At 34.0% G+C, this 576,716-nt stretch overlaps 2 long non-coding RNA genes across 2 annotated transcripts; both read right to left on the reverse strand.

Moving 5' to 3' along the window:
* Positions 1–98,826: 98,826 nt before the first annotated feature.
* LOC116423235 lies at positions 98,827–110,611 on the reverse strand. Its single transcript, XR_004233757.1, has 2 exons — positions 109,902–110,611; positions 98,827–99,171 (listed from the first exon to the last, which is right to left on the reverse strand). It is a non-coding gene; the product is annotated as an uncharacterized LOC116423235 (long non-coding RNA).
* Positions 110,612–321,487: 210,876 nt separating this feature from the next.
* LOC116423238 lies at positions 321,488–325,467 on the reverse strand. Its single transcript, XR_004233760.1, has 2 exons — positions 325,069–325,467; positions 321,488–322,634 (listed from the first exon to the last, which is right to left on the reverse strand). It is a non-coding gene; the product is annotated as an uncharacterized LOC116423238 (long non-coding RNA).
* Positions 325,468–576,716: the final 251,249 nt, after the last annotated feature.

The following is a 576,716-nucleotide window of genomic DNA, read 5'->3' on the forward strand; positions in this document are numbered from 1 at the left end:
TGGACAGTAACAAAAATATCCCAGAGGTTTTATCATCTTTTCTGGAAAATGAGAAATCTGAATTTCGAGGACTAGAATCTGGCAAAAGAAAAAAAGAACCAGAAATGAATGTCTTGGAGTTAATTTGCATTGAAATATTGTCTGTATGACTCATTGATTGCGTAGGTTGTTGTTGTTCTCTGCTCTCAAAGAGGACCATGACATCAGGGAGGTGATGCCACAACAAGGGAGGGCTGTGCCAGGTCACCTGCCTCACTTTCACCTCCAGATCCATCTGGGTCCAGTGGCCAGATATAGATCTAGAGATGGCCCTGGATGCAATGGGAGACTTTGGTCTTTTTAAACTAAGGTCTTCAACCGGTCTTAGTTTGACTGAGACCTCACTCAATCAGTGGTTAAAACTAAGCAGCAATTGAAGCAAAGGCTCTCCTCTTTCATCTAGTTCTTCCTTCCCCCCAAAATCTAAATAAATCAATCAATATGGGAAGGGAAGACACAGGCTTTATGGCCAAAGCAAAAATGACTGCAACTTACATTCAATCTGAGTCAATAAAGATCCAAACAATCATTGGTTGTAATGTCTGGGCTAGTTTTCTGGAGGTCCTTCGGATGGGCCTTGGTCTCAGCAGGGTAGTCACCACAAGAATGGTCAGGAATAGTCTAGAGTCTTTATTTTGGTCCAGTCTTGATCTTAGTGGGGGAGTGCAGGAGTCAGGAGAGCCATTAGGAGGATGGTCAAAAATGGAATGTTTCATTTCCAGTCCTCTCAGCCCTTAAATACCCTATTACAATTACATCATTACAGCATACTGATTGTGTGAACTAGAGAATCATTACATCACCCTGCTAAGTACTAAATACAAGGATACTAAAGAACCATCATCTCATCAATTCCACTGAGTTAACATCTTGTTGTAAGTATCCTTTTATCAAGTATACTTCTCCAGAGTTCTAGCCCTCTACAACTGGTGGCCAGTGAGAATTAGATTAATTTTGGTTTAAGGCATGGTCCTTAAGAAAGAATAGGTGAAATCACAAATCTGGACAAAAAAAAAGGTGATGTAATATTATTCAATAAACCTTTCATCTCTTGAACATGATATACTGTCCTAAACAATGGAAGAAATCCAAAGATAAAAGCTACATATTATTGGCCTTTGAGAGATTGTGATCTAATGGGGGAGATAAAAACACATGGAGAGATAAATGGAACAAATTAGAACATAAATATGAGTATTAATGTCTTGTGACATGAGAGAGAAATCACTAAGTCCAGAGACTAAAGGAAGGGTTTATGGAAAGGATGGTGGTTGAGCTAGACTTTATTTTTTTTTATGATAATAGCCTTTTATTTTTTGAAAATACTTGTAAAGATAGTTTTTTATGGAACAATAACATTCTATTATATTCATATATCATAACTTATTCAGCTATTCTCCAACTTATGGGCATCCACTCAATTTCCAGTTCCTTGCTACTGCAAAAAGGGCTGCTAAACAGTTTTAATCATATGGGTTCTTTTTCCCCTTTTTATGATCTTTGGGATACAGATCCAGTAGAAACACTACTGGATCAAAGGGTATGCACAATTTTATAGTCCTTTGGGCATAGTTCCAAATTGTTGAGCTAGACTTTAAAGGCTTTGTCTATAAGATGTCGTCAGCAAGTGTGGTATGGGGATGGAATTTAATTATTGGGTTGAGATTACACATAACTGGTAGTATAAGCTATTTTATACTTGCCTTTGTGTTTTTGCTCTTTGGATAAGTTTTTCTTAAAAAGGGGGAAGAAACCTAAGCTGATTCTCACTGGCCCCCAATAGATTCCAGGCTAAGCCACATTTAGTCATTGTTTAGGTCTTTATTGACTCAGATTGAATGTAAGTAGCAGTCATTTTTGCTTTGGCCAGAAATCCTGAGAGTCTTCCCTTCCCAGACATCTTGGGAAGGTTCAGAGATCCAACAAAAATAGGGTATGTCACTTACCTTCACGAAGCCTTGTTTTCTTTATCTGTAAAGTATGGGGGGATAAGCTAAACCAGATGTTCTCTAAGAACATCCCCCCAACTCTAAATTCTATGACTTTGGTTGGATTTTTTTGGTAAGAGTATTATGGCATTTAATGTGTTGGCAGTCTTGGAGAGGGAATGCTGAATTATAATATTGGGGATTAGAATTTAACTTTTTTTTTTTTTCATCAAGTTTACATTGTGAGGAGTCTTAGTATTTCAGATCATGGAGATGACCTGCAATTGTTTTATCTCTTGTGCATAAATCGTGTTTTGAAGAGGTCTGAGAAGTTATGAGAATTGGAGAAAATGTCCAGTCCTCCATCCTATTCAATTCATGTTTCACATAATTTGGCTACAATTCTGTGGAAATTTTTAAATGCCAGACTAAGGAGTATAGTCTTTGTTTAGTAGGGAAGGGAGAGTACTACGTGGTTTTGGAGCAGTGGAATGATATATACTGGGTGGAATTGTGGATTAATGATTTAACTTATAGTATTTAAATATTATAATTAATTATAATTTTGCATGATTGATTTTTAATAAATCATAATACATAAATAAAATTTCATTTCAATTATTAGTTCATTTGTAGGAACATAACTTGATTTCATGTGAGGAAAATACTATTTTTTGGTGGAGAGAGTAAAGATTGTAGGTCATAAATCAAATAGTTGGTTATTTGTCACAATCTCCCAACTCTCCAAAAAAGAAATTGTCTCCAGTATAACAGAAACTAAGTGTTACTTAAAAACTTAGTTTTATGTCTAATGAACATGATTTTTACCAGCACCAGATGCTAACAAAGACCATAGCCCAATAGAAAAACAAATGCCAGTTTTCCTTTCACTTCTTTTTCACTCCTTTTATTTCCTTTCTTTCTTATCATGCAGATGCAGTTTGTACTCTTAGTGATGTTGATATGACTTTTAATTTAGATTTGGGTATTGATAGTACTGTCCTAGCTTCCATTTGTTATAAAAACAGGGAAAGAGTGATTCCTCTTAGGTTTTTGGGTTTGTCATTCTCTTTTACTTCCTATCATAGATATATTTGGAATAGATGGGGTCATTTAAATAATTGATATCCCAGATGCTCAAGGGAGGAATAGGAAGTGAAGCACAATTAACTGTCAGGAGAAGATACCCTTTCTAAAGTGACTCTTGGCAAAAGTCCATATGCAGTAATTGTTTAAAAGTATTGTTTCTATCAGCAGACCTTTTCAAATTTTATTGATGATCTCAGTTTTAAAGTTGCTAACCATGATAATGAGATGATAAGAATGATGAAAATATTTTTTTGTCATCATATACCCAGACTTTGGTTCGGAAAACATGGATATCATCTATTACCTGTACACTTCAAATTGTATGTGTGTTTACTTTTATGTCAAGTTGTTATCATTTTCTTCATTCTATATGACTAGAAAAGAAAAGAGGACCAAACCAATAGAACTAGAAGAAGCTTTCCAAAATTTTGGGCAAATTCCTCCAAAGGATTCATGGAGAAATAGGCACCAGAACTCTAAAGGGTGAAAAAGTAATGGTGTGACTAGCATAAACAGATGGATCAGTAATATTGATGGCTTCATTTGTCTACCAAATTTTATAGCGTTTGAATATATTACTTTTCCTTTCAAGTCTCTTCCACTCTCCATCTAGATTAGTTACTCTTCTTTCTCTTTTTTCTATCTTGTCCCTTCTCTTAGTTTTTTATGTTTTTCCTTATCCATCTCATTTCCTAGGTGAGATAACCTACCTTTTTGATTTTCATCATTACCTTCAGCAGCTATGGTAAATTTAAAGGAAATGTAAATAAAGCAATAAATGCATTATTAACTCTGAGTGGATTTTAAAAATTCCAGTGGAGCTTCTCTCTTTTTTCTTTTCAGATTTTTTTTTTAAGACAGTAAAGATCTACTTTAAGCTTTGAAATCCTTTATCTTCATAAGGAATGCATGGTCATGCATTTATTTAGTTAAAAAGTCTCAGAACAGGGAATTCAAACCCTTTTCAATTCCAATATCCCTTGGTTTTCAACAAATCTTCCAATTGCCTGTATTAAATATGGAAGAAGATAAATTCCAGAGTTTACCAAACTTAAGTAAATAAAAATGAAATCACTTAATTCATTACAATAGTATAACATTTACCAAATATTCTTGGTAATATTTTTTGGTACATTTACCAAATATTCAATGAACAAACATTTTTTACCCCTTGGGGATAGAAGAAATAGGTTGGAAACTCCTGACTTCGATGTTTGAGTCACATCCAGAGTCTGTCTTCATTTTAGATAGCCTTGGACAGCATAAGATTATTTTGTGTCTTATTGTGTCCTTGCTTTCAGCAATTGTGTGTTTCTTGCTATGGTCCATTTTAATACATATTCAGAGCAACTAGTCAGTTAGCAAACATGATAAGTGATTGCCATGTGCCATGCATTCTGGTCATAGCTGAAAATACAAAGAGACAAAAACATGGTCCCTTCTCTCAAAGCATTCATATTTTAATGAGGCAGACAACCTACAAATAACCATATATAGAAGATATACATGGTATAAATGGGAGGAAATCTCAGAGGAAGGTATTAGCATATCTCTTGCAGAAAGTGAAGATTTGAAGTGAATATTGAAAGAAACCATGATGACCAGGAGACAAAAGGGAGGAGGAAGATCCAAGTGAAAAGTCAAGAGTTAATGTTATACTCAAGGGACAGCAAGATAACCAGTGTCGTTGGATCATAGAGTCCAATGACAAATATGCCTATAAAGAAGAATGAATGTAAGGTTTTTAAGCTCTAGAGTATATAAAATAAGCTAAACTTTCCAATTACAATTAACTAAAATAGGATGGCAAGAATAGCTTTGTATAGTTGAGTGCAAAATATGATTTAAGAATTATAGAAAAAGCATTAACTCAAAAGTATCTGTCTACTCTATTGTGCTTGAAATCCCAGTGGTCAGTCAAACTTTAAGGTTAAAACTTTAAAGTGTCCTTTTGAAATTCAAACATTCCCTGTTACAGCAAGCTATCATACCTCCTCCTCCTTTTCCTCACTTCTCCTTCAGGACTTCTCAGTTTAAATTAGTTATTGGATAAATTAGTTACCAGGTAGAGAGCTGGATCCTAGAGAATAGGATACAGTCAATCAATCAACAAATATTTCTTTAGTGTTTTCTATTTGCAAGGCACTGTTAAGTTCTAGGGATTCAAAAAAAAGGCATAAAACCTTGTCCCTAATTTCAAAGAACTTACATTCTAAAGATAGTGCTTTGAAACTTACTGCAATAAAAATCTCATCCATAGTGTGCTTTCATAATAAGCATTTATTAAGAATTCTAGGAACTGTGCTAGGCCATTGGGATACAAAGATGAGTTTATATGCGTGTGTGTGTGTGTGTGTATGTGTGTGTATGTGCATGCATGTATATGTTGAGGGCTATAGATGGTGGTGATGATATATATATATATATATTAATATACACACATATAAATAAATATATTTTTCCCCAGAAAGAAATCTAACAAATGGAATTAGGTAAGGCCTCTTATCAGAAGTGTCATTTATGAAGAGTGATAAGGTTCCAAGAAATAGATTTGAGGTAAAGGGACATTTTAGGCATGAAGGACATGCTGGATAGGAGTTGATTATTTAACGAGGATTGATGGGAAGAAAGAAGAAAATGTCTGGAGGATGTGAAGATTAGGCTTAGGAGCAACTGGACAATGACACATCTTCAGCATAAAAGGAAGACATGTGTGCTCTGGAGAGAGGAAGTAGGAGCAAACTGGGAGGGAAGGAGAACCCTAAATAAGCTCCACTTGCTTTACAAGTTAACTTGAAACTCACACTTAGAAGTGCAATTATACAAATTAGATTAGTTAGCTCATTATGTGGAAAGAGTAAAATTCTACATTAATGATATGTAAAGTTTCTCATTGTTGAAAAAAAACAACAGTGATGTTCCCTGGGTCTTTCTCAGACTGAATTATATTCTAATAAACCTGATTCTTTGATTTTCTTCCAGGGTGGATCTTAAACTAAGTGAAGCATCACTTTACCAATTTTGGAATAGCATTTTCAATGAAACATAAACTTAAAACTCATTTTCATTTATGTAGAGCAAGTCTTATAATGAAAATAAAAACAAGATTTCCCTATTTCTGTGGCTATAAAACCCTGTTGCAACACCTTTTCTGAACCTGAAATTATTGAAAACAATTTAAAATGATCAATTAAATGTTTTTGTCAGACCCTCCAGCCACTGTTAAACATCATACACTTAAATAAAAGTCTTTTTTCTCTCCTTCATTCTCCCTTTCCTAAAATGGCTACAAACAAATGCAGTTATACAAAAGCAAATGTTGAGTAAAACTGATTTGTAAAAATCCCTGGACAAGTTTCTTATCATTTATTTTTTCTAGACAATTTATTAATTTATTAATGACAGTTAAAAGTGCTTCAGATGGCAAGAACCTAGTCTGATAACATTTCAATGTATTTTCACTAATTGATCCTCCAAACAGAATTTTAATCTCTTCCTTAAGCCAACCTTATTATGGAGTTCAAATCCTTTACTGTCACAGCAGTAATGACTATATGTGGAGTTAGAGTTGGGACCTTATAATTTCCAACTTTATAGTTTGATAGGCCCAGTGGGAAACAGTGATCAGCAGTAGTCAGCTTTATAATTGTTCTTTCTGTTGGCTGTACTGATAACAGTCCCCAGATTCAACTTTAATAATTAATTCATAAGTTAGAGACTGACATGTGATTTCATTGGTATAGGGAACTCTCAATTGAATAAACTCCTTCAACCAATGCAAATTGTCACCTTCTCTGTAGTTTATAGTCTTGGAGGGTTGCCTGGGACACCAAAAGTGTAAGGGACTTGCCCAGAATCTCATAGCTAGTATGTTTTAGAGGAAGGACTTGAAAAGCTAGGCCCTTCCTACTTGAAGTTCTGTCAAGTTGTCTCTCATTAATATATTCTTTCATTAATTCATTCTTCATTTAACAAATAGTAGTTAAATTTCTACTGTGTTGGAGATACAAAGATAAAAAAAATACATATAAATATGGATATCAGTTATATATTTATGACATACACATATGTGCATGTCTGTCAGTTTGCTATCTATCTATATGATAAAAATCTGAATCTCAAGTTGGGACTATTAAAATCTAAAAGAAGAGAGGTAAAAAAAAATACAGCTTTCTATACTGTATGTACTGATCAGACACAAGGAACTTTTCATTTATAGATCAATAATTTATTAGCTATAACTAACCTATTATTTCAGACTATTTTCTATATTCATGTAATACAACCACTGTATCACTGATTATCCTTTCCAGGATGAGGACAAATAAACTGGAACCTCTGGGAGTCAAGGCAGTACAATTGTTGATAATTGTTAGAGTGATTTCAGTTCTTCTCAGTCACTCTTAGCTAGGGGTCATTCTAACTTCTCAAGAGTTGATCCCATAGTACAGCCATCCTACTCAGAAAAAGTCATGCTACCTTGACTCGAGTTGATACCATAGTGCGGCCATTTACTCAAAGTTATGCCCCCTTGCATGAGACTGTGTACAATGAATTCTGATATATTTCTTTATGACTTTCCTCCCTTATATTTGCCATGCATGCAACATTCTGCTGTGAGAATTTCAGGAGAAAGATGGAGGACATCCATGTTACATTTAGGAGTTAGTGCAGCTGTTTAAAGGCCCAAATGCCTAATAAGTGCTTTACAATGTTGTACAAAATCCATTTAAGTCCTTAGCAACTTAATTTGATAGATCTGACTCATACATGGTCAAACACAAAACCCCCAAAACAAACACTTATTAGCTATGTGACATTTCTACCTCAGTTTCCTTATCTATAAAATAAGCTGGAGAAGGAAATGGCAAACAATCCAGTATCCTTGCCCAGAAAACCCAAAATATGGTCATGAAGAGTTGAACATGATCGAAACAAGTGAACAAAAATATTCTATAGAGGATTACGGGAGGACATGAATGAGTGTTATAAAGGGTTACAGATTATGGTTGGGATGAAATTTGCACTAAAGGATGCAATAAACAATTGAACTGATGAAATTCATATCCTTTGAAGAATTGAAGTATGAGTAATCATTCCATAAACTTGTTCTAGGGCTCAGTGATAAATAAGAAGTCAATTTTTTCCCTAGTGTTAGGATTTTAGTTGAAATTAACTAAATTTTGTATAGATATATGAAAGTCTCATTGCTATTGCTGTTTCTCTTCTTCCTCCTCCAAGAAGTGAAACAACTGCTTGTTGGGTATGGTATAGAGGGGCTCTTTTAATATATGAATTGGACTTAGGCACTTAAATTATTTGATTCTTGGATATTGTCTCCTACAAATTACTAATCATCTCTACTATTATTCATTCTTTTATTATATCTACTATTCCCTCCACTATGCAGTTCTTTGCTATGGTTGGATAATATTGCTCCTGCTCTGCTACTTTCAGTTTAAAGACCTCAAAAGCAGACTCACAAGAGTCTCAAACCAGGTGTTAGCTGCCCAAATCTATCTTTATTTTCTGAAACATAACCCTGGAGATTATACTCCTGACCCATCCCTATAGAACTTTGTCTACCATGCTGTAGAAATCTCTTCACCCTGGAAGCCTGCTTGTCTCTGGACTATACCAGTGGAAATATTCTGCATCCTAAAGGCCTCTCCTTCTAATCCCCCCAAAATATTTATTTTTCAAAGGAGGCCTAAGCCAACCAGGTCTTCATTTCTCTTTAGGCTACAATCCTGACTCATCTTTACTGAACTTTGAGTAATGTATCACCTTCACCTCTCTTTTACGGATTTTCTTTCTCCATTGGAATATAAGCTCTTTGAGAACTTTTTTTTTTTTTTTTGAAGTTTTGCTTTTTTTTTTTTTTTTTTTTTTGCAGTTTACTGTAATATGGTTTCTTTTAGTTCAGCCAGTTCATAATCTTCAATAATAATTCTAAGGCTCTAGAAGATTATTGCAACTCATAATATTTTGGTGAATAAAGAACAATTTACCACTGCTTACAATATTTAAACTCCTAATCTAGGCCTAATGAGTCTGATCTCCACAAGGTAAAGTCTCTGCTAACTGAAGAACTCAAATCCTCTTGTAACCCCTTTTTCCTCCAACCCAGTTAGCAGATCCAGCAGATTGTTAAACTTGAATTGGCCAAACAAGAAGGCCAAGAAAAGGTGAATCTTTGTCAAGTGCTTTACTTTGTAATGACTAACCCATTGATGATACAATATAACTATATAATTGTTATAATTTAACTATATAAGATGATACAATTTAACTATATAAGAACACTACTTAGAAAATCTACCTCTTATAAAACTAAAAAAGGGACATGTCTTTCCCTCTTGTTTTAATAGTTAATATCTATTTTAGATATATTTTCTTTTTTGTTTTATTATATTTTTATTTTCAAAATATATGCATAGGTAGATTTCAACATTCACTCTTGTAAAACCTTATGTTTGGATTTTTTCTTCCTCCTTTTCCCACCTTTCCCTTAGACAGTAAGCAATGCAATATATTTTAAATATGTGCAATTCTTCTATACATATTTCCACAATTATCATGCTATTCAAGAAAAATCAGTTAAAAAGGAAAAAATGAGGAAAGAAAACAAAAAGCACTTTTGCTTATATTTATATTCCCAGTGTTTAACATTGTACCATGTTAAATAAGCACATAATAAATTGTTGATTGACTAAATCCTCAATCAGCAATGTTGTGCTATTAAAATTAACTGTATTACTGAGGTACTCCATTTCTTTCCAGAACTTCACATTCCCTAGCAAATGTTATCTAGGTTATTTCTGTTGATATTGTTTACCTGCCAGAATCACTTTGGCAAGGGTTAACAGCTTCATGAGGTTGGGAATGGAAAAACAAATTAGAATTTTGTGGAGCAGAAAGGGGAAGACAAGTCACTGGAGGATGGCAGGACTCAGGGATAGCATACTCTAGCTCTTCCCCAAACTGTGGAATAATAAATAAGGCAAACTTAATGGCTTTTCCCCTCTTTTTCTAATCATGGATTCTGATTGTACATAGCACAATTAGAAGAGATAGTTGAATATAAGTGATTCTTGATGGGAGCCTGATACTGCAACACACACACAACCACCCCTTATATATAGTATTAATCCATTTTTTTTAATGCTTTTTACTTATTATTTGAACTTGACAGGATATCTTTTACAATTCTCTAAAGCAGTTCCCAAGGAAATAGGTAAAGCAAATGTGTTAAATTGTGAAGACAGATAAGTCTTCCTGCTTAAGTCCAGTAGAAGAGATTGAAGGCACCTTTATTTGCTTGGATACCTGCCTGGATCCATGGTTTTATTCCTGTGAATACTTCCACCAATGCATATAGTAACCTCACTGTATCTTCTCATTGTCTGTGATGCCCATATGTATTTGTCCTTTAAATAAAAAAGAGACTTCTTTTTCTATACCACTTTTATTCTCAATGTCCCTCCCCCCTCTAATATCTAATATTTGGAACATCTCCTATACTAAATTATAAAAATGAAAGAAAAAGAATAGTTAATCAAAATCAATGACTACATCAGCTTCATTTGACAGTATATGCAATATTTAATACTTATTTTCTCTTACCTCTTCAGTCTCTCCCCTAAGCTTCAGTGCCCCATCATCATCTGTCTATTGGACATTTCAAATTGTCTGTATCAGAGACATCATTAACTTAACCTCCACTAAACAAAACTCATGATTTTTATCCCTATATTTCTTTCTAAGACTTAATATTCCTTAGCAATGTTATCTAAGTTCTCTCTGTTGACATTTTCCTTTTAGAGTCACATCAGGCTGAGGTCAATAGATACATCTAGTCACTTTGTCCTTGGCATTAACATTAACTCCTCATCTTCCTCATCCAGTCATCCTTATCCAGTCAAATCCTTATCCAGTCAAATTTTGCCATTTCTATTTCTATTACATCTCTTCTCTGTACTCACACAGCTACCACTTCAGATTTTCATAACCTTTTTCATAGGTGTCTTTGACAGCCTCTTAATTGGTCTCCTTGCTTCAAGTTTCTGCTCACTTCAATCCCTACTATATACTGCTCCCAAAGCAAATTTTCCATAAGTGCTGATGTGACCAGTGTCACTCAATAAATCCCTTTGGTTCTTTATTATTTTCCAGAATAAAATGCAAACTGCTTAGTTTTAAATCCCTCCACAATCTGGTCCCAATCTACCTTTTCTTAATTTAATATTACCTTTTATCTCATTCTCTGTGATCAGGGCACATTGTCCTTCTCTTTGTTCCTCAAAGATGACATTTTATCGCCTATCAGTGTCTTTGAACTGGCCCCATGCCTTCCTCACACAGTTCTTTTCTTTCAAGATACATGCAGATCAAGCCACATCTTCTACAGACTTTCTCTAACCCCCAATGACTAGTGCCTTCCTTCCCAATTTACTGTGTAATTTACTACTTTGTATTTATTCCCTCTATCTAATATACACTTTCTTATGTACCTGCTTTCCATACATGAACATAAGTAAGCTCTTTGTGAATAGGTACCATTTCACTCTTTGTATTTTTATCTTTAGCACCTAGTGTAGTGTGTGGCACACTGTAGGTGATTAATAAATGCTTTTGATGCCAGTTCAAATTAGAGAAGTATATTTTCTCAGCTCCTTTTCAGGGCTAAACTTTTAATAATTGCAAAGCACTTATTTTTTTCTTTCCATTTACTTTTCTGTAGTAATTGTGTATGCTGTAATGTATGTGTATGTGTATATAGTAATTGGTTATGCTTATTTTTCTCTGTATTAATTCATGTAAATCTTCCCATACTTTTCTATATTCTTCATATTTATTATTTATTATAATACAATAAAATTCCAGTACTTAATGTTCCACAATTTCCTTATCCCTTTCTCAATAAAAAACCTTATACTTTATATTCAGTTCTTAGCTTCCACAAGAAGTACTACAATGAATAAAACATATCTTTACATAAACTATCCATAAAGGATCTAGAAGGAACAATGAAAACTATTGTGAAATGTATTCCTATCAATCAACTTTCTATTTTGGATAAGTTATCTGTTCTCTCATATAACTAGCTTGAGTGTAAGAAGGTTGTATGGGAGAAGGAAAAGCCAAAGGTATTTAGAAAGAGATTTGAAATGTTTAAAAATCATGAAAAAAGACAGATTGAATTTTGGGAGGAGAAGAGAAAGAAGGATTTATCCTGAAGCAGGGAAAAGGAATCAAGTTGAAGCATCTTAGGAAAAGAAGAAAGATAGAACAATTAGAGGAGAAGAAGGAGAAGATGGATTTGAGGAAGGAGATGAACAGATACAGAAAGAGGCGAAAAACCCAAGGAGAAGGAAGGGGATATCAGTAAGATAAAGTAAGATGAATAAGATAAGGAAAGAAACTAAACCTGCTGTAAAGATACTAATCAAGTGAGAAGAAAGGTGGCAATACTACTATTTAAAATGACAAAGAAATGATGGCCTCACTTTTAGTAAGTAGAGAGAATAGGGAATTTTTTAGTGCCATGAATAAAATGTGATATGTATGTCTGCCACAGCCAAACAATTGTTCTCAGTGTTCAAATATAAGACTCATCTACCCCTTAGAAGAGAAGACAAAGGAACTCAAGGAACATATCTTTATTCTGCAGGTTATCAGGAAAATAATGTGACCCTTAAAATAATGGAAGGATAACTTCAGTGCATATCTAAACCATTAGTGAGAATGTATCCATAACAAGATATAGAACATGCTGGGGGATTGTTAAATAATATGACATCTCTATTCTGATGATTGATACTAATGCATATGATATTGTTACAAGGATTAGAAAAAGCATTTTAAAGATTTGGACTAAACCTAGGAGTACATGTAGTTTTTTTCATCACTGCTATTTATTGAAGGCAAGGGATTTAGAAGAGAAAGACTGATATGGGAAATAGACATCTGGATAAGAATATGTTCTATGAAAATGGAATTTGAATTTCTGAATCCTGGCTTAAAATATAAGACCTTTATGTTCCTGACCAGAGAAGGAGAGTATGTAGCAAGAACCAAAGAATGAATTTTAATGAAATATGGGAAAATCTAATAAAGAGGCTTTAAAGTAAAAAGAAAGTGGAAGGAAGAAAACTATTGACCAAGCCAATGAACTGGATACTATAGAGAGGAGTATATAAATAGAAGGTATAACACATAGAAATTGTCAGGAGGCAAAAATCTAAGAAAGGAGACTAAGAAAAATTAAACTCATAGTTTCAGAAGTCTGTTTAATAATGTACAAAAAGAAAATTGAAACATATTCTACTGCAACTTCATTACTGGGATTTAGTGGTAAGAGATCTTTAACTAAAATATGGTTCTAGAAGAGTATGATAATTTTGCACAGCCTTGCTTCACTTAAATCCAATTCACTAGCTAATCAAGACATAACTTTCTTGATATCATTGTTCAATTTTAAAATGAAGGGCAAATAGCAATCTATGAATAGCAACAGTTGCCTCACTGGGTACCTAACTGGTCAATTCTAGTTGTCCTTTCTTCCTCCCTTCTTTCTCTACTTCCTTTATTCCTCTCTCCTTTGCTTCCTTCCTTCCCTCTCCCCTGCATCTCTTTCTCTATCCTTCTCTCTGTCGACAAGTGGAATCATACTCTAATATGTGGGTGCTTTGACCAAAGGAATATAAATTTTCATTGTTGAAACTTTGTAAGATATCTTGGGGTTTGAGGACTAGGGTTTTTTTTTTCTCTTCCCTACTTATATTATTTTTAAAACTGGGGCAATGAACTCTTTTGTCTTGGTAGTTTTCATTTATTATTTCTTGAAATAGAGTTCTAGAAAACCAAGTTTTGATAGTCTATTGAAGTTCAAATGGAACTACTGAACCATGCCTTAAACCCACATCACTGATTGGTCAGCAATAAGTCCCAGCCCAAGCCTCACTTATTCATTGTTTGGATTTTGATGGCTCAAAATCAGTATAAATAGCAATTATTACTGTTCTGACCGGAAATGCTCCTCTTCCAGTTTGATTTTTTTTTTTTTTTGAGTAGGCAAATTAGGTCAACTTTTGCCTCATTTCTTACTTGGCCTTAAATCACTGAATTGGTATTGCCTCAGACAAACTGAGACCTGGAAAAGACCTTAGCCAAGTTCTCCCACTGCATCTGGAATCATCTCCAGTTGTCCAGAATGAGTATATAAGTCCCAGCATGCGCTACCCCTCCACCACTTGGGATTTGATTGACTGCATTTGTTAGCATTTTTTCAAGAGTTTATTGAAGAATAGATACTCTGCAATGGAGGATTTGCCTTATTCTCTACTGATCATCTTTGTCACATTTTTCCCCTTCTTTTGGGATAGTATACTTGTCACTGGTAAAGGGAAAATGGATTTGATCATCTTGATCTCTTTGGACTAAGATGAATTTTGGGGTTGAAATCCCTACTAATCAGTGGGAAATAATGAAGCTATTCTGAAATGATTATGTTGCTGGGGATGATGGAACTGATAAGAACTGTCCCCAGATGGGGCTAACCAGATTCTTAAGCTTTGGAATTCCTTTTATTCTACTGTTAAGGTATAGCACTCAGAGAGAAGACTATATACTTGCAACAACCATACAGTGAAGTGAAACTATTACAATGTTGATAGAACTTGTCAAATCTTTTCCTCTTTCTGTAAAGGAGATGAAAATTTAGAGATAAACCACAAAGAAGGGGTAAGGAGATGGCCTGCTATTGGTGGGTCATAATTACTCATGAAGTTCTGCTGAATTTAACCAACAGTGATGAGTAGGACCATATTGGAAAGGTTCTGCTGCTAAGTGTGTGAACACTAATTGGCTTCCATACCAGCATTTTGTCAGATCTAGGGTCTCATGATCTAGGTTTCTTTGTGGTATAGTTTGCAATGTGAATTTTACTGTTGACAATTTCAGGGCTTGGGTAACACATTTAACTTTGAAAATCAGGAGCTTGATAAATGTGGTTTTACATAAAATCAACAAGGGAATAAAATACAACCTGTAGTTAAATAGAACAAAATATCTGTTATCCTTCAGCACCACTGGAATACAATCAGATTCTCACTTGCCATTGCTTGCATCCATCCAGCAAGGTGCAAATCAGTCATCACACATCTACATATCATGGGAACTGGGGCTGTCTCTGTGTAATGAAAATCATATTGCAAGTAAAACTTAGCCAGCTGCTTTACTGATGCTAGAAGTCTCTTAGGGATGAAGGAAGGGGGAAAAAGCTTTTAAAGAAGAGTCAACAAAAGGAAATAGCATGCTATTATTTGATAAGAATCATAGATTGTAGGGTCAGAAAGAAAAATCCAATTCAAATTAAACTCCCACTATGTGCAGGGCATAGATCTCAGTGCTAGGAACCATCTCATAGAAAATGCATATATAATCTTGTTTAATGCCTTTAATTCACAAATGAGGAAGATGAGGAATATTCCCCCTATTCCACAAAGTTAGAATAAGCATTTATTAAGTGTCTACTGTGTGCCAGATACTAGCCTAAACATTTTACAAATATTTCATTTGATCCCACAAGAAGGGGTAAGTGCTCTCAGTATTGCAATTTTACATTTGAGAAAACTGAGGCAGATAAATATTAAGTGATTTAGCCAGGGTCATATAGGTAGGAAGTGTCTGGATGAATTTTTTAAATTTAAGTCTTCTTGATTCCAAACCTAGCACTATATAGCCTAGGGCACCTAACTGACTTTATAAACTATATTAGGGACCTAGCACCTTAACAATATGACTCTTTATCTTCTAACTTTGTGGAATAGGAGACCTAACAAACCCAACTCATTTCCCACCTCCCCTTTCAATATAATTCCAACCATAAAAATATGTTTTGGAAAAGTGGACGGCAGAAGTACCAAGAAACATGGAATCTCGGGATGCACTGAGATTCCAGATTCAAAACTCCTCTATTTCTTACTACCCATGTGAATTTAGGCAAGCCACATGACCTTTTTAGGATTCTGTTTCTTCATCTGTAAAAACAGTTTTGGGAACAAATGGAGGTCTTAAAGCCCTCACTTATCATCCTAAATTCGGTGCTTAAGTTAAAGAGAGAGTTTTCTGTTAACACAGCAACATTTTTAAAATTAAAAACTGATGTCTGCTTTGAAAAGTATGTGGAAGCACGTCCACTTACCTTAGATGTGACATAAGCCTTGTAGTATGAATGGCATGTTGTTGCCTATAATACTCAAGGTTTCTAAGGGGCTGACTAGCAAGAAGGAAAATAATTAAACACAATCAGATCAATTCTGACTGAAGCAGAAGTAGTGAATAGAGCCTAAAAAAACATTACCCAAGAAGGGCTCTCTTTCTTTGTTCATTTTCTTGCTTTTTTTTTTCTTTTTGGGCACATTGGAAGGCAGCAGCTCTGTTCTTTTCTCTCTCTTTATGCTATTCTTGGCCTAGACAGGAGAAAAATGCAGTCTTTGTCTGTCTGCTCTCACCATCTCTCTCTTTCCTCCTCCCTGCCTCTCTATCTATTGATCTCTCTTCTTGATCTCTGCCTCTCTCTGTTCTCCCCTCTCCCCACCCCCAGCTTCTTCCTTAAATATTGTCTCCTGTGAATTCCTGATTCTCACTGTGTATATTCTTCTTTCCTATGTTGAACCTTCTAATTGCGAGGATAATAGATGTCATAGATTATCTATCCATCCATCCATCCATCCATCTACCCCTCTCTCTATGTATCTATTTATCTATTCATCTATCTAAAAAACACAACTTTTCTCAATCTCCATTTCAACTCAAAATCTTTTTGATTAGATACCCAAGTCCAAGCATCTATATTTTAGGTGTATTCTACCCCTGTTTAGGAGGCAGTTAGGTGGAGTGGTAAATAACCTGTTGGCCTTGAAGTCAATAGAGACTGAGTTCAAATCTTGCCTCAGATACTGAGTAGTTATGACAAGCAACTTAAGCTTTCACATCTTTGCTTATCCATAAAATAGGGATAATATTGCTCTTATTATATAAGCTTGCTGTAGGGAATCAAATGAGAATATATGTGCAAGCCTAATTTATGTAAACTATAGATACTATTACTCCTGAATTTTAAGCTTCATTCTGGATATTGTTATTGTGATAATTATTTCATAAGTAAATAGCTACTTTTATGCTTTGGGATGGAAATCTCCACTAATACAAATCCCAAATCACATTTCATTTGTAACTTAGCTGATGATTCTTAGGCACTCTCCAAGACCCAAACAGTTAACTGTGGTCCCATAATTAGCAAATAGCAAAGGTTGAATTTGAACTAAAATATTCTTAAGTGCTGGAACTTATACCATGTGATTGATTCCTTGCCCCTTTCCATTTGTTTCTATTTGTTATTTTTTAATATAGTAATGTTATATTGGCTAAAATGTATAGAGACAGAATAGTACTAACTGACATTACTTTTGGCATATCACAATACCAGGAGGCAAAATCAATGTTTTATTTTGTTAGTTGCAGGTATCCAGAGGAGAAATTGACTCTTTCTCAATGTGTGCCCTTACTCATTTAATCTGGGCTTTAAGTAAAGACATATTATTTATTAAAAACAGTCATTACACTTCACTCTCTTCCTGTTTATCACAAAGCAAAAGAAATTATGAGGGGTAAGAAGGAGGTTCCCCAGCCCTGTTCCTCTTTGCCTTGTTAATGCCGTTGAGCTCATTTCTATACTTTCCCTTGCATTATTTTTTGAACTTTCTCATCCTCCCATGTTAGCATGAGAAAGCACAAAATACATTACTGTCCTTGATTCAACCTAAGTCTAAATTTATCCTTATAATTTTTTTTGGTCAAATTCCTCTGCCTTATCTTCAAAGTATCACCTATTAAATAAGCAGGTAAATTATTACAGTCTCCTCATACAACCTGTGCTCATTGAAAAAGAAAAAGCTATTGTTACTCTATTTGAGAAGCATGCTTGCTTTTTAAACATCTTGCCTGGCTAATTTATTTAAAAGTGAAACGGACTATGGTTCAGTCAGAGCACTTATAGTGTTTATGTAGCATTATCTGCTTTTGAGCCAATTTTTTCTTGTCAACATCTCTGCCCAACATCTTTATCTTTTCTACTTCCTGATTGGAATTAGACTGGGGTAAAAAAAGTGAAGGGATATTCTTGTGTACTTATCCTGTAAAGAGATGCAGGCCTTATCTTGTGAGGCACTTACACAGCTGCACAAGATCCTCTGGTATTTACATGGGTCAGCCATTCTGTATTATTGTAGGTGGGCAGGGAGCCTGTGACTAGGTACAGGAGAGGCAGTTTTTATTTTCTCCCTCCTTCTTTCCCTCCTTCTGTTTTTCTATCTCTGTCTCTGTCTCTCTCACTGTTTCTCATTGTCTCTCTCTTTCTTACTCTATTTCTTACTCTCTGTCTCTCTTCCTCTCTATCTCTGTTTCTCTGTCTTTGTTTCTGCCTATGTCTGTCTCTTTCTCTATCACTCTCATTTAAAAGAAAAAAGAAAAATAACCCTTACAACAAATATTCAAGCCTAGCAAAATAAATTACTTCACAGGCCATGTCCCAAAACCTATACCTTATTCTTTCCGACCCCTGAATTTATCATCTCTCCATAATGAGGATGATAAAAAAAAAAATCATCACAATGCTTTGGAGTCGTGGTTGGTCATTCCATTAGTCAAAGAGAGATCCTAAGCTTTTCAAGTCATTTGTTTTTATATTGTTGTTGTATATACTGTTTCCTTGTTTCTGCTCACTTCACCTTCCTTCAGGTCATACAAATCTTACTGATTTTCTTTGAACTCATTCCATCCGTCATTTTCCATGGTATAATAGTATTCCATTATATTCAGTTAATGAGCACCATGTTAGTGTCCAGCTCATGGCCACTATAAAAATAATTGTTATAAGTATTTTATAAGTCCTTTTTCTCATTACCCTTCTTTCTCCCCCTTCCTCCCTCATGTATTTGCCTGAAAATCCAATGTTCTTTTCACTACACTAGACTGAAAGGAAGAAATACAAATTAGTAAATTATAGAATAAAAATCCTGAAAGGGATTGTGGGAGATCCTAATGCTCTCTTTTCATAAAGATCTTCAGAAGCTCTTTTTAATGGAGCCCCAAACTTTCCATAGTAGTCATGTTCAAGATTCTTTTGCCCTGATGACTGTGATATTCTTCCATAAGTTTCTGCATCCAAATCCATCTTCTCTTGTTTCAGTTTTTGTGGAAGATGTTCAATCATTGCATCTTGTTCATGTATCTCATGACGGAACCAGTCTTCATGATGTGGAGGGCAGATTATTGTACTTTAGGTGCAGGGCCACTGCACTCCAAACCTAAATCTATGATTCTTTGATTGGGTAATTTTTATTTCTCCTTTGATGTTTATGCATCTGTAATCAAATGACAAGTCATCTAACCTCATAGATCTTTGGTTGCTTTATTTGTAGAGATCTTTTCACTCCCTGTAGTCTTTATTTTGTAAAACATTGTAAGAATCAGATACATTGAAGTTTGTGTATGAAGTACTTTGACAACCATTGAGCCCTATCTATATAAATGCCACCTCTTAATACTCAAAATAGTCACCAGATCTGCCCTTTTCTTGATCTTCTCAACACTGAGCATTTACCTTTCCCTTAGTCTTTTCTTGTAAAACTATTTCCATGCCTCAGATTTCTTTGGTGGATCTTCATTGATCTCTCTTTAGCATTTTATTGGAATTTGTGTGTATTTTAATTCAACAAGATTTATTTAATTAATGCCCAATATGTATGAAGCACTGTGTTATTTCTGGAGCAACACAAAACAAAAAGGAAACAATCTCTGCTATCAGGTTTTTATTTTACTTCACAATTTCATCTTCCCAAAATTTTCCTCCATTCTCTGCAGTGCATCACAATGCATTTTTAGGAATGGTAGAGAAATGAAGGGAGAAGAGATAAATGCTCACTGTTTCCTCATGATGTCTAAGACAGAATTAGACTCCAAAGTACCGTAACAATCTCTTTTGCTCCAGATCTATGGAGAGGGACTTTTAAAGGACAGGGAGCTATATGAAATGATAGGAGATTGGCTACAATTCTCAACTAAAAAATATGTCTGAATTCTGTTGTGTTCATTGCCTTGAAGTAATCTGCCTGTCACCATAAAAACAGCATCTATTGATAGAATTTAATAGATTACAATAAAGGCTGCAATTTTTTTTTAAAGCAATGCCTTTTCATACTCGGTATTTCAAAGCCAAGATGACAGTTGGATGACCATATTGCTGCATTTAAAAAGTTCTATAGAAGTTAAACATTTTATAGCATTTCCACCCAGAAGTATAATAGTCCATAAAAATACCATTCTTTTGAATTTTTAATGGAAATAGACAAATTGTTACTCTCAGAGTAAATGAAGTCTAAATACCATATATGCAAATATTACTTCTCCCTTTGGTCTCTTTGGCAATTTTTAAATTTCAGTTTTCTTCACTGAGACAAATTTGTCCTCTACTTCACCTTAATAAATGTGCTTCTTGACCTTCTTCTCTTCCTTTTATACTAAAATGATTTCATTTTAGTTGCTCTTGCAGGATGGGTGAGGTAGTTCTAGTCAACTTCCATTTGCCCACACGATCCTTAATGATCAAACATATTGACTCCTTATTTTCTTTGTTATGTCCAAAGAGCATTTGGGGACAGAATTCTGCAGAGTTGTCAGTTGTGAAATATTCACATAAAAAATCTGCAAAAGTGCTAATTATAATGAATAGAATAATGACCAGTGCTTAGGATCTCTTTTATGAACTGCCAATCCATTTAGAATTTTTATGATTGCCTTCTATAAAAAGTTCCCTGAACACTTTTCTGTCCTCAAGCTTTCAGTGATTCTGTTCTATTGACTTGTCAATTAAAGCTATGTTTAATAAAGATCATGTCACCATTGGGCTCCCTTGACACTTCTTTTAATCTTTCCCTTTTGAAATGACATGAAGACAGAAAATAATAAAAGATTATCTTGTTGATTGACCCTCCTTTCTTCAAAACAAAAACACATATGTATATACATGACATAGTTTACATAAGGCTTTTTTCATAGCTATCTTATAATGTACAAAGGATAAATACTTTATAGTTCTATTAAAAAAAGAAATTTCAGGTATGATTTTAAAATGAAGATAATCAAGAAGTTTCCCAAAGTATGACCATGCATGGAAATATACTGTTAATGAATTATAAGAGTCTCCTTACCCTTTTTTATTTTTGGAAGTAATAAAATGGAAGAAACAATTTTAAAATATTGTAACATTCACTCTGGTTTATATTTTCCTTATTCTATTAATTCTCTTTTCTCCTTAAAAGGTAACAATAGAATGCTTTCTAAATGGAATTTCCCTCTGGTTTTATGATGCTTTTTATATAGAAAAAAAGCTAAATTGTAAAAATAATGTCAAAGAGAGAGGTACCATGATTCAATAGACTTCACTGGCACTAGAATCAGAGAACTTGGGTTCAAATGTTATATCCAGTGGTTACAAATGGTATAACCTTTGACAGTCAAAACAAACTCAGGTTTCAGTATCCTCATCTGAAGGATCACAGTGGAGGTAGACTAGATGACCTCCTTCTAGCTTTAACTTTATGATCTGTATTTTATAGATTAGGAAAATGAGATTTAGAGACTTTGGTGGATTACCTTTGGGTGTACAGGTAGTAAGTGGCAGATAGGTAACTTGAGCACACCAAGTTTAGTGCCCTTTCTTTCCTTTACTTCATACTATTTTACTTGGTTCAAGTAGATATATTCTCAGATTTGCCTAGGATTACCCAAGGAATGCATTGTATAGGCATTATACAGTTCTGGCAATGTCTGAACTCAAGTACATGAAAGGCTTAGAGATATCTCCAAATGCTATAGTGAAAAGAATGCTGATCTGGAAATAGGACAGATCTGATTTTGAATCCTTATTCAAAAACTTACTAGCTGTGTGACTTTGGGGAGGCTATTTAACCTCTCTGATTTTCAGTTTCATCATCTGTAAAAAGGAAATGACACTACTTGCAATACCTATCTAACAGGATTGTTATAAGGGAAGTGCTAGATAAAAGGAAGAATTTTCATTTTTCATTTTTGTATTTTCAGTGGCTACTATAATGCCAGGGATATAATATATGTGCTTAAATAAATGTTTTTTTAATTGATTATTTATCATATACTCCAAGCAAGGCATACAAGGAAGCATGGCATAATGCTTTGAGAGCCTGCTTTGAAGGTAGAAAGTCTGTCTCTGATGCATATTTCTGTGTAACATTGTGCAAGTAAGTTAAGCTCTCAATACTCCAGACATTTTTCTTAGATTATATATTGCAAAAGATCAAAAAAAGACTGGGTCTTTTACATAGACCTAAAAAAACCACCAGAGTCTTGATCAAGATATAGGAAGGAAAAAAATCATAGTGCCATCTTTCCAACCCAGGTCCATATAGGGAGACATATAGAAGCATATGTACTGTCTCATAGCGTGTGTATTGTCACTAGAGATAGTGTCTGGTTAGAAGAGTATTACATGAAGTTTTCTAGCACAGAAAGTTCACTAGGGTCAGAAATTGTACACTAAACAAGAAGGAGCTCTAGAGTTAGCATAAAGGAGTTTGATGATGTATAGGAAGAAAAAATAGGTCAATTAACAACCTCCAGAGCTGAGTCACAGATCCAATACAGATTGAAGAGTATCTCTGTACTTAAGTACAATAGTTTAGGGAAGGAAGTAGTTACAGGCTTGAGGTGGGATTCTGGAAAGTAGTAGGAATAGAAACAAATGCTGGTTATGTGTGACTTTGGCTCTAGAATAGAGCCTTGGATTAAGACCCAGACCACTCTGAATCTTGTCACTAATTATTTAAGGAGGGCACCTCAGACTGCAGTTCAGTCACTCTGAACTTGTAGAGCCTTCTAGAAAGTTGATCATGGCTGGGACTACCAACAGACTATTGGAGGCCCCAGCAGGATCCCATAAGTGTATTCAAACCCAGGCAAGGACTTTGAAAAGCTCAGTTCAGGAGGGTAGCAGAAAGACTTCTTCCTGTTTGGTTGTACTGAAAACTTGTAGCTCCTCAGCCTTAGCAATCCAAGATATTTAAGAACATATAACTCAGGAGAGAAAGTGGCAGGACACAAAGGAATACAAAACAGGACCAAGCAAGGCCCAGTTATTCTCTCCAAAATATATGAAGTATATTCCTAATTCAAAATTCAAAATTGAGAAGTAAATCTGAAAGACTGAGTAAACAAGAAAAATCCTGCCATACAAAGCTATTATGATTATAGGGACACCCAAGAAACAAACCCATAAGAAAAGAATGATTTTAAACATCTACAAGCTTAGACACAAGTTTTATTAGAATTCCTAGAAGAAATGAATTAATATTTTTAAGAGTATTATTTAGTAACCCTAGAGGAAGCAATTAGAAAAGAAATGAGATTTATGATGGAAAGACTTAACTGCCTAATACAAGAGGTATTAAACCTTAGCCAGTAATAGACATCTTGAAAATTAAAATAGATTAAATAGAAGTTGATTCCATGAGATAATGATAAATATTAAAACAATGGTAAGACTGAAAAATAGAAAATGTAAGGCATCTCATATCAAAAAAACAAAACAAAACAAAACAAAAAAACAACTGATTTGGCAAAACATCAAGAGGAGACAATTTAGGAATCACTGGACTACCTGAAAGTCACAATTCCTCACCCCACCAACAAAACAAACAAAAGAAAAAAGAGCCTGGACATTATACGAGAAAACTACCCACTTCTCTCAAAATCAGAGGACAATATAGAAATAGAAAGAATCTATTAATTACCTTCTAAAAGAAATCCCAAAATGAAAAGTCACATGAATGTGGTAGCTCAAATCCAGAACTTCCAGCTCTAACTTAAAAATACTGCCACATAAACCATGTAGAAACTTAGGTGTGGAAGAAGCCCTATCAAATTTAACTCGTTCACTTTACAGAAGAACCTGAGATTTAGAAAATCCTAGTGAATAACCCAAAGTCATATACCCATTAAGTGCCTACCTACATTGGTAGAGGTGAAGAGGTTCAGGGTTGAAGGTGAGGGAATCAAATAAAGAGGTTCGGGATTGTGACCCCAAATGATCAGGTTTGGTGCAGAGGTCCCCTTGATTCCCCTAGGATTCAGCACAGGGCAGGGAGTTGTGGGAACTCCTTTGGTTGGCACAGAGGTCCTTTGTAAAGGAATTTATGAACCCAAAAAGCTATACTGGGAAAAAAGTTTAATATTGGCATTGGGAAGTCAGCCTTTGCTTGAAAGACAGAATTCCTTGGTAGCAAGGTCCCAGCAGGGGGATACAAAGTTTCTAGTGGAGGAGTCCTGGCAGAGAGAGTTTCTAACAGAGAAATCCTGTAGCAGAGAAAGTGAATAAGGCTTTGTAAAGGAAATAGGTGAGAAAGATAAAGAAGAGGTAATGCTGAAAGAGAATATCATTTCAGTGAGTAGAGGGTTGCAGCTGAGCAAGCTACTTTAAGCCTTCTGCAAGAAGTGAGCCCAAGTTGGCTCTTTTTATAATTGAAACCTAGACTAGAAGCTGGGAGCAGCTCTTGATGGGGGTTGGGTGCAGTTTGAGCTGGAATCAGAATAGAAAATCTTGGAATTGAACTCAATAGAGATGGAATCTCCAGCTCCCATTAAGTCCTGTATTCAACTAGCCCCATCTAGATAACAGAATGATTCCCTGAAGTGGGTCTCTGAGGGGAGAGCTTAGTGTTCCTCCCAAAGTCAGAGAGAGGGAAAGAGAAAGAGTTTCAGGGCTCCCCTCGTCACAGGGAGTTTCTTAATGTGGAAGTTTTTTTTCCAGTTCTCTGAACTCTAATAATGATTATGGGTTACCTTTCTTTTTGGCTTTGGCAGCTTACATTTTGGTTCTTGGATATACTGGGACCATGAATATTTCACTGTGCTAGGAACATGAGTTTCTGAGCTTGTTGGGCAGCAAGTAGACCAAATCGCATTGGGAAAAAAGAAAAACTAGAGATAGACATAAGTAAAGCATCTCTATTTCTTTTGTAGAGGATCTAGGAAAAACCATGGACAAGAATTATACTGGAAAGAGGGTCAGGTGCTGTGATTAGAGTTGACAGAATAAGTTTCCATACTGATGAAAATGTCTTCTAGTTTGTAAAAAATTAAAGTTAGAAGTATGGGGACAGGAAATAATTCTATGGGAGGGCATTAAAGTCAGGAATAGATGGATAAAGTCTCTGTGTTCCTACAGTAATCAGAGTACTTTTCTTGAGGTTGATTTAAAAACAGAAATGGAACTTAATTATAATTTCATTATGGCAGAATCATAGATTTAAATCTAGATGAAACTTTAGAAGTTATCGAGTCTAGTTCTTTCATTTTATAGAAGAAACTGAGACTGATAAAAAGGAAATATTTGCTCCATAGTCATACACCATCAAGAGGTCCAACGAGGGCTTGAAATTAGGTCCTTTGACTCAGACATTTATGCTTTTCCACTGTACCATGCATAGTTGGCAAAAAACTTTCTTTTTGCTTCAGATATCAAATGATGTCCCTTTTCTAAAAGAGTTTCTCCTCTTTCTAATTGCTGTATTCTAACTTGCATCACTTGCCTTCTATCTCCACTGCATGGCTTATTTTATTCATTGAATGGCTTACTCAATATGTTTGTCACCTTCTTTTGCCCACTTTATTTGTAGCCTCCTCATTTCAACCTTCTGTTCTTCAGTCCTGATATTATCTCTTGTTATTTTTCATATTCCCTGCTTGTGATGTTTAAAGGGGGCTCATTTGCTAATTTAAAACTCATATTTTAAAGTTGGCAATTTAGTAGGATTTTTGATTTGCATAGAATGAAAGTAAGAGATCCAGCATCAAATTGTTTAGGAATCTCAATTCAAATGAGCTCTTTGAAGAACTCCAGAGCAATTAACTCATTGTCCTTTATCAAAATCATATTGATTACAATTTGGTGCTTTCATAAGAGTTTTACTTTAAATTTAAGGAGAGAAAAATAACAACAAATAATACTCTGTCCCTTATGTTAGTTAGTGATGGAAATGAAAATTTCCCAAAGAACTTAAACTTGGAGAAGTCTTATTAAAATACTCCTAGAGGCCTCAAAAAGTCATCTAGGTAATGTTTTAAGTAATGTAGTGAAAAGTTTTCTAGGAGTTGAAACATATTTCCTGTTGTGAGAGATGAGGATCTTCTACCTTGTCTTTCTACTCTCCAGGAGGCAACATAACATAGTATATAGACAACTGGTCTGGGAGTCTAGAAGATGTGGATTCGTGTTCTCTCTGTGGCAATTACTGGCTCTGTTACTGTGCAAGTCCCTTCAGTTGTTAGTGTGCCAAGCAACTCTCTGAATCTCTACATTTCAGAACAGGTGGTGATTTATATTAACTGTAGAGAGGTGTCTACCTTGAATAAAGGAAAATTGCTCCTTCCCTTCTATCTTTAAATTTAAATACATATTATAAAATGTTGTCAGGTTTTGTCAGTAATGTCCTACACCATTGAAATCAAGAATCTGAGGGAAAATACTCTGAGGGACAATTGGCTTAGCAGAATAATTTCTGGGCTTATAGGCAGGAAATCTGGGTTTCAAATCTGACACACTTAGCACTTAATGTGAACTTAGAAAGTCACTCTGAGCCTCAGACAACTCCCTACTCCTAGTTAATAAGTAATACAAAAGTTGGGATTTGGATGATGAATGTAATTCCTATATTATTTAAATCATTGATGCTTGATGCATAGTTGTAAATAGAAATAACTTGAGAAGGTGTTTATACTATCTCATTTTCTTCAAAGAAGTCAAAATTTGATCTATTGCAGATGGCAAAGACATTAGCCTATTATGAAAGAGAGTTCAGAACTCCCATGATTAGTCCCTTCTTACGGGGCTTGTCAAGAAATTACACACTAAAATCTAACCCCAAATTCTTCCAATACATTTTCTCTTGCTCTAACTTTCTGAAAAAGGGACCAGCTTAAATTCATATTCTGTATGATGATTATCTATTTGAAGATTGATCCATATAAGATCCAGATATGGTGGAAGACCTACAGCTCTCAAGTTTAGAAGGAATAATAATTTAATTTGGTCACTCCTATAGGATCTCAAAGCCACTTTAGACTGATTTCTATTCAACTGATTTTGTCTCCATAACTTCTTCTTTTACTTTTTTTCACTAATGTTTACAGAATTGACCTAGGTTGTGTGCTGCTTACTATGATATGGTTTATTCTGCTTGTTTCTAGAGCATTTGAGTTTGTGTTTCTGGTTGCACATCCACAACCTCCAGATCACTAGTTACAGTTCTATTCCATAACTTCTTTTTATATAGTCTAAATAATATAGTTCTTTATTTCAGAACTCTTGGGAGACTGGTTAAAATAGCAAAGGTTTACAGTCTAATAAATTTTGAAAAAGATGGAAAAATGCAGTTTTTGCCTCCCTCTAAGGCTATACTCTACTTAGATTTCAACATCTTGTCTTCCTTTAGTTGAATAAGTAGTTAAAATGCTTAGTGATAAGGCAGTCACTGGAGGGATCTTGCTGGGACTTCTCACCATCCAGATGCATACTTCTTTAAAGTCTTACATCCTTCCATATATGGCAGGAGCTTCCGTCAAGCTTTTGAAGAGTTTGAGTTATTTCAATGAGAGGAGACTCTGATTCACTGCTAGTGAAATGTCATTTCAATACTTTGCTCCCTATCTTAGAGAATATTTGCAGAAATGACTTCTCAGCATGGAAGGTGAAGTGGCATAGAAAAAAAATGACTGAATGGAGAAGGTAATTTATTACCAGGCATCTTTGGCAGAACTGCAATAAAATAAAATAAAACGGCTGTGCTCCTTCTTGGCCCACGCACCACAGATACAGAACAAAGGTCTAATGAGGCAGCAAATCTAGTCCTTCAAAGTAGTTTGTGAGACAGAAAGCATGTGGGAGTAACCTCATATGTACATTTGCTTGATAGTTTGCATTTAATTAACCACGGTGGTCCAGTTTCTTCCCAGGGAAACTATGAAACAATTCTCTTATATGAATCAATGAAAATAATGTTAGCTAATAATAGCTAGCATTGATATAGCTCTTGAAGGTTTGCAAAGCAATCTGAATTTGTTTTTAATGTGATTTTCACAGAAATTCTATGCTTTAAGTACTATTATTATCTTCATTTTACAAATGAGGAAACTGAGGCTTGAGAGAGGCTAAGTGACTTGCCTGGAGTCATACAGCTAGTATTAACAACTGAAGTAGGATCTGAATTCTGGTCTTCCTTACTCCAAGTTCTATCTATTGTAATCAGCTATCTGAAAAATATCTGTTAAACATTACTGTATGTCACTCGCTAGTGTTTTGTATTTAGATAATATAAAAGTGAGTTAGGGTGCCCTCAAGGAACTTGATTTTTATTTGGTGAGAGAAAATTTATAGGGGATGGTGGCCATGGAAGGGTGTTTTATTCTGGAAAGTCATAAGTATAGTGAATAGTGCCATAGAAAGAGAAAGAGGTGGAAAGGAGAGATATGGGACTGGTGGCAAGAAAAGAGAGGGGATTGTTTGTTGACATTTAAAATATGGCCTATGTGATTATCTGGGGTCAACTAAATGTAATGGACTACCTGACTTTTGTACTCATTCATTCTCCATTCAGGAAATCTCATCCCCAGGAGTGAGATTTCCAAAACAGAGTGGGTTAGGACTCCTGGGACATGAACACTGAAGGTCAAATGGCTCAAGGATGCAATAAAAAGCAGATGGCAGAGAGTTAGCAAATAAACTACCTGAGACTCTGATTCTTGATCTGTAAATTCACCATTTTAATATAACAAAAATAGAGATTAATCCTCCAGTAATCCTCCAGACTAGCTCCTATTTTTTTTTTTTTTTTTCTGGCGCAGAGTGTTTGTGGTAGCCTGAACAAGCCCTTTGCAATGCATAAATAGTCTATGAAGTCATGAGCTCTTTCTTGTCAAGTATCCTCTCTACTCTTCTTTTTTGCTTCTCTTGAAGTGCCCTATGTGTTTGTACTTTCTCTCTTTTTCTAGTCCAACTTGACCCAATTCACCTATATGCAAGGTTGTCTGGATATAAATGAAAAACAAATAAAAATCTTCACTTACCTTGCACTGGGAGATATATACAATACATACACAAGATAATTTGGGGAAAGAAGGATCACCAACAATTAAGAAGCTATGGATTGTCTTCCAGAAGGGGGTGGCAAATGATCTGAACATTGAAGGAACTAGGACACTAGACAATAGAAGTGAAGATAGAGTGCATTCTAAGTATGGAGGAGACAGCCTCTGTAAAGGTAAAAAAGGAGGACTGTGTCAAATTTGGGAATTGCAAATAGATCAGTTTAACTAGAGGGTAAATGTAGAAGGGAATAATATGTAATTAGACTAGGATGGTAGCCTGCAGCCCCATTGTGCTTGATTTAAGTGGTAAGATGAGGACTATGCATTTTATCCTAAATGATAGGGAACCACTAAAGATTCTAAAGCAGAGAAATGACACATTTGGACTTAGGTTTTAGGAAGATTATTTTCACAACATTTTGGTGGAAGAAATGGAGAGGAGAAAAATTAGGAGCTGAAAATCTAATTTGCAGCTTGTTGTAATAGAAACAAAAAACCTTACACTAACTAACCAGCATGTGTTCAATAAATATTAAGGAATGAATCAAAAGCAACAAAAGAAATCCTATCTGATATCATCATTCACATTTTACTGTGAACAAGTTTAAAATGTCAGTTGTCTTTTTCAGATTTACCTGCATGTAAATGAATTCCCCTCAGTAGTAAATTGGTGCAATTAATAGTTTTTGTTATGGAGGGATTAACCTCTTGTCTAAAATAACACCTAGAAGGCTCTTGCTTCCTTTACCTAGAGAAAAAGTCAACACTGATAAAGCTTGTATAAATTCTTCATTGCCCTTGGTTTTCAGTTTTGTTCTGGATTTCCAAGTTCCCTTTTCCTATTTCATTTTTTCCCTCTCAGCTGGATCCCCCTTCTTTCTTGATTACTTTCAACCTGGGAGAAATGATAAAAGTAGACAAAACCAGCCTTCTATTCTTGGTGTAAATAAAACAGTTTCCAACAGTGATTACATATAATCCAAATATGTAATTAGTTGCCTTGGGAGAGAAATGCTTCCTTCCACAATTAGAGATAAGGTTTAAAATGCATATACCCCTGAGAAAGGTGACAGAGTGTCTTAAACAAATTCTCATTAAAGTTTTCTCTTCACAGGAAGTCTTTGAGTGGAGGATGATTATATTCACTTGGTGGAGATCTTACAGAGGGGACTTCCTGTAGAATTTGGAGATCCCTTCCAGTCTTGAGATTCTATGATTTTCTGATATGCAGGAATGATCTTTTATGTCAGGATGAAGGGAAAGATTATAAAGAGAAGATAAATTGTCCTGCTGAAATAAGGAAAATCTCATTTAACTTAAATACCCTATTCCCCCATCCATGCTGAATACATACATACTTTCCAGCTTTTATAACGGTTACTCTTGAAAAAGTTCAGATTTTCAGTTCCCATTAATGGATTCAAATTTTTTTCCCCTGCTGCTCTGAGTAACTGGTTCTTTGAAAAACATCTAAAGTGGGTATTTACTCTATATAAATCAAATACTACAAATGATGATTATTTGTTTAGCCTTCAGGCTCTACAGAAGGCTTTGATGTTTCTCTTATGAAAGAATTGTTATCTTACTGACTCAGTCATCTTGCTTTATATGTATTCTTATTTCCACCACTAGAATACGTCTTTCTTTTTTTTTTTTAAATGATGCAGCCCAAGTTTTTCTTTTAAAAAAAAATAGTTGAATCTTTTCAGAGGAATACATTTTCATCTTATTATATATATGGAATTAATCAGCAAGTTAGGCTGAATTGGGTTTTTGAGTTCTTTTTTGTATCCTCATTGTCTTTCCAATGACAACTTGGGGTGACACTGTCTGTTCCCAGTTCTTTGTAGGTCATGCTTGGGGTGCTGAATTATGGGTATTGTAGAAATGAGTGCCAAGATATGTTTTTATAATATTAAAAATAATGTTGTTGGAGACACAATAGTTCTTTTGGTGGTGAAGGCAAAGAAATTTTCATAAAGTTGTTACCCCTATGTGATTGGTGATGTAGGGTAATCACTATTTGTCTTGATCATTTTATTCAATTAATGCTCTTGGTTGTTTTTTCCTAGTTTCTTGAAAATAATAGGGCTATTAAAATGGCAAAGGAATTATAATTTAAATATACACATAGACACACACACACACTCTTGAAGTGACTTAGAGCATAATCTTCCATGTTGGGAAAAAACACATTTTAAAGCAACATCAATATTTTTTGAGGGTTCTTTGCCAAAATGATGAAGAAATAGTTTAAATTCCTTTTATATGCTATTATTGTCCTAATATTTTGCGTTAGTGAGTAGAATAACTGCACATATAAAGAAAAAATTCAATTTTAATATTTGTTTGTCATGCTTACTTTCTAATTGCATGCTTTCTTTAGTGGGAGTCAATACTAATTTCCCTAGCTCTGCTGTCCTGACCACCAGGAATTCTTTTCTGCTCTGTAGGTACAACCTACCATTGTTCCCTTCTATTAGAACATTAGCTCTTTGGTGTTAGTCAGTTGTATTTGTAGCCTCATTGCTTAGCACAATGCTTGGCATAACAGCATTTAATAAATGCTTTTTCATTCATTCACCCATATGATTGAAATTTTGCCCTAATTGCCAGTAGAGCATTTAAAGATGAAGACTGTCGTGCAGTCAAACTATTTTAAAATGATAGGAGTAGGGAAGGGTCAAGACCATTTTCTCTTATTGAGAAATTTCTTCAGTACAGTCACTATGGTTTACTGGAAAGATTCCTGGACTTGTAATCAGAACCGAGTTTGTGTTTTGATTCTGATATTTATAAGCTGTGACCTTGAGTAATCCTTTGATCTCTCTGAGCTGAGGGTATATCATTTGGAAAGGGGGACTTATAAGACATTTTGCTTACTTCATTGGGTTTTTGGAAGGATCAAGTGAACATTTTATAATTTCAAAGTGCTACATAAATTTAGGTAATTATTATCATTAAAGGAAATTTGCCCATTGGTTTAAAAATTGGTTTTTAGATTGAATTCTCACTTTTTCTAAATCTGATTCAGTAAATTTACAGAGGAAAAAATTAATCCATATTTAGTAGGAATCACTGATAGCTCATTTAAATGTTCTCAAATTCTCTATCAGTGAAATTCAAATTTAAAGATATTTTATTCATTTATTAAATATGCAATTATTAAGCACCAATAGGTAAAATGTTTTGTGCTAGACACTTGGTGGAAAGTACAGAAGTATAGAACAGTAAAAAGAGAATGGGGATTTCTAGAAACCAGGTTGCAATCTTGACCAATTTACCTTTTCTGTGCCTCAGTTTCTATTAGAAAAAGGCCCTCCCCTGCCATGCCTATGCCCTCCCAACCCAGCAAATAGAAGCAGACATCAAATTGAGCCACTGAACTTCATCCCACAACAACATGGAAACTGAATATTATGGTTCATCTATTACCTGCTTACTACCCCCTAGCTAATAAATAGCTCCTTGTTACTCTCCCTGTTTTTATAATCATCAAGTTCCTAAGAGGAAAATTATTCTTAACCCCTCCTTTCTTGCAGTCTCTTATTCTCATCCTCTTCAACACTACTTCAATGCTGCTTCAACTCTCATGACATTTTCTACTATGCCCCATGGGGTTCCTATTGCATAATAAACAAACTTCTTTTTATTCTGAATGTCTCCTCACATGCTTATAATCAACTTGCCTTCCATGAAAGACACTTGGTTTCCCAAGATGGCATCTGCAATTCTTGCCTCCTGCTCCAGCACAGAATCTACTTTCTCTTATGCCCCCTGTGTCCACCGATTCTGAAGGGGGAGTTGGAATACTCTTATTCTCCACTGTCACTTCTAGACTCTCTTTATCCCTGCTCCCAATCATTTAACAATCTTTTTTCTTCATGTGAACTTCGTTTTGTTAATATTTTAGTCTCTAATATTATGATTGCTGTGGATATTGTCTACCAGTCTCCAAGTCATTCTTTTTCCTTTCTCAAGAAACTTACTGCATGACTCATTGTTTTCCTCTTTTCCTTATCTCTTACCTTATATTAGGGAATGCCAATATGCATGTTGACATTTCCTCAAATACCCTAAGCTCTTGGTTCCTCAATCTTTACAAATATTCTGACTTATTCTTTCATTCCACTTTCTGCTATGCATGGGGATTATTGTGTCTTGCTTTCTAGAGCCCCCATTCTGGGAGTGATTAAAATATCCTGCTTTCTAGAGCCCCCAACTTGGGATGACAAAACGTACAGTTACTATCTAGAGCCCCCATGATTTTTAATCATGTTGATTAAAAATATACTGTCTTAGTGGTGATGAGGTGGGACTCCTGAGGATGATGGAAAAATGGAGTCCATTTATTCTAAGGACTTTCCCCTTTTTATATCCTCATACCCTTATGTAACCAAAATAACACTGGGCATATATATGCCAAGTATATACTGTGCATGTGGGAACACATAAACAACTTGCTATTGTGTGTAGTTTGCCACCTGGTATCACTCTTCTTCAATCACAACATAGGTTGTTACTGTCTCACACTGCCTCACAATCTTAGTTTCAGATCTTCCATTTAATTTTACTAGGAAAATCAAGGCCTTTTAACATGAGGTTTCTTTTCCCCTTTGTTTCTTCTCAAAACCTCTTGAAATCTTAACATCTCTCTTCCTCTCCTTTAGTCTTTGATAAGGATGGGGTCTTTTTCCTAAAAAGGGATAATTCCTTTACCTTACTTTCAATCTCATTCTTTCCTATCTTCTCCAGCAGATTATATTCCCACCTTTTATCCATAATCTTCAGTTACTTCTTAGTTCCCTAACTAGTCTTTAAATATGCCCAAATATCACTTTCTTTTTAAAATAGTACTTCATTTTTTCCAATTACATATAAAGACAATTTTTAATGTCATTAAAAATGAGTTCCAAATTGTCTCCTTCCTCTCTAAGGTGGTAAGTATGAACAGTCATATAAAACTTTTCCATAGTAGTCATGTTGTGAAAGAAGGAATAGACCAAAAGAAATGAACCATTAAAAATGAAAATAATATGCTTTGAGCTGCATTCAGATTTCACCAATTGTTTCTCTATGTATGGATTGCATTTTCCATCATAAATCCTTTGGAATTGTCTTGGATCATTGTATTGCTGAAAAGAGGTAAATTGTCCATAGTTGATCATTTCACTATGTTGCTATTATTGTGAACAATATTCTCCTGGTTCTGCTAATTTCACTTGAATCAGTTTATATAAACCTTTTCAGTTTTATTTTTAAAATCTGCCTGGTTGTCATTTCTTGTATCCCACTCTCTTTTCCTTGAAAAATCTTCACTATATACTACCATTCTCTCAGATTTGTACTTTATATTTCTCCTCCCTTTGTAGCCAAAGTCCTTGAAAATGCTGTTTGTATCTGTCTACTTCATTCGCTCTCACTTATTCACCAACACTTGGCAATCTTGTTTCAACCACATCACTCAACTGAAATTGCTCTTTCCAAAGTTAACAGTGATTTTAAAATTTTAAATATAATGCCTTTTCTTAGTTCCCTCTGTTGTCTACTCCCATCTCTTGGATGTCAGAAGGTACCACAGGAGGCACTTAGTGGAAGGGTCTGAATATAAAATGCCTTTAGAAAGTGTTTGATAAGGAGGTCACTGACAAAAAAGAAGAGCCTCATTTCCCCTATAATATTTACAGTAGCGGTTTTTTTGTGGTAAGAAAGAATTGTAAACAAAGTGGTTGCCCATCAATTTGAAATGGGTTATCATTGTCGTACATTACTGTAATGGATTATTACTGTGCTGTAAGTAACAATGAACATTATGAATAGAGAGAAGAGATTTTCAAGTGTTGATCAGTGTTATTGATTTTTTTATTTTTCTTTTTCTTGTATTTAAAAATATCTTTTCAAAAAATACCTCTGTGGGAGAGATTCAGGAGGGAATTCTATGATATAAAAACAAAAAAAAATCTATTTAAAAATGTTTGGTGAATTGGATAGAAGAAAATGAGAAAACTTGTTTCTCTGTGAGTGAGAGATTTCTGATCTTCAGTTCATTTCAGAATTCTGTTCCTTTCAGAAGCCACCCAGAATATAACTCTGTCTGCCTTCAGATAAGCCTGAAAATTCTGAAGTTTGGGAAAGTAAAGGGTAGCATAAGGTACATTGGAAAAATAGAAGCCGTATTTATATGAACACATCATGCGTCTATTCTACAAGGCAGAAGGAATGTAGCTAATGTATGTAGCTGCAAGTTTAAACTAAAAGAGTTCTGGAATGGTTAGTTCGCAATCAACCAACCAATGTTTATTACATGTTTAGTATGAATGAAGCGTTATGGTAAGCACTGGGATAAAAAAAAAAAAAAAACCAACAGATCCTGTACTCAAGGAGCTTGCATTCTTTCAGGGGAGACAAAATCTATATAATCAGAGATTGAGACTGGACCTGTGATTTTATTTGTAAAGTGAACTCATGGGTAAACAAATTCCCTCTACTAATAAAGGTCAGTATCTCCTCTGCAAAGTATCATTTTTGTTGTTGCTGCTGATGCTTGGAATACTAAGAGAGTAAATGATTTGCCAGGAATCCCAGAGCACCATTTGTCAAAATTGGGACTTGAACCCAGGTGTTTCTGGTTTCAAGACTATCTATTATGCCACATTGTTTTTTACTTTTACACACACATGTGTGTATATATACACACATATATACATATACATATATGCATGTATGTATATGTATATATGTGTATGTATATACATATACATACACAAAAAATCAATACAAGGCAATTTTAAGGAGCAATATTAGTAGCTAGTATTGTGGGTCAAGAAAAGTCTCATAAGAAAGAGTGAGATAAACTTTTAAGGAAACTGGAAATAGACATTTCATTTGGAAGAGTTGAAGAATGGAATTCTTGAGACCTACCTCATCCCTAGTAAGACTTTAATGTTCAGACATAATCTATCCCTGAATTCTTTTCATCTTATATACTTTTCTTAATTTAATTTCTAAATTTAACTTAATTTAATTTCCATCATTCTATAGAAAAGATTCTTCCTTCTAATTTAGGGCAAATAGTACTATAATAATGACAAGGTCATATCATCCCTGGACTATCTCTATTTGCTGTCATTTAAAAGTCGCAGCAGTAACAAGAAAAGTCCTTTCTTTTCTGGACTGATTTTTAGAAATGAAGTGTGGAGCCAAATGCCATCAAGTACTTTCTTATAGCTAGCGATCTGGTAAGGTTGAAAAAGGAAGCAAGACTTTTTGAGATCCTTAAATTGAGTAAATATGAGAAACAAAGAGCAAATATATTTATGTGCCTCCTGGTGCTATTTGCACAAATGATGCCACAGAGAGGAGGGATGTATTTAGATCAAGAGAGAGCATGTTTGTATAGGTTTGATTCTTGGCATAGTAAATAATGAAACTGATGAATATCTTTTAATTTTAAGGACTTTCTCATATCTACTCTATGTGGGTATGAAGGCCTTTCTACTCATTGTTCCTGCTTCCCTTTCAGTAAAGAAACAGGAACATAAGCAAGCATTAATATACTTCAGGAGAAATAATAACCAAAAATAACCACTGGTAATGGGGGGGATTTTAATCATGTAATTGGAAGATACTGATAAATAAGCAACAAAGGGATTTTATCAAACAGAAGACATCAGGAGATAGAACTTTTTGCATTAAATGATGCCTCAGAAAGCAAACATTATGCAGGCAAAAACAATAGTGAAATACAAATGCTGAACTTGTGCCAAAATCCATAGAGCTATTAAAATTGTTTAGAAATGGCCCTTTTTGTTAGTGGGCACAAATTAATCAAAACAACACTGTGCAAAGATATAGGGATAGTTTGGAGGCAAAAGAGAAATCATTATAATTAAATAAAGGGGGGTGAGTATTAGTATTAATGATGATATTTTCCATACTTCCCAAGAATAACAAAGAGCTTTTCTATACCACACTTGATTTCACTTGATCCTGAAACAGTACTATAAGATATTCAGGGCCAGTATTATTATTGCCATTTTATAGAAAGGAAGCCAATGTTTAAGGAAGTTATATTATTTGCCCAACACTGGGTAGCTGATAAGTAGTAGATCAGGTGAATTGAACCCTAGCCTTCTAGTTTTTAGTTCAGTGTTCTTTTTATGGTATCACTTTATCTCACTTAGACTTTTGAAATTAAAAGCCATTTATAACTACATATACATATATACATATACACACATACACACATATATCCAAGTATATATGTGTACAAACATATCTATATTTAAAATTGTGGGTTTTTTTGGGAGAGAAATGGAGAAGTAGAGGTTGAGAGAGATGGAGCCAAGAAAAGCAGAATGTTAAGTGATACACAGGAGACCTTCAAGTTACAGGCACATTGGGGAAGCCAACAATCCACAATGTTCCTTGATTCCTAGCATCTACACTTTCTTCAGAGATTGTTAAGAGATGACTGGTTGGGTGAAATTCTCTTTTTATTTTTACTAAGATTGCATCTTGCTTCCAGATTGCATAGTCTCTTGACTCTTATGTATTCTGTTGCCTAATATAATGTGTATAACTTTCCCATTACTGTTTTATTGCTTGTTTTAATAAATATGTGTGCTAGCCAAAATAAAAAAAAATTGCATCAGTGTTGATGTCATTACCCCTGTATGTATGGGGTGTCCTTTAATGGCTCATTACCACTAATGGAAATGTCATTGGAAAGTAGAAAGAAAAAGCACTGGATTCAGTGTTGCATTTATACAAATGAGAAATGGTGCTGTGAAGTAGGTATTTGAGTTCTGAGATTAGAGAAGACTTTTAGTACAAAAGTGGGAGAGTTTGTCAATATTTCCAAACTATATCCAAAGAATTCATTGTTCAGGGTTTTTTCCTATTGCAAGACCAGTTCAGGCTCAAGGACATTTTTTCCCCTCTGGTTTCCAGCATTGGTATTTCATTATTGAAACCCCTGGACTCAGAAACATATCCAAGGGCAGAAACTTCCTTTCTCCTCCTGCCTGGATTTGGGATTTGAGGATTGGGTAATAGTCTATCTGCATTGGATCAAGGGTCCAGTGTAGAGTTGTCCTTATTGACTAGAGAAAGCAAGTGAATCACTTGCTCTGTAATCATAGAAAGCTTAGATATCAGATGACCATCGTGGCCTAGAGATTCAAATTCCACTTACTCTTACTCCAGGAGGGGTGACATAGTTATATCTGTGCTTTAGGAAAATCAGTGTGATTACTAAGTGGAGAACAGAACAGAGTGGGAAAGACTAGAACAAAACAGAGCAGGTTATTTTAAGTCTTAGTCAAAGTGATAAGGGCTTATACCAGGTTGTTTAGTGTCAAAGGAAAGAAGGGGATGAGAGATAACAGGCTTTGGTGACAGATTGAATATGAAGGATGAGAATGGGGAGTCAAAGATGGTGGAACCCTTAACAAAGGAAATTAGGATGAGGTTGAGATTTTGGGACAAAGATATTACTTCAGTTTTGGATATGTTGGTTTTTAAAATAGCATCTACTGAATAACTAGCAAATTATAACCAGATGGTTAGGAATATATAGCAAGAGGTCATGATCATTTAGAGATTCACAATGTAAGTCTCCATATCATAAATGTAGACCGCCAAAAGAAAATCCTTGAGAATACAATTAGTAGACTGTGCAGGATTAGATCATTACCACAGGCTAACCTGTTGCCTGTGGATATAAAAAATTGAGAGCAGAACTGTTGTTGGTGATCTTTTAAAAATCATGGAGAACAGGAGAAGTGATTCAGTTCTAGAAATATGCAAATATTGTCCCAATTAAAAAAACACAGAAGAAAGTACATTCTTCAAAGTACATTCATTCTTTAGGGTCATAAGAATCATTAAAATTCTATGAGCTAGTAAAGTCCTTTCATTTAATTTCTCTAAACCCATTCATTTTACATATCTAAGACCTAGCACAATAGCTGGAACATAGTAGGTGCTAAGTAAATGTTTGTTGATTATTTGATTGATGAAGAAACTAAAGCCCTGGAGAGATAAATGATTTATACAGGGTTTAAAAGATAGTAGCAGTAGTTATTTTGAACAAATTAATTGAATATATTGTCTGAATTGGTTGATGGAGTGGTTACATTTGCTGAAATGTGGGGGTTTTTTCTTTTTTTTTCTTTATTACAGGGGAATGATTTACTGGGTATGAAGGGAATACATTTAGAAATGAAGATGAGAGGGGCAGCTTGATGGCACAGTGTACAGAGTACCAGTCCTGAATTTAGAAGGACTTGAATTCAAATCTGGTCTCAGACACTTAATAATTCCTAGCTGTGTGACCCTGGGCAAGTCACTTAACCCCAATTGCCTCAGGTGGGATAAAATTAAAACATGTAAAATATAAAAAAAATAAAGAAAAAAGAATATGGTGGCAAATTATGGAATTTTGATTTCTGGATCAGAACTTAACAAGCAGGAACTTTCTGTTCTTAGCCAATAATAGAATATAGCTAAAAAGGTCCAGAAAGAATATTTTTTTCTATTCTTAATGATATAATGTGGTAGCTTTAAACAGAAAATGGAGGGTGAAATTCTTGCATGCATAATTAAGCTATTTTGTCATAATGAGTAGTAGGTATGACATAGTAACTGAGAAAGGAAATAAAAATACCTCTTATCTCAAAGGAATAGATTAAAAGTATTCATCTAGCATTGTATACCAAGAAGCTATAAAAGTATATGGGAATGCAGAAACAAAGAGTTAGGAGGTAGTGATGGAGAACATTAGGATGAGTATCAATGGATAGAAAAAGAAACATGCAATAGATATCTTTGCCAGAAGGAGGAAATGAATGACAAAGATATGAAGAAGATAACAAATTAGACACAGAGACTGGTGGTTGTTATAGAAAATTTCCACTGAGATATCTGATAAATTCTTGACTTTCCTTCTGAAAATTTCCTCTTTCATATGCTAAGGCAGGTTAAATAAAAAGATCTGCTTGTCTGGATGTGACCAATGAGGAAAAGTTTGTTATTAAAGTGAAGAGACATTGGAAGGCAATATCTTAGAATACCTAAGAAAAAGACATAGAGGCATTGTGTGACCCACATCATTCACTTTCAAAGGAATTCATTTCAAAGAATTCAGAAAATGAATGAGATCCTTTGATTTGAGATTCTATAAGGAAAATGAATTCAAGCAGTTTTGAGAGAACTTTCAAAAATTAGATTTCAAAAATACAAATAAGTGATTCCATTTAGAAAAAAGGGAAAGTTATCTAAGGGGATCTCTATGACTCCCTCTGGAATTCATTGTTAAAGTTCACAGAAAGAAATAGGAAGGATGGGTAATTGAATATTATGGATGTGCTGGAGGTAGCTCATGCTAGAATCACAAAAAGAAATTATTCAGTTTTCATTGAGAGCATTCCCTCTTAGCCAGTTAACATCCCTTGTAAAAAAAAAGAGAGAGAGAGAAAAAAAAAAAAGAAGCCCCCTCATACTTCAGCAAAACTAACTGGCCCATCAATTAAATCAGACAATATATTCAATGTTACACATCTATAGTCCCTCACCTCTAAAATGAAAGTTAGGACCTCATCCCTTTTCTGGGAAGCAAAGTTTGATCTTTATGCAGAATTCAGACTTTTTTCTTACACTTACATTATTAGAAAAGGTATATTTTTTGTTTCACTCATTTCATTCTGCATCAGTTAATGGGTCTTCCTATGCTGATCTGAGTTCATATCATATTTTTTTTTTGTAATGAAGCACTATTCTGTTACATTTTCATTTGCTTGCGTACATGCGGCACGCACACACACACACACACACACACTCCAATTGTTTAGTCATTGCCCAATCAATGAGTATCTAATTTGTATCCAAACCTTTGCTACTACAGAAAGCTGGCACCATATTTTTAACATGCTGGTCACTTCTATTTTCCCTTTTCTTCTAAAGTATCTATAGGTTGTAGATTTGAAAATATTATTGTGCCATTAAGTTTTTTTCTCAATGTTTTTTTCTCAAAATTTTGTGACTTCCTTTCCATTCTCCATCTGTTAACATCAGTTATTCTGATGTGAATAATTAGAAGTGCTTGTTGTTATTAGATATGGACAGCCTTGTCATATTTTAGCATAATATTGTGGTTCTCACTGTTGTGAAGTATTTAGATACCTATCTTGTGATAGGAAGAAATGTGATTGGTTATCTAATCTTCCCATTCAGTACACAATAATCAAAGTAGTAAAATACTTTAGAAGGAAAGAGGCTAAATTATTTGAAGACATTTTCTTTAACTTTGCTAGTGAGTAGGTTTTTAAGACTCTTTAAAATCACATACTCATTGTACCAAAGCATGTGGATTATTAGAGACATTCTTCACCCCCACAGGATTAAAGTTTAGTTAACTGAGTTAAGAAAAAAGGGGCTTTTTTTTTTTTTTTTTTTTTTTTTGTAGATTTGTTTCTTGATCACAAGTCACTTTGGTTCTTGGGTTTCTGTTTCCTATGTGTAAAATGATAGTATGTAATCAGTCTTTCTAAGTTCCCTTTCAATGTTAATATTTTATAATTCTAAGAAGATGATATGTAAAAAGTATAGATACACATTTTCTGAAGATAAAATTCTTATTGATGTCACAGTCTAAACTCAAGTTTCTAAACTCAGTTTAGTATTAAAATTTTTTGATAGCAATGAATCCTCTGGTCTTTAGTGTTGTCCCCACAACTTATTTTATCTTTTTAATGGGATCATAGATTTAGAGGTAGAAAAAACTGTAAGGAGTCATGTAGGCTAACATTATCATTTTACAGATAAAGGTCTAGAGAAATCAAGTGAGTTCCCTGTGATCACTCAGGCTGTAAGTGGCAGTTTCTATACAAACCCAGATCTCCTGGTGCTGAATTCAACCTTTCCCCTACTTCGTCATAAGGTCTCTAAATGTAATATTTCTCCTTAGTAGAACATAAACTCCTCAAAGTCAGAGAGTTCTTCCCTTTTGTCTTTTCATCTTCCAGAGCCCAGCACTTAGCAAGTGCTTATTAAATACTTATTGAATTGTATTGTATTTAAATATTCAGGGTTATTTCCTTATATAATGGAGAGTACATACTAAGAAAGAAAGCTCCACTAATATAATGTGTTTTTAGCATCAATGTTTTTGTTTTGCTGTGACTTTACTTTCTAATTTTTTAGCCTAAGAAAAAATTTTATGAAAGACAAGATAATTCCTCCATTTAAACAATTTAATTATCTCTCTCAATTTTTTAATTTCACCTGGGTTAAGGTATATCATATAGAATGGGACTATAACCTCTCCATTCGTAGATGTAGAGTTGATATTTGAATCTCTCTCTCTCTTTTATATATATTTATTATATATATATATATATATATATATATATATATATATATATATATAAATTTGGGCCAATTGATGCAAATGGGATTTTGACCATATTTTCAGACTTGGGTTATTCCATTCTGCTTCTCATTTCCTCATTGTATATACCATTATTTCTGAGACTTTGCAGTCTCAAATCATTGGGAGTTAAGAATCCGTTTTAAATGCATCTGAAAATACAGAAATCTTTGCAGACCTTTTAAAAACTCTACTCCTGCTTTCTACGTAATCCTTCCTAGACTAATAGGCTGAACTCTCAGGAACACTGATATCAGACCTTGCCAGTGCCTGAGCATGTTGCATGAAATTTTAATTAGCTGGCTTCCTGGATTTATCTGAGAGGCAGAGGGCTCCTTTCTAGCTTCCAGGCAGGTTGTTGAATATATTTTCCTTTGCAATATCTTGTGCTGCATTTATGACACGCATATATATTATATTCAATTCAATTAAACAAGTATTTATTAGGTGTCCACTACATGTCAGCTTCTTTTCTAAGCACTGGGTATCCAAAGGTAAAAAATGAAACAGGGGGTCAGCATGTACTTAGAAAAATAAAAACAAAATATATGCCAGGTAAATACTGAAAGCAGTGAACAGGTCTAATACGAAGGAGAGTTTGATAATGATGGATCAGAATTCCAGGGAGTGCAATATATGTATAAGAGAAATTGGGGATAAGAATATAGGGAACACAAGAATGGCATGGATTGGTGTGTGGGATTAGGAAATGGTGATTAGAAAAAGGAAACTTTGACCTAAGCAGCCTACAAATGTTGCTCATGAAGTCTAAAAAGAGCTATAGAGAAATAGATTGTCACACTCTTATTAGCAGTGATGGTAGTGTTGACTTAATTATTGCTCCTTGAGCAAGAGTGAGAAGGATGATGGTAGTGCATGAGGAAGGGCTGATGGAGAATTCTTGGTCTTGCATAGTAGAATTGGGTAGAGTCCTGGGACCTGGTTAAAGAAGGGTGAGGTATGTTAGAGATACTTACCCTTTAACCTTATTCAAGTGAGCTGAAACTCAAGGTTCACTCTATTTAGGGTGTATTACAATCCTTTCTGGAGGAGAGAAAGTTCAAGAGGGTCTTTGGTCTTGACAGGAAGCAAATATAGAAGTGGAAAAGAACAACAGATGAAGAGTTCTTGTTTTTGACTAATAGATTAAAATAAATATGCATGACCACCAAATAATCTTTGGCCTACTTTCTCAAATGTAGCTTTAGGGAAAGGAATAAGCATTTATATTTTGTTTATTATTTACCAGGAACTATGCTAAGTGCTTTATCTCTTTGATCCTTGCAATAACTCTGTGAATCATTATCTCCACTTTACAGATGAGGAAACTGAAGCAGACAGAGGTTAAATACCTTGGCTTGTTAGTGAGTGTCTTAAATTAGATTTGAATCAATGTCTTCCTGACTTGTACCCAGTATACTATCCACTATGCTACCCACCTATTCTAGTTAAATATAATCTCAAAGCAGTAGTCTGCTTTGTCCTGTTTTTATTTATTTGGTCGCTATCCATAACCTTCCATCTGTAATTTACACTTCCATATTCATCTTTTTTTTTCCATCTTTACAAAATATTTATGAGAACGACCACTATGCATATCAAAGATATTCTTAATAAAATAAGAAGGCAACAAACAGATGGGTCTTTACCAATGATTTTCCATTGTAGACCAAAAATCTATAGATGCAGAAATTACTGAAGCACAGAGAAGACAAAAATCTTGCTGTGCTTATTGTTTTCTATGGAAAAGCATTTGATTTTTAGTACCAAATGCTGCCTTCAAGGTTTTCTTCTAACAAGGCATCTTTTATGTATATGTTAAAATCATACAAGATTCCTTGGAAGGTTTAATAGCAAAGATAATTGTGTTAGATAAACAAGACATAAAAACATATAGATTTACCACCCATCCCCTTCTCTTTGTACTAAGTTACATTAGAATATTTTTTCACATCGTGTTTTGTTGGCCTTTTTAATGAAACACAATTTATACCATGCTAATATTCACTCAAGCATATTTTGGTGATTAATTTTTTTTCCTGTGACAGCTTCTCAAGGCTGTTATTTTTTGAATGCTGCTTTTTTATTTTGAGCATATGAATATAGAAAAGTACAAACTTTACACTTGTCTTGGCCCACAGTAGGAAAGCTACAGAAGGAGGCTGCCTTCTATGACAGACTTCCACTGCGTGGTGCCTTTCTGATCTTGTTGTTGGCAGACCCAGTCTTAATTCCAGCTTTAGACTTGATGCTCCAGGCTTCATTTAATGACTCTTCATCTCATCCTTTAGACTGGTTACATTTGAACATTTTCATTTTAACCTGGTTGAGAATACTGTTTATCACAGCTTGAACCTTATCCCTTTCCCCAAGGTGGATGCCTTCTCTCTCTTTCATCCTTTATAGCTATTCTTAATATGCCTGAATAGTAATATAATTTGTGGGTGGGATGGATCCAGGACACTTATACATATTACTTTTTAGTGTTTAGTTCTAAGAGTTGAACAACAAACAGCATATATTTGTTGAATGTCTATGTTCTTGGTGGTGTTTTTGGTGCTGACATGGGCAGCGACAGGAAGCAATAAAAGGCTGTGTATAATGAAACATTAGTTCTGTGTTATAGGTGCTGAAACAATTCAAAAGAGAGATAGATGGCACAGTGAATAGAATGATATATTTAGGACACATGAGTTCAAATCTAGTCTCAGATGTTAATTAGTTGCATGCCTTAGTTTGGCAGCCTTAGTTTTCTCATCTGCAAAGTGTGTGCTATGAGTATGAGTGTGACTTTGATTTGATGGCTTCTAGGTTCCCTTCCATTTATAAATATGTAAACCTTTGAGAGGGAGAAAAAATCATGAAGACTAAATTCTGATCATCTTTTTTTTTTTCCTTGACTGAATATCATTGTATTTTGCTGTTTTTTATTCTTTCCATTATTTTGTGGAATAATATAATGAATCATTTGAACATATGCTAAATAAGAAGTTTGACAGGAAAAAAAAGATTGAAAAAAGAACTCGATATAAATGGGAGCTTTCCAATAATTTGTGCTGGAAAATATATTTCTACCATCCAGTTTTTCCTTTATGGTTTTCTGGTTTTTTATACTTAAATGACATAATCTCTGGGATTTGAAGGTACTTCAGATTTCATTTCAGATAGGAAAAAAGATAACTTTTATGCAAGAATTTCATCATTGAATTCTTTGGAGGCCTCAGATTTTAGTTATGGACTTTTATGATAAAGTTCATCTTCTGAAGCCTTTAATTTAGTTTAATAAGCATTTACATAAAAGTATTTTCTTTTTGGCTTACACCAGTGAGTTCATTAGTTTGGAAGAAACTCTATCACTTTATAGTGTCAATTTAGAAAGTTGCCTGGAACAATGAAAGGTTAAGTAGCTCTCATCCAGGACCAAACAGCCAGTATAAGTCAAAGGTAGGGCTTTCTTATGTTAAGATAAGCCTTCTAGTCACTATTTTAAATTGTTTATCATATATATTAACGGTGCTCATAAAATCTAAACAAGTAAGTCCAAAATTATATGTTCAATTTGGATCTCTAGTAATATGTAGTCAATTTTTTACTGAAAAATGGGAACACTCCGACAAATATTCTGCTCGTCATTTCAGTGACAGTGTGAAATATCTTAATTTCTTAATTGTTATGCACAAAGTACATATATAAGCCAGTCAGGTGGCACATATATAATATGTGTACATACACATTCATATGTTAAGGGACTTCTTCCCTATTAAAAGGATAATAATTAGGAGCCTTGAACCTAAAACTTATTTTCCCTAATTATATTTTTGGGTGTTATATAAAATTCTAGCCTCATAGCCCGTTTGTGAGAAATGTCCAACTATATGGCACCAAAAGATGGCTCTTCTTCTGGAGGAGCTTTGGAGAAAGGTGGGCAAAGAAGACTCTAAAGATAGCTATTGACATTTCTCTGCAAACTAAATCTCAATAAACAACTATTTGTAGCCCTTATTTTTAAAGCCAGATATTGTTACCTCATACCTAAACTATAGTGTATTATAGTATAGCATAACATTTGGTATAGTATAATATAGTATATAGTCCCTAACTTCCTTTAAGTCCCAAGTAAAATCCCATACTTTATAAGGTCTTCCAACCTCTCTGAATGCTAGTCTCTTCCCTTTGTTAATTAACTTCCTATTCATCCTATATACAACTTGTTTTGTGTATTTGCACATTGTCTCCCCCATTAGATCATAAACTCCTTGAGTGAAGAGTTTGTATTTTGTCTCTTTTTATATCCTTAGTGCTTAGCACAGTGCCTGGTACATACTAGGGATTTAATAAATATGTATTGATTGGTTAACCTAGTACCTGCCAACTTTGGTTGCATCTATTAGGTGGGTTAGAGACAAAAAAACAGTTTATTAAAATTTTCACATTTAGCTTTATGTTTTGTTATGAAGCAGACATAGCTCCGGGCCTGGAGATCGCTTGAGGCTTTGTTTAAAGAGAATTCTGTGATTACTACTTGTTTGGTGTATTTTATTATACAGTACACAGATGTATGTGTAGCAAAGGTGAAGGTAAAGGAATCAGAAATTCAAAATCAGATATCCAACCCAATTTATCCAATTGAATTGGTAAACACCAAGTTCCTATCAAAATGGGAGTTCATGAACTGAAGCTAAGGTGATTTCTTTAATCATAGGATTCTTGAATTGCCAACTAGGAAGGCATCTTGCAGGTCATCTTTTCTCCAAACATGCATTCCAATTATAACATCCCTGTCAAATAGTCTTTTTGTCCTTGATCAAAGACCTATGGCAGTGGGGAGCTCATTATGTCCAAAAGAACTCATTTCACTTTGGACAGCTCCAATTGTTCATAAGATTTTCCTTATATTGAGCCAAACTTTTTCTTTTTGAAGCTCCTACCAAACTTGTTCTGATTCTTTTGGCCTTCTTAAAGGGCAATAACCCAAAGTGATATTGTGAAGTAGCTGTGAATACTATGAAATGTACCTTTAGTATCTACTCTCCCTCCAGTCCTTTTTATTCTCCTCTCTTACACATCTGGGCATCTATTCTTCTCTGTTCTGCCTCTTTCCATCCAGATTTTTAAGGCTCTCTTGAAAAGCAAGGTGTCCTGCTCTTCATCACTATATTGCCTTAAAGATTTTCCTTTCCTATCTTAGGTCACCTCCATAATGTCAGTCAGATGAAAGGAAAAATGACAATATTATTAAACTATTTCATACTATCATAAATGAGAAATATCTATTTACATTTAAATGAGAAGGCTTGTTAACCCTTTTGAATGTCTAATTGTGAAATCTCTAATTTTAGGCAGTATGTCAAAGTGAAAACAAAGAATTCCAGGCAGTTTGAGGAACATTTCTTAGAGTAAGGAGGCTTCCTATTATTTCTTAAATCATACCCATGAAGATGATTTTAACATTTGGCAAATCTGTCATGTTTTTTGTGATATCTTTTTCATTTTTAAGACTGCATTTGACATTTATTTAAAGCTAGGAAGTTTACTTTTGTTATCAAAAGCTAATTATTGCCAAGTTTACTTAGATCCTTGTGATATTTAAACAGACTTCACTAGGAACATTAAGGTCAATTTAATTGGCTACTTGATCTACCATACTAAAAGATAGCTTCATGTCATGAAAATATGACTAGCCATATGCCTAAGTTCTGTTGGTAATTAGATAGACCACTAACCCTTCAAGTTACCACAGTCTTCCAATTCTTGCTCTGCCCATAGCTATAAATCGAAACAGTGATAAGGAAAGAATTTCTTTCCCTGTTCTTTCTTTTACCCTAACTCCAAGAAATGGGCTTGGGGTGTTTGTGTTTGTTTTTCATTGCTTATCTTCAGTGCCAGTGATGATTTGCAACAAATCCATATCTGGGAGTTTGAACCATGACAACCTTTGGGTCAGTCTTCTAGGTGGGATTGTCGGGGAACTTAGGAAAAGCTTGGGACTTTAAGCCTGAGGGGAGTTTGCACTAGAATTGGGACCACTTTATAAGAATTGAGCTAAGGTATGGTACTAGTTTCCTTTCTTTCCACAAATACTGAAGTAATACAAAATTGAGAAGATTATTACTTCCACTTATTAGGGAAATGTTTGTAGATTTGTGATTATGCCTTTTGAAGTAAATTTTTTTTTTTTTTTGTAAAAGCTAAAACAAACAATCAAACACAAATGATTCTGCAGTCTTTATCCCTGCTTCCAAATTGAATCAGTCTATTGGGGAAACAGAAATCTGGCAAACAAATAGACAAAATGCCCCCATTAAAAACCCCACTGGTTAAGTAAAGCAGAGTATTTGATTGAGCCAGAAGCTGATGAAAGGCACAATTCATTAAGTCTGCTGATTGTTAAGGGTTGCCAGCTATGACATAAATGACTGATGCTTCAGGCCCTTTTCTACAAAATTTGCAGCAATAATAGAATTTATGTTTTTTTTTTAATAAAGAGCCTCTGTGAAAGAGGTTTAGTTTAACTATTTCAGGAAAAGCACTCTAAGTATAGTCTTCAGAAATGAGGAATACATTTGGAAATAAAACACCTGGTTCCCAAAGCTTCAACACATAGAAGGCATGCTGTTCATGGAAATCAAAAGATGAAATATTTCTCAACTATAACATGTCTTTCTTTGAGGATTATTCTATTTGGATGAAACAAGTATCAGAATTTCATAGCTAGAATAGAGCATTGTGAGAAGCAGTGAATCTATAATCCTAAAACAAACTCTGTCTCAGTGAAGGGAATAACCCAACTTGATAAAAATATTGCATACAATTCTTTCAAAGTTTAGTTTTCCTATGCAATTTAACAAGAAATAGAATGTATTGAGGAGCTTAAGTTCTCATCAATTTATGTGATTAATTTTTTCTTGGAAAAATGTAGGTTAAGTATTCAAAATGATTTTGTCTTGTAACCATTTATTTTCCCCATCTTGCTGAAATGAAAGGCAATATTCTTGTACAGACTTCAGATGGGATATTTTCATACCCCCCCCAAAAAAAAACCCCAAACAGGGTAACTAGATGGTACAATGCTTAGAGCATTAGCCCTGAACTTAGGAGGAGCTGGATTCAAAATCTGGCCTCAGACACTTAATACTTACTAGCTGTGTGACCCTGGCCAAGTCACTTAGCCCCAATTGCTTTGCAAAAAACGGCACAATTCACCCAACCCAACTCCACAAAGGTTGGAAGGATGAATTTGACTGAAATTAACAAGAAAGAGGAGGGGAAATGGCATTAATATTCCTATTCAGATGCTAAAAACATGGCACAAATAATGCTTCCTGTGGCCTTGTAATATATCTTAACCCTATTTTTGTTAAAGAGGAAAAGATTTGGGGATTTAGAAATTGATATGTGTGCAAAAATGTTACAATCAGATATGTAAAGAATGACTCAAAAGGGAAAAGAATAGCAAGCACCAGACAAGAAAAATAGGGATGGTGTATGGTTATATCAGCTTTTCCAGAAAATATATAAAAAACATTGAACACAATTGTTGCTGTACCCATGTCCAGGGTAATTTTTACTTTCATTTTGTTAAAATGATTTTCCTTTGAGAAGGCAGTATGATAAACTGGGAGCTGATCCTTGAGTCAAGAAGACATGGATTCAAATTTTGCTCCTGATACATATTAGCTGTATGATCATGGACAAATATCAACCTCTTTGTATACTCAGACTATTATCTAAGATTATATTTTACAGAGGAGTTGAGCTGTGGCATTTACAGTGAGTTTCTATACTAAGAGTTTCTTATATGTGTGAGAACTTTATTTGATTTTAGAGAAACAGATTTTATTATTTTATTTATTATAATAACTTTTTATTGACAGAACCCATGCCAGGGCAATTTTTTTTACAACATTATCCCTTGCACTCCCTTCTGTTCCAATTTTTCCCTCCACCCCCTCCCCTAGATGGCAAGCAGTCCTATATATGTTGAATATGTCGTAGTATATCCTAGATACAATATATGTGTGCAGAATCAAACAGGTCTGGCATATAATAAGTACTTAATGAATGTTTTCCCTCTATTTATATAGTTACTTTACTTATGACAACACTTTGATATTGACAATGTGAATATTATTTATCTCCATTATAGAAATGAAAAAATTGAGTCTTAGGGAAGTTGTGACTTGCCTAAAGTCACACAGCTAATAAGCATCAGATGCTGACTCCAAACCCAAATCTTTCTACTATGGTTCTCATGTCTTTCTCCTGTTTCTGGTTCCCTCTCCAAATTTCTACATAGTAGAGAAAATAAATGGGATGCCCACATGATACAAATTCATGAAATTCAGATGCTATGATAATTTCTAGGCCTTTGCAAACTGAACACAGTAAAATACACTTGCTAATGATAATCTGATTCTTTTCTTGAGGCCATTCTAAGTAATATATATTGGAGACTATTTCTCCATTGTGTACTTTGTATGCAAATATTGAAAAAAATATGTAAATATTTGAGGAATCATTCACATGACACAACTGAGCATTTTTTTTATTAGCAACTACTGGGGAAAATGAACACTTACAGGAAAATGCATGAGAATCTCAGTGCTAATGTTTTGTTGGATTCTCTACTATATCTCAGGAATTAAGAACCAAATTTCATGATAAATTTTCTTTATTTCCAATGAAAAAGGGAAGAATGAGAAATTTTCATGTGGAAGAAAAAATTAGTAACCGTAGAGGAATAAACTCTGGACAGCAGTCAGGCATTTATAAGCACTTACTACATAAGCACTATATAATTCTGTGTTAAAGGCTGGGAGCTCAAAGAAAGACAAAAAATCCCCATTGTCAAAGGGCTCCTGGATTAATTAAAGGACATGACATGAAAAAACTATGTACAAACAATATATATACAGAACACAGTGGGCATAATCTTACTAAGATTAATGAAAACTGAAAAAGGATTCTTGTAGAAAGTAGGATTATAGTTGAGATTTGAAGGAAGGTAGGAAAGCCAAGATGCAGAAAGTTCCACATATGAAGGACAATTAGTGCAAATATCTAGAATTAGGAGAAAAGACCTATTTCAAGGAATAGGTCAATGTCACTGAATTGTAGATTATGTGGAAGAGAATAGGGTGTAAGAATATTGGAAATGGCTTGATTATGAAGCTTTAAAAATCAAGAAGGGAATTTTCTGTTCTATTCTGAAAGTGATCAGGAAATGGAGTTTTTGGACAGAGGAGATGAGGTGGTCAGACCTGTACTTTAAGAAGAAAATTTTCAAGGCTGTGAGAGGAGATTGGACTTGGAATGGGGAGAGATTTAAGATAGGCAGAATAATCAGAGGCTATTGTAATGGTCCAAGGTAGTAGTAATATCAGAGGAGAGAAAGGGGCATATATGAGTTATGTTATGGAAGTAGAAACAACAGTATTTGAGCATGAATTGAACATATAGTTTGAGAACGAAGCGTCAAGGATGACATCTAACTTTTGAACCAAGTGGTGGTATGCTTGATTGTAAAAGGGAAGTTAGAACAAAGGGAAGATTTGGGAGAAGAAAAATAAGTAGTTTTGGAAATGTTGAATTAGTGATGGGTGCAGAATATCTAATTTGAGATGTTGAAAAGGCTTTTGGAGATGTGAGACTAGAAGAAAGGTTAGGGTAGGATAACTAGATCTAGAAACCACACACATAGATTATAATAATAGAATCCATGGGAGCTTATAAGCTCAGATCTCTATGTAAAGTAGTATATATGACACTTATTATTAGTAGGTATGACCTGGATGAAGATCCAGCAAATGATACTGAGGAGTGATCAGACAAGTGGGAAAAGAAACAGGAGAAAACAATATCATGAAAAAGTAGAGTAAGAAGGACAAAAGGCAGATTGATTTAGTGGAAACTTTAGAGGAAGCAGTTTCAGTTGAATGAGGAAATTAGAAGGTAGACCATTAAGAGTTAAGAAAAAATGAGAGGAAAGGAAGTGGAAGTCTTCATTAGAAACAGCTATCTCATGGAGTTTAGCCATAAAAGAGAGGAAAGATAGAATGATAGCTAATAGAGACTGAAGAATTGAGTGAAGTTTTTTGAGCATGGAGAGTTTTTAAAAATTCAATTCAATTTTATTTTCAATTCCAAATTCCTTCCTTTCCCAAACCCCTCCACCATCAATTAAAAAGTCAAGAAATATAAAAGCCAGTACAAATATGAAGAAATGCAAAACAAACCCATGATTTAGCCAAGGTCTGGGGTAAGAAAAAAAAAGACAAGAAAGAAAAAAAATATTATACTTCAATCTGCTCTCTAGCTTCAATAGTTCTTTATCTGGAAGTGACTAGAATTTTTTCATCACAAATACCTTAGAATTTGACATTAGATTAGATGGTACAGTGGATAGAGCACCAGAGCTAGAGTTCAAATTTGGCCTTACTAACTCAGATACTAGCTCTACCATTAGATAAGTTATTTGAGCCTATTTGCCTCAGTTTCCTCATCTATAATATGAGCTAGAGAAAGAAATGACAACTTATTTCAGTATCCTTGCCAAGACAACTTCAAAAAGAGCACAAAGTTTCAGCCATTACTGAAAAACAACTAAATGAAACTTTGGAATTATGATAGCTCATTGTGTTAACCAGAATCACTGTTTTTCACAGTAGTTTCACAATATTGTGGTTATTTTCTAAATTATTCTCCTGGTTCTTTTTACCTCATTTTGTACCGGCTCACAAAGGTCTTTCCATTAAAAGGCTCACATGCACAAAGATATTTAAAGCTTTTTCCCATTCTCTTTGATGTCTTTTCAGTAGAGATCTAGTAATAGATCTGAATCAAAACTGTTTTGGGAATAGTTCTGAATTGCTCTCCAAAATGATTGGAAGAGTTCATAGCTCCACTAACTGCATTAATTTAGTATCCTCTCCAGCACTTATCACTTTCCTTTTCTAACATATTATTCAATCTAATGTATGTAAGGTAGTACCTCAGAAGTATTTTGATCTGCATTTCTTTAATTATTGGTGATTTAGAGCATTTTTTCATATGATTTTTTAATTTCTTACGTTGAAAACTTCCTGTTCAAATTCACTGATTATTTCTCAATGGAGTAATAGCCCCTTTTCTTGTAAATTTGACTCAGTTATCTAGATATTTTAGAAATATCTTAGAAATATTAGAATAGAAATATTTTAGGAAGGTTAGAAATGAAACCTTTATCAGAAAAACTTGTTGCAGAAATTCCTATCCCCCCCTCCTACCTCCTCCATACCCTCTGTCACAAAGACAATTTTACTTTTCTTCTGATTTTAGCTGCCTTGATTATGTCTGTGCAAAACCTTTCCAATTTTACATAATCAACATTATCTATTTTATCTCCCACGAACCTCTCTATTTCTTGCCCTATTAACTTATACCCTATCTATAGGCCTGACAAATTATTTCTTTCATGATCCACTAATTTGCTTATGGTATCCTCCTGTGTGTCTCTAAATCATGTACTCATTTTGAGTACATAATGCCATAGGATAGGAGATGTGGATCAATGATTAGTTGTTGTCAGAATACTTTCCAGTTTTCCCAGCAGTTTTTGTCAAATAGTGAATTCTTATTTTAAGAGCTGGGACCTTGGGATTTATCAAATATAATGCTGTATTCTTTGCTTTTGTTAGTTCTGTACCTAATCTATTCCACTGATCAACCACTTTATATTTTATGCATTCCAGAATGATTTGAAGATTATAATTTTGCAGTACAGTTTGAGATTTGGTATCCTTAGTCCCCTTCATCTTTTCCCCCATTGTTTCCCTAAATATTCTTGAACTTTTGTTTCTGAAATTTGCTATTTTTTTTGTTCTATAAAGTAATTTTTTTAGTATTTTGATTGGCTTGACACTGAATAAATAAATTAATTTAGATAGTATTGTGATTTTTATTATATTTGTTTGGCCTACTTAATTGTGTTCATACAATCCCCTTGTATGTATTGGCAGATAGATTTCCAATTATTTTATACTGCCTATAATTATTTTAAATTAATTTCTGTTCTATATCTGTTGGATTTCATTGGTAATATATAGAAATGTTGATGATTGTGTGGGTTTATTTTATATCTTGTACCTTTGTTGAAGTTATTGTTTTGACTAGTTTTCTAGCATCTAGAGTTCTCTAAAGAAACTATTATATCATCTACAAAAAATGACATTTTTGTTTCCTCATCTATTCTTATTCAATTCCTTTTCCTTGTGTTATTTTTATATCTACCTTTTCTTTTGCAATATTGAATAATTATGGTAATGATGAACATCTTAACTTCACTACTGATCTTATTAGGAAGGCTTCTAGTTTATTTTCCTTACAGACAATATTTGTTCTTGGTTTTAGATAGATACTTTTTTATTGCTTTGTTTTTTTACTTTTTTTAATGGCTTTTAAAACAAGCTTGTGTTGTATTTTGTGAAAAATATTTTTCCTGCATCAATTGAAATAATCATATGATTTCTGTTGTCTTTGTTATTGATATGATCAATTATGCCTTTAGTTTTCCTAATATTGAACCAGTCCTTCATCTCTAGCATAAATTCAGCCTGGTCATAGTATATGATTCTTGTGATATATAATTGTAATCTCCTTGTTACTATTTTATTTAAAAATTTTGCTTCCATATTTCTTAGGTAAATTTCTATTTCCATCCAACATTCTTTTCTAGAATGCCATTAATCTTTTCTAGAATTCTATTGTATCCTTAATTTCATGCTTGTTTAGATTTTTTGGTTATATTTGTTTAGATCTGAGAGGGATAAGTTGAGAACTCTTAATATTATAGATTTACTGCTTATTTCCTCCTTACTATTATAAATTTACTGTTTATTTCCTCCAATGAGTCATGTAACTTTTCATTCAAGAATTTGGATGCTATGCCATTTAGTACATATGTCTTCAGGATCAAAATAAATTCATTTTCTGTAGTTGCTGTTTAATTGTGTCTGACTTTGTGATTCCATGAACATTATTCTATGGGGTTTTCTGGCAAATATACTGGAGTGGCTGGGCATTTCCTTCTCTGGTACATCCTTATTTTACAGATGAGAAACTAAGTAAATAAGAATTAAATAACATGCTCAGAGTCACACAGTTAATAAGTTTCTAGGGACAGATTTTAATTCAGATTTTCCTGACACCAGACCTACTTTTCTATTTTCTGCATTACCTACCTGACTCATTGTCTATGGTACCCTTCAGCAAAATATAATTTCCTTGATTATTTCTTTTAATTATGTCTTTTTTTAGTGTTGCTTTGCTGAGATCATTAATGCCACCCATGCCTTTTTTATTTCAGCTGAAGCATAATGGATTCTGTTCCAGCCCCTTATTTTAACTATGACTATACCTTTCTGTTTCTTGTAAATAATATATTTCTGGATTCTGATAATTCATATACTGTCCTTTTCTATTTAATGGGTGAGTTCATGCCATTTACCTTCACAATTATGACTGCTAATTGTTTATTTCTCCTCCATATTATTCTCTTATAGTTATTCTACTCTTTATTTACCCTCTCTCCTTATCAAGAACCTATTTTGCTTCTGACCACTGCTGCCCTTAATCTACCCTCCTTCCTTTGTCTTAGCCCTTTTCCTTCTAATTTCCTGTTGGGTAAGATGACTTTCTGTAGTCAACTGTGTATATGTATATTCTTTTCTTCTTAAACCAGTTCAGATGAGAATAAGATTCAAGTATTACCTGCCCTCTCCCCCATTTTGGCCTCCATTTTGTAAACTATTCCTTGCATTCATATGAGATAATTTTCCATATTCTTCTTCATCTTTTCCTTGCCTCCTAGAGCATTTTTTCTTCTTACACTTGCCATCTTCTTTTAAGGTCATTCTAATACAATAGACTCATGCTTGTGCCCTATCTGTTGGTAGATTCCTTTTAACTGCCTTAATAATGATAACTTTCTGAGACACACACATGTATATGTATATATATGCATATATGTATGTATAAGACATACCACACACTATCTTCCCCTATAGAAATGTGAACTCTAGATTCTGCCTAAAATTTTTCTAAGGGTTTTCATTGTGGGATTTCTTTCAGGAGTTGATGAATAGAGTCTTTTATTTTCTATTCTGAATGTGGTTCTATTATATCTGTAAACTTTTGGTGCTTCTCATGTGATGTAATCCAAGAAATTACAAATTCCTTGCAAATTCCTGAACTAGTTTGGTTCTATTGATTTATATATTATTGACGTTCCATAGATTCTTGCTGACTAAGTCATATGTTATAGCCCAGTGAAGATTCTGTAGGTTCTGAATGAGTATACTGCTGATTTTCACCTTGATTTTGATCTCCTACCCTGATTTCTTCCACTGCTGATTCACATGCAGGACTAACGGTTAGAAATAAATCCCCAAACTTCTCTCTTGGACTCAAATCCACAGAGCAATTTTTCTGCAACTTGTATCTTGCTCCTTACTCAGGTAGGGATCTTGCTCCTTTGTGATTTTGTGACTGTTCCTCTCCACCCTGGACATATGACCTGGAACTAGGTAATGGGAGAAAGAGTTATTGAATTTCATCCATTCTGCCTTTCAGTGCAGAATGTGGGATTTTAGCTGAGACTAAAGAAAGATAGGGAAGCCAGGATGCCGAGAGTTCTAGGCATGAGGCACAGCCAATTCTAATGTCTAGAGTAAGGACAAAATATATCAAGTTCATGTAACAACAAAGAAGCCAGTATCATCAGATCATAGATTATGTGGGGGAAATCAGGCTTCTTTACAAAAGGCTTTAAAAGAAGCTAGAGATGCTGTTTTTTCTATCTGGGGTAGTGCATGTGAACTCCCCTTTTCTTTTCTTCTTTCTCCCTTTGTCTGTTGCTTATCTGTCTATAACCCCTTCCTATTAAGAATCCTCTATTACTGCAGTTCTTTTGTTTTGTTTCCAGCTTTATGAAAGGGCTTTTGGATGTTGTTCCAGAAATTATATTAATGCTTTAAAATGAAACTTTTCGCCCCAAAAGACTTGCTTTATAGCTACTTTTCCAGAGAGCCATGTGTATAATAACAATATGGAAATCCTCCTTTGTGGGCACAGATGGTACTGCCTCACTAATAATAATGAAAATAATAACAATCCTTTGTATATGTTGTATTTTCTCTCTGAGGTGCTCAAAGCACACATTATTTCAAGCTTGTGAAATGGCTTGGTCTCTTAAGAGGAACAGCCCTACAAATTTACATTCAAAATGCACATTGTTTAGGATGGTTTTAGCATGGCAAGGCTGTATTATTCTTTCAGAACTGTTGTTTTCAAAAGTGTTTTTCTTAGGGAAACTAAAGGTTGAGAATTTTTTCTCCTCTTGTCTTCATTGTCTCATCCTTCCTGAGAAATTTTTTTGCAAGTGCAAAGAGCTTGGTTTTGACATCCAAAAACAAAGCATTCAAATCAATAAATAAAACATTAAAAATATTTAGTAAGTGCTTACAAAGTTTTGAAGATATAAAGAAAAAGCAAAACTTCTGCCCTTGAGGAACTCTTAAAGAGGAGATAAGTCATTCAGTTCTTTTACTAACTACAAACTCTCAGAATGCCAGAGCTTTCACAAGGGACTTTAGAAATCTGATTTAATTTAATGCCCTCAAATTGCAGGTAAGGAAGTTCAAACTAAAGTGTTAAATGGTTCAACTAATAGTTATTGGATGTAAGAAGCAGGATTCAAATTTGGGTCTTCTGACTCCCATTTCAATGCTTTTTCCATTAAGTCACACTGACCCTTTATCATCAGGACTTTGTACAAGCCATTATGTTGAGGAGTGAGAAATACTCTAACAGCAATGGGGTCCACAGGCTGGTGTCACAGGTGTCACAGGTTTTTGTGAATTTATAGTTCCAATTGATAGGTGAGTTTTTTGGCAAAAAAAAATGGGTTTATTACACTGAGAAACAACTTCCCAGAGGGTTAGTTCCAGATAGGAATTAGTAAAGATTTGGTGTACAGAGTCATTTTTTTGTTAGTCTTCTATGGTTTGGGGCTAGGGAGTGATTAGGGGCTAATTTTTAAATCAATAAGAGTGGTGATTATGCCCCAGACTAAACTGATTCACAGATTAATTGGAGGTGGAAGGTTCCCATGGGAAACCAGTAGCTTTCTCAAGGGAGATTCAGGTGGGTAGGTATCATTTTTAGAAATTTCTTCAGGCTAGGTGGCCCATCCTCCGCAAAGATCAGGAGACACAGTTCTATTACATCAATTACACTTTTTTTTAGTCAAAAAATTTACAAGCATTTATTCTGTGCCAGGCACTGTTCTAAGTGCTGGAGATTGTTGCTAGTGTGTTGTAGTTGTTTGTCCTTTGCTTTTGAGGAAGGCCATGACATCAGGGAGGTGATGCCATGTCATGCAAGTGAATTGGATCTAGGGAGGGATGTGAAAGGTCATCTGGCTCACTTTCTCTTCCAAAACCATTTGGTCCAATGGCCAGATATAGATCAGAGCAACTAGAAATGGCCTTAGATGCAATGGGAGACCTTGTTCTTTTTAAACTAGGCCTTCAACAAGTCTTAGCTTGACCTCAGTCAAACCCATTCAGTGATTAAGACATACCCATTCAGTGATTAAGGCTAGGTAGCAATTGGGGCAAGGCAAAAGACAGTCTATGCTTTCAAGGAGCTCAGAGTATAATAGAAGAGACAGCATGCAATCAACTTTCTATTAACAAGATTATTTACAAGATAAATGAGAAATAATTGGCAGAGAGAAGGAACTAGAATTTAGTAGTTAGAAAAAGCTTCCTATAGAAGGTTAGATTTTGGGTGGGACTTGAAGGAAGCCAGAGAAGACAAGAAACGAGCATGAGGAGGGAAAATATTCCATGCATGAGAAACAGCCAGAGGAAATGCTTGGAGTCTGGAGATGGATGTTAAGTGCAAGAAAAAGCAAGGGTCAGAGGCTCTCAATAATCTTATCCGTAAAATTAGAGGTTGAACTTCTAAGGTTTCTTCAAGAATTAGATATTGGTAGTTGGTCACTGATTTATTTATGAGCCTAGAGTATATTATTAAATAATGTTCGACTTGGACTTGGACTTGAGAGAAATTTGGATTTGATATTAACATGTTATCAAATGATGTTGGGCAACTCATATGATCTCTCTGAACTTTGGTCTATACGATGGAGGAGATAATGATGAGATTCAGCACTAAATGACAGGTTTTGGATAGCAATCCCTAGTTCTAAATGAGAGGTGCAAGATGCAAGGCACATATGAAGAATTTACATTACCTTAATTTATGAGAAGAGGTTATGGACAAAATGAAGAGGTAAATTAGACATCAGGAGTGGTAAATATGAAATAGATTTGGAGAGCATATAGTTAGCAAGGAAAGTTGCTATTTTTTTTTTTAATAATTAAGGGAAAAGACATGTTACCTAATGAAACTCACAATTAGCCAGGAGAAAGGGAATATATTATGAAGTGGAAGTACACCATTAGCTAGCAGGCTAAATCCATAGAGGAGTTAGTACCCCCAAAGAGTTAGATAATAAGGAGAAAGATAGCATGAGGCACAGGGGAGGGATGAGAAGAAAGATATCACATGTCTGCCATTGTGAACTAATTCCAATAAGGACTCAACAAAGATGGAATAGGCTATAGGCAGATTTATAGGGGAAATTTAAACTGGGGTTTTGACATCATAATTTCTGATTTGATATAGTAAGGTAGGGTTTTCTAAGATTTCCACAGGGGTGGGACTGTAAGGCTGAGCTGATCCTCATCAGTGCCTTTCCCTGCTTGCCTCAGGGAGGCATCTTATTTTATTTCAGTCTTTCTTTACGCATCCCACCTAGTTACCCAGACCTCATCAATGATACCTATCATCTCAAAGAGTTGTTGTGGAGAGTGTATGTGTGCAAAACACTTTATAAATCTTTAAGTGATATATAACAATAATAATCAATATATTTGATACTATTACCATTATATCAAATTTCAACAACCATGTAATTATTTATAACATACTAATTCATATAATTGTAGTGTACTATGTATAATATAGTATAGTATAGTATGACAATTTTATTCATATTATTACTACTACATTAAACTACAAAGAAATAAAAATCTAAGGCTGATTAACTGATAATTGTGATACTGTCCCAGTTTCCATTCTTAGCATCCATCTTATGGACTTTCCTTCTTGACAAATGCTGCTATTGCCAGTTTGTTCTTCAGTTGTTTCATTCATGTATGACTCTTTGTGAAGCAATTTGGAATTTTCTTGGCAAAGATACTGGAATGGTTTGCTATTTCCTTCTCCAGTTCATTAGACAGATAAGGAAACTGAGGCCAATAGGGTTAAATGACTTTCTTGGTTCAAACAGTCAATGCCTTATTGTGCCACAATTTCATTTTATTGTACTGCCCCAGTTTCCCTAAATTATTCTGCCTCAGTTTCCCTTAATTGCTTTACCTCAATCCCCCTGGTTGCAACCCCCTTTCCTATTCATTAGGACTGAGATAATTAGGGCTATGGAGATCTGGTCATTCTGGCATTCTAAAAGAGTCATAAAACTCCAGATGTCCTATCTCAGATACCTAAATGGTATCTTCTACCTCTATTTCTCCAGACTTCCCATCTCTAGCCGACTACCTCCTTCACTCCCAGTTTATGAGAATTTATGGTCCTACTCCCAACCTGTTAGAATCAAATTGATGGTTCCTTCCTGGAAATTCTCTCTCACCAGTATTCAGACTCCACCCCTTGCCTTTGTCTCCTCTGATTGCTAGAGCCCTATAAAAATCATTGGAATTTCACATTCCAGGCTGAATTCTTTGAGATGAAAGTCCAATTCAGCCCTGGGGGCAAAATGGATTCTGCTCTGCCTCCAGACAATCTCTCCCTCTGAGAAATTCAAATAAAATATTAAAAAAAAAACTCTCTAATCTCTACCTTACCTCAGTTTCTCAGCATTACAGCCTGAGAGACCAGATTTGAACTTGGGTCCTATTCACTTCAGGACTAGTGCTCTATCGGCTGTGCCATCTAGCTGCTTGCTGCTCACTGAGGATTCAGTTAATGTTAAAAGCAATGAAGTTTCCTAGCCATGCAATCTAACCCAACTTTTATTTTGATGCAAAGTTCTTTAAAGACATCAGTGGAAACATCCAAGCACCAACTTTTCTATAGCTCTCCATGAATACTCATGTCATGTTAACACATCTGATGGCTATTTAGAAAGGATAAAAGGAGAGGATATAGGGCTCTACATTCTGATAAGGACAGTGCTCCTAAAAACAAGCTGTGCAGCTGGGGGAAGACAAAATGTCAGCAGAGTTACTTTGTGGAATAAATATATCAGATGAGAGTTGCAGAAAAGTACATCTTGGTAAAACTACTTCAATGTTTATGCATTTGAATGAAACTCAGACACAGAAACAATGCAAATAGATAGCCAGGTGGCACAATGGATAAAGTGCCCACTTGGAATCAGGAAGCCCTGAGTTTCAAATCTTGCTTCAGACAATAGTAGTATGACCCTAGGAAAATCACTTAACTACTCTGTATCTCTATTTTCTTATTTATAAAGTAGGGATAATAACATCTATCTTAGAGGGTTATGAAGATTGAATCAGTATATAGAGAGCTGTATTTGTGTTGTTAGATCAAGACCTAAGGGAGAACATGTAATTTGAGGACAAGTTTTGAAATATCACTTTTGGTGTCATAGATTAGTGAGCTCATTAGCCATTAATAGTGATAACTCAAATTTTTGTAGCACTCAGAGGTTTGCAAAGTGTTTTTCTCACATCATTTCTGCTGGGTAGGTGATACAAGTGTTATTATCTCCATTTTTCAGATAAAGAAACAGGAACAGAATGCAAGCCTGGAGCTAGAACTGTGAAAGTTAGTGGAGGTCATTTAGTTTGGATTTACTTTTCTAGTGTAATTCCCTAGCACTGCTCAATTATATAAAAATGTAATTAGGAAGTTTTAGCAAAGTAAATAAAAATCTAATACCCCAGAAATAATGCTAAATTGTGGGTTTCTAAGTTAATACATGCCCTACGGGGATCTATTTCTATTTGTATTTGAAACCACTTAGAAAGTCCAAATGATTTGCTTTATAGATGAGGAATCTGAAACCCAAAGAGGTTCACACATAATATTTGATGTGTCATAGTGGATATGACTAATCATATATCATGATATATCTAATAACTAATCATGATGTCATAGGATCATAGATTTTGAACCTTAAAGACCATTCAGTCTCCCTACCTCCACCCCATTTTACAGATAAGCAAATTAAGTCCCAAGGATTTAACTTCTTACCGAGATAAATTGCACCATTTTGGATTCAGCACATTTGAATTCAGCACATTTACTGTTCACAATGACTTGTCTAGAGTAATAAAGCCAGTAATTGTCAGAGCTAGGAGGCAAATCTGAGTTTCCTAATTATGAGCACAAAAAAGTTTTCTAAGGTATATATTTAATTTTATTAGTGTAGAAATGGTGACTTTCTTTTGAATTATTGGTTAAAATATTATTGAATCAAGCGCTGTTAAAACAAATGAAAAATGATATCATATATCATTGAGGAAACTCAGCCTGGACCTTGGCTTGTTGGAGATTTACATCTGAATTTCCTGGTGTTATTGATAGCATCATGCCATGTAGCAACCTTTTCCACTTAATAAAAGGACATAAAAATTCCAGTGATTTGTCTATTGCCTAAAGAATGAAATTTTAATTTCTTATCCAGGCAAAAGTTTTAGGATTTTCTCTTGAATTCCCTGTTAAATCTCATTTCCCCATTTTTCCATTTCAACCTTCTTTCACAACCAAGACAGACAAGTTACTTATTTCAGTTTCTCATGGACAGATTGTGCTTATTATTAAGACTAAGTCTTTACTCCTTTCCTTTACTCCTTTACTTTAATACTCACAGAAACCTTTATCTTGGTGTTCTCCTCTCCTCATCAGTGACTCCCTTCTTGACAGTGACATTTTAGGAAAGGTTCCAGTCAAGTTTCATTTCACTCCTACCTGGATACTCTTCAAAACCACATTGCCCCCTAAACAGGTAACTCTCTTTTCCATTCTGTCATTTCTATTTCCTGTTTATCCATGTTTTCTTCATTATAATGTTAGCTCCTTGAGGGTAGGGAAAGTCTTTTTTGATTGTATCTATTGGTGCAGTATGTGACACATATTAAGTGCTTAATGAATGTTCTCTTTATCTATCTATCTGTCTGTCTGTCTGTCTATCTGTCTATCTATCTATCTAGCCAACTAGCTAGCTAGCTATCTGTCATGTATCTTTTCCTGTCTGTCTATCTTTTGTTTGTCTTTCTTGATCTATCTATTGTTCACTAGGAAGAGCTTTCTTGATGCTTTTTACCTGTCTTACCTATTCTTCAAGACCTAACTCGATATATATCTACTTTAGGAAGTCTTTCCTGAACACTGAACTTGGACTCTTTAATCTCCCATTGGATTTAGTGTCCATATCATATTTTAAGCACTCAACAAGTGAGTACTTTTGATTAAGTGAATGTTGAATATTGTTTTTTATTGTTATTTGTTTCATGCATACATAGTTTTCTTTTTTAATTATTATATCATAAGATATTAAAGGATGGGAATTTTGTCTTACATTTCTTTTTATCCTTCTCAGCACCAAACAGTGCCATGCATTTAGTAGTTACTTAATGAATCTGTTGGATGGATGGATGGATATATAGACAAATGAATGAATGAATAAATGAGGAAATTAGTGGCATCTAGGGAGGCAGGAGCAAAGGGTTTGACTTTATGAAGCAGAAAACAATGTTGTAACTATCAAAGGAATACAAACCTTCTGGAAATCTGGCAAGAAGTTCTCTGGATCAGGACTAGACTAGACTAATGTATTTTGATTTATGTCTGGAATAGCCCTCCACCCTTTCTTATTCTGTTTAATTCCTGCTTATTCAACTCAAATGCCCACTGTTCAAGGAAGCCACTACTTACCCCAGTGGTGATGACCTTTTTTTTTTCAGAATTTACTTATGATTATTTTTTTTTAAATTTTAGAGATTTATTCCTTTTGCAGAGATGAGGGATGGGATAGGGAAATAAATTTGCTCTTATTGTAATTTGGTGCTCCCAGTGAAGAAACTCTCCTTAGAAATGCAGATTGACACCTATTCTTCAACTTAGTTTTAGAATTGCCTGGAGCTCTAAAAGTCAAGTAAGTTTCCCTGGATTCTTGAAGCCAGTAAATGTCCATGGTAGGACTGGAAATCAGGGGTTGCCTCTTTGGAAGCTTGCCTTCTAAACACTTCTCTACATTTCCTATGCTGTCTTTATCATGTAATATTGTATATTATAGTTGTGAACCCACTATTGTGGATGCAATCAAGTCCCTTCTTCCTCTTAAGCAGAATCCCTAGAACAATTGGTTGTATCAGCCACTGGCTTTTTCCCTTCCATTTATCTAACTGATGATAACTTCTGATGAGGTTTAGATGTCTAAAAGTATGTGAGTGTTCACCAATTAAATCATTTGGCTTATGGACTGCACTCACTAGCAAGACCTTCTTTTCCTTTAAGCTGTTGAAAATGAACATCTGTGCAAAACATCATTTTCTTAGTAAAAAGTTGAATCAGATTAAGTAAAACAGTAAAAAGGAGGCACTACTATGAGAAATAGTAAACATCTCCCTTGCCCAGTCTTTTTCAGGCAGTTCAATTTCACTCTCAACAGCTCCCATTACTCACAGGGAAATAAATTAAAAGTTTTGGTGCTTAAACAAACCTCCTTTTTCATTCTGGGTACAAATGTGGGCTCAAATCTCTTACAATCCATACTACGAGGTTCCAGAATTCTCACTTGTTTAATGACAACATGAACTTGGACTTGACTTTCCACATTGGCCCTTATTCACTTTGTGGCTCCTGCCTGCTGCCTTCTCTGCTCATAGAATGAGTAGGTTTCTCAGTATGGATTTTTTGTTTGATTGTTTTGTTTTGCCAGGCATGGAGATAGGCAAACCACAGAGAGAGCAGAGCTGCCCTTCTTTTGTCCTTCATTTGGAGAATCTCATCACCAGAGAAATCTCTTTATTACAATCAGGGCTCTGAGGAAATTTTCAGATCTAATTCCTGTCCCAGTGGCTTTCTAGAAGATGTAGTAGGGGATAGGAGTGGTAGGAGCATCCGAGATCCTGTCATCAAGTCTCTTAAAATTACCTGGGTTTGCATCACATTCCCCTACTGGGGGCAGAGATTACTTTTTATCTAAATTCAGCATCTCTCTTCCAGTGCCCAGCAGGATTTCCTGCATACCATGACTGCTTAAAACATTGCGCTATTTTTTTGTTGAACAAAGGCGTTCCAGACTGAGTTATGGTAAACAGTATTTTGTTTGAGCTCCCCCTCTCTATTTTGCATTGATGTTTGCTTTCTATGTGTAGTTATATCCTCATATATCTCTGAACTTGCATTCAAAAAGCCTGGCCTCGGATTGTATTGATGTCATGACAGAGGTGATAAAGAAGAGTAGAGGAAAGAAGTGACTAAGACCATGACTACAAGGGAGATGCCCAAACCCTTTGGAAGGAGTTCTGAAAGCAGGAAGTTTGGTGATGAAGGGCCCCTCTCTCTTTGTCTCTTAATCCTAATACCCAGTGCTCTAAATCTCCAGTCAATTTGCCTAAAACCTTTACTATGAAATAGAGATTAGGACTTTAAGAAAATAATTTTCATAAATTTCAGATTGAAATCTTATTTTGACAAGGAAAGTAATAAAATTTTTGAAAACATCTAACAACATGTCTCAAGTTGTCTTTGGGGACGTTGTTGGAGTATTTTGTTGAAAATCAAATAATGGAATGTTATGAAAAAACACAATAACTATATCTGATATGCATTCTAATGGTGCAAGTCTTAGGAGTGAATTCTTTAATGAATAAGCATGAATGAAATCCTCTCACTTTTCTTTTCAATGTTGCCTACTGGATATAATATACTGATAACCACTTTTTGTTTCCCTTTTGAAGAAGCTGCTTTTCCTCTTATAAGTGTGATGCAGACTTGAACTTCTATTTGCTTAAATCATTTTGGGATTTTTTTGATTGCACTTTTTCAGCTACTTCTGAAACAAATCACTTTCAGCCAGGCTCCCAGACCACCCCTTCATCATTCAACCACCCCTCCCATCCCATACCTATTTGTTTTTCAGGAGCTCTGTTGCATTGAGATAACCATACTTTTTAATTTACCAATTTCCCTGATAACAATAATTAGCAGCAGGATCAGATTAATCTGAAATTACCTGGACTTAGTTCACAGAATGATTTTAAACAAAACATGGAATTTCAGCAAAACACAATTAAGTCTGACATTCTTTTGAACTGGATTGCCAGTAACCTCAAATACAATAATGATGTAGATAGCCAAAGTTTATATAAAATTTTATGTATTGAAAAATTATATGTGTGTGTATATATATATATATATATATATATATATATATATAACTTGCTTTTTTGTGTGTGTATAAGACTTCATTAGATTCTCACAGTATAACATATTACATATCTTTTTCTATCTGTCTAGCTACCTATCTATCCATACATACATACCCGCTCACATTTTACAGAGAAGCAAAAATTGAGAGTAAATGACTTACTTAGTCTTTTAAAAATTAATGTTTTTCAAAATATATGCAAAGATAGTTTTTAATATTCACCCTGAAAAATCCTGGATTCCAATTTTTTCTCCCTTCCTTCCCTTTCCCTCCACCTCCAGACAATAAGTAATCCAATATAGTTTAAATAAGTGCATTCTTTTAAACATATTTCCACATTTATCATACTGTACATCAAATGGATCAAAATGGAAAAAAAACAAGAAAGAAAAAACAAGCAAGCAAGCAAACAACAGCAGCAACAAAAAAAGTAAAAATGTTTTGTTGTGGTCCACATTAAGTCCCCATAGTCCTCCTCTCTTTGAATTCAGATAACTCTTTCCATCCCTGAATCTATTGAAATTACCTTTTAATCATGTCATTGTTGAAAAGGGCCAAGTCCATCACAATTGATCATCACACAATTTGTTGCTGCTGTGTACAATGTTCTCTTGATTCTACTTATTTTACTTAACATCAGTTCATGTAAATCTTTTTATGCTTTTCTGAAATCATTCTGCTAATTGTTTCTTATAGAAAATAATATTCCATTAGATTCATATATCATAACTTATTCAACCATTCCCCAACTGATGGGCACTCACTCAGTTTCCAGTTCCTTGCCACTACAAAAGGGACTGCTACAAACATTTTGCACATGTGGGTCCTTTCCTTTTTTATGATCTTTTGGGATACTGACCCAATAAAGACACTGATGGACAAAGGATATGCAATTTGATAGCCTTTTGGGCATAGTGACAAATTGTCTTCCAGAATGGTTGGATCAGTTCACAACTCCACCAACAATGTATTAATTTCCCAGTTTTCTCACATGCCCTCTACCATTTATCATTATCTTTTCCTGTTATTTTATTCAAGCTGAGAGTTGTGAGGTGGTATCTAAGATTTGTCTTAATTTGTATTTCTCTAATCAACAATAATCTAGAACTTTTTTCATGTGACTAGAAATGACTTTAATTTCTTCATCTGAAAGTTCTGTTCATATCTTTTGATCATTTATCAATTGGAGAATGTCTTTTATCCTTATAAATTTGAGTCAATTTTTAATATATTTTAGAAATGAGGCCTTTATTAGAAACCTTGGATGTAAATTCCCCTCCACCCCCCCCCCCAATTTTCTGCTTTCCTTCTTATCTTGGCTGCATTGGTTTTGTTTGTGTGAAAACTATGCAATTTAATATAATCAAAATTATCCATCTTGTATTTCATAATTTTCTCCAATTTTTCTTTGGCCATAAATTGTTTCCTTCTTCACATATCTGAGAAGCAGATTATTCCTTTTTCTCCTAATTTGCTTTTAGTATCATCCCTTTACATCTAAATCATGAACTCATTTTGACCTTATCTTGATATCAGGTATTAGGTTGGTCAATGCCTCATTTCTGCCACACTATGTGACTATAGAAATAATGACCTATTGTTGAAAATCTGCATATTTGCCTCTAATATAATTATTATATGTATTTTCAAAATATGCATAGAGAATTTAAAAAAAAAGATACTTAGAAATAAAGAAGTATGTCTATAAATTAGGAGTTAATCCTTTCTTGTCTTTTTTTGAGGTAGGGATAATACTATTTGGCAATCCTTCTTGACAAAAATACTTTTTCTTTTCATCTTCTCTTGGTTTCCTTGGATGTCTTCAAGTCTCAGAAAAATCTCACTTTCTACAAGAAGCATTTATTGAATCTTCTTATTCTAGTGCCATCCTCTTATTTCCTTTTTTATCATATATAGAGTTTCTTTGCATGATATCTCACTATATTAGAATGACTTCCTTTACAACAGGGACTGTCTTACTTTTCTTTATACACCGAGAATTTAGTCCATCCAACATGGCTTATCAAATATCTATTAACTAAAAGACTGATTTTCAAGAATCTTCTCCTTGTAAAAAGATAACTTAAAAATTGTTGGGATGTTTGAAATTTTCCATGATGACCTTTTTTTTTTTTTGAAGAAGGAATCCATGACATAAAAATATAAGGATTATGAATAATCTACAAGTTTATAGTCTCTTTTTGAATTTTAATCTCTAATGATACTTTCTAATCTTAATGGGGCATGTTCTTTTTGTCTCAATTGTACTTCATTGATAATGAAGTTTGATTGGACAGCCTTAAAATTTTCTTAAATAGATCATGCTAAAACTCTTTTCTATATTAATTGTCAGCATTCTGAGGCAAGATGACCAAGTAGCCCATAATTCTTGCTCTTGGATGCAGAAAATTAAATTCCATTGAGTTCTTTATTCAATTCTTCAAGGAAAACTTGTGTGCTATTTTCTTGTTCACTTCATTTTTAGAAAGATTTTCAACATGGCTATGTTTTGCTTGTTTTAAATACTCTGCTATTATCACTTAGAGAGGCTTCAGGGCTACAAAAATATGAATTTTTTCCTATTTTCATCTGTTTCACAGATTAACATGGTCAGAAAATTCATCACCTGGTGGCCAACCTGTTGGTAAGATGCTGCTGGTGTATTCTTTCAAGCTGGAAATATTTTGAATATGGATCTGGAGAGCTTCTCTTTTGTCATAGTAGCCTCGGAGAATCTCTATACCATAATGAAGCATCCACACATCAATTTTGGACTGTTGTGGAAGAGCAATGAACATTAAAGACAAAAAGAAAGGTTTTTTTTTTTTGTTTGTTTTTTTTTAAGTTATGAGGGTGCCAATAGGCAGACCAAAGAAAGGATAGAACTCTGCTTAGTTTGGATAAGATAATAATGGATGATGTAGAGAAAGCTGCATATCCCATTCAAACATTATTTTTATTTTCTTAAACTAGAATATTTTAGTTAGCAGGTACTTGAAATCAAAGATAAATGAGAGCTTGGTAAGAAAGATTCTAGGCATTCTTATCATATCTTACTGAAAATACTTCTGGATGTAATCTTTGAAAAATTATGTGAAATTTGAGGAGTGAGGAGTACCAAAGGACTGAAGATAAATGAGTGTTGTTTCAATCTTAAAAAAGAAGTTCCTAACAAAATTCAAATATTATTTAAATCATTACTTATAAAAATAAATATTGATTAAAGTACACTATTGATTTATCAATAATAGGGCATGTCAGATTAACTTCATTTTTTTTTAAGGAGCCCTCTCATGTTGCCAGTCTGGTAAATTCTGGGAGAAAACTCCATAGGTATAGTATACCTGGATTTGAACCTATTACAAAATTTTTAATGTATTTCTTATTGACAGAGGGAAAGAAGTGGATTAGGTAAAGGTTGGTCACATACATTCAATACTAAAACCCAAGGAAAATCACAGGCATATGTTCTTGGTTCTTTTCTCAATATTTCTATCATTGATGTAAATAAAAGCAAAGATGACATGCTTATTAAAATAGTTGTATCCACAATTCTTGCATGGATAATTAACATATATGATGACAAAACAATGATTTAAAAAGATCTTATTTATTTAGCTAGAAGAATTATTCAATCCTTAGAAAATGAAATAAGAAAATAAAAATTCTCTACTTGATTTTGAAAAGTAAACTGCACAAGTATATGATAGAGTAAAACAGGCAAGAGTTCATACATAAAAATCTGATTTTTTTGCATTATAAGTCTTTATGACTTATCAGTGTAATCCATAAACCAAAAATCTGATGTTATTCTATACCATGTAAATGCTGGGATAAATATATATATATATCCTATGTGACTAGCTGAAGAAACTGGAGATAATTGGTCTGGAGAGGAGAAGATTTAGATGTGGGTGTGTGTGTGGGGGGACATAATAGGTTTTCTCAAATATTTGAAGGGCTAATGTGGAAGAGAAAGAAACGGGAGTAATGGGTAAAAGTTTTAGAGAAAAAATATTTAGGTTTGATATAAGGAAACACTTCCTAAGAATCAGAGGGGTCAGAGAAAGAATTGTTAAATTAAGAAAGTATAGAATTGTGTGTGTGTGTGTGTGTGTGTGTGTGTGTGTGTGTGTATACCCAGATTTTGGTATCAAACTTTAGAGTGGGGGGGGGAGGAAAGAAATAAAAGTTACACAATAATAATTATATTTAAAAGGAATAGAAATTTGTTCATAATAAACCTGTAGTCATGCACAATCACCTTTCAAAAATTCTACTGTGTTATGGAAATACTTGTGTTGTTTCATGAAATATATATATATATATACATATATATATATATATATTTTCTGTATATCTTCTTTTTTCAATTTGACAACCATTTTAAATGACTACTATGTGCCAGACACCATGTAAAATATTACAAACACTATTTTATTGAAATAAAGTATCCCCTGCTCTCAAAAAGCTTTCATTCTATTGCAGGGATACATATACACAAATATAAATTGTGTACAAAGAACACAAAGTCATTTTGAAGAACATTAGAGCACTAAAACTCAGGAAAGGAAAGATTATAAGAGACCTCACATTAGATATAGTATCTTAACTGTTCTTTGAAGCAAGCTGGGGATTCCAAGGAATGGAAGTTGGGAAGGAAGCACATTGTAGACTTGGGGAACCAACTGTTCAAAGATATTGAGCATCATAGAGAGATAAAACATAATACACAGGAAATTACTTGAGGTTGTTTTAAGAGGAATGATGAGTTTGTAAAGTGGAATAAGATAAAAATATAAAGATTAACATCACAGATCCTCACTGGATATCTTGAAACAGAGGCTGGTTTCCTTATATCACAATTGTCATAGCTGTACTTGTTCAGGCACAGCTTGGATATAATGATTTTTGATACTAGTTCTACCTCTGATTCTGCTCATTTATGGTGTATAGGTGAATAGTTTTATGGAGATCTTATACCCAGTCTTTCAAATCTGTTTGTGCACCCTCTTTCTCTCTTTGTCTCTCTGTCTCTCTCTCTCTGTCTCTGTATCTCTCCCTATGTGTCTCTGTCTCTCAGTCTCTCTCTATCTCTTCCTGTATGTCTCTGTCTCTGTCTTCTGTTTTCCTCTCTGTCTCTTCTCTCCCCCTTTCTGTCTCTTTTCCTCTCTGTCTCTGCCTCTGTCTCTGGCTCTGTCTCTCTCTCCATCTACCCATAATATTTGCAAAGTACTTTATATATCTATACATGTATACATATATGTGACATACATCTATATACTGTTATTATTATCCTATTGAATATTATTATTATTATGGATACTATATTATCAATAACTTAATGTAATTTAACTAGGTGCTGATAATGATTTGTGAACTTTAAAAAAATCTTTATTTCTGGAGAGAAAACTATTCAGGATGAGATCTCTCAACTAAACAATATACTCTTTGAATTTGATTGAGTCTAATATGATTCAGAGCTCCTGGTATTGTCTTTCAAATATAGCAGGTTCTACTAGCTGTTCTTTGATTGATTAATTTAATGTATCCCTGTCAATAAATATGTATTAATATATGAAGGAATTGACACTTTTACCTGCTTTGTCTAATTACAAATGGGCTCTAGTAGTCCTTGTAATTTTATCCTCAAACTTCCTCTTTCTAGACATGATTGCAAATGTTGAAGATAAATTAGCAAGCCTGGCACTCAGTAAGTTGTGGAAGGAGAGACCATAAATCTTTATTATATATGTCCAGCTGAGTCTTCTATTCTCTTGAAAAGAAGTTAAGAACATTTACCGATGATAGATCTTCCCTAAACATATCAATAATTTCTCTGCTAACTTCCTCCAGAAGAAAAATCCTTGGAACATTCCTGCTATCCCCCAAGACTGAAGTTTTGTTGTGCTGTCATCTCTGACTCTTCATTACCCTATCTGAGGTTTTCTTGGCAATGATACTAGAGTAGTTTGCCATTTTCATCTCCAGCTCATTTTACAGATGAAGAGACTGAAGCAAATAGGGTTAAGTGATTTGCTCAGTCACACAGTTAGAAAGTATCTGAGGTTAGATTTGAACTCAAATCTTCCTGATTTTAGGCCCAGTTGGTATATTTACTGCGCCACCTAATTGTCCAAGACTGCAATAGAAAATTTCTGTCACAAAGAGGTGAAATGAGTGTTACCATTGCTAGAAAAAGAAATCTATCCTTTCTCCTCTATAACACCGATTTTCTAATAACCAAATGTATGTTATAGAGGAGAAAGGATAGTACACTAGTAACCAGTGTACTGTTGGTACTGAGTAATTGCTATAGAATAATCATGCAAAAATAATCAAGTAGAATATAATTTTAAAGTTAAAATTAGCCTTAAAGATCATTAAGCCCAATCCTCTTAATCTATAGAGGATTTACTGAAGGTCATATTTAGAAACATAAAACATTAGTGCCGGAAGAATCCTTACAATCTATATCAGATGCTTTCTCTTTCATCAAGCTTTCCCTAGTACCGCTCCATTGCTTTTCTTTCATATGACCTTTTAACAGAAAAAAAAAACAAAACCCTAAAACTGTTCTTTGTAATGACTGTATTCTAATTTGTTTAATACTTATCTATGCAATTGTCTCCTTTCTCATGTAGATTCATGAAGGGTAATGCATGTCTTATCATTTATTTTCTCTTTTCTCCCATAACCCAGCCAGGTATAAGCAATTAATAGATATTAAAAGCAGATAAAGGAGTAAAGGAGGAAAATAAAGAAGGGGGAAAGGAAGAAAAGAATGAAAGAATAAGGGAAAATGATGAAAAAAAAGGAGAAACAGGGAGGAAGAAAGCAATTTGTACTCCCTACAGTTTCTAAATTTAGAAAGGGTAAAAAACTTTTCACTCATCTAATAAGAATTAAAGTTTCTCTGAGGGGGAGGGTGTTTATACCTAGCTGGTGAATATGACAGAGTTTTTAATATGATTGGACAGGTGAGTTTGGTAGTTTTCCTCAAGTATTGCTGCTAGGAGAGACAGAATACCTTATGAGCCTGAAAAGGAATGTGTAAGAGAAAGGACAATCTAGCAGCAAGGAAAACAGTCTACCAAAAGAAATTATTTGGATGGGACAAGGTTTTTAAAGTAGACCCTTTAATAATGGGCAGTGGAGAGCCATTTCAAAGAATGGAATTTAGAGCTCAGAAAGTGTCAGGAATTTTTGTTTTGGTTTCAGGCAACTAAATTGTTGAAACCAATATATAGTGACTAAAAAGCTGATACTAATTACAATAAGTCATGTATCTGAAGTTTAAATCTAAGGTTGGCTGTCTTAAGTACTAACAATATCAAGCAAACATTAAATTAATTTCTTTCAAATTATTCATTTGCACCTTCATTTTTAGCCCTTTTATTTTAAAAAAAAGTATTTAAAATAGCTCTTTTTCTTAGTATCGTATATTTAATATTTCAGAATTTTAGCATTAAATATTTTTACAAAGATAAAACTTAGAATGTAATACATTTTTGTGTGTGTGAATTGGTCTAACCATCCTGGAAAGCAAGTTGGAATTATTATTTCCCAAAGCTGGGAATATATACCAAGAAGGCAAAATATAGAATAAAAGATCCCACATATCCCAAAATATTCCAAGATGTTCTTTTTGTAGCAGTAAAGAGGCAGAAACAAAGTAAATACTTATCAGTTGGAAGATGGTTAAACATATTGTGATATATAAATATAATGGAAAATTATTGTATCATAAGAAGTGATGAATATGAAGAATTCAAAGAAGTTTCCAAAGATTTATGTGACCTGGTGAAAATGAAGTAAGCAGAATCAGGAAAACAATAGATATAATTTCTATGACAATGTAAATGAAAAGAACTACCAAAAAAAACCCCAACAACAACAACAGCATAAAGCAAAACTGAATCCAGTTGATTAAAATGGCCAAGTTTGGCTCCAAGAAAAGAAAAGAAGATGTACTTTTCATTTTTTGGAAGAAATGTTGGACTATGGCTATGAAGCACATATATCTTATTTTTGCTAATCCACCTTTTTCTTTTCCACCCATTATAAGGGATGGCTGACAGAGTATTAGAAAGTTAAATGATATATTTGTGAATGAAAGTAAATCAAAGAATTTTTTTTCAAAAAAATTTTTTTAAAAAGTGTTATGGGCCAGAACTTGAAACAAGGTGATAACCCACTGGAATTGACAGAAACAATGCTTAAGTTTACACCTTTGAGAGTTCACACATTATCTCACACATTACAAGATTCACAAGTTCGGGAGATTCACAAGTCTGAAACCCACAATCCCATTCTCTCAGAGGAGGAGTCAACCTTTGGGTACACAACTTTAAAAGGTCATATATAAGGAGCTACTGGAGTCAGTTGAGGAGAGGAGAACCAAGATTCAGAGAGAGCTGGAGGCTGAAGCTGGCAGACAAGCTGCAAGAGCTCTTGGAACCAAGGAAGGAGATAGGTCTCTAAGAAAGCTTACTGGGCTATTTTGGAAGAGACAATAAAGAACTACTTTAACAACTGGCTGCATTTGAGGTGATTATTACTCTGAACCAAAACTAAGGCTGCCTCCAGAAAACCTCCCCAAGAAACCTGCTCCCAGAGAACGATCATATTATAAAAAAGAAGAGAACACCACAAAAAAACTCTCAGTTTACTCCTAGTTAAGGTAGTTTTTTCTTTAAACATACTTGATTTGATTCTTTTTGTACAGCAAAATAACTGTATGGACATGTATACATATATTGTATTTAACTTATACTTTAACATATTTAACATGTATTGGTCAACCTAACATCTGGGGGAAGGGGAGGAGGGAAGGAGGGGAAAAATTGGAACAAAAGGTTTTGCAGTTGTCAATGCTGAAAAATTACCCATGCATATATTTTGTAAATAAAAGGCTATAATTAAAAAAAAAAAACATATTTGAAATGCAGTAGTATACTCTCTGGTTAGCTATCTCATTAGAATGTACCATTTTGAGGTCCTGTCAATCAATTAATCAACAAACATTTATCAAGTGCCTGCAATATATCAGGTATTATGCTAAGTACTAGGATACAAAAAGAGACAGAAGTCATTTCCTGATGTTAAGAAGCTTACAATCTAATAGGGAAGACAGTATGCAAATAAATATATACAAAGGAAACTATACACAGGATAAATAGAAAATAATTAAAAGAGAGGAAATACTGGAATTAAGAAGGGTTAGGGAGGGCTTCCTTTAGAAGGTGGGATTTTATGTTAGAGGTGATGTGGGGAAACTGAGACACTAATCCATTGTCGGTAAAATTGTGAAATGATCCAACCATTCTGGAAAGCAATTTGGAACTATAGCCAAAGGGCTATAAAGCTTCATACTTTTTGATCCAATAGTGTCTCTACTAGGTCTCCATTTAAAAGAGGGCATTAAAAATGGGGAAAAGGGGACATTTAGTCAGAGAAGTGGATAAAGCACCATCCCTGAATTCAGGAGGACTTGAGTTCAAATCTGGATTCATACACTTAACACTTTCTAGCTGTTTAGTCCTGGGCAAGTCACTTAACCCCAATTGCCTCAGCAAAAACAAAAGAAAACAAAACAAAAAAATGGTGGGGGGGGGGAGGGAAGACCCATATGTACAAAAATTTTTGTAGCAGCCCTTTTTATAGTGGCAAGGTATGGTAATTGAGGAGATAACTCTCAGCTGGGAAATGGTTGAATAAGTTATTGTATATGAATGTAATAGAATATTGTTCTGTAAGAAATGAATGGGTTGATGCCAGAAAAGCCTCAAAGACTTATTGAAGTTAGCAGAACCAGGAGAACATTGTACACAGTAACAAGATTATGTGATGATCAACTGAGATGAACTTGGCTCTTTTCAACAATAAAGTGACTTAAGGCATTTCCAATAGACTTGGGTTTTGTTGTTGTTGTTGTTTTTTTAATTATAGTAACTTTTTATTGACAGAACCCATGCCACGGTAATTTTTTTTACAACATTATCCCTTGCACTCACTTCTGTTCCGATTTTTCCCTCCCACCCTCCACCCCTCCCCTAGATGGCAAGCAGTCCTATATATGTTGAATATGTCGCAGTATATCCTAGATACAATGTTATGTATACAGATCCAGTTTTCTTGTTGCACAGGGAGAATTGGATTCAGAAGGTAGAAATAACCCGGGAAGAAAAACAAAAATGCAAACAGTTTACATTCATTTCCCAGTGTTTTTTCTTTGGGTGTAGCTGCTTCTGTCCATCATTGATCAATTGAAACTGAATTAGGTCCCTTTGTCAAAGAAATCCACTTCCATCAGATTACATCTTCATACAGTATCATTGTTGACATATATAATGATCTCTTGGTTCTGCTCATTTCATTTAGCATCAGTTCATGTCATTCTCTCCAAGCCTCTCTGTATTCATCCTGCTGGTCATTTCTTACAGAATAATAATATTCCATAACATTCATATACCACAATTTACCCAACCATTCTCCAATTGATGGGCATCCATTCATTTTTCCAGTTTCTAGCCACTACAAACAGGGCTGCCACAAACATTTTGGCACATACTGGTCCCTTTCCCTTCTTTAGTATCTACTTGGGGTATAAGCCCAGTAGAAACACTGCTGGATCAAAGGGTATGCACAGTTTGATAACTTTTGGGGCATAATTCCAGATTGTTCTCCAGAATGATTGGATTCGTTCACAACTCCACCAACAATGTATCAGTGTCCCAGTTTTCCCACACCCCCTCCAACAATCATCATTATTTTTTCCTGTCGTCTTAGCCAATCTGACAGGTTTGTAGTGGTATCTCAGAGTTGTCTTAATTTGCATTTCTTGATCAATAGTGATTTGGAACACTTTCATATGAGTGGTAATAATTTCAATTTCATCATCCGAAAATTGTCTGTTCATATCCTTTGACCATTTGTCAATTGGAGAATATTTCCAATAGACTTGTGATGGAAAGAGCCATTCACATGTAGAGAGAGAAGTAAGGAGACTGAATATGGATAAAAGCATAGTATTTTCACCTTTGGGAGGATTGTTGTTATTTGTTTGCTTGTGTTTTTCCTTTCTTGTGTTTTTTCCCTTTTTATTTGATTTTTTTTGGTATAGCATGACAAATATGGAAATATGTTTAGAAGAATCACATGTTTGACCTATATTGGATTGTTTGCTGTCTTAGAATGAGGGAAGATAAAAGAGAAAGGGAGAAAAATCCAGAACACAGCCTTATGAAAATGAATGTTGAAAACTATTTTTACATATATTTGGAAAATAACATACTGTTGAAAAACATTTTTAAAAGGAGGTGGGATTTTAGTTGGTGCTTAAAGGAAGCCTGGGAGATCAGTAGTCAGAGTGAGGAGGGAGAGAGTTCCAGGAATGAAGAATGGCCAGAGAAAATACTTAAAGCCAAGAGGGAGATCAAATTTCTTATTTGTGGAATATCTAGGAGGCTTGTCCCTAAACTGCAAGATATATGTTAAGGAGTAAGATCTAAAAATGTAAGAGGGGAGCTAGGTTACAAATAGTTTTGAGTGCCAAAAAGAATATTTTTGTATGTATTCCTGGAAGAAATAGGAAGCCAATAGAGTTTATTAAGTAAGGGTTAAGATGTTTGAGCCTTAATTTTTAGAAAAATCACTTTAGTGACTGAATGGAGAATGGATTAGAGGAGGGAGAGACTTGTGTATTTAAGATGTCTACTGGCTTCCCAGTTAAGGATGTCTGAAACATTGTTGGAGATGTAAAATTCAAAGTCAGTAGAGAGATTGGGGCTAGAAAAGTAGATTTGAGAATCATTAATGTAGAGATAGTAATTATACCCAATGGAAGTGATGAAACCACTATGATGTAGTTTAGCAGAAGAAGAGAAGAGGAGCTAAGATAGAATCCTGAGTGACACCTATTGTTAGGGAGCATGATCTAGAAAAGGACCTAGATCCATGATCTAGAAAAGGAAACAGAGAGAGGTAGAACCAAGATGGCAAAGTGAAGGCAGGAACTTGCCCAAACCCTCCCCCAAACAGCTCCAAATTCCCTTAAATAATGATTGTAAACAAATTTGGTAGCATCAGAACACCCCAAAAAACAGAGTAGAACATTTTTCCAGCCAAAGGCAGCTTAATAGGTCAGCAGAAAAGGTTGGTGATATCAGGGCAAGAGTCTAGCATATAGTCAATGCCATGCTAGTGCAACCCTGGTCCCCAGTCTGGCTCCACACAGCAAAGGAGACAGAGAAGGAGCACTTAGATAAGTAGGAGGAAAACTAGCAGAGAATATTATCCTAAAAATCTAGAGGAGAGAATTTCAAGAAGAAAAGAGTGATCAACATTGTCAAAAAGCTGTAGAAAGATCATGGAGAATAATGTTTGAACTCACTCAAAATTTGTTCTGTTGATATTCTTTGAAAATTGATTTCTTAACTTCCTCCTTACCTCTACTTATAATCTTTCACTTCCTTCAAAGTACAGTTAAGAGTATACTTCCTACATAAGGCTTTTCCTTAATATCTATGCCACCTTCTCAATTGTTATGGCTCTTTCTATCTTGAAAGTATTTTTTTAGTCTTTCTTGATCTGTGAGCATTCTGTGCTCCTGTCCCTCCAGAAGAATTATGCCATATTACCTTTTTGTGCATCTAAAAGAGTGCTTTGCATATAGCAGATATTAAACAAAGTATTATTGAATTAAAAAGATAAGAAAAGGAAAGTGATTCCTTCCATCTCTTTTTCTAACTCCCAAGAAGTGTCTATAGTTAAAACAAGTATGCATTCTTCCACCTTAAATCACATCTACAGGTTCATTATCTTAGTCCATAACTTGATAAAGTCAGCTAATTTTCTTAATTAGTGACAGGGCCTTTCAAGAATGTGGCTCTGGATAAAACCAATGTAATGAAAATTTCATTACTTTGAAAGGAAACCGATTTCCTCTTTTTATGTTTCAACAGAGCACAAGCTAAATGCTCCCCAAGGAACTCTGCATTTGTAAAAATCCCTTTTTATTTTAAACAAGAACAGTTTATTTTCTATGTTGTGGTTAGTTCTTTTCACAATTCAATAATCCAATACTTCCATCTCCACTGCAGCAATGGAAAGATTTGTGATGCACAAGGCATTCTAAGACACTATTGTTAAAAATAAAAGGTAAAAAATTTTACCTTCCCTTCCCCCAAAAAAATTATTTTGGGGAGGGCATGGTGTAATCTTCGAGAAGATAAACCAAGTGTAAAAAGATGATACCTAAACTAAGAGATTTAATTATATGCAATCTCAATGGATCAAATAAGCTCATTTATCAGATGTGGAAAAATAAATTACATTTCAAATCTTGAAAGCTGGGATAATATAGAGGTGCCTTTTGATTTCAAATGATCTAATTTTTTGCTTTTTCTTTGTGTTTGTGCAAAGGATACAACTGTGATCTCGATAGCACATTAAGTGATTCAGAAATTAACTTCATGCTTGTGAAAGGTGTCATTTTAGAAAATGAGTTTTAATTAACTGTTTGATCTTTTCATTCTACTTGGATTAATCTCTTTCGCAACTGTTACTCTGGGGCTGAGTATCAAACATAGTACTTGAAAAGTGACAGCTCCTGTCATTTCTCAGTAGGAACTTTTTTTGCAGACACTAAAGTCTTCTGCCTCTTTAGCATTAGATAAGTAACTAGCAGAGATGTCTTTATGCTGAAAACAAAACAAAAGCCTAGTAAACCTGTAAGTTTACCCTTGAACTGGTCATTTATAGTGTAGAATCTTATGTATCTACAATTTGGCAGTTTTCCTCCTGGTTCATAAATGAAATGAGGATACTAATAGATTCTCTGTTACCCATTTAAAAAATCCTTGAAATAAATTCAATAGTGAAGATTGTAATGAATAAATCCTTATGTTTTTTTTCCATGATAACTTTTAGATATGAATTATAAATAATTGAACATCAGTAATGTAAAGGACCACAAAAGTCATTTAATCTAAATCCTCCAATAGAAATTCTTTTTTAGAAAAAAGTAAATAGTCACCTAGCATTAGCTTGGAGATTTCAATGACAGGGAACTCATTCCCTTCTGAGATAACTCATCCTATCCTGAATATGCTTGCTTAAATAATCTGAGGTTTTTGAACTACAAATTCCTAGTGCCTTCTGTTTTTAGATTTTATTTTCTTGTGGTACAAGTCAAAGACTAATTCCTAAAGTATGAATCTTTCTCATCTTGCTTACTATTTTTTTCTTCCAGATAAAATATCAGTTACTCCTATAACCCAGCTTTTTAGGCTCTTTACTAAATATATGCCAACTTACCTATATTTGATCCAAAACATGGCATCTGGAAATGAATATAATGTTAAAGATGTGAAAAGAGCAAGCAATCATCGCCTTTCTGGTACTAGACATTATGTTTCTATTAAGGCAGTGGAAAATTATACTAGCTCTTCTGGATACTATATCATAGTCTTGGTCCAGAGTTTGAGATCTACTATAGCTTCAAGTGTCTCTTTTTCTCTCTTTCTATCCCTTCTTTAACATGTATTATTTTCTGCTCATGTATCCTCCATTTCATGACAAAGGCCAACATCACACAGCATCCTGGGTCATCACCAGCCATATTGACTTTTGTCTTATCATAGACTTCAGTGACTATGAAGAGGAGACAGTCTCACTTAAATTCAATTCAGGTGTGAATGAAAAACATCACCCAGTGATGTCAGTGGTTCTCTTTGAGGAAAAAAAAGGATGAACAACAACAAGTTGAATAGTTTTTTAAGCCTAAAGGTGAAAGTTAGGTTTGTATTTTATTATATTTTTACCATATTCGAATGAGTCTGTCATTCTAGTCTGGTGAGATCTTTTATATCTTGATCTTATCATCTAATTTGTTGGATTTTCCTCAACTTACCATAATATATAAACTATTTTATATGAGAACCATTTTTGTTATTTTGTATTTGATAAATACAATCATGAAATTTTGCTTATGGCAAGAACAGAAAAAGAGAATTGATTATATATGATATGAAATTCTGTGAAATTCATCTCATTTAAAAATTATGAATGTATAATAAATTTATCATGGCAGTCTCAACACAGCCCAGTTTGTCTGTGTTCCCTTTCAATTTACATTCTTCTGTCTCCTGAATATTGATTCTGCTTCATACATCTTTTCCCACCCTCAAATATTCCCTTCTGACAAATGTAGTCAGGTAAAAAACAATCTAACATATTGATTGTATCTGAGAATGTATTCCTCATTCTGTACCTCTAGTATATCACTTATCTAACAGGAGGAAAGAAGAATGTTTCATTATTATTTTTATGGAATTGTGTTTAGTCATTGTACTTCACAAATGTTAATAGATCAATTATTCTCATGGTTCTACTTAGTTCATTCTAAACAAATGACACATATTCTAGATTTCTCTGAATCCATCTTTTTGTTGTTTCAATATGTTGTACAATAACATCCTATTACATTTGGATAAACAAATTGTTTAGCTATTTTCCAGTTGATGAACACTATTTTGTTTCTTTTTTTTAATCAAAACAAAGATTCAAATTTGACAAATATTCATTCTATTTCCTTATCTAGAATGTTTATAAAAAGGTAGAATAGAAATAGGATCAAAAACAGACCCCTATGAATCAGACAGAACCTGATTCACTGGTTGACACTGATCTATTACTCAACACTTTTTTTATTTGGTCAGTTCTATAAACTCATTGGATCTCCAGCCTGATCTAAATTCTCCTAATAGCCTTATCACTCAACCCTTATCTCTCCATCCTGTTTTCAACAATGTAATGAGAGATATTATCCAGTTTGTTTCTGTTGCTGATGGACAGTGATGTAGTGTAATGGATAAAATGCTAGGCCTGAAGTCAAGAAAACTCATTTTCCCACTTTCAAATCTGGCTCCAAATATTTGAACAAAGAATTGAACATGACTGAAAAAACTGAACCACAACAAAGTTTACTTTATAGAAATACAGGTAGCCTATGACTGTGCTATTCCTTTAATCTATCAGTCTAGTTACCTTGTTTAAAAAAAAGAAACAAAACTCTGACATATAATTAATTTTTCATAGGCTATTGGACTGATGGTATTTGGGAGGATGGGGTGTGTGTGGTGTGTGTGTGTGTGTGTGTGTGTGTGTGTGTGAAACTCAAACAAAATAAAGAGATTTACATCCTAACTATTTAAAAACTACTTCCTGTTGAAGCATTTTTCCCTTTTAAAAGTTCTATTTGAGAATTGTTCTTTGAGGAATAGCCTGTGCCTAAGAGTTTCATCAAGAAAAAAGGTCAAAGCCTTTTTGCAGCCTCAGCTGGCCCAGATCAATCAAGCTTCTGAGTGATTTTAAATTTTTTTTTTCAGTTCTAGCTTTTCTTTCTCCTTCCACCCTTTCCTCACCCACTAAGAAGACAAGAAATACAGTATCCATTATACATATGAAGTTATGTAAAACATTTCCACATTAGCTACTTTGCAAGAAAAGCAATAAAAATAAAGTGAAAAAATATGTATCAATCTGTACTCAGTTCATCAGTTCTCTCTCTGGAGATGGGTAGCATTTTTCATCTTGAGTGCTTTGATCATTGTATTGATCAGAGTAGGTAAGTCTTTCACAGTTGATTATTGTTACAATATTGCTATTACTATACACAATGTTCTCTCTCTCTTCACACTAGCCCATATAAATCTTCTCAAGTTTTTTGGAAACCAGTCCCTTTGACATTTCTTATAGAACAATTGTATTTCAACTCAATAACAACTCATTCAGTCATTCCACAGTAAGATAGGCATCTCCTTCAATGTCCACTTCCTTGCCACTAAAAATACAGCTGCTAAAAACATTTGTGTACCTTTAGGTTCTTTTCCTTTTCTTTGATCTTACTGGGATAGAGATTATTGTACAGTAATATATATAAAGACTAATATTACTGGGTTAAACAGTATGCACAGCTTTGTAATCCTTTGGGCATACTTCCTTTGGCCATAGTTCTCCAACAACATTGCTTATGACCAATTCACAATTTCACCAACAGTCCATTAATGTATCTACTATTCCATATTCTCATTAGCATTTGTCATTTCCCTTTTCTGTCTGTTTGTCAATCTGATGGATGTAAGAGTGTCTCAGATTTGTTTAAATGTGCATTTCTGAAATTAGATAATTTTTCACAGTTATAGTATTTTACTATTTCTAATTGCATATAAACACATTAATTTTTGTAAAATTTGGAGTTCCAATTTTTTTTCCATCTTTTCTTCCCCTTCCCTTTCCAAAGATTCCAACAAATTTCTTCCTTATTCAAAGGTCTAAAAGGTAAAATATTACTTGTTTTCCTACTTTACTTATGGCTTTACCCTTTATGTCTAAATCATGTACCCATTTTGACATTTTCTTGGTATAAGATATGAGATGTTGGTCTATGCCAAATTTCTGCCATACTGTTTTCCAATTTTCCCAGCATTTTTTTTTTTTTGGTTAAAGAGTTATTTCTTATCCAAGAAGTTGAAGCTTTGTGTTTATGAAACTCTAGATTACTGTAGTTGTTAACTATTGTGTCTTGTATACCTAAACTATACTTGTACAATTATATTAAACATTTCCATAGTAGTCATAAAGTGAAAGAATCAGAACAAAAGGGAAAAAAACACAAGAATGGGGAAAAAGACCAAAAACAAATTTTAAAAAATGAAAATAAAGTGATTCTGTTTGTATTAGACTTCATAGTACTTCTCTGGATGTAGATGGCATTTTCTATCACGTATTTTATTTTGTAACTGTCTTGGATCACTATATTGTGGAGAAGAGCTAAATCTATCATACTTTATCAACACATAATGTTGTTACTACATACAATGTTCTCCTGATTCCACTAACTTCACTCTGTATGTAAATTATATAATTTTTTTCAGGTTTTTTTCTGAAGCCTGCCTCTCTCTTTTTTTATGACAAAATATTATTTCATTACATTCATATACCACAATGTGTTCAGCTATTCCCCAATTGATGGGCATCCCCTCAATCTCCAAATTCCTTGCCAACACAAAAAAGGAGCTGCTATAAATATTTTGATATAAATATATCAAAGGTGATATCTTTGGAAAACAAACCTAGTAGTGTTATGGATCAAAAGGTATGCATACTTTTATAACCCTCTGGACATCACGCTAAATTTCTCTCTAAAATGGTTGTATTTGATAAATGTGAAGTAGTATCTCATAGTTTTTTTAAAAATTGTATCTCTCTAATCAGTAGTGATTTAGAGTATTTTTTTATATGACTATAGTTTTAATTTCTTAGTTTAAAAACTGGCTGTTTATATCCTTTGACAATTTATCATTTGGGGAATGATTTATATGCTTATAAACATGATTTAGTTTTCTCTATATTTTAGAAATGATACATTTATCAGAAACACTGGTTGTAAAAATTGTTTCCCCTCTTTCTTCTTTTCTTCCAATCTTGATGGCATTGGTTTTGTTTGTGCAAAAGTTTTTAATTCAATGAAATAAAAATTATCCAGTTTGCATTTCATGATGTTTTCTATTTCTTGTTTGGTAATAAATTTCTTCCTTATTCAAAGATTTAAAAGGTAAAATATTACTTGTTTTCCTACTTTACTTATGGCTTTACCCTTTATGTCTAAATTATGTACTCATTTTGACATTTTCTTGGTATATGATATGAAATGTTGGTCTATGCCTAGTTTCTGCCATACTGTTTTCCAGTTTTCCCAGCATTTTTTTTTTTGTCAAAGAGTTATTTCTTATTCAAGAAGCTGAAGTCTTTGTGTTTATGAAATTCTAGATTACTGTAGTTGTTAGCTATTGTGTCTTGTGTACCTAAACTATTTCACTGAACTATTTCTTATACAATACCAAATGGTTTTGGTAATTGCTGCTTTTTAACAGTTTTAGATCTGCTATGACTAGAGTACCTTCCTTTGCATTTTTCCCTTTAATTTTTTTATATTCTTGATCTTTTATTTTTCTAAGATGAATTTTGTTATTATTATTTTTCTAGTTCCATAAAACACATTTTTATAGTTTTGTATGTTACTAAGTGGATTAATTTAGGTAGATGTGTCACTTTTATTATATTAACTCAGCCTATCTATGAGCAATTGATATTTTCCAGTTGTTTAGATCTGACTATATTTGTATAATAACTGTTTGTAATTATGTTTATATCATTTTGGAGTTTGTCTTGGCAGGTAGACTCCCAAATATTTTATATTGATTATTTTAAATGGAATTTCTCTTTCTCTTTTTTACTTCTAGATTTTGTTGGTGACATGTAGAAATGCTGATGATTTATGTGGGTTCATTTTATATCCTGCACCTTTCCTTGTTATTAATTATTTAGATTAATTTTAGTTGATTCTCTAGGATTCTCTAAGTATGCATTCTTATCATCTGCAAAGAGTGATAGTTTTGTTTTCTCATTCTCTATTCTAATTCCCTCAATTTCCAATTCTCCTTTTATTTTCAAAACTAACATTTCTAGTACAATTTTGAGTAAGAGTGGTGATAACGGGCATTCTTCTTTCACCCCTGATCTTACTGGGAATATTTCTGGCATATTCCTATTACATATCATGCTTGGTGATGGTTTTAGATAGATACTGCTTATCATTTTAAGAAAAACTCTATTTATTCTTCTCTAGTATTTTAATTGGAATGGATGCTGTATTTTGTCAAAAGTTTTTTCTGTATCTATTGATTTCTTTTAGTTTTGTTATTGATAAGCCCAATTATGCTGATAGTTTTCCTAATGTTGGTATGTTTCCCATTATTTTCATTCTCTTTGATGAAATTATTTTTTTGTTTCTGTGGTTTGTTGTTTGATCCACTCATTTTTAAAGATTAGATTATTTATTTTCCAATTAATTTTTAGTCAATCTTTCTATGATCTTTTCTTATACATAATTCTTATTGTACCACAATCTGAAAAAATGTATTTAATATTTCTGCCTCTCTGCATTTGATTGTGAGGCTTTTATGCCCTAATATATGGTCAGTTTTTTTTGTATAGGTGCAATGTACCTCTGAGAAAAGGTATATTCCTTTCCATCCTCATTCAGTTTTCTCCAGAGTTTTCTAATATCTAACTTTTCTAGAAATTCATTCATCTACTTAACTTCTTTCTTGTTTATTTTGTATTTAGATATCTAGTTCTGAGAAAAAGAGGTTGAGTCTCCCAGTAGTATAATTTTATGGTCTGTTTCTTCCTATAAGTCATTTAACTTCTTTAAGAACTTAGATGACATATCACTTGGTATATATATATATATATATTTAGTATTATTAGTACTTCATTATTAATCTGGTACCCTTTGTCAATATGTAATTTTTTTCCTAATATCTTTTAGATATATTTTGCTTTTCTTTGTTTGAGATTAGGATTACTACCCCTGCATTTCCCTCCATCCTAATTTTCCCCATTTATTTTCTACTTTTCTTTCTCCTTTCACCCTGTCCTTTCTTACTGGTGTTTGGCTTGCGACCCCTTCCTCATGCAATCTGTTCTCCTTTTTAAAAGTCCTCACTCCTTTATTTCCCCTTTACTACTTCTGCCTTCCATTCTATTCCTCCCCTCTTTTCTTTCTTCTTTCCCTCCTAATTCAGTTAAGGGTACTGTCACTCCAGAATCCATTTGGAGGCTTGATTTACCACTGTTTCTGAGGGAAATGTGGGATAGTTCAGGCAACTTACTGACTTCTTTCTGCCATGCTGAATCTGCCCTCTAATAAAACATTTTTTATATGCCTATTGTTAAACTTGATTTCTTCTGAAAATTGCCTGTTGATATTCATTAATCATTCATCATTCATTTACCAATATATTTGAGAAATGTGACTTATCAGAAAAAAGTGCTGTACAATTTCCCCTTTCCCTCACTTCTCTATTTTCTTTCTATATCTGGCTACATGGCTTTGTTGCAGAACATTTTTTTAATTTTGTATAGTCAAGATTATACATTATATATATACATATACAGAATATACATTGTATACATCAAGATATATTTTTCTGGCTTATATTAAGGAACTGCCTTTGATTTCTGAGTCTAGAGAAATGTAGTTTTGACAAAAATATTATTGGGTCTCAGCAATCATTTTTAAATAGTCAGGTTTTTTTTCTTATAAGGTTGAGACTTTGCAATGTTGGTGAAGCTGAACATCACAGTGGAAGCTGAATGATGCTTAAGAGTGAAAGAGGTTTACCATGAAAAATTATTGGATTTGTTTAAACCAAATATGCTGTTGTACCCCAGATTAATGAGGTACTAAAATGTGTAGGAAAGAGTTGTTATAAGTTCCAATTCCAGCCATTATGCCTCTAATTTTCTCTGTAATTTTAGATGTTACTTCTCTTGGGCACTCAGTTTTCTCATTTGTAAAGTTATTTAAGCTGTTGGATCAGTTTCCTGATCTGTAAAATGGAAGTCACAGGAGACCTGGGTTTAAATCTTGTTTCTATTGTTTAGTAGTTGAGTCATCTTTCTAATCTATAATGTGGGGATTAGGAGTGATTGGATTTGAATCTTAACTCTATCATTTACCATCTGAGTGAGCATAGGCAAAGTTCTCTGAATCTAGTTTTCTTAGCTATAAGATGGGAATAATAATACGGGGAATGATGGCAAATGTTTAATAAACCTGAAAGTGTTCTCTAAATGCCTGCTACTTCATAGGACTTTTAAGAAGATAAAAATGAAATAATGCACGTTGAAAGGAATTTTAAAACTTTCAACTGATAAAAAATGGAAGGTAGTATACTTGGATAGCATTCCAACTTAGTAGCATGAATCAAAACATTCCATATTATTTTTCTTTTGGTTTTCATAAGAGCCCTACACTGGTTTTGTGGAATTGCCTAGTAGAAGTTATAAATGATATATCAGAAAAAGTAAAAACAAACTAACAACATGATATATGAGAAAAAGTAAAAACAAACTAACAAGCCCCACACCAAAAATCTTGGTCTGGGGCTGTTCTGTTCAATGGTATAGAAGTTCAAAGATAACCAAAGAATTCTACAGAGTTCAGAAGTCCAAGATGAAACAAAAAAGGATTCCCTTTCCCTCCACATTCTAAACATTCAACCACTTTCTGTTCTTTAGATGTTTCAAAAGACTAGATTAGTTTCAGTGCGAAGGCTCTCCCCCTCAGTTCTTCAATGACTTGGGAAGTCACCCCCCAGGAATTTTTATGCATATCATACTTCCACAGTGATCTTTGAAGAAATAATCAGTGCACCAAGTGAGACAAGCCAGAATAATTTCACTTAAAGCAGTTTGCTAACGAGGTCCTGCATGAATTTAGATTACATAATAGAAAGATGTAAAATATAGTTTTAGAAAAGAAATCCAAATATACTCATTCTGTGTTACTTTTACTTCTAAAATCTCTATTCTCTCAATTCTATTTTTACATATTTAATAATGTCCATATTATTCATAGCTCTAGATGTGATTTTCTGACATAATTTAAAGTTTGAAATTTTTTTCTTAACTGATTTCTATATGTATACTAGGGAAATTTGTTGGATACTGTGGCTAGAGTTACTGTGGATAGAGAATTGGGCATGGAGTCAAGAGGACCTAAATTAAAATCTGACCTCAGATTTACTAGCTGTGTGATTTGGAACAAGTCATTTATCTCAGTTTACCTCAGTTTCCTCATCTGTAAAATAAGATGGAAACAGCAAATTATTCCACTGTTTTTGCCAAGAAAATTCCAAATGGAATCATGAAGAGTAGACATGACTAAAAATTATTGAAGAATAACTAAAGTATGAATATTGCTATATCTATGCATTGTACCTTTAGATTGCTTTTTCTTTTGTCTGTCTCCTATCACTTTTTCTTATCCACTTCCCCTTTTGCCCATCCCTAATTTTTCTCTATTGGAACTTCTTTTTGTTGCAGTTAACTTGGATTTACCCATTCAATCTTGATTCAGGTTCTTATTGAACTTTAAATATTTCCATATCATTTTAACCAGGAGTGGGAAACTTTCTGACTATTCCTAGAGATGAATTTTAACTCTGGTTTTAATTTCAATTACTCCTGAAACCAAGGTAAAGGAAACATCTCTATTAGGATGAAAAATTATAACTTGGCTTTAAGGGTCACTTATCATATCCTTTCTGTCTCTTTACGTGTATTTGTGTGCTTTCTTTCCAGATATGTCTATTTTAATGTGTTCTCTTTTTTGTTTTTTTTCTATGTGTTTCTCTTTCATAAATATCTTTCTCTATTTACAATATATAGTGAGTCTCTTTTCCCCCCATTACTTTTTTTTTTTTAAATCTAATCCTCTGCTTTGCCTCATTTCCCTCTCTTTCTCTTTTTGGTTCCATGTTCCTTGATTGATCAAAATTAATAATAATGGTCATTTACATAGTACTTTAAGATTTGTAAAACACTTTATGTGTTTCCTTATTAGATTCTACAACAATCAGTTAAGTGGATGGCTATTTATCTCATCCATTTTCCAGATGAGCATATTGAAATGTAAGGGAGTGAAGAGATTTGTCTAAAGTCACAAAGCTAAGTGTCTGAGACAGGATTTTAATTCAGGTCTTCTTGATTTCAGGTTAGATTCTCTATCCATTGTTGTTCCATTTAAATATTTATATATAAATAGAGATTATTTGTAGATATAGTGATAATTATAGAAATAAATAAATATAATATATGTATATTATATGTAATATACATTTTACATATAGTATATATCCACACATATTATATATGTATATGTATATGTATATATATCTTTATATAGTCTATTTGTTGAATACTCTTATTTTTAATTTGAGAATTTTAATAGCTTCTTAAAAGGTTTTCTCATCTTTAACCTCATCTTTCTCCAATTCAGGGGGAAAAGGTAAAGAGAGAAAACTTTTACGGAGCTATTATAGATTTAATATTGTTCTCTGAATTATTCTTTTGTCTTATTCATTTGATCATTTCACTCTGTTAAATTTTTATTGTGATTTCTTAATGCCCACCAAGGAAATTTCAAGCTCCTTTGCTTGCTATTCAATGCCATCTTTTTAACCTTATCTTATGTCACTTCAAACCATATACTCTCTTTGTCAAACTGGACTCTAACTCTTAGACATGTGCTATGCCCAGCTGCCCCCATGCCTTTTGTCCATGCCATTCCCTTTGCTGTAAATGTCTTCCTATCCCATACTTGTCATCCTTTAGAGTCTGACTCAGGTAATTTCATTTTTAATCCAATGGACATTGAAAACTTTGAAAAAGTCTCATGTCCTCTATGTGATCAGGTCTCAATTGTAGTCTGCCTGCTTTTTTTTTTCACCACTAGAACAGACTGAGTTATTAAGTCTTTAATAAATGCTTATGCTCACTCAATTACTTGAATGCCTTCTCTTTCAGTAGCTCTTGCCTGATACCTCAAACAAGGGGAATTCCATATTGATACTGATATATCAGTCATGGAGCAACTTTGCTCTAGCAACTTCAAAGCATTCCCCATCTAATATTGATTATCATAATAAATCTGTGTTTGTATTTTTCTTCCCCTACTTTTCTGAGATATATTAAGGATGTGTCAGGCTCTATGCTAAATACTGAGAATACAAAGAAAGACAAAAAAGCATCTGATTTCAAGGAGCTCACAGACAAATGGGAGAGACAACCTGGAAATAGCTATGTACAAAAAAAAGATATAGACAACACGAATTGAAAATGGTTTTAGAAGGAAGAAACTAAGATTAAAGATAACTGGGTCAGGTTTTTTGTAGAAGGTGGAATTTTAGCTGATATTTGAAGGAATCCAGGGAAGTCAGGAAATTGAAAAGAGGTGGAAGTAAGTTCAAGGCATGGAAAATCAGTCAATGAAATGATCAGAGCTGGAAAATGAAGTACTGTGTGAGAGAAACAACAAGAACAGGATCATTGGATTGCAAAGCTCATTGAGAGGAAGAAGGTGGAAGAATACAGAAAAGGCCAGCTTATGGATAGCTTTGAAAACCAAACAGAAGATTTATCAAAAATGGAGGAAATAGGGAGCCACTAGAGCCAGCCTGCATTGACAGAGAACCCTATCAGCAAAGGAAACAGCACTTACCAATGACAAGGGAGGTCTCTCTGTATGTATGCATATTTGAAAACAATACATATGTGCTAGTACTGAATTTAATTTTAAGGAAATGATATGAATTCTTTGTCATTATAGCATTCTGTGGGGTTACAGCATTAACCCCCTTCCCATTGGATCTGTATTGTCAGTAACTTTGTTTTGCTCTTTAAGTAGAGAGTGTTTGTGAGTCAAATGATTATTGATACCTATGTATATGTATATGTTTGTGGGTGATTATATATGTATGTATAGATATAGCTATATAAATATATTTGTACTTAATTGTAGCTTTCTTGAGAGAGGTGGGGACAAAAAAAGTAAAAAGTGCATAGCAGAAAACAAAAGAAAACTTACAAGGAAGCAAAAATAGACAGCTCTGGAAATTTATTTCTTTATATTTTGAATCTTCTCTTGGGTTCTGCTGTGCATGTGGCAATTTTTTTCCTTTTCCCATTTTGTATTTAAGTTTTAAATACATAAATAAACCCTCCCCCCGCCCAAGAAAAAAAAAAAGATAAAATGTGTACTTTCCTTTTTCTTTCTCCGTGGAGTATACATTCTTAAAAAACCTTTCTAGAGGAAACACTGAATCTGAAGTCAGGAAGATCTGAGTTCAAATCCAAACTCAGATATTTATCATGGGGCCTGTGTGACCAGAACTACATGACTTTGGGCAAATTATTCAACCTCTGTTTGCCTCTGTTTCCTTTATTGTAAAATGGGTATTATAATAACACCTGTTCTTCAGGGTTTCTGTGAAGACCAAATGAGATAATATTTGTAAAGTGTTCAGCTCAAAGCCTGGAACATAGTCGGTGCTATATAAATGCTTATTTTTTTGCCCTCTCTCTTTCTATAATGTCTAGTGAACTTTTGAATTCATGAATTTTTTTTATGATTCACACAAAAATACTTCATTGTTAATGAATGAACCCAAAGGTATGTGTATATGTTTGCATTTAGTTAAATTTTTTGACTTATGAAATTATTTCCTAAATTATTAAATTCATTATTGTTAGAACTTCTAATTAGACCAGTGGTTCTCAAACTTTTGTTCTCAGTTTCTTCATGTTGTTAAAAAACTATCGAGGATCTGTTCAAAGAATTTTTGTTCACATGGGTTATATTTATAGCTATTTACTATATTAGAAATAAAAAAATAATTTTGAATTTGTAGACTCTCTGAAAGGGTTTCAGGACCCCAAAAATTCTTTGGACTACACTTTGAGGGCCACTGCAGTTCTTGTTATCTGATCATTCTCATCTACCATTTTGTAAATGGGCTCATTTTTGCATTTGTATATTATCAAATCTACTACTTTCTCAAATATTCTCTTCTAGTGACTTTACAAATTCCTTTGGTTTTTTTCATTATCTTAAATTTTAAAATGACAATTTATGTCAACAAACATAAAATGCCCAAGGAACAGTGTCTGTTAGTATATTCACTGCTGTTTCCTATCTTTTTCCTAATAACACATCAAGAACTCTAAATTATTTTAAATTCAAATCAATCTTCATTATATGCTCAGTATATTTAACTTAGTATTGTAAAAGCTTTATAATTGCTTTTAAATTTTATGACAATCATTTTTTCTTAAGCATTTTAAATCTTGATTTTAAGAAATGAAACATTTGAGGAATGCAATTGATGTGGTGGGAAAACTAAATGGTGCAGTGGAAAGAGCATGAGTCTTAGAACCAGGAAGACTCATCTTCATTAGTTCAGATCCAGCCACAGGCACATACTAGCAGTGTGATTCTGGACCTATCATCTAACTTTATTTGTCCATTTCCTCATATGTAGATAGAGGAAATGGCAAATATATTTGCCAAGAAAGTTCTAAATTAATCATGAAGAATCAGACCTGACTAAAATGACACAAGAACCCCTTATACGTGCCATATGTATACCACACTCCTTATCCATAACCTTTATTTCTTTACTGAGAAGAGAAAGTTCTCTAGGACTGAGACTGTTTGGGCATTTAACTGCTTTTTTTAGTATTATCATTTACAGTGTTATAGTCATTGTGCTTATGTCCTTTTGATTCTACTTCTTTGCTTCACTGTAGTCTGGTATTTCTCAAAATTCTTTATATTTACTGCTTCTTACATATATTTTGTTTTAAAGTCTGACCTAGAAAAGGAAAAATTCACTGATGGCTACGTGAAATAGATCCTACAGGGAAAATCTATAGGAATATCATAGTCAAATTCTGAAATCCCCAGGTTCAAGAAGAGCAATAAGAAAAATGTTCATGGGGGTGGTGGTGTAGGAAAAGGAGTATGTCAGAGAAGGACAGGGCTGAAAAAGGGGGATACTAAATAGGAGGACTGGGCAATAGCTAAAGAATAGAGAGTCTGTTAGAGAAAGAAAAATGCTGCCTCCACCCCAGTCTTCAAATATGTATGCAATATTTTCTAGTAGGAGTGAGTTAAACCAGGTGAGCAAAATATGAGGAAGGTGAAGGAAATTGAGTGACAAGTGAGGAAAAAAAGGAGGATGAGTGAAGTCAGAGATAATAGAGTATTAGTAATAAGAACTAGAAGCAGATGTAAATATCATCTACTTTAAGCCCTTCGTTGTACAGATGAGTAAATTGAAGCACAAAGAGGTCATATGATCTGATCTACACATTTCTTAGTACATAGGAGGCATTTAATAAATGTTTTTGGCTGATTGGCTTGCAAAAGATCACAATTAATTGGCATGATAAGACAAAATAAGTCATGTTCTCTGACTCCAGGTCTGCTTCATAAGCAGATGGACCAATGTATCTAGCCATTGCACACATGGCTGTGTATCTTGCTTGTACAGAGTAGATACTTAATAAAAATTTAATTCATTGGTTGGCAAATATTGCAGCGCATTTTACATGGTATATGCTTAATAAAAATTTAATTCATTGGTTGACAAATATTGCTAGTTACGTGCTAGAATAAATGGTGCTCAGAAGTTTCTTTAATTCAAATTCTGGCTAATAGAATGCACATCACTGAAGTTAAAGAACAAGTAACTAACTGACCATGTTATCTGTGGAACATTCCCTCATTATCCTGAAATCCATAAAGTCCTTCCCCCACCTCTGTCCTCCCTCTTTTTCTTTTTCTTTTCTAAAGTAAAGGCTAAATCTGTCCTGTTCTCTTCCTCTTCTAACCCCTTAATTATAACTATAGCTCTTCACTGAGCCCTTGTAAATTCTCATGTCCTTTCTTCAACATGTAGCAAAAGAAGCAAAACAGACATCTCAAAGGCTGAATCTTTATTTCAGAGTTTTTGTCTCATTGTAATTCATTTTGGAAGGAAATGTGTCAGATGAGTCCCATAATGTTGACATTTGTAAGATGGATATGTCAAGATAGTTTTAAGGTTAATGATGACTTTATTTTCCAAGGTAGACCTGGCCTTTGAGGAAGATATTTTTTTATTATTATTGTCAGAGGCCGATGGTGTATCCAATTGGTTATTGGTTGCTGCATGAAATATGAAGATCATCTTGTCAGATGAGATCCTCACTGAGTTGTCTGAGTGAGTTGTCATCTTCCAGTAAAATGATTTTGGAGGGACTAGTGTGACTAATTAATATGAAATTGATTCATCTGGAAAAGTAAAAGAATAATTAATCAGAGATCTTTTCTTAAAGTAAGACTTTAAAAAAATGCTTCAGGTAAGTTTAGTTGAAATATCTAGTGAGAATAGCCAGCCAGCCAGTGCAGGGATTCTGGTTATGAAATTATTATGACTATGCTTCAAGGCAGAGCTGGAAGTAGGATATTTTCCTATGTATTTTCGAGGAAAGGGTAGAATCCAGCATTAGTGGGTGTAACTGGTGTTTTACTCCTGCTGTCACTGAGGATGTACTGGGGATAATATCTTGGCAGGGATTGATTAGTCAGTCAGTAAACTGAATTTCTGTCCTGAAAATGACAAATCCAGAGTTGGGTGTGTGTGTGTAGAAAAAGGAATATGTCAGAGAGGGGCAGGGTTGAAAGAAGCGGGGGGAGGGAGGGGAGGGAAAGGGGGAGAGGATACTAAATAAGAAGACTGGGCAATAGCTAAGGAATGGAGAGTCTGTTAGAGAAATATGCCAGAAAAAGAGGAAAAACAACAATAGAGGACTCTCCTTCATCCCAGACTTTAGTAATCTATTCAAGCAAACATTTGTTAAACATCTATTATGGTCTGAGCACTGTCCAAGGTGCTGGTAATACAAAGAAAGAAAATAGAAATTATCCTCATGAGGAAGACAATCAATAACTCACGTTGTTATTCAATAGATCAGTCCTGTTTGATTCTTAATGAACATATTTGGGATTTCTTGCTGGAGTGATTTGCCATTTCTTTCTCCAGCTCATTTTATGAATAAGGAACTGAGGCAAACAATGTTAAGTGACTTGCTCAAGATCAAATTGTTAGTTGAGTCTGCCTAACTTCAAGCCTCAAACTCTGTCTAACACACCACCTAGCTGCTTTGATACACATATAAGTACAATGGGGATGAGACTGACAGGAACAGGTATGAAGAGAATTTGTGGTCAAGGAAGGGAGCTTATGCCCATGAGAATTATAAAAATCAGGCAATATAAGAACAAAGTATAAGTTAGAGGTTTTAAGTAAAGGATATTTTGGTGGGGATGGATCTTGAGCAAAAGGATGTTTCTATAAATTATAGTTTTATTTAACTGCAATTTATGTATTTGCCTAAAGATTAGGCAAGTAGGTAGTACAGTGGATAGTTCTGGACTTGGAGTAAGGAAGATCTTCCCAAGTTTGAATTCTGCCTCAGACACTTCATAAGTATATGACCTTGGAAAATAATCTCCTGTCTCTTAGCCTCAGTTTCCTTATTGGTAAAAAGGGAATAATAAAGGCATTTAACTCAAGATTATTAAAAGGATCATATGAAACATTTATAAAATACTTTGCAAACTTTATAAATGTACCTTATAAATGCTAGTGATGATGGTATTCTTCAACATTAAAAATAAATACAAAAATTTTGGGAAAACCATGGTCTTAATCCAAGATTAAATGTGGATTCTTTTCTGCATTTTTTTTTCTTCTGGTGAAAAACCAAACCTGTGTCTTTTTGCTCAACATTCCATGAACACATCTATAATCAGTGGTCATTGGGGAGCAGCAGTACCAAAACAGCCACTTTATCACCTATTGTTTCTTTTCAATTAATCTGAGTGTGGTTCTTTAAAACTGTCAAGGCAGCATCAGTTGGCAAGAGTGCACCCAGGGCTCTACTCTCAGCTGAATAATATTTAAGAGTATGACATTGTTTCCCATTCCTTTTTAGAAAAGCTATGGTTCTATCTGTATTACCCACAAAAGACTCTGAAGAGCAGCAAGTCCTTTCTGTGAAATAAAGGTCTTTTATACTGTTTATATTTTAACATGGATGAGACAACTTTCAGACCTCTTAGTCATGTCGCATTGAAAACAGGGCTTGCAAGTAGAGCATGTACTGCCTGGTATAAATGATTATAGTGTCTCCTTGATTTTCTCTGCAGTAAAATATCCAGGACCACATTCAAGGTTGAATAGGCACTCTCTGAATATGCATAGATTATATATAGCCTTTGGGGAATCAAGGCATGAGTTGGACTGTTTGTGTCATAAAGTTTAACATGGAACAGGAATGAAGAAAAGTACAGTGCTGGTTCCACAATCAATGCTTTCCTAGCTGAGTAGAAAGTAACTGAAATTGTGCTGGGTTACGATGTCCTTTAAGAACCCAAGGTTATGATAACAAGACATCAGAGGGCTGTGATGGAGCATCTTTGTCTTGTTTGTCTGCATCACTCACAGCATCAAACACAATTCCTCATAGCCAAAAAGTGCTTAACAAATATTGGAGATTGAATAAATAAATACAGAAGTATTTTTAAATGGCTTAATCTGTGTGATGCTCCAGATGAGTATAAAGTGTAAAAAAGTAAGTCAATGGAAATTTTAAAAATGAATTATGTATTTCCCCAGTTGTATTTTTTCTATAGGCAGATGAATGAGAAGGAGAAAAGGGGGGAGGGAAGGAGGGAGAGAAAGAGAGAGACAGAGAGAGGGAGAGAGACAGACAGAGATAAAGACAGAGATAGAGAGACAGAGATACACACATACCCAGAAACACAAAGAAAGAGAGACAAAGACACAGAGACACACACACACTCAGAAAAACACACATACTGACAGAGATAGAGAGGCCGAGGCAGAAAAACACAGAGAGACAGAGAGACAGAGAGACAGAGAGAGAGAGACAGAGAGAGAGAGAGAGAGAGAGAGAGAGAGAGAGAGAGAGAGAGACAGAGAGAGACAGAGAGAGACAGAGAAAGAAAATGAAGGAAAAGGAAAGGGGAGGAGAGGAGAAAAATGGAACACTTCAGATAGATTCTCAATCCTTTATAGCAAACAATGCAGTAAAGATCAGTTTATTTTTATCTGGAGACAAGACCTATTACGTAAGAACATACAACAAATAAAGTTTAGAGAGAACAAGAAACTTCTGCAAATAAATGATGCCAGTACACCAAGCAATAATAAGACAGACATTCACCAAGTTCTAGAGACAGAAACATTTAGGAAAACTGCAAACTTCTGTCCAAGCAGAATATTCCTTTTTTGAATGACTCATATCCTTGTGTCACCCTTCTTTTGCCATCTTCTGGCTTCTGGTACTGGCCTGTGGCTTCAAAAGTTTACTACCATCTTTCTTGTTCAAGAAGCTTCTTCTTCTGATTCTTCAGTCACTCCTTCCAGCTGTGAAAGAATTATACTTCTCATCAGCCTCCTAATAGATAAGGAACTATTCAGACATTTTCTTTTGATTTCCTAAATGGCAGCATTTCCCAGGGTGCTACTCTTCATGGGGATCCTAGTCTGGAGGGTACATATTGGACTAGGAGAAGCAAGCACAAAAAAGAGGGGTAAGGTCAATTAAAGGACTTAGAGGCAGTCTTAGAAATTGAGCAAAGCAATGCTCTGTAACAAGGAAAGAGAAGGTAGGGTTTTGAAGTAGAGGATGAAGGACTACATGGAAAAAGGGCATTGGAATCAAGGGGATCTGGGTCATGCATAAGAGAAATTGGTCATTTATCCATTGGCCTGGGATAATATCCAATATTTTCTGTACTTTTCTATAAAGAAACAAAAACTCAGAAGGACAGTGACCTGTTGCTTTTGAAAATTCAACCTAGTAGTTTAGTATTACAGGAATTTTTCCAGCCTATCCTCTGGAGTTGGCCTTTATGGGATAGAGGGGTAGGGAAGATTCACGTAGTAATAAATCAAATGCAAGAAAGAGGACATAAGAGCAGAAGAATATTTTTAATCCTTTTATGTGACACAAACAGCAAGAGCTTCTACCTTTTCCAACTCTGTTCTTTCGAAGGGCTGGCATGTGAAAGAATGACAGGGATGGACTAGTAATTATCATAAAAGAGCCAGCATTGTTTATGGAATCAGAGTACCACATTTCAAAGAGATCATAGTCAAATCTCCCCATTTTACAGGTATGAAAACTGAGACTCTGAGGAGTTAAATGACTTTCTCAAGATTATATAGGTAGTATCAGAGTATAGTATATCAGAGATGAGATTCAAACACAAGTTCTCTGACTAATACCAAGGCTCTTTCCACAGTGTCATGTTGCCTGTAACTGCTTATCCTGAAGGTTCAATTTTGAGCTTTTAGATAAAGGAAGAAGAAAATATTAAAAATGAATTATTAAATGGGGTAGGGAAGGGTCAGAGAATAGTGCTTTGAGAGTTTCTTTTTTACTGGAATTTTTATTTATTTTTATTATAAGTTTTCAGTGCTCCTTGAAACAATGTGCAGCACAAAAAGAAACCAGCATTTAATTTTGGCTTGGGCCACTGGTTTGGTCTGAATATTCAGTATTTAACTATTTGGTTTTATAGCTGAAAACCACAATAATAATAGCAGAAATAATACTGATAGCATTTATTAATTTTTAAAAGTTTTTCCCCTTTAAACTGAAAACTATCTTTGTTGTAGAAGAAATCCCTTCCTTGTCTTCCTTCATTTCCCCTTCGTCTTCCTCCATAATGAAATTTTTATAGTTAGCTCTCAATTATCTTCTGATACCTCTTCTTTTACCCCCCACCCACCCATTTTGCTTGAGGTCTTTTCTTGAGGGATCCTCATTTCACTGGCCCCAGATTGCCTGGCATGTGGCTTACAGAATCCTCTCTGTGAATGTTAGCAGATGCTTATCGGAGCATGTCAACAAATTTGCTTAGACATTTGCAAATGTCCAGGTTGTTTTCTCCCCTCAAATTTCCCTTTGCACTGATGGAATGAAAGAGAGGGAGGGAGAAATTCCACGGTAACAAAGGCAAATCCCTGCGGTCTCATCATTACCTCTCCATTGGCCCATTGGGAACATTTTAGCCATCTCAAATCCATTACCAAGCTGGAATCCTTCCAAGATTGCTAACAGCTTGAACCATTGGCAATAGACTACATGGTAAGAGAAGCAGGGGTGAGAGATGGAAAAAAAAAACATTTATCTATGCAGAGTTTTGGGGGTGTCTATTGTTTTCTCCCTTAGTTTCTTCACTCCTTCCATCTCTCTGGTGGTGGGAGGGACTTAACAAGTGGGGACAGAACACTAGATTTGTATTTAGAGAAGATAGATTCAAATTCTGGTTCTTATGGTTATTCCTTGTATAATCTTAAACAAGTTTCTTCATTTCTCAGGGCCTCAATTTTGTCTTCTATAAGTGAAAAAACATTTATTAGTCACCTACTATATACCAGGCACCGTGTTGTATTTTACAATTTTTTTTCATTTAATCCTCACAACAATGCTGGGAGATAGATGCAATTATAATCCTCATTTTACAGTTATAGGAATTGGGGTAAACATAAAATTATAAGATCATAGGGTTATTTTTTTTAGAGCTAGAAGGCATTTGAAAGTTCATTGAGTCTATCCTCTTTATTTAGAGATGAGGATATAGAGAGCCAGAGAAGTTAAATACATTGTTGCAGACAACACAGATACACAAAGGATGTGAGCCAACTTCTTCTGATTCCAAATGCAGCCCATTTTCCATTGTAACATGCTACCTGTCTATTATTTCTACAATTCAAACATAGAGCTCAAGAGCCATTTCATTGACCTTAGAAAATTGCAGTTTTTGGATTGGGCTTCAGCCATCTCTGCCATTTAAATTTAATTCTTGGGAACTGATTGACCAGGAAATAGATTTAGAAACAAATGAAAGGAAATGTGTTGGACTCTTGGCTGGCATTTCCACCTGAGAATAGTAGCAATTTATTAGATAACTAAGCATTGAATGAACAAGTCACTACCATTTTTTTCTTGATGTTGTTCTCACTTCCTTCCACCTCATCATCTCAGAGTTTAAACTGGTAATTGAATAAAATTCATCTACAGTTCAGCCTCCAGTTTACTTGTTCTTTTGGTCAATAGAAGGATAAATTTCTTTAAAGATATTATCTTGCCAGTATAATTAATAACCATAATAGGTCTCCAATAATCTAAAGATAAATCTGCAACAGCTGAGTTGTTTGGGGTCATAATTTAGATACAATGGCAGAGCTCTGGGAAAGCTTCCATAACATATTTTTATCCTTATAGCCTATCTCTGAGAGTCAGTGTTAGCCAACCCTCTCTTCTGAAGAAAAATTCCTCTCCATATTTGAAATGAAAAAAAAAAAAGACAAATGAACAAACAAAACTCCAATAACTTTTACTTGTAACATCTTTTTATTGGTTGTCTTAATGATAAACTTTAGATATCTTAGGGCATGTTAAAGCTTAATCTTCAGCAAGATCAATATACTTCAGAGGTAATACCCCACTAACATTCATCATTTTTGTTGGAGAAGCCATGGAGTTTAGTGGAAAAGAGGTAGAAAGCTAGTGATCAAGTTTGAGCTCCTCCCCTGACAAAATATAGCTAAAGGCTCAATATTTTTCCTGTCTAAATTAGAGAGGGTAGCCATTATCACTTCTATCTCATGGAATACCTATTGAGTAAAACTAAAACATTAGATGAAAAATCATATTTAAAATCAGAAAAATATATAAATTCAAGTTATGAAACCATTTTCTAAAAAAGAAAACAAAAGCAAGTTAAATGATTTGCTATGAACTGAAATTAGAATTCAAATATTCTAGACCATGGTATAATTTACAATTTCTGATACAATAATCAATATTTATGCTGACATCTCTTCTTCATACTCATCTTTAGTCCTAGGCATGTTTAGATAACCTCTTGTGGAGCTCAAATAACCTCCATTTCCAGCCTCTTTGGACACTATTTTCCTTCCTGTCCTCTGAGATACAGTCAAATGGCCATCTTTTTTTCCCTTACACATGATACTATATTTCCCAAGTTTGCCTTTGTTCTTTTATTTTTAAAATCATTTTTAATGGGCACTTGTGATTAAATGACTTGCCCAAAGTCACACAGGTAGTGTGAGGCTGGAGTTGAACTCGTGTCCTCCTGACTTCAGGGCTGGTGTTTTAATCACTGTGCTATTTAGGTGCCTCTATGCCTTTGTTCTTGTTGCTTTTCTATTCTTGGAATATTCTCCTTGCTGACCTAATCCTCAAAGAATCCCCTTTCTCCCTTCAAGACATAGTTTAAGCATTATTTTCTGAAGCCTTTTCTGATTCCCTCACATACTAGTACATCCTAATGACACTATATTTAACTATTTTGTTTATAATTATATTTATTTTCTTTATATTTTTAGATATGTTTAGTTATATCTTTATTGCTCACCATTTGAATTCATTCACTGTATTTGTATACCTATAGGGCATCAAGGTAATGCAGTGGCATAGAGTGCTGGGCCTGGAGACAGGAAAATTCAACTTTCTTGAGTTTGAATCTGGTCTTAAACATTTACTAGCTGTGTAACCCTAGGAAAGTCACTTAATTCCATTTATCTCAGTTTCCTCATTATAAAATAACCTTGAGAAAGAAATGGCAAACCACTTTGCCAAGAAAAATCCAAATGGTGTCATGAAGAATTTGATATGATTGAACAACAAAATTTGTATACCCAGCACTTCAGGTGTTGCTTGACAGTATTAGTAAGTGCTTAATCAATATTAGTTGATTGATCAACAATTAGTAATGTAGGTTGAACATACTCCCTAGCCATAAATATATTTATAATGTTGGAAGATTTGCATTTGACTCAGGGGATTAGAATACATGAAGTGTTTCATCAGCCTCACTAGGAATCTAGTAGGAACTTGGCTTTCCATTTATTCCATGTATCCTAGTAGCAGACTCCTTAGGATATCTTAGGAGGTTAGGTTAATTTTTCACTTGATTAGGTAAGGATCTCTACTGATGGCCTCCACAGATGACTCATTGTGACATAGGAATCACATTTGGGTTCTTAAAACTATACTGAGAGGAAAAACTCTCTCTAATATACTGAGAGAAAAAGCTCTCACTAGTGTAAAAAGTCTTGGAATATTTTTTCAGCATTAGATGGTCTCTCTTTTGTTTGAGGACTAGTTTAGCTACATTTAGAGTAGTTTGTCACCAGGTTAGCCACAGGATGAGGAATTTTTGAAGGGTCACAAAATACTTGAAGGATATTTTCTGAGATTGACAGGGCTATGATATGTACCAGTGAAGTCAGTTAACACATCAGTGTATAGTTAGTTTGATTTCGTTGATATTTTGAAGATCAATGTTCCAGTTGACCTAATACTAATGGGTTTGGAGAAGCCTATTTTAATGAAATACTTTGGATTTATCTGTATTAGTTATATTTACTTGAATACACTAGGTCTATTAGATGAAGAAAATGCTAAAATCAGGCTGCTTATCACAAAAATGTGGATTGTGAAAGTAATGTCAGTAGGCAAAAGAAAAAAATTGAGGGAGGCATGGGGATATCCAGGGTTAGGGAAATAGACAATGGTTAGATGACCCAGCAGGTAGCAGAAAATGGTGGCAAGGGTATTGGAAATTTACAATAAATGTAACTTTAGACATAAGATAGGACTGTCATTAGGTGTACACGGTTGTTACTAGATTTCAGAGGCAAGACTAGAGAAGAATATAAACTCCTGAGTCTGGCACCATGCCTGGCACCTAATTTCAACTCTGGTTAGGATAAGAAAGCTGTTGCTCTAGAGTTAGAATGGACATTGGAAATTATGTAATCCAACTCATTCATTTTATAGGTAAGTAAACTGAGGTATAGAGAAAAGTGACTTGCCTAAGGTTGTATGTCAGAGCTAGTATCCAACTTAGATGCTATATTATTCTTTTAAATATAGTCAAGTGGAACATCTAGATGGGGCAGAGTCTAGATCACTGGTCCTGAATTAGAAGGCTTTGAGTTCAAATCTGACCTCTGACACTAGCTGTGTGATCCTGGTCAAGTCAATAATACACACATACATAACTAGATGTAGTCAATTATTGAACATTTATTAGCCACATACTATGTGCCAGGCATTGTGCCCTATGTCTTACTCTATAATGTCTCCCCAGTAGCACTTAATTAGTGATTGTTGAACTAAATTGAAATATATTTGGAAAGATGGGGATGTGACAAGGCAGAAGGAATTAATGAAGAAGCAAAATAACGTGAAGGGAGAGGAAGAGGAATCAGGCCTGGCAACTAGGAAAAAGGCAAATGCCCAGTAATTGAAAATGAGATAAAAGGTCAGAAGCTGATGCTGAGATGAGCTGTACCACCTGGATTGTTTTAATGTCAGGGGTCTGCTGGGAGCCCACTCAAATTGACTCCAGGGAACCCACTGTTCATTTTTCAGTGTAAATACCTCTGAAATCAGCAAGTGCTATAAATTAGTACTTGATTTATTTTTGATTTTCTAGACTTTAAAAAGTGCTGAAGAATATGATAAAAATGCAAATTCAACTTTAAAGTGTGTCCTACATACATTCTTTATCCCCACCTCTTACTTGAGAGTCAGTTGTTAAATATTAATAGGCACACCCCTACTTATTATCAATTTGGATTGGGTTGAACACAAATGTGAAGTTAAGTCTGAAGGTTAGCAATTGACAAATCAATCATTATTGTTTTGGAAAACAAAAGGGCAAGTTGATCTAGGATAAGAGATGATCCCCATTGACCTTTGGGAGTGGAGAAGGAGCAGGCGAAGAACAATAAATGGTTCCAGAATCTTAGTTCCCTGGAATCCTCATAGTTCAAATCTGGTCATCAGGCATTTCATTATTTCAGTGGTGTGTGAAGTTGAACATATTAATATATTCAGTCTTTCTGACGTTCATAGATATCAGCCACCAAAGAGGGAGAAAATCAAGAAGAATGGGAATCAGTGGACTAGAAATCCAGTCAAGCTGAATGAGTCTTAAATGAACATGACAGAGCAAAATTATCTGAGAAGCTTTGATACACTTATTTGCCTTGGAGGCAACCACTATCATTTTAGTCAAAGTAACAACTTCTATACATTAGCCTTTTCTCTTGTCAGTTCATCTTCATCAGGCCTTTCTTTATTCTCCTATTCCCAGTCCCCATGGATATTGCATTTTCATGCCCATCTACTTTCAAATTATTTTATGTGTTCATTTTATAGACTTTTTTTATATTGCCTTACATGTATACATAATATCTCCCATGACCAATTTTAAACTTCATGAGCTGTTTCTTTTTATTCTCTATATCCCCACTTCCTAGCATGGTGCTGATTATACATTACGTACTTATTAAATGCTTATTGATTAAGCAAATGTCTATCATTATAGGAATAGATTTTCATGTGAATCTTCCATCTAAGAGACTGTTCAAGTGTTCTTAACAGGCCATAGAAGACAACTTGCCTTATTTATTTATTTATTTATTTTTGCTTTGCTGAGCTATTGCAAAGTCCCTCTAATCTTCAAGACTCTGAAATTTTATTTGCTTCCAGAACCTCATATTTGGTGAAGACTTATGTTTTATATATCCTTATAATTATAAAAAAATTCTGTCAAAGATCTTAACTACATACATGCTAGAAGCAAAAAAATAAAAAATGGAAATCACTACACTAAATTAATGACTAATCCCAAGCTCTTCAATTTTAAACAGAAATTGTATTATCTTTTTTTTTTATTAAACTGGCTCACCCATGCAGCATCTTTTAAAAAATTTGCATTGCAAAGCATCATAAATCTATTTTTTATTAATTTTATAGCACAAGTCATAGCATTGGAATCTAGGCACTTAGATAACTGCTGCAGAAGTATGTTTTTAAATAACTTTCTTACTTAAGGGTCTAAAACAAATACATTGCAAGGAATAACTATAAAACATTCATGCACAAGAGATGATCTCATCAATCAATATATTTTTGTTGAGCCCTGACTATATTAAAAATATAGCTCTGTGCTAGATGTTGTAGGGGAGAGGAATATAAAAAAAATCAAACCCCAATTCTTACTCTCAGAGAAATAATTAAGCTGAAAGAAATTAAGTAATAACTTGTATGGGACCAGTTATGAGTTCACAAGGAGTTCAGAGATACAGAGGGGTCAGTATTAGCTTAAATAGTTAAATTTGTACAGTATTTTAAGATTTTCAAAGCATTTGGGCCATTTGATCTCATTCTATCTCATAATAACCCTGTAACGTAGGAGCTATCATTATCCATTTTACAGATGAAGAAGCTGAAGCTGAAAGAGGTTAAGAAGCTGACCTACATCCACATAGCTGGGAAATTCTCAAGATTAGAACTAAGTACTTCTGAATTTAAATATAGCTCACTATGAGTCTATCTTACTGTGTCATGAGAAACCTTGAACTGTGTCTTCTAAGATAGTTAGAATTAGGAGAGGTGAAGGGGAGGTAACAGACCCAATGAGAAAACAGAGGAGGCCTTTAGCAGAGCCTCATCAACTGGAAAATAAACCTACACAAGATACTCTGATAAGTCTAATGTTACTGGACTGGCCACATGTGCCAGGTGTTGTGTTAAATACTGGAGTATTTGAAGTCCTAAGTTCCCTTTATGTTTTTCGTGAGGTTGATATAACATTTCATGGATGCCAGCTTCCTTTAATCAGTTGCATCTCTCCCAATACCATAGATGAAGTCATGGCCAGAGGGTGAGCTGGGTATATTGGCAGACCTTATAGCATGCATTATCATTAGGCTTTCACTTCTTATGTGCTTAATAAATGCTAGCTGACTGACAACTGAATGTAGATAAATATGATGAGGAAACATCAAAGTAGACATTGATAAGAGGGTAGAAAAGTGCTACCATGGACCAATGGACTGGTCATCAATCAGGCTCCAGCCACCTTGAACAGAACCTTTGCATGAAGGTCATGGTATTGGAACTCTGTTCTCAGGTCTTGTCTTGTCTTCCATTAGAAACATAATAGTGTGGTAACTTGAGTTTATATGTTTGTCCAGTTTCCAGCTAACCAGATGTAGTAGTAGGTGTTTTAATCTGTCATTTTAATTTTTTTCCCACAGGCTCCACGAGGTAAGGAAGGCAGACATTACCACTTTACATTTGAAGAAAACTGAATTCTTAGACAACATGCTCATTATTTGATAAACTAGATTTTGAACTCAGTCTTTTTTTCTCTCCTTAGCCAGGAATCTGAGGCTTTTGACACTGTTCACCCCTCCTTCTACTATGCACTTTCCTCAGTACTTTTTTCCTGACACTCTTTTTCCCTAAGTTTTCTTCTATCTATATAGAATCTCCTTTTCATTCTTTTCCTAGAGTGCTGTTTTTATTCCCTTTTTAAAATCCTCAAATGTGCTTCAGGGGCTTCATGGGCTGTCTTGTCTTGTCTTGTCTTGTTTTGTCTCCCTTCCCTTGATCTTTCTTCTTCTCCTCTTCCTCTTCCTATTTCTCTCTCCCTGACTCTCATGATTTTGGATCAAATGTCACAATGCTTGTTATACACACTTAGGCAATATGCTCATTATTTGATAAACTAGATTTTGAACTCAGTCTTTTTTTCTCTTCTTAGCCAGGAATCTGAGGCTTTTGACACTGTTCACCCCTCCTTCTACTATGCACTCTCTCTCCTCCCTACTTTTTTCCTGACACTCTTTTTCCCTAAGTTTTCTTCTATCTATATAGAATCTCCTTTTCATTCTTTTCCTAGACTTTTGTTTTTATTCCCTTTTTAAAATCCTCAAATCTGCTTCAGGATCTTCATGGGCTGTCTTGTCTTGTTTTGTCCCCCTTCCCTTGATCTTTCTTCCTCTCCTCTTCCTCTTCCTATTTCTCTCTCCCTGACTCTCATGATTTTGGATCCAATGTCACAATGCTTGTTATACATACTGAGACACATTTCATTTAATTCATTTTATAATTTATTTACCTAAGGGTTCTACATTCATAGAGCTAGAGTTGCAAGGATTTTCAAAAGTCTGGGTAATTTATCCAAGGTCACCCAAGTAGTCAGTTGCTAATTCTTTTTGCTAATCCCTGCCATATGGCTATCATCATTACTACTGTTATTTTGGCTATGAGTTTGATTAAGGTAATCATCATAGATCTCTTCCCCTGAATAGAACTCATTATCTTGCCTGCATCACCTCATTTCTTAATATATTTGTATCTCTTATTTCTATCTCCACACTCTTCTATTTCTATCTTTATTTTTTTCCCTTAGAAAACAACATCTTTCCCCACACCTTGATTTTCAGTTTCAGAACCAATCTTTATTATTTCTTCTCCCTTGTCCCTCAGAAATAATAAGTTGTCAAGTTTTATTGATTCTAACTCCTCTGTATCTTTCATATCCATCTTCTTCTCTTTACTCACACCATAATTATCATAGTCCAGACTCTCAATACCTTTCTCCCAGACTATTGCAGTGGATGCCTAATTGCTTCTTGTCTCTTCTCTGATTCATCCACCATAATCTGCTATTGATATTCCTAAAGCATAGCTTTCACATCTTTTCCTTATACATGAAACTTCGATATTTCCTCTTTTGTCTCTTGGATAAATGAACAAAATTCCCCTGTTTAATTTTTAAAGTCTTTACAACTTGACTCTGATGTAATTTTCCAGGTTTATTGGACATTACTCTTTTCACATATTGTACATTTCTGCTGAACTCTATTCATGTGCCATAGTAACTCCACACTTTTGAGCAGTCTGTTTCTCACGTCCTGAAGAATTCTTTCTCCTTACTTCTGCCTCATAAAATCCCTACGTTTTGTCAAGATTCAGTTTTTGTCATTTTTATCAAGTGCCATCTTCTATAGGAAGTGTATCTTGAACTCCAGTTCTTAGTAACATTCCCACCCGAAATAAATGCTTAATCAAGTTTGGTTGAATGAATAAATATAATTTCTTCTACTAGGTTAAAAGTTTTTGGAGGATAGGAAACAAATCTTATTTACTTTGCACTTAACATATTTGCAAAGAGTAAGTGCTAAGTCATATATTTAGATGAATGATGGGAGGCAAGGTAGTACCTTGGGAAGAATCCTTGAGTTTGTCTTACCTATGTGACTTTAGCAAAGTTACTTAACTGTTCCAGGTTTCTCTTGATTTCTTTATCTGTAAAATAAGAGTTGAACCAATGAGTCTCCAGTTGCCTTCTATTCCTCCAAGGTACAATGAATAGGGTATTTATGAGTCATAATTGCTTTAAGCATAAAGGATAAAAAACTGCCTGCAAAATCAGAAAAACCTTGAGTTGAATCCTGCCTCTGACCTCTCCTGGTTCTGTGACTCTGGGCAAATTTCTGGTTCTGTGACTCTGGGCAATTTTCTTAACATCTTAGTACACTAGGCAACTATCTAAAGACTTTAAGTTGTAGAACTGTTGCAAATCTGCATTTGTGGGAGTTTTTTATACTAATAAAATCACAACACCCATAGAAAGTGACTTTTACCTCTCCTGAGCATCATATTCACTGCCATTAGGGCTATTTCAGTGCCCCTCATTGCATTTTAGGCAGCTGCCACGTACCCTTGGGTGCTCTTTGTTCCTGGAATTTTGGAGTATGAATCCAGTCTAATTAAGGCTTGATGAGGCACTTGATTAACTTTCTATAGAGAGTAAGCTAGTGTCTGCCCTGGAATAAGAATTTACTATTAGCCAGTAAAATAACTGGATGAGGTGTCTAGGGAGAAACTAGAATATCAGAAAAAAATGGACCTATTAATGTCAGAAAAAGAAGTAATGGAAAAAAGCTAAAACTTCCTTCCTTCCTTCCTTCCTTCCTTCCTTCCTTCCTTCCTTCCTTCCTTCCTTCCTTCCTTCCTTCCCTCCTTCCTTCCTTTCTTTCTTTCTTCCTTTCTTCCTTTCTTTCTTTCTTCCTTTTTTTTTTTTTTTTTTTTTTTTTTTTGCTGAGGCACTTGGGGTTAAGTGACTTGCCCAGAGTCACATAGCTAGGAAGTGTTAAGTGTCTGAAGTCAGATTTGAAAATGTCTTTTTTTTTAAAAAAAAAAAACAATTAATTTTAAAAAACTAGAAAAAGAAAAACACTGTTTCAAGCACAACAGAACATTAGAGAATTCAAAATATAAAGCAATACATTTTTATTTCAAGAAAGTCTACACAAATATCACACATCATGTTTTGAGCTGTCTACCTTTTCTTTGCTTCCTTGTAGATTTTCTTTAGTTCTCTGCTGTGCAGTTTTTATTTTATTCCTTTCCTCCCTTTCCTTTCTCCCTCCCCAAGAAGGCTACAGTTAAGTACAACTATATTTATATATATATCTACATATATATGTGTGTATATATGCACATATGTGAATATATATACATAGATATCTATAATCATATACATATATATGCATACACATTTGAATGCATCCCTATAAGACCGCACTATGCTGGTTTGTCCTCTTTATCTAAGAAAGTAGAGAATATTTATCTTCATAAGTCCATCTTTCCATATTTTTATAAATCAGCAGTATCCTAACCTTATGCTGTCTAGTTATTTTAAATAGTTATTTTAGTGTAAAGCGTTATTGATTAATATGACTGCCATATAGTGTAGTTTCCTTATTTTCTCTTTTGATTAAAACTATTTTGGTTTTAATTTTGTCTGAAATCATGATTACTACTCTTGCTTTTAAAAATCTAATAAATTTTACTCCTAATCTTTATTATTTTGTTTATGTGTATCTCTTCTTTACTGCCCTTCCTGACGCCTCTGCTTTATTTCTATGTACTACCTTGTCCTCCTGTTTCTTAACCTAATTCTCATCTTAACCTCTCCTTTTATCCAATTCCCATTAATCCATACATTGGAGAGACTAACTTTCAGCCATTAATCTTTAAGGAATTTGTTTCAGTTTATTTATTTTTAATATTTATATTAAAAATTTGAGTACCAAGTTCTTTCCCACCTATTGAGAAGTAAAATGACATTAATCACACATGCAGAATCAAGACAAAAGTTGTATACCCAATAAATATTAACCAGGTGGACAAAAAATTTCAATAAAAAGCAAGAAAAATAAAGTTAAAATATATTTTAATTAGCACCCAGTGTCTATCAGTTCTTTCTCTGGAGATGGATAGCATTTTTCATCATAGGTCCTTATGGATCATCCTATTGATCAGAGTAGCTAAGTTTTTTCCACTTTTGATAATTGTTATAATGTTGCTCTTTTTCAGGTTCTGCTCACTTCACTTTTAATCACTGTATATGTCTTTCCAGATTTTTCTGAAATCATCTTACTCATTGTTTCCTGTAGCACAACATTCTTCTTCACTCTCCATTTTCTTCACTCTCTTTAGGATAGAGACTTAGAAGTGGCATTTCTAGGTCAAAGCAAATGCATAATTTTAAAACCCTTTGGATCTAGTTCCAAATTGTCCTCCAGAATGTATGGACTAGTTCAGAACTCTATCCATAGAGCATTAGTGTTGCAATTTTTCCACACCTTTTCAGGATTTATCTAATTTTTTTCTGTTATGTTAGACAATCTGGTGTGAGGTGGTATTTCAGAATTGTTTTAATTTGAATTTCTTTAATCAATATTGATTTAGCGTATTTTTATGTGACTATTAATAATTTTGATTTATTTATCTAAAAACTGCACATTCATATGTATTTAATTTTGTAATTTTGGTTTAGTTCTTTATGTATTTTGCAAATGACATCTTTATTAGAAAAAGTTGCTATTTTCCTCTCCCCCCAAGTTTTCTGCTTTTCTTCTAATTTTGACTGCATTGATTTTATTTGTGCAAATCCTTTTTAATTTTATATAGTCAAAATTATCAAGTTACTTCCTATGTGCTCGCTCTCTCTCTCTCTCTCTCTCTCTCTCTCTCTCTCTCTTTCTCATAAACTTTTCCCTCATCCATAGTTCTGACAGGTAAAATTTTCCATGCTCTCTTAATTTACATGATATCACCTTTATGACTAAATTATTTATCTATTTTGACATTATGTTGGCATACGATGTGAAATATTGTTCTATGCCACTTTCTTCAAACTGATTTCTAGTTGTCTCAACATTCTTGTCAAACTGTACAGCCCAAAGTTCACTTTTTGAGTTTATCAAATATTACATTACTGTAGTTATTTCCTACTATAAATTGTATACCCAATAAATTCTATGGATCCACCACTTTGTTTCTTAGATTGTTTTAATGATTATCACTTTGTAATATACTTTGGAATCTGGTACTGCTAGGTTTACTTCCTTAACATGTTTTTCTTTGATTTCTTTAATATTCTTGACCTTTTGTTCTTCCAGATGGATTTTGTTATGTTTTTTTTCTAACTCTGTAAAATAATTCTTTGGTAATTTCATTGGTATCATATAAATTAACTTGGGTTGTCATTTTGTCATTTTGGTTATGTTGGATTGACCTATCCATGAACAATTAATTAGATCTCTCTTTACTTGTATGAAAAGTGTTTTGAAATTGTCATATAGTCCTTGAATTTGCCATGGTAGGGATTCTACTAAGTATTTGATAATGTTTGCTTTTGTTTTAAATCAAATTTCTCTTCTTTTCTCTTCCTATTGGATTTTGTTGGTAATATATAGAGGCATTGATGACATGTTGATTTATTTTATACTCTGAAACTATGGTAACGTTTGCTTCAATTAGTTTTTTTAGTTGATTCTATAGGGTTTTCCAAATATACGATCTTATCATTTAGAAAAGATTGAGAGTTTTATTTCTGCATTGTCTATTTTATGCCTTCAGTTTCTTTTGTTGTCATATTGCTATAGCTAGTATTTCTAATACAATATCTGATAATAGTAGTAACAATGAATATCCTCAATTTACCACTGATCTTATTGGGAAAACTTCTAGTTTATCTATGTTGAGGATTGCTTTGGGTTTTAGATAATACAAAATTAAAGAAATTAAGAAAGGCTTTATTTATTCTTATGCTCTCTAGTGTTTTTATAAATGAAAATAGATCAATATTTTGTCAAAAGCTTTTTTCTGCATTGATCAACATAATAATATGGATTTTGTTGTTTTTATTATTTTTAATGATTTAATATTTAATTGTTTTCAACAATTACATGAAAAACAATTTTAACATTTTTCTGAGTTCCAACTTCTCTTCCTTTTTTCCTCCTCCTGCTCATTGAGAAGGCAAGCAGTTTGGCATGTTATACATGTGTTCATGCAAAACACATTTCCAAGTAAGTCATGCTGACATTACTTATACCAAAACCAAGGAAAATAAGAAAGTAAAGAAAAAATATTTTTTAATTTTCATTCAGGATCCACCACTTCTTTCTCTGGAGATGGACAACACATGTATCATAGGTCTTTTAGACTTGCTGGGGGGGGCGGAGCCAAGATGGCGGAGAAGGCACATGCGACTTTCTAAGCTTTTCTCTTACCCTCTTTATCAATATTATATTGAGCCTCAAAAATAGTCTTGACTGCTACAATTCGTAAAGATAAGAAGTAGAACAACTCACCAGCCAAAGAAAATCTGCAGTCTTGCCAAAAAAAAGGTTGTTTCCGGGGCCAGGGGGCAGATCAGCGCAGACTGGGAGAGAAATTAGGTTCTGAGGAGAGCCTCAAACCGAAAGTGAAAGCACAGATCTCAGCACAAGCTCGCAGCCCCAGCCCACAGTACGGGGCTTTTCCTTGGGGCAGTTGTGATCCTGCACGGCAGGAGGACACAGCCCGGGTTAGCCTCCAATCAGCGCAGTGGGGGGCTCGGCTTGGGGCCATAGAGCTTTTGCAGGGCTGATTTGCATCAGGCAGAGACGTTGGGGCAGAGTTCCGGGCAGAGTCCGGGAAAATCGGGCAGTATGTGGTCAGCTGCTAATACTCAAAGTCCCACAAGAGGCTTTGGCCTGGGGCAGTGACACTTTCACCCCTTAGTCTCTAGCCTAGAGCAATGGCTAACCCACACAGCCCTACTGGGCACTTCCATAGCTCGGCCAGTGCTGAATCCACTTCCTGTTGGGGGAAGGGAAAACTCTCACTCAGAGCACTCCCATACCTCGGAGCCGGAAATTGGTTTACATCTCTCCCTGCTCTGCAGAGGAAGCTGGTAACCCCCTTGCCTAGGAGACATACCCTAAAGGCTTTAAAACATGAATAAAAAGATGAAAAGAATGATCAACAGCTTCTATGCAGAAAAAGAGCAGGTCAGCAAACCTGAAGAGACCGCAAACAGCAAACATGGACCAGATTGTCCTCCTTTACATGATGCTCTCATAGAAGAGACCATTAAAAGTCTCAAAAGAGAGTTAGAAGATAAATGGGGAAAGGAAAGAGAACCCTTACAAGAGAGCAACAACTTCCTGAAATACGAATTGAAAAGATAAAAAATTCCCAGGAAGTGCAGGAAACAAAATTTGTGAATTGGAAAAAAAAAAATCTCAGGAAAGAAGAATGTGAATTGAAAAAAAAGAATTCACTAGAAAGTAGGATTTGTGAATTGGAAAAGACAAAGAACTCGCAAGAAAATAGGATCTGTGAATTGGAAAAAGAAAATAATTCACTAAAAAAAAAATTAGTGAAATGGAAAAAAATTCCACAGACCAAAACAATACATTTAAAAACTCAATTGGACATATACAGAAAGAAGTAAAAAAAGCTAATGAAGAAAATAATTCTTTAAAAATTAGAACTGAACAAATAGAAACTAATGATTCATTGAGACAGCAAGAATCAGTCAAGCAAAAACAAAAAAATGACAAACTGGAAAAAAACATGAATTATCTACTTGCAAAAACGACAGACTTGGAAAATAGATCTAGGAGAGATAATCTGAGGATTATTGGACTTTCCGAAAACTATGATGAAAAAAAGAGCCTAGATACTATTTTACAAGAAATCATCAAAGAGAACTGCCCAGATGTAATAGAATCAGAAGGTAAAATAGGCATTGAAAGAATTCATCGAACACCTTCTGAAAGAAACCCTAAAATAAAAACCCAAGGAATATTGTGGCCAAATTTCAGAACTATCAGATTAAGGAAAAAATTTTACAAGCAGCCAAAAAAAAAACCAATTTAAATACCGAGGTGCCACAATAAGGATCACCCAAGATCTGGCTGCCTCCACATTAAAGGACCGAAGGGCCTGGAATCTGATATTCCGAAAGGCAAAAGAACTTGGGATGCAGCCAAGAATAAACTACCCAGCTAAGCTGAGCATTTTCTTCCAGGGAAGAAGATGGACATTTAATGAAACAAATGAATTCCATTTGTTTCTAAGGAAAAAACCAGAACTAAACACAAAATTTGATCTCCAACCATAGAACTCAAGAGATGCAGAAAAGGTAAAAATAACTCTTGAGAATTGTATTTCTGTTGTGGATATACAAAAAGAATACATGTATAATTTGATTTTACTGATATAACATAAAAAAGGGAAGTAGATATGGAAAAGGGATGATAGCAGAATAAGGTGGGAAGGAGGGATAAAAAGAGGGAAACCACATCCCACGAAGAGCAAAAGAACTTATCATATTTGAGGAATTTAGAGAGGGAACATTGTGTGAATCTTACTCTCATCAGAGTTAGGCTCAAAGAAAAAAATAATTGACATTTGTTTTAGAAAAATTCTCTGCCCTCATTAAAACCGGGAGAGGAAAAGGAAAAGAAAAAGGTAATAAGGAAGGAAGGAAAAAGACTCAAAGGGGAGGAGAGATTCTAAAGAGGGTAAGCATCGTATACAAAGAGGGGTACATAAGTTTAAAAAGGAAAGAGGTTGGGAGAGCAAGAAAAAGTAAAGCATAATCTGGGGTTATTAGGATGGCAGCAAATACAGATTTAGTAATTCTAACCAGAAATGTGAATGGGATGAACTCCCTCATAAAGAGGAGACAGATAGCAGACTGGATCAAAAGTCAGAACCCTACAATATATTGTTTACAAGAAACACATTTAAAGCAGGAGATACATATAGAGTAAAGGTAAAAGGCTGGAGCAAAATCTATTATGCTTCAGTTGAAGTCAAAAAGCAGGTAGCCATCCTTATCTCAGATCAAGCAAAAGCAAAATTGATCTAATTAAAGAGATAAGGAAGGAAACTACATCCTGCTAAAGGGTAAGCATAAACAACGAAGCAATATCAATATTAAACATATATGCACCAAGTGGTATGGCATCAACTTCCTAAAGGAGAAGTTAAGAGAGTTGCAAGAAGAAATAGACAACAAAACTGTAATAGTGGGAGATCTCAACCTTGCACTCTCAAATTAGACAAATCAAACCACAAAAAGAAATAAGAAAGAAATTAAAAAGTAAATAGAATATTAGAAAAATTAGGTATATTAGATCTTTGGAGAAAAATTGAATGGAGATAGAAAGGAATATACTTTCTTCTCAGCAGTTCATGAACCTATTCAAAAATTGACCATATATTAGACAAAAAAGACCTCAAAATTAAATGCAAGAAAGCAGAAATAGTAAATGCTTTCTTTTCAGATCATGATGCAATAAAAACTTACATTCAACAAAAAGTTAGGAAATAGACCAAAAAGTAATTAGAAACTAAACAATCTCATCTTAAAGAATGATTGGGTGAAGCAGCAAATTATAAATACAATTAATAATTTCACTCCAGATAATGACAATGATGAGACATCATACCAAAATTTGTGTGAGGCAGCCAAAGCAGTAATAAGAGGGAATTTTATATCCTTAGAGACTTACTTGAATAAAACAGAGAGAAAAAGATTAATGAATTGGGCTTCAACTAAAAAACTAAAAAAAGACCAAATTAAAAACCCCCAATCAAATACTAAATTGGAAATTCTAAAATTAAAAGGAGAAATTAAAAATATTGAAAGTAAAAAACTATTGAACTAATTAATAAAACTAAGAGTTGGTTCTATGAAAAAGCCAATAAAATAGATAAGCCTTTGTAAATCTGATTAGAAAAAGGAGGAGAGAAAATGAAATTAGTAGTCTTAAAAATGAAAAGGAGAACTTTCCACCAATGAAGAGAAATTGAGAAATAAGAGTTATTTTGCTCAACTTTATGCCAATAAATTTGATAACCTAAGTGAAATGGATGACTACCTCCAAAATATAGACTTCCCAGACTAACAGAGGAGGAAGTAAATTGCTTGAAAATCCCATTTCAGAAAAAGAAATAGAACAGGCAATTAAACAACTCCCTAAGAAAAATCCCCAGGACCAGATGGATTTACATTGAATTTTACCAAACATTTAAAGAACAATTGCCCCAATGCTATATAAATTATTTGAAAAAATAGGGAAGAAGAGTCCTATCAAATTCCTTCTATGACACAGACATGGTACTGATACCTAAAACCAGGTAGGCTGAAAACAGAGCAAGAAAATTATAGACCAATCTCCCTAATGAATATGATGCAAAATCTTAAATAAGATATTAGCAAAAAGACTACAGAAAATCATCTCCAAGAATAATACACTATGATCAAGTAGGATTTATACCAGGAATGCCAGGGCTGGTTCCAATATTAGAAAACTATCAATATAATTGGCCATGTAATAACAATTAACAAAAACCATATGATCATCTCAAAGATGCAGAAAAGCATTTGATAAAATCCAACATCCATTCCTATAAAACACTTGAGAGTATAGGAATAAATGGACTTTTCCTTAAAATAATCAGCAGTATCTATTTAAAACCATCAGTAAGCATCAATATGTAATGGAGACAAACGCAACCATTCTCCAATAAGATCTGGAGTGAAACAAGGTTGCCCACTATCACCGTTACTATTAAATTGTATAGAAACGCCTAGCAATCAAAGACTAGAAAAAGATTAAAGGAATCAAAAGAATAGGCAATGAGAAGCCAAATTATCACTCTTTGCCGATGACATGATGGATACTTAGGAACCCAGAGATTCTACTAAAAAGTTATTAGAAATAATCCACAACTTTAGCAAAGTTGTGGTTATAAAATAAACCCACATAAGTCATCAAGCATTCTTATATATCACTAACAAAATCCAACAGTCAGAGTTACAAAAGAAATTCCATTTAAAGTAACTACTGATAATATAAAATATTAGAATCTATCTGCCAAGGAAAATCAGAAACTTTATGAGCAAAATTACAGACCACTTTTCACACAAATGTAAGTCTGATCTAACCAATTGAAAATATTAAATGCTCTTGGATAGGGCGAGCAAAATATAAAAGATGACAATATTACCTAAACTAATCATTTATTTAGCCTATACCAATCAGACTCCCAAAAAACTATTTTAATGACCTAAAAAATAACAACAAAGTTCATATGGAAAAACAAAAGGTCAAAATTTCAAGGAATTAATGAAAAAAAATCAAATGAGGTTAGCTTAGCTTACCAGATCTAAATTATATTATAGAGCAGCATTACCAAAACTATTTGCATTAGCATAAGAATAGATTAGTTGATCAGTGGAATAGATTAGGTTCAAGGGACAAAACAGTCAACAAATATACAACCTAATCTTTGACAAACCCAAAGATCCCAACTTTTGGATAAGAACTTACTGTTTGATAAAAATTCAATGGAAAAATTGGAAACTAATATGCAAAACTAGGCATTGATCCATACTTAACACCATGAACCAAGATAAGGTCAAAATGGAAGTTCATGACCTAAGCATAAAGAATAAATTATTAAAAATTAAGGAACATAGAATAGTTTACCTCTCAGGACCTGTAGGAAGGGAAGTCTTTATGATCAAAGAAGAACAAGATCATTAACTATCACAAAATAGCAAAATTTCGATTAGTACCAAACTAAAAGTTTTTTGTACAAAACAAAACTAATGCAAACATGATTAGAAGGGAAGCAATAAACTGGAAAATATTTTTACAGTCAAAGGTTCTGATAAAGGCCTCATCTCCAAAATATATGAAATTAACTCTAATTTATAAAAATCAAGCCATTCTCCAATTGAAAAATGGTCAAAGGATATGAACAACAATTCTCAGATGAAGAAATTGAAACTATTTCTAGTCATATAAAAAATCTCCAAGTCATTAATCAGAAATACAAATTAAGACAACTCAAATACCACACACCTTCAGATTGGCTAAGATGACAGGAAAAACATATGATGATTGTTGGAGGGATGAGGGAAAACTGGGACATTGATGCATTGTTGGATGAAGTTGTAAACAATCCAACCATTTGAGAGTAGATTTGAAACATGCTCAAAAAAGTTATCAAACTTACATACCCTTTGATCCAGAGTGTTACTTACGGATTATATCCCAAAAGAGATTATAAAGAAGGAAAGGGACCTGTATTGCACGAATGCTTGTGGCATCCCTTTGTAGTGGCTAGAAAACTGAAACTGAATGGATGTCCATCAGTTGGAAGAATAGCGAATAAATTGTGGCATATAGAAAATTATGGAATATGACTGTTCTGTAAAGAAATGAACCAACAGGAATGATTTCAGAAAGGCCTGAGAGACTACACGAACATGACTGAGTGAAAGAGCAAGGACCAGAGAGATCATTATATACTTCAACAACAATACTAGATGAACCAGTTCTGATGGATCAAGGCCATCCTCAGCAACGAGATCAACCAAATCATTTCTAATGAAGCAAATAATTGAACTACTATGCAAAAATAACTCTGGGAGATGACTAAAACCATTACATTAAATTCCCAATCCCTATATTTATGCACAATGCATTTTGATTTCCTTCACAACTAATTGTACAATAATTTAGAGCCTGATTCTTTTTTACAGCAAAATAATGTTTTGGTCATGTATAACTTATTATCTAAGTTATATTTTAATATATTTAACATCTACTGGTCATCCTGCCAGCTAGGAGAGAGGGAGTAAGAGGTGAAAAAGTTAGAACAAGAGGTTTGCAATTGTTAATACTGTAAAAGTTACCCATGTATATATCCTTAAAAAAAGGCTATTAAAAAAAAAGAATGATTGGGTGAAGCACAAATTATAGATACAATCTCAATAAATTTCACCAAGATGCAAATGACAATGATGAGACATCTCCAAAATTTTGGATGCACCAAAGCGGTAATAAAGAATTTTATATCACATTAGAGCTAATTGAATAAAACAGAGGAAGAACAACAAGATTAATGAATTGGCTTGCAATAAAAAAAAAAACTACAAAAAGACCAAATTAAAAAACCAATCAAAACTACTAAATTGGAAATTCCTAAAATTAAAAGGAGAAATAAAAAATATTGAAAGTAAAAAACTATTGAACTAATTAATAAAACTAAAGTTGGTTCTATGCAAAAAGCCAATAAAATAGATAAGCTACTGCTAAATCCCATTAGAAAGGAGGGAGGAAAATGAAATTAGTAGCATCTTAAAATAAAAGGAGAACATTAATCCACGCAATGAAGAGATTAATGAAGAATAATAAGATTTTTTGCTCCAACTTATCAATAAATTTGATAACCTAAAGTAAATGGATGACTACCTACCAACAATATAGACTTCTCCAGACTAACAGGAGGAGTAAAATTGTTGAATAGTCCCATTTCAGAAAAAGAAATAGAACCAGCAATTAAACAACTCCCTAAGAAAAAATCCCCAGGACCAGATGGATACTATGAATTTTACCAAAATTTAAAAGAACAATTGGCTCCAATGCTATATACAATTATTTGATAAAATAGGGAATGATAGCACCACTATCAAATTCCTTCTATGACACAGAAACATGGTACTGATACTCTAAACACAGGTAGGCTTGAAAACATAGAAAGAAAATCTATAGACCAATCTCCTCTAATAATATTGATGCTAAAATCTTAAATAAGATATTAGCAGAAAGACTACAGAAAATCATCCCCAGGATAATTACACTTAGTGAATCCAAGTAGATTTATATACAGGAATGCAGGGCTGGTTCAATAATTGGAAAACATTAAAGCATAATGACATATCAATAGCAAACCACCAAAACCATATGATCATCTACAATAGATGAAGAAAAAGCATTTCGATAAAATCCAACATCTATCCTATTAAAAACACTTGAGAGTAGGAATAAATGGACTTTTCCATTAAAATAATAGCAGCATCTATTTAAAACCATCAGTAAGACAATATCATGAATGAGATCAAACGCAACCATTCCCTATAAGATCTGAGTGAATACAATCACCGTTAACTATTTAATATATCGAATTATTAGAAACAGCTACTTTAGCAATAAGAGCTGAAAAGAGATTAAAGGAATAAGAACTAAGCAATAGGAAACCAAATTATCACTCATTGCCTAATGACATGATGGTATACTCGATAGAACCCCAGAGATTACTATAAAAGTTATTAGAAATAATCCACAACTTTAGCAAAGTTTCAGGTTATAAAAATAAACCCAATAGTCAGTCAATTCTTATATATCACTAACAAAATCAACAGCAGCAGTTACAAAATGGAAATTCCATTTGAAAGTAACTACTGATAATATAAAATATTTAGGAATCTATCTAGTCAAGGGAAAATCAGAAACTTTATGATGCAAAATTACAGACCACTTTTCACAAATTAAGTCTGATCTAACCAATTGGAAAATTAAATGCTCTTGGATGGGCAGAGCAAATATATAAACGATGACAATATTACCTAAACTAATCTATTTATTTGCGCTATACCAAATCAGACTCCCAAAAACTATTTTAATCGATCTAGAGAAAATAAACTAAAATTCATATGGAAAATCAAAAGGTAAGAATCTTCGAGGGAATTAATGATAAAAATCAAATGAAGGTGGCTTAGCTATACCAAATCTAAAAAATTATAAATTATGAGCAGTCGTTAAGAACACAAAACCATTTGGTATTGGCTAAGGAATAGATATAGTTGATCAGTGGATATAGGTTAGGTTCAAGTGTATAAAACAATCAACAACTATAGCAACCGTAGTCTTTGACAAATTCCAGAAGACCCTTCAGCTTTTAGGATAAGAACTTACTGTTTGCATAAAAAATTGCTGGGAAAATTGAAACTAATATGGCAAAGTAGGCTATTGATCCACACTTAACACCGTAACAATATGAAGGTCAAAATGGGTTCATGACCTATGACAGTAAAGGAATGAAATTATTAATAAATTAGAGGAACCAGGATAGTTACCTCTCAGACCTGTGGAAGGGAAGGTCTTTATGACCAAAGAAAGAACTAGAGATCATTACTGATCACAATATATAGAAAATTTAATATACCAAACTGTAAAGTTTTGTCACAAGCAGAAACTAATGCAGACAAGATTAGAAGGAAGCTAATAACTGGGAAAATATTTTTACAGTCAAAGGTTCTGATAAAGGCCTCATTTCCAAAATATATGAAATTAACTCTAATTTATAAAAATCAAGCCATTCTCCAATTGAAAAATGGTTCAAAGGATATGAACGAATCCTCAGATGAACGAAATTGAAACTATTTCTAGTCATATGAAAGATGACTTCAAGTCATTATTAATCAGAGAAATGCAGAATTAAGACTATACTCTAGATACACGTCTCCACCTGTCAAGATTGGCTAAAATGACAGGAAAAATAATGATGATTGTTGAGGATGAGGGAAAACTGGTCATTGATGCATTGTTGGTGGAGTTGTGAATGAATCCAACCATTCTGGAGAGTAGTTTGGAACTATGCTCAAAAGTTATCAAACTGTGCATACCCTTTGATCCACAGTGATTACTTACTGGGATTATATCCCAAAGAGATTATAAAGAAAGGAAAGGGACCTGTATTGCACGAATAGTTTCGTGGCAGGCCTTTTTGGAGTGGCTAGAACCTGGAAACTGAATGGATGTCCATCAGTTGGAGAATGGCTGAATAAATTGTGGTATATGAATATTATGGAATATTACTGTTCTGTAAGAAATGACCAACAGGATGATTTCAGAAAGGCCTGGAGAGACTTACACGAACTGATGCTGAGTGAAATGAGCAGGACCAGGAGATCATTATATACTTCAACAACAATACTAGATGATGACCACTTCTGATGGACTTGGCCATCCTCAGCAATGAGATCAACCAAATCATTTCAAATCATTTCAAATGGAGTAGTAATGAACTGAACCAGCTAGCCCATATGAAAGAACTCTGGGAGATGACTAAAAACTATTACGTTGAATTCCCAATCCCTACATTTTTGCCCACCTGCATTTTGGATTTCCTTCACAGGCTAATTGTATGATATTTCAGAGTCTGATTCTTTTTGTACAGCAAAATAACGTTTTGGTCATGTATACTTATTGTGTATCTAATTTATATTTTAATGTACTTAACATCTACTGGTCATCCTGCCATCTGGGGGAGGGGGTGGGGGGGTAAGAGCTGAAAAATTGGAACAAGAGGTTTGGCAATTGTTAATGCTGTAAAATTACCCATGCATATATCCTGTAAATAAAAGGCTATTAAATAAAAAACAAATAGACTTGTCTGGGTTTATTATACTGCTCATAATAACTAAGTTATCCATAGTGGATCCTTTTACAATATTGCTAACACTGTGTACAATGTTCTATTTCTATTCATTTCACTTTGCATCAGTTCATGTAAGTCTTTCCAGCTTTTTCTGAGAGCATTCTGCTTGTTATCTCTTATAGCACAATATTTTTATCACCATTATATATAACAACTTGTTCAGCTATTCTCCATTTAATGGAGACCTCATTTTTCCCCCCACCACCAAAAGAATTGCTATAACTATTTTTGTATTATAGTTACTTTTTCCTTTTTAAAAAAAATTTCTTTTGGGATATAGATCTAGTAGTGGCATTGCTTAGTCAAAAAGTATGCATGACTTTATAACCCCTTGGGCATAGTTCCAAATTGCTCTCCAGAATGATAAATCTGTATATTATTAATGAATCTGCATTATTGATTGTTGGTTGTAACTCAAGTTCTTTTATCTTCTTCAATTCCAAGCCCTCTGGTTCTTTAATGTAGAAACTGCTAAATCTTGTAGTATCCTGACTGTGGCTCCATGATGTTTGAATTTTTTTTTTTAATTTTTGTCTGCTAGCAATATTTTCTCCTTGTTCTGGAGGCTCTGGAATTTGACTGTAATATTCCTGGGAATTTTCATTTTTTAATTTCTTTTAGAAGGTGATGGTGTAATCTTTTAATTTATATTTTACCTTCTGATTCTAGAATATCAGGCATTTTTCTTTAATAACTTCTTGAAAGATGATAGCTAGGTTCTTTTTTATTGTGATTTTCAGATAATCGAACAATTCTTAAGTCATCTCTCCAGGATCTATTTTCCAGGTCAGTTCTTTATATGATGTAATATTTCACATTTTCTTCAGTTTTAATTTTTTTGTTTTTGATTTTTTTTCTTGATGTCTCATAAAGTTATTAGCTTCTACCTGCACAATCCTTATTTTTAAGAAATTATTTTCTTCAGTGAGCTTCTAGTATTTTTTCCCTAAGCTTTTGACTCTTTTTTCATGATTTTCTTGCACTGCTCTAATTTTTCTTCCCACTTTTTCCTCTATCTTTTTTTTTTATTTGATATTAAAAATCACTTTTGAGCTCTTACATGGTCTGGGGTGATTCACATTTTTCTTAGAGATTTTGGATGAAGGAGTTTTAACATTGTTATCTTTTTCTAAGTTTGTGTTTTGATTTTCCTCTATAATAATTTATACAGTCAGGATTTTTTTTTCATGCTGTTTGTTCATTTTCCAGGAAATTCCTGATTTTTAATTCTTTGTTAAAGTAAGGTTCTGTTTCTAGATTGGAGGGAACACTATCCCAAGCTTGAGGATTTTATTGAGTGTTTGCTTTCATAGATAATTCAGAATTCTCTATTCTGTAAGTTTTTTATTCTTCCAAGGTGGTATGACATAGGGAAAAGTGTGTTTACAATTCTTCTGAACTATGTACTGGTTAGTGAGTCACAGAAGATCTCTTTTCTACCCTGGAATTGTGAATAGGGTCCAATGCTTCTTTCTGGTCTCAAGTTTGACCCAGATCCAAGTACAGGCAGTTGCAATAGAATCCTGTCCCTGGTGCTAACAAAGGAATCCTTGTACTATTCTTCTGACCACTTGTCTAACCCCCTTAACATCAGTGGGATGAGATGTCTGGAAACCACCACTTCCACCACTGATTCATTTGCATCCTGGTCTACTCTTGATTTGCTGGGACTTGGTCTATGTGGGCATAGTCTGCAGAAGACTAAACTCAATTCTCACCCTGGTGCAACAAACCTTTCCTGGTGATCTAAGTTGTCTTGAGCTGGAAAATTGTTTTACTATGTCGCTTTTGTGGATTCTGCTCTTCTAAAATTTGTTTGAAGCATTATTTAAAGGTGTTTGGGGGAGAACTCGGTGCTTCCTCATTCTGACTTTTCTCCATTATTTTGACTCCACTCTATGTTTTTGTTACTGATATGGTTAGTTGTGCTTTTGGTTTTTCTCATATTAAATCAATCCTATATTCCTTGTTTAAATCCTACATGGTTACAGTATGTTTTCTTTCTGATATATTGCTGTATTTTCTCTCTCAGCATTTTATTTAAAATTTTTGCATCAATATACATTAAAGGAATTTTCCTAAATTTTTTGTTCTGTTTTTTCTCTTGTTGATTCAGGCAACAAAGACATATTTGTGCTATAAAAGGAATTTGGTGTAATCACATATTTTTTAAAATAGTTTTCCTTCTGATTACTGTCTCCCTTAATCTGATCTCCCTTTTACAATCACTCACCCTTTTCCTTTCCTTTCTACTTCCCCATTGGGTAAGATAAATTTCTATGCTTAATTTTATACACACACACACACACACACACACACACACACACACACACTGCTATACGCACATACATGTATATATTTTTTCTGTCTTTGAATCAGTTTGGATTAGAGTGAGGTTAAAGAATTTCCCACACAGTTTTTTCTGCACTATAAAAGCTTTCTTATGTTCTCTTTTATATGAGATAATTTCCTCCTTTTTTTCCTCTTCCTTTCATCTTTATAATTTCTTTTTGATTTGCTCTCATTTCTTTTTCCAATTTTTTCCTCAATCATTCTGATTTTTAAAATAATTTTTAGCTCTTCCAGAATTTCTTATTGAGCTTGTGTTATATTTGCATTTTTCCTCCTTTGAGGCTTTTTCCATAGGTATTTTTGACATTATTGGGTTTTTTTTTTTTTTTTGTAGTTTACATCTTGATCTTCCCTAACACCTTTGTAGGTTTTTATGTTCATGTCCTTTTTTTTATTGTTTACTTATTTTTTCCAGTTTGTTTTTTCACTTTGAACTTTATATTAAAATTGGGTTCTGTTCCTAAGGATTCCTGGGAGAACTCTGTCCTAAGCTTGCATCTTTCTTGTGTTGCTATTTTTAGAGATGATTATGAAGATTTGAAAGTTTTTGTTTGCTTCCAAGGTGATGAGATTCTAAGAGAAGTTTGATTAATATTCTTCTACAAAACAAGGTGGTACTGCTCTTTGGGACCCCTGCTCCCTTGGGACCAAAAGTGACACTACTAATTAAAGTCTCTGTTTCCTTGTGACTGAAAGTTATATTTTTTTTAATACTCAGGGGGGCCCTTGTTCCCTTGACACAACAGGTATCCCTCTCTGTCTTTGATCTTTGATCTGTAAGTAGGTATTGGTAATGAAACTGACAATTAAATTGATATTTATAGAGAATCTTAAACCTGTATGATTGTTAGCACCCTTTGTTCTACTTTTCAGTCACACAATCCTTATAGAAGGAGAGAACTGTTCTTAGTTTCAAGGGTCACCATAATTATTTTATTTATTAATCAGTGGTTATTCTAGTTAACCTATTTAGCTAAATTAGTCCTTGGAAAACATACACAGTCTCTCTCCTTTACTCTAGTGGATATTAGAATTATGTTGAAAGCTACAGGGTGAGCCCTAGTACTTTCAAGGACCCACCTCTGTTGCTTTTATCCTAATGATGGTGTGTACTGCATCAAATCATATCAATATTTTGTTGTTGTTGACAGGTTCCTAAATATCTCTGCTAAAATTTCCCTTTATCTTTATTTTCCCATTTCTTTCCTGTTTTTCACAATAAATTTCTATTATATAGAATGACCATATTTTTGTTTTTCATTGTGTTTAGATTTCTGATGCAATATGAAACATAAAGCCATTTTCCACAGGGGTAGAAAGGGACCACAGGGTCCCAGTCAAAAATATTGCTGTTATATTTAAGCCTGTTCATAATCTACCCATCAAACATAATTTATATGTTGTTCAACCAGGCCTTCCTCCAGTCATTGTAATCTACTAGTTGTTACCTTAGGCTAATTCCAAGCAGGGGAGGAGGGAGAATGTTCTCAATTTGGGTGGTCATAATCATCCTTTTTCATCTTTCTTGGTTTTAAAATAAATGCTCCTGAGATCATGGGATTATAGATACAGAGATAAAAGAGATGCCAGGGAGTCAAAAGAGAGCTATGGGATCACTAGTGTAGAAAACTGCCTATATTAGACAAGGTCACCTTTTCAATTGTTTTTGCTTAACAGTTTTTCTTTTTTTATGAGAGGGGTTAAGTTCTAAGGACAGGTATAATTTATCTGGAAATGATCCTACTGTAAAGGAAAAAATATCAGAATAAGTTATTTAACAAAACAAAAAAAAAAATACACCCTTAGCTGATAGTAATTTGAAATCAACTGGGGGAGGACATGGAGGAGCAGAAAGAAGCTAGAGGAGTTTGCCACTTTTTGGTAATAGTAGAATTATATGTTGATAGAAGAAAAGTGTCTGGACAATCAGAAGATTACTAAAGTGTCTGAAAACCAACAGAAGATAGACATTGTAGAAGGAAGACAAATCCTAAGAGAATGCAAAAGCTGTAGAAACTAAACAAAAAATAAAACCTGACTATGGAAAGGGAGTATTTTCCTGAGCAATGATTCATTGTATTTATTAGAACACTTTTTAAAAATTAAAACTTTTTATTTATAAAACATATGCATTGGTAATTTGGTAATTTTTCAACATTGACACTTGGAAAATCTTGTGTTCCAAATTTTCCCCTCCTTTCCCCCATCCCCTCCCTGAGATGGCAAATAATCCAAAACATGTTAAATATGTTAAAATGTATGATAAATCCAATATATGTATACATAGTTATACAATTATCTTGCTGCACAAGAAAAATCACATCAAGAAGGAAAAAAAAGCTTAGAAAGAAAACAAAATGTAAGCAAACAACAACAAAAAAAAATGAAAGTGCTATGTTGTGGTCCACACTCATATCCCACAGTCCTCTCTCTAGATTTAGATGATTCTCTTCATCACAAAATTATTGGAACTGATCTAAATCATCGCATTGTTGGAAAGAGCCACATCCACCAAAATAGATCATCATATAATCTTATTGTTGCTAAATTCAATGATTTCCTGTTTCTGCTCATTTCACTTAGCATCAGTTCATGTAAGTCTCCCTACGCCTCTCTAAAATAATTTTGCTGATTGTTTCTTATAGAATAATAATATTCCATAACACGCATATACCATAATTTATTCAGCCATTCTCCAACTGATGGATATACACTCAGTTTCCAATTTCTCATCACTACAAAAAGGGCCACAAACATTTTTGCACATGAGAACTCTCTTTCTAGAACGTTTCTTACAGAAGCTATATTACTAGTAATTCTATTTTCCTATTCATTCACTTTCCAATCATTCACTTAATCATTTCTTTCCATTGGTTAATTTTCCCTCTTGGACACCAATATAGAAAGGGATTCTGGCATTTTAGAGCAATGGATTTCTTTTATATACTCTCTTGGGAATTATTACCATAGGTATTAGGTCTGAATCACTCACGATTTTTTAGTGTTTAAAATTTTAGCTTCAGTGCAGGCCTCATTGCAAAAGGATTAAAAAAAATTAAAATTTTATTATGCTTAAGATTTCCATGTAATCAATGATTGTTGGAGTGATAGGTATGTAAGATGACCTTCACAAAAGCGATGATTAATACCACTAATAAATATAAGTCTAATATATATGGTACTTTAAGAGCTACAAAGAATTTTCCCAGAAGTATACTGTGAAGTAGGTAGTGTTAATATTATTTTGCCTAATTTGTAGCTCACTGGATCAGAGATTTAAAGATGGAAGGCATCTGAGGAGTCATCTAGTTCAACTCTCTCTCTCTCTCTTTTCCTCCCTCTATGCCATCCCCATGATAAAACAGTTTTTTGTAAACATTTAAAAAAAGTTTTGAGTTCCAAATTTTCTCTTTCTTCCTCTCTCCTCCCTGAGATGCTAAGTAATAAGATGAAAATTATACATGTGCAATCATGTATATTAGTCATTTTGTATAAGAAGAGTCAAAAAATGAAATAAAGTGAAAAATAGCATGCCTCAGAATGTATTCAAACAATACCTGTTCTTTCTTTGGAGGCAGATGGTGTGCTTCATCATTAGTCTCTTAGGATTGTCTCAGATCATTGTATTGCTGAAAATAGCTAAATCATTCACAATTCTTTATCGTACAATGTTGCTTCTGTTATGTACAATGTTCTTCTGGTTCTGTTCATTTTTTCATCAGTTCATGAAAATCTTTCCAGGTTTTTCTGACATTATCCAGCTTGTCTTTTCTTATAGCATAATGATATTTCATCATAATCATATACTATTCCTTGTTTAGCCACTCCCCAATTAATTGGCATTCCTTTGATTTATAATTATTCACTATCCCCCAAAGAGCTGCTATAAATATCTTTGTACAAATAGGTCCTCCCTCCCCCATTTTTTATGTTTTTGGGATATATCCCTAGTAGTAGTAGTACTGTTGGATCAAAGGATACACAGTTTTATAGCTTTACTAACAGTGCCTTAGTGTTCCAGTTTTCCAACATTTTCTCCAGTATTCATCATTGTGATTTATGAAAGTTTGATAACTTGTCCAAACTCACACAGAGAGTAAATGTCACTTAGAATTTGAATTCAGGCTTTGTGCTTCTAAAGGAACTTTTTTCCTTTAACATGAATTGTTTTGATAGTATGGTGATGTCTATGAAGTCCTTCTGTTTTTAAATGTAAAAGTAAAATACATAGGATTGCCAAAGAAATCTACTCTATTGAAATACAGTTTTATATGTACATATATATACACGCACATATATATGCACATATAAAAATATATACATATATATTCATACATACATATATATAATGATAATAATGATCTTCTCCCCTTCAAAATATTAAAACTCACAACTATCTATTGCTTTATATTTTCAATATTAGTTCCATGTATTCTCCCACTTCAGCCTATTTTTTAAATTATAAACGTTCTTAACCTATTATATAAATTTACATTTTTCTGACACCAGACAAAGCAAATGGATCATTCAGACATATCAATTTTTCAGAAGTTTATTCTCATTTTTCATTGATTTCCCTTCACTGGCTTTGCCCTCTTTAAGAAGAGATGAAAAAAAGGAAGGAGACAGATTTCATAACTGGTGCTAGAAAAGGAAAGAGAATATGGCAGCTAATATCAACCAAGAGGAAGGAGGAAGTCATAGTATCATTGACCATGGGTTCTAAAATCCACCTCTGGACTTTGCTTTGAAAAAGTCCCAAAATGACATTTGGAAAAGGGGAGAAGTGGGTCTTCAAATTCCAATTTATGTTATGTTGAAAGACTAAAGAAGAGTTGACTAGTTGGGAAATTTTTTTGAGAATTGGAAAAGTATGTGCTGTACCAGATTATATAGGGGAGACTAAAAACTTAAGACATCTTAGGGACCAAAAGAAAAAAAAAATAGTAAACCCAAAGAATGTGAAAGGAGTTCTCTTTATATATGAAACAGAAATTAATGGTCCTGGGGTCATTAAATACTATTAAGAACCTGTGGGATATGAAGCTAGAACAAAGAGAAACATTATATAGAACAAGCAGAGGCATTGTAACAGGTTACTGTTAAAAGTTAATATCAAGTTGTAGAGAAGGGGTTTTTAATCATTTGTGAGTGTGTGTGTGTGTGTGTGTATGAGAGACAGAGACAGAGAACAGAGAGAAAGAAAAACAGAGAGAGAGGGAGGGAGAGAGAGGGAAGGAGGGAGAAAAAGAGGGAGAGGGGGAGAGAGAGAGAGAAAGAGAGAGAGGAGAAAGAGAGGAGAGAGAGAAAGGAGAGAGAGAGAGGAGAGAGAGACAGAAAGAGAGAGAGAGAGAGAGAGACAGAGAGACAGAGAGAGACAGAGAGAGAGGAGAGAGAGAGAGAGAGGAGGGAGGGGGAGAGACAGAGAGGGAGAGAGAGAGACAGAGAGAGAGAGAGAGAGAGAAGAGAGAGAGAAAGGAGAGAGAGAGAGGAGAGAGAGAGAGAGAAAGAGAGAGAGAGAAAGAGAGAGAGACAGAGAGAGAGAGGAGGGAGAGAGAGAAAGAGAGGAAAAGAGGGAGGAAGGAAGGGTGGAGTGCTCCCTTTCTCAGTCTAGGGAAGCCTATAGACTGCTTCTTAAAATAATCTTAAAAACTTAAAATAAAATACACAGGCTTACAAAAGAAACAGTTGTCAATTTTCCAAAAGAAGTTTATTGAACCCATATTAAGCATTTCTATAATTTAGAGTGAGAGAGAAAACATCAGCCCAAAATATGGGTGAGAGGAAGAGGTCATGCAAAAAAATTTAGTTTGTATTAGTACCACAGAACAAGACTTCTAAAGCCAGGCTGACTATGATTCTGAGGGAAGCAAGGCATAATGGATAGAGAACCAGATTTGAAGTCAGGAAGACCCACATTCAAGTCTACCTTTTAATATATTGCTATTGTTATGACTCTGGGTAAGTGGCTTAATCTCTCAATGTCTTAGATAATTCTCTAAGACTATATATTGAAGAGATTCCCCTTTCCCCTTTCCCTCCCCTTCTCCCTCCCCTAACTTCTCTTTATCTTCTTCCTTTTCCCTCCTCTCTCTCTCCCTCTCTCCTTCCCTCCCTTCCTCCCTCTACCACACAAACACACACACACACACACACATACAAACATATTAAAGTTTAATCTTCCAGAAGTGTAATGGGTGGATCAGAATAGGGAAAGAAGGGGGAAGAAAATTGGTTAAGAGGCTGTAGCACTAATTTACATAAGGTATACTGAAAGTAAGATGAGATATTGGAAATAGAGAAGGGATGGATATGAGTGATATGGCTAATTGTGAAATGGTTAAAATATGAGGTTAAATGGTTAAAATATGGGATAAACATTACTATTAGTTGAGGAGAATAAGAAAGGATTGGTGTAGAAGATAGTACATGAATTACATCTTGAAGGAGGAAAGATATTTTGTGAAAAGATCTTATTTTTCTTCCAAACCACTGGAAAATAAAGGAAAGAAGTGTCCTAGGATTATCTTTCATTTTAGTTCCTTCTCATCACAATCTCATTCAACCAAAGTTGAAATTGGAGGGGGAGTAGGCAGAACTTTTCATCAGGATTTTAAAATTTAAAGGTTACTGACAACCTTCCCACTCCTTTGACACTTTGAAACCACTGAGCTTAATATCTTCATAGCAAGAATATCTATATAAGTAATAATGATAATAGCTAATATTTATGTATTTTCCTCAGTTTCTAAAGCACTTTGCATATATTATATCTTTGTGTCTCAAGGTTAAGTGATTTGTCCAGTGCCATACAGTTAGTAAGTCTGAGATATTATTCCAACTCATGTTTGACTCAAAGTCCAAGGAAGTTATCAGATATTATACTTCCTATACCTCTCCCTTCACCTTCTATTATCTATATCCCAAGTGAGGTCCTCCATGGTCTGCCTCTGCTTAGCTCTTTGCTTAAGGGAGATAATAATTCTGCAGATAATGCTGTGGGATTGTGATTCTGAGACTAGGTTTAGATCTGTAGATTTGTGAGTTGTCTATATAGAAATGATAGTTGAACTCATACAACCTGTTGATATCAGGGAAAGAAGAGTGCAGAGAAAGAAAAGATTAGCACTTTTGTGAACATACATGAATAAGGGACAGGACATAGATGAGGATCTTCCCAGCAGCTTATTCATATGTTTTGGAGTCTCTAGGTACAGTGTTCCTTCCATCCCAAAGTCTCATGTTTTTTACCCAGTTAATTGGGTTTCTTAAAAAGATTGTTGGGTCTTTCCCAGATACTTTTCCTTTGTGAATGGAGTTTGCTTATTTTGAATCCATAGGAATTAAGACTAACTGGATTTATGTATACTTCTGTGTGTGCTCAGAAACTAGGAAATGCTGTGTGGTCTCCCCTTTCCCACCTTTATCTTGGGAATTATTTTCTCTTTTGCTCCAGAATTTGATCTTGGCCTTTAACTATAGTACAAAGAGTGATTCATTCCACATAATATCTCTGCTTTGTCCTACCTCCATTTTCTGCAGTCTCTTAATGGTCCTTTTAATGCCCCCCAATCCATCAATTTTTTTTCATAACTGTAGAGATCCTTTGATGCTTTTTAGAGAGTCTAATTTTTTCCTTTTTTGATCCTAGGCCTTTATTCCCTATTCTGCCATCTTGTTTAGCACATCCTTTGAAAAGAATGCTGGTTTTTGCTTTTAAAAATATTTTGTTTTCAGGAGAACAATCCCTTCCTCACAGTTTTTCAAGACAGGCAGCTGGGATTTGAAGCTTACCATTGAGTTAAAAAATAAAGTCAGGGACTTCTAAAACCATTCTGTTTATACCCATCTCTCCCTTCTCCTGTTTTCTTGATATACTCTATCATTTCAAGCTGTTTTGAATCCTTCTTTTTGCTCCAACAGAACTTGAACTCAATCTTTTTTGCCCCCTCCATCTCTTTCTGAAGCTTCTTAATGAAACTTTTATTTCTTATAATTATCAGCAATTTTTCAGAATTTCTTGTGGAGTGGATGACATCAGGTTCTTAAAATTACCATATAAGTTAGAATAACTACATATTGTTATTCTCATCTGGGGGCGGGGGGAATGGGTGAGTAGAAAGCCAAGCTTTATGGTTTTATATAACTCCCCAAAAGGGAGTTATATAAATAAAAAAGGAGCCTATAAATCCTCCAATTGATAGAACTTGAGGAATTCTGAGAAGTTACTACCTTGCTCAGAATTACATTGACAATATGTCAGAGAAGGGAGGGGAGATTTGATCCAAGTCATCTCAGCTCCCAGATTTGTTTAAAGATCCATGACTTAGAGTTCCACCAAGACCAGGAACAGAATATCTCTCTGGGTTCAGGGAACATTGTACTAGACTACATTACCTCCTAACTTTGTGTCAACATAAGGCAAACACTCAGTTGTTTTATTTATTAATAATGGATATGCATTAGACTTGAAGAAAGTCTAAGTGCTGTGTTTGTATTATGCCTCAAAATTTACAAGCTACATGATTCCAGGAAAGTCACTTAATTTTACCTTTAAGTAACTAATTTTAAACTAACAACTTTAACTAACATTAAATTCTCTGTTCTTCATCTGTTAAGATGAGAAGGTTAGACTTGTTGACCACTAATATCTCTCTTTGCTCCAAAGTTATGATTCTTTGCCCAATGCACCTATGAGAAGAGAAGAGTCCTAGTGAATGAGCTTAATGGGTGTTTTCTGTGATAACTGTAGCAGTAAAATGCTGCATCACAACCACAAGATCAGTATACACTTCTGCTCATTTGCTTCCTTGTCACTGTCCCCTATAGAGCTATTTCACTTGTCCTTTCCTCAGAAGTGTATATTCATTTGAATATTTGCTTCTCTTTTCTCTTGTTCGTTTTCCCTGTAGGCTTTAATAATTCCTGAGAAGGTAATCCACGGATCATTTTCCTTCAGACTTATGTATTTTTTTTTGAGCAGTGAAAGACTCTGTTTAAACTAGAAAGGGTTCAATGAAAACCAGAATTTCTTATTCAGAGTTTTCAGACTTGTATACTAGAGAAAAGGTTCATATCAGATCCAGGTAGAGAGGGATGGGCAGGAGAAGTTTGAATAGAAAATGAAAAAGTGAACAGATATATTTTAAAAAGAGAAATAATGTCCTAATTTTATGTGAAAATTGAGATTTGTTACTGGCTATTTATATTATATATTATTTATATCATATTGTCTATAAATATATTTTCAAAGGAAAATACTTCAGACATCTGAGCAACTTGGCAGTTTCCCTAGGTTGGCTAAGAATTAACCTAGTTTATTTAGTTTTCTCTATAAAGAAAAAAAGAAATCTTCTCTAGTCATTTTGATGGAAGTCATGAAACTAAATCATAACTGAGATTTGTGTTCTTTTCCAAAGAGAGAAACGACAATATTTTCAAAACAACACAAAGTGCTCAAATTCTTTAAGGAAGGAAAATTGTTTTGGGAAAAAAAAGAATTATAGAGTAATGTTAAAGGGGGAAAATACAATTGGAATTTGGAGGCAGGATGCATGCAGCTCTAGTTTTCAAGTGGCTTTGGTGGCCTAACTATCAGATAGTTTCCAATACTCTTCAAATACTAATCAGATTAGATTCCAGAAGGACCCTGTTAACATGAAATTTAGGAATTGTGTTCAAAGTGTAATTTGGGACAAATTTCTATTCTGACATTCAGAAAATATAATTTGCAGTGATGAAGGCTTCCCTTTCCCCTCAAAAAAAGTCAACAGCTGTTATTGGGTTTATACAAGACTTTAGAAATTGATTTTAGGTGTGTTCTATGGAGATAATGCAGTGTTATGGACGAGGTTGATAAGGATTTAGCAATTGCATTCACTTGATCAATTTTCTCTTGGCAATTTTCCTTTTTCCCCTACTTTCCACTTGGGCTCCTATACTCTTCTCCTTAATCTCTTCTTTGGCCAGACATAAATCTGAGGATAACTCTCTAGCCTGGGAGAAAGGAATTAGCTCTATCTGCTTTAAGAAACGACTAAGTCTAGCACCCCAATATAGCTCAGGGCTGGTGGATCTACCCCTTCTAGTCAGAGTAATCCCCTTTATCACTGATTTTCTTCCAACCAGTTGACTTGGAAATGGAAAGAATTACACATATCTACCATGGTTTTTTGGTAATTTGTTGAGACTCTCCTGATCCATTAGACACATTTAAATTTTGAAATTGAAATGAGGTTGTAGGAGTGTTGTTGATATATATATAGCATTTAGGCTAAAGCTTTCACTGAAAACATATTTGTGAATTTGTGACTGGTTTCTGAATGGAAGATGGGTGGAGTGTGTGTGTGTGTGTGTGTGTGTGTGTGTGTGTATGTGTGTGTATTCTTTGGGTCTCTACAGCCCTGAGACTGTCAACAGTAGCAGGTCTTAGATCCAGAGTCAGAATACTGAGGCAAAGCTAGGAAAACAGAGTAAGGGCTAAAATTCAGAAAAATTCAGAAAAAATTCAGAAATTCAAGGGTAAAGTATAGTTGGGAGGTGTCATAGCTAAGTCAATAACCTGCCTCAGATTTGTAGAATTAGAATCAGGTGAAATCTGAGAGATCCCTTTGTTTAATAGAGAAAGAAATGGGAACTGAGGGATGCCAAGCAGCTTGTCCCCAACCACCTCATATTTGTTTTGTATTAACTTTTATGTATATGTGTCATGTTGTGTCCTTGATAGAATGTAAACTCCCTGAGGGCAGGGACTATTTCATTTTTTTCCTCTGTTTCCCTAAAGCCCAATACAATGCCTGGCTCATAATAAGTGATTAACGAATTTTTGCTGAGTGATGGATTACTCCTGTGGAACACAAAGGTACACCTTAACATATAAACACTAGACATCAGAATTCAAACAGAGGGTCAAAATACAACAGACTGTTAGGAATCAGGGGATATACTAGAGTCAGAGGTTCCACTTTGCATTTGCTGCTCTACCTAATTTCACATCTTGGAACGAGATGACCCCTCCAGTATAAATTCATCACTTAATTTATTGGCCTCTTGTTTCTTATTTCCCAAACTTAGGTCCTCCATGGTCAATAGGTACTTGGTAGCTGGGTGATTTTGGACAATTCATGTAACCTTTCTGACCCACAGATTGCTTGCTTATCTGTAAAATGGGGATGATTAAAAGTTCCATAGATAGTTAACAGGCTGTTATGGAAATTCAGATGAAATAATGTAGAGGAAGCATTTTCCAAACCTTAGAGTACTCTGATAATGACAGTTTTTATTTATTTTTTTTTTATTTTTCTTCACATACATATATATTCAATACAAGGCAATTTTAATACCTACAGACATTTATTTTCCATTCTTATTACAGTAATAATGGTTAGTAGAATGCTTAAAATTCTTAATAAAATGATGGAAGTTTGGGACTTTTGAACAGTGATATGAATTTAGAAAGAAAGCATGCTCTACATTTTGAGAGTATCCTAGATACTATAATTTCCAGAAAGGTAAGGACTGTGTCTTATCTTAATGTTAGATTTGTTTGGTGCCAGAAATACTCCTTTATATTTGTTTTATTTAATTGAATAAAATAACATCGAGTGATCAGCAATCTTTACCTCTGTTTCTCCACAGTTTCTCTTTCCTGTTGCTCTCTCAAAACTTTAGAATATCACTTGGAGTGAAGTTTAATTCAAATTTCAATTTTGTAATGACAGTTTTTAAACTAAGGTTTCTCTCCTGTCCAAAGAGAGAAACTTCAGATGTCATCTATTTCATGTCTCTGTTTTGATTTTCCAAAGAGATGACATTGAAATGATTTGCTGAAATCCAGTGTTCACAGCATTCTGTCTAGTAGCTATCAAAAAAGGAGATGAGGCATTTTGGCAGGAATCATTCTTAGTGTTAATTAAACTGGTTCCTTGTGATAGCTGTTTCTTTTCTAAGTATTAAGAAACTAATATGCTATAGAATTTTGCTGAGGATAGATATCAAATTCAAAGTTTTATAATTTGTTGAATCCATCCTTTTCTCTTTTTGAAAACTCTGATAATATTGGCCTATCTCTAGTTTTCTCACACCTTTTTCATTCTCTGTAATTCTTCAAAGGCTGCTGACAGTGGTTCAGCAATTTCATTTGTGACTTCTTTTAGTACCCTGCATATATCTCTCTGGGTGAAGGGTGTGAATTTATTTAAAACAGAGAAGTACTGCCTTACTATGCCCTTCAATATCTTATTCTTTACTTTCCTCCTTCCCAAATTTGTTCTATTATTTCCAGTGAGAAGGCCATTCTCCTTAAAGAAAATGGAAGCATAATACATGAGCAGTTTTGTTATCCTTCTGTTAACTTTCAATCATCCATTCCACAGAATCGGTGTATCTTTCAAAGAACAATAACACCGACAAAAACAACAACAATAGCATCAGCAGCCCTTTTTGTTGTCCTTGGCATTTTACATAAGAATCAGTTCATCCTGGGATTTAACTGTGTGCCCTAATTCCAAAAACTGGGCCTCTATCTTGTTCTTGTGATTTGTGTCTTTTTCTTGGCTCACTCTCTGTTATATTAGTTCCTCTTGGACTAGAACTCTCCCATATCCCTGAATCTCAGGCCCTGTACCTCTTTCCCTACTTCCTACTACTGCACCTGCCAATCCTGGTTTCTTAATTGTTACTCCACTGCCTGCTACCAAATTCTCCTGATATGAAGATCCATCTACTTGTTGGCTTGTTTACTTTTGCCCACTGCTGCACATTCCTGCCTAGACCTTTGACATTTTTCCTGTCCCTAGATTCTTCTGGCATTGTGCTCTGCCTACCCACTAGTAATAATCCTACTAATAAGACACCTACCTGTGACCAGTGCTGAATCTATCTGACCTCATACCAATGTGAATCTATGAGTCTTGTCTTCTTGTCAAACTGCAATAAAACCATACCCAATGACCTGCCTAGACATCTGTTTATTGCTGCCCTCTCACTAGACTTTTCTTTTTTCTTTTTTTTTTTTTTTTAAATTTAATAGCCTTTTATTTACAGGATATATACATGGGTAACTTTACAGCCTTAACAATTGCCAAACCTCTTGTTCCAATTTTTCACCTCTTATCCCCCCACCCCCTCCCCTAGATGGCAGGATGACCAGTAGATGTTAAATATATTAAAAGATAACTTAGATACACAATAAGTATACATGACCAAAACGTTATTTTGCTGTACAAAAAGAATCAGACTCTGAAATATTGTACAATTAGCTTGTGAAGGAAATCAAAAATTCAGGTGGGCATAAATATAGGGATTGGGAATTCAATGTAATGGTTTTTAGTCATCTCCCAGAGTTCTTTTTCTGGGCATAGCTAGTTCAGTTCATTACTGCTCCATTAGAAATGATTTGGTTGATCTCGTTGCTGAGGATGGCCTGGTCCATCAGAACTGGTCATCATATAGTATTGTTGTTGAAGTATATAATGATCTCCTGGTCCTGCTCATTTCACTCAGCATCAGTTCGTGTAAGTCTCTCCAGGCCTTTCTGAAATCATCCTGTTGGTCATTTCTTACAGAACAGTAATATTCCATAATATTCATATACCACATTATTCAGCCATTCTCCAACTGATGGACATCCATTCAGTTTCCAGTTTTTAGCCACTACAAAAAGGGCTGCCACAAACATTTGTGCACATACAGGTCCCTTTCCCTTCTTTATAATCTGTTTGGGATATAATCCCAGTCTCACTAGACTTTTCAACACTAATTATGTTCCTTTTTGGATGTCTTTTTACTGCCTCAACCAATCAATGTCTTGGATCTGAGGTCCTCAGTCATTTTTATTCTGGCTTTTCCCTCTTCACTCTGACATGAGTACTGCTATTATCTGACATCATCCAAATGACAGTGAATTGAAAATAAATGGTAAAATCAGTGATAAGAATGTTGTTAAACTATTCCAAATATTCATTTTCAACTGCTTCTGCATTAGACTGCAGGATCCTTGAGAACAGGGACTGGTTTTTGTTGTTGTTGTTTTACAGCTTTTTTTGTCTTTCTTTGTATCTTCAATATTTAATATCATGTTTGGCACATAATGTATGCTTAATAAATGTTTGTTGATTAATTGACACTAAAGATATGTGGCTGGGACAGTTATCCAGCATGTTGTGTCTGGCAAGCCACCATGTGGCATCATAGTTTAAGCTTCAAGCTCTTGCAAATGTGCATGTCAAGCAGGATTTCCAGTTCTCAGCCAAGAGTCACTAGTTCCACACATGTGTGAAGACCGCGTTAGCACCCTGAATACCTTAAAATCAGTTGGCGTCAGGATCAGCGAAAGTCCTTGATTTTTATTCTTTATTGAAGGAAGAGAAGAGCTCCCCAACACAGGAATCTCCTCTTTCTTCTCCCACTCCAAACCACCTCACTTGTCCTACTCCACCCTCAATCCTGTCTCAATCTCTCTATACACCAACAGATCAAATCTACACAGAGTAGTGGGCAGGGCCATTCTTTCTCCAAGGATATGTCAATAGGGTATTGTCCAATTGGTAATTAGCCTTAAGTGTTCCTCAGTGCATCAACTCAGTTTCAGCCCATTACACACATGTGTAATATCCCAGGCTAGTGTCTTCAACTTCTGTGTCTTCCTTGCTGCATCCAATCCAGGATTAATATTAAAGTCTAGATTGAGGGTTCTTAATTTGGAATCTATGAACTTTTAAAAATTATATATTTTGATAACTGTTTTTCAACCTAATTGGTTTTCTATGTATTTCATTTGATTAAAAACCTTATTTTGCAAAGAGAATCTTAGATTTCACTAGATTGCTAAGGGGGTACATTATACCAGAGAGCCTACGAATCATGAGTAAAGGTAAGAATATTTTCATAACTTGTTTGAATTTTTGTCTCTATTCCATTCAGATCTTTGGTCTTTTTTTCCTCTCCTTAGCATGACCTTGAGAGTGATTTTACTCAGTTGGTATTTAAAATGTATTTACTAATGTGAAATTGAGAGTAAAAGAGCACAATTTTTAAACCTCTGAAGCGTGGAGTACTTCCAATTGAATTTGCTTGACCCTCTTTGTTAAACCATATCATTGCTCTAATAGAAGTTGCTGTAGTACCCAGATCTTTTGGTAGGAAAATGCTTTCAAGAATCCCCTGATATTAAAGTCACAAGAGAAGACAGAAAAGCTGCTTCTCTACTTAACCCTCCCTCCACCTTCCGAATCTCCCATAGCAAGTGCTTTTAAAATGATTGTACAGGTGATTGCTGCTCAGGCAAGTTGAAATGCCATGCCTTGTATAAGACAAGATCACAAGACTGATTTTGTTCTTTGACCCATTATTTCCATTGTTAGGACTAGTCATCTGCTAGTCATAGCTGATACTCTGTGTTTTCCTGAGTTGCTCAAATACTTTCTCATATTTCCTCCATAGCCATGCAGTCCCAGAGAGGAAAATACCTGGAAGATTGAGGAATTTCCCAGAGAGATAACTACAAATCATTGTCTTATCCTTTTGAGAAACCTCTCATTGTCAAAAATTGAGCAGCTCAAAATTTCAGCCCTCCTTTTTCATGGGATCATATGATTGCAAATTTGAACCTGAGTAGGACCTCAGAAATCATCTAGTCTAACCCTGTTATTTTACAGATCAGGAAACTGAGGCCCAGAAATGTTGAGTGATTGCCTAAGATCATAGAGATTTTAAGTAAATGTTTTTTGCCTTTAGAAGCAGTATTTTTTCTGCCTATCATATTGCCAGCCCTATACTAAAATTCTGATTTTTTTTCCTTCTGCTTTCCATACTCCTTTCATAGAGATCAGGAAATACAGGAGAAAATAGATCTTCCCATAATAAAGGAAGAAGCTTCAGTGATAAGTGTTCCATCATTCTCTTTCTAATTGGTGTTAGCACCTTTTCTTCCAATGATCTTGCAGCAATAGGAGTCTTTGCCCTCTATCAGAAGGCATGGTTACCATTCCTCTCCCATTGACCAGTACTTTATTAACACCTCAGTAATTGGTTTCTAGCCTGAGTGCAGCTTGCCTGGTTTTTTTTTTGTTTGTTTGTTTTTTTGTTTTTAATTCAACTGTGATTTCATTGATAACAATTTCTGCATCATCTGGTCTTAGAGAGTTGTCTTAGAGAAAAAAGTTAAGTAACCTGCTCAGCATCACACTACCTACCAATATATTAGGCTTGGATCATGTCTTTAAGACTTCTAGGCCATTTTTTCCTACTCCATTTAATTTCTGTACTTGATAGTACCCATCATACATTGTCATAGGTTTTTGTCATTGCTGTTTATTGTTTTCTTCCCAAGCTATAAATTCTTTGTGATTCTAATTTGTCATTGTATCTTATAATATCTAGCATAGAGCCTTAAGTATCTTAGGTAGTTAATAAAGGTCTATTGAATGAATGAACTCTCAAAAATTATTAATGAATTTCATTTTGACACCATCTATATTTCCCAAAAAATATTTCCCAAAAAATTGCAGACCTTATCAGCAAAATATATTTCCTCTACAAAAGTATGGATATTCGTTTGGTATACATGGATATTTATGTACATGTTATTTATCCCAACTAGCTCAGTGGCACAATGGATTGAATAATGGGCCTAGAATCAAAAAGACCTGAATTCAAAACCAGCCTTAGACACTCATTAGCTAGATGACACTGGGCAAGTGACTTAATTTTACCTATTTCAGTATCCTGAACTGTAAAATTGGGATAATCATAACACCTACTTCCCTGGGTTATTGGGAGGATCAAACAAAAAATATTTTAGAATGCTTAGCACAATGCCAGACATAAGTAGGCACTTAATAAAGGCTTTTTTTCTTTCCTTCTAATAAAATATAAACTCCGTGAGAGTAGGAACTGTTTCATTTTTGGTTTTGCATTTCCATTGACAGTATCTGATAGCATCTTATTAAATAAGTGCTTGTTCATTGATTGATTGAACATAAAAGATCACAGAATCATAGATCTAGAGTCAGAAGTGACCTAAAGTCATATATTTCACCTTATTTTGCAAATGATGAAATGGAAGTCCAGAAAGTTATTTAAAGTTACACAGGTAATAAACTTCAAAGGTAGAATATGAAATCAATTCCTCTAACTCCAGGTTCATTAATTCTTTTAATTTTGATTAAATGATATCAGCATTGACCAATTTTTTTATTTATCAGTTTTTTCAATCAACCCCCAATATGTCTAAGAATCACTGGTGAAATTTAAGCAATTTTTCCTTATGTAGATCCTATTTAGGCTTAAGCAACAATTTATAAAGAAGAAAAAACTTGAGAGAAAAATAAACCAAATAAACGAAGTGACAAATATGTAGATATTGAGATTCAAAGACATTAATTAGGTGTCATTATGGGTAAATGGAAAGAATTTGGGCCCAAGAGTTAATCCTTCTACTACTAAGTGCTTATGTGCAACTGTCTTTGGGGTATATGAACAACACTAGTTGTTCTTACTCTTTGGCCTTAATTCCCTCTCTCATCTGTAAAATGGATTAGATGAAGTTGCTTACTACTATGGTTTTTCTCATCTCTTACCACTCAGTATTTTAGGATTTCTGTGACTAAGAATTGCCTGCTTAACTTGATCTGAAGTAGCATTGTCTTCTCAAACTTCATAGTAAACATTGTTTGATACTATAATGTTGGAGTTTATGATGGATGAATGGTCAATCAGCATCCTATTTAGTCTCTCCACTAATTGGTCAGGCTTCCTTTTTCTACATAACTTCTCCAATTTAATCTTCACTCTCTTCAATGGAGACAAGAAGGATAAGACTGAAGGGAAAGGAGGGTCATCCTATCTTAAGTCAAAATTATCAGTGAAGGTAAGTCATATATCAATTTAAATAGAAGAGACAGTCAAAAGAGAGCCAAGAAGAACTGGGTCTAAGTTTTGCCATGGAAACATATAGACTATTTAATCTTGGGCAACCCACTCAATCATCTAGTAACCAGGCAATTCTTTAAGGCTATAAATTGCACTAAGGTGCTCACTTACCTTGGTAGAGCCAGTCTCTTTATTTGGGAATCCACTATGAAATCATCAACCCAGTCTCTAACCTATCAATACAAAGATAAGCAGATCCCTAACTGTAGCATTTAAACCAAAGCATTAAAACTTACCCAAGAACTTTGTCAATAGTCTTTGGGTATATTTCCCCCAGGAAGTGAAAGAAAAGGGTCCTGTGGATTGTTAAAACTGTTAAAATACAGTTTTTCTTCATTGTCTTTAAATATCAACAAATAACAAATATATTTGAATAATTTTCTCTTCTTATGGAAAGAAAAATTGATCAACAAAAATTCCAAGTGTTTGCTTTTTTTTCTTTAAGCAGCATATCTTCCAGACAAGATGATAAATGACATATGCATCAAGATGAATTTGACTGAAGGGTACTGATACATCTAGGTCAAGCAGCTGTCTTTGGGGTGTATTCATTCCTCCTCTCTAGGCATTTCAAAAGGCAACAAACATTTTCTTTCTCCAGAACTAGAGGCAGGATCAGAATTAGCATATGGATAGCCCTTATTCATGAGCCTCACTCAGGCTTTACCAAGCAGGAAAAATGCAAAATTACTCAAGATGAATAAGCCGATTTGTATTTGACTAACAGTATGCTACTGCTGCAGATTGAAACTCCTTGTAAATGAAGGCCTGGATAAAGAATAATTTGTCCAGGTCAGGAGACTGACTGGGAGGAAGCAGATTTCTCAGCTGGACTTTTCTTTAGTGTAATCACATTGATGTGCTTTAAAGTAGGTAATAGCCATGTTTTGATGTTCTTGTAGTAGTAGCCTCATGTTTAGGAAAGAAAAACAAAGAAACAAGTAACTAAGCAGTGCCTAAATTTCCTGAAAATGATGGGATATATTACTTTGTTATAGTGAAGTTAGAGTGAAAAAGGGACCCGAAACTCTAAAACTCCTTGAAGGAGAAAATCTTCAACTCTCCCCCACTGGAGGGAAGCAAGATAAACAGTTTCATACTGTTATCTAGGTGGGGTTGGTTCAGTCCTGAGCAAAAGAATTCCAACCCTATTGAATTAAAGAAATTCAATTCTATTCAAATTTCAGTTCAAGCTGAAACCCGGCTTGTAGATGAGCCAACTTGGGACTTTAACCACTAGCCCCCTTCAACTTGTAGCCAAAGATCCTATTATAAAAAAGTCAATCTAAAATCCTCTTTTGGCAGTGATTCAAAACATGCCATGCTATGCCATGCTATGCCAAGGAAGCCTCTGCCTACTGGAATCATATTCTTTTTCAGTGCTACCCTCTCTTTACCCTCACCTATTTCCTTAAGAGACTTTAATCCTCTCTGTCAGGATTTCTAACTTTACTTCCCAATCCCTATAATAAACCTCTTTTATTAATCTAAGTTTTTGGGTTTGTGAATTCCTTTAAAGAGAATCCCTGTCCCTGTGCCACCAGAAAGTGGTTCCCCCAAACTCCCTACTCTTGTGCCAAATCCCAAGGTGGTACAGGTGAGCCAAACCTCTCCATTTGGTTCCCTGAACCCCGAATCTGCCACTAGACCTTATCATTTAACTCTCTGACCACCAGAGACCCTAATCTCATTTTCGTTCCCTAAATCTAGATCTCATCATTTGGTTCCCTGTGAAAGGGAACCCCAGAATCTAAACCTCATCAATAGTGCTATGCAACAACTCCCCTAATGGAAAAAGATATGAAACAACAAGGTAGAAGACTTGTACTCTGTCCTTGTCTCTGCTATTGACTTGCTGTTCAATCTTAGGCAATTAAATCAACTTTTTTGTGGTTTAGTTTCCTCTTTTGTAAAAAGGAGTTGATAATACTTATCTTACTTACTTCACAGTTATTGTGATGGTTAAGAGGAAATGATATTTTGGCTTCAAATTATAAGGTTTTCCTTTTCCTCTACATAAGTGTATCATTACCACATATAGTAGTAGCCATTTGTCAACATTAGCACCTTACTATGTTCCAAACATTGCATCAGGAGGTGGTTGTGATAAGGTTGATAAAACTCTAGCAAAAAAAAAAAAAAAAATGGTGCCTAACTGAATCATAGGGAGGGGCATTAACAGGAGAAGGCCCCATTCCAATCAGAGGCAAGCAGAGAGGAAGTTAGCAGGTTTATCTTGTTGAAAGTTAACCCTTTTGTTATCATTACATTTTTCAGTAGGCCCCTGTTGAATTCCTTGTATTAACAAAATTATCAGGACCCCACAGTTATTGAATCTAATTAGAAGGCCAAGTTGTAGATGTCAATTTCCCAAATTATTGGTGCTCCACTCTTTGATAACTCCTTTTAAAACTTTAGCTTGCTCAGTTATCGTCAAAATCATTTGGTACTGGCTAAGAAATAGAGTAGTTGATCAGTGTAATAAGTTAGGATCACAGGACAAAATAGTCAATAAGTATAGCAATATAGTGTTTGACAAATCCAAATACCCCGGCTTTTGGGATAAGAACTCACCGTATGACAAAAACTGCTGGGAAAATTGGAAACTAATATGGAAGAAATTACTGTTTGACCCACACCTAACACCACATACTAAGATTAGATCTAAATGAGTTCATGATTTAGACATAAAGAGTGATATTATAAGGAAATTAGAAGAACATAGTATAGTTTACCTCTCAGATCTATGGAGAAGGAAGGAATTTGTGTCCAAAGAAGAATTGGAACTCATAATTAAACACCAGATAGATAATTTTGATTGAATTAAAAAGGTTTTATACAAACAAAACTAATGCTGACAAGATTATAAGGGAAGCAATAAATTGGGAAATAATTTTTACATTTAAGGGTTTTGATAAAGGCCTCATTTCTAAAATATATAGAGAGCATTGACTCAAATTTATAAGAATTCAAACCATTCTTCAGTTGATGAATGGTCAAAGGATATGAACAGACAATTGTCAGATGAAGAAATTAAAACCATTTCTAATCATATGAGAAGGTGTCCTAAATCACTATTGATCAGAAAAAATGCAAATTAAGACAACTCTGAAATACCACTACACACCTCTCAGATTGGCTAAGATGACAGGAAAAGACAAAAATGAATGTTGGAGGTGGTGTGGGAAAACTGGGAAACTAATACACTGCTGGTGGAATTGTGAATGGATCCAGCCATTCTTGAGAGCAATTTGGAACTATGTTTAAAAAGTTATCAAATTGTGCATATCCTTTGATCCAACAGTGTTTCTATTGGGCTTATATTCCAAAAAGATCTTAAAGAAAATTTGCAGTTTTGCACTAAAATTTGCACATTTGCAAAAATTATTGTAGCAGCCCTTTTCATAGTGGCAAGAAACTGGAAATTGAGTGGATGTCCATTAGTTGGAGAATGGCTGAATAAGTTATGGTAAATGAATGTTATGAGATATTATTGTTCTATAAGAAATGATCAGTAGGATGATTTTAGAGAGGCCTGAAGAGAGTTGCATGAACTATTACTAAATGAAATGAGCAGAACCAGAAGATCATTGTATACGGCAACATCAATATTATATGATGATCAATTCTGATGAATGTGACTCTCCAACAATGCGATGATTGATTCCAGTTCCATTGATCTTGTAATGAAGAGAGCCGCCATCTATACTCAGAAAGAGGACTGTGGTAGCTGAATGTAGACTACAACACAACATTCTCAATCTTTTTGTTGTTGTTTGCTTGCATTTTGTTTTCTTACTCATTTATTTTCTTTTTTTAATCTTATTTTTCTTGTGCAGCAAGAGAATTGTATAAATATATTTATGCAAATTAGATTTAACATATATTTTAACTTGTTTAACATGTATTGGATTGCTTTTTATCTAGGGGAGGGGATTTGGGGAAGGAGGAGAAAATCTGAAAGACAAGGCTATGCAAAGGTCAATGTTGTCAAATTATCCGTTCATATGTTTTAAAAATAAAAAGCTCTTAATTAAAAAAAAAAATTTAACTTGCTTACCAAGCCTTACAATGGCTGGTTCATTAGGACTGTCTGCCTTTTGACAGCAAATTCTCTAGAAACTTTGCAGGTTTTATGGCATCTTTCCCCTTGGTAACAACAAGTTCTGTAATATAATAAAATCTTTGCCCCTTGATTTGGAGATTATCTGAAGCTTACAAAGTATTTTGAGACACCTTGTGACCCTGACATGAAACCCCAATATATTTTGAGATTCAACCCACACATCCCATCCTTGGTGATGATGATAATAACGATGGTGATTGCAACAATAATAATAAAAACAGTTAACATTGTATATACCTTAAGATTTGGAAAGTGCTTTAAATTAATTATCTAATTTTGTCCTCACAATAACCTTAAAAAGTAGGTGTTATTATTATGACCTTTTTACTAATGAGGAAACTGAAGCAGAAAGGGATAAAATGATTTGCTCTGAGTCACATAGGAAATGTATGAGATTGTATTTGAACTCGGATCTTCATGACTCTAGACCTAGAGTCTATCCCCTCTATCTTTTTAGATAAAAATGGAATAATCTCTCTCAAGGTGCTATATTAGAAATGTATTCAAATATACTCTTTTCAAAAGTCCTCCTTATCACAATCTTACTCTTTAACATAAGGGAATCATACTGAGTGGTGATATTAAAAACCAAACATCTGAGGGATGAGTTGAAATTTATCTAGAGGAAACCAACCAGGGATTTGAGTTAACCTTTGGCAACATGACATATGGATTATTTGAAAGAACTGAAGATGTTTAGTCTAAAGGAAATAATTCCTATAAGAAAGCATGGTGACTGTCTTCAAATACTTAAAGGGTATCATGTCAAAGAGAGAGATTAGGTTTATTGTATTTAGTCCCAGAGAACAGAACTAGGGTCATTGGGTGAAGGTACAGAGAGCAGATTTGGCTTGATAGATGAAAAAAAATTTCCTAACAAGTGACACTAACCAACATTGGGATAAATTGTGGTTGGAAGTAGTCCTGCCCTCATCACTCAAAAGGAAATTTTAAAAGGTGATTTTTGTCAAGTACAACTGGCCACAGATATATTCTAAGTCTGAAATTCTGTAATCCTAGGAGAGTGATGTCAATATATACTTTTTGACCCAACTGTGTCTCTAGTGGGTAGCACACCAGGTGGGGAAAAGAACAGAACCATTCCATGTCAGAAAAGTTTCTCCATTTTTGCATAGAATATAAGTATTAACTCTGGGGTCAGGGGATGTGGGTTCAAATATTTTTTGATGCTTCACATTTGTATGTCCTCAAATATATCACCTGGAAAGTGAAGGGTTGGCACCAGATGGTTTCCGAAGTCTTCCAGTTCTGGGTATAAGATCCTATGATCCTTAGGAAGGCAAATAAATGTACCAACGTGCTTCTCAAGCTCCACATACTGATGTGGGTCTTATTCTTACTTTGTTAACATTCCAAATATCCTAAAAGAAGAATAATCTGTCTGTGTAATTATGCATCTTCTTCATTCCTCCGTAACCCTAGTCCTCTCCCCTCCCCAAAATTTAATATTGCAAAATAATTATCATTGCCTGCTTTTGCTTCAGTCTGAGTTGCAATTACTTTCAAGCTTTGATATTGCTGTCCATGGTGCTGACTGGTTTATTGATAAGCTTACACAGGCTTCTGAAAGATCCACATAGTGGGAAAGTGGGACATACAGGACAAAAACAAGTTTCCTGGAATGCAATAGATTGGACATAAAAATCCTTATCTGAGAACATGTCTTAGATTTAGATTCAAATTCATCTAATTCCTAGTTCTATATGTTTTGAATGCCAATAACCAACATATAACATTTCAACAAAGAAATTTGTGAATTCTTGAGATTCACTGAGAGGCATGAAAGTGGGGGAAAAAAAATTGAAGTCCTCAGGGCCTGAGAGAAGCGTCCTGAACTTCAGTAACAATGAAAATGACCAGCAATGACAATAAGAAAATTTTCATAAGTTTTTCCATTAGCCTTTTGTTATACATTTTTTCCTTCATAAACTTTACAGAAACTGCAACATTTTTTTCAGAAGCAGGCCTAAAAATTATGATCCCTTCTGTAGCAATATAGTGCCTTATATATGTCAAAGCACTATTTTTTTTCTGATTTGATCACCACAACAACTCTGAAAGGTGTTTTATAGATAGGGAAACTGAGACCAAAAGAAGTTAAGAGAATTCCCCAAGGACACATAGTAAGTTAATAGCAGGACTAGAATGGAGATCTCTCTTTTTCTATTGGCTTCTTCTCTGCTCTCTACATATATACCTATATTTCTTCCATCTTTAAAAAAAACAAAAACAAAAATGTCCTTAATCCTGCCCTCTTCTCAAGGTAGTTTTACTCATTTCTCAGCTCCTTGCCACCTGTTTTAATTTCATCACTTGACTGAAATCATTTTCTTCAAGGTTTTCAAAAAAACACTTAATTGCATAATAGCATTTCTTAGCATATATATCCTACTTGATGTCTCTGCAATATTTAAAATTGTTGGCCAACCTTCTTTCTGGATAATCTTTCCTCTATGGGTTTTTATAAGATTATTCTCTTATAGCTCCTGCTTCTCTTCCAACCTAACATCCCTTCTTATTTTCTTTTGCTTAATTATCACCCATATCTCCCTTTCTATGTGTTAAGTATTCCTCAAGAATTTACCCTAGGCCTTATATATTTTTTCTACTTTATTATTTATTTGCATCTAAAGACTAAATTACTATATTTATGCAGTGATATTCCATATATACATAAAAATTCATTGCATTTTTATCTTTTGAGCTCCATTCTTATATAAACAATCACTAGCTGGACATCTCAAATTCAGCATGTTTAAATGGAACTGATAATTTCCCTCAAAACCATTCCTCTGTCAGTCTTACCTATTTTTGTCAAGATAACCACTATCCTTCTAGTTGTCCAGTGTTATAGTCATGGTCATCTTTAACACTTCATTCTTTTTTGTCCTCCATGACTCCTATCTAATACTTATCATATTTAACTTAATCATTGACCCTCCCCCCCATCCAGTGCTTTTCCCATGTCAGCATGCCTTTCTAATGGTAATAGAATGATGACAAAGCCCTTTTTAAAAAGATAAGCCAGGTAACTTAAACTGCAGTTGACCAAAAACTCTCAGGAAAACTTTTGGTTGGTGTAATGAAAAGAATTGATGAGGAGTGATCTGAGCGTTAGGACCTCTGACCTGAGCTTGGAGTCCTGCCATGTCTGCTCTCAGGATGGCAAATAGCACTGGAATTGAAATTACTCCAGAGAAAGCAATGAGATTTTTTTTTCAGAACATGATGTCAAAAAATGTAAAAGAAGCTGTTTATTCTTCATGAATCCATCAGGAACACTGGTCCCTGCAGTACCTTTGCTGTATATCCTGCAAGGCTGCTGAGAGCACCTCCAGATTTTGCAGTTCAACAAATGACATTTCTTTTTTGCTCATTTACTTGGTATTATGCTTCTGCTTTTCTAGATAAATTAAGCTGATGCTCAAAATGCCAAAACAGTAATACTGGAAAATCAAGGCAGCAATGTATTTTGGCTCTTTTCTGCTATGTCTTTTTCTTCTAGTTTGCCTTTTGTGATAAATGTGAAGAGAACTCATTTCTGTACGTCTAGGCCCAACCAATGCCCTCTCTGATATAACTCCTTTCCAATTCTATAAGAATTGGAAATTGGAATGGAAACTAGACTAAAGTAAATCAGTATGGTTCATTAGATTGTTAAACCTGGGATCACCAGTCCTGAATTTAAATTCTGGCTCTGCCATAAGGAAGTCTGTATGACCTGAAACAAACCATTTGTCCTCTTAGCTTCAGCTTAATCACACATAATGCAACAGGGTCATCTAGATGACTTCTAATTTCTTATGTCCTCTGTCTTTCATATGAGACTGTATTGAGGGGAAAAGAACCAGGAGGCCTTGTAGATTTTCCTCTAAAGGTACTATGCAGGTAAAGTGAGCAAAACATGGACATAGGATTTCAGTTGTCCATCCATGTTCAAACTTCTCTATATCTTAGGAATAGAAAATTCATCACCTTAGAGTCAACCCTTTGATGATGAACTTCTTTCAACTTATCTTAGACAGAATAATTATAACTGCATATATAGAAAGCCATTCATATTATTTAATAAATGTTTCCTATGTTCTAGGCATTTTCCTAAGCTCTGAGAATCCAAATACAAATTATCATGTCAGTTCAGTTCCTGCTCTCAAGGAGCATATATTCAAATGGAAGGGAAGACAATAAAAAAGGGAAAATGAAGGTTCAGAGTGAGAGAATCTAGCCCATTTTCCTCATTTTATAGATGAGTAAGGGTAAATGAGTAGGGTAAAGACTTAAAACAAAATATATTTTGTCCTGTATACTGAAGTTTTACCTCAGGGGACAAAGTTTAGACAACATTTTGCAAAGATGCATTTTCTTCCTATAATAACTCATCCATTTATTCAGTCAATGAGCATCTAGTAAAGTCTAATGTTTTCCCTGTTTTCTCAGTGTTGAAAACACTCAGTATTGGAAATGCAAAAAAAAAAAGATAAAATATAGACCCTGCCTCACAATCTAATTTATAACTATTACCCTGCCTATAATCCCATCTCCCATTTCCTGTCTCTTAAGCACTCACCAGTCCTTTAACACAGTAGAAACCTTATGGTGTCTTGGGCAAGCTTTTGTCTCCCTCAGAAGCTATATCTTTGGTGGTGCTTACCTTTATCCTTAATCCCTGTTTGACTGATATACAATAATTTCAAGTTATGGAATTCTGACTGATAGGAGATAAAATTGAGTTCCAGGAAATCTTGAATGGCATTGATGATGTGAATACAGAAATTGTAATGTTTGAGCTACCTTTCTGGAGGTCCTTTGGATGGGCCTAGTTCTCAGCAGGATAGATACCTTGAGAATGGTCAGGAATAGAGTCTAGAGTCTTTATTGTCTCCATTGTCTATCTCCTTCACAGTCTGTTCACTCTGACTGACTCATTCTTGATCTTAGTGGAGGAATTCAGGAGACAGGAGAGCCATCAGGAGGATGGTCTAAGATAGAATGTCTCATTTCTAATCCTCTCAGCCCTTAAATACCCTATTACAATTATGTCATTACAACATACTGAATATGTGTGAACTAGAGAACCATTACATCACATGCTAAGTACTAAATATATGTAAAGTAGAGAACCATTATCTCATCAATTCCACTAAGTTAATACCTTGTTGTAAGTATCTTTGTTTCAAGAATATTTCTCCAGAGTTCTAGCCCTCTACAAGAAATATTAATAAAATTCCAAAGGGGACTACTTTTGAAGCTTTAGATGGAAGTAGTTCTTAACTTTTTTGTGTCATGGACCTGGGCCAGTTTGATGAACCTATGAACTAATTCTCAGAAAACTCATAAAAGAAAAATACAGGGTTACAAAGGAAACTAAATTGTATTCGAATATAACTATTAGAATGTTAGAAAGAAAAGCCATTAAGTTCATGGATCTTGTGTTAGGAACTCCTAAGAAAGCAAATACTGAAAATTGCTATCCTTTGATGTTATTGAAAAAGAAAGAACTCCCACACTATCACACCCAACAATAACCAGAGAAATCAGAGTTGCTATGCCCTCCAAATCTAAGTGCTTCACTCCATGTCACAAAGAAGAGATTGTCTTTGTCTTTGCCTCCTATTTCAGAAGTTCTGTTTAAAAAAGGAATAACAAAAAAATACTTCCCCCTCCTCAGTCTAAAAATGAAAATCCTTTGATGAGCAGCAACCACTTTTGCAGTGACTAGTTTAAAATGTTTGAGCTGAACTTGTTTTTGAAAATGAGACTTTTTCCAAAGTGATACTTCAGACTTAAGAGGTGCCACAAAGTGGGTAGGGTAGCAAATGGCTGTTGGATGTGTTATAGAAATCAACAGGCCACCAAATTACCTTCTGCATTCAGAAGTGGCTTTTTCTGGTTTCTCTCCCAGGGCTGGTTTGGTTGAATGCTATGGAATAAAAGACTGGGTAATGATGAATGGATAGCAATGAATGAAATGCTAGCTCAAATCCCTGTCCCAACAAGCTTTCACAGAATATTTCCCTTAAATGTCTATTCAGAGAGTTTTGAAACTGCACTGAAATTATTGAACTTATTGTTGCTTGTTCCAAAGAGTGAACAGAACTCTTAGAACATAAAAGTCATTAGAAGAAGGTCTCTTTCTCTTTCAGTAAATTTTATTATTTGGATAATGTGTGAATTTTCTTAAGTTTTTAGTAGACCATGTCCTTTTATGTTGCTTTTAGCCAAAGATGTACTCTGGAACGAAGGAAAGGGCCTCTAAATAATGGAAGATGAAGCATTGATGGTTTTCTTTATGACATTGTACTCTGCTTTTATTGGTTTGAGAAATTATTGAATATTATTTACTGTTTGATTAAGGGGTGTGTGTGTGTGTGTGTGTGTGTGTGTGTGTGTGTTTGAACTGTGAAACTTTAGGTCTAGAAACCTCAAGTTGGTAGTTATGGAAATCTTGAATGACATGATGTCGGAGGAATCTCAAAATGAATTTCTAACTTGGATAGTGTCTAGAATATACAAAAGAGCTATAAAAAGATGCCTATTCTTTATCGACTCCAGAATGTGCCTATTATTTCAGTGGGAAGTCAGGAAACTGAGGGAATTTATGTTTGGTGGGAGACTCTCAAGATGGCAAAGATTCAAACATAAAAAGAGAGGGGAATTCTCTTTTTCTTAAAAAAAGAAAAGATCATCCTAGAAGGATACCCAAGATAAAGGTGGCATAGGATCTTGGAACCCATAAATACTAATATTTCCTGGTATAAAGGCTTCTATAGAGGAAGTGGACTCAGATGCTAGTTTAAGATAATAAAATAGAAAAACCCATTTCACCAATAAAAAGCTTAGTTGTTACAAATGTTGAAAGCATTTGATTTAGTAAACAAAGTCTAAGAGGATAGTTCAGAAATATTATAGAAAATAACTTCATTTAAATGTTACAAGCCAAATTGAAGGTAATATATTTTGTTTGCTTACATTTTCCTAATATCTCCAATAACAGACAGTAAATATCTCTTTCACGTGAGGAAATAAGATTCTTGGGAATTATGAGACAACTTGTGAACTTTTTTGGCCTTCCTTCTGAGAATTAAATGCTGACTTAGAATTCCTCTCCCTCCTTCCTCTCTCCCCCCCACCCCCCGTGTTTATTTTTGAAATTGAAATAAACTTTTTTCTGTTGGTACAAATAATGCTAACCAAACCAACTCCAATGTTTTCCCTCAAGCTCAGAATATAGCCAAAGAAAGCAAAATTGAAACATTCAGTTTTTAGAGGGGCTGTAGAGAGACATCCATATTGTTATATGGTTGGTAGAATTGTAAAGTATTCCAATCAGTCGGGAAAGCATTTTGAAATTATGCAAACAAAATAACTAAAATAACCATATTATTTGACCCCAAGATTTCACTACTTCATGGATTACTCAGAATGTGCAAAAACTATTTTAGTTACAGGAACCAAAACTAAGAAACAAAGTTGATAGCCATTGACTGGGGAATGTCAAATAAACTATAATACATGAATGTAGTAGAATATTATGGCACAATCATAAATTATGAATATGAAGAATAGACAGAACCATGAGAGATTCAAAGCAATCTCAATAGACTTTGGATAAAAAATATCATCTGCATTTTGAAAAAGAACTAAGGAGACTGAATGTACATCAACATATGCTTTTTGTTCTCTTCTTTTTTCAGTTTTTTATCTCCCCCATGATTTTTCCTTTTTGCTCTGATTTTTCTCTCCCAACATGATTCATAAAACAATGTGTGTTAAAATAAACAAATAAATAAAAGGAAAAAAAAGAACCATGAGAGGACTTATATGAACTGATGCAAAATAAAAGTAAAAAGAAAATATAATGGACTATAACTATATAAACAAGAAGAACAATAACACAAAATAATTGGTACTGAACATTGAAATTATTTTGGCCAAATTGTTTCTAAAAAAAGAGGTTTGAAAATGTTTCTCCTATACAAGGCAACCTTGTATAATGTCTGATTTAGTTGATGAATTAATTTTACTAAAATTTTTCCCTCATTATTCTCAGTCATAAAAGATGTCTCTGAGGGTGGGATTGGAGGATACTATTGTGAAATGATGAAGAAATAAAAGTAAAAGAAATGAGTAAAAATTTTTAGAACAGACAATTCCCCTGAACACTTATATCTTTGGATCATAATAAATGGACTAAACTTCAGTAAACTTTGTAATTTTTCCTTTTTTTGTTATTTTAATGTCTTCTGTTTCTCCACAGTATTGTAGTCCTTTAGATTATCTTACAGGTATCTGTGTTCTTTTTGTGGAAAAGGAATAGGAGAATTTTATAGGCTAGATTGGGTATCAAAGAAACATAGATTCATAGAGGAGAATAAAAGTTAGAAACCAAAAGGGGACAAATCTTGGGTTTGATAGAAAGTTGGGGAGTTAGGAAGAATGTGGATGAAAATGAGAAGGTACAGTAGGCACCAAAATTCTCCATTTGGCAGTCAAGTTTCCCTAATTTTCTTTATTGTGCCAAAAGTTAAACAAATTGGGGCAGCTATGTGGTGTAGTGGATACAGCACCAGCCCTGAAGTCAGGAGGACCTGAGTTCAAAGTTCTCAGACACTTAACACTTACTAGCTGTGTGACCCTGGGCAAGTCACTTAATCCCAATTGCCTCAGGAAAAAAAAAAAAGTTAAACAAATTGTAACCAAAGAGTAAATATACTGAAGATATCCCAATAGGTCTATATCCAGTCCATCCTATCAAACTCTCTCATTTTATAGGTGAAGCCACTATGATCTAGAGATATTAAATGACATATCCAAGGTTATAGAATCAAGTCTTGAAACCAAGTACAAATCATCCTATTATGATTCTTCTTTTTTTTTTTAAATAGCTTTTTATTTACCAGTTATATGCATGCATATTTTTACAGCATTGACAATTGCCAAACCCCTGCTTTGATTCTTAAGCAAATTCAGCTTTTGGCTTATTAAGAATTATTTTCTCATCTAAAAAAGATTATATATACTTCACTGGAGACCTGGGAAAGACCTTAATTTAGAAAGGTAAGGTCACCCACTGTATTCAAGGCCATACCAGTCATCTTGACCTTTGGTTTGCTATTAGATTTCAATTACCCTGGAGGAGAGAATGAGGCTGATGAGTCTATGCAGCTCTGCCTTACTTAATTCCAATTCATGCACAAGTCAAGACATCACCCTACTGATGTAATTGGTCCTCTTTGAAAATGAAGGATGAGCAACAATATGTTTCCTAATTTGTAAAGGCACTAAACATTGTCATAATGCTAAGAAAATGATTATGTGATCTTAATATTTTGTATTTGTATCATGCTGTTTGAAAATATTCTTGAAGCTTAATGATCACTATCTGATTTAATCCTAACCATAACCTAGTAAGATAAGTGCTACAGGCTATTATACCATTTTATAGATGAGTAAACAAGCACAGAGGGCAACAATTTAATTGTTTAATGCCATTTAACCAAAAAATGACAGGAGTACTAAAACTCAGGTCTCTTGACTGTTTTTTTTTTAAATATTAATTCATATTGCCTGACAGAGGTTAGCTAACTAAGGACAGATATACTTCTAACAGTTTTACATAAGGTAGAGTTTGTAGGCATCCTCTAACTTTCCACAGTACTCCCAAGGAATGACTATGGAAGTTCAAGAAACTGTGGATCTGTATTCACTTAAAACTTTAAATGATATATTTACATTTAATACTCAGCCAGAGGACACAATTAATTCAAAGCAAAGTTATTAAATGAAATGGCCTAATAAAAAATTATTCCACCATAAGCTTGTGACAGACTCTCCTACAGATATACACATCAGTAAGATAAGTGGGTACTTGATTTCCAATTGACCCTTAATTCATACTTTCTTTTGGGTAATGAGCCCCTGGGGATCATTAAAATTTCATTTTCCGAAAAATTAAGTAACCTGCCTGCTGTAGCATGGAGTAATTCAGATAACTAATCTGGATCTTCATTTTGTATCATACTGTGTATTGCAAAGATCTATTGGAGAAATTTTCATTTAAGATAGCGTGGCTTCTCTTCTGAGGGTATGGAGTTGATTTCTGATTCCAAGTACCAAAATTGCTTTTGGAAGAAGTTCAAATCTCTCCTGTTCTGTCTTGTCCCTTTCATTCCCCTCCTCTTTCTTCCATTCCCTTCCCATCCCCTCTCATCCCCTCTCTTCTCTTCTCCTTTTCTTTTTCCATCTTCAAAGACAAAAAAATCCCTGTGCTGAAAAGGGGAATTACAGGGAAAGATATTGAGGGAAAATGTCACTAACACTTATTTTAAACCCTCTTTATTTTTCTATCTCAATCCCTTCACCTGACCCAGTTGTTTTCATGCTTCTAAATGCCTCCCTTTACTTTCTTTACCTTCAAATCTTCCTATTTGATTTTTAAGGCTATCTACTTAAAGCTTCCTGAAGCTGAACCATCTCTTTAAAGAAACAAGAGTAAATTAAACTTCCATGAGACAGGTACTTTTATGGCTCAGCACAGGGTTTCTGTTTCTCTTTCTACCATTATTGGACATAAGGACAAAAAGAGATGGGAAATACATATCTATGTCAGACTTAATCATAGCTTTTGGAATCCCTTTTTCAGCAACTTATTGACTAGTCATTCTTACATGTGGGGAGAGTAAACAGGTACTTCTGTTTGGTATGATTTGAAATTGTACCATCTGAGGAGAAAAATGGAACCAAAACTAACTCCAAGTCTTTAAATATTAATCCCTGTCTGACATTCTACCACCATATCTCCAACCTTTGAGCTTTAAAACCTTCTTGGTTTTTCAGAGTCTGCTATTAAATACAAATGTCTCTGCTGGATGGTGAGGTTGGACAACAGAGAGGAAAAGGTGTCAATAAAATAGGTGAAAGGGCTTCCTTTTGCCCATAACTTTGCTAGAACTGAAAAGAAGAATAACCTGGAGAAAAAAATAATGGAAAAGAACAGAGGAGGGTGAACAAAAAGAGGGATATGAGAATAAAGAATGAATGTAAGAGTGGGAAAACAGATATAAACATGAAAAAAATGAAGTTAGTGTCAAACAGATGCAAATTGGGATTAATTAGTTTTCCAAGTAAACATTTCCAAGTAAGTCAGGTAAATATCCTGACTTAAGAAATGAATTCTTAAGTTTTCATTTGAATGTATAGCACTGGTTCAATAAATCTCTCAATATTCATTAATTAAGTGTCTAGTATGTACCAAGCATTGTTCTTATTGTGGGAAAGAAATCATAATAGTAGCATAGTAATATAAAAAAATCTTGATAAAAGAATGAATGGGTCAGTGAATTAAGAGGATACTTGGGTATGAGGAAAGGATGTGAATGCCTAAGTAGATGGGTGAGAGGGGGTTAATGGTCAGAGACAGAGTGGATGTTTAGCAAGATAAGCACATTATAACAGTATTTGGAAATGAAGTTTAACACTTATGTAGGGCACCATATTCCCATTTTCTTTCCTGAGTTTTTAGACTCAGTTAAATAATGCTGGAAGTAAGATTTTTGTGAACAACAACAAAACAAAACAAATGACCCTGAAGTTAATGGTCTTTCAACAATATTAAAAAAGAAAGAATATAAACCACAACATATATTTCTGTTTGAGAATTTGCTTTTTATTTACAAACTCCAGCAGTGGAAGATTTTTTAAAAGATTGATTTGAAAAGACACTCAGCGGCAATTGTTTAATTGATTGAAGGTAAGAATGCACCAATTTCACTGAAATATGCTAGAAAGACTTTGGGGGGAAATAATGCACCTGTAATATGGTTAATTATTCATAGAAATTGATATAAATAATGCAAAATCTATTTCTATCATGTTGACTATGTCCATGGGGCTGACTATTGTATAAAATAATGTTGCTGCCTAAGATAATGGAAACTCGAGCTGTTCATTAAACAACAAACAGTCAGCCAAGAATGGATATACTATAAGTAGGTGTATAAAAGTGTCATCTTCATGAAAGGCTAAATAAATAAAATTCAGTGGTGATGATAATGACCCTTTAAGGAAAAAAAAAAAAAGAGCCCAGTGCAAGACTGGACTCTTTTTTTCAAGACTATAAGGAACGACCTCAAAAGAGAATTTAGCTGCATAGAATAATCTAGATTTTAAAGCAGTATGGACCAAATAAGAAATGGAGGATTAAATTAGAATCAAAGAATAAAATAGGATATTGGAAGAATAAAGACATATTTTTCACCCAAAGTTGAACCCTGGCTGAATCTAATTTTGGAAAAAAAAAAGGATAAAAGGGCATCTATGTGACATCTTATTCATGCTAGTTCTCAATCATTATAGATAGAGATGGCATTCACAGACAGTAGCAGGATCACCAAAAATTGTACTAAACTTTGCTGATAACGCTATGTAGAGTGGTACAGTGGAGTGAAGGGTTTGAAGTCCAAAGACCTGGGTTAGAATTCTGCCTCTGCTATGTAGTCTCTCTAGGCCTCCAATTCTTTATTGATAAAATAAGGATAATAATACCTGTACTGATTTCTTAGAATCTTAGTCTTACAGGTAGAAGAGACCTTAGAGGCCATCAAAACTTTTTTAACAGATGAGGAAACTGAGGTTTAGAGAAATTAAATAACTTGACCAAGCTCACTTAACTAGTATATGACGCAAATAATCAAGTCTTTTTTATTCCAAGGCCAATGTCCTATGTATATAGGTGTGTGTTGGTCAAAATGTGAGAAATTCTCTAAGGAAAAATATGTCTACAACACACTTCTAAGTTTAATCTACATTAATAACATTTTCTTAATTATTTTTAAGTCTAGACAATCAACAAAATACCTAAATCAAACCTTAATTCATAGCTTTTGCTTATTTCTGAGATGTAAATGCTCATATTGAAAATTTAACAATTATCTCTCCTGGGTCCTTATGAGTTAGTTCTATCAGCTCTGACTATCTATTGGACTATTGTTATGAAGTAATAATATGTATAAAAGGTTTCTTCCCAGGGTCCTATTCTCCCTTCAGCAACTTAAAGAGGGGTTGGTATTTTGCATCTTCTCTCTCAAGGCTGAAATTTAGACATGTCAGAAGTCACTGCAAAATTCAAAGATACAAACGATTCCTTCCTAAGATATTTGAAAAGAGTGGAAAGAGAAATGAGAACTTTTCTGGAGCTCTTGCCAACTATACCCTGCTTCTCATCCAGGCACAGGGATTGCACTGTACTTGTGAGGAGAGAATCCCATACTGGTGTGCTTTGGATCTTGGTGCTTCAAGAAACATAAATGAGTTACTTTGTAAATAAACATTATATACTTTAACATACCATTATAGTTATGATGACTTCATCCAGGGAAGTTCCTCCAATGATGACTGATTCTTACTGATGCAAATTTTCTCATCCTGTAATATTCCCATCTTATCATGGGTTTTCTCCATACTTAAGAAACCTTCCTCTAGATCAATTGATATTCCATGGGTCTCAGATTTCTGTTAAAAATCCCTTGCTCTGTTCTATGATAAGCATATCTCTTTTCCTTATGATGTAATTCATGGCAGATATTATTTATTTCATTTATTGAGCATAAATTATTATAGCTAATGAAAAAATGAAGCTTACATATAATTACTTTAGAGCTCCCTGTTGCTTATTGAAGCACTTAAAATTTTGGTTCTTTGAAGATTAATATTCTATGATTTTCAACCATTTGATGGAAGAGTATTGGTTTTAGAAAAATGGAGTATGTGATCTCATGAGCATGAATGTTCACATTTCTGTCCCCATATAAGCAGTATTTTTGTCCAGTTGTTTCAATCATATATGACTCTTAATAACCCCATTTATAATTTTTTTGACAAAGACACTGGAGTGGTTTTCCATTGTCTTCTCCAGCTAATTTTACAGATAGGTAAAGTGAGGCAAAAAGGGATAAGTGATTTACCAGGGTCACACAGGTAGGAAGTATATGAAGTCAAATTTGCCTTCAGGAAGAAGTCTTCCTGATCTGGCACTCTATCTACTGTGTAACCTTGTTGCCTATGACAAGTCTAGAATTATTGTAACTACTACACAATACTTCAAAGGCAATCTAATCTATTTAATTCTCTTCTAGATATTTTGAAAAATAGTCCTTGAATGCTTTCAAAATTGTCACCTCCACTAGTTATGAAAGTCTGTTTGCTTTTGTTCATCATTCATATTGCATGTCATATTACAAGTTGGTATGACCAAATGTTCCATGAAATTAAATTTTGCATAATAGAACTGACTGCACTAACTCTCTCATTCATCTCTCTGAGGGGAAACTGAGCTATTCTAACCTCTAACTTCAACTTCCTGATGGCTTCTAGCTCTATTTATAATGAGAATGTCATTACTAATATGTTTCAGTTCCTCTAGTAGTGAATTAACATGTTGGGATTTGGACAAGAATATCACATTCAAAGCACTGAAAGTTAAGTTGATATTTATAGATGGTTTAACACTGTGATTTTAAATATATTTTTGGCTTCTTTTACCATCATTCTATCACCATCATGATGAAAGGAAAAAGGAATCACCTATTACTCAGAGACATTGCATGCATATATGTTATAAATATATAATTATATATATATATGTCATTTTGTGAATTGCCTTAATAAAAAAGTGTCACTTAGTAGTCATTTTACTAGTTATGAACTTTTCCATACTTAGCTAGACTAATCCTAAGGCAACAGACAACTATTGTCAATGTGTATACACATACACACACATGCATACATATACACAAAACCATACAAAATATAGATAAATCACTTCTTATGCCAGTACTGAGAGTCATTTGGCAATGTTGACTATTCAAACAGTCCCTATAGTTATCTGAAGAATGTGTACAATGCAGTGTAATGTTTAAGGATAGACATTAGAAATTTGGAAATGAAGCTTAGACTTAATTTTACAAACTACTAAGTCACTAAAGGGTTAGCATTTGCTAATCAGTATTCTGTTTGTGTGCATTATGTAAGTGACCCAATGTACTGTGGTTGTAACTTTAGAATCATAGCAGTTCAAATTTGATCTCATACTCACTGGAAGAACTAAAGATTTTAGTGAAGTATCTTTTTATTTTTAGAGCCATTATAGAAAAAATGCTGGACAAGGAAAAAAGATTTCTGAATTTCAATCTTTACTTGGACATCAACTAGCTAGTTATAGTCATGTTCAACTCTTTTTGACCCCACTTGATTAGCCTGAAGTCATTTGTCTGAATAATTTAGGTGTTTTGTTCCCTATTAATGGTTCTAATACTTGGGATTTCAAAGAAACAAGTCTGTGATCAATCAGGATCCTAAGTTATGCCTTCTAGGGGACTGGCTCATTTAGAAGCAACTTTCAGGTATTCATAATCCTACACAGAGAGACACAATGAAGCAGATCCCTAAGGGAAGTTCAGTTTCCAAAAATCACATAAACCACACAAATCTCTATAAGAAACAGAACAAACTAACTCATCCAGGGGGAGAGGTAAAAAAACAAAAACAAAAAAAAAACAAAAAAAAAAAACAAAAAAAGAGGCTTTACTAGGATTGTTTCAAATATTAAAGGGTCAAAGCTTGTGTTTGAAGAAGTTGTCAGAAAATGTACCCCTTCCTTTTTTTTTAACAGAGGTAGGGGGCTATGGGTTTGGAACATTGCATACTCAGTGGATAAGTTGGTTAATTTTATTCAGTTGCATTTTCCCCTCTCTTATTTATTATAAAGCATGGCTCTTTCAGTGGGAGAAAAGATAGGAACAGAAAGTAATAGAAGAAAAAGAATACTCTGCTCAACTCCCAACCAGAAGTCAATGGGTCAAAATCTGAGACATAGAAACAGAACAAGGGCTGGGTGTATTGTTCCACACTTATAGTACCTGCTGCTGGGGAGGCTGAAGTTTGTGGATTACTTGAGCTCAGGAATTCAAAATTGAAATAAGGTTAGAGTCATAGAGCATCCTCACTACATACAGTGCAGATATATTGAGCTCCCGGGACATGGAGGGAAAAGTGCAACAGTCTACACATAGAAAGTTGGAACAGCAGAAATGGAGCAGGTCAAAGTTCTTATGCTGATCAAAAGTGGGGCTGGACCCAGAGTGGTTGCTGTACTTCCTGCCTGAGTAAGGTAGAGAGAACCAATCTCAAACAAAACAAAGCAAAGACAAACATGTAAAAAGAACAGACAAAAACTACTCACATGAGTTTAACACATGGCCCTTATCTCCTTTTAAAGCTTTGGATCTAGTAAGGCTAGTTTATTTAGGTTGGTAAGATTGGTTAGAAGGGTGATTAGTTCCCTAAAGTCTAGGGGAAAGATGGGAATCTCAGTTATCCTTAAAGGGAGGCTATCACCTACTGGCACTCAAGACTTGTCTTGAACTCATTAAATTTCCATGTTTGAAAGGGGGCTGTACTTAGGGAAAACTAATTTTGAGAGGGGGCCCAAAGAAAGCTAGGATTGGATAGTCGGAAATGTGTATACCATAAATTCAAGGATCTTGAGCTACAGTGCAAACACTTTAGGGCAAGTCAGATACTGAACTTTAAGGAAAGCTGTGTTAGGTACAGGGCCATTCTGGGAGAGAGAGAGACCCAAGGCATTTTTTAGGATTTGAATATGTGTACACTAAATGTTCTTTTTTTCCTCTTTGCTATTTTGCAACTGCAACATGATATTTTTAAGCAAGCAAAAAATAAAAAATATTGGAGGTAAGAGGGGTGATATTGTGTAATAGGGAAGTAAAAGAAAATCGAGAGAGAGAGAATGGAAGAAGGGAGGGAGGGAGACAGAAGAGAGAGAGAGAAAGAGAGAGAGAGAGAAAGAAAGAAAGAGAGAGAATACATCTATTAAATAAAGTGTTTTTTAAATGTACTGAAGAAAACATAAAGAAGTGCCAAAGGTGACACTAGCAAATAGAACCATTTTGTTACTACTTTGTTAAATCGAATATATTCTTGAAAAAGTACAGAAGTTCATCATTATACAAATTTTTTCTTATTCTTTATATAATGAAATGTTTGTTGATAATTTTAAAATTCACAATAAAAACCGAAAAGAATTATGAAAAGTAATGGTAATTTGGAAAGAGAAAAGAAAGCTCAGCAGCCTGAGCACTGCTATAGAAAGATGACAGAATGATGGTACACATAAGAGCCATGGACCTTTCTCTTTAGATGTTTGGCCATCTTCTTTTCCCTAGAAAACTCTTTTCCCGAGCCGCGGCAAATAATTAGCAGTTTAGGAGCATATCCTTATCCTTTATCCCCTACCTCAACAAGGTCCATGAAGAGTGTAATGATTCTGAGTCCCTTGAAAAAAGTCTGGAATAACACAGCTTAGACTTCTAACACAAGGCAAGGACATCCATTCATTCAGGACACGAATCCAGATTTATCATGAAAAGGAAGAATTCTAGGAGCTGATGGATCTCCAGAAAGATCAGGACACATCATGCATTTCAGGATTTTTAGATTAAGATACTAGATTAAGAATGAGCTTTAAAATTTTTTAAAATCTTTTTTATATATGATGGCTTTCTGAAAGGAGCAAGGAGGAAGGAGAGGGAAATATTTAGTTGATTTAGAAGCAAAAGATCAATAAAAATTTATTTCTAAAAATGGGCTTTTCCCCTGTAAGCGACTCAGATTTAGGGAGCAGGGCTACTAACAAGTATGGGTTGGCCCTCTTCATGAGGTGAGTCAATACCTGAGAAATGAAACACATGGGAGTATTGTATGGATTTGTTGCCTCCTTCTTTTATGTTGAACTTTCTCATGTCCTTGGGTTATGTGCCATTAGACTGCTGCTCTTTAGTAATCCTCTCAGCTGCTTGTGCTTTTCCACCAATCTATTTTGTATTTTGTAACTTTATATTTGGGTGCCATATAGTTTACATATGTATTTATTATCTTCTGCATTTGACTGTGAGCTAATTCTGAGTAGAGTTTTTTTTTTTTTTATTCTTTGTATCTGTATCCCTAATATATAGAACACAGTAGGTACAGAATGCTTGCTGATTAATTGATTAGCTGGCTTATGAGAGTGCCCACCAAAAGCTCTTGGAAATAGTTCAAAGTAGACCTGATTTATACTGAATATCAGCCTTTTTCTTCCATTCCTTCACCTTTAAAGCAAATTAAGTTATAGAATAATGGGAGGAGGGAAGAGTATCAGGAAAGGGAGAAATTAATGAGGGCAAAAGTAATGTTGATGAAGGGCAAATAGTCGGTAGAGTGGATAGAATGTTAAGCTTTCAGTCAGGAAAACTTATCTTCATGAGTTTCAATCTGGCCTCAGACATTTATTAGCTGTGTAATGCTGGACAAGTTGCTTAACCATGTTTGCCTCAGTTTTCTGAGGCAACTCAGTAAAATGAGTTGGAGAAGAAAATGGCAAACCACTCTAGTACTTTTGTCAAGAAAACTCCAAATGGGGTCAGGAAGAGCTATATGACAGAAAAGAATGAACAACCACAAAAAGTAATGATTAAAGCTTCATGGAGAAGGTGGAATTTTAGAGGGCTCCTGTAGGTAGGTAAGATTTAGATATGAGGAAGGAGGAAGGTAACCATTCTAGGAAAGGAGAAGAGCATGAACAAAGATACAAACATAGGCATTCAACAGTAAGGAACCTGGCCTTGTAGAAAATGAATTTTTTGCATGTGGCAGTAGTAGGTAGGTGGGATAGAAGCCAAACGAAGAATGTGGGCTTTATCTAAGAGCAAAGGAGATATGATGAAAAGGGTGTTTTAGGAAGATTTCTCTAGGACCTGAGTTGGAGAAAGACTATAAGAAGAAAAAGCAGATAGATTGTTAATAAAACAGTCTCTCTATGAATCTTTCTAACTCTCTGTGTATGTGTGTTTGTATTTATGAGACAGACAGAGGTAGTGACAGAGAGAGAGAGAGAGAGAGAGAGAGAGAGAGAGAGAGAGAGAGAAAGAGAGAGAGAAACTGAGAGTCACAGAGAGACACACAAAGAGAAGTGGAAAGATAGAGGCAGAGACACAGACACAGATATGACAGCCACAGAGAGCACATAGACAGAGGGTCAAAGAGAAAGGAGACTATTTCAGAGTTGGAGGAGATCTCAATAGTCCTTGAGTCTAACTTGTTCTTGAAAGAGAATCATCATCACATACTCACAAAGTCTCCACCAGCCTTTGTTTAAAGATCTTTTAGAGAGCTCCAATTATAGGAACTTTTTATAAAAGCTAAATTCACCTTTCACAACTTCCACCCTTTGCTCCTAGTTTTGCACTCTATTAAAAAAAAAAAAAAACCTAATTCCTTTTCCACATGACATTCTTTCAAATATTTGAAGATATACTATTCTAGCTGAGCCTCCTCTTCAGTTCTTTTACCTTCATCAAAATATGATACAAGAGACTACTAAGGGGCTAAGTGCATGTGTTGGCAGTGAAAAGAAAAGAGGTGATAAATAAGAGAGCACTGATGACATGAAGCAAAATACCAGTGCCTGGTGCCGTTGTCAGCTTTCTAGGCATTTAAGTTCTTATTTCATCAGCCTCTGATTGATTTTTCTCAACCTAAGTTTGTTCAGACTCTTGGCCTGAGGACCCATAATCATTTTCATGACTCTTCTAGAATAACCTACCTCAATTTGAAATCTTTAGATGGAGAGAACTTTTTTCTATCTAAACGATTATTTTTATGTTTAAATAAACTGCTACCTGGGAGATGGAGACCCTGGGGGCACCATTACTTGATTGGTTGAATCAATAATTGAACAAGATTACAGTGGGAAAGGAGGCAATCTGTGATTCCTAATTTCTTTTGAATTCTTACAAAAGCCATTTTGAAATCACTGTTCATTTAGGTCAAGTGCTATACTTTAAAAAATGTTGTTATAGAAATGTTAGTTTAAGATTTCTCTCATCTGAAATCCTTTTTGGATTAAGTTGATAAGAAGGTATGAGTGGTAAGATCATATTTGTTGATCAGTTTTTTATGTGCAATCCTTTAAAACATATTTGTTATATTGTGCAAGAAAAAATCAGACCAAAAGGGAAAAGATCCATGAGAAAGAAAAAACAAACAAACAAAGGTGAAAAGAATATGCTTTGATATACATTCATTCAGTCTCCATAGTTCTCTCTGGATGCAAATGGTATTTTCCACCTCAAGGGTTACATTTTAATTGATATTTATTTATTTTACATCACCTACATTTTCCAATGTTCTATTCTCTTCCAGCTCCCCCCCTCTCAAAATGCTATTCTTTATAACAGATAAGAGGGGAGGAGGTCAAGTGGTGACCAATGGACTTCCTACTTTAGGTTCTCATACAGAAACTTTCTTACTATTCTTGGGAAATACCTTGCAGATAAGCTCTTATCATTCATGAGACTAAAACCACCAATCTTACTAATATCAATTAAGTGATATCAATTAAGTATTTATGAAGCATTATCCAAGGCATTGTGCTAGACAATGGGAATACTAGTAGTATGAATGCAATGATTCCTACTTAAAAGAACTTATTAAATGTCCTGAAAACTAATGATTTGAGAGAAACAAATATTTAGGATAATAATTAACATTTTAAAATAACAATCCATAATACTTCCTGATTATTTTAGGACTGGTTTAGTTTCTTTTATGGCCATGCTTATTCAAATGGCTATTTAAAGTAATTTCATCCTCATGAATCTAAAATGAGAGAGAAGAGTTGTCTTTGAACAGAGAAGCCAAAAACTGTTGCCATCGTTATCTTCAACAATAAAACATTTAATGGATATCTATACAACTGGCTTTATAGACAGAATGATGCATTTTCACTAAAAGAGATGATCTTGACCAAAATAGGTGAATTAATACACTTCAATTCAAGTAAACAAACATTTATTAAATAAGAGCAACTAACTATCAGAGGGAAGAGATGAAGAAGCAGACAGAATTTCCAGTTGAAGAGGTCTAGGAGTGAAGTGAACTTCCAGGATAAAGAGGTTTTTGTGGCATGAAAAAGAAAATCTGGAGTTTCAGGAATATAGCCTAGGGAGGAATAAAATCTAGCAAATGTTAGTCTTTTCATATTCATCAATAGAAGGAACATTTTCTCTTGTAAAGTGTAGTTTATGGATATTTGATGGTACTTTAAACAACTCTGAATGACTCTCATTAAAAAAAAAGTCACTTTTGCTTAGCTCCAACAAATATAACAAGAGTTTATGACATTGGTTTAATAATTAGTACATTGCACAAGAACAGTAAAATTTTGTGATGATCCAACTATGATAGACTTATCTCTTCTCAGCAATATAATGATCTAAGACAATTCCTAAAGACTCATAATGGAAAATGTTAACTACATCCAGAGAAAGACTTGTAAATTCTGAATGCATATCAAAACATACTATTTCCATATTGTTTTTTTATTTTTCTTCCTTGTGATTTTTCCATTTTGTTTTGATTCTTTTTTACAACACAATTATTATGGCTATATAATTATAATGAGTCAAAACCATGGTGACATTGGCAATATGCAATGCCCAATAGTTAAATTAATTTGGGGTCATACAAATCCTCTAACAAATCTTTGTTTAAATTTTTCAGAAATGCCATGTAAATTTTCTAATCTAATTCTTCTTATCATTCCTGGGTCTAACTTTGGTCATAATTCTCTCAGTGCCTGGATAATAAGCATCCTTATGTATTTTCCTTTTATGCTGGCAAAGAATTGGAAACTGAAGGAGTGCCCATCAGCAGGCTGAACAAATTATGACATATACATGTTAAGGAGCATTTTGTGCTATAAGAAATGATGATGAAGAGGCAATTTTCAGAGAAATCTGGGATGATTTATATGAACTTATTCAGAGTGAAGTAAGCAGAACAATTTTCACAATAGCAACAGTAATTTAAAGACAAACAACTTAGAAAAACTTAAGATCTCTGATTGATACAATAACCAATCTTAGTTCCAAAGGATGCTACCCACCCCTCCATAGAGAAGTAATGGGTTTGAAGTAAAGATCAAGATGTTTCTATTTTCTCCATCAAAAAGTCCCTAGAGAATTTTATAACAGATGGGCCAAGAAGCATGTGACAGCTTATTTTCTAGGCTTTAGTCTATCATTTCCTTATAGCCAATAGTCTTTTGGCTTTTGGTACTTCACCCAATTAGCTAAATAGATATCTCCTCCTAGATATCTCTGCCTTCAATGAAGGAAGGAATGGAACATATGACAAAACAAGAATTTCCCCATAATCTTAAGAAATTAGAACAATTTGACTCATACATACATAACTCATTAATGTGATGATAAAGAAACATTTTCTTTACAAAATTCATTTGGAACGCAGTGAATCTGGATGAAAGAAGTGTTATATATTGAATAAAATAGCAGGAATGTGGTATTTATATTTCTGTAGATACTTCTGGGCCAGAATGATAGAAACCCAAAGCTGAGTTAGGTAGCTCCGTATTAAGAGTAGCAGAGTCATAAGAAGTAACTGAGGTAATGAATGAATCTTAGATTTGATGACTGAATCCATGGTTTTGCATGCTAGCTCTACTATCTATGACACTGTGACCTTGGACAAGACACTTCAATTTGTCTGGGCCTGATGCCTCCTCAATAAAATGAAAGAATTGTCTAGTTCATTATAAAGGTTGTATGCTTTAGTGAATAAGGTACTGGACTTGGAGTCCGAAAGACTTGGATACAAATAAGCTGAGATCCTTACCAGCTTAATGACCTAGGAAAAGTCATTTAACTTGTATGCCTCAATTTCTGTCTCCTTATGGTGACTACCTGTGGTTTTGCCCACGGGCGATTTTTAAAAAATGAGTAGTCTTCATATATAGGTACAATTGTTCCTGCTATACTATTTGCCAGAAAATCTCAAGGGTTCCCTAAAATCTAGGACTTTATTTTGAATTGGAATCAATAATTCATATTTGGAAGCAATATCTTACAATACACTAGAGTGAAGAGAATTTTCTGTTGCTAAAAGTCTGCAATATTTGTCTAGGTTTCAATTTAATATATAGTGAAAGCTAATATCCTATACATTCAAAGCTGCTTAAACCACACAGGAGCTCATGCATAAGCTTTTGTGAATTTTTCAAGTTCTGCCCTCCCCCCATCAAAATGCCTCTTGTTAAAAGCAAAGGAAATAGCTTATGAGACTTTGGCCTATTATTTTTTAAAAATGGCTTCTTTGTAATCAGGGCTGCTGCATGATAACTTCTTCCTCTTTAGAAGTAAATTTGGGAGAATACTTTGGGTCATATTCATCCATTGCAAGTTGTTGATCAGCTTTGTTTGTAAAAAAGATCCCTTGTAGTTTGTGATCATCAGTGTGAGACAGATTTCTTAAGCTGTTCCTATTGGGAAATCCTACCATCAGGCTGGTTGATGGATCAGACTTGGGAAATGCTTGTTTTAATGTCAGTTGTTGACAGAACTTGACAGATACTGCAGTTGCTTTTATTTAGATATTGCTTTGTGTCAATCTAGCATTATTGTTAAGTACCTTGAACTGCCTGCCAATCCTGGTGCCCACAGAAAAAAAGTGACCCTGTTGGCTACAGGAATAGGATATATCATTCACATCAAAGAGATGGTAATTTCTTGCACTAAAAAAGTAAACTTCCTACTTTAAATAATGAAAGAACTGCGGAAAGTCCAAAAGTAAAACCTTGTCCTAAACCTGTACATTTCAGCTTCCATTAAATTCACCTTCCAGTATATCAAGGTTTTTAAATTTAAGAGAATAGGGCTCAGCAAGTCCTATGTCCTATTTTCCTCAGTGTGAAATGGAGGAAATAATATGATTTACCTCCCATGGTTGTTGTGAGGATAAAATGAGATAATATTGGTTAAAAAAAAAAAAAAACTTTGCAAATCTTAAAAGTGCTATTTAAATGCTATTATCATTGTTATCATCATCGTTGTCGTTATCATCGTCATCATCATCATCAAGGATTCCTGAATTGTGTACAGTGCTTCCCACATCTAATAGCTGGCAAACCTCTCTTTGAAATGACTCTGTATTTCTTCCTTTTCACTTTAGGTCTATATTATCTTATTCTAGGATTATTGCAATAGACACTTGACTAGTATCGCTACCTACCGGCACTCCCTAAACTCTCTTTCTGTGGAAGGCACTGCCATTTTTATTCCAGTCATTTGCAATTTGGGAGTCTTCCTTTGCTTTCCTCTTGTCCTTTGCTCCTACATGCAAAGAATTGTCATGCTGCTGTTTCTACCTCCAGAACATCCCTCAAAATTGCCCTTGTCCCTTTTTTCACATGGTTACTATTCTGGTTCAGATAGCCTCTGGTTGACTTTTCTGCTCTTAGTTTCTACTTTTTTCAATTCATTTCCACCCTGAAGAAGAATGTATCTCACCTTCATTTTTGCCTGTCACAATTCTGTTTATTTCTTCAAGGCTCATTTGGGGTGGGAGAAAACCACCATGAAGTTTTTCCTGACCAGTCTAATCATTTGCTCTCTCTTATTTTCTCTGTATAACCAATAATTTCCCCAGGAAAATGGAGAAAATGCAAGTTCTTTTAGTGCACCTACTATTTTATTTTTGTCTTTGGATTCTGTTCCTGGGTTCTCTAGCTCTGTTAGGTGAACTTTGAATTACTGAAAAGAATTAGACCTCTATGCTTATTCCTAGACAACTTCTCTTTATGTTGCTTAAAATTGGATGAAAATCTTCATTTTCCTGTTCCTCCCCAACCCTGAATTCTAGATCCCCTAGCTCTAATACTTGAGTTTTTGCCTTATGTTGAAGAAATCAAGACTTCTTATTCTTTTCTGTCTTTCTTTATACTCAGCCATCTCTATAAACAAACCAGACACATTACTTCTAGCTCCCCTTTATTTGTTGTCTTTCTAGAACTATTTTTCTTTCTTATATTTGTATCCCCAGTGATTAGAACTACAAAGCTAGAAATAACCTTGAAGATCTTTTGGGCCAATCCAGTCATTTATCAATTAAAGAAACTGAGGCCCACAGGGGTGTAATGATTCATACATGATTGCATAACTGTAATAGGAACCTGGTGTCCTGCCTCCCCATTAAGTGAAAAACGGTGAAGCATGTGTGTGGTTGTCACTTGAAAAGGCCTTCCAACCTGCTTTGGCTTACCCCTGAAACTCCTGAAGAAGAATGGAGGTGGGTACAAAGTTGTAAAAGGAGATAGAATGAAGAGGTGGCACTCTATGGGTAAGCATCAGTAAGGGATAGTGCAAGAGAAACCAGAATTGGGGAAGATGTTGGTAATAGGATGAAAAGAATGAGGGAGAGGTCCTTCAGGTGTTTTTTTTAATATGGAAGGAAGGATAAAGCAAGGAGATATCTTTTTTGTAACTGTCAGAGATACCTCTGGTTGTTTTTGCCTTTGCCTTGCTGAGTCCTGTTGGAAATTACCAATTGTTACATAAGAAAAGTTCCATAGTTGTTATTTTCATCCAAGTCGTCATTTGAAAGGGTTTGTGAAATGATAAATCAATTGACTTGAATGGGGATTTTTAAACTTCTGCTTTCTTAAAAAAATCTAAAGGTGAATATGTCCATACTGCTCTCAATTAAGTGGGTAAATAATTGTTCATTCAAGCTTGTATATTTCTGTGGATAACTGCATTTTGAGTACCCATTTCTTCCAAACTATTTACAAAAAAAAGGTCATTGGAAAGAGCAAGTCCCATCTTGTCCAAAGAAACTAGTTTCTTAAAAGTATATCTTTGTGACTGACTCATTTTAGAATTTTTTTGTCACTTCATTCCTGTTTCTGTTCTTTAGCTCTTTCAGTAGTCTTAGTGTGGTTCTCAAACTTTTGTTTTCAGTATCTTTATCCTATTAAAATTATTGAGAATCTCTCCAAAACGTTTTTGTTTATCTGGATTATATTTATAGACATTTACTATATTGGAAATAAAAACTATTTTTGAATTTGTAGACCCTCTAAAAGGGTTTCAGAGATCCCCAGGATTCTCTAGAGTCTAGACCATGCTTTGAGAACCACTGTTTTAGTCCTTCTAGTGTTTGGGGAAGAGGCTTGATAGGTGGAGTAGTAACATAATTGAAATCCTGTGATAAAATGATGGAGAGATAAACCTCTTGGAACACAACATTTCTTATTCTTTTTTGGGAAGGAAATAAAAAGTGATTAAACTTTGAGAAACACATCCAAAAGCATCAGATCAGTGTGACTTTAATATGTCTCAGCTTTTATGGGTTCCTCCATTATTCCCTTTAGTTATAGTTACTCTTATACAGACCTCTGCTTAAAGCACAATATGGTTATTTTGCATGGAAAAGCAGTTTTGTTTTTCTCTAACTCATGTGAGGCCTCTAGTTCTTATTGCTTTTGCTCGTCAGTAAATGTGAGAATATAATAATGTAGCTGTTTGGGAGTTCCCATAGGATATAAAACCCATTTTCCTTTAGTTTTTTTTTTTTTTTTTTGTGAGGAAGACCAATTTGCTGAATGTTTTATTATCCATGATTATTTCCCCCCCAAGTGTAATTTGTTTCACCAATAAACAGGATTTGCCTGGAGATGTTGGGTCCTATTTTTGTAGAATATGTGGCAAAGAATTGCTATGTGAATGTGGCTTCTGCAGTTATATCCTTACTACCCTTGGAGTCTCAGAGATGGGAGAGACATGGTTTTAGGACCACAAATATAGAGAAGTAAGGGACTTTAGAGGTTATCTAATCCAAGACATGCATCAATCACAATCATATATTTTAGTGCAATAAGGAATTTTAGAGGTTTTAGAGGCCAATGAAGTGTTACAGTAGATAGAGAAACAGTAAAGTTAATGACTTGCCTTGGAATTTAGACTAGATAATATTGAGAGTCCTTTCCTATCCTAATGTCTACATGAAGACAAATTGATTAGATCAAAAGAGATCAACAATTTTTTTTAAAAAATAGTTTCATTCTCATAATGATCTTCCAATTATTACCTAGTATCCTTCCTCTCTCAATTTAGTCAGGATTCAAATTTTCCTGAATCATATTTATGACATAGTTGCTTCTTAATTATTAATAAGTATCATCATCATCATCATTACTATTTTTGCATATTCTGCTTATAATTGTTATTTAATAGCAGTGCAGTTTGTAGATGAGGAAATCATCTTTTTTTCATTTTTTTCTACCTCCATTGGATTTTCAGTGTAACCTTAATTTTTTTATTCTTCTAGGGGACGGCTTCTGAAGGCAACAAGAGATTGAAGGAGAGGATAAAGTGCATGCATGGCAGGCCTCGGGGATGAGTGCAAAGTTTCCCAAGTAATGGCTAGCTCCAGGAGAGTGATCACTTGGTTTCACTCCACAGCACCTAAAACATATTAGATGATTGGCTCAGTTGCCTTCTCTGAAATGGGAAGAGATGGTTCAACATCAACTGTTTATGAAATACTTTGAGGTCCTTGGATGAAAAGCCCATGTAAGTACAACATGCCCAGGTAATCCCTTCCTAGGTCTCCCCTTTGAATTCTTCCCCCAAATTTACCTTCAGCTGAGCTGCTTGCCTCTGAACAAATCAAATACTTCATGGGGAATTGATTCTTCATCACTGAGTGAAGATCCTATGTTTGGAAACACTGATTTAATGTAGTTGAAACAAGGTAGATTATCCATAGTTGAAGCAAGAAAGCTGTTCTCCTATCATTCCAGTAATGCTTAAGGAGATAAAGGAAAATTCAGAAAGCAATGGAAAAAGAAGGGAAATACTGGAAGGGAAGATGCTCTAAATGTGATAATAATGGTATGAAAGTATAGCTAACAATTTGGTCACCCGGGTCAATTTATCTAATAAGGGGAAATAGAACATGTTTCATTACAAAGATGCTTTGGAGTAGATTGCTGCTGGGAGCAGGGTAAAAGGGCTGCTGAGGAACTTTTCAAGGGTCTAGCTCTAAAAGGGGAGAAGAAAGCCAACTGATATACTCCATTTTAACTAATTATTCTTGATAACAAGTGCCAAGTACAGGTGCTTCTGCAGTTTAGCAAGCATGAAAATGCTGTTAGTAGTCTTTAAATTGCACCACTGTGGGGCAAAATCATGATAACTCTATCCATGGTGAGGAAAAAGGTAAGGCCAATTTGAATATGTTAAGGTAGGAAAAATCCTCTCATGAAATTATCAAACGTTTGGAAAGACATAGATTTATAAAAGGTTCTAAAGAAAGACAGAAACAAATTTTAAAGTAGTACAACCCGCTTTTAAGATTGGGACCTTGGATCACAATCAAACTTACAAGTAGAAAGGTAGACTTTCCTCTGACCTCTGACTATTGCTACAGAAATACTCCTGTCACCTGCTCACTGATGCCTGAAAGGTGACCATATGAGCTTTGTTATTTTAGAGTAAGGTCTTGTATACTGCTAAAATGCAATTTCCTCTGAGAAGGTAATATGTTTAGGTTTAATCAATCATGTACATCTTACCTTAAATGACTTCATCCTTTCCTGAGAATAGACTTTGATAAGGAGAAAGTAGAATTAGCAGAGAAATCCTGTATGCATGAAAGAACTGACAGGATACCAAGGAAGCAAAAGAAAGGGGCATCTAGAGGAATTGAAAACACATTGCAGTTTTGCTTCATGCTACTCCAATCAATGCTTTTGATTCATTCATTCACTCATTCATTCATTCAACAACCAGTTATCAAACACCTACTAAATGCAGAGCACTATTCTAATCCCTGGGAATAAGGAAAGGGAGTAAGGGATCTGTTAATTCAATAATATAGTAAAGGAAACTTCCAATGAGGAACCCCTTCTACCAATTCAGACTGGCATATTCTCTGCAATTTACAGTCTAAGAGAGTTAGCTAGAACACTGAGATGTTAAGTGATTTTTTCCGGAGTCATGCAACCAGTATGTATTAGAATTGGGACTTAACCCAGTTCTTATCTACTACTGTTTCCTAACTGGGAGCAATACAAAAATAAATAAGATATCATTTTGTTGTAGTAGTAGTACTAGTAGTAGTAGTAGTAATTTATTATCAAGCTTAGTGCTGACTTTTTTGAGCATCTACAAACAATAAACTAAGAGAGAAGGAATATGTCTTTTTGACTGAGAAAAACTTGCTAAGATATAGAGCACATTCCCCTCTAGCTAATGTTCCTTCTTCTTTTCTGCTGGTCATTTTGACAACCAGGCACCTCCCAGGCACCAGGGAGTAAGTAATATCTTACTCTCAGCACATATTCTTCTCATTTCTCCCTCCCTCCCTTGCTCCCTCCCTCCCTCGCTCCCTTCCTTCCTTCCTTCCTTCCTTCCTTCCTTCCTTCCATCCTTCCTTCTTCTTTTCTGTTCTGGGAGCAAGACACCAAGCTGTTATCTAATTGGTTGGCCTCCCAGACCTCCAATTCATTGAAAGCCTTTAAATATAGATGGGAACATAGCAATGGATTTTGAATGGAGTTGGTAGCCAGTGTGAAGTTCTGTGGTAATGGGATCAAATATTAGCTTCCTTGGTTGATCCTCCAAAATGAAACTACATTTGCTTCTTCACTGGGCTATTTTGAGAATTATTTTTGTAAGTGCTTATATTAAGAAGTTGCTTTCTGCAAAATCAAGAAATGAGGTCACATACTTGAAAATATATCAAATATTAAGGTTGTACATTATTTAATATGATTGTCAAGTCCTGAGAAAAATTCTGTTAGTCTGGTCCCAATAACTCTTAGGTTTTGAGATATTTCAACTAAATGTATACATTGATACCTTGACAGCAATAAATACATTGTAGGGGTTGCAGAGATGCTAGTCTTTCCCTCAAAAGGTTTATACTCTCACTGGGTTAACAACCCAATTTATAATATAATACTATGATAAGGGATAGAAGATGTAGCTAGTATTTATATAGTACTTTGAAGTTAATAAAGTATTTTATATATCATTTCATTTAATTCCCACAATAATTGTTATTTTATTTCATTTTCCAGATAATGAAATTGAGGCTAAGAAAAGTTGACTGATTTACCCAGAATTGTAAGCTAGTCAGTATCTAAGGCAGGAACTTGGGTCATCCTGACTGCAAGTCTAGCACTCTCTTGACTCTGCCACCTAGTTGCTTAATGAATAATAGAGACAAGGAATTCAGAAGAGGAAGGGGCAGATTCTTTTCAAATGGATAGAAAAAAGGGGAGAGTATTTTCATATATAGGAGTTGTAAACAGCATTAATAAAGCCATGAAGTTGGAAATGGGCAAGGTATGTTTGAAGAGGTATCAAACTCAGGACAGTAGAGCGGCAAGTGTCCTGCAAAGTTCCCCAGTACAGTCAGCACTAGACTAAAATGTAATTGAGAAATGTTTAACATGATAAATAAAAGTGTGATATAATAAACATAATGTTAATTTGTGATTTTCTAAGAAGTATATTATATATTTGATTTGAAATTGATGCCACTGGAAAGGATAATGATTTATAGATAGGCTAATATAATTGGGTGGAGGGTTAGTGTAGGGGAGTCTTAGGGAATAAGATTGGAATAGTTGGAATTCTACTAATTGATGCCATTAAGCAGATCATTGGAAAATATAGTAGGTAAAACCTACTGAAGAACAGATAGAATCAAATTCATTGAATGCAGAGGTAGAATATTTTTCAAAAAAAACATTGAGGAAATATTGAAGGTTTTGATCTGAGGAATGACATAATAAAGCAATATTTTATTAAGATTAATTTTGTGGTGATACAGAAATGATCTAGAAAGGAAAGAGATTGGAGGTAGAAAAATGTCAGGAGGATACTGTAATAGTCTGGGTATGAAGTATAAGGGGCACCTCCAATGTTGTTGAGATAGGGAGTTTCCTGCCAAGTCATCCACATAGAAGTAAAAGTCAAAGTCAATAGTTGTACAGATAATATAAATTACTATGCTCTAAAAACATATTGTAGGGTCATGATAAGAAGCAAGAAAGTTGCCATTTTAAGTTATCTTAGCTTTACTGTTATTGTTAATATTTTATTACAAAATTTCAGTGACAATATAAAGATTATATAAAATAATATATCTTTGAAGAGAAATGGAGAAATTTTTAGAAATAGATTCTGCTAATAATTCACATCTATAGCATTTTGAGATTTACCAAGAATTTTCCTCACCCTAGCACTTTGATTGGAGTAGTTCAAGTGTTATGGTCCCCATTTTGAAGATGAGGATGATTTCACTGAGTCTCAGAATGATCAAGTGAGATGTTTACGATTATAGAGCTAGTAAGCAGAATCACTTTTGAATATAGGTTATCATTTTATGGCTTATCTGAAAAAAGAAATATTGTGACAAGTCATATCTTTAGAACCTAATAACAGGAAGTAAAAGCTTCAAATTCAGCATTAGCATTAATTACATATTTCAGAATTTTTGAGGTCTTCTCTAGAAATGACAGTGCTTAAAATTTGGCACTTTTAATTACTAGTCTCATTTAATGACTGCCACATTTTTCACCAGGTAAAGTAAATTCTCCATCTTTACAGCCACTTCTCTGGTATTGCTTTTGGAAGTAAAGATGTTGGAGATTGTTGTCTCTATTCTTCATGGACAAATCAGTGGAGTTGAATTGACAAACTGATATATAACATTAGACAGTAGGCTCATCAAGGTCCAGCTTTGTTTTTTTTCTTTTGGGGGAGAGGGTGTCCCTTAGCATTTAATAAAGTGATTGACACATAGTAGGTGCTTAATAAATGTTTGTTGATAGACTGAGTAATGGATGGAGTCACTTCGGTGGAAGGCTATGAAGAATAAAATTCTAGTTCTACTAGTTTTGTTTTCCTGACAAATGACATTTATGGAATGGCTTTTTCTGCACTATCATAAAGGACAGAACTCAAGGACTTAAGGAGGCACTACCTGCCTGAATTTTCTACCAACTGATACAACTAAGAAAGAGTCTTGGGCTCTCCCATGGACTTTACTTAATATATATGTAGATACTTCCCAGATCTATATAAAAGTATCCCCGCTCTCTCCTCCAAGCTTTAATCCCAATTCAGCAAACTGGATATCCTGAAAATATCTTAAATTCATTAAATATAATACTGCCAACCCTCTCCCTTTCTCAGATTTCTCTATTTCTCCTAAATGAATAACCATCCTTCCAGTTTCCTAGGTTCTATATCCAATCATTTTCTAAATCTTGCTGATTTTACTTTCACAACTTCTTTCATTCCCAAAGTGACCATCTTCTTTTATGCTCTCATAACTGCTCACCAAGATAGTTATAACAGCTTCCTAATTGGTCTCTCTTCCTCAAGGATCTCAGCACTCCATCCCATCATTCACACATGTACCAAAATGATTTTCCTTAAGTGCAAATCCAGCCATGTGATTCTCCTACTCAGTCAACTCCATGGGCTTCCTGTTGCCTTTAACATATGAAAAAAAAATTTCTCTATTTAGCTTTTAACACCCTGCCCCACTCTGCCCTACCTGTCTAAACCTCCTTGGACATTACTATCCTACTTATGCTTTACAATTCAGGAAAATTGGCAGTCTCTATTTTTCACATATAACACTCTGTGTCCTGGATTTGTTCCAAGAATATAATCTCTCTTTACCATACCTCAGAAAGTTTTTTTTTTCCTTTCTCTAAGACAACTCAGACATCATCTTCTTATGAAGCCTTTACTGGCTCTTCCCCAAACCCCTTGGAAGAAATTCTTTCCAAATTATTTTATTTTCAACTCCTCTCCTCTCCTTTCTTCTCTTTTCATCTCACTTCTCAATTATTAATAAATAATTGTTAATCGATTGAATAAAATTTATATACAACTTCCTGTGCTACTTCTACATCCCAAATCCATTGAGCATTAATAGACTGTTATTTGCAAAAGTCTCCAGGGAAAAATATACTTTTCCTTCAACTACCCATCTAAATTTCTCATGACTTAAGAACCACTTACAAATGACTAAGCTAGTGTAAAGTAATCCCATTTTTGGTTTATTGCACTTTTGGGACATTTACTAGTTTCTATCCTTTCTTTATTTACCTGATGATTTTGAGGGCATAGAGAATTTGTTCCTGTTTTAAAAACATGTTGTAGAAATTGTTTAATATAGTAACTGGAAAAGTGAACCCCCTTAATTAATCAAAGTTCTTAAGGAAGGACAGAAGGATAGAAGCATTTCTTAAGCACCTACTATATGCCTGACACTGTACTAAGTGTCTGACAAATATTATTTAATCTTCACAATTCTGGGAGGTAGGGGATAATATCATTCCCAATTTATAATTGAAGAAACAGAGACAGAGGTTAACTTGCCCAGAAGGACACAGTAACTTGGATTCTGAGACTCAAATGAAAATCAGTTTTTCATGACTACAGGTCCAGCATCCTACACACTTTATCACCTAAGTGCCTCAGACACCTTTTAACCTGGGTCTGTAAAGTTAATATTTTTGATAATTATATTTCAACAAAAATTGTTTCCTTTCTTGTCTGCATTTTATCATATGCATTTAAAAAAGCATTCTGAGAAAAATTTCATAGGCTTTACCAGACATCCAAAGGGGTTTAAGACACTCACTGAATGAAAGAGTTTTGCTAGAGAAAGAAAGATATAATAAGAGTTATTCAGCAAATGGACAATGGGAAGAAATTCTTAGCTCAAAAATACACTATAAATTGAGGAGTGTTAAGCACATAGCCTATGAGAGATGGGAAATCCCTGTTGATACAACTATATGTGCCTGCTCAAGATTACTCTGATATGACAAAGATATAATTCTTAATAAAATATCATGAAATACTATGAAAAATTCCTTAAATAAAATTTAGATTAGAGGAGTAGATTAGGATTGGGAAAATGCAAATTAAAACAAACTCAAGATATTATTTTACTTATTAAAATGGCTAAAATGATCGAAGGGGAAAGTAAAAAATGTTGGGAGGATATGGAAAAGTTGAAACACTAATTCATTATTGATGGAATTGTAAACTGATCCCACCATTTTGGACAGCTATCTGGGATTATGTCTGAAGAATTATTAAACTGCCTATATTCTTTTATTCGGCAATACCCACCTATAAGCCTATTACCAAAGATGATCAGGGAAAAAGGAAAAGAATCTAGATGTTCTAAGGTATTTGTGCCATCTCTCTTTGTAGTGGCAAAGAACTGGAAATTATAGGGATGTTCAACAATTAGGGACTGGATTAACAAGTTATGATTTATAATTGTGATTAAATACTACTGTGCTACAAGAAATGATGAATCTCATGATTTTAGAAAAACATAGACTTACATGAAAAAATTAAAAGCAAAATGAGAAGAATCAAGAGAATGTAGGAGGAGACTTCCAGCCAAGACGGTGGCGAGGAGGCACACAGCTGTGTAAGCTCCGCATTTTCTCTCAGAATCCATCTCATTACAAGCCTCTGAATTAATGCCTGACTGAAAAAAAAAACCCACAAACAGTTACCAAGAGAAGACATCCTTGAGATTTGCCAGGAAAGGTCTGTTTTTGCTCGAGGGTGGGACGGTTTTAGATTGGGCACAGGCTGAGGGCAGCAGCAGCAGAAGCTCGGCAGGCAGCTCACAGCCGAGCAGACCGGAGGGGGTTGGGGTGTGATCTCAGCTGTCTCTGCGGGGAGAGCTTCGCTACAGGATTGGATACTTTGCCCTGGCAGCAAGTCAGTAGCCCAGCAGAGAAGCTAAAAACACTGGGGGTGAAGAATACAACCCCAAACAGCTGGAGTTCCTTGGGACCGGCCACCCCTCCCCCATAGTGTCTCAGCACGCTCTCAGAGTCTCAAGCGGGGAAAGTCCTGCTAGTCCTCGCTGCCCCTCGTCTGTAGAGGGCTAGTAACCCACCCAGCCCCCCCCAAAAAGCAGATTCCATTTGGGGTTTTTTTTTTCTTTTTTTTCTTTGCTAGTTTGTCTCTGATTCTTCTGACAAAATGAGCAAAAAGTTAAAAAAGGACTTTAACAAACAGTTTTTATACAGACAGAGAACAGACTCTAAAACCCTGAGGGAGACTAAAAAAGATTTCTTCAGGTGAATCCCCACGGAGGAGATCATCTTTCCCAGCAAGATGAATCTCATAGAAGAAAATTAAAAAAGGCTCTCAAAGAGGCTAGAAGAAAAATGGGAAAAGGAGAGGGAGGTTTGGCAAGAGATGAAAAGTCATTCCACCATTTAAGCAAGGGATAAAAACAAATCCTTGAAAAATAGGTTAGTGAACTGGAAACGAAAATAGCTCTCTAAAGAATAAAATTGGCAAAATGGAAAACATTCCATAGAAAAATTGGACAATTAGAAAAGATATAAAAAAAGGAGGAAGAAAACACTTCTTAAAAAAAATAGAACAATGGAATTGAATGCCTGAGGAGAAAGAAGAATCATAAGCAAAACCAAAAACCAAACAATGGAGAAAAAATGTGAAACCTTCGGGAAAACAACAGACCTGGAAAAAAGGTCTAGAACACAATCTGGGTCATTGACCCCAGAAAAAATATGATGAAAAAACCGGAATATTTTCCAGGAAATTATCAAAGAGAACTGCCCAGAAGTCAAGAAACAGAGGGAAAAAGACATTGAAAGGTTCATCGATCACCCACGAAAGGTCCAAAATCAAACACCAAAAAAATGGCCAAATGCCAGAACCCTCAAACGAAGGAAAAAATTCTCCAAGCGGCTAGAAAAACCCAAATCAAATATAGAGGAGCCACAATAAGGATCACTCAAGATCTAGTAGCATCCACATTAAAAGATCGAAGGGCCTGGAATATGATATTCCGAAAGGCTAAGGAACCGGTATGCAACCAAAAAATAATCCACCAGAATGAGCATCTTTTCCAGGGAAGAAGATGGTCATTCAACAAAAAGTAATTTCCCTTTATTTTGGTGAAAAAACCAGCTTCCTTTGATCTAAATAGAATCAAGAAAACCCAAAAGGTAAAAAGAAATCTTGGGAACTATATTTGCTGTAAAGATGTATAAAAATACATGTAACCTTGTTCCAAAATTGGGTGGAAAGGACATTTTCGAAAAAAGGGTAAAAGGGGATACTATATCTACAAAGAGGGAAAGGAAACCTATTATATCTGAGAGAAAGAATGGGGATGAATATGTGGGTATTTTACGCCAAAGAATTGACTTTAAGAGAAAAAATTTTAGACATATTCAATATATGAAACTTCCCATCCATTGAAAAGAAGAAGGAAAGGTGAAAAAAGGAATAATAACAGAATACAGAAACTGTGAGGAAAAGAAGATAGGGGGAACCTAAGGTGGGGAGGGGATAGTAAAAGGAGGGCTGTGGAAGAAGTGGTGCTCACAAGTTTAATACTGGGAAGGGGGGTAAGAGGGAAAGAAGGGAGAAAAGCATAAATAGGGGTTAACAAGATGGCAAGTAATACAGAATTGATCATTTTAACCATAAATGTGAACGGGGCTCCCCAAAAGAGGAAGCGATTAGCAGAATGGATTAAAAACCAGAATCCAAAATATTTGTTTCAGGAAACACACCAAGAGGAGATCATGCAGAATAAAGGTAAAGATGGGAAAAATCACATGCTTCGGGAAGTCAAAAGAGGGGAGCCATCCTGATCCCAGATCAAAAAACAAAATTGATCTAATTAAAGAGATAAGGAAGGGCACAATTCTCAAAGGGTTCAAAAATGAAGCAATATCAATATTAAACATATATGCACCAATGGTATAGCATCAAATTTTAAAGAGAAATTAAAGAGAGCTGAAGAAATAGATACAAAACTATAATATGGGAGATCTCAAAATCTCAAATTAGATAAATCAAATCAAAATAAATAAGAAAGGTAAAGAGGTAAATAGAATACTAGAAAAGTTGATTGATAGACCCTGGAAAACGAAATAGACAAAATGAGTCCTTTCTTTTCAGCAGTTCATGGAACCTATACAAAAATAGACCATATATTAGGACATAAAAAACCTCAAACCAAATGCAGTAAGGCAGAAATAGTGAATGCATCCTTTTCGACCACAATGCAATAAAATTACACTCAACAAAAAGCCGGGAAATGATCAAAAATAATTGGAAAATAATCTCATACTAAAGAATGACTGAGTGAAACAGCAAATCATGACAAATTAATAACTTCACCCAAAAATGAGAATAATGAGAATCGTATCAAATGTGGGGATGTAAAAGCGGTAATAAAAAATTTTATCTCTAGGGCTTACTTGCAAAAAGTAGAGAAAAGAAGGTTAACAATTGGGCTTCAACTAAAAATTAGAAAAGGAACAAATTAAAAACCCCAGTCAAAAACTAAACTTGAAATTTAAAAATAAAAGGAGAGATAAAAATTGAAATAAAAACTATTGAATTAATTTAAACTAAGAGTTGGTTTATGAAAACCAACAAAATAGACAAACCCTTTAGAAATCTGATTAAAAAAAGGAAAGAGGAAAATCAAATTGTTAGTCTTAAAATGAAAAGGAGAACCGCCATAATGAAGAGGAAAAGAGCAATAATTGGAATTTTCCCAACTTTGGCAATAAATTACAACAAATGAAATGGAAGAATACCTTCAAAAATATTGCCTTAAAAGAAATATCCAAAAGTCCCATCTTAGAAAAAAAATAGAACAAGCTTAAACCAACCCCAAAAAAACCCAGGACCAATGGATTTACAAAATTTACCAAACATTTAAAGAACAAAACCCCAATGCTTGTAAACTATTTGAAAAATAGGGACTGAAGGAGTCCTAAAACCCTTTTTACAACAGACATGGTACTGATACCAAACCGGTGGGCTGAAAACAGAGAAAAGGAAAAATGACTCTCTAATGAATAATTAAAATTTAAATAAAATATTAGCAAAATTGAAAATTCCCCAGGATAATACACCATGATCAAGTAGGAATACCGGAATGGGGTTTTCAATATTAGAAAAATAAGCAAATTATATATAAAAGCAAACCACCAAAAAATTATATAATAGATGCAGAAAAAGATTTAATAAAAATCCAACATCCATTCCTAATAAAAAACACTTGAGGTATAGGAAAAATGGACTTTTTCTTAAAATATCAGGACATATATTTAAAACCATCAGTAAATATGCAGGGAAAAAACTGGAATCTTTCCCAGTAAGATCTGGAGGAACAAGGTTGCCCCTTCACCATTATTATTCAATATTGAAAAACACTAGCTCGGTAAGAGTCGAGAAAGAGATTAAAAGGTGAAACGTAGGAAACCAAACTATCCTCTTGCGGATGATATGATGGTAACAAGAACTCTAGAATTCCCAAAAAAGCTGTTAGAAATAATCCATAACTTTAGCTAAGTTGGAGGTTATAAAAAAACCCTTAAACCTCCATTTTATACATCCCAAACAAAATCCAACACAAGAGATACAAAGAAAATTCCATTCAAATAACTGTCACAGCATAAAATATTTAATCTATCTACCAAAGGAAAGTCAAAATTATGACTAAATTACAAAAAACTTTCCCACAAAAAAGTCAGACTTAAAAATTGAAAAATATCAACTCTCCTGGATGGTCAGGAATATAATAAAGATGACAATACTCCCAAACTAATTATTTATTTAGTCTATACCAATCGATTCAAGAAAATTTTTAATGATCAAAAAAAAACAAAATTCATATGGAATAATAAAAAATAAAACTCAAAAAAATTAATGAAAAAAAAATCAAATGAAGGTGGTAGCTGTACCTGATCTAAAACTATATTATAAAAAGCAGTCACCAAAACCATTTGAAAAAAATGATTAGTTGATCAGTGGAAAAGGTTAGGTTTACAAGACAGAATATCAACTATAGCAATATAGTGTTTGACAAACCCAAAGATCCTAACTTTTGGGATAAGAATTCATTATTTGACAAAACCGGGATAACTGAAATTAGTATAAAAATTAGGCATGAACCCACACTTAACACCTTACCAAGATAAGACAAAAGGGTCCAATTTAGAAAAAGAATGAGATTTAAACAAATTGAGGAACATAGGATGTTTATCTCTCAGATTTGGGGAAGAGGAAGAAATTTTGACTAAAGACGAACTAGAACCATTATTGATCACAAAAAAGAAAATTTTATTACATCAAATTAAAAGCTTCTGTACCAAAAAAACTAATGTAAACAAGATTAGAAGGGAAGCAACAAATGGGAAAACATCTTCAAGTTAAAAGGGTTCTGATAAAGGCCTATTTAAAAATATAGAGAACTGACCTAATTTTAAGAAACCAAGCCATTCTCCAATTGATTGGTCAAAGGATATGAACAGACAATTTTTGATGATGAATTGAAATATTACCACTATTGAAAGGTGTTTCAATCATTATTAATGGAAAATCAAATTAAACAACTCTGGATACCACTCACACCTGTCGATTAATAGATGAAGGAAAATAATGATGAGTTGAGGGGATTGGGGAAAACTCAAATGAGAGTTCTAGATCTCATTCCAGGAAGCTCCCCTGGTTTCTAATGTACCAAGCTGGGCAAGGACTTGATGGAAATTTCCCTTATGTTTTCCTAAAGTTTCCTTTAACAACTTTGAAGAAATTACTTTTCCAACCCCTCTCTAATCAAACCTGAAAAGAATTTAACTTGAGGCTGTTGTGCTTTGCCAATTCTCCCTTTCCTCCACACAAAGGGATTCATCTTCATCAATGAAGAGGTTCTATATCAGTGGGTTTGGGACATGTTCCTTGATGTTGCATGGATATCTTGGAAGCATTTTGTCCATTGATTCAAACCCTCACCCAGACTAAGACACCTCTTACCCCAAACAATGAGTCCACTATACATTGGGTGGATAACAACCAACCATTCTGGAGAGAACTGGAAATTTCCCCAAAAAGTTATCAAACTGCATCCCTTATCCAGGTTTCACTGGGCTTATACCCCAAGGAGAACTAAAGAAGGGGAAAGGGACCAGAGGCCAAAATGTTTTGGGCAGCCTTGTTTTGTATGGCTAAAGTTTGGAAACGAGTGGATGCCCATCAATTGAAATGGTTGGTTTGTGGTATATGAAAGGGTATTTTGTTCTGTAAGAAATGACCAAAAGATGAATACAGAGAAGCTTGGAGAGTTATCTGAGTAATGAAATGGGAACCAAGAGATCTTATATATGTCAACAACGATACAGAAGATGTAATCGATGGAAGTGGATTTCTTTGAAAAGAGACCTAATTAGTTTCATGATCAATGATGGAAGAAGAGCTACCCAAAGAAAACACTGGGAAAGAATGTAAACTTTTTGTTTTTGTTTTTCTTCCCGGGTTATTTCACCTTCTGAATCAATTTCCCCACAAGAAACTGTTTTGATCTCCACACACAGTATCTAGGAATACAGGACATATTCAAAATATATAGGATCCTTGCCATTAGGGGAGGGAGGGAGGGTGGGAGGGAAAATCAAAAAGTGAGTGCAAGGGATAAGTTTAAAAATTACCCTGGATGGATTCTTAATAAAATTATATAATAATAAAAACAATTCCAAAAGATTCAGAATAAAAAAGACACAAATATGTATGTGTAAAAAAAATAATAATACATTCCAAGTATTTAAAAAAAAAGAGAATATAGGAGCAGCAATATTGTTTTAAGAACAACTTTGATTCATCACTCAAGTGTCAATAGTTATTTTGACTGTTATAAATTCCCAATTTAACTACAAAGGACATATGAAGAAATACACTATCTTTGTTCAGAGAAACAGCTGGTGTTTAGAAGTATGTATAGAATGATTTTTCAAATATAAATGTATGCATATATACATACATACATATTTGTGTCTAATGGTAGTTCTTATAATATGAAAATAGGAAAGAAAAAATAGGAAAAAAAAATTTACATGACAACTTTATTGTATATCTAAAAGGAATATAAAATAGTACACAATAGATTTGTAGTTTCATGTATGATCATCTTTTAACAATTATTCTAAGTTTTATAAATACTTGTTTTATTCCATAAATTAAAAATAAAATTTTAAAAGAGTACCAAAAATGAACTCTTAAATTTCCAGTGAACCTGTGAACTCATTCTTGTAGTTTCCCTATCAAGTGATATAGATCGAAATAACCTATTTCTGCCTGATCTGTGTAATTCTTGTCAATAGCTTTTATGTGTAAGGAAGAGACTTTACATAGGAGAGATTCCAAGTATAGAGTGATAAGGGCTATCATTTTGTGTCACAATGGAAGGCAAAACTGACATCTCTAGCCTGTGGTCTCCTGACCCTTCTTTAAAAGAGACTTTAATTCCAAAGTCTCTCACTGCATCTAGGACCGTCTGATCTTTATCTTGCCCCTGGACTCAGAGGGCTCCAGATGAGGAAGTGAGGATGTTTATTTTATGCAATCCACACTCAATTAAATCCAATTCAAATGCAAGTCATGGCATCACTTTTCTGATATCAGGGTCCTTTTCAGGAAAAAGGGACAAACATCAACAATTCCTGTCAGAAAGGGAAGTAGGAAGTTGGGAGCAAAGATCACTCTGCTCTCCTTAAAAAAAGGAAAGTATCAGGCTAGAGTTATATCTATCTTCTCTCTTTAAAATGATTAGTTATGGGAATATGACTTTTCAATCTAACTTCTAATCAATTTTATCATTATTATTGAGGAAAGAATGATATCAAATTCTATATCTAAGGCTCAACCCTATTCCTACCAAACACCAGTCTACAATGACCACACCTGGGAAAAAGCAAATAAACTCATTTTTTCAGATCATTATAAAACATAAATCAGTGAAGATATACATAAGAAAACAATCAGAGCAAAGGAACTCTTCCATTGGGAGTAAGATAGCTAAGCTCGATGAAGAGAGTTCTAAATCTCATTCCAGGGGAAGCTCCCTGCAGTTTCTAATGTACCAAGCTGGAGGCAAGGACTTGATGGAATAGCTCCCTTTATGTTTTCCTAAAGCCTTTTCCTTTAACAACTTGAAGTGAAATTGACTTTTCCAACTTCCCTCTCTAATCTGGAAACCTGAAAAGGATTTAATCAAGTTGAGGCTGTTGTGCTCTTGCCAATTCTACCTTTCCTCCACACACAGTAGGGCATTCATCTTCATCAATGAAGAGAGTTCCATATCAGTGGGCTTTGGGACATGTTCTCTTGATGTTGCATGGATATCTGTGAAGCATGTGACTTGTCCATTAGATATTCCAAACTCTCACTCCATGACTATGACACCTCTTACCCAAACCTGTCATACATTTCTCTGATAGCATCTTTTATCCTGCTTGATCGATATAATTCCTTCTTTATAATGTATTGCAGTCTGTTGTTATGTCACTAGAGTTCTTTTCCATTGCTCTAAACTTTAGTTCTTCAGAGGTTTGCATTCCAAGACTTGTACTCAGGCAATAACAATGGGAAAATATCTGTATTGATTAGTTGTGCTCAACTCTCCTTCTTGTTTTTGTTTTTTGTTTTTTTTTTTTTGTTTTTTTTTTTTAGTTATTAGGAAGATTCTTGGGGGATGGAGGGGAGGAAAAAAGAGGGAAAGGGAGAGAAAGAGAAAGAGACAGAGACAAAGACAGATACACAGAGAGACAGGGGCAGAGAGACACAAAGAAGGAACTGTTTTTATGCCCCCAAAAGAAGGAAACAAAAAAAAAAGTTTTAAAAAAACACAATTAGAAGAAAAAAACAGTCCTGAAGTTCTACTGACAGTTTCTCTTCATATAAAGTTATATGCTAGGAGCTAGATATTGCTCCTTAGCTTCTCTATGAAGTGTGTAGCCTTTGTATACCTAGTTCAATCCGAAGTTTGCTAGCCTTAAATATCAGTCAATAATTAAATTCACTGGCAGTTTTTTAACTTCTAATATACTCTTTGCACTGCAGATACAAAGACCAAAATGAATCAGTCTCTGCCCTCAAAAAGTTATCAAAAGTTATGTTTTGTTGGGGAAAACAATGCACACATATATATGTAAATACAATATGGAGGCCTACCCTATTGATAAACAGATGGGAAAATGATTATTTCTCTCTTATTAAAAATTGATGATTAAAATTGGGGAGATCCCAGTTTCTTTTTCTTTCTACCTATTTACTTGAGGAGAACTAGCTTTGTCTAGATTGCTCTTGAGGTGAAGTTGGTGTGGATATAGGAATAGTCTCTCTGTTCAAGAGAGAAATGATATCACTCTCGACCCCTCATTGGAGTGACCTCACTTCTCTTTTTAAAATCCACCTCTTGTTTAGTGTTAATCAATCAGAGTTGATTGCTGTCTGATAAAACACCTCTTGTCCAAGGGCATGTAAACCTCAAGAAGTGACCATGCTTTCTCTTTGATCATGATGAAGATAAGGAGCCCTTTTTGTCAATCACTTGCTGGCCATGATTGATAAAAGATTATAATTTACTCAAAAAAATTTGTTTTTCAAAATCATTTTATATGCCACACAGAGCAATACCCCTTTAATCTGTGAGCCTGAGTTCTATTGTCCTCTCTAGGACAAAATATGGAAAAGTTGATGTTATTCTATTCTTTTCATATCTCCATTCCAAACAATTAGAAGGTAACTTGCTTTAAGCTATTAGTAAAACAATTTACAATGATGATTGAGCTGGCAGGCTGATAGCCTCATATAACTCTGTGCTGACCATCAAGTGTAATTAGAGATAGAACATTTATTTCACATAGTTGATGTCTGCTTTGCCCTCCTCCAAAAATGTTCAGAGCTAAAAAGCAACTTGAATTTTGGTATGTGACCTGATTGTACTTTCTGCACAAATAGGCTAGACAGCTATGGCCAATCTAATCTATTTATTAAATCCATGAACCATAGGAATTCTCTTCCTGACTGCATCAGTCCCACATCAGGGTCATTTAAAAGTTCTCAGTTCATTAAGAATGATGTTCAGGCAGAGTGCGCTGAATGTTGTACAGAGCAGACATAACATCAATCACTCAGTTTCTTAACTTTTTAAGTTTTCTTCACATTTTCACTATTTATATCCCACGGTCTCAATGGAATGACTATTTCTCCTCAGAATACTGGGAATGGATGTTGCTGCAAGATGAATATATTTCTTTCTTTTTTAAAAAAAAATAATGACTTTTTATTTTTCAAACTATGAAAAGATAGTTTTCAACACACACCCTTGTGAAAGCTTCTGTTCCAAATTTTTTTTCCTTTCCTCCCTGACAGGAAGTAATTCAATATAGGTTAAACGTGTATAATTCTTCTAAACATATATCCACACAAATCATGCTGCACAAGAAAAATTAGATCAAAAGGAAAAAAATGAGAAAAAAACCCAACCAAACAAACAACAACAAAAGTGAAAATTCTATGTTGTTGTAATCCACATTCAGTCTCAATAGTCCTCTCTCTGGGTGTAGATGGCTTTTTCCATCACAAATCTATTGGAATTGACTTGAAAGGTAAATGTATTTCTGAAATATAATTAATCATCACAATGTTTCTGATATTCAAATGCTTCTGTATTGTGGTGGGATCCAAATAGGCTTATATCAATCCTTTGAAAGGTCTGGGATATCACTAGTAATCCTCCACCAATGCAGCTCACAATTCCTTCACAAAAATATTTCTCCATTATGGTCAGCCTTCTAGTACAGAGCCTCAAAGACAGTCACAAGCTTGAGGTGTTACCAGAGATGATATTCTACTGGCAAAACCTTCCAGAAGCCTAGGTCATCTCCTTGTCCTGTTTACATGACAGTCTAGCATTTCAATGTAGACTTTTCTCATTCACTGGTTAAGGGCCGAACTTATGATTTTATTAGGTCTGTGACTTCCTAGGTAAGGAAATTCTCTATACCAAACATAGATCTGTACTTTCTCTACAATTGGTAATCTTAGCCTATGGCATTAAAAGAGTGATGATTTATTTATTTATTTAGATGATTTTTTTTTTTTTTGGACTAGGCTAAAGAGACCATTCTTTGCCTCAATTACTACCTAGCCTTAATCACCAAATGTGTGTGAACTCAATCAAATTGAGACCCATTGAAGACTTTAACTCAAAAAGGCCAAAGTCTCCTATTGCATCCAGGGTCTCCAGTCATCTTGATCTATATCTTGACACTGGATCCAGTTAGCTCTAGGGGATGGGGTAAAGTGGAAGTGAGGCAAATGATCTTGCACAGCTCTCCCTCACTTCAATCCAATTCATTTGTGTGTCATGGCATCACCTCCCTAATTTCATAGTCTTCTTTGAAAACAAGGAAAAGTGGCTTACTGAAAGTCACAAAATTATTTTGTCTTAGAGGTAAAATTTCAATTGACATCTTCCTGGCTCCAAGGCCAGCTTTCTATCCACTATGCAGCATTATTTTTCCATTCCTAGCAATTTAAATTCCTAGCATTTCCATTGGGGGTAAAATGACCAGACTATAAGAGGCAACTGTGTGTCTGATTTTGTACAGGATTTTCTATGACATTTATAAAAGGTCCAGGGAAAAATTCACTTTAAACCACCCATCTAAATTTTTCATGATCTAAGAATTGCTTTAAAATGGCTATATCTTTCTCAATATAATATAATCCCATTTGGGTTCACCAGACCATCTTGACATTCATTAGTCTTTATCCTCTCTTCATTTCCTTGAAGATTCTAGGGATGAGAGGACATACTCCTATTTTAAGAACAAATATTCATATACTATGCTAGTGCAGTTCCTTTTCCTTGTTGCTTGGTGATAAAAAAAAGATTGCTATACCAGCCCTGTCTGATGGAACATCTAGAACCAGATGATGTATCTCTAGAAGAAAAGTAAATTTTACTATCAACTCAGATCAGGCATATACCATTGTGGACCTTGAGGCAGCAAGGTGTCTCAGTGGATAGAGCACTAACTTGGAGTCAGGAAGACTCATTTTCTGGCCATAGGCACTTACTAGCTGTATGACCATGAACAAGTCAGTTAATGCTGTTTGCCTCAGTGTCCTTATCTGTAAAATGAGCTGAAGAATGAAATGGCAAACCTCTCTGGTATCTTTGCCAAAAAAAACCCCAAATGGGGTCATGAAGATTCCATGACTGAAATAACTAAGCAACAACAAATTATAGACCTTTGGACCATACTCCTGTCCCAGGATAAACATTAAAGAAGAAAAGAGCTCTATGTGGTTATTATAGGAGTAGAATAAGGGGGAAATGGTGCTATGAGATGATATGAGATGATCCATGGATTTGTAATTAAAAGGAGCTTGATATAAATATCAACTCTGGCATTTACATCTTATTTATGCTTGTGCCCTTAACCTCTGGGGTTCAATTTCCTCATTTATAAAGTAACAGGGCTGGACTTCATAGTCTAAATCCCCTGCCAATTCTAAATCTGTGTTTGTTAGTGCTGGTTATATTCATTTGCTTTATGGTCACAAAGGGTTTCATATTTAGGATTGTAGGTTTAGGACTAGAAGGGATTTCAGAGACTTTTTAGCTGAACTTTTTCATTTTATAGATTTTTTTATACTGAGTTTACAATTCAGGAGACTGAGGAAAGTTAGGCAGTTTGCCCAAGATCACCCAGGTAGTAAATATCAGAGGCAGCATATGTTGCTTAAAACAGACCTATGAAGTATTATTATCCCCATTTTACTGATGAAATAACTGAACATCAGAGAGAGTGAAGTGGCTTATCTAGATGGTTGTTTGGTTCTAATTTTAGTGTCTTTTCCATCACACTGAGTTTACTTGTTAGAGGTCACTTCTCCAATTGGTTTTGTTGCTGTTTTGTTACTGCTTATTGGTATCCTAGAAGGATTTTTAAGGACAAGGAGAGAAGAATGAGGAAATCGGGAAGACAGAGTGAGATGTTTTTGAGGTAGAAACTTTTTTTATTAAAAAAAAATTGTTTTCAATTCTGTTTGTAATTTCACTATTGTGACAAGTGTTTATGTTTCTCTTTATGTTTAAAAATAATTAGTGCAACATCACATAGGTTGCTTGATTCCTGCCTGATGTTTTCCCCCTTATGTCATTCTAGTTTCTATACTGCTTACATGAAAAAGTACTGTAACTCATGGGGTTAAAGAATCCCTCACATTTTGTTACTATTAGTTTTCCTACTCTGCCACCCCCATTTTAAAAAAAGTCACTAGGAGGGAAAGGGAGGACTTATATATTGATTCACTCTACAAAATATATTTTTAAAGAAAGTTTCCAATCTCTTCCACCTAAAATCCACCCTTTACACTATTGTCAGATTAATCTCCCTTTATGCATGGATATTATCACGCCTACCCTCTGCTTCAAGCCTATCAATGTCTATTTACCAAATAAATTACAAACTCTAGCCTGGCCTTCAAGATCTGAAATAACCTTGTATTTCCCTAAGTTTTCAGGCTTGTTACATATATTCTCTTCTGCATTTTGCTATGTTTCAGCCAGATTGAACCCCACTCTCTATAGGAAGGTCTTTCTGCTTCTTTCCTCTCACCCTCTACTCTAGGTTCCTTATCTCTGAGACTAGCTTCCTTTTACAGTTTCTTATTTGTACAATTGTTTTTTTTTTATGTTATTTTCTACAGAGAAATCCCATAAGATAGGAACTATGCTTTTGCCTTTCTTTATAACCAGAATGTTTATGTCAATGCCTGGCACTTCACTTAGGTCATTTTTTAGTCAGGTCCAACTCCCTTGGAATTTTTGGCAAAGATACTGGAGTGATTTGACATTTCCTTTTCCTCATTTTTTACAGATGAGGAACTGAGGCAAACAGGATTAAAGGGCTTGCCCATGGTCACACAGTTATAGTAAGTTTTTGAGGCTGGATTAGAACTCATGAACATGAATCTTCATGATTCCAAGCTCAGTGCTCTGTCCATTGTACCACCTAGTTGCTCAGCCTGGTACATAATAAATGCTTAATAAATTCCTATTGACTAGGTGTTTTACTTGCCATCCTTTGTACATATACAATGCCTTCATATCTCTATGCCTCTGTTTACATCATTTTATAAAGCTGAATTTCTTTCTGTTCCATCCTTCCCCCTAAACAGCTACCAATTAAAATCAATATCTAATTAAAATATCACCTTTTCCATGAAGTCTTCCCTTTTCCCACACTTCTTTTTGAGTCTTCCTGGAGTACTTGGTACTTTTCCCATATAACCTTACCACATTCTATTTTGATATATAGTCATTCCATGTTTGATTTATTGTAATCTCTACTACTAGGTTTCATGAATGGTACAATGGAAAAAGTAAAGGATTAAGAATCAAAAGCTGTAAGTTTACCTGGCATCTTTTGAACTTACTTCTATGACTTTGGATAAGTCACTTCTCAGTGCCTTAGTATCAATAACTGTAAAATGAGGAATTGGGATTAGATGGTCTTTAAGATCCCTTGGAACTGAAAATCTATGAATCAAGTCTTAACTTTTGTACAAAACCACATCACTCAATGTCATTAATTATTTAAAAAACATTTTTCATAAGTGAGATGATTTTAAAGATGACTTCTTTTTAAAAATCCAAACATTTATTGATACCTTTTGCCTTTATTTCAGTCATTTCTAGACACCCATCTTCTTAGACACTTCTTAAACACTCTTATAACTCAAAATAACAAGTAGAAACATATGTAAGTGTGAAGGTTGATTGAGCTAAACAATCTATCACCCTACCCTAATTAAAACCACCAACAAGATACTCTAGCCTTGATGCCTTTATAGGTGAAAACAGTTTTATTGACTCAATCAATAAATCAAAGGTATTAAATGAATCTCTTCTCTATTGTTTTTGGTGGGTCATCTATAAAATAGCAAGCCAGTTCAAGCATGTAGTATTTTAGAGGAGAGAGTAGTCCTCCCAGCTATTCTACTGAAAAGAAATTGCTTCTAGGGGGTGGAGAGAGAGCCTGTTTCGTTCCCTCTTTCTGTGTGTGATGGTGGTTAGCTCTAAAAAATTAGATTTGATCTTCTACATGGTTTCCTAACTATGACCAAGGAGCATCAATGGTTGGTGGCAGTGTCTGCATTGAGAGACAAGGATAAACTACTCATGCTGAAGAAAGGCAGCTTCAGGACTCTTCAAGCAGCACTGCAGAAAGGTATAGCATTTCTACAGGGAACAGCTTGAAACTATTGTAAGAGAATGTCTGAATGTTTGTGGCAGCCCTCTTTGTAGTGGCTAGAAACTGGAAACTTGAGTGGATGCCCATCAGTTGGAGAATGGCTGAATAAATTGTGGTATATGAATATTATGGAATACTATTTATTCTGTAAGAAATGACCAACAGGAAGATTTCAGAAAGGCCTGGAGAGACTTACATGAACTGATGCTGAGTGAAACAAGCAGGGCCAAGAGATCATTATATATTTCAACAATAATACTATATGATGACCAGTTCTGATGGACTTGGCCATCCTCAGCAATGAGATCAACCAAATCATTTCCAATGGAGCAGTAATGAACTGAACCAGCTATGCCCAGCGAAAGAACTCTGGGAGATGACTAAGAACCATTACATTGAATTCCCAATCCCCATATTTTTGCCCACCTGCATTTTTGAGTTCCTTCACAGGCTAATTGTACAATATTTCAGAGTCTGATTCTTTTTGTACAGCAAAATAACGGTTTGGTCATGTATACTTATTGTGTATCTAATTTATATTTTAATGTATTTAACATCTACTGGTCATCCTGCCATCTGGGGGAGGCGGTGGGGGGGTAAGAGATGAAAAATTGGAACAAGAGGTTTGGCAATTAATAATTGCTGTAAAGTTACCCATACATATAACCTGTAAATAAAGGGCTATTAAATAAATTTTAAAAAAAGAAACTATTGCAAGAGAATGTCTAGATAATAAGAGTTATGCTATTTTTCCATGTGTACTTTAAGTCTGAATATATTATTTCCTGGATTCTCTTGTATGTGCATGAGAAACATTGGAAGAGATGTTTTGTAATAACTAATCCTACTATGGTAAAGTATAGCATATATGACTTCAGGATAGTTTACTTAGCAAAATAAACAATCCTTGTCAAAAAGCTATTGAAGTCTAGCTGACTGATATAAATTGATAATCAATTATTTGGGGGAAGAGCACACCAACCAACTAATCAATAGGTATTTATTAATGCCTACTATGTGCTAGGCACTATTTTCTTGCCTCAGAACTCACAACCTAATAGAGAAACAGTCATGGGAGACAGCTAGTGAAAATACCTAGAGCTGAGAGATTGAGTGGAAAAAAAAAAAACAGGAGAGATAATTTAAAAATTATTGGACTACCTGAAAGCATGATAACAAAAGAGCCTAGACATCATCTTTTTGAGAAATTGTCATGGAAAACTATCCTGATATTCTAAAATCAGAGGGTAAAATAGAAATGGAAAAATCCACCTACTGAAAGAGATCCCCAAATAAAAATACCCAGGAATATTATAGCTAAATTCCAGGGCTCTCAGGTCAAGGAGAAAATATTGCAAGCAGTCACAAAGAAACAATTCAAATATTTAGCAGCCTCTATATTAAGGATCAGAGGGGTTGGAATATGATATTCTAAATGGCAAAGAAGCTAGGATCACAACCAAAAGTCACCTACTCAGCAAAACTGAATTTAATCCTTCAGGGAAAAAATGGATATTCAATAAAATAAATGACTTTGAAGCATTCTTGATAAAAAAAAAAAAAGATCAAAGCTGAATAGAAAATTTGACTTGCAAATATATGACTCTACAGAAGCATAGTTCAAGTCTTATCTAATTTTGTAACTCCCCAAGAACTTAGTACTGTGTTCTATATGCTCTAAGTTATATTCCACTCCATGCCACTCTGCATTTGCTGCTCCATGTGGTTTTCATGCCCTCAGGATAAGCTCATCATTTTTAATCTCATACCATTCTGCTAACTCAAACGTTGATTGGTATCAAACCCTTTCCAATAACTTCCTTTATAGAGGTAGAAACTGGATCACTCTAGTCTGCATTTGCTACTCTGTTTTGTTTCAATTCTATGGAAGAAGATATCTGTCAGTTCATCATGATGCCCCCATCACATAGCTTTCTGCCTTTTATGTTTTGTCCCTTCTATTAGATTGTCAACTCCTTGAGGGAAGGGACTGACTTTCTTATATTGTATCCCCAGAATTCAGCATAATGCCTATCAGGATTTAGTAAAGGCTTGTTGGATTGAATTTAATACATAGATGAATATTTTTGAAAGGACTTCATCGTAAGAAAATACTATGTCCTCTCATATTAGCAAACCATTTACTGTTCTTATGTTGCTTAAAGAGAAAAATAAGCAAAAATATTTTTGTTATTGGTAGCAAGTACCAATAAATAACATTTGAAAACAGTGTTCATTAAAATTTCTTTAAATAAATGTGTGGAATTAGAATTCTAACATTTTGGTAAGCATTTTGCAATGTGTGTCTTACAGCAAATGTACTTGTAACTTAGGTTTTGTTTTCAGTACTGATTAATGATTCATGCTGTACAGTGTTCACTATTATCAGTATTAGGATGTCCTACAAAGATTGCTTATGATTAAATCTTTTCACAAATGGAAAACTAGCTAAAGAAAGATCTGAAAAGGTAAGAGTTCTCATTGTGGTAACATAAAGAACTTTGTAATTTTATGAAGGTTAAGTCTGGCTAACCTAAAATTTCCAGACCTAATTATAAGAGACAAGGTCACGCCAAGAGGCAATTCTATTAGTATATGATAAGTGTGGTTAATCAACCTTTGAACACACAGATGGAATTCGCTAATGATAAAGGTCAGTCTCATAGACAACATGCTGTGGAAATATCTTTGATAGCATGAAGATAGGCAATTGTTTTTGTTTGTTCTTGTTTATTCAATACATAAAAAATGATGATGAGGCATAGGACATTATGCATTTCCAATAGGTTTGATAAGCAGAAATGCATATTAAAGTAGTTTAACAAGAGTGAAATGGACTATATTATGTGATAATGAGTTCGTTACCAATAGAAATAATTTAAAAGCATCTGAATAATTCTCATTTATATTAGAGTGAGTAGTATTCAGGTATTGGGGACTAAATTGTTCTGAATTACTTTTAGCATCAAGTATTTTTTAAAATGGGAGTTTTGTTTAAAAGAACCAAATTTATATGTCAAGAACCAAAATACAAAAGCATTCTTCTGAAATAGGAATTTAACCAATTCTCTATTATATTGTAGACAGGGTAATCTCATACTTAATAGATTTACTACAAAACATTCATCCTTCCAATTTTACTTCAGAATATAGCATAACTGATGGTATCACTTTTGCTTATGGGATACAGAGTTTCAGCTGCCAAATCAATTCATAGCTGGGCTGGATACTTTAGATTGCTCTGGGGGAGAGAGTGTACTGATGGCTCACCTGACTAAGGTGTAGCAGTTATGACACTCTTTGCCATAGACTCCCATTAATGTTGTCTGCTGGTGCCTCCTACTTTCTAAATTTATAATGCTATTCTATCTACTTCCAACAAAGCATTTGAAAACCAGAAAGAATAGATGCAATGGGGATAGAATCAATATAAGTACCATGTAATACAAAATATTTGACAACCAGATCAGAGAGGGATCCCCATCTGGAGGTCTACAAGATTTCATCTTCCTCATTCAAACTTCTGGGGACCGAAAGTACAATTTGTTCTGTTCATCCCTTTTTGGATCAATACCCAGTTCTGTCTCAGCAATCAATTTGGATCCCGATGAATCACAGAAGAGAGGAGAGGACACCCATGTGCAAAAATGTTTGTAGCAGCTCTTTTTGTGGTGGCAAAGAATTGGAAAGTGAATAGTTGCCTACCAATTAGGGAGTGGCTGCATAAGTTATATTGTATGAAAGTAAGGGAATATTATTGTTCTATAAAAAATGATGAACAAACTAATTTTTAGAAAGGCCTGAAAAGATTTACATGAACTGATGCTGAGACAAACAAACAGAACCAAGAAAACACTGTATATAACAATAGCAATATTATGTGATGATCAACTATGATAGATTTGGTCCTCTCAGTAATTCAGTGATCCAAAGCAATCTAATGTGGAAAATGCCATCCACATCCAGAGAAAGAACTATGGAGACTGACTACAAATCAACACATGATATGTTCACTTTTTTTTTTCTTTTTCTTCTGTTTTTTTTCTCTCTCATGGTTTGTCCCTTTTGTTCAATTTTTTTTCCTCCAATATAATTCATAAGTAAGTATGTAAAAATAAATGTACATGTATAACAAAAATGTTTTTTACATGTAACTGGGGAAAATAAATTTTTTTTTAAAAAGAAAAAAGGAAGAGGAAAAAAAGACTTGGTAAGTGGACAGAACATAGTCCCAGAATACCTGTATGTGTTCTAGATTGGGGAGAAGGTCCCTCCATTACATATTATCAAAAACTTTCAGAAGTAGGGTCAATAACTTCTCCACTTAGTTGGCAGCAGGTAGAGTTTCTCACATATGTTCCCTGGATTGAACCCACGTAATGCCCTCCATCCCATTAATAGAGAACAAAAATGGTTAACTAGAAATTGAAATCCAAAATAAGCAAGTACATTGCTGCCTTCAAAATAACATGATTAGATGAATTGTTCCCCAGAGTCCTGGATACTGAAAAAAAAAATTAAAATGTGTGATTGCTCAGCTGCTCTCAGTGACTTATGAAAAATTGTAAAGAATGGAAGAAATGCCACTAGAGAGGAAACCAGGTGCAGTGGCATGAATTAAGAATTTAGATTCAGAGATGAAGATTCTAATACTTGAGTCATTGAACCTTTTTGACTCCCAGTTTCTTCATCTGTAAAATGAACTAGGTGATCGCTAAAGGGGCTTTAGAGTTCTAGAGCCTTCTTTCTTCAACTGAAGGTAGAGGGTGGATTTTTCAAACTAAAAGCTGGCAAAGTTTGCCATTGATTCCTGATTAAGTTCTAGAATGAATCTTTAAAGGAACAGTTTTTTCAGCATTTGAAAGGATCACTACTTGCCAACATGGCTTCATCGAGAACAAACAGAACCAACACAATAACACCCATAGTAAGGATAACTATGTGTGAGTATGGCCTAAATGGATAGAAAAATGACCTCAGAGTTAGAAAGCCCTAGTTTCAAGGACTAAGTTTGACATATATTGACTTGGTGATCTTGGATAAGACATTTAATCTCTGTTTCTCAGTAACTCTCTCTTTTTTTAATAATAGCTTTTTATTTTTCCAAATATATGCAAAGATAGTTTTAACATTCGCCTTTGAAAAACTTTGTATTTCAAATTTTTCTCCTTCCTTTTCCCCTCTCTCCTAGACAGTAAGCAATGCAATACAGGTTAAAATGTGTAATCCTTCTAAACATATTTCCATATTTTTCATGTTTAACAAGAAAAATCATATCAAAAGGGAAAAGGAAAATAAAAATCACAAGAAAAACAAACAAGCAAACAACAACAACAACAACAAAAAGGTTAAAAAGGGATCTACGTTCAGTCTCTGTAGTTCTCTGGATGCAGGTGGCCCTCTCCATCACAAGTCTATTGGAATTGCCTTGAATCATCTCACTGTTAAAAAGAGCTAAGCCCATCACAGTTGATCATCACTTATTCTTATTGCTGTGTACAATGTTCTCTTAGTTCTACTCACTTCACTTAACAATCAGTTCATGTAAGTTTCTCCAGATTTTTCTGAAATCAGCCTCAGTAACTCTCTAAGTTGCAGATCAGATGCTGACTGGAAATGTAGAGAGGGCTCTTTCTACTTATAAAATCATTAGTCTATTAAAAATGTGACTAAAGACAATGCTAAAAGACAATGGAATTTCAATTCAGTAAAAAAGTAAAAAAAAATCAAGTGCTAATTTCAGATTACTGAGATTCTTTCCTATTAAAAAGTGGTAAGTTATAAGGTTATTTGTGCTATCAGTAGAAACATAAAATAAGAATTTAAGCAACTAGGATAAATATAGTTAAGGAGCACAGTATGGGCTAGGAAGAAATAGGGGCTCTAACATTACTTGAGACTGGTGCAAGTTGTGATTATTGCCATCACACATTGTGCTATCTCAGGCCAGTACACCCCATTTGTATATAACTATGGTATTGGGGCTGAGTGAGGAAGTTGGAGTGGAGTGTGCTTCTTTCAGAAAGAGAACTGATAACTTTGATTGCAGATTGAAGCAGAATTATCTTAACTTTATCTGTATTGTTCTATTTTTTTGTGTGTTTTCTTTTGTAATATAGCTAATACTGAAATATATTTTACATGATTTCGTATGTGTAATTCATATCAAGTTGCTTGCCTTCCCAAGGAATAGGAAGGGGAGAAAGGCAGGTGGGAGAGAATCTAGAACTCAAAATTAAAAAAAAAAAATGATTGTTAAAACTTTTTTACATATAATTTGTGAAATATTTTTTAAAATTAAAAATTATTAAAAACAAACAAACAAAAAGAAAACGAAGGACAAACAACAATTTGGGAATCATGCAGGGAAATTATTTCTGGCCTGCTCTGACACATGGCCAAGGCCATGGAGATGCAGAACAAACAAATGATCTGGTGGACGTGGAATATCTTTCACCCTGGAGCAATGGGAAGGAAGAAGAGAGAAATTCCTACAAGGAAATTTGCACTGATATGTGGGCCCCATTAGAACCTGGAACTACTGCCTGTGTCCCACCTCCGCCAGCCAAAAGTTCCTGAAAGAGCATAGCAGCCCAGAATTAAAGAGATCATGATTCTGATATATTCAGATGTTTTTTTGCCAATAATCATGACCAGAAGTTTGATAATCCTTAAGTTTATGCCTTAGTTTCTGTTGAGAAACAAAAAGCACTCTGGGTGCTATCTCTTTTCAATGGAATTGACCTAAAACTATTGACATGGGGATCAAGGTAGACCTCTACTTTGCTTTCAAATATTCCATCACTATGGGCATGGTGTAGCATGAAGGGAAAATCATATGTTGCAGGAAGTCTGCAATGTCACACAGAAACACAAAGAAGAATGGGGTTCCTTTGATTTGGTGATTGAAGACAGTCCCTGAAATGTCCTTTCTGTTGTCAGCCCTGCTTAGAAGGGTTTCTATGAGGATCCTGGATGGTTCTTATATGAATTCTATTGCTTTTTTCATGAGGCATAGCTCATACCCCTTGAAGAAGTATTTTACCTATGTGTAAGAAACATGAAAATGAACTGACATCTAATCAAAGAAAAATCACCAAGATTGAAAGAATGGAAAAAAGTATCAGCACCCAGAAGAGAAAAAGGAAATTAAAAAGCCAACAATACTTCCTCCAAAACAAAACAAAACAAAATCATTACAGATATAAAAACATCCTCAAGGCATCCATAGCAAAACATTTGAATGACATGTCCTGATTTTTCAAAGTTAAACTTTGCTCCTATTTAAAAAACAAAATCAAGTTTCCCCTTCCTGCTTTTTCTCCTCATTATTGTTATCATGGTCAAACTTTTTACTTTTCTACTTTCTGGTGGAGTTTTCTGTTTGTCACTTTTGACTTCTCATTGTGACTGAAATAAGAAGGTAGGAAAACAGAACTATAGCAAAAAAAGATACTCAACAAAATAAAAAGAGCAACTTTAAAAAAGAGAAGGTTAGACTATATCATTTCTTATGGTCCTTTAGCTCTATATTTATGATTTAGATCCCATAATCTATGATCCCATGAAAGATTAAAGTCATAGAACCTAGGTTTAAATGCCAGCTATGCCATTCATCTTTATGTGATCTCAGGCAAACATGAGGCATCTCTCTCGGTTACAGTTTCTTAATCTTCATAATAAAGAAGTTAGGCACAATAATCCTTAGAATTTCCCTACTTCTAAATTTTATAATCCCATATCTGGGGAATGCTTATTCCAGAGGAAAAGTGGCTTAGAGATGCAAAGGAGGTATGTTAGCTCCCTTTAAACATTTGAAGAGTTGTACTTTAGAAGGGAAATTAAATTTGTTTTGCTTGTCTTCAGAAAATAGAAGTTTGGCCTATGGATGGAAGTTGATGACTGATTTTTTAGCACAAGATAAAACAAAGGGTTTCCAACTAAAACAGGGTTCCTTGGGACAAAGGTTCAAGTAGAACCTAGATGCTCACTTGTCTGATATGCTGTCCAGCAACAGAGGACATGATGATTTCAGGGTTGAGATATCTCAATCAAGCAGGGTGGATGAATTCTGAAGAAGCCAACCTACCCTAGGAAATCTCATGAGGAGAGGTCACTTCTGAGCCCTGCATCTCAAAATCTTTCTTCTTTCTTAGGAGAATAAAATCGTTTCAAGTTACTCCAGAAAGATCTTAGCTTATCCAATTGTTTTCAACACTGGACAAAAGCTTCACCTCTGCTCTGCCATTAGCTTTACTCTACAATCATTTTATGTTTTAGAAATATTCTTTAAATTAATGTGTCCAGACACAGAATGCCCAATGGCTGAAAATGGCTGTATTTTCTCCTTGGAAAACAAAACAAAATGAGTATTGTGCTGTGAAAAGACACAGCTGTATAATGTATTTTTTGAACTTTGCTTATAAAATTAAAAGGTTGCCCTGGGATTAGTGAACTACTCAGCTGGTTAAAAATCACCTAGACATTTATGCTGTTACTCTGATTAACTATCTCTGCCTTCAATTTTTAAAATCTAGATCTATGATTTTCACTTGTACTGAATTACTATATGAGATATTACCTCTACCATCACAACCCAACAGTTACTCTATAATTTATCATAGAAAACTGCATACTCGAGTGTGTGTGTGTGTGTGTGTGTGTGTGTGTGTGTGTACTAAGAGGTTAAGTGATTTTTCCCGGTTCATAAGACCAGTGTGTGTTAGAGGAGAATTGGATTCAGGTCTTTTTAACTCTGACTGGCTGTGTAACTATCCTACCAGACTATTTTTTCTGCCTTGCGATTACCTCTGTGAAATAAAGGAGAACCATGAGATTCTGGAGCTCAGGCATTTGTTCTTTCTCAGCCAGATAAGGCTTTCATAGCTTCCTACCACAGCCCAAGTAACCTTCCTTCAGACTATGTACTTAAAAAAAAAAACAAAAAACAAATAAACCTGATAAGGAAATGACAGGCATTACTTCACTGTCAGAGTTTGATTATTCTTCTAGCATTTGTCCAGAGGACTTTACAGCAACTTGTACCTTCTGGATTTATCCACCTAAGACTCTCCTCCTCTGAGGATTTGTAGAGGCTTTTTGGAGATAGCAGGATCCTTTGCAATCAGAAAGGGCAGAAAAAATGCCACAGACTAGAGCAAGTTCACACTTAGAAATGAAAGTGTTTTCTCTGAGATTGCTGAGACAAGAAAGAAGCCTGGAGTAGAAGTTAAAGTGTTACTGGGGATGATGTTGGAGAATAAAGCCCATTTGAACAAGACATTTATAAATGGAAATCTCAGAAAAAAGTCAGTTTTATAAGGTTGGACAGATTGTGCCACAGGTTCTTAAAAGAGATAACTAATTTAATAATAAAATTTTTAAAAACTGTAGGCAGGAAGTATGAAAGGAATGGAGGTTAGTAAAGGGAAACTGTGAAGAACTGAGAACTAGTTGAAGGATGTGATAAGATATGGACTCTTACCTCAAGTAAAATCTGAGTTTTGAATAAAAGGAAAAATCACAGAGCAATATTTTTAATTGATTTAAAACCTGGGGATCATAGATACAAAATTGTTTCTTGTTAATCTTCTTGACAGGCTGAAAGACTTTTCAGTGAAGTAATGGTATAGACAACAAAATAAGAGGGGAAAAGTTTGTTTTTCTCTTTTTCTTGTAGAAGAGTGTAATACTTTGAACTGCTGATTTCTAAAAATGTTCTATCGTTGGTGGATCTACAACTAACAAGAGTAGTACCAGGGGCATATGTTTCCTAGGTGAAGCAGCACCAACTGTGGGGCAAAAAGTATGGTAAATGTTTCCCAAATTGAATGTATAGTTAATGGCCTTCTTAGCCCTTTCCAAATCCACCCTCCTCACTTCCTTCTAACTGGAATTTGAACTGCCTCTGTAACTAGGGCTTGGATAGGTTAACTGTCACCTTATCTTTCAGACCATCTCACTATTTCCCAGATGTTTTCAAACAGTGACATTGTACATGCATTCCAAATGTCACCCACCTCTCCTCCTCCATACTTTCTAGCTCTTTTATGTTTTATTCTTTCTCATTAAAATATTTCACTTCCTTGTATTTATATCCTCAATGCTTAACAGTATCTGACATATACTAAGCACTTATTAAATATTTTTTTCATTCATGCATGCATTCATGGACTAAAAATAATAGAATTAATCAGGACAAATTAAATAAAAGAGAAGGAAGAATAAGAAAGAGGAGGAATATTGAGGAGGAAGAATGACTTAAGCAAAAGAATATAAGAATAGAAAAGTATTTCTGAGGACATTTGATAGACTATAGGATTTTGGGTCCATTGTTCTTTTTCCCCCACTTTTTTTTTAAAAAAGAAATTTGAATTGCTATATTTAAAAAATTATCACCTACATTTCTTTCCATTTCCCCTCATAGAAAGCCATTCTTCATAATAGAATTTTTAAGGGAAAAGAACAGCTTTATCAAACTAACTCTCATGAAACATATTTACATATACATCTGTATCTAAACTATTTAAACTAACAAGCATCAAAAAGTTTGACATGATATAGTGTTCCATACCTATTGTCTCCAAGTTCTGCAAAGAAGTAGGGGAAGTATCTTCTCTAATCTTTGAATTAACATTTGATCATTATAATTTCATTCAGCTTTGTTTTGTTGCTTTTTTTTTTTCATTTATATCATTATTGTCTTTGCGTATATTGCTTTCCTGGCCATAGAAAATTATAGAAGTATAAATCTGGATTTCTAGACCAACTATATCTATATCTGTATTTGTATCTATATCTATATCTATGTCTATGTCTATCATCTTTCTCTCCATATATCTATACATATTTCTCTATGTGGTTAATATGTATTTATCTATCCATTTATGTGTATGTATTTATCTGTTCATTCATTTATATATATATATATGTCATATATATCACATATATATATATATATGTGTATGTGTGTATATATATATACATGAGGATAATGATGATGGAGAATGTAATGGAGAGATAGCTAGCCATGGAGTCAGGAAGAATTGGTTCAAGATCTGCTTATGATTCATAATGACTATGATGCTGAGCAATCACTTAAGTTCTCAATTGTCCAAAGACTCCTTAAAATGAAAAGTTGTAGTAAGTTTGCATTGGGGGAGTTTCTTCATCAGGAGTCATGTTGCTAAACATTTATTAAGCACCTACTATGATCCAGGAATTGTGCTAAACACTGGGGATATAAAAGAAAGGAAAAAGACAGTTCAAAGACAACATACAAATGGCTACATACAAGGAAGACATAAGAGTATACATTTTAGATAATCAACATAAGGAAGGTACTAGCATCAAGGAGGCCTGATAAAGTTTTCTTGTAAAAGTTAGGCTCTTATTTGGGACATGGAGAAAGTGAAGAGTCAGAGAGGAAGAGAATTCTAAGAGGACAGCCAGAGAAAATGCCTGGAATCATGAGATGAAGTATCTTATTCAAGGAAGAAAGAACAAAGACTACTGTCGCTGAATTGTCACACTACAGGAGAGCAGAAAGAAGACTGGAAAGATAAGAAGGGGTCAGAGAATGAAGGATTTTAAAAGAAAACAGAGAATTTTATATCCTGGAGGTGGTAAGGAACCACTTGAGTTGAGAGAGAGAGAAAGATAGACAGAAACAGAGAGACGTAAATGGAAGCAGAGAGATGGAAGCAGAGGGAGAGACAGAGACAGGGAGAGAGACAGGGATGGAGAGAGAGACGGGGGGGAGGGAAAGGGAGAGAGAGAGAGAGAGTTCTGCATTGAGCATATCAAATTTAATATATATGTGAGATATTCAATTTTAAAAGTATAATAGGCAAGTGAAGATGGAATTTTGGATATCAGGAGATAAGTTAGAGATGGACAAGTAGATCTACGAATCATTAACCTAGAGATGATAATTGAATCCATAGTCTAAGTAAAATAATATAAAAGGAGAAGAGAAGAGGATCCAGAAAAGAACATGAGGGAATACTCCAAAAGTTAGCAAATGTGACATGGATGAAGATCAAGCAAAAAGGACTGAGAATGAACAGTTAGATTGGGTAAGGGAGAATCATCATAGATAGATATCATGAAATCCTGATAAAAAAGTATCAAGAAGAGTGTCAAGGATTGAAGCAAAATCAACAAGAATGCAGAATGAGAAAAGACCTCTAAAATTGACAATGAAGAGATCAACAGTAACTATGGAGAAAATAACACCAACTGAATGGGGGAGTTCAGAAGACAGACCATAGAAAATTTAGAAAAGAATGAGAGTAAAGAAAAGCATTGATTATATATAACTTTTTCATGGGTTTTAGCAATAATAAGGAGGAGAGAGATGACAATAGCTAATAGGGATGTATAGGACAGTTAAGATTTTTTAAGGGAATATGAGAGACATAGGTGTGATGTGGATGGTACAGAGATAGTCAGTAAACAGTCACTATGCCATACTGCCCTAGCCCTAGCACAGTGTCTTTGGTACACAGTGTCATTTAATAAATGTTTTTTGGAATAACTGTGTCAAAGCATTATCCTTTCCAGAGATATTTTCATCTTAACTATTGTAGATAATTCTAACCATCGAATTTCATTTGTTGTGGTAAACTGGAAAGAAGTATTTTTGAGAGTTGTGGACTATTGGAAAGAATTTTCATATGCTACTTACATGGATGTCTATCTCACTCCTAGAGTGGCCTAATTTTAATGCTCTAGACTGCTTTTACTTGTGATGTTTAATGCTGCCAACTAGCTCTAAATTAGAACACAATCAATCAATAAGTACTTAAAAAATACTATAACCCAAGCATCATGATGGATGCTGGAGAACCAATACAAGTAGGAAACAGCCCCTGCTTTCCAGGAGCATGCAGTCTAGCCAAGGGAGTCAACATGTATACATATTGGTATTTATCATCTACACCAAATTATTTTGGAAAGAAGACACCAGCATCCTGACAGTGGGGAGGTGAGAAATCTGGCAAGGTCTCACTTATGAAGTGGTAATTGAGATGAGGAGCGAGAGAATTCCAGGCATGGAGGATATATTCCTAATTTTCTCTTTTGACTTATTTGTGGAATTTATTTCCAGGCTCACATGATTGAGAACAGTATGTATGGGGAGATAGGGGAAATAGGGGCAGGGATGTGTTAGAGACAGTTAATACCATCTCACAAGAGCTGATTATTGAATTTTCAGTGTGAACATTTATATCTTAGAAATTGGGTAATGTTACAATTTTTTGTTAATCATTTAGACTTAATATAGTGATAGAGAACATATTAATAATTCAGATTAAATTTGGGTGTTGTATATACAATTTTTTTTTCTTGAAAAGCTGCTTACTAAACATTTATCAGCATACCATTGCAGGGGGTCAGAGAGAGGATATATAAAAAGATGGGGTAAAAACAAAGATTTCCCTAATGATATATTCCAACTTCCTTTCCACCTAAAGACATAAGAGATATGGATGACCATATAGATAACTATGTACATCCATGTCTGTCCTTGTTTAAGGAGAATTGGTTTTGAACTTCAGAGAATGAAGAGGGAAACTTCCTTCTAATTAACCACAAAGGTTTGCTTCTCCTGGGGTTGATCCAGGGTTCACTGGGTGGGCTCTCCTAAAACATTCAAATTAATGGTGAAGCATGAAATCCAAGTAGAGATTCTTCACTGTTTTCCCTCCAAACTTTTGAACCCAGTCTCTAATGAAAGTTTAAAGAGGGCTTAGATTAAGTTTTATTTGTTCACTTTGATCATGTTTTTGTGAGCACCTAAATACTTACATCCCTTCTCTCCTTCCCTTACTTCCCCCACCCCCACCCAAAAAAAAAAAGGTCACTGAAAGGAAACTGCAAAGAGTAATGAAAAAAATAGTTCATGAAGAAACAGGTCAAACAGCACAGGAATAAATGAGAGCCGACAGTATTCCTGATACATGAGTTCTTGTTTGGTAAATAGAAGATGAACAGCTCTTGCTTCCTGATAAATATAATTTAACCCAGCCATTGATTTCCTAATAGGCAATATCACAGCCAGCTCACTCATCTGAATCATGATTGTTTCAATAGAAAATTCATGGGCATTCAAAAATTTAATATGGAACAATGCTTCTGATTGGCCAAGTTTCTGCCTTGGTCACCTTGGGGATTTAGCTGCAAGTTTTCCATTATTACTTGTGTAACAGTAATAGTCTGAAATTGTCCTTTCCAATATACAAATAGTTTTGGCCTAGAGTATCAAGAAGATGTCACCCAGTCCATCAACCTCTTGTATAAGTAAGCTTTAGAAAGAGTAAGGGTAGGTTTAAAGATGAGTAATGGCTTTAAAGGAAAAGTGGTTGAAAAGGCATATAAGATATATACACTGATTATACTTTACTGTTTGTAACCACAAAAAGCAGTACTGGAAATGATGGAAATGGAGATGTTTGCCGAGGTCTCTAATTACAGAATTAATTGGGAGAAATCCAGTATCTCAAGGACTTTTGAAGTTAAATATTTATACAATGAAATAAAAATGACTTGGAGATGTTTGATTTCATATTGTACATTTATATGGCCACTGGGGTCAGTTTGTTTTATTTCAGCTGCCTTTTAAAAAACCTTCTACATCTATAAGAACAGAATTATAGTCTTATAACCCAGAAAACAAACATTCATTTTATGCCATTTTTATGAGGTTATTGATATAGATGAAATACTAATTAGGAAAACATTCATTTGAAAAGTAAACATGGTAGATTTGATTCTTTGGCAATTGGCAAATTGGGTGAAGTGAAATGCATTTGGGAGCAAAATGCTCAGTTGTAAGACAAAAATAATGTCTCCCCACATGATAATATGATCTTTATTCTTCTGGGCAATTGGGTTATTGTAAAAAATGATAATAAACATGAAAATATGTCATGTTAATGTTTGCAAGATGTTTTACAAATATTTTCTCTTTTGATCCTTACAACAATGTTGTGAAGTAGGAATTATTTACCATGTTTAAGAATGAAGAAATAGACTTAGGTTAAATTACTTGCCTAGCATTATACAGCTAATCAACGCCTGTGGCAGGATTTAAATCTGGTTCTTACAATGTCATGATGCCTTTCAAAGAACTGAAAGAGAGAGAAGAGTTATAAAACTCTGCTCTTATCTTTTAGCTCCTAAACATAGACATTTAGAATGAGGTCATCATCTTTATGTTTATTGAATACTGTATCCCCTCACCCTTTGAGGTGGGTAATAGTTCTCAGCCTGGATGAGATTCTGGGAGAATATTCTTTCTGTCATTGATAGGATAGAGTTCAAGTGATGTCGAAATTAGGCAAAATTTATTTATTGCTGACCTACATTTTTATATTACTGGGTAGTTGGAAATGCATGTTATATACTTCTGAGAAGAGGCAAAATTTACTTTACTTCTGAATCTATTCGGATGTGTTTTCCTATTATTTTGACTTTCAATGAGACATTTTCTGACTAGAGGTAGCAGTGTCATGTGGTACTGGCACCAAATCATGCCAACTCCATTCTCATTATCATCCCCCCTGCTTATGTGTCTTCAAAGGAATCTTGTACTCTGCTCCTGGAACTATCCTGGCTTTGATATGCAAGGTTTTTTTTTGTTTGTTTTGTTTTTTTATTTTTGCTTTTTACTTTAAAATGTTTATTGAATTAGATGATTTTAAAACTTATTTTATTCTATGGCCCAAATGCCCTTCTTAGTTAAGACTTATAATTAGGCTGCAGGGTTATGAGTAATTTCTCAGTAAAAATACTTTCCAAACTAGACTTCTCATGGACCTGTTGAAATGTTTTGCTTTTCCCCATTAGATATAGGATATACATAGTTTATTACAAAATCATTCAAAGCATTAAAAATAACAATGTAAAAAATAAAACAGAATACTAACCTCCCAAATATTAATCTTATTTTCTCATAAATACATTTATATTTATTATTATATTATACAACCATGGGAACTGCACAGAAGATATTCACATATGGAGAAGATGTGGTGAGGTAGCTATGTTAATGGTTGTTAGAGTAATAAGCACAAGTGACCAGGTGACTGCAAGCTTTTGCCTTAACTAAATTCATAACAAACTTCACTTGTTGTCTACCATATCCCTTTATGCATAATCTCTTTTTTCTTACAGCTTCCCTTTATGTGCTGTCTTTTGTCTCTGAGAACATAAGCTCCTTGAAGGAAAGAATTATCTTGCATTATCTTGCTTACTAGTATTTGTAGCTCTAGCACTTCACACAGTGCCTGAAGTAATAAAAAAAAAAAAATACTTAATAAATGTTTTAGCTGTGTATCTATCTGTGTATGTGTTTATGTATGTATGTGTGTATATGTGCATATATTTACATATGTATATGTGTATATGCATGTTTATGTGTATGTATATGAATGTCTATCATCTATCTATCTATCTATCTATCTACCTGGATTTGGAGTGAGAGAGATACTTAGATTAGATTCCCAGTTCTGTCAATTACTTCTTGTGTTTTCTTAAGAGTAACTGAATCTCTTCAGATCTCTGTTTCCTTAACTCTATAATGATAGAATTAGACTAGAATGTTGAAAGTAATTTCTAATGCTGAAAATTCTATGAGCCTGTGTAGCTATTTATTTTCCTGGATTAGATAGACAATAAGGGAACAGCATAGACATGTGAGTATCTTGACTAGATTAATGGCATGTAAAATCTTTGAAGCTATTGACTATCTATCACATTTGTATCTCAGTGAAGAGCACACACCTCCTGGCACATAGTAGACACTTAAAAGGTACTTACTGATTGATTGATTAATGGCATGAAGAGTCAAATGGTGTCAAAGGTGATAGCTTGAAACTTTCCACATTCCACTTGCTAACATTTCTTCTGAACCCAGAAGCCAATGCTTTTGCCCTGTTCATCTAAAATACTGGCTCCCCTGGGGACCATTGAATTAAAAAAGGGAATAAAATGGATGGCGGTGTTTCCATTTGATTAAAATGGAATCAAGGAGAAAGCTGTTCCATCAGTTTGCTGCTCATTATAAACCTGAATGATTTGCAAATCTGTGGTTTTCAGTAATTTACCAGGCAGATTTGACTTCACTTGGCTCCTGTATTGCTCTTTATTGTCAACTGGCACGTAGTTGGCTGATTTTAATTTTATGCTTCTGATTGAAATTGCATGGTGGAAATGAACTCATGCTACACATAAGCAAATAACTTTGACCTAGACATTAAGCTGCTACCTCTGGGAGACCTGAAATAACAAGGACATCTAACTTCCTGATGCTGCGTGTGTATAACTAGTATAGGAAGTTAATACTTTGTCCTTGTTTCACCCTGCCCTGAAATCTAAAATGCAACTAAGCTCAGAACAAATGCATAGTTACTTAAATAATATTAATAACTTAATAATGTGTGTATATATATATATATATGCAAACACACATGAATATGGTTAAAAATTAACTGTTTACTCATTTCAATTATGTCTGAGTCTTCTTGATTCTATCTGGGATTTTCTTGGTAAAGATACAATAGTGGTTTGCTATTTCCTTCTCAAGGTCATTTTATAGATTAGGAAACTGAGACAAACAATATTAAGCAACTTGTTCAGGATCATCACACAGCTAGTAAGAGTCTGAGGTCAGATGTGAACTTAAGAAGATGAATCTTCCTGATTCTAGGCCCGGCATTCAGTCTACTAGAAATAATAAGTACAGATCTACAAATCACCATGGAGCCATAGATTAAGGGCTAATAATCAGGTTATCAACAAATAAACCTTTTAAATAAGATTCCTATATTAGTAAGTCTCAATGCCATCTAATATATCATTATGAAATTAGTACTACTAATACTATATGAAGAATTTATTCAAAACACATGTGTGAAATAAATAGTACAAATATTATTATCCCATTTTATAGATGAAGATAGATGCTGAAGTTCCAAGAGTAGTTTGATTGAGATTATAGAGTATAACAAAAATCTTTTTGCAATTTTAAGCTATTAAAGCTCAAATATTTATTCAAACAAATGAAAATTTGTCAAAATGTATGATAAGTTCTCCATTTAAAACCAAACTCTTTATTAATTGTAGAATTCTAGAACATTGGATCAATCCCTTACCTTTTCTGGGCTGCAATTTACTCATCACTAAGGAATGCTTAGTATTTCTCTAATCAATAGTATTTTATTTTCCCAAATACATGTAAAGATAGTTTTGAACATACATATTTTTGTATTCCAAATTTTTCAAAATTCTAAAATTTTCTCTCTCTTTCCCTTAAACACCACTTCCCAAGACAGCAAGCAATCTGCTATAGATTAAATATGAACAATCCTTTTAAACATATTTCTATGTTTGTCATGTTGTGCAAGAAAAAATAGACCAAAAGGAAAAAAGATACAAGAAAGAAAACAAATAAAAGATGAAAATTATGCTTCCATCCATATTCAGTCTTCATAGTTCTTTCTCTGGATGGATCTTCCATCCTAAGTCTATTGGAATTGCCACAAATTACCATATTTTTGAGAAGAGTCAAGTTCATTAGAGTTGATCATCATGTAATCTTGTTACTGTGTAAAATGTTTTCCTGATTTTGCTCATTTCATTTAGCATCAGTTCATATAGGTCTTTCCAGGCTTTTCTGGAATCAGGAAGCTTATCATTTTGTGTGGAACAATAATACTCTGTTACATTCATATACCATACGTTATTCAGCAATTCTCCAACTAATAGGCATCCCCTCAATTTCCAGTTACTTGACTACCAAAAGAGCACATATAGATCCTTCCCCCTTTGAATTATTTCCTTGGTAAACAGAGCCAGTAATGAGATTGCTGGATCAAAGGGTATGCTCAGTTTGATAGCCCTTTGGGTATAATTCCAAATTGCTCTTCAGAATAGTTGGATCAGTTCAGAATTCCACCAATGATGTATTAGTTTTCCCACATCCCCTCCAACATTTATGATCATCTTTTCCTATTATCTCAGCCAATTGGAGAGATGTGAAGTGGTACCTTAGAATTGTCTTAATTTGTATTTCTCTAATCAATAGTGAATTAGAGCATTTTTTCATATGACTAGAAAAGGGTTTAATTTCTTCATCTGAAATTGTTCATATCCTTTGACCATTTATCATGTATTTTTTGTATTTTTATAAATTCGAGTCAATTCTCTATATATTTTAGAAATGAGACTTTTATCAGAAATCTTGGGTATAAAATCCTGCCCTCCCCTCAGTTTTCTGCTTCCTTTCTAATCTTGGCTGCATTGCCTTTATTTGTGCAAAACCTTTTTTAATGTAATATAGATAAAATTATCTATTTTACATTTTATAATGTTTTTTAGTTTTTTGGCTGTAAATTCCTCCTTTGCCACAGATCTGACTAGTAGACTATTCCTTGTTCTATTGATTTGCTTTTAGTATCACTCTTAATGTCTAAACAATGAACTCATTTAGATTTTATCTTGATATAGGGTGTTGGAAAGAATGCTTAGTTTGGAGAAGAGGAGGAGGACATGACAACTATCTTCAAGTACTTGGAAGACTGCTATTTGTAAGAGCTATGAGATTTTCTTGACTTGGTCTGGGAGGGCAGTGTTAGGAGCAACCGGCAGCCAAAAATAGAAGGAATAGAGGAAACTGGGGGAAATATTGGAACCATTTGTGTGTGTGTGTGTGTGTGTGTGATAAAGGCCTCATTTCTTAATTATATAAATAACTGAGCCAAATTTGTGAAAACAAAAGCCATTCCCCACTTGACAAATGGTTAAAAGATATGAATAGGCAGTTTTCAGAAAAGAAATCAAAGCTATGTCACATGAAAAAAATGCCCTAAATCACTGGATAGAGAAACATAAATTAAAGCACTCTTGAGATACCACTTATCATATTGGCTAATATGTCAGAAAAAATGATAAATACTGGAGGAGATGTGGAAAAATCTGGACACTAATGTACTGTTGGTAGAGTGAACTGGTCCAACCATTTGAGAGAATAATTTGGAACTATACTTAAAGAGCTACAAAACTGGATATACCCTTTGATCAGCAAAACCATTACTAAGTTGATATTCCAAAAAGATTTAAAAAAGGGAAAAGAACCTATTTGTACAATAATATTGATAGCATCTTTTTTTTTTTTAACTGTGGCAAAAAATTAGAAATTGTGGGGACACCCCTCATATAAGGAAGGATTGAATAAGTTATGTAAATGATTGTGATGAAATACTATTGTGCTATATGAAGTAGGATGAATAGGATAAAGAAAACTTATATGAACTAATACAAAGAAAAGTGAACAGAACCAATAGAACATTGAATATAGTGATAACAATATTGTAATGATGTGCGATTCTAAAAAATTTAGCTACTTTGATCAAGATAATAATCCATGACAGTTCTAAGGAACAAAAGATGAAGAACATATTGCACCTCCAGAGAGACAACTGATGAAGTTTGAATACAGATTGAAACATAATTTGTATACCTTATTTTTGTTCTTTTATTTTAATTGTGGTCTTTATAATAAGGCTAATCTGGAAATATGCTTTACATGACCTCATCTATATGATAAAAATAAAATTGCTTACCTTCTCAAATAGGGAAAATATGGGAAGGAGAAAAAAAATTTGGAACTCAAAAAAGTGTTAATTTTTACATATAATTGGTAAATGTTTAATAAAAATAATTTAAAAAGGAATCTTGGACAAGTCAATTAACTTTTCTGAGTCTTTGTTTTAAAAAAAATGGAGGATTAGATTAGAGGCAGACACCCAGATGAACTTTTGAAATTTCCCAACATTTTTCTTCAAAGAACTTTGATAAAATGCCTCAAATCAAAATTTGCAGCAGCAGAGTCAACAAAAGGTTGAGATATTTTTTTCTGTCCTTAAGAAACTTAAGAGTCCTACAGAAGTGTGTATCACTAAATGGGGAGGGGGTGGGGAAGGGAGGGCTGTCCAGAATTCACACATGTAATGTGGCAACAGCAGCCACAGCAACAGCAGCAGCAGCTTTGGGAACTCTCATCCTAGAAACAGTAAGAGGGTCAGATAATTTATCAGAAAGAGATTATAAAAGACCTTTAGCTAGCACTCGATAGAACTGTATTAACTGACAATATATAAATTGCCTATATACATTTCTGGGTCACATTTCCAGGGTTGGGAGAAGTCCTAGTAGTTGGTCACAAGGAAGTAGGGGCTCTGATTATAGTTCTAAAAAAGAGAGGAGCACTACCATATGCAACTTGAGTGGAGTGGGGCTCTACTTTGTTAAAGACTAGAACATAGAACAGGAAAGCAGTGACAATACCTTTCTCAGGATAAATCACCCTGGAAGCACCCAAAACTTGCAAATCCTAAAAAATACCTCAGAAAATAGCAGCACAAAAAGTGCAAGGTGTTGGGACAGTTTATTTCTACTCCCACATGAGCAGAGTTCAATTTTAACATAAAGTTCAATGTTAAGAAATAGACTAGAAAAATGAGGAAATGTCAACAAAAAGTTTGACCATAAAATGCCACTGGAATGGCAGGGAAAACCAAGACATAAACTCAAAAGAAGACAACATGTGAAGACAGCTACTAAAAAAAATAGTCAAAGAAAATAGTTTTATTTTATTTAAGATCAGCGAGAATTCCCAGAAGAGTTAAAAAAAAGAGATAAAAATGTTAGAAGAAAAATTGGGAAAAGAAATGGAAGTGATGCAAGAAAATTGTGAAAAGAGAATTAATAGCTTGATAAAAGAGTCAATGGAGAAAATAACACCTTAAAATAGAATTGGCCTTATGGGAAAAGAGCTATAAAATTCTCTGAAGAAAATAATTCCTTAAAAATTAGGACTGAACAAATGGAAAAAGCACTTCAGATAAGAATTTCTTAAAATTTAGAATTGGGAAAAAAGTAATGTCTCCATAAGACATCAAGAAACAACAAAAAAAGTCAAAAAATGAGGAGAAAAAAGAAAATGCAAAGTATTTCATTAGATGAACAACTGACCTGGAAAATTGATCAAAGAGAGATAATTTGATTATAGTGGACTACTTGAAAACCATGATAGCCTAGATATTCAAGAAATGATCAAGGAAAACTATCCTGATGTTTTAGATCTAGAAGTATGGGGATTTTCAAAATTATCCTGTCTGCAAGAGAAACCACTGTGGCAAAGCTCTGACCAGATCTTAACAGATCTATCTTGACCTTCTAGGAAGTTTAACCAAAGTCAAGAAATGGATTCATGGAATTGGATTAAAGAGTGGATGTCAAGAATCTATATGGGTCAATGGGCTGGTAAAAAAGCAGGAAAGCTGTAGTCTAGGAACAAGGGTCACTTATTGGCCAAATGCTTATGGTCATCTCCTCATATTGGGCAATAAAAGAATAAGGGATAAAGGAGCAAGAAAAAATAGCTGGGGGTCTTCCCGTATAATTGAACTACCTCTTTCATCCTGGGCTTGGTCAACATAACAAGGAAAAACAAGAGTAAAGATCCTCCAGTTAGCATCTTATGATCAAGCAAGTGAACTTACAATCTGCAGCACATAGGTCTGAGGTCTATTGTCAGAACTTATAATTACCACCCATATAGAATCATTTCAAACTAATCAACAGTGATTAGCATAAAATAAGCATTCAAAAAATAGGTGTCAAATAAATCATTTATCACAGAGGGTAAAATAGACATTGAAAGAGTTCCCCTATCACATCCTGAAAGAGATCCCAAAATAAAGATTCTGAGTAATATTATAATCAAATTTCAGCAGTCCCAAGTTAAAGAGAAAATACTTCAAGCAGCTAGAAAGAAACAATTCAAATATCATGGTACTATACTTAAATTCACAAGATGTAATGACTTCCACATTAAAGGAGCAGAGACCTTAGAATATGATCTTCCAGAAGGCAAAAAAGCTAGGATTACAACCAAGAATAACCTACCCAGCAAAATTCAGTTTACTCCTACAGGGTAAAAGTGGATATTTAATGAAAGGGAAGATAATAAAATGGAGAGGTGATTTAGGGAGGCAATGGTGAAAAGTAAAATAGTTTTTTTTGAGGAGGAATAGGATAAAAAGAGCAGATGAAACAGAAGAAAATGAATGGAGGGAAATACAGTTAGTAATCATAACTGTGAATGTGAATGGGATGAACTCCCCCATAAAATGGAAGTAGATAGCAGAATGGATTGGAAACCAGAACCAAAGGGACATGGTTGAGCCAGAGCAGAAGCTAATATGCTTCAGCTGAATTAATAAAGACAGGGGGATGAAATCATGATCTCAAACAAAATAAAAGGAAAAATAAATCTAATTAAAAAAGATAATTAGGAAAACTATATTATGGTAAAAGATACCATGAAGTGATATAAAAATTTACAAATTTCTCAAATAAAATTCCTATCTCTTAAATATATACTGAATATAGAACTGAATTAAATTTATAGAAAGAAGAGTCATTCCTCAATAAATGATCAAAGGAGATAAAAAGGCAGTTTTTATAAAAAGAAATCAAAGCTATTTTTAGTCATCTAAAAAACAACTCAAAGTCACTATTGATTAGAGAAACGCAAGTTAAAATAATTTTGAGGTATCACATCACACCTATCAGAAATGACAAATGCTGGAGGGGAAGAGATAAAAAAAACCAGATGTACTTGTGAACTGCTGGTCTCAGAAATTAATTGGTCTAAACATTCTTCAGAACAATTTGGGATTATACATGAGGGGCTCTAAAACATGCATACCCTTTGACCTAGCAATTCTCCTACTAGGAAAAATGATCTATATGTACAAGATATTTATAACAGGGATGTTCATCATCAGGGAATGGCTGAACAAGTTGTGGAATATGATTGCAAAAGAATGCTTTTGTTTTATGAGAAATGATGAGGAGAATGGTTCTAAAAAAATATTGCAAGGAGTGAGAAGACCAGGGAGATCATTGTGCATAGTAACAGTAATGTTATAATAATGATCAATTGTGAAAGATTTGGCTTCTTTGATCAAGACAGTGATCTAAGGATCTATGCTGAAAAAGAGTTATTCATCTCCAGAGAGAGAGCCAATGAGTTTTGAGTGTGAACTAAAATATAATTTTCTGACTTTAATTTTCTTGCATCTTTGTGTTATACCCAATATGGAAATATGTTTTGCATTATTTCACATGTATAATTTATATAATTTTGCTTGCCTTCAGGTGGGGTGGGATAGGGGATGGAAGAGAGGAAGAAAATTTGGAGAAAATTTAAAAAGAAGATAATATTAAAAATAAATAACAAATTAAAAAATAACAGTATGTTCCAGGTACTGGGCTAAGTGCTGCATATACCTATATAAACAAGTAAGATAGATTTTACTTTCTAATTGAAAAGACAACAATTCATCAACTGGTTCTGGAAAGTCAGGGAGGAACATATAAAATGAATCATTAGGAAAAACTTCCTAACAATTAGAATTATCCAAAAGTTCCCTACTATCATTTCTCTTCCTAATTTTCCCTCTACTCCTTTTTGAGCTCTTTCAGGACCTGAGACCAATTCTTATTTTCCTTGGAGGCTTTGGATGTAGGAGCTTTGACTTTGTTATCTTCTGAGTGTGTATTTTGATCTTTCTTGAACTGTAGTTACTTTCTGTGGTCAGAATCTTTTTCTGTTGTTTACTCATAACCCCAGCCTATTACTTGGCTTTTAACTCTGTTAAAGTAGGGCTTTATTTCCATGGTGGAGGATACAATGTCCCAAACTTCAGGGATTTTGTGCAGCTGTTTTCAAAGATCCTTCTGGAGGGCTGTACTGTGAGCTAGGCCTGTCATCCAGATCTGAGTATGGGCAAAGTAAAACTTTACTGCCAGCAGAGAGGCCCCTGAAATGTCCCTCTGACCAGCTGTTCAGACTCCCATTCCTGTTGACAGAGCTCTTCAGAAGTTGCCATGATCACTTCCACAGTCAACATTACTGTAACCATTGTTGATTCAGTAGTTCCCTTAGCCTAATTCTGAGCTAGAGCTATCCTCACACCCAGTACACTAAATCATTCCTTCCAAATTGTCCTTGTTCCATTCCATCTTTTTGTGGGTTCTGATGCTCTAAAATTTGTTTATTATCATTATTTAAAGGAATATGGAGGAGTCTGGGGGAGAGCTCAAGCAAGTCCCTATCTTTACCCCACTATTTTGGGTCTGCCTCTCAAGAGTAAATATCTTAAGAGGAGGTATTAAGAGTAGGACATTACTGAAATTTTGATATTACAAGATCATTAAAGGAGTAGTAATCCATACTACACTTGGTATTAACAATTTCTATCATTATGTTAGCAATTATATTAACAATTTTATGTCACTGGGTTCTTAAAAGATCATAGATTTAAAACTATAAAAGTCTTTTAAAAAACCATGCAATATATAACACTCTTATGTTCCCAAGTTTTAGAAATTTCCTCATGTAAGAGATAAAGGAACTGACATAAGAGGTTAAGTATATTCCAAAAGTTACTAGCTAGAACTGCAACCAAGTTGCAGAAAACCATTTGGCAGAAAACCATTTTTTCCACTCTGCCACACTTAGTTGAAGGCTTTGTGGAAAACAAATTCTGGCAGATTATGTAATAAAATAGATTTAAAATAAGGCCCAGGAAATAGAGAACATCAATTATTAGAAGGCCAATCTGGATAAGTTTGAAGAGACACATCTTCAGAAGGTTGGACATGTAGATACTGAATTTTTTTTTTTACCATGGCAACCCATGAAATAATCATCTATGCATTACTCTAACCTATGTAATAACTTTCTAGCAAACTGAAGTCCCAGATCTTCTGGGATGAAGACTGGATTCAGAATCAAATTTGCTAAACTAGAATTAGGCCATTGTGTTAATGCACTGGCTGAGGGAGGGGATAAGAATTTATTTATATAGAATCTACAATATAGCAGACACTGTACTAAGAATTTTATGTTTATTATCTCATTTGATCTTTTACAACAAGCTTAAGAAGCAGATACTATAATTGTTCCTAATTTTGCAATTAAAGAAACTGAGGCAGAGTTAAGTGACTTATCCAGGGTCATGCAGCTAGTAAGTATCTGAGGTTAGATTTGAATTAAGTTCTTTCTGACTTCAGACTCCATTGTGGTCATCTAAGGGTTCTTGATGGAAAGAGAGCTCATTTATTTGTTACCATGAAATTCAGGGAGAGTTTCTTGCTTTCCCTGGAGGAATTAATCTACTCAGTTTTTGGCATTCTGCCTTGGGCTGTTATTCTCAATGGAAGGAGAATTAAGTAAAAACTCACCCAATTCACTATAATGAACTGGTAATAAACCTTCCACATTCCACTCATCTATCCTCCAGGAAACCAGCTCCTGTCTAAAAGGACAATCTTGTTATTTGCTGCCCTGTTTCTGTTACTGCCTTCCTTTTTCCCACCAGGAACAATAATTAACTCCACTTTACCTTTTGGTACTAGAAAAGGTGTAATGATCAACAATTCAATGGCTATCCTCACAATACTTGTTGCTGCTGAGACCAAAATTTCCTTCTCTAGTCCCTTCTCCCTTACAGGTACAGTATTTCTCCTTAAAAAGTAAACTCTTCAGGGGTAGAGATTGTTTCATTTTTGTGTTTGTAGTGTCTATCATATTGCTTTGCAAGATGCGTTAATAAATATTTAATTGATTAATGACTTATTCTTGCTTTTCCTACTTTGTAAAAGAGAGAGAGAGAGAATTCTTGTCTAACAAAATGTTAGGAATGATGCTAGATTTAATTTTCTAGGCAGATGTCTAGTTTTCCTGTTGAATAAATCTTAGGTTTATGTTGGGGATCAAGAGAACACTGAACCATGACAGTGAGCTCCAACTACTCTTAATTTTGGTAAAATATTTGCTCGTGTCTTATTTATTCCTTCCCACTACATTTATAAGACAAATATGGCATAGCTTCTCCTTATGTAAGTATGAGAGCAGCACTGTCTCTATGCACTGAAAACAATCAAAGTTAAATAGTGTGTGGATTTAAATTACACCCAAGGAAGCAATCCATGATTAAGGGATTATGCATTGTTTTAAAATGGGAGGACCCCAATTTACAGTGATAGAATCTGATTACAGGGCTTGGAATATATTCTCTGTCATACTTGATTAAGAGAAACATTAATCTTTAATACCAAAATAAACAAGTATAAACATTTTGTATTTTGTAGAACCTGCTGAATTGAGTCGGATAATTTCTGGATGGGTACTCTTGGTTTTGGACTTAAAATACAATGAGCTAGTTTCTCTTAGGGCCTAAACCATTCAGTGAAAGATATCAGTTTTGTAACTCAAAATGTTTAATATATCTTTTCTCCAAAGTATAAGCAGCTAGGTGGCACAATGGATAGGTCTAAGGTCAGGAAAACTCATACTGACATAAAACCTGATCTCAGACATTTACTAGCTGAGTGACCTTGGGCAAGTCTCTTAACCCTGTTTGCCTTAGTTTCCTCATCTGTAAAATGAACTGGAGAAGGAAATAGCAAACCACTCTAGTATGTCTACAAAGAAAACACTAAATGGGGTCACAAAAAGTAAGAGGTGACTAAATAACAACAATCTCCAATTACAAGAGAGTTTTCTTAATTTGAAAGAACTAGATCCCAGGAATCCTTATGACAGATGAATATTTCTTTGCTGTATTTTTTGCTGCCCCTTTGTGCAGCTACTCACTTTCTAGACCAAGTTCTCGCATTTTCTGATCTTTTGATTCTATCATGAAGAATAATCTAGTTAAACACTAATATTTCTTTAATGTTTTCCTTTTCTTTTTGGCTCAGACCTGTGGTTTAATCATTATGAGTATCCAGTATGGAAATTCCCTACAGAGAGGTAGAATTACAATTCCTCTCTTATTTATAATTTGAGAGAGTTGCCTGCAGGGACAGGAGGGGGTGGGGATTGAGATGCTATTGTGGTTAGCTCCTGGTCATTCAGTAGGCATCCAAGGCAGGGCTTGTAAGTAAGTCTTCTTTATTCCCCATATTTCTTTAACATTAGCTAATCTTTCTTTTACCCTGGAGAGAGATCTGTTACACTTAAGGTGAAAGCAGTTGTAGCAATTAGTGAGAGTGAGGGGGTTAGGCAGAGAGTAATACCAGAGAGCAAAAAGCTATTATCAGGGTACAGAGGAATTATTCAAAGTAGGAAATTTGTAGAATGCCTTATTTGAACTTTCCATAAGAACTATCTAAATCATGATTTCTTTATGTTTTAAAAAAAACTTTGACAATTTTATTTAAATGAAATTGGTTTCCTTTGTAAATTTTCACATTTCATTTATTAATAATAACGTATTATTATTATTAAATATGCGCATTAACTACATATATTATTTAATGCATGATTCTGAGAAGGGTTTTATAAGTTTTCCCATCCTGCCAAAGTAGTCCATGACACAAAAAATGATTAAGAATCTCTGATTTCAATAATTTTGTGGTGGTTTGGCTGCATTCACAGTTGGTCCTAGTAGCAAATAAAGTAAATTCACCATTGGCTATATTATACTAGGCATCCAATGTTGCATTTTTGGTAGGTTTTACCTACTAAAGATATAAAACTGAATTCATGTTTAATACTTTTCATTAAATAGGTTAACAGGTAAGGAATTTTGAGATTCTGAGTTCAAATGCACACTGTCATTTACAGTCTTATGACTTTAATCCTATGACTTCTAAATCCTAAGATCCCACCAAAAAGATAAAAAAGTAAACCTTTTTAGCATAGCTTTTTTAATGCTGCAATTTAAATTTCTTCTAAACTATTCAATTCCTTGTCTATTTTGGCCATGGATACCACTAATCAAGTGATAATTTTAATGTCTGGAAATTCATTTCTAACATGCTTTATTTAAAAAATTATGACATGATTTCAATTGAAATATAATGCCAGTACTATGACAGATCTTGACTGTTCTTTAGTACTTCTTTATCAATTGTATCTGCCTATTACAGGCTAAAGAAAGGTCATTGCTATGTCATAATTCTGTTAGAAACACTGTCAGATCAGACAGTTTCTTTAAAAGTACAGCCAACTTTACAGAAAGGATTTTCTATAATAACGGCATTTCCAAGGCTCAAGAAATTTGCATTAACTTATTTATTTATTCATAGCTTTTCCAAAGAACTAGAGTATGATTGAAGTTTCCTTTTTCTTGAAAAATCAATGCATTTAACTTTAATAGTTGGTGTACTCTTCTCAGTATCTAACTGGAGTAACAGAGGTCTAGCTAATCTAATTTCTTCAGTTCAAATAATCACCACTGTGAATAACTTTCCAGTGACAGTTAACCCTCTTCCAAATGATTAGAAAAAGTTAGTAAAGTTCATGAAATTTTCACTCTCCATATTGTACCCCAAAGAATATTAGAGTTCAAAATGTTAGTGCGAACTTGAACCTTAGAGATGAGCCAGCCCTATTCTCTCATTTTTAGAGATGAAGACCCTAAGGTTCAAAGAGACCCAGGGACTTGTCCAGCTCATGCAACTAATTAATTCAGAAACATTTGTTGTTCTATGCAGAGCAAAAGTGGGTGTGCTTAATAATAATAATAGCAAATAATATTAGCAAGAATTTACATAGTACTTTCTGGTTTCTAAGTGTTTTACATTGCTAACTCACTTGGTCCTCACAGCAACCTTGTGAGGTAGTTTGTTATTACCTTCATTTTACATAAGATGATATATTTCCTTACTTCATTTAATGTAAGTGATGAAATATTTTGCCCTATTCTATATTTTAATCAGGTACAACTCCATCTCTCTAATTAATGAGAGCAGTGGAAGGCATTCCAACTAAGTGTGGAAAACCTGATCAATTTACATCAAGATTTATGATGAGCAATTGAATGAGCAAGAGGGATGTTGCACCAGAAGAATGTTCACATTGACAGAATAAACTTAGTCATGACCTGTGAATCTTCTATAAAATAGCAAAGCTGTACAAAATCAAGAGTGAGAGGCTCCAGGAAACAACAAACAAGAAAAGAGTGTTATAGTTAAGTGCCCTGAAAAGGAATCACTATAGGAACGAGAAGAGGGCACATGTGCATTAACCTTATTCTCTCTGACCTCTTTGAAGTAGGAGAATCTTGTGAAGTTTGGACATCTGAAGGACTGATTATCCTCCCAAAAGCATTTTAACACTAACCCTCTGGATAATGGTAGTTAAGCAGTAATTTCTGTACTGGAAGCTAAAGATAGACAGGATACAGATTCATAACTCTTCAAATAAACCAGCAAAGAAATTTTACCCTACCTATGAAAGCTTCTTGAATATATACCAAAAAGGAAAAAAAAGGATTTCCAGCAACCAGGAGTTGTGAATTGTCCCTTTGTCATATGTTCTGTCTAAGATTGAGCCTGCCTTCCCATAGATTCTGTTTGTATTGGTGAGTGTGCCACAGACTTTTGGAGGGATTATTTTGTAACATTTTCTCTTACTGTACAGTTTAGCAAACACTCCTATGTATCCTTTCTAGGTTACATCTTAATTAGAACCATTCCAGAATCAATGTTCTGCTTGTCATTTCCCTTTTGGCAGAGTATATAACTTGTTTCCCAAGAATTTTTACATAATAATAAGGTATTTTCTTATAGTCTATAAATAGTTGGCTTAAAGTAATAAGATGATATATAACTGAGGAGAGATAATAGGAGTTACTTCAGTCCCAAAGGATATTGTAGCCAAGAAGAGTCTTTCCTTCCTTGTTTTTCCTCCCACCCGGGAGCTCCTAAGTTCAATTCTCTCTTCTGACATTTACTACTTGCTATTACTTACTAACTTAGGCAAGTCATTGACTTCCCAGAGCCTCTGTTTCTTCAGAAACATCTTACAAATGATCTCTCAGCTCTCTTCCATCTGTTATTCTATCTTATTATCGATGACAGATTAAGAATCTTTTATCCTATGACTTTGAAGAACAGCAGAAATGACAGTAAAAGTCCCTCCTGAATTTGACATTTGCCAATCACATTACTAGATCCTCCTCAGTTAAGGATCTCAGATTGGGAAGATAACTTTTAGGACATTGTCAAAAGGTCCATGAGATTAGCCATCTTCCCTTGTAAAATGAGCAGGTAGTTCTTTTCAATGCCTGGTAATAAAATGGGAATGCCACATATTTATATTGGGTATTGACTTTGGCCTGTCTCTAATAATAATGTTTAGTACTACTTACATAGAGTAAATTGTCACTTGTTTTGAGTGAACAAAGGAATGGCTATTTTCAAAGTTGCACATCAAATGTACTCTAACACTTGAAAGAAGATGACATAGTCATAAAATAACAAAAGCATTTAAAGATGTTTCATTTTAGTAATTTTACTTTTCCCCTTTCCTTTTCAATTTCAATATATTTCAGACTTAGAGACTGCCTAAAGGTGATCAGCCTTTTCAAGGTGAGAAACATTGACTGGGTGATTGTAAATAGGTTCCGCTTAGCTCTGTCTTTTGGACTGGAGCAGATAGACCAGCCATTCTATTTCATTGACTTCCAGAGAGAAGAAATCCAAATTCCATGCATTGAGAGGCAGGAGATAGTACTTGTCCTCAAAGAGCTTACAAGTTAATGGAGGAGACAACGTGAAAACAAATATATATACAGCAAACTATATACCAGATAAACAGGAGATAATTAATATAGAAAAGAATTAATATAGAAAAAATATAGAAAAGTTGTTAGAATTAAGAAGGTTAAGGAAGGCTTTCAATAAAAGATCAATTTTACTTAAAATTCAAAGGAAGCAAGCAAAGTCAGTAGGTGAAATGGAAGAGGGAGAACATTCTGGATATGGGGCTCCACCAGAGAAACTGTCTGGAGTTGAGTGATGTAGTATCTTATTTGTGAAACAGCCAATCTCACTGGATCTGAAAATATGTTTTCAGGAGTAAGGTACAAGAAGACTACAAAGTAGGAGGAAGCTAAGTTGTGATAAGCTTTGTGCACTATGCAGTTGATTCTGGAGGCCCTTGAGAGCCAGTGGAATTTGAATAGGGGTGATGTCACTGGACCTGAGCTTTAGGAAAATTACTTTAGAACTGAATGGAGATTCTCCTTGTACAACAAGAAAACTGTTCAGTTCTGCACACACATGTTGTATCTAGGATATACTGTAACATATTTAATATATATAAGACTACTTGCCATCTAGGGGAGGGGGTGGAGGGAGGGAAGGGAAAAGTCGGAACAGAAGTGAGTGCAAGGGATAATGTTGTAAAAAATTACCCAGGTATATGTTCTGTCAATAAAAAGTTATAATAATAATAATAAATAACTGAATGGAGAATGGACTGGAGTACAGAAAGATTTGAGGCAGGCAAACCCACCAGCAGGCTATTTCAATATTCCAGGCATGAGATGAGAAAGGGGCTATACTAGAGTGGTGGCAGAAAAGGGAGTATATTTGAGATATATTGCAAAAAGTTAGATCCTGGTTACTGATTGGATATGAGAGTGGGGAGATAAGAAATAATAAGAAGTCCAGTATGACTCCTAGATTGTGATCCTGAAGGACTAGAAGTATAGTAATGTACTCTGTTATAATAGGGAAAGTGATGGTGGGGTTTTGGAAGAAAAATAAGTAGGATTATAAGAGAATGGGGAGAAAAAATGAGGGCAACTCTTGTAGACTATCTTTTTAAGGAATACATATAAAGGGGAGAAGAGATATAGAATGATATCAAGGATGGAAGGATTAAAAGAGTTTTCTGTTTTCAAAATGGAGGGGACATGAGCATATATGGAAGGGAAGTATGGAATCAACCAGTAGAAATGCAGAGATTAAAAGCAAATGAAAGAGAAGATGACAACAAAGGCAGTCTGTTAGATAAAATATGTTAGAATGGGATCACTTACTTGAATAGGAATAGCTTTAGTAAGGAGCTAGGTCACTTTATCATGTGAGTGAGACAAATATGAAGGAGGAAAGCATTTGAGTGATAGGAGTAAGAAGGGCAGAAGATATCTGAGTGATAGGAAAAGAAGAAGAGGGGGAAAGAGATGGATAGTCTTATTTTTTCCTGAAAAAAAGATAATTCAGTGGAGAAGGAGAAAGGGGGAACCATAGGAGGTTTGAGGATGAATAAAAAGCGTTTGAAGAACCACTGTGAAGAGTGGAATAGTGAGCTGTTAAAGGAGATATAGTAGGTTTGACTAGCAGCAATGAGGGTTCAGTTAAGATTATGTATCATAAATTTGTAGTGGATTTAGAATAGTTGTGACTTTCTCCATCTTCATTCAGCAGCATGTATATTAAGCAAAGGTGGTTATACCAGTGACCCAAAGATGATAAAACAGTGAGGTACTCAAGAGGGGAGCACAATATATAGTTGAATTGATTCACAATAAGATTTCCAAATGCAATGAAAGGTAAACATTATGGCACTTACTTTTTTTACTTTGGCCTCCTCTGAATAAGGCAGGGCTGACCTTACAGAAAGATGGAGTAAGAGCTAGCTAAGTAGTGTGATTAAAAGGCATTAGAGAATAAGGAATTAGAGATGCTTCAGGAATGAAAAAAGAGCCCCTGTGGACTCAAGTCCGCAGAGGAGAATTATGTGCTTGTGATTTTATGGACTTGTTAAAGAATACTCAGACTCAGCTTTAAGTACAATCTTTGGTTGATGAGGAATTAGAGATCAGTCTGTGAGTAAAGTCATTGATTGAAAGCAAGAAGATATAAGTGTCATTTGGTCATTCCCCTTATTTTATAGCAAGGAAACTGAAATTCAGTGAGGTTAACTAACTTTATACTTACCTCATGTTAATAATAAATGGTAGATCAGGGATTTGAATTCAGGATCTCTAGCTCCACATTCAATATTCTTTCTTCTGAGTCTTCCAATAGACACTGCAGGAAGAAGCCATAGTAGGAGAAGAGAGAAAGCTCATTTTGAGAGGATTTAAGGAATCCATGTAGAAAAAAGCATGAAAGAAATAATGGAGGTGATAGAAAAGGTGTGGTTGTAATACTCTGTCCTAAAGACAGAGATGAATATTATTCAGAGATTGTAGAGGGAAGAGTGACTGAATTAGGGAGAAATTCAACTCTAAGCATGTGTTGCTTTTGGGAAACAGACACTGCCTAGAGAGGACAACAACCTGTGTCCAGGTATGTTTCCATATTTATGGCTATAAATCAATAAGAAAAGAGAAATGGTGAAAGTCTTCAGGACAGATTCTGTCTGATACAGCCTAGTGGAATAATGCATTTTTGGAGCCATTCGGTTAGGTTTCAGACTGAAATGCTTGAGAGTAATGAGGATAGGGTAGAGCAATAAAGACTGAGTGACAGCAGTGGGACACCAAAAGGTCTCTCTTACACCTAAATGTTTCATCTACCAGCTTGCCACCAGCATTCTGAATGCCACCATTAGAGTTACAATTCTTCTTAGGTTGTTAAACATGCCCTTAGCATTTTTGATTGTGAGATTAAGTCTCACAACAAACATCTTATCAGAAACAAACTTTTATTCTTATCAGCTTTTATCAGGAAAATGGATCTCTTAGCACTGAGTTTTGTCATCCAATGCTGCCATAAAACCCAACACCACAGGGATTCCCACGTACTCTTCCACACAGGTTCTTTTCTTCTGGTCATGACACTGGGGAAGACACACAGAGACACATTTAGCAACATTGGGAGACTTCTCAGGAAACAAACCATATATTCACAAATACTGAAGACTTTACTTGAGTCAGACTCTTATTTCATAAGCAATGAAATTTGCTTAAAGGCTCCATGGTTGTGGCTTTCCTAATTATCCATCAGCAACTAGTAATTAATCAATTCAGTTCAATAATCAACAAATAATTATTAAATGCCTAATTTGTGGCAGCTAGATTGCTACATCCTGGGGATACAAAGAAAAAATCCCTCAAGAAGGATCCATTCTAGTCCTGGAAGAAACATTCATATTTAAATATATACAAATCAATAACAGTCCTTCCTACTTATTCTTAAAATGTTCCAACTAACATTACCAGTGAATTATGGAATAGAAGCACTTTTGCTTGCTTTGTATTTCGTTCGGTACTTATTCTTCACTGGGATTTCTTTAATTACAGAATTTGCAGATAAATAATAGCAATTCTTTTCTTTGAGGGGTTCTTAATCTCTTTTTTGTGTGGTGTACCTTTTGGGCAATCAGAAATGCTGTGGATTCCTTCCTAGAATAATGTTTTTAAATGTATGAAATAAAATGCATGATTACAAAGGGATCTATATTATATATTTTGAAAAGAATAAATTCACAGATCTTAAATTAAGAATGTTTGCCTGCTTTAGGTAGATGGTTATATGGATAAATATATAGACAGATAGATAGACAAAGCATAAAAAACAAAATTTGATTCGCAGGTCAAAATAGGGGAATTGGAGTACTCCTTTCATATCCCTGCTTCCAGGCTCTCTCTCTACTATCATCACTCAGTAAACTCTTTCTTTGAGGTTCAGTTAATCCATATTTATCACTCGATCAAGATTCCAATGACTGCTTTCTACTAACTTTCAGGATATTCTCCTTTTCTCCTCAAAAAAAAAAAATTATTATCTGGTTCATATTCTTTCTTCCCCAACTTTTGCCATCATTCTAGGAGATTCTCTTAAACACTCTCTTAAATATCCTTTCCTTCCAATTCCTCAACATTTTCTATGACCTTTTCCCCTACTCCATTACATTTATGCACAGAGATGTTTATATTCTTCATTTTGACATTACTCAGAAGTATTGCACATTCATGTTCATTAATCCAAAGTTCCTTTTCTCATCATGATTTCTTTTCGTTTTTACCTATTTCTGTCTTACAGGTCTAGACCTTGTTTTTCTTCCTCATTATGACATCCAACCATTCACCCTTCAATTCTTTCTAAGATTATCACCACTGCATTGGTTATACTATCTTTGCTTTCCCATTTTGAACTCTAACCAGTTTCAAATCTTTATCTTTCTCTGGAGTTGTTTTTTCTCTTTATTAATGGAAGACCTTGCCCTCCTAAACCCCAGTCTTGGGTCATTCCCACTATCCAATTATTTTGCTTCTACTTGTATGCTGCTGAAGGAAGCTAGGGAAAAAACATGAATCCATATAGATTAAGTTCACTATAAATTTGCATAATCTCCAGTACGTCTTCATTAAAACAAGGCAATTCTTTCATATCTCTATAATCAATTCACTATCCAATTCATCACAGAGGCTTTACTAAATCTTTTCATCATTTCTGAAATCTCCAACAGCTTGCCATCTTCCCTCCCTCTCAGCTGAGAACTTTGCATCATATTTCATTGAAAAAAATGAGCCCGTTTACAAGGAGCTCCCTCTTTCCCAGTTCTTGTATTACTTATGCCAAACTATTAATTTCCTTTCCAATATTTTCTTTCATAACTCTAATTTCTTTCTCAACTTTTTCCTCTAGCATATTCATCTAATTGGCAGAAAAGTTTTAGCTTTAAAAAAACTTGCTTTATTTTGTTTTAGAGTTCCAATTGAATGAATCTAAGCTGTGTTTTTCCACAGAAGCATCATTTGTATTTTAAATCATTCTCTTATTCTACATTTATGTCTTGTCATTATGGGGTTTTTTTCTTTTTTGGTTGTTATTTGCTCATTCTTTCAGGCTTCTTTCTAACTTCTGTCATGATATGCACTTTTGTAGGGAAGGTCTGTGTTGGTCCTTTCCCTGCTTTCTTAGAGTGTTGAGGGTTGCCTTGTTCTAATATCTCAAAGACAGCCAGAGAAGGCTAATTATTGCTCCTCCAATCTGAGCTCTCCAAGGTACTGATTTGGTTGGAAGGTTAGAAAGTTAGAAGCAGCAGTAGACTAATGCTGTGCTCATTGACTATCAACCTTTTGGTTAACCTTCCTAGTTCATAGTGACAGAATTGTAACTTCCCCTTTTATCTGAATATTTCCACGATCATTAACTTCTTGTAGGCTTCAGAACTGTATTGTTTCTGCTTGCTTCTAAATCTGCTCTTCTCTGGCTAGATATAGCCCATAGCCTGCTTTAGAGGGGAGAGGAGTTCCCCTCCTCTATCTACTTTGGATATATGACCCAAAACTGGGTAATGAGTGATAAAACTTCCAGAGGCACCTGTCCTTTTTGAATTATTCTGGTAGAATCCTGGTATGGATCTGAGACCCTATCTTGCTCTATTGGCAGCCTTTTTCTGTGAGCTAATGCGTTCAGTGAAGGGTTTGTGCTCTATCCCATGGTCCACATATTTATCTCCCTGTCCCACTTTGGACTGGACTAATAATTTATTGTGACTTTGTCTTGGATTTCCTATGAAGATTCAGTCTAGTGCATTTTCTAGATCTCTTTGGAGGTCAGACTACTTTTACTCTATCATCTTGGTCCTAACAGTTCACTGACTATTCTTCCCTAATATTGTTAAGGCTATGTAACACAAGCTTTGTAAACTAGGGGTCACCCTGAACTTCTCATTCTCTTTCACAGTTCCCCTATATTGAATCAATTGTCAAGTCCTGTCATTTCTAACTTTTATCACTTCTCTTATACATACTCACTTAGTTCTTATGATACTGACTCTACCCTGGTTCAGAATCTCATTGCCTAATGCCTGAATCATTAAAATAGCATTCTGGTTGGTTTTCCTGACTCAAGTCTTTCTTCTATTCAGATATAAAAGTAATCTTCATAAAGTGCAAGTCTGGTAACATCTGATCCCTCTTGCTATTCAATAAACTATAGTGATTTCCTATCATTTTTAGGTCCAAATATATAACCTTTTGTTTGGTGTTCAAAGACCTTTTTAACCTGGCCCTTTGTTATTTTTTCAAACTTCCTATATTTATTTCTTTCCACATTCTCTGAGATATGATGATTCTGTTCTTGCTATTGCTCTCACAAATCGCTCCTGAGTATGCACTTTCATTTTCTTTCCCTCAGATCTAGAATTTTCTCTTTGCTTTTTCTGTCTTCAAACATAAGCAGAAAAACCCTCCTATTTACAAATCCTTGTAGTATCAGTGTCTTCCCTTTGAGACTAAGCCCAATTTATTTTGTCTATATCTTATTTGTACATAATTGTTTGTACGTTCCTTCCTCCATTAAATTGTGAATTCCTTAAAAGTAAAGCCTGTCTTTTTACTATCTTTTTTTAAATTATAGCTTTTTATTTGCAAGTTATATGCATGGTTAATTTTACAGCACTGACAGTTACCAAATCTTTTGTTCCAATTTTTCTCCTCCTTCCCCCCATTCCCTCCCCCGGATGGCAGGTTGACCAAAACATGTTAAATATGTTAAAGTATAAATTAAATACAATATAAGTATACATGTCCAAACAGTTATTTTGCTGTATAAAAAGAATCGGACTTTGAAATAGTGTACTATTAGCCTGTGAAGGAAATTAAAAATGTAGGCGGACAAAAATATAGGGATTGGGAATTCTATGTAATGGTTCATAGTCATCCCAGAGTTCTTTCACTGGGTATAGCTGGTTCAATTCATTACTGCTCTATTAGGACTGATTTGATACATCTCATTGCTGGAGATGGTCACCTCCATCAGAACTGATCATCATATAGTATTATTGTTGAAGTATATAATGATCTCCTGGTCCTGCTCATTTCATTCAGCATCAGTTCGTGTAAGTATCTCCAGGCCTTTCTGAAATCACCCTGTTGGTCATTTCTTACTGAACAATAATATTCCATAATATTCATACACCACAATTTATTCAGCCATTCTCCAATTGATGGACATCCACTCAGTTTCCAGTTTCTGGCCACTACAAAAAGGGCTGTTACAAATATTCTTGCACATACAGGTCCCTTACCCTTCTTTAAAATCTCTTTGGGATTTAAGCCCAGTAGTAACACTGCTGAATCAAAGGATATGCACAGTTTGATAACTTTTTGAGCATAGTTCCAAATTAAAGCCTGTCTTTTTAATGATTTTCTTTGTGTATACACATAGCAGGCACTTAAGAAGTGCTAACTGATTGACTATATCTTGTTAAGTATAGATATAAATATAACTATAGATATTGATACTCCTGATATCTACATAAACACAAATGCATATATGTATGTTTATGCATATATGCATGCATATATCTACCTCCATTGTCTCCCTTAGTAGAAAATAAATGTGAGAACAGGAATGGCTTCAGTTATCTCTTTTTATCCTCAGTGCCCAATATTGTGTTGTGGAAAAAATAGTCGGTACTTAATAATTGCTTGATTAATTTTATCTTTATTCTCACAGGGCATGATTTCACCTGATAAAACTAATCTATACTTAAATGTTACTATATTTATATATTTATTACATATATGTATATTTACATATATACATACCTATATGTTGAAGATGTGTTTGAACTCAATTTTGAAGGAAGTAAAAGAATTCATGAGATAGAAGAAAGGAGGAATGGGAAATCATCAGTGGAAAGGCATGGAGATGGGAATGCTACATTTAATAAATAGCCAAAGATAAACAAGTTTGAAAGAGGGCTGCCAGGAGAGATAAGTTTGGGGGATGGTATTTTGCCAGTAGGAAGAAAAACCTGGGCAGAATACTGCTGGGAAGAATTTTGGGTAGTCAAATAATCACATGAAGACCTTAGATATTTGTGTCAGATATCATTTCTCAGGAAATGAATGTCTGTTTAAATAGTCAAAGACAGATTTCACCTACTTCAAAACTTAGCCAAAGACTGGGGTCCCCTATAAATGTATGCAAGGAAAGTTATAGTATTTGAGAGTCAACAGATGTTTTGAAACTATTTGCTTGGCTGAGCCAGAATATGGTCCTGATGCTTCATGACTACCCAAATCTTCAGCCTGTAGATTCATTTCACATTCAAAGAGAATAGCCTTTAAAAATAAATGACAGCTAATAAAAAAAATCTGACTATATTAATTTTATCAGCAATACATCCAGTACTGGATCCCAACCTCCCAGTAATTTTCCATGGCTAAAAGTCAAGATGATGTAGATGTAAATGGCTGTGCTAGAAACTTAAATTGATGTAAATGTGCAGTGCTTGAAAGTTAAAGTGTTTTCACTTAAAAACTTATGTAAATTGTAGTCTGGGGAATGAGAAGAATTAGTAGTCTCAGAAAAGTTCATCAAAGTGTCTTGAAAGAAAATAGATTGCTGCTCTCAAAATCAACTACTAACAAAATGAATAAGCTTTGAGTTGAGTGTTTTTCCAGGAGAGGTGTTAACTTGCTGCTTTTTCTTTTGGTAGCTTAAGTTGATCTTCAGGATACCTCATGGGGGTAAACTCTGAGGCTGCTTGCCATTTTGTAGATGGCTATTCAACTTTTCACTTCCTCTGGAAAATCTCCAGAAAAATGTGAGATATAAGTTCCTCATGGGCTTCTAACCACAGAGAAAAGCAAATCACAGAAGTAATTTGGGTATGTTAAGTATATTCATTAAGAAAAGTTAAAATCAACCCCCCTGCTTCCTTGACAGCTTGACAAGTAATAACAGCTAAAAAGAGTTGGATTTTTCATTGAATCCCCTGGAAATTTTCAAAGTGGCCATAAGTTGAGTTTAACAGCACAAGTATATTGAAGAATTAAAATTTTCAGAAATCAACCTTACCTATTTAAAATAATAATAATAGTTTTTTTTTTTCCCTTCCCCAGTTAAGTGTTAAAATATTTATCTATTATTTTGTTAATTTAAAGTAGAACTTAAAGGGGACTTTCTGATATGGGATGCTTATATGCGACTTAATGTTTGGTGAGGCACAAGACAGAACCCTGAATTTGGTATTAGAGAACTTAGTTTGGACATCTGGTTCTGCTACTTATTACTTATGCAACCTTGGGGAAATGACATCAGTTTGTCATCCAGAAAATGATGAAATTAAATTAGATAGCTTCTCAGGCTCTACTTAAGATTACACTTAAGAACTGAGAGAATTGTACATTCTTGGGGGGAAAAGATGACAGTAGAATGGTAGATTAGAATGCCTGTTGAATGAGTTATTAGTGATTTGGAGTATAAAAAAAGATTCTCGGTAATTTTCACTTTTTAATAAAAATAATTTGTTGTTATTTATTGTTAAATGGTTCTTGGTCTTGTATTTTTATATTCTTTATTTACCTTAGATAGCTAGAGTTTTAGCAGAGACATTTAATACTGTTTTTGCTGTTGCCTTATCTGATATCAACATTAATAAAATTGTTTTTTTTAAATTGTGCTCATGTATTCATGTTATTCTTCCTTCTTCATTTTAATTTTGCATAAATCTTTGAATTTATTGTTATGATATTCATTCTATTATTTTATTAATTTATTTAATACACATTGCTTTATGAATCATGTTGGGAGAGAAAAATCAAAACAAGAGGAAAAAGCCATGGGAGACGGAAAAAAAAAAACAGAAAAAAGAAGTGAACATGACATTTGTTGATTTACATTCAATTTCCATTGTTCTTTCTCTGGATGCAGATGGCATTTTCCATACAAGGTTTATTGTGACTGCTTTGGATCACCGAACCACTGAGAAGAATCAAGTCTTTTATAGTTGATCATCGCACATTCTTCCTGTTACTGTGTACAAAATATTCCTGGTTCTGCATGTTTCATTCAACATCAGTTCATGTAAATCTTTCCAGGCCTTTCTAAAGTCAGCTTGTTCATCATTTTTTATACCATAATAATATTCCATTACCTTCACATACCACAACTTATTCAGCCATTCCCTAACTGATGGACATATACTCATTTTCCAATTCTTTGCTACCACAAAAAGAGCTGCTACATTTTTGCACATGTGAGTCTTTCCCCCTCTTTTATGATTTCCTAGGGGTATAGATTCAGTAGTGATTCTACTAGGATTAAAGGGTATGCACAGTTTTATAGCCCTTTGGGCATAGTTCTGAATTGCTCTTTAGAATGGAACATTTCACAACTCCACCAACAATGCATTAATGTCCCAGTTTTCCCATCCCTCCAACATTTATCATTATCTTTTGCTGTTATCTTAGCCAGTCTGAGAGGTGTGTTTCTCTAATCAATAATGATTTAGAGCATTGTTTCATATGATTATAGATGTCTTTAATTTCATCATCTGAAAATTGTTCATATCCTTTGACTATCAGTTGGGGAATGATTTGTATTTTCATAAATTTGACACAGTTCTTTATATATTTAAGAAATGGGACTTTTATCAGAAATACTGTCTATGAAAACTTTTTCACAGCTTTATACTTCCCTTTTAATCTTGTTTCTGTTGGTTTTTTTCATGTAAAACCTTTTTAATTTAATGTAATCAAAGTTGTCGATTTTGCATTTCATAATGTTCTTTAATTCTTCTTTGGTCATAAATTCCTCCCTTCTCCAAAGATCTTGTAGGTAAATTATCCCTTGCTCTCCTAATTTGCTTATGGTATCACCCTTTATGCCAAATCATGTGCCTATTTTGACCTTATTTTTTTAAAGAAATATGAGATGTTGGTCTATGCTGAATTTCTGACATATTTTCCAGTTTTTCTGGCAATTTCTGTGAAATAATGATTTCTTATCCCAGAAGCTGGAGTTTGGGGATTTATAAAATACTACATTACCATAGGCATTGATTATTGTGTTATGTATATATAATCTATTCCACTTTGTTTCTTAGCCAGTACCAAATGGTTTTGATGATTGCTACTTTATAATATAGTTTTAGATTTGGCAGTGCTAAGGAGTGTATTTCTTGAAAGCAATAATTATTGCTTTTAATTTTCTATTTTTTAACTATTTCAGTCATGTTATTGAATTTTATGGATGAAATCATTATATTCACATTCTTTATTATAATAGCTATGGGCCATTCCTTTAAAATACTTGTTTTCTTCACCATAAAGGTGAAGAATAAATTTAAAGCTAATCTGCTATCCAATTTCATCCTCCTTTTTCTCCTCTTCTTTGTTCCAGCTTAATTCATTATTTATTGTATACTATATTCTATACAATAAATGTTATATTCATACTATATTCCATTTATTTAAAGGGAAAAAAATCTTCTTTGGGCAAATAAAACTAAACTTTATGCAATTCTCTGCTCCTCATCTCCTAACACTTTGAATAATCTGTCATGCCCTAATTACAAGAAACTGTATATTACTTCTTCCTCCTCTCCTTTCCCCAAGTTGTTTTTTATGATCTACTATTTCCTTTTGAACATACAAACTCATAGCTGTCTCTTTTACTTCTCTAATAACCCTTAAATGTAGTCTTTTCTTCTTCCAAAATGTACATATTTGATTACTACCTAGCCCTTTAAAGTCATTTAAACTTTTTTTTTTTAAATTTCATCTCTGCCAAGTGCTGAATTCTTCAGGAAGAATACTTGGCATTCATGTAATGTTCTCTTCATTTTCTTGTTGGATTATGTTTAACTCTGCAAAATAAGTTATTCTGCCTTTCTATTCTAACATATAATGTGTTGTTTTGTGGGATTCTATAAGGTTCCATGATAAATAATTTATCTTTTTCTATCTGCTTTCAATGTGTTTTCATTGACTTGTGAGCACTGGATCTTGGTACTGACATTTCTATGTATCTATATGCCAGATTTTTCCTAATGATTTTATTAATCTGTACTTTGTTCTCTGATTCCAGTACTTCTGGGTAATTTTCTCTTAATTTTTAAAATTAGAATATTAATATAAGTATGTATGTGAAAATGATTCTTACAACATCTTTCCATGCTTTCTTTCTCAGGACAATTTATATTTTTCTATAGTTATCATGTGTTTCTTTGATTTAAAAAAAAAAACCTTTAATTGTGATATTCCTAGTTTAATTACAAGATTTTTGAAAAATTTCTTCCATCTTTTTAGTTTTAGGATGCATGTTGCTCTATTATAGTTTTCTGTCATCTGTTCTAAATTGTTTATTCCATTCTTAAACTCTTAGTTATATTAATGGATATGACATTTAGAATTATTTTATCTTGGAGATTTAGCCTGGGAATTTCTCAATGGCATATTAATTCTTCATTGCGTTAGAAATTTCCCTTTGGTCATTTCATTGTTTCATTATTATTATTATTCATTATTATTTCATTGTTTCTGATCTTCCCACCCACTTCCAGCCAAGGAGTTTTAAAACTTATCAGACTTTTCTTTTGTTGATGGAGAGAAATTTCTGATTGAATCTCTGTAGCCAGGAATGGCTAATGGATTAAGGTGCTTGGTGAATGTCTCACTCCATCCCTAGCAATTAGTTTTAATAATTCTCTTTGAGACTGCAACAAGTTTCTCCTTATTTAAGTCTATCTTTCACTTAGTTGCCAGAGATCTTACTAAAGCATAGGTCTGACATGCCATCCTATTTTCCCTCAATTAAATGAACCCTAATGGCTGCCTATTACCTTTAAGACTAAAATATAAAATTATCTTTTTGGCTTTTAAGATCTTTTATAACTCTAGCCCTTTCCTGTCTCTCTACATCTTTCTTTATACATCTTTCTTTCCTCCACATACTCTCTAATCCAGTGACTTTGTCCTCCATGCTATTTATCATACAAGATACTCCACTTTACAACTCTATATTTTCCCCTTTTGTTATCCAGGACTAAAATATTCTCTCATTCCTCATTTCTGTTTCCTGGGTTCCTTCAAGTCTTAGCAAAAATTCAATGTTCTGCAAGAAGCATTTGCCAGTTTTCTTTAATGCCAGTACCTTTTCTCTGTTGACTATCTTCCACATATCATTTATTTGTCTATGTACATAGATATACACACATAGATATGTATGTATTCATACATATATACGATAAATTAACAACACATGTGTATATATATATGTGTTTAAATATACCCACATGTGTATATATTAAATATGTCTATATACATATGTATATGCACATGTAGTATACCTAGTTGTTTATCTGCACTTTTAAGTTGTGAACTCCTTGAGGACTAGAACTTTTTCCTTTCTTTGTATATCAGTATTTAACACTACATGATAAATGCTTAAGAAATACTCACTTACTTGACTTAAAAGCTATTGACTTTGGGAAGGTGATATAACCTCTTTAAGTTACAGTTTTCATTTAGTAGAATAAGGAAAACATCTATAGTGCTTATTGCTTAGTCTATTATGAATGCATATTATAATATAGGAGTCAAAACTCTGAAAACCAATATGTCATAAAATACATATTATTACTACACAAGTATCACATAATATGCAATTATATTCTTTCAGAAAGTAAAAGTTGCAGTCCTCTAAAAGTCTCTATTATTTTGTTAAAATGTTAATATGTTAAATATCTTCTGGATAGGTACCCCAATTTTTATTAGCATATAAATGTGCCTCATCTTCTAATACTTTCTTCTCTTTTAAATGTTCTTATTTCTGAAAATCTTATTATACATACATCATTTTTAAAGTGGGTTTAGTAATACTGAAATTAATGTTTATTTTAGAATGCTTTATTCATATTTATAAAATGATTATCAATTGCAGCTACATTATAGTCCTTAAATAGCTCATTACATAACATGTTATGAAGTATTTTCAAGAAACCAATTGTATGTTTGTGATATGGTGACTTTGTAAGAAATTATATGGTCCAATGAGCTAGACTGGAAACTTGAAAATGGGAATTCAGTTTTACTCTGTGTTCTCTCATTGACTTCCTTTATGATCTTAAACTAATAACAGTCTCAAATGCTTGTCTGTTATATCAAGATGCTCCAGAAATGCTGAAAAGCACTATCATATATTAATATGCAATATATTTTCACATACCATTTTAATAAGCTATTTGTGAGTTGAAATTTTAGAAGGAAAAGGAGAATTATTTTTAATTTTAGTAAGATGGAATTAAATCCACAGTAAGAAAGAACCTAATTGCCCTTAATAAATTCAAATTATAAAACCTGTATCAAGGGCCTGAAAGAACTTGTAGATATAACTTTTGAGCTACTGTAAATGATCTCTCGAAAACTGAGAACAATGAAAGAAGTACCACAGAACTGAAAATGAGCAAATTTTGTTCCTTCCAGTTTTCAAAATGGAGAACAATCGTTCATATTGTAGGCTTGGTTTTGATAATTTAGAGTTAGAGAACACATTATTAAGGGGATGGTTTCTGTAAAAGAGAAATGAGATTCACAATAAGTTAGCATGGGTTTATCAAGGAAAAGTCAAACAAATTTAACTCATTTCCTTCCTTGCTCCATCTCTTGCTCATCCATTGTTAAAAATGAAACTGTAATTACTTAGAGACACTATGTATATTGCTTTAAAAAAAGTTCCAGCCATTTCTGAATATATAGTTTCCATGGAACTACATACACACACACACACACACACACACACACACACACACACACACAACCAATGGATATAAAAACTGCTTCTAATAGGGTATGCAATGTTTCAACTTCAGAGTCCCTTACCTTTCCAATAAAAAGGCAGAGATATCTTATATATATATATTTTTTTCTGACAGGCCAAGATTGGTCATTACAATTATCCAATCTTTGATCTAGCTTTAATATTCTTTTCATTTACATTATTCTAGTCATTGGCTATGTCAATTTTCTGATTCTTATTATTTCACTGAGCAGCAACTCATACATCTTATCATGTTTTTCCAAATCTTCATAATTTTCATTTCTTATGATGCAATAATAATATACCATTTAATTCAATGAACTGTTAAGCCATTCTTCAGTTGACAGGTACCCATTTTCTTTCCATTTTTTTTTTTTTTGCTACCACCAAAATGTGCTACTATGAATATTTTGAGATATACAAAATCTTTCTTTTTGTCTTTGATCTTCTAAGATTGTAAACCTTATAGTAAGACCACTGGATCAAAGCACTTACTTTCCTTATTTGATAAAAGTGAATAGATTCATAGATTATGGCTATGTTATAAAAATATCTAGATTTTATCAAGGAACTTGATAAAGTTTCTCTTAATTTTCTTATGGTCAACATGAAGAAATGAGATCTGGATGATAGTACAATTAGTTGAATTTCAAACAAATAATAAGATACAAAGAGTATTAATTCATGGGTTGCTGAAAGATTTGGGGGATATCTTTAATAAAGCATTATAGAATACTGTTTTTGGCACATTCTATTTAGTATCTTAATTGATGATTTGTATGAAGCATAGATGATATACATATTTATTTTTTAGATGACTTAAAGCACAGAAATACAGCAAAAGGTGGGAATGGGAAATGCTGGTTGTTACTTTGTTCTATGGCATTGCAATATGAAGAGTGCAAAATTTTAAAATAATTAATATTTTTTAAAAATTGTGCCATTTACAAAATGTTATATTTGCATGTTGACAATAGTCCATGGACTCCTGGAGTACAATGATTACATATATTTCTTATGAAGCATAACAATATAGTTGAATTTACTACTTGGTTAGTAAACATAATTAGTTGAAATAAAAAGCTACAAGATGACATGCATTATTAATAACATCTATTTATAAGCCACAATAGTAGCTAATACTTCCCCCCTAACTGAATTTGTCTTAATTACTTCTTGTATTACTTTTTCATTATGAATTTCAAAGTTGATTTTAGGGTACAAATAATGTCAAGTGGCTTTATACACTTCTTTTGCTGTACAAACTTAAAACATTAAATGAGATCTCCATTCCTACACAAATTTGCAGCAGATATATTTTCCAAGGTTCAACTACAATCCCAACATCATTTTTGGACCTTAGTGCAATGCAAAATAAATTTCTATATTTTAAAATCCATTTAACTTAAGTTCTCTGAAGAGTTTCCCACACAATTTTCAACTGGAAATGATTGATTTGCAATGAAATGACATACTAAAAAGCAAATATCAAGAGAAAAATCTAATAGACTTCTATAAATGCCTTCCAAGTGAAGAATATGCTCTCCTGATAATATCAAATGGACCATGTTGGTTACCCTATACACAAAAAAGGATAGTAATATCACTGAGAATGGATATATTAGATGACTGAATTATGATTCAAAAGGATCTAAATAGTAAGTCAATAATCATTTATTAAACATTACCTTGTGCCAGACATTCTGCTAAGTTTTAAGGATACAAAAAAAGGTCTCAAACATAGACTCAAAAAGCAACCCCTGCTCTCAAAGAGTTCACTGTCTAATTGGGATGGTGACATGAAAATAATTATGTACAAATTAGAGATAAACAAGAGAAATGAGGCACTGACATTAGGGGGAATCTGGAAAGGTTTTTTGCAGAAGGTGAGATTTTAGCTAGGATTTAAGGAAGTCAGGGAGTTTGAGACAGGAATGACGTAGGAGATAGTTCCTGGAATCAGATCAGGGACAGTCAGAGTAGAAAGAAATCATCATCTATGAAGAATAACTAATAGACAGGAAGAGTTTGAAGATAAGTAAGATAATTGGGATGATAGAGGATGCAATCTTGGAGAAGATAGGGTATGATGGGATTCCTTATGGAATTCCTAGTGGAATTAGTTTTGACAAAGAAAAGAACTTCTTCATCTGAGATGGAGTGAGGGAGGAGACAGTGATAGAAGACATTTGGGTAATATGAAATGAGGAAAATGGGGAAAAGTGTGTTCTTGGCAGATGGCTTCAATAAGTAATAATGATTGAGGGAGGTTCTTCTACATCAGAAAATATTCTAGTTCCGAAAAATCATAATGAAACTGTTTTCTCTCCTATGTTTTTTTTACATGATGGGTATGCAATTGTAATAAAAAAAACTGTCAGTAGGATGATATACTTGGTATTTGACATGCAGTCAAGTTATAACCATTTCACCGTGATTTGTAGTATGACAATCAGTAGTGGGAAGTAATGAGAGTGCCACATGTGGTCTCTATATTAACTACTGAACTGTCCCTTTGTGGCATGAAAACAGTTATAGATAATATATAAATGAATGAACATGGCAATGTTCCAATAAAACTACTTTTGGACACTGACTTTTGAATTTCATATATTTTTCATGCATCACTAATATTATTTTTCTTTTAATTTTTTTCCCAATCATTTAAAAATGTAAAAGCCATCCTTAGCTTATGGATCACATAAAAACAGCTGCCTCTGGGCCACAGTTTGCTGTTCTCTGATGTATGGGATTGCATTTTAGTCCTTTCTTAAGCAGTTAGGCAGAAACATCCCAGACCAGAAGATAGGTTGAGAAACCTTGATGCAATGGTATTTCTCCCCTTAACTGGGAGGAAGATGATTGGCTTTAAATGAAATGGCATTCATGGGATGACTCTAATCTGATGAAATACAAAAATAGAAGCAAATTTTGTATTTAAGTTCAAAAAAGTAAAGAATTGTGGAGATGTCTTAATAATAATTGATGTGAAAAAAAGAATCCACTATATATTTACTTCATAACCTATCTGAATCCACAGTCATATGGCACTGAAAGTGCACAGGATAAGAATGCTTCTGTGTAGGATGTTCAGAACTTTGTCATACTACCTAAATTTTCTTTTGAAATATATTGAATGAAAACTTAATTATTGCATTTTATTTGATACTTTTCTAAATATAATTGCCAAGAAACCAGTTAGGTGGCATAGTAGATATAGTGCTGGGCACAAAATTGGGAAGACTCATCTTCCTGAGTTACAATCTGATCTCAGAATTTGTCAACTGTGTGATCCTTGACAAGTCACTTAACTGTTTGCTTCAGTTTCTTCATTTGTAAAATGAGCCAGAGAAGGGAAGGCAAACCACTCCATTACCTTTTCCAAGAAAACTCCAAATGAGATCATGAAGAGTTGGACATGACTAAAAAAACAACAAGAAATCGGATTCAATTCAATTTGAATTCAAATGTTATTCTTGTTATACACATTTTAAAAGGAGTCTGATAAAAATGCATTTGGAATTTCTCCTAGGATTTTATCTAAATAGAATTGACCTAGATGGAAAAATAATTTTCCCTGTTAGGTAGTACAGCATTTAAATTAATGGTCCTATGTATTCATATATTGTATTTAACATATTTAACATGTATTGGTCTGCTTGTCATCTGAGGGAGAGGGTGGGGGGGAAGGAGGGGAAAAATTGGAACAAAAGGTTTTGCAACTGTCAATGCTGAAAAATTACCCATGCATATATCTTGTAAATAAAAAGCTATAATAAAAAAAGAAAAAAAACTTCTATTAAATGAATGAATAAATAAATAAATGGTCCTGGGGTTCAGAAAGATCTAAATTCTTTTTTTTTTTTTTTTTTTTTTTTTGCGCTTCCTAAGTACATTTCTTCTTTTTTTTTTTTCTTTTTTCTTTTCTTTTTATTTTTCATAATTATAACTTTTTATTGACAGAATCCATGCCTGGGTAATTTTTTACAACATTATCTCTTGCACTCACTTCTGTTCCGACTTTTCCCTTCCCTCCCTTCACCCTCTCACCCAGATGGCAAGTAGTCCTATACATGTTAAATAAAACCATAGTATATCCTAGATACAATATATGTGAGCAGAACCAAACAGTTCTCTTGTTGCACAGGAAGAAATTGGATTCATAAGGTAAAAATAACCTAAGAAGAAAAACAAAAATGCAAACAGTACATTCATTTCCCAGTGTTCTTTCTTTGGGTGTAGCTGCTTCTGTCCGTCACTGATCAATTGAAACTGAGTTAGATTTCTTTGTCAAAGAAATCCACTTCCATCAGAATACATCCTCATACAGTATCATTGTTGAAGTATATAATGATCTCCTGGTTCTGCTCGTCTCACTTAGCATCAGTTCATGTAAGTCTCTCCAAGCCTCTCTGAAATCATCCTGCTTGTCATTTCTTACACAACAATAATATTCCATAACATTCATATACCACAATTTACCCAACCATTCTCCAATTGATGAGCATCCATTCATTTTATAGTTTCTATCCACTACAAACAGGGCTGCCACAAACATTTTGGCACATACAGGTCCCTTTCCCTTTTTTAGTATCTCTTTGGAGTATAAGCCCAGTAGTAGCACTCCTGGATCAAAGGGTATGCAAAGTTTGATAACTTTTTGAGCATAGTTCCAAATTGCTCTCCAGAATGGCTGGATGTATTCACAATTCCACCAACAATGTATCAGTGTCCCAGTTTTCCCACATCCCTCCAGCATTCTGCATTATCTTTCCCTGTCATTCTAGCCAATCTGATAGCTGTGTAGTGGTATCTCAGAGTTGTCTTAACTTGCATTTCTCTGATTAATAATGACTTGGAACAAGAAAGATCTAAATTCAAAAATTACTAGCTATGTGATCCTGGTGAAGCACAACATTTTTGTGCCTTATTTTCTTCAAATAGCTACTAATGGCATTTACCTTCTGGGGTAACTGCAATAAGCAAATAATATTATAGTTGTAAAGCACTTAGCATTATGACTGGCACATGGTATATATAGCAGGTAATTAATGAATTCTTGTTTCTTCCCTCCCTTCCTCCCATTCTCCCTCTCTTCCTTCAAATGTTTATGAAGGCAAAAACAGAAAGTTTTTGAAGCCCATAAGAAATTAAAGGCATTTATAAAACCACTCATATTTCCATAATACCTTAAAATTTACAAAATCATTTCCTTATAATAATGCTTTGAAGTAGGCATATGTATTATCATTCTCATTTTATAGATAATAGAAACTAAATTTCTGAGTTATAAAATGACAGAATTACAGAATGGGCTTGTTTCTAAGGTAAGGGTTGAATTCACATTTCTTGATTCTAAGACTGGGAAATTTTGTACTACATATGTAATGTCCAGGCTAGCTCTCTGGAGGTCCTCTGAATGGGCCTTAGTTTCAGTAGAATAATCCCCACAAGAATAGTCAGGAATAAAGTCCAAAGTCTTTATTATTTCCTTCACAGTCTGTCTCCTTCACCTGGGTCTGGGCTAGCTTCCTGGGGAACCTTCAGATGGGCCTTTGTCTTAGTGGAAAAGTGAAGGAGACAGGAGAGCCACCATGAGGGTCTTTATCTTCGAGTCTATCTTCCAGCCTTCAGTCCTCCAGTCCTCCGGTCCTCTGGTCTTCCAGTCCTCCAAGTCCTCCAGTCCTCAAGTCCTACAGTCTTCCTGTCCTCCAGTCCTCCAGTCCTCCAGTCCTCCAGTCCTCCAGTCCTCCCAATCAGTTCATGATTCTTTCATTTCATTTGCTCTTCTCCAGGGTTATTTTGATATTTTTCTTTCCTATCTAAATTATATAGACATCATTGCAGAATTTCATATATACCATGACCTCAGTCAATTTACTTTACCAATATGTAGGAAGAATGGAGATTTTGGGGCCTGGAGAAACAGGCTCTAGTTCTACCACACCTTTCCATTTTTGTTAACTGGATTTTTCAGGGTAATTATATAGATTTAAAGCTAGTGGACATAGTTATGATAGGGATTGCAAAGAATTTTCTCACTCCAAATCAAAGAACAAATAGGTCCATGAGAATTCCAATTAGGAGGAAACAAGTTTAAGAGAAAGACTTAAGAGTTTTCTCTTGCAAACTAAAGTGGTGCTGCCTTGGATTTGTCTTTTGAAAGAGTTGAAATAACCCTGAGGCTAAGAAGTAGAAGTATTGGGGGGGGGGGGGGGGAAACTACTACTATCCTCTGAGGAAGAGGCTGAATAGGAATTGCAACTCTGCAGATAACCAGAGGATGGCAGCAGCTCAGTGGGGAACCAGGAGATGGCAGTTCAAGGAAGATAATAATAGCCTAGTAAACTAGAGAAATAAGAGCAACTCAATAGATAAAGCAGCTCAAAGTTGATGGGGAAATCAGCCTTGTAGATGAGACCATCAAACTAGCAGAAAATGTCTGAGATTTCTGGAAAAGCAGCAAGTGGCAGCTTCAAAGACAAAGAAGGATTCCAACTCAGATACTGTCCTTCCAGCATGAGTTTCCTTGGTTCCCTCTGTGTGTTCTCTGTTTGTCCATAGATTATGTGTATTTTCTCTCCCTCTGGTGGCATCAGAATCTATGGGAGAGTATAATTCTGTGTATATTAAGGGACTTGCCTTATTTTTTACTTTATTCTATTATTAAATGAATAGGATGTTATTTCAGAATTTAATTATTACAAAGTGACAGTTGACTAAGATGAGAAATACAGAAAAATGTAAAAAAAATCATATGAACTGATACAAAGCAAAACAAGCAGAACCAAAATAATCTGTATGACTACAATAAAGCACATAAAATGAATAGTTAAAAAGAAATAAAATTCTGATTAACTGAAAAAAGTTATAATAGTTCCAGAAAACAGATGATAAAAAAGACATCCCTCAGGTAGCAAGTTACTTTTAACAAATGAACACATTCACCAATATGATCTGGTAAATGGTAAATCTGGTAAATATTGGTGAATGGTTGTCATTTTTTTTTTTTTGAGGAAGGTATCAGTCATGTTTAAATATATTCCTCCCAGTCATCCTATACCATTGTCTATAACAAAAAGAAACATATTGGGAAAAACAACCCACACAATGATCATATTAGACAATGTGGGCAATATTTTGCCTTTGCAATCTCTTTAATAGTCTTTTCCAAGAAGAGAGAGTTATATTTCATTCATATTCTCTAGGATTGTTTTTGGTTTTCACATTATTCTGAATTTTCTTTTTGGTGTTCTTTTCATTTATATTATTGTAGTCATTATGCATATTTTTCCTTTGGCTTAGTTTATTTGCTTTATATAACTTCATACACATTTCCCATGTTCCTCTGAATTACTTATATTCATTAATTATTACTGTGCAATAACATTCCATTATATTTATGCACCATAATTTGTTTATCCATTCCTCAACTGATGGATACCCACTTTGCTTCTAGGTTTTTTACTATCCCAAAAGATACTCTTATGAATACTTAGCTATACACAGAATTTTCATTTCCGACTTTGATTCCTTGGGGTATATTCCTAGGATAGAGATCATTGGGTCAAAAGGTATAAACTCTTTATTTAGTTAGTTTGCCTCTAAAATAGAGGCAACTGCTTGGGTGACAAGTGGACATTAGCCTGGAGTTAGGAAGACCTGAGTTCAAATCCAGAACCCCAACTACTTACCCAATAGATGTGTGGCCCCAGGTAAGTCATATAACATCTTTTGCCTCAATTTCCTCAACTGTATAATAGTTATAATAAAAATACCTACCTCCCAGGGTTGTTGTGAGGATAAAATGAGATAATATTTATAAAACACTTAGCACAGAGCTTGACACATAGTAGGGAATTTAACTCGTTTCCTTCACCATTTCCCATACAAAAATGTCATCCTGTATAACTAATTCAATTCATATGAATTTTGATTTTGAATAGATACAAACTTATATACTTTAAACCTGGATTTGAGTGGCCTGTGGGCCACTCAAAGGGTTTAAACTATAAAGAGATTATTCCATTATTACATATTTTAGCCTAAACAACACCCAAATAATAATGTTTTAATTGTATTTTTATCAGATCAGATGAAATTATGTAGCAATCCAAGACCATAAGTTTTCTACCTATGGAGCAAGAAAATTCTGCAAAGGAAGAGCAAAGGAAATGAAAGCAAAGATAGCAAAGGAAAAGAAAGGAAAAAAAAATGAGGGAACCTGCCTGGTATAATAGAAATGGTAAGGTGTAGGGAATCAAAGTGACAGCTCTGTTCTTAAAAACCAATATGGCCTTGATCCAAGCTCTGCATTGGTTATATTTGCTCAAAGCAGTATAAAGTATACATTGGAAGGTGATTTGAAGGTTTTCAAGAATTATAGATAAGGAAGCTAAAAAGAAAACCAAAGTGCTCCTTACTTTACAGATGAAGAATCCAAGGCCTAGGGAAATGAAGTGAATTGTCCAAAGTTATACAAGTAAAGTAGAAATTTAAACATGGATCCTTTGATTTAAAAGTCTTACACTTTCTACTAAATTCTGACATAATTATCTACAAAGAGTACTGTCTTCCCAGTACTAGGATCCTGTGATCTGTGTTAGCCAGGTGGAGGAGCTAAAGACTGATGATTTGGGGGTATTTTTTGTATAGAAGGCTATCTGAATATTATACTATATGTTGTAGATGGGTTTTCTTTCCAGTAGTGGCTATCAAATAAAATTTTTTATTTGCATGTCCTTTGGTGCTAATATCTCTAAGGAAGCCTCAATTGAGAAGGAAAATTTAATTCCCTAGTAATTACATTCCTAATAAGCCAAGGATTCAAATAATAAAGTGTATGCAAATAATTATTCAAAGTTCCTTTACAGTTCTAAATCTTTGAACTCATGATCCTATGAAAATTTTGCCTCAGAGAATATTTATATATGGAAGGTCAAGCCCATTGCTAGAGGTGATGTATAGACTCCTCAAATTTAAGTTTTTGATTTAAAGCATGATTATTAATGAAATTGGCATTGTTCAATTCAGTTTAATAAAGCTCAAGTATCTACTACAGATTCAGCATTGTACTAGTTGATGGGGATAAAAAGACAATCAATGACAATATTCTTTCCCTCAAGTAGCTTACTTTAATAGGATTTAATAGTTTAATAGGATGAGGCATATATACAAATAATATAATATCAATTCCAATTAAGTCCATTGAATTTGTAGAAATCAAACCATTATACATAATATTTAAGAAAAACAGGAAGTTGTCAGGATTAGAGTATGAGGAAATGCTGAGTGTTTAAAAGAGAAAAATTAATAGGTCTGAATGGAGATTTAGTATGGAAATTAGAAGGAGAAGAATCTTTTTTGGCAAAAGAGATAGGTACACATGCTCAAAGGTGGTAAAGTGAAAAGACAAAATCTGGAGAATACTAAGTCATTTTAGGCATGAGGAGAAGAGGGATGAACATGAATGCTATGAGTGTTTTAAGGAAATCTCTTCAAATATCTGAAGACAAAGGAACAGATTTTAGTCATGTCAATATGAGACCTTCAGACTCTATTTTAATCCCTATAAGCCAGACTGATTTTATCTTGAAGGAGCTCTCCCTGTCCTAAAGGTGACTAATTAGGCAGAAGTGTATTTTTGTATAGACAGTTCTCATCTGATCTTTATCAACTCCTGTAACTCCAAGACTAGTACTTCCTCCATTTCTTTTTTGTCACAGAATGACCCTGATTGACTATTCTGAATAAGCCTAAAAATTTATAAATTATTAAATTTGTATCCTAAAAAGCTGAGGCTACTACCAGATAGAATAATCTTCCTTAGTGCCCTAATAAAACTTTTCCCCCAATTTAACTCCTCATTTTTTATACCTTTTTAATAGTTTTCAACATTTACCCTTGCAAAACCTTGTGTTCCAAATTTTTCTACCTCCCTCCCCATGTCCCTCCTCTCCTAGACAGAAAATAGTCTGATATAGGGTAAACATGTGTAATTCTTCTAAACATATTTCCATGTTTATCATGATGCTGCACAAGAAAAATCTGATCAAAATGGAAAAATGGAAAGAAAAAAACAAGCAAGCAAACAACAACAAGCAAACAAAAGGTGAAAATATTATGTTATGATCCACATTCAGTCCCCATAGTCTTCTTTCTGGATGGCTCTCTCCCTCACAAGACTATTAGAATTGCCCTGAATCAATTTTGTTGAGAAAACCCAAATCCACAGTTGATCATCACATAATCTTATTGTTGCTATGTACAAGGTTCATGTAAATTTCCCCAGGTTTCTCTGAAATCAGTTTGCTGATCATTTCTTATAGAACAATAATATTCCATTACATTCATATATTATTCAGCCATTCTCCAACTGATACGATTCCTTGCCATTACAAAAAGAGCTTGCACAAACATTTTTGCACATGTAGGTCCTTTCCCCTTTTTTATGATATCTTTGGAATACAGATACAATGGAGAGACACTGCTGAATCAAAGGGTGTGCAGTTTTATAGCCCTTTTGAGCATATTAACTTCTCATTTTTTGATCCCCAAGTTTTAGAAATATAGTGGGTGAGATTCTGTCTGAGTTTTAATGGACCCAAGTTGAGAAACTCCCACAACAGGCATATGATCCGTCTCCCTTTTTTCTTATCTCTTTTGGGTTCCTCCTGATAAATTACAGGATACAGTTCTCATAGTATCAGCTTATGTCAATATGTAAAATGTTGAGGTCCAGCTCCAGTGAAAATCAAGAGTGTGAATCTGATATGAAGATCCCAGCCCAGGGGAAGATATGCTTTACAATCTCCATTTATTAATCTGAGAGCTAAGGTTTGTATACTCTTTAAACTAGTGTTGCATTAAAATTAGCTACCTAGAGGTGGTGCTAATATACCTCCCAGGGTGATTGCATAGACCATACTTTGACATTTCAATTCCACCTTAACTAACAATAACAAGATATCTATTATAACAGGATCATCAATAATAGAAATTATTTCTATTTATTTATTTATTTATCAAAATAGTTATAAATAGCAGAAATTATCAATAACAAGATATGTCCAGAGTTGTGAATAGCATAGTTGTGATGCCTTGTTCCTGTCACATGCATTCTCCATCAAGATTATTCTTTTTCTAGAATATGTCTTTCATACATTCTTAAGGAGATGGTGACCCAATGCCTCTAACTGTGCTCTCACAGAGAGCAGGTCTCAAGTAATATCTGGATCAGACTCTTCCCATTCATGGACCTACTCAATTCTGGCCCTTTGCATTTAAGGTTGTGGAGAATAACATCACCAGCATAGAAAAAATAACAGTGTACCAAGCCACAGAATGATTTTTTTGCCTCAAGGGAAACAGATATATTTTTGTATCATGGGCTAGCATAAATCCAGAGATTTGTCGTTGGAATGTAACAATGACTTTAATATTGTCTAAGTGACTTCCCCTCAAAATCATAACTAGGCAACTGATGGTGAAGCATGTCTCTAATCCCTTGGCAGAGAGATGGTGGATGATGAGTGTTATATAAAACAAATGTTATTAAACAAATCAATGTACTTAATAGTACTTGACTGTATTTCTTTGCCATAAGGAAGATTATTTAGTGAATGTGGACAGGGAAGTAATAGGGGTGCAAAAACATAGAAAAAAGTAACATGACAGAACACTAAGGTGATGTTTGGATTCCTGGCCAAATAGGATAACTCTAAGTACATTAAAACTTTCAGAGCACTAGCCTAAGATATCTCTGAGACCTTTAAATACTTCAGCACTCAATGTCCAGAGAAAACAGCAGCAGGGTCGAATAAGACAAAAATAGGATTAAGCCCAGCTCAACTATTCCCAAGAATTACTAGATGAAATGAAGCAAGAGTTAAAAGAGCTAATGAAGTGATAGTATTAGAAAAAAAAATTGAAAAAGAAATGAGAAGTATGAGAGAAAAATATTGTAAAGAGAATTAACAGTTTGGCACAAGAAATCTAAAGCCTTACTCATTCAACAGAATCCTTGAAAATTTGGATAGACTAAATGACTGGATGAGACAAGAAATGTTAAAAACGAAATCAAAAAATAAAAGTAGAAAATATAAAGGATCTCATTTGCAGAATAACTGACCAGGAAAATGATCAAGGAGAGATAATTTAAAAATCATTTGACTATTTGAACACTATGAGTAGGGTGGAGATATAGAAAGAGAGACAGGAGAAAGAGAGAGAGAGAGAGAGAGAGAGAGAGAGAGAGAGAGAGAGAGAGAGACAGGCAGATAGACAACACAAGGGTGGGGGTGGGAAGGGGGAAGGGGAGGGAAGGACGCATTATATTTCAAGAAATCTGAGAGAAAACTGCCCAGATCTCTTAGAACCCCAGAGTAAAGTGAAAATAGAATTTTAAGGATAATATTCTAAAAGAAAAATCCAAAATGAAAACTCATAGAAACCAAATTCCATAACAAAAACAAATGCTGAAAGCAGTTAGAAAAAAGACTTTAAGTCATGAGGAATTATAATAAGGATTTGTATGATTTAGCAATCTCTATTTCAAAGCAGAGAAGAATGATATTCCAAAAGGTAAACACACATACATATACACACATGAGTGTGTGATGATAAGCCCAGAAAAATGGAGTATAATTCTAAAGGGGAAAAGATAGAGTTTTAATCAAATAGAGACCTTCTAAATATTCGTGATAGAAGGGAACTGAGTAAGGGCTTTGAAATACAAACACAGGAGTCACTGGAATCATGAGGAAGAAAATTATGAATAATTATGAGAAACTAAACAAGAATGGAATGTTTAAATTTGAATATGGGAGAATGTTGCATATGTTTCCTAAAAGGCCTAGTATGATCAGGTGTCATAGAAGAAGTCTAATATAATGAAAGACCTTGGAGAATTTTTAAAAAAATATTTTGATGATCTCAAAAGAAAAAAAGAAAAGGCATACATTAAAGGGAGAGAAGCAAAGGGAAAGGATGGGCCAGAGAACTCATCTGACATCATAGATGTACTCAAGAAGAAGATTATCCAAAAATTGAGGAATGAAATGATATTTGAACTTCACTTTCATAGGACTACTTCAAAGGAATGAAGAACTCACACTTACAAGTGAGTGCAGAAATGCATTTCACTCAATAGAGAAACAGAAGAGAAGAGGAGAGAGAAGGATAAGTAAATTTAGGGAGAGCAAATTTAGGGAGGGATCAATCCTAAACTAAATAGTTTTTAAGCATGTAAGATACATCATAAAGATAATTTTTAAAAGGTTGGAAAAAAGCACACAAAGCTTAAATGGAACACTATAATTGAGTTATATGGTATGTATCAACTATGATTTCAAATAATTTATGAATTAAAAAAAATTTTAAAATATACTTTGTTATGAAAACACTTTGCTCCAAGAAGATTCATTAATTGAGGGATCACTACAATACACACACAGCACACACTGTTCTTGCTGCCTTTCATGCTTTCAATTTTTGGATCTTATTTATTTTTTGTCTGATTACAAGAAAGTTCATTGAAATTTCTCCAAGATGGAATTTTTGGTATTTCAAATGAACAATAAAGACATGAATAATTCAGGACTGTGCTAATCAATTTTTGTATTACACAGTCTATAAAATATAAAAGCCTCCTTTCCAGTGCCTCTTTGAAACTTTAATGAATTTGGTACATTGCAGTCATTTTTTACTTTCTTGTATGTGCTAGCACAATTACCAAAACTTACTCCATTGAAACAGCTGTAGGCAACATCATTAACATAACTTGTTAATGAATTAGCTCATTGTACTCTGAAATGTGTTTCTCTTGATCAACTTGTTCTGTTGCTTCAATGAAGGCACTAGGTCCAGGATGTTTAGACTAAGGTCAGTTAAAAGGAATTCAAAAGCTATTTTGGCACTATATGGTTCTGGGTTGGATGTGTCAAAAGAGTACTGATTTGAGAATTGTAATATATAAACATAATATGCAATGTATATTGTTTGACCCAAAATCACTACTTGGTTAGTAATAAAAGTCAGAAAAATAACTGGTAAGTAATGATGAGTTCAATAGATAATCCTTTCAATGATTTGCAAATCATAGCTCATCCACGCCTGCCATCTTATGCCATTCTTGTCATGTCTTCCTATAAATTCAACAATGGACTCACTAGTTGGGTGCTTTCTTACTTTCTCTTGATAGCAAGGAAGAATTCAATGAAACATGTAGGTAGTCTGTTGTTCATCCTCTACTCTGATCAGCCCAAATCCTTTTTCAATAATAGCTCTTTGATGACATACTTAATACTATTTGGGCTTTTCAAGTCTTTTTTAGTGAGTGTGCCCCTTCTCATATCCATCAGACTCCTTTTTCTTGTCTTTGAGTGATTCCTAATTTTAATTCTTTAGATTTGAGTATTTCTTGAAAAATAATCAGTTATATTATTCCTCAGAGTCAAACTGGTCAAGCATGGAGATGCAACAGTAGGTTACACATATAAGACAAAAGGAAATATAGAAATGACATTTGATACATTAATTTTACAGGGTAGATTAACCAGCTAATAACCAGCTGAGAGAGTCCAAAATTCTCTTCTATCCTTTTACAATATGTGATTAGTTGATGACTGATTATATGACACAGACAAGATAATTAGTTTCTCTCCATGTCCTGTTTAGATTACTATGGCAAATTTGTGATGTGTTATGAGAATTGAAAGATCAATACTAACTACAACATTGTATCTTGAAGAGGTTTTATTCAAGGATAGATATATCAATTGGAAAGTATTTGAACAAATCGTGGTATAAAAATATGATAGAATACTTTTATAATGTATTTCCCTAAATAGGGAAAAATTTTTCAAAGAGACATGGAAAATGAAGCAAATGAAATGATAGCAAATGAAGTGACTAGCACAATGAGAAAAAGGAGGGAGGAAAATGAAATTAGTAGTCTTAAAAATGAAAAGGGAGAACTTTCCACCAATGAAGAGGAAATTAGAGAAATAAGGAGTTATTTTGCTCAACTTTATGCCAATAAATTTGATAACCTAAGTGAAATGGATGACTACCTCCAAAAATATAGACTTCCCAGATTATCAGAGGAGGAAGTAAATTGCTTAAATACTCCCATTTCAGAAAAAGAAATAGAACAAGCTATTAATTAACTCCCTAAAAAAAAAAAAAATCCCCAGGACCAGATGGATTTACATATGAATTCTACCAAACATTCAAAGAACAATTAGTCCCAAAGCTTTATAAACTATTTGAAAATATAGGGAATGAAGGAGTCCTACCAAATTCCTTTTATGACACAGACATGGTACTGATATCTAAACCAGGTAGGTTGAAAACAGAGAAAGAAAATTATAGACCAATCTCTCTAATGAATATTGATGCTAAAATCTTAAATAAAATATTAGCAAAAAGACTACAGAAAATCATCTCCAGGATAATACATCACGATCAAGTAGGATTTATACCAGGAATGCAGGGCTGATTCAATATTAGGAAAACTATCAGTATAATTGTCCATATTAATAACCAAATTAACAAAAACCATATGATCATCTCAATATATGCAGGAAAAGCATTTGATAAAATCCAACATCCATTCCTATTAAAAAACACTTGTGAGTATAGGAATAAATGGACTTTTCCTTAAAATAATCAGTAGCAGCTATTTAAAACCAGTAGTAATCATCATATGTAATGGGGACAAACTGTAACCATTCCCAATAAGATCAGGAGTGAAACAAGGTTGCCCACTATCACCGTTACTATTTAATATTGTATTAGAAATGCTAGTTTTGGCAATAAGAGCTGAGAAAGAGATTAAAGGAATAAGAATAGGCAATGAGAAAACCAAATTATCACTCTTTGCTGATGATATGGTGGTATACTTGGAGAACCCCAGAGATTCTACTAAAAAGTTATTAGAAATAATCCACAACTTTAGCAAAGTTGCTGGTTATAAAATAAACCCACATAAGGTATCAGCATTCTTATATATCATTAACAAAATCCAACAGTCAGAGTTACAAAGAGAAATTCCATTTAAAGTACCTACAGATAGTATAAAATACTTAGGAATCTATCTGCCAAGGGAAAACCAGAAACTTTATGAGCAAAACTAAAAAACACTTTCCACACAAATTAAGTCTGATCTAACTAACTGGAAAAATATTAAATGCTCTTGGATTGGGCAAGAAAATATAATAAAGATGACAATACTACCTAAACTAATCTATTTATTTGGCGCTATACCAATCAGACTTCCCAAAAACTATTTTGATGACCTAGAAAAAATAACAACAAAGTTCATATGGAAAAACAAAAGATCAAGAATTTCAAGGGAATTAATGAAAAAAAAAATCAAATGAAGGTGGCCTAGCTGTACCAGATCTAAAATTATATTATAAGGCAGCAGTTATTAAAACCATCTGGTATTGGCTAAGAAATAGACTAGTTGATCAATGGAATAGGTTAGTTTCAAAGGGCAAAATGGCTAATAACTTTAATTTTCTAGTGTTTGACAAACCCAAAGACCCCAGTTTTTGCAATAAGAATACATTATTTGACAAAAATTGCTGGGAAAATTGGAAATTAGTATGGCAGAAACTAGGCATTGACCCACATTTAACACCATACACCAAGATAAGGTCAAAATGGGTTCATGATCTAGGCATAAAGAATGAGATTATAAATAAATTGGAAGAGCATAGGATAGTTTACCTCTCAGACCTGTGGAAGAGGAAGGAATTTATGACCAAAGAAGAACTAGAGATCACTACTGACTACAAAATAGAAAATTTGATTATATCAAATTGAAAAGTTTTTGTACAAACAAAACTAATGCAGACAAGATTAGAAGGGAAACAATAAACTGGGAAAACATTTTTACAGTCAAAGGTTCTGATAAAGGACTCATTTCCAAAATATATAGAGAATTAACTCTAATTTATAAAAAAATCAAGCCATTCTTCAATTGAAAAATGCTCAAAGGATATGAACAGACTATTTTCAGATGATGAAAATGAAATATTACCACTCATATGAAAAAGTGTTCCAAATCACTATTGATCAGAGAAATACAAATTAAGACAACTCTGTGATACCACTACATACCTGTCAGATTGGCTAGAATGACAGGGAAAGATAACATGGAATGTTGGAGGGGATGTGGGAAAACAGGGACATTGATACATTGTTGGTTAAATTGTGAACACATCCAGCCATTCTGGAGAGCAATTTGGAACTATGTTCAAAAAGTTATCAAACTGTGCATACCCTTTGATCCAGCAATGTTTCTACTGGGCTTATACCCCAAAGAGATACTAAAGAAGGGAAAGGGACCTGTATGTGCCAAAATGTTTGTGGCAACCCTGTTTGTAGCGGCTAGAAGCTGGAAAATGAATGGATGCCCATCAACTGGAGAATGGTTGAGTAAATTGTGGTATATGAATGTTATGGAATATTATTGTTCTGTAAGAAACGACCAGCAGGATGCATACAGAGAGGATTGGCGAGACTTACATGAACTGATGCTGAGTGGAATGAGCAGAACCGGGAGATCATTATATACCTCAACAACGATACTGTATGAAGATGTATTCTGATGGAAGTGGATTTCTTTGACAAAGAGAAGATCTAACTCACTTTCAATTGATCAAGGATAGACAGAAGCAGCTCCACCCAAAGAAAGAACACTAGGAAATGAATGTAACCTGCTTGCATTTTGTTCTTCTTCCCGGGTTATTTATACCTTCTAAATCCAATTCTCCCTGAGCAACAAGAGAACTGTTCAGTTCTGCACACATATATTGTATCTAAGATTTACTGTAACCTATTTAACATGTATAGGACTGCTTGCCATCTGGGGGAGGGGGTGGAGGGAGGGAGGGGAAAAATCGGAACAGAAGTGAGTGCAAGGGATAATGTTGTAAAAAACTTACCCTGGAATGGGTTCTATCAATAAAAAGTTATTAAAAAAAAAAAAGAATATAAATTCTTCCTGAGTTGGGACAATTTCATTGTTTGTACTTAAATCTTCAGGGGCTAGCACAGTTGTTGTCACATCTTAGCTACTTAATAAATATTGATTGATTCTCAGATCATATCATTCATAGAAAAAATTAATTCTAGCTTCAAATAGCATATAACTGTCTGAGAAATGATTAGGATGATTCTATGTTTTCAATAGTAATGAAAACAATATGATTTACTTTTCTGATTAACATTCAGGATGATTCCTTGATTTTCTTACAATAACACGACCTATTCTCCAATCCTTCTTGTCACACTACATCCTTCTTTTCTCTCTTCTTTCCTTTCTTCCCTCTCTCCCTTCCTTTCTTTCTCCTTTCTCCCTCTCTGCCTTCCTCCCTCCTTCCCTCCTTTCTTTTCCCTTCCTCCCTCCTTCCTTCCTTCTTTCCTTTTCCCTTCCTTCCTTCCTTGCTTCCTTCCTTCCTTCCTTCTGTTCTTCCTTCTTCCCTCCCTTCCTTTCTCAGTTTCTTTGTCTAGTACCACTTCTTGGTTTGCATGGTGATATTAAATGAAATAAGCCCAAGATATAACTTGATAAATTGATATTTTTAGGGTAAATAAAGGCATGCCATAAGATAATATGAATTATTAATACAATTTTCTTTAAAGGCCAACGTCCCTGTAGTGGTTCACTTTTGGGCTACTACAGTAATTATGGGGAATGCTGCAAGTTAATAGAAATATTTTATTATAGCAAAAAGAAACAACTCCCCTCCATTTGAAGTATTACAATAAGCAATGAGAAGCAAATGACAAAATTTAGTCTGCTTCTTTGCTCCTTTTCCTTGGAAAGCAATGGACTATGGATAATCAAAGAGATACAGACTGTGCTGCATGCATACTAGAGGAATGATTTTTACAATATGGAAAGGGAAAATAAACCAAACCAAACCAAACCTAAGCTGGATTAGAGTTGAAAACATAATGCATTATTTACAGCCATTTATTTTTTTCTTAGAAAGTGGCAGACTTTCCATACAGAAATTTAGCAGAGATTATATCTAAAGGATTTGTGTATTGATGTGAATGTCATAAGTGATAACAACCATACTCCTGGGTTCATGGGGATTTACTAAGGACTAATGGCCATACAGGCTGAACTCAAAATTTTTTCATGTTGCAAGATAGGATTAAATTAGGCTTAAAGAATATTCACATTAGGAGGAAGTAATGGTCATGTATTTAAACAAGCAGGAAAATCCAGTTGGACTTTGCTTAGTTACTAGCTGGTCACTTTCTTCCTCTATAGAATAAAAGGAGTTGGATAGATGATCTCTAAGGTTTTTTAAAGCTTTAATATTTAGTCATTCTAGGCTTTGATCATTATCATACTTATTCTTTTAATATTTTTTATATTTTATCTTAATACTCATCAATAAATGCAAATATTTCAACACAAAGCATAATGAGAAAATTATATAAAAAATTAAACAAGATGTCTTTGTTTCTCTACTCAATTTTACATAATCATAGACTGTTAGAAGTAGCAAAGCTTTTATAAAGCATCTTCTCTAACCTTCTTGTTTTAAGGAGGAGAAAGCTGAGACAAAAAGAGAGAAAATGCTTACTTAAAATTAACAAAATAAGTTAATGACATGATCAGGATTTGAATTCAATTTTTCCTTCCTAAGACTTTTGACTCTTCATCCAATACTCTTTCCATTTATTTTTTTTTATGAAAACCCTAGAAAATGGGCACAAAGAAAATATAGATATTAATTATATGGAGATCCCCCCAAATATAATAAAAGAAATCTATTTAATACTTCCAGGAATTATGATTTGATCATCATGGGGACATTGTTTACAACATTCACAACCATTCTTTGCCTTAGGAGATAGTCTTCATGAGTGAGTATAGATGGAAAAAAAATATTGTGTGGACACCTTTCTGGTGATGAACATCTTACTTATCTATCTTGTTAAATTGGTCTCTGAATAATCCAAGTCTTGTCTTAATAGTTCTTATTTGGGCATTTACTCCAAGTCTTTCTAGCATTATGGGACCTGATGGAGCCTACTCTTTGATCTTCTTATAGAACATAAAGCCGCCTCCCTACTCTAAAAAGCTAATTGATTATTTTAATATTGTTATCAAAAAAAAATCCATGATCTCATCAATTACTTGTGAGGTTCTTAAGGGCAGGAACTGTCTTTTGCCTTTCTTTGTATTCACTGGTATTTATTTACAAAATGTCTAACACAAGCAAAGACAGATATTTAATAAATATTGTTTGATTGTTATTTAACTGTTTCAGGAAGAAGTTTGGTTTTGTCAACAATTCTGAATAATTTTTTTATTATAGCTTTTTATTTACAAGATATAATCATGGGTGTTTTCCAGCATTGACAATTGCAAAATCTTTTGTTCCAATTTTCCCCCTCCTTCCTCCCCTCCCCGAGATGGCAGGTAGACCAATACATGTCAAATATGTTAAAGTATATGTTAAATATATATATATCCATACAGTTATTTTGCTGCACAAGAAGAATCAGACTTTGAAATAATGTACAATAAACCTGTGAGGAAAATCAAAAATGCAAGCAAACAAAAACAGAGGGATTGGAAATGCTATGTAGTGGTTCACACAATTTCCCAGAGTTCTTTTGCTGGGTATAGCTGGGTATAGTTCTATTCATTATTGAACAAATGGAACTGATTTGGTTCATGTCACTGCTCATCAGAGTTACAGATTTACAGGCACTGTATGACAAAATTGAGACTTGAATTCAGATCTTTTTGGTTTTGAGAGAAGCTCTCAATCTTCTATGCAACAATTCCTCTTATAATTCTTATAGTATTCAAAAAATACAGTTCTGCCCCATTCTATATTTAATTTGCCTAAAGGCAATATGGTAACTATTATAAATTAGCATTTGTGTCCAACTCAATGGAACTTAATTTTGTTTTCTGGTAAAGATAGAGACCCCTTAGCTTAAAAATAATCAGGGCTGGCCTCCAGTTTTTCTAAGGAATTGCTTTGCCTTTTTTAACTTCTAAATGAGGCTGGTCTTATTGAGAGCAGACCAAAAAGAGTAACATCCATGAGATCAAAGGTATTAAAAAGTAGAGCCTTCTAATATTTGATATCTTTAAAACCGTAGGGATATTGATAAACCAGATTGATCTAGTTTATCAGATCCTATATCATGTGGTATTTTAGAGGCATGCCTAATTCAGGGAAATTCTGTGATTCAAAGGGAAAGGAGTTAGAATGTAAGAAGGCATTTGTGTACCATAAAATTCAATAAAAATGCTTTATTGATATCAAAAATTTAAAAGGATACAATTCTTAAGATAAAGAAAAGATGGCACTAATTCAGCTAAAATAACTACTCCTCACCTTTGAGTTCATCATAGTTATAAGCCCTGAGGTGTGCTGTAGCTATCTCAAACTGGCTCAAAAGAACCGATTATTACTTTAACTGTGACCATTTTTACCTCCAGTGCTACAAATCAGCGCTTGATTTATTGCTTCATTGATTTTCTGGACTTAAGAAAGTGGTGGGTGACATGTTAATTATGCAAATTAAGAAAAGTTTGACTTTTGTATATTCCTGCCTCAGTAAACTGGTTGTTAAACCAATTCACTCCTATTACTGGGCATGCTAGGACATAAAGTCGTTCCTGTATTGCAGAAGGAATTCCGTTTAATCCCCCAAGGTCAATATAACCTAGGTTGGGATTTCTCTCTCTCTCTCTCTCTCTCTCTCGCTCTTCTTTTTTTTGGGGGGGGGTAATATCTCAAGCAGCAAGGAAACCAAATGGTCTCTGTTTCTTCTTAAAGGACTAGCCCAGCTGATATTAAAAATAGTTGCTCATTACATTTGAGGATAATAACATAACAGATAGTGGAGTTTTCACAAAGTTTTTTATTTTATTTTATTATTTATTTATTTATTTATTTTTAATCATAGGTCTCAGTTATCCTGACTATAGACTGGGAAAAGAGAATGAAAATAATATGTCTCAGAAAGAAAGAAAAGGTTTGGTGGGAAAGGGGCTGGGAACTAAAGATCGTATATACTTCACGTTAGCTCAGTGTTAATCATTCTCTTAAGAATCCAAATAAGCAAAACTCTTATTTGATATTTTGATCTTTTTATGATTTTATAACCTAATAAATGTGGGCTATGACTACCAATTCTATACAAATTTTGTCCATAGCCTCTTATAATTCTTTCATAGGAGATTCTCCATCTCTAAATGAATTATTTTAAAAACTGAACAATTTTAAAGCACTTACTATATACCAGACACTTATTAAGAACTAAAGATATAAATATAAAATAGAAAGTCTTTGCCCTCATTGAACTTATATTCTAATAGGGAAGACAGCCTATTTAAGGGAGTGATGAACAGAGAAAGATATTTTGGTCTGGGGAATCACAGGGATAGTATAAAGAGCTAAAGGTTAGGTAAATGAAATGTTTTCCCCTAGAAGATAACACTTTGCTATACCCAATAGAAGAGTTAGAAGGAGAGAAAGGTTTAAGTTTACATGTATGGGAAGGAAGATGCTAAAGGGAAGCATAGTCCATCATCAGATCTGAGTGGATATGTGGGATTCACATTAAGTCAAAGCAGATTGAGAGTGAGGATTACAAATTTGAATGGGTTAGCTCTTCTAAGGCAGAATAGAAGTCAAATGATTTATCTATCTTCCCTCAAAAGTATGCAACTACATATATCTGACTATTTCCCCTACTTAGTTTTTATTGTGTGGTACGTTAGACTTCATATTTTTGAGTGATTATGGATCTAATTTAATATGCTTTTCAAAATTTTAGTACTTGATGGTAACATTACAATGACATAGCACAAGTAGGAAAATATGGAGGGTCTCACCATTTTTAGGACATCTGTATTTCAAAGGGACTATAATTCTTCCATGCCAATGGCAAATGCTTTTGGTAAATACACTGCTCTCTATTTTATTCCTGAATTGATATCCATAATCAGTGTCCTCCAACAAACTTATGTCATATTTTTTCAAGACATTTTGTGTGATTTTGACATATGTCTGAATGATACCTTGTTTGAAGAGAGCCTTGTCAAAAAGTAAAATTTTGTTTTAGTGAATGGAATATTGTGGTGAAATATCACTAGTTAATATTTGCCTATTCTCTCCTCTAAATTTTGTCCAGGATATCCTTGATGCGTGCATAAATTATGCACTTTTAGATGAATGAGATGTCCTCATATTTCCTATGTTTTCTGTAATGAGAAACTCTTTTTTCTAGAGATATAGATGAAAAAGTAGGTATGTGATCAGTAGTTATTGATTTTCTCACAAATGGCTTTTTCTGATAATCAAGTACAAGTTTTTTTTCTAAGCCCTTGGTACTCTTAAATATATATATGTGTGTGTGTGTGTGTGTGTGTGTGTGTGTGTGTGTGTGTATCTTATCAAACAATTCTATAATGCCCTTGAAATTATGTTTCTTGTAGCATAGACTATTTTTGTGTATCCTTAGTCTGACCTAGTTAATAATAATAACACAACAGAAAGTTGTGTTAATATCTGTTATTTTATCCATTTCCCACTTTTGAGCATTGATAGCTAATTAAGTAGATAAGTATATAATATTGTCTCTTTGTATTTCTTCTAGATTGTTACTGATTTTAATTTTTTCTGAAATTATCTGATTCAGGAATAATTCCCACATTAGCAGTTATTTCTTCTTCACTAAAAAATAATCACATATCTGGGGGTGTTGTTTGAAGCTGGTTACACCAAATGCTTCATGAAGCTTTTCTAAAAGAAATCATAAGTAACAACATCAAAATCTTTGGTCTTTTTTTGTTCATTATCCTTGAAACTATATTTTCTAAGATATTCTTCTGTCATCCCATGTGTTCAGTTTTGCACTGGAATAATCATTTATGTTAATTTAATTTGGAGGATCTTCTCAAGTTCTTTGTAGATTTTCCCTACTATTTAGCAATCTATAAGATATTGATGCTTAAATATTATTTTCATTATTTTTCTTAAGATGTAGTGAGATTATTGATTAGAAAGCTTGACTTAAAGTTAGAGAGGCAAAGAGAGAGTCCTGTCCCTGATACAAATTAGTTGTGTGATCCTATGCAAGTGATTTATGAAATTATGAATATAAGATGCAAAGAAAGTGCCAATCTATATTGGTCAAGACAATTTTCTCATTAGGAAGATGAGAAATTTTCATTCTCATTTTAAGTCAATAATATGTTCCAGCATTTTTTCTCCTAATATTTATCATGATCACTGAATACAAGATGAAAAAATGTTCCTTGAAATGACTGTTGTTGGTGTTGGTGTTCTTACCGCTGCTGCTGCTATTGATGGTTTCGGACACACCATAAAATTATTATTTTCATTTTTTGTTTTCTTTTTTCCTTTCCTTTTCATTTTTTTTTTTTTTTTTTTTTTTTTTGATGAGGCAACTGGGGCTGAATGATATGCCCAGGGTCACACAGTAAGTGTCAAATGTGTGAGGGCAGATTTAAACTCAAGTCCTCTTGACTCTAGAACCAGTGTTCTATTATATTACCAAGCTGCCCTTATTTATATTTTTAAGGACAAGTTTTGTCCAGATTAGCTGCAAATTCCTTTTGTCTTCTGGTATCATTCTTAGCAAGAATATGATGATTGACACTATTGATCCTCTGATCAGATGCAATTTTAATAGCCTTTTATTTGCAAATTAAGATGCAAATTAAGACAACTCTGAGATACCACTATACACCTCTCAGATTGGCTAAGATAACAGGAGAAAACAAGGATGAATGTTGGAGAGGATGTGGGAAAACTGGAACACTAATACATTGTTGGTGGAGTTGTGAATAGATTCAGCCATTCTCGAGAGCAATTTGGAACTCTGTTAAAAAGGTTATTAAGCTGTGCATACCCTTTGACCCAGCACTATTTCTATTGAGCCTATATCACAAAGAGATCTTAAAAGAAGGAAAAGGACCCACATATGCAAAAATGTTTGTAGCAATCCTTTTCATAGTGACAAGAAACTGGAAACTGAGTGGATGCCCATCAGCTGGAAAATGGCTGAATAAGTTATGATATATGAATGTGATGGAATATTATTGTTCTGTAAGAAATGATCAGGAGGATAATTTTAGAAAGATCTGGAGAGACTTACATGAACTAATGCTAGGTGCAGAACCAGGAGATCATTATACAGGACAACATCAATATTATACAATAATCAATTCTGATGAATGTGACTTTTTCCAACAATGGGATGATTGATGCCAGTTCCAATGATCTTGTGATGAAGAGAGCTATCGACACCTAGAGAGAGGACTGTAGGAACTGAATGTGGATCACAACATAACATTTTCACTCTTATTATTGTTGTTTTTAGCTTTCATTTTTATTTCTTACTCGTTTACTTTATTTTTTTTTTGATCTGATTCCCTCGTGCAGCAAGAAAATTGTATAAATATGTTTATGTAATGTCTGCGCTAGCTTTCTTGAGGATATCTCTGGAGTCTGTAATCTGAGATCTAGCACACTCTCACTCGAGTCTCTCTCTAGTCTGCTTATTTCAAGTCTTCTCAGCCCTTATATATTTTAGTGCAAGTGTACTCAGCACACTGAGCATGTCAATTGTACAACCATTACATCACCATACTAAGTACTAAGTATATGTAAACTAGAGAATCATTATCTCATCAATCACACTGAGTAAATACCCTGTTTTAAGTATCCTTGTTTCAAGTATACTTTTCCAGAGTTCTGGCACATGTTTATACATATTGGATTTAACAAGGTCAGTGTTGTCAAATTATCTGTGCATATGTTTTGAAAATAAAAAGCTTTAATAAAAATAAAAATTTAAAAAGCATATGATGATTCAAACTGAAAAGTTTTTGTACAAACAAAACTAATGCAGACAAGATTAGAAGGGAAGCAATAAAGTAGGAAAACATTTTTACAGTCAAAGGTTCTGATAAAGGACTCATTTCCAAAATATATAGAGAATTGACTTTAATTTATAAAAAATCAAGCCATTCTCCAATTGAAAAATGGTCAAAGGATATGAACAGACAATTCTCAAATGAAGAAATTGAAATTATTTCTAACCATATGAAAAGATGCTCCAAGTCATTATTAATTACAGAAATGCAAATTAAGACAACTCTGAGATATCATTACACACCTGTCAGATTGGCTAGAATGACAGGGAAAGATAATGCGGAATGTTGGAGGGGATGTGGGAAAACAGGGACACTAATACATTGTTGGTGGAACTGTGAATACATCCAACCATTCTGGAGAGCAATTTGGAACTATGCTCAAAAAGTTATTAAACTGTGCATACCCTTTGATCCAGTAGTGTTACTACTGGGCTTATATCCCAAAGAGATCATAAAGAAGGGAAAGGGACCTGTATGTGCAGGAATGTTTGTGGCAGCCCTCTTTGTAGTGGCTAGAAACTGGAAACTGAGTGGATGCCCATCAGTTGGAGAATGGCTGAATAAATTGTGGTATATGAATATTATGGAATATTATTGTTCAGTAAGAAGTGACCCAACAGGATGATTTCAGAAAGGCCTGGAGAGACTTACACGAACTGATGCTGAGTGAAACGAGCAGGGCCAAGAGATCATTATTTACTTCAACAACAATACTATATGATAACCAGTTCTGATGGACTTGGCCATCCTCAGCAATGAGATCAACCAAATCATTTCCAATGGAGCAGTAATGAACTGAACCAGCTACATCCAGTGAAAGAACTCTGGGAGATGACTAAAAACCATTACACTGAATTCCCAATCCCTATATTTTTGCCCACCTTCATTTTTAATTTCCTTCACAAGCTAATTGTACAATATTTCAGAGTCTGATTCTTTTTGTACAGCAAAATAATGGTTTGGTCATGTATACTTATTGTGTATCTAATCTCGGGGAGAGGGTGGGGGGGTAAGAGGTGAAAAATTGGAACAAGAGGTTTGGCAATTGTTAAGGCTGTAAAGTTACCCATACATATAACCTGCAAATAAAAGGCTATTAAATTAAAAAATAAATTAAAAAAAAGAATATGATGATTGATTCAATTCAATTCCACTTGCAGTATGATTGCTCATTGATCCTTGAACAAAGTGATATAAATGACTAATCACATCAGAAAATTCTCCCTTTGGCATTTTTCCTACTATTTGTTCACCATCATTGTAGAAACATAAAGACTGAAGACCAATCATAAAATTGTTTTAAAGAGTGAGAAAAGAAGCCTTCATAGAGAGGGAAATGTTACCACAGGAAACATTTTATGTATGGAGAGAAAGGCTGTCCATTAGCATTTGAAGCTGAGAATCAGAAAAACTGAGTTCAGTGACTAGCTATTCTCTTATTTTATTCTATGAATTGGCATATAGTAGTGCTATATGAGTCTTGTGGCCATAATCACAACTGTAAACAGGGCCCTAAGCTTTGTGGAGGTGACATTATTTGAGGTTGGAGGGCTTACATTCACTTTGTGAAGAGTTTGAAATAACAAAGCTTAAGAGTTTGTATTTTATCCTCAAGGTAATTAATAGGGTTAGGAGAAACTTGGGCCTTTTGTAGATAACAAGATTGTCATTGGTAAGTAGGGATACAATGAAGCTTAGAAAGAGAGTGGATGATAAGAAGGGCAGTATTCTGTAAAAGATGGAAGGGTACAAGAAATAAAAGGTCCCTGTGCCTTGTAGGCAAAGAGAAGGGTCATAACATCAGAGATTGATGTACATGAAATAAAAATTGAGGGAATAATATCAAAGACGGTGAGAGAAGAAGTGTACCTCTTAAGATAGTATAGATTTTTTTTTTTTTTCAGTGAAGTATGAGGGAAGGATCTGAGAGAGTAGATGCTCTGGGGTATGTTTTGAAAAGAATGAAATGTTTCAAATAGCCATTTTTTAGAGTAAGATAGAAACCCAATTAGGGAGTTTTAAAAGGATTGCCTTGTTACAGTGAGGATCCAATTGAAATTAGATAACAGGACAACATAGTTGTGACTTCCAGTTTTATTTAGCAGTATTTAATTAGAAATGGAGGGTTAATCTAAGTCTGGGATTTAGTCATTTATAAGTAGTTATGAAACACTAGAATGTGGAATTCAAGTGTAGAATTAGCATAAAGTTGGAACTGGTTCATATAGGAAAAAATTGCAAAAGCAGGGAAGTGTAGCCAGAATACAGGTGATAGCTAACTAAGTATTGAAATGAAAAAGAATTACAGATCAGAGGACAAAGAATAGATTTAGGAGTAAGGTAAGAGAGATGAGATGATGAGATTGTGATGGGATAAATTAATTTCAGAGAACTTAATCATGCAAGTGGAGCACTTGTAGGTCATGAAAATAATAAGAACCATTGCTACTTTGTTATGTAATTAAGTTTGAGTGCAATGAGAAGTAACATTTTGGTTACTTTGGTAGACCAAGGAATGTTAGAAAGTATCAGCATGTATGCTAGAGTCTCTTAGAATCAAGGCAAGAGCTGGGATGAAGAGATAAAATTATGAATAGGAAATGAATTCATTGAGTCAGCTAGATGACACAATGAACTGAATTCTGGAACTGGAGTCAGGAATCCTGTTCCTGAACAGGAACAAATGCTGTTGCTATAACAGTGAGAAGGAGAATCACGCCAATGTTTCATGTTTCTTTGTAGAGATAAGATCCGTAGTAAATTCTTCGGCCCACATGTAGGAATAGGCATATGAGATCTGAGTTCAAATTTAGCTTCAGAAACTCAATAGCTATATGACTCTTGGGCATTAACTTCACCTCTGTGTGCCTTAGTTTCTTCAACTTTAAGATGGGAATAATAGCACCTACCTCTCAAAAAAACTTAGAGAAATATAGTCAACTAAAACTTAATTGAAACACTTGATACTTCATCAAAATTATAGAATATAAAATAAATTCGCATACACTATCAGTGTATTACCAACAAAGTCCATCAGCAAGAGCTAGAAAGAAATTACATTTAAATAATGACAGAGATTCTGGAAAGATAGTGGAATAGGTCAGAAAACTTTTGGTTCTCCAAGTTTCCTGTACAAAAAAAGACAGAATATCACCTCAAAGTAGCAAAAATAAACCCGATCTCCTAAGACAATTTGAGAAGATCCCATTGAAGATCGTACCTTTGGGGGCAGTGTTGGGAGGATAAAATGATATACAATATAATATAATATAATACTTATAAAGTGCTTCACAAATCTTAGTACTATATAAAAACTCCTGTAATGAAAATGATAATGGTGAGTGATGATAATAACACTGAAAGCAGGAAGTATGTTCTGGGATTTACTAGAACAGTCAGCAGAATTTGGATGGGGTGGTAAATTTGGATAGGGTGAACACAGAAAGAACATAGAAGGACAGCTAGGTGTACAAGATAGGTGTTTGGGTTATGGGTGTGGAAACTGAAAGACCTGAGTTAAAATCTGGCTTTAAATACTGATTAGCTGGTTTGCTGTAGTTGTCTTGGTGGTAAACATAGGGAGGGTATGCCTTGTGCCTTTTGTTGAAGCAGAGCAGTTGTACAAAGAGATCACTTTTTTTTTTCTTTTGCCACTAGGAAGGATGAAATGTAGTTCCTAGGGAGAATATAGCAATTTCTGAGAAACTTTAAGACTATCTGGTCTTGGGAGTGCCACAAACAATACTATCTGTCAGAAAACAAACTGTTGGTCAGTAAGCCATAGAATTCAATGATGGGGGCTGTGCCACCTCTCTTCAATACCCTTCAAGAAGCCATGGAGTTCAATAATCAGTGCAACCTAACTCTCCTCAACTGTACCTATAAGGCATAATATTAGCATATCAGTAATTTGAACCTGATCTTTGTTTCTCTTTCCTATAAAATTAATTTTTTTTTTTATTTCTGGCTCTTTGCTAAATTCCCTGGGAACTATATCAACAGCATTATAAATCTTTGCTCCTTAAGTTGGAGACAAAGTGAGTTTGCAAATTCTTTTGCCATAATTGTGATACCAATCTAAGGACCCTAATACAGTTGGGATGACTTTTGCCTCAACAGAAAGAACCATAAGACAGTTGGAAGCCTTTTTTTCCTAGACTTTATTTAACTGAAAACTGATCTACTGGTATCATATCTCTCTAAACTCTAAACTCAAGTAGAATCAACTTATAATAGTCACTCAAATCAATTTTGTTGACTGAGTGATCCATACTGCAATGAAAAGTGGGTTTTACTAGAAATGCATAAGCATAGATCTGCACTTGGCAACCTCTTTTACTCTTCTTTGAGTCCTGGAGTATAAACTGAGTGATCCAGACTCTTGAAGGGAGTATAAAGAGAAAGGGCAGGCAGGAGTGCAGACTTGTATAGTGCAGACTCGTACAGCTCTATCATTTTCAGCTAGAAAGGACAAATGACTCCCTCATAAAGTTGAGTACCAAGGCTGCTATTACTGAAACTGCAATCTCTGGTTGCAATGTGGCCTTGAGGAGCACTCTTCTCACTCCTGGCTTCCATATCAAAGTCACTTTGTTTTCAACTTGTAGAACAAAGCAGGGGCAACAAAAACTCTGCCACATTGACATTGCTCTTGAGTGAGAAAGAAATGAAAATGCTTGTGAATCCTCTAAATGGTCTCAAAAGATGATGAGGTTACTATTCAAGTTGCCTCAGGGAAAAGGAAAGCAGAGTGAATTATTTAAGACACAGAGAACTTCATAATTCTAAATTTACATATGGCTAACCAAAGTTATCCAGATGTTATAAATGAGTGACTATGAGTCATGGTAATGCTCTTCAAATTTTCAATCAATCTGCCTAAAGTATTTCCTATCAATCTAACCAGGACATATTTTTTTTTTTTTTAGTGAGAATTTCTATATTTTCCCATTTTTGGCTACCTTTTCTCAAAAGGAGGGGATCAAAAACTCATAAAGAGTAACTGTTAAAAAAAACTAGCTGTACAAATAAAAGAGGAAAAAAAAAGAAATTGAGGAAATAATCACAAAGAGTGCTAATATGATGTACTTAAAGAAACCTAGAGAGTCATCTTGTTGTGCCACAGTTTCCTTTTATTGTCCTGCTTCAGTTTCCCTAATTGTTTTACCTCCATTTCCCTGAATTGTTTTGCTTCAATCCCTCTGGTGGCAACCCTCCCTTCCTGATTATTAGGATTATTAGAATGTATAAAGTAGGACTGGCTACTCTAAGGTCATAAACTGTAAATGTTTAATCTTAGATAAGGGGGAGTTCAGACATCCTGGCTCCTAAGTCCTCCTAAGTTATCAAGAATTTATGGTCCTTGATGTAGTTAGTGGCAGTGCAGAAAGTTGTGAGAATTGGGGTGGGAAGCTCCTCAGCATGCAGGTTCAATGTGAAAGAATTCACAAACCCAAAAAGTCTGAGTGGCAAAAGGGAACTTCATTGACCCTGAGAAGCCAGCTTTGCTAGGAAGACAGATTCCTTAGTGGCAAGAGGTCCTGGCAGAGAAATAACAAAAGATTATCACTGAGAACTGATTATCACTGTCTCTTTACAGCAGGCAGGAGTCCTAGCAGGCAGTTTTGCCAAGAAGAGAGCTTTGTTGGCAAAGCATAATTCCTACTTTGGACTTCTGCAAAGATTTGAGGTTCAAAATTGCCTTTTTATTGGCTGTCTGGGGGTATGGCTTCCATTGAATGAGATTCCTTCAATGTTGTCATAACCCCAGGCCTAGATTTCCAGTTGAAAAGAAAGTACTTATCTTGGGAGTTTCAAGCCACTCAATAACTGGGAGTTCTAGCTACTGGGAGTGGGCCTGGGCTTATCTTAATGAAACCACTTAACTGCCCTGAAGGGTGGGTCTCTGTCTGAGGAGAGTTTCAGAGCTCATCCCCAGGGCTTCCCTCCAAAAAAAGTCAAGGAGGACAATTTCAGGGTTAACCCCCATCAGTCCTCACCCCTACCTGTCAGAACCAGATTGCTGGTCCGTTTTTTGAAATTCCCAGGCTCACCTGAGTTCGGACTCGACCTCTTGCCTTTGTGTCCCCTGATTGTTTAGAGCCACATATAAAAATCACTGGAATCTCACATTCAATGCTGCATTCTTTGAGAAGAAAATCCAATTCAACCTTAGAGGCAGAATGGATTCTGCTCTGCCTTCAGACTATCTCTCCCTCTCAGAAACCCAGATAAAATATTAAAAATTCTCTAATCTCACAAAGAAAAATTCCATTCAAAATAACTGTCGACAGCATAAAATATTTGGGAATCTATCTACCAAAGGAAAGTCAGGAATTATATGAGCTAAATTACAAAAAACTTTCCACACAAATAAAGTCAGACTTAAATAATTGGAAAAATATTAAGTGCTCCTGGATAGGCCGAGCAAATATAATAAAGATGACAATACTCCCTAAACTAATCTATTTATTTAGTGCTATACCAATCAGACTTCCAAGAAAATATTTTAATGATCTAGAAAAAATAACAACAAAATTCATATGGAATAATAAAAGGTCGAGAATCTCAAAAGAATTAATGAAAAAAAAATCAAATGAAGGTGGCCTAGCTGTTCCTGATCTAAAACTATATTATAAAGAAGCAGTCACCAAAACCATTTGGTATTAGCTAAGAAATAGATTAGTTGATCAGTGGAACAGCTTAGGTTCACAAGACAGAATAGTCAACTATAGCAATCTAGTGTTTGACAAACCCAAAGATCCTAACTTTTGGGATAGAATTCATTATTTGACAAAAATTGCTGGGATAACTGGAAATCGGTGTGGCAGAAATTAGTCATGGACCCACATTTAATACAGTATACCAAGATAAGATCAAAATGGGTCTATGATTTAGACATAAAGAATGAGATCATAAATAAATTGGAGAAATATAGGATAGTTTATCTCTCAGACTTGTGGAGGAGGAAGAAATTTGTGACCAAAGATGTACTAGAGATCATTATTGATCACAAAATAGAAAATTTTGATTACATCAAATTAAAAAGCTTCTGTACAAACAAAACTAATGCAAACAAGATTAGAAGGGAAGCAACAAACAGGGAAAACATCTTCACAGTTAAAGGTTCTGATAAAGGCCTCATTTCCAAATATATAGAGAACTGACTCTAATTTATAAGAAACCAAGCCATTCTCCAATTGACAAATGATCAAAGGATATGAAGACAATTTTCAGATGATGAAATTGAAACTATTACCACTCATATGAGAGTGTTCCAAATCATTATTAATCAGAGAAATGCAAATTAAGACAACTCTGAGATACCATTACACACCTGTCCGATTGGCTAAGATGACAGGAAAAAATAATGAAGATCGTTGGAGGGGATGTGGGAAAACTGGGACACTGATACATTGTTGGTGGAGTTGTGAGCAAATCCAACCATTCATGAGAGCAATCTGGAATTATACCCCAAAAGTTATCAAACTGTGCATACCCTTTGACCCAGTAGTGCTACTACTGGGCTTATACCCCAAGGAGATACTAAAGAAGGGAAAGGGACCTGTATGTGCCAAAATGTTTGTGGCAGCCCTGTTTATAGTGGCTAGAAACTGGAAAATGAATGGATGCCCATCAATTGGGGAATGGTTGGGTAAATTGTTGTATATGAATGTTATGGAATATTATTGTTCTGTAAGAAATGACCAGCAGGATGAATATAGAGAGGATTGGCGAGATGTACATGAACTGATGCTGAGTGAAATGAGCAGAACTGGGAGATCATTATATACGTCAACAATGATATTGTATGAAGATGTATTCTGATGGAAGTGGATTTCTTTGACAAAGAGACCTAATTCAGTTTCAATTGATCAATGATGGACAGAAGCAGCTACACCCAAAGAAAAAAACACTGGGAAATGAATGTAAACTGTTTGCATTTTTGTTTTTCTTCCTGGTTATTTTTACCTTCTGAATACAATTTTCCTGTGCAACAAGAGAACTGTTTGGTTCTGCACACATATATTGTATCTAGGATATACTACGACATATTCAACATATATAGGACTGCTTGCCATCTAGGGGAGGGGGTGGAGGGTGGGAGGGAAAAATTGGAACAGAAGTGAGTGCAAGGGATAATGTTGTAAAAAAATTACTGTGGCATGGGTTCTGTCAATAAAAAGTTATTATAATAAAAAAAAATTCTCTAATCTCTCTCTTGCCTCAGTTTCTCCAGCATTACAATCTAAAACTTAATTGAAACAATACTTCATCAAAGTTATAGAAGAGAAGATAAATTCACATAAATCATCAGTGTATTCCTATCAAAGTCCATTAGTAAAAATTAGAAAGAGAAATTACATTAAAATAATGGCAGAATGATTCTGGCAAGATAGTGGAGTGTGTCAGAAAACTTTTGGCTCTCCTAATTTCCTCCACAAAAAAAAGACAGAATATTACCTCAAAGCATCAGAAATAAACTTGAGGTAAGGCAATTGTCCTCCTAAGACAGTCTGAGAAGATTTCAGGAAAAATTCTACTTCCAGAGGCATAAGTTTGGTCTGAATGAAGTGCAAACACCTCCAGGCCTATTCTGAAAAACATCAACAAACAATAAGCCCTAGGGACAGCTGTGAAAAGAGGCAGCCTCCTTAGAAATTTTCATCTCACAGATAATGTGGGGATCTGATTAGGAGAAAATTGAAGGATCTAAAATTATAGCTTAGAATGTGAATGAGGTGAATTTACTTATAAAATGGAAATGGGGAGCAGATTAAAATTTTGAATTCTACAATAGGTTGCTTTCAGGAAACCATATAAAAGTTAGAGATATATGCAGAGAAAAAAGTAAGTGGCAAGAGGAGTAGAATTTAGAATGTTAAAAAAAAGTGGGGATAGTTATGATCTCAGACAAAATTAAAGCTAAAATAGATAAGTAGATTTGTTCAAAGGTGAAAATAGAGAAACTACATGATATGTCACCAATATTATTTAATACAATTTTAAACCATTTAAAATACACAGACAGTATTAAATACTTGAGTGTAAACCTGCAAAAACAAACACAGGAACTATATAAACATAAACATAAAGTATTTTGGTGTAGTAAGTTTATTTTTAATACACATTGCTTATGGACCATGTTGGGAGAGAAAAATCAGAACAACAGGGAAAAACCACAGGAAACAAACAAACAAAAATAGAAGAAAGAAGTGAACTAGCATGTGTTGATTTACATTCAGTCCCCTTAGATATTTTTCTGGGTGCAGATGGCATTTTCTATTCAAAATCTATTGGGATTGCTATGGATCACTGAATAGCTGTGCAAAACCACACCTTTCATAGTTGATCATCTCACATTCTTGCTGTTATTGTGTACAATGTATTCCTGGTTCTGCTTGCTTTCACTCAATATCAGTTCATGCAAACCTTTCTAGGCCTTTCTACAATCAGCTTGTTCATCATTTTTTATAGAACAATAATATTTCATGACCTTCATGTACCAGAACTTGGTCATCCATTCCCCAATTCTTGTGCATCCATTTCTTCTCCAGTTCTTTACTACACAAAAAGAGCTTCTACATGCATTTTTGAACATGTAGGTTCTTTTCCCTTCTTTATAATTTGGGATACAAAACTTGGGATACAAACCCAGTAATGGCACTGCTGGATCAAAGGATATGCAGTTTTATATCCCTTGAGCATAGCTCCAGATTTATCTCCAGAATGGTTGGATCATTTCACAACTCTCACCAACAATGTTTTAGTGTACTGGTTTTCCCACATCCCTTCCAACATTTATCATTATTCTTTTCCTGTCATCTTAGCCAATCTGAAAAGTTTGAGATGGTACCTCAGAGTAAACATTTTTTATACAAATAAAGTTAGATCTGAATAACTGAAGAAATATTTATTATTGATGAATAGGTAAAGCCAATATAGTTTTTTGAATGAGAATTTTACCTAATTTATTTCAATGGATGCTAATTAAATTAGTAAAAATTAATCTACTGAGTTAGAAAAAATAAACTCATACTGAGACCTTAAACATTATAAGGTAAGAGCATTATTGAAGTGTAAAAAAAGAAAGATAATTTTGACTATTTTAAATTAAATTTTTCTTGTATAAATAAAACCTATATAGCCAAGGACAGAAGGAATACAGAAAATTGGGGAAGAAATCTTTCATAGGTAATCTATAGGATGTAGCTAGGTTGGATTATTACTGTAGTATATAAACTGATGAACTAGTTGATTTAAAAAAAAAATGTGGAAAGACTGGAACTTATGAAAGGTGATGGTATCCAAATGTCCAAATTCAGAGAAACAGATAATAGGAGGAAATAGTCATAGTACAGTTTTACAAGCTATGTACATATATACATATACATATATATGATAAATTGATAGAGAGATATAGATACATGTATAGATAGACATATATTTAGGTATCTATCTATTTATATATGTATGAGTATGTGTATAATATGTGCATGTTTATAGATATCTATGTATATGTTTACAGAGAGGTATCCTAGGTACTCTTAGTTAATTGGTTCCTGAAAGCACTATGGGTAGAGAAAATGAGGATGAATGCTGAAAGAATTTTTCACACAAGGGTATATCTCCAATAAATAGCTTTACCATCTCTCCTTACCCAATTCCCGAAAGGGACAAGTGGGGTTCCAGATATAGAGAAATGAGGCAGCCCAGCCCAATTTGCCTCCTCCCTTCTTTAACCAATATTCTTTTTGAGAGGAATTATGACTTTTATACTTTCCCACCACTCCAAATTATCATCCAATCTTCCTTGGGGGTGGGGTTAGGAAGTCTGAATATGGTAGCAGAAGCTATGTTCCGATCCCTTCTGTGGCTCAGGGCTGCCTGGAATCCTGGGTCCCCATCACTGTTGCTGCCTCCACCTGGACTCTTGCTGCCACTGTTCCTGCTGCTGCTGCAGCAGCTGCTCCTGATCCTCTTGTTTCTCCTCCTACTGAGCATGCCTGCCTCATTAAGCCCCTTCTAGTACTACTGTTTTGGAAACATAGAGGCTATATGCTGCAGCCACATCATCCTTCAGTAACTGCTCAGTAGCCTACCCACTTATGGGTACAACCTCAGCATCTTGGGTTCCAACAGTCACAGGAATAGAGCTCTTAACAATCAAGGGCAATTAAGCTGCAGTGGTGGGGGCTGGGCAGTATGTGAACCTCATACCACTATTCAACCAAGACAACAACCAAGTAAGTGTATTAAGTGCGGAATATTTTTTCCTAGTCAAAATTATGTTGAATTTGACAAGTTTGGAAGGAGCCAAGTGTCAAAGTATCATTATACTTCCATATCTAAATATAGTCATTTTTAGGGAGGAGAAAAAATAAAGTATATACAGTAAATAACAAATGAAAACCAATAAGGAAGCAAAGAAATGCTGGACAGCTTTGAAAATAATGTGTAGACAAATTAAGTCTGATCTAACTAACTGGAAAAATATTAAATGTTCTTGGATTGGGCAAGAAATATAATAAAGATGACAATACTACCTAAACTAATCTATTTATTTAGCGCTATACCAATCAGACTTCCCAAAAACTATTTTGATGACCTAGAAAAAATAACAACAAAGTTCATATGGAAAAACAAAAGGTCAAGAATTTCAAGGGAATTAATGAAAAAAAAAATCAAATGAAGGTGGCCTAGCTGTACCAGATTAAAATTATATTATAAAGCAGCACTTACTAAAACCATCTGCTATTGGCTAAGAAATAGACTAGTTGATCAATGGAATAGGTTAGGTTCAAAGGACAAAACAGCCAATAACTTTAATTATCTAGTATTTGACAAACTCAAAGACCCCAGTTTTTGGGATAAAAATGCATTTGGCAAAAATTGCTGGGAAAATTGGAAATTAGTATGGCAGAAACTAGGCATTGACCCACATTTAACACCATACACCAAGATAAGGTCAAAATGGGTTCATGATCTAGGCATAAAGAATGAGATTATAAATAAATTGGAAGAGCATAGGATAGTTTACCTCTCAGACCTGTGGAAGAGGAAGGAATTTATGACCAAAGAAGAACTAGAGATCACTATTGACTACAAAATAGAAAATTTTGATTATATCAAATTGAAAACTTTTTGTACAAACAAAACTAATGCAGGCAAGATTAGAAGGGAAACAATAAACTGGGAAAACATTTTTACAGTCAAAGGTTCTGATAAAGGACTCATTTCCAAAATATATAGAGAATTGACTCTAATTTATAAGAAATCAAGTCATTCTCCAATTGATAAATGGTCAAAGAATATGAACAAACAATTTTCAGATGATGAAATTGAAACTATTACCACTCATATGAAAGAGTGTTCCAAATCATTATTGATCAGAGAAATGCAAATTAAGACAACTCTGTGATACCACTACATACCTGTCAGATTGGCTAGAATGACAGGGAAAGATAACATGGAATGTTGGAGGGGATGTGGGAAAACAGGGACATTGATACATTGTTGGTTAAATTGTGAACACATCCAGCCATTCTGGAGAGCAATTTGGAACTATATTCAAAAAGTTATCAAACTGTGCATACCCTTTGATCCAGCAGTGTTTCTACTGGGCTTATACCCCAAAGAGATACTAAAGAAGGGAAAGGGACCTGTATGTGCCAAAATGTTTGTGGCAACCCTGTTTGTAGCGGCTAGAAGCTGGAAAATGAATGGATGCCCATCAACTGGAGAATGGTTGAGTAAATTGTGGTCTCTAAATGTTATGGAATATTATTGTTCTGTAAGAAACAACCAGCAGGAGGAATACAGAGAGGATTGGCGAGACATACATGAACTGATGCTGAGTGGAATGAGCAGAACCAGGAGATCATTATATACCTCAATAACGATACTGTATGAAGATGTATTCTGATGGAAGTGGATTTCTTTGACAAAGAGAAGATCTAACTCACTTTCAATTGATCAAGGATAGACAGAAGCAGCTACACCCAAAGAACACTAGGAAATGAATGTAACCTGCTTGCATTTTTGTTCTTCTTCCTGGGTTATTTATACCTTCTAAATCCAATTCTCCCTGAGCAACAAGAGAACTGTTCGGTTCTGCACACATATATTGTATCTAAGATTTACTGTAACCTATTTAATATGTATAGGACTGCTTGCCATCTGGGGGAGGGGGTGGAGAGAGGGAGGAGAAAAATCGGAACAGAAGTGAGTCCAAGGGATAATGTTGTAAAAAATTACCCTGGCATGGGTTCTGTCAATAAAATTATCAAAGCAAAAAAAATAATAATAATAATGTGTAGAATTTGTTATAATTTTTGTTGGAATGGAAATTTAGTATTTTATATTTAATCCTCTTTTATCATCTGTTGAGTACATGCAATTTTTTTTCTTTTATCGCTTATATTTGTTTAAAATTTTAATAATTACAAATAATATAATTGGAAAATGTATAAAGTATCTGTATTTCAAAATAAATCTAGGGACTATGAATACAAATATAAGATGCTTTTTGCAAAAGTAAAATAATTGGAAGAATATTAAATGTTTTTAGATGAGATAGAGCCAATATAATAAAAATGAGAGTTCTACCTTCAATTTTTCATTGCTTTTGAAACCTTTGTAGAGAGCAACTTTTGAAAAACTGTGTTGAAAAACAATTAGCTTCATTTTACTTGACAAGCTACTCAATGATTTCCCCATTGGTAGGTAGGATTGAATCTAGCTGAATGGATATTAACCTATCACAAAATATGATGAGGAGCCTTAAGAGGTTATGAATTTCTTCTCATTGGAGATCTTGAAGAAATAGCTAGATGGTTATTTGTGAAATATATTACAAGAAGAAGTCTTTTTCAGCTCTGAAAGAAGGCTATAGGAATCCCTTTCATCTTTCTGACTGAGTTTGAAGGCCTCCTTGTAATCTTGTGAACTCAGCTATTTATTAGAAATTAATTTTGTTGATGTTTTAAAACTTAAACTCTATTAAGATGAAGTTGGTCTCTCCTTTCTATTCCTTTTGTTGTTTTTTGGTGTCTTTCTCATGCAGAAGAGTAGTTCCAGAATAAGATGATGTTTTATCTTTTTTTTTTTTCTTACAGATCATCCTCTTTTCTGGGATACTCAGATAAGGCCCTGGCTGGCATTCCACATTCTAATTAAAGGTCTTTACTTTCATAAAGTATATTGGAAATGCTTCAGGTCTTTAGTTTTCTCCCTGGAGGAAAAAATAACTCCAAACTTCTTTTATTTAATTTGTTTCTAGTTGTTTCTCCAGATTATAGATATAGTTAACTTTGTAGGTGGTAAATGATGGTGGCGACCATATGTTAGTCAATCAGTCAGTCAGTCCTTGAACAGTTAAATAAAATCAGTCTGAGTTAGCTGGAGACTTAGACAATAAAGTGAATCTCTTAGTCTTAATTTATGTGTGGGGGAAGTTAAGGCTTTTTGGGGGGGGTTATTTAAGAGCAAAGAAAAGTGTTCTAACTAATCTTGAAATGTGCTAGCTATTTATCAGGTGGTACATTTATTATATGAATTTCAAAATCCTAAGTTTAAAATAGTTAATATTATTGAATTGTTTGGATAAAAGAATTGGAATAAACAATGAGGTTGGGAGCATGGAAAGTTATCAAATTCTTTTGCTTATAATTCTCTCTGGGATCCACTATTTTTTTTTAAGTGTACTTACTTTGCCAAAGCAATGATAACTCTTTGCTCTGTCTTTCATTACTGACTTGCCAACTGGAATCAAACCACCATTATGTTTAGAGATTGCATACTGGCTGCCACTAAGTATTGAAATGGAACCTCGTTAAAATTCTGCTGCTCATTAGAGAACAAAATGGTTCAAATGTGATTCTACTGTCACCATTTGGGGTAAACAAATAAGAAATGGAGATGCTAATGAGACAGGCATATTTAATACTTTATAATCAAACCAGTTTCCTGTATACTGTTTGGATCGGCATGTAGACCTCCCATAAGAGTAATCAGAAATTGAATTCTTTTCAGTCACTCCATCTTCTTGACTGGACTTGTCAAATTTAAGCAGAGGAGAAAACACTGAACAGAAGGTACTTAGTGAGGTATGGGTAGGATACTTGCTTACCTCATACTTGGGGAGGCACACACAAAAAAATATCTGAGGCAGAATAGAAGTGTTGAAACAAAAAAGTGCTGAAAGAGTGCTGTGCACAGATATCTCTGCATAGATACAAGCTTTTGGTATTAAAATAGTTTGAAGACAATTATAATTCCTCACTCTTATTACCTTCTATGGAAATATACAACTTTGCTGGTTTTACCTTTTACCTTTTAATTGTCAGCAATTTGAGAGAAGCCAGGTTTCCTTTGTAGGATTATACCCAGAAAATGATATCAATCAGTATGTAAGGTGTTAATAATACTGATTAAAACAAACAAACAAAAGCAACAAAAACTAATGGAACACATATTTATGGAATATCTAGAACAAGCAAAATGTTATGGCAAAAGAGGATGTGTTTTCAAATCCCAGCTGTGATGTTTATTATCTGGTTGATGAAGGACAAGTAATTTCATGAAACCCCAGAATTTGAAAGTTGAAATGGTCTTTAGAAACTATCTAGTCTGATATATAGGGTAGCCATGTAGTGCAGTGAACAGAACACCAAGCTGGAGTCAGGAAAACCTGAGTTCAAATCCAGCCCTGAACACTTACTAATTGTATGATCCTGGACAGATCATTGAACTTTGTTTGCCTCAGTTTCCCCATTGGTAAAATGAGTGGAGAAAGAAATGGTAAATTATTCTAGTATATTTGCTGAGAAAAATACCCAAATGGGGTTATGAAGAGGCAAATATGATTGAAATAACTGAACAATAATAAGTATGACACAAATACACAAAGGAATTCCCACTACAACATGCCTGAGAAATAGTTTTTCCAGTCAATGTTTGAAGACCCCCAAAGAGGAGAAAGAAGGAGGCTACTTTTCAAAGTATAAAATCTACTTTAGGATAGTTATAATATTTAGGATGTTTTTCCTGATCTACAGGTTACATCTTTGCTTATTGCTTTTGGTCCCTTTTGTTTTGTATTGCTATCACAAGAAAGAGCTGGGGATACTGCTTACTCTTTAACTTCTTCATCTTGATTATTCTCCCTAAATATTTTTTGTAAAATATCTTGTCAGACAAATGTGCAGTCATTTAAATAAATAAATACTTAATCTTGTGCAATTATATCTTTTAAATTTCATTCTTGATAATCTCTCATCCCTCTTGAATTTCCTTTCCTTTTATAGTCTTAAGGCATTCAATCCCCACTCTGGAGATAAAAAGAGTAAGTCTAAGTCCTTCTCCATGTGACATAGTGTAAAACATTTAAATATTACTATCATATGACTCCTAGGCTCCTCTTTTCCTCAGACAAAATGTATCCAGTTCCTTCCATAGATTTTCATATACCATTCTCCAAAGTCTTCTAACATCTTGGTTACTCTCCTCTGGTCATTCTCTAGTTTATCAGAGCATTTCTTAAACCAAGATGAACACAACATTCCACATGAGGCTTGACAAGGACAGAGTACAGCTGAATTATCACCTCTGTTTCTAGAAGCCATGTCTTTCCTAATGCAATCCAGTTTTTTCATCTCCCTGTGACTCAATTTTTTAATTTGTAAAAGGGGAGATAACCTCTAAGCTCTAAGTCTACTAGTCTATTATGCTCTAAAGACTAATTCTCTAAAGATTTCTTTTTTCTCAAATTTAAGCATATATGTACACACACACACACACACACACACACACACTCAGAAAGTAACTAGTCTAAGGAGTCCATTCTTATTATACCCTGAATAATTCTTTGTACACTACTCCCTCCACTTGAAATACCTTTCTTCCCCGCTTGCCCTTCTTCCTCTCTTAGCTGAATTCTAACTACCTGCCTAGATGAATCCAAGTCTTACCTTCTAAAGAACTCTTTCCTGAGTACTAACTCACTCCCTTCCACAGAAATTTCTATCTCATCAGAGCTCCTTTAGCTGCAATCTGTATCAATCATTTCATATTTTCTCATATAGCTTTGATATCAGGTCCCTATGTGCCCCTCAAATAAATAAGTATATGCTACACACATACTTATTTATTCTTACACACATATACATTTATATATGTATATATATTTGCAAACCAACTTCCACCATTCTTGTCTTTATTTGCAAATGCAAGGATGGCTCATCTGAAGCAAGAGAGCCTATTAAATTCTGAAGTGCTGGGCCACACTCTGCCTACAGAGCACAAAGTGAAATGGGATTTGGCAATCCTCTAGTTAATTTGATCCATGAAGGAAGTCCAATAAGAAAAATTAGTCCAGAAAATGTACTTTCACACCTGAATCATCCCATCTGGCTAGAAAATAGCAAATAAGCAAGATAATTGTGAAACTCCACTTTACTTTGTGTTCCATAGATGCAGGCATTATTGAATTCTTGTCTTGGATCAAAATATGTTCTAGTACATAGCCTTGATTCTTTCACCTCTAAACTAATTTCTTTTAGACTCTGGTCCTGTGAGTTCACACTAATTCATTTGGGTGATGCTATGTCACATGGGAAATTTCATTCTGAATTTCTCCTATAAATATTTTACATCCTGAATAACAAAGATTGATGGACCTTAGATTTCTCTCTGGGTTAGATAATATCAGATATCACTTTCTCTCTCTCTCTCTTTCCTTATTCTTCTCTCTTCTTTCTCTGTATCTTTCTCTGTCTGTCTCTCTCTCAGTTAATCTTTGTCTTTGTTTTATCTGTCTCTACTTATATATGCACAGACATATAAAAGTACTTTACATAGATATGTGTATACACACACATACACACAATTAAGTATATAAACATCTATAAAAACACACTACTTTTCCTTTTTATAACCATTCTAATTTCTGTCAATTTTACATCTCTTGAAAAAACAATGAAGACACCATTTGTTAGGTTACATCTTATATTTTATAATCTATATAATAATACAAAATAATATGTATTTTATATTAATTACATATAAATATATTATTTATACAAATAATAATATAAAACCACAAACTTTATGTGGTATTTTTATCAGTGAAACTAATTGGATCTATGGCTCAGTGGGTAAAGTTCTAGAGTTTTGCTCAAGAAACATAAAAGTAATCTCATGTTCCTATAACCAACAGATAATAAAAGTCAGAGAACAAATTTGAATTCAAGTCTTCCTGACTTCAAGTACAGGATGAGAGCCATTGAGGTAACTTAGGGTATAGAATGCTATGCTTAAGAGTTTAGAAAACCTGAGTTCAAATCTATCTTCAGACATTTATTAGCTGTGTAAGTGGGCAAGTCACAACCTTTGCTAGTTTCAGTTTCCTTACCTCTAAAATTTAAATAATAATAGCATTTGCCATCTAAGGTTGATGTGATGATCATATGAGATAAGATATGTAAAGTATTTAGCATAGTTCCTGGCACATGTTAGGTGTTTTAACAATGCTTTTTCTTTCCTATACTATGCTGCCTTTTATGATGATTATAGCTGAAGTTTATGGAACACTGTCTCACAAAATCCTTTATATACAGCACACATTTATATAATATGTGTATATATATGTGTTTGTATATGTATATATTTACATAAATACATATACATATATATATATGTGTGTGAAATCTTATTGATCCTTGCAACCAATTTATCACATAGGTACCATTAATGTCCCCAGTTTAATGATGAGGAAACAGACTTGGGTAGGTTAAATAATCTCTCCATGTTCACACAGAAAGTAATTATCTGAGGTCAGATATTTCAACACTTGTAATATTAGGCAAGGCAGAACACAGTAATGAAAAGAACAAAAAAAAAAAATGATTACATTATTAGATCCAAAAAAAACCTTTTTACAAGAAAAAAAGTCTATTAGAGAATATTGGGATATTAATGCATTATTGGTGCTGTGAACTGATCCAATCATTCTGGAGAGCAATTTGAAACTATGACTAAAGCGTAATCAATTGTGCATTCCCTTTGACCCAGCACTACTACATCTGTACCCTAAAGAGATTTTTTAAAAAGTTGAGAAAAAGACCTATCTGTACAAAAATATGTAGAGCATATTTTTATATATTTTACATATATATATTTTATATATCATATAGACAAAGAAATTGAGGAGAGAACCATCAGTTGGAGAATGACAATAATTTTTGGTATATGATTGTGATGAAATACCATAGTTCTATAAGAAATGATGACTAGAAAACCTAGTAAGAGTTGCAAGAACGCATGCTAAGTGAAGTGAGAAGAAGCAGAAGAAAATTTTTCACAATAACAATATTATAAGATGATTAACTATAAAAGACCTAGGTTTGAGTCAACTGGTCAAAAGACCAATGTTCTCAGTCAATTCTAAAGGACTTGTGATGAAAAATATTTTTCATCTCTAGAGATAGAGCTGATGGAGTCTGAATGTAGATTGAAGTATACTTTAAATAATACTTCTTTGTTGTTCTTTTTTGTTTGTTTTGGTCCGTGTTTTCTTTGATAACATGATTATAATGTTAATATAAGGATTGCATGACTGTAAATATAAAACATAACAAATTGTGTGTAGTCTAAATGAGTGGGTAAGAGAGTGAGGAAATTTAGAATTCAACATTTTCAAAAATGTTACATTTTTTCAATGTAATTGAAAAAAATTAAAAGAGAAAAAATGTTAGGGATGTTTCTCTCTGAGGATTGCCATGTATGCCACCTCAGCTGGTAGAGTGTTCCCAGAAGGTAAAAAGGGACTTGGCCTCTGAGGCAGAAAGTTGTGTCTTGCAGATGTAAAGGAATTGCTAATAGGTTCCTTGAGATGGCCAGGGGTGTGTCCTCTTGCTAGATCTCCAACTAAGATGCAACATTAACTCTAGGTATCTTCCTTCTGTGGATCAACCTACTCAGTTACTGAGTGGGCTAGGCACAAGGTAATCCCAGAAGAGAATAAGTACAAATAGCTAACTTTGAGTCAAACTCAAAAAGAGATGCAGGTATGCATACACACACTTACACTTGCACTCTCTTGTTCTTGCTTCCTGTTAACCCCTGCTGAGATTACCAATAAAGAAAGGCTGTTTTGCACTTCAAGATTGGTTTGCCTTCGCATGTATTCAGGGATATCCCAAAGACTGGTATGTATGGCCCTGGTAGTCTAGAATCATATGCAAAAATACCCATTTTTGTTAAGAAGTATTAAATGTGAAAATAAAAAAATTCTTTTCCTTACTAAGATAAATAGTATATGTCTAAAACTAAGATCGAACATCATATGTCATGAGGATAAACTAGAGAACTTTCCAACAAAATAAAAGGGATAAATAAAGATGTCTATCATTTCTATTATTATTTGATATAGTAACATTAAACAAGAAAAAAAACAGGGAATAAGCAGAGACAAAGAATAAACACAATTAGTGTTTTGTTTACTTAGAGAATCTTAGGAGTAAACTAAACATTCACTGAAAAAATAACTTTAGCAAAATTTCAGGATATAAAATAAATGCATATAAATCATTAGTATTTCTGTATGTTATGAACAAAGACCAGTGCCCCTAAAAAACATAAAAAAGAGAAATCCCATTTTAAATCATTGCTATTTCCAAGACAAAGAGAAATTATCTGAATATAACTATAATATAATCCTTCCATAAATAAAGATAAATTCAATTAATTGAAGAAATGTTGCTTATAGGTAGACTGAGTCAATATAATAAAAATGACAATATTGCCTGACTATATTATATTTTAGCTCTATTATTCAGGAAGAGTTTATGACCAAAATTTTAAAATTTTCTTATTCATACCTGTTAACCATTTATCATTTATCTTATTCTTTTAAATTTGAATGCATTCCCACTATATTTTTGTCAGAGAAATGCACTGCAAAGATGTTTTTCCATTTACCTGCTGCCCTTCTAATTTCAAATATCTTGGTTTTATTTGTGCAGAGTTTTTAATTTCACTTAGTCAAATTGTTTATTTTATCTTTTGTGATTATCACAAAATTAAAAAAAAATTCAAGATGTCAAAAGCCATGTGAAAAAATGACACAATTCACTAAATAGGGAAATTGAAATTAAAGCAACTCTAGGAATCTATCTCATGTTCATCAGATTGACAAACATGGCAAGAAAAGTGACAAATGCTGATGGAGAACTCATGCTTTAATGAATTTTTGGTGGCACTATGAACTGCTCCATCTATTCTGAAAACACTTTGAAAGTGTGACAAAAAATTGTAAAACTGTGCCTATCTTTGACTTAGAAGTACCACTATTCAAAAATATCAAAGAAAAAGGGAAAATACTTATATACACAAAAATATTTATAATAACTCTTTTTTGTTGTGACAAATACTGAAAGACTAAGGGAATGCCCATAAGTTGAATGTCTTAATAAATTACAACATATATAATCATTATGGATAATATTATTGTGTAAGATATGATAAAGGGAACAGTTTCTGAGAAATGGGAAGACATGAATCGATACAGAATGAAGTGGACTTAATGATGAAAAATGCTGCTCACTTCCTGACAGAGAAGTGATGGAGTGAGAGTGCAGATCAAAATGTTTCCTTTTTGGATGTGACTAACATGGGAAAATAGTCTTGCTTGACTATGCATATTTGTTATAAGGTTTTTGTTTTTTTTCCCCCTTCTTTTTAAATGGAAATATTTGGGAGGGAAGAAAGTGGATTTTTTTAACTGAAAAAAAATCAAAGCATCAATATTTATACATTCTTTTGAGATTTATGGACTCCACTGAAGCACTCACTTTGTTATTCCTGACTTTTCCCACATACCTACATGAAATCTTTTTTGGGGGAAGAGGGAGTTATATGTACAGAAAAAAGTTTGTCCTCCTATGTTGAACTTCTAAGGAGACATGGATAAGAATCACACATGTATAGCTTCTATCATATATAAAAAGGAAGCACAATGAATGCTACTACTGGGCTTATACCCCAAAGAGATACTAAAGAAGGGAAAGGGACCTGTATGTGCCAAAATGTTTGTGGCAGTCCTGTTTGTAGTAGCTAGAAGCTGGAAAATGAATGGATACCCATCAATTGGAGAATGGTTGAGTAAATTGTGGTATATGAATATTATGGAATATTATTGTTCTGTAAGAAATGACCAGCAGGAGGAATACAGAGAGGACTGGAGAGACTTACATGAACTGATGCTAAGTGAAATGAGCAGAACCAGGAGATCATTATATACTTCAACAACGATACTGTATGAAGATGTATTCTAATGGAAGTGGATTTCTTTGACAAAGATACCTAACTCGGTTTCAATTGATCAATGATGGACAGAAGCAGCTACACCCAAAGAAAGAACACTGGGAAATGAATGTAAACTATTTGCATTTTTGTTTTTCTTCCTGGGTTATTTTTACCTTCTGAATCCAATTCTCCCTGTGCAACAAGAGAATTGTTTGGTTCTGCACACATATATTGTATCTAGGATATACTGCGACATATTTAACATATATAGGACTGCTTGCCATCTAGGGGAGGGAGTGGAGGGAAAGAGGGGAAAAAATTGGAACAGAAGTGAGTGCAAGGAAAAATGTTGTAAAAAATTACCCTGGCATGGGTTCTGTCAATAAAAAGTTATAATAAAAAAAATTGTGATTTATTTCATGTAAGGACTTTCAGGAAGGAAATTTACTCTACCAAAGCAAATTAACAAGTACTCTGCAGCTTTTTGTTTTAGAGAGTTGCCCTAAACATGAGAAACTGGCTAACTTACTGCTGGTGACACAGCCAATATGTTTTTTTTTAAATTGTGATTTTTAAGTCTTTCTGCCTCTGAGACCAGATCTCTTTCCACAAAACTACACTGTTTCCTAACAGTTATAGCTGTCTGAAACACAACTGACTTCCTTGTGGGTTAGTGAGTTTCTCATATTGAAAGATATTCAAACAGATAAGGGATACTATGTGGCTGAGGACATTCATGCATCAAGTAAAGGACAGAACTTGGAGTTTCTTTCCTCCTTTGATTTTGTGCTTCTCTTTTGTTCTTAGTTATTAGGAAATTCAGAGATAAATTAAGTGTTCACCCACTTACTTGCGCCAAATTCCTTTTACATATATTTCTCAACTCCATTTGAAAAATGAAATGTTTTTCATTTTTCTTTTATTTTTAACTCATTTTACATGTGCTTTACTTTGTGTCTACTCAGCCAAATTTATTTCTGTGAGCAGTTGGGTTATAAATAATAAATAAACAAACACAAAGATTTTGGCCTTATTGGTATTTCTATTTAGGACAATAACATTTTTAACTTATAAAAGCTATCTGTTGATTTGAAATAAATGGGCCCTCTATAGAATTGATGAGGTGACTTCCCCTAGGAAAAATGACATTTTGAATTACAACTACATGGGGGAGGGGGGGGAAACTTCATATAGATATGTGATCCTATGAAAGTAGGTTAATTCTTGAGGTGGAACCAAGGTGGCTGAATAAAATCAGGGCCTCACCTGATTTTTTTTCAAAACTCTCCAAAGACCTCAAAATAACAATTCTATTCTAATTCTAGAGAATCAAAACTCACAAAAGATGGAGTGATAAAACTTTCTAGCCCAAGAGAGTTTAGAAGGTCAACAGGAAAGCTATGTTGCACCAGGATGCCAGCTGAGCTCAGACAGCATCAGTATAGGATGGACCCCAGGTGGTTGGGGCAACTGAATCACTGACAGCAAGGGAGACAGTCCAGGGGATCAGATAATGGGTCAGAAGATTTATAGCTACCAGGGAAGGGACTCTGGGGCTTTGCTTGAACCTGGATCTTAATCCCAATGTGAGAAAAAGCATTCCTGTAGAAGAAAGCTTGCAGCCTTGGGGGAGCAGGAGCCTGGTCACAGTTCCAGAGTTGAAAAGTCTGCTTGGTCACTCACAAATCAGTGCACACTACAGAACATTAGTAAATAAATCTCTCCTTAGATCATATCATCTTGGAATAACCAAAAGCTTGAAGATCCCCAGAATTACTTCTGAAAAGAGCTGCACAAAAAAATCTGAAGCTTGGAACAGTGCCCCTTCCACTTAGGAAGCAAAGTGCCATTTTAGCAGTGAGTTATAAGTCAGTAAATAGCCAAGAAAATGAGAAAACAACAGGAAAAAATCATGTCTATAGAAAGTTACTGTGGTGATAAGGAAGATCAAAACACATTCAGAAGAAGAAAACAAAATGAAAAGTCCTTCACTCAGTCTCAAAAAAAATCAATTGTGAAGTCAGTTCAAATCCAGCCTCAAATACTTTATACTTTCTAGTGGTGTGACCCTGGACAAGTCACTTAACTCCAATTGGCTCACACACACAAAAATTAATTGCTCGGATCATGGAAGAGCCCCTTCCTGTGTAGCACTAAAGGAGGACCTTCTAAACCATTCAAGGAATTTTATAGACAAAACAATTCTTGACAAGAAAATTCAGCTTGAGTTATATCATAAGATTAATCTGCCCATTTCTTGAAGTAGAGAAAAAGATTATCAGGGCCAAGAAAGAACACTTTAAGGAAGAGATATCCATCACAGTGCAAAAAGAGAAACATACAAATTTGCCCAGTGAACTGTTATATGGAGATTTAAAAGACACATAAAAGGAGAAAAAATTTGAAACTTTTCTTTATTTCAGAATAGACTAGTCCATGGGAACGTTAAGTTTTAAATCAGAGAGTTGTAAGAAAAATAAGTATATTGCTAATGGGATCACAATTCTTTTATGGAAGGTACTTTTTCTGTCATTGATATTAATAGAAGAATTACTTTCTGGCAGGATTTCAACCGATAGAGACAAAAAATTTGGAGACATTCTTGAGGAAGGTTTTTGGGTGGAAAATTGTGTGTATGAGGGAGAGCAAGAGAGAATAAGAAGGAAAAAGAACAAAAGGAAGGACAAGGGAAGAGGAAATGATGAAGCAAATCAAGACCTTCAGTTGCAATCAATTCCAGGCATGTAGTAATATCATTCAAGAGGTCCATGGGGATGAAATAGTTATGTTCCAAAACAATGTTATAGAATTTTGGAGAAGAAGCATTTCTTTTACTGGAAGACTGATGATTACTCAAAGTTTTGCCTTAATATAAAATTGATGAACAAGCTCCAAGCCATAAAATTTCTATAATGCCAAGTTCATGAAACTTCTGTGATTTGTTGAAAGTATTAGGCACACAGCGAGTAAAGGGACAGCTAAAGATACAATTCATTCACATATAAGATTGGCTTTTATCAAGGGTGCAAAAAACTGAGTAAGGAGACAAAATACAACAGAGATTCAAAATTAAGGTAAAGGCAACAATAGCTGATTAACAGTTATTAAACACATTGCTATAAATTCACTTTTTCCTACTCATAAGCTTCTCAATCATCTTAAGAAATATGTACTAATATAAAATTAAGAAGAAAAGATTTGGACCCCCAAAAAATAGAAATGAGAAGACATCTCTCCCACAGCATTGAAGAGGTCTCAGTTCCTAGGTTTTGAACATTGAATATAAAATAGGATTTTTTATTGGATTTATTTGTTTAAAAATTTTCCCATTCATCCTCTTTATTTCTTTGGAAATTCTTGTCATAAGAGTTTCCTTTCTGGCAGAGGAAAAAATATGGAGGGAATTTAGGTGATATAAAAATAAAATATAGCAATTAAAATTGTTTTTGGAAAGAGTGATTTACTAGATGATCCTTTAAATATTAGAAAGAATTAATATACTTTCTTTCCCCCCTTAATTTTATCTAATATTTTTCCCTATTACATGTAAAAAAATTTTAACATTCATTTTTTCTTCATATTTTATTTTCTTCATATTTATCTTACTCTTTTTTCTCCCTCCCCATCCATTGAAAAGGCAAGCGATTTGACATATTATGCAAGAATAGTCATGCAAAACACATTTACATGTAAGTTTTATATGAAAGAAAACATGGACAAAAAAAGACCAAAAAAAAGTAAAGAAAATAAAGAAAAAGTATCTTTGATTTGCTTTCAGGTTCTACCTGGTTTTTTCTCTGAAGATGGACAGGAACTTTCATCATAAATCCTTTAGAATTATCTTGGATTATTATATTGCTGAGAATAGCTAAGTTAATTATAGTAGATCATCATACAATATTGTTATTATTGTGCATAGTGTTCTTCTGGTTCTTCTCATTTCATTTTCCATCAGTTCATATAAGTCTTTCCAGATTTTTCTGAGAATTTTCTGCTCATGATTTCTTACAACATACTAGTATTCCATCACAATCATATATAATGACTTGTTCAACCATTCCCCAATTGATGGACATCCCCTCAATTTCCAATTCTTTGAGAGAACTAAAAGAACTGCTACAAACATAGGTACACATAAGTCATTTTCCTTTTTTTTTTTTTTTTTTTTTTTTTTTTTGTTATTCTCTTTTGTAAATAGACCTAGTAGTGGGGTATTGCTTGGTCAAAGGGTATGGATGGTTTTATAGCCCATTAGGCATAATTCCAAATTGTTCCCCAGAATGGTTGAATTAGTTCACAGCCAAAAGTACATTAGTGTCCCATTTTTCCCACATCAGCCACTACATTTTGATTGAGTGGTAGATATGAATAGCATAACTCTTATTTATTTATTTATTATAACTTTTTATTTACAAGATATATGCATGGGTGATTTTTCAGCATTGACAATTGCAAAACCTTTTGTTCCAACTTTTCCCCTCCTTCTGCCCACCTCTTCCCCTAGATGGCATGTTGACCAATACATGTTAAATATGTTAAAGTATAAGTTAAATACAATATATATTTACATGTCCAAACAGTTATTTTGCTGTACAAAAAGAATCGGACTTTGAAATAGTGTACAATTAGCCTGTGAAGGAAATAAAAAATGCAAGTGGACATAAATAGAGGGATTGGGAATTCTATGTAGTGGTTCATAGTTATCTCCCAGAGTTCTTTCGCTGAGTGTAGCTGGTTCAGTTCATTACTGCTCTATTGGAACTGATTTGGTTCATCTCATTGTTGAAGAGGGCCATGTCCATCAGAATTGATCATCATATAGTGTTGTTGTTGAAGTATATAATGATCTTCTGGTCCTGCTCACTTCATTCAGCATCACTTCATGTAAGTCTCTCCAGGCCTTTCTGAAATCATCCTGCTGGTCATTTCTTACAGAACAATAATATTCCATAATATTCATACACCACAATTTATTCAGCCATTCTCCAATTGATGGCATCCACTCAGTTTCCAATTTCTGGCCACTACAAGAAGGGCTGCTGTTATGGGCCAGAACTTGAAACAAGGTGTTAAGTCACTAGAGTTGATAGAAACAATGCTTATGTAATTGGTTCACACATTGCAGTTCACACCTTTGGAGAGCTTATATAAGCTAGGAGTCTCAACTAGCATTGACTTTGGGAGATTCACAAGTCCAGGAGATTCACAAGTCAGGAAGGACAAGCCCACTAACCCACAATCTCACTCTGGGAGGAGGAGTCAATTCATTCCATAAGTATCACCTTTGCGGGGACTGGAGGTGGGGATTCGGAAGAAGAGAGGCTGGTGCTGGAAGAGGCAAAGGACTAGCAACAGGAGCTCTTGGAACCAAGGAGAGAGATAGGCCTCTAAGAAAGGTGCTAACGGGGCTGTTTTGGAAGAGACAATAAAGGATCTGAACTTTTAACTCCTGGCTGCACTTGAGGTGATTATTACTTTGAACTGAAATGAAGGCTGCCTCCAGAACCCCCCCAAGAAATCTGCTCCCAGAGAACAATCATATTTTAGAGAAGAGAACACTACAGGCTGCCACAAACATTCTTGCACATACAGGTCCCTTTCCCTTCTTTAAAATCTCTTTGGGATATAAGTCCAGTAGTAACACTGCTGGATCAAAGGATATGCACAGTTTGATAACTTTTTGAGCATAGTTCCAAATTGCTCTCCAGAATGGTTGGATGTATTCACAATTCCACCAACAATGTATCAGTGTCCCAGTTTTCTCACATCCCCTCCAACATTCCACATTATCTTTCCTTGTCATTCTAGCCAATCTGACAAGTATGTAGTGATATCTCAGAGTTGTCTTAATTTGCATTTCTTTGATTAATAATGACTTGGAGCATCTTTTCATATGGCTAGAAATAATTTCAATTTTTCTCTGAGAATTGTCTGTTCATATCATTTGAATAGCATAACTCTTAAGAAGGACAGGTTTCTGACTGATAGAGATTGGGGGGGAGGGGAGAACCTGAAAGTGACAACAAGTAGCAAGGAATACTTAAACTCCCTTTCTTTGATCATTGAGATGAAGAGAATGAAGAAAGGTGCAGTCAATACTGGACAGGGTGAGCAGGAAGGTGGTGTCATCTGGAGGGAGCTGGCTTCCAGTAAAGATTAATAGATGACATAAGTGGAAGAGGAAAAGATTTAGGGGAAAATGTTGCTTATAGAACAGATATTCCATAGGGCACATTGGAAGGGGTAGGTGGTATTTGATTGAAATTTGGGGGAGTTTTAAAGAGGGATGGAAATAAAGAATTGGGTTTGGGGCTGTAGGGAATTGGGTTTGAACAATAAACTACCTAGGTCATCATTCTGGACCTAGGGAATCACCAGAATGTGAAGGGTATGATTATGTATGAGAATGAATAAGAATGAAAATGTAAATTAAAATTTCTGGAAACCTTTTTTTTTCTGTTTTTTTCTAGTTACAAGTTTATTTCTGGGAGCAGTTAAGTGATGCAGTGGATAGAGCACCAGCCTTGAAGTCAGGAGGACCTAAGTTCAAATCTAATCTCAGACAGTTAATACTTCCTAGCTGTGTGATCTCGAGCAAGTCACTTAACCCCAAATCCCTCAGGAAAAAAAAAAAAGTTTATTTCTATTCATTCCTATCTATCACATAGTCCTGTAGCGGTGTTGAAGGAAAAGGACTCAAAAAAAAGCAGGATCCTGGAAAATGAGTAGAGCATACCTATATTAGAATTTGAGCTATTCACTTAGGTTCATGTAGTTAAGATAATTATCCTCCAGGTACATTTCTTACTAGGAACCTTGAGGCTCTGGCTATCTAGGCTAAAAAAATACCTTTATCATGTACCTTATTTATCAATATAGATTCTGATAATTTTATATCCAATTATTTCCTCTTTTATTCGGCTTGATTTTTAAAATTTATCTTATCCATTAAAAAAATAAAGCAAATAATTATTAACTATATACCTCACTTTGTTTTTAATTTTTATTACACTTTGTTTTTATTTCATTTTCTTGTTCAAATATGTTTTTCATTTTCCCCTGTCTAGAAAGTCATCTCCTCTAAAAAAGAACAAAAGAGGAGAAAAATGTACTCAATAAAACTTACCAACATTTTAGACAAGTTAGATAGTCTATACAGTGTTCTGTGATAATAGTCCTCCACTTATACAAAGAAGAGAGCAATATACTTCTGTATAGACATAATCAAAATCATATAATAAAAGGGCAAAGCACATGGTAAAAAATAATAATTAGCTCTCTGGGAAAAAATCTACATGTAATATATATTTAAGTTTAATCTGCACACTATATTTTTCTTCATCATTTTCTCAACCCAGAAACTAACAAAAAATAAATACAGCCCTTATTTGTAGCATTCACTGATTGCTAAAGTATAAAGGCTAACATTGAAAATTTAACACTTGCTTCTCCTCACTTGGTAAAAGCTGGCTCCAATATGTACTTGCGTTTATGGAGTATGGCATCCTAGTTTATATAGATCCACTAAGATTTTTTTTATGACTTTCGAATTGGCATAATGTTAGAGGAATTGAACCACATTTTAATGACATTTTTTCCCTATAAACTAAAGCAAGGGGAGATTAACAAGTCTCAGTTAAATGAAAGAACTGCTTATAAGTTCTCCTAATAAAGATGAATAGAAGAGCTAATGGAATTAGTTTCATCTCATGTCCAAAGACAATAAAAAAAAATGTTATTTTATGGTGTAGTTGATATTCTAACCTTATAATACTCACACAAAAAACAGGTCACTATGTAGATAATTGCAGTGGTATGTCAATACTTGTTGCATAGGATAATAAAGTACATACATTTCTACAAAGAAGTTGACAAGAGCCACTAAACAAATTTCATGGAATTCTGGCTTCTCAATGACTTTGTTTAGAAGGTAGACATGAGGGTGCATGGCAAAAAAGTTGAAAAATATGGTTTCAATGTAAAAAGTAAAAAAAAAAAAATCAAATGCTAGCAGACTCCTGAGAAGTTTCATACCTATCAAGAGTTACTGAATAAGGATAGCATTGATCAACTTTACAAAATGAAGCTGAGTTTATCTTGAACCAAAGGTTATTGATGTCTGAGTCACTTGAGAATCAATTTTATGTGTGTGATTGGATCATTGGTTGGTCAAAGTTAAGATCAGACCCAGTAAAAATAAAAAGTACTCATGAAAATGAGAAGACTATGGATGATGGATTGTAGTAACTCCAAACCTATCAGTGTAACCAAATTATTGATTCGGAAAAGTAGGAAATGAATTAAAAAAAAAAGTCACAAACTTTAGACATCCCTGTTTCTTGGAATTTTGTTGATATAAAAATATTTAATGATACAAAAAGGTCAAAAGAACAAATTTAAAACTGATAATTATAAAACTATTACATTTTGATTCACTCTATTAACACAGAGCTCAATCTCTGTTAGAAAGTGACCTGTAATCAATGTTATATGATGATTAGTTGGATTAGTGGTGAATGCCGTTGTTATTCTCAGCAATACAGTGATCCAGGACTATTCTGAAGGACTTATGATGAAAAAACGCTTTCTATATCCAAAGAAAAAACTGATTGAGTCTGAATGCAGATTAAACATACTTTTCAAAACTTTCTTTTTCTTGAGGGTTTTTTAGGGAGATATGTATTTTTTTTTTCAACATGACTTTTATGGAGATGTTTTGCATGACTTCACATGTGCCTTGTAAATTGTGGGGGTGAAAATTGAGGATAGAGGGAGGGAATCAATCAAAACTCAAAGTTTAAAAAATGTTAAAAATTGTTTTACATGTAATTGAAAGACATAACATATTAAATAAAAATTTTTAAAAAGTAGTACTTGTTGAAATGTAATCAAATATGACAGCTGTTTCTGACCAGATAGATATATGAAGAAGATATCTCTGGTGAAGAAGAATAATTTTAAAGTATTCATTGAGTCCTTTAGAAAATATCTTTAAAAAGATTACAAAAGAATGGAAACTATGGATGGTCCTTTTTGCCCTTTATAAAACAAAGGTGTAACTAAAAAGACATAGGCAACTTTGGGCCTATATAACCACTTTTTCTTTTTTTAAAAAAAATCTATTTTTTATGGATATACACACACAGACTTGTTTTTTTTTTAATATAAAAAAGATAAGATGGCATGTTTGTAAATGATATCTTATAATAGGTCCTGTCTTCAGTAGTCCAAGTGACTACTAAGTATAGAGAATATTTTTATTGTTATTGTTCAGTAATTTAAATTATGTCTAACTCAGGAGATACAAATAAATTAAAAAACATTCTTAGCCACCAGGAATCTCATATTCTAATGTTTTCCACCCATTGATTGAAACTATACAAGATACCCTGATAGATGTAATTATTAATACAACTTTGTTCAAAAATCTGAAAAAACAAAGCAACTAAAGAATGAGTATTGGATTGATGGTTGGATAGTAAAGTTAGTATATAAGTACCATAGACAGTTGCTATAGAAAGGCAGTGTGGGCCCAGAATAAAATGATAGTAATGGTGATGGTGTTGTTGAATCACAATCCATAGTCAAGCGAATTCAAATTCAAAAAAACATTAAGTGCTTGCTATGTGTTAGATATTGAACTAAGTTCTGAGAATACAAAGAAAGGCAAAAAAAAAAAAAAAAAAAGGTCCTTGTCTTCAAAGAGTTCATAGTCTAATGAAAGAGATAGACTATAAATCATTATGCATATAAAAGAGATGCAAAGAATACATTGAGGCACTATGAGAAGGCATGCATTACCATTAAGATTGAGAAAGACTGCTTAAAGAATTAAAGATTTGAGCTGAGAAAATCCTAACAAAGAAGTGAGGAGGCAAAATTTCATGCTCATAGGGGATAGACAGAGAAAAGGAATGGAGTGATGGAGTGTTGTTTTTAAAGAATAGAAGGAAGAAAATATTTCTGAATCAGAATAGGTGAAGGACAGTAGAGTATAAAAAAAGAGGGAGTCACTAAAGTTTATTGAGGGTGGGGTGTAATATAAGCACTTTATTTGTAAATTATTTTAGTAGCTGAATAGAAGATGGACAGAAATAGAGAGAGACCTAAGGAACAGAGACCAACCTGAAGGATATTGAAGGAGTCCATGAATGAGGTATTGAGGACCTGCACTAGTATGATAGTGATGTCAGAAGAGACAAAGGAACATATATGAAAGATTCTATAGAGGTAGAAATGATAGAAGTTGGTAGTATATTGGATATGGAGGTCAGAAAAAATGAGGAGTTAAAGATAATATCCAGATTTTGACCTGAGGTGACTGGGAGAATGGTACTACCTTTTACAGTAATAGAGAAAAGTTAGGGACAAAATATAAATTTAGTTTTGGACAAGATGAGTTTAAGATGTCTATGAGATATACAGTGTTAAATGTCTCATAGGTATTTGGAAGTGCAAATCTAAAGATCAAAAGAGAAATTAGAGATGGACAAATTTATATCAGAATCACCTGCATAGAAATGACAATTGAATCCATAGGAATTAATGAGATCATCAAGGAGATAATACAAGAAAAGAGAAGAGGAGTGAGGGCAGGTCTGTAGGGGTATCCATGATTAGTGCTAAATTGCACGGCATTTTCAATGATCCCAAACTTCTCACTACTTTGAAAACATATCTTTTAAATTCCAATATTCTCTTGCCATGCCACATGACTATGAACTATGGAATATTAGCATCTGAGAAAAAAGAAAGGATCAATCTGAAGAGAAAAGATTCACCATGAATATATATTTTGAAGAGTCTTAATGAAGGTGACTGATGTGGGAAAAGTGATATAAAAGACTTCATCAAAAGATTTTTTGATATAGGGGTATATATGTCTTGCAGAGTCTTAGTGAAGGTGATTGATGACTTCATCAAGATGTTTTCTGACTAGAAAGAAGACAGAATGATCATATAGTGAGATAGCTTCTTGAACATCAGCTATGTTATTTGGTTCATTTGAATTTAGGTATGACTTCTTGATGGCTTCTGAGTTGCAGTGCTATTTATGAACAAGATCATTATAAAGAATTACTGGAAAGACAAAAACAATACAGGAAGAAAAGACATGGATGTGTTGTATTCTATATCAGTGAAAGGCATAGCACCATTCATGAGATGAAGAAACTATTGAAGAATCAAAAGTGAGAAGAATGAGTTGTCCTCCTGCTGACATTGACATTTGAGATATTGTTTTATGTTTTGACCAGGACTCCTTACTGTTGGTTTCTTGGGGTTGTGCCATATCTTCTGGACATATTGAGTTTCCCCTCACTATCACAGGAGTAGTATAACAAACAAACATAAATCAGGAACCAAGTAATACATTTAAATATGAACAACTAACAGATATGTGCTTAGTAGGAGCAGGGTTCAGTCAGGAAAGGGAACAGATTATTAAGTAATCTTTTATTTCCTCCAAATGGGACAGCCCCATCCACTTGTCCTCTTTATAGCCCCCCTCCCCGCCCCATTTACCTACTCAAGCAAGTCCAATAACGTGGAAATTACCTAAATGACCCAAATTGTTCTGTCATTAAGCAAGCTACCTTACTCATACCAGGTTTCCAAGACTCTACTTTCAAATATTCCTGTCAATGTCCTCTTCCCTTTTCTTTTTCCTGGACAGATCCTAACTCTTGAATGCTTACTTCTCTGGGGGAGAATCCTCCCTACAATGATGATAGTCCAATATCCTCTAGATTTGTTTGACCGCTAGGGAAGGCATTCCATACCCTTGAAACTGTTGCTGACCTTTCACGATCTCTGAACATTTCCATTCAACTCATGGATGAACCTTTCTATACATGTTGTTCATTGAAGTTACAATGTGGATTTCTTGAGAACAGGGACTGTTTTCTTTTTCTATATTTTGTCTCCATTGCTTAGCACAGTGCTTGGCAGAAAGTAATACTTAAATGCTTCTTCCTTCTTTACTTTTCTTCTTATTCTTAGATTACTCTAGAACTGGGGGTAAGATTCTAGGGGTGACAACCAGGTGGGAGAAATACACTGTATTCTGTTGTGAAGACCCTCTTAATTTCTGGAGAGCTGTAGCAATGCAGTTTTTCTTCTATTGCCATTTCTCTTATGTTATATAATTTCTATTTATCAACTTTTTGGCAATGATTTTAATAGACCTTTACCTGCTTGGAAATTTTATTTTATTCTTATTATGTTGCTTATTATTATTTCTTCCATAGTTTCCAGGAATTTTTCACTAATTCTAATAAAATGGATAGGGAAGAGGTTTTTTTCTCAAACTTTTTCTGCTTTACTTCAAGCAGAGAAACTAACAAACTTATTGCTCATGCTATTTAAAGGTGCCACAGACAGAAAAACCTATTTCCTGCAGAGCTCTGGAACAGTTCCCTCCCATGGCTATGTTCACTCAGAGTAATCAAGGTGAACTATGACTGCTTCAAGCTTGTGGATGGTGCATTTCCTGGAACAGTTCTAAGTACTCAGCAGACATTCCCGCCAAATAAATAATGCTTGTTTTATCTTTGAGAGAAAACTGAATTTTCAGATGTTTATGTGAATGATAATAAGAATCTGTTCTGGATTTGCACTTCCTTGAATTTTATCTAGTAACAGAAGACCTTTGCCTGTTGGAAAAATTTTATTCTGTTGACATTATTTCTTAAAGACACACCTTAATTTTCCTACCAGATATATGATTAATTTTAGTAGAATTATATTATTCCATCTATACCTCATGAAATTAGATAGGTAATTTGATATTTGTCCTAAAATTTCTGTAAGAGATGTGATAGTATTGTGGAAGGAGCACTAGCCTGGGAATCAGGAGGCATAGACTCCACAACACATTCTGCTACTTAACCTACTCTCTGGGTGACTTGAGACAAGTTACATCTTGCAGAGTTTCTATAGTGTTATAGGAATGTTGGAACCAACACAATATCTTTTACAAATAAGAACATTCCAAGGACCTTACTCTTAGGCATTTTGAGCCTAGTAAGTACTTAGTAAATAAACATTGATAGATTGTTGATCTGTAAGCAATCTGTCAACCATTTGTCTTTTGTATAATGATGAAAATATTAAACATGTAATTGTCTTTTTAATATTTTTCTATTATTTTCTAATATAGATATGTCCATATAAGACAGCTAAATCCACATGGGTTGTCTAAATGTGTGGACATGGATCATGACACAATCCCAGAATCTAGTCCATGCATCTCCAAGGAGAATTGCTATTTCTGCATTCAGGCAATCAGAAAAGCCATTTTTCCTCTTTGTCCAAGAATACTATCAGACTAAAATTACATCTCTTTGTCCCTCAAATACTGGTAATCTAGGATTATGGGTCTGATTAAGAAGAAAAATTACTTTTCTGCTTACTTTTTAAAGGGAAAGTAGTCTTCAGTTTACACTTGGTCATTTTGCTTCTTTCCAAAAGATCATTGAAAATAGCAAACAATGAACAGACATCTTTATCCAAGCAAACAGAAATTAAGGAAATTATAAAGAATAGAAATAATTAGCAGGATAAAGCCTCAGCTCAAATCAAGAGAAAGAAACCACTTCCACCTCAAGTTCTAGTAGACTTGAGGGAGACTAATTGACAAAGACTTGTTGAAGAAACAGCTTCCCCCAGTTGTGTGCCCCTTCTCTCTCCACATGTCTTTCCCCAAGAGTTTCTGGTATTATCTGTGTCACTTTTTGTAGAGGCTTTGGTCATCTTGTGCAAATATTCAAGCAATTAGGAATTACAACTCCCTCTGTACTCAGCAGGAAAGTTAGGACTAATACACCTGCACCTAACTTGGGTGGAAGCCAGGTTTTATATATAAAAACATTTCATTTTTAAGGACCATTATCTTTGGACTCCACTATCCCCATCTCTTGTGTCCCGTATAAGCAATGAGGGAAGAAGAAGATGAAGATGAAGACGAAGAAGAAAAAGAAGAAGGAGGAGGAGGAGGAGGAGGAAGAGGAGTTGTTGTTGTTGTTGTTGTTGTTGTTGTTAGTAGGGCTGGTTGTAGGGAAATATCTTTAATGTTTAGTAATATCTTATTACAAAGAAAGTTGACAATGGTGGGAGCACTGGAAGATCTGGAGGAGATACTTTGGGAAATAGTGGTTCCATGGAGCATAATATTTGGTACCATGAAACTTCAATACCATGAAAACATAAAACATGAGACTTATGTAGTTAGAAGAGCATAGTATAAGGGCAATCAGAATCTACTTTTTATTTATAATTTGGTTCCTTAACTGTACAGAAAGTCATCTATTATTGAGCTTTTCCTTCTCTTTTGGCTTCAGCCTTCCTCCTATTCTTTTTTCTGTTCTAAAAAAGCTATTTTCTCATTGTAATGAATCAATAGCTTGTACCTAGTAGTGTTCGATAAGCATGACAGAACTGCAGACTCTCAGAATAGGCAGGGACCTCAGAGATTAGCTAGTCTTGTCCATTCCTAAATAGGTACTCCTCTGCAATATACCAGATTAGTAGTCATCCAGCCTGTGCTTGAGGACAATTTTAAAGCAGTTATAAAATACCATCAAAGGCAGCCCTGTTACAATTAGATTATTTTCACATCAGGAAGTGTTTCCTTATATCCAACTTAAATCTTCTTCAGCACCATATACATTCTTCCTTGTTCTATCCTTCGGGATAAGCATACTATGTCAAATCCTTCCATATGACAGCTCTTCAACTACATGCTGCTGAAAATTCCTGCTTAGATTATGGGGGAAAAGGAAGTTTACCTAGAATCTTCAAAGCAACAACAATCCAGTTGGGTTTTAGTTCTTAAAGAAAAGGGGCAGGCTGGGTTTTTAAATGCTGTTTTTAAAATGGCTATTTAAATGACCACAAATTCTGAATGAATGGATTTAAAGTAAATGACAGTCATGCTTTTCATTTTGTGATAGCAGTTTTGAGCTGAAGCAAATTGAATGAATATTAGAAAGTGAGAATATTATGACCTAGTATATAAAACCATAATATACCCATAAGTAACTAAGACCAATATATTATATTGAATTTGCTGAACTCATACTATCTCTAATCTTCAAGTGGTGGGATTCTTCTGCTAACTCAAGACCATAGCTTTTCCCTTGACTTCTAACCGAGCACTCTTACTTCCAGTATGCATACTATCTCCCATTTCTGTGCCATTGGCCCAGAAATCCCTGTTTCTAGAAGCTGTACCAATACTCTAGATGATGAAATTCTACATGAAAGAGGCAGATAAGTGGTGCAGTGGATAGGGTGGTAGGCTTGGCATCAGGAAAACCTGACTTAAAAAACCCAAATCAAATACTTCATGGCTGTATGACCCTTGGCAAGTTTCTAAGTCTCAACTGTAAAATGAGCGTAAATAATGCCATTTTTCTCTCAGGACTGCAGTGTGTATCAAATAACATATTATTTGTTAAGCATTTAGCATAGTGTCTAACACATAATTGCTGTTTAACAAATGCTTATTCCCTTACTCTCCTGACTTAGTGTTTTTTGTCCTTCCTAGATAAGAAATATTCAATCACAACTTTTCTTGCCTTTTCTCCAGCTTAGGAAGACATACTGGTTTCTGTGGGAGATCATTAAATCAGGCAGGCCCCAATCTAAAAAAAAAAAAAAAAAAAAAAAAAACATACACAAGTTTAAAGTTGTAAAGAACTTCCTATCTGTGGATTATACAGAAAAAACTATAACAATAAAATCTCTAGGGAGGCAAAAAAACAAAAACAAACTGACAAAAATAAAACACATTATGCCATATACTAGTTCCTGTCCACTACAAGGACATATGTTGTTGAGACAATGTAACTTCTCAATTAATATGCTCCCCTTGCCAGATTTCATTTCTTTATTAGAATTTTTAATCTCTTTTAACTTCCTCTTCTCTTCTTTCTGTTTCATTTCTCTTTCATATTCCCATTTCTTTTTATTTTTCAGGCTCCAATATTATTCTTTTCTTCTTCCACTCTCCTGATTGTGATAATAAAATTACATTGTAAAAATCACATTCTGTATGTGAAGCAGAGCCAAATCTCAGCATGAGAACAAGTATACTGTCTTAGGGAAAAAGCCAGATTTGTTTCCTGGGAAGCTATGGGTAATGAAAGGCAGGCCTTCACAAAATCTATTTTCAATGTCACAAGGTGTGGGAAATGCCACTCATCTTGTTGAGGCATGTATATGAAACCATTCACTGATACATTATACTTGAATAACAGTTTCTCCAGGGTATGCATTTGAAAAGGTCAGCAAATGTTGTCAAAAGGAAAAATAGATTTGGTCACTGCTCCATGAAGCTTGATTTTAGCCAGAATCTGTGAACATATAGTCTATGACTACTGGCAAAATATGTTCAAATCAGACTGATGAACATGAATATGCCTGAGAAGTTTGCTGTCATGGGAAACCCATATATTGGCAGAAAATCACTTTAATGGACACAAATATATTCTAGAGAGGGAGAGAGGAATAGATCTCAGTATTATTCCAATTCTATCTTGGGGTCCTTCAATGCAATCAAATGCGCTTTGTATGAGAGGTACCATTGATTAAATAGAAAATACTCAAAAATATTCAGACCTACTGTGGGGAATCTTAAACATGGTTAGCACTTGAAAGCAGTGAAAGATTTAGCACTCCAGGAAAGCAAGAACAAGTGTTACAATGTATTCAAGGTGTTTTAATAAAGGAATAACTTTCTTCGTTCAAGTTCATTTATATGCTTGGGTTGAAACATTAACTATTTCAAATAGCCATATTAGAAGAGTGGTGATTAATAGCACTATGTAATAATGGAGGGAGGTTTCTATTGTCATGTCATAATAATCTCTGGCTTATTCCTGTTCAATGTATTTTTTAAATTTTATTTTTTCTAATTTAAATATAGAAACAGCTTGTAATATCTATCTCTTAAAATTTTGAGTTGCATATTTTCTCTCTCCCTCTTTTAATCCATTTTCCCTGAGAAGGCATACTAATTGATATAGATTTTACAAATACATTATTAAATAATTGTAATAATAAATTGATGAAGACAAAAAAAGACATTTACTGAGTCTTTGGATAATACAAAGTTGTAAGGTGAAACTAACATGTTGAAATAAGAAAATAGAATGTGTGAATATACTGATAAATCAGAACAATATGCTAAAAATCAAAAGAAAAATTAACTAGATTAAAGCTTGTCATTTAAGTTCAACATTTTTTATGAAACTACAATATATTTGTAATCATCTAACTACAGACTGAGGGATTTTGAACTCTTTCTCTCTGTGTGTATGTCTCTCTCTCTGTCTCTTTCTTTGTCTCCATCTCTCTTTCTCAGTCTGTTTCTCTCTCTGTCTCTGTCTCTCTCTTTATTTTACCATATTTTTCTCTGTATCTCTCTGTCTGTCTCTCTGTCTCTTGTCTCTGTCTTTATCTCTCTCTTACTTTCTGTTTTTTTGTTCCCTCTCTTCAAGTCCCAAGCTTCAGGGATTTTGTGTAGCTATTTTCACAGTTCTTTCTAAGGGCCTATAATTTTTCAATTCTTCCGAGGTGTATGATACAAGAAAAAGTGTGTTTACTATTCTCCTCATCTATGCTCTGGCCCCAGGAACTGTTCCTGGTTTGCTTTGGACTGAGGCTATGCTTGCTTGCCTGCATTGCATTTTGGCCCTGGTACAACAGAATTTTCCTTATGACCTTCTAAATTGTCTTCATCTGGAAAATTGTTTCACTCCATCTTTTTGTGGGTTCTGGTACTCTAAAATGTGTTTAGAGACATTATTTAAAAATAGTTGGAGAGGTTTGGAGGAGAGAACAGGCAAGTCCCTGTCTTTATTCTGCCATCTTGATTGCTTTAATGATTATTTTGTACAAAAGATATTGAACTTAATTTGTATGAACTAAGACCAACTAAGAAATCATAGGGAAGGAGATTTCTGTTCAAATAAGGAGCTATCCAACAACGGACTGGTCAATTTTGAAAGGCATAATAATTATAGCTATTCCTTTATATATGCTATCTTATTTGAATCTAACAACAGCTAGATGAGGTGGGACTATTTTCCCCATTTTATTCATGAGGAAATTGAGACTCAGAGTTAAAGTGACTTTACTGAAATCATATGGATACTAGAAACTGCCTGTTCATAACCTTTGACTATTTATCAATTGGAGAATGAATTGTACTTTAAAAAAATAATTAATTTAAATACACATTGCTTTATCAATTATGTTAGAAGAGAAAAATCAGAACAAAAGGGAAAAGTCATTGGAGAGAAAATAAAACAGAAAAAAGAATTGAACATAGTATGTGTTTATTTACATTCTACCTCCATAATTCTTTTTCTGGATGCAGATAGCATTTTCTATCCAAAGCCTGTTGGGATTGCTTTGGATCATTGAACCACTGAGAAGAATGAAGTTTTTCATAGTTGATCATTACATATTCTTGCTATTATTGTGTACAATATATTCCTGATTCTGCTTGTTTCACTCAGCATCAGTTCATGTAAATCTTTCCATACCTGTCTAAAATCAGCTTGTTTATATGTTTTTATAGAATAATAATATTCCATTACCTTCATATACCACAGCTTATTCAGCCATTATCCAATTCAAAGATATCTACTAAATGAGTTGAATTCTTATAGTTTTTCAAAGTTCTTTACATATTTTAATGTGGCCTTTATCTTTTAAACTATCTATGAATTTCCTACTCCTTTATGTTCAGCTTTCCTTCTGCTCTTGGCAACATTTGTTTTTTTTATTTATACAAAGCCTTTTAAACTTAATGTAATTGAAATTATCCATTTCATGCCTAACCTTGCTTTCTATATCTTTATTCACAAATTGTTTGCCTATCCATAAATCTGAGAAGGAATATGTTCTATGTTCTTCTAATTTTCTTGTAAAACCTCTCTTTATATCTAGGTCATGTATCCATTTTGACCTTCTTTTGGCAAATGATGTGAGATATTGGTCCATGTCTAATTTCTACGATTCTCCTATCCAGTTTTTCCAACAATTCTTGCCAAATAAAGAATTCTTATCCCAATATCTTAAATCTTTACACTTGTCAAATATGAGGTTATTATATTTATTTGCGGCTGTAAATTTTATGTCTACTCAATTCATCATTAACCTTTCTATGTCTTAGCCAGTATCAGATAGTTTTGATAATTATTAATCTGATAATATGACATATAATACTGCTAAACATCCTTCCTTTATATTTTCCCCATTGTTTCTTTTTATATTCTTGACTTTTCACTTTTCCAAATGAATTTTATCATTTTTCTAATTCTGTACAATAATCTTTGGTAATTTAATTGGAGTGACATTGAATATATAAATCAGTTTCTATAAAATTGTCATTTTTATTGTATAGGCCAAAGGTAATGCTTGAGGGATGAGTGGCATTTGGGGCCTCAGAGGGCCGTGTGCGGGTTTTGATTTGTAAAGAGCAGGGAGAATTAGGATTTCAACAGAACAGATTAAAATTATTGGTAGCTCACACCATAGAACTAGACCCATTAATAACATTGGACCTTGTGGTCTTGAGATTACCATGATAGTTTCCCCTTAAGGGAGGCTGTAGCTTATAGAAACTGGGCATGGAAATCATTGTTATAAGATTAGACATAATGGTTTTATGGCCATTATGGTAATCTTACCTTAAAGAAGACTAGAAGCTTATAAAACATACTCATAGAAAAATACTGATAATAATTTTTAAAGATTATTAAAGATGTATCCCATAATATTTTTACCATGTTTATTTTTCTACCTGATATGCAAAACCCCAAATATTTTGCTTACCACCAGATTTTTTTTTCTTTTAAAAATAACCACACAATTTTGCTCTGACTCCTGCCATACATTTGGTCAGCTTTAGGGAGGCCATCCAAAAACAGCATATAAGAATCCCACTGTCAGAAGGTACTTTGGAGAATATCCTCCTCTCTAGCATGAACACATATTCCTGCTAGAACATTCCCCTTCCTTTTGAATGGATCCATTCTGTGTTCCCCAACATAGTGCTGTTCTTATGTTTGTTATACCCTATGCCTCAGTTATATGTTGGATTCTTTTTTTCTTTTCCCCTATTGTTTTCAGTAAAACCTTGTACTGCACTAATTCTTTTTTTTTTTTAAATAACTTTTTATTGACAGAACCTATGCCAGGGTAGTTTTTTACAACATTATCCCTTGCACTCACTTCTGTTCCGATATTTCCCCTCCCTCCCTCCACCCTCTCCCTAAAGATGGCAAGCAGTCCTATACATGTTAAATAGATTACTGCACTAATTCTAATTCTCATGGTTTTATATTATTCTCAATACATAAACTCATGTATGGCTTATTTTCTCTGTGTCTCTCATTAGTCCATGGGCCTTTCCTTAGACATAGACAGGGTATCTAGGTATGGAGTGAATTTATTGGCAACTGTATCTACACTGAGGGATTATGGCATTGTGAGTGCATTTGTGGAAAGTGAGGATCAATAATGGAACTGGAGAAATGTTATAAAGCAACTTTTTTTAATAGCAAAATCTGTGTGAAGGAGGCGGGGAATCATTAATGAGAATTAAATATGATGGTCATTTTACATATAGTCACCAGTTGTAATTCTTCTTCATAAAACTCATCTTCATAATTGTCATTGATATTTATATAATGCTTTAAAGTTTGCAGACTGGTAGGTAGTGCAGGAGATAGAACAGTGATCCTGTAGTGAAGAAGATCTGAGTTTAAATCTGGCCTCAGACACTAGCTTTAGTACAGTCTCTGCTGCCTCAGTTTCCTCAACTATAAATGGATCTAATAATAGCATATAACTCTCTTAGTCAAAGTAACAATTAACAGATAGTGCCAAAATGGTAGAAAGAGAAGCCAGGAAATTGCTTGACTTCTCCCCAGTTTCCCTCAGAAACAATGCTAAATCAAATCTTTAAACAGATTCTGGAGTGACAGAAACCACAAAAAGATGGAGTGAAATGATTTTTTAGCTTAAGATAAACTTAAAAGGACATCAGGAAATGTCTGTTTCACTTGCATAAAAAGGGGAGCATGGCTTAGCACAGCTGTGGTGTGGGGAATCTAGTAAGAGACTCTTAGTACAGCACAAATTAGCAGTGGAGGATCCTCTCTCCACTTCAGCTGGCCATTGGCCCATCATGTCAGATGTGAGATCTCCATCCTTAGTATTGAAGATAAATTTCAAGCCCTGGAATCCTGGCATCTCAGACTTAACTAGGCTGGGTCAACCAGGTACTGTGGAAAAGCCAGCAGCACCTCTGGCCCCCAGATAGCCAGTGACAAGGTCCTTGTTCCCCAGAAAAAAGAAGCTTGTTACACTCTTCTATGTACCCCAGAATCAGAGCTGAACTTTTAAAAAATGAGCAAAACAACAAACAAACAAACAAAAAACAAAGAGCCCTGACAATAGAAATCTAATATGGTAACAGGAAAGACCAGAAAACAAACTTGGAAGAGGACAGCAATGGTAAAATGCCTATATATGAAGCCTCAAAGGGGAAATATGAATTGGTCTTAAGCTCAGATAGTTCTCTTGGAAGAATTCAAAAAGGATTTTAAAATCAAGAGAAGTAGAAGAAAAATTGGGTGAAGAAATGAGAGCAATGCATTAAAACCATGAAAAAAAAAGTCAACAACTTGGAAAAAGAAGCATAAAGATTAGTTGAAGAAAACATCTCCTTAAAAATAGATTTTGTGTAGTGTTCTGGTTGGTTTTCTGGAGGTCTTTGGACCAGCCTTCTTCAGCAGAGTAATCACCATGAGAATAGACAGAAATAAAGTCCAAAAGTCTTTATTGTCTCCTTGCCTGAGGCTCTTCAGACCATCCTTGGTCTCAGTGGAAGAAATGAAGGAGAACCACTAAGAACCTGATCAAAGATGGAATGTCTCTCTGAGTCCAAAGGCTTGTGATCCAGTCTCCAGTCTCCACCACAAAGGTGGGAGATGGAATGAATGTTTCTCTGAGGCCAAGGGCTTCTGCTCTAGCCTTTAGCCACCACAAAGATGGGAAATGGAATGAATGTCTCTGGCTGAGTTTGTTCCAGTTTATATACTCTCTTATAATTATATCATCATAGGTGTAAATCTTGTAGAATAGGTGTCAGTCTTATAGAACAATATTAAGTACTAAATACATGTACTGAACTCAAGAACTATTAATCACTATGCTAAACTAGATAACCATTGCCTTATCAATTCCACTGAGTTAACACCTTTCTCCAGAATTCTGGCCCATTACAATTTTGAGAAATGGTAAAGAAAAAAAATCACTGAAGAAAACAAATCCTTTAAAAGTAGAATCAGCAAAATGGAAAAGTAGGTAAAAAAAGCTAACTGAAGAATATAATTCATCAAAAATTAGAATTCACTTCCCCATTAAAGAATCAGAGATCTGGAATATGATACTCTGAAAGACAAAGGAGTTTGTACTACAACCAAAAATTAACTACCCAGAAAAATTGGAAACTAAATAATTGAATCCTAAAAAATGGGTGGATCAAACCATAAATTAAATTTCATCCAAGAGAATGCCAATAATGAGACAATATACCTAAACTTATAGGATCCAGTCAAAGTAGTTCTACAGAAAGCTTTCTATCTTTAAATGTTTACATGAATAAAAGAGAAAGAGAAGATCAGTGAAACAGTTATGCAAATAAAGAAGCCAAAAAAAGTACAAATTACTCCCCCCATTAAATATGAAAATAGAAATTCTGAAAATAAAGGAGAGATTAATAATATTGAAGCAAGACAACTATTGAACTAATAAATAAAACTAATAAATTTTATGAAAAACTAAAATAAACTTTTAATTAATTTGATTAGAAAAAGGAAAGAAAATCATTTATCAGTTTCAAATATGAAAAGGATGAATTTACCACCAATGAAGAGGAAGTGAAAATAATAATTAGGAGCTATTTTGCCCAACAATATGCTAATAAATTTGACAATCTGAGTGAAATAGATGGATGTTTATGAAAATATAAATTACCTAGGTTGACAGAAATGAAAGAAAATGCCTAAATAACCCCATTTTAGAAAATGAAATTGAACAATCAATCAATGAACTCTCTTAGAAAAAATCTCCAGGTCCAAGTGGATTTACAAGTGAATTCTAATAAATATTTACAGGACAATTAATTTGAATATTATATAAACTGTTTGGAAAAATAGAAGGAATCCTACCAAATTTCTTTTATGACACAAATATGGTATTAATATCTAAACCAGGAAGAGCCAAAATAGAGGAAGAAAATTATAGACCAATTTCCTTAACTAATATTTGTACAAAATTTTAAAATAAAATATTAGCAAAGAGATCACAGCAATTTAGCACCAGGATAATACATTTTGACCAAGTGGGATTTATACTAGAAATGCAGAATGGTTAAACAACAGGAAAATTATCAGCATAATTGACCATATCAATAACAACACTAACAGGAATTTTATGATTAAATTACAGTACCCATTCCTATTAAAATACTAAAGAGTCTAGAAGTAAATGAAATTTTCCTTAAAATGATAAGCAACACCTACCTAAAATCATCAGCAAACATTATATGTAATAGGGACTACTAGAAGCATTTCCAATAAAGTCAGAGATGCCTGTTATCACCATTATTATTCAATACTATACTAGAATGTTACCTTTATCAATAAGAGAAGAAAAAAATAAAGAAATTAGAGTAGGCAATGAATAAATCATTCTTTGTGGATGATATGATGGTATACTTAAAGTATCTTTAAAAATTAACTAAAAACTCCTTAAAACACTTAATAACTTTAGCAAAGTTGCAAAATATAAAATAAATCAAAATAATAACAACAAAGCCTAGCAGCAAGAAATAGAAAGAGAAATTCTATTTAAAGTAATAGCAGACAACATAAATTATATGAATATGTATTCATATAATTTATGAAACAAACGGAAACTATATGAACACAATTACAAAACACTTCTCACACAAATAAAGTCTGATTTTTAAAATTAGAAAAAATATCAGTTTCTCATGGGTAGGATGTGCTAATGTAATAAAATGTGATGTAATAAAAAATGAATATTCTACCTAGATTACTTATTCAGTGGCATACTAGTTAGACTGTCAAAAATTATTTTATAGAACTAAAAAATAATAACAAAATTCAACTGAAAGAACAAGAGTTCAAGAATATTAAGGGAATTGATAGAAAAAATGTAAAGGAAGTTGGTCAAGCCATAAACGACATAATACTGCATTATAAAGCAGTAGTCATCAGAATCATTTGATACTGGCTAAGAGATAGAGGTGAATAGATTAGGTACACAAGATACAATAGTCAAGGACTATAGTAATTTACTGCTTGATAAACCCATAGATGCCAGCTTCTGAAATAAGATTCTAAATTCTAAAATAATTAGACAAAATTCTAAAATAATTAGACAAAAATTGATGGGAAAACTGGGTATGGCACAAACTAGGTAAAGATTAACATCTCACACCCTATACCAATATAAGGTCAAAATGGATTCATGATTTAGATATAAAGGGTGAGCATAGACATAAAGGAGAGCAAGGAATAGTTTATCTGTCAGATCTTTAGAGAAAGGAGGAATTTATGACCAAACAAGAAAAAATGGATAATTTTGAATACGTTAAATTAAAAGGTTTTTGTTCCAATAAAACCAATTCAGTCAAGGGAAGCAGGAAACAGAAAAACAATTTTTTACAGTTAATGTTTCTGATAAAGGTCTCATTTCTAAAACATATGGAGAACCAAGTCAAATTTTTAAAAGTACAAGATATTTCCCAATTGATAAATGGTCAAAAGTATGAATAGGCAATTTCAGATGAAGAAATTATAGCCATATATATATATATATATATATATATGAATATATATATATATACATATATATATATTCAGATGAAGAAATTTTGTAAAATGAAAAATAAATGCTCTGACTCTCTATTGATGAATGGAACAAACATTAAAACAACCCTGAAGTACCACCTCATACCAATAAATTTGGTTAAGATGAAGAAAAAGTACATGATGAATGTTTAAGGGGATGTGGGAAAACTGGGGCACTATGCACCATTCCTGGAGTTGTGAAATTATCCAACTATTCTGGAGAGCAATTTGAAATTATATTTTAAGGGCTATAACACTGTGCAGATCCTTTGATCCAGTAGTTCCACTCATGGATTTATTATCCAAAAGAGATGATAAAAAGGGAGAAAGGACCCACATGCCCACTATATTTATAGCAACTCCTTTTGTGATGGCAAGAAATTGGAAATTGAGTGGATGTTCATTAATTGGGGAATGGTTGAACAAGTTGTGGTATATGAAAAAAATAGAATTATTATTGTTCTATAAGAAATGATGAATACAGGGATTTCAGAAAAGCCTAGAAAGATTTATATGAACTGATTCTGAGTGACATGTACAAAACAACATACATAATAATAGCAAGACTGGGTGATGATTTAGATTTTTTTAGCAAAACAGTTATCCAACTCAATTACAATAGACTTGGGATAGAAAATGTCATTACATCCAGACAAAGAACTATGAAGGCTCAATGTGGATCATAACAAACTGTTTTCATCTTTTTTTTTACTTTCTTGAGTTTTTATTCCTTTTGTTTTTATTTTCCTTTCACAATATGATTAATATGGAAATATGTTTAAAATGATTATATGTGTATAATATATATTAGACTTCTTGCTGTCTTAGGGAAGGGAGAGAGAAAGAAGGGAGGGAAAATAATCTGGATCTCAAAATCTTACGAAAGTGAATGAGGTATCTTTACTTATAATTAGAAAAAATAAAATACTATTAAAAGGGGGGAAAAAAACAAAGTGAGGATTTGTAAAGTATGTAGTACTTTAGCAGGAGCTTAAAAATGCTTCTTTCCTTCCTTTTTTCCTTCCTTCCTTTCATTATAGCTCTTTTTCCTATTCTGCTTCTCACAGGAAAAGAAATAGCACCATTCTATCTAAAAAAAGAAAAATACCATTTAATCAAGTCTCTATCAGTTTGTTTTATCTTAGAGGAAAAGGAGAAATTCCCTTCTGCTACCAGCATTTGCTTGAACTAATGGTATACATCTCTGAGAGAACTCCACCCCGAGATCTACCTATTATGGACAATAAAATCTACATGAATTAATTCCTAAACTTCCAACATACTCACTTTTGTTTACCATACCATTCCAGTGATTCATCAGCTGTTATAACTCAAATTCCATTCTCTGGTCCCCAATGTTGTTATTGTTCAATCATTTCAGTCATGTCTGACTCTTCATGACCCCATTTGGGGTTTTCTTGGCAAAGATACAATGTTGTTTGACATTTCCTCCTTAGTTAATTTTATAGATAGGAAAAGTGAGGCAAACAAGATTAAAAGATTTTCCCAGGATCACATAGCTAGTAAGTGTTTGAACCTAGATTTGAACTCATGAGCATGAATTTTCTTGTTTCATCCTGGGATTATTCCCACTACTTTCTGCCTTTGCTCCTACACTTGTGGTGCTGAATGAAGGTAGAGAAAATCACAGAACAATGCTGATTAAATCCACTACAAATTTATGCTAACTAATATTAACTGGGTATCACTATGGTAAGTGAATCCTTTTATACCTCTTTAGAAAGCTCACTGTCCCACATGCCACAGAAATTCTTCTGAAACTTTAATCCTTCTTCAAATCTATGGCTCATTCTTCCTCACCCTGCTAGCTAAGGACTTCTTTCATATATTAGAGAGAGAGAGAGAGAGAGAGAGAGAGAGAGAGAGAAATTGAGGCTATTCACAGATAGCCCTTCCCCTCCTCTTCATTTCAGATTATTTACTTTACTTTCTTTCACTGTTTTTTTTTTTTATGCCAGTCTCACATGAAGTGGGTGCATCTTCTTGCAAAACAACACTTTGTACATATATAACTAATACCATTCACTCCCATTTTCTTTGCCACATTGTTCTCTCAATTATCCCCATCCTTTCTTTTATCTTCAATTTCTCTTTGCCTTTGACTGTTTCCCTACTGCCTATAAACTGCTCATATATCCCCCCTCCTCAGAAATAAAAACCTGTATTTGCAAGTAAACTCCCAAATATTTTATATTGTCTACATTTATTTTAAATGGAATTTCTCTTTCTCTTGCTGCTGGGCTTTGTTGGTAATATATAGAAATGCTGATGATTTATGTGTGTTCATTTTGTATCCTGCAACTTTGCTAGATTATTATTTCAAATCGTTTTTTTAAATGATTCTTTAGGATTCTCTAAGTATACCATCTTATCATCTGCAAAGAGTGATAGTTTTGTTTCCTCACGGCCTAGTCTAATTTCTCCAGTTTCTTTTCCTTCTATAATTGCTAAAGCTCACAATTCTTATAAAATATTGAATAATAGTGGTTACAATGGGTACCCTTGTTTTACCCCTGATCTTATTGGAAAGGTTACTAACTTATCCTCTGGGCAATTTCACTGGCTTTTCCTTATACTTAGAATAGTCCCCTTCTCATTTCTACCTCCTAGTATTTTCTGAATTTCCTTTAGTGTCCTCTAAAACCCTATCTTCCATAAGAATCTTTTCCTGATACTCCATAATTCTAATGCCTTCCCTCTCTTGATTATCCCCAATTTATTCTGGATATAACACATTTGCACAGTAAATTCTGCTATAAAATGACCTGTGCATTCCTAAAAATCATAGCACTATATAAAAGTATACAATAAAGACCACAAGCTTTATGGGGAAAATGGAATTAGGATCACAACTCTCAAAAACTTCACTAAAAACATATGGACCTAATAAAATAATGTCACAGTTTTACACATGTTAAACTAAGAAATATCTAAAGGGGTGGATAGGAACATATGGATACAGTTCTGCTCTCATTTGCCCATACTTCCTACTATACTAGAAGATACATAGTAAATGAAGTTTGCTTATGGAAGTGGATTTTGGAAGGGTTGCAACTTATGAAGTGATAAAATTTTCTGTACTATTTCTGTTCTAAAAGACATAATACTTAAGCAAAAGCAAATTTACGTTCCATTCAAATTGTACTTTAATAATATATAAGTCTTGTAGAACAAAGTAAAATTTCAAAACAAGTGTTGAAACTAACTATACAGGTTGTAAATTATTGAGTGAGAATAATATTATATATACATATATGGATTCTTTTACAAATTTGAAGATCTTGGCTATTTTTGTGCATATGCATACATATATATTTTATATACACATGTTTGTGTGTTTATATATGTGTGTATATATTAAATAAGTGTCTATTTTTGTGTATATATATACACATTATATACACATACATCCTGACCTCCATGAAAATGCAAGCTGTTTGAGGGCACAGACTCTCATTCTTTTTTATACTTAGTGCAGAACTTAGCATTTAGTAAAACTTTATAAATATTTGTTAATTGATTGATTTGCATTGTCACCTTGTTACAATCTGGGGGAAAATGTGAAAACTCAGAGAAAAAGATGTCCTAAAAATGAAATAAAGTAGAGAGTTCAGAAGTAAATTGTTAAGAAAAGATATCAAAAAAAGTGATCTTAATTGGGGTTCCATGTGGCATTATTGGAATGAGGGAAATCATGGCTCTCTTTACTATAAAAAATTTCTCCCCATCCTATCCTGCCCATGTATGAACTGCCCAGCATTGGAGGAATCTTCCTTTTTTTTCCATTCTTTTTATTGTTGTTTTTAAACCCTTTCTTGGCTAGAAAAAATATCAAAGTTAGTATCTTAGCTTTTATCTGAACAGAGTTTCCTCAAAGACAGGTACTATATCCTATTAACCTTTGTATTTCTAGGATTTAGCATAGCACTTGGCATATAGAGGGGATCATTGACTGACTGGCTCTATTATTCATTTGGTATGGATTCATTTCTTAATGAAGAACTGCTTCAAGAGCTATATTAACCAAGTCTTGAAAGGCCCTTATTGTAAGATTAGCCTCTTGGTGATGATTTTTTTTTTTTAGCTACACTAATTCACTGGGATTACCTTCTGAGTTTGATCTACCCCAGCTCCATAAGGAAGTAATTGACATATTTTCCTTTGTTATTTGCTTATAAGTTGGAAACCAAATGAGATACTATATGTAAAATGCTCTAGACACCTATAAATACAATATAGGCACTGACTATGACAGTGTTAATACTGATATTTTTATCTAGCACAGGGAAAGAATTAAATTGTTCTCACAATCACACAGAATCTCATTTAATTAATGGTTGGCCATAAAGATGATGTTTTAAGTTAATGAAATTATTTGCCCATTCAGACTCTTTGATAACTGGAATATCCCAGAGTCTCAGAAAAATCTTATAGTGCTATATAGTCATGTGATAGATAGATGATAGATAGATAGAGATAGGTAAAGCATAAATTAGGCATCTATTATATTCCAGAGACTACACTAAGTACAAATACAGGCAAATAAGACAGTTCCTACCATCAAGAAGCTTCCTTCTAACAGCAGAAAACAACCTAGAAGGGAATGTTGGAAAGTAGGTGAGGAGAAGACATGAAAAGAGAGGCAATATAGTTGGTGGAAAATTCTGAAAAGTTAATAGATTCAAGTAAGGAGTGAGCAAAAGTTTAGGTCCTTCATAAAATGATGTTGTGAAGTACACACCAATTGATAGAGCAGTCCTTGGATTGAGGCATTTCCAGAGTGGTAAAGCCACTGGTAATGGGTAGAAAAATGTGTAAATATGAGGATATGATGGTTTACTACTCTATGTAACAGAAAGAACATGTCATTGGATGCTAGGGACCTTCAATCCAGCTCTAGTTTTTTTTTTTTTTTCTTATAAACCATGTGACTCGACTTAGTTTGCTCATTTGTAAAATGATGGAGTAGAATGTCATAATCTCTAAGTACCTCACTTACTCTGAAGTCTTTTCTTCAGTTAGATATGCTTCCATTATTGGAATAGAGGGATAAAAACAAACAAGCTCTTCTCAGCTTGATTCCTTCTGTGCTGTGGAGGCAGACACTTTTACAACAGACAGAACATCCCTGATCTGAAGTCATCCAGTTTCTCTCTGGAAACTCTTAATTTGTGAACTCTCCCAATCTGAAGAAGTTATACAGGAAAAAAAGAAGAAAATTGGAGAGGAAAAGACACTAATAAGAGAAACTGTCCACAAGATATAAAAATTTTAAGAAATCCATTTTATTGTTAATAAGTGTCTCTTTCTCCCACTTCTCTTCCTCCCTCTCTGTCTGTCTCTTTGTCTCTCTTCCTCTGCCTCTGTCTTTTCTTCTTCCTTTTCCTCCTTCTCCCCTCCTTTCCCCTCCTTTTCTCCCTTTATTTCCTTCCCTCTTTCCCTCTGTTCCTCCCTCCCTCTCTCTCTCCCTGTCCCCTTCTCTTTCTTTCTCTTCTCCCCCTCCCCCCCCCAGTAAAAAGTCAATGTGCAGACCAGTTTCCTTAGGAGGAATATTTGCTCTACTTCTGTGAACCCTGTCCTAAGTTTTTGTAAAGTAATGAGTCCAGTGAGATTTGTTGGCAGTAAACAACATTTAATTTTGATATGAGCATCTAGAAATTACTTTTTGTGTCTTTCCATGTTCTAAGTTTCTTTCTGTTGACATTTAATAATTCTGTAAGCTCAGTAGTGCTCTTACTGCTGAAGTATTTAATCAAATGGAGCTTAAATATGATGATACACAAGCCACCTCTGAATTAACACAGTTGATGTGGGGCTGGGGTGAATGTGAAAGTGGAAGAGTTGGTTACAGTGACATCTCCTTAAAAAAAGGTTGACTGAATTATAGAGCATTTAAAGTCCCTGTTATAAAGATTCGACAAGTCTGTTGAGTTGAGTTAATCTTTCTGAGTCTAGCATAAGCTTGCCAAGACTTTCAATTTCTGAAGGATTACTAGTAAATAGAGGTGGTGCTAAAACACTAGGAGATGGGAACTTATATTGAAATCTCCCCTAGGCTTAGATCACAAACTTAGAAAGAAAGAAAAACTGCTTTGAAGACTTTTTTCAGAGTAATTTGCTGGGTCTTATGCTCCCCAAGAATTCTGATTCAGCACTATAAAAATTGTTCTCATATTCTGTTGACTTGACCTTTTTTTTTTTTTTTTTTGGTTATTCTGCCACAAAGAGAAATTACTTTCTCCTTCCATTATATTTAGATTATTCTCAAATGGCTTGTATTAATGTTAGAAATCTATCAAGGCCAGGAGGCTGATGAAAAAGTTTATAAGTAGGTTCCCTACATCATGAAATGATGTCTTCTAGTAATATAATGAGTTTAAGAAATTGGGACATAAATTTAATTTTGGTGAATGGCACTGATTAGTGGTTTAGTATGTAACTAGACCAAAACTAATAATTACAATGAATGTACTTTTTTGGTAATTATTTTTAGTATTTTTTTCTTAATTTCACACAATGGATATGCATTCCACCTGTATATAGAAGAAGTATTATGGAGTTTATAACACTTTAAGAAAATCTGGAACAACTCCTATTATTTTATAGATCAGAAGATTGAAATTTAAGGTGTTAAAATTTTTATACGAGTCATGGAACTTATAAATTACATAGATAATCCTTGACAGAGTCAGAATTTCAATACTTGTAAGTTTGTAATCATTCTAGTGTTATTGTGATACACAAATGTGACCCTTCCACATTGTGGGGGTTTAGGAGTATGGCATCTCCATTATCTGAAAAATCCATAAAAAGGTTTTTGGTTTCCCCTTCAAAACAGAGAAAAAATCTGAATGTTGTTCTTTTATGAGGTCTTTACAAAATCTTATTGTAAAATATGGATTGATATTATATTATACTATGTGCGTGTGTGTGTGTGTGTGTGTGTGTGTGTGTGTTGCATTTAGGAGTTTCTAAACTTTTTTGTATCATTTGTTGACATTGCATATTGTCTGCAGCTTCCACAAAACTCCTTCAAAATTCTCATTTAAATTCTCTTGCTGACCTACCATATATCAAACTGGAATAGGAAAAGTTGTGTTGTGGAAGGGATAACTGTATTGGGAATTCTCAGCCTATCAGGCAATACAAATGTAGTTATGATTATTAGGGAAACCAATCACTAGTGCATAAAAATTATGTGTGTTGCTTAAGTATTTGATAAATACTGGTTAATTATTGTTCATATACACAGAGCTTTGAAAGTCACAAAATTTGAAACTAAAATAGCATTATCCTTTGGTGTAATTTAGGATTTCAGGATTTTATAATTTGTAATTCAGGATTTTAAAGATAGGTAGGTTGTAAGGAAGGAAAAGAGATTTGACATCCTTATGAAAATACAAAGGAAAAATTCTCTGGGTCAGATGTGTTAGAATAAGATAGGATCAGAATAGCACAACTATGTGCCAGACACAAATATGTAGTTCCTGCTTCTGGAAAGGCTGAAGCTGGGTGATCCCTTGAGTTTCTGACAATCAGAGGTTCTGAGCTGTAATAGGTCCAAAGCCAATTAATACCTGCACATGGTAAACCCTTGGGAGCAGAGATCTATAAACTTACCTTAAAGAGGGACAACTGGCCCAGGTTCTAAAAAGAAAATCATATAGATTTTTACTTTGATCAGCAGTAGGATTGGGTCCCATGGGAAGTCACCACACTTCTAGACTGAAAGAGGTAGGGAGAATTATTCTCCCATATTACCACTGCCTAAAAAAAAAGAAAGGAAGGAAGAAAGAAAAACACAGATATGAACTTTATGCCCCACTCATATTTCCTATGGCCCTGCTCCTGTAACAATGGTCAAAAAGACATTTTACTTGCTAATAGTGTTATGAAATGACAATATTCCATTATGGCATATTAGATTTATAAACCAGATGCAGGCTAAGTCTTGTGTTGGTCATTCAGTCAAATAGCATTGATTTATTTATTTTTCCTTTCTACTTTTTTTTAATTTGAAAAAACAAAGTAAGAAAAAAAGGAAAACAAAATAAAATGAAGCAAAACAAAAGAGAACATAGTCATGTGCACAGCAGAACATGAGGGAGGATTCAAAATATATATCAACAAATTACCAGATCAAGAAAGTATATATATATATATATATATATATATATATATATATATTAGTAGAAGAAATTATATTCATGAATGACCATTTTTTTCTTTCCTTCCTTATAAATTGTTCTTGGATTCTCTACTGCTCACCTTATTTACTTTATTCATTTTCCCCTTTTCATCCTCCCACCACTCCAGCAAACTACACTCAAGAAAAACTATATTTATATCTACCTACATAGATATATAGATACATACACACACTCACACCCATACCCACCCCACATGGGCTGCAAAGAAAAATAAAATTTCTGCTCTCAAGAAACTCATAATCTAAAAGGAAGAGAGGCAACTTGCAAACAATTATGTATGAATAAGCTATATGCAGAATAAATTGGATATATTAAGTACAAGGCACTAGAATTAAGGCATATCAAGGAAGACTTCTTTCTTTGTGCAAAGAATAGAAAAATGTATTTTTGAAAAAATTATTATGGGGGGAAGGGAATTCAATGGCATCAGAAAAAAAAATGGCATCATCCTACTGACACATACCTTTTCAAATAAAGACCCATCTGCCAAGTTCAGGTTCAGAGATTTCTTTAAGTTTGACTTTGAACAAAACATTGCAACTATGTCCAAATAGACAAATGACAAAAAAAATAACAAAACCACATGATCTGAGTTGGGGCAGGAGGAGCCCTTAGAACTCATTTATTCCAAACTGCACCAGAATAAGAATTTTATTCTACATCAATTAAATTAATCAATCTGTTTTAAGAGCATATAATAGGTCATACATTATGCTACACTCTGGAGTTACAGGGCTAATGAAACAGGCCATCCTAATAGAAAATTCAGAAGCAGCATGTATCAGGAAATTCAAATTACTACCACAATTTTCATCATCATTTTCTATAAGAGATTTATTGATAGGGACAGACCAGGACCCAAGAAGACTTCTTATAGAAGGTAGGATTTTATTTGGGACTTAAAGGAAAACAGGAAAGCCAAGAACTGGACATAAGATTAAGATAATTTCAGGCATAGGAAACGGTCAATGAAAATACCTGGAGGGAGGAGATGGTGGCATTTTATGTGAGGAACAAGAAAGAAATCTTATTAGTAATTACAAAGTATAAGCAGTGGAAGATTTTAGAAGATTAGAAAGGGCCAGGTTGTAAAGGGTTTTGAATGTTAAGTAAGGAATTTTAAATTTGCTCCAAAAGTTATAAACACTGGAGTTTATTGAATGTAGGGTTGATATGTTCAGATATTCACTTTAAGAAGATGTCTTTAACAACTGAGTGGAAGGTGGAATAGAAGAGGGAGAGATCTGTGTTAAGGAAACAAATGAGCAAGATATAGTCCAAGTGTGAGATAATGACATCTTGCATCAAGGTGGTGGGAGTGTCAAAGAAGAGAAGGGGCCAGATAGAAGAGATATCTTGGAGACAGAAATGACAGGGTTTCACAACATATGGATATGGGAGATGAAAGTGAGAAATCAAAGTCACCTTGGTTGTGAGTCTGGGCAATTGGGAGGATTATGGTGTCCTTCACAGTGATGAGGAAGTTAGGAAGGGGAGAGGGTTTGGGGAAAAGTAAATGAGTTCAGTTTTGAACAGATTAAATTTAAGATGTTTATGGATTATTCAATTTAAAATGTCTAATAGGTACTTGGAGATATGAGACTTCAGGTCAGCAGAGAGGTTAGGAAGAAATAACTAGCTTTGAAAATCATCAGCTTAAAAATGCTAATTCAAACTAAGGGAATTTATTAGATCCAATCTAATGAAATAGTATAAAGGTAGAAGAGGGTCCACAACAGTCATGTGGGTCACCCCAATTATCAGTTTTCACCTGGAAAATGACATTACAAAGGAGATTGAAAAGAAGTAAGCAGATAGGTAGGAGAATAACAGAAGGATAGTGTTATGAAAAGCTAGCAAGAAAGGCATATCAAAGAGAAAAGACTGATTGGCAATGAGGATTGAGAAAAGACCATTATCATTGTTCAGTGTTTTTATCATTCCAATTTTTTATGATCCCATGGACCACAGCATGCCAGCTCCATACCCCCTTTTCTTTACTCTTTTTCAAAGTCTGTCCAAGTTCATGTTCAGTGTTTTCATGATACTACCAATCCACCTCATCTTATGACATCCTCTTTTCTTTTTCTTTTTAATTTTTCCCAACATTTTCCAATGATTCCTGTCTTCTTAATATGTGGCCAGAGTATTTAAATTTCAGTTTCAGTGTTTGACTTTTCATTGAATGACTTGAATTAATTTCTTTAAGGATTGATTGATTTGATCTCCTGCTGTCCAAGGGATTCTCAAAAGTCTTTCCCAGCACAATTCAAAAGTCTAGATTCTGTTGTGTGCAGCTTTCCTTATAGTCCCATTCCCATAGTTATACATTGCTACTGGCTTGATAATATGTACCTTTATTGACAAGATGATGTCTCTGCTTTTTAGTATGCTGTCCAATTTGCCATTGCTTTCCTTCCAAAGAACAAGTGTCTTTTAATTTCATGGCTGTAGTCACCCTCTCAATCACCTTTGAGCCCAAGAATATAAAATTTGATATTGCTTCCATTTCTTCTCCCTCTATTCATCAGGAAGTAAAGGGACTAATTGCCAGAATGTAAGTTTTTTTTTGTTTGTTTGTTTTTTATTTTTTAGGTTAAGTCCATTTTTACACTTTTTTCTTTTACCCTTATCAAGAAGTTGTTTAATTTCTCTTCACTTTCTATCACAAGAGTACTATCATTTACATATCTGAAATTGTTGATATTTTCCCCAGCAGTCTGAATTTGATTTTTTAATTCATCCAGCCTGGCATCCAGCCAAGTAAATGACCTCAATTGTGAGGGATAAATATAATTTGCCAAGATAAATATTATTGCTTCAAAACAGCACCAGGTAGTCACATGCTATATGTGTGCTCATACATACATGTGCCTAACATGATTTATTTTGCATACAAGTTAAATAAATAAAGTGACAATATAAAATTTTGTAGTACTCTTTTTCCAAACCTAAGCTTATCAGTTGTTCCATGTTTGGTTTTAACCGTTGCTTCTTTGCCTATATATTCTAGCCCAGCACTCTATCCACCATATTACCTGGATGCTCAAAAGATTCATTAGAAGGGACAGTTAAGAGAACTTTGTAGACAAGAGTTTCAGATGAATGGAGCGGTTAAAAGCCAGACTCAAGAGATAAGAAAAGAAGAAAGGAAATGAATAATATAATATAAATATAAATATTATAATATAAATAATCTTCTCAAGGAGTATAGCCTCAAAAGAGAGGAGCAGGAATAGATGGATTGAGTTAGAGTTTTTTAAAGATAGAGGAGACTCAGGTATATTTGTAGGCAGTAGATAAGTGATCATTACACAAGAAGACTGAAGATAAATAAGAGAGTGGAGATGACAGAAGAGAAATCTATGAAAAAAGATGAAATAAAAGGGATCATTTGTTCACATTGAAGAGTTTGTTTGGGCAAGCAGAAGAGCCATCTTATCATGTGAGACAGGTATAGAGAACAGTGGTAGAAACCATCTTGGAGATATATTGAGGAGAAAAGAACAGGAGAGAAACAAATGACCTTAATTCTGAGTGATAAATATAAATTCACCCAGATAAATGTTAGTGCTTCAAGACCGCACCAAGTAGTCACATGCTGTATATGTGTTCACATGTGCATATATACACATGCATACACACATACATACTTCTGTGTACATATATTTGAATATATGTATATATATATATTCTTGAAGCTCTATTTATTCATTAAATAACAAAATGCCATTTTTCATAGGGAGAAATTCAGCCCTTCTGAGAAAGAATTGCATTTGTATGTATGTATAAGTTTTTGAAAAAATATACATAAATATGTATACTGTATAAATGTATATATACATATATACAGTTTGTGTGTGTGTGTGTGTGTGTGTGTGTGTGTGTGAACCTATGAAAAGCAATGTGATATAACTGACAGAGAACCTTTTCTGGAGATGTGGAAAAAACTTGTGTTCAAGTTCTGCCTCTTATACATACTGGCTATTACAGCTCAGGTAAATTACTTAAATCCTACATTTCTTAGAATATAAATTACAGATTATTTGTGGACTTGCACTGGTGATAAATTTCCACCCTGATGTGTGGAAGACATATCACAGATTCAAAAAGAAAAAGGAAAGAAGGGAGGAAGGGCAGGAAGGAGGAAAGGAGGGAAGAAGAGAGGAAGAAAGGAAGGGACAGAGGGAGGAAGGAAGAAAGGAAAGGAGGAAGGAAGGATGAAAGGAAAGAAGGGACCGAGAGAGGAAGAAATGGAGAAAGGAAGGAAGGAAGGAGGAAATGAAAGAAGAGAGGGAGGAAGGAAGAAAAAAAGAAAGAAGGAAGGAAGGAAGGGAAGGAGGAGGGAGGAAAAGAGGAAGGAAGGAAGGAAGAAAAGAGGGAGGAAACAAGGGAGAGAGGGAAGGAAAGAGGGAGGGAAGGAGGAAGAAAGTGAAAATAGGACTAAATTTATAGCCTGTATTCAGACAATATTAGTTCCTTTTCTGTAGATAAATTTGGTCCTTTGGGGTTGTTTTGGATCATTGTATTTCTGAGAAGAGCTAAATCCTTACCATCTTAGGGAAGGGATAGAGCACGGAGGAAAGGACAGAATTTGGAACACAAAACTTAAAAAAATACAAATGTTAAAAATTGTTTTTGACATTTAATTGGGGAAAATTAAATATTAAAAACATATATATTTATCTAAAATATATGTGTGTGTATTCATGTAAGTTTATATAGGGTGAAAGAATCATTACTCTTCTCTATACAAAGCTGCCAATTCCAGTCTGCATGATTGGCACACAGTTCCATAGACAGGGGTAGAATTACTCTGTTTGAAGACTAATCTTTTGTTATTTAGTAAAGAAGTAGAGATTCAGGTACATTCTATTATGAGGATATTAATAGCTCCCACCATTCCTGTCTCATTCAGTTGCAAGACCCTGTCATTGTTATAGACAAGTATGACATAGCCATTAATTATGTTTAGCTGGCAGAAGCACCCCTTCATCACTTCAAATTGGTTGATGGGAAGAAAATATATCCATTCCAAAGAAGGTCTTCTGTCTTTCATCTATGTTTGGCAAAGGGAGGACAACCCTACCAGCACTATGGGAAATATTCTAATGAATGCAATAGAATCATCAATACAATACCAGTTTGCTGTTATCCCACCCCACCCTTAGCCACATGCTCAACATAGCACCATATCAATTCTAAGAAGAAAGAAATTATTACTTTTAAGATGAGTGGAAAATCACCCCTGTACAGATAAGAAGCATACAGACACACAGAGGCCAGAAGAGGATCAGAAAAGCAGATGCATAGAGATGAGAGCATATTTTCTGGACAGTTTTGATTAATCAGCAACTGAAAAAACAACAAACTAGAAGTCCTATGGAGACTGAAAACTGCCTGACATACTATTAGAGCTAATTTGTTTATGTTGGGGAAATAAAGAATAATTATAGACAAAGCAAACTGGGAACAGTCATTATCAGCTTAATTAAATGCTTCTTGTGACATAAGACAAATTATTTGTCAATCCATACTGTGCAAATGAACACTGATAGGAAGGTCAATTGACCTTTTTGCTGTGGCTTTTATAATGCTTGAGTTTAATCACATAAAAAGACACTCATTTATTTTAAGGAAGACACCCCCATACTGATTGCATTATTGTTAACACTTTCAGTCCCAAACTCATTCAGTATATTTTTCCTTGCAATGAAAAACATTACAGCTGTGGAAGTTGGATGACACTCTATTTTGGTTACTTTTATTACTTTAAAAAATAAGGTGAAAATGTACATATTGCAGACGAACTGTTTACACTAAAAGCCAGGCTAAAGGGAGCCAAGGATAAGCTGGAAAGACATTAAGACCTTAATTAGTGATTTTGTATTAGTTCTTTCACAACTAAACCATGAGATGTTCTTTATTCAAAGCTAGTCAGGAAGTAATGATTTTTACCAGTTATAATAACTTGTGAGGACAGTCCACAATCCCACTAAAGGCTTATTGTGTCCAAGGAAGGAATGCCTTCCCCCCAAAAAATACAGATCTTTGAAGCAAGTGCTATTGAATATTATTACACTTAAGCTTGTGTTTCTTAAGTCTCTATGAGGAATGAAAACTATATTAAAAATGAATAAGTTTGACTCTGACCCTGAGTGCTGACATGTAGAGGGTGATAATAATACTTGTACTCCTCAACAGGTAAAAATATCTGAATTTAGGACAGAGTTAAGAAAGACTAGTTAAAATGGGAAGCTCCCAGATGGATGCCAGATCTCTCTTGGTCCATATCTAATTCTGCTTCTGCCTTTTGACCTGATAATATCCCAGGGTCTCTGTCTCCTCTCCTGACATTCTATCTAAGGTCTTCCCCTTGACTGAATTTTCTTTAAAGGGCTTTAAAAGGCTTTCTTAAGGTACTTAAAGTCACCTTTCTTGCTATTTTTCTCAGACAGGATTTGCGCTACTCATTTCAGACTTCATAATGATTCATTACCAATTTGCATGGATCAGTTGACTTTTGAGTAATTTCATTAGTTTAAATAAATAATCCAAGTCCATCAAAATTTAGCTCTATTTACCAGCGAGTTTGATTTTTTTGGCTTAGTAGGTTGACATTATTGAAATCAGTTTTGGGATCATTTCCATCTCTTGTCATGTGTCTTCTTATACTGGGTCAATGTGTAAAAAAAAAAAAACAAAAAAAAAACACCCTCAATTTTTTATTTTTTTCTCTATGTCTTTATTTTCAATGCCCAACTTTGTTATAGTCTCTTCTTTTTTATAAGGGTAAGAGAACTAGCATTTATTAAGTGACTACTATATACCAGGTATTGTGTGAAAGCATTTTGCAAACATTTACTTTTTAAAACAATTAAGTGAAGTAGGTTTTTAATATCTCCATTTTACAGTTGAGGAAACTGAGATAGAGGTTAGTGGCTTGCTCAGGATTACAAAGGTAATAAGTTTTTGAGGCTAGATTTGGATTATCTTGATGCTAGACCCAGGATCTATCCACTATGCCATAGTAAATTTTAAATATTTTCTATATAACACTACTAAGCACTGGAGATACCACACACATATGCATATAGTAAGGAAATCTGTATTTAAGCAGCTCATTCTTGTTTTAAAAAAATAATTATTGCTGGTTATACATGCACATTTATTTTTTTAAAAAGGCATTTCCTTATGAATCATGTTGGGGGAGAAAAATCAGAACAAATGGGAAAAACCATGAAAGAAAAAAAAACCAGGAGAAAAAGGGAAAAAATGTGAACATAATGTGGTGATTTACATTCAGTCTTAAGAGTTCTCTCTCTGGATGCAGGTAGTGTTTTCTACCCAAAGTTTATTGGGATTGCTTTGGATCACTGAAATGCTGAGAAGAAGCAAGTCTGTCATAGTTGATCAATGCACAATCTTGCTATTACTATGTACAATGTATTCCTGATTCTGCTTGTTTCACTCAGCATAGGTTCATATAACTTCCCCCAGGTCTTTCTAAAATCAGTTTGTTCATCATTTTTATATAATAATAATATTTCATTGCTTTCATATATCATGACTTATTCAGCCATTCCCCAATTGATGGGAATCTACTCATTTTCCAATTCTTTGCCATCACAAAAAGAGCTACTATAAACATTTTTGTACCTATAAATCTTTTTGTAGCCTCTTCTTTAGAACTTTCTGAGTCTACTATCTTTCTTTCCCTCAGCCTTCAGGAATAAGATATATTCTTTCCCCTCTCAAATTTCTCAGAGAGTAGGCCGTTCCATAATTTCTTATTCTGCCTTATATCAATATTATTTGTCTGCATAGCTCTATTCCCCACCTTTACTCCTTAGATTGTAAGCTCTTTGAAAGCACATTCTATTTTATTTCTATATGTGTATACATTATTTCCCCATAATATAATGTAAATTCCTTGTAGGCATCAGGGACTGTTCCACTGCTGTCCTTTGTAGCTTTCCTTTAATAATACTTGGCATAAGGGAAAATCAGAAACTTTATGAGCAAAACTACAAAACACTTTCCACACAAATTAAGTCTAATCTAAGCAACTGGAAAAATATTAAATGCTCTTGGATAGGGCGAGCAAATATAATAAAGATAACAATACTACCTAATTTATTTATTTAGTGCTATACCAATCAGACTCCCCCAAAACTATTTTAATAGCCTAGAAAAAATAACAACAAAGTTCATATGGAAAAACAAAAGGTCCAGAATTTCAAAGGAATTAAGGAAAAAAAATCAAATGAAAGTGGCCTAGCTGTACCAGATCTAAAATTATATTATAAAGCAGCAGTTACCAAAACCATTTGGTACTGGCTAAGAAATAGACTAGTTGATCAATGGAATAGGTTATGTTCAAAGGACAAAACAGTCAATAACTTTAATAATCTAGTGTTTGACAAACCCAAAGACCCCAGTTTTTGGGGTAAGAACTCACTATTTGACAAAAAATTGTTGGGAAAATTGGAAATTAATATGGCAGAAACTAGGCAATGACCCACACTTAACACCGTACATCAAGATGAGGTCAAAATGTGTTCATGATCTAGGCATAAAGAATGAAATTATAAATAAATTGGAAGAGTATAGGATAGTTTACCTCTCAGACCTGTGGAAGAGGAAGGAATTTATGACCAACGAAGAACTAGAGATCATTATTGATCACAAAACAGAAAATTTTTATTATATCAAATTGAAAAGTTTTTGTACAAACAAAACTCATGCAGACAAGATTAGAAGGGAAGCAATAAACTGGGAAAACATTTTTACAGTCAAAGGTTCTGATAAAGGGCTCATTTCCAAAATATATAGAGAATTGACTCTACTTTATAAGAAATCAAGCCATTCTCCAATTGATAAATAATCAAAGGATATGAACAGATAATTCTCAGATGAAGAAATTGAAACTATTTCTAGCCATATGAAAAGATGTTCCAAGTCATTATTAATCAGAGAAATGCAAATTAAGACAACTCTGAGATACCACTACACATTTGTCAGATTGGCTAGAATGACAGGGAAAGATAATGCGCAATGTTGGAGGGAATGTGGGAAAACAGGGACACTAATACATTGTTAGTGGAATTGTGAATACATCTGGCCATTCTGGAGAACAATTTGGAACTATGCTCAAAAAGTTATCAAACTGTGCATGCCTTTGATCCATCAGTGTTAGTACTGGGCTTATATCCCAAAGAAATCTTAAAGAAGGGAAAGGGACCTGTATGTGCCAAAATGGCAGATCTCTTTGTAGTGGCCAGAAACTGGAAACTGAGTGGATGCCCATCAATTGGAGAATGGTTGAATAAATTGTGGTATATGAATATTATGGAATATTATTGTTGTGTAAGAATTGACTAGCAGGAGGATTTCAGAAAGGCCTGGAGAGACTTACATGAACTGATGCTGAGTGAAATGAGCAGGACAAGGAGATCATTATATACTTCAACAACAATACTATATGATGATCAATTCTGATAGACATGGCCCTCTTCAACAGTGAGATGAACCAAATCAGCTCCAATAGAGCAGTAATGAATTGAACCAGTGAAAGAACTCTGGGAGATGACTATGAACCATTACATAGAATTCCCAATCCCTATATTTTTGTCTGCCTGCATTTTTTATTTCCTTCACAGGCTAATAGTACACTATTTCAAACTCCGATTCTTTTTGTACAGCAAAATAACTGTTAGGACATGTATGCTTATACTACGTAATTTATACTTTAACATACTTAACATGTATTGGCCAACCTGCCATCAAGGCAGGGGATGGGGGAAGGAGGGAAAAAACTGGAACAAAAGGTTTGGCAATTGTCAATGCTGTAAAATTACCCATGCATATAACTTGTAAATAAAAAGCTATAATAAAATAAAATAATACTTGGCATAAACGAAGCCCTTTTTGCTTGATTTTTACCCATATAACTACAATGCTTAGCCACATTCTTTGAATGTCATAGATTATAGTTCTAAAGATAGAGGGAGCTCAGAAACCATTTAATTAGCCATCCCTGATTTTACATGAGAAAACTAAAACTAAGGGACAATAAGTGGGTGATATAAGGTCCCATCAATAATAAACATCGAAGTTTGGAATTGAACACAGGTATTTTTAGTCTCTTTGCCTCATGGACCTCTTTGACCTTCTGGTGAAAACTTTAGGTCTCTTTCTAGAATATTTTTATATAATGGAAGGGGATGCTAAAAACAAAGTAGATGTAGTAAATATAAAGATGTAAATTTTTCCTATCCAAATTCAGAATCCCTTTGAAATCTATCAGTGGGCCTCTGGGATGCCTGCATAACTGTGGTAAAGTACCTTTGCTTTAAAGCAGGCACTTTCCCCAAATTGTTGAAATGATCTGAATTCAATGGTCAAATATCTTCATCCCCAGATGGGGACACAATTATATTAAGATGATCAATAAGTTTTTATTTTCTTTTTTCTTTTTTTAAAATGCACTTTGCTTTATGAATCATGATGGGAGAGAAAAATCAGAGCAACAGGGAAAAACCATAGGAAAGATAAAAAAAAAAAAAAAAAAAACCAGAAAAAAAGAAATGAGCATCACATCTTGATTTACATTCAATCTCATTAGTTCTTTTTCTGGATGTAGATGTAATGGGCTGAAGCTCTTGCTGCACTGAAGTCCTGAGCACTTGAGGCTAATTAGCAATTGGACAATACTCTATTAATATATGCTTGGAGAAAGAATGGCCCCACCCACTCTCCATGTAAGTTTAATATGTTGTATAGGAGATTGCGTAGAGGATTTGATGGGTGGATTGTGAGAGCCAGAGGGACTGCTGGCCAGATTCATGTCACGATTGCTCTCACTTCATATGGCCATTCCCCTTCACCTCTTCAAAGAATAAATATCAATGATTTTCCCTTATCCTGACTTCCTGACTCCGGCTGATGTGAAAATAACACAGTCATCACATGTAGATGACATTTTCTGTCCAAAATCTTTGGATTAATGAATCACTGAGAAGAATCAAGTTTTTCTTAGTTGATCATCACACATTCTTTTTATTATTGTATACAATGTATTCTTGGTTCTGCTTTTTTTTGCTCTGCATCAGTTCATATAAATCTTTCCAAGTCTTTCTAAAATCAACTTATTCATCGTTTTTATAGAACAATAATATTTCATTATCTTCTACAATTTGTTCAGTCAGTCCCCAATGATGAGCATCTATTCATTTTCCATTCTTTGCCACCCCCAAAAAGAGCTGCTACAAACATTTTTGCACATGTGGGTCCTTTTCCTTCCTTTATGATCTCTTTGGTATACAGACCCTGTCACTGCTGGGTCAAAGGAATGAATATTTTTATAGCCCTTTGAGTATAGTTCCAAATTACTATCTAGAATGATTGGATTATTTTATAATTCTGCCAGCAAACAATTAGTGTCCCAGTTTTCCCACATCCTCTCCAACATTTATCATTATCTTTTCCTGTCATCTTAGCCAATCTGAGAGGTGTGAGGTGGTACCTCAGAGTTCTTTTAATTTGCAATTCTCTAATTAATATTGATTCAGAGCATTTTTCATATAACTATAGATGGCCTTAATTTCATCATCTGAAAAAAGTTCATATTCTTCAACTATCAATTGGGAAATAACTTGTATTCTTATAAATTTGATAGAGTTCTTTATATATTTTAGAAATGAAACCTTTATCACAAACACTGGTTGTAAAGATTTCCAGTTTTGTACTTCCATTTTCCATTTTAATCTTGTTTCTGTTTGTTTTATTTGTGCAAAACCTTTTCAATTTAATGCAATCAAAATTGTCCATTTTGCCCTTCATAATGTTCATTAGCCCTTCTTTGGTCACAAATTCCTCCTTTCTCCAAAGATTTGATAGTTAAATTATACCTTGCTCTCCTAATTTGTTTATGGCATCATCCTTTATGCCCAAATTATGTACTAATTTTGACCTTATTTTGGTATGGAGTGTAAGATGTAAGTCTATGCAGAGTTTCTGACATTATTTTCTAGTTTTTCCAGCAATTTTTGTCAAATAGTGAGTTCTTATTCTAGAAGCTGTTCGGGGATTTGTCAAATGCTAGGTTACTATAGATGTTGATTCTTGTGGATTGTGTATCTAATCAATTCCAGATGCACCACTTTATTTCTTAGCCAGTACCAAATGGTTTTAATGAAGATGATTGATGGATTCTTTCAATAAGTATTTCCCCCTCTGTTTCTAGAATATTGGGACAATTTCCCTTAATGATCTTTTTTTTTTTTTTTTTTTTTTTTTGTCATGGCTTTCAGGTCAGCCAATAATTTTTAAATTGTCTCTTCTGGATCTTTTTTTTTTTTTCTAGGTTGGCTGTTTTTCCAATGAGGTATCTCACATTTTCTTCCATTTTTTCATTTTTTAAAGTTTGTTTAACTGATTCTGTCTCACATAGCCATTAGCTTCTATTTGCCCTGTTCTAATTTTTAATGTGATTTTCTTTAGTTAGTTTTTGTTTCTTTTTATCCATTTGGTTAATTCTACTTTTGAAGGTATTATTTTCTTTAGTCAATTTTTTTTTTTTTTTTTTTGCATTTGGCCAATTGTATTTTTTAAAGAATTGCCTTCCTTTTCTAAGCTGTTGAATCTCTCTTGCATGCTTCTTATTACTTTTTTTTCATTTTTTAATTCTACCTCTCTTATTTGCATTTTAAAGTCTTTTATGAGCACTTCCAAGAAGCCACTTTGGGTTTGAGATCAATTTATATCACTCTTTGAGAATTCTTCTGTGAACATTTTGTTCTCATCTAAGTTTGTATTTTAGTCCGTCCTGTCATCATAGTAGCTTTCTATGGTTAAAGTTCTTTTCTGTTTCTTGCTTATTTTCTTTCATTTTCTTTTGGTATTTCCTCTTTTTATATTTTTATGGCTGAGCTCTGCTCCTGGGGCAAAGGTGGTGCTGTCCCAAGCTTTCTGTGAAGCTTTGAGCCTTGGCTTTGAGCATAGGGGCCACTTGTATTTGTAGGGGTTAGATTTACCTGCTCTTTTCAGGAAATAGCCTGGTTTCCCAGTTTGTCATCAGAACTGGGACTCAAAGTTTCCCTACTGCTCTTCTCCTCTACTGAGATAGAACTGAGGGTTTTAGTTGCTGATTTGCTGGGTTAAAATCCTCTCACTGGTTTTTCCCAGTGTCTATCTGAGTTGGCCTAAACACACTTTCCACTCCAGTGAGACTGAATTTTCTTAAAGTTTTTCTAGTTTATCTTGAGTTGGAGAGTGTTTTTATTTCAATAGACTGTTCAAATGCTTGGTTTCATGTGAATTTTGAGGGAAACTGGGAGAGCTTGAGCAGCTTCCTGACTTTACTTTACCATCTTGCCTCTACCCCAGGAAGTCTCAAATCAATTTTTATCCTTTATTTCTGTAGACTAATAGAATTAATGGCCATTGTGAAGGAGATTTATATCATTATAAACCCAGTTTTAGTTTCAATAACCTTAAAGATTTCATCATAATTTGTTCATGGCATAAAGGAATGGGAGGTGGGATGATGAAATAAAGACTATTCCAAAGCCCTCTGTCTTATTTGATTCTCTGTATTATCTCTGTTGTTACTAGGTCTCTGGGAGAAAACTTTATTTAATCTCCTTCTATTAGGCTGTAAACATGTCACTCTTGTTTAATACCTTTTGATTTTTCACTTGTATTTACTCTTTTATCTTTCTCTGATATTTTATTTCAAAGTTTCTAATTTCAAAGTACTCTGATTTTATTATAAATTCATTTGCCCCCTGTAGGATTATACTCAAGTTTACTAAGTTATTCATGATTGATAACCCATATCTTTTGCCATTTGGTATATCATATTTAAATCTCCCCACCTCCTTTCTTTAGTAGCTTTTAAATTGTGTGTGTTTCTAACTGTGGTTCTTCAGTTTTTTAATATTTCTTTCTGCCTACTTGTAATTTCCCCACTTGTCCTGGAAGCTTGAAATTTTGGCTATATTGTTCATAAGAGTTAGGGAGTTTCTTTCATAAGGTTACTAGTATATTCTTTATATTTTCACTTTACCCTCTGGTTCTAAATGATCTGGACAGTTTTCTTTTATAATTTCCTGAAATATTATGTCTAGACTCTTTTTTATTTGGCATGACTTTCAGTTAGTCTAGTAATTCTTGAAATATCTTTCAAAGATAGATTTTTCAGGTTAGTTATTTTTTAAAATATGAGATATCTTATATTTTCTTCTTTTTTAGTCCTTTGACTTTTAAAACTATGTCTTGTCATACATTTCTATTTGTTACATTTTAATTTTTAAAGAGTCTGTTACCTGCACAAAGTTTTGTACCTCATGCCAATTTAATTCCCTTTCAAGTCTTTCTTTTATAATTCTCATTTCTTTTCTAATCATTTTCTAATGTTCTTGTTTAATTAATAAAATTATATTAGAATATTTTTTAAAATCCTTGCTTTATTTTTTTCTATGAATTGTAGTTGAACTTCTATCCAAGCAATGTTTTTCTTTGAGGCACTGCTTGTAGATATTTTGGAATAATTCTATTCTTTTGGTTTGTGTCTTAGAAATACTTGTTACCTTAATAACTCTATACAACAAGAATCTTTTCTTTAGTCATCCGTTTAACCTTAGTTTCTGCTTTTGTGTTAGGGTTAGACCCTGAATACTTCTGGATACCAAAGGTCCTTGATGCTGAAAAGAGTCCACAAAGAGTATAACCTAGATGGCAAAGAATCTCAAGTCCCTGATATATCCAATTTGGGGGAACTAAAGAAAACAGGACTTGATTTGCTATCATACTCTATTCAGTCTTGTTTTATATTCTTTTAGGTTCTCCTACTGCTTTCTCCAGATAATAAGTACTATATATTTTCAAGGAAAACAGAAGCATTTCATTTTGGGCATCTGAATGCTTTCAGTGTGCCCCAAACTATGTGTTCAAGGGACCTCCTGGTCTGAACTTTGGATGCTCCTGATCTGGATTTATGCAGAGCTAGTAGAAAAATATTATTCCAGCCACTATTACATAGCTGCAAGTCTTTGAAGGTTTAGAGCAATATAACTTCAGGCTTCCCCTTGGTTTGGAAGTCTTTCTATCCTTGACTACTTCACATTTCAGATTAGGCTGGAATTCGTTGCTAGACAATTTTCTTTGGGCAGAGTCACACAACTATTTCATGTTTCTGTTCCTTCTCTTTCTAGAACTCAAGAAGGATCCCTTAGGCTCAAGACCACTCTTTACCCTGGTCTACTTTTGCCAGGTAGAGATCTTCTTCTCAGCTTGCATTGATTCTATGACTTGATTATGAGATATAAGCAACAAAACTGCCATCAGTTCCTTTTCTCTGCACAGCATCAGGCCCATCTGTTCTACTTCCTGTATCTCTTTTTACTATAGTGCCCAATAAGAATTTATAGTTTATTTCCTACTTTAGAAAACTTCATGTGTTACACCTCCCAGCTGTTCTTCATCCCAGAATCCACAGAGGTCTATTTTCTTTGCCTATAGTGACCTGGACTGGAAAAATGTTTGTTTGATGTTTCCTTATATTCCCCAAATAGGATTTTGTTTACTACATTTTCTAGGTGTTTGTTGAATTTGTAGGATTTGTTGGGAAGATTAACTGTATTGCTCTGTAGTCTTGACTGGTCCTCTAGAGTCATTTAATCAAATGCTTTCTTGGATAAAGAGGATTTCTTAATTTGTACTTACAGAATGGGCTTGTTTCTAATACCCTGCAGACTGGAGGTTATATGACAAAGATATAACATGAAAACTTCTATGTGACTTATGTGTCTTGTGTAATTTATGTAAGTATTCCATCACCAATAGCATACCAAGTCACAGGCTCTAACTCAAGGAAGATGCTCTGTCAGAAAGGATGGTGTCTGTGTCTAGCACTGGACAGTGGTATTTGATATGGTGTATCAAATAAATGGAAAGGTCATCATTAACAAGCTATCATCTGAGGCTACTTCTTAAATCAAGTTGTTAGTTGTCTCTCTTAAAGCACTCATAAATAGGGGAGTAGGGAGTGCTGGTGAATCTTCAGAGAAGAAACATATCCATAGAATGAATCAGAAAGGAGAATGGGAAGTTCCTTGTCATTCTCTTCCCTCTCCTTCAAAATATGAGGGGAGAAGATTATTCACACATGCTTGGCCCGAGCCCACTGGCAGGTTAACATCTGTTTTCTTACTATTATATCTAGGTTGAAAGTTTAGGCTCTTTGTAACATCCTGTTTAGGATCACATATCACTAATCATATGCCAAGATACTATCTATATTTCCATAAGATTGTAAGGACAAAGTGTGAAGATGGGTGCCAAATTATTCCCCCATTCACTTATGCCAAATGGATTGACCATATATAATCTATCTAGTATCTAAGTAGCAAGAACAATTGGATAAAATAGGAAGTTACTCTCATATGTCTATTTCCTTTCACAACCAAACTCCCTGGGGGAAAAAAAAGCATGTACTATATTCTTTATTTCCCTTCTTCCTCCCTCATTTTTCCACTCCTTGCAATTTAATTTTCAACCTCATCACAATTGAAGCCACTCTCTAACTTGTTAACAACTTCTAAATCACTAAATACGATAAGTATTGCCTAGTCCTTATCCTTCTTGATCTTTTTTGACCTTTTTGGACAAGCTCCTTTTATACATTCTCCACTGTCAACTTTCTTGGCATTGCTCCTTTCTAGTTTTCTTGATACCTATATTAGCATTTCTTCTCAGAATTATTTCTTCAACTACTGTGGATTTAATTATAATTTCTTTTTAGGGAAGTCCAAGATCTATATTCTACCATCCTACTCTCTCTCTTTATCTCATCTTGTATCACCAGATGCTCTATGACATCTCGAAGTCAACATTACTACAAGATAACTTACTATCTTCTCTCACTAAGCCTTTTCCAAGTTTCCTTATTATTATTCAGGACAGTTTTATCCTAACAATCTCTTAAGAGTTCAACTTTGACATAAATCTTGACTCTTCCTATCCCTCACCCTTATATTCAATCACTTCTCAAGTCTATTGGATTCTGCCTTCACTGTTCCACTTGTATCTGTCCCAGAGGACTAAAGAAGATATGCCATTCATATCCTGAGAGAAGGTGTATAGATTCAAAACACAGAATGAAACAAACAATTTTGGACATGGACAATGTGGGGATTTGTTTTGCTTGACTTCACATATTTGTTACAAAGATTTTATCTTCTTTTTTTAAATGTCTAGGTGGAAAGGAGAGAAAATAAATGCTCCATAATTAAAAGTAAAATGGGAAAACATTGCCTAGGGACTCAAAGAATTTTACTAATTTTATGAGTAATTTTTTTAAAAGCTTTCTAACTATGCAGAGAGGAAAAAAGTCTTAGTCCTAAGCTAAAAATCTTCAAACTGATTTTTTTTGTCTTCTAACTCACATTACTTTGAACAAAAGGGCTATCAGAATTTTTCTGTTCCCCCAGGGAGACAAGGGAAAGGTGCAGAGAAAGAGCTCTCAAGAGAAGATAATTTTCTGAACATGACTCCCAGTAAATAGAGATAGGCATGGTTAGAGACAATCTATTTCACTTACTGCTCAAAGGAAGGTTGGGGAATAGTGCTCCTCAGTCAAATTTTCTTCCACAATACCTTCTTCTGAATAACATTCCATGTTGTTGCCCTTCAAGCATTTTTTTCCTTTAGGCAATCAAGTCTATTTGTTCCTTTCCAAACTTGGAATTCCATCTCTTATATTTGTGATTTTCCAAAAGAAGCCAGTCACTATTCAGCGAAAAATTCTCACCTTTCCCTTAACACACAGAATCCCTATTTTTCTTCAGTCTCTGTAGGAACTCTTTCACTGTGGCATTAGTTGATAGAGATCTCTCCTTTCTCAAATAATAATGTATGTATTTATATATTGACTTGTTGTCCTCCTAACCCCAAGTAGTATATAATTTCCTGGAATGAGGCAATACTTTGGTTCTAGAAGATAAGACACTGTTCTTAGATTCAGGAATACATGGGAGTCAAGATGGCTTGGGAAAACTTCTTAAACACTGTATACCAGCTATTACATCAATAACATGAGAGGTTCACTTTGATGGCCTCTAAAGTCCCTCCCAATTTTACAATCTATTTTCTTTCACTTTACAGATAAAGAAATTGAGGGCCTAAAATATATAAGTGACTTGCCCAGGATCATACAAATTATAAGTGTCAAAGCCTGAATTCAAAAGCCCACACAACAAGGAAAAGACTCGAGAAGCAACTGTGTTTGTTTTAAAACCATACAAGCACAAAACACCCCTCCCTAATTCTTCTATCTAGATAAAACAATGTACTTGATATAATCTAGGACTTCAGAAGATTTATGATTTCACTGGTGTGCATTTTCTTTCCAATCCTTTGTAGATTCTAACCCTTAAGTTCCTTCTCATCCATCCCAACTTTTGTCCAATTTCTTCCATAGTTCCTCCATAGAGGAGCCACACAATATGATGGAGGATTTCCTCTGGACCTTTTCCGATTTTCAGTGTTCCAGTGGTACTCCAATTATATTAATGTGTGCTTTTGCCTTGTGACTGGTTCACCTCCTTTTCCAATGATATTTTTCCAGCAAATCTCTTCTTACATATAGAGAAGAGATTTTGGGAAAGTAAAAATGGTAATCAGTTTTTTAAATGTGTCTGCAGTGGGCAAGCATTTACTTACTTTTATCTCTTAAGTGACAATCAATTGTGTGATTAACTATATTAATTGTAAAATTAACTTAAAAAATATGAATATAGAAAAGCTTATATGTCTAATGAGTCTATATAGCTTTGCATTTAAATATATGTTAATAATTTTTTGAGGAAAAAAAGAAATAAAGCAATGCTCAATGTATTTGAATACCCAGCCTCTACACATAGCATCTTGTACAAAATAAACACTTTAATATTTATTTGATTTGAATTGATTGGATTGGATTAGAACAGAAGAATTAGAGGAACTAATTGGAATAGAGGAATAAGAGTGAATTCCCTTCCCTTCTTACATGAAACTCTATCTTCAGACCATCTCTCAAACCAAGAATGTCATTCTTGATTCTTACCCTCAATTAAAAATTCCTAGCTATTGCTCTGATAGGTGAAAGTTTCACTTTACTCTGCCCTAATCAGACTACATATTGATTATGTGTTCATCTGGGGGCAACATAGTGCAGCTGAAGGAATGCTAAATTTATAATTACAAGACCTAGGGTCAAATTTTCAACTTTCTATTTACCACCTATGCAAGCCATTTAACCTTCATGAATTTTTAATTTTCGCAATTTGTAACTTTTTGGATTATATGACCTTTAAAGTTCCTTCCAGCTCCAAATCTCAGATCCTATATTAGACTTTATTTTAGAAAGATCTTTGATACTGAAAAGAGTCCATAAATAGTGCAACCTGGAGAGTAAAGAGTTTCAAATTCATGCTGCACCACTTTAGAGTATAAAGAAAAGTTAGGAATGTTTAACTTGGAGAAGAGATGACTTTGAGGAGCTATATTGCAGTTGTCCATATTTGAAGAGACATCACATAAAAGAGGAATTAAGTCTTGTTTGATTTGCTTCTCCTCCTGGATTTGCTTCTGATTCTGCATTTTGTGACCTTGTCTCAGCTGCTATCTCCATTCTGGAACCTCTCTCATTTTGGGGTCTCTTAACCTTGAAACATCACTCTGACATATTATCTTCTCCTCCCATTGGTGAGTTTTGTTTTTCAAGGGTTCCATTCTGGGGAGAGTACCCAGGATACCAAGTTTCATTCCATGCTGTCCTTTTGACTATCAGATATTTGCCATCATGTCCCTATGCAGGTACCTTCCTTCCTCTACCCTTTCAATTTCATTTTACATAATGGTGTCCCCAGTAGAATATAACATCTTTGAGAGCAAAGATTGTCTTCTTTTTGCTTTTGTTTGTATACTCAGTGCCGGTCATATAGTAAATACTGAATAAACATTTGTAGCATATTTCCCATCTGCTTATACCAGAAGGCAAGACTAAAAGTAATGATATAAATTGCAAAGAGGCAAAACTAGGATTAATATAAATATTTTACAGGTATCAGATTGCTTGATTCTTGGGGAGTGGGAGATAAGAGAGGGAGAAAAAGTTTGGAACACAAAATCATACAAAAATGAATGTTGGAATGTTCAAGAAAATAAAACACTACTGAGGGAAAAAACTAAAATTAATATGAGAATAAAATCTCTTGATGATGGAAGCTATTGTAAAGTAGAAAGAATTGCCCACTAGAACTTGAGAGCTCCATCATATTGAAAGATTTCAAGCAAGACTAGTTCATAATTTGTTAGCTACACAACATAAAAGTTGTGTTTCAATATCATACTTAGCCTATAGGTACTGCTACAATATCTTTACAAGATCATAGAGTTTGTTTTACTATGATGGCTAGAGGGACTGGATAAAGGACACAAGAAAAAGACTAAGAAAACTTTTCTGAGACACTGAGTTATTTCATTATCAAAGAGAGTCTGAAGAGACTTTTCCTGACACAGATGGATAACTTATTTTACAAAGAAGCATTATGAAAAGAATTTTTTAGAATTCTGATATATTGAGAGAGAGAAATAGAAAGACATTTTCCAGAGTTAACAAGTAAGGAGGAACAATGATGATTATAGGTGATTCTGGTTATTATGTTTCTCATCACTGATCCATTCAACTTTTTTATTCTTTGTTATTCTTTGTTTTATTCTTTGTTATACTTTTAATAAATTATATAGCCAATAACCTTGATATTTATTTAACCTTTGTATATTGTTTACTATATAGCATGATATGAGCAAAACTTGATAAAAAATGAGGTTTCTCTGGTTTAATAAATGATGCTTAATATACTGAGTTAGAAATTCAGAACTTATTAATGAGAAAAGTTACCATTTAGGAGACAATTAGTACATTTTTGCTTTGGAACATGAAAAGAGAGAAGGTAAATGAGTCAAGTAGCAGACTGAGAGGAGTGAGGTTTGTTGTAGTTATCAACTACAGTGTTGCACCCATTTCACCTCACACTCATATAGGCTTAGAAGAGGGGCAGACATTCTTAAAACCTGTTAGACATGGGTTCTAGTTTCCTAAAATTTGGTAGAGATATTTTGCAGAATAAATTCTTTTAAACATATAGATTCAACTGGATAGTCCCTGATATTTCTTCTAACTTTTAAGATTCTTTATTTTTGAAATTCTGTGATGCTTCATGTTTTTCTCTCTCCAAGGTGCTATCTTGACTGCTTTGCCCTGCTTTGGACTTGTTTACTCATCGATCCTGATCTCCTTTCTAACTTGATAGACAAGTTACCTTTCTGAATTCCTGATTCTGACTTAGGTCTGTTTATGTACTTGGATTTCAGTTTTCCTTCCACTACCCCCACTTGCTGTTCACACATGCTCATATACACATGCTCTTTCTTTCTGTCTGTCTGTCTGTCTGTCTCTCTCTCTCTCTCACACACACACACACACACACACACACACACACACACACATACTTGTTCTCCTTGATATTTATCTCTAACTCTATTATCCAACACAAAACAGTTAACTATTCTTTTCTCTATCCCAGTAGAGTTTAGGCCCTAGTGGTTCTCAGATAATCTACCACTACTATACTACAATGTTCCATTTTCCAAACGACATGCTATTCTTCTCTGAATTAGTCTTATTCTTTCCTGCTTCTTTGCGTTTGTTGTTATCCCTTGCAATAATGCTACACTTCTGACCAACCCTCTTATGAACATCTTACACCTAAAGAAGAGAAGGCTTGGGGAGCAGAGAGAGCATGATAACTGTTTTTCAAATATTTGAAGTGCTATGTGGAAGAGGATTAAGTTGTTTTGTTTGGATATAGAAAGCAGAACCAGGAGCAATGAGTAGAAGATTCAAAAAGGTCAGCTCAGGTTTGATCTTGGCAAAAAAAAAATATCAATCAGAGCTATTCAAAAGAGGAATGGGCTGCCTCAGGATGTACTTGGTTTCCTTTCAATGAAAGACTTTAAACAAAGACTGGATGGCCACTTGCCAGGTGTGTTCCAGTTGGGATTTATTTTTCAGATTATAAATTGGACTAGCTTCTTAAAATATTTTTTGTGACTCCTATAGGGTCTTATAACTGAATGTGAGGGTCATGAAATTATGATTTATTATTAGGAGGTATTTGATTTGTATACCTATTTTACATACCTATATATCAAGGGTCATGTAAAAATTTCTCAAGCTCAAAGGGGTCTCAAGTGAAAAAGCTTAATAAGCCTTGGGCTATATGAACTCAAGTCCCTTCCCACTCTGAAATTGTGATTCTTTTTTTCTTAGGCTCAGATCCCATACATGGCCCCTCTTTCATGAAAACTTTCTGAATGTATTCTAGTTATAATTGATCCCTTTTCTGAATTCCTGCAGTGCTTTTACTCTCATAGGATACAACACTATAAAATAAGGCAATAAATGATATTTATCTTGGTCTTTCTTTTCTAACACTTGCCTGGAGGTGATCTCCATCCCCTGTGTCTTAGCATTCTCCTCTGGAAAAGATGATGGTAGAATGGCATTGCCAAAACAAACAAACAAACCCTAAAATGTCAATTTGAAAAACATTACTATGCTGTTTGAATATCAGGATTCACAGAGGAAATTAAAAAGACTTTTACTGCAGGCATGTAGGAAGCTAACAATCTAATGTGAGATTACAACTGCTCTTTACTGAAAATTTCCACTGAATTCACATGAGATCTTTGTGGACCAAGACTAAAATCTTAAGTAAATCTCATTATTTGAACAATGGCATTTAGTAAACTGATTGAGGTTTAGAGAGGCATAAAAATTAAAAGAAAAGAATTACTTATTGTTGGAGGATGAATAATCTCCAAAAGTTATGTTAGCATTTTTATATAATATTTTTCTTTATAATATCTTTTTTGTAGAACTATTTTTTGCAGATTTTAGAATGTGAAATCCCAGACTTGCATGTGGTATCAGTGAGACCCCTTGAAGTAATAGCAATTCAGGTAATAATTCTTGCTTTATTAAAAAATTCCTATAACTATATAATCACATTAAAAACCACTTAAGATGTGTCACATATGTTCATGATGGAAATAATCTTAATTTCACTGAGTTTGGTCCCAAAGATCCTTTTCTTCCTCATTTGGGGGGATTTCCAAAACTCAATCTCCCTCAGACCATGATTTATGGCCTTTTCCCAATATATTTCAAACTTTAAATGTCCTATAACCAAATTATCTTGAAAAACATTGTCCCTGAATAGATTACTTCAATATGAAAAAGAAAGATAAAAATTTTATAGTTTAATAGCCTTAAAATTAAGTGCATTTATATGTCATTTAAGATGACAAAGGCCTTTTCACTTTCTCCCTAATGCTTTAAAGTCTTGACTTTATGGCAGGTGAAAATGAGTTTATCTACCTCATTTCTCCATCTTTCAAATCAGCTACCTGATTTAGTCTGATTAACAAGCTCTGCAGAAAAAAAAAATCATATTCTTTTTTTTGTTTGTTTCAAAAGGTAAAGCAGCAATAAACTGGGATTGAAATATATTTGCAAAGCTGTGAAGCAACTGGATCAATTTTTAATTACCATACATTGTACAAAGATAGGGGAATTTCACCTTCCAAAGTCTCTAGCCTATATATACTTTAGTACATCTTCACAGCAAAGAGAATTCCCTTCTAGGATATTTTGGACTTTTTAGAAAGACTTTTTCCTTTCACCTGATTCAGATGTCTTTCTTACACAAGTTAGGCTGTTTGATTCTGGGTTTTTTTTTTTTTTTTAATTTTTATTTATTTTTTAATACATATTTATGAATCATGTTGGGAGAGAAAAATCAGAACAAAAGAGAAAAACCATGGGAGAGGAAAATAAAAGAAAAAAAATAAGCTAACATAACATGTATTGATTTACATTCAATCTCCATAGTTCTTTTTCTGGATGTAGACGGCATTTTCTGTCCAAAGCCTGTTGGAACTGCTTTGGATCACTGAACCACTGAGAAAAACCAAGTCTTTCATAGTTGATCATCATACATTCTTGAAGTTATTATATAAATATATTCCTGGTTCTGCTTGATTTGCTCAGCATTAGTTAGTGTAAATCTTTCCAAGTCTTTCTAATGTCAGCTTGTTTATAATTTTTTAAAGGAAAATAATATTCTAACACCTTCAGATACCACAGCATATTCAGCCATCCCCCAATTCATGGGCATCTACTTGTTTTCCAATTCTTTGTTACCACAAAAAGAGCTGCTAAAAACATTTTTGTACATTAGGATCCTTTCTCTTCCTTTATGATTTACTTGGGATAGAGATCCAGTAGTGGCACTGCTGGGTCAAAGGCTATGCACAGTTTTATAATCCTTTGGGCATAGTTCCAGATTGCTCTCCAGAGTGGTTAGATCATTTCACAACTCCACCAACAATGCATTAGTGTCTCAGTTTTCCCACATCCCCTCCAACATTTGGCATTATCTTTTCTGTCATCTTAGCAAATTTGAAAGGTGTGAGGTGGTACTACAGAGGTTTTTTTTTAAATTGGGATTTCTCTAAGCAATAATGATTTGAAGCATTTTTTTCATGTAACTTTAGATGGCTTTAATTTTGTCACTTTAAAATTATCTGTTCATATCCTTTGACCATTTATCAATTGGGGAATGTGATACTTTTTCTGTTTTGAAGTGAAGTTTCAAAACCAGATACAATTAATATAGCTGTCTCATTGACCAGATTAGCGTGTTTTTAGGTATCTAATTCAATAGCCCATTGTTACTAATCAGTAATGATTGCCATACTGGTTGCAAATAAGAAAAAAGGCATTGGAGATCCCTCTCAAACTTTTTGGCTAGCAGTATGGTATAGTGGGGAAAGCACTAGATTTGATGTAAATAAACATGAGACAAATCAGTTTACCTCTTTGAGACTCTCCACCACTCCATATGATCACAAATCTAGAGCTGAAAGGGATCTTAGAGGTCATGGAAGAGATAGATTCTATGGAGTAGGTCAGAAAATTCCAAGCTCTCCAAGTTTCCCCATGAACAAAACAAAATTGCTCCTGGGGAGAATACAGACTAGTGAAAAACAAATAAGACTCGAACAATCTGAGAAAAGATTTAACCAATGTGAAGTATAAATACCTTTAGTCTAGCTCCCCCAAAACAGCAAGGGGTGGTAGTGGTAGCTGGATTCAGAGATAACCTTAGTCTGAAACACAGGAATTTTCACTTTCCTGATAGTAAGAGGAATCAGGAGATCGAGTCTGGGAAGACTGAGGGAACTTCAACTGATTAAGAATGCCAGGCCCAGCTGTGTTGCAGAGACAAGGCCCTGAGTGAGAAGGAACCAACATACCTAGTGAGCGCAGAAGCAGTGGAGTAGGAAAGCTGTTGACTGAAGACACTCACAGAAGGGTGAAGTTCTTGGTTTGGGGTTTCAGACCAAACAGGAAGCCAGGGGCACTCTATACTTCAGGATTAGTGCTTACACTAATAAATTCTCATTAAAAAATAATTAGTAATCCAAGGAAAAATAATCCAACCATAAAAACATACTATGGAAATAGAGACAGATTCATTTTTAGAGGAGGACATTAAAGTAAACATACCTCTCCTATGACAAAGAATAAGTTAGATGCCTTTCTTTCCAGAAAGAATTTATAGAACTCAAAAATGACTTTAAAAACCACATGAGAAAGATTGAGAATTAACTTTAAAAAAAAATCCATCTAAGAAAAACAAGAAGAATATGAAAAGGCAGTCAACCAACTGGAAAAAGAGATACACTCTTCAAGAAGAAAATGATTCTTAGAAAAAAGGAATTGAACAATTGACAATGTTTTCTTTTGTTTTTTTCCTTTTGTCTTTCTTTTTCTATTTTTTTCTATTTAGTTTTAAATAAATAATTTTGTTTTAAAAGAGGTCATTGAGTTCAACTCCTTTTCCATTTTATAAATAGGGAGCCTGGTTCTGAAGGTGGTATATGATTATCCCAAGATCAAACAGTCAGTAAAGATCTAGGGTGGGATTCAAACCCAAGTTTTCCTAATTTCCAGTCTAGCATTCTATACACTAGATCATACCATCTTTCACTTTTAGTTTTGAAAGGAAGGGATTATTTGATCTCTAGGGTTTTTGGAGATCTAGACATATGATTCATAACTATACCACATAGTGCCACTAGTTTTTCCACCGTTGCTAAGACATTCTTTCTCAACATCTATCATTAATTAGGTGTATGACCTTGAACAAATTACTTAGGATATTGGAAATGTAGACTTAGAATTTTAAGAGAATTTGGAAATCATCAAGTCCAACATTCTCATTTTATAGTTTAAGAAACTGTAGTACAGAGAGGTTGTGACTTGCCCAGCACCATACTATTTTCCTGAAATGAGATTTGAACCAAATTTTACTAAGATAGGATTTGAAGCCCAATTTTTTTTCAACTCTGGTACTTTATCTGCCATATCACCCTAGAACTTCAGGACTTCGATAGTTATATGATAAATCAATCTTGTTTCAAAAATTAAATGATAAAGCAAGAGTACTATCTTACCTTTTGACATTTTCCTGTTACTAAATGGTCCTTTACAAAATTTTGAATATTCTATGAAATCCGCTGAGATTCCCTGAAGTCTTTTTTTCATATTTAATTCAGTTCAATAAGTAATTTATTAAACATCTATGACTTTTCAGAAACTGCTAAGTGTTAGCAATAAAAAGGCAAAAATGAAACAAGACTGTCATCATGGAACTTTTATATAACGGCAGTGGGGCGAGTGGGATATAGAACAATATATACACAGATTAGAAAATATAAAATATATACAAAAGTAAATGCCAATTTTGTATTTCAACAGTCTGCTGATCCAAAATTTTATTCTGATTTTTTACTTCAGTGCTCCGATTTATTTTCTGTGAGTTTTGGTACTCAGATTGGTTCCAAAGCAAAATAAACCAAAATGAAACAAAAAAAATCACTATTCCACTCTGAGACTCATTTTCTGAATTTCCCTTATATCAGTAGGTATATTATAAGATTTTACAATCCCTGAAGCTGTACTCTTTCTTGCCTAGCACTACCTCATTTGCTTTCTAACTAATTTCAATTGTGGATCACTGTAATATCCATAATCTTGATTTGCATTTATTTTTCAGCAAACATAGCTTTAGGAAGTAGCTAGGTGGGTACACTTTGATATTCTCCCCCATTTTCTAGAGGACACTTTTAAAATTTGTCATGTTCTTTGGGATGGGAGAGAAACAATCAAGTTGATTATAAGATACGAAATAAATGCTACTTAGCAGTTCTCTATCAGGCAGAATGGCCAATAGTAGCTATAGAAGTGGCTTTTGCATTAGGTAAGGGCTCTCCCTCTTCAGGAGATAGAATACTAGTAGAATCACCCTAAGTAAGTTATTTAAATTCTTAGAGGCCCATCTAGGCAACTCTCTTCAAAATGTAAATTTTTGTTTTGTTTTGTTTTATTTATTTATTTTCAAAATGTAAATTTCACAACAGTTATTGATCAGCTTGGGTGGTTGGAGATGGGGGCAGGGAGAAGGTGGTTCTAAGGAAGAACTCCAGAAATCAATGAAATCATAGTCTTTAAGAAAAAAAATATAATAACATTTCCCTATCACAATACTTGATGTTCTAATGTGAGTCTGACCCAAGCAACTATCTAAATCTCTCTATTATGGTTCTTTTGTTTATCCCGCAGCTCTCTTATTCATTATAATATCATTACTGGCTGTTCAGAAAAGCTATTGATGTTTACTGAAGTATCACTTAAAGTGTCCTTACCCTGATTCTTTTTAAGATTAATGGTAGGGTGGGGAGCCCTCCAAAGAGATGGTAGGGAACGAAAGGGTTTTCTTACTGTCCTTGATATCTATTTTTCTGCTAGGATTGTACAATGCTAAATCTAGAGGAAGGGACCTTGGAGACCATTCAGTTCTGCCCTTTCATGGCATAAAAAGGGAAAATAGCTAAAGGTATATTGAACAGGTTGACTAAAACCACTGGTCTCTTGGAGAATTGCTTATAGTAACATTCATTAAGCACATCTGTCTTTCTCATGTAATAGTGCTTTCATTTAGCCTCTTGCCAAATTGCAGAGCATGCTTTAGGGAAATAAAAACTGTGTGTTACAGAATGTAACTCAGGAAACAACATTATGCTTTTTTGCATCTGGAGCATCAGTGGGAAGAGATTCAGACACTTGATTCCTTCCTGCTGAGCATCTGTGACTGACTTAGCTTGAATCTGGGGTCAAGACAATTGAATCAAATAATCAGCCTGAAATAAGAGTAAGTTTGATTCAGGTTAGTGGGGGTAGGAATTGGACACAAAGAGGTGAGTTTCTGGAGGAGTACAAATAGTCATCAGGAAATAAGGTCAAGAACTTAGGAAGTTAGTTTCAGGTTGCTAATTCAAGTCCTAGAATAGTAGAAGTTAAATTCAGGCAGGATGAAATGCTTGATATAAATCATAATCTGAAATGGGGCAATGCTAGAAAGGCAGCTCACTGACAGAGAGGAGAGGGCACTGTTTGATGTCTTTCCCCGGTGCTATTATATCTCTGTTGTCCTACAGTATATGGGTTAAAAGGTCTATTTTAGCCCACCATAGGCTTCTAGCAAAACATCTATTTCCCTGCTGTCTATTTACAAAATGAAGCTTTTATGACATATACTTGCTATGCATAGTTGATCTATGTTATTAGCCTCTGGAATTCAGAAATACTAGCTAAATTTGGTTGTAGGTACAAATCAAGAAAAAAAGTTTTATTTTTTTAAAAATAAAGAGTTTAATACCGCCATACTAACTTCTGTATTTGGAGCTTCTGTGACAGTATAGATAATACATAAAAACAACCATGCCTTTTATGTTCTAATTAATTGTGTTTCTGGTTTCCAGGGGTTTTTCTTTTCAAAAAGAGATATAATTAAAGCCTGGGGAACTAGGCAACAATCACACAAGAACTGGAGGGCTCTGGAATATATTAAAAAAGCCTAGAATCCAATCTTGAAACAAAGCTATCATACTACTCAAAGCGTGAGCTATTATATAAGATAGATCCAAGGAGATTTTCCTTTTGGAAAAGGAAAATATTATATCTATCTGTACAAATGTATACTTGCTTTGGCTGGTTGGTTGGGGTTAGGTACTGTACTAACTGTTGCAGTTTCAGTTAATGGCATCAGCTTAAGGCTGCCTTTGATAGATCATCTATAAGTGGGAGTTGGCAGATTTCTTAATATCACTATCTCTGTTCATATGAAAATGGGATTGATTGGAAAGATAACACTATTCAATCAGGGTGCTCTTCATTAAGGGCTAAGAGGCAAAACAAAAACAGAATTACTTTTAATTTTAAAGGTGATTTATTCATTCAGTAAGCAATAAATACGTGCCATAAATGTTCCAGGCACTTTGGTACATGAGATAAAAGGAAAACAAAATAAAATGAAATAGTCCTTGCTTTCTAGGAGCTTATATGATAATAGTAATAATTATAACAATAATAGCTAACATTTATATAGTACTTGATAAATGCCAGGCACCATGCTAAGAGCTTTACAAATATTATCTAATTTAATTCTTAACCTTGGGAGATAAGTACTTTGATTTCCCACACTTTAAAGATGAGGCAGATAGAGGTTAAATGGCTTTCATACAGCTGGTAAGTGTCTGAAGCTAGATTTGTACTCAAGCCTCTCTGACTCCAGGCCTTCTACTGGAGAAATACAAAATGTATACAGTAAGTGCAGCATATATACAAAGCAAATATAAAGTCATTTAGGAAGAGGACACATAACTGGGACAGTGAGACTAGAAATAGCTTCAATTATCATGTAGCTCAGTAATTTTATTTGAGAGACAGCATGGCTTAGTGAATAGAATGAAATAAGCAATTATTAAATGCCTACTGTGTGCCCAGCATTGTACTTAGTGTCAGAAATACAAAAAAATTGGTCACTGGTTATTTTTCTCAATGAGCTCATAAGCTAATGGGGGACACAACATGACAATAGCTATGTGTGAACAAATTATGTATAGGAGAAATTGGAGAGAAGGCAGTAGGATAATGGAGTAAAGTTTTCTCATAGAAGAGGAGATTTTAGCTGGAACTGGAAGAAAGCAAGGGCAATCAGAGACAGAAGAAGAAGGAGGAGGCATGGAGGACCCGAATAAAAATTCCTGGAGTCTAGAAGTAATTGGGGTTATGTGATTTATTTACAGTCATACACAGAAAGTAAAAGTTAAATATCTGAGACTAGATTTCAACTCAGGTCCTCTAGCTTCAAGGCCAGTGCTCTATCCACTACACCATCTAGCTGTCCTCAGGGTATCCTATTTTTTGAGAAATAGAAAAGGTCAATAGTACTGGATTGTGGAATATAGAACAGGGCAAGTAAGGTATGGGAAGACTAGAAAGGTGTTGGAGAGCAAGTGATAAAGGGCTTTGAATGCCAACCTGAGGACTTTTTAAATAATCCTGGAGTAATAGATAACCACTCCAATGGTTATTTAATGGGGAGGAGGTTATGGTCAGAACAATATTTTAGAAAGATTAATTTGATAACTGAGGGGACAATAAAGAGACCAATTAGTAGATCATGGCAATAAATAGTCTAAGCATGAGATGATGAAGGCCTGTATCCCTATGGAGGAGTGTCAGAAAGGAAAAATATGGGGCTTAAAATTAAGATGATCTAGTTTTAAATTTCACTTCTGATACTAGCTCTATGACTTTGTACAAATCAAACTCTCAAAGCTTCAGTTTTTTCCCATATAAAATGAAGCGATTTAGCTTAAATGGTCATTGAAGTCCCTTCTAACCCTAAACCTATGATTTCCCATGTGAGGAAATTTCAAAGGAAAGTAGCTTGCTTTGGTCATGAAGCAGATGAATTGCAGAGCACTAGTCTTTAGGATCCCAGTTCACCATTCTTGCCTTCTTTGCCTCATTTACATATCCTTCTTATGTTCTAGATGGATGGGATTCCATGATTCAAAAATATCTACTGTATGTAGAGTCTGAAAATATTTCTCTCCTTTTATATCTATAAAGGGTGCAGAGATAAAACAAAGTGAAAACCCATGCTGACAAAAAGAGGCATTTTCACATTTACAGACCACTGGTAAGAAAGAACAAAGAGGGACAGGTAAGTAACCTGCTGAATAGGACATAGCTTCCATGAAAGATGTTGCATTGCATCTTTACTTTAATGAGATTGCTGTCTTTCAGACAGACTGACAATGAGAACATAGAGCTTTAATACCAAAAGAAATCAATTGCTATTTATTAAAGAACTACTCTGGGTAAGGAGTTGTGCTAAATACCATACAGGATATAAAAATAATATATCTGGGAAGGATCTTAGAAATCATCTAACCTAATCCCCTCATTTTAAAAATGAGGATATTTAGACCCAAAGGGAGAAAAAAAACTTATTAAGGTCACACAGGTTACAACTAGTAGAAAAGACCAGTATTGAATTTGTATCTTATGATTCCTAAATCTAATGTAATTTATATTACAGTAATTCATAAAATGAAAGAGTTTGAATGGATCTTAGAATTTGTATAGGAGGTCAGTGAGTGATAAGACTGAAAAAATCAATCTAAAAGGCTTCAGATACTAGGCTGGCTAACTAAGAATTCCAAGACCCACCTACTATTCCTTTTTCTTATTAATTTAAATGATGTTATTTTCAGCTATAAATCTATCAGTGGCTTTTCAGGACCCAATGGTCAGTCTCATTAAAATATATCATAGTAACTGTAGTACAAAAAACATGAATATTTATTCTATAAGTTATATGATACCATGATATAAAGTCAGATATGAAACTCTAATTTCTGGAAAAAAACTACTTCAATTACTTACATCAGATATTTACTGAAAATTTCTACAGTATCATTAAAGAACCAAGTGAAATAAGGCTCTGATGGACTTTTTTCTTTTCATTATTTAAATTGATGTTTTCTTTCCAATTACATGTTAAAATAATTCTTAACATTAAAAAAAATTTTTTTTGAGTTCCAAATTCCACCCTTTCTTTTCTCTTTCCCTTCACTATCTCCTCCCCTGAGATGGTAAACAATCTGATATAGGTTATATGTGTGCAATCATGTAAAACATTTCCATGTTAATCATTTTGTACAAGAACAGTTGAACAAAAAAAAAAAAAGGAAGGAAAGAAAGAAGGAAAAAAGGAAGGAAGAAAGGAAAAAAGGAAAAAAGAAAGGAAGGAAAGAAGGAAAGAAAGAAAAGAGGAAGGAAGAAGGAAGTAAGAAAGAGAAACAATAAAATAAAGGAAAAGAAAAAATAGTATGCTTCAGATTGCGTTCAAACCACATCAGTTCTTTCTTAATTAAAAATAATTTTTTAAAATTTCAAAGCATATGCAAAGATAGTTTTCAGCATTTACCCTTGCAAAACCTTGTGTTCCAAAATTTTCTCCCTTTCTTCCTTCCATCCCCTCCCCTAGAAGTGAGTAATCCAATTTTGGTTAAACATGTGCCGTTCTTCTATACATATTTCCATAATTATCATGCTGTACAAGAAAAATCAGATCAAAAAAGAAAAAAAAATGAGAAAGGAAGAAAAAAAACAATCAAACAACAACAAAAAAGATGAAAATACTATGTTGTGATCGACATTCAGTCCCCATAGTCCTCTTTCTGAATGCAGGTGGTTCTCTCCATTACAAGTCTATTGGAATTGGCATGAATCACCTTACTGTTGAAAAGAGCTAAGTCCACCACAGTTGCATATCAGGTCTTTCTCTGGAGGTAGATAGCATGTTTCATCATGAGTCATTTGGGTTATCTTGTATTATTGTATTGCTGAGAAGAGCTGAAGCATCCACATAGTTCTTCACTATACAATATTGCTGCTACTATGTACAATGTTCTGTTGGTTTTGTTCATTTTTCTTTGCATCAATTCATCTATATGATATCCAGTGTCTCATCAGGAACAACGATGATTGGTATTTGCTGTGAACATGCTATGTACAAGGTATGGGGCAAATTATTATAGGGGATATAATGAAGATAGGAATAGTTAACATTTGTATATTTAGCTTCACATTTTGAAAAGTATTTTTTTTTCAAAACAGCTCTAGAAAACAGAGAATGGTTATTACCTCTATTTCACAAATGAAGAAACAGAATGTCAGAGAGGGAAAGTCATTTTCCCAGGGTCACATATCTGATAAATGCAGTATCTGGATTTGAATGCAGTCTTTCTCATTCCAGGTTCTTTCTGTGGTACCACCTTGTCTTCTTTTAGTAGGGAAAGTGAAGATAACATGCAAAACACAAAGCAAAATAAAAGGTCCCAAATGCATGAGAGATATATGAACAAAGTGCCAGAAGAGTTCAGAGGAGTGAATGGTCATTTTCTATTGCAGAAACAAAATTTCTCAGAAGAAGCTATGGTATCATAGATAGAGAACTGGGCTTGGAGTCAGGAAGATGGGAATTAAAACTCCCTTATAGTTGTATGGTTCTGGAAAAATCACTTAATGTCTGTCTGCCTCAATTTCCTTATCTATAAAATGAGGATAATAATAATAATACTTATTCCCCAGGATTACTGTAAGGATTAAATGAGGCTTTAATTTTTGAAGCATTTAGCATAGTGGTGGGCACTATATGTTAGTTGATGATGATGGTGATGAGGAGGACAGAAGAGCCTTTAGTCTTAACAAGAAATAAGCTGTAGCTGTCTTAGTATTCTCAAATAGAATTTTTTTTAAATCATCTACATTTTCCACTGTATCTTTCCCCAAGCCCACTGCTTATAAAAATATTTTTAAAAAGGTAGAAAAAAAATCCTGCAAATTTAAGCAACATACTGAAATAGCCTGATATTATTTGCAATGTACCACATTCGTGTTTGCCCACCTTTGTCATGATGTGGGAGTGGCTTGAAGAGAGAGGTATTTTCTCATATCTCTTCTTATTCATTTTAATATCACAGAATTAAATTTCCAATTTTTTGTTGTTTTTATTTACATTATTGTAGTCATTGTGTGTGCGTTGTTCTCCTAGTTCAACTTTACCTCAGTTCATATTCTTGATACTTTTTCCTCTTCTTTATTTCTTATATCATAGTAATTATTTCTTTAAGGTATGTGCTGCTCATTTAAGATGCTTATATCCACACAAAATGTTTAAACAAATAGACCAAAAGCTTGATGAGAGGTACTGATAAATATCACCAAAATCTGGCCTACAGCTCTCCAACAAAAAATGTAATTACTACCTTCAAAGGAACAGGAGAAGGATTACAAGATTAGCTATTTTGTTCTCCCCTAAAAGAGGTGTACAGAACAAGAATTATATCTATTTGTTGTCCAAAATAATACTTGTTGAAGAGCATGATTGGTTAAGAACAAAAAACCACTAGATTTCCCCTTATAGGGGAAAAGGTACCCCAAACTAATATCAACAGGTTTGACTTCTCAACAAATGTTAAAGAAAAGACCATTAGAAACAAAAGTTAGAGAAGTTCTCCTGCTTAGAACGTGCCAAATAATATAAAAGAATATAAATAAAAATATAAAAGAAGAAAAAATGAACATTTTAGACAGAAGTGAGATTAAATCTTGTTCCAACCAAGAAAAACACCCATTTCAACAAGTGAAATTTTATAAACTTTTAAGAGCATGAATATCTGAAGGAGCCAGCTTTCCTTGTATATTTTCAAGAAAGTCTTTCTCTTCTTCCTCCTTGGAGTCAATATAAAAGTATCTAGCATCATGGATGACTTGAAGAAAGAATGAAGAATGTTTCTCTTTTCCAAACTCTTGCTAATTCTGCCCCTCTTTCAAGCACATAACATTGCATCAACAATCTCCCTATCAGTTAGGAATCTTTCATGCAAAATGCTCCAGACTTGTCTAGAAACCCTAATGGCATATATATATATATATATATATATATATATATATATATATATATCATATATCATATACATGATTTTATTTATTTCTTCCCCAATGGATAAATATATACTTTTTAGTTTTAGTTTTAGTTTTTAGGGTTTTTTTTTTTTCCTACAGGTGCTGCTGCAAATATTTTTGGCATATAGCGAGACTTTCTTTTTATCACTGACCTTCTGCAATCATTGAATTAAAGAAGGTAGGGGGATGAATATAGTGGGTATCTTACTGCCATCAGAATTGGCTTTAAGAGAAAAATTGTAGACATATTCAATTTATGGTGAAACTTCTCCCACCTCATTGAAAAGTCAGAAGGGAAAAGTGAAAAGGGAAGGAATAAACTAAGCAGAAGGGAATACTGAAACTGTGAGGGAAAGGAGTAAGATAGGAGGAGGAACTCTAAGGCGGGGGGGGGGGGGGGGGGGGAGAGGGGAGGGAGGGATACTACAAAGGGAGGGTTGTGAGAAGCAAGTGGTGCTCACAAATTTAATACTGGGAAGGGGGAGAAGAGGGAAAGAAGGGAGAAAAGCATAAACAGGGGTTAACAAGATGGCAAGTAATACAGAATTGGTAATTTTAACTATAAATGTGAATGGGGTAAACTCCCCCATAAAGAGGAAGCAGTTAGCAGAATGGATTAAAAGCCAGAATCCTACAATATGTTGTTTATAGGAAACACACTTGAAGCAGGGAGATACATGCAAAGTAAAGGTAAAAGGTTGGAGCAAAATCTACTATGCTTCTGGTGAAGTCAAAAGAGCAGGGGTAGCCATGCTGATCTCAGATCAAGCAAAAACAAAAATTGATCTAATTAAAAGAGATAAGGAAGGGCACTATATCTTGCTAAAAAGTAGCATAGATAATGAAGCATTATCAATATTAAACATATATGCACTAAGTGGTGCAGCATCTAAATTCTTAAAAGAAAAATTAAGAGAACTGCAAGAAGAAATAGACAACAAAACTATAATAGTGGGAGATCTCAACCTTGCACTCTCAGAATTAGATAAATCAAACCACAAAATAAATAAGAAAGAAGTCAAGGAGGTAAATAGAATACTAGAAAAGTTAGATATGATAGATCTCTGGAGAAAACGAAATGGAGACAGAAAGGAGTACACTTTCTTTTCAGCAGTTCATGGAACCTATACAAAAATAGACCATATATTAGGACATAAAAACCTCAAACTCAAATGCAATAAGGCAGAAATAGTAAATGCATCCTTTTCAGACCACGATGCAATAAAAATTACATTCAACAAAAAGCCAGGGGAAAGTAGACCAAAAAATAATTGGAAACTAAACAATCTCATACTAAAGAATGATTGGGTGAAACAGCAAATCATAGACATAATTAATAACTTCACCCAAGAAAACGACCATAATGAGACATCATACCAAAATGTGTGGGATGCAGCCAAAGCAGTAATAAGGGGAAATTTCATATCTCTAGAGGCCTACTTTCATAAAATAAGGAAAGAGAAGATCAATGAATTGGGCTTGCAGCTAAAAATGCTAGAAAAGGAACAAATTAAAAACCCCCAGTCAAACACTAAACTTGAAATTCTAAAAATAAAAGGAGAGATCAATAAAATTGAAAGTAAAAAAACTATTGAATTAATTAATAAAACTAAGAGTTGGTTCTATGAAAAAACCAACAAAATAGACAAACCCTTAGTAAATCTGATTAAAAAAAGGAAAGAGGAAAATAAAATTGTTAGTCTTAAAAATGAAAAGGGGGAACTCACCACTAACGAAGAGGAAATTAGAGCAATAATTAGGAATTACTTTGCCCAACTTTATGGCAATAAATTCGACAACTTAAATGAAATGGAAGAATACCTTCAAAAATATAGCTTGCCCAGATTAACAGAGGAAGAAGTAAATATCCTAAACAGTCCCATCTTAGAAAAAGAAATAGAACAAGCTATTAACCAACACCCTAAGAAAAAATCCCCAGGACCAGATGGATTTACATGTGAATTCTACCAAAAATTTAAAGAACAATTAATCCCAATGCTATATAAACTATTTGAAAAAATAGGGATTGAAGGAGTCCTACCAAATTCCTTTTATGACACAGACATGGTACTGATACCTAAACCAGGTAGGCTGAAAACAGAGAAAGAAAATTATAGACCAATCTCCCTAATGAATATTGATGCTAAAATCTTAAATAAAATATTAGCAAAAAGATTACAGAAAATCATCCCCAGGATAATACACTATGACCAAGTAGGATTTATACCAGGAATGCAGGGCTGGTTCAATATTAGGAAAACTATTAGCATAATTGACTATATCAATAACCAAACTAACAAAAACCATATGATCATCTCAATAGATGCAGAAAAAGCATTTGATAAAATCCAACATCCATTCCTAATAAAAACACTTGAGAGTATAGAAATAAATGGACTTTTTCTTAAAATAGTCAGGAGCATATATTTAAAACCGTCAGTAAGCATCATATGCAATGGGGAAAAATTGGAACCTTTCCCAGTAAGATCTGGAGTGAAGCAAGGTTGCCCACTATCACCATTATTATTCAATATTGTATTAGAAACACTAGCCTCGGCAATAAGAGTCAAGAAAGAGATTAAAGGAATTAAAGTAGGCAATGAGGAAATCAAACTATCACTCTTTGCAGATGATATGATGGTATACTTAGAGAACCCCAGAGATTCTACTAAAAAGCTATTAGAAATAATTCATAACTTTAGCAAAGTTGCAGGGTATAAAATAAATCCCCATAAATCCTCAGCATTTTTATACATCACCAACAAAATCCAACAGCAAGAGATACAAAGAGAAATTCCATTCAAAATAACTGTCGACAGCATAAAATATTTGGGAATCTATCTACCAAAGGAAAGTCAGGAATTATATGAGCAAAATTACAAAAACTTTCCACACAAATAAAGTCAGACTTAAATAATTGGAAAAATATTAAGTGCTCTTGGATAGGCCGAGAGAATATAATAAAGATGACAATACTCCCTAAACTAATCTATTTATTTAGTGCTATACCAATCAGACTTCCAAGAAAATATTTTAATGATCTAGAAAAAATAACAACAAAATTCATATGGAATAATAAAAGGTTGAGAATCTCACAAGAATTAATGAAAAAATAACCAAATGAAGGTGGCCTAGCTGTACCTGATCTAAAACTATATTATAAAGCAGCAGTCACCCAAACCATTTGGTATGGGCTAAGAAATAGATTAGTTGATCAGTGGAACAAGTTAGGTTCACAAGACAGAATAGTCAACTATAGCAATCTAGTGTTTGACAAACCCAAAGATCCTAACTTTTGTGATAAGAATTCATTATTTGACAAAAACTGCTGGGATAACTGGAAACTAGTATGGCAGAAATTAGGCACGGACCCACACTTAACACTGTATACCAAGATAAGATCAAAATGGGCCCATGATTTAGGCATAAAGAATGAGATTATAAATAAATTAGAGGAACATAGGATAGTTTATCTCTCAGACCTGTGGAGGAGGAAGAAATTAGTGACCAAAGATAAACTAGAGACCATTATTGATCACAAAATAGAAAAGTTTGATTACATCAAATTAAAAAGCCTTTGTACAAAGAAAACTAATACAAACAAGATTAGAAGGGAAGCAACAAACTAGGAAAACATCTTCACAGTTAAAGGTTCTGATAAAAGCCTCATTTCCAAAATATATAGAGAATTGACTCTTGGGAAACCAAGCCATTCTCCAATTGATAAATGGTCAAAGGATATGAACAGACAATTTTCAGATGATGAAATTGAAACTATTACCACTCATATGAAAGAGTGTTCTAAATCACTATTAATCAGAGAAATGCAAATTAAGACAACTCTGTGATACCACTACACACCTGTCAGATTGGCTAAGATGACAGGAAAAAATATCAACGAATGTTAGAGGGGATGTGGGAAAACTATTTAAATAACCAAACCAATGGAACCTTTGCTTTCACTTGTTTCCTCCTTCATTTCAAGTATTTCCTTCTGGTATCTTGAAGGTTTCTAAACAAAAGGCTCCTAGTTCTTAGTGAATTACTCTGTTACTTGCATAGATAGAATCTACTTGATTGCTACCCACACTCTCAGCATTATTTTGAATTCCCTCTCTATGTCTGTGGAGGTCAAGACTTGGCATCCTATAGCATGTGTACCAAAGGTAGCTCAGGAGATTATTTTAGAGTGGCACTGGCATTGGTAGTCTAATTAATAGCACAAGAAAGGGCATAGAAACATACATATACTCTGGCCAAACAGGAACTATGACAGTATTCTCAGGGGTACCTGTTTTTGGAACGAAGCAAAGTGATAGATTGAAGCAGCCTGAATTATAAATTCAAGGACAGGGAATATTTCTTTGAAAGAGGAAAAGAATGCTTAAAGAGGGAGAAAAAGAGGATTTTTAGCCCCTTTTCCTATTATCTTTTTTCACTTTTTGCAATTCCTGTCTCTCTTCAAGTTTCAGCCCAAATGTCACTTTTTAGGTATATATATATATATATATATATATATATATATATACAAAAAATTATACAAATATACAAAGATGAAGCTTCTATATATTATAGATTTATATTTGGGGTCTGGCCCAGCTTTGTGGATTGTAGGAAGAGCAATGTGTTATCACCACTAGCAATCTAGCTGTGGGGTGAGGAGGAAGTAAGTTAAAATTCTAAACCTCCTGGGCTGAGCAATCTCTCTTATTTTCAAAAGAGGTATCTGTCTAGTGTTATATCTAAAAACAAACAAAACCATTTCCCCAAATATCTCAAGCCCAGAAGAAAGAAGCTAAGAAATTAGAACAAAATGGGTTCCCTAATTGATAGCAAGATCAGAGGATTACCTTTAGTTTACATTCACCAGTTTAGTACTTGCCCTCAAATGCTGCATACAAAAAAACCCATCACAAATAAATAGTAAATATCTTTGTCAAAGAAAACAACAAACAGAAATCGGAGAGGTACTCATTGGAATACATTGAAGAACACACAATTAGGAGTGGGATAAGATCTTAACCCATACTAAGAAACTGTGATGAATGAAAAACCCAAGAAACAGAGTTTCTGGGTAATTAATAATCAATAAATAATAAATAAAATCGTCAATGGCTTCTCTTAGAAAACCAAAGGCTCCCAATGTATACCTCAATGCATGAAATACCTCTGTAAAAGGGGATAACCTTGGTAAGCAATTAGTGGACATTGAATGGGAGATGGGATAGGAATTTTCAGTTCTTCCTACTGAGAATGCGGCTTGATAGTGAGACAGTACTTTCAACAGTTTTGACAGGGAATCCATTATCACTGCAGAGTTTGTTTTTTTCTTCAGGGGTTATAAGGACAAAGACTCATTTCCTCAGGGAAGAACTCATTTTAGATTCCAATCTGTTTATACTCTGAACTAAAGTTCTCCTAATTGGATGGGGTCAGACCTAACACAAAGGGCTTGTTCTAAGATGGCTAAGGTAATCTTATTAATCAGTCATATTTTTCAGAGATTGACTGGCCTTCTATAAGAGCTGGGATGTAAATGAGGAAATAAAGGAGGAAAGCCAAAGGATATGATAGGGGAGAGTTTTTCTTATATTTTGGTTCCAAGAATTCTAAACATCCATGCAGAGAGTGTTATCTTTCACAAATTTCTCCACTGAAGTATGTGAAGTATGAAGCCCTTGTTGAAGGGCTATATGTATATGCATACACACATACATGTATAAATATATACACAAAACACAATGTAATTATATATAACACAAATATACATGTGTGTATATGGTAGTTATGTATATTATAAATTAATTGTATATATATGTAAATAACACATATTATCACATATATAATTTTTATCTATCTTTCTGTGTCAGTCTATGTATCTATTTTCATTTGAGTTCAACTTATTTGTGTAACTGTTTTTCAATTGCCTTTAACTCTTTGAAGGCAAGGCTTGTTGAATTTTTTATTTGAATCCCCAACAACTGTAATAGTCCTCTGCTGGGCTAACCCAGGTCTCAGATGCTAAATAAATATTTTACAGATTGAATTGATTGATTCCCTATTTAGCTCTTCTGTTTCTGCTATTCACATCTTCCTTTCTCCCTTTTCAACTATTGAATCCATATCTTCCCTAAAATGTCTATTTTTTTCCCCCTAAACTTTAGATAGATTGACTAAATGAAGATTTAGCAGATACCTTTTGGAAGATTGATCACCTTTGTTATGGAGAAATCTTCACAGCATATATGGGGCATTAGAGTTAGAATATTTGGGACCTAGAATTAGAAATACTATATTTGATCATGTAACTTTTGTAATATCAAATTAATTGGGTATCAGGGAAGGGACCTTGAGCTTCAGGATAGGAAATAAAGCACTGCTTTTGGAGCTTCAAAGGAGTCTACTAACTTAGGCACTCATTTTTGCCTAAAATAAAATCAATCATTCAAAAAAAAAAAAAAAAGGAAATACTATATTTGGAGATAATTAAACAGTGCAGTAAATAGAATGCTAGGCATGGTGAGTACTCTGGAGTTAGGAAGAACTGAATTCAAATCATGCTTCAGACTCTTTATAGCTATGTGACTGAGCTAGGTACCCTTTCAGCCTAAATTCCTTCATCTGTAAAATAGGGATAGTAAAAGTACGTGCCTCCCAAGACTGCTTTGAGGCTCAAATAAGACCAGATATATAAAGTGTTTTTTAAAGCATATGGTGTTCCATAAAATGCTACATAAATGCAGCTATATTCTCAAAGTAAATAAACACACATATCATTGTTATTTTAGAGAAGAATAAAAATACATCTCTGGCTCAATATGACTCAAATACAATAATATGTTAGGTTAGGGTTCAATTAATCTAGGGTCAAATGTCAGTTTTGCTACTTATTATCTATGGGATCCTGCCTTGAAGATATCTTAGATGATCTAAATTGATCTTTGGCAACTCTTCCTACTTTATATCTGTTAACCATTTCAGGGACCCAAATATTCACAGAAAGGTAAATTTATTATAAATCAAGGCACAAATTAATAGTGTGGGACATTTATCACTCCTCTTCCCCAATACCACTGGAAATTCTCATTGACAATTTACTCTGTAGTGTTCTCTTTTATGAACAGTATGCCTTGTATATACTTCTCCCCTCCTCCATTCTCCTTTTTTGCTTGCCCAATACATACATAAGGACAGGTCTTAAAGTAGTGTCAAATGAGACACTAGCTCACTGACTGAGTTAAGAGCTGCCCTTGGCTATTTTCATCTATTCTTAAGAAGTGTTCAACATCCTAAAACAATGGGAAACTATAATAGCATTAAAATATGCAGAAATGGTTCCCTCCTATTTTAATCACTGCTGCTTGTTGTTTCTCTAGTATATATCCCAATGCTGTTTGGTTGTACTTATATCCTGAAGCTGTTTGAATAAAGGGCACAATTTTAGACATCTAAAAAATAAACAAACAGATAAATTGCCTCAGTTAGCTCTACATCAGATTAAATGCCTGGCATTGGAAGCTTAGTCCTCACAGGAAATAAATGAAAGGTTCTCATCTGAGCACATAAAAATCCAAAATAGGCCCGGATACCTCAGCACTCTTCCCTCTGCTCCAGGAAAAGCAGTAATTGATGGACTAGTATCAGCTCTGATTGGGACCCCAAGCTGGCTGCTGGGTGGAGATGGATGCCTTCACACTGTGTGCAAACAAATGAATCCATCCCATGTCAACAATGCTTGGGAAGAATTCAAGTTGCAAGAGAGAAGGCATTTCACTCTCTCTCTAGCTCCTCTATTAATGTGGTTATTGTCATTATTATTGTTAGTAGAAGCATTGCTCTAATGACATCCATATTATTTTAAAAATGAGTAATGTCATATTAATGTTTTTGTCTTCCCTAGATTTATAACTGCATCAGTGGATGGAACTGAGTATGGACATTTTTGCCAACAAGGCCAGATAGGTAACTTGTCTATAAGTTTTAGAATATTGCGATGGGAATCAAAAAATTAAGGGCCTTGGCCAGGATCACACACATTTTCCCATATCCAACCAATTCCATCCTTAAATACTCCAATTTCTTCCAGTCCTATTAATTGATTTCCTTATTGTTAAATTGGGGATCAGCTAGATGGCACAGTGGATAGAGTGCTAGGTCTGCGGTCAAAAAGACTCATCTTCATTAGGTCAAATCAGACTACCTGACCCTGAGCAAGTCACTTAACCCTGTTTGCCTTAGTTTCCTTATCTGTAAAATGAGCTGGGGAAAGAAATAGCAAACAATATCTAAAAAAAAAAAACACAAAAAAACCCCCAAAATGAGGTGACAAAGAGTTAGACAGTACAAATGACTGTACAACAAAAATTGTTAAAATTTACCATTCCTTTGACTCCATAAGCTTAAGATGTCTTCTTCTTCAATGATTGCTCATTTATTGTCTCTTCATATTAGAGAGCAAACTCCTTGAGAGAACGGATAGTCTCACTTCTGCATTTGTATGATCAGCACCTAACTCAGTGCTTAACATGTTGTTTGTTTTAAATGACTATTCATTCAATGATTCATTTATTTATTTTCAGAGATGATCCATCTTTATCTGCTCAGCCATCCTGTGTGTCATGTGTGGCATATTGAATTATACTTAGATTTAGCCTTTCATGTGGCTAAAATTTGATTCAGAGAAACAAATATTAAATATTTTTTATGGGCCAGATAAGTTGAATGCTAGAGAACAGCAAAGTATATAAGATGAAAGATTTAGAGTTGTAAGGGAACTTTAAAAATGCCATTTAGTCCAATCCTCTCATTTTATTGTTGAGGAAACTGAAGCCCAGAGAAATTCAATGATTTTGCCCCAAGTAATATAGGTAATAAATAGAAGAAGGACTTCAAATACAGTTGTCTTGATTCCAAAGCCCACCCTGCTTCCAATGTCCCATGAAAATGGAAGAAAAAAAAAGTCATACTTTCGGACTACAAGGACTTTATTATCTAATAGAGGTGAAGTACACAAATAACTCACACTGCAAATTACAACAAATGTATAATAAAATTAAATATAATATGATGCATGCAATATTTGTAATATAGAATGGACAAATATAAGAATATAATAAATTATAATAATTATTATAATTAATAAATAATAATTATAATAATTTCTAGGAGAGCATACAATAAATTTTATGAGAGTCTATAGGAAGGAAGGATTATTTTCTGCTATGATGGTAGTGGGAAAGGAAACCAGAGAAAATTTTATAGAGGAGAAATGCTGCATTTGAGCTTTGCCTTGAAGAATGGGTAGGATTTCAATGGGTGGAATTTGGAGAGAGGGCGCTAAAGGCTTAGCAAATGGCATTAGTAAATACATTGAGGTGGTAATGCCTAGCTAGTGTTATCCTTGAGAATATCTTTATCACATGTAAAAACAAGGATGGTAATAAAGCAGCTAAGAAGCAGGGGTCTTCAAACTTTTTAAATAGGGGGCCATTTCACTGTCCCTCAGACAGTTGGAGAGCTGGAGTATAGTAAAAACAAAAACTTTGTTTTGTGGGCCTTTAAATAAAGAAACTTCATAGCCCTGGGTGAGGGGGATAAACATGCTCAGCTGCTGCATCTGGCCCGTGGACCATAGTTTGAGGACCCCTGAAAGGGCAGCAAGATAGCACACAGTGAATAGAACGCAGGCCTGAAGTCAGGAAGATCTGGGTTCAATCTGTCCTGTCATTTACTAGCTGTGTGACTCTGGTCAAGTCATTTGAGTCTTTTTTACTTCAGTTTCCTCATCTTCTAGAGAAAGAAATTGCAAACTATTCCAGTATCTTTTCCAAGAAATCCCCAAATGGGGTCATGAAGAGTTCAATATGCCTGAAATCATGGAACAACCAAAAAAAAATGCAGCCTCCAAGCAGGCACTAACTACATGATATGCATGAGCAAAATTTCTTAACTATAAAGGAAGAAAATGAGTTGGCTAATGTTTTAGTTAGTCTTGGTTTCCATGTGCCCTTAATAGTGTGAATATCTGTATACATAGAGTAACACAGTGAATAGAGAATTGAAGATGGAGTCAGAAAGATCCAAATTCAAATTAGCCTCAGACACTTTCTAATTGCTCCTCCCCCCAAAAATCTTCATCATCATGCTTTCTAAAATGCCTTTACATAATGATAAGTTCTATCCCCTTCTTTGCCTTGCAATTCCAAGATCTTATCTCTGTTCTCTGAGTGACTTCTGATCTCTCTATCACTCAATTCTTTCTTAGAATATTGTTTCTGCACTGGTTATACTCTTCCTTCCTCAATTTCACTCATTAATAAATCAGTTGAATTCTGTGGAAATTCTTGAGTAAATTAATCTATTGAAGACCTTATCCTGTTGGCCTCAGTCCTGTTGCTTTTATTCCTATGTAATAAGCCAGTTAACAAAGCTGGAGAACATCACAAAACTGTGCTGAGTACACTAAAATTTTATATTATATAATCTCAACTGGGTACTCATCATTGCAAAGCAATCTGTATATACTTTTATAATCAACTCTACATAGAAACTTTTCCCAGGTTTTTCATCTTTTCTCAAATCTTTCATGGTTCTCTCTATTCCCATCTTGTCATCTCAGACCTTTGTCTTATATTTCTTTAAATAAATTGAGGTCATTTGCTGAGAGCTCCTTCTTTCCCCCTATTGCTCATATTATGTCACTCAGATGATTCACCTTTATTCTTCCTTTACAAGAAGAGGTGAACCTTCCTCTTGACAAGGCAATTCTAACAATATATGTGTGATCCTATTCCATCCTATCATTGCTAATAGATTTTCTCCACTATCATTTCTATTCTCTCACTTATTTTCAGTCTCTCATAGTCTACTGACACTTCCTACAAATACATTCAATTTTACCTCATCCTGAAAAAACCACAACTTTTGTGATACATTATACCTGCTATTACTATATATCTCTTCTCCCATTTCTTACTACACTCTTTGAGAACTGTGCTGCAATTGAGGTCCCCATCACTTTTCTTCTTTCTCTCTTAACTCTCTGCACTCTGGTTTACAAATTAATCCATCAATGAAACTGTCTCTCTAAAGTTATGAATGACCTCTTAGTCACCAAATTTAATGGCCTTTTCTCAATCCAAAACCTTTTTGACTTCTTTGTCATTACCTATTTGCCAATAACCTCTTTGATACTCTTGTCTTTAGGTTTTCATCATACTGCTTTCTTCTGGTTCTCTTTCTACCTATGGGATCATTTCTTCTCAATAATCTTTGCTGGAATTTCATCCAGTTCATACCTGTTAAACTATGGGGAACTCCCCTACATCTTCTACTCCTGCCAAGCTTTGTCCAGAATGCTTTTCTTCTCCATCTTTACACTATTTCACTTAATGACATCATAATTTCCCAGGGATTCAATTATTATCTCTATTTTATTTATCCAACCTTGTTCTCTCTGCTCACCTCTAGGCTTGCATCTACAATTATCTACTGTTTGTTTCAAACTAGATGTCCCATAGACATCTTAAACTTAATATGGTAAAAACCAAATTCATTAGCTTTCCTTCCTTCTTCCTATCTATTCCTATCAAGGGCACCACCATTCTTTCAGGTTCATGACCAAGGTGTCATCCTTGACACCTGACTCTCACCTCTATATCCAATCTGTTGCCAACTTCTTCTGTATCTACCTTCATGATATCTCTGGTAAATACTCCCTTCTCTCCTTTGACATTGCTGCTACTCTGGTTTAGATCCTTATAGACTCATATCTGGACTAATGAAATAGCCTGTTATTCTGTCTCCATACTTCAAACTTTTCCTCAATTCAATGCATTCTCTACTTAATTGTCAAGTTGATCATCCTAAAAATGATGTTAAACCATGTCATTTCTTTGTTTAATTCTAGTGGCAGCTATTGGAGCAATGGATAAAATACTGGACCTAGAATTAGAAAGAACTGAATTCAAATCTGGCCTTAGTCCTTTATTAGTTATCTGGCACTGAGTCTCAGTTATCTCAACTTTAAAAATGGGAATTATCCTAGCACTTCCTTCAAAGGGTGATTGTAAAGATTAAGTGACATAATATTTGTAATAAGTGCTTGGCATAGTGCCTGACACATAGTAGATAATAAATGTTTATTCCCTTCCTTTCTCTCCCTGTTTTTCTAGGATCAAATACACAAAAATAAGTTTGACTTTTAAAATTCTTCATAACCGAATTCCTTCCTATCTTTCAGTCTTACTCTGTGATCCCGTGTCACTATTGTCCTTGCTATTCCTTGCATAAGATACTGTATATCCTATGCTATCCCCTATGTCTGGAACTCATTCCCTCCTTATTTCTGCTTCCTAGATTTCTTGGCTTCCTTCAAATCAGATTTAAAATCCCACCTACATAAGGCATCTTTCCTAATCCTCCTTAATATCTTCTCTTTATTTATCTTCAACTTATATTGAAATATCTTATTTATACATAATTGCATGTTGTCCCTCCAATTAAAGTCAACTTCTTGAACAGGGGCTATCTGTCTTTAGCCTTTCTTTGTAATTCCCAACCTTATCACCTTTTGGCACAGAGTAGGCATTTAATAAATTATTGTTGCTATTGTGTTGTTAACTCTGAGCAAGTAATTTAATCTCCATCTGTTTCAGTTTCTTATTCTGAAAAAGGGGGTTAAGAATAGTACTTATCTCCCAATGTCAGGATAAAATGAAATATTTCTAAAGTGTTTTTCAAATCCTTTAATAATTATTTAACTGCTAGTTATTTATTTCTGTTATTTTCACAGAATTTCCTTCTCACAATTTATTCATTTGTTTAGAGTGGCTGAGAAGGATTGACTCAGTTAATGCTTGCTAGCTTTCTGGATAATCAAAAGGCCCTGAACATGTTCCCATTGACTTCCTTAAGTTCTCATTTCCCTCATGATGAGTAGGAAAAATCAATATTTATAGGGTGGTGTGGTAACCCTCTAACATAATCATACAAATTTATAGATCTTTCATGTTTTTTTTTCTCAAAAACATTTTTGATCAGTTAATCATTTAATATTTTTTGTTTTATTTTATTTTCTCAGAATTTTTCATTCTTACTTCTTTACAAATCAATAGCTAAGTTTGGTGTTATAAAAAAAAAATGTTAAAAAATTTCCCCTTGACAACCTTCTCAGATTCATCAGAATACCTTTATTTATAAACATTTATTTATTTTAAACTTAAATATAAAATAGGAAAAAAAAGTCATGTGCACAGCAGAATGTAAGAGGAATAAAAATATAAAGCAATAAATTCCCATTTCAAGAAAGCCTACATAATAATAATACACAATGTGTTCAGAGTTGTCCATCTTTTCTTTGCTTCCAGATAGGTTTTCTTTTGTTCTCTGCTGTGTCCTTTTTACTTAGTTCTTTTCCCTGCCTCCAAGAAGGTTACAATTAATCATGACACACACATATATAACTCACAAAAATGTATGTTTACACAGATACACACAAAGATATATATTATGTGTACACATACATATACATAGATATCTATAGCCACAGACATATTTCTATGCACTCATGTAAGACTGTACTATGCTTGTTCTCTGTTTCTCTCAAGGTAGATAATATCTTCCTTCATAAGTACAAGTCTTTCCATATTTTTAATAATTTCCTACACCATTTCTAATATAATGCCTAGTTATTTTAAATAGTCTGAAACAATATTAATATGACTGACATACAGTATGTTTTTCTAATTTTCTCTTTTGATTAAATGTATTTTAGCTTTAATTTTGAGATTATGATTTACTACCCTTATTTTTTTTTAATAATAAATTCTACTCCTGATCTTTATTTTATGTTTGTATGTATCTCTTATATCCTATCCCTCCTAACTCCTCAGTTTTACTTTTACTCACTCCTTTGCCCTCCTATTAATTAACATGCTCCATATATATATATATGTTGTTCCTTCTTTATTCCATTCCCATTAATCTACATACCTTATCCCATTCTGGAGTATCAATAGCCTTGCACACTTCCTTTATACTATTCTCTCACCCTCTTACTTGTCTCTGAATTTAGAAGACTTTTATATCCTTTTGTGTGTGTGTATATATATGTATATATGTATGCATGTATGTATATATGTATTGTTCCCTTTTTAGCCCATTCTTGATGACAATAGGGTTTCAGAACTTGTTCCCCCCTTCATCATCTCATTCCTCAGTATAAATCATTCCTCTCAATATCTTCATTTAAAGATTTTCTAGATCCTGATACAACTGTTTGAAGATAATATCTTTAATTTTATGAACAATTTTAATGTTTTTAAAAGTAATTTTGACTAAAATAATGTTTACCTTATACTCTAATTTTAAAACCTAATCATTAACTTGTAAGTTGTAACACAATTGTATAGGATTCATTCTCCAGATTTAGTGGGCTTAAGGGGCTGGATGACTGATCATAAATAGAGGTGGTAGAAGATAATAGGGGATCAGGGGTCTCACATAAAATTATAGATTTAGACCTGGAAGTGACTTGAAAGGCCATTTAATGCAATTATTTCATTTTATAGATAATGTAGCAGTGGCTTTGAGAGAAGAGCTGATGAGAAATTTCAAGTGCACAATTCTCTTTTAGAAGAGTTCAGACTTTATGGTAATAGGCATAGAAATCTAGAGAACTATATATAGTCTCTCAGGGGTTGTAGGATTGATTGGAATTTGGGGAGTATTCTCTGTATAGATGCCTAGTTTCTTTTTTTTTTCTGGGGCAAATGATTCTGAATAAGATAAGATCAACTGAAGTTAAAGCTATAGGGACAGGGACATATTCACTTTTTTTTATAGCTTTTTATTTATAAAATATATGCATGAGTTATTTTTCATCATTGACAATTGCAAAACCTTTTGTTCCAATTTTCCCCCTCCTTCCCCCACCGACTCCCCCAGATGGCAGGTTGACCAATACATGTTAAATATGTTAAAGTATATGTTAAATATAATATATGTATACATGTCCATACAGTTATTTTGCTGTATAAAAAAGAATTGAACTTTAAAATAGTGTACAATTAACCTGTGAAGGAAATCAAAAATGTAGGCAGACAAAAATAGAGGAATTGGGAATTCTATGTAGTGGTTTATAACTCATTTCCCAGAGTTCTTTCACTGGGTGTAGCTGCTTCAATTCATTACTGCTCTATTGGAACTGATTTGATACATTTCATTGTTGAAGAGGGCCACGTCCATCAGAATTTATCATCATATAGTATTTTTTTTTTTTTTGCAGAAAAAAAAATTAAAGCATTTTATTTTTTTAAACATTCATTAAAAATTAGTTCCATATTATCTTTCCTACCTCTCTCCTAACCACTGAGAAAGCAAGCAATATATAAATTTATTTTATCATTTATTTTTTTTTTATTATTATAGTAACTTTTTATTGACAGAATCCATGCCAGGGTAATTTTTTTACAACATTATCCCTTGCACTCACTTCTGTTCCGATTTTTCCCTCCCACCCTCCACCCCCTCCCCTAGATGGCAAGCAGTCCTATATATGTTGAATATGTCCTAGTATATCCTAGATACAATGTATGTATGCAGATCCAAACAGTTTTCTTGTTGCACAGGGAGAATTGGATTCAGAAGGTAAAAATAACCCGGGAAGAAAAACAAAAATGCAAACAGTTTACATTCATTTCCCAGTGTTCTTTCTTTGGGTGTAGCTGCTTCTGTCCATCATTGATCAATTGAAACTGAATTAGGTCTCTTTGTCAAAGAAATCCACTTCCATCAGAATACATCTTCATACAGTATCGTTGTTGATGTATATAATGATCTCTTGGTTCTGCTCATTTCACTTAGCATCAGTTCATGTAATTCTCCCCAAGCCTCTCTGTATTCATCCTGCTGGTCATTTCTTACAGAATAATAATATTCCATAACATTCATATTCTTATAAATTAGAGTCAATTCTCTATATATTTTGGAAATGAGGCCTTTATCAGAGCTTTAACTGTGAAGATATCATCATATAGTATTGTTGTTGAAGTATATAATGATCTCCTGGATCTGCTCATTTCACTCAGCATCAGTTCATGTAAATCTCTCCAGACCTTTCTGAAATCATCCTGCTGGTCATTTCTTACAGAACAATAATATTCCATAATATTCATATACCAGAATTTATTCAGCCATTTTCCAATTGATGGGTATCTACTCAGTTTCTAGCCACTACAAAAAGGGCTATTACAAACATTCTCACACACACAGGTCCCTTTCCCTTCTTTAAGATATCTTTGGGATATAAACCCAGTACTAACACTGCTGGATCAAAGGGTATGCACAGTTTGATAACTTTTTGAGCATAATTACAAATCACTTTCCAGAATGGCTGGATATATTCACAATTCCACCAACTAGGTATCAGTGTCTAGTTTTCCCACATCCCCTCCAACAGCCCTCATTATCTTTCTCTGTCATACTAGCCAATCTGACAGGAGTGTAGTGGTATCTCAGAGTTGTCTTAATTTGCATTTCTCTGATTAATAATGACTTGGAACATCTTTTCATATGGATAGAAATAGTTTCAATTTCTTCATCTGAGAATTGTCTTTTCATATCCTTTGACCATTTATCAATTGGAGAATGGCTTGATTTCTTATAAATTAGAGTCAATTCTCTATATATTTTGGAAATAAGACCTTTAGCAGAACCTTTGACTGTAAAAATGTTTTCCCAATTTATTGCTTCCCTTCTAATCTTGTCTGCATTAGTTTTGTTTGTACAGAAACTTTTCAATTTGATATAATCAAAATTTTCTATTTTGTGATGAATAATAATCTCTAGTTCTTCTTTGGTCATAAATTCCGTCTTTTTCCACAGGTCTGGCATATTCACTTTAAAAATATCTTGTGAAACAGATTGTTAATTGCTATTTATATAGTAACTCCATCAGGTCAAAAAACACAGTACTCCATAATATTTTCTCCAAATATCAGAACAAAAGTTTATTCAATTCTGCTAATATTTATTAAGTGCCTACTATGAACAGAGCTTTGTGATAGTTCCTCTTGATGGAAGGAATCCTGGAACTGTTTTTTGATTTTTGGGGTGAACTCTGAAACTCTCTTCTGACAGAGACCCACACTTTGGGGAAGTTAAGTGGTTTCATTAAGATTAGCTCAGGACCACTCCCTACTTAGCTTGAACTTAAGTGGTCTCATTTAGTTGGAGACCTGGACTGGATATTTCTATTAATTATCTGCACCCTCTATTGAGCTGAAAATAAGTCTAGGATCACTCCTAGTAGCTGGAACTTAAGTGGTCTCATTCAACTGGAAATCTAGGGCTGTGGCCATTGACAACATTGAAGGAATCTCATTCAGTTGAAACCTCAGTCTCAGATTTCCTATAAAAAACACAATTTTAAACTCATAACTTGCAGAATGTCCAAAGCAGGATTATGCCTTGTCAAGGAATCTCTCCTTGGCATAGCTGCCTGCCAGGACTTCTTCCTGCTGTGAAGAGATCCTCTTCTCAGTGAAACCTTTTGTTATTTCTCTGCCAGGATCTTGTCACTCAGAAGTCTGTCTTCCTAGCAAAACTGGCTTCTGCAGTGCCAACAATAAAACTTCATTTTTTGCCACTAATATTTTGGGTTCGTGAATTCTTTCACGTTGAATCTGCACCTGACCAGACACCGTTCAACCATTAGTCAAATGATGTGCAATCCTTAATTTCCAATTCTTTACTACCACAAAAAGACTTGCTATAATTATTTTCCTTTTACCTTGGTCTCTTTGGGATATAGACTTTGTAGCAGCATTGCTGAGTAAAGAAGTATATATAGTTCTTTGATTATTTGTGATTACAATTTCAAACTTTTCCAGAATGGTTGGAACATATCACAGCTCCATCAACAGTTTATTAGTGTACTTGTTTTTCTTCATCTCCTTCAGCATTTGTCATTTCTGATAGGTATGAGATGACACCTCCAAAGTTGTTTTAATGTGCATTGTTCTTATCAATAATGATTTGAAGCATTTTTCTTGAGACTATAAACAACTTTGAATATGTCTTCTGAAAATTGTAAGTTCATATACTCAGATCATTTATCAATTGGAGAATGACTTTATTTTTGTGAATGTGACTCCATCCGCTCTATATTTGAGAGATGAAGTCTTTATTAGAAAAAAATTGTAAATTTTAAAATTCATTCTCTATGGTACCTTTATTATACAGTGTACAAAAAACACTTTAGAATACCGTGTACAAAAATATTTTTAAGAATTCTTTTTTGTGGTGTCAAAGAAATGGAACTCCAGAGTATGCTCATTGATTGGGGAATGGCTGAATAAGTTGTGGCATATGATTGTGAGAGAGTACTATTTTGCTATAAGAAATGACAAGAAAATAGTTTCAGAAAAAACAAAACAAAAAATGTCAAGATCTAAATGACTTGATGCAAAGCAGGGTGAACAGAACCAGGAGATCATTGTACACAGTAACAATAATGTTGTAATAATGATTAACTGTGAAAGACAAATCCAATACAATTTTAAAATACTCAGGATAAAAAAAAATGCTATCCACTACAGAAATAAAATTAACAAACTCTGAATGCAAATTGCCATAAATTTTCTTCCTCCTTCCATCTCTCCCTGCCTTCCTCCCCCCTCTCTTCTTCCCTTTCTCCCTGCCTGTAATGTTCTTCTCTAAAATATATTGTTCTCTGGGAGTAGGTTTGTTGGGGGGCTTCTGGAGGCAGCCTTCCTTTCAGTTCTCTCTCCTCTCAGTTCTGAGAGCTCCTGCCGCTAGTCCTTTGCCTCTGGCAGCTTCAGCCTCCAGCCAGCACAAAGGTGGACAATGGAATGAATCTATCTCTGCCTCCGAGAGTGAGCTTGTGCTTCTGGCCCTGAATGTCCCTGATTGAATCCTGGTTGAGGCTCCTAGCTTGTATATGCTCTCTTAAAGGTATGAATCTTATAGAACTAATAAATACTAAGTACATTAGTGAACTAGAGAACTGTTAAGTACCATGCTAAATTATGTAACTGACTTAGCACCTTGTAAGAATCCTAACATCTCCCTTTCTCCCTCCCATACTTCCTTCCTTCCTTCCTTTCTTCCTTCTTTCCTTCTTCCCTCCCTTCTTTTCTTCTTTCTTTCCTTCCTCCCTTCCTCCCTGCTTCTCTTCCTTCCTTCCTCCCTTTACTACTCCCTCCCACTATCCCTTCCTATTTCCTTCCTTTCTTCTCTCCCTTTCTCCTTCTCTCTTTTTGTTTCTTTCTTTCTTTTTCTTTCTTTTCCTTGGGTAGTTTTGGTACCTTTTTAGTTCATACAGAAATATGATTGGTCAACAAGGCAGAATATGATGATTCCTTCAGTCTTAAGGCTTTTGTCATGCCTGGAGAAACAGAATGGATGGGTCTTCTTATACTTTAAGGTGACTAGAAATTCATATCAATATGACCAGACATTGTCAGGACATGCAGTTTGAGCTTAGGATACTAGGCTAATCAAGTTCTAGGGATATAAACAAACAAGTCACCCACAATGGGAGTGGAAAGAAGAGAGAAAAGGCAGATGTTGGCACATAGTTCAAATCTAGCCTCAGCACACACTGTTTTTGCTTGGGCCTAAGGTAAAGGCAAGATATCTCGAAGTATAAATGGCACATTTCTATAATGTTGTTATAATAGAGGGGGATCTCCCAAATCTGCCTCTTATTATCTGCATGATCTTGAGCATACATTTAACTATTTTAGGATCTAGAATTCCTTCCACTATACCACAAAACATACTTTGAGTTAATATATATTGAATATAGATCCTCAGATTAAAATTATTTCAAAGAAAAAGAATTAAGAGAAAAGAGAAATACTGAATTAGATTCTCATATGAGCTAGTTAAAGGATTGAAACAAGGCTATTGATTTGAAGAAATCTTACCTTTACAAAAGATATTAAGAAAACAAAAGAACATTTATATCCAAAGATCATGGAGGAGATTTAGATTCTAAGGTACCCAAAGAAAGAAGCTGATATATATATTTTTAGAAAAGAGTGAATGTCATTCAAACAAAGAGATGGGCTAATTATATAGAAGATTCTGAACTGTATTCATCCAGCTTGGAAAAAATAAAGAGGAAAGAAATAACAAAAAGAATCATGATAAAAATAGAATAAAGGAATCTGGGCCCGGACTGGCCAGTGTAGGTTGACAGAGCAGGGAAAGAGAGGTGAATAATAAGAAGACCCAGTTATATTTAGTGCAAGCAAAGCAAACTGTGTAGCTCTAGAAACAATTTAAAAGAAAAACATGTAAGAAAAGATGGAGAAAAATATATTTTACAATCATAGACAACTTTGATTATGAATGGATTAAATTTGTCCAAAAAATGAAAGAGAGTAGTAGAATGGAACAGGAAATAGGATTTTACAGTTTTCTGCTTATGAGCAGCATACTTAAACTAAAAAGACATCTACCTGGTTAAAATGAGTAGCTGGAATAAAATTTGTTGTGCTTGAGTTTACTCCAAAATGCCAAGAATTATAAACACGATTTTAATAAAGGCAACAACAAAAACTGCTGGCATCAAGAGAAACAAACAGGGAAACTACATTATACTAAAAGGAACCAGACAATTAAATTAACAATCTCTTGTTAATGAATGCATAAGCATCAAATATCATTGTTTAAGTGCTTAAAGGAAAAACTAACCAAAATTCAAAAAGGGCTTGATGGTAAGATAAAAATCATAGGTGATTCTAGCATTCCTTTTTCGGAGATTTATAAAGATCCAACAGAAATATGAAGAAGAAATAAATTAGAGATTTGACACAACTGTTAAAATTAGATTTTAGAGATCTAAGACAATTATTAAATGAGAAGAGTAAAGAGAATGCTTTTTATTAAAGCATGATATAACATCTTTAAATATTACTTCTTTGGTAAGACCTAAAGATTCACAAATAAATGAAAATAGTGACAAATATAAAATATATCTATATAGATTATATCACAACAAAATGGTAATAAGAAAGAATGGACAAAATATGTAAATCTTAATGGTCACAAGTTAATCAATATGATGGAGAGTAGATAGAGTGTTGAACCTAAAGTCTGGAAGATTTGAATTCAAATCCTCAGACACCTATCAGTGGAGTGGTTCTCAGCAAGGACCTTAGTTACTTCACGGCTAAAGTGAAAGAGTAATATCTCTTATTTTATAAGATTATTGTAAAGATAAGGAGAGACAATAAATGTAAATTATGTTACAAATCTTAAAGCAAACCTATAAAAATGTTATTCATCATTGTCATCATCATAACAGTTACTAAGAAATGTGTGAGTAAAAGAAAAGAAAATCTTACATAGAGTAATTAATGAAATAATAATTAAAGAACATGATCCTAGGATGATGATCACAAAATGTTCTTATGACATCCTGAAAACAAAATTTGTAAAATGGAGAAAAAGAGAGAGAGAGAGAAAGAGAGAGAGAGGGAGAGAGAGAGAGAGAATATGTAAAATTCACAATTAATATCAGGGGAAAAATGAATTTTTCAGAAACTACCATACATACCCAGTTATGTGCCAGGGAATTTTTGAATTCAAAGAAAATTATAAATAGCTACTGAAATATAAAATACTCAATTTAGGAAAGTTAGAAATAAAGATAATAAATTACCTATCTTAAAAAGATAATTTAAATAATGAACTACTAAAAGGGATAGGAGGGTATTTATAGTCAATTCTACATATTTATAAGTGAATTCTATGAAATAGTTAGAGATCAATGTTACTTAAATGATTCTCAGTAATAAAAAATAAGACATTCTATCAAATTTCTTTTATGAGAAAAATATAGTAGTAATACCCAAATCAGGAGAGGATAAGGTGGAGAAAGAGAAAATGGTATAGTATATTGAATAAGATTTTGGACTTCCACTCAGGAAAACCTGGGTTCAAACCCATCTCTAACATTTATTACCTGTTTATCTATGGGGAAGTCTCCTTTTCCTGGCTTAAGTTTCCTCATCTGTAAAATGGGAGGGGACAGTGTTTGAGGGAAGGGGGTATGATCCTATGATCTCTAGCATCCTGTCCAGTTCTCAGTCTATGATTCTATGTACTATAGAACAATATAAGTAATCAACATTGGCACAAATGTATAAAATTGTGGCCTAGTTTTATTTATACCTGTGAAAATTAGCGCATCTAATCACATAAACAACAAAATATATGATATACATCAACAGATTTCTTAAAAATGTGTGACAAAATGCAGCAATAATTTATATTAAAATACTATTGAGCAAAGTTACAGAAAAGCAAAGCTAAAGTAAACTTTGGTAAAGAGGAGGTGAAAATGTCCTTTTTTACTAACAAAATGAGAGTTCATATATACGATATTAAAGAGAGAACTAAGAAATTAATTGAGATTGATAGCTTTAATATGATGAGATATAAAATAAATCCATAAAATTATCAATTTTTCTACATTATATCAACAAAAGCTTGAAGAAAAAGAGAGAAATTTCATTTAGAACAACTATGGAAAGCAGAAAAATGTCTTGTTAACTTAACAAGATATACACAATATTTATGTAAATATAATTATAAAATAATCTCCATAGAAATAAAGAAAGAGTTCAATAATTAGATTGGTATTCACTGTTTCTTGCTGTATGGCACACAATATGATAAAAATGAAATTCCTAGCTAACTTGACAGATTTAGTGTAATACCAATGAAACTACCAAGGATTTACTTTATAGAACAATGCTTATAGTAATAAAATAATAACATCAGCTAGCATTTATATAGGATTTACTTTGTAGTAGACTATGCTAAATGTGCTGTGTTAAATCCTTTACTATCTCATTTTATTTTTGCAACTATCTTAGGAGGTAGGTGTTTTTATTACTCCCATTTTACAGATAAAGAAACTGAGACAGACACAGGTATAATGATTTGCCCAAGGTCACACAACTAGCAAATGTCTGAGGCCAGATTTGAACTCTGATCTACCTGGCTCATAACTAACACTGCTCCATCATATGGCCACATCCTTGATAATGCAGCACTCCACTGATGTTTCCTCCCACCTTTTCCCTGAAATCTCTTCCTTGTGTCCATGCTCAGTCATTTCTCCTGTTGCTAGTTGACTCCAGAGGCTCCATCTCTGGATCCCCCCAATAAGACTAGTAGACTTTTCAAGCACCAAAGTCCCCAATCTTTATCTTCCTTCACTATTCATCTCTCTTTACTCATAGGAACATTCACAAATGAAATCTCTCCCATCTTTAAGGTAAGGCCTCTTCACTTTCCCCTTTTTCTGCTATTCCCATGTTCTCCCTGTTGCTAGCCCTTCATGTATTCAGGGGGGATATCACTCACTTCTCTTTATCCCCATATTATCTCCCTTGCTTTTATATATCATCCCATGTTATAATGGTGTTCCAGAAAAGAAGCACTTACCTTTAGGAAGGATGCTGTCGAGTTCTATCCATCATAACCTGTTTGCCTCTTCACTGCTATCTCTATCAGATTTTCACCTTCACCCTGTGTCCTTGGTACATTTAGAAAAGAAGTCTCTTAATTGGTCTCTATATTTTCTCGGTTGCCATTACTTTCCTTGACTGCTACATTTATTCATTCCTGCATTTCTGCTGTTTAGGATGTGGGGGAGGCAAATAATCTTCTCAGGTCTAGTTTTCTTTCTAAAACATTTTAAATCCTTTATTATCAAATGTCCATCTTTTGTAATGTATAGTTAAGTTAATTTTTGCAGGATAGGTCATTGTGGATTGCATTCTAAACTCCATTGCTCTTTGAGACATGTAATTCCATTTCCTCCTCTTTTTTTTTTTTTTTTTTTTTTTAAGTGGGTACAGAATAGTCTCACATTATTCAAATGTCATTTCTTTTTCATTTGAAGGTCTTTCTCTAGGTGGCTTTCCAAACTTGTTTTTTGAATTAAATTGTTACATTTAACCAACATGCATTTTCAGCCTTTTTTTTTTTCCCCTGGAGGCGATCTCTGAATTCTTTCAGTTGGAATTTCATTTACTATGCTTAAATGTCCTGAGCAGTTCTCATCTATTATTTCCTTTATTATAGTGTTGGTGTTTTATACTGTCATGTTCTTCTGGGAGACCTATGATCCTCAAATTATTTCTGTGCATACTGTATTTTTGTTCAGTATATTTTGTTTGCATATTGAATGCATTTTCTTTAATATTATTGTTTTTTGCTTCTCTTCTTCTTGGTTGTCATTCAGTTCTGTGTACCTACATTCCCAATCCATTAATCTTTCTTTTGTCCCTTTGGGGAGGTTTGCCACTTCAAATTCAAGGTTTTTAAAAAATTCTATTTATTATTTTTGTTGTGTAGAGCATAAATTCTTATTTATCTTTTGAATCATTCAGGAACAATATGTTGTGGTTCCATGTTGTCCCATGTACTCTCGCGTGTATTGCCTCTCTTCCTTGGTATTATGTTTTAAATGTTGGATGATTTTGCTTTTTTAAGAATTTTAATTTATTCACCAATGCCTGAACTCATTTATCAGATCTCAAGGACTCTTTCCTTTTGCTGTTATTGCATTTCCTATTGACTTATTTGTTTAAGTTCAAGGTCATTGAGTTTTCTTCTTACAGAAAGCTTCAGTACTTTCAGACCTTTCCCTGCTTTATTTTTGTTGCTATTCACTTTCTGACTTCTTCCCTATGATTGTGGTTTCTCTAGGGATTAGATCTCAGTTTCTCATCCTCCTCTCTATGACTTAGGTACTCTTACTATCCCCACTTTCTAGATGAAGAAATTGAGACTGAGAAATTGAGACTGAGACTGAGACTGAGAATTGAGAAATTGAGACTAATAAGTGGTTTATTTAGGGTCATAAATCTAGCAAATATCTGAGGTAGGATGCAAACTCAATTCTTGTTGACTCCAAGTCTTGTCATTCTCCCCACTATGGCATATAATAAGTCTGGCATTCTCCCATCATGGTATCAATTACATGTGCTGTCATTACATTAAAAAGTTATGTTGTTTTTTTTTTTACAGAGAGAATTACCCATATGGTAATTCACATCAAATAAAATAGAATTTATTAGATTTTTATCTTAAAATAGATCAATTTAAAAGTAGAAAACTAAAAGAAAGAGGGAAAGAAGGGCATTCTTGGTGAAGGGAACAAAAGAAATAAAAGAACAGAGATGGAAAAGCACAAGATGCTCACTTTGGAGACACTGCTTAGAACAGAAAGGTTCCGATTGTGTTCCAATATTTTTAAGGTTAGTGCTATTTCTATAGAAATCTTTATTTTAATGACAGATGGACATTTTCTATTAACATTTATTCTGATTACAGCTACAACACAAGTGGCATGGTGGAAAGGACACTGGTTCTGGAACCAGCAGACCACAATTTAAAACCCTCTCTCTGCCACTTGCTACCTGTGTGACCTTGAGCAACTCACTTATACCCTTTGGACTTCATTTTCCTCTTTTATAAATGAAGGGATTAAACATAATGACCTCCAGAGTCCCGTTTAGATCTTTTGTAATCATCTCCCCTCTCTTTATTAACTTTATTTAAAGAAAATTCCTTTGAAATTTGCTGTTATTTAGTTATTTCAATTTTGTCTGATACTTCATGATTCTATTTGGAGTTTTCTTGGTAAAGATACTGGAATGGTTTGTCATTTGTTTTTCAGCTCAGAAAGACAGAAAGAAGTCATTCAGAGGTATCTGCTACACACTATTGCCAATATGGCATTAAGGTTAGATTATTTTTTTAATTCTTCTTGCCAGTGATAATGATATGAACAAATCACCAAGATGATTTATCAAATGATAATATTAACTTTTTAGCAATAGTAATGTGTGTTCCTTGCATCTTCTGCTTAATTCTTAATTTTGTAAAATTTTATTTTTATTTTATTTTATTTATTATTTTTATTTATATTCTATGAAAATTATTTGGGTTTTTGGATCAAAAACTTGTGTTTGCGTCTTGAATGTTTCATTAATTAGTTCTTTGAAGTCAAGAATATCAATATAATATCAGAGAATCTGAAATAAGGAGAGAAAGCACATTCAGGATCAACTTGATTTGATGTGTTAAATATTTATCAGGCACTTATTTTGTACAAGGCATTCATCTTGATGCTGAGAAAACAAAGGAAGTAAGAGGTAATTGAATGAGAACCAATAAGAGCACCAATCAAGAGAGATTTAGAAAAAGAAGAGAGTCTAGAAGAATTAAGCCTTTGGATAGTCCTCCATTTAAGGAGCAAAGTCAGGTTATCCAATAACAATAAAAACTTAGACTGATAGAAGAATCAGGAGAGAGAACATTACAAAAGTGGAGGGAATATTGAGAATAGAGGTATTTTGACAGTGTCAAAAGTCATTAAATGGTAAAGGAGGATGAGTACCAAGAACAGACCTCAGGATTTAGTATTTAAGAGCTCATTAGTAACCTATAAGCATGGTTGTGCTGGAACCAGCCCATAGTGGCTCAGAATAACTAATTGTTAAAAGTCAGGCTAAACATTTAAACCTCAAAAATCAGCAAATGTTATATAGAAATCAGGGCTTGGTTTTTTTCATTATCTAGACTTAAAGATATGAAGAAAACATTATGATACAAATTAAACTTAAATGTGTATCATGCATGTTCTGCCCAGAGAGTTGGTTGTTAACTATTTATCCCTACTCCTTTGTGTATAAGAGAATAATTTCAGTAGAGTGGTGGAGTCTTGACCAAAATTGGAAGGATAAGTGGGTTGTGTGAAAGAGGAGGCATTGGGAACAGATTACTATTTTTAAAGCATTTATCAATACAAAAGAATAAAATATAGCATGATTATCTAAGTATAGTGGTGATAGGATTAAGTGAAAATTGTTTTTAGGAGAGAAAAGACCTGAGCATATTAACAGAGTCCTACAAGCTCAGATTTGGAAAAGACCCAGATGCCTTTTTGTTTTATGTGTATCTAAACAAAAATCTCCTCTATAACCTACATAATAAGTACACATAAGTGGTCCCAGGGCAGCTTATTCTAGCTTTGGAAAACCCTGATTGTGAAGAACTAAAATATGCCTTTATTTCATATTTAAGCAGAATAGAGTGTATACCTCTTCTATATGAGAATTATTTGTGTAATACTTCCTCTGCCCCCAATGTGCACATGGATCCCCCAGACGAAGGAGTAGAAATTTCTCTGCATTTGTGACATTTAAAACTACAGCTGATAGGGATCTTGGAATCAAGATCTGGGTTTGTATTTTGGATCTGGCACTTTCTAGCTGTGTGATTCTATCATTTCAATATTATTGAATATTTATTCAATGGTATAGAAAGTAAAAAATTACACAGTTCCTTCTCTCAATACCTGAGAGACAGAATCCTATCTAAATAACTTTAATTTCTGAGAAGTAGAAAAGATTAAGTTTATGACTTGGCTAAATTCCTGCATAGCATTGGTTCTTCTTCCCCAATATAAAAGTCCTCACTTCTGACTTATGCTCCAAAACCCTCACTTCTCAGAGCTTTCCTGTTGGGCTGGTTGTAATTTCTGGTCTAGAATCCTGGGCTCCTAGGTTACTATGACTCCTGATCCTAAATCAGTATTCCTCTCCTTGGACCTAGAGCTGAAAAGGAACAAATAAAACAAGACTAAGACCCCAAATCTTATTTCTCAATGCCATAGAACCAAGGGAAAGGACAAATGGTCTTTCCACACTCAGCTAACCATGTGGTCCTCCTTCTGTGAGTGACTGAGCCTTTTATGCTCATTTGCCAGCAGAAAGAGTGCCTATGTCTCAGTCAAGTAGAATTCATCAGTTCCACTATGCTAGTAATGGGGGGAAGAGGGGGAGATGATCCCAATAAAATGGTAGTCAAGGTAAAATGTCTTCTGTTAACTCACATGGAAGATGCTGTGCTTTTTTGGTTTAAGGCCTAAACTTGTCTCTTCAACTTCTGTCAATAGTGCCACTTCCTTTATTTGCCTCTCCAAGGTTAACCTATAAACCGTTATTTAGTTTAACTGCATCTTCCTTATTTCTATTGGAATAATTTATAGGGAGAATGTCATTGTTAACATAATTCAGTTTTTCTGGTAGAATATCAACTTGTGGGTCATTAAAAAAATTTAGAATACAAACAATTGAATTAATAATTATAGATAGTCCAAAAATTGAGTAATTCTTAGAATCCTCTGCTTCACCTTTCTGCCATTCTACTCTCAATAACTTCCAAAGTAAAAGGGAGACAACATAGGACTGAAAATTATTTGTATTTTTCTTTTTCTTTTTTTGTGGATTGCTTTGGTCAAAAAATTCAACATCTTGTTATTGATTTATTCTTTGTACTTAGCAAGACTTATCTTTGAACAGCAGATTCAGCCTGGAACTGGCACTGTACTCAAAGACTTTCTAGCTTGGAAAAACTTACAGGGTTTTTATTATATTAACAGAACATTTGAGAATGAGAGTTTGAGGAATGGAATAAGTTTTGTGGTCATGTTTCTTGTCTCTACTAATCCTTACAAAATATCACCAATTAAAATAATAATTCCTTACATTTATATATCTTTCAATCTAACAGTAAAATGTCATAAACCCTTTTGCCCAAAGATTCTTTGCATATAGGATTAAAGAATCCTCAAGGTGCATAAGGACTCTCTTGGCTCCTGGAGATCAAATTGTCATCTGTTTCTTCAAGGTGCTTGATATCTGTCTACTTCTTTTGGGTCTCTGAAGTAAGACAAGGGATAGGGAACTGGGACCCAGTAGTACTTTAAAATTAATATTTCTGATTATAGTACCTTAGTGACCTGAAAGAATCGATGCACCTGTACAAGTGTCAGTTAATTGCTAAGGCATCATACTCTAATCTGTACTGTGCTCATTTGGGTATTCTTACAAAGATAATTAAAAAAAAATTCCTGATTGACATTACAGGAACAATGGCCAAGATTTGAAATGAAAATATTAATGTGCTCAAAGAAATGATAGGTCTGTTGAATTTTCAGGGAAATAGAAATTGAAAAGTGCTGGAAAATTCATCCAGAAGAGATTGTTTCAGAGGTCTTCATAGGTCACAAGATAATAGTTTTAGAGCTTTAAGGGAACTCAGATGTCATCTAATCTAACCACAATCTTAAAGAAAAAGAAACAGAGGCCTAAAGAAGTGAAGGGATTTGCCTAAAATAGTAAATATAGTAAGCACAAAGATTGGGAATTCAAACTTAATTAAGTCTTAGGACTCCAAAATTAATATAGGAATTGACAATACTTTCTGACATATAAAAGAATACTTATTTAGGACATTCTGAACCACAAGAAGCTTCCAAATTTTAGAAAGTTGACATGATCCCATACTGTACACATAAATTGGGAAGTAGAAAAGTTTGTCTAATTCAGATTCTCTGTGCTCCTGTCACTCATTCCTGAGCTACTTTCGGTCATATAATTAATAATTTTTCAAATCAAATCTTTAATAAGATCCTAGGTCTTGAAGACGTTAACGATACCAATAATTTCTATACTATATTTGGGAAGGTAGAAGAATTTGGCTCAGGAAGAAATTTTTCCTAATTGATGCTAGTCATAGTCATTGTGTAGTTTACTATGTAGTAAGTTAACTTCTTTAAATGCTTAAATGAATTTGCAGATGTATCAATATAGTTACTTCAAAATGTGCACAAATTTGAAATGTCTTTTCATTTTTTCTTAATGAATTATTTTTCAAAAAAGTTTTTTTAATTAATCTAACTCTTCCATCCACCATCATCAAGTATATTTTCCTTACTTTGAAATCTTTGACATCATATTTTAAAATGTAAATTTATCACCTTTCCACAGCTTCCAATAAGTATTTAAAATGTCTGCACAAACAGGAAATTGTTTCCTACAAGTATCCTAAGTAAATGGGATATCCAGAGTCACAATTTAATTTCCATAGGAAAAAAAAAAAAGTTTTGGTGCATTGGGGTTAAGTTCTCTGGAAGTTAATTACAGATCCCAAAGTTCACAGTTTGAAAAATAAGAAGAAAAATCTTCCACATTTTCTGCCTACAGCATCACATTTTCCAACACCCCCTCACTTATTAAAAATTTAGCCTTTCCTATTTGTACTCCATAAGTGGTTTCTATCAGCTCTTTTCACCCTTCAAACAAACAATGGCCTCTAAAACCAAAAATATCCTCAAGAGTATAGGGGGGAAAAGCCTATTTTTGTTTCTTTTTTTGATGCAGAGTGAAAAATGGTAATTATCTTCAGTATGAACTGAGATGATTTTCTTCGTAAAAATAAATACATAATACAAAATTAAGTTTAAAATTCTCTATCTCACAAAATAAAATTAATTGATTATCTGTGTAGGCTCACTCCTTTGAAATTTTAGGATAAAGAGTTCATAGGCAGATATTCCACTATACACAAAGATCAGTGTGTGGTGTTTGTGTGTGTGTGTGTTTCTTCACATATAAAATTGTAGCCACCATTTTAGAACTTATAAGGTTTATGTAGCTGTTATCTATTTGACTTATCATTAACTTTCAAAAGTCAAAGATAGTGTCTCTTATTTGTGGTTGGATAGAGAAGGAAGGGAATAAATTTTTATTAAACAATTATATGTACTAGACAATATGTTAAGAGTTGGGGACACAAATATAGCAAAAATATGTCCTTACTTAAAGGAACTTATATTCTAATGAGGAAAGACAACACACAAAAAGGAGATGAAAAGAGAAGTGTTGGGGTAGAGATGGAGAGACTTAACATATAGTCTTGTTTCATTGTTTTCCTATGATCTGCTGTGGACCACGAATATTACTGTTCAGCAGATAACCAAGCAAAAAAGGATGGAAATTCCATGTTCACCTTATAAATCAACAACAGAACAAAAAGAATGTGATTTTACATTAGCTGTTTCCCTCATTAGTGCTTACTATGAGCTTGGCTCTTTCTGAGTCCAGCAGATATTATGCAAAGCACCCAGTGTGTGGTAAGAGAGCACACCTGCTCACCCTTGCCTTAGGGACCAGCCTGGCAATGGGTGGGAGCCAAAGCCATGAGGCACCTGCTTACTTCCCATCCACATCAAAGGAAACAGATAGGACCACGTACTTGTCATAATGAATATGAACATTTTTGTTAGTATCAGTGGATTTGGGGATTGGAGAAATATATTCCATACCCTTAGGTAAGAAAAGAACCTAACATAAGGGAAGAAAAAGAACATGGAGCTTACATTGTTGTTTTTTGTTTGTTTATTTTTATTAAGATAAGACAAAATTCTTGGTTACATTTCAAGAGTAGAATGGAAGTTTCTTATCCATTACTAGTTTCTCTTCATTATATCAGAAACTAACTTTTCTCTCAGCTGTTACTTAGTCAGTTACAGAGACATTGATCCTTACCTAATTGCATTCTGAGTGTCTGCATTTAAATCCAATCAGGCTGTCTGCTTGGCTAATGGCCCGACAAAGACTGCAGTGGAAAAAGGACTTGGAGTGAAGCCCTCTTGGTGTGACAGCAGTCTGGGTGGCCAGACTCCTTCAAAGCACCTGTGAAGATTTAATAGCTCTCACTTCAGCTGGAATATTGACTACAAAATGGAAGAATTTGTTCTGATTTCTGTTCTTTGGAATTTGGCTAGCATTTTGTGTCTTCCCTATACATAGATAGTTTATCCTTTTCTGTATTAAGGTTGTTTGGATATATATCTCATCTCTCCTACCTGGTTAAAAGCTCCTTGAGGGCAGGAACCCTATTTTGTTTATCTTCCCCTAAGCCTGGTTAGTACCCTACAAGTTGTAAATACTAAATAAATGTTGCCAAACTGTCTTCAAGAAAGTCAACTTGAGGGGTAGCAACATTGCAAAGTAAGTGGAACTATGAGGTAAAGTAACAGAGCTGGAAAGGACCTTACAAGTCAACTCATTTAACTCCCTCATTTTAGTGACCTACCAAAGATTGAGCCTGTAGAAAGCTACAGAATCTGAATCTGAGCCATAGTATTCTGGGTTATCAATTCAAGGATCATTTTCTTTGAGAGGTGAATTTTTCTTCATTTTTAAAAGCCCAAGCTTAATGATAGATATTGAAATATTTATGAAACTAATATTTTAAAAAGATAACTGCTTCCTTAGTTAACTCGAAAATACAAAGATAGACTTTGTGAATCATTTGACTAAAGACTAAGGCTAAATTATTCTTTCCTTGACAGGTTCTGAGTTTTTAGACTAAATGTGGCAATTTTCACCCTGAGAAAACTTTTTAAAACCACAACATTATCACTCCCTCAAAATAGTAATTGAGTATGAATAGAATATTTCTTCCTAAAGTCATAGGACATTAGAGCTGGAAAAGACCTCAGAAAGCATTGCCTTCAACTCTTTCATTGTACAGGGATAAAAGCAAGTTAATAGAGGTCAATTGTATTACCCAAAGTTATACAATAAATTAGCAGCAGAGCCAGGAAGAGAACACAGGTCTTTACTCCCAGACCAGACTTCTTTCCATGATCCCCTTGATTTTTTTTTTTTTTTTTTTTGTACGAGGGTAACAAATTTAAAAGGGACCTTAGACTCTACAGCTTTCCTTTCAAAAGTGTTCATGATCTAAAGCAGGATCCATAAGATATGGCCAAACTGATTACTGTGTCCTCTGGTCACATTTTTTTTTTAGCCAAATTAATCAATTGTATTTAACATTTTTAAGAATTAGCTATTGCCTCTTTCTTCTTAACTTTTATATATATATATATATATATATATATATATATATATATATATGTATTTTTTTTTTTTTGAGACCTCTAATGTCCTTAGCTGCTCAGGTTTGCAACCTCAGCATCACTCTCAATCTTCCTTTTCCTGTACTCTTTTTGTCTAGTCAGTTGCCAACTCTAGGTGATTCTCCTTTCATAACATTTTTTACATTTCATATTTCTGCTCACACAAAGCTAGAGTCCTAATTTAGGGCCTCATCACATTTTTCCTCCTAACTTATATCCTTGCCTCAATTCTCTTTTCCTATTCAGTTTCACTTAGCTGAAAAAATGAAATTCTTCAAGCCCTCTAAGGATGTTAGGCAACTTTCTAATATCATAAGTAGTAGGGGAGGTGTTAACCTTCCTTCTCAGAGGGAGTTTCCTCATCCAGGAATTTCAGACATGGGGAAACTTTTATCAATTCAATCACCATGTATTATCCTAGAGAACTAAAGATGGAACATTATACTAACATCATGATACAGAAGTGTTTGATGCAGGGTGATAACTGAAAATATTTTCATTGAAACTTATGACAGTTTTAGTTCTAGATGATAGTTACTTTCAAGAATACTCTGAAATCATTGATGTTGAATTTAGGGAGCTAACAGTGTCCAGCCATATTCAATTTTAATATGTATATTTGATTTTGAAACTAAATCATGGTAACTGGAAACAAAGTAGGGGTTCATAGATTAGAGAATGACTCAAAATTATGATACATTAATATAATGGAATATTGTCAGGTCATAATAAGTAATGTATAAGAAAGAAAAAGAAAATTATACAAGAAAACTTATATGCACTGATTCAAAGTGAAGTAAATAGAAGAAAGGAAGCAATATTCAAAATGGATACAATAACATAAAAACAATAACAACAAAAAGAAATTAAATACTGTCTAATTGTAATGAAGAGGCTTGGCCTCATGTAAGACATGAGATGAGAAAACATATTGCCTTCCCTTTATTGGAGAAGAGAGGATCGATGAGTACATTATGTTTTATAAACATTTTTAACACATTGTCATTATTGTGGAAGACTTCTTTCTTTTTTTCCTTTCTTTTAAAAATATTTGACTAAAAAGGATTGCTCTCTGAGTAAGAGATAGGAGAGAGATATAGATGAAAATGAAGATGATATAAATATAAAATAATAAAATAAAATAAATGCAGATCTAAATTTAAAAATAAATATATTTATGTGTATTTATATATAAACATAAGATAAATAAAGCTACCATAAAGAGTAAAAGAATCAATATTATTAAAATATAAAATAAAAATAAAAACTACCATTTGGTCCAGAGAATACAGATTTTAAAGGCACTAGAAAATCCATGAAAAGAACCACTTGCACTAAAAATAAAAAAATAAAACCTATGTTGCTCTACTGATTTATCACAAGGGTGCTATTGGGTTGAATTCTTCTTGTTGTTGAAAGTTAAGGGAAAGTTTAGATTAACTTAATGAGCAACCTGGAATACAGAGAACTCATGATGATATATGCCAACCATCTCTTGCCAAAGAGATGGTGTAGAATGAGACAGTTTTTTAAAAAAGACATTGACTATGTTAGAATTAGTTTTATTTGATTATATATATTTTTAAAAAACATTTTGTTTCTGATTTTCTTTTTTCTAATGGGATAGAAGTAGGAAAGAAAAATAGATTATTTTCTATGAAAAATAAATAAAATGAAGTTTAGAAAATTAAATGAAGTTTCATTAGATAAAAAAGAAATATGTGAAGTGTCCAAGAGAACAGTGATAGAAAAATCTATAAAGTAGTAAATTGGACTACACTAACCGTGATACCTAAGGATCTCCAAGACATGATTTTTGAATTTTAGACACTTCTCTTCCTTTCCTTTTCTATCCATAATAAATTCATGGAGGAGCAGTAATAGCCTTTAAAGTACTGTAATGAATGATTTTTTTATAAATGCCATGACTTAACTTATGTACAGACAATTCTTGCTTCATTTAAATTCCCATTAGGCAAATTTAAATTTACATAAAGAAATTCTAAAAGAAATCTACCTTCTAAAAATATCTGTTAACTTTACTATTCAGTACTATGCTCTCTCTCTGTGCCCGTTTCTTGGTTGGACTCTCTAGCATCCTATTTCCCCCATGTCCCACCCCCTTGCTCCCTAAAAAGTCATTTAAAAATCCCTCCAGGTGGTGGCCTTTTTTCCTGTGGTTTCTGGCCTCCATGTACCTACCCATCCCCATGGCTCTGTTATAAGGAGGTAAGTGACTGCTCCTGTGAATTGTTCTGCACTTCCTCCTCATTGACTTTATACCATGCTGGCCTCCAAAGCACCCTTCAGTCTGGTACTGCTCCTACTAAGGCAGTCTGTACAGTGCTGAGCCACAGTTTCTCAGCAGCCACTAGTATATTGCACAGTTTGAAGCTGGACTTAATGAGTTTCTCCTGCCCACAATGTTTGCCTTTTGTCTCACTTTAGCTCACTATAAAGCCTTCACTTGGGTATCCTGCTGTCATGCAGTCTAGCGACGTCAGCAGAGCTGGATTGTAGTAAGCATATGTCTACATTGCTCTATTGGTTTCCTCCACCTTTGTCATGCTGAGTTATAAACTTGCAATTGAGTTCAGGGACACTCTAGTCACTGAAGGTCAAGTGAGGTTGGGAGATAAATCTGCATAGGGTCCAAATCTTAGATTTGTAGAAATGGTTGTATTTGGAGATTGAATGCTTAGCTTGATAATTTTGAGACTGTACCAATCACTGGGTTTAATGAAGAAACAGGTTCAAAAGACAGATTTTGTGAGCCTGGTTTTCATCATTGAGGTTGAGACGACTATACTGAAATGTAGGAATACATTCACACTATCTAATTTATCATTTGTATAAATAAGTTTTGAGTATGTGTTACATGACTTGAGTTATACTGGGATAGATGATACAAAAGTCAGTCTTCTGAAGACCCAAAGTACAAAAGAAAAAAAAAAATCTCAGACTATAAGGTAGAATACAAATTGGTAGCATAATGTGATTAAGAAGTCAAGTATGTTGATTGACATAGTTGAAATGGATCTCTTTTTTAAAATTTTTTAAATTTTTTTTTTTATTTAATAGCCTTTTATTTACACGTTATATGCATGGGTAACTTTACAGCATTGCCAATTGCCAAACCTCTTGTTCCAATTTTTCACCTCTTACCCCCCACCCCCTCCCCCAGATGGCAGAATGACCAGTAGATGTTAAATATATTAAAATATAAATTAGATACACAATAAGTATACATGACCAAACTGTTATTTTGCTGTACAAAAAGAATCAGACTCTGAAATATTGTACAATTAGCTTGTGAAGGAAATCAAAAAATGCAGGTGGGCATAAATATAGGGATTGGGAATTCAATGTAATGTGTTTTAGTCATCACCCAGAGTTCTTTCTCAGGGCGTAGCTGGGTCAGTTCATTACTGCTCCATTGGAAATGATTTGGTTGATCTCATTGCTGAGGATGGCCAGGTCCATCAGAACTGGTCATCATATAGTATTGTTGTTGAAGTATATAATGATCTCCTGGTCCTGCTCATTTCACTCAGCATCAGTTCTTGTAAGTCTCTCCAGGCCTTTCTGAAATCAACCTGTTGGTCATTTCTTACAGAACAATAATATTCCATAATATTCATATACCACAATTTATTCAGCCAATCTCCAACTGATGGGCATCCACTCAGTTTCCAGTTTCTAGCCACTACAAAGAGGGCTGCCACAAACATTCGTGCACATATAAGTCCCTTTCCCTTCTTTATGATCTCTTTGGGATATAAGCCCAGTAGAAACACTGCTGGATCAAAGGGTATGCACAGTTTGATAACTTTTTGAGCATAGTTCCAAATTGCTCTCCAGAATGGTTGCATTCATTCACAACTCCACCAACAATGCATCAATGTCCCAGTTTTCCTGCATCCCCTCCAACAATCATCATTATTTTTTCCTGTCATCTTAGCCAATCTGACAGGTATGTAGTGGTATCTTAGAGTTGTCTTAATTTGCATTTCTCTATTAATAATGACTTGAAGCATCTTTTCATATGACTAGAAATAGTTTCAATTTCTTCATCTGAGAATTGTCTGTTCATATCCTTTGACCATTTTTCAATTGGAGAATGGCTTGATTTTTTATAAATTAGAGTTAATTCTCTATATATTTTGGAAATGAGGCCTTTATCAGAACGTTTGACTGTAAAAATATTTTCCCAGTTTATTGCTTCCCTTCTAATCTTTTCTGCATTAGTTTTGTTTGCACAAAAACTTTTTAGTTTGGTATAGTCGATATTTTCTATTTTGTGATCAGTAATGATCTCTAGGTCTTCTTTGGTCATAAAGTCCTTCCCCTTCCACAGGTCTGAGAGGTAAACTATCCTGTGTTCCTCTAATTTATTAATAATTTCATTCTTTATGCCTAGGTCATGAACCCATTTTGACCTTATCCTGGTGTATGGTGTTAAGTGCGGATCAATGCCTAGTTTCTGCCATATTAGTTTCCAATTTTCCCAGCAATTTTTATCAAACAGTAAGTTCTTATCCCAAAAGCTGGGGTCTTTAGGTTTGTCAAAGACTAGGTTGCTATACCTGTTGACTGTTTTGTCCCTTGAACCTAACCTATTCCACTGATCAACTAATCTATTCCTTAGCCAATACCAAATGGTTTTGGTAACTGCTGCTCTATAATATAATTTTAGATCTGGTACAGCTAAGCCACCTTCATTTGAATTTTTTTTTTCATTAATTCCCTTGAAATTCTTGACCTTTTGTTTTTTCATATGAATTTTGTTGTTATTTTTTCTAGGTCATTAAAATAGTTTTTTGGGAGACTGATTGGTATAGCGCTAAATAAATAGATTAGTTTAGGTAATATTGTCATCTTTATTATATTTGCTCGCCCTATCCAAGAGCATTTAATATTTTTCCAATTGGTTAGATCAGACTTAATTTGTGTGAAAAGTAGTCTGTAATTTTGCTCATAAGGTTTCTGATTTTCCCTTGGCAGATAGATTCCTAAATATTTTATATTATCAGTAGTTACTTTAAATGGAATTTCTTTTTGTAACTCTGACTGTTGGATTTTGTTAGTGATATATAAGAATGCTGATGACTTATGTGGATTTATTTTATAACCAGAAACTTTGCTAAAGTTGTGGATTATTTCTAATAACTTTTTAGTAGAATCTCTGGGGTTCTCCAAGTATACCCCATATCATCAGCAAAGAGTGATAATTTGGTTTCCTCATTGCCTATTCTTATTCCTTTAATCTCTTTCTCAGCTCTTATTGGCAAAGCTAGCATTTCTAATACAATATTAAATAGTAATGGTGATAGTGGGCAACCTTGTTTCACTCCAGATCTTATTGGGAATGGTTGCAGTTTGTCTCCATTCCATATGATGCTTACTGATGGTTTTAAATAGATGCTGCTGATTATTTTGAGGACAAGTCCATTTATTCCTATACTCTCAAGTGTTTTTAATAGGAATGGATGTTGAATTTTGTCAAATGCTTTTTCTGCATCTATTGAGATGATCATATGGTTTTTGTTAATTTAGTTATTAATATGGCCAATTATATTGATAGTTTTCCTAATATTGAACCAGCCCTGCATTCCTGGTATAAATCCTACTTAATCATAGTGTATTATCCTGGGGATAATTTTCTGTAGTCTTTTTGCTAATGTCTTATTTAAGATTTTAGCATCAATATTCATTAGGGAGATTGGTCTATAATTTTCTTTCTCTGTTTTCAACCTACCTGATTTAGGTATCAGAACCATGTCTGTGTCATAGAAGGAATTTGGTAGGACTCCTTCATTCCCTATTTTATCAAATAATTTATATAGCATTGGGGCCAATTGTTCTTTAAATGTTTGGTAGAATTCACATGTAAATCCATCTGGTCCTGGAGATTTTTTCTTAGGGAGTTGTTTAATTGCCTGTTCTATTTCTTTTTCTGAAATGGGACTATTCAAGCAATTTACTTCCTCCTCTGTTAGTCTGGGAAGTCTATATTTTTGGAGGTAGTCATCCATTTCACTTAGGTTATCAAATTTATTGGCATAAAGTTGAGCAAAATAATTCCTTATTATTTCTCTAATTTCCTCTTCATTGGTGGAAAGTTCTCCCTTTTCATTTTTAAGACTACTAATTTCATTTTCCTCCCTCCTTTTCTAATCAGATTTACCAAAGGCTTATCTATTTTATTGGCTTTTCATAGAACCAACTCTTAGTTTTATTAATTAGTTCAATAGTTTTACTTTCAATATTTTAATTTCTCCTTTTAATTTTAGAATTTCAAATTCAGATATTGATTGAGGTTTTAATTTGGTCTTTTTTAGTTTTTAGTTGCAGAAGCCCAATTCATTAATCTTTTCTTTCTCTGTTTTATTCAAGTAAGCCTCTAAGGATATAAAATTCCCTCTTATTACCGCTTTGGCTGCATCCCACAAATTTTGGTATGACGTCTCATCATTGTCATTATCTTGAGTGAAATTATTACTTGTAACTATAATTTGCTGCTTCACCCAATCATTCTTTAAGATGAGATTATTTAGTTTCCAATTACTTTTTGGTCTATTTATCCCTAACTTTTTGTTGAATGTAGTTTTTATTGCATCATGATCTGAAAAGAAAGCATTTACTATTTCTGCTTTCTTGCATTTAATTTTGAGGTCTTTATGTCCTAATATATGGTCAATTTTTGAATAGGTTCCATGAACTGCTGAGAAGAAAGTATATTCCTTTCTATCTCTATTCAATTTTCTCCAAAGATCTAACATACCTAATTTTTCTAATATTCCATTTACTTCTTTAATTTCTTTCTTATTTGTTTTGTGGTTTGATTTGTCTAATTCTGAGAGTGGAAGGTTGAGATCTCCCACTATTACAGTTTTGTTGTCTATTTCTTCTTGCAACTCTTTTAACTTCTCCTTTAGGAAGTTGGATGCCATACCACTTGGTGCATATATGTTTAATATCGATATCGCTTCGTTGTTTATGCTACCCTTTAGCAGGATGTAGTTTCCTTCCTTATCTCTTTTAATTAGATCAATTTTTGCTTTTGCTTGATCTGAGATAAGGATGGCTACCCCTGCTTTTTTGACTTCACCTGAAGCATAATAGATTTTGCTCCAGCCTTTATACCTTTACTCTATATGTATCTCCCTGCTTTAAATGTGTTTCTTGTAAACAACATATTGTAGGGTTCTGACTTTTTATCCAGTCTGCTATCCGTCTCCTCTTTATGGGGGAGCTCATCCCATTCACATTTATGGTTAGAATTACTAAATCTGTATTTCCTGCCATCCTAATAAGCCCAGATTATGCTTTACTTTTTCTTGCCTCCCCAACCCTCTTTCCCCTTTTTGAACTTATGTACCCCACTTGTATCACGATGCTTACCCTCTTTAGAATCCCTCCCTCCCCCCTTTGAATCTTTTCCCCTTCCTTCCCTTATTACTCTTTCTTTTCCCTTTTCCTCTCCCCCGTTTTAAAGTGAGAGAGAATTTTCTCTAAAACAAATGTCAATTATTTTTTCTTTGAGCCAACTCTGATGAGAGTAAGATTCACAGAATGTTCCTCCCTCTCTCTAAATTCCCTCAGATATGATAAGTTTCCTTTGCTTCTTTGTGGGATGTGGTTTCCCTCTTTTTATCCCTCCTTCCCACCATTATTCTGCCATCATCCCTTTTCCATATCTACTTCCCTTTTTTATGTTATATCAGTAAAATCAAATTATACATGTATTTTTTTATATCTACAACAGAAATACAATTCTCAAGAGTTCTTTTTACCTTTTCTGCATCTCTTGAGTTCTATGGTTGGAGATTAAATTTTTTGTTTAGTTCTGGTTTTTTCCTTAGAAACAAATGGAATTCATTTGTTTCATTAAATGTTCATCTTCTTCTCTGGAAGAAAATGCTCAGCTTAGCTGGGTAGTTTATTCTTGGCTGCATCCCAAGTTCTTTTGCCTTTTGGAATATCAGATTCCAGACCCTTCGATCCTTTAATGTGGAGGCAGCCAGATCTTGGGTAATCTTTATTGTGGAACCTCGGTATTTAAATTGTTTTTTATTTTTTTTTATTTTTTTGGCTGCTTGTAAAATTTTTTCCTTAATCTGATAGTTCTGAAATTTGGCCACAGTATTCTTTGGGGTTTTTATTTTAGGGTCTCTTTCAGAAGGTGTTCGATGAATTCTTTCAATCCCTATTTTACCTTCTGATTCTATTACATCTGGGCAGTTCTCTTTGATGATTTCTTGTAAAATAGTATCTAGGCTCTTTTTTTCATCATAATTTTCGGAAAGTCCAATAATCCTCAGATTATCTCTCCTAGATCTATTTTCCAAGTCTGTCGTTTTTGCAAGTAAATAATTCATGGTTTTTTCCAGTTTGTCATTTTTTTGGTTTTGCTTGACTGTTTCTTGCTGTCTCAATGAATCATTAGTTTCTATTTGTTCAGTTCTAATTTTTAAAGAATTATTTTCTTCATTAGCTTTTTTTATTTCTTTCTGTATATGTCCAATTGAGTTTTTAAATGTTGTGTTTTGCTCTGTGGAATTTTTTTCCATTTCACTAATTTTTTTAGTGAATTATTTTCTTTTTCCAGTTCACAGATCCTACTTTCTTGTGAGTTCTTTGTCTTTTCCAATTCACAAATCCTACTTTCTAGTGAATTCTTTATTTTTTCCAATTCACAAATCTTACTTTCCTGAGATTTTTTTACTTTTTCCAATTCACCAATTTTGTTTCCCTGCACTTCTAGAATTTTTAACTTTTCCAATTTGTATTTCAGGAAGTTGTTGCTCTCTTGTAAGGCTTCTCTTTCCTTTCCCCATTTATCTTCTAACTCCCTTTTGAGACTTTCAATGGTCTCTTCTATGAGAGCATCATGTAAAAGGGGATAGGTATTGTCTGCTGTGTGTTTGCTATTAGTCTCTTCAGGTTTGCTGACCTGCTCTTTTTCTGCATAGAAGCTGGCAATTGTTCTTTTCATCTTTTTATTCATGTTTTAAAGTCTTTAGGGTATGTCTCCTAGGCAAGGGGGTTACCAGCTTCCTCTGCAGAATAGGAGAGATGTAAACGGGTTTCCGGCTCCGAGGTATGGGAGTGCTGTGAGTGAGAGTTTTCCCTTCCCCCAACAGGAGGTGGATTCAGCACTGGCTGAGCTATCAAAGTGCCCAGTAGGGCTGTGTGGATTAGCAATTGCCCTAGGCTAGAGACTAAGGAGTGAAAGTGTCACTGCCCCAGGCCGGAGCCTCTTGTGGGACTGTGAGTATTAGCAGCTGACCGCAGACTGCAGATTCTACCAGTACTCTGCCCGGAACTCTGCCCCAGCATCTCTGACTGATGGAAATCAGCCCTGCAAAAGCTCTATGGCCCCAAGCCGAGCCCCCCACTGCGCAGATTAAAGGGTAACCTGGGCTGTGCCCTTCTGCCATGCAGGTTCGCAACTGTCCCAAGGAAAAGCCCTGTACTGCCGGTAGGGGCTGCGAGCTTGTGCTGAGATCTGTGCTTTCACTTTCGGTTTGAGGCTCTCCTCAGAACCTAATTTCTCTCCCCGTCTGCGCTGATCTCCCCCCTGGCCCCGGAACCAACCTTTTTTGGCGAGACTGCAGATTTTCTTCGGCCAGTGAGTTGTTCTACTTCTTATCTTTACGAATTGTAGCAGTCAAGACTATTTTTGAGGCTCGATATAATATTGATAAAGAGGGTAAGAGAAGAGTTTAGAAAGTCAGGTGTGTCTTCTCTGCCATCTTGGCTCCGCTCCCCGAAATGGATCTCAAGATAAAATTTAATTAAGTAGCAGCCTTAAATAATGGGGAACATAGGGAGAAGGGAGAATGATTCATTTCCTGTAATGAACTTGCTTATTTTTAATTTTTCTTTCCCCCACTAAAAGTGGAGTAAAGAGAAATTCATGTTAGCTGAGAATTAAATTCAGATATGTTCTGGTTAACTGAGATTTTATTGTAATTTGTTCAGTTTCGGAATTGAGGTGGAGATGTTAGGATGGGTTTTAGAAGCCATTTAAAGATAATACATATCTATGGCCTAGAAATAAAAGTCTATGATAAAGGATAAAATGAAGTTTGTATAGGGAGCTGATATTTCATAGAGAAATTCCATACTTAATTTGCCCTTTTAATAACTACAAGAGATAGTTTTAAATGGAAGATATGGCTTAAAGATGAGATACTTCCTAACTGTGAGACACAGGGAGAAAAAGATCTAAAAGGTCCAAAAGGACCTCAATCCCATTATTGTATTAAAATTTATTCTGCTATCAATGAACATACTTGGGCAGACTCAACTGATGTAAAATGCTGGACCAATCCTGATACTGGAATAGGCTTGCATTTTTCTATTTCTACCATATTTAATCTGACTCTCAGTCTTCTCCTTGAGTAAGACAAAGTTTTGATGTCTTTGCAATTTTGATAGTAGAAACTGGGAACTAAAGAAATGCTTTAAAAATGACTTAATAGTCACATGTGAGAAGGTTGGAAGTAATCAATGATTAAATCTGTTTCAATCCAATTGGCACTAAAAAGGTAGACAGTAAAATGTAAAATGGGTCTATCTCTGAAAGAAAGAAAATGGAGGTAAGGTGATAATAGGATGTAACTGACAAATAACTAGAAACCAAATTACTGGATATTTAAAAAAGACTGTGTACTTCTAGTCTTTCTTTTCATTCTCAACTTTTTCTATCAAACTATGTGTCAACTTGGCTTTCATTGGGCAATAAGAAAAAAGAGTGAACTAGAACTTTGCTCAAGATCCTAGATCTCAATAGTCTGTTAACAATTGACTAAAATTTCTGGTTGTATTTCTTTCACTTCATAGTTTTTGTATATTTCATTAAATAGCAAACTTAAAAAGTATATAATAATGTTTTTTGAATTTTCAGTGATTAGCATGATACCTAGTATAAAATAAGTACTTAAAAACAGTTGTTCTAAACAGCTTTCTTGGAGTTATTTAATTATTTAGGAAGCTCATAAAAATAACTAATTTTTATGCTGTGATTTAAATTTTGGGAAAAAAATACATTCATTATCTCATCTGAACCTTACAACAGCCATATAAGGAAATTTTTATGCTCATTTTATAGCTGAAGAAATAAAGTATTAAAGGAGTTAAATGAGCAGTCCATTGTTACTCAACCACTAACTATAAGAAAAAAAAAATTGTACTGAGCTTTCCTGATTCCAAAGTTTTCCTGATTCCTGATTCTAGCACTTTATCTTTCAGGAATATTTTTTGCCTTCTATGCCTTCTATGCAACAACAGGACAAACCTGTTTTATCTCTTCCAAGGTAATGTTATACTATAGAAATAAATTGTGACAGAAAGAGATCCCTGACAACTCATATTAATTACTCTTTCCTTGGAATCTGTCAGAGTCTAGTTCCTGTATTGAATTAAGGGTATGAATTTACCTGGGCCAAGCTGAGAGAGTCTCAAATATGAACTCTTCAAAGTTTATTGATCAGAGAGACAAATACATATGTATATATATCAAATGTTCATAGACTTGATACAAAGTATATTCTTTGACATTCCTGTAGTTTTTTCTAACAACAATATCTACTGAGATGTAAATGATTAAGCCCAGGATCTAGGTTACTTAGACAGAGATGCAAATAGTTGAGATATACGTCAGGGTAAAGTTTATTATACCACTGTCGCAAGTATCTTTCTCCCAAATGCCTTTATTCTCTACTATGGGCTGTTTTTCCTATTTTAAATTCAAACATTTACCTTTAATCCAAAAAGTAGTGTTGCATTTTGCTTCAGTCGCTAGATTATTAAAGTATTATATTGACAAGTGGTCTCTGTTATTTCAATAAGAAAAGAAAGTTTTGGTGAGCCAAGTTACTGTAAGATTCAAGATCTGGAATGGATTCTTCCTCCTGGCCCTCTACAGGAATTTAGCTGACATAGTCTTAGTTGATATTAGGAAAGGCATAGTATACCTCTATGCTCTGCTCTACTTAAATTATGTGTAAAGATTGTGTTCAATTTTGGGCACTGTCTCTAAGGAATGCTATTTTCAGAGGAGGGTGAGCGTGGTGGTGAGATCATACCTAATGAAAATCAGTTGAAGGAAATGCAAAAGTTTCATATTAAGAAATGAAGACTTAGTTGGGATTTTCTGCAGATATTTGAAGAACTGTCCAATGGAGGAATGATTACATTTCATTCTACAGATTCCAGACAACTCAAAGGAGGAAACCCTATTTATTGGATGGCTGAAGAGACTGTAAGAGAAGAAAATGGTGTTTTGGAATCACTGGTTATTTTAGGAAGAGGCACATGTTACATTGGAAAGACCTCTGGGCTACATGCCCACTAACTTGGGAGATTTATATTCAAATTTAAATTCCCATTTCTCCCATTTGACTCATTTAATAAGTGCATCAATGCATATTTATTTTTAATTTTATTATTTTTGTCATTTAACAAACATTATTTTCCCTTCTCTCTCCACTGGAAAAAAAAAAACCCAGAAAAACAAAACCTTTCTAATAAATATGTAATCAAGCAATCCAAATTCCCACATTAACAAAATCTGCAATATATCTATATCTATATATCTATATATCTATATTGTTTTTCATCTTCAATCCATCACTTCTCTGTTACAAAGTAGACAGCATGTTTCATCATGTCTTCCATAATTATAGTTGGTCATTTCATTGTTCAGAGTCACCCAACCTTTGAAATCAACAAGTATTTATTTTTAAAAATGTATTTTATTTTTAGTTCATGGAATAAAACAAGTATTTCTATAACAGTAAAATTTAAAAAGAAATTGCAAGTCTATATACAAATTACTATTCCTTTCAAATATACAATAAAATTATGTAAATTTCTTTTCCCTATTTTTCCCCTTTTCTAGCTCCCTCTGCCCTACAAATGGCTAACATTGTTACTCTTGTTCATCCTTCATTCTTAAAGAGGACCAGGATATCAGGGAGGTGATGCCATGAAATACAAGTGAGTTTAATTTAAATGAAGGTGGATTATGTCCATCAGCCTTACTTTTTCCTCCAGAGCCATCTGGGTCCAGTGATCTCACTAGTATTTTTAATCTAGTTTTAAAATAAGTTTCAGTTTGATGAAAACAATCCTCATTTCAGTGACTAAGGCTAGGTAAGAATTGAGGTAAAGAATCATTATTAGACACAAATAGATGTGTATACACCCCCTCATACATGAAATATGTATATATAGATATAAAAGTATATCTATCTAGATACAGTTATATTTATGTATGATACAGATAGATACATGTAGACAGATATTTTTCTCTACAGATTGATAGATGATAGATATAGATACTTTTGTTCATCAGTGCTTTCTCTGAATGCAGATAGTCTTTTTTCATATGTCCTTTATAGTTAATTTGGGTTTTTATAATAGTCAAATTAACTTGTTAATTGAAAAAGTCATTTTAAAAACATTGCTGTTACTATATACAATCTTCTCTTGGCTCTGCTCATTTCATTCTTCACTATTTCTTGCAAGACTTTCCATATATTTCTAACATCATTGAGCTCATCATTTCTTGTAGCACAGTAGTATTCCATTACAATCCTATAACATACCTTGATCTGCCAGTCCCCAATTGATGCATTCCCCAACAATTATTTATTAAAGGCTGTTATGTGCCAGGCACATTTTTGGGCACCAGGAATACAATTATAAAAGTGAAACAATGCTTGATCTTAAGGAGCTTATATTCAACTTGGGGATACAGCTCATATTGGGAACTGGTGGCAAGGGAAGATAGTTTTGATCTAATTAATGGCACAAATTATGAGTAGAGTCACAAGATAGTAGATTGCCCCGCCCTTTTCAGTATTAATAATAATTAATTAGTATTTTCTTAGTAAGAGTTGAAACATTAAGGAAGGAAAAAAGGAACATTATGTTATATCCAAGGGAGATAATTAAGATAGCATGATGTTTGTATAGGCTAAGCCCTGGTATTTTATTAGATAACTAAATGGGAGGAAGCTTGGTTTGGAGATCTTATACTAGTTGAATACAGAGCTAGGAGGTGAGAATTGATTCATTCATTCTCCATTGTGGAATATAAAAAACTCAACTGAGTTCTCAAAGGTGGGGTTTGGACGAGAAGGCCTCTAAAGATCTTGAGAGTCACTGTTCCCAGTGGTAAGACGTAAGCTACAGCAGAGCACAGCATGCCTAAATTAGTTCTATTCACTGGTATTTTGGTAAATTGCTGTGCAATTTTAAACAACTTATTTCACCACTTGGAGTCTCATTTTTTTCATCTGCACAATGAAGAATAAGATTCACAAATCCTCCATCCTCCTTACCATATTATTCAACTCTAGCATTAATGATCTATTGTAGTAGAGGTTTAAACAGATTATTAATTCTGAAGAATCAGTTATTCCTTTCCCTCCCCTTAACTCTCTTGGATGCTCAGATCTTTTGAACACAGAATAGTCCCTTAAATACTCATTGAATGAGAACAAATAGGAAGGGTGTTTTGATGATTTAAATATATTTTTAAGTCTAAAAGAACACGCAAATATTTTTCTTAACTTTGTAATTATAGAAAACTTTGCCAGTTGGTATCAATAGACCTAAGACTACTCTGAATTAGTGAAAACCTAAATTCCACTTAAACTAAAGCTTGAACTAAAAAAAAATATTAAGTGTGGGTATGTAAGGGACCTCCTTTAATAACTAAATAAGCATGGCCCATACTTTATCATTTGTTAAGGTATAAATTACATTGCAAATAGCTTATTTATATGATTATAGATCTGGAGATTGAAGGACTTTGATAATCATATAGTGCTATCTCTTATTTTATATGTGAAGAGACTAAGGTCTAAGAGATTAAGTGACTTGCCTAGGGTCACATGATTAAAAATATCAAAGGAAAAATCTGAACCCAGAACCAGGGCTCATTCTATATAATATATTCCCTTCTTCTCTTACATTCTAAACATTGCTTTAGTGATCTTGTTTGAACTATTTATATTATGAATTTAGGATTTTCTTATTAACACAAACTTATGCAAAGACCCTGTCCAAATTTTTACAAGTTTACTAATTAGTGGAATTTGAATATTGGTGGTTTTGATATGCTAATAATAGTCTTGGCTAAAAATGGATGACACTGCAAAGTGTTCTAAGAAAGGTTTTGCCCTATGGTGAATCTGATGACCTACATAAAATGTGTTCTTGACATTGAATCTTTAGAGCATTTCTAAAGAAAGTGGTTTTCTTTTTTCCTAGTTTCTAATTGGCACTCTAGATGGTACTTTCAGTAAAAAGGCCAAGGTCAAAATCTTCAGGGAAAATAAAATGTATCATCATGGATATAAAATAGAAAATCGGGGCTAAGATAAATTTAATGGGACATTTGGAGGAAAATATATTTCTTGGGAAGAAAATCTTAAACTCCCTCATGTTGCCCATGGCTGCTTAACATTGTCTTCTGTAATTTCATTTGAATAGGTAAAACAATTTTAGTCTTAAAACAAAGCTAATTAAGGTTGTTTTGAAGGGGGATTGCAATGATATTTTACCTAATTTTTTTTTTTTTCCAAAAAAGCAAAAGAATTCTCTGAACATGAAGAGTAGTAAAGTTGTCTCAGTTTGAGCCTTATTCTTAAGAAGAAGAAAGATGTTGGGAATAAAAAGAAATGAAGTTCTGGGTCTTTTCTTGATCTTTTAATTTTATCAGGTGCTGCAGACTAATAGCAGAGAGAAATAAGGATCTAGACATCAAGAAGAACCTTTTTTATTATTTTTGTTTTTTGTTTTGCTGAGGCAATTGGGGTTAAGTGACTTGTCCAGGGTCACACAGCTAGGCAGTGTTAAGTGACTAAGGACAGATTTGAACTCAGGTCCTCCTGATTTTAGGGCTGCTGCTCTATTTGCTGCACCACCTAGCTGCCCCTAGAACAAGAATTCTTAAGGGTTTTTTTTTTTTTGTTGTTGTTGTTGTTTTTTGCTCATGTACCTATTCAGCAGTCTACGGAAGATCATGGACCACTTCTCTTAATAATATTTTTTAATGTATAAAATAAACATGATAAACATTCAGAATTTCAAAGGATCCTGACCTAAAACAAAGTTATCAAAATAAATATTTTTAAAATTCAAGGATTCCAGGGTAAGGATGCTCACACTGTACAATGAAATGATGAAACCAAAACAGAGGCTCTTAACTTTTACTGTTGTGGCCACATTTATTGGTCTGGGAAAATCTATGAGCCTCTTCTCAGAGTACAATTTTTAAATGTATAAAATAAGAAAAGATAAGATAACAAAGAAAACCAATTATATTGTCACTTTACTTGAGTTTAAATTTTGTAAAGCTAGATGCTGATTTTCATCTAAATTTTGCATTTCTCTTAGCACCTAACCTAATGCTTTTTACATTTAGGCACTTAATAAATGTCTGTGGTGGTTGTGAGGGTTTGAGTGAAGTGACAACTTGTGTCAAATGAATAGTTTCTTATTTGGAAGCACTATAGAATAATGGAAAATATTTGCAACATGAATTTGAGGGTAAAAATCCTGGCTTCAATACTTACATGTTCGGCTTGGGCAAGACCTTCCCTCTATATAAGCCTCAGTTTCCTGATCTGTTAAATGAGAAGGGCGGATTGATTTGTTTCAAAGGGTTCCATGCAACTATAATGTTTCAGAACTTTATGTCTCTCAGGAGGACATTGATTTTATCTCATTTTCCTCAGCAATGTCAACCTCTCTTGAAGGCCTATGAAGCTCCTTTCATTTATCTTACCCTTCTTTCTCTTCTTTTCCTCTCCTTTCCTTTGAGTTGTGAATTCAGGAAATCAAGAAATAAAGAACAGCTAAATAATTACTATGTGGAAAAAAAAGGAAAATTTGGAGAAAATTTAAAACTCACACCATTTTATTTTATTCTGCTCTTTTAGCATACTCTCGATTCTGTTATGTTATATTTTTTAAATGATAGAATAAAGGATGTGAGAATGTAGCAATGCCATACCTGAGTCACATAAGCATCAAAAGTTTACAATGAAGAGGTTTTGCTAAAAAGTTGTCATTATTAGTTTTTAATAGTTAAATCACTGTTGAATGCCTAGATGTGCATTAAGAATGCAGGGGTTCTCAAACTACAGCCTTCGGGCCAGATGCAGCAGCTGAGGATGATTATCCCCCTCACCCAGGGCTATGAAGTTTCTTTATTTAAAGGGCCACAAAAAAAGTGTTTGTTTTTACTATAGTCTGGCCTTCCAACAGTCTGAGGACAGTGAACTGGCCCCTCTATTTAAAAAGTTTGAGGACCCTTGATACTGTTTTCTTGAAAGAGGTAATGCAAATAGCATATATATATAATATATATATAAATTTATATGTATTTTCCACATATATATATATATATATTTCCCAAATAGCAAAGTCTTGCACTTTTGTTAGCATTTGTAATAAGAACGAATTTTGAGATGGAAAGAAAAAGGAAGTAGGAAAAGGGGAAAATTGCAGTTAAGAGAAAAAGGAATAATAATAATAGGAATAATAACAATAATAACTAACAACAATAATAATAATGTTTGCATTTAGTAATCTAGGATTTGTAAAGTGCTTTATATGTATCACTTAATTCTCAGAACAGTTTTGTAAGGAATATGATATTTTTATCCCTGTTTTTACAGGAAAGAAACTAAGTAACTCAGTGGTTTGCCTAGAGTTATATAACTAGTAAATAAATATTCAAGGCAAATTTCAAACCCAAGTCTTATTTACCCCTTGTCCAGTGCTGTATCTTTATGATACTTTGACTCACTCTGAAAGGCAAAGCTAAGAGCCATTTTAAGGTTAGGCATGATTGAATCTGGAACTCATGAAATTTTAGAGCTAGGGAGATCCTAGAGGGTCTAAACTGTTTTATATGTATGTATGTATGTATGCATGCATGTATATGGAAGCTAAGAGGCTCAGAGAGTTAAGGGAAATTAGAGCAAATCACTCAGCATGAGTAGTGATTAAATCAGAATCAGAAACCTTATCTCTTGACTCCTAGCCATTGTTTTTTCCACTGTATTACAAAACTTTTTAGAGAAGTTTCTGTAATGATGGGTTATGTATCCATTCATGTCAAATTATTTCTGCTCTTCATTTTTCCCAACTCCCTTTCTTTCTTTTTTTCTCATCCTTTCTTCTTTTCTTTCCTCCACATTGCTTTCTTTTCTTCTATTAGGTCTCCCATTCCTTATTCTAGCTCTCCTTTCTTCTTGGAATTAAGACTCTTAATCTAAGTGATTTCCTTTAAGGAAGCAGAGGAAATGTCACCAACTCACCTATATAAATATTTGAATAATATAGTCAGTAATCCATATGTCAAATATCTGGATACTAAAGAAAGAGATCCCATTAGAATAAATACTAAAAATGTGCATACATACTAAGAAACATGCTTTAAAAACATATAGACAGCTGACTAAATTTTTCAAATTTCATTTCACTTGTCAACAATGGGTACACAGCTAAGGAGGAATTACTTTGAATAATGAATCAGGAGAGTTCTATTCTTTGGCAATATTTCTAATATATCAGTTGTATCAGATACCACTGTTTGCCTTGTAGGTTATTCTCTATATCTTTCTTAGCACCAAATAGATGAGCTTATATCAAATGATTTCATTATCTTTAAAGATGAAACCTGACAGAATTCTCACATTCAGCTTTTGAAGATGTGAAGCTAGAGACTCCAAGTAAATTCACACAATGTTCAAGTTATTGGTTATTTTAGGACAGATCTAAGCCTGGACAGTTTAGAGATTCAGGCTGGGGGTTAGAGTGCAATGAGGTGATTGTTATGCTGGAGAAACTGAGGCAAGAAAGATTAGAGAGATTTTAATATTTTATTTGAGAGCTTGGATTAATTGACTGAATAGAACTAATGTCTCAAAGTATTCAGCATCGAATGTAAGATTTCAGGATTCTTATAGGGCTTCAGTGAAAAGGGACACAAAGACAGGGGTGGAGGAGAGCACTGATGAGCAGGCACTTTCAGGAACAGGCCATAAATTAAGTTCTGACAGGCTGAGGGTAAGGAAGGATCATAAATTCTGATAAGTTGGAAGGATCTAGAAGCCAGGATGTCTGAAATATGCCTATCTCTCTCTAAACAAACCATCTGCATTTTATGGCTCTATGGAATGCTCATGGTCAGGGATTCCAGCCCTAATTTAGATCAGTTCTAATGGTCAGGAAGTGGGGTTGCAACCAGGAGGACTGAGGTAGAACAATTCAAGGAAACTGAGGCAGAACAATGAAAGAAGACTGGAATAACACAATCATGGACTAGAAAATGCAATAAAAACATCCTTGCTGATAAAGTAAAGACAAAAGATAGGGACTAGAGTAGTCATTTTCTTGGTAGAAGATATTGCTCAGTGTGAAAACTCTATCAATACAGTTTAGGACCTTCTCTTCAACTTATAGTCACAGAGATAAGTTGACTTAACATCTTAAAATGTTGAGTGAATTGGGCTATAAAGTTGTGATTTATCAGAGATGGTATTTGAATCTAATTTTTTTGGATTTTTTTTTAGTTCAGTTATATAACCAATATTTTACCTTCAACAAAGGTTAAAAAGGGATAGAATTCCCAAGGTTAAAAAGATGCTATTGATTCAGCTAAATGATTTGCTCCCTCTGTCTCCAAATGTGCTATGGCAACATATAATGCTAGATCAGAAGGCATTCTCATGGTATAATTTTGCAATTTTTTAAATAGTATTTTTATTTTTCTGATACCCACAAAGTTGGTTTTCAATATTAACCTTTTTTTTGAGGTGATCAGGGTTAAGTGACTTGCCCAGAGTCACACAGCTAGGAAAGTGTTAACTGTCTAAGGCTAGATTTAAACTCAAGTCCTCCTGAATTCAGAGCCAGCACTCTATCCCTTGCACCATCTCGCTGCCCCTCAACATTCACCTTTGCAAAACTTCATGTTCCAAAGTTTTCTGTCAAAAATTTATCAAAGATTGGACAGAAAATAAATCAAATGAATGATAATCCTAAGAATGTCATTCTTGATTCCTTAAAGGAAAACCAGGCCACATAAATAATTGCCATGTTTACTACCTAAATTCTTTGATTTTTGTAGGGGAGAGGGTAGAATCCTTCAATTTAAAACAAACTGTAATGGAATTAAATTTTCATGAATGGTACCAAATAGCTAAAGGCTGACTTTAAAAGTTACATTCTTTGATTATTCGAAATCTAACAGTATAACATCTTTTCCCAGAAACTCCCCAAAGTGTAATGCTAGAGTGATGGGAAAAGAATCAAAACCAGTTGGATTGAACATTTTCCTATAACATTCTTGGTCAATGGCCATAGGCAAGTCATTTAACCTCTCTCAGTCTCGGTTTCATCAATGGTTTATCAATAATGATAATGCTATGTTAAATAGTATTTTTATTTTTCTGATACACACAAAGTTGGTTTTCAATATTAACCTTTTTTTGAGGTGATCAGGGTTAAGTGACTTGCCCAGAGTCACACAGCTAGGAAAGTGTTAACTGTCTAAGGCTAGATTTAAACTCAAGTCCTCCTGAATTCAAAACCAGCACTCTATCCCCTGCACCATCTAGCTGCCCCTCATCATTCACCTTTGCAAAACTTCGTGTTCCAAAGTTTTCTTCCTCTGTACCCTCTTCCCCCTTCCCTAAGACAGCAAGCAATCTGATATAGGTTACACATATATAATTCTTCTAAAATATATTTCCATATTCATCATGTTGTACAAGAAAAATCATATTAAAAAGGAAAAAAAAACAATACAAGAAAAAAAACAAGCAAATAAACAACAACAAAAAAGTTGAAAATATAGTGATTTGATCCATATTCAGTTTCTATAGTTCTCTCTTTGAATGGAGATGGTACTTTCTGCTAATAATACTTGTAATAATTCTCTCTTTCAATTGTTGTGAGGCTCAAATGAAATAACTTACCTAAATCACTTTGCAAAACTTGAAGCATTATGTTAAAATCCATTAACATTATTTTTATTATTATGAACAATTTGGGGTAGTCTAGCTCATCTTGTAAAATAACCCACAATAATTTTTGTTTTATTCATTAGTGACATAAGCCAAAATTTTTTGAGTGGGAAATTATTTCAATTCATCACAATTTCACTCTAAAAATGTGTTTTGCTTTTTAAACATTATGTATTTTGTTTATACATTTATTATTTCGCCAGAACCATGGAAATATTTTTCAAAATTTTGTTGTGTGCCTAACAAGAGGAATTAGCCTCACTAAAACAAATTGAAGATGGCTTCTGCCATATTCACCTTTCTTCTGAACATGAGATTTGTTGTTAAAATAAGCTTGTAGATATTGGTTTCATTGTCAAGAGTCTTGATGCTTGCTACTTTTCTTTCATTTTCCCCTTCAATCCCCCTTATTTTATTCAATGAACAGTGGCACAAAACTCATTTCCCCTACCCCCAACTCCCTACCCCCAAAACAGAACTAAGAATCTAAATGGATTCTAGACCCCTCCCCCTTAAATTAAATTAAATTAAATTAAATTAATATTAAATAAATTAAATTAAATTCATTTAATCCACTGAGATAATAGAGCAATAATCAATTGGTTGGACATCATGTATTATTTATCATAATTAATGACTGCTTCTAGGCCAATAATAAATCAACTTTTAGTCATATGATCAACTTCAACTCATGTTTTATGATTATTTATTATTTTAGTTGAATACTTGCCTGTGGATGCTTGTAAGGTATCATTACTTTCTTTGTATAACACAATGGTTCACTAGAATAGCACTAGAAATGCTAGTTTAATCCATTTGTAAATATTATAATTTCTATGTATTTAAAATTACTCTGTCAACTTCAAGATAAGCTAAGCTAAAAGAATTCTCAGTTTATGACTGGTTTAATTAGTCAGACAAGATCAGGTGGAAACATTGGAATCACATTGAGGCATGTGGCAAAAATATTAACATACTTTTTAAAGCTTATATAAACAGGAACTGGCATGTTGACATAGACAAAATACATTCATACTACCAATAAGGCCAATATCATTCATACTCAAAAATATTTATAACTGGATATGGCTTAGTTTGTTTCTTTTTCCCATTTGAAGGAGTTGGCAATGTATATTTTCTAGGGAGTAGATAGAAAGACTACAATCATTTTCTTTATGTTTATTTGATATTTGTTTGAATATTTGAAATATTAAAAAAAAGATTTAAGTGAATATTGTGGTGAGATTAAAAAAAAAACCTTACATTAAGAAACAAACAAACATATACTGTTCAAGTCCCCTTCATTATTGTAGAGCTAGTTTTTACTTCAAATAGTCACCATAAAATTATATCCACAGAGTTGTGAAAGTGCTCTCTATAAAAAAGAAAAGGGAAAGAGGATTTGATAGGTGTGTGTGTGGGGATTGGATTCTTTTAAGACTGAAGGATTCAGGGTACAGAGAATTGTAAAAAATCATATCAACATTCACTGAAAAAGAAAAAAAAATAGAAATAGTGGTTGGGGAAATTTTTGAGGGAAAATGCAGTTATCAGAAGTGGGAGATAACAGGATTACTGCTGGTTCATAACTTGCTTTAGTGTTATGATACTCTTAGAAAATGCCTGATTTCTTTATAACTCCATGTTTTCTTTACAAAATGGATATTAAACTAGCTAGGTTCAAAAAATAGATTAATTGGTAAAAGATTTTGTAGAATACAAGGTGTTTATATTTTTCAAGATCAATCACTGCAATCAACATAAAAATAATATCTGTCTGCTAATTACTTCTTAAGCTTTTTAAACTTTTATTATTTGATTTAGCACATTGTCTGGCATATATGAAGCATTTAATAAGTGAATGGTGACTTAATTTTGTGACCATGTATTTTGTGCCATAGAATCTTAAATAAAGAACTAGAAGGGATCATAAAAGTCATCTAATCCAGGTCTCTCCTTTCATAGATTAGGAAACTGAAGCTGAAGGATATATAGTAATTGTTAAGGATGATAATGGAACTCAGGTCCATAGAGCCAGTCATCTTCTACTGTATCACATCTAATGAAAACCTCCAATTTCTGTCACATCGGTAAGTCCTTTTATCCTCTCTTATTTTGTCACTTGACCTTTGGTGTATAAAATGACATTACCTGAAAATTATTTTGTTTAAACTTACCTTTTAATATAAAAAAGCCTTGAGGACATGTAGGATGAAATGTAGTCACTGATTAGGTCAGTTAATTTCCCATAGGCATTGAAGAAAATAAAGAGATATTTATTAAAGGTATAGTAGGAAAGATATTTCTGTTTATTGGTATGAAGTCAGTTTTACAACCCTAGTAAAGGTTGAATCAATTCTCCCATTTATAGCTCAGACCCTGAGGACTTCATACTAGCTTAGCTATCTACAATGGTGGCCAAGTGGAAAGTGACACATAAGATTGAAGGCTGCTTGAGGGGAATGAGGTGAGGAGAAAAAAGATTGGAGAAAGGAATATTTTTTTTCAGTGATTGAGAAATAAAAAGTAGATTCCCAAGCCAATTTCAATAAGTCAAAAACAAGTACTCATTAATCATATGAAACAGCATATCCCATTGGTCTAGGGGAATAGGGAAGTAGAAAATTTTCTTTCAGTGAGAGCCCTTAGCTCTGGATTTCTACATAATTCTTGAAGGATTCTAAAGAGAGGCTTCAGATTTTTTTTTCTCATATCTGGCTGTTTAATTTCTCACCCTTGAATTGCAGAAAATATGACTAAAAACTTTGGTTTTACTCAAGAATAGGGTCTGGACCTCAATTTAAAGTGTTTATAGGGTAGGGGGAGGGTATCAATTTTTTCCCACACACAAAATAAATGATTACATACAAAAGATTTATAAGTTTATATTGATAAAAGTTAAACACAGTAATTTAAAATTCCTATTATTCTCTCTTGGGAAGTTGATACTTAATAGATCAAAACATAGATTATTTTACTCTAGTAATGAATAACCATCTCCTTAGTATTTCATCTCTGCTCTGTCAAACAACTACCTCAAGGTCTTCACCTTCTGAGAATCCTGGACTTAACTTAATCTAACATCTTCTTACTGGTCAGCTTCTTCAAAAAAGTTGAAGCTGCAAAAAGTTCTACTTGTTTCTAGCCAAATCATACTCAGAGATTCAGGAGTTCTAAATCTTTTGGGCTTTGAAACTCCAAACAGCACATGTTCTTGCTACGTATGTGTTGGAATACTCGGGAGCTGTTGGAATACACAGGAGCCACCTGACAGTGGCTGCTGGAGATCCAACCCAAGCCTGCAGAATGGATCTCCTCTTGTGAGAGGATGATACAAGGAGACTAAGAAGCAGTTGCTGTTCTCTGACCTCTCTGACTGAGAGACTGTTGTGTTGTCTGACCTCTCTCCTCTTCCTTCTGTCTCCAATTTATCTCATTCCCAGTCAGCAACACCTGGGTCAGCAAAGGATTCGATGCGACTCTTTCAGATGTTATGATCCACAGCTGTGGAGGCTCTCAGAGAATTGATCCGTCTCTTAACAGTATGAACAGTCACCATAACTGCTTAGAGTAATTAAGCAATTTAATTTATAACTTTAAGTATGATCATTTAAAAATTACTGGTGCCTTTGGATATTTCTGTATTGATTGATGTTACTAAGTTGAGAATAAATAATCAGTAATAAAATACTGAAGACAGTCATGGGTCAGGCAGGATGAAATAACTTGGCAACATCAAGGTAACTGCACCTCCTACCTGCCAAGAGAGAGTAGAAAGCTGTGGACCAGTCAGGAGAGAAGGAGGAACAGTACACAATCAGAGTAATGTATTGTTCATTTGCCCCATTCAAAAAGGAGGGATCCCTTTTCTCTAATAGTGAATAAAGGAACCCTGTCCTCAAAGAGTTTTTAAATAGGTAGCTATTCAATACAAGAGTGAAAATTGGTGTAGAAGATGTGTATAAGAAATAGTCATCCTGTGGGGAAAGATAACTTTGAACATCAAATAAGCCTTGAAAAAGGCTGAACTGAAAAGTTGCAGCAAAGTGATACATATCAGTAATATATCATTGCTTTGCAAAGCTCAGTTTACCTGTATTAATTACCAAATGATCAGAGTTAAAATGGCTTATTTCCAGAATTCTCAAAATGTACTATCACTAATGTTTCAGAAATATAAGATAGACCATTCATATTTTTATAATTCAACTTCCAAAGCAGCTGAACTTCATATTTACTTATTTGGGTATCTGTTGTATAATCCCAGTAAAATGTAAGTTTATAGAGAGCAGGGTCAATTTCATTTTCCCTTTGCATCTTCATTGCCAATATAATACTTTGCACATAGTGGATGTTTAATAATTGTTAGTTGAATTGAATTTGTTGTAAACTTTTCATCAGCAGTGCCTCCTTGATTTTAATGTCTTTTTAAAAGTAAGAATGAATGAATTATTGAATGATTGTAATAATGTATTCCCTTTGACCCAGCTATATAACTAACTTGCTAGCATTATTCCCCAAAACTTATTTTCTGATAGGGAGAGTGAATATATATAAGGAGTGACCAGGGAGTGATATATCGGTTTGAAAAATTATAGGGATGATCAGTAGAGTCATAGGTGACTAAACTGCCATACCCCTTCCAGGATCAACAACAGAAGTGATTTTATCATAGTTGCAGAAATGGAAGGGAGTTAGGCAATTGGGAAGTACAAGACACATATGAATGGCAACACAGCCAGAACATCAACTGTTGTTGTTTGTCCTTCATTACTAATGACAACACAGGGATAATGCTTTATTTGAATTGAATTTAAGGGAGACAGTTATATAAAGTCCTTAGCCTTACTCTTTTTTCTCCAGTGGCAAGACAAAGTAAGGATATCTAATTATGGTCCGGAATACAGTGAATGACCTTAACACCTTTATGTTTGACCAAGCTCTCTGTGTTCCATAACATCTGCCTTCATGCTCCTTGAAATAAATTGCTTTCTGGCTAGAAACTGGAAACTGAATGGATGTCCATCAGTTGGAGAATGGCTGAATAAATTGTGGTATATGAAAATTATGGAATATTACTGTTCTGTAAGAAATGACCAACAGGATGATTTCAGAAAGGCCTGGAGAGACTTACACGAACTGATGCTAAGTGAAATGAGCAGGACCAGGAGATCATTATATACTTCAACAACAATACTAGATGATGACCAGTCCTGATGGATCAGGCCATCCTCAGCAACGAGATCAACCAAATCATTTCTAATGGAGCAGTAATGAACTGAACTAGCTATACCCAGAAAAAGAACTCTGGGAGATGACTAAAAACCACTACATTGAATTCCCAGTCCCTATATTTATGCACACCTGCATCTTTGATTTCCTTCACAAGCTAATTGTACAATAATTCAGAGTCTGATTCTTTTTGTACAGCAAAATAATGTTGTGGTCATGTATACTTATTGTGTATCTAAGTTATATTTTAATATATTTAACATCTACTGGTCATCCTGCCATTTAGGGGAGGGGGTGGGGGGGGTAAGAGGTGAAAAATTGGAACAAGAGGTTTGGCAATTGTTAATGCTGTAAAGTTACCCATGTATATATCCTGTAAATAAAAGGCTATTAAATATAAAAAAAAAAAAAAAAAAAAAAAAAAAAAAAAAAGAAATAAATTGCTTTCATCTGATCATTCAATTGGGGAAAGACTCCACTTAAGGTAGACATCTTCCAAATTTACCATTATCAGTTATCCTGAGAAGTCAGCCCTCAGAAGGACTGAGAAGAGTGAAGAGTGGTTGAAACTGGAGAACTCCATTTAGTGGGTAATTGAAGCAGCTGCCAATGAAGATTGGGGATTGTAAAGAATTCCAGTAAGATTGTGGCATGTGTTGAAAATTCTAAGCTCTTCAGAGTCATCATACAAATAAGGTAGAGTTGTATCTCAGGAGAAACATAGAGTGATAAAAGCAAATAAGAGATGGGATAGACCTGGGGTGGAGAAAATCTGAAGAAAGATACCAGGACAGAGGATTGACTTGTATGAAGTGTAAACACCTCTAGGCTAGTTTCATTGAAGTAGGGGAGTCCTGGAGGTAGCTGGATTCAAAGGTAGTCTTCCGCCTCAGTCACAGGAATTTTCACCTCCCAGACAGGGTGGAGAGTCAAGTTTCTGAATCAAAGAAGATAGAGGGAAGCTCTCTGATAAGGAATCCCAGGTCCAGCTATGTTGCTAAGATGCCTACCTGGGTGAGAAGGAATCAACACACACTTGGTGAAAGCAGAAGCAGTGAGGTTGCTGCATGTTAGCATTTACAAGAGGGTAGAGTTTTGGTTTCAGTACCAGACAAGAGGGGAAAACTGAAGGAAGACCTGTGACCAAAGGCACAATTCTGGATACCTGACAACTGGAGGTAATTATACCACCAATTCACTACAAATTAAGAAAAAATGAGCAGGTGAAGAATGAGTAAGCCAAGAAAACAAGATTATGAAAAGAAAGTCAAGCAATTCAAAAAGGAGATCCAGAATCTTAAGGAAGAAAATGACTCCTTGAAAACTAAAATTGGGTAAGGAGAAGCTAGTAAAGTTATGAGGCCAAGAAATTATAAAACAAAATACAAAGAATGAAAAAAATAGAAGAAAATGTGAGGCATCTCATAAGAAAAATGACAGATCTAGAGAATAGATCAAAAAGGGAAAATATAAGAATTGAACTACCTGAAAGCTATGATTAAAAAAAAAAACAATCTTAATGCAATAATATAAGACATAATTAAAGAAAAATGTCCTGAAGTTTTGGAAAAAGAGAGGGAAAAGTAGAAATAGAAAAAATTTATCAATCACTATGAGGAAATCTTACAGGAACATTATAACCAAATTTCCAAACCCCCTGATCAAGAAGAAAATATTATAAGCAAGAAGAAAGAGTCCAGGAAGAGGACAAAGTAGTTATAAGGGTTGTAGGTTAAGGCAAGCTGAGATAGTAGGTAGAAGTAAAGCAGGGGAGTCAGCAGAGACATGAAATAAACATAATAATATTGATCAGCAATAGGATTTATTAGAAAAAAAGGAGTAGTAATCATTGATCTCAAAGTGAACATAAAATAAATTTCATCAAAAGAGAAAAATAGGGAAAATATATGGCAGCCATATTAATCAATATTGTTTTAGACTGTTTAAAAAATTAGATATTATAAGATTGACATATTGCTTTACTGTAAGAAATGATAAGTTGGTAGAGTTAGAAACATAGAAAGACTTATCTACTTGTTAGCCTTACATAGAGGTATGAATCTGTATGTGCATGATTATAGATGTATATATGTATATATATATATATGTATACATGCACATGTGTATATACACATACATATATGTTTGTATGTCTATGTAATATATATGTATATATGCATATGTGTATATATACACACACACAAATCTGCATTTAATTGTAGTCTTGAGGAAAGAATGGGGGAGGAAAAAGGGGAAAAAAGAATAAATTTAAAAGTACATTGCAGAGAACAAAAGAAAATCCACAAGAAAACAAAGAAATGATGGGCAATTTTGAACACAGGGGGAGTATTTATTATATAGGCTTTCTTGAAATAGAAATTTATCATTCCATATTTTGAATCCTCTCCTATGTTCTGTTTTGTACATGGAAATGTTTTTTTTCCCTTTTCTTGTTTTTATTTTTTTGTCTATTTTGTATTTAAGTTTTAAGTAATTTTTAAAAAAGATATTTTAAAAACCAGGGAAAGGATCAGACAACCAGAACTGGAGTTCTAGGCATGAAAAGCTTAAGCCCTCCATACTCTTTATAATTTTTTTTTTTTTTTAATGCTGACACTTTTTCTCAGTAAATAGAACTCAGGGCCTGAATTTAGGAAGATATGAGAAATTTCGCCTCAGACACTTACTACCTATGTAGACCTGCCACTTAACTCTCTTTGCCTCAGTTTCCTCATCTAAAATGAACTGGAGAAGGAAATAGCAGACCACTCCTATATCCTTGCCAAGAAAACCCAAATGGAATCATAAAGAGTTGAACAGGACTGAAAAATGACAACTCTTTTACAACTTTGTTGCTGCTTGTCTTTGGCTGCTTAGTTCCATCTCCCTTCTCTTTATCCTGTCACTCCCATGTGTTTTTGGTTAAGGATGAGAACTAATGTGGGGCAGTAGAAAGAGTGCTGGAATTAATCAGATACTGTGTTCTGTGTTTAAATCTCATGTTTACCCTTTTAAAACTATATGGCATAGGGCAAATCTTAAACTAGCTGGGTCTCTGTTTCCTCATTTCTAAAATTGGACAATCAGAGTAGAGGCCTTTTAGTGTCCCTTCCAGCTCTAAATCTATAATACTTTGATAAATCTCCTCCTTTTTCTTTCTAGAAATAATAAATAGCCTCCATTTGGACTCCAAAACTTGAAGTAAGTTTCATTTACATTTCAGAGTAAACCTGGATGGACCCAACAGATTCAAATAATGTCACTGGAATTACTGCTTCTACATCTTATTATTAAGCAATTATTAGCAATAGCTCCATACTTCTTCAAGGACATAGCATGGCTCTATATTATAAATTTCCAAAGGATAAGAAATAGCATTTCTAGTTATTTAGTCTCTTTGTACAATACTATATATACGGCCCTAGTAGACAATTTTTATTGTTATCAATGGCAGAGAGAATGATAATGATGATGATGAGGTGGTCAGTTTTTCCAAAGCCTTAACTACCACCTACATATTCCACCATGTCCTTTTATATTCTATAATACTTATTTCACAAGTTACACACTACTTTGTATAGTAGCTAAGGTGATAGTTGAGGGAATAGAGAGGAGGATAGGTGTCATTACTTCTATCATAGAGCTGGAGAAACAGATTGCATGCTTTGCCAATATGATGTCACACCAATTCTATTTAATTCAATGTGTCAAAAAATGAAAAATTCATTCAATCAATCAGCTTTTGTTTCTTTCCCTATATGACACAAAACAACTAAAGATTTGGTTGATGAATGAATTTTAGCATGTGTAGAATTTTATTTCTTAAGTGACTAAATCAAGCAGATGTTTTAAAATAATTTTCAAAAAGCCATAGAAAGAAGTTAATACAAAATCTGTCCTTGATTATTTTCATTAATTATCTGATACTAATGATTTAGGGAGCTTTCTCCTATGTAATAATGTTGGAGAAAGAGTCAGGAGGAGGAATGTAAGGTGTCACCACAAGAATTTTACATATTTCTCCTTTCTTAATATTTTCCTTGAAATGTATACTTTGTAATTCACACTGTTAGAGAATCTGCCTTAAGGTAAGCCATGAAAATCAAGCTGTGCTGTCTTTGCTTTTCATCCTTAACCTACTGGTTAGAGGTTGGTTTGGCCTCTAGGGTTGTTGCTTTTCACTTCCAGAGGCTTTATATATACCAGGAAAGAATAGCCTGGAGGGATGGATCAGGGCAGATTTTCTGAGGTGTTTTACAGATCTCCAACTACCTGCAGTTCTTTTCCATGACCTTTTTGATCTGGTAACTGTAGAAGGTGATTTCTGTTTTATAGCCTTTTTATCCTTGGATTGTGTGCTTTTAATGCCTAATTACTAAAATAATTCTTTATTGGAATTTATTATTAACAAGGATCTGTTACATTTTGTAGAAAACTTGGAGCCTACTATACTGATTGAGATTGAAATTTAGATTTAGCCCACCATAATTTACTAATTCTGCAACAGAATGTGGACAAATAACTTTATTAAGGTTGGATGAGTCAAAAGAGTGCTTGTATTAATTTTTCTTAGCTTTAATGACTCTGTAGGACAGCTGGGAATACAAACAACATTAAAATAAATAAAATAACAAATAATGACTCAAAAACATCTAGGAAACAGAAAAAAAAGTTCTGGTTTTATATGACTCACCAGTTAAAACTCTAATTTACCTCTTTTGTTAGTTATTAAAACAATACTTGAAGTTTTTCTTTTAAATATCTGAAAAGTTCAGAAGCAAGCAGTTTCATGATGGCATGTTTGCACAGATGAAGGATGCCACTCTTATCTTCTCTCAGTCACCAATGGAGTGAAACAGGAGTGTGTGTTTGTTCCTATCCTTTTCATTTATTTCAAATAAATTTAAATTTTTTCCAAGTTACATACATCAAATTACATTTTTTTTTTTTTTGGTTGAGGTAGTTGGGGTTAAGTGATTTGCCCAGGGTCACACAGCTAAGAAGTGTTAAGTGTCTGAGATCAGATTTTAACTCTGGTCCTCTTGACTCCAGGGTCGGTGCTGTATCCACTGCATCACCTAGCTGCCTCAGTATTCATTTTTACAAGATTTTAAGTTCCAAATTTTTCTCCCTTCCTTCTTTGCTCCCTTCCCCTTTACTGAAGATAGTAGGCAGTTTGATATAGTTTTTAATGTACTATCATGTAAAACATTTCCATTTTAGTCATAGTTGTGAAAAAAAAGAAACAGAAAAAAACTCCAGAAAGATTAAAGTAAGTCAAAAAATATGCTTCAGTCTGCTTTTCAATTCCATTATTTTTTTATCTGGTTATGCATAGTATTTTCTTTGTGAATCCTTTGCACTTGTCTTGGATCATTGTATTGCTAAGAAGAGCCGAGTCAATCATAGTTGGTTGTTTTAATTTGGATTTGTCTAATCAAAAGTGAGTTAGAGCACTTTTTCATATGACTAAACATAGTATTGATTTCTTCATCTGAAAAATACTTTTTCATATCCTTTGTTCATCATATCCCCATCAAACTATGGAGAATAGTTTATATACTTATACATTTGTTTCGGTCCTCTATATATTTGAGAGATGAGGTCTTTATCAGAGACACTTGTAAAGATTGTTTCCCAGCCTTCTGCTTTCTATCTAATCTTAGGGCCCTGTCTTTGTTTGTACAAAAGCTTTTTAATTTAGTATGCTCATAATTACCTTTTTTTGTATTTTGCATTGCCTTCTAAATCTTCCTTGATTGTCAGTTTGCCCCCTTTCCATAGTTTTGACAGGTAAACTATTCCTTACTCTTTTATTTTGCTTATAGTATCACCCGTCATGTCTATATCATGTACCCATTCTCCCATTCTGAATCAATCTTGTTATATGGTATGAGATGTTAATCTATACCTAGTTTATGTCCTATTGTTTTTTTCTCCCATGCCTTTTTTTTAACTTTTTTTTTTTTTTTTTGCTGAGGCAATTGGAGTTAAATGAATTGCTTAGGGTCACATAGCTAGGAAGTGTTATTTATTTGAAACCAGATTTGAATTCAGGACCTCCTGCCTTCAGGACTGGTGCTCTATCTACTACACAACCTAGCTGCCCCCAATCCCATGCTTTAAAAAATATTTTCAGTATTTGTTGTCAGATACTTTAAACAAAGATGAAAAAAGCATCAATGTCAGCTGCTGCACTGATGCTAAGCTATTTAACTTAAAAGGCTATAAGCCAAGACCAAAGTGGAGGGAGAGTTTGCTTATGACTTTTTGTTCACAGATGATTATGCACTCAATGAAGCCTAAGGCTAAGATGCAACAGAATATGGATTGATTCTCTGCTGCTTGTGCTCATTTTGACTTGACAATCAATACCAAGAAAACAGAGGTCCTTCAGGAGCCAGTACCACATCATTTATACGTGGAATCATTATTTACAATAAATGGAGAAATTTTGAATGCTGTGGATAACTGTGGGCAGATAGGTAATATAGGCAGCTAGGTGGTACAGTGCATAGAGTGCTGAGCATGGAGTCAGGAAAACTCACTCTCATGAGTTCAAATTTGGCTTCAGACACTTAAGATTGTGGGCCTTTGGTGAATCAACCCTATTTGCCTTAATTTCTTCATCTACAAAATAAGCTGGAGAAGGAAGGTAAACCACTCCAGTCTCTTTGCCAAGAAAACCCCAAATGGGATCATGGAGGGTTGGATATGAGTGAACAACTGAGTAAATAGATAAGTTTACTTACTTTGGCAGTTTACTTTCCAGGGATATCCACAGAGAAGATGAGATTGCTTCACACATTGCCAGAGCAAGTTCAGTGTTTGGGAGGCTCTGAAGGAAAGTATGGGAGAAAAAAGATAATATACTGATTACCAAACTGAAGGTTCATGGAGGCATCATACAGATCTCATTGTTGCATGCCTATAGAACATGGACAGTTGGAAAGTGCCCTTCCAGAAAACTAAACTACTTCCACTTGAGTTATCTTAGGAAGACTCTGAAGATTATCTGTCATGATAAGATACCAGGTGCTGAAGTCCTCTGCCAAATATTCAAACTCCACTGCAAAGAGCTCAATTCCTCTGAGCTGGTTGTGTAGCCTGAATGTCAAACATACCCTACCTAAAAGTCTGTTTTACAGAGAACTCATGGAAGATAAGTGCTCACAGAAGAAGTGGCACAAAGACTAACAAAGTCTCTTTGAAGAACATTAGTATTCATTATGAGATGTGGGTACCACTGGTATAAGACCACCCCACATGGCATGCCTACATTAAAGAAAGTGTTGTTCTCCATGAACAAAGCAGAATTGAAGGAAACATGAGGCATACAAATCCAGAGACATCTCCATCCTAAATGAACTACTTGTTCTGACCTGTGTAGAGCCTTCCAAATTCATATTGAACTAATCAGTCACAGTCGAACATCTAAGTCTAACATCATGAAATTTTTTTCTCTTCTAAAGTGAAGAATGAAACACCACCAACAACAAATTCAAGTCAGAAATTATTAAAACAAATAATTTGAAATCTAAGGCATTACAAAGGATTAGATGTGTGTATATATACTACCACTACGGTGTATATTTTCAAGTCAGCTTAGATCTTGATTCAGTTTAATAATTCATTCAACAAACATTTATAAAGCACCGTCAGTGTTTTAGCTACTGGTGCTAGATAGTGGGAGTACAAAGACCCCCAAAAAAAGAAAGAAAGAAAAAAAAAAGAAACAGTCTTTGTACCTATATTCTATCATACTGAAGACAAAGTGCATACAAATAAGTATGTCTAGGACAAATACAATCTTTGGGTGGGCAGATCATTTGAACTGAATATTGAGTATCCCTCTGCTTAGGGATAATTTGTTGATGCTAAACTAGGATATTCTAGAGCTAAGGCTATTTCTTTCTCTGAACTTTGAAAGCTGGCTCTAACTCTACATGAAAATCTAAGAATGTAGTTAGGTAGGAAGCAAAGACAATGACCTTACCCTGTGGTGTAAACTTATATTTGTTTTACTTCACCCCCTCCTTCCATCTGCCATTGACTCATTTCCATGTGAGAATAAAAAAGAATTGGATTTTAAGGTTTAAAGAAGCATAAACCCCAGAGCTGATTAGTAGTTAATAGGAAAATAACCATTATATAGTTTAGGTCATAGGATAAAAAAAAAATCAAAAACTAGAATTAGCTTTCTTAACTCTAACCTCCTTTAGGGAATATGGATGGATTTCAAGAGGTTTATGAACTTGGATGATAATTGCTTTCTATTGTAATCCTATGTATTTTATTAGGTTCATTAAAAAGTTCTTCTAAAAAAGGATCTACAGGCTTCACCAGACTGCCAAAGAGGCCTATAAAACCAAAAGAATTAAAAACCCCTCATGTAAAGATAGAAGAAATGTCAGTCATGTAATTCCACCTCTGAATGTTATAAAACTGAAACCCCAAGGCAAAAAAAGAGGAAGATAAGCATTTATAAAATACCTTCTATGTTCCAGATCCTATGCTAAGTGCTTTGTAAATATTATCATATTTGATTCTCATAATGACCCCGAAACATGTTCTATTATGATCTCCCCATTTTTTTAGATCAAGAATCTGAAGAAAAGAGAAGTAAAAAATGACTTAGGATCATACAGCTAGTAAGTATTTGAGGCCAGATTTGAATTTAAGTCTTTTTGACTCCAGGTTTAGCACTCTAACTACTATACCACCTAACTCTTAATGTTAAATTATTCATAAGTCAGGAGGACTTGAATTAAAATCTGACTTCAGACACTTATTAGTTGTGTGACCCAAGGCAAGTCACTTAACCCCAATTGCCTCCTACAAAACAAACAACAAACAGAATAAAAACAAACAAACAAAAAAGGTTAAATAATGTGCCAGAGGTTACACAGTAAAAATATAAGGTGGGATTTGAAACCATACTCTTTGACTCCTAATCTACTACTTATTCCAATGTATCATGATAATTTAGCCTTTGGTGGGAAAAAAAAAAAAGTAAAGTATATGGAATGCTTACTTTAGTGAGCATTTATGACAGAAGGGATTAAGTAAGTCCTTAGAAGAGAAACTTTGTAGTGTTCCTACCTCATGGTTTTTGCTTTTGAAAAATAACTGGGGAAAAGCCCTTTGACTTTAAACTGAATGAATGTGATAGTACTGGTTCTTTCCTTGATAAAAAAAAAAAACTAAGAGAGGTTTTTGTTAAATCTAAGTTTGAGGTAGTAAAACAGAGGGGCATATGGTGGAACAATATGCCTAAAATAATAGTATCTAGTGGAAATCACAAGTCCAGCAATAGTAAACTTCTGGCTGTAGAATAGAACAGCATTAAATATAGTAGTGCTAGATATTACTATGTCTGAAAGAAACCACAAGGTTCATTTAGTGGGGACCATAAGATAAGCAAGAAAGAGGAAGCAGAGTGTAGTTGTGTTGACTTTACTAGAAAAACTCTATGGCCTAACAACATTGTAGGTAGGATTTATTCTACCATGTATGTGTTTTGATTACACATGTGCACTGCTTTTGTGCCTTTCCATATGTTTCTTACATTAATACATTCTTCTCACTACTGTAATATGTATTTGTGGGAGATTTATAGGAGAAACATTATTATTATTTTTCTTACTGTGAAATTTTGTCAAACATATTTGCTTTAAACTGATTGTGTATTCTTTCTGTAAAAAACCACATGGATACAGGTTTGTGGGTTGTAGTTTTAGAAGATCATGTACTCACAGAGAAACTTGCACCTGAGGTAAAATTTTCTGAGGGCTCTACCTTATGAACTGAGGATGTTCTAAGGTGACATTATGCAAATGTTTTATTTTCCTTTATCCTTTACTCTCTTTGCTAAGGATACTAATGATTGGCATAATAAAACCTGCAGTACTCAAGAAGTTCCTCCCTCTCTATCACTTAATCTGATTCCTAAAGCTTTGAGAGAACTTGTACTTTTCCACAGTGAAAGGGATTGCAATAACTGGAGTTGACAGAGAGTGTAATTTTCCCAGGGCTGAGTCACAAGTTATGAACTGAGTTTCTCTTTTAGAAGGCAGTGACAAGCCCTGAGGTTTGAGCGTCTGACATAGTAGAAGCCAAACTATGAAACACATTTTTATAGATAGCCTCCCAGGACCTACCTTGGTAGGGGAGGCATAGAAAAGCATAGGACGTGGTGCATTCTGCAAAAATGAAAATCTGCCAACTACTGGCTGGAGGAGGTTTTTGCCATGGAGTGGTTAAATTGGTTCCTGTTAGCCCAGAAAGCAAAAGAGTCTCTGGTTGTCCCTAGAATACAGGCTTATTGCTTAGCAGCACACAAAGCCGCTACCATTACTGTGACATTGGGCGACTGGTGGCTGTCTGGGAAAACAGGTGCAGGCAATATAATTAACCACATTTATGCTCTTGGGCTTGCATGGGTTTGTGGTGGGGATGAGGTGAGAGGAATGTGAGCAAGAGTCAACAAGTGTAATTTTTGAAAAAGACAAACAAAATGCCACTTGGAATTATCAGCCAGAGCTTTTAAAGATGTCTGTCATCTTGAATTCATTTCAGTGGAAAGTAACTTTAAAACATCCCTCAGGACTAATAACAGAAATACTTCTTATAAATATGGTAGATATCTCAGAGGAGTTTTCAGTGGGACAGATTAAAATTATACATACAAATGAACATTTAGAAAGCTACCAACAGGAAGAGAATCTTTCTATATATCAGATGATATATACATTTTGCAGCACTATTAAAGGACCTAACTATTTCTTATGAAAGCTGATAGGGCAATCTTGGATTCTGGATGATGATTAACTGATTTCCCAGAGTATTTCCTCATATCCCCATTTGTATGACAGAATTTTGTGTACTTTTTTGCTATGAAAACACTAGATGTGATTCCAAAACCAAATCTCAGCAAGAAAAAATTAACTATTCTATTGACTGTATTTCTAACCTCTTAGCTAGTCGTGAGCATCAACTTTTCAGTGAATTTGATCTTACTGTTTCTCTGAAAATTTTCATTGTTTTTGGTGGGTTTTTTTGTTTGTTTCTTTCTTTTTTTGATTTTGACTTGGGATGTCATCAGTGCAGAGAATTTCTAATATGCCAAGTCTATTCACCCAAACAGATTAGTGATACATTATTATAGAGCAATACAACATTATGAGGCAATGAGACTTGTTAATAGTCATTTACATTAAATTGGATTATTGAACATTGTATAGAACCTTATTTGTTCACTCTTGTTGTTTTATCTGTCATGCCTGAAGAGGACCAAAATGACATCACAATGTTAGTATCAATGAACAATGTATCTTACTTTAGCTGATTATACCAGTCAATGAAAGCTTAGAAGGTTCTGCTCAGCCTTTTGACCCAAATATCTCATTTCTCTTTGGAAATGAAATGTGTTTAAATGTGTGCATCTTATTAGTTTGTTAGAAGCAGAATTTGAACTCAGATCTTCCTGATTTCAACACTGTTTTATCTTATATCTTCTTCTCTCTATACACTTTACTTCTTTGTAAATAACTTCAGAAATTTCCATGAGCTTGTTATCTGTATGAGATGACTAATACATGGATGTCTCTGTTAATGTTTCTGCCCCATTCTGATCTCATTCTATCTAGTTTTACACCAATATCATTGTATTTATAATTGTATCTTCATCTCCACTCTTTTCCTTGAGCTTCAAACCTGTATCATCCATTGCCTCTTGGAAATTTGAGACTGGATATTCTAGAGAAAATTCAAACTCATCATCGCCCTAATTGAATTAATTATTTTTTCACCCCCTCCCCTATTTTCTTTTAAGCTCCCCTAGTTCTGTTCATCATCCTTCAAGTTTCATAACCTTGGCATTATTATTGACTGATCACCTCACACAGCTAAATTGCCAAATATCTAATTTTACATCTCTTGCATCTGACCCCTTTTCTGTATTGACAAAGTTAACCACCTTTATTCAGGTCTTCATTTCCTCTTGCCTAGATTTGTTTTAAAATTAAATTTTCTTTCATTTTCAGATTATAATCTCTTCATCTCACTTCTCATTCCTACAAAAGATTAAGAAAACAAAAAATTATCCCCACCAAAAAAAAAAAAAAGAAAAAAGAAAGAAAAGAAATGATTACACACACACACACACACACACACACACACATACACACACATGCACACACATATTTTTAAGAAAATCAAACCATCTGTTTACTTCACTCTGAATCACTTCTTAAAAGTCTCTCCAAATTTCTCTGAAATTATCTCCACAATTTTTATAGTACAGTTGTTTTCTATCATATATATAACCAAAACCTTTTTTAGCCATTATTCAATTGACAGGTTTGCCCTCAATTTCTAATTTTTTTGTCACCATGGGCATTCAAGTTTAGTAGCTTTGGGGATATATTTCCAGATTACTTTATTAAATAGCTAGATTAATTCACGTTTTATCAGCAGTGCATTAATGTAACTGTTTTTGTACATCCCTTCCAATATTTGTTGTTTTCCTTTTTTTGTCAGTTTTGCTAATCCAATGAGTGTGAAATAGAACTTAATATTTATTTTAGTTTTCCCTTTAACCATTAGTGTTTTAAACACTTCCCCCCATATTTTTAGCAAGATTATTATAACCTCCTAATTGTTTCTCTATATTTCACTTTATTGTCCACACTGTTGCCAATGTATTTTAAAAAGATTTTTTATTTTTCATTAAACATTTCCCAACGACATGTAATTATTTCTAACATTCATTTTTTAAAAACTTTTCAGTTCTGCACTTTCTCTTTTCTTTTCTGTCTCTCTGCCCAATTGAGAAAGCAAGCATTTTGATATCAGTTATGCATATGAAGTCATATAAAATATATTTCCATATTAGTAATGTTGCAAAAGAGACAAAAAACCCTAAGAAAAAATAAAGTTTAAAATAGTATGGGTCAATCTTTATTCAGAGTTCATCAGTTCTCTCTCTGGAGATAGCATTTCTCATCTTGGGTCCTATTTTTGTTGTTTGACCATTCTCTAAGAGGACCATGACATCAGGGAGATGATGCCATGATACTTGTCTCAGTTTCCCCTTCAAAACCATCTGAGCCCAAGATGAAAGGAGATGGCTCTGGATGAAATAGGAGACATTGGCTTTTTTAAGATAAGGTCTTCAACAGGTTTCAGTTTGCAAGACCACACCCATTCAGTGATTAAGGTTAAGTAGCAATTGAGGCAAAAAAAAAAAATCACCTCTTTCACCTAATCAAAAAAAAAAGATATAATTATCTTTGTGCATAAATAAAATGAAGTAAAAAAGGAGGTCATAGGAAATGATGAATAATTGGGGAGGTTAGGATATTTGAGGGAGCACCATTATGCATGTTGAAGTCTCCTTAGAATGATGGCAGAAATTGGTGAGGATAGGTTATGAACCAGATAATAATTTTTTTTTTTGAGGAGAATATTCTAAAGGTTAGTAGGCAACAGCCACTAGATATGTCTTGGCTCATTGTTTTGATCAGAGTAGCTAAGTCTTTCATAGTTGATCAGTTTTTAATATTGCTGTTATTGTATACAATGTTCTATTGACTCTGCTGGCTTCACCTTGTGTCTGTTTATATAATTCTTCCCAGGTTCTTCTGAAACATTCTGTTATTCATTTCTTATAATACAATAGATTCTATCATAATCATATCACGCATCTTGTCCAGCCATTCCCCAATCACTGTATATTCTTTCAAATTCGAAATCTTGCCACCACCAGAACAACTGCTTTAATATTTTTGTACATATAGGTTCTCTTCCTTAAAAAAATACAACACTCTGCAATAGAGATCTGATAGTGATATTGTTGGGTCAAAATGCATGTAGTTTTATAACCCTTTGGGCATAATTCCGAACTTCTCTCCAGAATGATTTGAGCAGTACGCAATTCTATCAATGTCCTTCAGTGTCCTAATTTTTCCATGTCCTCTCCAATACTTGCCATTTTCCTTTTCTGTCATGTGAGACAATCTTATAGATATGAGGTAGTTCATCAGAGATTTTTTTATTTGAAATTTTCTAATAATTAGTGATCTAGAGCATTTTTTCATTTAACTATTTATAGATTTGATTTCTTTTTCTGCAAACTTCACCCCCCCCACACACATATACCATTTATGAAATGGTGAATGGTTCTTATTTTTAAAAATGAATTTAGCTTCATTCCCTATATATTTAAGTAACAAGACTTTATCAGAGAAACAATGTAAATCTCCTCACCCTCTACCAGTTTTCAGCTTTTCTTCTAATCTTGGCTTTATTGGATTTATTTGTACAAAAGCTTTGGAATTCCATATAATCAAAATTATCCATTTTATTTCCCACAATCCTTTCAATCTGTTATTTGGTCATAAATTCTTCCCTTATCCACCGATTTGACAGACATATTTTTCTATAGAATCCTAATTTACTTATATCTCTCTTTATATTTAAATCACATGCCCATTTTTACCTTATTATGGTTTACCTTGTGAGATGTTTTTCTATGACTACTTTCTGAAAAACTGCTTTCTAATTTTCCCAGAAAATGTTGATAAATAGTGAGTTCTCCCAAAAGCTGGGATCTTTGCATTTATCAAATACTAGATGACTGTGGTCATTTACAGTTGCATATTATATGCCACTGATCTACCATTCTATTTCCTAGCCAGTATCAGATTTTTTTCATAATTACTACTTTGTAATATAATTTAAAATCTATTACTGCTAGGTCAACTTCCTTCACATTTGTTTCTGTCATTTCCTTTCCTTGACCTTTTGTTTTTCCAGATGAATTTTGCTATGAGTTTTGTTTGTTTGTTTGTTATTTAGCTCTTTAAAATAATTCTTTGGCAGTTTGATTGGTATGACACTGAATAAGTAAATTATGCTCAGAAGAATTGTCACTTTTATTATTTTGACTTGGTCTACCCATGAGCAATTAGTTTTTCACCAAATTGGTTAGAGTTGTCTTTCTTTATGTGAAAAGAAGTTTGTAATTGTGCTCATATAATTAATAGATTTGTCCTGGCAGATATATAGTGAAGTATCTTAGATTACAGTTATTTTAAATGGAATTTTCCTTTCTATTTCTTGCTGCTAGTCTTTGTTGGTAATAAATAGAAATATTGATGAATTATGTAGATTTATTTTACATTCCACAACCTCGCTAAAGTTGTTTATTTTTAAATTAATTTTCTAGCTGTTTCTCTAGGATTCTCTAAGAATACAATGATATCATCTACAAGGAGTACTAGTTTTATTTCTTTATGGCTATTTTTATTATTTAAACTTATTTTTCTTGTCTTATTGATATAGCTAGCATTTCTAGTAAAATATGAATCAATAGTGGTGACAATGGCATCATTATTACCCTTTATCTAATTGGGAAACTTCATCATTGCTTTACCTCTGATCTTATTGGGAAGGCTTCAAACTTATTCCCATTATAGTTAAAGCTTGCCCTTATTTTTAGATAGATATTATTTCTTGTAGAGGGCTGGAACTCTGGAGAAGTATACTTGAAACAAGGTATTAACTCAATGGAATTGATGAGGTAATGTTTTTTTAAAATGTGCCTTTTTAATTTTTTAAAATTAAAAATTAATTATTAAATCAACAGCTACTTAATTAAAATTATTGATAATTAATAATTAAAATTTTGATTAAAATATTAAAAATATTTTGATTTCTTTTTAACCTGATATGATTTTGCCCATTCTTCCTCTTCATATTCCTTTCTCCCAGGGAATTCCTCTTTCTCATCTATCTGGCTTTTTTTTTTTTTTTTTTTTGCATTAATCCACTTATTTTAGTATAATCATTCTTTGTAGATTCCTTCTAAATGTCTAATAATTATAAAGTTCTTAAAAGTTACATATATCATGTTCCCATTCAGAAAAAGAGTTTAACTTTACTGAGTCCCTTATGATTTCATTTCTCTTTCATTTTTACATTTTTAATGCTTCTCTTGAGTCTTGTATTTGAAAGTCATCTTTTCTATTCTGCTGTGATCTTTTTATCAGGAATGCTTGAAAGTCCTCTATTTTTATTAAATATCCATTTTTCCTTGGAAGGATTATACTTATTTTTGCTTGGCAGATTATTCTTGGTTTTAATCCTGATTATTAAACCTGAAATATTGTATTTTTTTTAATTTTATTTAGTGAGTTTATTTAATTTTAATACACATTACTTTATGAATCATGTTAGGAGAGAAAAATCAGAAGAAAAGAGAAAAACTATGGGAGAGATTAAAAAAAACAGAAAATGAACATAGCATGTATTGATCTACATTTAGTCTCCTTAGATCTTTTTTTTGAATGTAGACAACATTTTCTGTCCAAAATCTATTGGAGTTACTTAGGAGCACTGAACTTCTAAGAATAACCAAGTCTTTCATAGTTGATCATCACACATTCTTGCTCCTATTATGTACAATTATTCCTACTTCTGCTTGTTTTGTTTAGCATCAGTTCATGTAAATCTTTCCAGGTTTTACTATAATCAGCTTATTCATCATTTTTTATAGAACAATAATATTTCATTAACTTTATGTACCACATCTTGTTTGGCCATTCCCCAATTGATGGGCATCCACTCTTTTTCCAATTCTTTGCTACCATAAAAAGAGCTGCTACAAACATTTTTTGCACATATAGGTCCTTTTCCCTCCTTTACGATTTCCTTGGGATACTGATTCAGTAGTGGTACTGCTGGGTCAAAGGGTATGCACAGTTTTTTAGCTCTTTGGGCATAGTCCCAGATGATGTTCAGAAAGGTTGGATCATTTCACAGCTCCACCAACAATGCATTAGTGTCCCAGTTTTCCCACAATCCTTCCAACATTTATCATTATCTTTTCCTTTCATCTTTGCCAATCTGAGAGATGTGAGGTGGTACCTCAGAATTGTTTTAATTTGTATTTATCTAATCAATAATGATTTAGAGCATTTTTTCCATATAACTATAAATGGCTTTAATTTTGTCATCTGAAAATTGCTTGTTCATATCCTTTGATCATTTTTAACTGGGGAATGGAATATCATTTTCTAAGCCCTTTTCTTTAATGTGGAGGCCACTAAATCTTGGGTCTCCAGACTATGGTTCCATGATATTTGAATTATTTCTTTCTGTTGTGCTAGAAATATTTTTCTTTGACCTAAGAGCTCTGAGATTTAGCTTAATATATATGACATTTTGAGATCTTTATTAAGGTATCATTTTAAAATTTATTAGGAAGGAATGCTGGGAAAGTTGGTATGAGTGTTTCTTCTACTCCCTTATCTTGGCTTATGACGTCTTTTCATTAGAAGTAGATTTCACTATATAACTCTCCTCCTTTATCAAGTCTAGTAGCTTGCTATTGCCTCTATGATCAGATTCCTAGTACTAATAGATTCATTTAATTTTTATTTTCCCTTTAGTTTTAGGTTATTAAAGCAGTTCTTCCTAGATATGTCTTGGATCATGGATTTCAGGTACTCCAATAATTCTTAAATTATCTGCTCTATTTTCTAAATCAATTTTTTTTATGAGATATTTCAAATTTTCTTCCAATTCTGCATTTTTTAACTTTGTTTTATTGTATCTTTATATCTCATGGAGTAATTAGTATCTACTTGCTTAGTTTCCATTAATAATTAAAAATTTATTTTCTTTAGTGGCCAATTCTATTTTTAAAATGTTATTTTCTTCACTAATTTTTGTGCCTCTTTTATCATTTGTTAATTATCTTTGCACAATATTCTTCTTTGTTCTCATTTCTTTGCCCAATTTTCCTCTACTATTCTTGTTTGATTTTGAAAATCAGTATTTTAAGCTCTTCTAGGAATTTTTGTTGTATTCTAATTCAGTTCACATTTTTTTTCCTTGGAAGTTTTGTTTGTAGCTATTTTGACTTCATTGTCTTCTGAGTTTATATTTTGACTTTCCCTGACAACATGGTACATTTTTATTTGTTGTTGTTTTCATTTTCTACCCTATTTCTTGACTTTAAACATCATGTTAAATTTAGGTTCTATTTCTGGTTTCATAAAGGTGAGAAGGTAGAATGATATTATATCAGACTATTTCTTAGAGTCCCTAAAACCTTTTGATGAAAAGCAGTACTTCTCTTCAGGGATTCTGCTCCCTTTTGAATGAAAATGCTTCTCTGGATCCTTGATTATGATCTGCAATAAGTAGAGGAAATGGATTTGTCAAACAGCATCTGGTCTGGCTTCCAGTGCTAGTATAGGAGCCCTCTATAATCTCTTTCTGATCAATTGCCAGATCCTCTTACTGTCTTTGGATTGAGAGTTTCCAAAGGGCTGATGCATCTGTAACCACTATCTAGTTCTCTCACTAGTGTTTCATCCATAGGTATTCTGGGCCAACTTCCTCTTCCATGTCACAGATCTCTCATTTTACCCTCCAAAATTGTCTTGGGCTAGAAGTTATCACCCTGATCTTTCCCTGATCTTTGGTTAACTCTGCCATTTCAGTATTCAATTTAAGGCATGATTTTAAAGTTTATTGGAAAGGCATGTTGGGAAAATTGGCAGGAGTGCTTCTTCTACTCCAGTATCTTGGTGTCTGATGTCTTTTCCTTAGGAGTAGATCTCACAATGTAACTCTCCTCTTTTATCAAGCCTAGTAGTTTCCTATTGTCCCTAGGATCAAATATAAACTCTTAAAAAAAATTAAAGCTCTTGAAACCTGTTCAGCCTATCTTTCTAGCTTCATTGGACATTAGTTTTTAACCTGCACTCTGTCCAGGTCAAACTTCTTTGTTCCTTACAAATATATCCTTTTTCATGTCTTTGTACCTACTCTGCCATATACTTAGAATCTTTACTTCTGCCTCACAGAGTTTCCTTTCAATACTTAAATCAGGCTTTTTTTTTTTTTTTTTTTTTTTTTTTTTTTTTTTTTTTGCTTGAAAACTTTCCTTAACCACTAAATTATCAGTACCATTTCTCCTAAATTGCCTTATGTATAAAATTACTTTATATTCATTTATTTATATTTATGCTGAATATATTTTTAATTTACTCTTTTATAATTTAAAATCTTTGTAAGTAGGAATTATTTCAGTCTTTGTCCTTTTATCCCCAGTAATTAGCAAATATATGGCACATGGTAGAAATTTAATAAACACTTGGTTGTTTATTAATCCTTGAATTACTGCCCTTTCCAGAAATGGTAAGTAGCCCATTCTCAAGACATAAGAATGGGAATTGGAACCTTGGTACATCACTTTGGAAAGATTATTGACACTTGAATTAGAGATGGTTATAAAACAGATATCATTATGAAACATTCACTTAAAGAAAATGTCATCATTCAAGAATTCCATATGATTATACTTAGCCATTTATAACTGTGTATAGTGCAGGTTAGTATTTAATAAATATCTCTTAGGTTGGATTGAAGGGGTTAACTATGGTTTAATGCAAAGAGCCCTGGACTAGGAGTCTTGGGACATGGATTTAGATTCAAGCCCTACCACAAAGAAGCTGTTATCTCATATCAAATATATCAATTTTCTGGGCTTTGCTTTCAAAATTAAATTGATTGGTTAGACTAAAAGATTTTTCAGTTCCTGTCCAGTTCTAATATTCTGTGATACAATATGAGAGACAAAATGACTATTTCTGCATAGCAGTACAAAGTTGGTTAATTGGATACAGATTTGTATTAATTTGTTTAAATGAGAACTTTTTTCATCTATTTAAAAATACATTTAAAAAGCAGATTTTCATCATAATACTAGGAGCTATCCAAATAAAAGTCCACAATTTAGTTGTCTATGAATTATGTCCAATTAAGTTCCTATTTTGTCTTATCTTTGATATCTTCTCTAGTCCTTTATAAACAAGTAAAATGTAAGTCGAATTTTTTTTTTTAGATTTTTGATTATATAGAATTTTTGATTGTATAGTAATGCTGCCATTTATGTGGCACTTAAGAATTTCCAAAAATGTATTCCATACATTAATTCAATTTCACAAGCATTTATTAAACAACAATTATATGGACTGGGGATACAAAGGCAAAAATGAAAAAAACAAAACAACAGACCTACTTTCAAAGGAGCTTACATTCAGTTGGGAGATACAATATATAAGCAAATAAACACATAAAATAAATTTGAGAATATGGTATTAATAATTAGGAAGAGTCAAAAATTATCTTATAGGAGTTGACTCTTAAGTGGATTCAAGAATTCTATGAGGTAGAGATAAGAAGAGAATGCAATTAAAGCATAAAAGATGGTCCTGCAAAGATATGAAAGCAGAAAATGAAATTTATAGCACATTTCCCCAAACTTTTCAATCCCTTTTCCCACATTTCCCCAAAACATTGCTTTGTATTTCACTGAAAAAAAAAAACTTAATAAATATTTGTTGATTGAAAATGATCTATGTGCTTTTTCTTCTCCCCTACTCCTTATCTAACATTGTTAAGATAGATACTTTCTCCCACTATCTCTTCCATCAAGGGTGTCTTATATGAAGAAGTGGCCCTTCTTTTTAAGAGAAATCTTTGTGCATACACAAATCATCCCATCCAATCCTATTTTCTCCAGAAGATTGTCTCTTTTATCATCCCCACTCTTTTACTAATCTTCCATATTTTCTGTTTACTGGCTGCTTGTCTATTGTGTGCCAACTTTTAGAAGATGCTTGATATGAAAAAATTGTACCTAAAACTATATGATAGAATTCAGTCCCTCTTGTACTGCCACTATGCTTAAGAGGCTTAACAGAAGTTACCTTAAAAACTGGCTTACAAAAGCCTCTCTGTTACTAGAAAAGGGGTCACTAAATTCACTGATATTTATCTAAAAACCTCCATTCATTGTACTGTGGTGAGAAAACCTTGATGTCACCTGTATTGTATTGTTAAGTAGGTGATATGACACATAAATCAACCTTCTTATAAGAACATTACAAATATGATAGAATGACAACAATTAGAAGGCAAAGAGAAATTTCATCTATATGTAAATGTGATAAACTTATTATTCTTTGCCAGTGGCAGTCTTTCTAGTTGCATATAATTCTGTGTGACTCTGACATTATCAAATATTAGACAACATTAGAATCTGATTATGAAGTTTCACTGTTCATAGACAAATAGTTTTCCAACAGGCTTTATCTTATGAACATTTAGATTTTTAACTAGTCAGCTTAATAATAATATAATTGATCCCAGTAGGGTAGATTAGACTAAAGCAAATTTTGTATAAAGGAAATTCATGGACTTTTTGCAAAACACAAAGCTATAGGCATGTAGAAATCCTGGACCAAGTTGTCCAGAAGGTATCAGCTCATTCTAGACTGTGTGAGCATATCTTAGTCTTTTTCTTTCTATGTGTTTACCCTTAGCTTAGATAAAATTGTGCCTATAGATTCTGTTTACTTCTTGGTCTGTGATTTTCACTTTTTTATAAAGCACATCGCTATCAAGGTCACTGTAGCTTTTGTATGAAAAACTATATGGTGAATGTCTATTTGTAAATTTTCTTAGAGAACTGAGGTAAGTTGGGATTCTTTTATTTAAAAAAATGTACTTATTTGAAACATCTTTTTTCTTTTAAAACTTGAGTTGTAATTTCTCTCCCTTCATCTCCTGCCCCTACGCAGTGAAAAAGTAAGCAAAATTATATCAGTTATACACATGGAATAATGAAGAACATCATCCAATACGTAATAGCAATGATACAAAAAAGAGAGAGAGAGAGAGAGAATCCTCCTGTAGTTTGTACCCAGAATTCATTAATTCTTTCTCTGGATGTGAATCACATTTTTCCCCATCATAAATTTTTTGGAATTGTCTTGGATCATCATATTGATTAGAGTAGCCAAATCTTTCACAGATGAACCTCATTACAACATTGCTGTTACTGTGCACAATGGTCTGATTCTGCTCACTTCATTTTACATTAGTTCATATAGAGGTTGGCATGTTCTTTCTGAAATTATCCCCTAACTGTTCTCACAGCAAAACAGTATTCTGTCACAATTATGTGCCACACTTTGTTCAGCCATTTCCCCAATTAATGAGCATCCCCTCAATTTCCGGTTTTTTACACCACAAAAAAGTTATTATAAATATTTTTGCATGTACAGGTCCTTTCCATTTTTCACTGATTTCTTCAGTCAAACACAGTAGTAGTATTGTTAAATCAAAGAATATACGGTTTTTGAGCCCTCTGTGCATAGTTCTAAATTGTTCTCCAAAATAGTTGAACCACTTCACAACTCAATCAATAGTTTATTAGTAAATATATTTTCTCTCTTCCCCCCAAAATTTTGTCTTTTCTGATAGATATAAAAAAGTTGCTGTCTACATTATGATATTAATTTATTGTCCATTGCACCTTTTAGCAAAATGCAATTTCCCTAGTTATCTATTTTAATTGCGTTTATTTTTGCTTTTACTTGGTATGAGTTCATGATTGGTACCCTTGCTTTTTTCTTCTTCTTTTTACTTCAGTTGAAGCATAATAAATTCTGCTCTGGCCCTTTATTTTAAATTTGTTTGCATCTTTCTGTTTCAAGTGTGTTTCTTGTAAGCAACATATTATTAGATTCTTGCTTGTAACATATTCTGCTATCTCCTGTTTTATGGGTGCGTTTATCCTATTTGCATTCAGTTTTGATTATTGTGTATTTTTCTTCATACTATTTTCTTTTATTTATCCTTCTCCCTTTTTGTCTTGTCCAAATCTGTTTTGCTTCTGACTACTTCTCCCTTAACGTGCCATTTCCTTTACCCCATCCTACTTCATCATCTTTTTTCCTAATGTCCCTTCCTCTTTTATTGGGTAAGATATATTTCTATATCCAAATGAATGTGTGTATTTTCTTCCCTCTTGGACCTAATTCCATTGAGAGTGAAATTCAAGATTTGCTATTGTTTAGCAATTATTTTCCCCATCACTAAAAAAGCTCTTCTTTGTATATTTCTTTTATGTGAGAAAAATATCCCTATTCTACCTCTCCCTTTTCCCTTCTCCCGGTGCATTCTTTCACCTCTCATTTTTTGGGAGACATCCCAAAATAAGTAATTCAAACCCATGCCTTTCCTCTATTTAGTTTTCTTTTAATTGTTTAAACAAGTAATTCAAACTCATGCCTTTCCTCTATGTAGTTACCTTTTAATTGTTCAAATAATAATAAAGTTCTTAGGAGTTACACATATCATCATCCCATATAGGGATGTAAACAGTTTAGCTTCATTGTCTCTTATGATTACTCTTTCATGTTTATCTTTTTAAGCTTCTTTAAAGTCTTGTGACTGATTATCATTTTTCCTACTAATCTTTGGTCTTTATATCAGAAATGCTTGAAAGTCTACTATTTCATGAAACATCTATTCTCTCCTTCCACCCCTGAAGAATTATATTATCAGTCCTCAATATTTGCATGCTTAATTTTCTCAATTTCAAGCATTCAAGTGATTTTATTTGTAACCTCCTTTTCACTTTAGTGTTGACAACAGTGCAATCTTAACAGCTATGTGCAGTAGAGAAAACAAATAAGGGGCACAATACACAAAATTTTGTGGAGTGGCTGATATCCTACTAGGTGCTACACTAGTTTTGTTCATGCTATTGTTGTAAAGAGTGTCCATGCATTTACTAGATATTTTCATTGCCTTCAAAACTCAGGTGCAATTATGTCCCCAAAGAATAATGCAAGTTCTTTGGGCTCTAAGTGCAAGCACACAAAATCAGTGATGTGGTTTAATAAGAAAATAAAAGTGTGAAATAAACTAAATAGTGGACTGTCTACAAATGCACTTTGGCACAAAAAGTTACTGTGTATGTGTGCGTGCGTGTGCGCACGCGCGTGTGTGTGTGTGTGTGTGTGTGTGTGTGAGAGAGAGAGAGAGAGAGAGAAACTAACTCACTACTTCCTGTAGTTTCAATGTAACAACAGTTGCATTTTTAATTTTTTCCCTGATTATGAACGTTACCTCCTTGAAGTTGAGGATTGATTGCAGTCAGTTTTTCTGGGTAGGCTATTCTTGGTTGTAATCTTAACTCCTTTACTTTCAGAAATATATTTTAAGCCCTCTGCTCTTTAATGTGTAAATTACAAATCTTGTATTATCCTTATTGTAGGTCCATAATATTTGACTTCCCCATCTCCTGCTGCTTGCAATATCTTTTCCTTGACCTGGTCACTCTGGAAATTGACTATAATATTCCTGGGAGTTTTCATTTTGGAATATCTTTCAGGATATGATTGGTGGGTACTTTCAATTGCTATTTTACCCTCTGGATCTAAGATTGTGGGGCTGGTTTCCTTTTTAAATTATTGAAATATGGTCTCCAGCTCTCCTCCAGCTGCAAGCATTAGTATTTCTCTCAGCCCTGGGACTGTGACTGGGGCTTCTGCTCTCTTGTGAGAGACTACAAGCACTCCTCTTAGCCCTAGAACTGTGATCCAAAATTGCATATTAGAGGTAGAGTTGAGAGTCAGCACCAACTGTACCCTGAGCCATCAGAATCTCCTGTAACCTCCTTTTGCACAGTTCTGTCACTTTCACACTGTTTTTAGGCTTAAAATTCCCAAAGTTGCTATTGCTAATTGCTACTGCTGTGGTATCCAGTATTGGTGTTGATACTAAGGCCAGTTTCGACTCCCCCTCCCCCCAATTGTCTTTTGGACTTTCTAAGTTGTTTTGGGGTGTAAAAAAGTCTTACTTTGACTTTTTGTTTTACTCTGCCATTTTATATTTGATTTAAGGAATTATTTTAAAGTTGTTTGGAGGGGATGAATTCAGCGGAGTTAAGCAGCAGAGTTAAGACTATGGCATCTTGGTTCTGCCTTGGCTTCTTTTAAAAGCTGGGTTTTTAGCCCTTTTTTGTGTTCTGATGAAATTTATAGATATTTTTCACAATAATATTTTTAAATAATTGAAATAAAACACATAAGAACAAAAAAAGGAATTATGCTGAAATTTCAGTTAACTCAATATTTTTTAAAAATTATGAATTATTTTATTAATGGATGTTAGTAATATTGAAATCAAGGTGCTAGAGGACAAGATGGGGGAGAGTAGAAAGAAACAGACATTAAATGTCATTTTTAACTGAACTTTCAACTATGCTTCTTCAGATGAAATAAAGAGCTAGATAATTGACCTAGATAATTTAAGTGAAGTGGGATGTGGTATGGTGATCAATATTATTTAACTATTCTTCCCCCCTTCCCCCTCACTACTGATTCATTGCCCAGATATGATTCTTTGTATGAAGATTACTTCTTTATGCTGGCAAATAGAATCAAAGTATCTCTAAAACTTTTTGTTCTCTAGTTAGCTCCAAGCTCCCAGTTAGAGATATCACTTCTGGTAGAAACACATCAGTCTTAGATCTATTTCTCTCTCTCCTCTGGGGATATTTTTCCTTTAGTTATCTTCTTTTAACTTCATTTCCAGTAATCATACCCAGACTAACATAAGTCTATGGTTAAAGAAAAACAACACAAATGTCTAAAATAAAGATAAATTGACTCCCTGTTCCAAAAGGGAAAGGTTTCAGGCTTCCCTGAAAAAGCTCAATGGGAGAAAAGAGATATAGGATTTACTGCTTTGGAGTCTATAGTCAAAGGGCTTTTAACAACAGAAGATTAGTCTCAATGCTCCTTATAACTTATTAGACAAAACAGCTTAAAACTATAGCTGATTAATTCTAAGAAATAATGCCAGCTCAATTAGCTTGGTCTAATTTTGTCCATTTCGTGATTCTTTATGCTTGGGATTCTTTCTTGGAATCTAAATTTGGAAAATTTAATAAAAACCTATGGATCAGCCCCAAGTTGTCAGCTTTGTGCAGTGTCATTTGATTTGTAGGGTATTAGTAAAATGGGGAAGGTGATAGCAAGTTTACTGGAGAGAAAAACAACTTAGAAAACTTGGATTCAAGTGAATTGGGAAGTCATAAGAGTTAGAATAGTGGTAAGGAAACCATAATTGCTCTAGCCCACAAAACAGTTTTTCTTTAGTGGGCTGCTGCAGTTATTTCATTTAGAAGAGAACTTTTGAAAATTTTATGAGAACAAATGAAAAGCTAAGAATAGTGAAGAATCCAACTAACCTCAAAACATTTGTTTATTGAATCTCTTTGTAGTTGTATTGACAAAAGAATCTTAGCATTTAGAGTTCAAAAGGGTTCTGAAATTATCTAGACCAGAGGCAGAAACATCTGGCCAGCATGTTGTATAAGGCTCATGAAATTACTTGCTAAGGTAAATAGATGATGATGAACTGAAAGCTGGGTACAACAACTTCCAACTGTTTTATTCTTTAAGTTGATAATTTTGTACAGTCCATGAATGATATTATTAGAATCCAAATGGTCTTTGGCAGAAAAAAGGGTTCCATACCCCTGATCTAGATCAATGGTAGCCATAGTTTGGTCCCTCTGACCACTAGGCATTGTGAAGGCCCTTTCAGGTAGGTTTTTGTAGGTTTTATTTTCCTACCAATAGGAAGAAATTAATTGCATATTAAAATGCTTTCCCTTTTTCCAGCTATGCATTTATATGAGGTCAGATATTCTTCCTCTATTTCAACCAAAACAACATAATGGGTTGGATACAACGGCAGATAGGACAATCTAGCTATCTTCTATTATTCCAGACATACAAGAGACTTGCAAAAATATGTAAAATAATTCTGCTGTTTTCACTATCTTTTTTGGTTTGGAAAATATAATTATTTTTCATAAAAATATTTATGTTAATATGTAAAATAGCTTATTTTAAAATGAATAATAACATTTTAAATTTGTTTTAATTTCTAATACAGAAAATACTGATAGATGTAATCCTTTTAAACAAAAATTCATTAATTTTTAAAGTCACATCATTATTTCTTCTTGCCTTTTTGACTAATTCTTCTTAGTGCATTTTGCAGGTTCCTCTTCTATTTTACTTCTCTTATGTATAGGTATGTCCCAAGACTCTTTCTTGGACCTTATTTTCTGTTCTCTCTCCATTTTCTGTTGATTATTTCATCATTGTCCATTATCTACTCTATTCTCCATGGAGTTGAGTCCATTTCCAAATCTACCAGCTCTCTCTATCTCTTGAATCCAATCCTGAATCTCTAGTAACCCCTGATTATATCTACCTGATTGTACTATGGACATCCCAAGCAGACTTCATCATCTTTAATCTTAAACATATCCCTTCTAACTTTACTTATTATGTCACGAGTACCATCATTTTTATAATTAGCCAACATTGCAACTTCATGGAGCAGGTATCCTCTACTCTTTACTTTCCCTGTAGTCTCCCTCGTCTAATTACCAAATTTTGTTCTACCACCTTCACATTCATACATCTGTCCCATTCTCTCTACTCAACCTATGGCTACCCAAGTTCCTCATTACCTTTAACCCATCTCTTCTTCCAATTTCTCCCGTGTTCAAACCCTTTTCCATACAACCGCCAAATTGATATTCTTCAAATGCAAGTCTGTTCATACCATTCCTTTGTTAAAATATATATATATATATATATATATATATATATATATTACAAGGATTCCCAATTGCTCCAGAGATAAAATAGTAACTCATTTGTCATTTAAAGTCCTTCATTATCTGATTACTGCTTACCTCTCCAAACTCATTACATACTCTCCTACTTGTATATTCTATATTAGCCAAAAAGGCCTACTTTGTTGTATATGACTTCTATTCTCATATCTTGAATACTTTCTCTTCTCACTACTGCTTCTTTCAGTTCTTTCAGAACAGAACTTTCAGTTCTAAGTATCTTCTCCAAGAGAAGACATGCATAAATGTGTGAATATGCAAATATATGTGTATATAGACATTTATGTCTATATACATATATATTCAATATTTACTCATTTTTAAATATTTTTATGTTCTCAGTAAAATAAAAGCTTCTTGAAGGAAGTTCTTTACTTTTGCATTTTTGTTATCCAGTACCTTGTACCCCTGACTAGCAGTTATGATATGCTAAAGAGAAGTTTTTGATTGATTTACTGATTATCAAATAAATTACTGTTTGTTTAGACATGTCTGACTCTTTGTAATTCCTTTTGGGTTTTCTTGACAAAGTTATTGGAGTGGTTTACCATTTCCTCCTCCAACTCATATTACAAATGAGGAAAGTGAGGCAAATAAGATTAAATGATTTGCTTAGGACCACACAGCAATTAAGTGTCTGAGGCTGGAGTTGAACTTAGATATTCCTTAGATCTAACTAATATGCCACCTTGCTGCCCTGTGGAATTATTCCAAATATAACTGACAATGGTGAATGAGAGAGCACCATTCTCCTTAAAGCATGAATTCTTAATATGGGCCCTATGTATTTAGGTTTTAAAAATAGATTTTTGATAACTATTTCATCATAATTGGTTTCTTTTCTAATCTTATGCATCTTATCTTGTGAGTTTTAAAACATTCTTAAAAGAAGGGATCCATAAGTTTCACAGGCTGCCAAAAGGGTTCAGAATACACACAAAAAATAGTTAAGAATATCTGCCTTAAAGAATAATCTATCCATTGAGGAATGTCAAAATAAAATGAAATCGCTGCTAAAGTTTTCATTAACCTCCTAGATTTCAAAGCATAGAGCTTTGTATAGAGCTGAAATTGTTCCTTCCTACATTATTAGTGTGAAGATAGCTTTTTTTCTTTCTAGAATAATTTTTGAAATTTATAAATAAAAACATATCTTTTTTCTGGGGTGGGATTAATGATGGGGGTGGGAAAAGACTGTTGCTGAACTATTAGAAAGATCATAAGAAGGAGGGAACTTGAGGAAGTGGACCACAGCATAGATTTGAAGTCAGGAGAATGTGATTTCAAAATATGTTCTTCTATTTGCTACTCGTGTTATTTCTCTGGTAAGTCATGTTCCATATTGGTGACTTTTCTCCTTTGTGAAATGAAGGGGCTAAAGGGGATCATCTCTATCTCTAACTTACATCATCCTATGGGTGAAGAGAGTTGATTGGTTTGTTCAAATCTTGCTGAAGCTTTTTTTATCCCTTTGATTTCTTTTCTATCCCTCTTTGGCTGTACACTGGTCAGAAAATGAAATTGACATGTTTTGTATTCTTGAGTTTGTGTATTGAATATTTATGTGCCTTGTCCTTAATGTTAGAAGTGGGTAAATTGAATATTTTAGCTTTCTTTCTTCAGCAAAAATTCTAAATTTTATATTATTATATTTTTAATGTAAATAAGTTCAAGTTCAAATTACTTCAAATTAGTTCACAATATAAATAGTTCATATTTTAAGGTTTTATGTGGAGATTTATTCTCTTGTTTTTGTTCACAGAGTATAATTGTTTCTAATAAGAGATAATTTTTAAAAGACCTTAAATCCAGGTACTTTGTGCTTGATTGATTTGTTTATCATGTTGGTCAGTGGCCCTTTTTTGGATACATTTTTCTTTTATCTTCCCATTCCCTTCTCATTAAGGCTGAGAGAGAAAGACTCTGCCTCTAGTAAAGCTTTGGCAATTAAGTGCTTTAGTAAATAGAGTACCAGCTCTGAAGTCAGGGAGATTTGACTTCCTGAGTTCAAATCAGACCTCAGATACTAATGAAAATGTGTGATTCTGAGTAAGTCACTTAACTCAATTTGCCTCACTTCCCAAATCTGTAAAAGGAGCTGGAGAAGGAAATGGCAAATCATTTCAGTGTCTTTGCCAAGAAAACCCCAAATAGGGTCACAAGAGTTGGAAATAATTTGAATAACAACAACCTAGAAATTCTATTTTGAAGAAGTCCTCAGGGTAGCCCAAGATAGCCATTTCTTCAGCCTTGCCCCATCTCTTCTGCCTTCTGCACCATGTGTCAGTGTGAATACCTTCTCCTCTCTTCCCTTCTTGCTTTTTAGCATTCAATTGTATTTTCTCCCTCTTCATTGGAATATAAACTACTTGAAAGCAGGAATATTTTTTACCTTGTATTTATATTGCCAGTGCTTAGCATGATGTTGGGGAGGTGGAGGGAAAGGAAAAGTGCTTAATAAATGCTTATTGAAGTTGCATGTAGATCTACTTGAGAGGTTCCTTGAATAATATGGACTTTCCTTTTTTTGTTCTTCTAATTTATTGATGGCTTTTCTACTCACAATCATTTCTTACTGTATCCAGTATTTTGTAACAACAACAGAACTCATTGACTGGCATTGGAATAGGAAAGAAACAAATAGATGTACAAGTACTACAGGATAAGTGGATTAATTAATCAGAGAGGTGTAAAAAATTGCTTTTGCAGATCTAAAGAGAAAATTTTTTACTAAAAGGAGTAGAGGAAGCAAGGAAGGCTTCATGGATGAGGTGGCATTTGCATTGAACATTAAGAGATATGTAGGAATTCAAGAGATAAATATGAGGTAGAAGGACTTTCTAGTCATTAAAAACACTAGCAAAGGCATGGAGGCAGGCATGTGCAGTGAATAATTAAGGGACAGAAATCAATAGTCTTCCTACAAATTATACTACATAGAGGTGATTTACATGAGTGATACTATGAAGGCAAAGTAGTTCCAAAATATGTAGGGCATCAAATACTGATTTAAAGAGTTTAATTTTACTTGTTAGACAATAGGGAGCTATTGAAGATGTCCCCCTCCCCTGACCAGATTTGTACATTGAAAAAAATAGTCTGATAATAATATGAAATTGGAATGGAAAGGGAGAGAAATTTAAAAGATTTATTAGATGAGCATTTCGATATTTTAATTAGATAGCAATCAGGACTCAGGACCAATCAGGATCAAGAGTGATTGAAGTGGAAATAGGGAAGAGAAATCAGCATGAGAACTTGCCAGATCTGACACTCGAGATAGAGATCCTTAAAGAAGTGAGAGACTTAGATGAATGGCAGGGCCATTAGCAAAAACAACAACAGAATCCTAGGAAAATTCAAAGGAGGAGCTAATTCAGAGAAAAAGTTAAGCTGCATCAAAAGAACACTGATCTGAGATGTAGGTAGGACATTTGGGTGGATATGTTCTGTAGGCAGCAGCTGAGACAAATCTGAAACTCAGAAGAGAGGTCAAGGCTAAAAGTATAGATTTGGTAGTAATCTATCTTTTCTTCCTCTATGAGGATTTGCTATTGGAAAATCTAAGGAGGGCATATATCATTATAAGGCTATTTCATGTATAACATGGTTCTTAAGCTGAACTTTACTTACTCGTGCTTATATTTCTATCCCTATTTTTTCAAAGGAGAGATAGGAACATGATCAGATATGACCACAGAAGAAAAAAAAAATTATCATTACTTATATCCCTCTTATATTCAAGATGTATGAAGTCTTGTGGAATATGAGACCACATTAGATGACTTACAATTGAGACAATGTCATCTCTGAGATCTTTCTTAAGCTGAAGTTTACATGCCTGTTATTTTGTAAGTCTCAGATTATATTCAAGAACAAATGTGGTTTATTATGGGTTTTTAGTCCCTGTTGATGGTAATCATTCATCCCATAATTGCTTTCCCTATGAATTTATAGGTTTGAATCCTTGTCATAATATCAAGTTGTTTACAGAAAGAAGGGAAATAAAGTGGAGGAATGTGATCACCTGAAAGGGGATAATATAATTAGGCTGTCAAAAAGCTGAAGTTGTTTTGGGTAAGTAGACTTTTAAATGAAGAAGAATTTCTAGAAAGCTTGGCCTTCAACTTCTCAACATTTTTCATTCTCTTTTGAGTTTCAACAAAACATCCACAAAAACAGAACATCAACTTATCATTCTTCTATGCTGTTGTTTCAATGCATTTAAAATAGTATTGATGCTTAAGGGAGTGGAGTCAAAGACCCTGGCAGCAGGAAGCCATATTATTCATGCATGTGGAGAGACAGAGGGACAGAGCTTTCTACTGCTCCTCTCAGCTGCAATGGTATAATCATGGCTGGAGGAGGAGGCAATAGGTGTAGGAAACTGATACCTTTTAAGTGCTAAGAAGAACAGAACAATCGACCTCTGATGTCTAGGACCATGCCAGTTATCTCAAAAAGGGGGAGGAGGAGGACAACAAAACTATAACACTACAATCCGCCTTCCACCTTACAAAAGGGACCAATGAGACATGAAGTACCTTGTTCATGATTTCACTTTAAAGACAGCTTTACTGAGACACAGTAATTCTGATTATTGTATATTAACGCCCTTGGATTCCTCTCACCTGTTCACCCTAAAAGGAATAATTTTTAGCTTGTCATTATCAAAGGAAAAGAACACCTCCCCAGTGATGTGAGGCTCTGTGAGGGTCTTTTTCAGATTTATGCCCGAAGCACACATAGTTCCTCCTGGACCGGAGACAACTGACTTAACCAGAATAAATTTTGTGTATCTAGAAATAATGAATGTCATTGACAGATGTCAGTGACTGGTGTGAGAGTATTATCTACTTCCTCCCAAACCACCTTAGACATTTTCCAGTAACTGTACAAGAGAAAATACTGACAAATACCTCTCATTTGTCCTGTCTTTTTGTTAATATTATAGAAAACAAGTCAAAGATATCATTATTAGTGCACCTGCCAGCCGCCACTGAAATATCTTGTACGTCATCACTGCTGGCTTTGTAAAATCCAGTGATCCAAAAAAACCTAACATTTTTACAGCTGCAGTATCAACAGAAGGTGGCATTTCACGACTCAGACAGCCTGCCAGGAAGGGAGAGGTTTCAACTTATAAGAAGGGACAAGAATCCCAGAATGTTAATGCCAGAAAAATCCTTAGGGAACATTGAGTCCAAATTTTCCATTTTATAGATGAGGAAACCAAGGTCCAAAGATGATATAACTTGCTAATAGAAACACTTAAAAAATAATCTTCATTAATTTCTGTTCAAATAAACAAGCTTTTATTAAGTGTCTTCTGTGTTCCAGGCATTGCGTAAAGCTTTGGACATCCTTTTTGAAAAAAGTTAGCTTGGATCTCAGTTTGCCGTGTGTGATACTTCTCTTTATCTTCTTAGAATCAACTTATTAAAAAGAAATAATAAGAATTTTTAGGAAGGCCAATAAACTGAGAAGTATCTGCCTCCTGAGATTCTACTGGCCTATCCATTCTTTTCCAATATTTCCTGTCCCCAAAGTCTGATTTGTCTCATGGCTCTGTAATGTGCCTTTGTCTCTTCTCCCTTTACACTTCAAATTGTTTGGTGCTTTCATCAGTTTCTAGATAAACAAATGTCATCTCTATATTGTTGACTCCTAAATCTATCTGTTCTTAGTATCTTTTCTAAACTCTAAATGTCAAAAACTGCCTGCTGTATACCTCTGCCTATATATTTCCTCAATGTCTCAAACTCAACATGACCAAAACTGAAATAGTCTTTTCCACTAAATCTATCCCTTAAACTCTTTCCTCTATTTCTTTTAATGTCATTTCCATTCTACCAGTCTCTTTGGTTCATAATCTGGTGAATATCTAAGTATAGTATAGAGTGTCCATAACAGAAATCCTTTGGGACCCATGGATTTGTATTTTGTAAGATACAACTGAAAAACAACACAATTTTCAGAAAAGTCTGATAAGCTTAGCTTTATGGTCCTTTGGGCTGTCATTCATGAGGATTCCTAAACTTTTCAGGATTCAAAGAAAGGAACAGGAATATAGAAACTCTCTTTGATAGACTAAGGTGGGTGGGTAGCTGGGTTATAAGAATTATCTGCTTGGTTTTTTAAATATTAGCAGAAATTGCTTCCATGGATTTATGAGAACTGGGAAAACTGTATGATGTAAATAATAGAAAAAAGACAGGAATTGTGGTCAGAAAAGGTCAGGTCAAGCCCCAATTCAGCCACTTACTTGTTATGGTATGTCATCCTCTCTGAACTTCTGGTTTTTTCATTTAAAAAATAAAGATAATAATATCTGCCCTGCTTGTCTCACAAGGTTGTGAGGAACAACTGAGATAATATGTGGGAAAGCACTTTGTAAACTGTAAAGCCCCACACAGATGTTAGTTATTCTCACTCAAGTCAATTCAACAAACATTTATTAAGATCCTTCTATGTATAGAGCACTGTGTCAAGAACAAGAAGTGGGGTAGGGAAAGGGAAGGGATGATCTAGTCCTCAAGAAACTGTTGCTACTGCTGCTACTGTTCAGCCTCTGAGTCATCAAACCGGACTGTTTATCAACTACTCTGTTCTTTAGGGCAGAAAGGATTATTTGAATAGGTCTTGTATATCAAAACTATGTTTGCTTTTCTATGATTGATGTTATAGAAATGCTGCTTGCAATATTCCACTTTGTGTGCAAGTTTTATATTTCTTTCATTTGCTTCTTTCTCCTTGTGTTAGGTACTATTTATTTTTAATTTAATTTCTTTTACTCCAAACTTAAGACCTAAAACAAGTATTTCCATAATATAGTAGAATAGAAAAAAAGATGATTGCACATGGAATCTAAAATCCATCACATGCAACTTGCTATTCTTTTAAAATACATAATGATGCTATCTTGGTTTTTTTTTTGTTTGTTTGTTTATTTTATATATATTTCAGTGTTTTATTTAACTGTAAAACTATATATAAATTAACTACCTAAGAAAAAATTAAATTATTTCTTCCGTATCACAATCATTTTGTTATGAGTAGACCAAAGTTTTGACTACACTTTACTTCATGATATTGAGATGCAGACTGATATAGTAGATAAAGAGCTGATCAGGATACTAAAGTTCAAATCAGGCCTTTGACATATGCTAATTCTTTGACTCTGGGCAAGTCCCTGACTAAGCAAGTTGGTAAAATTATAGGTTTCAAAGATGTGAATCTGAACTTGGAGAGGCAGTTTCTTCCCTGGAAGCTATCTATAAAAATAAGATCCAAAGTCTTGTCTCTATCCCTATTGAAGTCATAAATATGTCTATCCAAAGTATTAATTTTTTTTCTTTTAGACAACCTTCAGAAAACTCTCAGTACATAATGAAAACAAAACAATATGGAGGGCATACATGTGTGTATAGATTGCCCATGCAGATTGTGTATATCCAAATGGATCTGTCTACAACTGGTACAAAGGGAGGCATGAATAGATAGCTCTAGAACCTCCTCCATCTACCCTTCTCTAAGGGAGACTTTGATTCTTACCCAGAGAAGAAGAGGAGATTGGTTTCTGTGGCTGGCCACTCTTTTCTCTTAAGAGAGGGGGGTATTTAGTTTAAAAATGTCTAGGAAGTCAAACATATATCTAAAGTTTGGCTTCTTTCCCACCCAATGCCAATAGCACAAAGGTCACATATAGCCAATAGCAAATAAACCAATTTTGTCAAGCCAGTAGCAAATGGATATAAGAGAGAGTATGCAGATAAGAATATGACAGATAAACTACTGGGAACAATATATCTCACTTCAACAAAGAGAGAAATATTCCCAGATCTCATCCACTGGGAAATTCACTGAGTGAAAGCAGTTGAGGATAAAGACATGATCAAGTCACTAACTTCTTTACATGCTGGCTTCTTTTGAGAGTCTCTCCCTTTAGGGATTTCTCCTTGAAGAGAATCTCAGAGTGGATGTCTTTTCTCACAAAACTGGAAGCCAGAAGACCAGAAAATCTCTTTTCCTATGCCCTCGCCACTTCCATCCCTCATGTAGCTATGGAATACTGAGTAACCAAGCTTTTGCCAATGAAGAAAATCTCATGAAAATAGACTTTAGGTCTATTAAATGGGTTACATTCATTGGTGATTTAAGGTAAAAAAATCTTTTGGAGGACCATGTTGACATTGCATTTGGAGATCCCTGAAAAAGGATAGAAAATATTATTATTATAATAATTCTCTACCTGGACCTCCATTTCTTTTCTAGTTAAACAATTGAGGAATACTTATTCTTTTTTTATTTATACCATGAAGAGAAAGTTTCATCATCTACATCTTTTTGAAGATCTGATGAATCATTTCTCTGAAGAGAAATTCATGGCCTAAATTGTTTGAAATGAAATTAATCTTCATTTGAAACACATCCTCAGGGCAAAAGAACTATTTTTTGTAAGAAAGAGCTTATTTTTATTCCTCATAAATCCTTATAATCAAACAGAGAAGATTATGACAGAGAAGTCCAGGGATTGAGTTTGAAAGAGGACACCATTGTAAACTCCCTTTGTTTTCCCAACATTTATCCCATTAAACCTAGAGAGTTGGGCTTGATAATAGCAACCAGCGAGGTAAGGATTAATTAAAGTTACTTGTAGGCACCAATCTGGTTAGTTAACCCTGATTCAGTACCCATAGCAATATGGAATATCATCAGAACAACTATATATTTTTAATGTACTCAGTCTTAGCAAAAAATAGCAACCTGAAAACTTGCTCTAGTTTTATAATTACCTTGGATTCTAAGGCCAAGAAAGCAGTAGAAAACATTTAATTCTTGTAGATTTAATTTTTTAAATTACGAGACTATTTTTTAAAGACCTAGAGCACATATTCAACCCCATTCAGGTATACTTGTTGTTCACCATTTCTTTATTATCTATGATAGTTACTGTCATGGTATTTCTCATAATTTGACCCAAGGCTGGCATTTGAGTGAACTGAAATAGGTAATCTCTTTCCTTTTTCTTATTTTTCTCTGCTCAGTGTTATTCTTTGCTGCCATGAGGTGAGTAATAAGTGTGTCCAACCAGACTTTTGGAGGAAAAAAAGACTGGGGATAAAATCAATTCCACACTGGGGATTAAAAAATAAACTATTTTAAAAATAGCATTCTAGAAAATATGCTTTTTGAGTAGAATGTTATAAGCCACAGTGCAAAACAAAATCAAAATATGAGACATTCAGTTCAATTAAACTTACTAATAATTTATTAATTTTGTTGTGCTAGGAGATATGATTTAAATATTAAAATTACCAAGATATGGTTCCTGTCCTCAAGGAGATTAAAATTTAGTATTACATAACAAGTAGAATAATTAACATGAAATAGCTAATGATCAGAACACATGTTTAAATTGCCCTTGGGCAAGCAAATTTTGTTCTTTGTGATTCAGTTCCTTTTCTGTAAAATGAGAGAGTCAAACTATTTTTTGGGGTCTTACTCTATTATCCCATGATCTTTAAGATCATTCCCAATGCTAAATTTTACAAAACTAGGGCTCAGAGGGCCATGAGAAGGTTAATAACTAGGGAATCAAGCAAGGCATTCCTTGCAATAGAAAATTTTTGTTTTGGGTGTTGAAAAATGGGCAGGATGCCAATAAATGGACATAGAGGGATGAATTTTAGGTATAGGGATAATCAATGTAAGCAAATGTCATGGAAGTAAGAGAGCAAGGGATACATTTTTCTGGAAATGGATAGATTAAAAATATTATGTTTTTCATATCATCTGTACTTTTGAAGATATACTTTTTCCATCTCTACTCATAAAAAGGATACTTTGTAACAGATAATGATAAATTAAAAGGGGGAAATATTATTCAACAAAATAAAACAACACAACAACTGATTATGACAGTATATACAATGTATTCCAAATCCATAGTCTTCCACTACTGGGCACAGATGGGAATATGTGCATTTTGTCATCTCTTCTTTGGTGATGAGTTCAGTCTTTCTAATTACAAACATTCAGTTTATGTTATTTTTGTTCCTTCAATTTACACTATTGTAATCATAGTTTATATCTGTTCCCTAGTTCTTATTTTACTTAACATCAATTCATATGTCTTATAGATATTTCTGTATATTCATATGCAGCATTTCTTAGCACATCACATTCCATTACATTGACATACCATAATTTATTTATCTCTTCCCAAATGAAGTTTTCTTGTTTTCAAATCTTTGCTACAAAAGCACTTTTGTAAATATCACTTTTTTTTAAAAATCTTTTTTCTTAGAGCACAGAGATTTTTTATTTGTTCTAAATATTTTCCCACATAAAGACCTTTAATGTCTTTAGTGAAAGATCTCAAGGTCATAGATAAAATAATGAGTACCTTTGTTGAAGGATTAAGTATGTAATGAAGACTATTATGAGATTTATGCCACATTGTAGAGAGCTTTGAATGTCTAGTTAAGGACCTTGGATTTTGTAGGAAGGAAATAGAAACCACTGATAATTTTGAGTAAGAGAATAATGAACAAAAGGCAAGATATATCTGGTAGCTGTGTGAACGATGGATTAGAAAAGAATGATACTGTAGGCAAGGAGAATGATAAAGAGGCTATAGTCATAGGTAATAGTCATGATGAAGGATTAGGAAGGGGAAGAGAGGACAGAAAAGAGATAAGAAAAGCAACTCATAATGTGGATGAGAATAAACAGGACTATATAACATTGAATATTGAGGAAAAAAACAAAGAGGAGCCACAAGTATCTCAATGTTTTGAACTTAGAATTTAAGAATTTAGAAAGTTTTTGAGTGGTGCTAGTGATAGAATCAGGTCTATTTGGAGGAGAGGATTGGAATAGGTAGCTCTCAATCCCATGAGACTGTCCCTGTGTAATACTATAAAGTGAAGAGACTGGAAAATGGTAGTAGCCATAAAGTTATCCCCATGTTTCTGAGAGGAACAGCACACAGTATAGTGGATAGAAAGCTAGTCTTGGACCAGAAAGCCCTAAATTCAAATTCTTTCTCTGATTGATTCTGACTATGTGACCCTGGGCAAGTCATTTAATCTCTTGGTGCTCTAGGCAAATTTCTAAGCCTATAAATTGTAATCAGGCAGCCAATAAGCATCAACTATTAAGTTCCAAGCATTGTGCTAAGAATTAGTAATACAAGGAGGAAAAGAGAGAATGCCCTCAAATATCTCCCAGTCTAATGAAGTGGCAGAGAAGTTGCTGAACTGCAGTGGTAAACGGGGTTTTCTCATCTGAAACTTCCCTATATCAGTGAAATCATGGACTCAGGCACCATCTCTATGGTGCAATATTATTGCATTACATTCATATATTAGCTTGCTTAGCTACTTCCAACTGATGAGTATCTACTTCATTTCCAATTCTTCATTATATGCTTAAAAGTTAGTACTTTTTTGGGGTGTGTGTATCTTTCATAATGACACTACTAATTCATTTGATATACTGCTTATTGATTTTGGGGTTACAATTCCAAATTGGTTTCCAGAATGTCTAGACAAATTCACAACTCTACCAAGAGTGAATTTCTGTGTCTGTCTTCCTAGAATCTCATAAAAAAATCAACATCTTCACTTTTGGTATTTTTGTCAATTTGATGAGAATGAGATTAGCTAATCCTTTATAAAATGTATATTAATACTATTAATGATTCATAATATTCCTTTATACTATTGTTGTTATTTTATGTTTTCATTTAAAAATTAACCACTGTATCTTCAACTACTTATTTACTAAAGAATTGATCTTGTTCTTAAATATTTGTACAAATTTTCCACATCTTATATATATCAGAACTTTTTTAGTGATATTTCCTTAAAAACATCTCTAGAGTTAACTGCTTCTATTCTAATTCCAAATGCATTAATTTTGCTTCAGCAACATTTTTCAATTTTCTTAAATCAAAATTTTTCACTTTATCTTCAATGATAATTTTTATCTCTTGGTTAGTTAAGATTCTTCCCTTAATCATACTTAAATGAGCTATGTTAATTTAACTAAATTAACTAAATAAACATAGTTAAGTTAAATTTTTAAAAAATTATGTAATATTTTCCCCAGCTACATTCCAAAAAAATTTACATTTGCTTTTAAAATTTTCAAATTTTAGAAATTGATTATCTCTCCTTTATCCCTTCTACAATTAAGAAACCACATGTGAAATGATGTAAAACATTTCTATAAAAGTCAAGTTGTGAAAGAAAACATACATCTCTCCTTAATGAAAATAAAAACTCTCAAGAAAATTAAATTAAAATTAAAAAGAAAAAGAGACAGAGACAGAGAGACAGAGACATACAGAGACAGAAAGAGAGAGACAGAGACAGAAAGAGAGAAAGACAGAGACACATACATGCACAGAGATAGAGAGAGAAAAAGAGAGAATACTTCAATCTATAGTCAGACACAATCAGTTCCTTCTCTGGGTATGGATAAGATTTTTTTATCATAAGTCCTTCAGAGTAGTCATAGATGATTGGACTACTGAGAATAACAAAATCATTTATAGCTAGTCATCACAGAACATTGCTATTACTTCGTATACAGCATATTTCATTTTGCTTGAGTTCATGGAGTATTTTCCAGGGTTTTTTTTTTCTTTCTAACAGCATCCTGCTCATCATTTCCCATAGAACAATAATATTCCATCACAAAAATATACTAATTTATTGACCCATTCCCAAAATGATGGGCACCCCCAAATTTCCAATTTTTTTTGCTCTGAGAAGAGAGCTGCTATGAATATATTTTCTACATATAGATCATTTTCTTTTTAAAAAAATATCTTTTGGTACTCATGCCTATTAGTAGATTGTTAAATCAAAAGGATATGGATGAATTTATAGCCCTTTGGGCACAAATCATATGTTTAATCATTTATCAATCAGAACGTCTTAACCCATAGTTATAAAAGTTTTCTCCTTTTCTTCTTTGATTTTTTTTATGACATTTTATATTGTATTCATTAAGAGCTTTTTAAGAAATATGGTATTAGATAGTAATCTTCTAGAATACCTCTTTCTTCTAGAGTACTTTCCAGTTTTCAAAGTAGTTTTTGTTGAATAATACTCCTTACCTTTGGACCTTTTGGGGGTCAGATTTCTAAATTTCTAGGTCAGAGGCATGTTGTAGACACACGGTTTACCTAGGTCTTAACAAATCATTTTATTATTTTGTTCTTGTGGGGAAAGATAAGAGATATGGGATAGATAGTAGTACAATTAGGTGGATTCAGAAGTGAGAGAAGGGTCTTACTCTAAGAGGAATCATTAATCATTCAGTATCAATATGGCAGGATATCTCCTATGTGTGTTTCTCAGAGATCTATGCATGGCCCTTCACTATTTATTACTTTTTATCAATGACTTAGATAAATGTCTAGATGACATGCTCATCACAGTTGTAGGTGACACAAAGCTTGGAAGCATAGCAAATGCACTGGATGATAGAGTTGAGATACAACAAAGATACTGACATGTAATCACATTTGGGTAGAATCAGATAAGAAGGAATTCCACAGGGATAAATATAAGATTTTATACTTAAGTTCAAGATAATCAATTTTACAAATACCAGACACAAAGTATATCATTAAAACTCTAAAACAAATTTTAGAATTATAGTAGATTTGCAACCTAAATATGAGTCAGTAGTGTGATATGGAGGCAAAAAAAAATGATCTTGGACTGATCTTCATCTACATTCAAAGGTATGTACTTCTGAGAATAAGCAGATAATATATCTTCTGCTCTTGCCAGAACTTATCAGTACTATATTAATAGTACCATATTAGATTCTGGGCACCACAATTTAAGAAGGGCATTATAGCAGAAACTAGGCATTGACCCACACTTAACACCGTACACCAAGATAAGGTCAAAATGGGTTCATGATCTAGGCATAAAGAATGAGATCATAAATAAATTGGAAGAGCATAGGATAGTTTACCTCTCAGACCTGTGGAAAAGGAAGGAATTTATGACGAAAGAAGAAGTAGAGATCACTATTGACTACAAAATTGAAAATTTTTATTATATCAAATTGAAAAGTTTTTGTACAAACAAAACTAATATAGGCAAGATTAGAAGGGAAACAATAAACTGGGAAAACATTTTTACAGTCAAAGGTTCTGATAAAGGACTCATTTCCAAAATATATAGAAAATTGACTCTAATTTATAAGAAATCAAGCCATTCTCCAATTGATAAATGGTCAAAGGATATGAACAGACAATTTTCAGATGAAGAAATTGAAACTATTTCTAGTCATATGAAAAGATGCTCCAAATCATTATTAATCAGAGAAATGCAAATTAAGACAACTCTAAGATACCACTACACACCTGTCAGATTGGCTAAGATGACAGGAAAAAATAATGATGATTGTTGGAGGGGATGCGGGAAAACTGGGACATTGATGCATTGTTGGTGGAGTTGTGAACGAATCCAACCATTTTGGAGAGTAGTTTGGAACTATGCTCAAAAAGTTATCAAACTGTGCATACCCTTTGATCCAGCAGCTTATACCCCAAAGAGATACTAAAAAAGGGAAGGGACCTGTATGTGCCAAAATGTTTGTGGCAGCCCTGTTTGTAGTGGCCAGAAGCTGGAAAATGAATGGATGCCCATCAATTGGAGAATGGTTGGGTAAATTGTGGTATATGAATGTTATGGAATATTATTGTTCTGTAAGAAAAGACCAACAGAACAAATACAGAGAGGATTGGCGAGACTTACATGAACTGATGCTGAGCGAAATGAGCAGAACCAGGAAATCATTATATACCTCAACAACGATACTGTATGAGGATGTATTCTGATGGAAGTGGATTTCTTCAACAAACAAGATCTAACTTAGTTTCAATTGATCAAGGATGGACAGAAGCAGCTACACCCAAAGAAAGAACACTAGGAAATGAATATAAACTGCTTGCATTTTTGTTCTTCTTCCCAGGTTATTTGTACCTTCTAAATCCAATTCTCCCTGAGCAACAAGAAAACTGTTCAGTTCTGCACACATATATTGTATCTAAGATCTATTGTAATCTATTTAACATGTATAGGACTGCTTGCCATCTTGGGGAGAGGATGGAGGGAGGGAGGGGAAAAATAGGAACAGAAGTGAGTGCAAGGGATAATGTAAAAAATTACCCTGGCATGGGTTCTGTCAATAAAAAGTTATTTAATAAAAAAAAAAAAAGAATGGCATTATATATTTTTTTTTACCTCATTTCAACACAACTGGGAAGCTTCCAAAAGAGGGGATCAGGTGAAAAGCATAGTCTACATCCTATAAGGATAAATTGAAGAAGGAGAAGACTCAAAGAAGGTATAATACCTGTCTTCAAGTATTTGAAAGGTTATCACCTAGAAGAAGAATTAGATTTGTTTTGCTTGTCCTCAGAGGGCAGAATCTAGAACAATGGGGGGATGTTATGAAGAAGACAACTTTGACTTTTTGTCAGATAAAAAAAAAAAACAAACAGACCAAACAAAAAACAAAAAAAATTCCTAACAATTAGAACTATCTAAAAGTAGAATGTGCTACCTAACGAGGTAATAAATTCCTTTTTACTAGAGATATTCATGCAGAATTTGGATCTTTTATCCAATTCAGATATAGGCTAGATTAAATGGACTCTGAGTTCTCTGATAAATTGGAAAATCTGTACTTCTGTGATCCTGGGTTAGAGAGCCATAGGTGGCACAGTATTCCAAGATATAGAGTAGGAAACAATTCTTCTATAATCTGTAGGGAATTATTTCTTTTATGTTATTATTAATGTATTTGCTCCACAACTTACTCTTTCAGACAATCAGTCTACTTCTTTACTATTTGGCTTATTATTTCTTTTTTTACTGAACTTTTTTTTCCAACTAGTGATATCAATATGTTCACTGACTGCTTATGTCCCTGAGCACAAGGACAGAAATACATAAAGGGAAATGACTCATGTCAAACCTTCCCCAAAGCTCTGATTTTATAGACAATTTGATTTGTTGTTGCTGTTCAGTCATGCCTGACTCTTTGTGATACTATTTTTTTGAGGTTTTCTTGGTAAAACTACTAAAGTAGTTTGCCATTGCCTTCTCCAGCTCATCTTTTCAAAATAAGGAACTGAAGCAAACAGTGATTTGCTCAGGGTCACATAGCAAGTAAATGTCTGAGGCTGGATTTGAACTCATGCCTCCTGATTCTGGGTGCAACATTCTATCATCAACTGGGCCATGTAGTTTCCCCATCTTACCCATCAACCAAATTAATTGATGTGTTTATTTTTAAATACATAGAACATAAAAACTGAAAAAATCCAGATGGTCATACTGAACCAAAATAAACTTTTGGACTTACTCCATGAAATGTGAATGAATCTTGATCTCAGCTGCTGCATTTCCAGTGCAGGGTCCTACTTATCATAAGGTTCTAGGTTGGTGCTTTATATTCTGAGTGGCAGAAAGGAGAAAGCCTTCTCACTACCTCCCTCCAGCTAGCAGTCTTATATTGGCTATGAAAGTTCAGGGTTGTAATAACACTAGAGTATTTGGTATCACTGCCACCACTGAGGATGCCTTGGTGAATAGAGCTCTACATGGAAGTCACTGCCAGTTCTCCCTTATGAAGGCATGAAAAAATAAACTCACTCATTTAAGTGCCTATTATATGCCAGATTTTGTGCTAAGACTAGAAATATAAGAAAAATAAAATAAACAAGAAACCAAAACATGAGCCGAGTCTTCAAGAAGTTTCTATTCTAATGGGAGAAACAACATGCAAATAACTATATACATACAAGATATCCATAGTATAATTGGGATGGAATCCCAGAGAGAATCGGGAGTCTAAGAATCTACTGGTGCCCATTGTGACTCTGATTCTCCAAGATGAGCAGGAAATTCTCTCTCTTTAAACTGCAGCAATTTATGACCTTTTGCTTTTGTTTTTAATCTCCTGAGGATAGCATACTATCATAGCTCTAGAGTTGAAAGGGATTTCAGTGGCCATTTATTCCAAACCCTCCAAAAGACATGAGAAAACTGAGGCACAAGTAGGTTAATTGCTTTACCTAAGGTTACATAGGTAAATTTCAATGACTGATTTAATTTGAGTTTCTTTGACTCTTGTCTGTGCTTTTCCCACTGTATTCATTTACAAGAGGAAGTATTTGATCTGCTATCCAGTCTCCTCTCCTCATCTTGTATCAGCCCAGTCTCCAACACTACAATAGCCAAGTAAAACCAAATTGGTATTACCTGATTGTACTGAAGCCGATTGATACTTAATCAGGGAAAACTATAGTGATCTTCTTTCATCATCATTGCTGGAGCTACACAGCAGTTTCTAGCAGATAGACTGGTCATTGACAAAAAACTTCTTGGAAAGGCATGGGAGAATATCAGTGGGGCCCAGATAAGCCCAGGACTCATACCTGAGGCTCAGATATAACCGGATTGTCATAGTTATATGATTGTCTCACCTATCTCTCATCATTATTTTTAGCATAGATATACTTGCATATACATATGTGTATGTATATATGTATGTACAATATGTACATATATGTATATATATACACACACATACAAACATATACATATACTCACAATACTGAATAGGTACTAGGTGATAACCTCCCCCCCACATACACACTGAAGCACAAAAAATAGAAGATATATTCTCTGTGTAGATAATATTGTTGTCTTATCAGAACATATATATCATATTTCCTATGTATATTACACTATGACTGATCATTTCCTGTGGATAAATCTCCATCATTTATATATATTGTCATATAAGTTGTTGGTTTGAGCTCTGAATTTCAAGGTGCTTTGAAGTGATTAATTTATAGCCATACTTATCACTCACATGTGGGAAATAGAAAACTAGCACTAGTATAAGGAGATCTGAGCTTGAAATTTATCCCAAACACAAAAATTTCCCAATGCTTTATGATACAAACGAATAAAAGGCAATTCTATATTGGAAGTTTCATTTGTTAATAAAATCACAGGTCAATAACAAAAGCAAAAGTAAAAACAAACAGTTTAAATTCATATATGTTCAAGGTATATCATATACACAAACCTATGTTCATACAATTTTAATCTTATTAAAGTATAAATATGTAATATATGTATATGTACATCTGCATGTACAAAATACATAGGTATATACTTGTACACGTATGCAAATGTTTGCATTTATGCATGTATGCATGTGCATATACACATACATACATGTACAGATTCATTCTCTATGTCTACTTTGTCTTAACCTATGATTTAGTCAATGTGGCCTGTGTGATGCAGAAAAACCAATGATATATACCATTAGAGGATTTGCTGAGGTCACTGAAAAGTTAAAGGATTTGTATAGTTATACAAAGTTAGAACTTAAATTTATTCCACTTTGGTGTTGTGAAGGTACAGCCAGCCTTATCCATAGTAGACACTAGGCAGGGCTGTGTTAGTAAATGTTTAATTTTTGGCTTTTTCTCATCTACCCTCCTTCTACGTCCTCACAAGTATTACAGGAAGCATATATGAGTTGAATATGCATTATTGACATTTTGTCCATCACTTTCTTGTCTGGATAATCAAGAAAACAATAAATCAAGTTATGATTTATAGCATTTGTCAATTTCTGAAATGTAAATGCTCACACTAAAAATCTGACATTTCATTCTCATAAGCAGGTTCAAACTGACTCTGGCAAATTCCTAACATTAGATAAATAAATACTTGTTGAACTGGATCTAAGTAGAAAGTTAAACAATATAAAAAAACAAGAAGTTCCAGACCACAATAGAGATGTCACAAGGCAACACTGTGATTAATGACTCAGTGAACAGTACAGGTAATAAATGTTTAAGAGTTTAGAAGGAATACAACTTTCTCCTCAAGAATCTCACTGAATTTATCAGCATCTCTTTCTGTTTGGCACTCTGACCATGTTGATTTTGCTTACCACTAGCATCTCCCTTTTGTTTGTTTCATAATGTTTTTCCCCCTCTAAAAACAACTGGACACAGGTGAGTCATTTCAAATATTTTTTGAAGCTTTCCATTCCTCAAAACTCTTAGCCTCTGAGGCATAACAGTAACACCTCCCTCCCAAAGCCTCTAGCTTTTCTTGTCCTCTGTCGTTGTACTTGAAATCTTTCTCATTAAAACCTTCCTTGATCTAAGTGTACCTTCATCAAATGCATTTCCATTACTTTCATCTTTTACTTAATAGAATTTTGGATTCCTTGAATCACCCAGCAGGTCTTCTGGGGTTACTCATCCACTCAGGCATGAATTTGGATTCAATTGGAAATCATATCATTTCTCTTCCATTTTCTTTTCTGAGTGATTATAAGATTTGCTTTAATTATTCTTTCTTAAAATCCTTTCTTTGTCTTCTCCACAATTATTCATCAGTACTTAAGAAATATTAATGATATCACTTTTTTATATGGTTATACATTCAGTTATTGGCACATATACTAATTCTTGGGTCATTTTACATAATGACTTTAATCTCTCTCTTTTGCAATGACTGCACACATTTTTCATTGTCTCCTTAGCTTTTTTTGTGGAGAGGAGGTTGTTTGTTTTTACCATATTATTTGTGTTTTTTCTTGATTTCTTTTCTTGATGTAGACAGACCTATCTGTCTACAAACAGGTGTTCATTGGAGGAAATCTGGATGTGCTCCAAATTTATCAACTAATTTTTTAAAGTGGAAAGCTACTAAGATTGCTTAAGAATGCCTGCAGATTGCTTAGGGATACTGTGGTTTGTCTTCAGTCAGTGCCTCAAGTCAAAAATGGCAAATGATGGTTTCATACTTTTAATTTTTGCTTGAAATATCATTCTTTGTCCTCAGGTGTTTTTCTGATGTTTTTAACCTGCTGTGTTTGGTGTGTGTGTGTGTGTGTGTGTGTGTGTGTGTGTGTATGTGTGTGTGTGTGTGTTTTAGAATCATACAGATATGCTTCATAAGTTTCCCCCATTTTTAATGTTTCTAAGCCTTCCTCAGATACAGTGGGTCAAATTCCTGTATCATCACCTTGTAATATAGCTTTAATTTCTTTTTTATCAAATACCTTTCAAATTCTAGCCTATTTCCGAAATTATTTGCCATCAGAACAAAAGAACTTTAGAGAAATATTTGTGTTAGGTAAGAATGAGATAGAATGAAAACTCCTGGTAGGAAGATCTAGTTCATTTTTGTCTTTTTTTTACTTCTAGCATATAGAATGATAAATGCTTAATAAATGTTATTTAATTGAATTTACTGAAGTTCAGAGGTTTTGAATACCATCCCTATGGGTTTCTCACCTGCAAATTAATACCAGAATTTTCAAAGAAATCTCAAATTTCATTTAAATTGGATTCCCTTTCATTTTTTTTTTAAACATTGGTTTCCTATGATCTCCTGGAGACTCAGTTTCTGCACCTGCAAGATGAGCATATTATATCTTCTAGGTCCTATCTGGAAATAAACAACACCTTAAATCCATTCCACCTCTAACTCAAAGATGATATGAAACTGAGGGTTTTTGTGTCTGAGACTGATTCTTTTGCAAATGCAAACTAGGAGATCTTTTGCTTCCATTCATACTAAGTGTTTACTGACTGGACATTGTCTTAGACAAACTGAGACCTGGGAAAGACAACTTTAAAAGACCAAGGGATCTCACTGCATCACTTACCCTGACCTATGTCTTGACACTGTACTCCAGTGATTCTGGAGGAAAGAGTGAGGCTAGGAACTTTGTACAGTTCTACCTCACTCAAATCCAATTCACTTGTAAGTTAAGACATTTATCCTTCTGAGGTCATTGCTCCTCTTTGAGAATGGAGGACAAACAAGTCAAACTTGTGATGATATTCTAAGGTTCATAACCCTCACAACTAGTTGACATCCATGACCCTTTGAAAAATTTTAAGAGTCCTTCCAGAAAGTTCAAAGTACTCAAGGCTAATGTGACTTGTTTTCAACCACATTTCAAAACTTTATTTAAAGTATTCTCTTCTACCTTTTCATTCTTTCTCTATTTCACCTCTTCTTTTTTATTTTACTTCTTCTTGAGGATTTTCCTGGGGTTTATATGCTGTAGTATAGGTCCTTATCATTTTTTATCCAGACTACAGCAACAGCCTTCTAATTGGTCTCCATTCCTCAGTTTTCTTCTCTCTCTAGCCCATTATTTCTATAACTGCCAAAGTGATAATTTTTAAGCTCAAGTCTGACCATATCATGTTCCATTCAGTAACTGAGGTGAATTTCTATTATCTTTAGGATCAAAAATGAACTATTTTGCTTGGGATTTAGAGCCCTTCACAATCCCCCTCCAACCAATAAAGCAACTTTGTTGCTTTTTCCTTGTTACTATTTCCTTCCTTCCTTCTTTCCTTCCTTCCTTCCTTCCTTCCTTCCTTCCTTCCTTCCTTCCTTCCTTCCTTCCTTCCTTCCTTCCTTCCTTCCTTCCTTCTTTCTTTCTTTCTTTTTCTCTTTTTTTTTCTTTCTCTTCCTTTCTTCCTCCCTGCCTCCCCATTCCTTCCTTCCTTTCTTTCTTTTTTTCTTTCTTTCACAATTGGGGTTAAGTGACTTGCCCAAGGTCACACAGCTAGATATTATTACATATCTGAGACTGGATTTCAATTTAGGTCCTCCTGACTTCAAGGTCAGCACTCTATCCACTATGCCATCTATCTTACTTACTCACTATTCTTTCTTTCTTACTATTTTCTACACATGGTATCCCATGTCTCATTTCATTGTTTTTGTCCTAGCTGCATCTTAAGCATGTATACCTTCCTTTTCTTGTTTTTTTTTTTTAAAGAATCCTTTAAATTTATAGTATATAATACTTATTTGAGGATATTTTTTCACCCTAATAGACTGTAGTTTCTCAAGGTCATATTCTGTTTAATTTTTTAATTGTATCTGCAGGAGCTAACTTAACATCTGGTATTTAATGTGTGCTTAATAAGTACTTATTGATTGATTTACTGGTCACTTGAGATAACTGAATGGATGTGTTTTTTAAAAAGCCTGGAAAGTTACCTTGAATTAATTTAAGAATTATAATGCCAGAAAACAAAAAACTTTAAAAACTAATTTGGGACATTCCCAGCCCTGAACAAGTTGGAACTAAGAATTATAAGACCACATTTTGTATTACCCTTGATAGGTGATAGAGATTTAATAACCTTTATAAGTAACTAATGCCAATGTGTAATAGGCCTCATTTCCACAAATCTGTTTTCTTGCGTCTTCATTATTCCACCCACTATCAACCCTCAGTGAAGTAAACATGGGGAACATCTGCACCTTTTCCAATCTATTCATTTACTTGGGGGAAAAAAACAACCAAACAAACTTTGAAGACACCTGTCAGCATTTTCTTCTAAATCTAAAAGATTAAATGTCATCAGTTCATTTACCATGTCACAGGAATTCACAAGTGGTAATTTTCTTTGCCCTCCTCAGAACCAGACTAGGTCAAAAGATATAATTATTTCATGGTATTTATTAATTATTATTTTCTCCTTTTGTTTCTATTCAATGGAGTTTAAGTAGAAATAGTTCTGGAACAAACCATTATGTAGTTGCTATTCTTGTGTGTGTGTGTGTGTGTTTGTAGCGTCCAGGGAAGTATGTTGCAGTAGGATGAAAATCAATAATTTTTTTTTGTAAATGAATAAACTTATTGAAACACTTATCTTCCATGAGTGTACTGAAAGCATATTCAAGACAACTCTGTCAAAGATAGCTGATATGTTCTTCAATCTGTTTCTGCATGGTGTGCTTGTCTGCATTGTTAACTTTATTAATTATTATTAGCTTTATTATTGATTGTGAGACAAGGGAGACTTTGGCATAGGACTACCCAGAGTGGTATGTCAGTATCAAAGAAGGCACTGGATTCTATGAGTAAAGCAGAAGTGTAGTAGCATAAAGGAAGTGTGAGATGCTCAAATATAAAGACATCTTCATCTCAAATGTTCAGACAATTTGGACCCAACTTGTGGTAGAGCCTTCCATGCTTGTATTGAACTGAGTAGTCACAGTCAAACATATTCTGTCTTGACCCCAACATCATAGTGTTATTGGTCCTCTTTGAGTAAAAACAATCAATGACAAATTATTTTGTAAGAGCTCTATTTTTTTAGAGTTCTTCATTCCATGTAGTTTGGAAGTTGGGAATATTTGAATTTATAATATTTCATATGTGTTTAAATTTGAATTAGTCACTATTATGCTCCAGGATTTTGAATGTGCAGCTAATCTTCCAATTCAATATAGTTTTTATCATCACCATCTTTTTCTTCTTGTTATTCTTCTTGTATTCTTTTCCTTATCTCATTCTAATTTTGATGGTTTTCACATGGAAGCAATCTAGGCGTAGAGGAAATCACTATTCTGATATTTAATATCCATAGATTATTGCTCAGATGGATAAAATAAATGCTTCTCATAACTGAACAAAAATATAGGGAGTATAAGTTATTCTCTATAAGCTCACTGAAAACACCGTTGGTGTAATATTAATAGCTGACATGCAATTGACCTGATTTCCATTCAATTTATTTTTTTTTCCCTCTAGGTCTCTAGAGATCTGTAGTCACTTGAAGGAATTTGGACTATCTATCTACACAAGAAAGACCAACCAGATAAAAAATGTTTCTTGCCTAGATTTCAACATATATTTGAATGGATTCCCTATAGAGTTTATGTAGTATGTATATCTAGGACAGGCTGTTTTTATGATAATGAATTGAGCCCACACTTGAAAACAAAGAAGAGCAGGTTGGATTGCTTTTTGGAAATTATAATATAGCAGGCATGGACAAGTGTCCATGCTACCCCTGGTTTTTGAGGTTGGCAAAGGAATGGGTGTGTTTGTAGGCAGTACACAAGGAAAGATTGCCAGATTAGTGAGACAAGATGGATGATGGGAGGGGAGAAGTAATCTGTTGGAGGAGGTGTGATAGAATAAGATAATTCAATTTTGACTATAGAAAGATTTGCCTGGCAAAAAGAAAGGCTACATAAATATATCAGAAGGCTTATGGGTTAATGTGAGGTAAGGAGAAGGAGAAAATCAGAGGTCTTAGTAAATGACCTTTGCTTCCTCAATGAATGAGACAAAATTTCTCAGCCAAGAAGATAGTGAAAGGGGATGTTATAGGAGGGTTGAATAGGGAGGAATACTTTGGAAAAATTATTGTGGTGAATGGAATAGTAAAATGATGAAGAAAGTGTAAAAACCTTGGCTTGTTACAGTGAGGGCAAGGTTGAAATTATATAACAAAAATTTATCGTAGACCAAATTAGCACAGTTTTGTATTTATCTTCAGCATGAGTATGGGGATGGGTGTGTTTGTAGGCAGTAGAAAAGCAGTCAGTAGACAGGGAAAGATTGTAGAGTAGTGAGATAAGAGGGATGGTGGAAAGAGAGGTAGCATGCAGTGAGAGTAATTCAAGGAGGAGGCATGGCAGGGCAAGATCAACAGTAGAATATGGGATAAGAAACTTGAAAAAAAGAGAATAGTATAGAGTTATACTGATTCACCAAAAATTCAGGATGGGAAAGGGAAGAGAGGGTAGTCAGTATATAGATGATGGTTGAAGGGGGGAAAAATATGTAAGGAGTGGAGGGATTAGAGGCAATTGTGAGGGCAAAGAATAGAGTTAAGAGATTGCAAGCCAGAAGGAGAGACACTTACTGTATACATGAGGGATAATGATAGGGATAAGGCTTATTTCTATTGGAAAATTCTAGATGAAGAAACTCCCAATGTGGGTTATTACTTTCTCTATAATTTGCAGTCTTAGAAAGTTGCCTAAAGTAACGGACCTTGACCAGATCTTACCCTAAGGAATTTGAATTGATATCTTCCTAGTTTTGAGACCAGCTCTCTATTCATTAATTCAAGCAGTAATGTACATCCTTGACACACACACACACATATATATAATAGAATCCATTTACTACCTTAAAAAAAAATCTCAGCATCTTTTTTTTTTTTAAAGGATATTAACTTATGCTTCTCCTTCCTCCCCATGCTCCAGCTCCTCTTTTCCCTTAACAAGTTAGCTGACACCAGGAAAAATTGAGAGAGGGAGAGACAGGGTGGGGGGAGGAGAAAGAGAGAAAGACAGGCAAACAGATAGAGATGCAGAGAGATACAGAGAGAACTGCAGAGATAGAGAGAAAGACAAAGACAGAGAATGAGAACAAGGGGCCAGTCATCACAAGGCACAAATAATCATATCAACAAATACTTGAAAATGACCTGAATGAAATTGGAAAGTTGATTTTGAATATTTTTCATCCAGTTGTGGACTCTCTAATTAGCTATTGATAATACAAAGTTTAATGAAAAAGAAATTAGTGTAGTAGTTTTTAAAAATGTATTCTGTCAAAATACCCATCAAGTCATGAACATAATTAGCCACATAAGAATTATATCAGGAGGCGGCAGGCAGTCTGAAGTAATTATCCTTTCTGATTTGGGGAACTCCATACAGATGTAATCAGATAACGCTGATAATGAACCACCAACTTAGGAAAGGATCATCAATTCCATACCACACTGTATGGCCTTCAATGCCAGTTTATCCCTTCTGTCATTATCCAAAGGCAGATTTATTTTCAGCCTATCTACATTCAACACATTAGTGGAAATTGAATATTGACTCAAAAGAAGGGATTCTCATCCTTGTGTCATGAACTTCTTTAGCAATATGTTGAAGCCTGTAGACTTCTCAGAATAATACATTTAAATGTTTGCAACAAAATACAGGATTACAAAGAAAATCAATTATATTTAAATGCAACTATCAAATATATATATACATATATATGTATGTGTATATGTATATGCATATGTATATGTGTGTATATAAATGTATATGTATTATATCTGTGAAACCTGGACAGTATACCAGTGCCATGCCAAGAAACCGAATACTTTCCATTTGAATTGTTTTAGAAAGATTCTGAAGATCACCTGAAGATCTCAATCTCTCTCATTCTCTCGCTCTCTCACTCTCTCTCAACCCCAGGTTAAGAATTCGTAGCTTTTCTGAGTAACAGAACACTAAGTTAAAGGAAAGAAATTTCAGGAAGATTTCATGAGAACATATCAGAGGGCATAAAGCCCTATGCATGCAAAATATACAAATTTTAAGAAATGGATTAAAATAAAAATGATTCACATTATTGTTTTAATATTATGGTAATGAGATTTAACAGATAAGATGATTAGATTCAAAGAGTAGTTGTTATAAGTATAATGTCAATAGGATAGAAGATCTCTGGTAGAAACACTGTCACCTGTGCATAACTGTGCTATTTAACAATTTATCAGTGACTTAGATTTTAAAAAAGAATGCTTGGTATAGTAAAGTAATAGAATATAGTAAAATAATAAAACTAAAAGCATACATAGTATTGCATGCTCACCAAATTTGCCAATATCACAAAGCTGGGAATGATAACTAGAATATTAGTTGACAGTCAAGAATCAAGGTAATCTTAACAGGTTAGACCACTGGACTGAATTTAATAAAAGCTGAAATTTAATAGGGATAAATGTAAAATCATATTCTTCAGCCTGAAAAATAAACTAAAAATATGAGAGGCAGACTAATTTTGAAAAAAATATCTAGATTTTTTGGTGGAGTTGAAGCTTACTATGAATTATTTGTATATTGCGACAGTCAAAACAGGTAATGGAATCTAGGGCTGCAATAAGAGGAATAAAGCTTTCAAGAATAGGGAACCGATAGTCTCATTTTGGTTCAACTTATTTGGAGTATTAAACTCATTTAGGGGGTACTGCTGTTTAAAAAGGATGTGCATTAAATTGGACTGTGTCCAGAAGAGGGCAGCTTTAATGGATCTTATAGCCCTGAATCTATAGAGTTCTTATCACTTAAAGAAACAGGAGGTATTTAGCCTGGGAAAGAGAGGACACAGGAACCTTGGAATTGTTTGAAGGAATGTGATATAGGTGGAGATTAGATTTATTCTATTTGCCTTCTGAGGTAAGACTCTCACAAAAATGTACACAAAGATGCAAATTTAGGGTTGATAGCAGGAAAAATTTCCTACCAATTAAAGCTGTCCAAAAGCCAAATGATTTGTTTCAAGAGTGTGTGTTCCCCTCCTTAAAAGTTCTATGGTACATTGTATTAGGATTCCTTTTGTATGTTGATTAGAAATGTTGGCTTTTATTGTCACTTCCAACTCTAAAATTCTGTATTCCTGTGATTGTTATACTTTACAATAAGTACTGATGAATATAAAAAATACAGGGAAGTTTGGGAACATACATGAATCGAAGCAAAGTGAAGTAAATAAAAGGAAGAGAATAATATGCAGTGCCTAGCAGGGTCCTCAAACTTTTTAAATAGGGGGCCAGTTCACTGTTCCTCAGACTGTTAGAGGGCCAAACTATAGTAACAACAAAAACTTTCTTTTGTGGACCTTTAAATAAAAAAACTTCAAACCCCTGGGTGAGGGGGATAATCGTCCTCAGCTGCCATATCTGGCCCGCTGGCATAGTTTGAGGATCCCTGGTAGAGCAACTCTAGTGGAAAGAATAATAACACCAATGAAATTTAACTTTGTAAAATGATACCATGACCTCAATTTTAAAATGTAACTATGCATCCTACTTCTCAAAGGTAGGGGATCAAGTTTCTGGTTCTCATTGATTAGTCAAAACTAGATCCCTGCCCCAAATTCCACTTGCTCATTGTTTGGAACTGGATGGTTCAGAATGAATGTAAACAGTAAATTATTTCTGTTTTGGTCAGAAACTCTGAGGGAAATCCCTTCCCTAATTTATTTTTTTTTTTTTGGACTAGGTAAAAAAGGTCAATCTTTGTCTCACTTCTTATCTATCATTAATCATTGAATGGGCATTCCTTCAGTCAAACAGATTTGGAAAAGACCATAGCTTAAAAAGGCCAGTTACAACTTGGTGTGGTGAATTGGGGTATCCAATGGCTCCAGAGGAGAAAGTTAAGAATAATGACTTTGCACATCCCTCTCTTACTTAAATCTAATCAACTTGCAAATCATTTGGTTGCAAATCACTTTCCTGAAATTATGGTCTTCTTTGTGAGCCAAGGACAAACAACTAGGGATCAAGGTTGTAGGACTTCAGATATACTATCAGATTCTATTTATCTATTGGTTAGTCTTTTGAGCTACTCTCCCCCCCCCCTCGCTCCGCCTTATTTATTCTTTGCTATAAAGTTTGACTGTTGGGAGACAGGACTTTTTCTTTTTTTTCTTTTCTTTTCTTTTCTTTTCTTTTCTTTTCTTTTCTTTTCTTTTCTTTTCTTTTCTTTTCTTTTCTTTTCTTTTTTCTTTTCTTTTTTCTTTTCTTTTTCCTTTTCTTTTTCCTTTTCCTTTCCTTTTCCTTTCCTTTTCCTTTCTTTTCTTTTCTTTTCTTTTTTTTATCATAGCTTTTTATTTAAAAGTTATATGCATGGGTAGTTTTACAGCATTAACAATTGCCAAACCTTTTGTTCCAATTTTTCCCCTCTTTCTCCCCACCCCCCCTCCCTCAGATGGCAAGTTGACCAATACATGTTAAGTATGCTAAAATATAAATTAAATATAATATAAGCATACATATCCTCACAATTACTTTGCTGTACAAAAAGAATTGGAGTTTGAAATAGTGTACTATTAGCCTGTGAAGGAAATCAAAAATGCAGGCAGACAAAAATAGAGGGATTGGGAATTCTATGTAATGGTTCTTAGTCATCTCCCAGAGTTCTTTCTCTGAGTGTAGCTGGTTCAGTTCATTACTGCTTTATTGGAACTGATTTGGTTCATCTCATTGTTGAAGAGGGCCAGGTCTGTCAGAATTGATCATCATATAGTGTTGTTGTTGAAATATATAATGATCTTCTGGTCCTGCTCATTTCACTCAGCATCACTTCATGTTGTGCCAAAGTTCCCTTTTTAATGTCATGACCCAGTTTCTCCAATTGTCCTATTTAGTTATTCTGCCTCAGGTTATAACCTTTCCCTCTTAATGTTTGATGAGATAAAGGTCTACCTCAGTTGCTCTGCCCCAAAACCCCAGGCTATAATCTTTCCCTCTTAAATGGTTGATGAGATGAAGGTTTTTATATCTTTAGGTTATAGACATTCCTTCTTAATGTGTGACAGGATAAAGGTTTATCCATTTTAGATGTCATTAGAATATCAGTAACTTCCCTCCATTGTGTGATCCTAGGGGCCTCCCCCACCATTAGGTTATCCCCACCCAGGTACCTCCCCCATTATGTCACTGTTCTTGTTATATTATTAAAAAGCTTGCTGTCCCAGTACTCAGGGCTGGATTCTTTGAGATGATAGTCTCATCCAGCCCTGGGACCAAGATCCATCTAGTCCCAGTATCTCTCTCCACTTAATAAACTATTGAGTTGGTCTCTAACCTCTGTCTTGCTCAGTTTCTTTGGCATTACAATGTAAGTCTCTCCAGGCCTTTCTGAAATCATCCTGCTGGTCATTTCTTACAGAACAATAATATTCCATAATATTCATACACCACAATTTATTCAGCCATTCTCCAATTGATGGGCATACATTCAGTTTCCAATTTCTGGCCACTACAAGGAGGGCTGCTATTATGGGCCAGTACTTGAAACAACCTCCCTCATTTAAAGTCAATTCATTTTCATGTCATGATATCACTTCCCTGATGTCATGGTCCTCTTTGAGAACGAAGGAAGACAACAAAGAAGATTAAAGTTCCTCTCATCCAAATTCCTTTTGTGAAATAAATGGCAGCTTCAAAATAGTGTAAAAAATTTAAAGCTCATTTTTTCCCTCCTTTCTCGACTTCTATGGAGCAGAGTTGTGGAAACTTCTAACTTAACAAAAAAAATCATATCTTCCTATTCCTCTTTCTATTTCCCCATACCCCACCTCTATTTAGCTCTCTTAAGTCTGGAAGTGTCTTGGATGGGTTTTCACATAGTTAATTTCACTAAACTTTTAGGTGGAGGCCCTGCCTTCTAGAAACTACATTTGAATCACTAAACTTCTTTCTCCCATATTAGGTTGAAAGAACACCAAGAAACAGCTGGGAGCACACAGATAAAGAGAAAAGAGTTGCTGCTTATGGCAAATTAATTCCAAACTCCCCAGCAAATTTCAGTTGTTTCCATGGTGGCTGCTTCAGGCGAGACACACCAGATTGTGGTAACTGATTACATGTGTCCCTAAAGGATCTTATTTGTACTCTTTTTTTTCCCTAGTAGTGGGAGATAGTAATGCCTAACAATTGGTCAGTGACCTATATAGGAGATGGCAAGTTTATTGTTTGCTATCCACTCACCATCTATAACCAGTTCAACTCTGTTCTTTCTCACTTTATTTTCCTTGTTGGTTGTGAGTTGCAGAAATAAAAGGACTATGGAAATTTATCATCATTGTCTCCTTTTAATTTCATTAGTGTGTGGAATACATTCATTAATGACACTCCATATAACAACTGCAGATTGGAACTTGCTTTGTAACTTTATAGTATTAGAAAGATGTCTAGGCACTAAGGGACTGTGACTTGCTTAAAGTTACTATATTTCTCAGAGTTGGTTCTTGAATACAGGCCTTCTTGATTTCAGGGCTCGCTCTTTCCACTATCCTATACTACCTTTCATCATTGCCATATAATGGAAGTAATGATAATGGCAATATTAACATTTTGCAAAGCAGAATGATGTTTTGGGTAGAATTGGCTTTGGAGCTATGAAAATCTGAGTTCAAGTCCTAACATTAATAATTCTCTAAAACTTTAAGTTGCAATATTGGTGGGAGTTTCCTCATCTGGGAGTTTCCTGTACAAATGAAATTAAAGGTCCATTTCATACCCAACATAATAGCTCCCAATTCTATCATGTTCTAATTACTACAAATTGCTTTCTTCATAAGCATCCTGCAAGGTGCTTAATATATTTTGGCTTTCATTTTATAGATGAGGAAACTGAATCTCAGAGAGATGGAGTGATTTGCCCCTAGTCAAAGAGCTAATGAGTGTCAAGGCTGGGATGGTATGAAATCAAGCCAATTTCTAATACAAAATGCACTTTTATATTCCCTTCCCAGAGTTATCTAGTTGAATAGCCCTAAAAATATTTGTGATATCTAAATAGGTATTATGGGACTTCTAGATTGTATAGAGTTTCTTTTGAGGTATCAAGATGCCAATCCTATTGCAGCTTGAAGGCTTTTTATTGGTTGACTGAATAGGAGGTCCATATGGGTTACATAAAAATTTCAGTGAAGTGTCTGTTTAATGATATCTTACACTGGTTTCTTGACTGGGCACTGTTGAGAGTATACTCTTTATGGCTAGGAAACTTAGAATTTTCTCTCTAATGATATTTCAAATCCCTAAAGAATAGGAGTCAGGTTTAAAGATCTTCATGTTTTTCTTTCATATCTTTTATCATTCTCAGAAATTGGCATGCTTTTAGTTTTGGCCTATCTTGATGCCAGATCTTTATCTAACTTTCATAGACTTGAGGAGACATTCCATTCAACCATAGCCATTTAATTGAAAAAACTAAATAAATACAAGTTTTGTACAGCATAATCCTTTTAGACCCTGCCATTCTGTGGACCAATGCAATTAACATTTAATGAATAGCCTAGAGAGGCTTTTAAAATGAGATGTTTAAGAAATGCAAATTAAGACAACTCTAAGATACCACTACACACCTGTCAGATTGGCTAAAATGACAGGAAAAATTAATGATGATTGTTGGAGGGGATGCGGGAAAACTGGGACATTGATGCATTGTTGGTGGAGTTGTGAACGAATCCAACCATTTTGGAGAGTAGTTTGGAACTATGCTCAAAAAGTTATCAAACTGTGCATACCTTTTGATCCAGCAGTGTTACTACTGGGATTATATCCCAAAAGAGATTATAAAGAAGGGAAAGGGACCTGTATGTGCACGAATGTTTGTGGCAGCCCTTTTTGTAGTGGCTAGAAACTGGAAACTGAATGGATGTCCATCAGTTGGAGAATGGCTGAATAAATTGTGGTATATGAAAATTATGGAATATTACTGTTCTGTAAGAAATGACCAACAGGATAATTTCAGAAAGGCCTGGAGAGACTTACATGAACTGATGCTGAGTGAAATGAGCAGGACCAGGAGATCATTATATACTTCAACAACAATACTATATGATGACCAGTTCTGATGGATCAGGCCATCCTCAGCAACGAGATCAACCAAATCATTTCTAATGGAGCAGTAATGAACTGAACCAGCTATGCCCAGAAAAAGAACTCTGGGAGATGACTAAAAACCATTACATTGAATTCCCAATCCCTATATTTATGCACACCTGCATTTTTGATTTCCTTCACAAGCTAATTGTATAATATTTCAGAGTCTGATTCTTTTTGTACAGCAAAATAACGTTTTGGTCATGTATACTTATTGTGTATCTAATTTATATTTTAATGTATTTAACATCTACTGGTCATCCTGCCATCTAGGGGAGGAGGTGGGGGGGTAAGAAGTAAAAAATTGGAACAAGAGGTTTGGCAATTGTTAATGCTGTAAAGTTACCCATGCATATATCCTGTAAATAAAAGGCTATTAAATAAAAACCAAAAAAAAAAAAAGAATAGGATTTGTAATGATTGTTATTAAGTGAAATAATATATGTGAATCTCTGAATAAACATAAACTGCTATTAAAAAAAATGAGATGTTTATATGTATTTGAAACCTTAATTGATATTTAATAAATCACCAGAACAATATTGCCTCTCTAGAAGGAAGGGAAGTGCATTACCAAAGCTACAATGATTATCTACATCAGTATCCATTTATTGCCTGAAGATTTCTTTATTTGAAATGTTCAGCAAGAAAAAATGTTGTATTTCAGGCATTTTTTAATCATGTCCAACTCTTTATGACCTCATTTGAGATTTACTCAGCAAAGATACAAGGGTAGTTTTGATATTTCCTTCCCAAATTCATTTTATAGGTGAAAAAACTGGGCAAAAAGGAAAAAGGAAAAAAAAAAAAACCTGGTTAACTGACTTGTTTTTGGTCATACAGCTAGTAAGGGTCTGAGATCTAACTTGAACTGGAATATTTATCCCATTTCTTTTCCCCTATAGTGGTATACCAAGTCTTTTTTTCTTATTCTCTAATAACTTCAATTCAGACTTTGTACAGGTTGCTGTAAGAGAGATTAGTTATACTTGCCATGGGTACAGAGATTCCCTTGATTCTTATGTATCAGTTGTCTTTATGACTTTGTGTTATCATTATTATTATTTCTGTCCAGAACAACTACATCACTGGCATGGAAAATTTCAGTGAGGGAATTTCCTTTTTAATGTAGATGGACATCTGCTGTGAAACTAAAGTTTAGTTAGCAGTCATCATAGTGCCTGACACATAGTAAGTATTTAATAAATGCTTATTGACTGATTAAATCATATGGAATTATCCAGTTTATTGAAAGATATTAAATATTTCGTCCAGAGCAGTGGTACTCAAATATTTTGGCTTCAGAACCATTTTTTCTCTTAAAAATTATCAAGTATTCCATCCTCATCTCACCCCTTCAAACAAAAAATTTTTGTTTTTGTGGATTATATTTATATTTACCATATTAGAGATTTAAGTGTCTTAGTATTATTATTAAAATAGTTTTGACCTTGTTTCTGAATCATACTTTGATAACCACTGAACTACAGAGTGTGGCCTTTGGACAAAGAAATTTGTATATAGGACTCAGACCAAAAAGATGCCTACTACTCTCTCTCCTTCTGTTTTCCTGCAATCAGGTCCATATACATAGCTTTGCCATCATGTAATATTTCCTCATTTGTAACTCTATTTAAAAAGAGCTTGCTGCCACAAATGCTGCCCAGGTTCAAATGACTGACCAGTTTAATATGAATTACCAAGTTCTAACTCATCTTAAGTCATTTTCCTTAGTTTCCAGAAAGTGAAATCAGAAAATTGATCTTCTATCCTGGGAATATCAAATACTGGGGTAGCTTAGGGGGCTTCTTGGCCACATCGAAGAGAATAAATAAATCTAGAATGATATATTATAATTACTACTACTTTCTATAATTGATACTGAACTTTTTTGGTTCTTGAGAATTAAATCTAAAAATAGCCTAAAATTGTTTACTTAACTTCATTTCTTTTTCTTTTCAATGTCACCAATAAAATGTTTTTAAAAGATGCTTGAAATTAGCATGTAGCAATTTCTAAGAGCCAATATGCATGTGGCCTAGTACTAAGCTGTCTATCCCTAATTTGCTTTTGCTGCTTTACTGACAACTTCTGATTATACATTGCCTTGACAATATATTCACAGGAAGGTTGTCATTCCTAACATTCAGTTGTTTACTTAAACTCAACATAGATGTCCTTCCATTGTCCTTTGGGCTATTTGAAATTCAGCTTTTTTCAGATTTAGCTGTGTTTCATTATTCACAATAATATATCATCACTAAAAGGACATTAGTACTAAAAAGATTCTTTTTAGTGTCATTTAACAGCTTGAGATCATAAAGAATATGGCTTTCTCCACTCTTCTTATTCAAATCTATGCCTAACTCACATCTGTACTGCTTTACCAAGATCTAGTGAATAACTCAATGGGCTGTCCCTCAGGTAGCAGGACCTAAGGAAAACAGTTTGACTCTTTTATCTATTTTATCTTTTTCTTATGTAGGAGATTGCTCCTACTAAATATCATTGAAGAACTCTATGGTATTCTGGGATTTTATAAGATCAGTCCATATACAAACATCTGAAGGATTCCACTAAATTGCTATTTGGATTTTGCAGAATCTTATCAATAAAAGTAGTAGATATCTTTGGCTAGTGTATGACTCCATGTTTTTGGTTTTCCTCATTTTTCCTTTGATTTACCAGAGACGTTTTAAAGAAAATGTTTCTGTGATTGCAAAAAGGAATCTTGGGTAGTCAAGCATATGCATGAATTCTTTTGGCCTTCTAGTGGGAATTTTATTTTTTAATTTATTATTTGTTTTTGCCATTTTTTTTTTTAACATTTTGAGTTATGAATTCTCTCCTTTGCTTCTATTCTTCTACCTACTGAGAAGGCAAAAAATATGATACTGATTATACATGTGAAATCATACAAAAATTTTCATGCTTTCTTAATTTGTTTGTGATACTATCTTTTAGATCTGGGGTGTCTCTAGTCCTTTAAGGATTAGAATTGTAGAGGGCTGAAATGCCGAAAAAGGTGTGCTTGAATCAGACAAGAGAGCACTTAAGACTAATTACCTATTCAATGTGAGATAATGGCTCTATTAGCATATATTTAGATGATGGCTCTCTTCATGATTGGGGCTTGCTGAATACTTGGTGGTGAGGTAATTGTAGCCAAGGATTGGAGGGCTGAAGGAGACTTGATGGCAGGATAAGGAGGAGAGAGGCTGGAGACTCTGGACTCCAGAATCCAGATTACGTCTTTGGCAAGCCACGTGGCAGTTTGCTTGCCTCCTTCACTTCTACCCCTAAAGACCAAGGACTTTGATTTATCCTGACTCTGGCTGATCCTGAGGCCCCCCAGGTAGCTAGATCGTACTTTATATAGAATCTCTGATATGAGAGCTCACTGAACCATTGTCAAAGCTACTCATCTATCTTTGGTGTCTACCTGACATTCAACTTTTACCTGTGGTTCCAAGAAGTGGCAGCATGTACAGTGGCCATTCCCTGGTAAAACATCTTGGCAGATGGACTAAATCAGACTAAGGGTAACTTATGGGCTTTGGATCTGTTAGTGAGTTAGGGAGATATCTACCCTAAGTATGTGAAAATTTACCCTGGCAGAATTATGCATGAGAAGAATTCGTTCCAAGAACCATGAAGATGGCTAAAGCAGACACTATATAGTGCTTACAACCAAACAGGTATCAAAGCTACCAACGTCATCCATGGCATCCTGGGCCATAGCCCTGATTTTTGCCTTGCCACTGGACTTTAATTACTCTGGAAGGGAAGATTAGGCCCATGACTTTGTACAACTTTTCCTCACTTAAATCTAATTCAGCTATGAGTCAAGACATCATTGTGGGATATAATTGGTAATCTAAGATTATTTCTAGATGCACTAAGTAGACCAAGCTATTTTCTCTATTTAACCACACACTTTGCACACTATATAATTTAGTCTTGTAAAACATCTCAGGACACCAACATCAACATCCTTTACTATATTTTTAAGGAATGATAAGTAAATCTTGAAGTCAAGAAATAGCTGTTATCCTGTTGTTGTTTTGGTTCTTACTGGTACATACACATACACACCTATGTATGTGTATCTATACATATGTATCTATATCCATCTATCTAGACAGAGTTTACTATTGAAATTGATGATTAGTTGATAGGTGGATGGGTTATATAAACAACATTAAAACAATATTGATTTTTTTTTGAAAATTATCTCTTCCTGTGTAAGAATGTTCACCTAATTGATTAAAGACTCATCTTACCACTCTTACTATTTGGCATTAACACAAGGGATTATAAAAGCTCTTTATGATAATTTAAGGTTAAGGAATATATTGAATGATGCATTTGTTTCTCATCAATGCACCAAACAGCAACATTGGAACTTATAGTTCTTTATTCCCTCATATATCAAAGTCTGCTTGCCAGGGTATTATTTATTGACCTGTCCAAGTGCTTTTTCATGATTGATCACTCTTGCTATCCAAAGGTTTTCCCCATAGCTCTGTCATTGCTAAATTTTCTTCAATACACAGCAAGTTTGGAAACTACTGCTATCTTGTTTGCCCAAGGCTTATGAATTTTGATCTGATAGGTCAGAAGCAGGTTAGAGGAGGTGGGGGTGATTTTTTCTGTCCACATACATTTCATAAGCTTTTGAGGAAATCCTGAAAATTAACAGCAGGGAAGGGGAACTCTACTGTAATTTTTCAGGAGCCCTAAGAGAGAAATGTCAAGCTTCAGGTTTTCAGCACTGTGAAGCAACAAAGGATTAAGGCTACCATGTTAGGATTCTCTGTCAAAAAGAATCTACAAATCACTTGACTTGGCCACAAGTTTACTCTTTTAGAAAATCTTCAAGGTTTATGTCCTGTGGCAACATTATTCTTTCCCAGATTTTTATTTCCCAATTTATTTCCTAATCTTCTCATTTATCTGTCCCACTTGATTTAGTTATCTTTTCTTGGTACTAACTATTGAGTTTGGGACTATCTCCCTGTCTTTCTTTCTGTCTATCTCTGTCTGTCTGTCTTTCTCTTTCTCTCTCCCTTTTCATTTTATAGTTTAGGAAACTGATACCCAGAAAGATGAAATTACTTGCTTAAAGTTATAAACATGCATATTTATGGTGCTAAATTAAAACTCAAATCATTTTACTCCAAATCTAGTGGACTTTCATGCTTACAATTAGATTGGTTCAAATTCTGCTATTATATTGGATGAGTTTTTGCCTACTTGATGCTGAAATCTGTTTGCCCAGACTCTGCCCCTACCAAATGATGCACATGAGCAAACTTGACTTTCCAGATAGTTCAGTACTAATGACTAATTCCAGCCTTCTCAGAATATAGGAGTTAAGGTGCCATTACGATAGATCTTGAGAGCCTGAGGAACCTTTTTTTTTTTTTAACCAAATAGCTACTTTCTGTATAGAAGTTTCTGTTTTTTCAACAGCTTGAGGCACTGAGTCACCTAAGTAGTTACCCAGTATTCAGAGTAGGCTAAAATGTGGTCTATTAACTTCTGAAATTTAAGACTAGCATTTTTTGCTTCTTCTTCTATTAAATTCGCATATTCAACCCCCCCAAAATATACATTTGTGACTTTTCATTCTCTTTCTTCTTGACTCTAAGGTAGAATCCATCAGAAAAATCTGAAGACAATGAAACACTTAAAAATAGATGACAACAATTTGGTGAACTTGATTTTATTCCTAAACACTTTTGCAATATGCTGATCTCCCTTTCCAGGGCTCAAACCTGATTAGGCTATGTTCTCTTTTAGATCACTAGGGTGCTATTTTGTGCACCATTTCAGTCTTAGAATAGAACAGACGCACTGTTAGCTAGACAGACAAGCTAAAAGTGGATATTGAATGATATTTGTTCATCAAGATCTTGAACAATAAAAAAAATGCTAATGGATCAAAGGTTTTTTCCAATGCTCTCATTGTTAAAAGGGAATTTATCTCAAAGGAAGCATGTCTAAAACACAAAGTAGAAAGAGAAATGAGTCTTTGTCAATGAAGGATAAGTTTGTGCAATCATGTATGGAAAGCATCAGCCCTTGGTGAAACAGCTGGGTGATGTCCATGTGGGTAGAAAGTTTTGATCTACACAATGTATATACCTTGTTGCTTAAGTCCAGAACTTTTTGGAAATGTGCCTAAATGATGGGGATTAATTGGTAAAGAAACATCCAATGTGGAGATAGAGAGAAAAAAAAAATATAGTGCTCCACACAGTGACACATGATGAGAGAGTAAAAATTAACTCTGGTCTTTTTGTTCTTTGATTTACAATTTCTCTCTTTGTTTCATTCTTAATCAAATAGGTAAAGACTTGTGATTATGTTCCTGGATTCATCAAATTGTAACTTATGTAGAAATGGACAAATTATTTAACCTGCCTGAACATTCATCATTCCAATTGGAAAATGAGTATTCTTATTTGGACAACTTACAAAATGATTATGAGGATTAAGTAAAAGAATAACTATTGTAGGTTTGAAGCTAAGGGGGACTTTATAATGCACTCATTCTGAAAAGAAGGAAAATGAATCCCAGAAAGGAGAAGGATCTTATATAAGGCCACATAGTAAGGCATAAAGCCATACTATGAGCCTAAGTTTTCTCATTCTAAATCAAGTGCTCTTTGCCATTTTGACTTACTTGTGAAAGTGTTTTGAATGTTGTAAAGAATTATAAAAATGTAAGGCATGAAATATTCATGATTTCATAACCAACCTCCTGATGAGTTTCTCTTATATCATATATGCTAATCCTTGGAAAATAACCATGTAATCACAAGACTATATAGAAGGTTTTCCTGATGAGACCTGACAGAACTTATATGCTACTGACATTGTCTTTAATGCCCTCACATCATCTCTATATCTAAATAGAACTTATGTGGAAGAGATAAAATAACTTATTTTTACCACTAAAGATATTCAGAAATATACCTGGAACACTACAGAAATATTATAAAGGCAAATTGGAAATAGAAAAGAATATTTATATCTTCCATATTCATCTTGGTTTGATGCTTGATTTGGTTTGAAAATAATCCCAGGTTTTTCACTATAGTAGCATATAAGTTCCATCAGGTCCTACCAAACTGTAGAACCACTGAGTATAGCACTATGTTTATATGGCTATTATCCAAGGACTAGCATAAGTTAGTTAAGAAAAGCTCATTGTCAAATTGGTTGCTAGGTGATGAATGTTTCGTCCATAAAAACTCTTGAAGATTTTCTAATAAGCAGGAGAAAGTTTGCGATCTTAATTGCTAGTGACATTGATGAAATCATTAGTCCTTGAAGTATCAACCATGCTACTTTATTTTTTTAAATATGAATTTATAGAAGCAGCTCATATAATGGCTAGTTAGCCTTGAAGTCAAGAACTGTATTCAAGTTCCACTTGAATATATTAACTGCAAGGCAATATGGCAAAACATAACCTTTTAATACTCTACTCAACTGCTTAGGATTATAAATTATTAAAAAAAAAAAAAAAAGTGCTGAGCTAGAATTTCCTTATCTAGGATATTGGATCTGAAAGCTCCACAAGGTAAGAAACTTCTTACCTTGTGGAGCTTTCAGATCCAGTCTCTAATGGACAGATTTTGTGTTTAGATCAATATAGCAATGATCTTTGATTTTGTTGGCATGAGATCCAGAATGGAGATCTCTATCCTGAATGGGGTCATGGAGAGTTGGATACAACTGAAATGACTTAACAACAACAACAATTATTGTTTACATGACTGATTTTGAAACTGTGGAATCATATATTTTGAAATGGACAAGATCTTAGAGATCATTAGATTCAACTACTTTATTTTAAAGATGAGAAAAGTGAGATAAAGGTTATTTGACTTGCCTAGGATCATACAGTAAATGTATTTGATGTCATTTAAACTTAAGTCTCCTTGATTCCAAGTCCAGTGAAATCCAAATAATATTATATAGATAATAATTGGATGTTGATAATAATAAATTTTTCCATAATGTGCAACATTTAATTCTTACTTCTTATTTAGTTTAATCTTCCTTTCAAAGAGTTCACTTATTTTTCAGTAATCTAAACCAAGAAAAGAACATGGATAGTTATTATCATTAATAACTATTAATGATAGTTATTATCAGAATTATTATCAGAAGAATGGGAAAGGACTCTTGCAGTAAGATTTCAGCTGATTCTTTAAAGGAAACCAATGGAAGCAGAAAGCAGATGAAAAAAGGGAGAGCATAGCATGAATGGGACCCTTTCCCCTTTCTCCAACCATAAAATTTTCCCAAACAATTTCTTCCCCTTCCCTTAACATTCAAACACAGTATACAGCTTATACCTTAGAAGTGACTTTTATAGATGCAGCTCCCAAGAGTGTCTGTGCTGATAAGCAAAAGTAGAAAGAGATCCACTCCATTACAGGATGATAGCTTTGGAAACAAACCTCATTCTAGCATATGGATCATTAAATGTTTCTGTACTTTGCTTAGAGATGATATAGAAAATGCAAATGGAAATCAGCTATGCAAATACATACTAGGGAAGGCAATATTTTATGTGAAAAGGACCTGGTGAGTTCTGGAGAATTGCATCTTTAATATGGGTCACCAGTGTAACATGGCAGGTCTAAATGTTGGTAATCTTAGATTGCTTTAATAATGTTCAAAAGCAAGGGAATGATGGTCCCTTTGTATTTGGCACTGGTCAGGTTACATCTGGAGTACTGTGGTCTTTTCTGTGTATGAAATACAGAATGATGAAGGAAACTAAAACTAATGTCATGTGAAAGTCTTAGGTAAGGGCTTGGGGAAATTTAACCTGGAGAAAAGACTATTTAGTGGAGAAATAATAGATGTTATTAAGTTCAACAGCATAGTATTTATGGTTTGGTCCCAGAAAGTAAAATTGAATTGAAAGAAGGAAGAGGAAGTTATTGGGAGGAAAATTTTATACTCAGTATAAGGAAAAACTATCTAGCTGCTATCAAAAAAATGAAGTAAGATGTTATTGGAAGTAATAATAATAATAAATAACCAACACTTCTATTAAAAGTTAAATATTTTTCATATATTTTTTTTTTTGGTCTTCTCAAAATCCTTGTGAAATAGGTATTATATTTATCCCCATTTTTCAAATGAAGAGATTCCTAGAGGAGTTATGATTTTCCCAGGAACATATCTAGGGGAAGATTTTGAACTCACATAATTCAGAAGCCAATTTCTACTAGAAGACTAAAAGATAGTAGAATTTCCTGAGCCAACATGCTTCAATTCATACTAATTCATAGCTCCACCAATAGGACATCAGTATGTCTGTTTACTTCTAGTTCCTTCAACATATTTTTTTCCTCTTTTGTCATACTATCCAATCTGACAGTCTATGGTGAAATCTCAGTGTTAGTTTAGCTTGGATCTTTGCAAACTTTTTTTTTTTTTTGTAATAATTTTAAAAAAATATGGTTATGTGTAGCTTGAATTTCTTTCTTTGAAAATGGTCTCTTCAAAACTTTTAATTCTTCATCTATTGGGAAAAGGCTTATATATTTTGGATGTGAAATCTTGGGGAGAAAATTTTCATTAAATGTTGATATCTTCTGTTTTTATATTATCTTCATTTTATATTATTTATATTATTTATTATTATTATTATTTTATTATTTATTATATTATTTATTATATTATTATTGTATTGTATTATTGTATATGTTGTATTATTGTATTGTATTGTATTGTTGTATTGGTGTATTATTGTATTGTTGTATTATTGTATTGTTATTGTATTGTATTATTGTATTATTGTATTATTATTGTATTGTATTATTGTATTGTTATTGTATTGTTGTATTATTGTATTGTTGTATTATTGTATTGTATTGTATTGTATTATTGTATATGTATTATTATTGTATTGTATTATTATTATATATTATTATTATTTATTATATTATTTATATTATTTATATTATTATAGCTATTGAGCATTATGCTATTGTTTCTCAATAGCATATGTTTTCTATATCCATCTTCTATCCATAGTTGTTTATTTATATGTTGTCTTCTCCCTTCTTCTTGAAGATAGGCACTCATTCCCATTACTTCCCTCTTTCTTGTTTATCTCCAGTACATAGCACAAGCAATTAACAATATTTGATGATGATAAAAGCTCTGAATACTTATCTCATTCCTGGAATGTAGAAAGGTAACTATTATGAATTTAACATATAAGTCATCACATTAAATCCTCTGACTGGCTGAAGTGAAAAGTTAGTTAACTTCTATATTTCCTTCCAACTCTTAAGTTTCTATGACTTTAAATAAAAATAATGTGATCATTTGAACACTTTCCATTGACAATCCATTAGATACAGTATCATTTAAATAGGATAAGTTGTTATGAACATGCTGCTTTTCAGAAGGGAATAGATGAAATACACGTAGGTATTACCCAAGCAGTTCCATAGGTCTTTATATGGAACTTTATTCTGCTCTTGGGTCCAGATAGTTGCATCCTACAGGAGAAGAGGTATGGGTATTTCCTCCCCTTCCTCGCCTCTTTTCTGAACTGACATCTAACCAGCAAATCTTTCCTTCCAGGAAAGAAAAAAAAAAGTAAGCCTAACATTTCTTTTTTGTGTATTAAATATATTATTTCTATTTTCAAGGCCAGGTCTAGAGAAAGTTGTAAAGTTTCTGTCCAGGTATCCACAGTTTTACTATTTATCTTTTTCACCCTCAGGGTACTATTTCTTAGATCCCTAGCAATTCTAGTGTCTAGTAAAAGTTTTCACAAATTACTGATAGATGCAATAAATGTCACGTTTAACTGAATTCCTCTCAGACACTGTGTTTTCTCTTGATTTCTCCCCCAAGTCTCTCATAAAATTTGCACTTGGGTCTTTACCCTCAGGTTTATAATCTCCATTGCTATGGAGTCTGAATCCTGATCATCCAGCTACTAATGTTTGAGAACTGGGACTCTGGAGAAGTTCTTTATGAAGAGTTCTGGTGCTGTTTTGCAGAGATATATGAGAGAAAGATACTTGAAGGGATTGAGGCTAGTCAAGAGCGTGAGGTACAGACTTTACCTTGTTCTATGGGATCACATAAGCAAGCCCTCTTCTGGGGCTTCTATCAAGTCTTGGTTTTTGCTTCCTGTCTTCCCAAGAGCCTATAATGAGACCTTGGCTCTCATTGTAACTGTTGGCCATAAGCATATTTACTGTGTTAATAATATGGATGGAATGGATGCCAGGAATGGAGTGATGATCAATGAATGCTCTCATTTAATCTTCTGGCTCTACTGTCAGGATGGATCAAGCTACCAGTAATTTCCTTACTCCTCAGGAGTTTTGCCTTAGCTCCTTCTCAAGAAAGAGGAAAAGAGGGAAAATGGAAAGAGACTAAAGAAGCTAGCTTTTTTATGGCTCTTAAAAGCACTCTATGTTAATTGTACTCCTCCCCTCCACTTACCTTTTGTATTAAGAAGACTAGCAGCTGTTAAATCTTATAGCATCTTTAATGTTAAACAGTTCAAATAGCGATTTAAGGAAATGGGTAAAACTAATTAGAAAGGAGAAGACCTAATAATTCACCTTGAATGCAGAGGGAGAGGTCAAAATTAGTGATTCAAACTTCCTACCCCCAATCAAAGTACTTTAGGTTATGTGACCTAATGTACTTTCATCTCAGATTCAGAGCCATGTAAAATACTCAGAGTGCAAAGATGTCAAACCTCATTTTTCAATTGAAATTGAAGCTTCAGGGCTTAAGTGATTTGTAAAATGCATGTTCTTTGAGGGAAGACACAACTTTGTATTTTGCATATTAGCATTTAACAAGAATGTATTGATTCAATTAATCAATCAATATTATATCAAGTGGAATTATTCAAGGTCTGTGGCTGCTGTGTTAGCCTGCTTAGGGAGTTAGGAATATTTCTACCCCAGGTCTTGGTTGTTTGAGAGTGTGCCCACACAGAAGAATATATCCTTGAGTATTTCATTTAAAGCTTAATTCTGCTCTTTGGGCTCAACTGCTATCATTCCAGTTGATGGCTTGGTTTATTTCCAAGTAGCAAGAACTTTCTAGAGCAAAGAAAAATAAATCTATGGTCCATCCCAGAAAAGGTTGTAAGCAGATAAGATTGGAGAATGTAAATTAAAATTTTCAAAGGCTAAGATTTCTTCAATGATTCAACAGGTCTAGAAATCATTGAAATATCATAGAATCATAGCTCTAAAACTGGAAATAATTACAAAGGCCATCTAGTTCAACCCTTTCATTTTACAAATGAGGAAACTGAGGCCCAAGAATGTAAAGTATTTTGTGTATGGATACATAGACAGTAAATATGACAAACAATATTTGAACTCAAGATTTTAGCTTTAGATTCAGTGTTCTTTCCACCATAAAGCTTTGCCTAGACCCTAGCCCCATGGAGCCACCATTTATTCTTTCCCCCATGACCTACCACATATTTTAATGCACCACAATATTTTTGTACTTTCCTGGTTATTGATTGTGACAAAGAAAGTCTAAGATAAATTAATTTCATTTAATTTAGTCCTTTATGTTGCTTGTTTTCCTGATAGAAAAAAAAAAAAACAAATAGTATAACAAATCATTTGAATCAACAACACATAAAATATGTGCTTTTATTCTTAGAAAAAGAATGTCCTTGCCTTCTCATCAACTTCCTTTTCCTTCTTTTGCCTACTTACTGCACAAGTTGAAAGAAAAAATTCTTTATCATGGCTAGCCTGATAGCATGAGGCAGCTAAGTAGCACAATGTATAGAACACTGAACCTGAAGTCATAAAGATCTGAATTCAAATCCAATTCCAGAAACTTACCAACTGTGTAGTCCTGGGCAGGTCACCTAACTTCTGTTTGCCTCAGTATCCTCAACTGCAAAATAAAAGCCATAATAGTACCTTCTACCTAGGGTTGTTGTGAATATCATATAAGTTGATATTTGTAAAGTCCTTAGCATAGTGCCTGGCACAAAGTAGGTGCTATGCAAATGCTAGCCATTGCTGCTATTGTTAGTGTGGAACAGTAGGCTAACCTGATGAGACTAGAGGATGGAGGAGATGGATGGTGTTATGTGAAGATGAGGAAAAGATAGGATCACTAGGAATCCTATCTGCAGTATCACCAGTAATAAGTGAAGGGCTTGCTCTGAGGAAGCTGCTTGACTGAATTTTATCTCAAGTAAACACAAGAGAAATATTTCCAAAGAAGCAATTGTTATGGATGTCCTGGTATTCATGGCTCTTAAAATAACTCCTTTTTGGATACTTTGCCCCTTAAACAGCAATCTGCTTATGACCCCAGGGCCTGTACAAATCTCACCGGTAACATTAATTGATTGCTTCCTGATTTTCAATCTTCATCTCTGTAGGAGTAATACAAAAAGCTCTCTTGACGTCATTGTTAATTGGGTGGAAATTAATCTGTTTATTTTATAATTACTAGCAGAGCCTGTGGAGTTCTTTAGGAGAAAGATGAAAGATAAATTTATTTTGTTAGCTTATAAACAAAGGCTTAAATTTAAAGTGATGTGATTTCAATTAGAAATGTGTCTTTCTGGACTCATTTTGAACATGATAGAGACTCTCTTGAGATCCTCTGACTCAGTCCCCTGACTCTGGGAGGGTGAATCACTAAAATCACCCAGGGCAAATGATTTTTTCTGTTCTATTGCCATTAATCTCTAGAGATAGCTATTTCATGCTCATGTTTCTTCCTCTCCTCCAAATATACAAATATATTTCCTTAGCCAAGGCAGTCAATTAGCTGTGTCAATACAATAGTAAAAGATCTAAAGGAATATACACACCTGTCAGGCTAAAAAGGATAAATGACAGATTGGATAAGAGTATTAAAGTCCAAAAGAATCACTAAAGAGTATATTACATTAAATCTAAGAGAGAAAGAAAGAAAAGAGGGAAGGAAGGAAGGAAGGAAAGAAGGAAGGAAGGAAGGAAGGAAGAAAGGAAGGAAGAAAGGAAGGAAGGAAGGAAGGAAGGAAGGAAGCAAGAAAGCAAGAAAGCAAGAAAGAAAGAAGGAGAGAGGGAGGAAAGAAGAAACAAAGAAAGGAAAAAAGAGGATAAGGAAAAATATATAAAGTCTTGATTTGGATTAAAAAATCAATGTCTATGGTTGAGATATAGGAAGGTATAAGTGAAAACTCTTTCCTCATCTTTGGTTTTTTTCAGTAGATGGAGAAAAAAAATGGCCTTAAAACCTCCATAAAATTATCTTTCAAGTACTTGAAGACAATCAGCTTCCCTTTTTTTCCCCTTTTAAAATCTAATCAATTTCTTTAACCTTTTTTCACAGGAACTTTGTTCATTTAATAACTTAATTATTTAATAATAGCTAATATGTATACAGCAATTTAAAGTTTAAAAAGCCCATTATCTCATTTTATCCCTACAATAACCCTGGGAGTTCAATGCTATTATTATCTCCAATACTTCTGAAACTGAGGCAGACAGAAATTAAAATGACTTGCCCAGGTCTTATAACTAGCAAGTATCTGAGGCTACATTTGAACTGGTCTTCCTAATTCCTGGAACAGTGTTTTAACCATTGTCTTACCTATAGACAATAATGTATTTTGAGTGGGAATGTGATGCCAGAGAAACTGAAACAAGATAAGAGATTAGAGAGTTTTAAATATTTTATTTGAGAGGAAGAGATTGGGCTGGGGGCAAGACAGGATCCATGTTGTCCTTAGGGTTGAATAAGTCTCAAAGTATCCAGCAGAAAGTGAAGAATTCCAGGCATTTTTATAGAACTTCAGTGATAAGGTAAACAAAGGCAGAAGTGGGAGAGCACTGGTGAGCAGGAACTTTTCAGGAACAGACCATAATTTTGGTTCAGACAGATTGGGGGTGAGGACCATAAATTTTGATAACTTAGGAGGACCTAGGAGCCAGCATATCTGAAATGGAAGATATGCTTACCTATCTCTAAATAATCCATCTACAATTTATGGCTCTATGGAATGCCAATGGTCAGGGCCCCCAGCCCTAATTTATATCAGTTCTAATGGTCAGGAAGGGAGGATTGCCACCAGAGGGACTGAGGCAGAATGATTTAGGGAAACTGAGGCAGAACAATTTAGGGAAACTGAGGCAGAACAATTTAGGGAAACTGAGGTAGGACAATTCAAGGAAACTGAGGCAGGACAATTAAAGGAAATTATGGCATAACAGGAAATTTGGGAGAGTGGGTTCAAAGTTTGCAGTTACATGATTTTTGGGTCAGTCAATTCAATTTCCTTATTTGTAAAATGGCAATAAAATTTACATATTCTAATTTGGAAAATTTATTTTTGAGAAAAACTACTTTGTAAGCTCAAAATACTACATGAGAGGTGAGCTCTCTATCTATATTTATTTATATTTATATTTTTACATATTTTCTAAACCCTCTCAAATTTCTTTGTTTCCTTTTTCAAAGCAGAGACCAAAATCATATCAAGATTTTTCTAGGATACCAGTGCCAAGAAAATGATTACTTTCAAATTTTTTATGATCTATTTCAATTAATAGATTAATGCATGATACTAAATTGTTAAAGAGATAAATTGCAGGGTCAATTATGAGCACCAGATCTTTTTTTTTTCCTGTTGTACTTAAATGTAGTTAATCCTTGGTCACTGATGGTGTTTTATCCTTAAATGACTTCTCTTGAATTTGCAGAATATGTTCGACAATGTTTTCAAGTCTCTTAATAAAACAATTTTTGTCATTAAAGCTGCTCTCCTTAAAACCTGTTTTCTGTTTTTCTTCTATTTATGACTTCTGTTTCTTTTTCTCTTATTTATTTAGACTTGTTTGCTTTTTCTTTTATTTCATTAGACTTCTGTTTCTTTATTCTTCTCTTTATTTAGACTTAATAGTATAATCAAATCATTAATACTTTAATAAATCTTCTGTTTCCCAGCTTGTCTTTCTCCTGTCTCCTCTCTAGTAAAACCTTCTGGTATCCGCTTTATAGTTTTCTGCTCTATCCAGTTGATTTGGAAAATTTTTACCCAAGGCTAGATCTGTGACATAAATGAAACATTTCCTTGCCTGCTGCATCCTTTCCTACCTAACAATAGAGAATCAATAGTGACAGAGGTCCCACACCATCATTCAAAAAGCTGAAAGCTCTGAACACTTCATTTTATTCCTGCAAGCTAGCCAGATGAAAGATATTATATTTAATTTGAAAATGGCAAAACTAAAAAAAAAAAAAAATGACAAACTAAAGTTTCTGGGTGCTGACAATAAAAGACTAGACAATTTCTGAGACCTAATTCAGCTTTTGTATTTTAGTGGAAAAATCACTGCATATATAATATTTGTATTCTTTCTCTGACACTATCTAGAAGACTTGGGGTATGCTACTTAACTTCTCAGGGCCTCCATTTCTTCAATTATAAAATTATTATACCAAATCAGCTCTAAGCAACTTTTCAACTCTAAATTTAAAGTTATTTTTTAATATGCTGAATAGTGCCAAAGCTTCATAAGGTTAGGTAACCAAAGGAGTTTATACTTATTTAACATCTTTGAGAAAAGAGTAGACAATATGAGGTACTGTCAATGCTTGTTAGCTCATGAAAAGAGCATCCATTCAGAGTAATTTCAAGATTCTTTGGATGCTGTCAATATTGAGATTGTTGTATGGCAGTGACTTCTGTCAGAAATGTTGATAAGAAGAGTCATTATCTTTTTTTTTTGTTGTTATTGGGAAGTTAATTTTAGTTGCATCTGACTCTTTGTGGGCTTGGAATCAGTGACCCCATTTGGGTTTTCTTGGGAAAAATACTGGAGACGTTTGCCATTTCCTTCTCCAACTCATTTTACATAAAAGGAAACTGAGGCCAGTAGGGTTAAGTAGCTTGCCTAATGTTACACACCCAATGTCTGAGATTGGATTTGAACTCATTTTCTCCTGATGCCATATTCTTTATTCATTCTGCCACCTAGCTGTCTCTAGTTGATTTGAACTCAGTTCCTCCCTATTCCAAGCCCAGTGCTTTATCTGCTCTGCTACCTAGCTGTCTCTAACTTTTACCTTACTCTGGTCCATTTCATGATTGAACATCATAATCAAAGGGTCATACATCTAGAACTAGAAACAGTGCTAGAGGTTATCTATTGCAACTATCTCTTTTAATAAGTAAGGAAGATGGGATGTTGAGTGATTTTTTTTTTAAGCCCCTGTAGGTAGTGACTTTCAGAGGTGGGATTTGAACCTGGAGTCTTGACTCCCCTGATTCAGTGCCCTTTTGATGGCACCATGCTATTGCAAAAGTTTATTTAAACTGGTTGGCTTAGAGTTGTCATAATGAGACTCAATATCTTCTAATTTTTAACATGGCTTTTGACTTGCTTTAACCTTCAACTTCCTTTATTAGTTACATAATCATAGAATCTGAAATGGTCTCACTACTCATGGAGATGATTCTACGAAGAATACAATTCTCCCATAGTTCAAGAAATTAGAGTCTGTTGTTACCACCCTGTCACCCCAGATACCCGGAGGTAAGAATTCTAGTTAACTGGTACTTCATCTATATCCTATCTACCAAAGTCTTACCTCTTCTTTCCCTAATCCCCATGCTTAAATTTTTTTCTCTATTTAGTTCAAAACAATTTTTTTTCCTTTAATCACTCTTAGCTCTCATTTTTAACTACCTTAATCCTTCTATTTTGAAGTTATTTTAAAAATTATTTTATTCTGAATTTAAGAAATAAAATAAGCATTCCATAACATAGTAGAATAGAAAAAAGATGATTGTACATGAAAATGTATATCTATTAGGTACAACTTGCTATTCCTTTAAATATATAATAAAGTTATTATGTAACTTTTCCCTTTATTTTTTCCCTCTTCCCCATCCTCTGCCCTGGAGACAGTTACAATTAGACATGAATAGGTATATATATATATATATATATATATATATATATATGTAAAATCATTCTGTACATGATTCTATGTATCAGTTCTTTATCTGGCTGCAGATAGCATCTTAATTCATATGACCTATGTAGTTAATTTGGGTATTTATAATAGTCATTCAATAACCTAGTCACTCAAAGTTATTTTTAAAAGAATATTGCTGTTGCTATATACAAAATTCAGTTGATTCTTCTTATTTAGCTCTTCATTATTTTGTGCAAGTCTATTTGTGTTTTTCTAAGATCATCAAGCACATCATTTCTTATAATACAGTACTATTCCATCATAGTCATATATCACGGGTTGTTCAACCATCCCCAATTGATGGACATTTTTGCACCTTCCAAATCTTTGCCATCACAAAGAGAGCTGCTATAAAAATTTTAGAACATAGACTCTTTTCCTTTCTCCCTAATCAGTTTAGGAAACTGATTTAGTAATGATATTGCAATTTTTTTTTCTTTTGTGCATAATTCCTGATTTCTCACTGAAATGGTTGGATCAATTTACAATTCCACCAACAATGAATTAGCATCCTAATTAGTGTCTGGATCTAGTGGCAAGATATAGATTAGGACAACTGGGAGAAGGCCATGGATGCAAAGGAAGACTGTGGCCTTTTCAAGCTAAGGGTTTTAACAATTATTAGTTTGACTGAGTTTGACATTGCCCATTCAATGATTAAGGTTAGGTAAGTAAAGGCCTCTTTTATGTAGTAAAAAAAAAAAAAAAAAATTATAACCTGAGAGGGAAAAACCTCAGGGTTTCTGGCAATAATTGTTGTTCACATTAACTTTAAGCTAATCTGGGTCCAAAAATCACCAAATGGTCAAGCCCTAGGAACTCTAGTTAGTCAACCCAAGAGCCAGATTTGGGTTTAAGAAAAAACTTAAAATCTTTCAAATAAAGAACATCAGAAATTGTCTTTTCATGTAATTGGAAAAATTAAAATCCTATCAACTCCCACCCTCCCCCAAAAAATTCTAGTGGTGCCCCATTGCTTTCTGATAAAATAGAAATTCTTTTGTGACTTTTAAAGACCTTTTTCCTGTTTCTATCCTAGTTGTATAGTACTCCCCTTCATATATAGTTACATTCCAGACAAACTGTATTTCTCAACATTTTCTAAACATGACATGAAATCTCCACCTCCATGATTTTGCTTATCCACCATGTCCTTCATCCCTGGAATCCCTCCATTATTTCATCATTGGGAAGCACCACCTGTATATACAAGTTTTTGATCATTTTATACCCTAACCAAACACTGTATTTATTCTGTATATATCTTATAAATATTTATCTGTGAATGTGTTGTATCTCCTCAAGGAGAATATAAGCTCCTTGAGGGCAGGGATTGTCTTGCTTTTATATTTATATTCTCAGTATCAAGTAAAATACTAATCACATAATAGGTACTTAATACTTTATTTCAGATTCTTAAAATCTCTGGGTTTCATCAATAACTTCCTAAAAAGTCTTGCTTTCAAGGTCCCCCAATCTCCAATCCAGTCTTTAGATAACTAGTATCTAATTTTTTTAAACATTCCCTTACAAGTACTTAAAAAAAATTGTTGTTTTTGTCCAGTCATTTCAGTTATATTCAACTTTTTTGACCTGATTTGGGGTTTTCTTGGCAAATATACTGCAGTGGTTTGCCATTTTTTCTCTAGCTCCTTGTCTAAATGAAGAAATTGAGGTAAACAGAATTAAATGACTTGGCCAGATTCACATAGATTATTTTTCCAAGACCAGATTTTAACTCAGATCTCCCTGATTTGGTTCTTTATCCATTGTACCACTTAGTTACCCTTTTTGAACATATGCTACCAATAGACACACATTTCTACATATATAATTTATGTACACAGATTTTTATGCTAGTAACTATATATCTACTAGAATAGAAAAATTGAAATTTGGAAAGGATAAGAAAAGGATGATATAATATTTCAATTAAGATTTAAAGAGAGCCACTGGAGTATATTAAATAAGGGAATGAAATGGTCAAACCTGAACTTTAATAAAATCACTTTAACAGCTTTATGGAGAGACAGGGAGTAAGGAAACCAGATAGGAAGCTCTTGCGATGAGAGAGATAAAGAGATCCTGAGCTAGAATATAATCATTGAAAGAAAAGGTTGCATTTGAGAGATATTGTGTGTGTGGGAATTGCAAGAGTTGCCAACTGATTGATTATGTGGGTGAGTGAGAGTGATGACAGGATGATACTGATATTGACAACCTTAGTCATTAGAATGGTGGTGGTTCTGTCAATAGTAAAAGGGAATTTTGGAAAAGGGATCAATTTGGGGTAATATAATGAGATCTCTTATGCATGTTGAAGTCCATACATTTCTGCTTATCCTGTGTGACTCACTTTCTCCCATTGAAAATGAAAAGAGAGACATCCTTACTCAAGAACCATTGCCCTGGAGTACCATATGAAAAATCTTATAAATTATTCCACTAAGGTAATTTCAGTGACTAAATCTCCTGATATAAAAGCAATAGTGATTACAAGGAGTTGCTCCAGGAACATCAAGTCCATTATACAAGTAAAGAACCCTCTAAGACCTATGAAATGATCCCTATGACAATTCTCATATGAGGCAAGGTAGATAAGTGATAAGAGGCTTCTTGCAGGCAACCCATTTTGGCACCTGAGTTGATATTGGACTTCACCCTAAATTAACATCTATTCAGTGTTCCCCAGCCAAAACTTTTTCTCCTTGAGAAAATAGTATCAAATTTGGGGCCATTGAGAGGCCTCTCCTGATGGAGTAGTTATCTTGATGGTTCAGTAGAGAGAGCACCAGATTTGGAGTCAGGAACTCATCTTCCTGAATTCAAATCCAACCTTAGACACTTACTAGCTGTGTGACCCTGACAAGTCACTTAACCTGTTTGCTTTAGTTTCCTCATCTGCTAAAGGAGCTAGAGAAGGAAATGGCAAATCACAGGATCTTTGCCAAGAAAACCCTGAATGGGATCATAAAACATTGAAGACAACTGAAAAATGACTGAACAAAAATTAAAGTGATAATCCACCCTCTAAAGGTCAGGGGAACGATAAATTGTTGTTTTAAAAATTCATTCTGGTTATCCAACTATACCAGCTGCCTGAAAATGATATAGACGTGTTAGCCATATTATTCTTATGGAGCCTGTAATATTCCTGAGTATGGCCAGAACTAGATTAAAATGTAATTGGGAGATATTTAACACAACAAATAAAAATACAATGAAACATAAAATTGCATTTTAAAATTAAGTCATTATGTGACCAGCAGGAATCCTTATATACAAACTTGAAGCTTTGTTTCCATTTGAATTTGATACTTTTGGTATGGAAGATAGAAAATCTAACAAGTATTATTGAGTTAGGCTCAAAATCTCAGACTTTCTTTGCAGTAGAATCTGGCTTGCAGGTTTTTTTTTTCTGATTGATAAAGACTTGGTCAGGATTATCACTTCCTGAAGGAAGCTATCCTCATAACTCCCCAAACAACTGTCATCTGAATTTCAATACCTCCTTCCTCACTAATAGCCTAGTCCTCGGGGCAGATATCCTCTTCTCCCACCTATTTTGCAGCTTTCCTTTATTTTTCCTCTTTCTCAATTAGAATGTAAACTTCTCAAGCATAGGGATTAATTTGTTTTCCTGAATTTATATTCCCAAAATTTAGCACAGCAATTTTTATCTCTCTCCCTCTCCTTTACCAGAGGCAATGATTGGGAAACCCACACAGAAGGGGGGCATATTCTATAAGAGCTTTGTTGGTGGCTTCCATGGTAGTGAATTTAATTGATAATTTGCCAGTCTTAAAAAGTGATTAATCGGAGTATTATGCAGGTATCTGAAGGTATCTGATATTTATGATAGGCAAAGCTATATGTGGTTTGAGCACAGGTTGGTCTGCTCTCATTTCATTCAAATAGTGCCATGCTCAAAAAGCAGAATTTAATTTCATGTAAATCAGGCTGGTGACAGGGAGTAGAAACTTATGGGGAAAGGGCATCAATATTCACTAAACCAATTTCATTTAAAAACTTCTTTTAAAAACACTCTTGCTGTTCTACATTAGGGAACTAATAGTTAAGACAAATCTTTTTTTCTTAATTTTGGAACAGATATATAGAATTCTCCATTTTAGCCACCTTAAAGCAAAGGGCAGTTTTCAACTGGGTCTTCTAGTCAGCTAACTTTGAAGAACAAATCCTCTGTTTGGTCTACAAAGTGATAGAATTCTGTAGGTGGCAAAACAGCAGCAGCAATAACAACAACAAATTTACTGTATTGTCCCAAAAGAACAGAGTTTCATTAGACATAAATATTAATTTTCTTGCTGTTAAAATCTCTCTTACAGGAGGGAAAGGTACCCACATGTGCAAAAAATGTTTGTGGCAGCTCTTTTTGTAGTGGCAAGAAACTTGAAACTGAATGGATGACCATCAGTTAGAGAATGACTAAATCAGTTATGGTATGTGAATGTTATAGAATATTATTATTCTATAAAAAAATCAGCAGGATGATTTCAGAGAGGCCTGGAAAGACTTACATGAACTGATACTAAGTGAAATGAGGAGAAATAGGAGATCATTGTACACAGAAACAAGAAGATTAATCAATGATCAATTTTGATGACATAGTTCTTTTTGACAATGATATGATTGAGTCCAGTTCCAATGATCTTGTGATGAAGAGAGCCATGTACACTCAGAGAGAGGACTGTGGGAAATGAGCATGGATCACAACATGATATTTTCACTCTTTTTATTGTTTGTTTGCATTTTGTTTTCTTTCTCATTATTTTTTCTTTTTGATCTGATTTTTCTTGTGCAGCAAGATAATTGTATAAATATGTATACATGTGTTGGATTTAACACACATTTTTACCATGTTTAACATATATTGGATTACTTGCCATCTAGGGGAGGAGGTGAGGAGAAGGGAGGGAATTTGTAATACAAGGTTTTGCAAGGGTCACTATTCAGGCATATGTTTTGAAAATAAAAAGTTTAATTAAACAAAAAGGTGAGCTAGATGATTGCTAAAATCTTTTCTAATTCTACATTTTATGATCCAGCAACTATAACCAGTTTCCAACTTTCAAAACTTTCCTGAATAAAGCACTCAACATTACAAAAAAAAATTAAAATCTCTTTTACAATCTCCTCAATTTCCTGTTAGTGAAAGGTTGGTAACCACCTCACTTCTCTATTATTGTTGCTATAGCTCAGTCATTCAGACCTATCTGTCTCAACATGACTCCATGGACCATAGTAAACTAGATCTTTCTATCCTTCACTATCTTCCAAAGCCTGTCCAAATTTATGTTAATTGTTTCCATAATATTTATCCATTTCATCCTCTAATATTTCCTTTTCCTTTTGTCTTCAATCTTTCCCAGCATCAGGTTTTTTTTTTATGAATTCCATCTTCTCCTTGTGTAGCGAAAATATTTAAACTTCAGCTAAGTATTTGACCTTCCAGTGAATAGCCTGAATAAATTTAAGTATTGATTGATTTGACCTTATTGTTTTTCAAGGAATTCTTAAAAGTCTTTTCTAGCACCACAATTCAAAAGTATAGATTCTGTGGGGCTGAGCATTCCTTAGTCCAAATCTCACTGCAGTACATGGTGTAATGCCAAAGTTCCCTTTTAATGGGGTGACCAATTGTCCTATTTTGTAATTCTGCCTTAAGGTTATGTGACCGTCCCCTCTTAATGGTTGACATAAAGGTTTTATAGACATTCCTTAATGTCATTAGAATATCAGTAACCTCCTTCTATGAGGTTATCCCCACCTAGGTCCCTCCATTGTTGTTATTTCATAAAAGGCTCCCTGCCCAGAGACTCGGGGCTAGACTCTTTGAGATGATAGTCTCCTCTAGCCCTGGAATCCATTTGTCCCATTATTTCTCTCCATTTAATAAACTATTGAATTGGTCTCTAATCTCTGTCTTGCTCAATTTCTTTTGGCATTACAATGGCTACTTCAAAAACCACAGTTTTGATTATATAGACTTTTGTCAAGAAGATGATTATCTCTTCTTTTTTACTATGCTGTTTTTGATATATACACATACATAGATACATTTGTCTATGATACTTCTTCCATATTTTCTGTCTCTATTTGCTAGGAAGTAATAGAACCAGTTGCCAAGCTCTTAGTTTTTTTTTTTTTTTCTTTTGTGTGTGTGGGTGTGTGCATGCTTGTGCTTATAGGTGTTTATGTTAAGCATCAAACCATTTTTAGCACTCTCTTATTCCACCCTCCTCAAATGGCTCCTTCATTCCTCTTTACTTTTTGCTATCAGAGTGATATCTATATATCTGAGGTTGTTAATATTTTTTCTGGAAACTTAATTCCAGCTTTTAATTCATCCATACTGTCATTTCGTATGATATATTCTACAATAAGTTAAATAAACAATGTGAAAAGACATAGCCTTCTGTTACTCCTTTCCTAATCTTATTTTTGATTCTAACTATTGCTTTTTGCCCCAATACAGGTTCTATAGGAGACATGTAGGATGATTATAATTCCATTTCTTTGAAGACTTGCACAATTCATTGAGATTCACACAATCAAAGACTTTAGTGTCACTGAAGTCACTGAAGCTGAAGTAGATATTTTTGTCTGGAATTCCCTTAATCTCTTCATAATTCAGTGAATGTTGATAATTTTGTCTCTAATTCCCTTGTTTCTTCAAAAACTAGCTTGCTTTGTCTAATCATTTTCAGTTCATATAATGTTGAAGTTTAGATTGCAAAACCTTAAGCTTAATCTTGCTAGCATATGAAAAATATAATTATTCAGTCATTTGAACATTCCTTGGCATTACACTTTTGTACTGGCATATAAATTTATCTTTTCCAATCCAGTGGATGCTGTTTTGTTCATCAAACTTGTATGCCATATTTAGTACAACACTTTAATGGAATCATCTTTTAAGGTTTTTAAATGGCTCCATCAGATTTCCTTTATCCCCACTATCATAAATTGCTACCAATGCTTCCTATGGTCCACTTCATTTCATTATCTAAGATTTTTGGTTTTAAATTAGTATTTTTGATTATCAGTGATATTAAAAATCTTTCTTTTTTATTTCTTTTGTGTATTCTTTTTCTTTTCACTTGATACTATTCCCCCACCCCCAATTGCATGTAAAGAAAATTTTTAACATTCATTTTTGTAAGATTTTGAATTCTGAATTTTTCTTATTTCCTTCTTCTTCTCCTCTCCCCAAGACAGCAAGAATTCTGATGTAGGCTATACATGTACAATCATGTTAAACATATTTTCATATTGGTCATATCATGAAAGAAGAATCAGACCAGATTGGGAAAAATGAGAAAAAAAAAAAACAAATAAAAATATGAAAATAGTATGCTGTGGTTTGCATTCAGTATCCATAGTTACTGTATACAAGGTTCTCCTGGTTTTATTCATTTCACTTAGCATTAATTCATGTAAATTTTTCCAGGTTTTTTTAAAAAATAGATTTATCATTTCTTAAAGAACAATAGTATCTCATTACATTCCTACACCATAACTTGTTCAACCACTCCCCCATTGATGGGCATCTCTTCATTTCTAATTCTTTGTCACCACAAAAAGAGCTGCTGTAAATATTTTATATATGTGGGTCATTTCCCCCCTTTTATGATCTCTTTGAAATACAGACCAAGTAGTAACATTGCTGAATCAAAGGATATATGCAGTTTTATAGATCTTTGGGCATAGTTCCTAATTATCCTCCATAATGGTTGGATTTGTCTGTAATTCCACACACAGTACATTAGTGTGCCAGTTTTCTTATATCTTCTCCAACATTTGTCATTTTCTTTTTCTGACATTTTAGCCAATCTGATAGATGTGAGGTAGTACTTCAGAATTGTTTTAATTTTTATTTCTCCAATCAAAAATGATTTAGAGCATTTTTCATGACTATAGATAATGTTAATTTCTTCATCTGAAAACTATCTGTTCATATTCTTTGAGCATTTATCAATTGGTGAATGACTTGTATTCTTTTTTAATACATTTTTTATTATAGCTTTTTATTTACAAGATATATGCATAGGTAATTTTTCATCATTGACAAATCCTTTTTACTCTAACTTTTTCCCTCCTTTCCCCCACCCTTTCCCCCAGATGGCTGGTTGACCAATACATGTTAAATATGTTAAAGTATAAGTTAAATACAATATATGTATATATGTCCAAACAGTTATTTTGCTGTACAAAAAGAGTCGGACTTTGAAATAGTGTACAATTAGCCTGTGAAGGAAATAAAAAATGCAGGTGGACAAAAATAGAGGGATTGGAAATTCTATGTAATGGTTCATAATCATCTCCCAGAGTTCTTTTCCTGGGTGTAGCTGGTTCAATTCATTACTGCTCTATTGCAATTGATTTGGTTCATCTCATTGTTGAGGAGGGCCACATCCATCAGAATTGATCATCATATAGTATTGTTGTTGAAGAATATAATGATCTTCTGGTCCTGCTCATTTCACTCAGCATCAATTCGTGTAAGTCTCTCCAGGCCTTTCTGAAATCATCTTGCTGGTCATTTCTTACAGAATAATAATATTCCATAATATTCATATAACAGAATTTATTTAGCCATTCTCCAATTGATGGGCATCCACTCAGTTTCCAGTTTTATGACTTGTATTCTTATAAATTTAATTCTCTAAATAAGTAGATTGAATGAATGCTTAGAATATAGATATAAATATGTAGATATTTTGGAAATCAGGCCTTTTATCAGGAACACTAGCTGTAAAATTGTTTCTCCTCATTTTACTTTCCTTCTAATCTTGGTTGCTTTGGTTTTGTTTGTGCAAACACTTTTTAATTCAATGTAATCAAAATTATCCATTTTGCATTTTATAATGTTCTCAAGTTTTTCTTTGTTCATAAATTCCTCCTTTTTTAAGATCTGAGAGGTATACTATTCCTCTCCTAATTTGTTTATAGAATCCCTCTTTATATCTAAATCATGAACCCATTTTTACCTTATCTTGGTATTCTTGAGATATTGGTCTATACCATAAAAATATGTTTCCTAGCAGTTTTGTTGAAAAATAAGTTTTTAATCACAGAAGCTGGAGTCTTTGGGCTTATCAAACAGAAGATTACTATAGTCATTGACTATTGTGTTTTGTGTACCCAACCTATTTCATTGACCCACCAGTCTTTTTCTGAGGTAATTCCAAATGGTTTTGATGACAGCCACTTTATAATACAGTTTTAGGCTGGTACAGCTAGTCCAACTTCCTTTGCATTTTTGTCTCCTTAATTCCTTTGATAGTCTTAACCTTTTGTTCTTCTAGATGAATTTTGTTACTATTTTTCTAGCTTTATAAAACAATGTTTTGGCAGTTTGGTATGACATTGAATAAGTAGATTAATTTAAGTAGATTTGTCCTTTTTATTATATTAGTTCAGCCTATTCATGAGCAATTGATATTTTTCTGATTATTTAAAGTTGACAATTTTTATGAAGTGTTACAATTGTGTTCATATAGTACCTGGGTTTGTCTTGGCAGGTAGACTTCCAGATTTTTTATATTGTTTATAGTTATATTAAATGAGATTTCTCTTTCTATCTCTTACTACTGGGTTTTGTTGGTAATTTATAGAAATGCCAATGATTTATGAGGATTTATTTTATATTCTGCAACTTTGTTAAAGTTGTTAATTTTTTCAAGTAGTTTTTTAGTTGGTTGTCTAGAATTCTCTAAGTATATCATCATATCATCTGCAAATATTGTTTATTCATGTTTATTTTAATTTCTTCAATTTCTATTACAATACTGAATAAGAGTAGTGATAACAATCATCCTTGCTTCACCACTGATGTTACTGGGAATGCTAGTAGTTTATCCTCATTTCATGTAATTCTTGTTGATGATTTTAAATAGGTGATGTTTATTATTTTAAGAAAAATCAACTTATTCCTAGGCTGTCTTGTGTTTTTAAGAGGAATGGGTACTAAGTTTAATCAAAAGCTTTTTCTTCATCTAATGAAATAATCACATGATTTTTGTTAAATTTGTTATTGATATGGACAATGTTACTCATAGTTTTCATAATATTGAACCAGCCCTGTATTCCTGGTACAAATCTTATAGTGTATTATCCTGGTGAAAAATTGCTCTTCTCTCTCTGATAACATTTTCCTTAAAACTTTTGCATAAATATTCATTAGGGAAATTGTTCTATAATTTTATTTCTCTGTTTTGACTTTTATTTTTTTAGGCAATGGTACCATATTTGTCATAAAATTAATTTTTCAGGACTTCACCTATTTTTTTTTTTCAAATGGTTTACTTAATATCTTTCATGTAATCTTGCCACCTCTTCTTAATCTGTTCCACTTCTATTTAATCTCTAATATTTTTGTCTTTTATCGTGCCTATTTTTTGCATGAAACTTTCTCTTGATATTTTTAATTTTCTTGAAGAGCTCTCTTGCCTTTCCCACTCTGTTGCTTTCTTCTATTTCTTTTTTGGCATTGCTCATTTAAGAAAACCTTATCTCTCCTTGCAATTTCCTAAAATTCTTCATTCCCTATGGAAATAATATTCTGGGAGATAGTATAATGATGAATCCCAGGCTTTCTTCCTGGTGGTTCTGCTTCCTAATCCTCCTCTTTACTCTTATTCTCTTTCTTCCCCCTATAGTCCTAATCTCAATAGGATTTATTGAAGAACACATTCTCCATGGAGAATAATAGCATTTTCCATGGAGAATGTATTCTCCAACAAATCTTTTAGGTCAGAGATCATTCTTATCTGTAGCCTATCAGTTTCCACTTCCATTAACATTGCCCCTTTTACTTGTGCTATTATTAGATATATAAATCACTCCTCTGCCTTCAAGGCTTGGTCCTTAAAAATCATTCACCTCTTCTTCTAATTGCCAAATGCCCAAGACTCATTTGCCTTCATTTTCCTTATGCTGGCAATCCTTTTTTTTTTTTTTTTTAATAGCTTTTAATAAGGACTAATGGAGTACTTAATTTTGTTGTTTTCCTATTTTCCCTTTCAGGTTCCCTAAGCAATCATTGATCTAATTCTATAGGATAAATGAGAGTTTCTTCCTTATCCCATTTAAAGGATTCTCCAAATCTAGGTAGGTGCAAGATAGTAGAATCTTACATTTGATTAAGCCCTAAATTAAGGCTTCCTTTCTTCCATACCAGTCCATTTATATATACAACTCATTCAGAATCCTTTAAATATGTGTAATAATATAAGTATACATGCATTATGAACCCTTAATAATGAATCAAACAGCTAATCTATAGGTATTTATTAAATTCCTATTATGTTTCAAGCAAAGTGCTAGTAGTCTCTGGGGACAGCAGTACAAAGAATGAAATAATTTCTACAATTAAAGAGCTTATATTTGAATGGGGGAGAGAATAAGTTCATGTAAATACAAAAAAACCCAGCATTAATACAAAGTTTGTAAGTAGAAATGTATGCAAAGTTTGTATTTAATTACAAGGTAGTTTTTGGGAGGGGGACAGTTGTTAGGGGAATCAGAAAAATCTTCATGCAGAATATGGTACTTGAGATCCATCTTAAGAGAATAGAGGAGTGAAGACATTACAGGTATGTAAGATAGCTAATTCAATGGCATAGGGATCATAAGTATTGTAATGAATGAGGCAAGGAACTAAGGTCAGTTTATCTGTCTCACCCATTATGGGAGGAAAATGAATGTCTAAGGATGATAAAAAGATAGATTGGGGATCAGGTTGTAGCCTTAAAGAATTAGATTGAATTCATAGTTTATCTTGGTTCTATAGTTATTCCTTTATTTCTTTCTGACCCTGTTTAGAGTTTTCTTGGTAAAAATATTGGAGTGGTTTGCCATTTCCTTCTTTAGCTTATTTTACAGGTAAGGAAATTAAGGCAACTAGGGTGACTTTCCAAGGGTCACACAGCTACTAAGTGTCTAAGGCTGGATTTGAACTCAGGTGTTCCTCACTCAAGGTCTGGTGCTCAATCCACTGTGTCATTTAGGCACCTTATCTTAATTATAGTATGGCATAATTACTAATATTATGTATTCAGAAATGCTATGCCTATTGTCATTAATTGATAATGCAAGAATGAGATGTTAGGTGACAATGTTATAAGAAGCAGTAAATTTCATAGGAATATCAGTATGTTACAAATATTACAAATGGGGTGGTTAATAGTAAATGAATTTGAATGGGACGAGACAGATGATCAATCAGAACTTTAAAGTCCCCTAGTCAAATCATGTTAAGAATTATTTTAATGAATTTTTGATAGGGTTTGGAAACAACAGATCAGTATTATGTGAAATACCCTTCCTACCCTTATGTAGGGTAAATTTTCAGACTTCAATAGTTTTATGATTTCATGGATTGAACACTCTTTGTAATGGACTAAATAATTGCAATCTCTCCACATCTCATCCTCTGATATTCACATCTATTCTTATAAATTCTTATAAATCCATCTAACATGTTGGGGCCTTTCTTCTGGGATTTATAATATGCAGAATCCAATGAGCTTGTATTCTATTCAACTGTTATTCCTCAACCTCTGGATATGACCAGCTGACCTACATTTCTGGTCATTTTTGATGACGTTTTTCTACCACTTTGTGTACCAATCTTATGGGATGTGCCTATATACAACTGTGTATGTGACAAGTACATGTAACAATAAGTCTTTCTGGATTGCAGAAATAGGAATTTTTAGCACAAGTTGAATAATAGGAAATAATAGCCAGAGTTCAGAGATCTGGTAGGATTACTGTTCTCTTTCAATAGATTATCTTTCAGTGTAAAGGAAACAAACACGAGAAGGAAGAGAAAGCATTTAGAATGAAAGAATGGCCCAAACATCACTGGAATTCTAGAACCAGTTCTCCCTTCCATCCCTGTCTTTAAGCAGTTTACTAAGTCATACACTAGCCATTCCGACCTTCTGGTTCATCTCTGGCTTGTGGGAGAAATTGTGGCCTCTTTCCTGATTATTGATGCTAAGTTTTTCAATTGTGCTCTTTGTAATTATTTACATTGCCAAAACATCTTAGTTTTGGTGATCATTTCCCAGTGGTATAGATACCACTACAAATGAATTGATGGTAGGACACTTTCCTTTTCATTCTGAGAAATAAATCAGGTGGAGAACACAGGTTTTTGGAGTGGGAAAGGGGAGGATTTCATTAGCCTCTCTGCTTACTACAGCTGACTACATAATGGGAGATACTTTCATTTTGCCTCTGGCTTGCTGATAGTAGCACCTGCAGTAGTAGTGAGGAGTTTATTTCTCTGTAAGGCTATCTCAACAAGAATAGGTGGAAGTTTCAGAGAGGAATATTTATGTACTACATAAGGACAAACTGCCTATCAGTTAAAGCTGTCCTAAATTGTAATAAGCTGCCTCAAGAGGTAGTGAATTCCCCATCAACAGAGGCCTTCATAGCCATTTGGCAGAAATTATATAGAAAAAATTCTTGGGCAAATAAGGATGATGTCCCTGCCAACTCTGACATTTTGTGCTTGGCCAAATTGGTAAAGAAGATAAATGCAATGCAATTCACTTCAAGTCAATAAACATTTATTGGGCACTTGCTATGTGTAATACCATGCCAAGCACCAGGTATACAAATACAAAAATGAAAAACAGTTTCTAAACAAAAACATCATATATTTTACTAGACAAATAACTATGGGGCTTTATGATTTACAAACATTTTACATACATAATTTCATTTAATGCTCCCAATGACCCCATTTTTCAGATGAGTAAACTGAGTGGTAGGAGTTAAAGGTCTTGCCCATGATCACACAGCTAATTAAAGGCAAAAGTCACATTTTAAGTCAGATCTCTCCTGAATCTAAGACAAGAATACTTTTCTCTTTTTCATAGAAGTTGTGAATAAAACAATATGATAGGTGTTATCCTCTCCTAGATGAACATTTTAAATGAGGACTTCAGGGAGAGGCAAAGCATGAACAAAGAGGAATGAACACAATGATAGAATTCCAGGAATCAACATTACAGGTTGTTGGTTTGTGTTTATATTTCATTTATTTATTTTAGGTGATTTAAAAAAATGTGCCTTCATACCACTTTTCAAGCGCACAATTTTGGTCACTACTATGCCATTTCTGGGGAGGCCTTTAGCAATTAACTCTATCCTTTCAGAGTTGAAGAAAACAAGGAAAAGAGTAGTTGAATTATCCACAGTTACATAGAAGGAGGCAGAACTCAAAATAAAACATTTTGACTTTAAACCTAGAAAGGTGACACAATGGAGAGAAAGCCTGAAGATCTTCTAGCAGTCAGATATCCACATATCAGTAGAGCTGATATTTAAAAGAAAAAAAAGATGAGACAGAGACACAGACAGATAGACAAACATACACACACAAAGAGAAAGAGAAACAGAGACAGACAGAAAAAAAAGACAGAGACATAGAAACAGAGAGACTCAGAGACAGAAATAGTGACAGAGAGACAGATAAAGAGATATAGAGACAGAGACAGACAAACAGCGACAGAGAGACACAGAGACAAGAGACAGAAACGGAGTCAGAGACAGAAACAGAGAGACACACACACACAGAGACAGAAAGACAAGGAGATAGAGACAAAGAGACTGACACATAGAAAGAGTTACAGAGACAAAGACAGAGAGACAGAGACAGAGAGAGACAGAGACAAAGAAATAGAGACAGAGACAAAGAAACAGAGACAGAGATAGAGACAGAGAGACAAAGCAAAAAGCAAAAAAAAAAAAATCTGACATAGAAAGTTATTGTGGTGACAGAGAAATTAAGAAGAGAAGACACAAACTGAGAAAATGACAACAATATTAAAACACGTATGGGCCAAACCCTGAAGATAAACAGGAAGTCGTTTCAAGGCCAGAAAGAACTCTTGGAAGAGTTAAAAAAGGATAGAACCTGGAGTCAAGAAGACCTGAATTCAAATTCAGCCTCGGATACTTACCAGTGAACCTGTTCAAGTCACTTAATCTCTGCCTGTCTCAGTTTCCTGACTGTAAAATGGGGAAAATAACAGCACCTACTTCAGAGTTGTAAGGATCAAATGAGATCTTTGTAAAATGCTTAACTCAGTGCCAAGCACTGAGTAGGTTCCTTATAAATGTTTATTTTCCCCAGCTCCTCACTTAAATTTTTCCCTTTACTTTTACTATGCCACAATGCAGAGTCAGAGTGAGCAAAATATCACTGGCTTGAGAGGTTATAGTGGTAGTTAAGGGAAGGGATTTTTATTTTATACAAGATAGATACTTTTTTTTTCCTCTGGGGAAATGCTCCACTAAAATGGAAGCTTGAAAAATCACCAGGTGCCATTAGATTTTCCTGTGTCTCAAATACCTAATCCATTTGTGGAATAGCCATAGACTTCCCAAGAGCCTTTGCTTTTGAAAGTATTGAGAGAGGATCCTCTGAGGGAATGAAGATGAAGCAACTCCTAAGGAATGAGTGCAGGGTCTCTAGTTCTTATCTCACATTTGCCCTAATGTGAGGCATAAACACTGTGAATAAAGTCACATGGGCTCTTCTTGTTAATATTCTCTGAACCAATGTGAAAATGATGCCATTATAGTGGCTATGATTAGAGAGACCATTTCTTGCTTTGCTGCATAGAGCTGATCTGTACTTTCTGCTCCCTTGGAAGTTAATAGGAGTGTGCTGTTTAGATTGCTTTCTTTGGGGAATGGAATAAGAAAGGAAGGTGCCTGAAATATTCAGAGAACAGACCACTGTCAATTACTCCAGGGACCGCTGCTGGTGTTCTTCATAGGGGTGTCCAGGCACAGGTTACTGCTGATAATTTAGAGTACTATGAAGCTCCCTTAGTGTTTGAGTCACATTTTCTCTTAGTAATGCTATCTTAGGACAGTTCTTTTACATTCTTTCCCCCCAGGGATCAAAGTCATTTGCTATTATAATTTGTTACCATAATGCAGTCTTCAAAAATTCACAGTGACATTATATTATATTCATAAAGTTCTCTTATAAAGGAACTGACATTATCCAGCCGATCAGCGCAATAATAGTAGAAACTGGGAAGCAAAGAAAAAATACATTAGCTTAAAAAAAAAGAAAGAAAAACTTATGAAAAGGAAGTTTTCCCCCCCAATTAAATTCTCCATCCACTGAAAAACATTCTTCTATCTGCCCTTGCACCTTAAAGATATTCTCATTTTCAGGAGGATGAATTAGCTCAGCATAAAAAGTAGAGCCAACTTAAGTTTGAACCGCACAAATTAGGAAAACTTAAGCAAACTCTGCAACTATCTCAACTGTTCAAAAGAAATGCATCCTGTAGGTATGGTGAAGGGTTTTGATTGGAAATAGTTGATACAATGTACCAACTTTTTAAATCCGTGGTGGTTAATGAAAGAATCAACTCAGCCTTAACTAATGGGTGCATTCAGATCCTCTGGAGTATAATAGGGACTCCCAGCTAATTGACTTTGAGTGCTGCCTTGCTATCACATAACCTTCTAACTCTGCCTCAACTGTCTCACAGAAACTAGTGAAAAGTAAATGGATTTCAATAATAAGAGCTAGGAAAATATTAGGAGGGGACAATCACACTCTTCAGAATGAGTCAATACACAAGAAAGGAAAGCATGATCTTGAAATATGAAAAATTAATAATAAAAGATGCAAGACTAATCCCCACCATTCCATCTCTTCCAAAATAATCAGATAAAATAAAATAAAATGGAAAAATAAAATTCTACTGAACAGATTTTGAACTTACATATTGAGCCCAAGAGATAAAATTTAAATCTCAGCACATGTGGTTGCTTCTACAGTTAGTTACAGATTCCTGGGCCTGGAACAGCAAGTTAATAGACTGTGAAAGGAAAAGAATAACTATCAGATGAGACAGCTAATCTATTAGTACTTGAAGCCGTGGGGTCCAAGAAGAGGCGAGGCTATTACCTCTTCTCCTTCCCTGAGAGGATGGAAACTTCCAAATTCTGAAAGGCAATAAATTCTCTCTGACCTTGGAGATAGAAGACAAATTTGCAGGAGCAGTTTCTTTGATTCCTATTAGTTTTTAAACAAGTTTATTTGTGTAAGAGAGAACAGAAGGAATGTTTATTGATGTGTTTTTTGTTTTTACATATAGCTGAATACATTAGAAAGGACCTGTGATTTGGAGACTGAAATCTCAGCGAGATGAGCCAATGACCAGTTGTGTGATCTCATATGGGAATTGAGACCCAAACACTAATTATGGTATTCATTATATTTGTACTCTCATAATACTGAAAAAATGATGTATCAGCGGATATTTTACTGTTGGGTTCATCCTCAGAAGTTCCTAGGAAGAGCTATTAACAATTTTCTACAATTTATTAGGCTTATGAGTCCGAGAAAAGGAAATGCTTGCACAGACTATATAATGTCTCAGATACAAACCTTTAGAAAGAACTGCAATGAAGAATACATTTCATGGACATTTAATATCTTGTGTCTCCCCGTATAGCAGGTATCTGATATTTTCCCTGTATTGAAATTACTCCTAGCACCCATTTAAGCAGCCAACACCAATGAAAACTCAGAATTCTGAATCTTGAGTTAGGAAGACTTGATTTTAATCTAACTTCAGCACTTAATAGTTGTTTGATCTTTCCCATTTCCCCATTATGGTTTCACAGTGAAGTGCTAGGGAGTTACCTGAGACCTAGAGGTTAAATGGCATGTATCACAAAGGTAGTATATGTCTTCCTGATTTGCAATCTGGCACTCCATGCTTGACGCCACACTATTTCTAGCTTTCTGTATACGTTTAAAAATCATTAGGTTCAAAAATCATTCAATTAAATGTAATTTCTCTTCTCTGTAATATCTCCTTATACTCATTCCCTTTTGTTTCCTTCCTTATCTTTTCTGAAGCCTTGCAGTAAATAGCATATGAATAATTTAATAAAACAGGAATGCTAAAAGGAAAAAAAAAGTTCTGCATCGTTATTTTGCTAATTGGATAGTATTGCTAATTTAAAAAAGTATATTGTTTGCGATATACTCTACAATTTACTTGTAAATAATATCTGTATCTAAATAATTTGTAAATAAATTTACTTTGATAGAGTATAATCTCTCAGTGGAATTATAGATACCTGGGAAGTACTACCATATAATGATCTTAAAATTTTCATTATTCTTTTTTGTTTATCTCTTCCTCTAATTTCATTGATGAAGAAAATGCTTCTAGCAATACAAATGAGCCAACAATTCTTAAACTTAGTCTTGGTTGCCTGAAGAGCACTGAAAGATTAATTTCACAGTCAGTTTATGACAAGGATAGATTGAACTCATGTCTTCTAAACTTTGAGATCATCTTTCTGTCCATTAGATCTAATTTATTCCATTTGTGTTTGCTTTAAAAAAAAATCTGCTCCTTTAAAATGATGTTTCTGGAAGAAACTGGGTTCTAGATCTGCCAGAAGATACAGAAGAGAACTGAGGGCTATGTAAAAACTAGCACTTATATATTATTAATAGATTCTTCAAAGAGAAATTCTGATGGTACTAAAGATGCTGACAAACCAAGATCACAAAAATGAGATTAATTATATCTTAACACCCAGAAGATGATTGGTCACTGACATGGGAGTCATTTCAGAATTAGCTGTCTCTCTATAGTTATAGATCATTAAAGCTTTAAAGCAAAGATCTACACCAAACCAGAAGGAAGAGAAAGATGAGTGGACACTGTGAAAATATATTAAAAAACTATGATCCAAACTTATTAAACAAGCTTTTAACTCTGAAAAATATGAAAAGGATTAAGGTATAGACATTTACTCTGATCATCACTATTTCTTAAGGAAGTTGAACTGAAATTAAAAACCACAATCAGGAGTTGAAAAGACCTCAAAAATTGCCTGGGTAAATAAATATTTGCTCTCCTCCCCAGAGAGATATCTTAGTCATAGCAAACATTGATTTTGATTACAATTCATTTAGAAAATGTTATAGAGGATGATAGAATGATCCCAAAACAACAAGAATCAATGAAGGGCAAAATAAACCTGCAAAACAATCGAGAATGAGACATGAAAAAGGCAAATATTCTCATGAGAATTTAAAGATTAAGTTGAAAGGAAAGATTAAGTTTGAAATAAAAAGAAACAGATCTACCAGCCCTGCTTTAGCAATGTGCACTAGCCCTTGTCTGATGTGGCTAGGTGTAGTCCTACTCAGCTTGAGAAAAGAGAAAGTTAATAAAGGATCAGGAATGGAGTATGAGGTTTCTCTTATTACAGCTGGAGTCTTAAGGATCTCTTAAATTAAAAGTCAAACAGAGGCGAACAGTAAGGTGGAAGGTTTATTCACTTACATGTGAAATAGCAGAACAACTCCTAAGTCCAGTGCCAGTGAAATCTGTATCAGCCCTTTCTAAGCTTAGATAAATGGACTAATCTGCTGTTTATAATGTGTCATGGTCTTTGTGTAACAGGCATTTGGTGGTAAAGTAGTTGAGATTTTGAACATAGCTTAAAGCTTTCAGGATAGTGATTTGGGGCACAGCTTGCCCCAAAATATTATTTCCCTTAGATTAACAATATTTGGAAAATATGTTATGAGAGATGATTTTTTTTTTACCATTTAGTCCATCCAAGTTTGCTACATGATGGATTTACTTAACTGGGGGGAGAGAAGGGGAAATTCCAGGCTATTTTTTTAAACAATCAAATCATTAAAATTATAAAATACCATACCTGCTCCATGACTACAATTAATTATTATTTATCACACACTATTAAATTTGTGGGAAAGTACTCATTGTGGATGAGAAACTTTGAGTCTACACTATGATGAGTCTCGGAGCCTTAATCAGGGATTCTAGCACCTGGGGCAAATTCAGAGAGTCCCATTTCAAGGATGGTGTTCTTCTATTGCCTTTCATGACCTTAGCTTTTTCTGATCCTTTGAAAGTCTGTATAACCTAGTTGTTTCTGTGTCACAGCTTTGCCTATGCAATCTGTGATGGTGCTTTTTGCTCTATGGCAAGGACATATGGACTGATTGTTCTGGAAAGCTTCCTGACTAATCCTCAGAAATACAATTTTCCCCTAGTGGATGGGTACTGTGATAAATGATTCCATTTTAGAGAATCTGCTTCCTGTTTACGTCAGCACCACTTTTTCTATAAAAGCATACGTCAGTCAATCAATAAACTTTTCAGTGTTTCTATGTACCCGGTATTGTGCTAAATCTGAGGATAAGAAGAAAGGTAAAAAACTCTCCCTGCATTTAAAGACTTCCCATTTTAATAAGAGAGCTTGTATGTAAATAACCATGAACTATGCAAGATAATTATATAAAATTGATGGAAGATAATCTCAGAAGGAAGCTACTGAGTAAATGAGGAGGTCTCTTACAGAAAGTACAGAATATGGGATCTGAGATGAGATGTGAAGGAAGCCAGGAAAACTAAGAGGTGGAAGCCTGGAGGCAGAGCTTTGTAGACAAAGGAAGTAGTCAGTGCAAAGGTTTGGAAATAGTAAATGTAGTATATTATATTAGAAACTTGAGGTAGGTCAGGTAAGATAGGTAGCTAAATCATAGAGAATATGAAAAGGAAAAAAGTGAATGGGAAACAAACGTTTGAATGCACTAATGGCCAGATCCAGCCTGAGACAAACTGGGAAGTGATAATAAAAGTTAGCATTTATTTAGAGCTCTAAGGTTTGCCAAACATTTTATATATGCTATTTTTTAAATTTTCATATTTTCATATTTTAATTTTTCCCAGTTACATGTAAAACATTTGTCTTTAGAACTTTGAATTCCAGATTCCTTTCCTTCTTTCCTCCAACCCCGCCCCCCCCCCACACACACACACTGAGAAGGCACATGTGAAGTTATGCAAAACATTTTCATAAAAGTCATGTTGTAAAAGAAAACATAATTTCCACATCACCATACAGACACACACACATACACACACACACACACACACACACACACACAATTCAAGAAAAAAGTTTTTAAAAAAAGTATGCTTCAGTTTGTAACCAGACATAATCAGTTCTTTCTCTGGCTATGGATAGTGGGTTTTTCCAATAGCATTCTATTAATCATTTCTTATAGAATAATAGTATTCAATTATAATCATATACCACAATTGATTCAGTCATTTCCCCAACTGATAGATATCCTTTCAATTTCTAATTCTTGACCTGAGAAAAAAGCTTCTCTAACTATTTTTCTACACAGAGGTTCTTTTTCTTTTTTTTAAAATGTCTCTTTTTGAGTCATGCCTAATAGAGGTATTAATAGGTAAAAAGATATGCATGATTGTATAGCCCTTTGGGAATAGTTCATATCTTTTGAGCATTTATCAATTGGGAAATGGCTTTTATTTTTAAAAAATAAATTTGACTCAGTTCCCTATATTTTTGAGAAATGAGGCCTTCATCAGATAAACTTGCTTCAAAATTCTTTCCAAAAATACAATTTCTAATTGTATTTCCCCTGTTTATTCTATTCTCTTCTCAAAATTTTTTGCTTCTTACCAGTCCCTCCCCCAATATGCCCTCTTTTTCTATTATTCTCTCCATTCTTGTAAGCCCTTCCCCTCTTATATATGCTATTTCTTTTGATCACTTCACAACAACTGTGTGAGCCTTAAAATTTTCCCCAGAGACAGTTATATGGTCAAGTAGTTAGGACATCAGACCTGGAATCAGGAAGACTTATCTTCTTGAGTTCAAGTCTGGCCTCATACATTCCCTAATTGTGTGACCCTGTGCAGGTCACTTAATCCTGTTTGTCTCTGTTACCCCATTTATTAAATGAACTGGAGAAGGAAGTGGCAAACCATTTCAGTATTTTTGCCAAGAAAAACACAAACTGGGATCTTGAAGAGTTAGAAACAACTCTTCAGCTGAACATAATTAGTCCCAATTTACAGATGAATTATTTGAATTTGTAATTATTTGAATAAGGTAACAAATGTTTGAGGTAGGATTTGAAATCAGTTCTTCTGAATTCCAACCACAACATTCCATCAACTGTACCAATGAGGCAGGATTGATTTTGCCATTCTCTTCCTCTTGTACCCTTCATCTATATTTTAGCTTCAGTATAGGGGTGGGTGTGCTAGAATCAGCTTAAAGAGGCTCATAAGTCAGTTGTTCAATTTTTAGTCTGAGGATTTACCCTTCAGAAATCAGATAGCATTCAAAGGTATGAATCAGAACTTGATTTATTGTGTTGTTTATTGTCTACACTTAAAAAATGATGGAGAAAATGTCCTTAATAGAATAAATTTAAAAGTGTCATGAAAACATTTGTTTGTTTATTTTTTAGAACCAATTATTAAACATTTATCAGGACACTTCAGTTCAGCAGAACAATGTTCCTCTCAGTTCCCAGGGTCCTCACATTTTCTTCTTATGCAAATAAATTCTAAGAGAGCTGCTTATACAAGATGTAAATGACTCAAGAGCACAAGGTTTTTGACCTGAAAAGAATTGAATTGAGAGAAATAGCAGAATACAGTGAAGAGCTTTATTGTAGGAAGAACTGGATTCAAATTCTGTTTCTGAAACTGTGGACAAGTCATTTAATCTCCCTTGACCTTAATTCCCCCACCTTTAAAATGAGAGCAATAGACTAGATGGCCTTAAGATCATTTTTATGCTTACATTCTTTCAATTTTAAGGCTTAAAGGGATGAAAAGCCTATTAGAAGAGCAACAATATGAGTCTTCTAATTAGCAGTAGACTTAAGTTCAGATTACTGATCTAACCTACATTAGCAGAGTGACCCTAGTCAAGGCACTTAACTTTGAATTGCTTCAGATTCCTCATTTGTAAATTAAGTGTTATCATACTTTAATTATTGATCTTATAAGATTGTCCAGAAAGTGCAATGTAAACCTTAAAACAATAAATGGTTGTTGACATAAATGTTTGCTGATCTTTGAATGTCATATATATATATATGTGTGTGTGTATATATATACATATATATATATATGTATATATATACATATATATATATACTTTTTTATTTTTAATTTTTTGAATTAAAGCTTTTTATTTACAAAACATATGCATGAGTAATTTTTCAACATTGATCCTTGCAAATCTTTCTGTTCCAAATTTTTCCTTCCTTCCTCCCACCCCCTTCCCTAGATGGCAGGTAGTCCAATACGTGTTAAATATGTTATAATTATATATATATATATATATATATATATATATATATATATATATATAGTATACCTATGTTTGTAGTACAAATAATACTACAGATATATGTAGTACAAAGTAAATTGTCACATATCATAAATACATATGGATATGATTTATATTATTAAATTTCTCCCACTAAAATTTGCAATTTAGCAAAGGTTAAAGTATTAAGTTGGTAGCATATGGCTACTATAGTATATTTTTAAGATTTTTTTTTTTTGATGCAATTGAATGATAGCTCAATGTGATAGCTTAGGAAATGTCTGGGTCTGAGGCTGAATTTGGATTCAGATCCTTTTGACTCCAGGGCCTGTGCTATATCCACTGCATCATCTAGCTGACATTGCTTTTAAGATTAAACAAGCAAGTGGAGGAAGCTGTTAGGTGACCTTTTTCTAGCACCCCTAAAATCAGACTTCATAGATTCACAGAGATAGACAATTATTTGATTGATCTGATTCTGGCCCACAGTCAGCTTGGTTCTGTTTCACTTTCCAGTTTAGAACTATCTGTAAATAGTTTCAAAAGTCAAGTCAAGTTCAAAATATGAAGATATTAGTTCCCAATAACATATAATTTGATACAATAAATATAACACAATAGAATATAAATGCTGGACTGTCAGTTAGAAAGAGCTGAGTTAAAAAACATGGCCTCAGATATTGACTAGCTGTATGATCCAGACCAAAGCATTTAACCTTAGCGTGCTTCAGTTTTCTCATCTCAAGTATGAGAATAATAATAACACCTACCCATCCACTAGGACTGTGAGAATCAAATGAAGTAATACTTGTAAAGTATTTTAAAACCTTAAATTCCTATATAAATGTACTATTATTAATTCCAAATGATATTAATTTTGTAATTAAGTAACCAGCAATATAAGACTGGCAAATATGTGAATTGATTTATTGCATCTTTATCAACTGGACAGCTAAGTGAGAGCAAATTTTAGTTAGAGGGCAGCTGGGCAACTGAGTCCAAAGTTAAGATCAATCAATACCTAGGGAAGGAAAAAAGTCACTAAGCATCCAAAAAGTGATGTGTGGTAACTGCCAAGAACTAGTTCCAAATGAAAGATTTTATAAAAGAAATTGAAAAACTGTGACAATCTGAAAAATAAACTTGAATTGAAGAAAGACAGGGTGGAATATGGACTCAAGGTGGCACAGCACAGAAAGAAATTACTTGGTATTGGTATTATAAGACCTGGGTTCAAATTCTGCCTCTGCTATCATTCATGCAATCTTAAACAAGTCACCTGACGTCCCAGGATTTTAGTTTCTTCATCTGAAGAATGATGGCTTGACTTGATCTCTTAGGTTCTTTCCAGTTCTAAATTTTTGATACAGACTTAATGACAGTTCTAAATGAAAAGTGATTGGGGAGGAAGTTCAAAAATGGAGCAGAAGATAGACTTTCTGAGGATTCTTGTTAGGCAAATTCTTCATCTAAATTTTTTCCCTAAGATTCTTTTTTGTGAATAATGTTAAATTTTTACAGAAAGAAACAAAATAATATGGTATAACAGAAAATACGCAGAACTGGGAGATGACTATTCTAATCTTTCTGGCTTCAGGAAGCCCTTCTGACTCATCTTCTACCTTATCCCACTGAATAATCTTCCTAGTGAAATGATATTGAATGTGTCATCTTCTACCAAACTTTAGGCTGCCTACCAAATTAAGTGAATACAAGCTCTCTCTCTCTCTCTCTCTCTCTCTCTCTCTCTCTCTCTCTATATATATATATATATATATATTTTTTTTTTTTTTTTTTACTGAGGCAATTGGGGTTAAGTGACTTGCCCAGAGTCACATAGCTAGGAATTATTAAGTGTCTGAGATCAGATTTGAACTCAGGTCCTCCTAACTTCAGGACTGGCACTCTATCCACTGTACCATCTAGTTGCCCCTTAATACAAGATCTATCAAAACTAGTCTCTAATCTATTTGTCCAGATTTATATATTTCCCTTCCTCTTCATATATGAGAGATGAACTCTCCAAACCATGTTTATTGTTCTAACATCACTCATCTTCATTCCTATGCTCACATATTCCTCTAAATTTGAGATAAATACTTTCTCCATTCCCATCTGTCAAAGTCCATTCCTTTTGATACTTCCTCGATGAAGACTTCCATGGTTAATTCCTTCATTTGAGAGTTCTCTCTTTCTCTCTCTCCCTCTCTCCTTTTCTCCCTCCCTCCCTCTCTCCTTCCTTCTCTCTCTCTCTCTCTCTCTCTCTCTCTCTCTCACTCTCTCACATAAATTTTAGTACTGTATTTGTCTGGCTCTTCTTTGCTTCTATTGTATTTTGCCTAGTAACATACAAAATTATGTGCATGGTTCTTTGACTAAATTATATTTATATTATTATAAATTTGTAATCCTTCCTCATTAAGGAGAAGGACTTTGTCATTATTCATCTTTCTTATAACCAGTGCCTAAGCAGGCACTTTCTTGTATTTGACAAATGTCTTTGTGTGTGTGTGTGTGTGTGTGTGTGTGTGTATGTTATCCTCAATAGGCATTAAAAGGGCAACAGAAACCATATTAACCTACTTTACAGTTTTACCTAGTTGCCCCTCACGGACAAAAATTCTTCCCCTACTCACATTTTAATTAAGGGAGGAATGGTAGTACAAAGAATATTGAAGGGAAAATTAGATTATGTACATTTTACGAGGATTAGTTGTATAAGCTAACTCAAGTGACTTAATTCAATTTCATTCAATAATTCTTAAATACCATAACTTACATATCAGTTTTCTCCCATATGTTTTATACACTTCAAAAATGAGTTTACTTGCTAATTCACTATTTATAATGGACTTTTGTGAAACAAGTATTGAGTAGTAAGGAGTCAAATATATTCATGTAATCTTGAGTATTCAGTGATACTGGCTTGGTTGCTCGAATTTAAAAATCATTCCCTGAATCTACACATCTTGAAGAATTTAGATTAATTCTAGACTGATATTCCCTCTTAGAGAAGAAAAGAGTAGCTAGACTCATGAGTTCTTCTCCTGCAGTAATCAAGGTCTTTTCTGGAGAGGGATGCTTTCCCATGAACTACATTTAGGCAACCCATGTGGACATATATGGGCAACACATACTTTGCATAATATATACAAGGCATATTCTGTATATTTAGTTATTTTGTTTCACTCTGTAAAAACACAACAACTACAAAAGTATTTTGCAGAGGGAGCTCACTGTCAGTTGAGAAGATGAAAAACAGTTTCATATGCCAATTTTGGGGGATTCTTTCAACCCCCCCCCCCAAAGGGGTTTAGTTTTAAAGGAAACTAAAAGGTGAGAAGGAGAAGAGAGTACATTTCAGATTTAGGGGAGAGCCAGTACAAAAGGAAACAGATGGAAGATTGAACTTGGACATTTGGAAAGATAAAAAAGAATCCAGGTTATAAAACAGATTAAATGTCATCCAGGTCTAACTTGGTATGATTCTGTGTTTTCAAGATCCAGCTTAATCACTAAATAGATGTGTAACATTGGACAAATCATTTGGCATCTCCTTCTTTCTCTAACTATAACACAAAGAGATTAGATTAGCAGTTCTCCAAAATCCCTTTCAGTTCCTTGATAAATTGGGACTGGGGTTAGTGCATGCGATTTGGGGAATTTGTTTTATTTCTTAGGCTTAAAAGAGAAAACAACAAAAACCCAGCAACCCTCAACTGACTCAGTAAGGCAATGACCCTCTTTCTTTTTCTCATGCCTTACAATACCATTTCCTGCAAAAGTGAAAACCCAAGCAAAGCAGAATGCAAATGTCTTTGACAAATACCCATCTCAAAAGAAAAAAAAAAGGCCCTCTATAAATATTCTCTGCTTCACGAAGTTTTATTGAAATGCTGATAAACTTTTTGGGGTTTTTTGTCTAATGCATTTATTTAAACCTATAAAAATAAATTTTCATCAGTTTTATACAGACACAGGAGAAGATATATACTTAAAGGACTTCTAAAATAAATACTTTTGACAAACCAAGAAGCATCCCACCTACTATGTAGTAACATAGCTTCTACAGTTACTTTTCTAAAATATAATATGCAATGCAGTTCAATTGTTTCATGACAGATATTGAGGATAGAATATGCATATATTCTATTTAACATTATAGCATTAGGATAAGAGTTGTGATTTTACTGATGATTGGAAACTCCTTCTACCAGTGCAGGTTAGCACCACGTTTGCAACTAAAAGTAGAGAATTGCTTAGAGCAGAAATGTCAGAAATGCTGCCAGCAGAAATGTATGTTTTCATGGTCCCCATTTCTATTTGAGTTTGATACCCTTAGCCTGGGGAGTAAGAGGGTAAGTTACTTCTCAGATGTATCAGAGACCAGACTAATACTGGGTCTTTATTATTCTGAAGTTGGCTTTGAGGCAGCTTCACTATATGAAGTTATTAATATGATAACATATTATGTTATCATATTATGATAACATTATTTTAGATGATATATGTTACAATTCTCTATAATATTGTTGTCTAGTTGTCTAGCCATGTCCAAATTTTTATGGCCCCAAGGATCATTTATGAAATTTTCTTAGCACAGATACTGATTTGTCATTTCCTTCTTGAGTGGATTAAGGCAAATAGAGTTTAAATAAAATTTGCAGGGTCATATAGCTAGTGAAGTATCTGAGGCTAGACGTGAACTCAGGTCTTCCTAAACTCAGGCACAGGAGTCTACTTATGGAATCACCTAGCTGTTTCAATATAGGACAAATAGATCTACATTATAGTGTAGTATAAAACAGCTAGTTGGCAAAGGATCAAATACCCAACCTGGAGTCAGGAAGACTCATCTTCCTGTGTTCAAACCTGGACTCAGACACTTAGGATCTGTGTGACCCTGGGAAAATCACTCAAGTCAGTTTGCCTCAATTTTCTCATATGTAAAATGAGTTGGAGAAGCAAATGGCAAACCACTCCAATTTCTTTGTCAAGAAAACCCCAAGTGGGTAGAAATCAGATTCAACTGAATTGACTACACAAGAAGATAGTATATATTATAATATAGACTTATATTATAAATGATTTATCATCCCTATTATTACAACTAACTCGATATATCCCAAAGCATAATGCCTGTCATATAGTAGAAACTTAATAAAAGCTTCTTAATTAATAATATAGGTAATATTAATAATGGAAATGTTAGAAATCAATATTCTCTCAAATATGTGATGATTCATAGTATATTCCACAAAAGCCCATTTTATATAAAATATATAACATAGTACTTGAAGTATAGGCTAGTCCTAAGAATTCTCTATAGCACAGGAAATACTGGGAATCATTTTTCCATAAGATATTGCATTTGGATTTCCAATGTGGGATACCAAGAGTAAATTATATTTGTTGCAGTTTGGTTAGGGGTTGCTGCTCTTTTACTTCCCTTTATTGCCAGAGCTCGAACCAACATTTATTACCACCAACACAAATTAAGCCCACTCAGAACAAACAAGAAGACAAATATAGCTGAGTGTGGAAGAAGAGAAAGATCTTTGACCTGGAAGGCACAAAGCTCAATGGAAAATTATGGTAAGGAAGACACCAGGACACTGTTCTTTGAATGAACAAATGAAAAATTATTAAGTATTAATTATGCATAAAAGCATCTTACAAAGTAAAGGTCTCACATTCTTTTTTCTTAGTAATTTTTTATTTTTCCAAATATGTGGCAAAGATAGCTTTCAACATTCACCTTTGTAAAACCTTGTGTTCCAAATTTTTCTTCCTCTCTTTGCCTCCACTCCCTCCCATAAACAGCAACCAGTCCAATATAAGTTAAACATGTGCAATTCTTCTAAACATATTTATATATTTGTCATGTTGTACAAGAAAAATCACCTCAAAAGGAGAAACTGAAACAAACAACAACAAAAAGTGAAAATTTTATACCTTTGATTTACATTCAGTCTCCCTAGTTATCTCTCTGGATACAGATGGCTCTTTCCATCCCAAGTATATTGGAATTGCCTTGAATCACATCATTGCTTCAAGTCCATCACAGTTGATTATTACATAATCTTGTTGTTGCTATGTATGATGTTCTCTTGGGTCTGCTCACTTCACTTAGCATTAGTTCATGTAAGTCTTTTCAGGCTTTTCTGAAATTGGCCAGCTCAACATTTCTTGCAAAACAATAGTATTCCATTATATTCATATGCCATAACTTATTCAATCATTCCCCAACTGATAGGTATCCTCTCAATTTCCAGTTCATTTCCATTACAGAAAGAGCTGCTACAAACATTTTTGCACATCTGGTCCTTTTCCCTTTTTTATGATCTCCTTGGGATATAGACATAGTAGAGATCCAGGAGAATGGATCACAGGGTATGCACAGTTTTATTGCTTGGTCCCAAATTGCTCTCCAGAATGGTTAGACAATTCACAACTCCACCAATAATGCTTTAGTATTCCAGTTTTCCCACAACCCTTCCAACATTTAACATTATCTTTTCCTGTCATCTTAGTCTATCTGAGAGGTATGAAGTGGCAAGCTAGAGTTGGTCTTAATTTACATTTCTTTTATTAATAATGATTTAGAGCATTTTTTCCATATAACTAGAAATGGCTTTAATTTCATTGATTGAAAACTGCATATCCTTTGAATGGTTTCACATTCTAATGTGAGAGGCAACTCATAGAGGAAGTTTTTGGTTATAAGTCAAATGAAAATATCTGTGTCCATAAGGCAAAGTGGCAAAAAAAAGTATCTTCTTTGTCATTTCCACTGATAAAATCATATCAGTTTCTGATATCATGTCAGTTTCTTGACAGAGCCAAGAACTTTTGTAGAAAAATACTTTATTTTCTCTGTCTTAAGTTGCTATGGCAGCAGCACTCACAGAAGCAGTTGCCAGGCAATAGGTTCACAAAAGTTGCTTCCTAGGAAGATAATTATAAAAAGTGGACTAAAAGTGGGACCAGTAGTTTTATCAATGTGTAAAGTTCTGAGATTTATCTTCCAGTAGTGGAGCTGGAGGCAGTAAAAGTCCTTTCTCTAAAGTGGTTTCTCTTCTCAATGATGGTTCTGAGGGTTTTACTTAAAACAGAAATTGTGACTGGCTTATTGGGGGTGGTGGCAATGATATACTCAGGACTCCTGAACTCTGAGAGAGATGGTCAAGGTTATTGTAGTGGTTTGACCCACCTAGGGCATGTTGTTTCTTATTTATTGTTCAGAGGGGCTTGTTCCTTCAGGTAGACTTCTCTGCCCCACAGTGGGACACTTACTATATGGAAAATTTCTCTTCCATTAGATTGTAAACTCATTGAAAGGAAGGACTTTGTCATTTTCATAATTGCATCACCAATGACCTTGTCTTCTTGGGAAGGATGTTTGGCCCCTTCCACACAAGAATTAGTTGCTTCTTAGGGGATAGATGAATGGGCTGGGCAGGAAGCAGGGTTGGTAGTTCGGAGAGCACTTGGATATAGGATGCTTAATTATGGGATTGTTAAGGGAGATAGTAGCTAGGTTGCAAAGATAGAGATGCCAAGCCATTGCAAGAACCACTGCTGGCAAAGGTACTGAGAGAAGATGGAGTAGACTGAGTTTAAGTCTAGGAGGAGCTCACCTGGGATGACACCATTATTTTAATTAAATTTTTTTCTAATTATGTGATAACAGAGATGTTTTTTACAGTTGAAGGAGCACAAGTTCTGTGAGCATCCTGGCTAAATGTAATCAGTGTAAAATAAATTTTCTCATATTTCATGCCTTCCCTTCTTTTCATTTAGACCCTATAAGGAAAATCAAATAAAAAATAAAAGCTAATAGTAAATCTTTTCACATAAATAATTGAGCATTGTCAGAGCTGATCATGGAATCAAGAAGACCTGACTTCAACTCTTAACTTTGACTTATATTGACTAAATGACTGGGCAAATTACTTAAACTCTCCATGCCCTCAGGATAATTTTAAAGTCTAAATTTTTGAACAAGTAGTAGATAGGTATTCATGGAGACAACTTCCTCACTTGGGGATTGTCTTGTAAAAGGAATGAAGTCAGAGATCCAGTATAAAAACAAACAAACAGACAAAAAAACTACCCAAAACATACAGAAAACAAATGAATTTTAGGTATAAAACATGGCCTGTAGTATGAGTGGTAAACAGGTGGATCAGGAGTTGTTTAGAAAATGAAAACAGAAGCTGAAGAAAGTGGGGCTACAGGAACTTAGTGAAACAGAACCGGTTTCAGAGCTTTCTCATTCCTCCACTGACACTCAGTAACCTTACTCTCTTGGTAAATTCATATCTGGTATAGACTTCCTCTTATGAGGACATAGGTAGATGGATATATATCTATATCTATTTATATTATAAATAGAGAAATATGTGTATGTATATATTTTATACATGTGTGTATATATATATAGTATGTATTTGTATATATATATGTATATATGTATTTGTATATATATATATATGTATCTATATGTGTGTGTTTGTATATGCATGTATATTTTTCTTGGTAATGTTGTCCAATCATATCCAATTCTAAACGTGTGTATATGTGTTTGTATGAATGTATTTTCTTGATCATGTGTTGTCCAGTCATGTCCAACTCTTCATGATCCCATTTGGAGTTTACCTGGAAAAAAATAATGGAGTGGTTTGCAATTTCCTCCTCCAGCTCATTTTTACCAATGAGGAACTGAGGCAAACACTTGTCCAGCTAGTAAGGGTCTGAGGCCAAATTTGTATACAGAAAGATGAGTCTTTCTGACTTGAGATTCAGTACTTTATTCACTGCTCTACTGTGTGTATGTGTGGTATATATGTGTGTGTGTGTGTGTGTGTGTGTGTGTGTGTGTGTGTGTGTAGCCAGCCAGCTAGCTAGCCAGATAAATGGATAAATGGATGGACAGATAGGTATAGCATTCATATGTCTTCTGGTGAATGAGAAAATCATCACCAGTAGAAGCTCTGTCTTATATACCTGTGGGCATACATGGTTTGAAGCCTTATAATTTGTGCTCACCTATAACATAAAGAAAATCGATAAGGAGTCTTTCTCATGAACAGTGCAATGGCTTATCTTACTGATGCATTTGAGGCTTCTTTCTCATTCTTGAAAAGCAAGTTAAATCAAAACCAGAAATATGACAGCAACACAGGCATAGTGGATTGTTCTCTGTGGCATAAGTGTACTAATTGATTACCCTCAGAATGAAGCACTGGTGTGACCACTCTGGGCCTTTCCTTCCTCACATCTCAGCTACTCACTCTGTTGCTTTCCCTGTTAAGTTAACAAGGTGCTAGTAGCCTGTTCTGATGTGATGGAAGGGCCTGCTGGGTACAGAACTAAGTAGACCTCCATGTCAGCATCAGCTTCAAGGATATATGTCAGAGGAATGGAATTCTACTGACAGTCTACATGGGATGGAACCACAAAACATCAATTAGAGAAAGTGCAGATTAAAACTGCCAGACATTCTTCTGTCCTTAAAAGTACTATGAAATTATCTGTTTGAGAAAGAATTCAGCTCAATAAGAATCTATGTGCAGTCACAGATGAACAACAAAAATATATGAAGGATGGGACGAAAGAGCAGAGTTTATTGAGCTTATCAGCCTTGGCCACACCATTTCATTCATTCTCAGGAAACTGTTAGTCATTCTGATTGCTTATCAGAATTGATATCAGTTTTATGAGGTATAACTTGTTTGGAGGTGATAGTGAATTCTTTCTCTCTCTCTCTTTCTCTCACTGTTTCTGTCTCTCTCATATGTATAGATACATCCATAATCTATACACACACACACACACAGACACACACACACAGACACACACACACACATACATATATATAACTATACATGTAAATACACAGACACAGACACATATAAATATAAACATACATACAGATATACACACACACATGGATTTATTAGTAGATTCCAGGATATCACCAGGTCTGCTATCAGACAAGAAAAAAAATCCATCAATAATATAGAAATCTATCTATCTAGTATGACTAGAATTGCCCAAAATAGCTTTCCCATTGACTTGGCTTTCTATTCAACCCACCTAAAATTTTTCACTGCTACTAGTAACAAAAGCCTTAGCATAATTCAGTCCAATTCAATTAAATTCAGTTCAAATTACATTTATAATCTCTATAAATTTAGTTCAAAATTCACAGATGCTTCCTAAGGGTGAGCTCTCATTGTCTTGAAAATAGCAAGGATATGTTCATATACTGTGAATCAGCAATGTCTCTACTGGGTTTATATTCCAAGAGATCATAAAAGAGGGGAAAGGATTCACATGCCAAAAAAATGGTTGTAAAAGCCCTTTTTGTAGTGGCAAGGAATTAGAAATTGAGTGGATGCCTCTCAGTTGGGGAATGGCTGAATAAGCTTTGGTAAATGAATGTAATGAAATATTATTGTTCTATAAGAAATGATAAGAAGTTGATTTCATAAAAGCCTGCAAAGACTTACATGAGCTGATCAGAATCAAAAGAACATTATATACCGTAGCACCAAGATTATGTGATGATCAGCAGTGATAGATTTTGCTCTTTTTAACAATGTAATGATTAAAGGCAATTCTAAAAGATTTGGTTTGGAAAATGCCATTCACATGGAGAGAGAGAACTATGGAGACTGAATGTGGATCGAAGCATAGTATTTTTACCTTTTGTTGTTTGTTTATTGTTTGTTTTTTCCTTTTGTTTTTTTCTCTTTTGATCTGATTTTTTTTTTTTTTTGTTATAACATGATAGATATGGAGATAGATTTAGAAGAATAGCACATTTTCAACTTATATTGGATTGCTTGCTGTCTTAGGGAGTGAAGAGGGTGGAAGAGAGGGAGAAAATTTTTGAACACAAACTTTCACAAAGGTGAATGTTCAAAACTATCTTTGCATGTATTTGGAAAAATAAAATGCTATTAAAATTAAAAATAAAATAAAATAAAAAAGAAATAATCAAATCTTATTCCCTCATTCTATAGATGAGAAAACTCAGCTGCACACAGGTCAAGTGGAGCTGCCCACACTTGATGGTAGGATAGCTGAGTTTTGAACCCAGATGTTCTGACTTGAAATCTACTGTTCTTTCCATTATAAAAATTTGCTCTCATAATAACTTGCATTTCTATATTGTCCTATAGCCATAAGAAATATCAAATTTTATTTTCACAATACCCTTATTGAGTGGACAATTCAAATATTAAGTATCAGATTTTATACTTTTGTTTTGGATATGCCAATTGCATATTGTTTAAAGGCTGAGATTAATAAAAATGTTTTTTTCTGGGTAAATAAATTTGAATTTTCACCAAAAAGAAAAGAAAATAGCAAGTGGATACAGCCTTGGACCTGGAATTAGCAAGATGAGTTAAATCCTGTTGTAGGCACTCATTGGCTATGATCCTGGACAGATCATAACTCCTGATTGTCTAAATTTCCTCTTCTGTAAAATGGGGATGGTAATAGTACCTATCTTCCAGGGTTGTTGGTGGGATAAAATGAAAAAGTAATTTTAAAGTACTTTGCAAACTTTAAAGTGCCATATTAATGCTACCTATTATGGTTATATAGCCACAGATCTTTTGAAAGGGAGCCTAATCAATTTAGAGTTAACAGAGAGGTGAACTTGTAGTTAGAACTTTGATTACATATCCTTGCAGGCATAAAGACATGCCTATTAGTCCATCTACTGTTTCCCTTAATTTTAAAAAAGTTGCTTAGGTTCCCTAACAAATCCCAATTAAAAAAAAATGTTATTGTTCTTTAACCTATTGTTCTTTAATCTTAAGTCTCACTCTTTATGATCTCATGGACTCTAGCAGGCTAGGTCCTCTATCCTCAAACTATTTTTCAAAGTCTGTCCAAATTCATATTCATTGTTTTCATGACACTATCTATCTACTCTTCTGCTGTCTCTTTTTTCCTTTTTTTTCTTCAATCTTTTCCTACATCAGAGTTTTTTTCAATGAGTCCTGTATTTTCATTATGTGACCAAAGTATTTAAGCTTCAGCTTTAGTATTTTACCTTCCAGTGAACATTCTGAATTGATTTCTTTAAGTATTACCTGATTTTATCTCCTTGCTGTCAAAAGGTCTTTCAAAAGTCTTCCCCAGCACCACAATTTGAAAGTATGGATTCTGCAGCACTCAGCTTTCTTTGTAGTCCAAATTTCACAGCCTTATGTTGCTACTGGGTGAAAAAAAAACCCAGAGCTTTGACTATACAAACTTTATTTTTTATTAAATTAATATATATGATATATATATATATATATTTATTTTTTCCATTGCAGCCACAAGCTCTGAGTGCTAGAGGGGACAGTGGAAAAGGTAGCTATAATGTGAGGGCACTGAACAGGAAAGACAGGTCTTGGTAAATGGTGTATGGGAAGTCATGAAAAAGAAGGAAAAGTGAGAGTAGATTGTTACTTAAAGGAAAAGTAACCACATAAAATGAAACTTTAGTTATATGACACTTTTAACTAAAACCAACCCTGGGTATTATTTTCCCTTTTCTTTTAATTGATACAGGTTTAGAGCATTTGTGTGGGCCAAAGGATTATAATTAAAAGTTTTCTGTGAGAGCCTGTCTGAGAAGATATTCGCTTAAAACTCACAATGAAATATATCTAGACTATTTAAATCATCTGTAGTGAAAGCTGTATAACAGCAGGATATGGAAATGAAAACAAAGGTAAGATACTTGAGTTTGATGTTCTTTTTGAGTCTAGGAGCATGGAGGGAGCAAGGGATTCACTTTGCCTATCTTTTCTCCCTTATCCTCCTTTATTCTCAAGCATACCCACCCCCTGTCACCACATACACATTCCAAAGCATTAAAGCTATGCTTGATCCAGTAGGAGGGCAGAATTAGGAACTGTGGGTAGAAATTGTAAAGATACATATTTTAAGCTTGCTGTAGGGAAAATATTCCTAATAACTAGAGCTTCTCAAAAGTTAATATCCTACCTTGAGGGGTAGTGGGTTGCTTTTCATTAGGAACTTTTAAGCAAAGACTGGTTGGCCATCCACTATGTGTATTAAAACAGAGTTTCTTTCTCAGATACCATTTAGCCTAGATGTTCACCGAAGAGCTTTCAAACTCTCATATTTTGTGATTCAGCACAATCCCATGCATATAGCTCTGTTCCTTTGAAGGAGCAGGTTGGAGTACCTCAAACAAAAAGTCAAATTATTAATGGCTCCATGACGCTTCAAATAAAAATGATGCAGGCAGTGGAGATTCAGGACCAAATCAGATTGGGCTTGTAAAATGGTACTACCAACATTTTTGTTTTCATGTGATTTCTGCCAGAACCCAAACATTGGGGAACTACTTTGCTTTATAATACAGGACACTGTGAAATGTCTTGTAAAGACAATAATGACATTCTCTAGTTTTTTTGTATTGTCAATGCAATAAATAATATTTTAAAATGGTAATTTAAATTTTAATATAAGTTGTAATAATGTGATTTTAATATATCATTTTTATATGTTTGCATAACTGTATATTATAACCTATATCAAATTGCTTGCCATCTTAGGGGAGAAGGAAGGATATGGAGGGAAAGAGTTTAGAACTCAATTTTAAAAAAAGAATGTTAATTTTTTTAAAATATGTAATTGGAAAAAAAATTTAAAAACCAATATTTTAGGTAACCACAGTTCCTCAAAGTGTCAAAAATTAATTTTCAGAAAGTGCTTTTAAGACCATTTGATAGATGATCACCTGAAGTTCAACTACATCCAACAGTTTGACATCAATATCCATGAAAAATTTAAAATGTTGCCCTTTATGTAACAGCATGTGTCAAAGAATAAAACACAGTGAATAAAAACTTTGTTGTAGATCAGAATTCTGTTTCAGCAGGTTTCATGACATAAAAGACTTCCAAGAAGGCCCTGTTAATTATATTCATTTTCATTCATTTTCATGTGACCTGGGCAAGTCACTTAACTCCAATTGCCTCAGCAAAAAATAAATAAATAAAAATAAATTATTTGTTATATTAGCAATACCAAGAAATCTGAGAATGGGATGTTGATATTGAATTTACATAATACATTTCATAGTGTACTGTTTTTTAAAATCACAAATATGCTATCTTCCTTAAAGTCACATAATAATTATATATATACATATGTGTATGCATATATACTATAATTATATTTTTAAAAAATGAATTCAAGTGGAACTTAATATTTTGATTAGTGATACAAAGATAATATTTTCATGTTAAAAACATTCTCCTATTATACCATACTCTGTGGGGGTTTTTGCACTATTGCTTAAGAAAGTTTAAACACACAAACATAAAAGGTACAAAAATTAACATGTTCTCATCTATATATAAACTATCTTTTCTAATGTAACATTTCATAACAAAGTTGCCATCTCATAACAATAACATTTCAAATAGAAGACATCAGTGTATGCAATAAAAACTAGAAGGCACATATACTTTGATGTTCATTATCAATCTTCCATTTAAGCTTGTGTCTTCTCTTCTGATCATTGAAATGTTTTTCCCAAGATTATTAACAGAAATTATACATACAAGTTCTTTTAAAACTATGGAATGTAGTTTGTTCATTTCAGACAACCCATGGAAGGAAGTTTCCTGGTCTCTTGCCATCTATCTAACTAATATTTCAGTTTTGTAGTACATATATTTTCTGTTACTCTTCCCTCAAAATTCCAAAGAAATTTTTCTGTGCTTTAATAGCATAATCGATTGGAGACATTTGGACCAACTGCAAGTCTAATGACTTGCTCATATTATTTGTCACCATCTTTAGGCACTCCCTTAGCTTGTTTCCTTTGTAAATGTAGTCTACAATCTGTGAAAGGTAGATCAAAATAACAACATTATGACATTAGGAATGGAGAATGAGGATTGAAGCAACAGGTTAATGTTCAGTTTGCTAACGAGATCAACCAAATCATTTCTAATGGAGCAGTAATGAACTGAACTAGCTATGCCCAGAAAAAGAACTCTGGGAGATGACTAAAAACCATTACATTGAATTCCCAATCCCTATATTTATGCACACCTGCATTTTTGATTTCCTTCACAAGCTAATTGTACAATATTTCAGAGTCTGATTCTTTTTCTACAGCAAAATAACGTTTTGGTCGGGTATACTTATTGTGTATCTAATTTATATTTTAATATATTTAACATCTACTGGTCATCCTGCCATCTAGGGGAGGGGGTGGGGGGGGTATAAGAGGTGAAAAATTGGAACAAGAGGTTTGGCAATTGTTAATGCTGTAAAATTACCCATGTATATATCATGTAAATAAAAGGCTATTAAATAAAAAAAAAAATGTTCAGTTTGCTACCTTCAATTCCTTTTAAGTTAATTATTTTTGTCTCTACTCTTTCCTATCTACCATTTCTGAAGCCTGACTCTCATTTTGTCCATGTCCATCAATGTGGCAAAAGAATCCTTTCTTTCTTCCCTTGTTTTCTTCACTACTAAATCCCATAAACCTAAGTGATAACAGAATAGGCAGAAAAGTGATAATCAGGACTATGAATCTGGCTTGATCATACATTTTATATGATCCTCACTTTGTTTTTGATTCCAAGTCCATCACAATGGATAGCACCAATGCCAAAACTGAAATTTAGTATATGTATAGAGCAATGCATTGAGAGGCCATTTTTATGAATTAATGATTTAGTGGAGAAGTGACAGATCGGAGAACATCAGAACTTGATAGGTTGCCTTGAAACAATGGTGTGTGACCATGTCATCCTGATGCTTCTCTATTATCTTTAGTATCAAGTATTAAAAACTCTGCCATTTAAAACTTTTCACAACCTAGCCCATTCCTATCTTTCTGCTGTGTGTGTGTGTGTGTGTGTGTGTGTGTGTGTGTGTGTTGACTCTTCATGCTGGTCTAATTTCTGTTCCTTACACAGAAAATTACATTTCTTGTGTCTCTACCTTTGCATTGGTTTTCTCCATCTTCCACTAAAGACCCCCCCCCCCCCCCCATTCCCTCTATGAATCGACATTCACAAAATAGATTTAATCTTAAGACTCATTAAAAAGGAAAAGTCAAGGTACCCCTTAGAATGGAAGCTTGGTCTCTAAATTCTGAACTCTGGGCTCTAGAAGAATTAGAGATCTGGTGTTAGGTTGACTATCCTAAGGTGAAAAAAAACTTTACTAGGATAAAATTCTTCTTTATCTAGAAAACAAATCAATATGAGTTCCAGATAGAACATTTTTAGATATCACCACAAAAAGGGTACACAAAATGTCTTCTGAGAACCTTTTCACACATAAGATGTTCCTGCTAGAGGTCCAGGTAAACATTTGTTTCTAGGTTCCTGTATTATAGTACATTTAAAATTTTTCCAAAGGATCCTTGCTAAAGCATTAGAACAAATCAATACAGATTAGGGAATTGAGTTCTTAATTCACCTTTCTAGGAAAACAAGCTAACTTAAAAGAGAAAACAAACTCAGTAAAGGTCCAAAGGGGAATAGGACTCCCCAATGGTATAGCATAGTTTGTATTGATAACTTGCAGTTTTTTGAGTTAGCAGGCAAATCTTATTCTATGAATCTATTCAATCAATTGTGTGCCAACTGTGTGAACTCATCATAAATAAAGTTTAAGTTTGCTTAAAACTGGAAAAAATGTATGGATAAAAAAAATTGGATAATTTTGAAGAAAAATGTAGAGCAATGTAACAAATATTAGAACTTTAGCATTCAAACAAACAAAGGCAATGTCAAAGTAACTTTAAAAAGAAAAAAAAAACACTAGCTGACTTACTAATTTGAGTGTTAGAGGCATTGAGAAAAGCTTGTTCTTAGCATCCAATCTGTTGTCACATGAACAAAGTAACAAAAGTTTTGAAGAGATCTTGATATTCATCCTAGCTTTGCCAACAATGATCTGTGACCTTTGGGTAAATCACCAAACCCCTCTGGGAACCAATTGCCTTTTTAAAAAAAGAATATTTTTTAAAGAAACTCCTTTTTTGAAGAGAGTAAGATGTAGGATAGGCTATACAGAATCCTAGATCTAAAGCTCTAAGTAAATTTAAACTTCCTCAGTTTACAAGTGAGGGAATTGATATCCTATAATGCTAAACACACACATTTAGTGAGTAGAAAAATTTAGATTTTAAATCAACACCTTAAACCAAGACCAATACTCCTTCCATAGTAATGCTCTCCCTCTTATGATTTCTAAGGTCCTTTCTGGCTCCTAACCCCTCATCATAAGATCTATTAATTTCCTTCTACCATTAATGTTTTGTGGATCATTTCATCTTCATTTTACAGTTAGAAGTGAGGCACAGAGATTTGAACTTTTTTAGCTCCAATAGTGAATAATTAGTATGCCTGGGAATAAAACACATTAACTGCAATCATTTCACCCATTTAAAATACCTGAGGCCTGTTAATAGCTGAAGGTATTAGCTTCCTTGAATTCAAATGTTAGCCAGAATGAGAGAAAAGAAGAGTATATTGGGCTCATATCTATCTTGGCATCTGTGTATTCAGTTTTCATTGAGTTCAAAAAAAGTGCCAAATGTGAGGAGGGAAACCAGCAATTGCATTAAAGTGCATTTTGACTTCTGTCTGTGAAACCAAGCTCTGTCCTATTAGTGATTTGCTGTAAAAGTTTTCCCAGTTGCACCATGACTGGCACATCGTTGTATCAAGTCTGAAATAAGAGGAGAAATATGGGATAAAATGTAAAGCTCTCTCTTTGCTGTTTCTATAGAAACAGATATGAATGACAATCTTATTACAGAAATCGATCTCCAAGTTAGAATATTTCATATTTCAGCCACAGAATTAGAATTACAAATTTGGAAGCATGTTTTGGAAGTGAGAAGAAAGGGAAACTTAACTTCAAAAGGAACTATTTGACCTGAAAAGTCCAGTGTTTGAGAATTGTTTTTTCCTGCAGTGTGTGCCAATGTCCATTTGTCACAGGAAAGGAAGAGTGAATACAAAAAGGCTGTACTGTGTTACTTGATTGAACAGACACTGGTTTTGTAATAATAGTCTTTGGCTAAATGAAATAACCCTGAGGCTTATTTGGATAGCCAGTGGAAAAAAAATCAAAACATTTGATATTTACTAAATTTGGGGGTCTATTGCTTGAAGGAAAACATTTATTGCTGATCGATCAATCAATAATCATTTATTAGTGCCTGTTGTTGTGGCAGGTACTGTCCTAGGTATAGAAAAACAAGGATAGACAGTCCTAGTTCTCAAAGATCTATGAGATAAGGAGGTTGGGGGAAGGGAAGAAGAAAAACAAAGAAAGAGGGGAGAAAGGTAAGAGAGTCAGAGACAGACCAAAGCAGGCACAGAGAAAGAGCAGAGAGAGATTAGTGGAGGGCAGTGGTTTCAATATAGTGGTTCATGAACCCTCAGGGAGTTTGCAATGATAGTCTAGCAGGTTCTCAATAAAAATTCCTGACACTTCAAATGGCAAATAATTGTCCAATTAGATTACAAATATATTCTTCTTCTGTGATACCAAGCATATTTGAAGCATCATAGGTTTATTTCTTCACTAGTTTGAAACCAGCATGAATACACCCAATAATTTTGTTCTTACACTTATTCTATCTAATTCTGACCACTTCTGGCCAAGCACATGTTCTTATTTATTTCTAAATATGTTATCAAATAATTTCCAAGGGTTCAACATCTCAGCAAAAAATGATTCCCAGTGATTGGTCAAATGCATGAGTATATTCTCATTTGCATTCTGTACATTGCACCAGAACAGCTTCCTTGTTTCCCTCTGTTACTCTATAATCATACCTCATCAGCTGTTTAATAACATGATCAAGTTGTTACTAGTGTTTGTGTTCATATAGCACAAATGTCAAGTCATTTGAAAACCATGATCAGTGTATTTGAAGCCAACCTGAAACCATCACAGACCATCAGAAATATTTTGCAGAAACAAATTTTATGTTGCTTCTCATTAAAGTACTAAGAATGTGTTTATTTCAAGTCATCTTTTGCTTATGCTACTATTCTATCTGGCAGACTTTCTTTTTTATATAATATTTTATTTTTTCCAAGTTAAATATTAAAACAATTCTTAACTGTTTTATTAAAAATTTTGAGTGCCAAATTCTATCCCTTTTCCCCTCTCTATTCATCCCTCTTTGACTCTGAGAAAATAACAATATTACATAGGTTACACATGTGGAATCATGCAAAACATTTAGTTATTTTGTTAAAGAAGAGCTGAACAACAATGACAACAAACAAGAATGAAAGAATTAGCTCTTTTCAGTTTACAGCTCCTACTATACAAGAGGATATACAATAAATATGACATTTTATTTGGAAAAAGACTTGTTTGCTTGTGGGAGTGGGCATAGGAAGGTATTGTGAACTGGTGTAGCTTTCTGGGTTCTTCCAATATTTCTTATTAAAATTCGCATTATGTCCAAATCCCTTCCTCTTATATGAATTATGTTGGAACAAGTCTGTGTTTTCAAAATAAGTATCATAACAGAATTTGCTGCAATTATATATGTGTGTATATATATATACATATGCACATGTGTTTATACATAAGTGTGCATGTATGCATATATACCAATATGGATATGAATATGAAATGTATGCATATGTGTTAATATATATATATATATATATATATATATATATATATATACACATATACACACACGCACACACACACACACACACACATATATACTCACATACAAATTGTCCCAAAGTTCTTTCTAAATTGGCTTTAAGTAGGGTAGGAAGAGGGATTATCTAATGTGTCGTGTCATACTTTATTTATGCACGTCAATCCTCTTCTATCATATAAAAGTTTTTGCATTTTTTTCCTGGGGTATTCTTTAGGGGATGAATCCTAACTGGAGGTGCTTCATTTTCTTCCCAGATATATTTCTGACTTTTTGGCCTTTGAAGTTTCCATTCTTTACCACCATTCCACTTTGTATTTCTCTCCTCATTCCTACCCCTTTTCAACTCTCTTTTATATGTTATTTTTCCTCCATTAGAAGCAGTTATATTTCTCCATTAGAATAAGTTCCAGTTACTTGTTATATCTTTCTTTTTGTTTCACTAAGGGTGCCTTAGAAAAGTGCTCAACAGATTTTTGTTTTGTTTTGTTCAGGACAGTGGACTCTCCATGGCCTTATTTGGAGTTTTCTTGGCAAAGATGCTGGAGTGACTCACAACTTCCTTCTCCAACTCATTTTACCAGTGAGGAACTGAGGCAAACAGGATTAAATGATTTTCCAGGGTCACACAGCTAGTAAGCATCTGGATTTAAGTTCATGAACACGAGCCTTCCTGATTCCAAGCTCAGTGCTCTACCTATTGTGCTACTGACCAGCTTGACACATAGTAAATTGCCTTTCAATGCTCTAGCTGCCTAAATTGGGCAGCAGAGTGGTATTGTCAATCAGTTTCCATCTCAAAGGATTTGTAATTATAAACTCTTTTTAAGCTCAGGAATTCTCCCCCTCCCATCGTTCCCCCCCCCCCCCAACTCCCGTGACATTCTATCTACACTGAAGTTTAGGAACTTTCTCCTTGAAATTGTAACTATTTTTTTTTTTAGATCTGCTTTTAGCTTTATATTGGATAGATACCTAACAATTGCTTCTGATAAAAGTAAAGTCAAGATTTCTGTTTCATAACCTAGTAATATTTAGGCCACAATTGGGCCTAAATGGGAAATCAGAACTCTCTTCTCTATTGTTTTCTTCTTTCTCACATAGGGATGCTTTAGAGGAAGCATAAGAAGTCAGTCATCTAGGCAGTTTGTGGCGATTTCTTTCTTTAGAAAAATTCTTTATTTGACTTCCGTAGTAAGAGGGCAGCTGGTAGTCACACAATTAAGTATTCCAGTTGGATTAATGAGCTAAGACACACAGTACTTCCAATGTGCCACTCTTTTGACTTTTTAACAAAAAAAAAAAAAATATGCATCCCTCAGGCTGCCTCCCAAGATGATGAAAGCCTCAAAGATATATGAGGAATAATCCAAATGGGTATTCTCACTCAGAGAATGAAATTTCAAATCTTCTGAGTGAAAAGTAACCTTTAAAAGGATGAATTTATTTCAACATTTCAAGGATTGAAACTTTTGTCAGTGTGGATAGATACATCCTACCCTCAAGGAATCAGATTATAATTTCTCTATTAGTAATATGAGAGGTGTAGTCAGGGGAATACTTAATTAATTTGATTAATTTCTATTCCTCAATGAATCTAAAAAATTTCTAGGACATGAACATTTTTCAAATGGCATTATCTATGGAGATAGCCATATGTCCCTGTCCCTATTTTAGAGGGCATAGACAACTCTGCTGATTGATTCCTATGACTGAGATTGCCTTCATGGTAATTGACTGCTTAGAATAAAAGTGAATGACTTCTTTTTAGAGGAACCACCTTTTCCTTCATAGTTTATAAAAGCAACCTGTGAAATAACTTGCCTACTATCTTGCTTCTTCTCCTGATTTTCATTTTTTCCATTGTTTACTCCCCTTTCATTTCCTAGATTAATTTTCTAGTTTGCAATAAGGGGGTGAGTGTGGGATTTCTCCCTCCTATGCCACCAGGTGAATAAAATAGAAACTGGCAGGAGAACAGATGGTGAAATGCTGCCCAAGTGGTTTGGGAGAGGAATTAATAGATCTCAAGTTGTTGGCTGCCTTCTGCTCCTTTTCTTTTCTGAGCACAGGTCAGAGGCATAATGGGTATTTCCACACAACTTTGAGAGTTCCCAAGTTTGAGAATATCTGAGGTTGAGTATTCCAGCTGGTAGGTCACTGCCACTTTGTTAGTTTAGGGGATAAACTATCATATGGGGTTATAATAAAGCACTCGAGTAATTGAACAGGAGGTTTCCTTTACCTTAACATAACTAGGATATGCAACAAAGTTACAGCATTTAGTATTATTTATTCCTATAGATGACCTTCCTCCTTTCCTCCCTCAATTTCATTTAGAAGGATTTTTGGGCAGCAGAGTACAGTGTGATGACTACTGTGGTCTTCAGACATTCTCCAAATTGAAAGGATTCCAACTCTAGATGATTAAGATTCTCTCTGCCTTCAGATTAGAAGTTGCTAAACAATCACCTTAGAGGGCAGTTTAAGAAAATCAATGGGTCAGATTTGGCTTTATAGGTCATAGTTTGCTGACTCCTATCTTAAGTGAGCAAGAAGATGCATTAACAAGTTGGAGGAAAATTGGATCCTAGAAACAGAGAACCTTTCAGAGAAAACTAATCTCTTGCTTCATGGAATTGGGAGAACCCAGGTCCTATAACACAAACTTGAAACTTCTGGATGGAAAAGACCTCCCAACAGGAATGTTCCTTGGTTATGGTAAAAGATTAACCACAAAGGATTGTTCTCTAGCTGAAGAAAAGCCAGAACAGCTGGACCTTCTCAATCTTCTATGATATAAATATGATGTGCCTAGAAAATGCAAGTGGAAGATGATTGAAAAATCATATGTTTAACAGGATTAAAATCTCCTATCAGGAGGGAGTAGCTGCACAAAAAGGCAGAGAAGAAAATAGTTAACAAACTTAAAATTTGCGGTAATGTCAAGAAGAACTGGGAATTAGAAGAGTCATTTAGGTTTGGTATTTAGAGGATCACTGTTCACTTCAGAAAGAGCAATGCCAATTAGAAGTCATATTTCAGAAGATTTAGAAGAGAGAAAAGAGGAAGTGTAGGTAAAAATATAGATTGATTTTTTAAGGAATTTGGAAGAAAAAGGGAGGAGAATATAGGATGGTTGTCAATAGGGACAGTGGGATCTACAGAAGGCTTTTTTAATGATAAAGGAGATGAGAATATTCACAGTTATCAAGGAATGAACTGATGGGAGATAGCTAAAAATTAGTGAGAGTAGGATGATAATGGGTGCAATGAGTACTACAAGAGCTCTAATACTGTATAAGGTCAAGAGTACATTTTGAGGGGTCTTGACAAGGAAAAGGACCATCTTTCTGATAAGAGACTGGGATGGAGAAATTTTTCTTTTCTTGTTCAGTTGTTTCAGTCATGTCTAACTCTTTGTGAGCCATTTGGAATTTTTTTCAGAAAGATACTGGAATGGTTTGCCATTCCTTCTCTAGTTCATCTTACAAATGAGGAACTGAGAAAAACAGAGTTAAGTGATTTAAAAGACTTTCCCAGAATCACATAGCTAGTAAGAATCTGAGATCAGATTTAAATTCATGAAAGATGAGTCTTCCTGACTTCAGATTCAACATCCTGTCCATTAAACCACCATAAAAATCAAAGTGGTATGAGATGAAGAAAAGTTATTATCAGATAATAATTGAGAAGAGGGGGCTCACAGCTAATGGGTTCCATTTTCTGTGTAAAGAGTTATGGTATTCAACTAAAAGAATATGGAAGAGTACAAGAAGCTTGAGCACGAGCCCTTCTCAGATACTTAATATATCCTAGCTGTGTGACCCTGGGCAAGTCATTTAACCCCTATTGCCTCAGCAAAAAAAAAAAAAATAAAATAAATAATAATAAGAAAAAGCTTGAGGAAAGAAGATTAGATTTGGAGTAACCATTATAAAGACCCAGAAAGAAAATCAATTAGGGACAATTTTGGATATAGGATTTACCGAGATCACAAGCAATAATATAGGGGCCCTTTGTTCTATGTCAGTGGAAATACTTTCTTTTCTTTTCTTTTTTCTATTTCTTTTTTTTTCTTTTTTTCTTTTTTTTTTTTTGCTAAGGCAATTGGGGCTAAGTGACTTGCTCAGGGTCACACAGCTAGGAAGTTAAGTCTGAGACCAGATTTAAATTCGGGATCTCCTGACTTCAGAGCTGGTGCTCTATCCACTTGGAAATACTTTCTAAATGGATAATAGTTAACATTTATATGATGATTACTGCATACCAGACACTGTGCTAAGTGCTTTATAATTATCATCTCATCTGATCCTTATAACAACCTTGGGAGGTAGGTGTTATTTTCTCCATTTTACAGATGGGAAATCTGAGGCACAGTGATGAATGTTTTCTAGAGTGCCAATGTATACCAATGTGTCCAAGAGTCAACACCTAATAAATGTCTGAAGTCTGATATGAAATCAGCTCTTTCTGACTTCAGGCTTGGCATTCAATCTACTGCATTACGTGTCCTTCAAATATCTAAGTTAAAGGAAATATCTGTTGTCTCCTAACTGAAAAGCTCTTAGAAAGAGCAGAATTAACACTTCTTTTACAACTCTCTAATGTCCTGTCTTTAGGGCTTTCTAATGATTGATTGAATTGTAGATTTGGAGGCAAAAGTTGCATGAATGGTGATTTAGGATAAGGATTATTAAACTTTTTAAATAAGTTTATGACCGATGACCTCTTTTTATATGAGGAATTTTTATGTAATCTTAGGAATATAGGTATATCAATAATTATGCAAGTGAAACATTTACTAATAATAAATCATAATTTCATGACCCCCACATTCATTTATGTGACTTCATATGGAGTTGTGACTCACAGTTTAAGAAGTTTTGATCTAGGACAATGTATCAGTTGAAGACTTAACTGAAGACCTAAGAGGTTAAGTGACATTACTAGAGAAGGGTCTGAGCTTGCTTTTAATCTTGGTCTTGAGAGTCTCAATCCCAGAGGACTCTTCCTTAGCACAAAATAACATTTTTTTAAAAATAGTATTTTATTTTTTGCAGTTACAAGATAATTTTCAATAATTATTTTTCAAAAGATTTTTAGTTCTAAATTTTTCTCTGTCTCTCCTCCCATCGCTACTATCCAAGATGGCAAGGAATCTGATATATGTTATGCATATGAAATCATGTTAAACTTATTTCCACATTATTCATGTTGTGAATGAAGAATCAGAACAAAAGAGAAAAACCAAAAAAAAAAAAAAAAAAAAAAAAAAAAAAAAAAAAAAAAAAAAAAAAAAAAAAAAGAGCCACCCACCTCCTGTCAATGAAAATAATATGCTTTGATCTGCATTCAGACTTCACATCTTTTTTATCTTGAATCTTTTGGAATTGTATTAGATCACTGTATTGCTGAGAAGAGCTAAGTCTATCATAGTTGGTCATTGAACAATGCAGCTATTATTGTGTATAGTGTTCTAGTTTTGTTAACTTTGGTCAGTTCAAGTAAGTTTTCATATTTTTCCTGAAATATGCCTGATCATCATTTCTTATAACACAATATAGTATTTTATTACATTCAAATATCACAATTTAGTCAGTCATTCCCCAACTGATAGACATCCCATCAATTTCTAATTCTTTGCCACTATAAAAAGAGCTGCTATAAATATTTTTTTACATATGGTTTTTTCCCTCTTTTTTATCATTTCGTTGGTATACAGATATAGTAGTGGTAATACCAGATCAAAGAGTATGCACAATTTGATTGCGTTTTGGACATAGTTCCAAATGTTCTACAGAATGTTGGTCTAGTTACAACTCTACCAACAATACATTAGTGTCCCAATTTTCCCACATACCATCCAACATTTATCTTTTTTTATATATACTTATTTATTTATTTGGAACTAAAACACAAAATAGGAAAAGAAAAAAACAACATTGCAATATGCACAGCAGAACACAGAAGATTCAAAATACAATGCAATGAATTATCATTTCAAGATAGTCTATATGTGACACACTGTATTCTGAGCTGTCTATCATTTTTTTTTTTTTGCTTTTTTGTAGGTTTTCTTTTTTTCTCTTCAGTGTACTCTTTATTTTTTTAATTAACTAATTTATTTTTAATACACATTGCTTTATGAATCATGTTGAGAGATAAAAATCAGAACAAAAGGGAAAAGCTATGGGAAAGAAAAAAAAACAGAAAAGGGAAGTAAACATAGCATGTGTTGATTTATATTCATTATCCATAGTTCTTTTTCTGGATGCAGATGACATTTTCTATGCAAGGTCTATTGGGATTGCCATGTATCCCTTAACCACTGAGAAGAACCAAGTCTTTTAAAGTTTATCATCACACATTCTTGCTGTTATTGTGCACAATGTATTCTTGGTTCTGCTTGTTTCACTAGGAATAATTTTGTGTAAATCTTTCCAGGCCTTTCTAAAATCATCTTGTTCATCATTTTTTATAGAACAATAATATTTAATTACTTTCAAATACCACAACTTATTCAGCAATTCCCCAATTGATGGACATCTACTCATTTTCCAATTCTTTGCTACCACAAAAAGAGCTGCTACAAACATTTTTGCACATGTGGATCCTTTTCCCTCCTTTATGATTTCCTTGAGATACAGACACGGTAATAGCACTGCTGGGTCAAAGCTATACAAGCATAGTTGTATAGCCCTTTGGGCATAATTTCAAACTGATGTCCAGAATGGTTAGATTATTTCATAACTTCACCAAGAATGTGTTAGTCTTTCAGTTTTCCCACATTCTCTCCAATATTTATCATGTTTTCCTGTTATCTTACCAATCTTAAGGTATGAAGTGATATCTCAGGGTTGTTTTAATTTGCATTTCTCTAATCAGTAGTCATTTACAACATCTTTTCTTGAGATAATTGATAGCTTTAATTTCTTTGACCTTTTATCAATTGGGGAATGACTTGTATTCTTATAATTTTGACTCAGTTCTCTATATGTTTTAGAAATGAGGCCTTTATCAGAAACACTGGCTGAAATATTTCTCAGCTTTTTACTTTACTTATAATCTTGGTTGCATTGGCTTTATTTGTGCAAATCCTTTTTAATTGAATTAATCAAAGTTATTAATTTTACATTTCATAATGTTTTTATCTTTTGTTTTGTCATTCATATTTCCCATTATCTTTAGACCTGGCAGATAAATGATCCCACTATTCTCCTAATTTGCTTATAGTATCACGCTATCTAAATCATAATCCCATTATGACTTTATTTTTTTAGGGTTTGAGATAATTGTCTAGTTTCTGCCATACTATTTCCAGTTTTTTCAGCAATTTTTGTCAAAGAGAATTCTTAATCTAGAAGCTGGAGTCTTTTGGTTTATCAAACAGTAGGTGACTCTACTTATCTGCTATGTCTTGTGTATCTAATCTATTCCACTAATTTATCACTCTTTCTCAGTTAATACTAAATAGTTCTGATGATTGCTGCTTTATTATATAGTTTCAGATTTCGTGTGACTAGGTCATTTTCCTTTGCATTTTTTTTTTATTAATTCCCTTGATATTTTTGACCTTTTATTCACAAAGAAACTTCTTAAAACTAATGGCCTTGCTAATCAGGATGAAGTTTTGCTGGTGTGAGAGACTGATGGCACCTCTTAAGTACAAATGCTGCAAATTGACAGGAGGGTTCAGAAGAGATACTAGCTTTGAAAAGGTACTTCCCACCCTTTTGACTCAGCAGATTTCAACGATATCCTCTTTTCCCTAGTTTGGTATCCTTGACTATTGTAGTTGTAAAACTTCCTGACATGCCAATGATTGCCCATACTGGCTTTCAAATGTAATGGATGATGGGTGACAATGATTACCCATTTTAAGAAGATTAGGTACAAGAGATTGACAATGGAATCAATGAAGATAAAGAAAGCAGTAATGCTAACATAACATTTTGAAATCTGAATTGAAGGTTGAAAAAGCTTCACTTTAGGTATCCTTTAGTACAGCAATTTTGTGTAATAATTTTTTTTCAATGAATACCTTTAAAGTTTTTAATTTCAAAGAGAAATATCACATTTTGGAGAATGGCCTCTACTTGGCAGCAGCCTATATTCAGACTAATAAAGTATCTTATAAAAAGTATAAGAAACAGGTTCTGACTGACAATCCAGTTTATATATATATGTGTGTGTGTATATATATATACATATATACATATATATATATATATATATATATATATATATATATACCTCAGGTCAACACAGAATTTATTAGTTCTATAACTTCATGGAAAATAATTTAAATTCTCTAAATCTCACTGTCCTCATTTCCTCATTTTAAAAAAGTAATGTAGTAACCATTTTAAAAATGAGGATAAAGATAAACTGACTTTTGTTATATTCTAAGAAAATGTCTGCTATAAAAAAATAGGTCATAAGAGGAAACACATTAGAAAACATACCTTACATAGAAGTTGTATGACTGAAATGAGATGCGGAATGTATATTGAATGGGGCCTTGAGGCAGTTTTTAATGCTCACCAAGAGTATAAAGTTTGTTTTGTCAATCAGATGCATAAAAGCCATCATGTGCATTAGTAAATACTAGAGAAAACCTGGTATACCAGGCACACCTTCCAGTGTCTTTTACAACCTCTATGGCAGCACATTTTTCTCTTTGTATCCCCTTTCATTATATCAATGAATGTTTTCTTCATTACTTTACTTGCAAGGTTCTTGTATAAAACTTTAATCAGAATATTAGAAATGAGTAAAATAAATTACATTAGTTAATACATCACGGATAGGACATCTTACCAAGTCCCACAGTCCTCTTTGGACTAAGAAGTAAAAATAACCTGCATTACACAGCCATTAAAACAAACAAGCAAACATTCACCTCAGTTCTTTCCATCTACTCCTGTGGTCATCAATGGAAATTGTTCATGCAGGATAATTTTTTTTTCCATTCATAATCAGTCTTTTCAGTCGATGAAAATCTGGCCATTTTATGTCCCTCATTTTCCTTTTCCCCTTTCCTGTCTCTCAATTTTTGTTCACACCATCACCCATACCTAAAAAGGTCCCTCCATGTCACTTTCTAATGAAGTCCTACCCTATCTTCATGAACAAATGTAAAAGTATCTTCCCTTCCTTCAGAATAAAATTGTATCCCCCTTTTCAAAATGCTTACAAAACTTTTCCTGGGCCTCTCTTTTTGTAATGATCTTTTGCTATTTCCTGGCAAAGATACTGGAGTGGTTTGCCTTTTCCATCTTCAGCTCATTTTACAGTTGAGGAAATTGAGGCAAACAAGGTTTAGTAAATTGCCCAGGGTCACATAGTTAGTAAGTGTCTGAGGCAGGATTTGGACTCAGGAAGATGAGTTTTCCTTACTCCAGGCACTGTATTCTATCCACTGGGCCACCTAACTGCCCAATGATCTGATTTTTCCTCATCTCATATCTATTTTTATTCATGCCTTTCTTCATTATTAGATTGTAAGAAACTCAAAAGCAAAGTTTGTGTTCTGTATATCTTTGGATCCCTACTGGCTAATATACAGCACTTTTCATAAATTAGGTGCTTAATCACTATTTCATGGGAAAGTCCTTTTGTGTCTCCAGAGAGGTTACTTTAGACTTGTTTTTTTCCCTTTCAGATTGAGAACAATCAATTTCACAAGTTCACTTTTTGTCCTTTCCTGATGTGTTTCTTCTTATGACCCATTTCTTTATAGCAAACATTTTCTTAGAATGCAACAAAAGTCAATTTATCTTTATCTGGAGCCAAAACTCATAAAATTATAGATAGCAAATGAATTACATTTTTAAAGTTCTAATCTACTAATCAAAGAAGTTATGATAAGGTTGAAGATGTTCGAGGAGGAAGCTGAGAATAAATTCACTCTATCCCACGAACAGAGAGAGAGAGGCAGATGCATTAAAGTAAATAGCAAAGACAGTTCAGGCAGATCATTTCTTATAAGTAGATCAGTGAATCAAGCAACTGTTCACAACTTTTCTCAATTAGAGTAGTAGAACCCTTCACTTGTAATCAGTTCCAATGCTGTTAGGAGTCTATTCCTTCTCTTCAGGCTTGTCATTGTCCCTTACTTTAGTCTTGCCTTCTACCTAGTAGAAACTATATTTCCTAATAGTCCTTGCTGCCAAAATAGGGTTATACTAGAGTGAATGAACGAATAGATAAAAGAAGAGGTGTAGCAGAGAAGACAATTTATTGTCCTCATAATATTTATTTTCAACTGCTCTACCTTCTTTCTTCTCTTTTTCCCTTTGACATGAACCTTTTTTTTTCTAGTTCCTTTAATTTCTTTGCTCCCAAGGTTTGGATCAAAAAGAGGAAACTATTTAGGAACTAGATCATGGGACATGTGGAAGTTCACAGTGAAGAAAACAGAGTAAAGAAGAAAAAGTGTCTACATAGCTTAACCATATGATGTTTGTGAAGAACATTGGGTTGTTATTAGACATTGGTTCTGATCCCAGTTTATAATTATGTGTGACTTTAAGCAAGATAGTTCATTTCCAAATTCTCAATTTCTTTGTAAAATTAATGAGGAGATTCTATTTGATGATTTTAAAAACCCCTGATACTTCTAAAAGCCTATGGCAAGTTTTAGTTCCCCATCTTCTTGGTCACCCAGGAGTCCTTAGTAGAGGACTTGGTAAAATTGTGAAGCTAATGAACTTTAAGTGGCTGTGTGATGTCTGCATCATTGGAAAGCCATCAGCCCATCCATCACACCTACATGATGGCTAAAAATGTCTTTGCTAATTGCTTTTGAACAATGCAGACCTTAATGGCTGGGGCCACTTCTCTAAATCTGCATTCAGAAACTGAGTTTAACAACACCCACTAATGTCAACAGGAGTTGTCTCTTGGCCAAACATTTATGTGCAACTTTGAAAACCCCTCTCTTCCACTCTGAAAAAGAGGATAATTATGGAGTGAATACTCCTCCTGAAATTCTACTTTATTCCAATAGTTCCTCTCAATCATTCCAACCACAGGAATGTATAAATTTGATGCCAGTAAATGCAGAGAGAACAGAGAATTTGAGCTTTCAGTCCCTTGAGGACTGAAAAAAGGATAGATTAACTGCAACTGTAACATGCAATTATAAACACACAATTCCATTACCTTTTGGTCAAGCATCAGAAAATGAAAAGAGGCAAATGTCAGCAAGGAAGGCTTCCTTCCTGAGCAGTGACTCTATTATTTTTCACAGTGACAGTTAGTCAGTGTCAGATAACTCTTCCAAACTAATAGAAATACTTTATTTTAACTGAAAGGCAACCCTGGATGTGATGAATAATGCTGCAGATTAATGGTCTTGAGTCCCCTGAGTTTTTATTTCAAAAGAAGTGAATGAAAGATGTGGAGGGATATCAAATCCACTAATCCAAAGTTACCAAGATTTAAGCAGCATGATGCAGTGTGAATACCAATGAAATTTGGAATCAGAGGAGCTGGGTTTAGATTCTGTACTGGCTGCCTGAATGACCCTAGGCAGGTTACTTAATCTGCATGGACCTCAATTTCCTTGTGTATATAATGAGGGGATTGGATTAGATCACATACAAAATCCCTCTGCATTCCAAGTCAATAATTCTAAGGTTTCTTCAGGACAGTAACTGTCTTTGACAATTTGACTTTTCTACTAACTCATTAAAAAGCTCACCATATAGAATATCAAAGCAAACTCAAATTTTAGATATGAAAGTAATTTCAATTGTTATTTACAATACAGCCTAACATTAATCTTCTCTCATAGTCTGAAAGTAATAAAAAGAAAATAATATCTCTGTTCTTTCCTACTTTGGGCTCCAAGGCATAAAGTGGAGATAAAGAAAATAAGCTTCTATCTTTGGGGACATGAATAGACTCTCTAGAATGAATAGTAATGAATAAAGTATATGGAGAAAAAACAGTTAAGAGAAAGAAAATGGTAATCTGATTAATTTGTGGTGTCATTAGTGTAAGTACTCTCCTCCTTGGTGCAAATTACAATTGTTCCATGCCTTTTCATTCTGTTTTATTCTTGAACACATCTGTTTATAAATTCTCCTTAGAGATCCAACTCAAGGTTTCATCATTGTTCCAATATCTCAGACAAACAAGTGCCTTGAGCTTACTACCTGTTGTCTCTAACTAGCATTCTATTAGTTATCCTCTGTCTTTTTATATGTTTGTGAATGTCTTTTAAATGTCTTTTATGTCTTTAAAAAAACTTCTATATGAGTTATGTTTAGGAATGTACTATAAGCCATAGCTACTATTCCTTTCTATTTCCCTTTTTTCTACTGTTTATTTTTTGGAGAACATGATATTCAAAGTTAAACATACATATGGCAATGAAGAGGGGACCCGGAACTCTGAAAATCCTTGAAGGAGAAAATCTCCTTCAACTCTGCCTCAATGAGAGACTCCACCCCAAAAAACAAACAGTTTCACTTTTGTTATCTGGGTGGGGTCAGTTCAGTCCTGAAGCCCACTGAATTCAATTCAAATTCCAGTTCAAAGCTGAAACCCAAGTAGAAGCCAACTTGGGACTCCACCCATGAGCCCCCTTCAGCTTGTAGCCAAAGCCCTCTATTATAAAAGAGCCAAACTAAAACCCTCTCTTTGCAGAGGTTCCAAACTATGCTATGCTTGGCTTGCCAAGGGTCTCTGCCCACTGAAATACTGTTTCCAGTGCTATCCTCTTTTTACTCTCACCTAAATAGGGTGACCCTAACTAGACTTTAACCTTACTTCCAATCTCCATAATAAACCTCTTATCAATCTAAGTTTTTGGGTCTGTAAATTCCTTTACAGGGAACTTTTGTGCCGCCAGAAGGGAGTCCCCAAAACTCCCTACCCTTGTGCTGAATCCCAAGGGGATGCAGGATAGCCAAACGTACCCTGAACCTGCCACTGGACCTCATATAACTCCCTGACCACCAGAAACCCTAATTTCATTTGGGTTCCCCAAATCTAAACCTCATCAGCATTACCAGTAAAATTTTTTGGTTGTTTCTATTTTGGACTTTTGATTTCATTGATGTTAAAATTATATGAAGTGGAAAAAGAGATCAAGGTTGTGGTAAAAAAGCAAAAACTAAGACAAAACAAGGCAAAACAAAAAACTGATCTTACTAATACACAGAAAAATGTCAAGCACAATGAGACAATATAACTGCTGATAATATGCCTACTTTGTGTCCTTAATGTGAAATGGTATTGGTGTAAAGATTTTTGCAAGGATATTTTACAATAAATCAGATCTTTACAATCTTAAAACTAAAGAAAGATATAAGGAACAGAAGATTCTACTGCATTTTTTTTACTTATTGATTATGAAAAAAAAACACTTTGTTTGGAAAGCTACAATGACTCCTTAGGCATTCCAACAAGGTATCTCAACTGTCCAACAAGGAATCAAGAACCTAGAATATGATTGAACCTCACTCCCACCTTTACTGGTCAAAAGAGGAAAAAATACACAGAGATGATTAGGTACAAAAATGAATTTCACTTAATAGGCGAAGGGGGTGAGGCAGAGGGACAATGTGTGTGTGTGTGTGTGTGTGTGTGTGTGTGTGTGAGAGAGAGAGAGAGAGAGAGAGAGAGAGAGAAAGAGAGAGAGAGAAAGAGAGAGAGAGAAAGAGAGAGACAGAGACAGAGACAGAGACAGAGGTGGGGGGAAGGAAAGGAGAGAAAGATGGAAAAAGGCACAAACATACAGAGACACAGAAGGTGACAGAGACTGAGACAGAGAGAGAGAGAGAGAGAGAGAGAGAGAGAGAGAAACACAGAGAGAGAGAGAAGCAGAGAGAGACAGAGAGACAGAGACATGCAGAGACAGAATATCTAAAGAGAGGGATTAATTCTAAGCAAAACAAATTCTAACTATGGAAATATAAGACATTTATAACAGCTCTTTTTTTAGAATTGAAAAATGAGGAGAGGCCCATCAATTGAGGAATGGTTGAACAAAGTATGGAATATAAATGTAATGGAAGACTATTATTTTGTAAGTAATAAATAAATGGTTTTAGGGAACTCTGAGAAGATTTGTATGAACTGATGCAGAGTGACATATAAGCAGAACCAGAAGGATGATTTATATAATAACAACAATATTATAAGAACAGAGAACTTTGATTGATTTACTCTCATCAATGAAATGACAAGCCATAGCTCTAGAGGTCTCATGATACTACTTTCTTGTAGAGAGATAAAGGACTCAGAGAGTATTGAGATTTTAATCTTTCTGGATAATTAAGGGAGAAATTTGTTTTGTATGACTATACCTTATGTGTCAACCTTGGTTTTGTTTTGGGCTTTTAATTTTTGGAGGGGGGAACGATGTAGTAGGAGGACAAGTAGGTTGGAGAAAAGATGGATTTTTGCTTATTGAAAAAATAAAATACAAATTAAAATATTTTCATAAAAAGAGTATAGTGAGCTGGCTTTGATGATAGTACTGTCTCCCCCAACTGAAATGCAATGTTGAAACAGGAAGGAGCTTTTCTTCTTGCTTTCTTAAGAAGAATACTTAGATGCTAGCTCTCTTCCTGGCTTAGTCACCTTGTTCTACTCCTGGTCTTCAGACCAGTACTTTTCATTCTGGTAAATGTCTCCTCCCTCAGTGTTTTTCTCTAGAAAATTTCTCTTTGGCATTCAATTTAAAGAAATGTCCAGGCCAGATGTAATTTTTCCTTCACTCCTCTCTTTTGTGTGGTTTATTTTTTCATTAAAATGTAAGCTCCTTGAATATTACTGTTCTGTAAGAAATGACCAACAGGATAATTTCAGAAAAGCCTGGAGAGACTTACATCAACTGATGCTGAGTGAAATGAGCAGGACCAGGAGATCATTATATACTTCAACAACAATACTAGATGATGACCAGTTCTGATGGATCAGGCCATCCTCAGCAACGAGATCAACCAAATCATTTCTAATGGAGCAGTAATGAACTGAACTAGCTATGCCCAGAAAAAGAACTCTGGGAGATGACTAAAAACCATTACATTGAATTCCCAATCCCTATATTTATGCACACATGCATTTTTGATTTCCTTCACAGGCTGATTGTGCAGTATTTCAGAGTCTGGTTCTTTTTGTACAGCAAAGTGGCGTTTTGGTCATGTATACTTATTGTGTATCTAAGTTATGTTTTAATATATTTAACATCTACTGGTTATCCTGCCATCTGGGGGAGGGGGGGGTAGGAGGTGGGGGATTGGAACAAGAGGTTTGGCAATTGTTGGTGCTGTGAAGTTACCCATGTATATATCCTGTAGATAAAAGGCTATTAAATAAAAAAAAAAAATATATATATATATATATATATATATATATATATATATATATATACGCTCCTTGAGGACAGAAACTATCTTTGTTTTTGTTAGTATTTTTATTTTTAGCACTTAGCACAGTATCTAGGATATAATTAAGTGCCCAATAAATACTTCTTGACTTGATTTATCCCATTTTATGTAGTTCACCTCATTAAAGGAACAACTTGAAGGTACTCATTTTCTATCTATCTATCTACCTGTCTGTCTGTCTCTCTCTATCTGTTTTACAATGGGATATGTAGAGTTCATGTAGATTAGAAAAAAAGCTAGTTTATGGAACTTTTAGCTCATGAAAATTTCACCAATATACTTACATATGTTTTACTTAAATGTATAATTTATTCCCATTGATTGAAGATTTAATTCTTGTTAATTGAAGTAGAATTTAAGGAGAGGAATTATTTTGCTTTTAATCTTATTTCCTCAGTTCTTAAATGCCAATTCCATGGTAGATACTTCGTAAATGAATAGTGAATTATAGTAAGTTGCAAGACAAATAATCTGATACAAAAGTTTAAATAAAATTTTATTTCTAAATTAATTGCCATTTGACAAGTTTTCCTCAAGTCACTTGTCAAAAGTGAGTAAATGTAAAGAAAAGGAGAATATACTCATATAATTTTTGGCTGTTTAATAGAAGATCTTTACCTAGTTTTGATTCTGGGAAAAATAAGGTTTAGGAGAATTTCTAAATGAGTTTCATCTAATCCTATGACCCAAAGCTAACTTGAGACCCAAAGCTATTTCAGAGTTGAACAGGGAAAGAAAGTTCCAGGAAGCTTCTAAGAAGGAACAATTCACCTCATGGGTAGACTGGGTGATTTGATCATTTTGTTGTAACTGATTTTATATTTTTCACTACCAAATAAAGTGTCTTACTTGAAAGTTGGAGCAAAAGATGGGGGCAATAGTTTACCTTTGATATTGCCACGTACATGGGAACCACTTGAGCTCAAGAAGGTATTCCAAGCTTTAATTAGCTAAAAGCTAAAACCTATTGTGAAGTAACCCAGAAAGCTGGAATTATATTTTTAAAAGTGCTACTTGACTCACAGCAGGGACAAAAAGGTCTTTAAATTGGGTTGAATGATATAACACAAAAATCTGGCCTTTCATAGAAAGTAGATGATGAAAATATCAACTAACTCCCTCAATTGAGAAAATAAGATTTACAGTTTCTTAGTATCTTTCTGTTCTATGCCTGTGTCTGCAAGCTAGTGTAATTGATTGACTCCTTTGACTTGTCATAGAAAATTAATTATAAATATATTAACTGATAAACTTCATTTAAAATATCAAATGAGTGAATATACATAGGCTGCAAGTACCAAACGTTCCAAACATGGAAAAACTGAAAGACTTACTAGAAGTATTAAAAGTCTATAAGACAACTGAGAAGAAAATAACTATCTGTAGCTATCATGCATTTTACTATAAGGAAGAACAGCTACTTCATAGAAAGGACAAAAGGAAATTCCCAGTACATAAACATTTAGAAAATATTTCTTGCTCTTAAGAATCATAGTGGAGACTACATTAAAATAGCTTGGTACATAAAAGAGTAGATGGAAGATAATCTGAAAGGGAAGGTACTAGCAGCTAGGGAAGACTAGGAAAGACCTCCTGCAGAAGGTAATATTTGGAAAGACCTTTAAATGAAGGTAGAAAATATGAGTCAATGCTGAGAAGGCAAAGAATTCCAGGCATTAAAAAGAGCCAGTGCAAAGGCATGGAGATATGAAATGGAGTATTTAATTTAGGAAACTGCAAGCAATGGAATATTTGGCAGATATGATTGCAGAGCCATTGTCTGTGATTCCTGAAAGAAAAGTCCCTGATTTATAAAAGAATTCCAGGGATTTCCAAGGAAAAAAAAACCTCAATAAAGATACTAAAACAAAACTTTTGGCTTCAGATGTCTGTGCATAAGTACACAAAGCATGGGTAATAAATAAGATGAAATATTGTTCAAAGGCAAATTTGGCCAGAGAAATGTCATTGAGAATTTTTGTGATAGGATCTCTGAATGAATAGGAAAATGACATTCAAAAAGGATAGACTAAAAAAGCTGGGGGTGAGTAAGAATAGTATTATTAAATGTTAAAATCAAATACTCATTGGGGGGAATCTAGAATTCAGAATGGACAACCATGATAGAGAACATTTGAATTAATACCAGTGGAATAAAAGTATACTCTATAGCACCTATGTAAAGAAGGAAATTGATAAAGAATTTAGAAAAAATAATTCCCAACCTGCCTACAAGCCAGTTCAAGTCTAAAATGAGTTCAATTTTCCATACATCTGTTTGACATCCCTTTGTCAAAATTATAGCATCAAATACATTCTGGACTTACTTTAATATTCTAGAATGTATCTGATTTCGAACAACTTGAACAACAGGGAGGAATTATTTTTTCTTTTTTTTAAACTCACATTGCTCCTAACATGTTAGGAGAGAAAAATCAGAGCAAAAGGGAAAAACTAGGGAAGAAATAAAAAATAGAAAAAGAAATGAACATAGCATCTGTTGATTTACATTCAGTCTTCTTAATTCTTTTTTTGGATGCAGATAGCATTTCTGTCCAATTTCTATTGGGATTTCTTTGAACCACTGAGAAGAACCAAATCTTTCATAATTGATCATTACACATTCTTGCTGTTATTGTGTACAATGTATTCCTGGTTCTGCTTGTTTCACGCAGTATTAATTCATGTAAATCTTTTCAGGCCTTCCTAAAATCAGTTTATTACAGCAGTCATCAAAACCATTTGAAACTGGCTAAGTAAAATATAGTTGTAATTGATCATTAGAATAGGTTAGGTTCACAGGACAAACTAGTCAATGACTATAGTAATCTAATGTTTGACAAACCCCAAGGAATCTTTGGTTCAAAGAACCACCCATGAACCACCCAGAAAATGGAAAACATTTGAAACCCCAAGGAAAAAAATGGAAAACTGGAAAACATTATTGAAAAAAAATAATTTTGATTATTAAAAAATTGAATAAATACATTTACATTTTTATTTGATTGTTAAAAACTTTTTGTACAAACAAAACTAATGCAGACAAGATTATAAGGAAGTAATAAACTGGGAAAACATTTTTATATTCAGAAGTTCTGATAAAGGCCTCATTTCTAAAATATGTAGAGAATTGACTCAAATTTATAAGAATGTAAGCCATTCTCCAATTGATAAATGGTCAAAGGATATGAACAGACAATTTTCAGATGAAGAAATTAAAACCATTTCTGGTCATATGAAAAGCTACTCTAAATCACTATTGATCAGAGAAATGCAAATTAAAACAATTCTGAGATACCACTATACACCTGTCAGATTGGCTAAGATGAGAGGAAAAGATAATGACAAGTGTTGGAAGGGATTTGGGAAAATTGGGACACTAATACATGGTTCATGGAATTGTGAACTGATCCAATCATTCTGGAGAGCAATTTGGAACTATGCCTAAAGAGCTATCAAACTGTGCATATCCTTTGACCCAGTGGTGTTTCTACTGGGTCTGTATCCCAAAGAGAATTTAAAAGGAGGAAATGTTTGTGGCAGCCTTTTTTGTAGTGGCAAGAAACTGGAAATTGAATGAATGTCCATCAGTAGGAGAATGGTTGAATAAGTTATGACATATGAATATTATGGAACATTATTGTTCTATAAGCAATGATCAGCAGGATGATTTCAGAGGTCAGGAAAGATTTACATGAACTGATACTAAGTGAAATGAGCAGAACCAGGACATCATTGTACATGGCAATAACAAGATTATATAATGATCAATTCTGATGGACATAGCTCTTTTCAATAGTGAGATGATTGAGGCCAGTTCCAATGATCTTGTGATGAAGAGAGTTATCTACATCCAGAGAGAGGACTGTGGGAATTGAATGTAGATCACAACATAGTATTTTCACTCTTTTTGTTATTGTTTGCTTATATTTTATTTTCTTTCTCATTTTTTCCTTTGTGCTTTGATTTTTCTTGTGGTACAAGATATTTGCATAAATATGTATGCATATATTGGGTTTAACATAGATTTTTTTTTTTTACCACATTTAATATATATTGGATTGCTTGCTATCTAAGGGAAGAAGTGAGGAAGAAAGAATGGAAAAATTGGAACACAAAGTTTTGCAAGAGTTAATGTTGAAAAATTATCTATGCATATTTTTTCAAAATTAAAATCTTTAATTAAAAAATAAAAATAAATAAAATCAGCTTGTTCATCATTTTTTATAGAACAATAATATCCCATTACTTCCATATACCACAACATGTTCAGCCATTCCCCAACTGATGGGCATCTACTCATTTTCTAATTCTTTGCTACTACAAAAAGAGCTGCTGCAAACATTTTTTTTTTTTTTTTTGCACATGTGGCTCTTTTCCCTCCTTTATTATTTCCTTGAGATACAAAACCCAGTAATAGCACTGCTGGGTCAAAAAGTATGCAAAGTTTTATAGCCTTTTCAGCATAATTCCAAATTGCTCTCCCCAATGCTTAGAACATTGTACAACTCCACAAAAAACACATTAATGTTCCAGTTTTTCCCTCATCTCTTCCAACATTTATCATTATCATTTCAACTGGGAGGGATTATTAACCAAAGCAGAAATTATTGGAACTTCCATTCCCCTTTCACTTAAAAGTTAAAGATGGAGGAAAACAAACTGGGCCATAATGTGGCATATATTCTAAATTTAGGGAAAATGGATGTCTTTCTTTCCTTTTTAAAACTTAATAGTATTTTTTATTTTGAATTTTTAATTCTAATGTAAAGAACATTATTTTTATTACAGTCAACATTGACTGTTGTAAGATTTTATTACAATTATTTTCTCCTATTCTCCCTTCCCTTCCTTCCCCCATCCTCAAGACAGAAAGCAATCTGATATACAATATACATGTATAATCATGTTAAACATAGGAGAAATGGATTTCAAAAGATATCAAGATTCCCCTAGAGAAGTTAAGACATTTTCTAGGGGCATCCTATCCAAGAGAGCTCAAGATGAAATAGAGAAAGAGAGAGAGCGAGAGAGAGAGAGAGAGAGAGAGAGAAAGAGAGAGAGAAAGAGATGGAGACAGAGAGAGAGAGAGAGAGAGAGAGAGAGAGAATATTCCAATGATATTTCAATGATCAAGAAAGGAAAGAATTGTTTAGAGATTATTGTTGAAGGGCTAACAACTCATATGTAAACTTAGATTTTTAAATTTCAGTTAAATTATTTTTAAAAATTAAACAGGTATTTCTTTTTTTTTTTTTTCTTTCCTGCCTATTTCATTTCCACTACTGGAAAAACAAATAAAACTCTTGTCCAAAGCTATATATATATATATCATATTTATATCTTGAATCCATTGCTTTACTCAGGATTATAGATAGCATGTTTTATCATTGAGCCTTGAGAATCATGGCTGGTCACTGAACTAACAGAGTTCTTGACTTTCATAGTTATTTGTTTACCTGGGTTCACTTCAGTCTGCAACAGTTCATAAAGGCCTCAGTTTTCTCTGAAACTTTCTTTTCAGCATTTATTATGGTACAATCCATTTTATTTATATACCATATTGGAACCCTATTCCACAAATGATGGATATCCTCTTAATTTCCAATTCTTTCCCACTCCTAAAAATATTGTTATAAATATTTTGGTATAAATATTTGGAATATATATTTTGGTATTTCAGTTTTTTATGATCTCTTTATGATAAAGATGTAGTAGTGGGTCAAGGGTCATGGTTGAGCACATTTTAGGGCAAAGCTTGAAATTTCTTTCCATAATGTTGGAAAAATTTAGAGCTCTATCAGTAATGTATTAATATGTTTGTTTTCTTATGTCCTCTTCACTTCCTCCCCACTGCCCCAGCATTTACAATTTTTTTGTCATCTTCGTCAATATGATGATGGATTTTCGGAGCTCCCTTAATTTATATTTTTCTAATTTGTCATTGATTTAGAGCATTTTTTCATATAGCATCTGATAATTAGGATTTCTTTGATTGAAAACCCTTTGTTTATATGCTTTGATCAATTTGAGGATGAGCTCATAGTTATACATTTAAATCCTTTTTTTAATATATCTTAGAAAGGGACCTTCATCAGATAAACTTTAAAATGTTTTTCATGGTTAACTGTTTTTCCTTCTAATCTTGGATGCATTATTTTTATTTGTGGAAGAATGTTTTAATTTTATAAGTTAAAAGTTGCCAGTTTTATAGTAACTTACATATTTCAAAGATTTGTATCTTTCTAAGTCAAAAATAAACAATGGAGAGTGGATATAAACATGCCATTGATATATAAGAAAAAAGTTAACATTAAAATTTGGAATGAATTTAGATTGAAAAATTGTTAAGAACATGAATAGTAACTTTAAAAAAATATTTTTTAAGAATCAATTTAGTGCTAGGACAGCTCTTCAAGATCATGGAGAGAAGGAAAAATTCTTCAATGCTTAGTTTACTGTTCTATGCTAACCAGAGCAGTTTTAAAACTGCATATGAAAGAATAAAAATGGCTAACAAAGTGCTGAAGCCAGAGAAATATAAGTAGTGAGAGATGATCTCCATGTCCCATGTGGATTTAAAGCACAAAGCTTGAATCAATTACACCAATGTTTATATAGTCAGTTAGAAAGCATAATAAATTGCTAACTGTGCCAAGAACTGTTTCAAGTTCCCGGGATACAAAGAACCAACAAAAACTGCACCAACAACAATAATATTCAAAAAATAAAACCTATCCTCTCAAGGAGCATTCATTCTATGAACACAGACAATATGTGGATAGATACATATAAGATATATGTATATAAGTATCTGTATCTGTATATAATATATCTGTATATAAGATATATACAGAACAGAAGAAAGTACCAGGAAAGGGAAATATTTTAGGATATTAATAGCTGGGAAGACTAAGAAAGGTTGTAGATTATCTGTTCCTTAAAGGTAGAAAGTGTTTGTCTTTACCTTATTTGTATACGTGGTGCTTAGCAATCTGGTATAATGTGAACACTTCATGAGTGTTTATTGACTATTGACTGTCAAAAAAATGCTTTCGTCATTGTTTTGTTGATTTTAGGAAAGCATCTGAAATAATCTTTTAGTCTTTCCTGTGGACAAAATTGAGTAAAGTGGCTTAGGGTATAAAACAATTGGTGGATTCAGAGCATCAGGACTGTCTGGACCAAAGACATGTCATTAATGTTTCAGTATCAATTTAGAGAGCTATCCTTAGTAGAGACCTGCAGGAAATGTGTTTTTGTTTACTTAATATCTTTTTCAATGATTTGCACAGTACTGCTCAGTGGCAGATTACACAAAGCTGGGAGAAATAGCTAACATATTACATCTAAAAAGATCTAAAATGAGTCAAGAACCAAAAGGAGCTGAATGAATTTAAATGATGGGTCAAATCTAACAGAGTTACATCTTCCACATACTGGGAGTTAGGGGCTCATTGTCCCATGACTTGGAAAATCTGTGTAAAATTTGTTAATCCTTTTTTCATACCAGAGAAGAATTCTGAATTTTTCTTTTTCTTTTGATGGGTATTTATATATTTAAAAGATAAAATATGTTGATATTGTACAATATTATACATATACATTATGTATTTCTGAGTTTCTAAACTTTTTGTGTCATCTGTTGGTTTTTGTGCATTGTTTGTGGCTTCTTCACAATTCACTCCCCCATTTCCATTTAATTTCTCATAGTGACCCATAATATATTGAAACCATAATGGGGAAAGTTGCTATATGAAAGTGTTAAATTTCATATTAAAAGTAGAAATAAATACATAGTTTTATACATGGTTTAAAAATAAAATTAATAAATCTAAAAAGTGATTTGTTTGTTTAGATCATATATCATGAGAAAAGATGTGGGGATTTAGAAGGACTACACACTCAATATTTGCCAACAATGCAATGTGGCAGTGAAAAAAATCAATTTGATCTTTATTCTTTTTTTTTCTAGGAGCATCACATTCAGCATGACTTACATAATAGTCCCAGTATACCATGCCCTATGTCAGACTTTTGAGTTTTATGAAGCTGAATGGAAAAAAGAGAAGGACAGTTAAGCTTTTAAACTTTTAGACTTTATAAGTACCTGTGATTTAATAGGCATATTTAACAGACTTTTCAAGTAACTTTCTCCATCTCATTTCCTTCCACATAATTTTTATACAGCTGCAATCTAGGTCTTACAGTTAGACCTGAAAGCAGAAAGATAAGGATGTTTTAAAGATTACAACCTAAACACTTTGCCTTCATGCTCCATTTACTTCTTCTAACTCAGAAGTTCCTAATCTGGGGTGTGCATATATTTATCTGCCATGGACGAATGAGAAGCTTGTCAATTGTTTACTGGAAAAATTTGATAAATAACTCCATTATTCTACTGAAATTTTTCCAAATAGTAGTGTTGATGAAAAATGTAATTGCCTGCTAAATAAAGTTTTCTTTATGAAAAATGACCTATTTCATTTTATTTATTATATACGTATGGTTGATAAACTTTCAAATATATTCCCTTTCTTATTAATGATGAGTATTGGAATATTTACTGAAAATAAAAGTACAAAAAAAAAAAAGACTAAGAACTCCTAATGTAATTGAAGAGGAAACTCTTTACTCTGAACTCAGAGTTTTCTTCATCATAGATTGTATTTTTGTTTATCTTTAACCTATGGTTTAGCTTTTTGAGAACTTAGAACTTGGTCTTGAAACCTGCTTGATTCCCTATTAGAGTTATCATTTTCTCTCTCAGATTGTCTTTCTTGTTGTTCTAGCATTCTTTATGTCTAACTATAGCACCCATCTCCTCTATTTCTTGTATTCCTTAATATAATATGTTATGGACCCACAAAACTGAATTTTGAAGAGTTTATATTCATAAGAGAACATTCTAGAGAAATATAAATAATAAGGCTGTTTAGGGTTTAGACATGCACATTAGAGCACAATCACTGAAGAATTAAAGTTGTAATGCCAAAAGATCATGGCCTTATAGGTGGTAGCATCAAAATGGACTTGTGGTCTATTACCAATAAATAACTACACTCAGAAGCAGTAATAAAAATAGCATAAAGGAGTTATGAGATCAGAAAAAAAAGTTTGATTAATCATACAGGGAAAAGTCAGGAGAAGACACATACTCCCCATGTTCTATTGGTATTAATAATTATAACTAACATTTAGTTAGTACCTATTATGTCAGGCATCTTACTATGTACTTTATAAATATGATGCTTTTTGATCCTGACAACAATCTTGGGAGGCAGATGCTATAATTATATTCATTTTAAAATTGAGGAAATTGAGACAAACAGCTTAAATGATTTATTCAAGGTCACACAGCTAATAGGTATCTTAAACTGGATATGAATTCAGATCTCCCTGACTTCAGCCCCATATCCAATGTGTCATTTAGATTTGATTATGATAATGAATATTATTATTATTGTTATTGTTGTTTTGAAAAAAGTTCTTAAATAAGTTTCCTAATGAAGACAATGAATTGGGATCTACATCTTCGGAGGGAATGTCTGCATTAATGAGATCACAGCTCTAAGTAAATCTAAGGTAAATCTAATCTAAACTGAGTGATATTGACACTGGCTACCTAGTCCTTAACAAAAGTTAACAGGAATAGTTTGGTTTATTTTTCTCTCAATGTATTATAACCCATCCATATCATACCTTTATCATCTGGTTACAATGAGAAAGGTATTGCATGTTTTAATACATCATCCTGCTGACTGTAGTTATATCCACATAAATTTACTTTCCTAAGGTCATACTGAGTTCCTTTGTTGGCAATCTGAAGTTCACTCTAAGCCCATTAAGAAATTTTTGGCATTGCACAAACCTTCCACTGTAATCATCTTTCTCCCCCCCACCCCACCTTTCCCAGAGGAAGGACAGAAAGAAGATAAAAAGGACTATAACCTAAAACTTAATTTTTCACTTCACTGAGAAAAAAAATAGCCTGCTATTTTTTATGAGTTGTAGCATGGTACAATGAATGTAGTGCCTTTAATTGAATATAGAGTTCAAGAAGACCCGAGTTCAGCTCCTGTCTCTGATGCTGTCTATCTATACTACCCTAGACAAGTCTTGTATATTTTTAGTTCCCCTAGGCAACTTTTTAGTCTACCAACTGTAGATCTGTTGCTGAGGCTGCAGTGGTCAAGGAAGTTTTTTTACTGAAAGAAAATTTCACATCAATGAAATCACACACTCCTTCTGTGCCAAACAATTCATTATAGGATGTTAAAAAATACAGCATAGAATCCAGATGGTGTATGTATGAAGCAGTAAAGGAGACAGGTGGCTAGTCCTAATATGCTAATTGTATGCATGAGCATCCTAACCTTTATTTAAAAAAAATTACTGGGACATTGGCTTCAGCAATAAAAACAAACAACTAATGTATAACCTTGAATTTCAAAGTTCTTTCTTTCAAACTATTCTCTGTTGTAGAATGGCACAATTCTAATTATTCCTATTTAATTAATGAGGAAGAGGTCTCAATTGCTATCATCATTTCTTTAGCTATATGAAATTTGACCATTTTTTTATCTTTAAGCTTCAATATTTCTAGCTGTAAAATTCAAGTACCACTTAACTCAAGAGCTATTGTTAGAAAAGATTGCAAACTTTAAAGTACCGTTCAAATATGACTTATTATGATTTGCTCAGTGTCACACAATTCCTATGTGACACCCTAGTGTGTGGGCTGCTTCTCTGTCATTTCATTGCCATTAATCACAGGCAATAGTTTAATTTCTCTAACTTCCTACAATTTAAGAAGATCAGTGATGAGAGACAAACATATATTGTAGTTCAGCCCAAATTATTCAACAGCAATAACAACAACAACAACAACAAAAACACACCCACAAAACCAAACATACAAAAAGAAAAAAACAGAAAAGAACTCACGAATTATTTACCTGAACTTAAGCATACTAATTCATTCATCCATAATGGAATTTGTCATCTCCACATGCTGCACTATACTTTAAATAAAGGACAACTCTACAGAATGATGGAGTAGATGAATTGCATGAGATTGTAGTAATAATAGAAGTAAACATTTATATTTTAAAGATCATAAAACTTTACATGTGTGGCTTTGTTTGATCCTCACAACACCCTTGGGAAGTAAGGGATATAATTATGCCCATTTTATAGATATGGAAGTAACTGAAACAACGATTAATCCTTATACATGATCACTCAATAAGTGTCTTTGAATATGAGTCTTTCTGACTTCAGGCCCAGCACTTATAACTACTGTGCAAAATACAAGGAGAGCCATGTTTATGGTTCCTAAAATATGTAGAGGTCAAATATTAGTACCCTTGTTTAAGGAAATGAAACACTCTCCTTTATATATAATGTGACATTTGTTTTTCTTCTAATAAGCTGTGTATAGGGAATGGTGAGGAGAGAAGGAGGGAGGACAGGGAGGCTTCCCTGCCTCCATTCTTGGAATGCTATAATGTGTTCTTAACAATAAAATATCAAAATCAGTAGCATTATCCATAGCCACCACATTGCAAGCATGCATGTTCAAAGATTTAGATAAAAATGTTAAACACGTTAATCTTTATTATTGTCGTTCAGTTGTTTCAGTTGTGTATGATTCTTCATGACCCCATTTGGAGTTTTTTTGGCAAAGATACTAGAGTGATTAGTCATTTTCTTCTTCAGCTCATTTTATAAATAAAGAACCTGAGGGAAGCAGTGTTAAGTGATTTGTCCACGGTACATAGCTAGTAAATGTCTTAGACTGGATTTAAACACAGGTCTTAACTCTAGCTTCAGCACTCCATCCATTCTACCATGTAGTTACCTTCAGAATAATCTTATTCTGATGATAAGGAAACTGTCTTAGCATTTTATTGTACCTCAGAGTCATTATTATAAACATGAATTATCATTTTATACTCAAATACAAAAGTACAGTAATTAGAAATTTCTGATTAATTATACCTACACAAAAGTTTACTAGAGAAGCATAAAACACTGTAAAACTGTCATTTTCAAAGAAAACATGCTTTTTGTATTTTGTACAAATTACCTGTGACAAAGTAAAATAATTGTTTATTGACTTGAAAACCTTATGAGATTTTACATTTTAAAAAAATCTTTAAGATGAAATATTTGGGGAACACTCAAGATACCTATGAGTTGCAGCAGAAAAGCCAAGCTCTCACTAGTATAGCAAATATAAAAAAGTTGGGAGGAAAGTGGAGTTGTACCAAACCAATATTTTTTAAAAATCTAAGAACAAAATACAATAAATACATAGTACAGCATGTAGGATTGGGTAAAGACAATATCTAGAAAAGTCTTGTCTCACAGATTGAGGAGTTTTCTAGGGAAACCTATAAAGTATAGATGTGTTTACCCTCAGGGACTAAGGAAATGTTCTAGTCAGAAAAGCTCAGTTTGGAAGTTCAGTCTATGGAAGCCTCTTACTTTATGGATTAAGAATAAACCAGAGAACTCTTGACACCACAAATATATACCTTGCATCAGAGGATGGACCAAGATAAATCAGAGATATTTAGTGTCTACATCTGTATAAATAACTCTAAGCTAGGTAAAGAACCGTAAAACTCAGAAGGCAATGGCCTGATTACCTCAGTGACTAAACCAAGTCCAAGACCTATGTCCAAGATTCCAAAAAACATCATAAATTTTTGGATTAAGTCCCTCAAGAAATAGAGATCTCAGTACTTGAAGGACATAGTAGAAAGATCCCAGATAATACAGAACAGGACCAAACATGACCCAAGATATACTTCTTGTCCTTTTGGAAGTTCATACTATTTGGAACTGATGCAGTTTCCTATAGGATATATAGGATAGTGATTTTTCCAGTGATACTGGAAAAATAACTAAATAGAAGAAACCAAAGATAAAGAAGTATTTTGGATCCAGAGTTGCCCCAAACCCAAATTCAGAACCCTAACCCTAACCCTAATGCCTTGATATATGATCACACCATCTGGCATAAATGAAACTTAGTGATGAAACAAGGGAGAGAAGGGCTATGAATTCAATATTCAACAGGGTAATAGATAAAGATTTAAAATATATAACAATTTAACTAGCAAAACTCTATAAAATCCTATGAGGCAAAAAAAAAGTCTTTAATGAAATAGATAATTTTCAAACATCTTTGTTCAGTGGACATTTTGAAATACAAATAAATATTTGAAAAGCAACATAGAAAGATAAATACATTTTAAAGATTGGAAGAAATTATATGATGATAATTTTTATTAAAAATGTTAATGCAGAGAAAAACCTAGGATCTTTCAAAATCTTAATGCTCTCAAGATTCATACAGGGATTTAAATACAACATATGTCCTGGGATTGGTTTTGTTATAGTTTTGATGAATATAATAAAAAAATCCAAACCTATAGTACAATTTGTAAGAGAATGTGGGGATGTCTTAGGGAAGAGTCTATTTAGTCCAGTTAAACTTGAATAACCTCAGTATTAAAATGCAGGTGAAATATTTAAAAGGCTGAATTATACAGAGTGCTAGATCCTTCACAGATGTCTAAGGTATTTGGGGAGCAAGAGGAGAAGGCTAGGAATGGAGAAATGTGTGCAGAAAGTGACAAAAGGGTTTTCTGGGTGCAATAAAGTATCTTTTCTTCACCTCTTCTAGGTTGTTTCATTAAAAAGGAAGTTAGTAAGTAGCAATTGAAAAAAGAGAAAAGTAGAACAGAACAGAATAGGAAAACTAAAAAAAAATAATAATAATAAAAAAAATGGAGCTTTCCATCCATTGCTTAAAACTGAGTTTTCCAACAATGCTCTTTCCAAACTTTTCACCACCACGTTTCATTTGTGCCAGATGGTGTGATCTATATGATGACTCCATGGTCCTTACTATTTGACAACAGATCTGTTCCCCATTACATCAGAAGACATTCACTCTGTATATTTATAAACCCAGCTGAAATAGGGAAATAAGGCAGGAACACCAAGTCTTCAGAGCAATTAGAATCTTTTAAATCTTTCATTTCAGTTACATTAATTATATTGCAGTGATTTAGAATGAAATACTAGAAATGCATACCAAGTTGTAGATAAGGAACAGTAACTTTTTCCTGTGAAACTCAGCCTGGAGTGTGCTAATTTCCATTGGTTATCACATTTTGCTAGCTGCATTTGGGAGCTGCTACTGAATAATTTTAAAACAACATTGATTTAGATGATTTTTTTTTCTATTCTGCTCCCTGATTCAAGGAAAATATATGTTGTTCATTGAGATCCATGAGGAGTCTGAATGAAATCTGCCATTCTATGTAAGTCTTTGGGCAAAACTCAGTGGCAAAGTTAATGAAAATCATACATCTGGGAATGTTTAAATTACAAAGGAATAGAAACTATTTTGTAACAAGAATCTTATAAGTAATAACCTCTAAATGCTCATTCCTAAGTGCCCACACAAAACCTAACAATTAATTTAATGTAAGAACATGGTATAATATTCTGACCATAAATAAACACAACTGAGAACCCAAGTATAAATCCTGACTCTGTTACTTACTACCTAAATAATTTTGGGCCATTTACTTAACCTCTCTGGGGTTCAGTTTCCTTAAATTTGAAATGAAATATTTGGACAATATGACCTCTAAAGCTCCTTTATATTTCCTAAATGGAAATGCTTTATAATGTACCCTTTTCATGATTTTTTTCTATGAAATATACAATTTATAGTAACTCCAAGAACAAAATGCTACTTGATAGTTAATGAAGCTTTAAAATGGTTATTATGAAGCCAGAAATTGCTGCAGGCCTAATTTCATCTCCCATTCATTTATGAAATGGTGATATTGGATAAGAATAAAATTTGTCCCTACTTTCTATTGTTTATATAGCAGTCTGAAAATACATACAATATGCAAGCATGCACATGTGTGTACATACATGCACACACACACATACACATTATATCTGTACGACGATAGAGGTTGGATGAGATCATGCCCTAGATTCCTTACATCTCTGGTGTCTCACGTTTTGGGGATCTATGAAAGTCCAGCACTCAGAACTATCCCTACAATGAAGTAGGTAGATTGTGTTGAGGATCCTTCCTTCATTTCTCCCTTTTGCCAAAATTTTGTTCAGCTATTCTCTAATGCAAACTCCCTTAATTTTCAGTTCTTCATTACTGCAAAGAGCCGTTATCAATATTTTTTGTAAAGCCTTAGAGTTTGTTTTGGTTAAAATTGCTCTCAATTTTAAAATTTACCCTCCTTCTTATTCCCCCTCTTTCCTCTTTTCTTTTCCTCCCACATTTTCCCCTGTTGAATCAGATGTATTTCTGCTCTATGTGTGTTTGTGTGTGTTTGTATGTGTACTTTTCCCTTCTTTGCCTATATCAGATGAGGGTGAAATTTGAGTGTCACCCATTCCCCTTTTCCTCTCCTCCTTGTCTGTATAGATTTACATTTGCACACCAGGGTAATGTGAGATAATTTCCCCCTTCTTCTTTCTCCCCTTCCCAAGTGTATTGTCCTTCTCACTTTCCCTCCTTTTTTTAGTATCATGAAAATATAATAGGCTACCTCCAGTAATAAGACTCCTATGACCTCCAATGATGATAAAATTGTGAAGAGACTAATGTATCATATCTCTATATTTTAAGGTAAATGGTTTGCTATTTTTTAGTATCTTATAATTATTCAGTCACATTTAATTTTTAAATGTTTCTCTTGATGTTTCTTTTGATTTCTCTGTTTGCACTCCAAAGTTTTTATATAACTGGTCTTCACATCATAAATGCTTTTAAGTTCTCTATTTCATTAAAAATCCATTTTTCCTTGCATGATAATACTCAGTATACTAAGTTATTCTGTTTGTAAACTCATACCTTTTTGAATGCTGAATTCAATATGTAAATTCTCTCTCTCTCTCTCTCTCTCTCACACACACGCACGCACACACACACACACACATTCTCTCTGCTTTCAAAGTCTACTGATTCTTAACTTATCTCTCGTTGATCTGTTTTCCAGGTCAGTTATACTGGATAGCAGATACTTATTTTCCTTCTCTTTCTCAGTCTTTTGCATTTGTGGCCAGAGATGTGACTTCATCTTCTCAAAATTCAATCCTTCTCCCTTTAGGTTGGTGAAACTTCTCTAGCAGCTCACTCTTCTTCAGGGATATGGCTTTCCTTTCAATATATAGGATACTCAAATGGCTGCCTCTGCAGTGCATACTTGCCCTAGGGACTTACATTCTTGCTCAGTTCTTACTAGAGATATTTTCAAAGACAAATTAATATACTCAATTCTCTATTAAATATGTAACTCTCAAACTACTAACTATTTTCACTGGCTGGAATCTTCTCTCTGCAATCTCACTTCTGAATTAATAGAAGTCTCACTAATTTAGCTTTCCTCTTTCACTGATTTTCCTTTCCCCTCTCTACATCTCTACAATGTGTTTAAAAATACATACAACACAGGTTTAATGGCTATCCAGTTTTAAAATGTATTATTGTATATAATTTATTTTTTAACTTAAAAATTATTAACATCTTTTGTTTTCACATAACCTATATCCTCCCCTCCTTTCCTCTCACAGATATATTCCTTAAAAGAATGAATAAAAAAGAGTTATAAAAGAGCTTAATAAAATTAACTAAAATACTGGAATAGTCTGATATATGCAATATTCTATTTCTATCATCCCTTGACTCTGTAAAGAAGCTTGAGAGGTCCATTCTCAAATATTTTATTTTGGTCTTGTTCATTATAATTCCATGACATCCAATTTCCATTGTTTTGTTGTTTCATCTGTTTTTCACATTTGTAGTCAACCTGTATATTGTTTTTCTGGCTCTGCTTACTTCACCTTCCATCTACTCATATAAGCCTTTTCATGCTTCTCTGGATTCACCATATTTATCATTTCTCATATCAAAGTAATATATCATTTTATTCATATCCTGTAATTAGTTTTATCCTTTCCTAAACAACAGACATCTGTTTTGTTTCCAACTTTATGCTATTTCAAAAGTGCTGCTCTAAACATTTTAGTATATATAAAGTTTTTTTTTTAAATTGATCTCCTTGAAAATATGCTGACCAGTAGAAGTTTTTGGGTCAAAAAGTATGGGCATTTTAGCTACTTCCTTCACATAATATGAAATTGCTTATCAGCAAGCTTTCCTCAACTGATAACTTCACCCACACTGTGTATCTTTCTATAACCATTCCAACATTAACTATTCCCATTCTTTGTTGCCTTTTGCAATTTGTTGGATGTGATATTAAATCTCAAAGATTTTTCTTCTTTTCCTCTTATTACTGATTAGGAGTATTTTTTCATTTAGTTATTAAATATTGGTGTGAAATTTTTTAAAAGAAACTTGTTCATCTCTTTTATCTAATTATTACATGTTATTATATGAATTCTGATCTTAAATGTTTCTATTAGTAGATTTGGGGTAGCTGGAGGGTACAGAAGACTTATCTTCCTGAGTTCAAAGCTAGCCTCAGATATTTATTAGCTGTGTGACTCTGGATTAGTAACAACCCTGTTTATCTCTCATCTATAAAATGAGCTGGAGGAGGAAATGGCAAACCACCCTAATATGTTTGCCAAGAAAATTCTAGAATCATGACAAGTTAGACAGGATTGAAATGACTGAACAGGGGCAGCTAGGTAGTACAGTGGATAGAGCACCGGCTCTGAAGTCAGGAGGACCTGAATTCAAATCTGGTCTCAGCTGGTCTCAGACACTTAACACATCAACAAAAATTGGTAGCTTCCAAAATAAGTCTTTAAAAACAAAATCTTAAGGATTTTGCTGCTTCTGTTATAGAAGAAAAATAATGGAACTTGCTTCTATTTCCTCTTGCTTCTCATTAGGAGCAGGTGGTATAATGGTGCAGCCAAAGAGTAGAACCAGGCAAGTAGAGAGTGCCTGCTCCCAGAAGAATATAGAGAGAATCCATGATTCACTGGAAATATCAGAAATGTCTCTCCACATTCTGGGGTCCCTTTTCACTGAAATTAAGGGGAATATAGTATTTAAACTCAGTTTGAAATTCTATCTTGCTCCAGGAAAGTTCAACATATGGACCTATGCTGGACTCTGTTTTGTCTCCTGCCACATTCTATCCTCTAGTTTAAATCATCATCATCTCTCTGCTGCCTCTCTATCTTTCTGTCTCTCTTTGTCTCTTGGTTTCTCTTTGTCTTTCACTGTGTCTCTCTCCTATCTTTTCCTGAAAGGAAATTTCCTAAAACCAGTACAAAATAAAAACGAATCTGGACTAAATGCTCTCTATGTCCATATTTTATATCCTCATTAACAACACCACCACAAAAAATAATATGGTACAGTTAAGGACAGATTTATAATTCCACTATTTTCTCCAGATATAGAAAACATCTTTTCTCTTAGTGCTTTGAGTCAGAATTCCACATTGCTGCACCAGTACATTTTTATGTGAGTCAAACATGTGCCCTCTGGTATTAAAGGGTCAGAGTTATAGCTAATACTCAGGAAGTTTTGAGACTAAAACTATCTTCCCAGTGCTGCAACATTTTCATTTTATGCACTGAAGTCTTTGACGTCAATTTCCAGACTATGAAAACTGGAAAGATGTAGAAGTGCTTTTCTTTTCTGAATTTATGCTTCCCACATGCCACATTCTCTCTTAGGGAGGTCAGTATTAGAATTATTAGGGAAACAAATTTCTCCAAGGGAAGAAGACTAACTGCACTTAATGGTCACTGAGTCACTTGTAATTCAAGTCCTTTTCCAGCTATCTAATATAGCTCTTCAGTATATTCTCATTCAGAACTCAAAATAAGTTCACTTTTTAGCATAGAATGCATCCTCATTTCACCCCCTTCTCATTCTACCAGTATCAGGCAGCAGAATCTATTCTTTTACTAGAAAAATAAAGAAATGGATAGACCCAATAAAGGATTGAAGGTTACAACACAATTGGAGAAACAAGGTACTGATAGACCCCTAGGAACAGCAGTACAAGGTCCAACATAGGATCATTCAAATGACCAAAGCTAAGTTTTTATTTGTCTTACATGAATATACCTTATACATATGTTCTAGGAATCATTGGAAAGATATGTAACCCCGCACCCTAAATTATTGGCTTTTCCCCATGTGATTATCCCCCCCTCAAAAAATCTCCCTATAATCTCTAACTTGAGAACCAGATGAGTCTATTTTTCAGTCCTTTGATTATTTTTTTCTTTTTCTCCCACTGTTTGAAGGACTCTTGATTTGTTCTTGAGAAACAATTCCAAGCCCATGATGTGGTAAAAAATTAATTCATTCTTTATGTTATCTCCTTGATAATTTAGTCAATCATTTAACATTCTAGTAACTATTTCCTTCTTTATATTTTAGACATTATTCATGATTTAGTCTTATTAGTCTTAATTCTTTTTAGTCAAATTACCTTGAAGACAAAACAAGAACAAAACTAAACTAAACAAAGAATCCAAGTATTATCAGCTCTTGGGTTTCTCCTATTATGAAGCATTTTGGAAATGAAATATCATAACAATTAATCATGAGGGGCTACTTGTGGGCTCTAACCTACTGATTCATTTATTTATTCAATAAATATTCACTGTGTCTACTATATAGTTAACACTAGAAGGAACACAAGAAGTAGAAGATACAATCTTTACTAAGAGTAGAATATGCTTAATTCTGCTTTCACTCTAATAAGTTAATCACCATTTGAAGATTATCTTTGAATACTAAAGAAAAAAATATAGCCAAAGAATATTCTTAGTGATTCACTTTTCTTTATTCAGAACCTGGTTATATAGATCTCATTTGCCCAGCTCTTCTTCTTCTTCTTCTTCTTCTTCTTCTTCTTCTTCTTTTTTGCTGTTTAACAGTGACACTTCACAGATTATTAGTTGGTTATCAGATGGCAATCAGGATTAAGGAAAGGGGGTAAAACTTAAATAAGAATTTATTGGTAAGCTTTCTGGCTCATTGGATAAAAGATGATAGAGATTAAGTGCTATCTGTGGTTTATAGTTATATTTGCTACTTAATCTATTTTTTAAAACCAGATCTAACCTATGGCCAAAAAATTGCTGTCTTGTGGTGATGTGGAAAATTATGTAAAAAGAGAAAAGTTTTTGGTTGAAGGAAAAAGATTTTTTTTATTAAAGAGCAATTACATGATGAAAAGTCAACAAAGCTAGATTAATATAACTCTCTCCAAAGGTCCTTGGGACAAAAACTGGTGTAACCAAGCCAAACAACAATTTAGACCTGGTATTTTGGAAAATGCTATATTGAGCTTTTTATTTTTACTCCTGGGGACCATCAGCATTTTTCTTCTCAAATCATGATATAATCTCCAGTCCTTCACTGGGTCCACTTGTTTTTCTTTCTAGGCAATAGACTTTTCCTAAAATAAAAGTATTCTTTACTGCCCCAAAGTACCCATAGAAAGAGAGGAAAAAACTTGTAGATATATTATGCTAACTATAAGCCCATAC

The sequence above is a fragment of the Sarcophilus harrisii genome, chromosome 1 (genome assembly GCF_902635505.1).
Source record: "Sarcophilus harrisii chromosome 1, mSarHar1.11, whole genome shotgun sequence".
Classification (NCBI taxonomy): domain Eukaryota; kingdom Metazoa; phylum Chordata; class Mammalia; order Dasyuromorphia; family Dasyuridae; genus Sarcophilus; species Sarcophilus harrisii.